The sequence below is a fragment of the Ranitomeya variabilis genome, chromosome 1 (assembly GCF_051348905.1).
Source record: "Ranitomeya variabilis isolate aRanVar5 chromosome 1, aRanVar5.hap1, whole genome shotgun sequence".
Classification (NCBI taxonomy): domain Eukaryota; kingdom Metazoa; phylum Chordata; class Amphibia; order Anura; family Dendrobatidae; genus Ranitomeya; species Ranitomeya variabilis.
In genome coordinates, this window is record NC_135232.1 from 1,029,429,260 (window position 1) to 1,029,916,846 (window position 487,587).

General features: G+C 43.3%; 1 protein-coding gene and 1 long non-coding RNA gene across 2 annotated transcripts; both read right to left on the reverse strand.

Moving 5' to 3' along the window:
* Positions 1 to 181,732: 181,732 nt before the first annotated feature.
* MTNR1A (melatonin receptor 1A) lies at positions 181,733 to 486,193 on the reverse strand. The gene is made up of 2 exons (XM_077279640.1): positions 485,758 to 486,193; positions 181,733 to 186,245 (listed from the first exon to the last, which is right to left on the reverse strand). Exons 1-2 carry the CDS (start codon positions 485,939 to 485,941, stop codon positions 185,377 to 185,379), a joined length of 1,053 nt encoding a protein of 350 aa, XP_077135755.1. The 5' UTR covers positions 485,942 to 486,193; the 3' UTR covers positions 181,733 to 185,376.
* On the reverse strand, positions 278,929 to 281,584 carry LOC143793053 (uncharacterized). Its single transcript, XR_013220036.1, has 3 exons — positions 281,523 to 281,584; positions 280,711 to 280,760; positions 278,929 to 279,030 (listed from the first exon to the last, which is right to left on the reverse strand). It is a non-coding gene; the product is annotated as an uncharacterized LOC143793053 (long non-coding RNA).
* Positions 486,194 to 487,587: the final 1,394 nt, after the last annotated feature.

The following is a 487,587-nucleotide window of genomic DNA, read 5'->3' on the forward strand; positions in this document are numbered from 1 at the left end:
TCAGCCAAGCGGCAACAGGCTGTGCTGAAGCTAATCTGCATAGGTGACAAACCACACAATGCGGAAGAGTTGTGGACAGCGCTGAAAGAGCAGTCAGATGTTTGGATGACACCGCTGAACCTACAGCCAGGCATGGTCGTGTGTGACAATGGCCGTAACTTGGTGGCGGCTCTGAGGCAAGGTGAGCTCACACACGTACCTTGCTTAGCCCATGTGCTTAACCTCGTGGTTCAATGATTTTCTGAAAAGCCACCCACAGCTGCCGGATCTGCTAGTGAAAGTATGCCATCTGTCTGCCCATTTTAGAAAGTCAGCTACAGCTTCAGCCGTCCTTGCTATGCTACAGCAGAAGTTTCAGCTTCCAGGTCACGCACTGTTGTGTGATGTCCCCATGCGCTGGAAATCTACGCTGCATATGTTGGAAAGGATTTGTGAGCAGAAGAGGGCCATTGTTGACTACCAACATCAACAAGGCCGTCGAATTTCAGGTCAGACTCCATACATAAGACCTCAGGAGTGGACATGGATGTCAGACATATGTAACATCCTCCAAAACTTTGAAGACTATACCAAGATGGTGAGCGGCGATAACGCCATAATTATCATCACCATCCCGCTTCTCAGCATTCTGAAAAACTCTCTGCTCACAATCAAAGAGGATGCATTGCAGACGGGGCATGAGTACATGGAGCAAGAAAACATACAGGGGGATTACACTCAGCCCAGCCTCATGTTTTCTCAACATGGATTGGTAGGCAATGAGGAGGAGGAGGAAGAACAGGAGCTAGTTTCATGCGCTAAAGACGGTACTACAAATACATCTGTATTAGCCTCTGTGCAGCGGGGATGGCCTGAGGACAGGGAGGAGGAGGAGGAGGAGGAGGAGGACAGGATGGTCAGTCATCCTGTTGGTGAGGACACAGAAGTCTTGCCTGTTAGTAGTCTGGCACGCATGGCTGACCTTATGTTGCGCTGCATTTCAAGTGACCCTCGGATTATCAAAATTTTGGGTGACACTCATTACTGTTTGGTGACATTTCTAGACCCACGCTACAAGGAGAACTTTCAATCTCTTCTGCCTGAGGCAGAGAGGTGTACAAAAATGTTGCAGTACCACAGGGCCCTTGTAGCGGATTTAGTTAGAAAATTCCCATGTGAGAACTCTGGCAGCAGACGTCAGAGTTTGTTGTACAACCAAGGACTCCAAGCGAGAGAGACAAAAGTACAATCCAGCTCTGGCAGGAGAACAATGGCCAAGTTCTGGGACAGTTTTCTCAGACCCTCCCATCGTGGTGGCACAGAGGCAAGGGGTGATGTCACAAGAAGAGCAATGTTTGGGAAGATGGTGAGGGAGTACCTTGCAGATCATACAAACGTCCTCCATGATTCCTCTGTGCCTTTTAATTATTGGGTATCCAAGCTGGACACGTGGTATGAACTGGCTCTCTATGCCTTGGAGGTCCTGGCCTGCCCTGCTGCTAGTGCTCTGTCAGAGAGGGATTTTAGTGCCTCTGTTGGAATTATAACAGATAAGCACATCCGCCTGTCAACTGAAAATGCTGACAGGCTGACTCTTATCAAAATGAACAAGGCCTTGTTTGGGAAAGACTTCTGTACACCACCAAGTGAAAATAGCGAAACATAACCTCAAATATATTCTCTCTTTTGGGGAGGTGTATTCTCATGCACCTCTTCACAACCACACATGGGTATATGCTTCCAGATTTGGTCTGTTTGTTTTTTATCCTCCTCCTTATCCTCATCCTCCTCATCCAGAACCACTATATCACCAGGGTGAACGTGGTCTGTACGGTGCATTTTGGCCAAGGGTGCTGTGATGGCACTCCTTTATTTTTTTTAAAAAGGACAACACATTGGGGACTTGGGCATGACATTTCTTTGGGCCTACTTCTTAACTCGGTCTCCTGCAATCTGTCCTGTACCTGCCAGTAGATCACCAGGGTGAACGTGCTCTGTACGGTGCATGTTGGCCAAGGGGCTTGTGATGGCACTCTTTTCTTTTTTAAAAAAAGGATTTTACATTGGGGAATTGGGCATGACATTACATTGGGCCAACTTCTTAATTCTGTCTCCTGCAATCTGTCCTGTACCTGCCACTAGATCACCAGGGTGAACGTGGTCTGTACAGTGCATTTTGGCCAAGGCTGCTGTGTTGGCACTCTTTTATTTTTTTAAAAAAAGGACAACACATTGGGGAATTAGGCATGACATTTTTATGGGCCTACTTCTTAACTCGGTCTCCTGCACTCTGTCCTGTACCTGCCACTAGATTATCAGGATGAACGTGGTCAGTACTGTTATAGGCCGTTGAAGTTTGAGCTAGGGGCATGTGATGGCCCTAGTGTATTTTTAAAAAGGTACCCCCATTGGGGAATTGTTTGGCAGATCATGCACTGCATTAAAAGTCTCAGAGACCCACACCACTATATTGACCCTAATTCTTAACTCTGTCTCCTGCAATGTCTCTTCCTTATCACCAACGACATGACCAGGGTGCACGTGCTCAGTACTGTTATAGGCTGGTGATTTTTGGGCATGGGGGCTGTGAAGTCTGTCTCCTGCAATGTGTCCTCTATCTGCCACTAGATGACCTGGGTGTACGTACTTAGTACTGTCATAGGCCGGTGATTTTTGGGCATGCGGGCTGTGAAGTAACTATTTCATTTTGTAAAAACAGGACCCACATTGGGGAATTGGGCATTACATTACATTGGGCCTACTTATTAAGTCTGTCTCCTGCAATGTGTCCTTTAACTGCCACTAGATGACCAGGGTAAGCGTGGTATGTATGTGGCATTTAGGTCTAGAGGGCTGTGATGGCACTATTTTAATCAGTCCAAAAACTACCCCACATTGGGGAATTGGGCATGGCATTCCATTGGGCCTACTTCTTAACTCTGTCTCCTGCAATGTCTCTTGTTTAACTGCCACTAGATCACCAGGGTGAACGTGCTTTGTACTGTTATAGGCCGGTGAAGTATGGTCAAGGGGGGCTGTGATGGCACTAGTCTATTTTTACAAAAGGTACCCCCCATTGCTGAAACCGCATCCTTGTTGGAAAACACTTCAGAATCATAACATTTGTGTACCTTAAAGAGCTTACTTGAAAAGCTCCTTTTTGTGTTGCCTGGTTGTTAACATTGGAAACAATACACTTCATATAAATTTGATAAAGCAATGCTGTTACTTTGCCTCAGTAGTTCATTAAAAATATAGCTTTGTCCATTACATTTGTTTCTCTCCTTGCAAGCCTTAACTTTGTCTGCCTCAAATGTACAAATGGAGAATATACAAATGGCGATTTGTAAGCAAGATTGAAATACTGTATACCGAATGCATTCAGACAATCACATAGCTGCATTTCTTGTAAAACATTTAGAGATGTGACAAACAATGCTCATAGTGACACAATCTTGATAAATATTTGTTTATTCACTTCACAAACAGTTCTCAGCCTCTATATGTTTGCGGTTTGTCATTGTAAAACATTAAGGTTTGCTGAAACTATGCCTGTGGTGGTTTGATCTAAATCCTCGTGGCTTTTATTTTCTAGGGGTTTATGGCCCCTCATCTGATGACTCCATGATATCTCAGTTTCATCCAACCTTGAAAAGTGGCCACTTGAAGGTGTGGGTGAAACTAGAGTTACTACATAGTGTTATTCACTATGTAACACCAGAGAAACATGACTAATGCTACGTTCACATTTGCGTTGTTGGGTGCAGCGTCAGCGACGTGACGCAACCAACAACGCATGTACGCAACGCAGCGTTTTGCGACGTATGCATTGTCATAAGATCTTACAGATCGGGACTTTCAGCGCAGGGCAAATGCTACAAGTAGCGTCCCCTGCGCCCTCTCTTGTGCGTCTATATGACGCATGCATTGTAAAACGCAGTACAACGCATACCAGTTCATGTGCCCCCATGTTAAAGATAGGGGCGCATGACGCATGCGTCGGTATGCGTCGACGACGCTGCGCCCAACAACGCAAATGTGAATGTAGCCTAAGACAGATGCCAAAACTGGGGTACCTGTACATGTACAGTGTGCTGATACCTGCATAACTGGGAATGCCCATGCAGTGTAGGTAATCTCCCAGGGGTTCTCTCTCTTGGTGTAGCTTTTCTGATATTCCAGACGGATGATGTTTAAAAGCCTCTTGGTGATGATCTAACTATACTGTATGTAGTTAATCTTCATATATACGTAATCACTATATTTATTTAATCCTTATATGTACTTATTAACCTGTGAATGTTAACACATACAAAAGTGTACGCACTCACACTATTAAATCATACTATTCTTTTAATTTTGTAGTTTGCAATAAAATTGCCTTGTATTGCAAGTATTTGCCTTTTCTAAAGCCATATCTGAACCTTTGTGTTAAAAACATGTCAAATGAAATTGCAAAATTCTCCTGTAAATAATTGTGCAAAGAGGGAACCATCATACCATTAAAAAATACGAGTGAATTTTTTTTGGGCCCATCCAGTATGTGGGTTCCAAGGCCTGATGGGGTGCATATGACTATGCAGCAGGGCTCGCCTTCCTGACAATGTCTAAAACAAAGGAGTATGAAGCACAAAATGCATATTGTAAAGTGGATTCTCCTGGGCCCATCCAGTATGTGGGTTTCAAGGGCTAATGGGGTGCATATGACTGACTTTGCAGCAGGGCTGGCCTTGCTGCCAATGTGTAAAACAAAGGAGTACAGAGTACAGAATGCATATTGTGAAGTGGATTTTCCTGGGCCCATCCACTATGTGGGTTCAAAGGCTTATTGGGGTACATATTAATTGGTAGCAGGGCAGGCCTTGAATTCAATGCAACACTTTTTCAGGAGTCCCCCCTGGACATCTTATGACAGGGGTTTTGCGGTACGTCGTAATTCTTGGCAGCCCATCCACTCACAGCATAGGCTACAACAGCTTAGGAGACCCATTGTTTAATAATGGCCCTTTAAGAAGATTAATGCTGCACCAGTAAAAATAGACTCTGTGACTTTAAGAGTCCCTCCTTCATAAAAGAAACAAGATGGGTCTGCTTATGTGTCACACACCACATGGTCATCTAGGGTTGTTAAATGTTACAATGAAATTTCCCAGTGAATGCATTTGTAGTGGTTGAAAGCAATGTTAAAGTTGAAAAACGCTTCAAAAAATGCAGCGTATGAGCTAAGCCTAAGTGGGAAAGGAAATTTTCGATCTGGGGTTAAATATTTTGACTTACAGGCAAGTCATTAACCTGCAAAGGATGTACCTTGGCATATTTCCAAGCAAAACCCGTTTTGGTTTCGTTTTCATGTGTCTTTTGTGGCACCGGGAAAAATGGCATGAATCTTGGAAAAAAATGATTAAGGCTGTGAACTAGGAGTCAGGAATGCTTCCAGGGGTGATCCCCATAAGGTCCCTGTGTCATTTGAGCAGTGTTTCCATCATTTTCAGATGTTTTCAGACCTTAAAAGGACCCCGGGGGATCGCGGTAAAAACACTTGGGTCTCCCATAGACTTACATTGGCCTCATTGTTCTTGCCGAGTCCCCGAGTATTCTAATTTGCTCAACCCGAGAAACGAGCACCCAAGCATTTTAGTGCTCACCCATCACTAATTAGGAGTAATAATAAAAATGGCAAACTGTGTGGTGTTTTAATTCATTAAAATACTTTATTCTGACTGTGTCTTCATTTAACATTTTTACAACTATAGGATTAGTAATTGATAGGTGTCTTTTTGACACCTCTCCATTACTAAGCCATGGGGTTGATGTCACCAAGCAATACAAAAGTGACATCAACCCCTCAACTATTACCCCACTTGCCACCACTACAGGGCAAGTGGGATGAGCAAGGCTATGTGCCTTTTCTGTGGCGGCTGAAAGCTGATGTTTTTAGCCAGGGGGGCCAATATCCATGGCCCTTTCCCAGGCTAATAATATCAGCCCACAGCTGTCTGCATAGCCATTGCTGGTTATTAATTATAGGGGACCCCACATCATTTTTTGGGGGGCTCCGCTATGTTAATAGCCAGTAAAGGCTAAGTATACAGCTGTGAGCTGATATTAATAGCCTGGGAAGATTCATGGGTATTATCCCCTTCCCAGGCTATAAACATCTGCCCCCAGTAGCTGGCTTTCCCTCTGCTGGTTAAGAAAATTACACGGGAGCCTACACAATTTTTTAATTCCATTTTTTAAAATTAAACAGATATTGTGTTTCACACAGATTTTGTGTGGGTGTGTCTTTATTTAACTCTTTATGTACCATTTTATTATGTTCATTACTAAACATCGGGCTTGGTTTTAGCTATCTATCTATCTATCTATCTATCTATCTATCTATCTATATATATATATATATATATATATATATACAGTATATATATATATATTTACATTTAATATTCACTTATATTTTTTTTGTGTGTAAACATATGTGAACACCGTATGCAATGACAATATGGTCTTCAAAGGAGTGTGTAAAAGAAGAGGTTGGACAAGGAAATTACATTACAATTTTTTTTAACCCCTTTCTGACATTGGACATACTATCCCGTCGAGGTGGGGTGGGCCCGTATGACCACCGACGGGATAGTACGTCCAGCGCGATCGGCGGCGCTCACGGGCTGACATCCGGAACTATGTGCCAGGAGTGGTCACGGACCGCCCCCGGCACATTAACCCCCAGCACACCGCGATCAAACATGATCGCGGTGTGCCGGCAGTACAGGGAAGCATCGCGCAGGGAGGGGGCTCCCTGCGTGCTTCCCTGAGACCCCCGGAGCAACGCGATATGATTGCGTTGCTGCGAGGGTCTCTTACCTCCTCCTCACTGCAGGTGCCCGGATCCAAGAAGGCCGCATCATCCAGGTCCTGCAGGGAGGGAGGTGGCTTACCAAGTGCCTGCTCAGAGCAAGCACTTGGTAAGCCTGCAGTGCTGTAAGTCATATCGGTGATCTGACAGAGTGCTGTGCAAACTGTCAGATCAGCGATCTGTGATGTCCCCCTCTGGGACAAAGTAAAAAAGTTTAAAAAAAATTCCACATGTGTTAAAAAAAATAATAAAAAAAAATTCCTAAATAAAGAAAAAAAAATATTATTCCCATAAATACATCTCTTTATCTAAATAAAAAAAAACAGTAAAAGTACACATATTTAGTATCGCCGCGTCCGTAACGACCCCACCTATAAAACTATATCACTAGTTAACCCCTTCAGTGAACACCGTAGGAAAAAAAAAAAACGAGGCAAAAAACAACGCTTTATTATCATACCGCCGAACAAAAAGTGGAATAACACACGATCAAAAAGACGAATATAAATAACCATGGTACACCTGAAAACATCATCTTGTCCCGCAAAAAAGGAGCCACCATACAGCATCATCAAAGAAAAAATAAAAAAGTTATAGTCCTCAAAATAAAGCTATGCCAAAATAATTATTTATTCTATAAAATAGTTTTTATCGTATAAAAGAACCAAAGCATAAAAAAATGATATAAATGAGGTATCGCTGTAATCGTACTGACCCGAAGAATAAAACTGCTTTATCAATTTTACCAAACGTGGAACGGTATAAACGCCTCCCCCAAAAGAAATTCATGAATAGCTGTTTTTTTGTCATTCTGCCTCTCAGAAATCGGAATAAAAAGCGATCAAAAACTGTCACGTGTCCGAAAATGTTACCAATAAAAACGTAAACTCGTCCTGCAAAAAACAAGACCTCACATGACTCTGTGGACCAAAATATGGAAAAATTATAGGTCTCAAAATGTGGAGACGCAAAAACTTTTTTGCTATAAAAAGCGTCTTTTAGTGTGTGATGGCTGCCAATCATAAAAATCCGCTATAAAAAATGCTATAAAAGTAAATCAAACCCCCCTTCATCACCCCCTTACTTAGGGAAAAATAGTAAAATTTAAAAAATGTATTTATTTCCTTTTTCCCATTAGGGTTAGGGCTAGTGTTATGGACCTGGTGGTTAGGAGCACCTGGAATGACCTGATGGTTAAACTATCACACAGGACAAGCTCTGGGAAGTGGGAGATCTGCTGACCGCAAGCCCTAATCCTATCACACAACCACTAGAAATAGCCGTGGAGCGTACCTAACTCTGCCTAGACGCCTCTTCACAGCCTAAGAGCTAACTACCCCTAAAGATAGGAAATTAAGCCTACCTTGCCTCAGAGAAATTCCCCAAAGGAAAAGGCAGCCCCCCACAAATATTGACTGTGAGTTAAGATGGAAGTCACAAACACAGGAATGAAACAGATTTCAGCAAAGGAGGCCAGACTTCACTAAACAGACTGAGGATAGAAAAGGTATCTTTGCGGTCAGCACAAAAAACTACAAAAAGCCACGCAGAGTGTGCAAAAAGACCCCTGCACCGACTCACGGTGCGGAGGTGCCACTCTGCATCCCAGAGCTTCCAGCTAGCAAGGCAATATCATGATAGCAAGCTGGACAAGAAAACAAGATCAACAAATTAACTAGCAGGAACTTAGCTTCTGCTGGAGTAGACAGGTCATCAGAAAGATCCAAGAGAGATCTGAACCAGTACTAGGACATTGACAGCTGGCATGAAGTAACGATCTGAGTGGAGTTAAATAGGGCAGCCAGCCTAGGACTAAACGAGGTCAGCTGAGGAAGGAACCTCAGAACCAGCAGCTCCACTCACAGCCACCAGAGGGAGTCCATGGACAGAACTCGCCGAAGTACCATCCACGACCACAGGAGGGAGTCCGAGAACAGAATTCACAACAGTACCCCCCCTTGAGGAGGGGTCACCGAACCCTCACCAGAGCCCCCAGGCCGATCAGGATGAGCCAAATGAAAGGCACGAACTAGATCGGCAGCATGAACATCAGAGGCAACAACTCAGGAATTATCTTCCTGACCATAACCCTTCCACTTGACCAGATACTGAAGTTTCCGTCTCGAAATACGAGAATCTAAAATCTTCTCCACCACATACTCCAACTCCTCCTCAACCAACACCGGGGCAGGAGGGTCAACGGAGGGAACCATAGGCGCCACATATCTCCGCAACAACGACCTATGTAACACATTATGGATGGCAAAAGAAGCTGGAAGGGCCAAACGAAATGACACAGGATTGAGAATTTCAGAAATCTTATAAGGACCAATGAAATGAGGCTTAAACTTAGGAGAAGAAACCTTCATAGGAACATAACGAGACGACAACCAAACCAATTCCCCAACACGAAGTCGGGGACCAACACAGCGACGGCGGTTAGCGAAACGTTGAGCCTTCTCCTGGGACAATGTCAAATTGTCCACTACATGAGTCCAAATTTGCTGCAACCTGTCCACCACAGAATCCACACCAGGACAGTCCAAAGGCTCAACCTGCCCTGAAGAAAAACGAGGATGGAAACCAGAATTACAGAAAAAAGGCGAAACCAAAGTAGCCAAGCTGGCCCGATTATTAAGGGCAAACTCAGCCAAAGGCAAGAAGGACACCCAATCATCCTGATCAGCAGAAACAAAGCATCTCAGATATGTTTCCAAAGTCTGATTGGTTCGTTCGGTTTGGCCATTTGTCTGAGGATGGAAAGCTGAAGAAAAAGACAAATCAATGCCCATCTTAGCACAAAAGGACCGCCAAAACCTTGAAACAAACTGGGAACCTCTGTCCGACACGATGTTCTCCGGAATGCCATGTAAACGAACCACATGCTGGAAAAATAATGGAACCAAATCAGAGGAGGAAGGCAATTTAGGCAAGGGTACCAAATGGACAATCTTAGAGAAGCGATCACAAACCACCCAGATGACCGACATCCTTTGAGAGACAGGGAGATCTGAAATAAAATCCATGGAAATATGCATCCAGGGCCTTTTCGGGACCGGCAAGGGCAAAAGCAACCCACTGGCACGAGAACAGCAGGGCTTAGCCCGAGCACAAGTCCCACAAGCCTGCACAAAAGAACGCACATCCCGTGACAAGGAAGGCCACCAAAAGGATCTAGCCACCAAATCTCTGGTACCAAAGATTCCAGGATGACCAGCCAACACCGAACAATGAACCTCAGAGATAACTCTACTAGTCCATCTATCAGGGACAAACAGTTTCTCCGCTGGACAACGGTCAGGTCTATCAGCCTGAAACTCCTGCAGCACCCGCCTCAAATCAGGGGAGATGGCAGACAAAATTACCCCCTCTTTGAGAATACCAGCCGGCTCAGGAACTCCCGGAGAATCAGGCACAAAACTCCTTGAAAGGGCATCAGCCTTCACATTCTTAGAACCCGGAAGGTACGAAACCACAAAATCGAAACGGGAGAAAAACAGCGACCATCGAGCCTGTCTAGCATTCATCCGCTTGGCAGACTCGAGATAAGTCAGATTCTTGTGATCCGTCAAGACCACCACGCGATGCTTAGCTCCTTCCAGCCAATGTCGCCACTCCTCAAATGCCCACTTCATAGCCAACAACTCTCGATTGCCCACATCATAATTGCGCTCAGCAGGCGAAAACTTTCTAGAAAAGAAAGCACATGGTTTCATCACCGAGCCATCAGAACTTCTTTGAGACAAAACAGCCCCTGCTCCAATCTCAGAAGCATCAACCTCGACCTGAAACGGGAGCGAAACATCTGGCTGACACAACACAGGGGCAGAAGAAAAACGACGCTTCAACTCCTGAAGAGCCTCAACGGCCGCAGAGGACCAATTGACCACATCCGCACCTTTCTTGGTCAAATAAGTCAATGGTTTAACAACACTAGAAAAATTAGCGATGAAGCGACAATAAAAATTAGCAAAGCCCAGGAATTTCTGAAGGCTCTTCACAGAAGTAGGCTGAGTCCAATCATAAATGGCCTGAACTTTAACAGGGTCCATCTCCATAGTAGAAGGGGAAAAAATGAAGCCCAAAAATGAAACCTTCTGAACTCCAAAGAGACACTTAGACCCCTTCACAAACAAGGAATTAGCACGATGGACCTGGAACACCATTCTAACCTGCTTCACATGAGACTCCCAATCATCCGAAAAGACCAAAATATCATCCAAATATACAATCATGAATCTATCCAGGTACTTTCGGAAGATGTCATGCATAAAGGACTGAAACACAGATGGAGCATTAGAAAGCCCGAATGGCATCACCAGGTACTCAAAATGGCCCTCGGGCGTATTAAATGCTGTTTTCCATTCATCGCCCTGTTTAATACGCACAAGATTATACGCCCCTCGAAGATCTATCTTGGTGAACCAACTAGCCCCTTAATCCGAGCAAACAAATCAGACAGTAGCGGCAAAGGGTACTGAAATTTGACCGTGATTTTATTGAGAAGGCGGTAATCTATACAAGGTCTCAGAGAACCATCCTTCTTGGCCACAAAAAAGAACCCTGCTCCCAACGGTGATGACGACGGGCGAATATGCCCTTTCTCCAAGGACTCCTTTATATAACTCCGCATAGCGGCGTGTTCTGGCACAGACAAATTGAACAGTCGGCCCTTAGGAAACTTACTACCAGGAATCAATTATTAGCACAATCGCAATCCCTATGAGGAGGTAGGGCACTGGATTTGGGCTCATCAAATACATCCCGGTAATCCGACAAAAGCTCAGGGACTTCAGAAGGAGTGGAAGACGAAATTGACAACAATGGAACATCACCATGTACCCCTTGACAACCCCAACTGGACACAGACATCGATTTCCAATCCAATACTGGATTATGGACCTGTAGCCATGGCAAACCCCAAACGACCACATCATGCAGATTATGCAACACCAAAAAGCGAATATCCTCCTGATGTGCAGGAGCCATGCACATGGTCAATTGAGTCCAGTACTGAGGCTTATTCTTGGCCAAAGGCGTAGCATCAATTCCTCTCAATGGAATAGGATACTGCAAGGGCTCCAAGAAAAAACCACAGCGCCTGGCAAACTCCAAGTCCATCAAATTCAAGGCAGCGCCTGAATCCACAAATGCCATAACAGAATAGGATGAAAAAGAGCAAATCAGAGTAACGGACAAAAGAAATTTAGGCTGTACCGTACCAATGGTGGCAGACCTAACGAACCGCTTAGTGCGCTTAGGACAATCAGAGATAGCATGAGTGAAGTCACCACAGTAAAAACACAGCCCATTCTGACATCTGTGTTCTTGCCGTTCAGCTCTGGTCAAAGTCCCATCACATTGCATAGGCTCAGGCCTCTGCTCAGAAGATACCGCCAAATGGTGCACAGCTTTGCGCTCACGCAAACGTCGATCGATCTGAATGGCCAAGGACATAGACTCATTTAGACCAGCAGGCGTGGGAAATCCCACCATAACATCCTTAAGGGCTTCAGAAAGACCCTTTCTGAAAATTGCCGCCAGGGCACACTCATTCCACTGAGTAAGCACAAACCACTTTCTAAACTTCTGACAATATACCTCTGCTTCATCATGACCCTGACACAAAGCCAGCAAGATTTTCTCTGCCTGATCCACTGAATTCGGTTCATCATAAAGCAATCCAAGCGCCAGAAAAAACGTATCTACATTACGCAATGCGGGATCTCCTGGCGCAAGGGAAAATGCCCAGTCCTGAGGGTCGCCACGTAGCAAAGAAATAATGATTTTTACTTGCTGAATGGGGTCACCAGAGGAGCGGGGTTTCAAAGCAAGACCAGTCTACAATTATTTTTGAAATTCAGGAACTTAGATCTATCCCCAGAAAACAAATCAGGAATTGGAATTCAAGGCTCTAACATCGGATTCTGAACTACATAATCTTGAATGCTTTGTACCCTTGCAGTGAGTTGATCCATACAAGAGGACAGACCTTGAATGTCCATATCTACACCTGTGTCCTGAACCACCCAGAGATTAAGGAGAAAAGAAAGACAAAACACACTGCAGAGAAAAAACAATGGTCTCAGAACTTCTCTTATCCCTCTATTGAGATGCATTAACACTTTATGGGCCAGCTGTACTGTTACCGACCTGGTGGTTAGGAGCACCCGGAATGACCTGATGGTTAAACTATCACACAGGACATGCTCTGGGAAGTGGGAGATCTGCTGACCGCAAGCCCTAATCCTATCACACAACCACTAGAAATAGCCGTGGAGCGTACCTAACTCTGCCTAGATGCCTCTTCACAGCCTAAGAGCTAACTACCCCTAAAGATAGGAAATTAAGCCTACCTTGCCTCAGAGAAATTCCCCAAAGGAAAAGGCAGCCCCCCACAAATATTGACTGTGAGTTAAGATGGAAGTCACAAACACAGGAATGAAACAGGTTTCAGCAAAGGAGGCCAGACTTCACTAAACAGACTGAGGATAGAAAAGGTATCTTTGCGGTCAGCACAAAAAAACTACAAAAAGCCACGCAGAGTGTGCAAAAAGACCCCCGCACCGACTCACGGTGCGGAGGTGCCACTCTGCATCCCAGAGCTTCCAGCTAGCAAGGCAATATCATGATAGCAAGCTGGACAAGAAAACAAGATCAACAAATTAACTAGCAGGAACTTAGCTTCTGCTGGAGTAGACAGGTCATCAGAAAGATCCAAGAGAGATCTGAACCAGTACTAGGACATTGACAGCTGGTGTGAAGTAACGATCTGAGTGGAGTTAAATAGGGCAGCCAGCCTAGGACTAAACAAGGTCAGCTGAGGAAGGAACCTCAGAACCAGCAGCTCCACTCACAGCCACCAGAGGGAGTCCATGGACAGAACTCGCCGAAGTACCATTCACGACCACAGGAGGGAGTCCGAGAACAGAATTCACAACAGGCTAGGGTTAGGGTTAGGGCTAGGGTTAGGGTTAGGGCTAGGGTTAGGGCTAGGGTTAGGGCTAGAGTTAAGGTTAGGGTTAGAGCTAGGGTTAGGGTTAGGGCTAGGGTTAAGGCTAGGGTTAGGGCTGGATCTAGGGTTGGAGCTAAAGTTAGGGTTAGGGTTGGGGCTAAAGTTAGGGTTAGGGTTTGGATTACATTTACATTTGGGATTAGGGTTGGGATTAGAGTTAGGGGTGTGTCAGGGCTAGGGGTGTGGTTAGGGTTACCATTGGGATTAGAGTTAGGGGTGTGTTTGGATTAGGGTTTCAGTTAGAATTGGGGAGTTTCCACTGTTTAGGCACATCAGGGGCTCTCCAAACGCGACATGGCGTCCAATCTCAATTCCAGCCAATTCTGCATTGAAAAAGTAAAACAGTGCTCCTTCCCTTCCGAGCTTTCCTGTGTGCCAAAACAGGGGTTTACCCCAACATATGGGGCATCAGCATACTCGGGACAAATTGGACAACAACGTTTGGGGTCCAAGTGCTCTTGTTACCCTTGGGAAAATATAAATTTGGGGTGCTAAAAATCATTTTTGTGGGAAAAAAAAGGATTTTTTATTTTCACGGCTCTGCGTTGTAAACTGTAGTGAAACACTTGGGGGTTCAAAGTTCTCACAACACATCTTGATAAGTTCCTTGGGAGGTCTAGTTCCAATATGGGTTCACTTTTGGGGGTTTCTACTGTTTGGGTACATCAGGGGCTCTGCTAATGCAATGTGATGCCTGCAGACCAATCCATCAAAGTCTGCATTCCAAATGGCACTCCTTCCCTTCCGAGCTCTGCCATGCGCCCAAACAGTGATTCCCCCCACATATGGGGTATCAGCATACTCAGGACAAATTGGACAACAACTTTTGGGGTCCAATTTCTCCTCTTACCCTTGGAAAAATACAAAACTGGGGGCTAAAAAATAATTTTTGTGGAAAAACAATTTTTTTTTTATTTTCACGGCTCTGCGTTATAAACTGTAGTGAAACACTTGGGGGTTCAAAGTTCTCACAACACATCTAGATAAGTTCCTTGGGAGGTCTAGTTTCCAATATGGGGTCATTTGTGGGGGGTTTCTACTGTTTGGGTTCTCCTGTTACCCTTGAGAAAATAAAAAATTGGGGGCTAAAAATATAATTTTTGTGAAAAAATATGATTTTTTATTTTTACGGCTCTGCATTATAAACTTCTGTGAAGCACTTGTTGGGTCAAAGTGCTCACCACGCATCTAGATAAGTTCCTTAGGGGGTCTACTTTCCAAAATGGTGTCACTTGTGGGGGGTTTCAATGTTTAGGCACATCAGGGGCTCTCCAAACGCAACATGGCGTCCCATCTCAATTCCAGTCAATTTTGCATTGAAAAGTCAAATGGCACACCGCAGAGCTCGGAAGGGAAGGAGCTCTGCGGTGTGCCCAAACAGTGGTTTACCCCCACATATTGGGTATCAGCGTACTCAGCACAAATTGTACAACAACTTTTGGGGTCCATTTTCTCCTGTTACCCTTGGTAAAAAAAAACAAATTGGAGCTGAAATAAATATTGTGTAAAAAAAATTTAAATGTTAATTTTTTTAAACATTCCAAAAATTCCTGTGAAACACCTGAAGGGTTAATAAATTTCTTCAATGTGGTTTTGAGCACCTTGAGGGGTGCAGTTTTTAGAATGGTGTCACACTTGGGTATTTACTATCATATAGACCCCTCAAAATGACTTCAAATGAGATGTGGTCCCTAAAAAAAAATGGTGTTGTAAAAATGAGAAATTGCTGGTCAACTTTTAACCCTTATAACTCCCTAAAAAAAAAAATTTGGTTCCTAAATTGTGCTGATGTAAAGTAGACATGTGGGAAATGTTACCTATTAAGTATTTTGTGTGACATAGCTCTGTGATTTAAGGGCATAAAAATTCAACTTTGGAAAATTGTGAAATTTTCAAAATTTTCGCCAAATTTCCGTTTTTTTCACAAATAAACGCAAGTTATATCGAAGAAATTTTACAACTGTCATGAAGTACAATATGTCATGAGAAAACATTGTCAGAATCGCCAAGATCTGTTGAAGCGTTCCAGAGTTATAACCTCATAAAGGGACAGTGGTCAGAATTGTAAAAATTGGCGCGGTCATTAACGTGCAAACCACCCTTGGGGGTAAAGGGGTTAAATAATATATTTTTATTTAGCTTACAAAAACGCATACAAATCTGCATGAAAATCCGCATCAAAAACGCATCAAAGCCAAGCGGACTTTCAACTGCGTTTTCAGCCAAGAGAGGAAGAATCAACGCAGAAAATTCCACAGGCAAATCCGCAACGTGTACACATACCCTAAGTAGATAGATCTGCCACACTGTCCACCCTAATTAGCTATAGCCACCACACTGTTAGCTCTCATTAGCTATAACAGTCACACTCTACTTGCTTTAGCTATAACTGCCACACTGTCCATGCTGCTTTGTTATAACCACTACACTATTTGCTTTGATTAGCTACAACAGTCATATTGTCCGCTCACTCTTTAACCAGTCATGTATTGTGCCCTCTCATACGTCCCCCTCATATTGTCCCCTCACACTAAGTTCCCCATATAAAACTTCCATGTATTTTTGGCTCCATTTGAGTATGTTACCACTTCACCATCTTCTATTTCTCTATGCTGCACGAGTGATATTAGCAGCAAGGTCAGTTGACCTTTTCATGCTGCTGCATGTCAAGTTGACCTTGTAAGTGATGGCAGTCAGAGCTCCAATTGAATGCAGCAAGCTGGCATCTGACATGTATTTTGAGCCATCTGTCAGTATATACGTAGCTCAGAGAATGGCCGAATCCCAATCTCATGGGGCAATAAAATGCAGCCTCCTGGAACACATTTCAGACCACCACAGTAAATGGCTGCCCACTCTCCCCAGTCCCACAAGCTCGCTGCCTCGGGGTAATCCTTGACGCTGATCTCTTCAAGCCCTTTCCACTTCCTGCTGACTTCAACTCAAAAATATTTCACTAATCCGTTCATTCCTCAACCAAGAATCATCATCATCTCTCACCTTGACTACTGCAACCTCCTGCTCTGTGGCCTCCCCTCGAACACTCTCGCACCCCTCCAATCTATTCTAAACTCTGCTGCCCAACTAATCCACCTGTCCCCCTGCTATTCCCTGGCCTCTCCCCTCTGTCAATCCCTTCACTGGCTCCCCATTGCCCAGAGACTCCAGTACAAAACCCTAACCGTGACGTACAAAGCCATCCACAACCTGTCTCCTCCATACATCTGTGACCTCGTCTCCCAGTACTTACCTACACGCAACCTCCGATCCTCACAAGATCTCCTTCTCTACTTCCCTCTTATCTCCTCTTCCCACAATCGTATACAAGATTTCTCTCGCGTATCACCCCTACTCGGGAACCCTCTACCACAACACATCAGACTCTCGCCTACCATCGAAATATTCAAAAAGAACCTGAAGACCCACCTCTTCCGACAAGCCTACAACCTGCAGTAACCACCGATCGACCAAACCGCTGCATGACCAGCTCTACCCTCGCCTACTGTATTCTCACCCATCCCTTGTAGATTGTGAGCCTTCGCGGGCAGGGTCCTCTCTCCTCCTGTACCAGTTATGACTTGTATTGTTTAAGATTATTGTACTTGTTTTTATTATGTATACCCCTCCTCACATGTAAAGTGCCATGGAATAAATGGCGCTATAACAATAAATAATAATAATAATAATAATAATAATAATAATAATAATTAGGCATCCCATTGCGCCACCCAGCTGGCTGTATTGTATCAAGCCTGTTCCTCTTCCTTCCCCCCATGGTAAAGTCCATGACAAGGTGAATGTTGCTTACTATAATAATACACATACATGATGATTCTTATACTACTGCCTCCTACTCATCTATAAAAATAATTATTTTTTTTTTCGACAAGATATCTTTGTACAATGCACATAGCTAGAAAGGTCAACAAATCTCTCTCAATTTAAATCAGTCTAACAATACTTGGCAGTGAGCTGTGTTCCAGTTTTAACTATTAAATTACTGAAAAAAGGATCTGGATATTATTTTATATGTAATCAATATAATAATGATGGGAAATATGATTATGATCTGCTTGCTGTTACTGCTGCATGATTGTTGTTGCTCCAATATTCAGTAATAAACAAGATTTTGAAACTTGCAAAACAGAGGTTTCTATGTGATTGTATATGCTGGATGATCAGTTTAATAGCTCCTTCACACACATCAGCATCTTTCATATCATACTGGCATGAGTTTTTGGTGAGGTTTTCTTTTTTGGCACATTTGTATATTTCTGTAGTTCATATCCTACAAAGAAGCCTATGGAAAAGCACTACAACATATGCCATACCAATGGCTTCCTGGCTTTTGAAATAAAAACATTAGAAATCCCAAGCTATGCAGCCTTGGGGCTTGTTCACACGATCCTTTTTTGCCTGTGGATTTTTCAGGTCCTGATTTTGAGAACCCGCAGTGAAAATCCGCGGTGCATTTCCACTGCGGTTTTTGGTCCTGTTTCTACTGCGGATTCCACTGCGGGTTTCCAACTGCACTTTCCTATTGGGGCAGGTGGAAACCCGCAGCGGAATCCGCAGAAAGAATTGACATGGTACTTCTTTTTTTCCGCAGAAAATCAGCGCGGATTTTCTAGCGGAAAAAAGGATCGTCGGCACAGCGGATTTCGTTTTCCATAGGGTAACATTGTACTGTACCCTGCATGGAAAACGTCTGCGGATCCGCAGCTGCAAATCCGCTGCGGATCCGCAGCAAAAACCGCATCGTGTGAACATAGCCTTAAACAGACCACAGATTAACACATAAAAGTAGTGGTTATGACCTAAAAATTGCAATTAGAGATAGTAAAGAAAACAAAATAAAAAATTAACACTATGTGTAAGTACAACCTATGTGAAATCGAAAATGAAACTTTTAATTGGAGAAGAAACCATCCAAGATTCTTTCACAGAGATTATTCACCAGTGTTGTAACTATAGAGGTCACATTTGTGTCAGAGCCTTAAAATTGGGATGTTTAAATGCCCCTGGCACCACATCTCTCCCAAGTTCATCGCTCCAAGCAAACAGCAGTGGAAAAGTGTTGGCAGATATGCAACAGACTTATTTGTGTGCAGGAGGAGTTTACATTTTTCTGACGGTAGATGGCGTTGTTGCTGTTAGATGCTTAGTTGAATGTAATGCATATACTTGTTGTACTTTGGTTTCACTTTCTCTCTGGTAAAAGGTCCTTTAGACTTCCTGTAATGCTGTATTAAGAAGCTGATGTATGTATATTATGTTCTGTGTAGATAAAAGTTGAATTACCACATATAATCTATTCTCACAAGGTTCTCTGGGACCAAACTATGCAACAGGACACGATGACCCTGGAGGTCCATTCCAACTCTAAGATTCTTGGATTCTATGATTACGATTCACTTACTTTCTACAGGGTATAAGTTAATTTTGTTTTTATCTTAGGTTTATTTGTTAAATGGCCACAGTGTGAATGTGCTCTTACACATTGTACATATAAAAACATATGCTTGGGCTAATTTTTTTGTTTTTTTCTGTAGTTCCTTGTACCTTGTACAAACAGGAACATGGCTCCCCCCTTTGAGCTAGGACTTTCATAAAAAAAAGCTTCTTATGGCCTGTAACTGCACAGTGGGGCCCCGATCCTTTCCTGCCCTAATCTACATTAAGGATGGCTAGGTGGGGTTTTATTACTAGAGGATAGAACCATTCCGATTGGGTACAGCTTGTCGCGATAAGATGGCTTTATGCTTTTTTGATTAAAATAGTGTTGACTAAGTTCCCTATGTTATTTACATGTACAAGTACTTACTACAGGGTATATGCTTATTTTGTTCTTAAGGACAATTTTGCCACACTAAATTTGGACATGCAGAACATCAAGATCCGCTGCTGGCAGGTTTTTTTTTTGCAATTTCTGATCATCGACATTCCATATGTGCTCGAATGGAGACAAGGCCAAAGATGCTATAGGTAAGCTGTCTAAGCCACACAGGCTGAAAAAAAGTAACATGAGCACCATGCAGCCCCTATTATTACAATGAGGAACACAGAGAGGTATTTAGTACTGTATGATGACACAAAAGAGGGCACAATTATTGAGGGCCACAAAGAAAGCATTAGAATTTTTTGGTGGGTATGATAGAAAGTGCAATCCCACAGTTGTTTTTTTTTACCATGTTCACTAAATGCTAAAACTAACCTGCCATTATGATTCTGCAGGTCATTACAAGTTCATAGACACCAAACATGTCTAGGTTCTTTTTTATTTAAGTGGTGAAAAAAAATTCCACAGTTTGTTAAAAAAAAAAAAAATTACGCCATTTTCCGATACCTGTAGCGTCTCTACTTTTCGTGATCTCGGGTTGGGTGAGGGCTCATTTTTTGTATGCCGAGCTGACGTTTTTATTGATACCATGTTGCTGCAGATACGACATTTTGATCACCCGTTATTGCATTTTAATGCAATGTTGCGGTGACCAAAGAAACGTAATTTTGGAGATTTTACTTTTTTTCTCGTTACGCCGTTTAACGATTGGGTTAATTTTTTTAATATTTATAGATCGGGCAATTCTGAACACAGCAATACCAAATTTGTATATGTTTGATTTTTTTTATTGTTTTATTTTGAATGGGGAGAAAGGGGGTGATTTGGATTTTATATTTTTTTTATATATAATTTTTTAAACATTTTTTTTACTTTTTACATGCTTCAATAGTCTCCATGGGAGAGTAGAAGCTGCACTTGTCCGATCGGCCTTGCTACATACAGGCGATGATCAGATCGCCTCTGTGTAGCAGAAATGCTTCCTTGCAATGAGTGCCGAACACCGGGCGGCACTCATAGCAATCTGGCTATGACAACCATAGAGGTCTGCTGGAGACCTCTGGTTGTCGTGCCAACCCATCTATGATCAGCGATCACGATGGGCAGGATTTCCAGCGTGCTTGCCAGAAGCGCGAGTTAAATGCCGCTGTCAGAGATTTACATCAGCATTTAACTAGTTAACACTTGTGGGTGGATCACGATTCCACCCATGGCTTTTATGGGCACACGTCTGCTGTATATATCAGCTGACATGTGCCCGCAAAGGTGAGGTCTCAGCACCGGAGTCGGCACCAAACGGGGGTCCAACATCGGCGTACTATTAAGCCCAATGTCGGAAAGGGGTTAAAAGGGGTTTATTACATACAGAGTATTTACAAGTATGGTACATACATAATAGAAGCCTAACTAACAGACGAGGGTACAAAGAAAGGGAAAAGGATTGTAGGAAAGGGTTGTGGAATATGAGTACTACATTTAAGTCATCCACACACTCAAGAATAGCCCTACATTGCTCATCCCTATAGTACCTCAAGTAATAATGCCATTGAATCATATTACAATCTTTAAGTACTCCAGGAACAAATACAATTGCTGCTGATGTTAACTCTCTCCTGGAGATGATGCTCTTAGCTCCAAATTTGATAGAAAAATAAAGGGTCTTTTACAAATGTTGTCACAGAGGTTATTATCTAAGGTTAGATTCCTGTGAATGGAGTCCTTGCACTAAGTAAAGGTACTCATGAAAAGGCCTAAGGCTAGCTGTCGATTCCAAGCATATAGTTGGACTGTCCTCTCAACCACTAAGAATGACATACAATACAACCAATCAACGGATGTGTTTGCAAAACACCATAGAGCTCTTTATATGACTAACAAATGAATCATCACTCTTCATGTCATAAAACCAATTATAGACCATCCTTTGATGTTCCAGTCTCTTTGACAGTTTTTCGAGTTTATCCACAAATCAATAACACTCTTCTATATATTTAAAAAAAATTGTCAGGTTAAGTTATAAAATGAGCTATTTCGTAATTATTTTGATCTTCTGAAATCAAATCTGACACTGAAAAAAATTTATTTGGCTTTGTTTCTATGAAATCAAACAGTTTTCTTTTTACTGCTTCATAATAATTAATGCATAAAAGTTTTAATACTTTGAAACATTTTTATTTTTGCAAATAGAAAGATGCTGAGTATTTTGATATGTCAATTTCATTATATTTATTTAGAGGAAACTTAGCAACCAGTGATGAGCTAACCTGTTCGGTGATACTTGGATATCACTCGAGTATCTAGGTGCTCAGATGTGCTCGGCACTCATCAAGCATTGTGCATGTTTTTTTGGTGCTGGGCAGCCCGCCTATTATAATATTTTGGGTGTCATCAATTGGCTGCAAACCAGACACCTTGCATCACATATATCTATGTGAATGGCGTCCTATGCAAGCCCTATTAGTGTGCATGATTTTTTACTAGGCAGCCACCCCCTCCATGATTTTGGTAGGTTTGTGAGTGGCTGCTTTTATCAGTAGTTCACACCTGTGCTTCCCAGCCTAAATAATGAAGGCCGGCTGCATCCTGTCAGTGCATTTGTCATTTGACTAGTCTTGGTTAGGCGGTTTCCTCAGGGTATGTGGTTTTTTAATCTCTCTCCTTCCTCATGATCAAGGATACCCCACAAGGTGAGATTTTGCACTGTGCCCCAGATCGATGTCGATTGACTGTCATTTTGTATTTCTTCCATTTCCTTACTGTAACACCAACAGTTGTCTCCTTCTCACCCAGTGTCCTATTTATGGCTTTATAGCCCATTTCAGCTTTGTGCGGGTCTATGATCTTGTCCCTGACATCCTTACAAAGCTCTCCGGTCTTGCCCATGTTGTCAAGGTTAGAGTCTGACCAGGGGCGAACACAGACAGTTTGGGGCCCCTGTGCAGGAAATGTGTCTGGTTCTCCCTCCTTTTAAGGCGACAAGGCTACATATATATATATATATATATATATATATATATATATATATATATATATATATATATATATACACTGCTCAAAAAAATAAAGGGAACACTAAAATCCCACATCCTAAATTTCACTGAATAAAATATTCCAATTGTAAATCTTTATTCATTACATAGTGGAATGTGTTGAGAACAATAAAACCTAAAAAGTATCAACGTAAATCACAACTAATAAACCACAGAGGTCTGCAGTTGGAATGATGCTCAAAATCAAAGTGGAAAATGAAGTTACAGGCTGATCCAACTTCAGTGGAAATGCCTCAAGACAAGGAAATGATGCTCAGTAGTGTGTGTGGCCTCCAATGTGCCTGTATGACCTACCTACAATGCCTGGGCATGCTCCTGATGAGGCAGCGGATGGTCTCCTGAGGGATCTCCTCCCAGACCTAGACTAAAGCATCTGTCAACTCCTGGACAGTCTGTGGTGCAACGTGACCTTGGTGGATGGTCTGAGGATCTCATCTCGGTACCTAATGGCAGTCAGTAGTGTTGAGCATTCCGATACCGCAAGTATCGGGTATCGGCCGATACTTGCGGGTATCGGAATTCCGATACCGAGATCCGATACTTTCGTGGTATCGGGAATCGGAAGTTTCCAGTGTATGGTTCCCAGGGTCTGAAGGAGAGGAAACTCTCCTTCAGGCCCTGGGATCCATATAAATGTGTAAAATAAAGAATTAAAATACAAAATATTGATATACTCACCTGTCCGGAGGCCCCTGGACTTTACCGCCGTAACCGGGAGCCTTCTTTGCTTAAAATGCGCGCGTTTAATGGTTTCCGTGACGTCACGGCTTCTGATTGGTCGCGTGCCGCCCATGTGACCGCGACACGACCAATCACAACAAGCCGTGACGTAATTTTCAGGTCCTGATGCCTAATTCTAGGCATTCAGGATTTGAAAATTACGTCACGGCTTGTGATTGGTCGCGTCGCGGTCACATGGGCGGCACGCGACCAATCAGAAGCCGTGACATAATTTTAAAATGCGCGCGTTTACTGCCTCCCGTGACGTCACGGCTTGTGATTGGTCGCGTCGCCCATGTGACCGCGACGTGACCAATCACAAGCCGTGACGTAATTTTCAGGTCCTGATGCCTTATTCTAGGCATACAGGACCTGAAAATTACGTCACGGCTTGTTGTGATTGGTCGCGTCGCGGTCACATGGGCGGCACGTGACCAATCAGAAGCCGTGACGTCACGGAAACCATTAAACGCGCGCATTTTAAGCAAAGAAGGCTCCCGGTTACGGCGGTAAAGTCAAGGCTGCGTCGGAGAGGTGAGTATATCAATATTTTTTATTTTAATTCTTTATTTTACACATTAATATGGTTCCCAGGGCCTGAAGGAGAGTTTCCTCTCCTTCAGACCCTGGGAACCATCAGGGATACCGTCCGATACTTGAGTCCCATTGACTTGTATTGGTATCGGGTATCGGTATCGGATTAGATCCGATACTTTGCCGGTATCGGCCGATACTTTCCGATACCGATACTTTCAAGTATCGGATGGTATCGCTCAACATTAGCAGTCAGGCTACCTCTGGTGAGCACATGGAGGGCTGTGCAGCCCTCCAAAGAAATGCCACCCTACACCATTATTGACCCACTGCCAAATCGGTCATGGTGAAGGATGTTGCAGGCAGCAGATCGCTCACCACAGCGTCTCCAGACTCTGTCATGTCTTTCACATGTGCTCATTGTGAACCTGCTTTCATCTGTGAAGAGCACAGGGCGCCAGTGGCGAATTTGCCAATCCTGGTTTTCTGTGGCAAATGCCAAGCGTCCTGCATGGTGTTGGGCTGTGAGCACAACCCCCATCTGTGAACGTCGGGCTTTCAGACCATCCACATGGCGTCTGTTTCTAGCCATTTGAGCAGACACATGCACATTTGTGGCCTGGAAGTGCAGCTCATCCAGGATGGCACATCAGTGTGAGCTGTGGCAAGAAGGTTTGCTGTGTCTGTCAACGTAGTGTTCAGAGGCTGGAGACACTACCAGGAGACAGACCAGTACACCAGGAGATATGGAGGGGGCCGTGGGAGGGCAGCAACCCAGCAGGAGGACCTCTAGCTCAGCCTTTGTGCAAGGAGGAACAGGAGGAGCACTGCCAGAGCCCTCCAGCAGTGGGCTCAATGTGTCTGAACAAATGGTTAGAAACCGATGCCATGTGGATGGTCTGAGTGCTCGACGTCCACAGATGGGGGTTGTGCTCACAGCCCAACACCATGCAGGACGCTTGGCATTTGCCACAGAACACCAGGATTAGCAAATTCACCACTGGCGCCCTGTGCTCTTCACATATGAAAGCAGGTTCACAATGAGCACATGTGAAAGACGTGACAGAGTTTGGAGATGCCATGGTGAGCGATCTGCTGCCTGTAACATCCTTCACCTTGACCGGTTTGGCAGTTGGTCAGTAATGATATGGGGTGGCATTTCTTTGGAGGGCCGCACAGCCCTCCATGTGCTCGCCAGAGGTAGCCTGACTGCCATTAGGTACTGAGATGAGATCCTCAGACCCATTGTGAGACCATATGCTGGTGAGGTCGGCCCTGGGTTCCTACTATTGCAGGACAATGCCAGACCTCATGTGGCTGGAGTGTGTCAGCAGTTCCTGCAAGATGAAGGCAATGAAGCTATGGACTGGCCCACCCGTTCCCCAGACCTGAATACGATTGAACACATCTGGGACATCATGTCTCACACCATCCTCCAATGTCACATTGCACCACAGACTGTCTAGGAGTTGACGGATGCTTTAGTCCAGGTCTGGGAGGAGACTATCCGCAGCCTCATCAGGAGCATGCCCAGGCTTTGTAGGGAGGTTATACAGGCACGTGGAAGCCGCACACTACTGAGCATCATTTGAATAAAGATTTACAACTGGAATATTTAATTCAGTGATATCTAGGATGTGGGATTTTAATGTTCCCTTTATTTTTTTGAGCAGTGTATATAGCCACACACACATACATATATATATTACATAGTCTCCTTTATTATGTATGTTGCCATCCCTTACATATTAGATTTTATAGAGCCCTGTTTTTTTAGAGCCCTGTTTTTTATTACACACCGTCCTGTCTTGTTAACTGTATAATGCAATGATGGTTGATGGAGCATGGGAAAGCTTCTTTTATAAAGAAGGAGCTGATGAACTAGTAGTCTGTTCACCAGCTCCTTCATCAGTAGTCATTTTATATCTAACAAGAAAGGGGACTATGTATTAAAAGAGGGTGTTGTGAATAGCAAAAATAACAAAATACACTATGTAAGAGACAGCACTGTACATAACAGCAAAGAAAGCTATATAATAAGGGAGGGCATCATATATAACTACTGTAGAGAGGATGTACATAATTAGAGACGGTGTTATACATAACAAAAGAGGCAACTATGTAACTAAGGATGGTGTTATACATAATAAGTGTGTACACTTTATACTAAGGGACTGTGTTAGACATAATAATCGATAATAACATTTTCCACAGCCACCATCAATGCCTTCTCCCCCACCACCACATCATTACCCATTCCACGACCTCCATCATTTCATCCTCCCACCACCCCCATCATTACCCATTCCACCACCTCTATCATTGCCTCCTCTCCACCACCCCATCATTGTCCTTTCTACTGCCAGCATCATTGTCTTCTCACCATCATTACCCATTCCATTACCTCCATCGTTTCCTCCTCCCCCACCAACCCCATTATTGCCCTTTCTACCACCACCATCATTGTCTTTACCCCCACCACCCCCATCATTGCCCATTACACCGCCTCCATCATGTCCTCCTCCCCACCGCCCTCATTATTGCCCTTTCCACCTCCCCATCATTGCTTTCTCCCCAACACCCCTATCATTGCCCTCTCCATCAACCCAATCATGTCCTTCTACCCCATCACTCCCATCATTGCCCTGTCAACCCAATCATTGCCTTCTGCCCCATCACCCTCATCATTGCCCTCTCTGTCAACCCAATCATTGCTTCCGCCCCATCACCATATCATTGCCCTCTCTGTCAAATTAATCATTGCCTTCTGCCCCATAACCCCATTATTGCCCTGTCCATCAACCCAATCATTGCCTTCTGCCCCATCACCCTCATCATTGCCCTCTCCTTCATCTACACACACACAGACACACACAGCACCATTCACCTCTCTGCATACACACACACAGCACCATTCACCTCTCTGTACACACACATACACACACAGCACCATTCACCTCTCCGCACACACACACCTCACCTCTGCGCACGGTATCCTGAAGCCGCACCATCTCTAGCAGCTTCCTGTCTGGCACAGCTGTAGCACTGAATGAAGATGTCATTCAGCCACTGCTGTGTGAGACAGGAAGCGTGGGGAGGAAGCAGGATGGATCCATTCCCAGTAGCTCCATTCCACTGCCATTTTCTCTTGCAGGCAGCAGAGCTGCACAGATTACCAGGACAGGGAAGAGGGAGGCATGCATACAATGACAGGGACAGGGGAGGCATGCAGACAGGGGCAGAGATGGGGAGGCATTTATTCCAGGACAGGGAAGAAGGAGGCATGCATACAATGACAGGGACAGGGGAAGCATGCAGACAGGGGCAGGGACGGGAGGCATTCATACCAGGACAGAGAAGGGGAAAGCATACAGACAGGAACAGGGATGGGGAGGCATTCATACCAGGACAGGGAAGGGGGAGCCATGCATAGCAGGACAGGGATGAGGGGACAATGCATACCTGGCTTATACTCAAGTCAATAAGATTACCCAGATTTCCATGGCAAAAGTACGTGCCTTGGCTTATACTGGGATTGGCTTATACTCGAGTATATACGGTATTTCCCCCACTGTATGTACATTTATGTAATGTTACCCTATGTAGAGCCCTTTTTGCCTCCCTCTCTTATATTTCTGTTCCATTTCTCCTGTTTCCAAGATGGGTGCTATCGTGTCATAAAGAATGCAATAGTAGGTCTACTGTTGTGAATTAGACTTTTTTGGCTCCCTCTAGTGGTTACTAGTGATATGACTCTGGGATTTCCTTCCCTCTGTCTGCACCCAGCTGGGTCGTTACTTCAGGGGTGTTGCTATATAAACCTCCTGGAACCTTAGTCCAGTGCCTGGCATCGGTGTTATCAGACACATTCTGTTTGCTCCTGTTTGCTGGTCCTGGTTCGTGTTTAATTAAGCTAAGTCTTGCTTCTTTGTTTTTTGGGTTATTTGTTTGCTATCATTTTTGTCCAGCTTGTACTAAATGTGATTCCTGACCTTGCTGGAAGCTCTAGGGGGCTGGTGTTTTCCCCCCGGGCCGTTAGACGGTTCGGGGGTTCTTGAATTTCCAGTGTGGATATTTTTTATAGGATTTTTTGCTGACCATATAAGTTATCTTTCTATATTCTGCTATTAGCTAGTGGGCCTCTCTTTGCTAAATTCCTAGCTCATTCTTATGTTTGTCTTTTCCTCTTACCTCACCGTTATTATTTGTGGGGGGCTTCTATCCAACTTTTTGGGGTATTTCCTCTGGAGGCAAGAAAGGTCTTTCTTTTCCCTTCTAGGGGTAGTTAGCTCTCCGGCTGGCGCGAGACGTCTAGGATCAACGTAGGAACGTTCCCCGGCTGCTGGTATTTGTGGTGCTAGGATTAGTTATATGGTCAGCCCAGTTACCACTGCCCTATGAGCTGGTTTTCTGTATTTACTGACTTAGCATTATTCCTGAGACCCTCTGCCATTGGGGTCATAACAGTATGCCAGGCCAATATTGAATGTTTAAAGCATTGCAGAAGTGGGATAATAAGAAAGGAAATTCTGAGGTTTTTTTTTTCCTTCCTTCTCTTCCTCCCCTTTACCTTTGAGTGGCGTGTGCTTGCTGCAGACATGAATGTGCAGACCTTGATTACAAGTGTTGACCAGCTGGCAGCTCGTGTGCAGGGTATACAAGATTTTGTTACCAGTAGTCCTATGTCTGAACCTAAAATACCTATTCCGGAATTGTTTTCTGGAGATCGATTTAGGTTTAGGAGTTTCAAGAATAATTGTAAATTGTTTCTTTCTCTGAGACCCCGTTCATCTGGAAATTCTGCTCAGCAAGTTAAAATTGTTATTTCTTTTTTACGGGGCGACCCTCAGGATTGGGCTTTCTCGCTAGTGCCAGGAGATCCGGCATTGGCGAATATTGATGCATTTTTTCTGGCACTCGGATTGCTTTACGAGGAACCCAATCTTGAAATTCAGGCAGAAAAAGCCTTGCTGGCTATTTCTCAGGGTCAGGATGAAGCTGAAGTGTATTGCCAAAAATTTCGGAAATGGTCCGTGCTTACTCAGTGGAATGAGTGTGCTCTGGCCGCAAATTTCAGAAATGGCCTTTCTGAAGCCATTAAGAATGTGATGGTGGGTTTCCCCATTCCTACAAGTCTGAATGATTCTATGGCGCTTGCTATTCAAATTGACCGGCGTTTGCGGGAGCGCAAAACCGCTAATCCTCTGGTGGTGTTGTCTAAACAAACACCTGATTTAATGCAATGTGATAGAATTCAGACTAGAAATGAACGGAAAAATCATAGACGTCAGAATGGGCTGTGTTTTTACTGTGGTGATTCTACACATGTTATATCAGCATGCTCTAAACGCCTAACAAGGGTTGTTAGTCCTGTCGCCATTGGTAATTTGCAACCTAAATTTATTTTGTCTGTGACTTTAATTTGCTCTTTGTCTTCTTACCCTGTTATGGCGTTTGTGGATTCAGGTGCCGCCCTGAGTCTTATGGATCTGTCATTTGCCAAGCGTTGTGGTTTTGTTCTTGAACCGTTAGTAAATCCTATTCCTCTTAGAGGTATTGATGCTACGCCATTGGTGGAAAATAAACCGCAGTTTTGGATGCAGGTGACCATGTGCATGACTCCTGAACATCGGGAGGTGATTCCTTTTCTTGTTCTGCATAAAATGCATGATTTGGTCGTTTTGGGTCTGCCATGGTTACAGACCCACAATCCAGTCCTGGATTGGAAGGCAATGTCTGTGTCAAGTTGGGGCTGTCAGGGAATTCATGCTGATTCCCCGCCGGTGTCTATTGCTTCCTCTACTCCTTCGGAAGTTCCTGAGTATTTGTCTGATTATCAGGATGTATTCAGTGAGTCCAGATCCAGTGCTCTGCCTCCTCATAGGGACTGTGACTGCGCCATAGATTTGATTCCAGGTAGTAAATTTCCTAAGGGAAAATTATTTAATCTGTCAGTACCTGAGCATGCCGCAATGCATTCATATATCAAGGAGTCTTTGGAGAAGGGGCATATCCGTCCATCCTCTTCCCCTCTTGGTGCGGGATTCTTTTTTGTGGCTAAGAAGGACGGATCTTTGAGACCTTGTATTGACTATCGGCTACTGAATAAAATCACTGTAAAATTTCAGTATCCTTTGCCTCTCTTGTCGGACTTGTTTGCCCGGATTAAGGGTGCCAAGTGGTTCACCAAGATAGATCTTCGTGGTGCATACAACCTTGTGCGCATTAAGCAAGGTGATGAATGGAAGACTGCATTTAATACGCCCGAAGGTCATTTTGAGTACTTGGTGATGCCTTTTGGGCTTTCTAATGCTCCCTCAGTATTTCAGTCCTTTATGCATGATATTTTCCGGAAGTATCTGGATAAATTTATGATTGTTTATCTGGACGATATTCTGGTATTCTCTGAAGATTGGGACTCACATGTGGAGCAGGTCAGGATGGTGTTTCAGGTTTTGCGTGAGAATGCCTTGTTTGTTAAAGGCTCAAAGTGTCTCTTTGGAGTACAGAAAGTTCCCTTTTTGGGGTTTATTTTTTCCCCTTCTGCTGTGGAGATGGACCCAGTCAAGGTCCGAGCTATTCATGAGTGGACTCAACCCACGTCAGTTAAGAGTCTTCAGAAGTTCTTGGGTTTTGCTAACTTCTACCGTCGTTTTATCGCTAATTTTTCTAGCGTTGTTAAACCTTTGACGGATATGACCAAGAAAGGTTCTGATGTTGCTAACTGGGCTCCTGCAGCCGTGGAGGCGTTCCAGGAGTTGAAGCGCCGGTTTACTTCGGCGCCTGTTTTGTGCCAGCCTGATGTCTCACTTCCCTTTCAGGTCGAGGTGGATGCTTCTGAGATTGGGGCAGGGGCCGTTTTGTCACAGAGAGGCCCTGGTTGCTCGGTAATGAGACCATGTGCTTTCTTCTCTAGGAAGTTTTCGCCTGCTGAGCGGAATTATGATGTGGGCAATCGGGAATTACTGGCCATGAAGTGGGCATTTGAGGAGTGGCGTCATTGGCTCGAGGGTGCTAAGCATCGTGTGGTGGTCTTGACTGATCACAAAAATTTGATGTATCTCGAGTCTGCTAAACGCTTGAATCCTAGACAGGCCCGCTGGTCATTGTTTTTCTCCCGTTTTGACTTTGTGGTCTCGTATTTACCAGGTTCAAAGAATGTGAAAGCTGATGCTCTTTCAAGGAGCTTTGTGCCTGACTCTCCTGGAGTCACAGAACCTGTTGGTATTCTTAAAGAAGGAGTTATTTTGTCAGCCATTTCTCCTGATTTGCGACGTGTGTTGCAGAGATTTCAAGCTGGTAGACCTGACTCTTGTCCACCTGACAGACTGTTTGTTCCTGATAAGTGGACCAGCAGAGTCATTTCCGAGGTTCATTCCTCGGTGTTGGCAGGTCATCCAGGAATTTTTGGCACCAGAGATCTGGTGGCTAGGTCCTTTTGGTGGCCTTCCTTGTCACGGGATGTACGGTCATTTGTGCAGTCCTGTGGGACTTGTGCTCGAGCTAAGCCTTGCTGTTCCCGTGCCAGCGGGTTGCTCTTGCCCTTGCCTGTCCCGAAGAGGCCTTGGACACATATTTCCATGGATTTCATTTCTGATCTCCCGGTGTCTCGGGGTATGTCTGTCATCTGGGTGGTATGTGATCGCTTTTCAAAAATGGTCCATTTGGTGCCTTTGCCTAAGCTGCCTTCCTCTTCCGATCTGGTTCCTGTGTTCCTTCAGAATGTGGTTCGTTTACACGGCATTCCTGAGAATATTGTGTCTGACAGAGGATCCCAGTTTGTTTCCAGGTTCTGGCGATCCTTTTGTGCTAGGATGGGCATTGATTTATCGTTCTTGTCTGCCTTTCATCCTCAGACTAATGGACAAACTGAGCGAACTAATCAGACTCTGGAAGCTTACTTGAGGTGTTTTGTTTCGGCAGATCAGGATGATTGGGTGACCTTCTTGCCGTTGGCTGAGTTTGCCCTAAATAATCGGGCTAGTTTCGCTACTTTGGTTTCGCCATTTTTCTGCAACTCTGGTTTCCATCCTCGTTTTTCCTCGGGACATGTGGAGCCTTCTGACTGTCCTGGAGTAGATTCTGTGGTGGAGAGGTTGCAGCAGATCTGGAATCATGTAGTGGACAACTTGAAGTTGTCACAGGAGAAGGCTCAGCGTTTTGCCAACCGCCGCCGCGGTGTGGGTCCCCGACTTCGTGTTGGGGATTTGGTGTGGCTGTCTTCTCGATTTGTTCCTATGAAGGTCTCCTCTCCTAAATTTAAGCCTCGCTTCATCGGTCCTTACAAGATATTGGAAATCCTTAATCCTGTGTCCTTTCGCTTGGATCTTCCGGTTTCGTTTGCCATTCACAACGTGTTCCATAGGTCTTTGTTACGACGCTACGTTGTGCCTATGGTTCCTTCTGCTGAGCCTCCTGCTCCGGTGTTGGTTGAGGGCGAGTTGGAGTACGTGGTGGAGAAGATCTTGGATTCTCGTCTCTCCAGGCGGAGGCTTCAGTATTTGGTCAAGTGGAAGGGTTATGGTCAGGAGGATAATTCCTGGGTGGTTGCCTCTGATGTGCATGCGGCCGATTTGGTTCGTGCCTTTCACGCTGCTCATCCTGATCGCCCTGGTGGTCTTGGTGAGGGTTCGGTGACCCCTCCTTAAGGGGGGGGTACTGTTGTGAATTAGACTTTTTTGGCTCCCTCTAGTGGTTACTAGTGATATGACTCTGGGATTTCCTTCCCTCTGTCTGCACCCAGCTGGGTCGTTACTTCAGGGGTGTTGCTATATAAACCTCCTGGAACCTTAGTCCAGTGCCTGGCATCGGTGTTATCAGACACATTCTGTTTGCTCCTGTTTGCTGGTCCTGGTTCATGTTTAATTAAGCTAAGTCTTGCTTCTTTGTTTTTTGGGTTATTTGTTTGCTATCATTTTTGTCCAGCTTGTACTAAATGTGATTCCTGACCTTGCTGGAAGCTCTAGGGGGCTGGTGTTCTCCCCCCGGGCCGTTAGACGGTTCGGGGGTTCTTGAATTTCCAGTGTGGATATTTTTGATAGGATTTTTTGCTGACCATATAAGTTATCTTTCTATATTCTGCTATTAGCTAGTGGGCCTCTCTTTGCTAAATTCCTAGCTCATTCTTATGTTTGTCTTTTCCTCTTACCTCACCGTTATTATTTGTGGGGGGCTTCTATCCAACTTTTTGGGGTATTTCCTCTGGAGGCAAGAAAGGTCTTTCTTTTCCCTTCTAGGGGTAGTTAGCTCTCCGGCTGGCGCGAGACGTCTAGGATCAACGTAGGAACGTTCCCCGGCTGCTGGTATTTGTGGTGCTAGGATTAGTTATATGGTCAGCCCTGTTACCACTGCCCTATGAGCTGGTTTTCTGTATTTACTGACTTAGCATTATTCCTGAGACCCTCTGCCATTGGGGTCATAACAGTCTACACAACAACTCCCTTGCTTTTTCTATTCCACAACTGAGACAGATAAGGTAATGCTTTGACTTACCACTCAAGATCTATGTGGTACAAATGTCTAATTAGCTCATATTCATAAGGTCTAAAAGGGTTTTAATGCTAGAAAACATTCTGTTTCTTTAGGTTAGATTCTCACACAACATTTTTGAGAACAATACGATTTTTGTCTGTCTTTCTTGCCCTTTACAAAGTTGCATAATTAAATAGGTTGAAAAAAGACCTATGTCCATCAGGTACAACCTTTCTCCACCAATTATACAGTTTTGTCACTAAATCATCTATAACCCACAATGTTATGAGGAAATCATTTAGCCCTCTTTTTATAAAGCTGTGTCTGCCACTGGTACCCCTTGATTGCTCTAACTGTAAAAAACCTTTACTATTTAGTTGCCGGAATCTACTTTCCTCCAGCCATGGTCCTCAGTATGGTCTCTGGAAGGAATAAGTCATGTGCCAGTCATTTGTATTGACCACACATGTATTTAAACATATAAACGAGATCTCGTCTGAGACATCCTTTTTCAAAGCTAAACAAGACCAACTTTTCGAACCACTCATCACGTGAGAATCCTTCCATCTCTTCAATAATCTGCCTGTGAACTAACCCTAACTTCTGACTATTCTTTTTAAAATGTGAAACCCAAAACTGGATCCCATATTCTAGATGTGGCCTTGGAAATGATTTATAGAGGGGAAGCAATATGTTGGGAACACGGGATTTTCACTCTATTTTTATACACCCTAAAATCTTGTTTGCTTTTACAGCTGCTGTCTGACACTGAGTACTGCTGCTCAGCTTACTTGTAATAGAATACCCAAGCCCTTGTAACAGCTTCCTAGCTTTGATCAAAATGTTGTAACCAGGCGTTAACCCCTTTACCCAAGGGTGGTTTGCACGTTAATGACCGGGCCAATTTTTACAATTCTGACCACTGTCCCTTTATGAGGTTATAACTCTGGTACACTTCAACGGATCCTGATGATTCTGACAATGTTTTCTCATGACATATTGTACTTCATGATAGTGTAAAATTTCTTTGATATTACCTGTGTTTATTTGTGAAAAAAATGGATATTTGGCAAAAATGTTGAAAATTTCGCAATTTTCCAACTTTTAATTTTTATGCCCTTAAATCACAGATATGTCACACAAAATACTTAATAAGTAACATTTCCCACATGTCTACTTTATATCAGCACAATTTTGGAACCAATTTTTTTTTTTGTTAGGGAGTTGTAAGGGTTAAAATGTGACCAGCAATTTCTGATTTTTACAACACCAATTTCTTTTTAGGGCCTACATCACATTTGAGGTCACTTTGAGGGGTCTATATGATAGAAAATACCCAAGTGTGACACCATTCTAAAAACTGCACCCCTCAAGGTGCTCAAAACCACATTCAAGAAGATTATTAACCCTTCAGGTGTTTCACAGGAATTTTTGGAATGGTTAAAAAACATGAACATTTAATTTTGTTCACAAAATATTTATTTCAGCTCTAATATGTTTTATTTTACCAAGGGTAACAGGAGAAATTGGACCCCAAAAGTTGTTGTGCAATTTGTCCTGAGAACGCTGATACCCCATATGTGGGGGTAAACCACTGTTTGGGCACACAGCAGAGCTCGGAAGGGAAGGAGCGCCATTTCACTTTTCAATGCAAAATTGACTGGAATTGAGATACGACGCCATGTCGCGTCTGGAGAGCCCCTGATGTGCCTAAACATTGAAACCCCCCCACAAGTGACTCCATTATGGAAAGTAGACCCCCTAAGGAACTTATCTAGATGTGTGGTGAGCACTTTGACCCACCAAGTACTTCACAGAAGTTTATAATGCAGAGCCGTAAAAATAAAAAATCATATTTTTTCACAAAAATGATTTTTTCGCCCCCAATTTTTTATTTTCCCAAGGGTAACAGAAGAAATTGGACCCCAAGTATTTTTGTGCAATTTGTCGTGAGTACGCTGATAACCCATATGTGGGGGTAAACCACTGTTTGGGTGCCTAAACATTGAAACCTCCCACAAGTGACACCATTTTGGAAAGTAAACCCCTTAAGGAACTTATCCAGATGTGTGGTAAGCACTTTGACCCACCAAGTGCTTCAGAGAAGTTTATAACGCAGAGCCGTGAAAATAAATTTTTTTTCTTTTTATTTCCACAAAAATTAATTTTTAGCCTCCAGTTTTGTATTTTCCCAAGGGTGTCAGGAGAAATTGGACCCCAAAGGTTGTTGTCCAATTTGTCCTGAGTATGTTGATACCTCATATGTGGGGGGAAACCACCGTTTGGGTGCATGGCAGAGCTTGGAAGAGAAGGAGCGCCGTTTGGAATGCAGACTTAGATGGATTGGTCTGCAGGCATCACGTTGCATTTGCAGAGCCCCTGACGTACCTAAACAGTAGAAACCTTCACAAGTGACCCCATATTGGAAACTAGACCCCCCAAGGAACTTATCTAGATGTGTTGTGAGAACTTTGAACCCCAAGTGTTTCACTACAGTTAATAACGCCCAGCCATGAAAATAAAAAATCTTTTTTTTCACAAAAATTGGTTTTTAGCCCCCTGCTTTGTATTTCACCAAGGGTAACAGGAGAAATTGGACCCCAAAAGTTGTTGTCCAATTTGTCCTGAGTATGCTGATATCCCATATGTTGGGGTAAACCCCTGTTTGGAGAGCTCGGAAGGGAAGGAGCACTGTTTTACATTTTCGACGCAGAATTGGCGGGAATTGAGATCGGACGCCATGTCGCGTTTGGAGAGCCCCATATGTGCTTAAACAATGGAAACCCCCAATTCTAACTGAAACCCTAACCCAAACACACCCCTAACCCTAATCCCAACGGTAACCCTAACAAAACCCCAAACCTTGACACACCCCTATGTTATGATCTGGTGACCTTGGAGCCGCATGAAACTTTCTCTGGAGTCGGTGGAACCTGTACTGACCGCAAATCCTGAACTAACACCGCAACTAGAAGTAGCCGTGGGGTGTGCCTAACACACCCTAGACACCTCGACACAGCCGGAGAACTAAATACCCCTATAGATGGAAATAGGAATGCTATTTTGCCTCAGAGCAGACCCCCAAAGGATAGGCAGCCCCCCACGAATAATGACTATTAGTAGGAGAAGAATAGACACACGCAGGTAGAAAACAGGATTTAGCAAAAGAGGCCACTCTAGCTAAATAGGAAAGGATAGGACAGATTACTAGGCGGTCAGTATTAAAACCCTTCCAAAAATATCCACAGCAGATAATACAAAAAGTTCCACAATCTAACTAAAGACATGGAATGTATATCGGCCACTCCAGAGAATCCAACAAGACTGAGAAAATACTGACACAATCTAAGCTGGACAAGAAAACACCAAGAAAAGCACTGAGTTGTGAAGCACACAACATGTGTGCCACAGGAAAAAAAAACAGACACTTATCTTTGCTGATTTGGCAGAAAGGCAGGAGGAACCAGGCAGAGATCCTACACCTCCCAACAACAATTGACAACTGGCAAGGACTAATGAATCCTGCACGCCTAAATACCCCAGTCAGAACTGCAATCAGCAGATACACCTGACCAGGACTGCAACTCAGGGGCAACTACATTACCACCTACAACCACCGGAGGGAGCCCAAAAGCAGAAATAAAAACACCCCTAACCCTAATCCCAACCCTATTCCCAACTGTAAATGTAATCCAAACACTAACCCTAACTTTAGCCCTAACCCTAACTGTATCCCTAACCCTAGCCCCAACCCTATCTTTAGCCCCAACCCTAACCCTAACCCTAGCCCTAACCCTAACTCTAATGGGAAAATGGAAATAAATACATTTTTTAAATGTTATTATTTTTCCCTAACTAAGGGGGTGATGAAGGGGGGTTTGATTTACTTTTATAGCAGGTTTTTTAGCAGATTTTTATGATTGGCAGCTGACACACTAAAAGATGCTTTTTTGCAAAAAAAGAATTTTTGCATCTCCACATTTTGAGAGCTATAATTTTTCCATTAAAACAATAACACTGGCGCTCACCCTGAAACTAGCGATCCTCAGCTGCTGGGATCAACCAGGGTAGTACCCCCCTGTATACCAATGTACACCTGTTAAACCAATAGATACCGCGCTTGAGGATGCGAAGAAAGGGAAAACTAGATAGAATACTTGGGGAACAAGTGGTCCAAGGAGACCCCACGTAGATTCCAAGTGACAAGATCCTCCTACAATCAGTAACAAGCGATCAATCTGCCAACAAAACCCTTAAACTAGCCACATAGTATGTATGACTGTAGATTTCACTCAGGTGCCGATCCCCATCAGCTTACCTCTTTATAGATGGATGTAGCTGTATGCTCCTCCTACTAGTGACGTTACCTGCAGTATGGAGCGCTATAGCACTCAAAAAGGGGAGAGGAAACAACCAATGTGTTTCGAAGAGCGGCGCTCTTCTTCTTCAGGATACTGCAGGTGACGTCACTAGTAGGAGGAGCCTATCGGCCATCTTTTTTGTTCCACGCGGTATCCAGGGAACGCTACCGGCTGGAGCTTCCCTGGACTAACACTGCACTCTGCCATCTGACACAGACGGCGCCGCAGCCCCAGGTGCGTACACCGGGCAGGTGAACAGGTATTCAGCACAGACCCACAAACAGCTACATCCATCTATAAAGAGGTAAGCTGATGGGGATCGGCACCTGAGTGAAATCTACAGTCATACATACTATGTGGCTAGTCTAAGGGTTTTGTTGGCAGATTGATCGCTTGTTACTGATTGTAGGAGGATCTTGTCACTTGGAATCTACATGGGGTCTCCTTGGACCACTTGTTCCCCAAGTATTCCGTCTAGTTTTTCCCTTTTTTAGCATCCTCAAGCACGGTATCGGTTATCCTACATGAGATAATTAGGATGTGACAGGTAAATCTGACAGGAGGATGAAATTTAGTACTGATTATTTTACTAAAATTCATGTGGAAATGCAACTGACAGCTGCTAAAATAAGATATCTGTAAAGACTTTATGGGAGAAAAAGTCAATAGAAAAACAAATCTGGGTCTGGTTTTAAAATCTTTACACTATAGTTTTACATGGAAGCCACGTGTAATTTACAATCCTATATACAAATTATACATAAATATTTTAAATTATCTAGTTTATATTCTTAAATGTTAAAAAGCTAAAAATCCTTTCGGGGCACATACCATTCTAATATGTCTAGGAACTATGCATTCTGTTGTATAATTTGCCATCTACTGTTTCTGAATGTGCAATTCCACTATAAGGCCTCATTCAGATGTCCTTGTTGCACGTCCGTTTTCTATGTTTTTTTCATGGATGCAACATGTATCCATTATAATCCATGGTGCTGTTCACATGTCCGTTTTTTTCCAGCAGCATGGATGAAAAGGTCCAATACAGGTTTATAAGTCCATGAAAAGCATGTAAAGCACATGGAAGCATCCACGTGTCATCCATGTGCTGTCCGTCATTAACATTGCAAATTATAGGAGAAGCTTTGTAATTTATTTAGTCCTTTATACATCTGTGAAAACACTTGATGACACACTGATGGTAAAAAACAACACACAGATTACACACTAATGACACACTGATCCAAAACACTGATTACACGATAGCTTTTTTTCACCTACAAATTTGAACACAGACATGAGATCGTGGACTAACACACAATTTTATAATCCTTTTTGTGTTATACTATTTTGTTTCCTTAAACGGGATATGTATGACTTTGTAAAAACAATAAAATGCTTAAACAGTAATAGACAGGTAATTCCTACCTACCTGCCTGTTGTGCCCGGTACCGTTCTTCATCGGCATAGAGCAGATACTGCCGGTGATTCAGCTGCCGCTGCTGACATTACGTTGATAGAGCAGTGGCTTTACTTTTGTCCTGCTCTGTTCACAGAGCAGAACTGTCAATATTCTGATTGATCATTTTAATCCCCGCTGCCTAACTTTGGGAGCCAGCTGTCAATCAGGATGACTTCGACAGTCAAGCCCGGTTGACAGATCATGGCGGAAAAGAAGTCACTGCTCTGTCGATGTGATGTTAGCAGAGGCAGCTGAATCGCTGACAGGAGCGGTCTGTCAACGCTCTGTGCCGGAAAACAGGCAAGTAGGTAGCAACTACTTGCCTGTTAGTGCTTAGACACATTTTTTTTTTTTTAAAGCACCGAATATCTCTTTTAACGTTTCAGTGCAACCAATATTTAGTTCTAGATGTTCTGGTCTCTTAGACTATGTTCACACCTTGAATTTTTGTAGCATTTTTCAGCACCCAAAATCAGCTCTATTTGTGACAAATATGTTACATTCAAAATGACTGTTTATCGGAGGTTTTGGACTTTGTTTTCAATGCGGATTACTTGTCTACAGTACATGTTTAATAAAGTTACTTTTATTCACCAAAAATGCTGCAAAAATGCTTAGTTGCTTTTTTACTTCTTCACATTACTTTCAATATTTGGAAAAAAGCTGCAAAAATGCTGAAAGATTTGACAGATTTAAAAACGCTGCAGTTTTCCAATTCCCTTAGGAAAGAAAACAACAAGCGTGTGCATAAAATTTCTGAAATCTCATGTTTTGCTGATACTGTAAAAAGCAAAACCTAGGATAAAAAAATGACAAATATCTTGCAGTAACTAAACAAATAAATAGTACTAATACATGTTAACATAGGAGACTTAATTGACACTATTTTGATCAATGGAGCCCAAACAATAGCTCAACACTATGTGTCAACAGAACTCAGTTGTTTAATATAATTCCTTTTAATCACAAAAAGCGCTGCAAAAATGCTGCAAAAACATTTAGTTTATTTTTACAGCATTTTTGCACGCTCACATAGTCAACTTGTGTTTACCTTCCCCTCCTGATCTCCAAAGTTTTGCATGATAGAAATGTCTAAAGTCATCACTCTGGGTCCAGATCCTGTATTACTGCTGGGTAGGGTTGAGCGAAACGGGTCGTTCATTTTCAAAAGTCACCGACTTTTGGCAAAGTCGGGTTTCATGAAACCCGATCCGACCCCTGTGCGGGGTCGGCCATGCGGTACGCGACTTTCGCGCCAAAGTCGCATTTCAATGACGCGAAAAGCGCCATTTCTCAGCCAATGAAGGTGAACGCAGAGTGTGGGCAGCGTGATGACATAGATCCTGGTCCCCACCATCTTAGAGAAGGGTATTGCAGTGATTGGCTTGCTTTCTGCAGCGTCACAGGGGCTATAAAGGGGCGTTCCCGCCGACCGCCATCTTACTGCTGCTGATCTGAGTGTAGGGAGAGGTTGCTGCCGCTTCTTCAGAAGCAGGGACAGTGGTAGGCAGGGTACATAAAGCTGCAAACCGCTTGTGCTGTAGCGATTTCCACTGTCCAACACCACCTTTTGTTTGCAGGGACAGTGGAAGCTACATTTTTTTTTCCTCAGCGCTGTCGCTCATTGGGCTGCCCTAGAAGGCTCCCTGACCCTGATAGCTGCGTTGCTGTGCCTGTGTGTGTACGACGCTGTGCAAACCAACTGCTTTTTTCAAAGCACAAATCCTCTTGTTCCTTCCTTTCTGCACAGCTATCTTTTTTGTTTGTCCACACTTTTTATTTAATTTGTGCATCAGTCCACTCCTTATTGCTGCCTGCCATACCTGGCTGAGATTACTGCAGGGAGATAGTAATTGTAGGACAGTCCCTGTTTTTTTTTTTTTTTTGTGGGAGATTAAGATTGGCATTTCTGCTAGAGTGCCATCCCTGTGTGTGCCATCTCTCACTCAGTGGGCCATAGAAAGCCTATTAATTTTTTTGCTTGATTTGGGTTCTAAAATCTACCTGAAAAAAAATCACTACATCAATCAGTGGGAGAAAAATATTGGCCTCAGTCAGGGCTTGTGTGCCACTCCTGACTCCTGTGTGTGCCATCTCTCACTCAGTGGGTCATAGAAAGCCTATTAATTTTTTTGCTTGATTTGGGTTCTAAAATCTACCTGAAAAAAAATCACTACATCAATCAGTGGGAGAAAAATATTGGCCTCAGTCAGGGCTTGTGTGCCACTCCTGACTCCTGTGTGTGCCATCTCTCACTCAGTGGGCCATAGAAAGCCTATTAATTTTTTTGCTTGATTTGGGTTCTAAAATCTACCTGAAAAAAAATCACTACATCAATCAGTGGGAGAAAAATATTGGCCTCAGGGCTTGTGCGCCACTCCTGACTCCTGTGTGTGCCATCTCTCACTCAGTGGGCCATAGAAAGCCTATTTATTTTTTTGCTTGATTTGGGTTCTAAAATCTACCTGAAAAAAAATCACTACATCAATCAGTGGGAGAAAAATATTGGCCTCAGTCAGGGCTTGTGTGCCACTCCTGACTCCTGTGTGTGCCATCTCTCACTCAGTGGGCCATAGAAAGCCTTTTTTATTATTATTTGGTTTCTAAAGTCTCCCTGAAAAACAAAAAAAAAATTCAAACAGTGGGAGATTAATATTGCCCTTTCTGCTTGTGTGCCAGTCTTGACTCCTGGGTGCGCCATCTCTCTCTCTCAAATTGTGGGCCATAGAAAGCCTATTAATTTTTTTGCTTGATTTGGGTTCTAAAATCTACCTGAAAAAAAATCACTACATCAATCAGTGGGAGAAAAATATTGGCCTCAGTCAGGGCTTGTGTGCCACTCCTGACTCCTGTGTGTGCCATCTCTCACTCAGTGGGCCATAGAAAGCCTTTTTTTTTATTATTTGGTTTCTAAATTGTCCCTGAAAAAATCATTTTATCTTTGGTTTCTAAAGTCTCCCTGAGAAAAAAAAAAAAATAGGTGGGAGATTAATATTGACATTTGTGCTTGAGTGACAGTCCTGCGTGTGTGGCATCTCTGTGATTTTGTGCCACAGAAAACAGAGTGTGTAACATTGTGCCTGATTTTCCTTGGGGTCTCACCAACCTGTTAAGGGATATTGAAATCATTCTGAAGTTATAGCTCACTGTGTAAGTTGTTTGACAGCAACAAATAAAGTTACTTTGGTTAAGTTTTTAAAACAATGAGGAAGTCTGGTGCAAGAGGTCGTGGCCGTGGGCGTTCATTGTCAGCTGGTAATGATGGTAGTGGTAGTGGAGCATCAGGTGGTCGTGGGGATAAAAATATTCCACCTAAGTCTGGAGCTGTGGAGCCAGTTTCGTCGTCTGGCTACACAAGGCCTCGAACGCTCTCTTTTCTTGGAGTAGGAAAACCGATTTTAAAGCCGGAGCAGCAACAGCAAGTTTTGGCTTACATTGCAGACTCCGCTTGTAGCTCTTTTGCCTCCTCTTCTGAAACTGGTAAATGTAAAAGCAGCGTGTCGCTTGTGGATGTTCACGGTCAGGGACAAGTCGCTTCCTTGTCCTCTTCAGCAAAAACTACAACAAGAGAGAAGGATGCAGCAGGCAGGCGACACAACGGGTTACTCCATGGAGCTCTTTACACATACCGTCCCTGGCTTAGAAAGTGAAACACTTAACAGGCCATGCCCATTACAAGTAGATTCTGACATGGAGTGCACTGATGCACAGCCACAGCCAGAGTACTATGCTGCTCCTTTGACTCAGACCACAACATTGCCCTCTCAGGGTACTGATCCACAATCAGACCCTGATGAGACTATGTTGCCCCCCCCACGAACGCTATACCACCGACCGACACAGTGACACAGACGAAGTTGCACACGAGCTCGAAGAGGAGGTAATAGATGACCCAGTTGTTGACCCCGATTGGCATCCATTGGGGGAATAGGGTGCAGGCGGCAGTAGTTCAGAAGCGGAGGTGGAGGAGGGGCCGCAGCAGGCATCAACATCGCAACAGGTTCCATCTGCCGGGCCCGTATCTGGCCCAAAACGCGTGTCAAAGCCAAAACCTGTTGGAGGACAGCGTGGCCATCCGATTAAAGCTCAGTCTGCAATCCCTGAAAAGGGATCCGATGCTAGGAAGAGTGCAGTCTGGCATTTTTTTAAACAACATCCAATTGATCAGCGCAAAGTCATCTGTCAAAAATGTTCAACTAGCTTAAGCAGAGGTCAGAATCTGAAAAGTCTCAATACCAGTTGCATGCATAGACACTTAACCACCATGCATTTTCAAGCCTGGACTAACTACCAAATGTCCCTTAAGGTTGTAGCACCCTCGGCCAATGAAGCTAGTCAGCAACGCAACATCCCTTCCGTCACTGTAAGGCCACCATTTTCCGCACCACCGGCAGTATCTGTGCAGGTTTCTTTGCCAGCCAAAAGCAGTCAGGGTCAGGGAATCACCAGTTTTGTAGGAGGAAATATTGCATCTAGGGCACCGGCGGAAACAATACCGTCTCTCAGTCTGCCATGTCCACCGGCACACCCGAAAGTTCCACGATCTCCAGCTCTCCAGTCCAGCTCACACTACATGAGACTCTGGTTAGAAAAAGGAAGTACTTATCCTCGCATCCGCGTACACAGGGTTTTAACGCCCACATAGCTAGACTAATCTTGTTAGAGATGATGCCCTACCGGTTAGTTGAAAGCGAAGCTTTCAAAGCCCTGATGGAGTACGCTGAACCACGATACGAGCTACCCAGTCGACACTTTTTTTCTAGAAAAGCCATCCCAGCCCTGCACCAGCATGTTAAACAGCGCATCATCCATGCACTCAGGCAATCTGTGAGTACAAAGGTGCACCTGACTACAGATGCATGGACCAGTAGGCATGGCCAGGGACGTTATGTGTCCATCACGGCACACTGGGTGAATGTGGTGGATGCAGGGTCCACAGGGGACATCAATTTCGGGACAGTTGTGCCTAGCCCACGGTGTAGGAAACAGTTGGCTGTAGGCGTTCGCACCCCCTCCTCCTCCTCCTCCTCGTCCTCCTGCAGAAGCTACAGCTCTTCCACAGACCGCAGTCGGCTAACCACTCCATCGGCAGATGACACTGTTGCACACCAGTTGTCCCATTATGGGCCAGCTACTGGCAAGCGTCAGCAGGCTGTATTGGCTATGAAGTGTTTGGGCGACAACAGACACACTGCGGAAGTTCTGTCCGAGTTCTTGCAACAAGAAACGCAGTCGTGGCTGGGCACAGTAGATCTTGAGGCAGGCAAGGTAGTGAGTGATAACGGAAGGAATTTCATTGCTGCCATCTTCCTTTCCCAACTGAAACACATTCCTTGCCTGGCTCACACCTTAAACCTGGTGGTGCAGTGCTTATTGAAAACTTATCCGGGGTTCTCCGACCTGCTCCTCAAAGTGCGTGGACTTTGCTCACATATCCGACGTTCGCCTGTACACTCCAGCCGTATGCAGACCTATCAGCGGTCTTTGAACCTTCCCCAGCATCACCTAATCATAGACGTTGCAACAAGGTGGAACTCAACACTGCACATGCTTCAGAGACTGTGCCAACAGAGGCGGGCTGTTATGTTTTTGTGGGAGGATACACATACACGGGCAGGCAGTAGGATGGCAGACATGGAGTTGTCAGGTGTGCAGTGGTCGAAGATACAAGACATGTGTCAAGTCCTTCAGTGTTTTGAGGAATGCACACGGCTGGTTAGTGCAGACAACGCCATAATAAGCATGAGCATCCCCCTAATGTGTCTGCTGATGCAAAGTTTGACGCACATAAAGGATCAGGCGTCTGCACCAGAGGAAGAGGAAAGCCTTGATGACAGTCAGCCATTGTCTGGTCAGGGCAGTGTACAGGACGAGGTAGCGGGCGAAGAGGAGGTGGAGGACGAGGAGGATGATGGGGAGGAGTATATTTTTAATGCGGAAGCTTTCCCGGGGGCACTGGAAATTGGTTGCGTGGCAAGGCCGGGTTCTGGTTTTTTGAGGGACACAAGTGACGTAGATTTGCCTGAAACTGCCCCTCAACCAATCACAACCGGAGATTTGACATCTGGAACTTTGGCCCACATGGCGGATTATGCCTTACGTATCCTAAAAAGGGACACACGCATTACGAAAATGATGAACGATGACGATTACTGGTTGGCCTGCCTCCTTGATCCACGCTATAAAGGCAAATTGCAAAATATTATGCCACATAAGAACTTGGAACTAATATTAGCAACCAAACAATCAACTCTTGTTGACCGTTTGCTTCAGGCATTCCCAGCACACAGCGCACGTGATCGTTCTCACACGAGCTCCAGGGGGCAGCAGACTAGGAGTGTTAGGGGTGCACACATCAGAAGTGGCGTTGGACAGAGGGGTTTTCTGACCAGGTTGTGGAGTGATTTTGCTATGACCGCAGACAGGACAGGTACTGCTGCATCAATTGAAAGTGACAGGAGACAACATTTGTCCAGTATGGTTACTAACTATTTTTCATCCCTTATCGATGTTCTCCCTCAACCGTCATTCCCATTTGATTACTGGGCATCAAAATTAGACACCTGGCCAGAATTGGCAGAATATGCATTGCAGGAGCTTGCTTGCCCGGCAGCAAGTGTCCTATCAGAAAGAGTATTCAGTGCTGCAGGTTCAATATTAACCGAAAAAAGGACTCGTCTGGCTACCCAAAATGTTGATGATCTAACATTCATTTAAATGAACCACAACTGGATTTCGAAATCTTTTGCCCCACCTTGCCCGGCCGACACCTAGCTTTCCTATGAAAAGCTCTTGCCTGTGGACTACTGTGAATTACTTTTCTAATGTCTAATTTGCTGCAGCTGATTGTCCAGCATACGACATGTTTACACCTCCCTAAATGGCCAAACTCCACACACGGGGCCGTGGTATTGCGACTTGGCGCAAGCACCCGTGAGACTGCTGTTTGTCTGAAGAGGTGGGTGTGCTCGCTTTTGGTCGACGGCATTGCTACTGGGTCCCTCATAGTACAATAAAGTGTCTCTGGCGGTGGTGGTGCGCACCCAACGTCAGACACACTGTTGTAACATGAGGGGCCCTGGGCCTGTACCGTCGGCCACAAGAGAGTTCACCCACCCCCAGGTCAAACATTGGTCTACCACTTCCACAGTTATCTCTCACACTTCCACCAATGTTTAGTCTATGCGCTGACATCCTTCCATACCTGCCACTGACAATACCATTGTGTTGACATGTATGATGGTACTTAACATAGTCAGGGGCAGTGTCCTCTATTTACCACAGTAAATACTTTGCGCTAAATTAGTAGGTCTGAAACAACGCAGAGGATCCCACCCCTGAACCTAATGATTGCACCCATTAGTGTTTTTGTCTTGTTTTAATGCGAGACATTCACATTTATTTGTTGTTTTGGACTACTAACTGGCAGACACTCATTACAATCGGCCTCCGTTGACCAGACCACTGCTGCCCATGTACCCCTGGAACCAATTATAAAGTGCCTACAGCCAGCCCATTTTAGTATGTTAGGCCTTCGAAGCCTGTCTGCGGTCCCTCCTTCCACTAGGCTTCACTGACCTGACCACTGCTGCCCGTGTACCCCTGGAACCAATTCTAAAGTGCCTACAGCCAGCCCATTTTAGTATGTTAGGCCTTCGAAGCCTGTCTGCGGTCCCTCCTTCCACTAGGCCTCCACTGACCTGACCACTGCTGCCCGTGTACCCCTGGAACCAATTCTAAAGTGCCTAAAGCCAGCCCATTTTAGTATGTTAGGCCTTCGAAGCCTGTCTGCGGTCCCTCCTTCCACTAGGCCTCCACTGACCTGACCACTGCTGCCCGTGTACCCCTGGAACCAATTCTAAAGTGCCTACAGCCAGCCCATTTTAGTATGTTAGGCCTTTGAAGCCTGTCTGCGGTCCCTCCTTCCACTAGGCCTCCACTGACGTGACCACTGCTGCCCGTGTACCCCTGGAACCAATTCTAAAGTGCCTACAGCCAGCCCATTTTAGTATGTTAGGCCTCCGAAGCCTGTCTGCGGTCCCTCCTTCCACTAGGCTTCACTGACCTGACCACTGCTGCCCGTGTACCCCTGGAACCAATTCTAAAGTGCCTACAGCCAGCCCATTTTAGTATGTTAGGCCTTCGAAGCCTGTCTGCGGTCCCTCCTTCCACTAGGCCTCCACTGACCTGACCACTGCTGCCCGTGTACCCCTGGAACCAATTCTAAAGTGCCTACAGCCAGCCCATTTTAGTATGTTAGGCCTTCGAAGCCTGTCTGCGGTCCCTCCTTCCACTAAGCCTCCACTGACCTGACCACTGCTGCCCGTGTACCCCTGGAACCAATTCTAAAGTGCCTACAGCCAGCCCATTTTAGTATGTTAGGCCTTCGAAGCCTGTCTGCGGTCCCTCCTTCCACTAGGCCTCCACTGACCTGACCACTGCTGCCCGTGTACCCCTGGAACCAATTCTAAAGTGCCTACAGCCAGCCCATTTTAGTATGTTAGGCCTTCGAAGCCTGTCTGCGGTCCCTCCTTCCACTAGGCCTCCACTGACCTGACCACTGCTGCCCGTGTACCCCTGGAACCAATTCTAAAGTGCCTACAGCCAGCCCATTTTAGTATGTTAGGCCTTCGAAGCCTGTCTGCGGTCCCTCCTTCCACTAGGCCTCCACTGACCTGACCACTGCTGCCCGTGTACCCCTGGAACCAATTTTACAGTGCATAGAGCCTATTTTTTTTTTATTTAATATTAATAAAGCCATGATGTACTACGCTGTACCATGCTATGAGCTACCCAGTTGACAATTCTTTTGCGAGAAAAGCCATCCCACCCCTCCACCAGCATGTTAAAGACCGCATTGTCCTTTCATTCTGTCAATCTGTGAGTCCAAAGGTACACCTGACAACAGACACATGGAGCGGTAGGCATGGCCACGGAAGGTTACGTGTCCTTTGTGGCGCAATGGGTTAATGTATTGGATGCATGGTCCACACAGGGGACAGCCTGGTAAGTCTGTCTGCAGTCCCTAATTCAAGTTGTCCTCAAATGAATAAATCTGAGCTTCAACCTTCTGGCTCTCATTAAGTGCTGTGTTTTTAAAAATTGGTGGTTCCGGCCTACTAACGGTGTCTGCCCCTGCCTGGTGTTGTCCTCAAATGAATAAAGCTGAGCTTCTACCTTCTGGCTCTCTTTAAGTGCTGTGTTTTTAAAAATTGGTGGTTCCGGCCTACTAACGGTGTCTGCCCCTGCCTGGTGTTTGTCCTCAACTGAATAAAGCTGAGCTTCTACCTTCTGGCTCTCTTTAAGTGCTGTGTTTTTAAAAATTGGTGGTTCCGGCCTACTAACGGTGTCTGCCCCTGCCTGGTGTTGTCCTCAAATGAATAAAGCTGAGCTTCTACCTTCTGGCTCTCTTTAAGTGCTGTGTTTTTAAAAATTGGTGGTTCCGGCCTACTAACGGTGTCTGCCCCTGCCTGGTGTTGTCCTCGAATGAATAAAGCTGAGCTTCTACCTTCTGGCTCTCTTTAAGTGCTGGGTTTTTAAAAGATTGGTGGTTCCGGCCTACTAACGGTGTCTGCCCCTGCCTGGTGTTGTCCTCAACTGAATACAGCTGTGCTTCAACCTTCTGGCTCTCATTTAGTGCTGTGTTTTTAAAAATTGGTGGTTAGGGCCTACTAACGGTGTCTGCCCCTCCCTGGTGTTGCCCTCAACTGAATACAGCTGAGCTTCTACCTTCTGGCTCTCTTTAAGTGCTGGGTTTTTAAAAGATTGGTGGTTCTGGCCTATTAATGGTGTCTGCCCCTGCCTGGTGTTGTCCTCAACTGAATAAAGCTGAGCTTCTACCTTCTGGCTCTCTTTAAGTGCTGGGTTTTTAAAAGATTGGTGGTTCCGGCCTACTAACGGTGTCTGCCCCTGCCTGGTGTTTGTCCTCAACTGAATAAAGCTGAGCTTCTACCTTCTGGCTCTCTTTAAGTGCTGTGTTTTTAAAAATTGGTGGTTCCGGCCTACTAACGGTGTCTGCCCCTGCCTGGTGTTGTCCTCAAATGAATAAAGCTGAGCTTCTACCTTCTGGCTCTCTTTAAGTGCTGTGTTTTTAAAATTTGGTGGTTCCGGCCTACTAACGGTGTCTGCCCCTGCCTGGTGTTTTCCTCAACTGAATACAGCTGTGCTTCAAACTTCTGGCTCTCATTAAGTGCTGTGTTTTTAAAAATTGGTGGTTAGGGCCTACTAACGGTGTGTGCCCCTCCCTGGTGTTGCCCTCAACTGAATACAGCTGAGCTTCTACCTTCTGGCTTTCGGCCTATAGTATCAGATATTAAACTGCATTTGGCCTACTAGTGTGGTTGGGCTCTTAAAACAGTGTCTGCTGCTCTTGGGTTTGCTACTCCACTGAACAAAGCAGTGCCGCCTGTTTAGTCCTGTTACCAATTTTGAACTGCATTTAGCCTACTTTATTCTTTGGCCCTATATCTGTTTCCTCCTCATCCTGCCCATTGCCCAGCCACTGCTAGATGAGTCTGCTGGTACATTGACCCAGACCACTACATTCCCCTTGCACTCTACACAGCCAGAATCTGACCCTGCTGAAAGTAAGGTTCCCCTTCCCGCATGTTATACCACCTTACACAGGGACAAAGAGGAAGGTGCAGATGAAAGTGCAGGTTCCTTCATCAGGTGGGGGGGCATACTCGTTGGCGACGTCACTGGCACAGGGCCCCTCAGAGTACGCAAAAGTGTCGCTGCTGGTGGGAGGCGCCCCCGCCGTGCAAACACACCGCTGTACTTTGAGGGGCCCTGTGCCAGTGCCAATGCCAACGAGTGGGCCCCCCTGCTTGCTTAGGATCACAGCACTTGCAAACTTGACATACTTACCTCTCACTGCTCCACCGCCGTGACGTAGTCCACGTTTCCTGTGCCCACTAAAACCTTGAACCAGCCCTACCCCCCACAACTTTTGCCAAATGACCCCCAATTTCCAATGCCCAACTATTATTATAAAGTTAATTAAGATTGACAAGCTTCAGAAACAAGAATGGATGTTTTTGGCATTAAAATGGGCACTGTAGGTGTTTTCCTGGCCTCCACTCACTGCCGACTATGCTTCCCCATTGACTTGCATTGGGTTTCGTGTTTCGGTCGATCCCCGACTTTCAGCGATAATCGGCCGACTGCACTCGACTCGACTCTGGACAAAATCGGGTTTCACAAAACCCGACTCGACCTTAAAAAAATGAAAGTCGCTCAACCCTACTGCTGGGTTATTTTAATCTGACTATGGATCTAGTAGGATTGTATTACACATGTTGGTCTTCCTCCTCTACATCTGTCCAATTGGCTTCGGTCTACCTTCTTTATGAGGTATGGAAGTTGCATTATCCACATGAAAGTGCATATTATTGTCATTCTCTTTTATGCATTTAACTGCATTGATATAGGCACTGGTTTGGCAGATTGCCTTCTTTTGAGCAATTACTGTATATAACTTACCTTCCTTTGGTGATTTCCACTAAAGTTGGACTTACACCTTTGTTCTGTCTATGGGAACACTAGAAGAACTGAAATCCAGTGCAGAGGATCATGGAGCTGTAACGGAGGTCTACTATTGAGCATAATGTAATTTATTATTTTACTTCATTTCAAACCCTTGAAAAAATAGAAGAAAAATGAATTTCAACAGTTTTGTGTTTGCCAGAATCCTAAATTTGAGGAAAATTCTTAACTAATTTAACTTTTTGTCAATTGTTTAGCTGATGTGTAATTAGAGCTAATAATACTAAATGGATTCATTATATCTCATATTTTTATACTATGTACAATATTAAATTATTAAAATTATATTAAAAGGAAGAAAGCAAAGGCAATAAAGTAAAAAATAAAGATTATGGGGAATTTGACAAGCCTAAACCAAAGGCAGCATGAATCAGAGCCTGAATTGATGATTGTATCTAGGAATAAGTTTCTCTGAAACACAAAATATAGTTAGCAGAAGAGACTGGAGAGTATTGTCAGGGTAAGATTAGTCCGGTCCTTCCTTTAGCCTTTTTTTACAGTGCCGCTCCAGGGGATTGACAGGTTTCTAGCTACACCTGACCATTTCAGAGAAAAATATACTGTATTTTTCAGATTATAAGAATGTGGAGGAAAATGAGGGGTGCGTCTTATAGTCCAGATGTCCCTAATCTGGCTGTGGTGATGAGGTGGGGGAGTAGCAGCGACGGAGCAGCAGGTAACAGGAGTGGAATGCAGTGAATATTCATTGCTTTAAGTAGCCAGCATACTCTAATGTTGGGCAGCTGCAAAAAGCCGGCTGCTGCGGCTAACTCCTGTGCCCGCTTCTAAAGAGAAATGAATAATCACTCCAGTCCATGCCTATGGGCCTGGAAAAGAGTGAATATTAATTTCTCTTTAATATCGAGCACAGTGTTAGCCGCAGCAGCCGGCTTTTTGCAGCTGCCCAACATTAGAGTATGCTGGCTACTTAAAGCAATGAATATTCACTGCATTCCACTCCCATAGATGTGGAATGCAATGAATATTCCTTCCCTTTAGTAGCGGCACACGTGAAAGCCTGTCAGCTGCAGGAACGGCTGCTGCGACTGACACTTTGCTCTCTAAAGAGCAATAAATACTCACTGCGCTCCACGCACACATTCCCAGCGTGTAGAGCAGTGAGTATTCCAGCAGTTGTTTTTGGCAGCTTGTAAGAAGTGCATGATGTCACTGCCATGAGCTGCTTACAAGCATAAAGCAGCTTCTGGTACCAGAATGTTTTTTTTTTTTCTGCTGTGGGCCATGCATACCAGGATGGGAAAGGCGGCCAATCATACCAGGATAAGGATGGAGCCATGCATACCAGGATAGAGATGGGGACCAATCATGCCAGGATAAGGATGAGGCCATGCATACCAGGATAGGGATTGGGGCCCTGCATACCAGGATAATAAGTATAGAATTGAGCACATTTTTTCTTCAATTTTTTTCCTAATTTCCTCCTCTAAAACCTAGGTGTTTCTTATGGTCCGGTGTGTTACACCCCAGGAATTCGGTTGTTACAATGGTATTGCCTTCCTCACAGGGAGGGTGATGCAATGCCTGGAAGCAAGAAAGTTCCCTTTAACAGGTAACATGTACACACAACACTATTCTGACTCCAGGCCAGAAGGGGGAGCTCTAGACCCAGTTTAAGGGTAGCTTCCTTATATATTCTGGGTGGAGGAGTTAGTGGTCAGTCTGAGTGATGAGTGAGGAGTGGGGAGTCTGTGAGGAAAGCTGGAGCTGAGCAGACGTGTGGCTCTGCAGCTCCTGACCGCCCAGTCTACAGGAGACAGTGAGGGGAGAAGGATCAAAGGAGGAGAGAGAAACTGGAGGGGAGCTGTGAGTGGGCTCCCTCCAGGATCCAGCGCCAGAAACCGGAGGCCAGAATTCTTAGGTTGTGGGGGAACTGGATGCTCCACAGCAGAAACCGGTGGGCAGGAGATTCCAAGTCTCCTGGCCACCATTACACCCGAAGGCACAGCAGCAGATTAGAGCCCAGAGTCACCACGAGAAAGGACACCTGTGAGAAGGCTCGAGTTGCCTGCCATGAGGATAGAGTCCACCTAAGAGGATAGTTTGAGAGAGGACCTTGTATGAAGCCTAAGACAGTATGGGATTTAGAACACAGCGCAGAAAGGAAGGCTTCCAACCCCACCTGGCTAGGGAGATTCTGAATCACTTTCAGACTGCCTGGATTCCAAAGACCACCTGTAACCTGTACCTGAACTGCATCAGTAAAAGGTAAAGAGACTGCAACCTAGTGTCCTCCAATTCTTTCCTGCACTTCACTATCTATCATCCTTTCTAACTACATCGGGAGCCCTGGGGACTAAGCTCTAAGTGTGGAGAGCTGTACCATCTAAGCTGCAATACCATCATCTCCATTGGACCCCTTTAAGCAGCATCAGCCATCCCTGGCTGAGTACCACAGGTGGCGTCACAAACATACTACATTAGACTTTATTTCCATTTTCATTAACCCCCTTTTACTGGACGCCCAGGGCCACGGACAGGGTTACTGCCACCGTGACCACCCCTTTAAGAACAGAACAGGCCCGGTACCGAGTAAAACCCAAGGTCCTAGCGAGCGCTCCAGGTGCTTCTTATAGTCCGAAAAATATGGTACCTGGCAGCAAATGCAGGATCTGATTCATGCTACCCATGACTTTCTAAAGAGGCATTCTTATTTTTCTTTTTACCCTGAATCAATTAATGGTTGCGGTCTTCAAAGATTCCAACCAACTGTGGCAGAAAGGACTTCTGAATGATAAAGCATTACAATAGTAAATTAATTAATTCCCAATCAAATATCACTACTATATGACATACATATATTTATATATGTACATTTATATGGGGAATGTAACTGACCTCTTTATTACTAAAATTGTAGGAAGAAAGTTAATTCTGCATTTTAAGTTGTAATTGGAAAATTGTATCTCATTTTATAATTAGCAAATATATGCTAAACTAGTATAACTTTATTACCATAGCATGTAATTAGAACCACAAACATTCACTGCAATCAATCTGCACTTTCCTAAATAATTTCCTCGCCTATTAGTATTTCGGTCTTATTAAACAAATCACTGTAGTTGAATGTCATAAAGTAGAGCCATTAAAATTAGACTCAGAAAGACTTTGCTGACCTTTTTTACTTAACGTGTGATTACCCTGGTTGGAACTAATAGTATTATAACCTCTTCTAGGAGTGTAATTGTCCAGCACTGAAATCAATACTACCTGCACAAAAGCATTTTTCTGATGGATGGTAATTATCAGCCACAGAATCCTCTCTGTAAATATTGAATACATTTATGTTGGCTTAACAAACTTTCATCCATTGCTTACCTGTGGAATAGTAGTGAAGTTATCAGTCGGTAGGTAATGACGGCACAGCTTTGCTTCTCCATGCCTAATTTGGTATTGCGTAATAGTAAAAAATATTTTTAATTTATCTAAATACAATAGGTCTCCATTTCTTAAGGAAGCAATCCCATCATCATCCTATTTCTACAAAGAGCTTAGAAGGATTCAGCTAGTCAGTTTTTAACCAGGTGATATCATAGACCTAACGGAAAAGAGAAGAATTAGCTGGGTAGAAAGGCAAAATGAGCAATTGTAAGCACACAGTGGTATATAAAATAATGGATGCAATATTTCTTTAATTAACCTTTCACAGGAGGTTAGTGTTTAGTTTTTTACAATTGTTTAACCTTATTCCTGATACAAAGAATTCCATTGATTTGAATGATAGAAAACACTTGCAAATTAGTTAAAACCAAAATACGCTCTTACGCTATGGGCACACAGTATGTTTTTTAGGAGGAATCTGCCTGGAATCCACCTGAAAGTCCACAGCAAATAAATAAATTGAAAATAACAACAAAAAGGTCAAAATGACATTCCTGTGTAGGTGTTCTTTCTATGTTGCTTCTTTTAACCTCTTTAAGGTTTGAAATCCTGTAAAGTTAAAAGAAGCGACATGCTGAAGCCACCTGTTCTTTATACTTCCTAGAATTGATGAAAAGATGCAAGAACCACAGCAATGCCGCCGGCAAAGCTGCTTCTAGAGAACAGCTGCTGCCATTTTCCTAAAGTGGCTTCTCCTGGGACCACATCAGAGACATTAGTCCCAGCCAAGCTTGAAGTGGCTTAAGGAGCGACTGCTCACAGCAGTGTTAAGAATATACGACAAGGAGCAGACAGGTAATTATGAGAAGCGAAGAGGTAAGGTATGTATAAGGATTTTTTTTTCTATTTTTAACATCTGACGTTTATTTTGTTCTGGGCTCTGGAGAAATCCCAGAGCATAATCGGGAACGCTCAATTAACAGAACTATAACAGTATCTAAAGGAAATCTGAGCACTGGCAATTTTAAAGCAGGGGTGCACGTCTCTATGGACTTGATCCAACAGTCAGTCTGATGGAAATCAGTGCCAAGTTTTCTGAAGGTGGACATCCAATATCCCTATTGGGTACCGTGTATAAAAAGGTTGGAAATTTATCAAGAACTAATCTTATGAAAAAGAACAAGCGATTCAAGGGCACTTTTAGAGTCTTTGTTGTCTCCACTTACTCTCACATTAGTTATCAGCTAGGTAACATTATACAGAGGGTGAGCAGGTCATGTGGAGCATTTTTCGCAGTATACCAGCATTTAAGGTGGCTTACTCCCATGGCGATACAAGTGGGGTCCTCATTCCCACATTACTGTTTGCTCTTCCAATGAGCCAGTTTATCTGGGTGACCAAACACATAACATTTAATTTACATATTTACTGCTTTCTTATATTCTTTTGATACTGCACTATATACACTCTGAACATTGCACCTTACTTCTTTACTCCACTTCTTGGCTCCATTGGTTATCATGCTGGTCATATGGGATGTATCACAGTGCCGATTCTTAGCCTAGGAAACAGGTTTAGGTACAATGGCACAATTTTAAATGCTTTTATCTTTCTTGTTTAGGTTTTTGAGTTTGTTACCTCATAAATATTTATATTGTTTTATAATTTAGAAAGTGCAACAATCTTTAGTACATGTCTTTTCTAATTTTTTTTATTGCATTTTTTTTAAATATATTGTGGTTAGCACTCAATTAATACACAGGGGTGCCTGATACATTGCTAATTTTTGGTTTATGTTGTATTCTATAGCAGATTGGTAACCAGTGGAATGACTGGCACAGAATGGGGCCAACAATGTAGTGACTGGGCAGAAATATGAGTTATACATACAGAATATACATACAGAGTTAATGCACAGAACAAGAAGTTCCAGCACGTGGACACTGGCCCTGAACAACACATCAGAAAAGAGGCTGATAACAGCTGAGCAATGGTAGGCAGAAGGGTCCTGGTGACACGAATGAAGAGATCGGCCACGGCTAGTAAACAGCTTGAAAGGTAGCAAGAATTGTCTCATTTAACCCCTTAATGACCAGGGGTATTTCAGTTTTTGAATTTCTGTTTTTTGCTCTGAGCCATAACTTTTTTAACTTTCCATCAATATGGCCATGTGAGGCCTTGATTTTTGAAGGACAAGTTGTACTTTTGAACTCCACCATTAGTTTTAACATATCCTGTACTGGAAATATGGGAAAAATTCAAAAGTGTCGTGAAATTGCAAAAAAGTACAATTCCACAATTGTTATTGTTTTTTTTACCATGTTCACTAAATGCTGAATCTGACCTGCTATTATACTTCACACACACCAAACCAAAAATGTAGAGGTCCTTTTATATTTGAGTAATGAAAAAAAATTCCAAAATTTGTTGAAAAAAATGGCGGCATTTTCCAAGACCTGTAGCGTCTCCATTTTTCATGATCTGTGGCAGGGTGAGGCCTTATTTTTTGCGTGCCGCCCTGATACCATTTTAGTGTAGATATGATCTTTTGATCACCCGTTATTTCATTTTATTGTAATGTTGTGGCTACCAAAAAACATAATTCTGGCGGTTTGAAATTTTTTTTTTGTCACGTCATTAAGTGATCGGGTTAATATAATTTTTATATTGATAGATTGGGTGATTTTGAATGCAGCCATACTAAATATGTGCATATTTGATTTTTTATTATTTTATTTTGAATGGGGCAGATGAGTGGTGATTTGAACTTTTTTTTAATGTTTTAAATATTTTTTAAAACATTATTTTTCCTTTTGAATGCTTCAATAGTCTCCATGGGAAACTAGAAACTGCAGTACTTTGATCGCCTCTGCTACACACAGGCGATGATCAGATCGCCTGTATGTAGCTGAAATGCTCACTTGCTATGAACGCTCATAGCAATCTGGCAATTACAACCATGTAGACCTCAGACTGCAGACCCCAGTTTGTCATGGCGACCCATCGGTGACCCGTGATCATGTGATGGGGTCACCGATGGGCGGGATTAGTGATGCACTTCAGGTAACCATGAGTTAAATGCAGCTGGCAGAGATTGACAGAGGAATTTAACTAGTTAACAGCCACAGATGGATCACGATAACACCCGCGGCTGTTGCAGGCACATGTGAGCTGTATAGAGCAGCTGTCATGTGCCCAGAATAGTACTATTACACCCAATGTCAGAAATTGGTTAGTTCTGTCCATAGCATAGAGCTTTGTATCTATTTTCTACTTATTAATCCAATTCAGACACCAAATCATTGTATTTACCGTTCCGTTTGCTTTCCAATTGCTGCATTTCTGACAATACTGACAGCACATTTCTTTCAAATTTTGAGTGTGAAATGCCACAATGAACTTCTGTAAAAAATATTCTGTACAAACATTCTAAATTTTTCATGCTGACTGTAATGTTTGCCCTTTGATTTCACATCTTTCCAATCTTTGAAACCTGACTGCGAATATTTAAGGTAAAGCCCTCCTATGTCCTCTTTTTGTATGAATGATTGAAATAATGGTATAGCAAAACTTCTCCTTCAAGAAGACACCAAAGCACATGTGCACCAATACCACTTTCTTTGATTAATATGTGTATGAAGCAGTGAAATGTACTGTACATAAGATACATGAAGGTGACATATTGTTTTGGCTTTAGCTCTTATTTTTTATTTGTGCTTTCAATCAAAAACTAAAATGCATCAGAACACAGAAGTCTCAAAGCACTTTTTCACATTTTTTTGTAGATTGCACAAAAATCTCTCTGTGCAATGAGAAGGTCAATATTAGTGTTGAGCATTCCGATACCGCAAGTATCGGGTATCGGCCGATACTTGCGGTATCGGAATTCCGATACCGGGATTCCGATACTTGCTGCGTATCGGATACCGGAATCGGAAGTTCCAAGATTCAAAATGCAGAAATTCAGCCAATGAGAATGATTCCAAGTGTGGGCACATCCTGTTTAGCATGGAGGGCATGAAACTACTGGCAAGGCTGTGATTGGCTGCTGAAATGATGTCATGATGCAGTTTAAAAGTCGCTGGCGCCATTTTGCGATCACTCTGCTGTGAATTCAGTTAGTGACAGGATGCTGTTTGCTGACTGAGGGACAGTTTAGAGATAGCGATTTGCTTCTTTGTGCTTTCCAAAGGCTAATTTAGAAACCGCTGTGTTCACCTACTATTCACCTTGCTTTTGCCTTGTAGCGCTGTTTTCACAGCGATCTGCAAGGTCTGTGTGTGTGTGTGTGTGAGTGCAGCCCACTCTCTAGTCTGAGTGCAGCCACATAGGCCATCCATAGCTGGTTGTATTCAGTTCAGGGAGGGTGGTTCATTGCCTCATACTGTTCTTTTTTTTTTTTTTTTTTTTTTTCAAGTAGTGTAGTCTGCTGCTAATTTATTCAAAAAAATCCTATTAGTGTCTTTCCACCCGTCTCCAGCTAATTTGTGGAAAAACACTACATAGGATAACGTAGAGGAGGGTTTTTGGGCCTTGCAGCGCCGTTTACGGCTGTCTGCACGGTCTCCGTGTGACTGCAGCTCGCCCTGTAGTCTGTGAGCAGCCGTAGCCTGGTTGTCTCCAGCTCAGGGTTGTTCACTGCGTCATACCGCCAAATCAATTTTCATTTTGTTTTAAGTAGTGCAGGCTGCTGCACATTTTTTCAAAAAATTCCTATTAGTGTCTTTCCACCCGTCTCCAGCTAACTTGTGGAAAAACACTATATAGGATAACGTAGAGGAGGGTTTTTGGGCCTTGCAGCGCCGTTTACGTCTGTCTGCACGGTCTCCGTGTGACTGCAGCTCTATCTGTTGTCAGTTCAGCCCCCAAAAAATAAATAAATAATAAAGTTCACCAAACACACCAGTGACACCACTTTACATTTGTGTAGGCCACATTAGCTCATATTAAAGTCTAGTCCACACTTTAGAAAATTAGTGTTTCTTATACCTGTTAGGAGGAGTTGTTCAGGAATAAGCACACAAAGCCGTTAGTACTTTTCTGCTTATCTTTATCAGTCAACCAAGATGAAGAAGTGAGTAAGGCACGTGGGCGTGGGCGCGGAGCAGGGAGGGGACGTGGGGATTCTGTGCCTGCTGCGGGCACCGGTGACTCATCAGCACCCACAATCACCAGGCAACAGTCGTTCATGCGCAGCTTTGTGTCAGAGCGCCGTACACCGCTGCTGCGTGAAGAACAAATTGAAGCCGTTGTCGGATGGATGGCAGCTAATGCATCAACTTCAATTAGTGCCACATCCTCTCAGACACAGAGCACTGGAGAGCAGCCATCTGTCTCTTCACCACCTGCCAAATTGCCCAGGCAGACAGAGAGCCCAGGACAGGAGCCGTCTCTACTTCTGTTCTCTGAATCTCTTGGCTTGGAAACAGGGGGCCAGCCAAGCAGCATTGGAGAAATGGAAGAAGAGGCAGGGTGCAGTGATGCCCAACAGCTTTTTCTCTCTTCCTCTGAAGAGGCGGGTGGGCCAGTGGCTCCGGTCACCACATCGCAGGCCGCATCAGCTGATGATGACACTCAGGTGCCACTTACTGGTGCGTGCTCTGCTGCTGAGACTACCCAGGAGGAGCAGTTGGGGGCAGAGGGTAGTGTAGATGATGAGGTCCTTGACCCATCTTGGCGTGAGGGACAGGAAGGTGGTGGGAGCAGCTCTGAGGAAGAGATTCCCCGTACGGCCCAAAGAGGGAGAGGGAGGGGGAAGACTGCGGATCCTGCAGCCTCCGCTTTGGCACCCGTTAGGAGCATGTCTCTTCCAAAAGCCAAAAAGGGCGCTCCCAAGACTTGCAGTGCCTGGTCCTTTTTTGACACAGTTGCAGATGACATTTGCTATGTCAGATGCAAGGTGTGTCATCAAAAAGTCAAAAGAGGGAAAAATGTCAGCAACCTCAATACCTCCAACATGTGGAAACATGTGCGCAACAGGCACCCGGCGGAGTTAGAAAAACACACTGAAGAGCTAGGCCAACCAACAGCGGCAGCTACCACCTCTTCAGCTCGTGTTGCCTCTTCCTCTAGCTCACACGCAGCTGGTTCGGCTTCCTCCCAGGATCGCCGTGGAAGAACCTCTGGCCCTGTTGTCCAGAGACCCGCTGTAATTCCACCCGCAGCACCACTTTCCCAGTCATCCACACACTCCCAGCCCAGTCTACAGCCATCGGTAGTACAGGCATGGGAGAAAAGGCGGCCTTTCTCGTCAAACCACCCACGAGCACAGGCTCTGACTGCAGGCATTGCCAAACTTCTTTCACTGGAAATGCTGTCATTCAGGCTGGTGGAGACTGACAGCTTCCGTGACTTGATGTCATTGGCAGTCCCACAGTACAATGTGCCCAGCCGCTTTTACTTCAGCAGGCAAGCCGTCCCTGCCCTGCACAAGCATGTGGAGGGACACATAAAACACGCGCTACTGAACGCCGTCAGTAGCAAGGTCCACCTCACCACCGATGCGTGGACCAGTCAACATGGACAGGGGCGATACCTTTCCCTCACTGCCCATTGTCGTTGAGCCGGGTACAGACCGTGCGAGTGGCGCAGGACGTGTCCTGCCCACTCCAAGGATTGCAGGAATCCATTCTGTACGCATTGACTCCTCCTCTTACACCAGTTCCTCAGAATCATCGCTGCAGGAGCCGTCACAGTCCACCTCCACATGGACCCGTGATGAACGTGTACCTGTTACGACCGACATGAGCACAGCCGTGGCCAAACGTCAACAGGCCGTGTTGAAATTAATTTTTTTGGGGAATCGTAGCCACACAGCGCAGGAGCTCTGGAATGCCATCAAGCAGGAGAGCGATGTGTGGTTTGTGCCAGCGAATCTCCAGCCAGGCATGGTAGTGTGTGATAATGGCCGAAATCTGGTGGCAGCTCTGGGCCTCGGCAACCTCACTCACATCCCATGTCTGGCACATGTGCTCAATTTGGTCGTGCAGAGCTTTTTGAGGGACTATCCGGATCTTGATGCACTGCTGCACAAGGTCCGCCTAGAGTGTGCTCACTTGCGGCGTTCCAGCACGGCAAAAGCGCACATTGCGGCTCTGCAGCGCCGACACCGCCTGCCGGAACATCGCATCATATGTGACCTACCTACCAGGTGGAATTCCACGTTACATATGTTGGAGCGGTTGTGTGAGCAGCAGCAAGCTGTAATGGAGTACCAGCTGCTTCAGGCGCAAAGAAGTCGCAGTCAGCGCCGTACAGACTTCACAACCACAGAGTGGGCCACTATGAATGACGTCTGCCAGGTTTTGCGTCCCTTTGATTATTCCACGCGGATGGCGAGTGCAGATGATGCACTAGTCAGCATGACTGTCCCCCTTATCTGCCTGCTTGAAAAATCACTGCAAGCGCTAAGGGATGATGTTGTGGAAGAGGTGGAGGATGAGGATTCACCATTTCCATCATCTTCTGGACAGTCAGCGCCACGTGGTTCCTCACAAACGCGTAGGCAGGGGACAGTTTGTGAGGAGGATGAGGAGGAGTCAATGGAGGAGGAAGACATCCGTCCAGAGGAGGGAGTTACCGAATTGTCCAGTACTCAGTGTGTACACAGCAAGGGTGGGGTGATGACGAGCGGGCAGAGACCACGACTCCAGCAGGGGACAGCGTTTCTTGGGCAGTTGGCAGTCTGCAGCACATGGTGGATTACATGCTGCAGTGCCTGAGAAACGACCGCACAGTCAGAAGAAGCCGTAGGGAGATGAGTGAGAGGTGGAGGTTCAGACATGCACTGCGCATGTCCATGGATCTCAGGCCCCCAGTGGGATTTAATCAGAAGACAGTACGAGGCGGGCTCTCTGCCAGCGCGGCCGCACAGGCGCAGCCAGCCTGACACCAAATGATGTCAGAAGACGGGCAGCGCAAAATGTGTGCATGGCCAAGGGCTAACCTAACAGCGCAGGCTCTGGGACTGATTCAAACAACGCTGAGGAGGCGGCGCACGGCGCCAAGGGGGTAAGAATGACGGCTGTGCTGCGTCACATCACAAAGGAAAGTTCCACCTACCGGACGGTATCACGGTAGGAGGGGACACTTTTTATAAGTGTTAGGTTCAGCATGTGCAAGGACCATAATGAAAAGAGCTAAGTTTACCTTTTCCAGCATTAGTGCTGTACACGATGGCTCTTTCAGCTACAAACGCCTGGGGGGGGGTTAAAGTTTCCCTTTCAACTTGCTCCAGTGCAGGCTTCGGCCTACACTCTGCTCCCTCTCCTCATCCTGCTGACCCTGGGCTCTAACACCGCCAGTTGGGGCCCAGATGTGCTAGCTGCACAGAGCCAAACACCAGCCAATGTTTCAGTGGGGTTCAGCACCGCCAGCTGTTCCCCTGCTGTGCAGCCGGCAACGTGTCCTGCAACAGCCACGCAGGCACAACAGACCCAAAGCTGCCGCCAGTGCAGGCTTCGGCCTACACTCTGCTCCATCTCCTCCTCCTGCTGACCCCGGGCTCTAACACCGCCAGTTGGGGCCCGGTACTGCTAGCTGCACAGAGCCAAACACCAGCCAATGTGTCAGTGGGGTTCAGCACCGCCAGCTGTTCCCCTGCTGTGCAGCCGGCAACGTGTCCTGCAACAGCCACGCAGGCACAACAGACCCAAAGCTGCCGCCAGTGCAGGCTTCGGCCTACACTCTGCTCCATCTCCTCCTCCTGCTGACCCCGGGCTCTAACACCGCCAGTTGGGGCCCGGTACTGCTAGCTGCACAGAGAAAAACACCAGCCAATGTGTCAGTGGGGTTCAGCACCGCCAGCTGTTCCCCTGCTGTGCAGCCGGCATCGTGTCCTGCAAAAGCCACGCAGACACAAGAACTGAAATTGAAGGGAACCTGTCCCCCCTCCCCCAGGCGTTTGTACGTTTTTAAGGCCACCTTGTACAGCGGTAATGCTGCATGTGTGCAAGGTGGCTCATAAACGTATTCTCCTCGCACATGTGGAACTGAAAACACGTCTGAAATGTGTCCTCTGTGTGACCATTTAACCGTCCCGGGGGTGTGACTTTCCTTTGTAATGACACGCTGCAACCCCCTTGGTAGCGCTGCCCGTCTTCTGGCATCATTGTTTGGCTGCCTGCGCCTCTGCGGCTGCCCTGACCCACACAACGCCCCTCGGTGTCTTATTTCTTGGGACTGCGAGGGTGTGATTGATGGGCATGAGCAGTGCATCAGTTCGCATGTCCCTCATCTCCTTCCGCCTTCTTCAGACTGTGCGGCTTCATGGCCGTGGCATGCGATAAGGGATCAGCTGACGCCGCACAGTCTGCAGCGGGTGTAAGGACTCGAGTGCGAGAGGCGAACATATGTGCTGTGCCAGGCCATGAATCCCAGCCCCGCAGTGTTTTAACAATGTTAAGACACCGCGGGGCTGGGATTCATGGTCATCGCGAACCGCAGCGGCCGACATTAAATGAGGTCAGAAGATGGGCAGCGCTAACAGCGCTAGGCCAGGGGATAACACGACAGCGCAGACTCCTGTACAGCAAATAACAACGCTCAGGAGGCTGCACCCAGCACCAAGGTGGGATTCTTGACATCTGTGCTGCGTCTCATTACAAAGGGAATTCGCGCCTCCAACACAGTTTGACTGTATAAAGGGCTAAATGTTATACGTGTTTCATTCAGCGTGTGCAAGGAGCAAAATTAAAAGAGCAACCTTTGACTTGTGCAGCACTACTGCTGCATAAGCTGTGGCTCTTCTACTTTGTAACCCCTGAGGGGGGGTTAAAGGTTACCTTTGAAATTGGTTCAAGTAGGCTTCGGCCTACACTCTGCTCCCCCTGCAGAGCCCGGGCTCCAACACCGCCAGTTGGGGCCCGGTACTGCTAGCTGCACAGAGCCAAACACCAGCCAATGTGTCAGTGGGGTTCAGCACCGCCAGCTGTTCCCCTGCTGTGCAGCCGGCAACGTGTCCTGCAACAGCCACGCAGGCACAACAGACCCAAAGCTGCCGCCAGTGCAGGCTTCGGCCTACACTCTGCTCCATCTCCTCCTCCTGCTGACCCCGGGCTCTAACACCGCCAGTTGGGGCCCGGTACTGCTAGCTGCACAGAGAAAAACACCAGCCAATGTGTCAGTGGGGTTCATCACCGCCAGCTGTTCCCCTGCTGTGCAGCCGGCATCGTGTCCTGCAAAAGCCACGCAGACACAAGAACTGAAATTGAAGGGAACCTGTCCCCCCTCCCCCAGGCGTTTGTATGTTTTTAAGGCCACCTTGTACAGCGGTAATGCTGCATGTGTGCAAGGTGGCTCATAAACGTATTCTCATCGCACATGTGGAACTGAAATCACGTCTGAAATGTGTCCTCTGTGTGACCATTTAACCGTCCCAGGGGTGTGACTTTCCTTTGTAATGACACGCTGCAACCCCCTTGGTAGCGCTGCCCGTCTTCTGGCATCATTGTTTGGCTGCCTGCGCCTCTGCGGCCGCCCTGACCCACACAACGCCCCTCGGTGTCTTATTTCTTGGGACTGCGAGGGTGTGATTGATGGGCATGAGCAGTGCATCAGTTCGCCTGTCCCTCATCTCCTTCCGCCTTCTTCAGACTGTGCGGCTTCATGGCCGTGGCATGCGATAAGGGATCAGCTGACGCCGCACAATCTGCAGCGGGTGTAAGGACCCGAGTGCGAGAGGCGAACATATGTGCTGCGCCAGGCCATGAATCCCAGCCCCGCAGTGTTTTAACAATGTTAAGACACCGCGGGGCTGGGATTCATGGTCATCGCGAACCGCAGCGGCCGACATTAAATGAGGTCAGAAGATGGGCAGCGCTAACAGCGCTAGGCCAGGGGATAACACGACAGCGCAGACTCCTGTACAGCAAATAACAACGCTCAGGAGGCTGCACCCAGCACCAAGGTGGGATTCTTGACATCTGTGCTGCGTCTCATTACAAAGGGAACTCGCGCCTCCAACACAGTTTGACTGTATAAAGGGCTAAATGTTATACGTGTTTCATTCAGCGTGTGCAAGGAGCAAAATTAAAAGAGCAACCTTTGACTTGTGCAGCACTACTGCTGCATAAGCTGTGGCTCTTCTACTTTGTAACCCCTGAGGGGGGTTAAAGGTTACCTTTGAAATTGGTTCAAGTAGGCTTCGGCCTACACTCTGCTCCCCCTGCAGAGCCCGGGCTCCAACACCGCCAGTTGGGGCCCGGTACTGCTAGCTGCACAGAGCCAAACACCAGCCAATGTGTCAGTGGGGTTCAGCACCGCCAGCTGTTCCCCTGCTGTGCAGCCGGCAACGTGTCCTGCAACAGCCACGCAGGCACAACAGACCCAAAGCTGCCGCCAGTGCAGGCTTCGGCCTACACTCTGCTCCATCTCCTCCTCCTGCTGACCCCGGGCTCTAACACCGCCAGTTGGGGCCCGGTACTGCTAGCTGCACAGAGAAAAACACCAGCCAATGTGTCAGTGGGGTTCATCACCGCCAGCTGTTCCCCTGCTGTGCAGCCGGCATCATGTCCTGCAAAAGCCACGCAGACACAAGAACTGAAATTGAAGGGAACCTGTCCCCCCTCCCCCAGGCGTTTGTATGTTTTTAAGGCCACCTTGTACAGCGGTAATGCTGCATGTGTGCAAGGTGGCTCATAAACGTATTCTCATCGCACATGTGGAACTGAAATCACGTCTGAAATGTGTCCTCTGTGTGACCATTTAACCGTCCCAGGGGTGTGACTTTCCTTTGTAATGACACGCTGCAACCCCCTTGGTAGCGCTGCCCGTCTTCTGGCATCATTGTTTGGCTGCCTGCGCCTCTGCGGCCGCCCTGACCCACACAACGCCCCTCGGTGTCTTATTTCTTGGGACTGCGAGGGTGTGATTGATGGGCATGAGCAGTGCATCAGTTCGCCTGTCCCTCATCTCCTTCCGCCTTCTTCAGACTGTGCGGCTTCATGGCCGTGGCATGCGATAAGGGATCAGCTGACGCCGCACAATCTGCAGCGGGTGTAAGGACCCGAGTGCGAGAGGCGAACATATGTGCTGCGCCAGGCCATGAATCCCAGCCCCGCAGTGTTTTAACAATGTTAAGACACCGCGGGGCTGGGATTCATGGTCATCGCGAACCGCAGCGGCCGACATTAAATGAGGTCAGAAGATGGGCAGCGCTAACAGCGCTAGGCCAGGGGATAACACGACAGCGCAGACTCCTGTACAGCAAATAACAACGCTCAGGAGGCTGCACCCAGCACCAAGGTGGGATTCTTGACATCTGTGCTGCGGCTCATTACAAAGGGAACTCGCGCCTCCAACACAGTTTGACTGTATAAAGGGCTAAATGTTATACGTGTTTCATTCAGCGTGTGCAAGGAGCAAAATTAAAAGAGCAACCTTTGACTTGTGCAGCACTACTGCTGCATAAGCTGTGGCTCTTCTACTTTGTAACCCCTGAGGGGGGGTTAAAGGTTACCTTTGAAATTGGTTCAAGTAGGCTTCGGCCTACACTCTGCTCCCCCTGCAGAGCCCGGGCTCCAACACCGCCAGTTGGGGCCCGGTACTGCTAGCTGCACAGAGCCAAACACCAGCCAATGTGTCAGTGGGGTTCAGCACCGCCAGCTGTTCCCCTGCTGTGCAGCCGGCAACGTGTCCTGCAACAGCCACGCAGGCACAACAGACCCAAAGCTGCCGCCAGTGCAGGCTTCGGCCTACACTCTGCTCCATCTCCTCCTCCTGCTGACCCCGGGCTCTAACACCGCCAGTTGGGGCCCGGTACTGCTAGCTGCACAGAGAAAAGCACCAGCCAATGTGTCAGTGGGGTTCATCACCGCCAGCTGTTCCCCTGCTGTGCAGCCGGCATCGTGTCCTGCAAAAGCCACGCAGACACAAGAACTGAAATTGAAGGGAACCTGTCCCCCCTCCCCCAGGCGTTTGTACGTTTTTAAGGCCACCTTGTACAGCGGTAATGCTGCATGTGTGCAAGGTGGCTCATAAACGTATTCTCCTCGCACATGTGGAACTGAAAACACGTCTGAAATGTGTCCTCTGTGTGACCATTTAACCGTCCCGGGGGTGTGACTTTCCTTTGTAATGACACGCTGCAACCCCCTTGGTAGCGCTGCCCGTCTTCTGGCATCATTGTTTGGCTGCCTGCGCCTCTGCGGCCGCCCTGACCCACACAACGCCCCTCGGTGTCTTATTTCTTGGGACTGCGAGGGTGTGATTGATGGGCATGAGCAGTGCATCAGTTCGCCTGTCCCTCATCTCCTTCCGCCTTCTTCAGACTGTGCGGCTTCATGGCCGTGGCATGCGATAAGGGATCAGCTGACGCCGCACAATCTGCAGCGGGTGTAAGGACCCGAGTGCGAGAGGCGAACATATGTGCTGCGCCAGGCCATGAATCCCAGCCCCGCAGTGTTTTAACAATGTTAAGACACCGCGGGGCTGGGATTCATGGTCATCGCGAACCGCAGCGGCCGACATTAAATGAGGTCAGAAGATGGGCAGCGCTAACAGCGCTAGGCCAGGGGATAACACGACAGCGCAGACTCCTGTACAGCAAATAACAACGCTCAGGAGGCTGCACCCAGCACCAAGGTGGGATTCTTGACATCTGTGCTGCGTCTCATTACAAAGGGAACTCATGCCTCCAACACAGTTTGACTGTATAAAGGGCTAAATGTTATACGTGTTTCATTCAGCGTGTGCAAGGAGCAAAATTAAAAGAGCAACCTTTGACTTGTGCAGCACTACTGCTGCATAAGCTGTGGCTCTTCTACTTTGTAACCCCTGAGGGGGGGTTAAAGGTTACCTTTGAAATTGGTTCAAGTAGGCTTCGGCCTACACTCTGCTCCCCCTGCAGAGCCCGGGCTCCAACACCGCCAGTTGGGGCCCGGTACTGCTAGCTGCACAGAGCCAAACACCAGCCAATGTGTCAGTGGGGTTCAGCACCGCCAGCTGTTCCCCTGCTGTGCAGCCGGCAACGTGTCCTGCAACAGCCACGCAGGCACAACAGACCCAAAGCTGCCGCCAGTGCAGGCTTCGGCCTACACTCTGCTCCATCTCCTCCTCCTGCTGACCCCGGGCTCTAACACCGCCAGTTGGGGCCCGGTACTGCTAGCTGCATAGAGAAAAACACCAGCCAATGTGTCAGTGGGGTTCAGCACCGCCAGCTGTTCCCCTGCTGTGCAGCCGGCAACGTGTCCTGCAACAGCCACGCAGGCACAACAGACCCAAAGCTGCCGCCAGTGCAGGCTTCGGCCTACACTCTGCTCCATCTCCTCCTCCTGCTGACCTCGGGCTCTAACACCGCCAGTTGGGGCCCGGTACTGCTAGCTGCACAGAGAAAAACACCAGCCAATGTGTCAGTGGGGTTCAGCACCGCCAGCTGTTCCCCTGCTGTGCAGCCGGCATCGTGTCCTGCAAAAGCCACGCAGACACTTGCTCTTGTACCTTCTGCTCCCCATCCTGGTTCCAGTACCGTCAGCTGGTTCCGGGCAGAGCCTTTGGCTTAGGTGCCTCCCTCTGGGTATCCGAGTTCCACCAACGTCAGGTGGTCCTTGGTAGTGCTTTCAGACACGGGTACCTCCTGCTTAGTAACCGGGTTCCAGTAACGTCAGCTGGTCTTCGGTAGTTCCATTGGCTCTTGGACCTTCGGCTACCCATCCGGTTCCAGCACCGTCAGCTGGTTCTCGGCAGTGTCTTTTGCTCTTGTACCTTCTGCTCCCCATCCTGGTTCCAGTACCGTCAGCTGGTTCCGGGCAGAGCCTTTGGCTTAGGTGCCTCCCTCTGGGTATCCGAGTTCCACCAACGTCAGGTGGTCCTTGGTAGTGCTTTCAGGCACGGGTACCTCCTGCTTAGTAACCGGGTTCCAGTAACGTCAGCTGGTCCTCGGTAGTTCCATTGGCTCTTGGACCTTCGGGTAGCCATCCGAGTTCCAGTTCCATCAGCTGGTTCTCGGCATTTTCTCAGCCTTCTTGTACCTTCTGCTACATTTCCAAGTTCAAGAGACTAAACACGATGACCCGGAAGACCACCCCTAAGATGACGACGACACCAGAGACGACAACCACCATGATGACGACGACCCTGGAGACGATGACCCCGAAGACCACCCCGATGACGACGACCCCGGAGACGACGACCCTGAAGACCACCCTGATGACGACGACCCCGGAGACGACGACCCTGGAGACGACGACGACCTGGAAGACCGAGAAGCAGAAGAACAAGAGGCTGCAGAACAAAGAGCAGAAGAACATTAAGCATAACACTAAATATCAGAGCAAAAAATATTATCTAAATTATAAGCAGAAGAAGACTAAGCAGTGTATGGGGGTGAGTCCGTTCCTCCTCGTGGTGCCCCTGGATAAAGCCTGATGCTGCAGGCCAAACTGAACGCGGACAAATGTAACTCTTTTGTGACAGGCAGAACGGAAGGTGTAATCTTCAAACTTTTATAGATAACAACTACGGGAATGCCTGTCACAAATAAGAATATGATGAAGAAGTAGAATATGATGAAGATAATAGTAAAATAAAAAGAATATGAACAATGTAAGAAAAAAAATAATAGGTAGAAGATGAAGAAGAAGATGAATAAGGTGAAGAAGTTGATGTCAAAGAAGCTGATGATGAGGATAATGAAGAAGAAAGTGTGGGAGAAGTAAAAAAGAAGGTGAAGGGCGTGGAAGTAGTGAAACATCAATATCTGACAAAATAAAAAAAAATTAACATAGTCAAAATCTTTCTACCGCCGAACGTCATAAAAAATAAAAAAAACCTGCTATTCTATTACATTGGGCTAAATCTCTGTGCCTTTAATGTCTCCGCCACGTCCCCCAATACATCCTACATTATTCTTAGTTGTTTTCCTTCATGTAGAATGAACCTACAAGTTTATAAAGGGTTTATTTTAATTCCAATATTTTCGTCCCATTGACTTGCATTGGGATCGGGTATCGGTATCGGATTAGATCCGATATTTTGACGGTATCGGCCGATACTTTCCGATACCGATACTTTCCGATATCGGAAAGTATCGCTCAACACTAGTCAATATATTAATACTGAAGATCAATGCCTAAAACATGTCAATGGGAATGATCCAAGTTAAAATTTAAAGTAAACACATGAGGGGGGGGGTAATTTTTAACCTAGATGAATATATTTTGGGCTAAAAATCATTTTGCAAGACAAGAAAATTTTGGACCTTTTTGCCTTCAAAGCATCTTTGTACATATGTCAATTCTGTCAATAAACTTTTATCTCTTGATTTACATCCAGGTTAAACACTTTGGTTGGATCATAAATCAGTTTGGAAGATTAAGTTGTCACAGGCGCCTAGTAATCGCAAGAGACGTCCAAGATGTCAGTATTTTAATGCTACCAAGGAAATTCGCTTTGGTTAATGTGAATCTTTTTCCCATCTTTAGCTTGGACTGATAGATAAAGGTGCTGTATAGCAAATGCTACAAAAATGAGAATTTGCTGCTTGGAGATTGGTTTTCTGAGATAGGTCATCATGATAAATATGGAAGACAAGCTTAAAAAGGTACTGAAATAGCTCCACTGCCCCCAATACCCCAATAGTGTGATAAAGCATATTTGTTTGGAAGAAGTCCCAAACTTTTTCCAAGTTAGGCTGTAACTTTTTAGAGAACATTTAATTTTCCATTCTAATTTGGCATTAGAAGACGGAATCCTGCATTATTCCTCTGCCTCTGAAGTCTGCAATCAAGTTAGAGGCATTAACCAGATAAAATGCCATCTATGAAAGAGAAGACAGTAAGACAAATACTGGCACAAATACCAAAGATGACAGCTGCATAGCTTTTATATGTAATATTAAACATGAACACGGTAATTAATGGTGACAGGTGCATTTGAGGTACAGAACTAAGCACTTGAGCCTTTTGTGTGATTTTTTTAAATTCTAGAGCAAACTTAGAGAAGCAAGGCAACTTATCATCTAGTGAAAAATCTGTTTCTGTTGTTTGAGTTTTCTGCCACATTATATAATTCTGTATGAATACAAATAATTGATATAATATAAATATCTAAGTATTCTATCAGTATGCCTTTTTTTTTGGAAGTGCATCTGAACAGCAAGGTGGATTGCTGTTGAGGGGAGAAGAGAGAAAAAAAAAAAATCTATAAATCTTCAGCACAGCGAGTGTGAGCGAGCTGAGTGTGACCTGAGCGTAAGTGTGAACGGCGGTAAGTGTGTGACTTGTGATTCAGTGACTTTGGAATCAGGGAGTTTCCAAGGGAGGAATTGCTTCTATTTTTTTTGTTTTTTTTGTTTAATTAATACTTTGTATTTATTTTTAATTAAAGTTTCTGTGTGGTGCAATCCCCATTAGGAAATGTGCTCCACAATTGTTAATGCCATCCAGTGCACATCTTGCCACATGTATGCAGTCCTTGACCAGCCGGTCTCGCTGTGCGAGATGTGAGCACATTGTGCATTTGGAAACCCAGATACTGGATCTAAATGTGCAGCTGGCAACACTGAGATCCATAGACAATATGGAGAGGAGTCTTCTGCTCACAGAGCAGACGCTCAATGGGATAGATGAGGAGGGGGATGGTAGGATGGAGCTGCAGGACAGTGTGGCAGTTAGCTGGGTGACAGATAGAAGGCGGGGTAGAGGGAAGAGTGCCAGGGAGGCTAGTCCTGATCTGGCACACCCCAATAAGTTTGCTAAGTTGGCAGATGAGGGGGGTGCCAGTACAGGGGTAGCACTGCTGCAGCCAGGCATGTCCTCTGAAAGCCGGAGGAGTGACTGCTCCAGTAAGGAGGGAAATAGGAGAGCAGGGCAGGCCAGACAGGTGCTGGTAGTGGGGGACTCAATTATTAGGGGAACAGATAGGGCAATCTGTCACAAAGACAGGGATCGTTGGACGGTGTGCTGCCTACCTGGCGCTCGAGTCCGACACATCGCTGATCGGGTGGATAGATTACTGGGAGGGGCTGGTGAGGACCCAGCGGTCATGGTGCACATTGGCACAAATGACAAAGTTAGAGGTAGGTGGAAGGTCCTTAAAGATGATTTCAGGGAATTAGGCTGCAAGCTGAAAGCAAGGACCTCCAACGTGGTATTTTCCGAAATACTGCCTGTACCACGTGCCACGCCAGAGAGGCAACGGGAGATTAGGGAGGTTAATAAGTGGCTCAAGAATTGGTGTAGGAAGGAGGGGTTTGGGTTCCTGCAGAACTGGGCCGACTTCTCAGTTGGCTACAGGCTCTACGCTAGGGACGGGCTGCACCTCAATGGGGAAGGTGCAGCTGTGCTGGGGGAGAAAATGGTTAGAAGGTTGGAGGAGTGTTTAAACTAGGGATTGGGGGGGAGGGTATTCATTTTATAGGAGGGGAAGATAGTGCAGATAGAGACCTGGGCACAAATAAGGAAGTTGGGGGTGGCGGTGGCATGGGGGGTGGGGTTAGAACAGTTAGTAATTTAAGAAAGAATAGAGGTACAGAGAGTAACATCAAGTGCATGTATACTAATGCCAGAAGCCTCGCCAACAAAATGGATGAATTAGAACTAATGTTGTTGGAGCATAATTATGATATGGTGGGGATATCTGAGACGTGGCTGGATGAGAGCCATGACTGGGCTGTTAACTTGCAGGGCTATAGCCTGTTCAGAAATGACCGTACAGATAAGCGAGGGGGAGGGGTGTGTCTATATGTAAAATCTTCCTTAAAACCCATCCTGCGTGATAATATAGGTGAATTTAATGAAAATGTAGAGTCCCTGTGGGTGGAGATAAGGGGAGGGGGAAAAAATAATAAATTACTGATAGGGGTTTGTTATAAATCTCCAAAAATAATGGAAGCAATGGAGAATATCCTCGTAAAGCAAATAGATGAAGCTGCGACTCAAGGAGAAGCCATTATTATGGGGGACTTCAACTACCCTGAAATAGATTGGGGGACAGAAACCTGCAGTTCCAGCAAAGGTAATCGGTTTTTGACAACTATGAGAGACAATTACCTTTCACAACTGGTTCAGGACCCAACAAGGAGGGGGGCACTGCTAGACCTAATATTAACCAACAGGCCAGGCATATCAAATATAAGGGTTGGGGGTCACTTGGGGAATAGTGATCACAAAATAATAAGTTTTCATGTAACCTTTAATAAGATGGGTAGTAGGGGGGTGACAAGGACACTAAACTTCAGGAGGGCAAATTTCCAACGGATGAGAGAGGATCTTGGTGCAATTAACTGGGACGTTATCCTGAGACACAAAAAATACACAAAGAAAATGGGAGACGTTTATTAGCATCCTGGATAGGACCTGTGCACAGTATATACCGTATGGGAATAAACATACTAGAAATAGGAGGAAACCAATATGGCTAAATAGAGCTGTAAGGGGCACAATAAGGGACAAAAAGAAAGCATTTAGAGAATTAAAGGAAGTAGGTAGTGAGGAGGCATTAAATAAATACAGAAAATTAAATAAATTCTGTAAAAAGCAAATCAAGGCAGCAAAGATTGAGACAGAGAGACTCATTGCCAGAGAGAGTAAAAATAATCCCAAAATATTCTTTAACTATATAAATAGTAAGAAACTAAAAAATGACAGTGTTGGCCCCCTTAAAAATAGTCTGGGTGAAATGGTGGATGAGGATGAGGAAAAAGCCAATATGCTAAATGACTTTTTTTCATCAGTATTTACAAAAGAAAATCCCATGGCAGACAAAATGACTGGTGATAAAAATTCCCCATTAAATGTCACCTGCTTAACCCAGCAGGAAGTACGGCGGCGTCTAAAAATCACTAAAATTGACAAATCTCCGGGCCCGGATGGGATACACCCCCGAGTACTGCAGGAACTAAGTACAGTCATTGATAGACCATTATTTTTAATCTTTAAAGACTCCATAATAACAGGGTCTGTACCACAGGACTGGCGTATAGCAAATGTGGTGCCAATATTCAAAAAAGGGGCAAAAACTGAACTCGGTAATTATAGGCCAGTAAGCTTAACCTCTACTGTGGGTAAAATCCTGGAGGGCATTCTAAGGGATGCTATGCTGGAGTATCTGAAGAGGAATAACCTCATGACCCAGTATCAGCACGGGTTTACTAGGGACCGTTCATGTCAGACTAATTTGATCAGCTTCTATGAAGAGGTAAGTTCCGGTCTGGACCAAGGGAACCCAGTGGACGTAGTGTATATGGACTTTTCCAAAGCTTTTGATACGGTGCCACACAAAAGGTTGTTACATAAAATGAGAATAATGGGGATAGGGGAAAATATGTGTAAGTGGGTTGAGAGCTGGCTCAGGGATAGGAAACAAAGGGTGGTTATTAATGGAGCACACTCAGACTGGGTCGCGGTTAGCAGTGGGGTACCACAGGGGTCAGTATTGGGCCCTCTTCTTTTTAACATATTTATTAATGACCTTGTAGGGGGCATTCAGAGTAGAATTTCAATATTTGCAGATGACACTAAACTCTGCAGGGTAATCAATACAGGGGAGGACAATTTTATATTACAGGATGATTTATGTAAACTAGAAGCTTGGGCTGATAATTGGCAAATGAGCTTTAATGGGGATAAATGTAAGGTCATGCACTTGGGTAGAAGTAATAAGATGTATAACTATGTGCTTAATTCTAAAACTCTGGGCAAAACCGTCAATGAAAAAGACCTGGGTGTATGGGTGGATGACAAACTCATATTCAGTGGCCAGTGTCAGGCAGCTGCTACAAAGGCAAATAAAATAATGGGATGTATTAAAAGAGGCATAGATGCTCAGGAGGAGAACATAATTTTACCTCTATACAAGTCACTAGTTCGACCACACTTAGAATACTGTGCACAGTTCTGGTCTCCGGTGTATAAGAAAGACATAGCTGAACTGGAGCGGGTGCAGAGAAGAGCGACCAAGGTTATTAGAGGACTGGGGGGGTCTGCAATACCAAGATAGGTTATTACACTTGGGGCTATTTAGTTTGGAAAAACGAAGACTAAGGGGTGATCTTATTTTAATGTATAAATATTTGAGGGGACAGTACAAAGACCTTTCTGATGATCTTTTTAATCATAGACATGAGACAGGGACAAGGGGGCATCCTCTACGTTTGGAGGAAAGAAGGTTTAAGCATAATAACAGACGCGGATTCTTTACTGTAAGAGCAGTGAGACTATGGAACTCTCTGCCGTATGATGTTGTAATGAGTGATTCATTAATTAAATTTAAGAGGGGACTGGATGCCTTTCTGGAAAAGTATAATGTTACAGGGTATATACACTAGATTCCTTGATAAGGCGTTGATCCAGGGAACTAGTCTGATTGCCGTATGTGGAGTCGGGAAGGAATTTTTTTTCCCATGGTGGAGTTACTCTTTGCCACATAGGGTTTTTTTTGCCTTCCTCTGGATCAACATGTTAGGGCATGTTAGGTTAGGCTATGGGTTGAACTAGATGGACTTACAGTCTTCCTTCAACCTTAATAACTATGTAACTATGTAACTATGTAACTATGCTAGTGCAATACTTCATACAGTGGTGAGTATGTGCAATATCTCCATTGTGTCTAAAGAGATGGAGGCGTACTGCACATGTCTTCGTCCTATTGAAAACTCCTGGGGCTGTAAGAACAGTTACCTACCAAGTGCAAATAAACTGCCAACAACAGGTCAACTGAATGAAGTAAAAGACTTTGCAAATGACTACAGCAAGGAATTACACAAATTTCCCTACTGATTTAAAAAGTTAATGAACGGCTGTTGAAAATAATGTGGACATGTGTAGAGCAGCAGATCTTATAATATACTAGATGGTGGCCCGATTCTAACGCATCGGGTATTCTAGTATATGTATTTAGTTTTTTTATGAAGTTTTCAGAATAATGCAATTTATACACAGGATTCGGCCGGCCGGGCACGACCAATTAGCGAAGCGTGGTTCAAATTCCACCATGTAAAAACTGGCGAATGAATGGAATGCAGGGGAATGTAGCTACGTAGACTTGCAGTGCTGTGCCCCCTGCTGGCATAACCTCATATGAACTCTAGCGCGGGAAAATATTCTGAAAAATTCCCACGCTAGAGTTCATATGAGGTTATGCCAGCAGGGGGCCGGGCACTGCAAGTCTAGGTAGCTATGTTCCCCTGCATTCCATTCATTCCCCAGTTTTTACAGCTAGGGGCAGCTGCATTAGCAGACTCCTGGTTGTAAAATTATTTAACCCCTTCAGATGGATTTATATCATGGGACATGACTGTACGGCGGACAGGTATGGGATATTGTTGTTTTTTTATTTTAACTTTTTTTTCAGAAGACAAGGGGTCGTCATTTGGATTGAGCGTATAGTAAAGCTATTACAATACCATGTGTATTTATTTCATTAAAATACTTTATTCATAACGTGTGTGCATTTTTTTTAACCCTTTATTAATATTGGATTAATAATGGATAAGTGTCTTATTGACACCTCTCAATTATTAACCAGGCTTAATGTCACCTTACATTAGCAAGGTGTCATTAACCCTTTATTACCCCATACCCCACCGCTACAGGGGAGTGTGAAGAGAGAGGCTAAGTGCCAGAGTAGGCGCATCTTACAGATGCGCCTTTTCTGGGGTGGCTGGAGGCAGATGTTTTTAGCCGGGGGAGCCAATAACCATGGTCCCTCTGTAGGCTATTAATATCTGCCCTCAGTCACTGGCTTCCCCACTCTGGTGGAGAAAATTGAGCAGGAGCCCATGCCATTTTTTTCTGTGAATTGACCATTTATTTTAACACTTAGAGCTCCCAAATTTTGCACACAGACACTTCTAACATTAGTAGTGAGGAATATGTAAAAAAAATAAAGGATATGAAATGGTTTACTGTATGTAAACCATAACTCATATCCTGTCGGGTTTGATAAGGAGATAACAAAAGCCGGCAATTGAATTACCAGCTTTTCTGCTATCTAGCTCTGTATTAAATATATATATATATGTGTGTGTCTCACTGACATTATATATATATATAACCTATAATATGTGTAGACATTTATCTATTCTGTTCTAACCTGTCAGTGTGATATTACTGTACACCGCACTGAATTACCAGCTTTTCTATAGAACACCGGTGCGTATTTCTCGCAAGTCACACGCATGGTCCGTGTGTAATCCGTATTTTTCTCGCCCCATAGACTTTCATTGGTGGATTTTTTGTGCAATACACTGACAAACGCAGCATGCTGCCATTTTCTCAGCCCGTAAAATACAGCAGAGAAATATACGGCAGATAGGAGCTGCCCCATAGAGAAACATTGGTCCATGTGCAATGCTCTTTTTTTGCGCCTCTCATACGTCCGTATTCCTCTCTAGTGTGACCCCGGCCTAAGAGTAGGGGAAGGGGCCATAGGTTTAAAGAACCACTTCGGGGCTGAAAAAAATATGCTGGACTAGAGCTTTAACTTTTCAGATGCCAAGGTCATTAGCATATATGTATACTTGTACATACAGTGTTTTAGGGGTCGAGTTCCCGCCTCGGCACAGGGGGAATCTCAAGCCATCTCCGCTGCGGTCTCCCATTCCTCTCCAGCCACAGTGGAGCCTGCTCAGCAGAGACATCGGTCCCAGTGTCTGACTCAGGCTGATACTGGACGACTGGTTACTACTGTTCTTCCAGGCTCTGCCTTTGTAGCCAGAGCTGATCAGCAGCGAGCAGATCTTTCTGGGACTAAGTCCTGCTTTTCCCATTGGAGGTCGGGGGTCACATGCGCAGGTCCTGAAGCGGTTCCTGTTGGACCACTAGGAAGGTCCTTGAGTGCTAAAACTATAAAAGGTTTGCATGGCCGCACGGCCAAGCGCTAGTATCAAACCTATGTTATGGGCTCAGCGCCAGTGTGGTCATGGTTGTATGTGGTCAGGGTTTGGCTGAAATAAGCCCCTAGAATACCGGCACTTCCGGTGAGGAGTTTTGTGTATATGGATTCAGGGCTGGCATATAGCCATTAGAATTCCAGCTCCACCAGAGAGGAGTTGCTTGTGTGCTATTCTGACTGCATGACCACTGTTGGCTCTATTAGGTAGATGTGATGTCCTGTGAGGTTAACAGGGCACAGCGTTCTCTTTTCTTGTTAATCTGTGAAGTAACAGAGTTCGCTTATACCGCCATATAGTACCGCCTGTTACTAGCAGCAGGTTTCTCTCCTGCACGGTGGACCCAGGGTTGCGAACGCACCTACTGTTATATATATATATATATATATATATATATATATATATATATATTCGGTGCGTTCCACCAACCCTAACACAGTGTGTGCAATTTTGCAGGAAGGAGTTAAAATGGTATTCTCATCTTACATATTTATTATATATTCGCAAGATGATGGGTTTTTTTTTATAGGAGTATAATGGCACCAGAAAAATGCAATTTGACACTGTTTTTCAATAAGTTGCCCACAAAAGGTAATTACTATGTTGTTCTTATTTTATGGATTTTTTACTTGGAATATTTTTCTTACAGACAAAAAAAGGAAGCTGGGAACGTGACGATACTCTGAGCAAGTTATGATTGCCTTGCAGTGTAAAACTGACAGTGAGCCTAAAATGTACACTAGGATTTAGGAGCTCCTGGCTGAGATTGCAGCTAAAGAATTAAACAGCAGGATCTGAGTGATCCTTAATCCTAGATGTTTAGGGAAGGGTGTAACTTTTATTAGAGATCTGGGATCCACAAGTAATGGCGCAGGCACAACTTCTTATGACTGCATCCTAAAAGTATAGAAAGGATAACCTTCGGCACTCAACAAGTCCACAACTTTTTGTTCTCAATGGAAATTGATTTATTGGTAGACAGCCAGCAAAAAATGAAACAGACATCAAAATTCTGATTTTTTGCTGGCTGTCTACCAATAAATCAATTTCCATTGAGAACAAAAAGTTGTGGACTTGTTGAGTGCCGAAGGTTATCCTTTCTATACATTTTGGACTTTTTTTCCTTTGAGCACCACATATTTTTAAGAGTGCACCACTTCTGTCCTGACTATTATGCATCCTAAAAGTACCACAATCCATGGGATTCATATACAGGAGATTTCTAAACAGAATACTATAGGGTAAGAAAAGAGTTAAAGATAACCTGTCCGCTATTTTGACTGTTGATTTTAGCCAATACTTATTATATTCCCCATTATTCAATGATTTTGGATAATATTTTTCTAGAAATGTATGTCATGCTTTCTCTCTGGTGTTCCTCCTAGAAATCTGTAATGGAATTAACTACAAGAACACGTTAGGTCTTTTTTGTCTCATACTTTTCTTGCATGAAAAAATAAAAAATCTTAGCATGTGTCTGATTTTTTTTGTGTGGACAATTGGCCTGCCAAAAAAAGTGAAAACTCACATTCTTTTTAATGAGTCTGTGATCTACCCACCATAGTATTGGATAGAACATGTATCAAAATAACTGTTATGTGAAAGATCCCTTACTGTCAGACGTACATCCTGAACAGGTAACACACCGCTGTCAAATGTTTCCATGCATTTCTAGGGATTCAGCTCACTGTATAAGGGCACAATACAAAACTGTAAGAAAAAATGCTTCTGAATTAGTGATTTAATGAAAATAAAAGTTTTTTTACTTCATTAGATACATTTTTATTATCACAATAATAAAGCAAACAAATACCAAAATAATTAAGGGGTAGTCCAAAGACAAAGTTATTTTGCTCCTAATTCCCTATCTATTTAGTCCCATAATCTAAGCTATTTTCTAATATACTTGCTTTAAAAAAATCCCTTCCATTCCCCATTTGCATGTAATTTGCAGCTGCTGTTCTATTTCATTAGTAATATACATGGACATTGAGAATATTGTTGCCTGAGGTACTAATCACCGGCCACAGGAAGCCACTATTTGTAACATAGTAACATAGTAACATAGTTAGTAAGGCCGAAAAAAGACATTTGTCCATCCAGTTCAGCCTATATTCCTATATTCCATCATAATAAATCCCCAGATCTATATCCTTCTACAGAACCTAATAATTGTATGATACAATATTGTTCTGCTCCAGGAAGACATCCAGGCCTCTCTTGAACCCCTCGACTGAGTTCGCCATCACCACCTCCTCAGGCAAGCAATTCCAGATTCTCACTGCCCTAACAGTAAAGAATCCTCTTCTATGTTGGTGGAAAAACCTTCTCTCCTCCAGACGCAAAGAATGCCCCCTTGTGCCCGTCACCTTCCTTGGTATAAACAGATCCTCAGCGAGATATTTGTATTGTCCCCTTATATACTTATACATGGTTATTAGATCGCCCCTCAGTCGTCTTTTTTCTAGACTAAATAATCCTAATTTCGCTAATCTATCTGGGTATTGTAGTTCTCCCATCCCCTTTATTAACTTTGTTGCCCTCCTTTGTACTCTCTCTAGTTCCATTATATCCTTCCTGAGCACCGGTGCCCAAAACTGGACACAGTACTCCATGTGCGGTCTAACTAGGGATTTGTACAGAGGCAGTATAATGCTCTCATCATGTGTATCCAGACCTCTTTTAATGCACCCCATGATCCTGTTTGCCTTGGCAGCTGCTGCCTGGGGGATTGTGTAGGATTTTATTCAAGAATAATTAAGCGGTTCTGCGAGGAGAAATTGAAACAGCTATTCTGTTCACAGACACTCTTGTTAAGTTAAATGGACTCTGTTCTGCTGGTGGGAGCTGCAATGTGGGCAGAGCCAGATGGAGCCCCTGGCCAGGGGGCAGAGCAAGCAATTATGAGGATTTGCCTGACAGGGAGGGGTTGGTTCAGTGGCCATCTTATGAGAACAAGGTGAGAGCTGGCAGGAGGAGGATGCTTGAAGTCTCAGCCAAGCGCCATCCACGGAGCCGAAATCCCCAGCATCTGACATCCGTGACGCACCCAGAGGGCCCTCCAGCAAGTCAGTTGTTGTACCACGCACCAGTTAGAAATTCGTCATCCCTTGGCCAAATAGCCATTGTCCAGGCGGGCTCATCTCTGCACTGACACAGTGACGAGACACAATTTAGTAAGTCCTGCGCTCAGGATCATTGCGAGTATTAGGCTGCCGTCACACTAGCAGTGTGAACAATTAGAGGAAAAGTATAATAGAAACATATGCACCACTTCTGCATTTATCACCCACTCCTGGTTTTGGCTTACAAATACTGATGTAAAATACTTACCAAATACTGCTAGTGTGACGGCAGCCTTACAGTGGGAGCGTGCACTCAATCATAGTTAGTTTGGCACCAAACTCAGGCAGGCAGATGCTGGCACTTGAATGCATCAGTGCCCATCAGACCCAGCTTGCTGAACTACTAGTAACTTACAAAGACTACAGTATTAAAGAGGAACTACTGACGTATACAAAGGTGTTCCGAGGAGCGGCCCATTGCACTCACATGATCTTAAAAGTGAACATAATGTTGTACAATACAATAACTGGGTTCTACCTAGAGGGTTTGGAGTCATTGTGTTAAGTTTGTAACCTGCTCTTCTGCATCGCCAATAGGCTACCCCTGGCATTCATTTGATTGTTCCAATATTCCAGGTAAATGCTCGGTCCCCACAGTAGGCGGATGCACAACTAGGTAAATTACAGCAACATAGTCAACATTTCCATGCCTAGTGAGTGATGCAGCTCAATGGTCCCTGTCAGTTCTGACCGGGTGTGTGTGAATTAACCTGTTTCATTTTGTTGAGTGGAAGAAGCGTAATCAGTCCGAATTTAACAGTGAAAGTTAATTTGACAAGATTAGTGTTTACTGCTTTCCTTGTCCATAGCTTCGCTGTATCCTGGGGAGCCCACCCCCACAGCTTACACTGGTATACTCAAGCAAAGCATCATCAGAGAAAGGGGCCAAGGCTGTGGTCATTGTCAAAGCCTCTGCCCATACCCTGAAATCAGAGGTGTAGCTAGGTTTTGGTTCAGGGGGGTGAAACTTCTGAGTGGGCCCCTAACCATCAACCTTGATTACAAATATGGTGACGCACCCTAAGGGTATGTTTCCACCTTCAGGATGGCCGGCGGTTTGGACGGAGCGGCAAACTCGCTCCGCCCTAAGCCCCGCCCCCTTCTGTGACGCGATGATGCCGGATGTGTTCATTGCACACATCTGGAATCATCGCACCTCACACATAGGGCCCTGTGATATACCTTGCAGCAGCGCAGCGTCGCCGCAAGGTACACGGACATGCTGCGATCTAAAAAGACGTGCAGCATGTCTGGAATTGCAAGGCCGACGGATGCGTGTTACCTCGCATAGTGGGATTTCATAAAATCCCCTCCACTATGCTGTAACATCTGGACACTGCGTGTTTGATGCTGTGGCTCTGCGCAGCGTCAAACACGCAGCGTTTCCTGGACATGGAAACATACCCTAATAGTGGATGTAGGAGAACCTCAGTAGATGACCGCACTGTTGTTGGAAATAATCTCTATACAAAAACCAACATTGATATTACCGCCATATGGTTAGTGGTAAATACCAGTACTACAGAATATATAAGTGATTACAGCACATGGTGACTTACAGAGGACGTTCTTTTCTGATGTTCACTTTTCACGTCTTTTCCATCTGGCCCAGACAGACATGACAACTTCTGCAGCCAGGACTCAGCTGCAGAGATTGTAACCTAGACCCATTTCATTTCTCATATTCCAGCCATCACCATCTATTGCCAACCTGTACAAACTGTTTATCCTGCTAATACCCCAATGCTGAGCCACTGCTGCCGTATGTGTCTGTATTAATGCACCTACTGTGTGGCTCTGTGTGCCCCCTAAATTCTAAAGCAACCCTCTAGATTATAGTAATGCCGGGTGCAAGTGCCCTAGAAAACAGTGCCCACATTTTGCCCACTAGAAACCTAGAAAATAAGTTCCCCTATAACAGTACGTGCTCACATTACATTTAAAAATGTCCCGAGTCTCCCCTGTACAGTTCCCTTATACACAGTATAATGACCTCTTGCTGTATAGTACCACCCACACAGTATGCTGACCCCTTTGTAGTCACCAAACTTTTTAATGGCTCCAACGCTATGATGGCCCCCTCACTGTAACATTTACACTGTATGATGACCCCTAGATAGCTTCCATATAGTATAATGCATCAGATAGTTCTCAATATAGTATAATGTACTCCCCATAGGCCTCCATATAGTATAATGTACTCCCATTAGGCCTCTACAGTATAATGCATTCCCCATGGGCATACTCTATTTAGTATAACGTACCCTGATAAGCAGACTCTATATAGAATAATGCACCCCCATAGGCAGACTCTATATTGTATAATGCACCCCCTATAGGCAGACTAGGCAGACTCTATATTGTATAAAGCACCCCCCAAAAGGCAGACTCTATATTGTATAATGCACCCCCCATAGGCAGACTCTATATAGTATAATGCAGCCCCCATATGCAGACTCTATATTGTATAATGCACCCCATTAGGTAAACTCTATATAGTATAATTCATTTCCATAGCCAAACTCTATATTGCATAATGCACTCCCCATTGGCAGACTCTATAGTATAATGCACCCCCATAAGAAGACTCTGTACTGTAATGCACCTCCCGACATAGGCAGACTCTATAGTATTATGCAATACCACCACACAAACACACACAGGCAAACTCTATAGTATAATTCACTCCTCCATAGGCAGACTCTATAGTATACAGATATAAAAAAACTGACCGTCACATCCAAACATAAATCAGGTCTGTATATTCACAGACATATTCTCAAAATAATACTACTAAAGCCCTTCTACATAGAAGGCACTGTACCACCAATAAATCAATATCTCACACTCAGGATTACCAAAAATATAATGATCTCCACTATGGCACTTGTATAAAATCAGTATTTTATTGAAATATATCAGATAAAAAAATCTTTAAAATTGATACATTACAAGAAGGGTACAGAATCCAAAAAACAAGGGACTACTGTATACTTCCATAGGATTTTTCAAAAAACCAGGCTGAACAAATGCACATAAATTACCAAATTACCACTTATGAAATGCCCTTATGCATAATAAATATACATATTCTTCCTGCCAAAGTGCATGCATGTTTGCTAAACATAGGTGTCACACTATAGTAATTTGTGGGTAAGTCAACGCTTATCCCCGTAGTAGTCTAGCATATAGCAAACAGTAAACAATGGCATAATTAAGATGGATAGAAAATAACTTGTATACCTTACAATCAGCCACGTGAAAAATTCCTCGGCGTCCCTCTGCCCCGACGCGCGTTTCGCTAATGCTTCTTCGGGAGGCGTGTCAGGGCAGGGGGTTTGCCGGTTTAAATAAGCTGAGCTGTGCTGCTAATTGGACAGAGAAAACTAAAATCAGCTGGGATGTTGTAATGTGACCAGTGTTGTCAGTGCCTGCGCCGGAATAGAAAAAACTCAACGTATCAGTGTACGGAAACAAGAAATGCTTTCCCGGGAGTTCCTACGCTATGCAGCTGTATGGAACTACCGCTATGAGTGAGCTTATCGGGCACACGCAGATACACAGGTACATGTGACCAATGGGGAGTCAGATCGCGGTCACGAGGTCGGAGGCACCAAGTCGTTTGTACGTACAACTCAGAAACCTTGTCCCTCTACAGGCCACTCGCCGATCTCCCCTCAGGTCTGTGATCCATGCATGCGCACTGCTCATAATGTAGAAGGGAGGAAGGGAGAAATCTATATGTGAAAAGATTTTTTTTTTTTTTAAAGTGTGAAAAACTTGCCATGTTGAACTCATAATGGCAATACGTTGTAAAACTTCTCCTAAAACGTAATTAACCTATGAAAGTGTAATAATTACAACTAATAAAAATATCTGTAGTAAATACCTACAGCAATATGTAAAGAATCAAATTAACATGACTATGTGATAGTGATACTAGTGCAATAATATATGGTGATGTGTATTTTATACTAGATAGAGTGACACTATAAAAATAAGTGAAATTACATTTCCCCCTGAAAAAACCAACACGATATATAATATAGTGACATGTATAAAATTAGACATAAAAAATGAAATTGGTATATATCCTATAACCATAATTTCTAAAAAATGACATCCTCAATAAATGACCATATCGGTCCCCTGCTAAAACACAACAATTCATATTCATGAATAATATATAACAAACATGTCCCATAATGGCCCCCCTCCAAAAGGTCCAATGGAGATATTTAGACACTCAAGCGTTATTCTACTCTTAGGTCCCACTGAATGGTGATGGTGTCTTTAGGGTTGTCCTCCCCCAAGATTTATCTCACTCCATTCTTCCTTAGCTGATGATAATTATCTCTGAGTACCCGCTTCAGAAAATGGATCATATACTATACTAAAACACATAAAAAAATAAGTAAGCTTAAGACATTAATGGCCAAACTGAATCAAAATATCAAGAACATTAAGCTAACGTATAAATTTGGGTGAAAGATTGACTTCCTGGACCTATCCATTACAGTATCGCCGGATGGACACTTATCCACAACAGTGTTTCGCAAACCTACAACGACTAACTCGTTGCTACATGCGTCTTCTCTACATCCAAAATCTACCACTAACAGCATACCGATTGGTCAATATCTACATATTAAGAGAATATGCTCTGAGGAGGAACAGTTGGAGGAACAATCAAGGTCTCTAAGGGAAAGATTTCAAGACAGAGGATACAACCGAGTATTAATGTGTTAGGACGGAGCCTCGTATGGTAATGTGTGGGGACGGAGCCTCATGTGGTAATGTGTGGGGACAGAGCCTCGTGTGGTAATGTGTGAGGATGGAGCCTCGTATGGTAATGTGGGGGGATGGAGCCTCGTGTGGTAATGTGTGGGGACGCAGCCTCATGTGGTAATGTGTGAGGACGGAGCCTCGTGTGGTAATGTGATGGGGGCGGGATTATGTGTGGTGATGTGGTGGGGGTCGGGATTATGTGTGGTATGGTGGTGGGGGTGGGATTTTGAGTGGTAATGTGGTGAGGGGTGGGATTATGTGTGGTGATGGGGTGGGAGGGTGGGATTATGTGTGGTGATGGGGTGGGAGGGTGGGATTATGTGTGGTGAAGGGGTGGGGTGGCGGGATTATGTGTTGTGATGTGGTGGGGGGCGGGATTATGTGTGGTGATGTGGTGGGGGGCGGGATTATGTGTGGTGATGTGGTGGGGGCAGGATTATGTGTGGTGATGGGATAGGGGGCGGGATTATGAGTGGTGATGGGTTGGAGGGGCGGGATTATGTGTGGTGATGGGGTGGGGGGCGGGATTATGTGTGGTGATGGGGTGGGATTATGTGTGGTGATGGGGAGGGGGGCGGGATTATGTGTGGTAATGGGTGGGGGTGGGACTATGTGTGGTAATGTGGTGTGGGCGACATTGTGTGTGGTAATGTGGTGGGGGGGCAGGATTATGTGTGGTAATGTGGTGGGGGGCAGGATTGTGTGTGGTAATGTGGTGGGGGGCGGGATTATGTGTGGTGATGTGGTGGGGGGCGGGATTGTGTGTGGTAATGGGATGGGGCGGGATTATGTGTGGTGATGTGGTGGGGGCGGAGCTACTGTGCAGGGGGCGGGATTAGCGAGTAATCACGATGCCTCATATATATAGATTAAATTCAAGGAAGTAGTGTAGCAGAGGTATTACTCATCAAACTCAATTTGACAGGTGGACACGCCCCTATCAAAGTGTATCAAAGTGTGTAACCCCCTCCTCCCCTCCCTGTCAGCCAGCTGTCCTCCCTGTCAGCCAGCTGTCCTCCTTGTCTGGCTGTTTTTGATATAGATTAATATTATTATCACAGTGTTTTAATATTGTTAATACTGTGATTATTATCACAGTAAGTGTTTTTTATATTAGATCTTTCGTTTACTGGTTTGGGATTATTGAGTCTGATACTATATTTGCTAGATTATCCCATCTCGCTGTCTATTCTGAATGAGCCTGTGTACAGGCTGCAGGGCTGCAGTCAGAAAGTGTGTGAGTCTCCTCTATTCCTTAAATAAACACAAAACAGGTGTGTGTCTGCATGACATACATTCAAGCCAGAGTTTCTGAGTTTAACAAGACATAGTATCACTGATTTTACAAGTGTTCAGAAAGTGGTGATAGAATAATTTTCAACACTGTCAGAGTGTGTGTTAAGAGGTGTTTACTAGTGTTGAGCATTCCGATACTGCAAGTATCGGGTATCGGCCGATACTTGCTGTATCGGAATTTCCGATACCGAGATCCGATATTTTTGTGATATCGGGTATCGGGTATCGCAACAACATTAATGTAAAAATGTGTAAAAAAGAGAATTAAAATAAAAAATATCGCTATACTCACCTGTCCGACGCAGCCGGGACCTCAGCGAGGGAACCGGCAGCGTTGTTTGTTTAAATTTCGCGCTTTTACTTGGTTACGTGAAGTCCCGGCTTGTGATTGGTCAGGGCGGCCATGTTGCCGGGACGCGGACCAATCACAGCAAGCCGTGACGAAATTACGTCACGGCTTGCTGTGATTGGTCCGCGTCCCGGCAACATGGCCGCCATTAACCAATCACAAGCCGTGACGTCACGGGAGGCTGGACATGCGCGTATTTTGAAAAGCGCGCGTGTCCAGCCTCCAGTGATGTCCCGGCAACATGGCCGCCATTAACCAATCACAAGCCGGGACGTCACGGGAGGCTGGACATGCGCGTATTTTGAAAAGCGCGCGTGTCCAGCCTCCAGTGACGTCCCGGCAACATGGCCGCCATTAACCAATCACAAGCCGGGACGTCACGGGAGGCTGGACATGCGCGTATTTTGAAAAGCGCGCGTGTCCAGCCTCCCGTGACGTCACGGCTTGTGATTGGTTAATGGCGGCCATGTTGCCGGGACGCGGACCAATCACAGCAAGCCGTGACGTAATTTCGTCACGGCTTGCTGTGATTGGTCCGCGTCCCGGCAACATGGCGCCGTGACCAATCATAAGCCGGGACGTCACTGGAGGCTGGACACGCGCGCTTTTCAAAATACGCGCATGTCCAGCCTCCCGTGACGTCACGGCTTGTGATTGGTTAATGGCGGCCATGTTGCCGGGACTCGGACCAATCACAGCAAGCCGTGACGTAATTTCGTCACGGCTTGCTGTGATTGGTCCGCGTCCCGGCAACATGGCCGCCCTGACCAATCACAAGCCGGGACCTCACGTAACCAAGTAAAAGCGCGAATTTTAAACAAACAACGCTGCCGGTTCCCTCGCTGAGGTCCCGGCTGCGTCGGACAGGTGAGTATAGCGATATTTTTTATTTTAATTCTTTCTTTTACACATTAATATGGTTCCCAGGGCCTGAAGGAGAGTTTCCTCTCCTTCAGACCCTGGGAACCATCAGGAATACCGTCCGATACCTGAGTCCCATTGACTTGTATTGGTATCGGGTATCGGTATCGGATTGGATCCGATACTTTGCCGGTATCGGCCGATACTTTCCGATACCGATACTTTCAAGTATCGGACGGTATCGCTCAACACTAGTGTTTACCAAATATGTGTTCTGACCAGCAGATAATTAATTAAAATCGCATAAAGCGTGTTAAGTAGACATTACACCAAAATCATAGTGAATCAAAATGTATTAAATTGGTTACTGATACGATTCCAGCAAATTGATAATAAATTGTTATCAAAGTGGCAGCAAAGCATATTAAATAGCTATCGCACTGAAATCATAGTGTATCAAAGTGTATTATTACAATTTATTTGACCACCAGATAATTAATTAAAATCGCATAAAGCGTGTTAAGTAGACATTACACCAAAATCATAGTGAATCAAAATGTATTAAATTGGTTACTGATACGATTCCAGCAAATTGATAATAAATTGTTATCAAAGTGGCAGCAAAGCATATTAAATAGCTATCGCACCGAAATCATAGTGTATCAAAGTGTATTATTACAATTTATTTGACCACCAGATAATTAATTAAAATCGCATAAAGCGTGTTAAGTAGACATTACACCAAAATCATAGTGAATCAAAATGTATTAAATTGGTTACTGATACGATTCCAGCAAATTGATAATAAATTGTTATCAAAGTGGCAGCAAAGCATATTAAATAGCTATCGCACCGAAATCATAGTGTATCAAAGTGTATTATTACAACTTATTTGACCACCAGATAATTAATTAAAATCGCATAAAGCGTGTTAAGTAGACATTACACCAAAATCATAGCGAATCAAAATGTATTAAATTGACTACTGATACGCTTCCAACAAATTGATAATAATATCAAAAGTGTACCAATAATATTTATTCTCTTTTATTGACATTTTCATAAACCTATAGTCCCAATAATATTTATTCTCTTTTTATTGACATTTTCATAAACCTATAGACCCAATAATATTTATTTGACCAGCAGGTAATTAATTAAAATCGCATAAAGCGTGTTAAGTAGACACTACACCAAAATCATAGCGAATCAAAATGTATTAAATTGATTACTGATACGCTTCCAACAAATTGATAATAATATCATGGGAGAATGAGGCTGTGTTTCTGTAGTATTATTCTGCAGTGAGCTTGAAGTCTGGTACTATAACTGCTAACAGCTGCCAAGAGTTTCTGTGGTGGTGATTCAAACAACCCACTTGCTAGCAGCTGTTAAAATGTATCAGTACTGGACACTAACTAGATGTCAGGGGTGTGTGTGTTAAGAGTTGTTTACCAAATATGTGAAACTTCTTACAAAATAGAGAACTTTTCAGATAAAAGTAATAACGTTTATACAAACTTCTTACAAAATAAATATCAATGCTGTATCGTACAAAATAAATAGCACGATGATTACACATCATTCCACTTCTTATAATGTGCTAAGGAACCTCTTTTTATTGACATTTCATAAACCTATAGTCCCAATAATGTTTATCTGGCCAGCAGATAATTAATTAAAATCGCATAAAGCGTATTAAATAGATATCACGCCAAAATCATAGTGTATCAAAGTGTATTATTACAACTATTATTACATAGGCCCCTTTATTTATAGTCCCAATAATATTTATTTGACCAGCAGATAATTAATTAAAAGCGCATAAAGTGTGTTAAATAGACATCATACGGATACCGTAGTGAATCAAAATGTATTAGCAGCGCCAGAGCCACGTATATTATTCCATCTTTCTTTAATTCAACATTATTTTATCACATATTAATTTCACAGCTGTCTGTGCCGTCTATTTGCACACAACCATTTGAATCCATGTTTTGCTGACCTTAATCATGTTGTATAACAGATGTGTTTCTCCTGGTTTTTCTAGCGCAGCTCGCTGAGCGTTACCGCTGTACACATTTCTCTTTGCTGCTTCTGAATGTACACTATTCTCGACCATGGACCGTTTTCCTTTTAAAAATAAGAATATTATTGAATATAATGTTTTACATATGTTGCAGTATTTTATTTTCCTGGTGTTACTTTAATAATAATAATAATAATAATAATAATAATCATACACCACAAAATTGTGTCAATATTGGGGCTACTATGAAATTTTCCATAAAAATCTTCTCGGTTATCCCAAGACACGTAAGAAACAAATGCATGACTTTTAGCAGCGCCAGAGCCACGTATATTATTCCATCTTTCTTTAATTCAACATTATTTTATCACATATTAATTTCACAGCTGTCTGTGCTGTCTATTTGCACACAACCATTTGAATCCATGTTTTGCTGGCCTTAATCATGTTGTATAACAGATGTGTTTCTCCTGGTTTTTCTAGCGCAGCTCGCTGAGCGTTACCGCTGTACTCATTTCTCTTTGCTGCTTCTGAATGTACACTATTCTCGACCATGGACCGTTTTCCTTTTAAAAATAAGAATATTATTGAATATAATGTTTTACATATGTTGCAGTATTTTATTTTCCTGGTGTTACTTTAATAATAATAATAATAATAATAATCATACACCGCAAAATTGTGTCAATATTGGGGCTACTATGAAATTTTCCATAAAAATCTTCTCGGCTATCCCAAGACACGTAAGAAACAAATGCATGACTTTTAGCAGCGCCAGAGCCACGTATATTATTCCATCTTTCTTTAATTCAACATTATTTTATCACATATTAATTTCACAGCTGTCTGTGCCGTCTATTTGCACACAACCATTTGAATCCATGTTTTGCTGACCTTAATCATTTTGTATAACAGATGTGTTTCTCCTGGTTTTTCTAGCGCAGCTCGCTGAACTCTCTGCTGCTTCTGAATGTACACTATTCTCACCCACGGACAGTGTATGATGAGTGAATGATGAGTTCAGGAGGCAAAGGCGGAGGAGCAGTGGCCATGAGTGCAGAAGTATTATTTCCATAAAGATATATTGCAAGGTTTCTTATGTATGCACAGTTATTTATTCAAAGTTTATTAAAACATCTGTGATCCCTTAACCAAGAAAAAAAAAATAAAAATCAGGAGAAACACATCTGTTATACAAAATGTTTATGGTCTACAAACACGGATTCAAAATCTATAATGGACAATTCATTTACCCATATTTATATAGAAAGGTACGAATCACAACTGCAGCAGAGACCAGTAATACATGAACAAAAGTAACACCAGGAAAATAAAATACTGCGACATAAGTAAAACATTATATTCAATAATATTCATATTTTAAAGGAGAACTCTCCATGGGTGAGAGTAGTGTACATTCAGAAGCTGCAAAGAGAAGTGAGTAGCGTGGTAATGCTCAGTGAGCTGCGGGTACGCTCACATCTTGTGCCGTACTACCTTATATGTTTTGTTTGCGACAGTTCAGAGAAACCAAAAACCATATCATGTTTGGGGCACTATATTAAAACACTACAAGACCACATGTATTTATGTTACACAGCCTGGTGTAGAGTGGCTAGAAATGTAACAAAGCTTTAAAAGTATACGTAAGTTAGATGTTTTTGAATAAAAATAATTTGTCTTATATTATTCAGTGAAAGGAGGCAAAATTTATGGTATACATAGAACGGCAAAGAACTGAAACAAACTATAACTAAAAGTCAAATTATAAAGAAATTAAGATTTATTATCTGCAAAAAGTGGAGAAACAAACTTTGAATGTTTTGTAATTGTAATATTCAGGAGCCTGCACATTTATGTAACTTGGTGACTCTAAAAACCTATCTTGGGAGCAAAAATAATTGTAATGACTAACAAATTCCAAGGAAAGAAAAAAATAAATAAATAAATAAATAAATAAAAATAACTGAATGTGACAATTGCCGTGTAGTAGAAGCAATAAATATTAGCTGCATGTTATAAAATATGACAAACGCTATTATATTCACTAATCCAGCAAGTTCTAGAACCAAATTTCTACACATGTTGTTTATTGTAGAGATCCATAAACCCACTGCATAAGCCTTTTTCACATTATCATCATGGATAATTTTCATCATTTTTGTTTTATAACTGGAGCGACCAATTCTGTAGCATTATTCTTTCCATAACTATTATGTGGAGACCTTGATAGAACCCCCTTAGACCACATTAAAATCAATGCTGTATGTCCGGATTTGTAAGTAGTTATTTGGTTCTATTTTAAGCTACAGATATTACAATAGTCTGAACAGAGCCTAAGATGTAACTTCATATGAAACTACTGTGATACATTATAAATTACAAAATAGTTTTGAAGCTTTGTGTAGAAATATATCAGGCATAGAATATAAATCTACTAGACACTCTAAAAGAATAGTTAAAAGTAACTATTAATAAAAATAAAATACTGCAACATGTGCAAAACATTATATTCAATAATATTCATATTTTTTAAGGGAAAACTGTCCGTGGGTGAGAATAGTGTACATTCAGAAGCAGCAGAGAGAAATGAGTACAGCGGTAACGTTCAGCGAGCTGCGCTAGAAAAACCAGGAGAAACACATCTGTTATACAAAATGATTAAGGTCAGCAAAACATGGATTCAAATGGTTGTGTGCAAATAGACGGCACAGACAGCTGTGAAATTAATATGTGATAAAATAATGTTGAATTAAAGAAAGATGGAATAATATACGTGGCTCTGGCGCTGCTAAAAGTCATGCATTTGTTTCTTATGTGTCTTGGGATAGCCGAGAAGATTTTTATGGAAAATTTCATAGTAGCCCCAATATTGACACAATTTTGCGGTGTATGATTATTATTATTATTATTATTATTATTAAAGTAACACCAGGAAAATAAAATACTGCAACATATGTAAAACATTATATTCAATAATATTCTTATTTTTAAAAGGAAAACGGTCCATGGTCGAGAATAGTGTACATTCAGAAGCAGCAAAGAGAAATGTGTACAGCGGTAACGCTCAGCGAGCTGCGCTAGAAAAACCAGGAGAAACATATCTGTTATACAACATGATTAAGGTCAGCAAAACATGGATTCAAATGGTTGTGTGCAAATAGACGGCACAGACAGCTGTGAAATTAATATGTGATAAAATAATGTTGAATTAAAGAAAGATGGAATAATATACGTGGCTCTGGCGCTGCTAATACATTTTGATTCACTACGGTATCCGTATGATGTCTATTTAACACACTTTATGCGCTTTTAATTAATTATCTGCTGGTCAAATAAATATTATTGGGACTATAAATAAAGGGGCCTATGTAATAATAGTTGTAATAATACACTTTGATACACTATGATTTTGGCGTGATATCTATTTAATACGCTTTATGCGATTTTAATTAATTATCTGCTGGCCAGATAAACATTATTGGGACTATAGGTTTATGAAATGTCAATAAAAAGAGGTTCCTTAGCACATTATAAGAAGTGTAATGATGTGTAATCATCGTGCTATTTATTTTGTACGATACAGCATTGATATTTATTTTGTAAGAAGTTTGTATAAACGTTATTACTTTTATCTGAAAAGTTCTCTATTTTGTAAGAAGTTTCACATATTTGGTAAACAACTCTTAACACACACACCCCTGACATCTAGTTAGTGTCCAGTACTGATACATTTTAACAGCTGCTAGCAAGTGGGTTGTTTGAATCACCACCACAGAAACTCTTGGCAGCTGTTAGCAGTTATAGTACCAGACTTCAAGCTCACTACAGAATAATACTACAGAAACACAGCCTCATTCTCCCATGATATTATTATCAATTTGTTGGAAGCGTATCAGTAATCAATTTAATACATTTTGATTCGCTATGATTTTGGTGTAGTGTCTACTTAACACGCTTTATGCGATTTTAATTAATTACCTGCTGGTCAAATAAATATTATTGGGTCTATAGGTTTATGAAAATGTCAATAAAAAGAGAATAAATATTATTGGGACTATAGGTTTATGAAAATGTCAATAAAAGAGAATAAATATTATTGGTACACTTTTGATATTATTATCAATTTGTTGGAAGCGTATCAGTAGTCAATTTAATACATTTTGATTCGCTATGATTTTGGTGTAATGTCTACTTAACACGCTTTATGCGATTTTAATTAATTATCTGGTGGTCAAATAAATTGTAATAATACACTTTGATACACTATGATTTCGGTGCGATAGCTATTTAATATGCTTTGCTGCCACTTTGATAACAATTTATTATCAATTTGCTGGAATCGTATCAGTAACCAATTTAATACATTTTGATTCACTATGATTTTGGTGTAATGTCTACTTAACACGCTTTATGCGATTTTAATTAATTATCTGGTGGTCAAATAAATTGTAATAATACACTTTGATACACTATGATTTCGGTGCGATAGCTATTTAATATGCTTTGCTGCCACTTTGATAACAATTTATTATCAATTTGCTGGAATCGTATCAGTAACCAATTTAATACATTTTGATTCACTATGATTTTGGTGTAATGTCTACTTAACACGCTTTATGCGATTTTAATTAATTATCTGGTGGTCAAATAAATTGTAATAATACACTTTGATACACTATGATTTCGGTGCGATAGCTATTTAATATGCTTTGCTGCCACTTTGATAACAATTTATTATCAATTTGCTGGAATCGTATCAGTAACCAATTTAATACATTTTGATTCACCATGATTTTGGTGTAATGTCTACTTAACACGCTTTATGCGATTTTAATTAATTATCTGCTGGTCAGAACACATATTTGGTAAACACCTCTTAACACACACTCTGACAGTGTTGAAAATTATTCTATCACCACTTTCTGAACACTTGTAAAATCAGTGATACTATGTCTTGTTAAACTCAGAAACTCTGGCTTGAATGTATGTCATGCAGACACACACCTGTTTTGTGTTTATTTAAGGAATAGAGGAGACTCACACACTTTCTGACTGCAGCCCTGCAGCCTGTACACAGGCTCATTCAGAATAGACAGCGAGATGGGATAATCTAGCAAATATAGTATCAGACTCAATAATCCCAAACCAGTAAACGAAAGATCTAATATAAAAAACACTTACTGTGATAATAATCACAGTATTAACAATATTAAAACACTGTGATAATAATATTAATCTATATCAAAAACAGCCAGACAAGGAGGACAGCTGGCTGACAGGGAGGACAGCTGGCTGACAGGGAGGGGAGGAGGGGGTTACACACTTTGATACACTTTGATAGGGGCGTGTCCACCTGTCAAATTGAGTTTGATGAGTAATACCTCTGCTACACTACTCAAGGAAAAAGAAAGCGGTCACTGGGGAGCGCTGTGAGGGTCACAGTTAAAATTGAAAGCAAAGGGTCCACCGCAGCTCCAGCCATTAACCTTCTGGGAGGACACAAAATGCAGTAAAGAATAGTAATAATTAGGGTTGAGCGAAACGGGTCGGCCATTTTCAGAAGTCGCCGACTTTTGGCAAAGTCGGGTTTCATGAAACTCGACCCGACCCCTGTGTGGGGTCGGCCATGAGGTCGGCGATCTTCTGAATCTGGGATCGGAATTCCGATACCGAGTTCCGATATGTTTGCGATATCGGGAATCGGTATCGGAATCCATATTTAAGTGTAAAATAAAGAATTAAAATAAAAAATATTGATATACTCACCTGTCCGGCGGCCCCTGCAACTTACCGAGGGAACCGGCGGCCTGCTTTGGTTAAAATCAGCGCGTCCAGGGCCTTCCGTGACGTCATGGCTTTGTGATTGGTCGCGACGGCCCATGTGACAGCCACGCGACCAATCACAAGACGCGGACGTCATTCTCAGGTCCTAAATTCCTAGAATTCTAAATTCTAGGAATTTAGGACCTGAGAATGACGTCCGCGGCTTGTGATTGGTCGCGTGGCGGTCACATGGGCCGTCACGACCAATCACAAAGCCGTGACGTCATCTTAAGGTCCTTTACGCGCTGATTCTTAGGAAGGAAGGCTGCCGGAAAGAAGCAGGGCGCGTCCGAGGGTGAGTATATTCCTATTAGGTATATACTCACCCTCGGCTTCTTTCCGGCAGCCTTCCTTCCTAAGAATCAGCGCGTGAATGGCCTGCGGTGACGTCACGGTTTGTGATTGTTCGTGTGGCAGTCACATGGGCCGTCGCGACCAATCACAAAGCCGTGACGTCATCTTAAGGTCCTTCACGCGCTGATTCTTAGGAAGGAAGGCTGCTGGAAAGAAGCCGAGGGTGAGTATATATCTAATAGGAATATACTCACCCTTGGACGCGCCCTGCTTCTTTCCGGTAGCCTTCCTTCCTAAGAATCAGCGCGTGAAGGACCTTAAGATGATGTCACGGCTTTGTGATTGGTCGCGACGGCCCATGTGACCGCCACGCGACCAATCACAAGCCACGGACGTCATTCTCAGGTCCTAAATTCCTAGAATTTAGAATTCTAGGAATTTAGGACCTGAGAATGACGTCCGCGTCTTGTGATTGGTCGCGTGGCGGTCACATGGGCCGTCGCGACCAATCACAAAGCCGTGACGTCACGGAAGGCCCTGGACGCGCTGATTTTAACCAAAGCAGGCCGCCGGTTCCCTCGGTAAGTTGCAGGGGCCGCCGGACAGGTGAGTATATCAATATTTTTTATTTTAATTCTTTATTTTACACTTAAATATGGATCCCAGAGCCTGAAGGAGAGTTTCCTCTCCTTCAGACCCTGGGAACCATAGTATCCCATTGCAGTGCATTGGGTTTCGTGTTTCGGCCGACCCCGACCCCGACTTTTTTATAGGATCGGCCGATTTCACTCGACCCGACTTTTGAGAAAGTCGGGTTTCGTGAAACCCGACCCGATCCTATAAAAGTTAAGGTCGCTCAACCCTAGTAATAATGGTCCTAGGAGCGCTGGAAATGAGACCAAAACAAGGATTTTAGTGTTGAACCACAAAGCGTTTCAACGGTTAAACCGTCTTCATCAGGTGGAAGTTTATTAATGGAGGGCAGGAGGGGGTATTTAAACAAATAGCAACCAATAAAATTCACAGTCAGCAGGTCACATGATAAGAACAAGTCACATGATAAAATAGTGAGGTCACATGGTAAAAACACAATAGAAACAAAATGATGTATATATAAAAAAGATTAAATAAAGCCCCTAGACCTGATTAAAATATACAACATGATAAAAAGCAGAAATAAGACAACATATAATAAAATGACACTATAAAAACAACTTAAAAACAGAGAAATCACTTGTTAACCCTTTCATTGGTAAGATTTAACCCTTCAGGCACCAGAGTCCCCAACTTAAAAATCCAGAAACTTTCCCTATTAATCAAGCTCCCATACCGATCAGATACATTGTCTGGTATAAAATCTATAATCGTTAGTTTAAGAGATTCTAAATTTTTTTGGTGCTTGGTTAAAAAATGCTTTGATAGGCTATGCAACATAAAACCATTCCTAATATTATGGCGATGCTTGTTCAGTGTTGCGTGCATGGTCTGTATAGTCCGTCCAACGTATTGGAGCCCACATCCGCATTCTATTAGATATAATACGAATGAACATTGACAGTTAACATGGTGGTTGATTCTGTAATTAATATTAGTAGTATTGGATGTGAATTCTTTAACACCATTTCTGATGGAGTTACAACATAGACATTTTGCAGATCTGCAAGCAAAACAGCTGGGATTTTTTGTTAGCTGGGTTGCGGATATGGCACTGGGGCTAATAACTGTATTGCTGGGTGCAACTAGGTTGCGGAGTGTGTGATTCCACCTATAAATTATTCTGGGGTGGGTAGGGATGTGACCTGAGAATATCGGGTCACCTTCCAATATGAACCAATATTTTTTCAAAAGTCTTTGGATAGTAGCATGAGATTGATTAAAAGTTGTAACCAAGCTCCACTTGGCAAGTTCAGAGGTCACGGATTTAGCACCCCTACTAGTTTTACTTTTAATTTTCTGTATACATTCATATTGAGACAATATTCCTGTTTCAGAATGGGCATCTTGAACCAGTTTTTTAGGGTAGCCTTTTTGTAAAAAACGTTGCGCTAAGACTTTGGCCTCTTCAAAAAAATCCTTGTCTCTTGTGCAATTTTTTCTTATGCGCCAATACTGCCCATACGGGATGTTACGGATCCATTTGGGAAGGTGTCTGTTAGGGGTCGAGTTCCCGCCTCTGCACAGGGGGAATTTTGGGCCATCTCCGCTGCAGTCTCTCATTCTTCTCCTGCCGCAGTGGAGCCTGCTCATTGGAGACGTCAGTCCCAGCGTCTCGCTCAGTCTGACTCTGTACAAAGGGTTACTTCTGCTTTTCCAGCTTCTGCCATTGAAGTCAGTGCTGGGCAGCGGCGAGCAGACGCTTCTGGGACTGAGTCCTGCTTTTCTCGTTCTGAGCATGCCCAGAGTAAGATCTCTCAGTGGAATCTGTTACGTGCATGTGCCAGTGTGGTCATTTATGTGTGTTCAGGGACTCGGCTGAAATAAGCCCCTAGAATGCCGGCAACTCCGGCGAGGAGATTGTGTGCATGGATTTAGGGCCCCTGCTGAAATAAGCCCCTAGAATACTGGCTCCTCCGGTGAGGAGATTGTATGTTTGCATGACCACTGACTGCTCTCTGATGGGCAGTTATCCTGTGCTCCTGTGAAGTCTAACAGGGTGCAGAGCTTTCCTTTCTTGGCTACTCTGTGAGGTAACAGAGCTAGTCTATACCGTCAAATAGTGCCACCATTTACTAGCAGCAGGTTCCCCTGCACGGTGGACCCCGGGCTGCAAACGCATCAATAATAATAAACATCTATATTTACTCGGTGCGTTCCGCTGGCCCTAACAGAATACTAGCGCCAGGGTCTGGCTAGTAAATGGCGGACATACAGCAGTCCTTGCGGTATATCCAGCAGCTGGAGGGTAGGTTGGCGGCTCTTGAGAGCACAACCTCAGCTGTGGATGTTACCGCAGTTGCTGTACAGGCTGCTAGCATGGCTGCAGCAACCTTGTCCATTGCCACCCCTATTCCGACATCATCTCGCCTCCCGCTGCCAGAAAAAATTTCTGGAGATAGTAAATCTTGTAGGGGTTTTGTGAGTCAGTGCTCTATATACCTCGAGCTCCTGGCTGCACGTTTCCCACAGAGCGGGCAAAGGTGGGATTTATTGTGTCTCTCTTGTCGGACAGGGCGCTGGAATGGGCTACGCCGCTGTGGGAGCGTGGCGATCATGTGGTGCAGAGTGCTCCGCTGTTCATGAGCACTCTGAAACAAGTCTTTTTAGGACCTCAAGTCACCCATGACACGGCGATCCAACTGCTGGCATTGACTCAGGGTTCGTCCTTGGTCAGCCATTTTGTCGTCCACTTCCGTACCCTAGCATCTGAGCTGGAGTGGTCGGATAAAGCCCTTATCCCCATATTTTGGAGGGGGCTGGCTGACCACGTGAAGGACGCTCTGGCCACTAGGGAGATTCCCGCCACACTGGAGGAGTTAATAGCTGTCTCCAATCGTATTGACCTCCGTTTTAACGAGCGGAGTTTAGAGCGAGCTCAGTGTAGGCAGAGGTTTCGGCTGGCTCCCACCTTCGCCAAACCTCTGGAATCTCCGGTCCTGGTCCCTGAGTCACATGAGGCCACGGAAGTGTCACGAGCGGGATCTAAGTCCCGCACCACTTGTGCACACAAGGTCTGTCATGTTTGCCAGCAGTCAGGACATCTTGCCACCAGATGTTCCCAGCGGTCGAGGAAACGTCAGCGTCTAGTGGTAGTAGGTGGAGGTACACTAGACACGGCGACGTTTGCCTCTAAATTGTCCTTTAAGGGGACAATTACTATAGGCTCATCCACCCACTCAGTGGAGCTCTGCGTGGATTCTGGGGCAGAGGGCAATTTTATGTCTTCTGCCTTTGCCCAACGTCATGCAATACCCCTGGTGATGCTAGCTCAGCCAGTGATGGTACGAGTGGTGAATGGTTCGACACTGCCCTCACAGATAACACACCCGACCATCCCTTTTACTCTGTCCATGTCGCCATCCCATCAGGAGATAATATCTCTGCTCGTCATTCCTGAGGGAATTGATGAGGTCCTGTTGGGGATACCTTGGCTACGGTACCACTCTCCTCATATCGAGTGGTCCTCAGGCAGAATTCTGGGATGGGGTGAATCTTGTGGGGGTAGGTGTCAGAGGGAATGCGTTCAGGTTGCTACTACTGAGGTACCCGCAGATCTATCCTCTCTCCCCAAGCAACATTGGCCCTATGCGGACGTGTTCTCCAAAAAGGCGGCGGAGACCCTTCCGCCCCACCGCCCCTATGACTGTCTTATTGATCTCTTGCCTGGTGCTGAGCCTCTCCGGGGTCGAGTCTATCCGTTATCTCTCCCGGAGATGGAGGCAATGTCTCAGTACATTCAAGAGAATCTGGCAAGAGGGTTCATCAGGAAGTCAGTGTCACCTGCAGGGGCAGGGTTCTTCTTCGTACAGAAGAAGAACAGGGAACTACGTCCATGCATAGATTACAGGGGTCTTAATGCCATCACTGTTAAGAATAAGTATCCTCTGCCCCTGATATCAGAGCTCTTTGCTAGGCTTTGGGGAGCAAGGGTATTCACAAAACTAGATCTGTGGGGTGCTTACAACCTGATTCGCATCCGTGAGGGGGACGAATGGAAGATGGCTTTTAACACCAGGGATGGGCACTATGAATATCTGATGATGTCCTTCGGGCTCTGTAATGCCCCAGCCATTTTCCAAGACTTTGTGAACGACATATTCCGGGATATGCTCTCCACCTCGGTTGTTGTCTATCTGGATGATATTCTCATCTACTCTCCAGATATTGACTCCCACCGGAGAGATGTTGGCAGAGTCTTCGACTGTTGTGGATTCTGTTTGTGGGCTCCCTCTGGTGGTTACTGCTGGTACTGGGTGACTTTGGTGGGTTGCGGCCTTTGGTTTCCACCTGTCCATCAGAGGCTGGGTGTTTCCTATTTTACCTGGCCTTTCTGTCATTCCCTTGCCGGCTATCAATGTATTCAGATGTGCTCTGTTTGGTTCCTGCCTACCTGCTCCCAGATCTTTCAGGATAAGCTAAGTGCTGATTTTCAGTTGTTTGGTTTTTTTGTCCTGCTTGCTTATTATGTCTCTATGCTAGCTGGTAGCTCTAGTGGACTGAGGTTCTCCCCATGTGCCATGAGTTGGCACATGGGTTCTTGTAATCTCAGGATGGTTTTTTGATTAGGGTTTTTTGCTGACCGCTCAGACCCCTTTTGTATCGTTCTGCTTTCTAGTTTACAGCGGGCCTCAATTTGCTGAACCTATATATATCATCTCTATGTGTGTGCCTTCCTCTTATTTCACCGTCAATACATGTGGGGGGCAACTATACCTTTTGGGGTTCATTCCTCTGGAGGCAAGTGAGGTCTTATTTTCTCTGCAGTACTAGTTAGCTCTTAGGCTGGTGCGTGGCGTCTAGAACCAACGTAGGCACGCTCCCTGGCTATCTCTAGTTGCGTTTGTCAGGCGTAGGGCAGCGGTCAGCCCAGGTTCCATCACCCTAGAGCTCGTCCGATATTTTGTATTACTTTGCTTGTCCCTTGCTATCCCTAGCCATTGGGATTCATGACATTCGACCTCTTAAGGGGAAATTCCCTCTATGCAAAGTTGGAGAAGTGTATGTTTGAGCAGGAGTCTTTACCTTTCCTGGGCTATATCATCTCTGCCCAGGGATTGGCTATGGATCCTGCCAAACTACAGGCTGTGATGGACTGGCAAGAACCCCATTCTCTTAAAGCGGTGCAGCGCTTTATGGGGTTCATTAATTACTATCGCCAGTTCATTCCCCACTTCTCCACTTTGGTAGCTCCCTTGGTAGCCCTCACCAAGAAGGGAGCAAATCCCAAATTGTGGTCTGAAGAGGTCTTCAAGGCCTTCTCTTCTACTAAGTCGCATTTTGCTAGCGCTCCCATCCTACATTGCCCCGATGTAGATAAGCCATTTATCATGGAGGTGGATGCCTCATCCGTTGGTGCTGGAGCAGTCCTTTTCCAAAAGGATGCTCAAGGTCGGAAGCATCCTTGCTTCTTCTTCTCCAAGACCTTCACACCAGCAGAGAGGAATTATTCCATCGGGGACAGGGAGTTGCTAGCCATGAAGTTGGCTTTCTCTGAGTGGAGACATCTCTTGGAGGGGGCTCGCTTTCCCTTTCAAGTATTCACAGACCACAAGAATTTGGTTTATTTACAGACCGCCCAGCGGCTAAATTCTTGCCAGACCAGATGGTCCTTGTTCTTCTCTCGGTTTCATTTCACCCTCCATTTTCTTTCTGGGGAGAAGAACATTAGTGCCGACGCTCTCTCTCGCTGCGTAGTATCATATGAGGAGGAGGAAGAGAAGCCTTGGCTTATTGTCCCTTCCAAGAGCCTGAGAACTGTGGCCCCGGTTTCGCTAGAGTCTGTGCCTCCGGGCTAGACTTTTGTACCATCCAATTTGCGTCTGGAGGTTCTCTCTTGGGCTCACTCGTCTAGGGTGGGTGGACATTTCGGGACCAAAAGGACATCTGAATTACTGGCGAGGACATATTGGTGGCCTCATATGGTCCGTGACGTCGCAGATTATGTTCGGGCATGTGTTATGACCCCAATGGCGAGGGTCTCAGAGGTACGTGGAAGTCTGCAGAATACAAAAATCCAGCTCATAGGGCAGTGGTAACTGGGTTGACCATATATCTACTCCTAACGCCAACACTAGAAGTAGCCGGGGATCATTCCTACGTTGATTCTAGATGACACGCTCCAGCCGGAGAATCTAGCTACCCCTAGTAGAGGAAAACAAAAGACCTTTCTTGCCTCCAGAGAAGGGGACCCCAAAGCTGGATAGAAGCCCCCCACAAATAATAACGGTGAGGTAAGAGGAAATGACAAACACAGAAATGAACCAGGTTTAGCACAGAGAGGCCCGCTTACTGATAGCAGAATAAAGAAAGGTAACTTATATGGTCAACAAAAACCCTATCAAAATCCACACTGGAAATTCAAGAACCCCCGAACCGTCTAACGGTCCGGGGGGAGAACACCAGCCCCCTAGAGCTTCCAGCAAAGGTCAGGATATAGATTTGGAACAAGCTGGACAAAAATACAAAACCAAAACAAATAGCAAAAAGCAAAAGGCAGACTTAGCTGATATAACTGGAACCAGGATCAGTAGACAAGAGCACAGCAGACTAGCTCTGATAACTACGTTGCCAGGCATTGAACTGAAGGTCTAGGGAGCTTATATAGCAACACCCCTAACTAACGACCCAGGTGCGGATAAAAGGAATGACAGAAAAACCAGAGTCAAAAAACTAGTAACCACTAGAGGGAGCAAAAAGCAAATTCACAACAGTACCCCCCCCTTAGTGAGGGGTCACCGAACCCTCACCACGACCACCAGGGCGATCAGGATGAGCGGCATGAAAGGCACGAACTAAATCGGCCGCATGAACATCAGAGGCGACCACCCAGGAATTATCCTCCTGACCATAGCCCTTCCACTTGACCAGGTACTGAAGCCTCCGCCTGGAGAGGCGAGAATCCAAGATCTTCTCCACCACGTACTCTGTTGTGAATTTGCTTTTTGCTCCCTCTAGTGGTTACTAGTTTTTTGACTCTGGTTTTTCTGTCTTTCCTTTTATCCGCACCTGGGTCGTTAGTTAGGGGTGTTGCTATATAAGCTCCCTGGACCTTCAGTTCAATGCCTGGCAACGTAGTTATCAGAGCTAGTCTGCTGTGCTCTTGTCTACTGATCCTGGTTCCAGTTATATCAGCTAAGTCTGCCTTTTGCTTTTTGCTATTTGTTTTGGTTTTGTATTTTTGTCCAGCTTGTTCCAAATCTATATCCTGACCTTTGCTGGAAGCTCTAGGGGGCTGGTGTTCTCCCCCCGGACCGTTAGACGGTTCGGGGGTTCTTGAATTTCCAGTGTGGATTTTGATAGGGTTTTTGTTGACCATATAAGTTACCTTTCTTTATTCTGCTATCAGTAAGCGGGCCTCTCTGTGCTAAACCTGGTTCATTTCTGTGTTTGTCATTTCCTCTTACCTCACCGTCATTATTTGTGGGGGGCTTCTATCCAGCTTTGGGGTCCCCTTCTCTGGAGGCAAGAAAGGTCTTTTGTTTTCCTCTACTAGGGGTAGCTAGATTCTCCGGCTGGCGCGTGTCATCTAGAATCAACGTAGGAATGATCCCCGGCTACTTCTAGTGTTGGCGTTAGGAGTAGATATATGGTCAACCCAGTTACCACTGCCCTATGAGCTGGATTTTTGTATTCTGCAGACTTCCACGTTCCTCTGAGACCCTCGCCATTGGGGTCATAACAGTTTGCCAGGCCCGTATTAAAAGTTTAATGCATTGCAGAAGAGGGATTATAAGAAAGAAGATTCTGAGTTTTTTTTTTCTCCTTCCCCTTTACCTCAGAGTGGCTATGCTTGCTGCAGACATGAATGTCCAGACCTTGATTACAAGTGTGGACCAGCTGGCTACTCGTGTGCAGGGCATACAAGACTATGTTATCAGAAATCCTAGGTCAGAACCTAAAATACCGATTCCTGAACTGTTTTCCGGAGACAGGTTTAAGTTTAGGAATTTCGTGAATAATTGTAAATTGTTTTTGTCCCTGAGACCCTGTTCATCAGGAGATTCTGCTCAGCAAGTAAAGATTGTTATTTCGTTCTTACGGGGCGACCCTCAGGATTGGGCTTTTTCGCTGGCGCCAGGAGATCCGGCATTGGCTGATCTTGATGCGTTTTTTCTGGCGCTCGGTTTACTTTATGAGGAACCCAATCTTGAGATTCAGGCAGAAAAGGCCTTGCTGTCTATGTCTCAGGGGCAGGACGAGGCTGAAGTGTATTGCCAAAAATTTCGGAAATGGTCCGTGCTGACACATTGGAACGAGTGTGCACTGGCCGCTAATTTTAGAAATGGCCTTTCTGAAGCCATTAAGAATGTTATGGTGGGTTTTCCCATTCCCACAGGTCTGAATGATACTATGGCACTGGCTATTCAAATTGACCGGCGGTTGCGGGAGCGCAAAACCGCAAATTCCCTCATGGTGTTGTCTGAACAGACACCTGATTTAATGCAATGTGATAGAATCCTGACTAGAAATGAGCGGAAAATTCATAGACGCCGGAATGGCTTGTGCTACTACTGTGGTGATTCTACACATGTTATCTCAGCATGCTCTAAACGTATAGCTAAGGTTGTTAGTCCTGTCACCGTTGGTAATTTGCAACCTAAATTTATTCTGTCTGTAACTTTGATTTGCTCACTGTCATCTTATCCTGTCATGGCGTTTGTAGATTCAGGTGCTGCCCTGAGTCTCATGGATCTCTCATTTGCTAAGCGCTGTGGATTTACTCTTGAACCATTAGAAAATCCTATTCCTCTTAGGGGTATTGATGCTACACCATTGGCAGCAAATAAACCGCAGTATTGGACTCAGGTTACCATGTGCATGACTCCTGAACACCGCGAGGTGATACGTTTCCTGGTTTTACATAAAATGCATGATTTGGTCGTTTTAGGGCTGCCATGGTTACAGACCCATAATCCAGTCCTGGACTGGAAGGCTATGTCAGTCTCAAGTTGGGGCTGTTGTGGTATTCATGAGGATTCCCTGCCTGTGTCTATTGCTTCTTCTACGCCTTCGGAAGTTCCGGAGTATTTGTCTGATTATCAGGATGTCTTCAGTGAGTCTGAGTCCAGTGCACTGCCTCCTCATAGGGACTGTGACTGTGCTATAGATTTGATCCCAGGCAGTAAATTTCCTAAGGGAAGACTGTTTAATCTGTCGGTACCTGAACATACCGCTATGCGTTCATATATCAAGGAGTCTCTGGAAAAAGGACATATTCGTCCGTCTTCTTCCCCTCTTGGTGCGGGATTCTTTTTTGTGGCAAAAAAGGACGGATCTTTGAGACCTTGTATTGATTATCGGCTTTTAAATAAGATCACTGTCAAATTTCAGTATCCTTTACCGCTGTTGTCTGACTTGTTTGCCCGGATTAAGGGTGCCAAGTGGTTCACCAAGATAGACCTTCGTGGTGCGTACAACCTTGTGCGCATTAAGCAAGGTGATGAATGGAAAACCGCATTCAATACGCCCGAAGGTCATTTTGAGTACTTGGTGATGCCTTTTGGGCTCTCCAATGCGCCTTCAGTTTTTCAGTTCTTTATGCATGACATTTTCCGGAAGTATCTGGATAAATTTTTGATTGTTTATCTGGATGATATTTTGGTTTTTTCTGATAATTGGGATTCGCATGTGGAGCAGGTCAGGTTGGTCTTTAAAATTTTGCGTGAAAATTCTTTGTTTGTCAAGGGCTCAAAGTGTCTCTTTGGTGTACAGAAGGTTCCCTTTTTGGGGTTCATTTTTTCCCTTCTGCTGTGGAGATGGACCCAGTCAAGGTCCGAGCTATTCTTGATTGGACTCAGCCCTCGTCAGTTAAGAGTCTTCAGAAGTTCTTGGGCTTCGCTAACTTCTACCGTCGTTTTATCGCTAATTTTTCTAGCATTGTGAAACCTTTGACGGATATGACCAAGAAGGGCTCCGATGTAGCTAACTGGGCTCCTGCTGCCGTGGAGGCTTTCCAGGAGTTGAAACGCCGGTTTACTTCGGCGCCTGTTTTGTGCCAGCCTGACGTCTCACTTCCCTTTCAGGTTGAGGTGGATGCTTCGGAGATTGGGGCAGGGGCCGTTTTGTCGCAGAGAGGCCCTGGTTGCTCTGTTATGAAACCTTGTGCCTTTTTCTCTAGGAAATTTTCGCCTGCCGAGCGAAATTATGATGTGGGCAATCGGGAGTTGTTGGCCATGAAATGGGCATTTGAGGAGTGGCGTCATTGGCTCGAGGGTGCTAAGCATCGTGTGGTGGTCTTGACTGATCACAAAAATCTTATGTATCTCGAGTCTGCTAAACGCCTTAATCCGAGACAGGCCCGCTGGTCATTGTTTTTCTCCCGCTTTGATTTTGTTGTCTCGTATTTACCAGGTTCAAAGAATGTGAAGGCCGATGCTCTTTCTAGGAGCTTTGTGCCTGATGCTCCTGGAGTCGCTGATCCTGTTGGTATTCTTAAAGATGGAGTTATCTTGTCAGCTATTTCTCCGGATCTGCGACGTGTGTTGCAGAGATTTCAGGCTGATAGGCCTGAGTCTTGTCCACCTGACAGACTGTTTGTTCCGGATAAGTGGACCAGCAGAGTCATTTCCGAGGTTCATTCCTCGGTGTTGGCAGGTCACCCGGGAATTTTTGGCACCAGAGATCTGGTGGCCAGGTCCTTTTGGTGGCCTTCCTTGTCAAGAGATGTGCGGTCATTTGTGCAGTCCTGTGGGACTTGTGCTCGAGCTAAGCCTTGCTGTTCTCGTGCCAGCGGTTTGCTCTTGCCCTTGCCTGTCCCGAAGAGACCTTGGACACATATCTCCATGGATTTCATTTCTGATCTTCCGCTATCTCAGGGCATGTCCGTTATCTGGGTGATATGTGATCGCTTCTCCAAGATGGTCCATTTGGTTCCTTTGCCTAAGCTGCCTTCCTCTTCCGATCTGGTTCCTGTGTTTTTCCAGAACGTGGTTCGTTTGCACGGCATCCCTGAGAATATTGTGTCAGACAGAGGATCCCAGTTCGTTTCCAGGTTCTGGCGATCCTTTTGTAGTAGGATGGGCATTGATTTGTCGTTTTCGTCTGCTTTCCATCCTCAGACTAATGGACAGACGGAGCGAACCAATCAGACTTTGGAGGCTTATTTGAGGTGTTTTGTCTCTGCTGATCAGGACGATTGGGTGACATTCTTGCCGTTGGCTGAGTTTGCCCTTAATAATCGGGCTAGTTCCGCCACCTTGGTTTCGCCTTTTTTCTGCAACTCTGGTTTCCATCCTCGCTTTTCTTCGGGTCATGTGGAGCCTTCTGACTGTCCTGGGGTGGATTCTGTGGTGGATAGGTTGCAGCAGATCTGGAATCATGTGGTGGACAACTTGAAGTTGTCACAGGAGAAGGCTCAGCGCTTTGCCAACCGCCGCCGCGGTGTGGGTCCCCGACTACGCGTTGGGGATTTGGTGTGGCTTTCTTCCCGCTTTGTTCCTATGAAGGTCTCCTCTCCCAAATTTAAACCTCGTTTTATTGGGCCTTACAAGATATTGGAAATCCTTAATCCTGTATCTTTTCGTCTGGATCTTCCTGTGTCGTTTGCTATTCACAATGTATTTCATAGGTCCTTGTTGCGGCGGTACATTGTGCCTGTAGTTCCTTCTGCTGAGCCTCCTGCTCCGGTGTTGGTTGAGGGCGAGTTGGAGTACGTGGTGGAGAAGATCTTGGATTCTCGCCTCTCCAGGCGGAGGCTTCAGTACCTGGTCAAGTGGAAGGGCTATGGTCAGGAGGATAATTCCTGGGTGGTCGCCTCTGATGTTCATGCGGCCGATTTAGTTCGTGCCTTTCATGCCGCTCATCCTGATCGCCCTGGTGGTCGTGGTGAGGGTTCGGTGACCCCTCACTAAGGGGGGGGTACTGTTGTGAATTTGCTTTTTGCTCCCTCTAGTGGTTACTAGTTTTTTGACTCTGGTTTTTCTGTCTTTCCTTTTATCCGCACCTGGGTCGTTAGTTAGTGGTGTTGCTATATAAGCTCCCTGGACCTTCAGTTCAATGCCTGGCAACGTAGTTATCAGAGCTAGTCTGCTGTGCTCTTGTCTACTGATCCTGGTTCCAGTTATATCAGCTAAGTCTGCCTTTTGCTTTTTGCTATTTGTTTTGGTTTTGTATTTTTGTCCAGCTTGTTCCAAATCTATATCCTGACCTTTGCTGGAAGCTCTAGGGGGCTGGTGTTCTCCCCCCGGACCGTTAGACGGTTCGGGGGTTCTTGAATTTCCAGTGTGGATTTTGATAGGGTTTTTGTTGACCATATAAGTTACCTTTCTTTATTCTGCTATCAGTAAGCGGGCCTCTCTGTGCTAAACCTGGTTCATTTCTGTGTTTGTCATTTCCTCTTACCTCACCGTCATTATTTGTGGGGGGCTTCTATCCAGCTTTGGGGTCCCCTTCTCTGGAGGCAAGAAAGGTCTTTTGTTTTCCTCTACTAGGGGTAGCTAGATTCTCCGGCTGGCGCGTGTCATCTAGAATCAACGTAGGAATGATCCCCGGCTACTTCTAGTGTTGGCGTTAGGAGTAGATATATGGTCAACCCAGTTACCACTGCCCTATGAGCTGGATTTTTGTATTCTGCAGACTTCCACGTTCCTCTGAGACCCTCGCCATTGGGGTCATAACAGTACTCCAACTCGCCCTCAACCAACACCGGAGCAGGAGGCTCAGCAGAAGGAACTACAGGCACAATGTACCGCCGCAACAAGGACCTATGAAATACATTGTGAATAGCAAACGACACAGGAAGATCCAGACGAAAAGATACAGGATTAAGGATTTCCAATATCTTGTAAGGCCCAATAAAACGAGGTTTAAATTTGGGAGAGGAGACCTTCATAGGAACAAAGCGGGAAGAAAGCCATACCAAATCCCCAACGCGTAGTCGGGGACCCACACCGCGGCGGCGGTTGGCAAAGCGCTGAGCCCTCTCCTGTGACAACTTCAAGTTGTCCACCACATGATTCCAGATCCGCTGCAACCTATCTACCACAGAATCCACCCCAGGACAGTCAGAAGGCTCCACATGACCCGAAGAAAAGCGAGGATGGAAACCAGAGTTGCAGAAAAAAGGCGAAACCAAGGTGGCGGAACTAGCCCGATTATTAAGGGCAAACTCAGCCAACGGCAAGAATGTCACCCAATCGTCCTGATCAGCAGAGACAAAACACCTCAAATAAGCCTCCAAAGTCTGATTGGTTCGCTCCGTCTGTCCATTAGTCTGAGGATGGAAAGCAGACGAAAACGACAAATCAATGCCCATCCTACTACAAAAGGATCGCCAGAACCTAGAAACGAACTGGGATCCTCTGTCTGACACAATATTCTCAGGGATGCCGTGCAAACGAACCACGTTCTGGAAAAACACAGGAACCAGATCGGAAGAGGAAGGCAGCTTAGGCAAAGGAACCAAATGGACCATCTTGGAGAAGCGATCACATATCACCCAGATAACGGACATGCCCTGAGATAGCGGAAGATCAGAAATGAAATCCATGGAGATATGTGTCCAAGGTCTCTTCGGGACAGGCAAGGGCAAGAGCAAACCGCTGGCACGAGAACAGCAAGGCTTAGCTCGAGCACAAGTCCCACAGGACTGCACAAATGACCGCACATCCCTTGACAAGGAAGGCCACCAAAAGGACCTGGCCACCAGATCTCTGGTGCCAAAAATTCCCGGGTGACCTGCCAACACCGAGGAATGAACCTCGGAAATGACTCTGCTGGTCCATTTATCCGGGACAAACAGTCTGTCAGGTGGACAAGACTCAGGCCTATCAGCCTGAAATCTCTGCAACACACGTCGCAGATCCGGAGAAATAGCTGACAAGATAACTCCATCTTTAAGAATACCAACAGGATCAGCGACTCCAGGAGCATCAGGCACAAAGCTCCTAGAAAGAGCATCGGCCTTCACATTCTTTGAACCTGGTAAATACGAGACAACAAAATCAAAGCGGGAGAAAAACAATGACCAGCGGGCCTGTCTCGGATTAAGGCGTTTAGCAGACTCGAGATACATCAGATTTTTGTGATCAGTCAAGACCACCACACGATGCTTAGCACCCTCGAGCCAATGACGCCACTCCTCAAATGCCCATTTCATGGCCAACAACTCCCGATTGCCCACATCATAATTTCGCTCGGCAGGCGAAAACTTCCTGGAGAAAAAGGCACAAGGTTTCATAACAGAGCAACCAGGGCCTCTCTGCGACAAAACGGCCCCTGCTCCAATCTCTGAAGCATCCACCTCAACCTGAAAGGGAAGTGAGACATCGGGCTGGCACAAAACAGGCGCCGAAGTAAACCGGCGCTTCAACTCCTGGAAAGCCTCCACGGCAGCAGGAGCCCAGTTAGCTACATCGGAGCCCTTCTTGGTCATATCCGTCAACGGTTTCACAATGCTAGAAAAATTAGCGATAAAACGACGGTAGAAGTTAGCGAAACCCAAGAACTTCTGAAGACTCTTAACCGACGAGGGCTGAGTCCAATCAAGAATAGCTCGGACCTTGACTGGGTCCATCTCCACAGCAGAAGGGGAAAAAATGAACCCCAAAAAGGGAACCTTCTGTACACCAAAGAGACACTTTGAGCCCTTGACAAACAAAGAATTTTCACGCAAAATTTTAAAGACCAACCTGACCTGCTCCACATGCGAATCCCAATCATCAGAAAAAACCAAAATATCATCCAGATAAACAATCAAAAATTTATCCAGATACTTCCGGAAAATGTCATGCATAAAGGACTGAAAAACTGAAGGCGCATTGGAGAGCCCAAAAGGCATCACCAAGTACTCAAAATGACCTTCGGGCGTATTGAATGCGGTTTTCCATTCATCACCTTGCTTAATGCGCACAAGGTTGTACGCACCACGAAGGTCTATCTTGGTGAACCACTTGGCACCTTTAATCCGGGCAAACAAGTCAGACAACAGCGGTAAAGGATACTGAAATTTGACAGTGATCTTATTTAAAAGCCGATAATCAATACAAGGTCTCAAAGATCCGTCCTTTTTTGCCACAAAAAAGAATCCCGCACCAAGGGGGGAAGAAGACGGATGAATATGTCCTTTCTCCAGAGACTCCCTGATATATGAACGCATAGCGGTATGTTCAGGTACCGACAGATTAAACAGTCTTCCCTTAGGAAACTTACTGCCTGGGATCAAATCTATAGCACAGTCACAGTCCCTATGAGGAGGCAGTGCACTGGACTCAGACTCACTGAAGACATCCTGATAATCAGACAAATACACCGGAACTTCCGAAGGCGTAGAAGAAGCAATAGACACAGGCAGGGAATCCCCATGAATACCACGACAGCCCCAACTTGAGACTGACATAGCCTTCCAGTCCAGGACTGGATTATGGGTCTGTAACCATGGCAGCCCTAAAACAACCAAATCATGCATTTTATGTAAAACCAGGAAACGTATCACCTCGCGGTGTTCAGGAGTCATGCACATGATAACCTGTGTCCAATACTGCGGTTTATTTGCTGCCAATGGCGTAGCATCAATACCCCTAAGAGGAATAGGATTTTCTAATGGTTCAAGAGTAAAACCACAGTGCTTAGCAAATGACAGATCCATAAGACTCAGGGCAGCACCTGAATCTACAAACGCCATGACAGGATTAGACGACAGTGAACAAATCAAAGTTACAGACAGAATAAATTTAGGTTGCAAATTACCAACGGTGACAGGACTAACAACCTTAGCTATACGTTTAGAGCATGCTGAGATAACATGTGTAGAATCACCACAGTAGTAGCACAAGCCATTCCGGCGTCTATGAATTTTCCGCTCATTTCTAGTCAGGATTCTATCACATTGCATTAAATCAGGTGTCTGTTCAGACAACACCATGAGGGAATTTGCGGTTTTTCTATCACATTGCACCGAATTAGGTGTCTGTTCAGACAACACCATGAGGGAATTTGCGGTTTTGCGCTCCCGCAACCGCCGGTCAATTTGAATAGCCAGTGCCATAGTATCATTGAGACCTGTGGGAATGGGAAAACCCACCATAACATTCTTAATGGCTTCAGATAGGCCATTTCTAAAATTAGCGGCCAGTGCACACTCGTTCCAATGTGTCAGCACGGACCATTTCCGAAATTTTTGGCAATACACTTCAGCCTCGTCCTGCCCCTGAGACATAGCCAGCAAGGCCTTTTCTGCCTGAATCTCAAGATTGGGTTCCTCATAAAGTAAACCGAGCGCCAGAAAAAACGCATCAATATCAGCCAATGCCGGATCTCCTGGCGCCAGCGAAAAAGCCCAATCCTGAGGGTCGCCCCGTAAGAACGAAATAACTATTTTTACTTGCTGAGCAGAGTCTCCAGATGAACAGGGTCTCAGGGACAAAAACAATTTACAATTATTCACAAAATTCCTAAACTTAAACCTGTCTCCGGAAAACAGTTCAGGAATCGGTATTTTAGGTTCTGACCTAGGATTTCTGATAACATAGTCTTGTATGCCCTGCACACGAGTAGCCAGCTGGTCCACACTTGTAATCAAGGTCTGGACATTCATGTCTGCAGCAAGCATAGCCACTCTGAGGTAAAGGGGAAGAAGAAAGAAAAAAAAAAAAACTCAGAATCTTCTTTCTTATAATCCCTCTTCTGCAACGCATTAAACATTTAATACTGGCCTGGCAAACTGTTATGACCCCAATGGCGAGGGTCTCAGAGGTACGTGGAAGTCTGCAGAATACAAAAATCCAGCTCATAGGGCAGTGGTAACTGGGTTGACCATATATCTACTCCTAACGCCAACACTAGAAGTAGCCGGGGATCATTCCTACGTTGATTCTAGATGACACGCTCCAGCCGGAGAATCTAGCTACCCCTAGTAGAGGAAAACAAAAGACCTTTCTTGCCTCCAGAGAAGGGGACCCCAAAGCTGGATAGAAGCCCCCCACAAATAATAACGGTGAGGTAAGAGGAAATGACAAACACAGAAATGAACCAGGTTTAGCACAGAGAGGCCCGCTTACTGATAGCAGAATAAAGAAAGGTAACTTATATGGTCAACAAAAACCCTATCAAAATCCACACTGGAAATTCAAGAACCCCCGAACCGTCTAACGGTCCGGGGGGAGAACACCAGCCCCCTAGAGCTTCCAGCAAAGGTCAGGATATAGATTTGGAACAAGCTGGACAAAAATACAAAACCAAAACAAATAGCAAAAAGCAAAAGGCAGACTTAGCTGATATAACTGGAACCAGGATCAGTAGACAAGAGCACAGCAGACTAGCTCTGATAACTACGTTGCCAGGCATTGAACTGAAGGTCTAGGGAGCTTATATAGCAACACCCCTAACTAACGACCCAGGTGCGGATAAAAGGAATGACAGAAAAACCAGAGTCAAAAAACTAGTAACCACTAGAGGGAGCAAAAAGCAAATTCACAACAGGCATGGGTCTCCTGCGCCAAGAACAAGTCTCCTCATCAATGGCCAGCTTGGTTGCTTTATCCTCTGCCGGTGGCAGATAGGCCCTGGGAGATGGTCGGGATGGATTTTGTGGTGGGCTTACCCAAGTCTCATAGCTGCACCATTATTTGGGTGATCACCGACCATTTTTCCAAAGTGGTGCAATTGGTGCCTCTTCCACGGCAACCTTCTGCACGGGCTCTGGCGGCGTTGTTTATCAAAAACACATATTTCATCTACACGGTATGCCAGACAAAATTGTCAGTGACCGGGGTCCCCAGATTGCGTCTCGATTCTGGAGAGAGCTTTGTCGTCTACTCAGCATTGAGTTGAATTTCTCCTCAGCATATCATCCCGAGACGAATGGGTTGGTAGAGAGGGCCAACCAGACCCTGGTTACATATCTGCGACATTTTGTCTCTGCCAGGCAGGATGACTGGGCATCCTTGCTACCGTGGGCGAAGTTTGCGCTTAACAACGCTGTAGCCGACTCCACCGGTCAAACTCCTTTCCTCCTTAATTATGGCCAGCATCCGTGAATTCCTGTGCCTATGCCCATGTCTTCTGCTGACTCCAGGGTGGCAGACTGGGCAGTGGAGGCATGAGACATTTGGGACCGCACTCAGGATGCCATCCGGGCCTCCAAGAAGAGAATGAGGTCCTCTGCCGATGCACATCGGCGCCCTGCTCCGTGTTATGATCTGGTGACCTTGGAGCCGCATGAAACTTTCTCTGGAGTCAGTGGAACCTGTACTGACCGCAAATCCTGAACTAACACCGCAACTAGAAGTAGCCATGGGGTGTGCCTAACATACCCTAGACACCTCGACACAGCCGGAGGACTAAATACCCCTATAGATGGAAATAGGAATGCTAACTTGCCTCAGAGCAGACCCCCCAAAGGATAGGCAGCCCCCCACGAATAATGACTGTGAGTAGGAGAAGAATAGACACACACAGGTAGAAAACAGGATTTAGCAAAAGAGGCCACTCTAGCTAAATAGGAAAGGATAGGACAGATTACTAGGCGGTCAGTATTAAACCCTTCCAAAAATATCCACAGCAGATAATACAAAAAGTTCCACAATCTAACTAAAGACATGGAATGTATATCTGCCACTCCAGAGAATCCAACAAGACTGAGAAAATACTGACACAATCTAAGCTGGACAAGAAAACACAAAGAATAGCACTGAATTGTGAAGCACACAACATGTGTGCCACAGGAAAAAAAAACAGACACTTATCTTTGCTGATTTGGCAGAAAGGCAGGAGGAACAAGGCAGAGGTCCTACACCTCCCAACAACAATTGACAACTGGCAAGGACTAATGAATCCTGCACACCTAAATACCCCAGTCAGAACTGCAATCAGCAGATACACCTGACCAGGACTGCAACTCTGGGGCAACTGCATTACCACCTACAACCACCGGAGGGAGCCCAAAAGCAGAATTCACAACAGCTCCGACCTTTGCTCCTGGCGACTTAGTGTGGCTCTCCGCCCGTAACATCAGGCTGCGTGTTGAGTCCACTAAGTTTGCACCTTGCTACTTGGGTCCCTTCAAGGTCCTCGAACAGGTTAACCCTGTGGTCTACCGTCTGGCCCTTCCTCCACGCCTAGGTATCACCGACACCTTTCATGTGTCCCTCCTTAAGCCCGTATACATGTCCCGGGTTTCTGAGTCATCTGCCGGGACATCGGGTTCGTCTACAGAAGATTACGAGGTGAACGCTATTTTGAGGTGCAAGGTGGTGCGTGGCAAAAAATTTTATTTGGTGGACTGGAAGGGTTATGGTCCTGAGGACAGGTCCTGGGAGCCTGCTGAGCACATTCAGGCTCCGCAGCTCATTGCTGCCTTGGAGCGTGGCGAGGAACAGGGGAGGGCCCTGGGAGGGGGGTAATGTTGGGGGTCGAGTTCCCACCTCTGCACAGGGGGAATTTCAGGCCATCTCTGCTGCGGTCTTCTCCTGCCGCAGTGGAGCCTGCTCAGCGGAGATGTCAGTGCCAGCGTCTCGCTCAGTCTGACTCTGTACAAAGGGTTACTTCTTCTTTTCCAGCTTCTGCCATAGAAGTCAGTACTGGGCAGCGGCGAGCAGACAATTCTGGGACTGAGTCCTGCTTTTCTCGTTCTGAGCATGCCCAGAGTAAGATCTCTCAGTGGAGATCGAGGGTCACATGTTCAGATACTGCAGCTAAATCCATTGGTCCTCCAGGAAGGTCCTGAAGGTGCTCAGGCTCTGTAGCAGCCTCTCATTGGTCCTTCTAGGAAAGTCCATTACTTGCTGCAGCTATTTAAGGCTCTCATGACTGCACAGCCATGCGCTAGTATTGAATCTGTTACGTGCATGTGCCAGTGTGGTCATTTTTGTGTGTTCATGGACTCGGCTGAAATAAGCCCCTAGAATACCGCCTCCTCCGGTGAGGAGATTGTATGTTTGCATGACCACTGACTGCTCTCTGATGGGCAGTTAACCTGTGCTCCTGTGAAGTCTAACAGGGCGCAGAGCTTTCCTTTCTTGGCTACTCTGTGAGGTAACAGAGCTAGTCGATACCGCCAAATAGTGCCACTATTTACTAGCAGCAGGTTCCCCTGCACGGCGGACCCCGGGCTGTGAATGCATCAATAATAATAAACATCTATATTTACTCGGTGCGTTCTGCTAGCCCTAACAGTTTCCACTATTAAAATTCAAGTAACTATTCACATCCACCTTTTAAAGTGTGTAGTGGTGGAGAAACAGCCCTCAGTGTCAACATGTACCATTAGATCTAAAAATTGAATTGAGGAGCGTGAGAAATTAGATGTAAAGGTAAGACCCCAAGAATTAGAGCTGAGACTGTGAACAAATTCAAGGGCTTCCAATTCAGTGCCTGTCCAAATTAAAAAGAGATCATCTATGAAGCGACGATAAAAAACAAGCTTACCAGCAGCCAGACGGGACTGCGCGATGAGGACAGACTCAAAAGCCCCCATAAACAGATTTGCATAACTAGGGGCAAATCTCGTCCCCATCGCGCAGCCCTTTATCTGGCGATAAAAGAAATGCTCAAAAGTAAAAATATTATTATGTAAAACAAATTTAATAGCATCTAATAAAAAAGTTCTTTGCAGTTCAGGCATTTGATCATCCAAAGACAAGAAATGTTCAACCGCCTCTACACCCCGATCATGGGGTATATTGGAGTAGAGGGCTTGAACATCCATTGTTATTAGGACACAATTAGGGACACGGGGGAAAGCCTGGAGAGTATCAATTAGGTCAGATGAATCTTTAAGGTATGACCCAAGACTAATAACATATTTATGCAAAAATAAATCTACGAAGTGAGATAAGTTGCTGGTGATTGAGTTAATACCGGAGATAATGGGGCGACCTGGGGGGTTAGAGGGATTCTTATGTATCTTGGGCAAAAAAGAAAAAAATGGAATTCTGTAATGAGAGATATTAAGAAATCTGAATTCTTTCTTATTAAAAAGACCTAAGGAATAAGCTCCTTTTATAAAATTATTGTACTCAGAAAAAGTTATTGCAGAGATATCTTGGTCCAATCTAACATAGAATTCACAATCATTTAGAATTCTAAAACCCTCCTGAGTATACCAGTTTCTGTTCATGACCACCACTCCCCCCCCCTTTGTCAGCATTCTTGATAATGATATTCACATTTTCCCTTATGGATTTCAAGGCCGCTTTCTCACCTTTATTAAGGTTACCATTTTTCTTTTTAAATAAAGGTAATGACTGAATTTCTTTAAAGATGAACAGCTGGAATGTTTCAATGTGCGATCCCCTGTGATGGAGGGGATAAAAATGGCTTGAGGTGACTTTGGGGTCAACATGTAGAAAAGAGTCAGCCTCATTAGTTATTAAATTAGATTCCGAGTTCATTGGCTTATTCTTACCCGCAATCAAAAGATGTGGATGGAGAAGTGGGTTGGGAGAGTCCACCGTCATGAATAGTAAGCTGTGACAGACCTGGGTAATGGTCTACCTCAGCCAAATTATTATCAGTACAATTCAAGAAGGCCCCATTACTCCCATCCAACAACAGGTTTTTGTCTAATTCAGGGGTCAATTGGATTACTGTGAAATCAGAACATATCGGAGAGTGCTCTTTTCCGCTATGAGCCAGGGAATTGGAAACATTAGAATCATTGCTCTTACTCCTATTATTATCATTGGTACTACCCTTCAAACTGTCTCTATGTTGTTCATAGTATAATTGTCATAGGATTACTAGCATTATAGAAGCCCTGGGAACTTCAAGTAACCCTTCAGCTGCAGCTCAACCCTCCTCCCTCCTGAAACTGGATGAAGCCAATAGGAAGGATTTGATAAAATTATTCTCAGAATATGAGAATCAAAGCAAGACAGAGATCACCCATCACATTGATGTGTTATTCCTGAAGCGTTATATTGCAGAGGGTTTAGTGCCCAAGGGTTTGGTCATTGCTCAGCAATCCTCTTTTTTGAATGACATTGAATCCTTTAGATTATGGGATGCTGTGCGACAAAAATGCTCCCTTGAAATGATGAAATTGCTGTTCATTAAAAGAGTGTCATTAGCAGATTCTGCCCTTTCTGAGCTGGCCACACTGAAACACAAATTGGCTATATATGCTGCTTCTGGTGAATTTGGTAAATTGAACAATAAGCTCTTCTCCAAACTAAATACATTTGAGGAGGATCTTATTAAGAAAAAAGCCACCAAGTTTTTAAGGGACAGAAAAGGCCATTTTTCTAGCACTGAAGTGGTTCCCATGGAAACCAACGTGCCCATTCAATCTTCTGCCACCTCAGGAGCAAATCCCTTGCCTAACTCTAACACACATAATTCCTTATTGAGTTTGAGTAACAAACAACAGAAATTATACTATGAACAACATAGAGACAGTTTGAAGGTTAGTATCAATGATAATAATAGGAGTAAGAGCAATGATACAAATGTTTCCAATTCCCTGGCTCATAGCGGAAAAAAGCACTCTCCGCTATGTTCTGATTTCACAGTAATCCAATTGACCCCTGAATTAGACAAAAACCTGTTGTTGGATGGGAGTAATGGGGCCTTCTTGAATTGTACTGATAATAATTTAGCTGAGGTGGACCATTACCCAGGTCTGTCACAGCTTACTATTCATGACGGTGGACTCTCCCAACCCACTTCTCCATCCACATCTTTTGCTTCCCTCCCTGTTACTCTCAATACTCTCCCCAATCTAACTGTAGTTGACATTATTGAACCAACCTCTCTTGATACACCCCCGACTTCACCAGTAGTCAACACTATTGAGCCAATTAGTCTGCCAATAAATAATTTGGTTGATTCTTCCCTTGTTAGTACCCTTTCAGTTTCTCCTACCTCTAACAAAATTCTGCATAATACTAAAATCACTCATTTTTTTCAGTTGGCACCAGGCAACCAGTCAAAAATAAAAATAAAACGAGAGCACGAGGATGTAGGGGCAAGGGAAAATCCCCAAAAAACCTTCGGGCTCCCCCTAAATCCACTACTGAACTAACAAGCATCTTCAATTTATCAGACTATAGTCTCAATAATGATGAAAGGTCACTGCTTGAACGTGGTCTATCCTTCTGTCCAGACTCGCTCCTTAATGCTTTTAGACTTTATTTGGATTTGAATGATTTTATTAGGAAACTTACGGTACAGAGACACTTCTTGATTGAGGGTAAGAATAAGCCAATTAACTCAGAATCTAATTTAACAACTAATGAGGCTGACTCTTTTCTACATGTTGACCCCAAAGTCACCTCAAGCCATTTTTATCCCCTCCATCACAGGGGATCGCACATTGAAACATTCCAGCTGCTCATCTTTAAAGAAATTCAGTCATTACCTTTATTTAAAAAGAAAAATGGTAACCTTACTAAAGGTGAGAAAGCGGCCGTGAAATCCATAAGGGAAAATGTGAATATCATTATCAAGAATGCTGACAAAGGGGGGGGGAGTGGTGGTCATGAACAGAAACTGGTATACTCAGGAGGGTTTTAGAATTCTAAATGATTGTGAATTCTATGTTAGATTGGACCAAGATATCTCCGCAATAACTTTTTCTGAGTACAATAATTTTATAAAAGGAGCTCATTCCTTAGGTCTTTTTAATAAGAAAGAATTCAGATTTCTTAATATCTCTCATTACAGAATTCCATTTTTTTTTTTTTGCCCAAGATACATAAGAAACCCTCTAACCCCCCAGGTCACCCCATTATCTCCGGTATTACAGCAACTTATCTCACTTCGTAGATTTATTTTTGCATAAATATGTTATAGTCTTGGGTCATACCTTAAAGATTCATCTGACCTAATTGATACTCTCCAGGCTTTCCCCCGTGTCCCTAATTGTGTCCTAATAACAATGGATGTTCAAGCCCTCTACTCCAATATACCCCATGATCAGGGTGTAGAGGCGGTTGAACATTTCTTGTCTTTGGATGATCAAATGCGTGAACTGCAAAGAACTTTTCTATTAGATGCTATTAAATTTGTTTTACATAATAATATTTTTACTTTTGAGCATTTCTTTTATCGCCAGATAAAGGGCTGCGTGATGGGGACGAGATTCGCCCCTAGTTACGCAAATCTGTTTATGGGGGCTTTTGAGTCCGTCCTCATCGCGCAGTCCCATCTGGCTGCTGATAAGCATGTTTTTTATCGTCGCTTCATAGACGATCTCTTTTAAATTTGGACAGGCACTGAATTGGAAGCCCTTGAATTTGTTCACAGTCTCAACTCTAATTCTTGGGGTCTTACCTTTACATCTAATTTCTCACGCTCCTCAATTCAATTTTTAGATCTAATGGTACATGTTGACACTGAGGGCTGTTTCTCCACCACTACACACTTTAAATAGGTGGATGTGAATAGTTACTTGAATTTTAATAGTGGACACCTTCCCAAATGGATCCGTAACATCCCGTATGGGCAGTATTGGTTCATAAGAAAAAATTGCACAAGAGAGAAGGATTTTTTTGAAGAGGCCAAAGTCTTAGAGCAACGTTTTTTTTACAAAACAGCTACCCTAAAAAACTGGTTCAAGACGCCCTTTCTAAAACAGGAATATTGTCCCAATATGAATGTATACAGAAAATTAAAAGTAAAACTAGTAGGGGTGCTAAATCCGTGACCTCTGAACTTGCCAAGTGGAGCTTGGTTACAACTTTTAATCAATCTCATGCTACTATCCAAAGACTTTTGAAAAAATATTGGTTCATATTGGAAGGTGACCCGATATTCTCAGGTCACATCCCTACCCACCCCAGAATAATTTATAGGCGGAATCGCACACTCCGCAACCTAGTTGCACCCATCAATACAGTTATTAGCTCCAGTGCCATATCGGCAACCCAGCTAACAAAAAATCCCAGCTGTTTTGCTTGCAGATCTGCAAAATGTCTATATTGAAACTCCATCAGAAATGGTGTTAAAGAATTCACATCCAATACTACTAATATTAATTACAGAATCAACCACCATGTTAACTGTCAATCTTCTTTTGTAGTATATGTAATAGAATGCGGATGTGGGCTCCAATACGTTGGACGGACTATACAGACCATGCACGCAATACTGAACAAGCATCGCCATAATATTAGGAATGGTTTTATGTTGCATAGCCTATCAAAGCATTTTTTAACCAAGCACCAAAAAAATTTAGAATCTCTTAAACTAACGATTATAGATTTTATACCAGACAATGTATCTGATCGGTATCGGAGCTTGATTAATAGGGAAAGTTTCTGGATTTTTAAGTTGGGGACTCTGGTGCCTGAAGGGTTAAATCTTACCATTGAAAGGGTTAACAAGTGATTTCTCTGTTTTTAAGTCGTTTTTATAGTGTCATTTTATTATATGTTGTCTTATTTCTGCTTTTTATCATGTTTTATGTTTTAATCAGGTCTAGGGGCTTTATTTAATCTTTTTTTATATATACATAATTTTGTTCCTATTGTGTTTTTACCATGTGACCTCACTATGTTATCATGTGACTTCTTCTTATCATGTGACCTGCTGACTGTGAATTTTATTGGTTGCTATTTGTTTAAATACCCCTTCCTGCCCTCAATTAATAAACTTTCACCTGATGAAGATGGTTTATCCGTTGAAACGCGTTGTGGTTCAACACTAAAATCCTTGTTTTGGTCTCATTTCCAGCGCTCCTAGGACCATTATTACTATTCTTTACTGCAAATATGAAGAAAGGCTTTACATTCAAGAATCATGACAATACTAGGACTTTTGATATTAGCACACATTACATGTTCCTCTAAGGGCATAATATACTATGCAGTATGCCCATGCGGTAAAATTTACATAGGCATGACCAGTCGTGAGCTTAAAATCAGGGTACGAGAGCATTGTTTGGACATAGACAAGGCAAAAATAGTAACTGATGATACTACACTTAAAACCCTCCCAAGACATTTCAAGCAATATCATCAGTGCAACTCAAGGCTACTCTCTGTCATGGGTATCGATATTTTAGATATGGGCCTTAGAGGGGGTGACATGGTAAAACGTTGGCTAAGAAGGAGTGCCAATGGATTTATAGATTGGGAACCTTGGTCCCACAGGGCTTGAATGAAAGCTTTGGCTTTGGTGCATTTTTATAAAAGGACCTATAGAGGATAGTAGCTTGGTAGGGGGGTAATTTATTGATTATGTCATATAATTGATTAATACTCTCTTTTTATTTTCTGTGTGTATAAGCTGTTGTTTTTTACGTACTTATTTTTCTATGTGTTTTAGTATAGTATATTATCCATTTTCTGAAGCGGGTACTTGGAGATAATTATCATCAGCTAAGGAAGAATGGAGTGAGATAAATCTTGGGGGAGGACAACCCTAAAGACACCATCACCATTCAGTGGGACCTAAGAGTGGAATAACGCTTGAGTGTCTATATATCTCCATTGGACCTTTTGGAGGGGGGCCATTATGGGACATGTTTGTTATATATTATTCATGAATATGAATTGTTGTATTTTAGCAGGGGACCGATATGGTCATTTATTGAGGATGTCATTTTTTAGAAATTATGGTTATAGGATATATACCAATTTCATTTTTTATGTCTAATTTTATACATGTCACAATATTATATATCGTGTTGGGTTTTTCAGGGGGAAATGTAATTTCACTTATTTTTATAGTGTCACTCTATCTAGTATAAAATACACATCACCATATATTATTGCACTAGTATCACTATCACATAGTCATGTTAATTTGATTCTTTACATATTGCTGTAGGTATTTACTACAGATATTTTTATTAGTTGTAATTATTACACTTTAATAGGTTAATTACGTTTTAGGAGAAGTTTTACAACGTATTGCCATTATTAGTTCAACATGGCAAGTTTTTCACACTTTAAAAAAAAAAAAAATCTTTTCACATATAGATTTCTCCCTTCCTCCCTTTTACATTATGAGCAGTGCGCACGCATGGATCACAGACCTGAGGGGAGATCGGCGAGTGGCCTGTAGAGGGACGAGGTTTCTGAGTCATACGTACGGACGACCTGGTGCCTCCGACCTCGTGACCGCGATCTGACTCCCCATGGTTCACAGGTACCTGTGTATCTGTGCATGCGCCGATAAGCTCACTCATAGCGGTAGTTCCGTACAGCTGCATAGCATAGGAACTCCCGGGAAAGCATTTCCTGTTTCCGTACACTGATACGTTGAATTATTTTCTATTTCAGCGCAGGCGCTGACAACACTGGTCACATTACAACATCCCAGCTGATTTTGTTTTCTCCGTCCAATTAGCAGCACATCTCAACCTAATAATACCGGCAAACCCCCTGCCCTGACACGCCTCCCGAAGAAACATTAGCAAAATGCACATCGCGGCAGAGAGACGCCGAGGAATTTTTCATGTGGCTGATTGTAAGGTATACAAGTTATTTTCTATCCATCTTAAGTATGCCATTGTTTACTGTTTGCTATATGCTAGACTACTACGGGGATAAGCGTTGACTTACCCACAAATTACTATAGTGTGACACCTATGTTTGGCAAACATGCATGCACTTTGGCAGGAAGAATATGTATATTTATTATGCATAAGGGCATTTCATAAGTGGTAATTTATGTGCATTTGTTCAGCCTGGTTTTTTGAAAAATCCTATGGAAGTATAGTCCCTCGTTTTTTGGATTCGTACCCTTCTTGTAATGTATCAATTTTAAAGATTTTGTATCTGATTTATTTCAATAAAATACTGATTTTATACAAGTACCATAGTGGAGATCATTATATTTTTGGTCATCCTGAGTGTGAGATAATAAATCAGGTCTGAAAAGTTGCTTACCTAGAGTCGCCAACTCATATACAATCAAGCAGATAAGGCAGCACTCTGTAGCGCTATAGTATGCAAACATAAAATATGAAAATTAAAGTGCATTACTGCACTAGAAATATGAAAACTTGAGAATGCTTAGCGCATAAATTGGCCTATTCATGTACACCTAGCAGCCACATTAAGGCATTCTCGTTGACAGGACCTAATACCAATCCTCTCTTAGACAGTCTACATCTGTTGTGAATTTGCTTTTTGGCTCCCTCTAGTGGTTACTAGTGATTTGACTCTGGGTATGTCAGTCATCCCTTGTATGCTCACCTGGGCCGTTAGTTCAGTGGTGTTGCTATGTAAGCTCCCTGGACCTTCAGTTCAATGCCTGGCTACGTTGTAATCAGAGCTAATCTGTTGTGCTCTTGTCTACTGATCCTGGTTCCTGCTAGATTAAGCTAAGTCTGCTTTCTTGCTTTTTGCTATTTGTTTTTGTTTGCATTTTTGTCCAGCTTGTACATAATCTGTATCCTAACCTTGCTGGAAGCTCTAGGGAGGCTGGAGTTCTCCCCCCGGGCCGTTAGACGGTTCGGGGGTTCTTGAATTTCCAGTGTGGAATTTTGATAGGGTTTTCGTTGACCATATAAGTTATCTTACTACATTCTGCTATTAGTAAGTGGGCCTCTCTTTGCTAAACCTAGTTCATCTCTGTGTTTGTCATTTCCTCTTACCTCACCGTTATTATTTGTGGGGGGCTTGTATCCAACTTTTGGGGTCTATTATCTGGAGGCAAGAGAGGTCTTTGTTTTCCTCTTCTAGGGGTAGTTAGTCCTCCGGCTGGCGCGAGACATCTAGCGACCAACGTAGGCATGTTCCCCGGCTACTTCTAGTGTTGGCGTTAGGAGTAGATATATGGTCAACCCAGTTACCACTGCCCTATGAGCTGGATTTTTGTACTTCGCAGACTTACTTGTTCCTCTGAGACCCTCGCCATTGGGGTCATAACAGTTTGCCAGGCCAGTATTAAATGTTAAATGCATTGCAGAAGCGGGATTATAAGAAAGAAAATTCTGAGTTTTTTTTTTTTCCTTTTCTCATTTTTTTTTTCTTTTCCCCTTTACCTCTGAGTGGCTTGTGTTTGCTGCAGACATGAATGTCCAGACCTTGATTACAGGTGTGGACCAGCTTACTGCTCGTGTGCAGGGCATACAAGATTATGTTATCAGAAATCCTATGTCAGAACCTAAGATACCGATTCCTGAACTGTTTTCAGGAGACCGATTTAAATTTAGAAATTTCAGGAATAATTGTAAATTGTTTTTGTCCCTGAGACCCTGTTCATCTGGAGACTCCGCTCAGCAAGTGAAAATTGTTATTTCTTTTTTACGGGGCGACCCTCAGGATTGGGCCTTCTCGCTGGCGCCAGGAGATCCGGCATTGGCTGATATTGATGCGTTTTTTCTGGCGCTCGGTTTGCTTTATGAGGAACCCAATCTTGAGATTCAGGCAGAAAAAGCCTTGCTGGCTATGTCTCAGGGCCAAGACGAGGCTGAAGTGTATTGCCAAAAATTTCGGAAATGGTCCGTGCTGACCCAGTGGAACGAGTGTGCATTGGCTGCAAATTTCAGAAATGGCCTTTCTGAAGCCATTAAGAATGTGATGGTGGGTTTTCCCATTCCCACAGGTCTGAATGATTCCATGGCCCTGGCAATTCAAATCGACCGGCGGTTGCGGGAGCGCAAAACCGCAAATTCCCTCATGGTGTTGTCTGAACAGGCACCTGATTTAATGCAATGTGATAGAATCCTGACTAGAAATGAGCGGAAAATTCATAGACGCCAGAATGGCTTGTGTTACTACTGTGGTGATTCTACACATGTTATCTCAGCATGCTCTAAACGTCTTACTAGGGTTGTTAGTCCTGTCGCCATTGGTAATTTGCAACCTAAATTTATTCTATCTGTAACTTGCTCACTGTCATCGTATCCTGTCATGGCGTTTGTAGACTCAGGTGCTGCCCTGAGTCTGATGGATCTGTCATTTGCCAAGCGCTGCGGTTTTGTTCTGGAGCCATTAGAAAATCCTATCCCTCTTAGGGGTATTGATGCTACGCCTTTGGCAAAAAATAAACCGCAGTTTTGGACACAGGTTACCATGTGCATGACTCCCGAACATCGGGAGGTGATACGTTTTCTTGTTCTGCATAAGATGCATGATTTGGTTGTTTTGGGTTTGCCATGGTTACAGACCCATAATCCAGTCTTGGACTGGAAGGCAATGTCGGTGTCAAGTTGGGGCTGCCATGGAATTCATGGAGATTCCTTGCCCTTGTCTATTGCTTCTTCTACGCCTTCGGAAGTTCCGGCGTATTTGTCTGATTATCAGGATGTCTTCAGCGAGTCTAAGTCCAGTGCACTGCCTCCTCATAGGGAATGTGACTGTGCAATAGATTTGATTCCTGGCAGTAAGTTTCCTAAGGGGAGACTGTTTAATTTGTTGGTACCTGAACATACCGCGATGCGTTCATATATCAAGGAGTCTCTTGAGAAGGGGCATATCCGTCCTTCTTCTTCCCCTCTTGGTGCGGGATTCTTTTTTGTGGCCAAAAAGGACGGATCTTTGAGGCCTTGTATTGACTATCGGCTTTTAAACAAGATCACTGTCAAATTTCAGTATCCTTTGCCGCTGTTGTCAGTCTTGTTTGCCCGGATTAAAGGTGCCAAGTGGTTCACCAAGATAGACCTTCGTGGTGCGTACAACCTTGTGCGCATTAAGCAAGGCGATGAATGGAAAACCGCATTCAATACGCCCGAAGGTCATTTTGAGTACTTGGTGATGCCATTTGGGCTCTCTAATGCACCTTCAGTTTTTCAGTCCTTCATGCATGACATTTTCCGGAAGTATCTGGATAAATTTTTGATTGTTTATCTGGATGATATTCTGGTTTTTTCTGATGATTGGGACTCGCATGTGGAGCAGGTCAGGATGGTTTTTAAGATTTTGCGTGAAAATTCTTTGTTTGTTAAAGGCTCAAAGTGTCTCTTTGGTGTACAGAGGGTTCCCTTTTTGGGGTTCATTTTTTCCCCTTCTGCTGTGGAGATGGACCCAGTCAAGGTCCGAGCTATTCATGATTGGACTCAACCCTCGTCAGTTAAGAGTCTTCAGAAGTTCTTGGGTTTTGCTAACTTCTACCGTCGTTTTATCGCAAATTTTTCTAGCGTTGTTAAACCATTGACGGATATGACCAAGAAAGGCTCTGATGTAGCTAACTGGGCTCCTGCTGCCGTGGAGGCTTTCCAGGAGTTGAAACGCCGGTTTACTTCGGCGCCTGTTTTGTGCCAACCTGACACCTCACTTCCCTTTCAGGTGGAGGTGGATGCTTCGGAGATTGGGGCAGGGCCGTTTTGTCGCAGAGAGGCCCTGGTTGCTCTACTATGAGACCTTGTGCCTTTTTCTCCAGGAAGTTTTCGCCGGCAGAGCGAAATTATGATGTGGGCAATCGGGAGTTGTTGGCCATGAAGTGGGCATTTGAGGAGTGGCGTCATTGGCTCGAGGGTGCTAAGCATCGTGTGGTGGTCTTGACTGATCACAAAAATCTGATGTATCTCGAGTCTGCTAAACGCCTGAATCCTAGACAGGCCTGCTGGTCATTGTTTTTCTCCCGTTTTGACTTTGTGGTCTCGTATTTACCAGGTTCTAAGAATGTGAAGGCCGATGCTCTGTCTAGGAGCTTTGTGCCTGATGCTCCTGGAGTCGCTGAACCTGTGGGTATTCTTAAGGAAGGAGTTATCTTGTCAGCTATTTCTCCTGATCTGCGGCGTATGTTGCAGAGATTTCAGGCTGGTAGGCCTGACTCTTGTTTATCTGACAGATTGTTTGTGCCTGCTAAATGGACCAGCAGAGTCATTTCCGAGGTTCATTCCTCAGTGTTGGCAGGGCACCCGGGAATTTTTGGCACCAGAGATCTGGTGGCCAGGTCCTTTTGGTGGCCTTCCTTGTCAAGGTATGTGCGGTCATTTGTGCAGTCCTGTGGAACTTGTGCTCGAGCTAAGCCTTGCTGTTCTCGTGCCAGCGGGTTGCTCTTGCCCTTGCCTGTCCCGAAGAGACCTTGGACACACATCTCTATGGATTTCATTTCTGATCTTCCGGTGTCTCAGGGCATGTCTGTCATCTGGGTGATATGTGATCGTTTCTCCAAGATGGTCCATTTGGTTCCTTTACCTAAGCTGCCCTCCTCTTCTGATCTAATTCCTGTGTTCTTCCAGAACGTGGTTCGTTTGCACGGCATTCCTGAGAATATTGTGTCGGACAGAGGATCCCAGTTTGTTTCCAGGTTCTGGCGATCCTTTTGTGGTAGGATGGGCATTGATTTGTCGTTTTCGTCCGCTTTTCATCCCCAGACTAACGGACAAACGGAGCGAACTAATCAGACTCTGGAGGCTTATTTGAGGTGTTTTGTCTCTTCTGATCAGGATGATTGGGTGACCTTCTTGCCGTTGGCTGAATTTGCCCTTAATAATCGGGCTAGTTCCGCCACCTTGGTTTCACCATTTTTCTGCAACTCTGGTTTCCATCCTCGTTTTTCCTCGGGACATGTGGAGCCTTCTGACTGTCCTGGGGTGGATTCTGTGGTGGATAGGTTGCAGCGGATCTGGAGTCATGTGGTGGACAACTTGAAGTTGTCACAGGAGAAGGCTCAGCGTTTTGCCAACCGCCGCCGCGGTGTGGGTCCCCGACTTCGTGTTGGGGATTTGGTATGGCTGTCTTCTCGATTTGTTCCTATGAAGGTCTCCTCTCCCAAATTTAAGCCTCGCTTCATTGGTCCTTACAAGATATTGGAAATCCTTAATCCTGTATCCTTTCGCCTGGATCTTCCGGTGTCGTTTGCCATTCACAACGTATTTCATAGGTCCTTGTTGCGGCGGTACGTTGTGCCTGTGGTCCCTTCTGCGGAGCCTCCTGCTCCGGTGTTGGTTGAGGGCGAGTTGGAGTACGTGGTGGAGAAGATCTTAGATTCTCGTCTCTCCAGGCGGAGGCTTCAGTACCTGGTCAAGAGGAAGGGCTATGGTCAGGAGGATAATTCCTGGGTGGTCGCCTCTGATGTGCATGCGGCCGATTTGTTTCGTGCCTTTCACGCCGCTCATCCTGATCGCCCTGGTGGTCTTGGTGAGGGTTCGGTGACCCCTCACTAAGGGGGGGGTACTGTTGTGAATTTGCTTTTTGGCTCCCTCTAGTGGTTACTAGTGATTTGATTCTGGGTATGTCAGTCATCCCTTGTATGCTCACCTGGGCCGTTAGTTCAGGGGTGTTGCTATATAAGCTCCCTGGACCTTCAGTTCAATGCCTGGCTACGTTGTAATCAGAGCTAATCTGTTGTGCTCTTGTCTACTGATCCTGGTTCCTGCTAGATTAAGCTAAGTCTGCTTTCTTGCTTTTTGCTATTTGTTTTTGTTTGCATTTTTGTCCAGCTTGTACATAATCTGTATCCTAACCTTGCTGGAAGCTCTAGGGAGGCTGGAGTTCTCCCCCCAGGCCGTTAGACGGTTCGGGGGTTCTTGAATTTCCAGTGTGGAATTTTGATAGGGTTTTCGTTGACCATATAAGTTATCTTACTACATTCTGCTATTAGTAAGTGGGCCTCTCTTTGCTAAACCTAGTTCATCTCTGTGTTTGTCATTTCCTCTTACCTCACCGTTATTATTTGTGGGGGGCTTGTATCCAACTTTTGGGGTCTATTATCTGGAGGCAAGAGAGGTCTTTGTTTTCCTCTTCTAGGGGTAGTTAGTCCTCCAGCTGGCGCGAGACATCTAACGACCAACGTAGGCATGTTCCCCGGCTACTTCTAGTGTTGGCGTTAGGAGTAGATATATGGTCAACCCAGTTACCACTGCCCTATGAGCTGGATTTTTGTACTTCGCAGACTTACTTGTTCCTCTGAGACCCTCGCCATTGGGGTCATAACAACATCTCTCTGGGAACCTAATGTGAATTCTCTCTTGGACTGAAGTCTATATCTCTGTGAGGGGTAGAATCCTGCTTCAATTAAAACACCTAAGGCTAAGGGGCGCAGTGCTCAGTCAGAAGGCTAATACATACAAATATTTAAAAAAATGACTGTCACATCCAAACAGAAATCAGCTCTGAACAGGTGCTTTCCTAGAGTCACTAACTCATATACAATCAAACAGATAAGGCAGCACTCTGTAGTGCTATAGCATGCAAACCTAAAATATGAAAATTGAATTGCATTATTGCACTAAAAATATGAAAAATTGTGAATGCTTAGCGCATAAATTGGCCAATACATTTGCACCTGGCAGCCATGTTAAGGCTATTCATCTAATCAGACAACAGAGCACACACAGGTGAGATGCGCACATCACATAAAAGGGACAGCGCATTGGGGACACCACAGAGTGTGGTCTCTGTTGTGTCCCCAATGTGCTGTCTGTTGTGAATTTGGATTCTGGGCTCCCCCGGTGGCCGCTTGTGGAATTGGACTTGTCATCCTCTTTCCTGTTTCACCTGGTTCCATCAGTAGTGGGTGTCGCTATTTAAGCTCATTTCTCTGGTGGTTTCTTGCCGGTCAACAATGTTATCTGATGCCTCTCAGTGCTTGTTCCTGCTTCTAGACTACTACTAGATAAGTTGGACTTTTGTCCATGTTTTGTTTTGCCTATTTGTTCCAGTTCACAGCTGAAGTTTTGTTACTGTGTCTGGAAAGCTCTCGTTGATCAGGGATTGCTACTCTGGCGTTATGAGTTAATGCCAGAGTTTAAGGTAATCTCTGGATGGTGTTTTGTTAGTGTTTTTCTGCTGACCATGAAAGTATACTATCTGTCTTCTGCTATCTAGTAAGCGGACCTCAAATTTGCTAAGACTATTTTCCTGCTGCGTTTGTTGTTTCATCTGAACTCACCGTCATTATATGTGGGGGGCTACTGTCTTCTTTGGAATATTTCTCTAGAGGTGAGCCAGGTCTTATATTTCCCTCTGCTAGCTATTTAGGTCTTAGGCCAGAGCTGGGCATCTAGCGATAAATAGGAAATGCTACCTGGCTATTTCTAGTTGCGCGGCAGGCTTAGTTCATGGTCAGTATAGTTCCATCTTCCGAGAGCTTGTCCCTCTATAGGCTTGCTATGATCTCTGCCTGCAGAGATCATGACAGTTTGACCGGCCAATAAAGTGTTAAAGACCCAGGTTGAGAAAGGAGAGTTATAAGAAGTCTGCTGGAATTTTTTTTTTTTTTTTTTTTTTTCCTCCAGTCTGCCTTGCTGCAGTCTTTTTTCTCTCTCTCCTCCTAATCTCTGTATGGCTCTGTGTGCACCTGACAATAATGGATCTCCAGAGTGTAACTGCGGGTTTGAATAATCTCATCACGAAAGTACAAAATTTACAAGATTTTGTGGTACATGCTCCGGTATCTGAGCCGAGAATTCCTTTGCCGGAGTTCTTCACAGGGAATAGAGCTAGCTTCCAGAATTTCCGAAATAATTGTAAGCTTTATTTGTCCCTGAAGTCTCGTTCAGCTGGAGACCCTGCTCAGCAGGTTAGGATTGTGATTTCCTTGCTCAGGGGTGACCCTCAAGATTGGGCCTTCTCATTGCCAGCAGGGGATCCTGCGTTACGCGATGTGGATGCGTTTTTTCTGGCCTTGGGCTTGCTTTATGAGGAACCTCATTTGGAACTTCAGGCAGAAAAAACTTTGATGGCACTATCTCAGGGGCAAGACGAAGCTGAAGTTTTCTGCCAAAAATTCCGTAAATGGTCTGTGCTTACTCAGTGGAATGAGTGCGCCTTGGCGGCAACTTTCAGAGAAGGTCTCTCTGATGCCGTTAAGGATGTTATGGTGGGGTTCCCTGTGCCTGCAGGTCTGAATGAGTCCATGACAATGGCTATTCAGATTGATAGGCGTCTGCGGGAGCGCAAACCGGTGCACCATCTGGCGGTGTCTATGGAAAAGACGCCAGAAAGTATACAGTGTGATAGAATTCTGTCCAGGAGCGAGCGACAGAATTTTAGACGGAAGAATGGATTGTGTTTCTATTGTGGGGATTCTACTCATGTTATATCAGCATGCTCTAGGCGTACAAAGAAGCTTGATAAGTCTGTTTCCATTGGCACCATTCAGTCTAAGTTTATTTTGTCTGTAACCCTGATTTGCTCTTTGTCATCCATTGCCACGGACGCCTATGTTGACTCTGGCGCCGCTCTGAGTCTTATGGATTGGTCCTTTGCCAATCGTTGTGGTTTTGATTTAGAGCCTTTGGAGACTCTTATTCCTCTGAAGGGGATTGACTCCACCCCATTGGCTAATAATAAACCACAATACTGGACACAAGTAACCATGCGTATCAATCCGGATCACCAGGAGATTATTCGTTTCCTGGTGCTGTATAATTTACATGACGATTTGGTACTGGGATTGCCATGGTTGCAGTCTCACAACCCAGTCTTGGACTGGAGAGCAATGTCTGTGTTGAGCTGGGGATGTAAGGGTATTCATGGGGACTTACCTTTGGTTTCTATTTCGTCGTCCATTCCCTCTGAAGTCCCTGAGTTCCTCTCTGATTATCAAGATGTCTTTGACGAACCCAAGCTTGGGTCGTTACCTCCGCACCGTGAGTGCGATTGTGCCATAGATTTGATACCGGGTTGTAAATATCCCAAGGGTCGTTTGTTTAATCTGTCTGTGCCGGAACATGCTGCTATGCGGGAATATATAAAGGAGTCTTTGGAAAAGGGACATATTCGTCCATCTTCTTCTCCCTTGGGAGCTGGGTTTTTCTTTGTCTCAAAAAAAGACGGCTCTTTGAGACCATGTATTGATTATCGGCTTCTGAATAAGATCACTGTTAAGTATCAATACCCATTGCCATTGCTTACTGATTTGTTTGCTCGTATAGAGGGTGCTAAGTGGTTCTCTAAAATTGATCTTCGTGGGGCGTATAATTTGGTGCGGATCAGGCAGGGGGATGAGTGGAAGACCGCATTTAATACGCCCGAGGGCCACTTTGAGTATTTGGTCATGCCTTTTGGTCTTTCTAATGCCCCTTCAGTTTTCCAGTCTTTTATGCATGATATTTTCCGCGATTTTCTGGATAAATTTATGATAATATATCTGGATGATATTCTGATTTTTTCTGATGACTGGGACTCTCATGTCCAGCAGGTCAGGAGAGTTTTTCAGGTTCTGCGGTCTAATTCTTTATGTGTGAAGGGGTCTAAGTGCGTTTTTGGGGTCCAGAAAATTTCCTTTTTGGGGTATATTTTTTCTCCCTCTTCCATTGAGATGGATCCCGTCAAGGTGCAAGCTATTTGTGACTGGACTCAGCCCTCCTCTCTTAAGGGTCTTCAGAGATTTTTGGGCTTTGCCAACTTTTACCGCCGATTTATTGCTGGTTTTTCGGATGTCGTTAAACCACAGACTGATTTGACCAGACAAGGCGCTGATGTTGCTAATTGGTCCCCTCATGCTGTAGAGGCCTTTCAGGAGCTTAAGCGCCGTTTTGCCTCTGCCCCTGTGTTGCGTCAGCCTGATGTGAATCTGCCTTTTCAGGTTGAGGTTGACGCTTCGGAGATCGGAGCTGGGGCAGTGTTGTCGCAGAAAGGTTCCGACTGCTCCGTCATTAGGCCTTGTGCCTTCTTTTCTCGCAAATTTTCGCCCGCAGAGCGGAATTATGATGTTGGGAATCGGGAGCTTTTGGCCATGAAGTGGGCGTTTGAGGAGTGGCGCCATTGGCTCGAGGGGGCTAGGCATCAGGTGGTGGTATTGACTGACCACAAAAATTTGATTTATCTTGAGACTGCCAGACGCCTGAATCCTAGACAGGCGCGCTGGTCTTTATTTTTTTCTCGCTTTAATTTTGTGGTGTCATACCTACCGGGTTCTAAGAATGTTAAGGCAGATGCCCTTTCTAGGAGTTTTGACCCGGACTCTCCTGGTAATTCTGAACCCACAGGTATCCTTAGGGAGGGAGTAATTTTGTCGGCCGTTTCTCCTGATCTGCGGCGGTCCTTGCAAGAGTTTCAGGCGGATAGACCGGATCGTTGTCCGCCTGATAGACTGTTTGTTCCGGATGATTGGACCAGCAGAGTCATCTCTGAGGTACATTCTTCTGCATTGGCAGGTCATCCCGGAATTTTTGGTACCAGGGATTTGGTGGCAAGATCCTTCTGGTGGCCTTCCCTGTCACGAGATGTGCGAGTCTTTGTGCAGTCATGTGACGTTTGTGCTCGGGCCAAGTCTTGTAGTTCTCGGGCTAGCGGACTGCTGTTGCCCTTGCCTATTCCTAAGAGGCCTTGGACACACATCTCGATGGATTTTATTTCAGATCTGCCTGTTTCCCAGAAGATGTCTGTTATCTGGGTGGTCTGTGACCGTTTCTCTAAAATGGTCCATTTGGTTCCTCTGCCCAAGTTGCCTTCTTCTTCTGAGTTGGTTCCTCTGTTTTTTCAGAATGTTGTCCGATTGCACGGTATTCCTGAGAATATTGTTTCTGACAGAGGTACCCAATTTGTGTCTAGATTTTGGCGGGCATTCTGTGCTAGGATGGGCATAGATTTGTCTTTTTCATCTGCTTTTCACCCTCAGACTAATGGCCAGACCGAGCGGACTAATCAGACACTGGAGACATATCTGAGGTGTTTTGTCTCTGCTGACCAGGATGATTGGGTTGCTTTTTTGCCATTGGCAGAGTTCGCCCTCAATAATCGGGCCAGCTCTTCCACCTTGGTGTCCCCGTTTTTCTGTAATTCGGGGTTTCACCCTCGATTTTCCTCCGGTCAGGTGGAATCCTCGGATTGTCCTGGAGTGGATGCGGTGGTGGAGAGATTGCATCACATCTGGGGGCAGGTTATGGACAATTTGAAGTTGTCCCAGGAGAAGACTCAGCGTTTTGCCAACCGTCATCGTCGTGTTGGTTCTCGGCTTTGTGTTGGAGATTTGGTGTGGTTGTCTTCTCGTTTTGTCCCTATGAGGGTCTCTTCTCCTAAGTTTAAACCTCGGTTCATCGGCCCTTATAGAATATTGGAGATTCTTAATCCTGTTTCTTTCCGTTTGGACCTCCCTGCGTCCTTTTCCATTCATAACGTTTTTCATCGGTCGTTATTGCGCAGGTATGAGGTACCTGTGGTACCTTCAGTTGAGCCTCCTGCTCCGGTGTTGGTTGAGGGTGAGTTGGAGTACGTTGTGGAGAAAATTTTGGACTCTCGTGTTTCCAGACGGAGACTCCAGTATCTGGTCAACTGGAAGGGTTACGGCCAGGAGGATAATTCTTGGGTCAATGCATCTGATGTTCATGCTTCTGATCTTGTTCGTGCCTTCCATAGGGCTCATCCTGGTCGCCCTGGTGGATCTGGTGAGGGTTCAGTGCCCCCTCCTTGAGGGGGGGGTACTGTTGTGAATTTGGATTCTGGGCTCCCCCGGTGGCCGCTTGTGGAATTGGACTTGTCATCCTCTTTCCTGTTTCACCTGGTTCCATCAGTAGTGGGTGTCGCTATTTAAGCTCATTTCTCTGGTGGTTTCTTGCCGGTCAACAATGTTATCTGATGCCTCTCAGTGCTTGTTCCTGCTTCTAGACTACTACTAGATAAGTTGGACTTTTGTCCATGTTTTGTTTTGCCTATTTGTTCCAGTTCACAGCTGAAGTTTTGTTACTGTGTCTGGAAAGCTCTCGTTGATCAGGGATTGCTACTCTGGCGTTATGAGTTAATGCCAGAGTTTAAGGTAATCTCTGGATGGTGTTTTGTTAGTGTTTTTCTGCTGACCATGAAAGTATACTATCTGTCTTCTGCTATCTAGTAAGCGGACCTCAAATTTGCTAAGACTATTTTCCTGCTGCGTTTGTTGTTTCATCTGAACTCACCGTCATTATATGTGGGGGGCTACTGTCTTCTTTGGAATATTTCTCTAGAGGTGAGCCAGGTCTTATATTTCCCTCTGCTAGCTATTTAGGTCTTAGGCCAGAGCTGGGCATCTAGCGATAAATAGGAAATGCTACCTGGCTATTTCTAGTTGCGCAGCAGGCTTAGTTCATGGTCAGTATAGTTCCATCTTCCGAGAGCTTGTCCCTCTATAGGCTTGCTATGATCTCTGCCTGCAGAGATCATGACAGCTGTCCCTTTTGTGTGATGTGCGTTACTCTCCTGTGTGTGCTCTGTTGCCTGATTAGATCAATGGTAATAAGCTGGGAAGAGAATGGTGCCACTATACCAGGCATAGACCAGTGATGTCACTTGTGGGGGTGGTGCTAATCTCCTGCTCCACGGGGTATAGTGAAACCACTCTGTTCCCTGATTTTAACTAGTCATCTAAGCAGACAAAAGAAAGCACACAAGAGAGACAGCATGATGTGCACATCACACAGAGGAGACAGAGCAAGAAGACAAAACAGACACAAAAGGGGCAGGACTGCCCATGAAACAAGTGTCACTGAGGACGTTTTGTTTCAGGAAGTAGCATAGCTACCCGGGGGGCACTTGCCCTGGGCCCTGCACACCGAGGGGGCCCACCCTGAGCTAGGCTACGCTACTGTACTGTATCGGCGATACAGTTACACTGCGAAAGAGCAAGGAGACGCGATCTCCCTGCTCTTTCACCCTACCGCTATGGAGCCCCTGAGCAGGCAGCGGCACTAGTGCCAGTAGTGGGCCCCCTGCCTGTCATCGCAGGTTCAACTGTATCGGCTGGATGCAGATACAGCTGACCACCTTGATGAGAGAATTAGCATTACGCTCCCTCTCCCATCATCCCCTCTCAGCGTCTGACATGACCGATGCTGACACTGACAGGGGTCACAATGATGTCACTACTCGGCGACCACTGTCCCGAGATGTGCAGGAGCTCAGAGCAGCAGATGAACCAGGAGGAATAGATGTGAGTATATATTTATTGTTCCTATGGGGGCTGTGTTATACTATAGAGTCTGCCTGTGAGGGAGGTACATTATGGAATCTGCCTTCTATAGCGCCTACCTATGGTGGGGCTGTATTATACTATAGGGTATGCCTGTTGGGGGGTGTATTATACTATAGAGTCTGCCTACACGGGGGCTGTATTATACTAAAGAGTCTGCCTATGGGGGGCTGCATTATTCTATAGAGTCTGCCTATGAGGGCTGCATTATACTATATAGAGTCTGCCCATTGGGGGCTGTATTATACTATAGAGTCTGCCCTTGGGGGAGGTGCATTTGTGGTGCCACAAGGTCCTGGTCATCACAGTAGCATTGCTCTCCTCATGGGGAGAGTGATGTTACGCTTGAAGGCAAGAAGGGATAACTGTAACCAGGTACCACAAACATGCAACACATTCACACTCCAGGGCACCAGGGGGAGCTTTTGATCCTATCTGCTAGGTGACTATATATATATATATATATATATATATATATATATATATATATATATATATATATTAGTTTGTAGGAAAAGGGGAGAACAGTTTTTGCAAGGAAAGAGACTGGATCAGTCTGTGACAGAAGAGGGTTTACGGAGCTGTGAGCAAAGCACAGGAGTGGATACCAGGGGGAGAACAGCCCCGAGCAGGCTGCCTCCTTCTGAAGTGTAGAGACCAGTAGCCGGAACACAGAGGATCATAAGGCCCCCCACGACTTACATCATAGACCATCAGGACAGCTGAACTCCATGTTACCTGTCCGCCTTAGTACCTAGGAGGCACGGTGACACCCAAGTTACCAGTCATACGGGTCGTGTCCTATCCTATACTGGGATAGAGAGATAGAACACCTGAGAGGACCTTATGTTAAGCCATAGGCAGTAAGGGACTACAACACCATGGCGCTTGAGGAAGGCTTTGATTTCCACCTGGTTAAGGGGACTCCTAACTTGCCTCCAAGCTGGCCGGACCCTGCCTGCCCTGTGATCTGGTGCTCTGGACTGTGGCTGCTGAAGTCTTCAGTAAATAAGGTAAAGAGACTGCAAACCTGTGTCCTCGTTCTTCACTGCACCTCTCACCATCTTCCATCTATACACAGGGAGCCCTGGGGATATACTTCACCTGTTGGGAGGTATACCATCTAGCTGTCATAACATCACCCCAGAGGACCCCTTAAAGCAGCGTCTGTCCCCACTGACCGAATACCACAGGTGGCATCACAAACATAAACTTTATTCCCTTTAAAGACCTTCCCCTTTTACATGGGCGCCCTGGGCAACGGCCCGGGTCGCCACCGTGAACTTCCCCCTGTGAAACACCGGACCCGGTTCTGAGTACCCCACTGCCCTGGTGGGGCGACCCACATTCTACTGTAGAGTCTGCCTATGGGGGGATTGTAATATACTATAGAGTCTGCCAATGGAGGGGTGAATTATACTATAGAGTTTGCCTGTGTGTGGGGTGGTTATATAATACTATAGAGTCTGCATATGGGGAGTGCATTATACAATATAGAGTCTGGCTATGGAAATGCATTATATGGGGGACACAACAGAGACCGCACTGCCCCTGAAGCAAGTGTCACTGATGACACTGTTTCAGAGGCTGGGCAGAGGCTGTGGCAGTGACTACAGCCTCTGGCTTCTGCTCTAGTGATGATGCCTCGTTTGCATATCCCAGAATGCACTGGGATACACAAACGAATCATCATCACATAGAAAGTAGAGAAAAAAAAATACAATAGCTGTTAGTGTAGTTAGGGAACTGTAGGGAATTTTTAAAGCAAGTATATTAGAAATAAAGCTTAGATTATTAGGTTATAGTATCAAATAGATAAGGAGTTAGGAGCAAAATGACTTTGTCTTCGGACCACACCTTCAAGTATTTTCTGAAGCATGTTCAGAAGTGACAGGTCCTCTTTAGTTGACTTGACTATATGAAATTATTTTTAACTGTTAAATTATTATTTCATTTTCCTGGCGATGAATGAAACACTCAGTGCACTTAATAAGAAAAGAACATCTCCCACTCTTCAAGCCCTAACAATCTAATCAATCTTTTGACTTTCTTTTTAATGATTCTGTCTTTTGACAAGAGATACATTAATGGAGTCTTCCATGCTGTAGCTTTTCCTGCAACTTGCAGAGATTAAAGAAAATGTCCATGGAAGATGAAATCAACAGTGACACTGAGCTATAATCCAAAAGTGGCACAACCTAAGGGCCTGTACGCTTGTCTTGCATTGTAGTCTTTTTATAAGGTCATAGCACAGACTAGATGTTAAACCACTACAGTAGGCTATTGATGAAGAAACTGAATTCTGTGTCTTTTAATTTTTCTGAATCATTGTAAGGGCTGCACTCAAGTGAAAAGTAAAAGTAGGAATATATTAAAGCAAATTCCTTCTACACTCACCGGCCACTTTATTAGGTACACCTGTCCAACTTCTTGTTAACACTTAATTTCTAATCAGCCAATCACATGGCGGCAACTCAGTGCATTTAGGCATGTAGACATGGTCAAGACAATCTTCTGCAGTTCAAACCGAGCATCAGTATGGGGAAGAAAGGTGATTTGAGTGCCTTTGAACGTGGCATGGTTGTTGGTGCCAGAAGGGCTGGTCTGAGTATTTCAGAAACTGCTGATCTACTGGGATTTTCACGCACAACCATCTCTAGGGTTTACAGAGAATGGTCCGAAAAAGAAAAAAAATCCAGTGAGCGGCAGTTCTGTGGGCGGAAATGCCTTGTTGATGCCAGAGGTCAGAGGAGAATGGGCAGACTGGTTCGAGCTGATAGAAAGGCAACAGTGACTCAAATCACCACCCGTTACAACCAAGGTAGGCCTAAGAGCATCTCTGAACGCACAGTGCGTCGAACTTTGAGACAGATGGGCTACAGCAGCAGAAGACCACACCGGGTACCACTCCTTTCAGCTAAGAACAGGAAACTGAGGCTACAATTTGTACAAGCTCATCGAAATTGGACAGTAGAAGATTGGAAAAACGTTGCTTGGTCTGATGAGTCTCGATTTCTGCTGCGACATTCGGATGGTAGGGTCAGAATTTGGCGTAAACAACATGAAAGCATGGATCCATCCTGCCTTGTATGGAGCATCTTTGGGATGTGCAGCCGACAAATCTGCGGCAACTGTGTGATGCCATGTCAATATGGACCAAAATCTCTGAGGAATGCTTCCAGCACCTTGTTGAATCTATGCCACGAAGAATTGAGGCAGTTCTGAAGGCAAAAGGGGGTCCAACCCGTTACTAGCATGGTGTACCTAATAAAGTGGCCGGTGAGTGTATTTTCCTTTTTGGTAAGCAAAACTACATTCACATAAAAATCGTACTTTCTTCCTACAAATTGCTAGCTCTCATGGTCAGGTATGCTGATATTAATTTGGTGGGAGATATAGTCTGTTTTATAAAAAAAAAAAAAAGCAACATGCTTAAAAGGGAATCTTCAGGAGGATTTTAGCAGTGGAACCAGAGTAATAGCTGTATAGGTCTTTACATAACTAAAGGTACCTGTTTGGCAGAAATCCATTCTACCATTACAAGAAAATAGCACGTTAACTCCTCGTCCATATTATCTACCATTAGAATGCAAATTAGTTCAGACCCGTGATTGCAGTAGTAGAGCCTCATCCTTTACAGGGAATCTGTCAGTAGGATCAACCATCCTAAGTTGTCTATATGGGCATGTAGGTGATAGGAAGCAGAATAAAATAATACTCTGGTTGCTAGGGAATCCCCACATCTATATATATAAGAGGCATTGTGATTACTCGCTAATCCCGCCCCTGCACAGTAGCTCCGTACCCCACTACATCACCAAACATAATCCTGCCCCCCACCCCATTACCACACACAATCCCGCCCCCACCACATTACCACACACAATCCGCACCACATCACTACACACAATCCCGCCTCCCTCAAATCCTGCCTGCCACCAAATCACCACACATAATCCCGCCCCTTCAACACATCACCACACATAATCCCGCCCCCCAACACATCACCGCACAATCCTGCCCCCCAACACATCACCACACATGATCCCACCCCCCACTCCATTACCACACATAATCCTGCCCCCCCACCACATCACCACACATAATCCTGCCCCCACCACATTACCACACATAATCCCGCCCCCCCACCACATTACTACAGATAATCCCAATCCCACCCCCCACCACATTACCACACATAATCCCGCCCCCACCACATTACCACAGATAATCCCACCCCCCACCACATTACCACACATTATCCCGCCCCTCACCACATTACCACACATAATCCCGCCCCCCACCACTTTACCACACATAATCCCGCCCCTGCACCACATTACCACACATAATCCTGCCCCCCACCACATCACCACACATAATCCCGCCCACCCACCACATCACCACACATATTCCCGCCCCCCCACCACATCACCACACATAATCCCGTGCCCCCAACACATCACCACACATTATCCCGCCCCCCACAACATCACCACACATAATCCCGCCCCCCACCACATCACCACACATAATCCATGCCCCACACCACATTACCACACATAATCCCGCCCCCCACCACATCTCCACACATAATCCCACCCGCCCACCACATCACCACATATAATCCCGCCTGCCCACCACATCACCACACATATTCCCGCCCCCCCACCACATCACCACACATAATCCCGCGCCCCAACACTTCACCACAGATTATCCTGCCCCCCACCACATCACCACACATATTCCCACCCCCCCACCACATCACCACACATAATCCCTCCCCCCCACCACATTATCACAGATAATCCCGCCCACCACCACATTACCACACATAATCCCGCCCCCCCCCACCACATTACCACACATAATCATTCAGCTGCGGCAAGAAAAACTAAAAAATACTCGGAGGACCCCCGAGCGTGCTCAGGAAATCTCGAGTAATGAGTATACTCACTCATCACTAATATCTACTAAAGAGGTATGTTTATAGTAATTGAAAAAAGACCTATAAAAGACATATCATTGGTTCCATTTATAAAATCCTACTCATGGTTTATTTTAATTACAACTGTTACTTTACTACCAATAACTCTGGACTTCTAGTAAAGAGCAAACATTTATTTCAGTTGAGAAATGCTTCTTCCCATACATACGACTTAGGATTGACCAGTTTTAGCAAGCTTAAAATGAACTTGGGGCACACTAACGAAAACTGTTCTGATAACAAAAGGCTTTCCCTGCATATCATGGAATTGTATACTGTCTACCAGGACAGTGTCCTCTGCTGAGGATTGTTTGTACAATATGGGATAGAAATAATATCATCGACTTTCATAAAAGGCCAGATTGAGGAAAAGTAAAATCCATTGTTCACGTAGGTGAATTTTGGAACTTTTATTCAATTTACTGTAGATGGAGGCATCATCGCAGACGATCACAAGGCTCCAATTCACTATCCAGGAATACACGTCATTTAAATTTGTAGCAGCGACGTGAGTACGGTACATTCTTACAGAAAGTCATGTTAAGTAATAGCCTGAGGCCGGCGTCACACTGGCAAGTTTTACGGACGTAAGAGCGCAGAAAATACGTCCGTAAAACTCGCAAAATAAACGGCACAATTATTCTCAATGGGGCTGCTCCTATCAGCCGTATATTACGGTTCAGTATTATACGGCTTTCTATGGCCGTACAAAATCGCAGAATGCTGCGTTTGTCAGCGTATTGCGCAAAAAAAATCGCCAATGAAAGTCTATGGGGGCGAGAAAAATACGGATTCCACACGGACCAGCAGTGTGACTTGCGAGAAATACGCAGCGGTGTTAGTGACAAGCCGGTAATTCAATTGCCGACTTTTCATTTCTCCTGCCTAAACCCGACATGATATGAGACATGGTTTACATACAGTAAACCATCTCATATCCCCTTTTTTTTTGCATATTCCACACTATTAATGTTAGTAGTGTGTATGTGCAAAATTTCAGCGCTGTAGCTGCTAAAATAAAGGGTTAAATGGCGGAAAAAATTGGCGTGGGCTCCCGCGCAATTTTCTTCGCCAGAGTGGTAAAGCCAGTGACTGACGGCAGATATTAATAGCCTAGAGAGGGTCCATGGTTATTGGCCCCCCTGGCTACAAACATCTGCCCCCAGCCACCCCAGAAAAGGCACATCTGGAAGATGCGCCTATTCTGGCACTTGGCCACTCTCTTCCCATTCCCGTGTAGCGGTGGGATATGGGGTAATGAAGGGTTAATGCCACCTTGCTATTGTAAGGTGACATTAAGCCAGGTTAATAATGGAGAGGCGTCAATTATGACACCTATACATTATTAATCCAATTGTTGGAAAGGGTTAAAAAACACACACACACATGATTTAAAAGTATTTTAATGAAATAAACACAGCGGTTGTTTTAATATTTTATTGCTCTCTCAATCCATTTGCAGACCCTCGCTTGGCAAAACAATAAACCCACAATATACATACCTTCTGCTGACCCGTCACGTCCCACGAGGTAATCCATCTGAAGGGGTTAAAATAATTTACAAGCAGGAGCCCTGCAAATGCAGCTGTGCTCATGCTTGTAATTCCCCGGCGAATGAAGGAAATGTAGGTCATTGACCTACATTTCCTTCAGTCGCGGTGATGCGCCCCTGCTGGATGTTCTCATGAACTGCAGCCTGGGAACTTTTTCTGTTGTGGATTCTGTTTGTGGGCTCCTTCTGGTGGTTACTGCTGGTACTGGGTGACTTTGGTGGGTTGCGGCCTTTGGTTTCCACCTGTCCATCAGTGGCTGGGTGTTTCCTATTTTACCTGGCCTTTCTGTAATTTCCCTTGCCGGCTATCAATGTATTCAGATGTGCTCTGTTTGGTTCCTGCCTACCTGCTCCCAGATCTTTCAGGATAAGCTAAGTGCTGATTTTCAGTTGTTTGGTTTTTTGTCCAGCTTGCTTATTATGTCTCTATGCTAGCTGGTAGCTCTAGTGGACTGAGGTTCTCCCCATGTGCCATGAGTTGGCACATGGGTTCTTGTAATCTCAGGATGGTTTTTTTTTGATTAGGGTTTTTTGCTGACCGCTCAGTCCCCTTTTGTATCGTTCTGCTTTCTAGTTTACAGCGGGCCTCAATTTGCTAAAACTATATATATCATCTCTATGTGTGTGCCTTCCTCTCATTTCACCGTCAATACATGTGGGGGGCAACTATATCTTTTGGGGTTCATTCCGCTGGAGGCAAGTGAGGTCTTTATTTTCTCTGCAGTGCTAGTTAGCTCTTAGGCTGGTGCGTGGCATCTAGAACCAACGTAGGCACGCTCCCTGGCTATCTCTAGTTGCGTTTGTCAGGCGTAGGGCAGCGGTCAGCCCAGGTTCCAACACCCTAGAGCTCGTCCGTAATATATTTGTACTTTGCTTGTCCTGTGCTATCCCTAGCCATTGGGATTCATGACAGTATAGCCGGCCCACAAAGTGTTAATTGTTTGGGCTGAAGCAGGAGAAAGAGAAGTGTTTAAGGGAATTTTTATTTTTTTTTCCCTTCAGAGTTTTGCTGCCTAGCCCTTAATTGCTGTCTAGCTGCTTCTTACCTCCTCTTAACCCTTGAATGGCTCTGATCTTAGCTGTTTAACATGGATGTCCAGAGTTTGGCTTCCAGCCTGAGTAATCTCGCGGCAAAAGTTCAAAACATACAGGATTTTGTTGTTCACACTCCCATGTCTGAACCTAGAATTCCTATTCCAGAGTTCTTTTCTGGAGATAGATCTACCTTCCTGAATTTCAGGAACAATTGTAAATTGTTTCTTTCTTTAAAATCTCGCTCCTTTGGAGACCCTGCTCAACAGGTCAAGATTGTAATATCTTTGCTGCGGGGCGACCCTCAGAATTGGGCATTTGCATTGGCACCAGGGGATCCTGCATTGCTCAGTGTGGATGCGTTTTTTCTGGCATTGGGATTGCTCTATGAGGAACCTAACCTGGAGATTCAGGCTGAAAAGGCTTTATTAGCCCTCTCTCAGGGGCATGATGAAGCGGAGATATATTGTCAGAAGTTTCGGAAATGGTCGGTGCTTACTCAGTGGAATGAGTGCGCCCTGGCTGCAAACTTCAGAAATGGTCTTTCTGAGGCCATTAAGGATATTATGGTGGGGTTCCCTACGCCTACAGGTCTGAATGAGTCTATGGCTATGGCCATTCAGATTGATCGGCGTTTACGGGAGCGCAAACCCATGCACCAGTTGGCGGTGTCTTCTGAACAGGCACCTGAGACTATGCAATGTGATAGAATTCAGTCCAGAAGTGAACGGCAAAATTATAGGCGGAAAAATGGTTTGTGTTTCTATTGTGGTGATTCAGCTCATGTTATATCAGCATGCTCTAAACGCACAAAAAGGGTTGATAAATCTTTTGCCATTGGTACTCTGCAGCCTAAGTTCATTTTGTCTGTGACTCTGATTTTTTCACTGTCTTCCATTTCCGTCGATGCCTATGTGGATTCGGGCGCTGCCCTGAGTCTTATGGATTGGTCATTTGCTAAACGCTGCGGTTTTAGTCTGGAACCTCTGGAAGTTCCTATTCCTCTGAAGGGAATTGACTCTACACCATTGGCTATGAATAAACCGCAGTATTGGACACAAGTGACCATGCGCATGACTCCTGTTCATCAGGAGGTGATTCGCTTCCTTGTACTTTATAATTTACATGATGTACTAGTGCTTGGTCTGCCATGGTTACAAACTCATAATCCTGTCCTGGACTGGAAAACAATGTCTGTGTTAAGCTGGGGATGTCAGGGGGTTCATGATGATGCACCTCCGATTTCAATCGCTTCATCTACTCCTTCTGAGATCCCTGCGTTTTTGTCTGACTATAGGGATGTTTTTGAGGAGCCTAAGCTCAATTCGCTCCCTCCCCATAGAGAGTGTGACTGTGCTATAGAATTGATTCCTGGCAGTAAGTTCCCTAAGGGTCGTTTATTTAATCTGTCACTGCCAGAGCATACTGCTATGCGGAATTATATTAAGGAGTCCTTGGAAAAGGGACATATTCGTCCATCTTCGTCCCCTCTGGGAGCAGGTTTTTTTTTTGTGGCAAAAAAAGATGGTTCCCTGAGGCCTTGTATAGATTATCGCCTTCTGAATAAGATTACAGTCAAGTATCAGTATCCATTGCCATTATTGACTGATTTGTTTGCTCGCATTAAGGGGGCTAGGTGGTTCACTAAGATAGATCTTCGCGGTGCGTATAATCTGGTGCGGATAAAACAGGGTGATGATTGTAAAACCGCATTTAATACGCCTGAGGGCCATTTTGAGTATTTGGTAATGCCTTTTGGACTCTCCAATGCTCCGTCAGTCTTTCAGTCCTTTATGCACAATATTTTCCGTGAATATCTGGATAAGTTTATGATTGTGTATTTGGATGATATTTTGGTGTTTTCTGATGACTGGGAGTCTCATGTTCTACAGGTCAGGAAGGTGTTTCAGGTTCTGCGGGCCAATTCTCTGTTTGTGAAGGGCTCAAAGTGTCTCTTCGGAGTCCAGAAGATTTCTTTTTTGGGGTACATTTTTTCTCCTTCTACTATTGAGATGGATCCCGTCAAGGTTCAGGCGATTTGTGACTGGACACAACCTACATCTGTTAAGAGCCTTCAGAAGTTCTTGGGGTTTGCTAATTTTTATCGTCGGTTCATTGCTAATTTTTCCAGTATTGCTAAACCTTTGACTGATTTGACTAAAAAGGGTGCTGATGTTGCTGATTGGTCTCCTGCGGCCGTGGAGGCCTTTCAGGAACTTAAGCGCCGGTTTTCTTCTGCTCCTGTGTTGTGTCAACCAGATGTTTCACTTCCTTTTCAGGTTGAGGTTGATGCTTCCGAGATTGGAGCGGGGGCGGTTTTGTCACAGAGAAGTTCTAATGGCTCGGTGATGAAGCCATGTGCATTCTTCTCTAGAAAATTCTCGCCCGCCGAGCGCAATTATGATGTGGGTAATCGGGAGCTTTTGGCCATGAAGTGGGCATTTGAGGAGTGGCGTCATTGGCTTGAGGGTGCTAAACATCGTGTGGTGGTCTTGACTGATCACAAGAATCTCATTTACCTTGAGTCTGCCAGGCGTTTGAATCCTAGACAGGCTCGTTGGTCGTTGTTTTTTTCTCGTTTCAATTTCGTGGTTTCATACCTGCCAGGTTCAAAGAATGTGAAGGCAGATGCTCTTTCCAGGAGTTTTGTGCCTGACTCTCCTGGAGACTCTGGGCCTACTGGTATCCTTAGGGATGGGGTAATATTGTCCGCCGTATCCCCAGACTTGCGACGTGCATTGCAGGAGTTTCAGGTGGATAAACCGGATCGTTGTCCACCAGAAAGACTGTTTGTTCCGGATGATTGGACCAGTAGAGTCATCTCCGAGGTCCATTCTTCTGTGTTGGCTGGTCATCCTGGAATATTTGGTACTAGAGACTTGGTGGCCAGGTCTTTTTGGTGGCCTTCCTTGTCTAGGGATGTGCGTACCTTTGTGCAGTCTTGTGAAGTGTGTGCTCGAGCTAAGCCTTGCTGTTCTCGGGCCAGTGGGTTGTTGTTATCCTTGCCCATCCCGAAGAGGCCTTGGACGCACATTTCCATGGATTTTATTTCTGATCTCCCGGTTTCACAGAAAATGTCCGTTATCTGGGTTGTGTGTGACCACTTTTCTAAGATGGTTCATTTGGTGCCCTTGCCTAAGTTGCCTTCCTCCTCTGAGTTGGTCCCTTTATTTTTTCAGAACGTGGTTCGTTTGCATGGGATTCCGGAGAATATCGTTTCTGACAGGGGATCCCAGTTTGTGTCTAGATTTTGGCGGACGTTTTGTGCCAAGATGGGCATTGATTTGTCTTTCTCGTCTGCATTCCATCTTCAGACGAATGGCCAGACGGAGCGAACTAATCAGACCTTGGAAACTTATTTGAGGTGTTTTGTTTCTGCTGATCAAGATGACTGGGTTGCTTTTTTGCCACTGGCCGAATTTGCTCTTAATAATCGGGCTAGTTCGGCCACGTTGGTCTCTCCTTTTTTTTTGTAATTCGGGGTTTCATCCTCGTTTTTCCTCTGGTCAGGTGGAGCCTTCGGATTGTCCTGGAGTGGACGTGGTGGTGGACAGGCTACATCAGATTTGGAATCAGGTGGTGGACAATTTGAAGTTATCTCAGGAGAAGACTCAGCAGTTTGCTAATCGCCATCGCCGCGTGGGTCCCCGACTTCTTGTTGGGGATTTGGTGTGGTTGTCTTCTCGTTTTGTCCCTATGAAGGTCTCTTCTCCTAAGTTCAAGCCTCGGTTCATCGGTCCTTATAGGATCTCGGAGATTCTTAACCCTGTATCTTTTCGTTTGGATCTCCCAGCATCGTTTGCTATTCATAATGTGTTCCATCGGTCGTTGTTGCGGAGGTATGAGGTGCCCGTTGTTCCTTCGGTTGAGCCTCCTGCTCCGGTGCTGGTGGAGGGAGAATTGGAGTATGTTGTTGAGAAGATCTTGGATTCTCGTGTTTCCAGACGCAAACTCCAGTATTTGGTTAAGTGGAAGGATTATGGTCAGGAGGATAATTCCTGGGTGGTCGCCTCCGATGTTCATGCGACTGATTTGGTCCGCGCCTTCCATAGAGCTCACCCTGATCGCCCTGGGGGTTCTCGTGAGGGTTCGGTGACCCCTCCTCAAGGGGGGGGTACTGTTGTGGATTCTGTTTGTGGGCTCCCTCTGGTGGTTACTGCTGGTACTGGGTGACTTTGGTGGGTTGCGGCCTTTGGTTTCCACCTGTCCATCAGTGGCTGGGTGTTTCCTATTTTACCTGGCCTTTCTGTAATTTCCCTTGCCGGCTATCAATGTATTCAGATGTGCTCTGTTTGGTTCCTGCCTACCTGCTCCCAGATCTTTCAGGATAAGCTAAGTGCTGATTTTCAGTTGTTTGGTTTTTTGTCCAGCTTGCTTATTATGTCTCTATGGTAGCTGGTAGCTCTAGTGGACTGAGGTTCTCCCCATGTGCCATGAGTTGGCACATGGGTTCTTGTAATCTCAGGATGGTTTTTTTTTGATTAGGGTTTTTTGCTGACCGCTCAGTCCCCTTTTGTATCGTTCTGCTTTCTAGTTTACAGCGGGCCTCAATTTGCTAAAACTATATATATCATCTCTATGTGTGTGCCTTCCTCTCATTTCACCGTCAATACATGTGGGGGGCAACTATATCTTTTGGGGTTCATTCCGCTGGAGGCAAGTGAGGTCTTTATTTTCTCTGCAGTGCTAGTTAGCTCTTAGGCTGGTGCGTGGCGTCTAGAACCAACGTAGGCACGCTCCCTGGCTATCTCTAGTTGCGTTTGTCAGGCGTAGGGCAGCGGTCAGCCCAGGTTCCATCACCCTAGAGCTCGTCCGTAATATATTTGTACTTTGCTTGTCCTGTGCTATCCCTAGCCATTGGGATTCATGACATTTTTCCCACGCTCCAAGTCATATGAGGACAACCAGCAGGGGGCGCATCACCGCGACTGAAGGAAATGTAATAATAATAATAATAATAATAATTTTATTTATATAGCGCCAACATATTCCGCAGCGCTTTACAACTTATAGAGGGGACTTATACAGACAACAGACATTACAGCATAGCAGAAATCACAGTTCAAAACAGATACCAGGAGGAATGAGGGCCCTGCTCGCAAGCTTACAAACTATGAGGAAAAGGGGAGACACGAGAGGTGGATGGTAACAATTGCTTTAGTTATTTGGACCAGCCATAGTGTAAGGCTCGGGTGTTCATGTAAAGCTGCATGAACCAGTTAACTGCCTAAGTATGTAACAGTACAGACACAGAGGCTATTAACTGCATAAAGTGTATGAGAACATGATGGAGGAACGTGATTATGTTGTTGTTTTTTATTAATAGGCCACACAGGGATAATTAGGTTAATGCGTTGAGGCGGTAGGCCAATCTGAACAAATGAGTTTTTAGTGCACGCTTAAAACTGTGGGGATTGGGGATTAATTGTATTAACCTAGGTAGTGCATTCCAAAGAATCGGCGCCGCACGTGTAAAGTCTTGGAGACGGGAGTGGGAGGTTCTGATTATTGAGGATGCTAACCTGAGGTCATTAGCAGAGCGGAGGGCACGGGTAGGTTGGTAGACTGAGACCAGAGAGGAGATGTAGGGTGGTGCTGAGCCATGGAGTGCTTTGTGGATGAGGGTAGTAGTTTTGTACTGGATTCTGGATTGGATGGGTAGCCAGTGTAATGACTGGCACAAGGTAGAGGCATCGGTGTAACGGTTGGCGAGGAATATGATCCTGGCAGCAGCATTCAGGACAGATTGGAGCGGGGAGAGTCTGGTAAAAGGTAGGCCAATTAGTAGAGAGTTACAATAGTCCAGACGAGAATGAATAAGTGAGACAGTAAGAGTTTTTGCTGAGTCGAAAGTAAGAAAAGGGCGAATTCTGGAAATGTTTTTGAGATGCAGATAAGAAGAGCGAGCCAGTGATCGGATGTGGGGGGTGAATGAAAGCTCGGAATCAAGGATGACTCCAAGGCAGCGGGCATGTTGCTTTGGAGTAATGGTGGAACCGCACACAGAGATGGCAATGTCGGGCAAAGGTAGGTTTGTAGAGGGAGAGAACACGAGGAGTTCAGTTTTTGACAGGTTCAGTTTCAGATAGAGGGAGGACATGATGTTAGAGACAGCGGTAAGACAATCACTGGTGTTTTCTAAAAAGGTCGGCGTGATAACAGGAGAAGAGGTATATAATTGGGTGTCGTCAGCATAGAGATGGTACTGGAAACCAAATCTACTGATTGTTTGTCCAATAGGGGCAGTATACAAAGAGAAGAGGAGGGGGCCTAGGACTGATCCTTGAGGAACCCCAACAGTAAGGGGAAGGTGAGAGGAGGAGGAACCAGCAAAACAAACAGTGAAGGATCGGCCAGAGAGATAGGAGGAGAACCAAGAGAGAACGGTGTCCTTGAGGCCGATGGAGCGGAGCATAGTGAGGAGGAGCTGATGATCCACAGTGTCGAATGCTGCGGAGAGATCCAAGAGAATTAGCATGGAATAGTGACCATTAGATTTAGCTGTTAGTAGGTCATTAGAGACTTTAGTGAGGGCAGTTTCAGTAGAGTGTAAAGAGCGGAAACCAGATTGAAGAGGGTCGAGAAGAGAATTATCTGAGAGATAGCGGGTAAGACGGGAGTGGACCAGGCGTTCCAGGAGTTTAGAGATGAAGGGAAGATTAGAGACAGGTCTATAATTAGCGGCACAATTTTGATCGAGGGAGGGCTTTTTAAGTAGTGGATGTATGATGGCATGCTTAAATGAGGAGGGAAAAATACCGGAAGTGAGGGAAAGGTTGAATATTTTTGTTAGGTGAGAGGTGACAGCCGGGGAAAGGGACTGGAGGAGATGCGACGGAATGGGGTCGCTGGTGCAAGTGGTCGGGCGAGAAGATGCAAGGAGCCTGCTTACTTCTTCTTCTGTAACTGGTTCAAAGTCAGAGAGTGAACTAGATGCAGTGGGGGAGGGAGGACAGTGCTTGGTATGAAGAGATTGGGAAATGATTTCCTGTCGAATGTGGTCAATTTTTTCTTTGAAGTAATTGGCCAGATCGTCAGCGTGGAGATCTGTGGTTGGGGCCTGCTCTCTTGGGTTGAGTAGGGACCGGAAAGTGTCAAAGAGACGTTTAGGGTTATTGGACAGCGAGGTGATGAGGGTGTTGAAATAGGTTTGTTTGGAGAGGTGAAGGGCAGAGTTGTATGTTTTTAACATGAACTTATAATGGATGAAATCTTCGGGCAGATTAGATTTTCTCCACAGACGTTCGGCGCACCTGGAGCACCGCTGCAGGAAACGTGTTTGCAGCGTGTGCCACGGTTGTCGCCGTCTGTGCCGAGTTGTTCTATGTATAGGAGGTGCAGCTTCTTCCAGGGCACTTTGCAGGGTTTCATTGTAATGCTTCAGAGCAGAATCAGGACAAGAGATGGAGGAGATTGGGGCCAATGAAGACTGCAAGTTCTTCATAAGTTTCTGGGTGTTAATGGCCTGTATGTTTCTATAAGTGTGGAAAGTGGGGATGACCTGAGCGGGATGGCAGTTCTTGATAGAGAATGAAAGAAGGTTGTGGTCAGAGAGCGGGAGAGGGGAGTTTGTGAAATCATCCAGTGAGCAAAGCCGGGAGAAGACCAAATCAAGGGAGTTTCCATCATCATGTGTTGGAGAGTTAGTATGCTGCGAGAGGCCGAAAGAGGAGGTTAGAGATAAAAGGTGAGAAGCAGATGGGGAGAGGGGAGAAGCAATTGGGATATTGAAATCACCCATGATGAGGGTGGGGGTGTCATAAGAGAGAAAGTGTGGAAGCCAGGTGGCAAAATGATCCAGGAACTGGTGAGAGGGGCCGGGAGGACGATACACCACCGCCACTCGCATGGAGAAGGGGACGTAGAATCTGACAGCATGGACCTCAAAGGAAGGGAATACAAGTGAGGGTACTTGGGGGATAACTTGGAAGGTACATTTGGGTGAAAGGAGCAGACCAATGCCTCCACCTGCTCTGTTGTCTGATCTTGGGGTATGAGAAAAGTGTAGTCCACCAAATGAGAGAGCAGCAGCAGCGGTGGTGTCTGACTGCTGGATCCAGGTTTCAGTAAGAGCCAGGAGATTAAGAGAGTTAGAAAGGAAGAAGTCATGAATGAAGGAGAGTTTATTACACACAGAGCGAGAATTCCAAAGAGCACAATTGAAAGAGACAGAAGGCATGCATGGAATATTAATAAGGTTAGAGGGGTTTCTGGGTGTAGCAGTTGGGAGGTTTGACTGGCTATAACATGGGGGGCCGGGGTTCGGAGAGATGTCTCCAGCAACTAGGAGAAGGAGGATAGAAAGAGTGAGCAGATGGTTAAGTGATTTGTGAGAGCGTCTCTTGTGTTGGATGGTGGGACTGAATGGATCTGCGGTGTTAAGCAATGTGAACAATGACCTACATTTCCTTCATTCGCCGGGGAATTACAAGCACGAGCACAGCTGCATTTGCAGGGCTCCTGCTTGTAAATTATTTTAACCCCTTCAGATGGATTACCTCGTGGGACGTGTGACAGTTCATCAGAGGGTATGTATATTGTGGGTTTATTGTTTTGCCAAGCGAGGGTCTGCAAATGGATTGAGAGAGCAATAAAATATTAAAACAACCGCTGTGTTTATTTCATTAAAATACTTTTAAATCATGTGTGTGTGTGTTTTTTAACCCTTTCAAACAATTGGATTAATAATGGATAGGTGTCATAATTGATGCCTCTCCATTATTAATCTGGCTTAATGTCACCTTACAATAGCAAGGTGGCATTAACCCTTCATTACCCCATATCCCACCGCTACACGGGAATGGGAAGAGAGTGGCCAAGTGCCAGAATAGGCGCATCTTCCAGATGTGCCTTTTCTGGGGTGGCTGGGGGCAGATGTTTTTAGCCACGGGGGGGCCAATAACCATGGACCCTCTCTAGGCTATTAATATCTGCCGTCAGTCACTGGCTTTACCACTCTGGCGGAGAAAATTGCGCAGGAGCCCACGCCAATTTTTTCCGCCATTTAACCCTGTATTTTAGCAGCTACAGCGCTGAAATTTTGCATACACACACTACTAACATTAGTAGTGTGGAATATGCAAAAAAAATGGGGATATGAGATGGTTTACTGTATGTAAACCATGTCTCATATCCTGTCGGGTTTGGGAAGGAGAAATGAAAAGCCGGCAATTGAATTACGGGCTTTTCACAGATATCGCGCTGTAGTAAATATAAATACAGACTATATATATATATATGTGTCTCAATGACATATATATATATATATATATATATATATATATATATATATCGATGGGAGAAGAAGGAACGCACTCACATGGACGTCCGATGCAGGTAACTTTATTGTAGCGTAAAAGACATCTTCACAACCGGGGCGCTGTACAAGGATATTCATATTCATAGATGCATCTTTTTCACGGAGCTCTGCACCCAGGACCGGATGCTTTGGCGATCAGCACGCAGGTGAGCGGTTCCCACCACGTCTCTCTCCACAGGCTGTTGGTGCGGTCCGATTTTCTTCTTATTTTCTGGATATATATATATATATATATATATATATATACTGTATATATGTTTTCCCGAACATTTGAGCACATAAATCCATTAGATGTCGGTTTTGCAAGCCTGCGAGAAAATATCGCAGTACGGATGCCATACAGATTACATACGGAGGATGCCATGCGCAAAATACGCTGACACACCCTGCCTACGGATCACTATTTTGGGAACATTTCTCCGTATTACGGCCGTAAAATACGGACCGTATTGTCTTACGCCGAGTGTGACGCCGGCCTGACTGTTATGCAGGCCCTTTAACCTGAATGACGCTAACAACATTGTTTTTTTTTTTCTTTCGTGAAATGACTCATAGCTAGTGTTGAGCGATACCGTCCGATACTTGAAAGTATCGGTATCGGAAAGTATCGGCCGATACCGGCAAAGTATCGGATCCAATCCGATACCGATACCCGATACCAATACAAGTCAATGGGACTCAAGTATCGGACGGTATTCCTGATGGTTCCCAGGGTCTGAAGGAGAGGAAACTCTCCTTCAGGCCCTGGGAACCATATTAATGTGTAAAAGAAAGAATTAAAATAAAAAATATTGCTATACTCACCTGTCCGACGCAGCCGGGACCTCAGCGAGGGAACCGGCAGCGTTGTTTGTTTAAAATTCGCGCTTTTACTTGGTTACGTGAGGTCCCGGCTTGTGATTGGTCAGGGCGGCCATGTTGCCGGGACGCGGACCAATCACAGCAAGCCGTGACGAAATTACGTCACGGCTTGCTGTGATTGGTCCGCGTCCCGGCAACATGGCCGCCATTAACCAATCACAAGCCGTGACGTCACGGGAGGCTGGACATGCGCGTATTTTGAAAAGCGCGCGTGTCCAGCCTCCAGTGACGTCCCGGCTTATGATTGGTCACGGCGCCATGTTGCCGGGACGCGGACCAATCACAGCAAGCCGTGACGAAATTACGTCACGGCTTGCTGTGATTGGTCCGCGTCCCGGCAACATGGCCGCCATTAACCAATCACAAGCCGTGACGTCACGGGAGGCTGGACACGCGCGTATTTTAAAAAGCGCGCGTGTCCAGCCTCCAGTGACGTCCCGGCTTGTGATTGGTTAATGGCGGCCATGTTGCCGGGACGTCACTGGAGGCTGGACACGCGCGCTTTTCAAAATACGCGCATGTCCAGCCTCCCGTGACGTCCCGGCTTGTGATTGGTTAATGGCGGCCATGTTGCCGGGACGTCACTGGAGGCTGGACATGCGCGCTTTTCAAAATACGCGCATGTCCAGCCTCCCGTGACGTCCCGGCTTGTGATTGGTTAATGGCAGCCATGTTGCCGGGACGTCACTGGAGGCTGGACACGCGCGCTTTTCAAAATACGCGCATGTCCAGCCTCCCGTGACGTCCCGGCTTGTGATTGGTTAATGGCGGCCATGTTGCCGGGACGTCACTGGAGGCTGGACACGCGCGCTTTTCAAAATACGCGCATGTCCAGCCTCCCGTGACGTCACGGCTTGTGATTGGTTAATGGCGGCCATGTTGCCGGGACGCGGACCAATCACAGCAAGCCGTGACGTAATTTCGTCACGGCTTGCTGTGATTGGTCCGCGTCCCGGCAACATGGCCGCCCTGACCAATCACAAGCCGGGACTTCACGTAACCAAGTAAAAGCGCGAAATTTAAACAAACAACGCTGCCGGTTCCCTCGCTGAGGTCCCGGCTGCGTCGGACAGGTGAGTATAGCGATATTTTTTATTTTAATTCTCTTTTTTACACATTATTACATTAATGTTGTTGCGATACCCGATACCCGATACCACAAAAGTATCGGATCTCGGTATCGGAAATTCCGATACAGCAAGTATCGGCCGATACCCGATACTTGCAGTATCGGAATGCTCAACACTACTCATAGCTTTTTCCTAAATTTTTGATCTCCAACATTTTTTTCTTCTAATCCTTTCATGCCAAAAAGAAGAAATATGAAGCAATGTTACAAAAGACAGTACTTGAATAGTTTATAGATGAATTAAGCTCTCATTTGAAATATTAAAGGCATATTGCTAGTATATGCCATGAATATCTGATTGGTTTTGGGTGTATTGGATGAGTCCTCAGTCAATTCGCTATATCTCTCCTGCTCATGCTAGCTGCAGTCTGCTTTTTTTGGAGGTTATATGAATATAAAGTGATCATGTAGCTGCCACGTGGCAATTCTTCGATATCCACATGACTTTACACTTAATAAACGTACTGTAGGTATCTACATGTGGATGCAATTTAGGTAAAAGTGGTGATCATTTTTATACTGCCTGTTCTGCAGTGCGTCATCACTACATGTCCTTCAGAATGTCTGCCTGTTGAGTCACAAAGGCCAAAAGAAACCTGGCGATGTCAGCTGCTTTCTCCCAATAGCTATTTTAGTAAATGGAAAAAACAACTAAAAGATTCCAGCACTACTTAGCTTATTGGAAACAGTAAGACAAAGGCGTTAGTTAGGCCCTTATGAATAACTACAATAGGACACATTTTTGTAATCTAATGTTAATTTTGTAGTTACATTTTCTGATTAGGCTATGCACAGTGCAGTAATAATATCCAATATCCCCATGATTAGCCAGAATTATTTTTATTTACTTTAGTTGTAGAACTTCCTTGGAAGACATAACAAGATAGAGCTGTATAGGAAAATTGGGTTACCTTGGACAATGCACTCTGCCATGTCAGGAATACTGAAGATCAGTTTTTGAAACGTGAACAGTATTTGTTGAAGGGGTTGGTTAACTGGGACTTAGCTGTCCTGGTTCTAGGGCTGAATTGTTCCTCTTCTCCAACATATTACATTAATTTTCTGCATGTTGGTTTGCCACAAGTCCCTTGATATCATGCCGCCAGGTAAGTTAACCCAGGCTTAGGTGGCAGGACACTGCTTGGCTTTTAAAGTAGTTGGCATTCCTGCTGATAAATGAGTCTCATCCACACTGCTGTATCATGTCTTCAATAATCTGTTGTTCAACTCAGTTGTATCAAGTCCTTAGTATTTGTTGCAATGATTCTTATTTTTGTATGTATATCTTGTAACTACTGTTACTGCTACTTACTACTGTTTAATAGTGTTTTGTTTCTGTCTGCCAGTAAAGCACTGTAAAAATATAATTTCCTGTTTGATATGTGTGTAGCTGAAGCACATTTTTACCTTCACTTTGCAAGCTGACAGACAAGATGCTAAGATTCTTTCTAAGCTATAAAAAATACCAGTTGTAAGCTGTATTATCATTGTTCCTGAATAAATATATTTTCACTGTTGAATGGCTGGACAGTACAGAGAATAATCATCTGCCAGTATATGGGCCAGAAGTCCAGAGGCCCAAAGACAGAGAGAATAACAGTGTACTAAGAATAAGAAACAAAGATGGCCACCAGCAGCAACTCTGTGAAGTTCACATTGCCAAATCTGACTAACCAGAAATATCAATCCTGGAAATTCAAAGTAGAGATGCTGCTGATAAGAGATGTTATGTGAAAACACACAGGAGTCTAGACTTGACTCTCTACCAGAAGACTAGGTAGAGAAGGCTCAAAAAGCTCAAATCACTATCACTATCTCCCTCAGTATAAATGCTGAACAGATTGTGCATGTATGTAAAGGTGAAACTGCAAAAAAAATGTAGGAACAGCTGCAGAAAGTGCATGAAAGGATAAATCTCAGCAATAAGCTCTAGTTAATGAGAACACTATATCACTCTAAGCTAAATAAGGACTAAGATATGCAGGATTACATAAGAAATACTCTAGAAATTGTGGATCGCCTGAAGGGCATTGGAGAACATCTAAAGGATTTCCTTGTTGCTGCACTACTACTATACGTGGTCTACCAGAAAGCTATGACACACTTGTAACTGTACTAGATGCGCACCCAGATAATGAGCTTACATTGGAGTAGGCCAGAGGAAAGCTTGTAGATGAGTATAAGTGAAAGAGAATAATAGTAAGCAGCAGTGCTGTACCCTAAGCAGAATCCGCTTTTAAAACTCAATATCTATCCAAATATAAAAGTAATTTGAAGGAAATACATGAGTGTTTTCTCTGCAAGAAATCAAGGCTAACTGCAGAGTCTGGAAAGCTAGAATGAATCAGCTGTAAAAGACAAATGATCATCAAAGGGTTAATCTTACCATTACTGAAAAATATGACACTTCAATTACTTAAGCTGTGTTTGCTGTTAATGCAAGTACATTAAAGCATGCATGGTGTATAGACTCTAGGGCAACTAGTCACATGACTCATGATAGAAGCTTCTTTTATAACATTAACCAAAGTAAGTCAGAGAAAGTGATTTTGGCTAATGGTCACCATATGAATTCAGTGGGAATAGGAGATTTTTAGATTAATTGTCAAGTCTCCCAACACAAAGCAGAAAAATTCCAGTAAAGAATGTGCTCTATGTCCCTAGTCTTAAAAGCAATCTATCTGTGAAGAAACTCACAAGACAAGGAAATGAAGTTACATTTAAAGAAGACAGCTGTATTATCTCAAAGAAAAGGTCACACTAGCAGAAGGAAAAAAAAATCAAAGATGAGTTGTACCAGCTAAAATGTAAGGAAAGTGTATACAATGCTGTACATGAACAGCACAAGAATTGTTTCCATGTATGGCTCAAGCGTCTTGCTCATAGAGACCCAGAAGCAATAAGAAAGTTGGTTTAAAATCAACTTGCTGATTGTATTACAGTCAATCTCTGTAATCAATGAATTGTACTAGCTATCTTAACGGGAATTTTTTTTCCTAAGAATAGTTCTACAACTACACTATACTCAAACTCCTGGAAAAAAAGGTATACTTTCTCACATTTTTTGATGATTATTTAAAATACACAGCTGTTGTCACGATCCATGTTTGGATCTGTGGCAGATCTGGTTTCCCTATGATTTAAACCTTTTTTCCTTTCTGGTCATTGGGGGTTAATGCAGTTTTCCCCCCCCCCCCCCGGAGGCTGCTGGTGTTATTGCATTGCATTGCTGCTGGGTCAGCTGATGTTTGTGACCACTCCCACCATTCTTTATAAGGTCACCTGGTGCAACAGCTGACTGTTGGTTATACAGTTCCTTTTAGGAGACCAACCTCACAGTAGCAGCTCCCTGGTGTCAGCCTAGTCTGGTGTTTGGAGCTCAGTTGCTGTACTATCTGTGTTTTGGAGTCTGCAGCGGCGTGCACAAGCTAAGTTCTGAGTTTTGTTACTTTGTAGTTTGTGCATTCACCTTTTGGTATCGAGTTCCCCTCACTCTCATATTGTTTATCCCTGTTTATTTGCTTTGTGGTGCTGTTTACACTGTTCACCTCCTGAGGTGGGGGTTGGGGGTTTAGTTCAGGGTTTAACAGGAGACAGGGACAGGTTGGTGACTTGGGCCTCCCTACCTTCAAGGGTACCCCCAAGTTAAGGAAAGACAGGGCTTCCCCTAGCCTGAGGGGCAGTTCAGGGGCCCAGATTCCTCATCTCCTGTTTTCCTATTTCTGCCCCGTGACAGTTGTCTATTTGCTTCACAGAAAAAATGAATTTCCATTTAAACGAAAAATATATCTCGATGAAGTATATCACAATTTTACCAAAAATTATGCATGAAGATAATGGAACTGAATACACAGGTAATGAGACAGATAGTGTTTTAAGAAAAAATGGAATCGTGTTTCAGACCACTGTACCATGCAACCCTGAACAAAATGAGGTAGCAGAAAGAAGGAACCAGACACTTTGTGAAAGTGGAAGAACTATTCTATTTGATGCTGATTTGACAGGAGGGCAAATTTCCAACGGATGAGAGATGATCTTGGTGCAATTAACTGGGACGATATCCTGAGACATAAAAATACACAAAGAAAATGGGAGACGTTTATTAGCATCCTGGATAGGACCTGTGCACAATATATACCGTGTGGGAATAAACATACTAGAAATAGTAGGAAACCAATATGGCTAAATAGAGCTGTAAGGGGCACAATAAGTGACAAAAAGAAAGCATTTAGAGAATTAAAGGAAGTAGGTAGTGATGAGGCATTAAATAAATATAGAAAATTAAATAAATTCTGTAAAAAGCAAAGCAAGGCAGCAAAAATTGAGACAGAGAGACTCATTGCCAGAGAGAGTAAAAATAATCCCAAAATATTCTTTAACTAATTAAGTAGTAAGAAACTAAAAAATGATAGTGTTGGCCCACTTAAAAATAGTCCAGGTGAAATGGTGGATGAGGATGAGGAAAAAGCCAATATGCTAAATGACTTTTTTTTCATCAGTATTTACACAAGAAAATTCCATGGCAGCAATATGATCAGTGATAACAAAAATTCCCCATTAAATGTCACTTGCTTAACCCAGCAGGAAGTACGGCGGCATCTAAAAATCACTAAAATTGACAAATCTCCGAGCACGGATGGGGTACACCAATGAGTACTGCAGGAATTAAGTACAGTCATTGATAGACCATTATTTTTAATCTTTAAAGACTCCATAATAACAGGGTCTGTACCACAGGACTGGCGTATAGTAAATGTGGTGACAATATTCAAAAAAGGGACAAAAACTGAACTCGGAAATTATAGGCCAGTAATCTTAACCTCTACTGTGGGTAAAATCCTGGAGGATATTCTAAGGGATGCTATCCTGGAGTATCTGAAGAGGAATAACCTCATGACCCAATACCAACATGGGTTTACTAGGGACCGTTCCTGTCAGACTAATCTGATCAATTTCTATGAAGAGGTAAGTTCCGGACTGGACCAAGGGAACCCAGTGGACGTAGTGTATATGGACTTTTCAAAAGCTTTTGATACGGTGCCACACAAAAGGTTGATACATAAAATGAGAATAATGGGGATAGGGGAAAATATGTCTAAGTGGGTTAAGAGCTGACTCGGGGATAGGAAACAAAAGGTAGTTATTAATGGAGCACACTCGGACTGGGTCGCGGTTAGCAGTGGGGTACCACAGGGGTCAGTATTGGGCCCTCTTCTTTTTAACATATTTATTAACCCCTTTCTGACATCGGACTTACTATCCCGTCGAGGTGGGGTGGGCCCGTATGACCACCGATGGGATAGTACATCCAGCGCGATCAGCCGCGCTCACGGGGGGAGCGTGGCCGATCGTGGCTGGGTGTCAGCTGATTATCACAGCTGACATCCGGCACTATGTGCCAGGAGCGGTCACGGACCGCCCCCGGCACATTAACCCTGGCAAACTGCGATCAAACATGATCGCAGTGTTCTGGGGGTATAGGGAAGCATCGCGCAGGGAGGGGGCTCACTGCGTGCTTCCCTGAGACCCTCGGAGCAACGCTATGTGATCACGTTGCTCTGAGCGTCTCTTACCTCCTATCCCTGCAGGCCCCGGATCCAAAATGGCCACGGGGCTGCATCCGGGTCCTGCAGGGACTACTTCCGGGTCCAGAGCAGGCGCTGGTAAGCCTGCTGCGCTGTAAGTCAGATCGCTGATCTGACAGAGTGCTGTGCAAACTGTCAGATCAGCGATCTGTGATGTCCCCCCCTGGGACAAAGTAAAGAAGTAAAAAAAAACAATTCCACATGTGTAAAAAAAAATAAAAAATTCCTAAATAAAGAAAAAAAAAATATTCCCATAAATACATTTCTTTATCTAAATAAAAAAAACAATAAAAGTACACATATTTAGTATCGCCGCATCCATAACGACCCAACCTATAAAACTGTCCAACTAGTTAACCCCTTCAGTGAACACCGTAAGAAAAAAAAAATGAGGCAAAAAACAACGCTTTATTATCATACCGCCGAACAAAAAGTGGAATAACACATGATCAAAAAGACGAATTTAAATAACCATGGTACCGCTGAAAACATCATCTTGTCCCACAAAAAAAGAGCTGCCATACATCATCATAAGCAAAAAAATAAAAAAGTTATAGTCCTCAGAATAAAGTGATGCCAAAATAATTATTTTTTCTATAAAATAGTTTTTATCGCATATAAAAGCGCCAAAACATAAAAAAATGATATAAATGAGATATCGCTGTAATCATACTGACCCGAAGAATAAAGCTGATTTATCAATTTTACCAAACGTGGAACGGTATAAACGCCTCCCCCAAAAGAAATTCATGAATAGCTGGTTTTTGGTCATTCTGCCTCACATAAATCGGAATAAAAAGCGATCAAAAACTGTCACATGTCCGAAAATGTTACCAATAAAAACATCAACTCGTCCTGCAAAAAACAAGACCTCACATGACTCTGTGGACCAAAATCTGGAAAAATTATAGGTCTCAAAATGTGGAGACGCAAAAACTTTTTTGCTATAAAAAGCGTCTTTTAGTGTGTGACAGCTGCCAATCATAAAAATCTGCTATAAAAAAATGCTATAAAAGTAAATTAAGCCCCCCTTCATCACCCCCTTAGTTAGGGAAAAATAATAAAATAAAAAAAATGTATTTATTTCCATTTTCCCATTAAGGTTAGGGCTAGGGTTAGGGTTAGGGCTAGGGTTAGGGCTAGGGTTAGGGTTAGGGTTAGGGATAGGGTTAGGGCTAGGGTTAGGGTTAGGGCTAGGGTTAGGGTTGGGGCTAGTTGGGGTCCAATTTATCCTGTTACCCTTGTGAAAATACAAAACTGGGGGCTAAAAAGTCATTTTTGTGAAAAAAAAAATTATTTTCACGGCTCTGCATTATAAACTGTAGTGAAACAATTGGGGGTTCAAAGCTCTCACAACACATCTAGTTCCTTAGGGGGTCTACTTTCCAAAATGGTGTCACTTGTGGGGGGTTTTAATGTTTAGGCACATCAGGGGCTCTCCAAACGCGACATGGTGTCCCATCTCAATTCCAGTCAATTTTGCATTGAAAAGTCAAACGGCGCTCCTTCCCTTCCGAGCTCTGCCATGCGCCCAAACAGTGGTTTACCCCCACATATGGGGTATCAGCGTACTCAGGACAAATTGGACAACAACTTTTGGGGTCCAATTTCTTCTCTTACCCTTGGGAAAATAAAAAATTGGGGGTGAAAAATAATTTTTGTGAAAAAATATGATTTTTTATTTTTACGGCTCTGCATTATAAACTTCTGTGAAGCACTTGGTGGGTCAAAGTTCTCACCACACATCTAGATAAGTTCCTTAGGGGGTCTACTTTCCAAAATTGTGTCACCTGTGGGGGTTTCAATGTTTAGGCACATCAGGGGCTCTCCAAACGCAACATGGCGTCCCATCTCAATTCCAGTCAATTTTGCATTGAAAGGTAAAATGGCGCTCCTTTCCTTCCGAGCTGTGCCATGCGCCCAAACAGTGGTTTACCCCCACATATGAGGTATCAGCGTACTCAGGACAAATTGTGCAACAACTTTTGGGGTCCATTTTCTCCAGTTACCCTTGGTAAAATAAAACAAATTGGAGCTGAAATAAATTTTGTGTGAAAAAAGTTAAATGTTCATTTTTATTTAAACATTCCAAAAATTCCTGTGAAACACCTGAAGGGTTAATAAACTTCTTGAATGTGGTTTTGAGCACCTTGAGGGGTGCAGTTTTTAGAATGGTGTCACACTTGGGTATTTTCTATCATATAGACCCCTTAAAATGACTTCAAATGAGATGTGGTCCCTAAAAAAAAATGTTGTTGTAAAAATGAGAAATTTCTAGTCAATTTTAACCCTTATAACTCCCAAACAAAAAAAAACTTTGGTTCCAAAATTGTGCTGATGTAAAGTAGACATGTGGTAAATGTTACTTATTAAGTAGTTTGCGTGACATATCTCTGTGATTTAAGGGCATAAAAATTGAAAATTGGAAAATTGCAAAATTTTCAAAATTTTCGCCAAATTTCCATTTTTTTCACAAATAAACGCAGGTAATATCAAATAAATTTTACCACTATCATGAAGTACAATATGTCATGAGAACACAATGTCAGAATCACCAGGATCCGTTGAAGCATTCCAGAGTTATATCCTCATAAAGGGACAGTGGTCAGAATTGTAAAAATTTGCCTCTCATTAACGTGCAAACTACCCTTGGGGGTAAAGGGGTTAATGACCTTGTAGGGGGCATACAGAGCAGAATTTCAATATTTGCAGATGACACTAAACTCTGCAGGGTAATCAATACAGAGTAGGACAATTTTATATTACAGGATGATTTATGTAAACTAGAAGCTTGGGCTGATAAATGGCAAATGAGCTTTAATGGGGATAAATGTAAGGTCATGCACTTGGGTAGAAGTAATAAAATGAATAACTATGTGCTTAATTCTAAAACTCTGGGCAAAACCATCAATGAAAAAGACCTGGGTGTATGGGTGGATGACAAACTCACATTTAGTGGCCAGTGTCAGGCAGCTGCTGCAAAAAGGCAAATAAAATAATGGGATGCAAAAAAAGAGGCATAGATGCTCATGAGGAGAACATAATTTTACCTCTATACAAGTCACTAGTTCGACCACACTTAGAATACTGTGTACAGTTCTGGTCTCCGGTGTATAGAAAAGACATAGCTGAACTAGAGGGGGTGCAGAGAAGAGCGACCAAGGTTATTAGAGGACTGGGGGGTCTGCATTCCCAAGATAGATTATTACACTTGGTGTTATTTAGTTTGGAAAAACAAAGGCTAATGGGTGATCTTATTTTAATGTATAAATATATGAGGGGACAGTACAAAGACCTTTCTGATGATCTTTTTAATCATAGACCTGAGACAGGGACAAGGGGGCATCCTCTATGTCTGGAGGAATGAAGGTTTAAGCATAATAACAGATGCAGTTTCTTTACTGTAAGAGCAGTGAGACTATGGAAATCTCTGCCGTACGATGTTGTAATGAGTGATTCATTACTTAAATTTAAGAGAGGACTGGATACCTTTCTTGAAAAGTATAATGTTGCAGGTTATATATACTAGATTCCTTGATACGGTGTTGATCCAGGGAACTAGTCTGATTGCCGTATGTGGAGACGGGAAAGAATTTTCTTCATCAATGTGGAGCTTACTCTTTGCCAAATGTTTTTTTTTGCCTTCCCCTGGATCAACATGTTAGGGCATGTTAGGTTAGGCTATGGTTTGAACTAGATGGACTTAAAGTCTTCCTTCAACCTTAATAACTATGTTACATATTGGGGCGAAGCAATCATGACAGCTTGTTATCTTCAAAATAGACTACCAGGTAAAACTACTGAGAAAACTCAATTTGATCAATGGAACAGCAAGAAGCCTGAACCTAGAAAGCATAAGAATATTTGAAAATAAAGTATTTTTAAATAATCCCAAAGTGAGACTATCCCCAATTGGAAATCTCATTCAAAAGAGGGTATCCTGATGGTAAAAAAACAGAAAGGATAATGGATCCTGCACCCAGAACAAAACAAGGTCACATAAGTAGAGATGTAATGATTGATGAGAACTTTGTGTTAATCAAGTTTCATGACTTTATTTAAGTAGAGATGAGTGAACCTGAACTGGAAGGTACCAAACTCAGAACAAGGACTTTTTACTGTATATTCGGCTTTCTGTTTGGATTCTCCAGTTTAATAAAACTTGTTGAAAGGCTGAATCACAGCCAATGAACAAGCTTTTAGACTTTGGGCACTTCCTGAGCCATCACAGCCATGCCAAGTACACAGTCATGGACAAAAATTTTGAGAATGAGACAAATATTAATTTTTCCAAAGTCTACTGCTTCATTTTTTCTAATGGCAATTTGCATATACTCCTGAATGTCAGAGTGATCAGCTTAACAGCAATTACTGTACTTGCAAAGTCAATATTTGCCCAGAAAATGAACTTTAACCCCCAAAACACATTTCAACATCATTGCAGTCCTGCCTTAAAAGGAGCAGCTAACATCGTTTTAGTGATTGATCCATTAACACAGGTGTGGGTGTTGATGAGGACAGGGCTGGCGATCAATCAGTCATGATTAAGTAAGAATGACATCACTGGACACTTTAAAAGGAGGCTGGTGCTTGGTATCATTGTTTCTCTTCAGTTAACCATGGTTATCTCTAAAGAAACACGTGCAGCCATCATTGCACTGCACAAAAATGGCCTAACAGGGAAGAGTATCGCAGCTACAAAGATTGCACCTCAGTCAACAATCTATCGCATCATCAAGAACTTCAAGGAGAGAGCTTCCATTGTTGTCAAAAAGGCTCCAGGGCGCCCAAGAAAGACCAGCAAGTGCAAGGACCGTATCTTAAAACTGTTTCAGCTGCGGGATCGGACTACCAGCAGTGCCGAGCTTGCTCAGGAATGGCAGCAGGCTGGTGTGAGTGCTTCTGCACGCACTGTGAGGCGGAGACTCTTTGAGCAAGGCCTGGTTTCAAGGAGGGCAGCAAAGAAGCCACTTCTCTCCAGAAAAAACATCAGGGACCCACTGATATTCTGCAAAAGGTACAGGGAGTGGACTGCTGAGGACTGGGGCAAAGTCATTTTCTCTGATGAATCCCCTTTTCGATTGTTTGGGACATCTGGAAAACAGCTTATTCGGAGAAGAAGAGGTGAGCGCTACCACCAGTCTTGTCTCATGCCAACTGTAAAGCATCATGAAACCATTCATGTGTGGGGTTGCTTCTCAGCCAAGGGAATCGGCTCACTCACAGTCTTGCCTAAAAACACAGCCATGAATAAAGAATGGTACCAGAATGTCCTCCAAGAGCAACTTCTCCCAACCGTCCAAGAGCAGTTTGGCGCCCAACAATGCCTTTTCCAGCATGATGGAGCACCTTGCCATAAAGAAAAGGTGATAACTAAATAGCTCATTGAACAAAACATAGACATTTTGGGTCCATGGCCTGGAAACTCCCCAGATCTTAATCCCATTGAGAACTTGTGGTCAATCATCAAGAGACGGGTGGACAAACAAAAACCAACAAATTCTGGCAAAATGCAAGCATTGATTATGCAAGAATGGACTGCTATCAGTCAGGATTTGGTCCAAAAGTTGATTGAGAGCATGCCAGGGAGAATTGCAGAGGTCTTGAAGAAGAAGGGTCAACACTGCAAATATTGACTTGCTGCATTAACTCATTCTAACTGTCAATATAACCTATTGGTACTCATAATATGATTGCAATTTTATTTCTGTATGTGATATAAACATCAGACAAACACTAATAAAAACCAGAGGGCAGCAGATCATGTGAAAATATAATTTTGGTGTCATTCTCAACATTTTTGTCCATGACTGTAGGCATGACTATGATTGGCTAGTGCAGAATGTGACCTGGACTCTATAAAGGCCAGATCATCAGTGTCACCGCGTTATGCTCTCATTGGTGTCGGGAAAGGACACAGTTGGAGTGAAGGACAGATAGTGACTGCGCACTCTGCAAAAAAAATGCTGTGTGTATTCTGCCACCCATATTTGTGGTAGTACAATGCTAATATTGTGCTAAAATGCTGCTGTGTGTATTTTGCACAGCCCTGCCTATTTGAGTACTGTTTTTAAAGCTGGTGTGTGTACTCTGAACCCCCCTGCCTGTAGGAGTACTGTCCTTTAAGCCGCTGTGTCTACTCTGCACCCCCCGCCTGTGGGAGTGTGGGAGTACTGTCATTTAAGCTGCTGTGCATGCTATGCACCCATATCTGTGGGATATTGTCCTTTAACTCCTTCCCGACCTCCGCCGTACTATTACGGCGGAGGTCGGGTCCCCTGCTTTGATGTGGGCTCCGGCGCTGAGCCCACCTCAAAGCTGGGACATATCAGCTGTTTTGAACAGCTGACATGTGCCCGCAAAAGCGGCGGATGAAATGGCGATTCACCCGCCACTATTAACCAGTTAAATGCTGCTGTCAAACGCTGACAGCGGCATTTAACTGGCCGCACGGCCGGAAATGATCGCATCGCCGACCCCGTCACATGATCGGGAGTCGGCGATGCGTCAGGATGGTAACCATAGAGGTCCTTGAGACCTCTATGGTTACTGATGCCGGCCTGCTGTGTGCGCCACCCTGTGGTCGGCACTCATAGCAAGCCTGCAATTCAGCTACATAGCAGCCTAGTCTCAGTGCAGGGTCAGTTTTCCCCCTTCTATCCTAATTCTGTGTTGCAGTTCCGTAACGGTTTGTCCAGCCATACTAAAAAAAAAATTCTCTCCCAGATTCCTTTAATATGTGCAGCGTCTAAGGACTTGCTCAACGCTTGCAAGGGTTAACTTTGGAAGTAGCCAACCTGCAACAGCACGTGAGTAATTACTCTGGAGCACGCCCTGAAGAACCTAAGGTGGAATTACCTGAGATTTTTTCTGGTAAACGGCAGGAATTTTTTACGTTTAAAAATGCATGTTTACTATATTTTCGGCTTAGACCCAGATCCTCAGAGAGTGAATGACAGCGTGTTGGGATTATTATGTCTTTATTGCGAAATGAACCCCATATCTGGGCATTTTCATTACATCTTGATGATCCTTGTTTGACATCAGTAGAAGCATTTTTTTCTGCTATGGGGTTGTCATATGATGATCCTGATCAGGTCACATCAGCTGAGGCAAAGCTCACACGGCTTAAACAGGGTTCTGTTGATGCTGAGAGATATTGCACCCAGTTCAGACGATGGACCACAGAGGTCAGGTGGAATGACCCAGCGCTCAAGAGTCAGTTTTTAGCAGGTTTGAGTGAAAGAGTTTAAGATTTGCTCATTGCATATCCTGCACCTGATACTTTGGAAATGCTATGCAGTTAGCTATCCATGTGCATAGAAGATTGAGAGACAGACAGAATGAAGAGAACGCTCTTATAATGCTGAACCCCATCTCTCAGGATAGCCCCGTCAACAGCGGGGAACTGATGCAACTTGGGGTGATGTCCTCTCGTTCCCAGGAGAGGGAGAAGAGATTTTCTGAAGGGCTATGCTTGTATTGTGGTAAGGCTGACCATTTTATTAAGCTATGTGAGGTTCGCATAAGGAAAAAAAAGGTCAGTAGGAGTAACACTCCAGTTCGTATTGCGTTTTTATGATCCACAGTTTTTTTTTTCTAGTAATACCACATATCATGGTCATTCCATTGATTTTCAGGCAATGGTGGATTGTGGTTCTGCACTTAATTTGATTTATCAACAATTCCTAGACAAATATAAGTTTGATTCTGAACCATTGTCATCTCCTATTCCTGTTGTGGCTGTTGATAACACTCCTCTGGAACATGGGTGTATTTCTCAAAAGGTTACCGGGTTCCCACTTACTGTGAATATGGAACATCAGGAGTGTATAGACTTGTTTGTCCTTGCTAAATTACCTTGCCCATTCGTCCTGTGTTTACCCTGGTTAAAAATGCACAATCCTTTGCTGGACTGGTCGTCTAGTACTATAAGGGTATGTGCACATGATGCAGATTCTGCTGCGGATTTTTCCACAGCGGATTTGGAAAATCCGCAGTGCAAAACCTCTGCGGGTTTCACTGCGGATTTTCCTGCGGCTTCTTCTGCGGATTCCTCTGCGGGTTTTCAACAGCACTTTCCTATTGGTGCTTGTTGAAAACCGCTGCGGAATCCGCAGAAAGAAGTGACATGCTCCTTCTTTTTTTCTGCAGCGAATCCGCGCGGATTTTTCCGCATCGTGGGCACTGCGGTTTTTGTTTTCCATAGGGTAACATTGTACTGTACCCCTCATGGAAAACTGCTGCGGATCCGCAGCGTCAAATCCGCAGCAAAAACCGCATCGTGTGCACGAAGCCTTAGGGTCCTGGGGTTAGGGGTGTTATGGTAATTGTTATAATGTTCACATTGCTGCTGTTGTGAAGATGGAGCTAACTGAAGCCATTCAGGATTTCTGTAGGGTATTTTTGGAGGTTGAGTCGCAAGCTCTATCACCCCATAGAGATTACAACTATGCTATTGAGTTCATCCCATGTGCCACACTTCCTAAGAGTCGTTTATTTAATCTGATGATTCCTGAGAGGGAGGACTTAAAGGAATACATACAGACTAGTTTAGCTGCAGGTCATATAAGACCCTCTAAGTCCCCTGTGGCTGTAGGATTCTTTTTTGTCAAAAAGAAGGATGGGGCGTTAGGCCGTGTCTGGATTTTCGGGAGATTAATAAGATCACTGTGCGCAATCCTCTAAGATTGACCTTCGTGGGGCATATAATTTGCTGCAGGTGAAGGAGGGTGATGAATGGAAGACAGCCTTTAATACCCCAGAAGGTCATTTTGAGTGTTTGGTGATGCATTTTGGCCTTACTAATGCACCTGCTTTTTTTTCAAAATTTCATTAATGACATTCTGAAGTCGTTGATCGGTAGGAGTGTTATTGTTGATGATATTTTGATCTACTCGTCCGATCTGGAGTCGCATTGGCAGAGAGTCCGTGAAGTTCTACAGATTTTGAGAAAAAACTCACTGTTAGGACTGGCGGAACGCACCAAATAATAATAATATGAGGTGCGTTCGCAGTCTGGGGTCCACCGTGCAGAGATGACACCTGCTGCTGAGTAATGGCGGATGGACGCTTGCTCACACATGGCTTAGACCTCACCCAGTGTGAAGAGAAGCAAACTCTGATGTTTCACAGAGTTGCCATAAATATGCTGCGACCTGTTAGCAGTCACAGCGTGCAGCTGAAAGACACTAGTGGGATCCCTATGAATCACCCCCACTAACTGGTGATTGGACCCGCTCTGACCCTCGGTGGCTTTTGAGCCCGCGCCTGAGGATGCCCTTAGTCAGATGCTGGGTCCAAGTGAGAGTTCCCACCCTACACTGACCGGCTGTCAGGAAAGCGCCCTGATTGCGCACCATATAAGCGGGCACGGTGATTAGACGCTGAAATGTGTGTAAAGTGTGCAGGTTGCACTGTTGGGTGCTAGGTAGCTTCCACCATTTGTGAGCAGTCATCAACACATGGAATGGGAATGATTAAGGTGCTTTCATCCATCGACATACATCCATCTACACACACACGTTATCAAGTTTACACCAGCGCATGGCCATGCGGCCATGCAAACCTTTTATAGAGGAAGCTCTCCGGGACCTTCCAAGTGGTCCAATAGGAGCTGCTACAGGACCTGAGCATGTGACCCTCGACCTCCAATGAGAGGTCGTCCTTTGGGTATGCTCAGTAGAGGAAAAGCAGGACATAATCCCAGGAGCATCTGCTCGCTGCTGATCAGTGCTGGTTACAATGGCTGAGCCTGGAAGATCAGCAGTAACCAAGCGCACAGTACCTGCCTGAGCCAGGCGCTGGGACTGACATCTCTGCTGAGCAGGCTCCACTGTGGCTGGAGAAGAATGGGAGACCACAGCGGAGGTGGTTTGAGATTCCCCCTGTGCAGTGGCGGGAACTTGACACCTAATACTCACTCTTTGCTAAATTGGAGAAGTGCAAGTTTGCAGTACCGAAAATTAGTTTTTTGGGGTACCTTGTCTCCAGTGAAGGGTTTGAGATGGACCCGGTGAAGGTTCATGCGGTATTGGAGTGGCCTAGGCCTGAATGTTTGAAGTCGGATCACAGATTTTTAGGGTTTGCTAATTATTACAGAAAATTCATAAAGAATTTTTCTGTGATCGCTAAACCTATAACTGATCTCACCAAGGAGGGTTCTAATACTGTTCAATCGTCCTCTGAGGCTGTTAAGGCTTTTGAGCATCTCAAGGAGAGGTTTAGCTCTGCTCCTGTTTTGATCCAGACAGGTGAGACCAAGACATTTCTGGTAAAGGTTGATGCCTCTTCAGTAGGGGTGGGGGCAGTTCTGTCCCAGGAGGGAGAGGATGGGGTGCATCCCTGTGCTTTCTTTTCTATAAAAATTTCGGAGACTGAGCTCAACTATGATGTTGGGAACAGAGAGTTGCTGGCCATTAAACTCGCGTTTGACCATTGGTGACATTTTTTTGGAGGGGGCTAGACATCCGATACAGATTTTTACTGATCATAAGAATCTGATATATCTGGATGCTGCTAAATGTTTGAATGCCCGTCTGTCATGATCTCTGCAGGCAGAGATCATAGCAAGCCTATAGAGGGACAAGCTCTCGGAAGATGGAACTATACTGACCATGAACTAAGCCTGCCGCGCAACTAGAAATAGCCAGGTAGCATTTCCTATTTATCGCTAGATGCCCAGCTCTGGCCTAAGACCTAAATAGCTAGCAGAGGAAAATATAAGACCTGGCTCACCTCTAGAGAAATATTCCAAAGAAGACAGTAGCCCCCCACATATAATGACGGTGAGTTCAGATGAAACTACAAACGCAGCAGGAAAATAGTCTTAGCAAATTTGAGGTCCGCTTACTAGATAGCAGAAGACAGATAGTATACTTTCATGGTCAGCAGAAAAACACTAACAAAACACCATCCAGAGATTACCTTAAACTCTGGCATTAACTCATAACGCCAGAGTAGCAATCCCTGATCAACGAGAGCTTTACAGACACAGTAACAAAACTTCAGCTGTGAACTGGAACAAATAGGCAAAACAAAACATGGACAAAAGTCCAACTTAACTAGTAGTTGTCTAGAAGCAGGAACAAGCACTGAGAGGCATCAGATAACATTGTTGACCGGCAAGAAACCACCAGAGAAATGAGCTTAAATAGCGACACCCACTACTGATGGAACCAGGTGAAACAGGAAAGAGGATGACAAGTCCAATTCCACAAGCGGCCACCGGGGGAGCCCAGAATCCAAATTCACAACAGTACCCCCCCCTCAAGGAGGGGGCACCGAACCCTCACCAGATCCACCAGGGCGACCAGGATGAGCCCTATGGAAGGCACGAACAAGATCAGAAGCATGAACATCAGATGCATTGACCCAAGAATTATCCTCCTGGCCGTAACCCTTCCAGTTGACCAGATACTGGAGCCTCCGTCTGGAAACACGAGAGTCCAAAATTTTCTCCACAACGTACTCCAACTCACCCTCAACCAACACCGGAGCAGGAGGCTCAACTGAAGGTACAACAGGTACCTCATACCTGCGCAATAACGACCGATGAAAAACGTTATGAATGGAAAAGGACGCAGGGAGGTCCAAGCGGAAAGAAACAGGATTAAGAATCTCCAATATTCTATAAGGGCCGATGAACCGAGGTTTAAACTTAGGAGAAGAGACCCTCATAGGGACAAAACGAGAAGACAACCACACCAAATCTCCAACACAAAGCCGAGAACCAACACGACGATGACGGTTGGCAAAACGCTGAGTCTTCTCCTGGGACAACTTCAAATTGTCCATAACCTGCCCCCAGATGTGATGCAATCTCTCCACCACCGCATCCACTCCAGGACAATCCGAGGATTCCACCTGACCGGAGGAAAATCGAGGGTGAAACCCCGAATTACAGAAAAACGGGGACACCAAGGTGGAAGAACTGGCCCGATTATTGAGGGCGAACTCTGCCAATGGCAAAAAAGCAACCCAATCATCCTGGTCAGCAGAGACAAAACACCTCAGATATGTCTCAAGGGTCTGATTAGTCCGCTCGGTCTGGCCATTAGTCTGAGGGTGAAAAGCAGATGAAAAAGACAAATCTATGCCCATCCTAGCACAGAATGCCCGCCAAAATCTAGACACAAATTGGGTACCTCTGTCAGAAACAATATTCTCAGGAATACCGTGCAATCGGACAACATTCTGAAAAAACAGAGGAACCAACTCAGAAGAAGAAGGCAACTTGGGCAGAGGAACCAAATGGACCATTCTAGAGAAACGGTCACAGACCACCCAGATGACAGACATCTTCTGGGAAACAGGCAGATCCGAAATAAAATCCATCGAGATGTGTGTCCAAGGCCTCCTAGGAACAGGCAAGGGCAACAGCAGTCCGCTAGCCCGAGAACTACAAGACTTGGCCCGAGCACAAACGTCACATGACTGCACAAAGACTCGCACATCTCGTGACAGGGAAGGCCACCAGAAGGATCTTGCCACCAAATCCCTGGTACCAAAAATTCCGGGATGACCTGCCAATGCAGAAGAATGTACCTCAGAGATGACTCTGCTGGTCCAATCATCCGGAACAAACAGTCTATCAGGCGGACAACGATCCGGTCTATCCGCCTGAAACTCTTGCAAGGACCGCCGCAGATCAGGAGAAACGGCCGACAAAATTACTCCCTCCCTAAGGATACCTGTGGGTTCAGAATTACCAGGAGAGTCCGGGTCAAAACTCCTAGAAAGGGCATCTGCCTTAACATTCTTAGAACCCGGTAGGTACGACACCACAAAATTAAAGCGAGAAAAAAATAAAGACCAGCGCGCCTGTCTAGGATTCAGGCGTCTGGCAGTCTCAAGATAAATCAAATTTTTGTGGTCAGTCAATACCACCACCTGATGCCTAGCCCCCTCGAGCCAATGGCGCCACTCCTCAAACGCCCACTTCATGGCCAAAAGCTCCCGATTCCCAACATCATAATTCCGCTCTGCGGGCGAAAATTTGCGAGAAAAGAAGGCACAAGGCCTAATGACGGAGCAGTCGGAACCTTTCTGCGACAACACTGCCCCAGCTCCGATCTCCGAAGCGTCAACCTCAACCTGAAAAGGCAGATTCACATCAGGCTGACGCAACACAGGGGCAGAGGCAAAACGGCGCTTAAGCTCCTGAAAGGCCTCTACAGCATGAGGGGACCAATTAGCAACATCAGCGCCTTGTCTGGTCAAATCAGTCAGTGGTTTAACGACGTCCGAAAAACCAGCAATAAATCGGCGGTAAAAGTTGGCAAAGCCCAAAAATCTCTGAAGACCCTTAAGAGAGGAGGGCTGAGTCCAGTCACAAATAGCTTGCACCTTGACGGGATCCATCTCAATGGAAGAGGGAGAAAAAATATACCCCAAAAAGGAAATTTTCTGGACCCCAAAAACGCACTTAGACCCCTTCACACATAAAGAATTAGACCGCAGAACCTGAAAAACTCTCCTGACCTGCTGGACATGAGAGTCCCAGTCATCAGAAAAAATCAGAATATCATCCAGATATATTATCATAAATTTATCCAGAAAATCGCGGAAAATATCATGCATAAAAGACTGGAAAACTGAAGGGGCATTAGAAAGACCAAAAGGCATGACCAAATACTCAAAGTGGCCCTCGGGCGTATTAAATGCGGTCTTCCACTCATCCCCCTGCCTGATCCGCACCAAATTATACGCCCCACGAAGATCAATTTTAGAGAACCACTTAGCACCCTCTATACGAGCAAACAAATCAGTAAGCAATGGCAATGGGTATTGATACTTAACAGTGATCTTATTCAGAAGCCGATAATCAATACATGGTCTCAAAGAGCCGTCTTTTTTTGAGACAAAGAAAAACCCAGCTCCCAAGGGAGAAGAAGATGGACGAATATGTCCCTTTTCCAAAGACTCCTTTATATATTCCCGCATAGCAGCATGTTCCGGCACAGACAAATTAAACAAACGACCCTTTGGATATTTACAACCCGGTATCAAATCTATGGCACAATCGCACTCACGGTGCGGAGGTAACGACCCAAGCTTGGGTTCGTCAAAGACGTCTTGATAATCAGAGAGGAACTCAGGGACTTCAGAGGGAATGGACGACGAAATAGAAACCAAAGGTACGTCCCCATGAATACCCTTACATCCCCAGCTCAACACAGACATTGCTCTCCAGTCCAAGACTGGGTTGTGAGACTGCAACCATGGCAATCCCAATACCAAATCGTCATGTAAATTATACAGCACCAGGAAACGAATAATCTCCTGGTGATCCGGATTGATACGCATGGTTACTTGTGTCCAGTATTGTGGTTTATTATTAGCCAATGGGGTGGAGTCAATCCCCTTCAGAGGAATAAGAGTCTCCAAAGGCTCTAAATTAAAACCACAACGATTGGCAAAGGACCAATCCATAAGACTCAGAGCGGCGCCAGAGTCAACATAGGCGTCCGTAGCAATGGATGACAAAGAGCAAATCAGAGTTACAGACAAAATAAACTTAGACTGAATGGTGCCAATGGAAACAGACTTATCAAGCTTCTTTGTACGCCTAGAGCATGCTGATATAACATGAGTAGAATCCCCACAATAGAAACACAATCCATTCTTCCGTCTAAAATTCTGTCGCTCGCTCCTGGACAGAATTCTATCACACTGCATACTTTCTGGCGTCTTTTCCATAGACACCGCCAGATGGTGCACCGGTTTGCGCTCCCGCAGACGCCTATCAATCTGAATAGCCATTGTCATGGACTCATTCAGACCTGCAGGCAAAGGGAACCCCACCATAACATCCTTAACGGCATCAGAGAGACCTTCTCTGAAAGTTGCCGCCAAGGCGCACTCATTCCACTGAGTAAGCACAGACCATTTACGGAATCTTTGGCAGAAAACTTCAGCTTCGTCTTGCCCCTGAGATAGTGCCATCAAAGTTTTTTCTGCCTGAAGTTCCAAATGAGGTTCCTCATAAAGCAAGCCCAAGGCCAGAAAAAACGCATCCACATCGCGTAACGCAGGATCCCCTGCTGGCAATGAGAAGGCCCAATCTTGAGGGTCACCCCTGAGCAAGGAAATCACAATCCTAACCTGCAGAGCAGGGTCTCCAGCTGAACGAGACTTCAGAGACAAATAAAGCTTACAATTATTTCGGAAATTCTGGAAGCTAGCTCTATTCCCTGTGAAGAACTCCGGCAAAGGAATTCTCGGCTCAGATACCGGAGCATGTACCACAAAATCTTGTAAATTTTGTACTTTCGTGATGAGATTATTCAAACCCGCAGTTACACTCTGGAGATCCATTAGTGTCAGGTGCACACAGAGCATACAGAGATTAGGAGGAGAGAGAGAAAAAAGACTGCAGCAAGGCAGACTGGAGGAAAAAAAAAAAAAAAAAATACCAGCAGACTTCTTATAACTCTCCTTTCTCAACCTGGGTCTTTAACACTTTACTGGCCGGTCAAACTGTCATGATCTCTGCAGGCAGAGATCATAGCAAGCCTATAGAGGGACAAGCTCTCGGAAGATGGAACTATACTGACCATGAACTAAGCCTGCCGCGCAACTAGAAATAGCCAGGTAGCATTTCCTATTTATCGCTAGATGCCCAGCTCTGGCCTAAGACCTAAATAGCTAGCAGAGGAAAATATAAGACCTGGCTCACCTCTAGAGAAATATTCCAAAGAAGACAGTAGCCCCCCACATATAATGACGGTGAGTTCAGATGAAACTACAAACGCAGCAGGAAAATAGTCTTAGCAAATTTGAGGTCCGCTTACTAGATAGCAGAAGACAGATAGTATACTTTCATGGTCAGCAGAAAAACACTAACAAAACACCATCCAGAGATTACCTTAAACTCTGGCATTAACTCATAACGCCAGAGTAGCAATCCCTGATCAACGAGAGCTTTACAGACACAGTAACAAAACTTCAGCTGTGAACTGGAACAAATAGGCAAAACAAAACATGGACAAAAGTCCAACTTAACTAGTAGTTGTCTAGAAGCAGGAACAAGCACTGAGAGGCATCAGATAACATTGTTGACCGGCAAGAAACCACCAGAGAAATGAGCTTAAATAGCGACACCCACTACTGATGGAACCAGGTGAAACAGGAAAGAGGATGACAAGTCCAATTCCACAAGCGGCCACCGGGGGAGCCCAGAATCCAAATTCACAACACCCGTCAAGCTAGGTGGGCACTGTTTTTTGCCCGGTTTGATTTCTCCGTAACATATATCCCTGGGACAAAGGATGTTAAAGCAGATGCTTTGTCTCATAGTTTCTTTCCAGCAGTTAATACTGAGAAGGAGGAATGTATTTTGGAGAAAGGGGTGGTGGTGGCAGCATTGGGTTCTGAGTTGTAGAGTAGCATCCTAGAGGCCCAGAATGCTGCACCAGCTAACATTCCCTATGGTAAATTATTTGTGCCTAGAGCCTTGCGGAGAGCTTTGTTTGCTGAATGTCATGAGTCTTGGTTGGCGGGTCATCCAGGGATTTCGGAAACTAGAAAGTCGATCGGTTGAAGTTTCTGGGGGCCAGGGTGGCAAAGAGAAATCATCAAGTGGGTGGGTCAGTGTACTGTGTGCATTAGGTCAAAGGCCTCATATGCCCTGGCTGCAGGGTTGCTGTGCCCTTTAGAGGTTCCTAGTTCACCATGGTCACATCTTGCTATGGATTTTATCACCTATCTGCCAGTCTCTGGGGGTTTTTCTGTCATCTGGGTTGTTGTGGACCGGTTTAGTAAGATGTGTCATCTGGTCCCGTTCAATAAATTACCCTGCGCCAAGACTCTAGCTAAGGCATTTGTGAAAGAGATTGTCAGGCTCCATGGGGTTCCCACGGACATTGTTTCCAAAGGAGGACCACAGTTTGTGGCTCGCTTTTGGCATGCTTTTTGTGACAGATTAGAGGTTCATTTGTCATTTTCATCAGGTTCTCATCCGGAGTGCAATGGACAGACCAAAAGGAAGAACCAGGATGTCGAGCAGTTTTTGGGATGTTTTGTAGCAGACAATCAGGAGATGTGGTCGGAATATGTACCACTAGCTGAGTTTGCTCTTAATAATCATACGTCTTCCTCGGCTGGGTGTTCACCTTTTTTTTGCTGTATAGGGAGGCATCCATCTTTCGGTCCATTTTCAAAGATTGGGGCAGCGGTGCCTGAGGAGGAAAGTTTTTCCGGAAATTTGGACAGGGTTTGGACCAATGTACGCCATAATCTGAAGGAGGCAAAAAGGGGGTCAAAGAAATATTTTGACAAGAAAAGAAGGGAGGCATTGTTTGCAGTTGGGGACATGGTCTGGTTGTCCTCTAGGAATCTGCGTTTGAATATCCCTTCTTAAAAGCTGGGGCCTAAGTTTGTAGGACCCTTCAAAGTGGTTCAGGTTGTCAACTCGGCAGCGGTGAGATTAGACATCCCCTCATCCTTTAGAATGAATTCAGTTTTTCATGTATCTTTACTGAACAAAGTTGACACACCAGATAAGGAGGTGATGCCGACTGTTCCCCCAGTTGATGAGGAGGGCGAGTTTGAGATATCACTTTTTTTAGATTCCAGGTGGCACAGAGGAAGGTTGCAGTATCTCGTGTCCTGGAAGGGTTTCGATCAGGAGGATAATTCCTGGGTGAAAGCTGAGGACGTCTTGGCCTCATGGATGATTAAGGCTTTTCACAGGAGATTTCCAAATAAGGCTCGGCCAAGAGGATCTGGAGGATTCTCGTAAAAGGGGAGGTACTGTTAGAATCTGTTTTGTTTTTGACCATCAACCATCTTGTTGTGGTTTTCTGGCTGCTGGTCTTTTTCCCCTGGTGCTGGGTTGCCTTAGGTCAGGTGATTGTATCACCCTTTATTACCCAGCACCTGCCTCCCATTCCTTGCTGGACAACAATGTTAATCCACTAGAGTTCTGGCTAGGTGCTTTGATAGCTTTCTGTGTTTGATATTGTGCAGTTCTGGGATCTCTGGTTCTGCTATCTTTAGTTTTTGTTTTCAGTTGGTTTCTGCAGCCATCTCTGTGTTTTCTATTTGGAGGTGGCCTTTTTTTTTTACCCAGTCCTTAGATCTTTCAGGGACCTCCTTCCCCCTATCTATATGTTTTCACTGAGATTAAGAATGGGTCGCCCACTCCATCATAGGGTATCAGCCTAGTCTCAGTGCAAGGTCAGTTTTCCCCCTTCTATCCTAGTTCTGTGTTGCAGTTCCATAACACCATCTCATACATCCATCTCTACAACAAAGACATGAACATTATTGAGCATGTTTGGGGTAGGATGAAAGAGGAAGCTTGGAAGACAAAACCAAAGAATCTAGATGAACTATGGGAGGCATGTAAGACTGCATTGCAGTTCCTGATGACTTCATTAATAAATTGTATGAATCATTGTTGAACCGTATGGATGCAGTCCTTCAAGCTCATGGAAGTCACACAAAATATTAAATATGACTCTAACACTGGTCAACAGCATTTTTGGTGCCAAAGATATTTCATCGAATTTAGGGTAACTTTGGGGTGCTTATTCAGAATATGTCATCAGTTTTGCCAGATTGGCTCAAGTTTTTGAGATTTTTCGTAAAATGTGTAAAAAAAAGACGTAATTTGCTACACGCGCATTAACTGCACAGAAATAACAGTCATCATGATGATTTTTTTGCTCTCTCCACACCATTGGAACACCAAATTTGAAGCTTTTTCTTTGTCCTTTGCTCCATTTTCGTAATAATTCGATACATGCTTTGCACACTATGTGTGGTCCCCAAGCATAACCCCAAAATAGGCAAAATACACTTTTTTTACGAAGTCTGTTATGTTTCTTCTATGTTTTGGCAGTGTGTAACACAAAACTATATTGAGAACTGCTCAGTTCAAGTACTAATCCAAAGAAATTAATGAGATGATACGTCGCATTTACCAACAAGTGCTATAAATAAGATACCAAAAATCTCAAAAACTTGAGCCAATCTTGCAAAACTGATAGCATATTCAGAATCAGCACCCCAAAAATACCCCAAATTCATTAAAATATTTTGGACACCAGAAAAAAAATTTTTTTTTGTTGACCTGTGTAATAGCACCACAAGTTCATTCACCAATGTTATGCAACATATATTTGTATCTTAAGTTAATTAATTGTTTAATTATCACATTTCGGAGAATTTCAGCTTTCAAAAGAATAATTTATACAATCAATGGATAAATTTAACGTCAGGTTATAAGCTTTTATTTACATAACACGGGTAAGCGACATAACTTCTGTCAGGGAGTGTATATTCTTTTCCCTAAGATAAAAAAAATGTGGTGCAGCATAATAAATAAGTAAACTATTGAGATCATGTAATAAAGAAATGAGACAGGTGTTAGCATGATATAGCATTTTATTGCATAAAAGCATTCTAAAATACATGGCAGCACTAGACTTAATAAAATAGGTGAAAAATAACTTCCCCTCAACTTTTGTCACTTTTTGAAGGCTTGCACATGTGATGTTACAGAGAATGTGAATGTTTCGGTCCACAAAGGCAGGTAATATATTGTACTGTAAGATCCAAACCTGCCAAATTGTTGATTCAAACATCAATATAGAATATAATCTTCTTTAAAATAAGGCAAAAATAACCCAAAACAAAACATCGACAACTCAAACACTGACCAGGATTCTAGATTTTCAAATGCAAAAAAAAGCAAATTCTTAGCACTAATAATAAGGACAAAACATGTTCAGGAAAGACAGAGGACAACCATTCTCCTTGATCGAGGTGATCTTAGTCTATTTACACAATATGTCTGAGTGTTCTAAGTAAATGTAAACAGTTATTATTAATAATATTATTATTAAGATCCTTGGCAATGTATTGGCATGCATTTCAGAATACTTAAAATCTCTAAAAACTGAAAAGTTCACTTGTCCTCAGGCACCTACAGTATATTGAAGATGGTTTTCTCTACAGCACAGCATGGCTGGCCAAATCTTATTCCTGTGTTCAAGTATCTATGTAGAATATGTCCGAGTAGATAAAGTGCAAAGTCTTTAAAGTTTATATAAGCAGTGGTTAGGCCTCTGTGAAAAAATAAATCATATATACAGTCGATATATTTCAGCAATCAGAACAATCAGCGTTGTAGTGTTCAGATATTTCTTTCTTTCCATAAAATATAAGTAATTATTATACACATAAGAAAATAAGATTCGATCTTCCAGTTCTAGATGTCTACTGCGTATCAAGTGCAGAGTAGATAATTATTTAGAATATACTTTGGTTAATGTAAATTTAGTAATAATACTCATGGCTTAGCATAAGACCAGCATTTTGTTCAGTACATTCTACTGGTTTGGTACAGGACAGTTCACACTGATGATATACTGCACACACGCAGATGTAACCCTTGTAGCTCACTCATTGACAATGGTGCTATTGGAGGAATAATCATATCCTGACACTTAGGGTCCATCTGGATCTGTGTCCCTTTTTGTGCATAAATAACTGAATTTATGACTATTTTACAATGTGAAGTTAAATATAATTTTTTTAGCATTTTAATCATACACAGGTACATTTATGACTATAGTGTAGAAATCAAATGTACAAACATCCAATAACGTACCCTGAATCCATTATTGGAGGTATAGTATTGCATTATGACAGTATATGACTTACTGGCTTTTCATGCCAAGTAACATTTCTTAGATTTATGAAATATGCAATAAATGAGAACTCGAATATCCTATGAGCCGGTCTGCCTGACTGTGTGTGTGTGCACATTGTAGATTCAGAGAGGTGGCAACCAAACCACAAGTGAAGACATATGGTAAAAAGGAGTAAAGAAACACAAGTGAAACCTTAGATTCCTTAAAGTACTCCCTTCTACTTTGATGAAAGCTTTACATCCCATTGGCATTCTCTCAAGCAGCTTCATCATGTACCGGTGGTGACCTGGAATGTCCTTCTAACAGTCCGGAAGGAGTTTCCAGAGGTGCTGAGCACTTGGAGGCTGCTTTACCTTAACACTCCCGACCAACTCATCCCAAAATATCTTAATTGGGTTGAAAGCTGAATAATTATGGAGGCCATGCTATCAGGCACAGCGCTCGCTTTCCTTCTTGGGTACAGCTCTTCCACAGTCTGGAGGCGTTTTTCATGTCTTTTTCTTGTTGCAACAAAACTAATAGTCCCATTAGTTCCCACTAATCTGGTTTCACATCTGTTTCTTTACTGCATGTTTCTATGTGCCTTCATTCATGGTTTTGCTGCTTACAGTCTGAATCTACAATGTTCACATCACATTCCAATAATAAAAAGGAAAACCAGTGGATGAACTGGCCTAATCATTATACCAGCACTATATATACAGTATGTATAATGTACATAAATATCAAGTTCAATTTTGAACTAAAGGTCAGTGGAATGAATGCATTGCAATATCGCTGAAAGCATAGAAAATACGAGTACATTGATGGTGTATTTCACAGAATGCTTAAATGACAACTGTACTTTAAACAGACTTTGTATAAATCAATATTATAGACTTGATATAAGAAACTTTGTAGAATATATGTTATAAAAGCAATGTGTCTCTTTCTTTCTCCACTTATAAGACAACTTTTCATCTCACTCCTGCCTCCTGAACTCAAAATTCAATCAATTTTGCTCAATACAAGTGGGGTGTCAGGTTGCACAGCATATTGAGACCTATGGAAAAGAAAGGAGTGAGGAGGAGAGCAGCAGAGTGAGAATCAGTGTGAGAGGCAGAGAAATGGATCATAGATAGTTTATGCCAGTGCTGAATTCACAGCTACAAACCCCAGTACTGCTATATAAATTCCTCCATGTCTCTGCTGCTTTTCTCTGCATAATGCTAAAGGGGAAAAAAAGAGCTGGAATCCCTCTTTCTTTGTGTTTAGGAGACATCCTAGCTGCTAGTCTCCACCCCCTAGCTCAGTGTCAATTGCAAAATAGAAATACAGCATGCACAGGGGAAATCTGGTGGAAAATGCAGGATACAAGTAATACAGTGACCAGAGATAGTCTTCACTCTCATGTACACAGGGACTACAGCTTGTTCTGAAAAGTTACTTTAAAGTATAGATCCCCTTCAAAGATGTTATCCAGGAATTAACAGTTATGTATACTTTCTCTCAAAAGCAGCTCCACCACATCTGTCCAGAAGTGCGGTACTGTAGCTTAGCGTCACTTCACCTTGGCGATCTGTAACACCAGACACAACTCAGGATAGACGTGGAACTGTTTATGGATGAAAGTTGCTTGTTTTCTCCAATAGCATACAGACACTTTAAAGAGAAGCACGATTTTGCAATATAAAAAGTAAAGACAGCGTATGATGTTTTCTTCTTGAGACATATGGGAGACGGTGCACTGGGTCTTCTCCTGCCATGGCCCCTTGTGCTGCCTCTGATGCTTGAATGACAGGTCATTGAAAAATCAGTCTCCCTGCCTTCTGTTTCAAATCTGGTGCTGGTGTCATCATTGCTGTGGGTAGCACATGTGCAGATTGATTTCCCAGCAGTCTACAATAAAATGGCACTATGGGTGGCGCATGAACAGTGATCTCTAAAATGTCATTGAGACAAGATCTCAATCTGCGCCTGTGCCACCAACAGAACCATTTTATTGTAGACCAGCTGGGAACTCAATCTGTGCACTCATGGCGCACTGATGGCGCCACACCAGAGAGAAGTGTCTGAAGAATCAGTGATTTGTCATTCAAAAAGGGGCAGAACGAGGGGATGGGGCAGGTGGAGAAGGTCCCGGGTACAGTCCAGCCCCTGTGCACCTAAATCTCATTAGAAGAAAACTTCAAAAGCTGAAAAAAAAGAACAATAAAGTGGATTTATTCCCCAAAGATATCAAATGAATCTATATAACAGTGCCATTACACCCATGTCTTTATTTTACATTTCAAAATCATGCTGACATTTTCTCTTTAAAAGGAATTTGTGGAGTCCCCATTTAATAATATTAATATATGCACATACAATCCAAGTTTATACCGACTCAACCTTGACTTGATTATTGTTTGTTAACATTGGTGATGGTTTGCTCTTAAACTTCTCTGCTCCATCATTAGAACTATCTTGAAAGAACATCCTTGCAGTACAAATAGAGATGATTATCCTCTTGTATTCCCTCCTGAAGTTTTGGTTCAGAAGGCCATAAATTATGGCATTAAGGCAACTGTTGAAATATGCCATGTAATAACTGCCAACAAACAACCACTCTGGGATTCTAGGTAGAATTGTCTCTGGGTTCATAGCGACAGCCAAACCTATAAAGTTTAATGGGGCCCAGCAGACTGCAAATAAGACAAATACCACAAACATTGTCAAAAAGTTCCTGAAGTCATGAGGTTTCAGTTTGGGCTTGTTGTCTGGTTTCACCCTGCGTCTTACTTGAATAACCAAGATCCATATACGTAAGTAGCAAAAAGTTACAATGGTAATTGGGAGTATAAAATGGAAAAACACCACAGCTATGGTGTACGCTGAACTAACAGACTGTGAGAACGTACAGGAGTAGATCCGGGCATCATATTGTAAAGATCCAACAAATAAATTTGGCACAATGGCAATGAATGTGAGCACCCAAATCAAAACCACATAGAATAATGAATTTTTGTCACTGTACAACTTGTCATATTTGAGGCTATGACAAATGTAGCAATAGCGATTGATTGCGACACCAGCAATGTTGAATATAGATCCTATGACGCTTATTCCCATCAAGAATCCACTAATTTGGCAATGAAGGTATCCAAGGTTCCATCCTTTTCGAAATATTGATGTCACTACCAAGGGATATGGGTAAATGGCCACCACCAAATCTGCCACAGCCAGGCTTACGACAAATATATTTCCTGTAAAAGAAAAATGCATACATTTAGTTCTCAAACTGATTTCAAGTCATGTGTCATTAATACTTTACGTTTCATAATTCTATGTGTATGATGACATCTTTCTCTAATTCTTTTGTACATATTAGAATTATATCCGGAATCTTGAAATCAGAAGAAGTTTCAAATCTACTGAAAGATATATACTTCATTTCTCCCTCAATCAAGAGTTAAACTACAAAATCATATCCAGATTGTATAAAACTCCAGATATTCTTAACAAAATGGATAAATCCTACTCACCTAACTGCTGGAGATGCAATCTGATAGTTGGAACCCCCTCCCATAATTTGTTTAGCTATTCTAAAATCATATCTTTCTGGGAATCTATTCATAAACAAATAGAAAAAGCTTTGAAAATATCATTCTCTCTAACACCCCAATTAATCCTTCTTAACATTCATCCTCAACATCAACATATTAGTACCTTTAGTATAATATCTCATCTCCTTAAGCGGCTAAAAGCCTCATAGCAAGACATTGGGAGGACACTGACCCCCTTCCCTCTCAGAATGGATCAACGAACCTAATAGTATAAATTCATTTGAAAAAATTTGCTTGACTCACTCCAAACAGGACAAGCTCCGTGAAAATTGGCACCAATGGCATGAATATCAAAAAATGATTGTTATAAATCTAGGAATCAAGTAACCAACTATATTTATGCTACACATAACTATATTTGTTATTAGTCTCTCCACCTTAAAGGAGAATATTTGCTAGTTCTCAACAGGACTACCCTCCTATTTCCCCACCACCACCACCCACCACTACCTGTAAAACATTTTTTTAATGAATTAGTCCCCCTTGCAACGTTAATAGTGGACACTCATGTCCCACATCAGTGTCATTCTAGTTACTTCAGCACTGGGCCTCCCAGGATTTGCATGACATTTTTATGCCAAGTGAGCCCTGCAACCAAGCATTGGCCGCTAATGGGCTGCTGTGCTCTCACTTCCTTCTGATGAACCCCAGACAAGTGGAAGAAGCAAGAGTGCCATAATTGCAGCTACTGGTAGGCTAGAGGGCTCCTGTGGTATAACAATGGCACACGAGCCCCAGGAAATCCAGAAATGACATTGTTGGAATGGCGCTGATCAGGTAGGTGAGTATTTGTTATTTTTATTTTACAAGGGGAGCTAATTCACTTTAAAAGAGGTTGACCGGGTAGTTGAAATCTGAAGTGTAAAATCTATCATTTGCTCAGTCGGCTGTCCTATCCTTTCCTACTGCTCATCTACATAAGTTGTTTTGCTGCTGTCTGAAAGCACAGTCCCACCAGGACATTAGTGAAAAGTCAATTCATAGAAACAGAACACTGCATGTATATCGAGGAAACTAAGTCTGAGTAAAAGCGGAATGGGTGGGGGGTTGCAAAGACCAAAGTACAATGAATGCCTGGACAAAAGAAAGTTAGTTTGATTGTGTGTATAAAAGTCACATTTGTAAATGCTTACCCTTGTAAATTTTGCTATTGTCATGGCAAACTGACTGTCTGCTATGATAAGGATCAAGCCATGTGGTGCAGGTAGATGTCGTTGCAATGGAGATCCAAAAAGTGACTCAAACTGATAGTCTGGTTTACACTCAGGTGTCTGACACCCTTACTTATATAAAGTTAGATCAATATTTTACAACGGAAACTTGCCAAGTCACATTCAATTTTCAAAACAAGAATGGATGAAAATCCGTCAAACAAGAATTAAAAGACTAAAGAAATGAGGTATCGCGCTAGAACTACTACAAACAACTTGTGCTACAAGTCGTGTGATGAACCTATTTTACCCACAGTGAATTAGACTGTGAGAATTAGTGACAGGCACATGTGAAAGTGGAAAATGAACATAGGCACTTACTGCGTTATGGAAGATAGTGCCGCTAGTTGTGCCGATCTGCGGATGTTACTACTGAAGGTTTCAGACCACAGGACGACAGAAGTCTTGCTCTTTAGTGTGAAAAGCCCGCAGAGCCAGAAGCACCCCGGCCGGAGGGGCACCCCTGACGAAGAGGGACGCAGTCCCTAGAAACGCGTTGGTTAGTTTTGGCCCCTTTGTAGCTCCGTAGCCTTTGTGACGTCACACGCTGCACAGTTTAGCAGCGTCGGCCTTACTTTCAGCCGCGCATCCAGGATCACCACCGGCCGGGGTGCTTCTGGCTCTGCGGGCTTTTCACACTAAAGAGCAAGACTTCTGTCGTCCTGTGGTCTGAAACCTTCAGTAGTAACATCCGCAGATCGGCACAACTAGCGGCACTATCTTCCATAACGCAGTAAGTGCCTATGTTCATTTTCCACTTTCACATGTGCCTGTCACTAATTCTCACAGTCTAATTCACTGTGGGTAAAATAGGTTCATCACACGACTTGTAGCACAAGTTGTTTGTAGTAGTTCTAGCGCGATACCTCATTTCTTTAGTTTATTTTGGTTCACCTGTGGGTGTGACAGGGGAGGCACGGCACCTGTCTGGTATCAGCAGCTTTTTTCCCCAGTTTGTCACGAGCGCCAGTGTGATAATTCTTTGTTGGTAAGAATTAAAAGACTCTTGTCTGGCAACAAAAAGCATTTACAAGCTGTGATACTTTCAAAAGGAGGTGCTACTAGGTACTAACCATGCAGGATGCCCAAATTTTGCATTGAACCATTTTCCTTTTCAGAATTTTAAAATATAAAAAATGACTATATACAGCTCTTGCAAAAATTAAGAGACCACTGGAAAATGTTCAGTTTGTCTGATTTTTCTCTTTATATGTATATTTTTGAGTAAAATGAAAATTGTTCTTTTATTCTATAAACTACTGACAACACCTCTCTGAATTTCCAAGCAATACATTTTGTATTTTTTTTCTGAAAAGGAGAAATGGTCAAAATTTAAAGAAAAAAACAGTTCTTTCAGACCTCAAATAATGCAAAGAAAACAAGTTTGCAATCATTTAGAAACAACAATACTAATGTTTTGACTCAGGAAGAGTTCAGAAATCAATATTTTGCGGAATAACCATGATTTTTAATCACAGCTTTCATGCGTCTTGGCATGCTTTCCACCAGTCTTTCGCATTGCTTCTGGCGCAAAAATGTAAGCAGTTCTTTGTTTGATGGCTTGTGACTATCCATCAAGTTCTTGATTACATTCCAGAGGATTTCAATGGGGTTCAAGTCAAGAGATTGGGCTGCCCGTGACCTGTTTTCATGTGGTGGTCTTTTAATTTTTGCCATAGCTGTTTAGATATTTGCCTAAAATACCAAGGAAATGTGCCATATTTAACTTTATGCCTTTTAGAGATCATTTATTCTTCAGTTTGCTTAATTGTTCACAATAACAGTAATTTTCACCAGGGGTGCCCAAACTTATAGCTGCCACTCTATATAAATATAATACATTTCTATGAGCTTATTCCTTATCATCACAGACCCACTGCTGATTATAATGTATACAGTTCTGATGGCATCTGCTTGTGACCGTCAGTTCTTGGGAGTTTTCAGGATGTAACTTGGACACAAGCAGGGTGTGATAACACAACTAAATTGCTACTTCCTCATTTTGCACAAAGAAATTAAAACACACAAATGGAGTCTTGATCCACAGTCTATAAAATGGCTGCTGATCAGGAGTAGGCCCTATTACAATGCAATCCCTTCTTCAGGAATTGCATTGTACAGTAGTAAATAGAGCACAGGTTGTGATAGAGATCCTGTAAAAAGGCTCGAGCTACCTGTTGCATGGGTAGTGTCCTACCTAAAGGGGGACAGAGAGATAATGTGAGGACCTTGTGTGAGACCTAAGGCAGCAAGGGACTACAACACCACAGCACTAGAAGGAAGGCTTCCAACCCCACCTGGTTAGAGGGATTCACAATTCGCTTCCAAGCCGGATGGACCACACCAGCATCCATGATCTGGTACCCTGGACTGTGGCTGCCTTGAACCAAGTAAAGAGGTAAAGAGACTGCAACCCTGTGTCCTCCGTTTCTTATTACACCACCTGTTGCCATCTTCATCTATTACACCGGGAGCCCTGGGGACCCAGCTTCACCTGTGGGAAGACATACCATCCCTGCTGTCATAACATCACCCCAGTGGACCCCTTTAAGCAGCATTGGTCACCCGTGACCAAATATCACAGGTGGCGTCACAAACTTTATTATTCAAGTAACCCCTTTAAAGACTGTCCCTTTAACATGGGCACCCAGGACCACGGACTGGGTTGCCACCGCAGTGATACATCCCTTTAAGTACCGGACCCGGTACTGAGTACCCCACGGCCGTGGCCGGCGTTCCATTTTGGCATCACAAACCAGATTTATGGACAACATCACATTTGAGGGGTCTGTGTGATAGAAGATACTCACAAGTGACACCGTTCTTTACATACTGCACCCCTCAAGGTGCTCAAAACCACATTCAAGAAGTTTATTAACCGTTTAGGTGCTTCACGTGAATTTTTTGAAAAAAGATCCAATTTTTATTTTGACAAAGATAACAGGAAAAAATGGACCCAAAAATGTATTGTGCAATTTCTCCTGAGTAGGGTTGAGCGACTTTTATTTTTATAGGATTGGGTCGGGTTTCACGAAACCCGACTTTCTCAAAAGTCGGGTCGAGCGAAATCGGCCGATCCTACAAAAAAGTCGGGATCGGGGTCGGCCGAAACACGAAACCCAATGCAGTGCAATGGGATACTATGGTTCCCAGGGTCTGAAGGAGAGGAAACTCTCCTTCAGGCCCTGGGATCCACATTAATGTGTAAAATAAAGAATTAAAATAAAAAATATTGATATACTCACCCGTCCGGAGGCCCCTGGACATCACCGCTGGTAACCGGCAGCCTTCTTTGCTTAAAATGAGCGCGTTCAGGGCCTTCCATGACGTCACGGCTTCTGATTGGTCGCGTGCCGCTCATGAGACCGCCACGCGACCAATCACAAGCCGTGACGTAATTCTCAGGTCCTAAATTCCTAATTCTAGGAATTTAGGATCTGAGAATTACGTCACGGCTTGTGGTTGGTCGCGTGGCGGTCACATGGGCGGCCGCGACCAATCACAAGCCGTGACGTCATCTAAGGCCCTGAACGCACTCATTCTTAGAAAGGAAGGCTGCCGGAAAGAAGCCGAGGGTGAGTATATTCCTATTAGGTATATACTCACCCTCGGACGCACCCTGCTTCTTTCCGGCAGCCTTCCTTCTTAAGAATGAGCGCGTGAAGAGCCTTAGATGACGTCACGGCTTGTGATTGGTCGCGGCCGCCCATGTGACCGCTCACACGACCAATCACAAGCCGTGACGTAATTCTCAGGTCCTAAATTCCTCATTCTAGGAATTTAGGACCTGAGAATTACGTCACGGCTTGTGATTGGTCGCGTGGCGGTCACATGAGCGGCACGCGACCAATCAGAAGCCGTGATGTCATGGAAGGCCGTAAACGCGCTCATTTTAAGCAAAGAAGGCTGCCGGTTACCAGCGGCGATGTCCAGGGGCCTCTGGAGAGGTGAGTATATCAATATTTTTTATTTTAATTCTTTATTTTACACTTAAATGTGGATTCCGATACCGATTTCCGATATCGCAAACATATCGGAACTCGGTATCGGAATTCCGATACCAGATTCAGAAGATCGCCGACCTCATGGCCAACCCCACAAAGGGGTCGGGTCGGGTTTCATGAAACCCGACTTTGCCAAAAGTCGGTGACTTCTGAAAATGGCTGACCCGTTTCGCTCAACCCTACTCCTGAGCATGCCGATAACCCATATGAGTGAGAAAATCACTGTGTGCATGGCAGAACTTGGATGGGAAGGAGCATCTTTTGATTTTTTGAATGCAAAATTTGCTGGAAAAATTGGCAGATGCCATGTCGCATTTGGAAAGCCCCTGATGTACCTAAACAGTGAAAATCCCCCCCAAAATGACTACATTTTGGAAACTAGACCCCTAGGGGAACTGATCTAGATGTGTGGTGAGCACATTGAACCATCAGGTGCTTCACAGAAGTTTATAACGTTGAGTCGTAAAAAAACAAATGTTCCCCAAAATATGTTTTTAGCATAAAACATTGCATTTTCATAAGGGTAACAGGAGAAATTGTAGGACAAAATTTGTAGTACAATTTCTTCTGAGTACAATGATACCCCATATGAGGGAGAAAACTACTGTTTGGGTGCACGGCATCGCTCAGATGGGAAGGAGGGTTATTTGACTTTTTGAATGCAAAATTTCCTGGAATCATTAGTGGACGTCATAATAACCCATTAGGAGAGCCCCTGATGTACCTAAACAGTGGAACCCCCCCACAAGTGACCCCATTTTGGAAACTAGACTCCTCAAGGAATGTACTTAGATGTGTGGTGAGTAGTGATGAGCGAATATACTCGTTGCTCGTTTTTTCCAGAGCACGCTTGGGTGATCTCCGAGTATTTGTTAGTGCTCGGAGATTTAGTTTTCATCGCCTCAGCTGCATGATTTACGGCTGCTGGACAGCCTGAACACATGTGGGAATTCCCTAACAAACAGGCATTCCTCACATGTATTCAGCCTGTCTAGCAGCCATAAATCATGCAGCTGCAGCAACGAAAACAAATACTTGTAGACCACCCTAGTGTTCTCAGGAAAACCTGAGCATCGAGTATACTCGCTCATCACTAGTGGTAAGCTCCTTGAAACCCCAGGTGCTTCACAGAAGCTTATAACATAGAGCCGTGAAAATAAAAAAAATCACATTTGCCCCATAAAAATGCTGTTTTGGCAACAAATTTTGCATTTTCATAAAGGTAACAGGAGAAACTGCACCATACAGTTTGTTGTGCAATTTCTCCTGAGTACACTGATACCCCATATGTGAGGGAATACTACTTTTGAGGCACAGTGCAAAGCTCAGAACGCAAAGTGCACCAGATTTTACTGTTAGTATAAGTGATTAGGCGACGTTATTCTTTGGGTCAGTGCGATTACAGCGATACCAGAATTATATCGGGTTTTTATGTTTGGCTGCTGTCACACATTAAAAGACGCATTTTATTGCAAAAAATAGTTTTTGCATCACCATATTTTGAGAACTATTATTTTTCCATATTTCGGCCCACAGAGTCATGTGAGGTCTTGTTTTTTGCAGGTTGAGTAGATGTTTATATTGGTACCATTTTTGGGCACATGACATTTTTTCCTCCCATTCTATTCAGAGTTTTGGGAGGCAGAATGAACAAAATCCAGCAATTCAGGATTTTTTTTTCGGGGGGGGGGGGGGTATGCAGTTCCGTGTGTAGTAAAATTGATAAGGCAGTTTTATTCTTAGGGTCAGTAAGATTACAGCGATATCTCATTTATATTTTTTATGTTTTGGCACTTTTCTACTATATAATTGTCTAAGGGTCACTTCCGTCTTTTTGTCTGTCCTTCTGTCTGTCCTTCTGTCTGTCACGGATATTCATTGGTCGCGGCCTCTGTCTGTCATTGAAATCCAAGTCGCTGATTGGTCGTGGCAAAACTGCCATGACCAATCAGCGACGGGCACAGTCCGGCGGCAAATGGCCACCTCTTCCTCCCCGCAGTTAGTGCACGCTCCATAATCCCCTCCAGTCAGCACTCACACAGGGTTAATGGCAGCGGTAGCGGACCGCGTTATACCGTGATGTAACGCACTCTGTTACCGCTGCTATTAACCCTGTGTGACCAACTTTTTACTATTGATGCTGCCTATGCGGCATCAATAGTTGAAAGATCTATTGTTAAAAATAATTTAAAAAATAAAAAATTGTTATATACTCACCGTCCGTCGGCCCCTTGGATGCAGAACCGGCCTCTCCCGTTCCTCGCGACGCTCCAGTGACCGCTCCATGCATTGCGGTCTCGCGAGATGATGACGTAGCGGTCTTGCGAGACCGCTACGTCATCATCTCGCAGGACCGCAATGCACCCTTGGGACCGGAGTGCGCGAGGAGCGTCGGTAACCACTTCACCTGGATCCGGGGCCAACGGAAGGTGAGTATATAACTATTTTTTATTTTAATTCTTTTTTTTAACAGGGATATGATGCCCACATTGCTATATACTGTGTGGGCTGTGCAATATACTACATGGGCTGTGCAATATAATACGTGGGCTGTGCAATATACTATGTGGGCTGTGCAATATAATATGTGGGCTGAGCAATGTACTACGTGGCCTGTGCAATGTACTACATGGGCTGTGCAATATACTACGTGGGCTGTGCAATATACTACGTGGGCTGTGCAATATAATATGTGGGCTGTGCAATATACTACGTGGCCTGTGTTATACACTTCGTGGCCTGTGTTATATACTACATGGCCTGTGTTATACACTACATGGCCTGTGTTATACACTATGTGGGCTGTGTTATACACTACGTGGGCTGTGTTATACACTACGTTGGCTATGTTATATACTGCGTGCGTGGACTGTTATATACTTTGTGAGCTGTGTTATATGCTATGTGGGCTGTTATAAACTACGTGGCTGTGTTATATGCTATGTGGGCTGTTATACACTCCATGGGCTGTGCTATCTACTACGTGGCTGTGCTATATAATCCGTGGGCTGTGCTATATACTACGTGGCAGTGCTATAAACTACGTGGCTGTGCTATATACTATGTGGCTGTGCTATATACTACGTAGCTGTGCAATATATTACGTGGCTGTGCTATTTACTACATGGGCTGTTATATACTACATGGCGGCCGCAAACAATCAGCGACAGGCGCAGTCCGGCTAATTGGTCGCTGCCGGCCGAATCCTGTGTATTCAATGTATTATTCTTCATAAATAAACTACATACAGGTCCTTCTCAAAAAATTAGCATATAGTGTTAAATTTCATTATTTACCATAATGTAATGATTACAATTAAACTTTCATATATTATAGATTCATTATCCACCAACTGAAATTTGTCAGGTCTTTTATTGTTTTAATACTGATGATTTTGGCATACAACTCCTGATAACCCAAAAAACCTAACCAAAAAGAAAGTCAGACCGCACCCAATACCAACTTTGTCTTCATGGACATCAGAGCGCACGTCCACACCAGGGGGTCCTCCTGGTCATAGTCCACAATAAGTATATAAGCAAAGGACAGCGCCACATCCGGGAGTGTCAGGCAATAACACACTTTATTCTGCCTCCTGCGGCAACGTTTCGGTCCGAGGACCTTGACAAAGGTCCTCGGACCGAAACGTTGCCGCAGGAGGCAGAATAAAGTGTGTTATTGCCTGACACTCCCGGATGTGGCGCTGTCCTTTGCTTATAAACCCAAAAAACCTGTCTCAATAAATTAGCATATTTCACCCGTCCAATCAAATAAAAGTGTTTTTTAATAACAAACAAAAAAACCATCAAATAATAATGTTCAGTTATGCACTCAATACTTGGTCGGGAATCCTTTGGCAGAAATGACTGCTTCAATGCGGCGTGGCATGGAGGCAATCAGCCTGTGACACTGCTGAGATGTTATGGAGGCCCAGGATGCTTCAATAGCGGCCTTAAGCTCATCCAGAGTGTTGGGTCTTGCGTCTCTCAACTTTCTCTTCACAATATCCCACAGATTCTCTATGGGGTTCAGGTCAGGAGAGTTGGCAGGCCAATTGAGCACAGTAATACCATGGTCAGTAAACCATTTACCAGTGGTTTTGGCACTGTGAGCAGGTGCCAGGTCGTGCTGGAAAATGAAATCTTCATCTCCATAAAGCATTTCAGCCGATGGAAGCATGAAGTGCTCCAAAATCTCCTGATAGCTAGCTGCATTGACCCTGCCCTTGATGAAACACAGTGGACCAACACCAGCAGCTGACATGGCACCCCACACCATCACTGACTGTGGGTACTTGACACTGGACTTCAGGCATTTTGGCATTTCCTTCTCCCCAGTCTTCCTCCAGACTCTGGCACCTTGATTTCCGAATGACATGCAAAATTTGCTTTCATCATAAAAAAGTACTTGGGACCACTTAGCAACAGTCCAGTGCTGCTTCTCTGTAGCCCAGGTCAGGCGCTTCTGCCACTGTTTATGGTTCAAAAGTGGCTTTACCTGGGGAATGCGGCACCTGTAGCCCATTTCCTGCACACGCCTGTGCACGGTGGCTCTGGATGTTTCCACACCAGACTCAGTCCACTGCTTCCTCAGGGTCCGGTCACCTCTTCTCGTTGTACAGCGTTTTCTGCCACATTGTTTCCTTCCAACAGACTTACCATTGAGGTGCCTTGATACAGCACTCTGGGAACAGCCTATTTGTTGAGAAATTTCTTTCTGGGTCTTACCCTCTTGCTTGAGGGTGTCAATGATGGCCTTCTTGACATCTGTCAGGTCGCTAGTCTTACCCATGATGGGGGTTTTGAGTAATGAACCAGGCAGGGAGTTTTTAAAAGCCTCAGGTATCTTTTGCATGTGTTTAGAGTTAATTAGTTGATTCAGAAGATTAGGGTAATAGGTCGTTTAGAGAACCTTTTCTTGATATGCTAATTTATTGAGACAGGTTTTTTGGGTTATCAGGAGTTGTATGCCAAAATCATCAATATTAAAACAATAAAAGACCTGACCAATTTCAGTTGGTGGATAATGAATCTATAATATATGAAAGTTTAATTGTAATCATTACATTATGGTAAATAATGAAATTTAACACTATATGCTAATTTTTTGAGAAGGACCTGTACATATTCTAGAATACCCGATGCGTTAGAATCGGGCTACCATCTAGTACACAATAAAAACTCTTTTATAGACAAAATAACTATTTTTGCATTGCTTTATTCTGAGAGCTATAACTTTTTTATTTTTTGCTGATGGAGCTGTTTGGTGGCTTGTCTTTTGTGGGACAAGATCACATTTTCAGTGCTACCATATTTATTTGTATTTTTTTATTTATTGCATTTTATTCCACTTTTTGTTTGGCGTAATGATAATACAACATTGTTTTTTGCCATGTTTTTTATTTATTTTTTTATTGTGTTCACTAAAGGAGTTAACTAGTGGGACAGTTTTATAGGTCAGGTCGTTGCAGATGCAGCAATACCAAATGTGTGTACTTTTATTGTTTCGTTTTTTTTTCATTCAAATATTTATGTATAGATACAATATCTTTTTTTTTTACTAATATTATTATTATTATTATTGACCTTTTTTAATATTTTTACAATTATTTAAAAGATATATATATTTTTTTAACTTTTTTACTTAGTCCCACTATGGGACAATCGTTTTCTGCAGGTTGATCACTTCTACAACATGGGGATGCAGCAGAATCCCCATGCTGTATAAACTGTCAGCTCTGCACTGACATAGAAATTTGGTGATCATGCACTGAGCATGAACAGCAAGAGTCCTAGCTCTGGTGACCCGGATGTCTTCATGACGACATCAGGTCACTATGGCAATGCACCATGGCATGCCGCGGGGTCTCCGATCCACAGTCAGAAGGGCTGTCAGCCCTCTGTTTGCTCCTGGAATGCTGTGATCTATTTAAATTGTAGCATTTTGGGGGGACTGCTCCTGGCATTTAGTGCCGGGTGTCAGCTATCAGAATCAGCTGATACTTATCGGCAATCACCCGCAAACCACCCGTATGCACGAGCGATCATGCAGACGTAACAATCTGTCCCTGGTCAGATAGACCCAGGTCACATGGATGGATTATTACTTTTGATGTCAGAAAGGGGTTAAATGAATGTCTTCTGTGAAACATTACAGAATATCACATTAAAACATACCTCAACCCAGAACCGATTAAGGAACAAGGAGTGTATGTATAAAATCAATAAAGTTTATTCACACGAAAAAATTACTACATAAAAGATTATACAAGTATATTGGATGCCTCAAGCCAAAATAGAAGACCAGCACAAACTGACACACAAAAAATCCTATAGTATTCAATAAAGACTAATGTGAGGTAAAAACTGAATGTCCCTTGTTGAGAACACCACACTCTATACACAAGTCTAAATATGATGTGGCGCCCCTAGGGGTATGTGCCACAAAAATAGTTATTGACACCAAATACAAATACTAGAATAGCAAGACTGTACTACCATCTCCGGCCAGAAGGGGGAGCTCCAGAGACTCCCCTTGATCTATTCTGATCTGAGAAAAGGACTGGCAGTTGGGTTGAGGAGCTGAAAGTGAGAGGTCGTATAACTGAACTCCTAACTGCCCTATGACGGATTATAGGCCCATAATACCCATAGTAGGAAAAGAGGAATAGAGAAAAAGGACATTGTGAGAACCGGGTAGCAATAATTTCTACGCAGAATAGGCGCAGAAACGGATACCGGATCCGTAGCTATATTCGTTATATATAATACAGCAACCGGAAAGAAGTGAGGTGATATCAGCTTCACCAGGGTAAGACGCAGCAACAGACACAGAGTTCAGCGGTACTCCCAGAGGGGGTAAGCCGACAAAAAGGACTCGGGTTGTCCATCGAACCAGAGCACAGAAGAGACAGATTAGGTCGGCAGCCAGTTCACATGCAGCAGCAATGCCATACAGAAACTGCGCATAATAAGAGGTGGAAATCCTGACAGGGTCAAAGTAATTCAGAATTCTTATATAGACTCCGGTGACAGTATTGGTTGCAAATCCCTCTTTGTTGAAGTAAACTGGTTAAATGTTTCAGGGCCTCAGTCTTTCATTTGGACAATAGCCGTCGATCCAGGATCGGGGTCATCACAGCTGAGAGGACCTGCTGCTGATCAAGTAAGTGTCTGTTCCTTCATGATATCCCTTACACTGTGCATCGCCTGAGGCCACAGCACCGGGTCAAGCCACTAGTGACATCCCCCTTAAGAGACGGACCTCATTGATCTGGTGCTGGGTACCTCGGTCTCCCGGGCGTCACAACTGGCGTCACGAACAGGATTGGGCCAGCCCGTACACCGGGTATTGTGTGCCATAATTGGAGTCTGAAACTGAGAAAATTTGGATGAAAAATCTTGGAAATTGACTTTGTTAAAGAAAATCCCGTTCCCCATTGAAAACTATTGAAAGTGACTTTTCTCCATTGGTTATAATGTGGTAAAAATGGCCGCCATCCCCTGATGTAATCATCTCATAACCGTTAGGCACAAAACTGTTAATCGAGCTACGTCATTACCCAAGCCCCAGTCTAACTGAAAAACTTCAAAATCCACCATCACAGAGAGTGCGGCAGTTTGAGGCAGCAGGGGGCGTGTCATTGTCATCCTGCTGCACAGAGGAAAGAATCTACATTATCTAGACGGAAGCTGGGACCGGAGGGGTCTGGATTAACTAAGGGGGTACAGTATGTCGCAGCACAGAGAAGCCGCAGCACCCGGCGACGCTAATGCAGCTGAAAGACACAGTGTCGATAGAGAGCCTGGCAGTGTAGCAGTGCAAGGAGTGGCGCCCATCATGCCGGTGTTGATGCCATATAGCCCGGATGGCCCGTGGCTTCCAATGTATGAAGGTGAACCTAATACCCTTGATGGTTTCAGGGAAAAGATGCTGGCTCATTTTGATATGTTCCCCGTGGGTGAAGCTCAGCGTGTTAGTCTCCTGATGATGCAGTTAGGTGGCCATGCTAAGCGAGAAGTCACGGCATGGGCAACTGATCTAAAAGGTACTGTTGAACGCATATTTGCTGGATTAAAAGCTACATTTGAAACCACTGCCAGCAGCAAAGCTAAAGTACGATTCTTTAATTGCAAACAAAAAGCTAATGAGGGCGTGAGAGATTTTGCCTTAAACCTGCAGGAAGCCCTTAAATCACTTACACTGGCTGAACCCATTTTTAACACAGGAGCCGATAAACTGCTAAGAGATCAATTTATTGAGGGACTCTACACCCCTTCTCACCGGGGGCATGTGAGCATGCTTGTTTTTAAGAACCCTGAATTGACATTTGCCCAATTAAAGGAGAGCGCTATACGTCTCCAGCTGGCAGAGGCACCTCGGGATCAGGATCTCACACAACCCATGGCAGACGCACTTCAGCAACGGGGAATGCCAGTGACATCAGCTACGTCCGGTGCCAGTGCTAAGTCCCTGGGGCCCATTACTAATAAGGCTCTTCAGCAAAAGCTTGACTCTATAACTGATGTTGTTGCTTCAATGGCTAAAACCATGCAGGAGATGAGAGAACCCAAGATGGAGTTGGTAAACCGTAGAGAGGATGTTCCATGGATGAAGTCCCGGAGATACCCGACATGGAGAGGACGACCCCGTGACCGCTACCAACAGGATGGACAGCCCATTTGCCGCCATTGCCAGCAGTCAGGACACTTTGCACGGAATTATGATTTAAACGGGAATCCCCTGGGAATGCGGGCCGCTTCGCAGGAATGAATTTTCAAGGCCCAACACCCTGGCACGACAGGTACATCGGAGGACGACCCATCATCCCTATCGTGCTGGACGGAATTCCCCTCAACGCTTTGCTGGATACAGGTTCCCTGATTTCATCTACACCATATATCCTTTATAAGAGGTACTGGGCTGAGGTAGATATTGATAAAGGACCCTCTGATGTTGAACTAGATATATGGGCCAGTAATGGTAAGTTGGTACCAAAACTAGGATTCAGGGAGATGACCGTAAAGATTGGTAAAGCAGAATTGAAGAAACAGGGTATAATTGTCGTTGATGTTGACCGGCAGAACTGTGAACCAACTGTATTGATAGGAATGAATGTGTTAGAGAACTGCTTTTCCGAAGTTATTTCTGTCTCACAGCAAATTGCTGAAACTGCCCGATCCTGCCAGCAGAGAGTTCTCCGGAGGGAAATAAAAGTATTAATGTTAAGGCAACAGGTAGAAGTTGCAGGTGGAGAAATCGGCAGTGTGAGGGTGAGTGATCCAATGTCTATTGTAATCCCACCAAAAACGGAAATGCTGGTATGGTGTAGAGTGGCCATTGGTACTAAAGGACGAGACTATCAAGCCTTAATAGAACCAGCGTACACCGACAGCAGGCCCACTATACTCACAGCACGAGGGGTGGTCGAGGTACACCGGGGACGGGTGCCAGTACGACTTTTGAACTGTGGAGAGGAAGAGGTCACTTTGCCAAGGTACGCTACAGTGGCAAAGTTATATACTGTTGACAACAATGCCATCACAACCGTTGAGCCCTTAGAATCGACATGTCAGGTGGAAAATAACGGCTCAGATGGAGAATCGGAGGATTGGTGCCAACAGCTAGACGTGGGGGTAGATTCAACACCTACCCATCAAAGACAAGGGGTGTATAGATTAGTGACGGAATATGAACAGGTCTTCAGTAAACACCCATTGGACTTCGGACGGATAGAAGGGGTGGAACATACAATCCCCACCGGTGACCATCCCCCGATAAAAGAAAGATATAGACCCATACCGCCCGCTCACTATCAATGTGCGAAGGACATGCTGAGAGAGATGAAACAGGCCGGGGTAATAAGAGATAGTTGTAGCCCTTGGGCGGCCCCTCTGGTGATTGTCAAAAAAAAGGACGGAACCATGAGAATGTGCGTAGACTACCGGCGGATTAATAATATCACCCATAAAGACGCCTATCCCTTGCCTAGGATAGAAGAGTCCTTGACTGCTTTGAAATCTGCTAATTATTTTTCCACCTTAGACTTAACAAGCGGGTATTGGCAAGTCCCTGTGGCTGAGAGAGATAAAGAAAAAACGGCATTCACCACACCAATGGGTCTAAGCGAATTTAATCGCATGCCGTTCGGACTCTGCAACGCATCCGGTACTTTCCAGCGACTGATGGAATGTTGCCTCGGACACAAGAACTTCGAGACCGTCCTCCTGTACCTAGATGATGTGATCGTCTACTCAAAGACTTACGAACAGCACTTAACAGACCTGGCAGAGGTGTACGAATCCTTATCCAAGTATGGTATGAAAATCAAACCATCCAAATGTCACCTTCTCAAGCCAAAGGTACAATACTTAGGGCACATCGTGAGTTCGGAGGGAGTAGCACCGGATCCCGAGAAAATAACTGCCATAAGGGATTGGCCAAGACCTACCAACGCAAAAGAAGTGAGGCAATTCTTGGGATTAGTGGGTTACTATCGTAGATTTATAAAAGGATTTACCAAATTGGCAGCGCCCTTGCAAGATGCTTTGATAGGGCAGATGAAGAAACCTTCAAACCGAAACCCTCCTTTTCAGTGGAACGACAAAAGAGAAGACTCCTTTGAACAACTAAAGAAGGCAGTAACCGGAGAAGAAGTTCTGGTGTACCCGGATTACCATCAACCTTTTATCCTCTACACCGTTGCCAGTAATGTGGGATTGGGAGCAGTGCTGTCACAAAAGCAAGAAGGTCGGGAGAAAGTCATCGCCTTTGCAAATAGAAAACTCCGGCCTACTGAAAGAAATTCAGAAAATTATAGTTCCTTCAAATTGGAGCTACTGGCAGTAGTTTGGGCTGTGACTGAACGTTTCAAACACTATTTGACCGGTGCAGAATTTATTGTCTATACTGACAACAATCCATTGACCCACCTAGACACGGCTAAATTAGGTGCGTTAGAACAGCGATGGATAGCCCGGTTATCTAATTACAACTTCGTGATCAAGTATCGAGCAGGTCGCAAGAATGGAAATGCCGATGCCCTATCCCGGATGCCACACTTGAGAGATGTAGAAGAAGAAACGGGGGAGCTTGAAGAAATTGAACTACCAGCCTTTCATCAACCCAAGGCAAAACATCGTCAGTCAAATACCTATCAGAAACAACAAGAAGTGAATTTTAATCCGTTAGCACACCATAGATGGGCTGATACCCAAGATAGCAATCCGGCTGTGAAACTAGTGAAGGAACTATTGACTGAGCAAAGTGCATATCCCGATGAGGATGCCCCAGAAGAGACGCATCAACTCTGGAAAGAGAGAGGCAAAATGTTCCTGTATCAAGGGAAACTCTGTAGAAGATACACCAATCCGAAAACACATGAATTGGTTTGGCAGATTATCGTGCCTAAACAAGATGTGAAGATGGTCCTCGAGGCTTACCACAATGGTGCTGGTCACTTTGGTTGGAAAAAGCTAGAAGTACTTCTGAGAGAAAGATTTTATTGGGTCGGGATGAGAAAATCAATCGAACAGTGGTGTAGAAACTGTGGCCCGTGCAACCTCAGAAGGAACGATCAAAAGAGCCAAAGAGCACCACTGCAGCCCATAATCACCAAACAACCACTTGAACTGGTAGCCATGGACCACGTGAAGTTGACACCGATCCGGTCCGGTTACGTCTATGCCTTGACCATCGTGGACCATTATTCGCGCTTCTTGGTAGTAGCCAAAGCGTTCCAAACGTACTTTTGTAGACCCCATGGATATCCGGAACAGGTTCTCACTGACCAGGGTACAGCCTTTGAATCAGAGATCTTCAGAGAATTCTGTAATATGTATGGTTGCAAAAAGATCCGGACGACGGCCTATCATCCGCAAACAAACGGCTTATGTGAGAAGATGAACCATATTGTGATAGACCTACTAAAGACTTTACCTGAAACGGAAAGGAATCAATGGCCAGAGAAATTACCTGACTTGGTGGATCTGTATAATCATGTCCCGGTGAGCTCTACCAACTGCAGCCCAGCTTATCTTATGCGTGCAAGACCCGGCCAATTGCCAATCGATCTAGAAATGGGAATTGTGAAACCAGACGCAGAAGTTCAAGACTCCAATTGGGATGTCGTACGGCAAAAGCAGTATCGCCAAGTGCAAGAGAGTGTGGAAAGAAGCCTTCAGCAAACCAGAGAAAGACAAGAGCGAACTTTCAACCAGAATGCTCTAGCAACTCCATTAAGACCGGGTGACCAAGTACTCAAGAGGAATCATCGAACCAATAAACTGGATAATCAATGGGAAGCCGTACCCTACGCAGTTTTACCAACAAGAATGGATAATCCTAAAATGTGTCTCATTAGCAAAAACGGAGGTTTAACATCTGTACTAGTGTCAAGAGACAATCTTAAATTATGTCCGGAAACGTTGAAAGAGCCAGAAGTTGTCCAGCCAGAATCAGAAGTTATTCAACCTATACAGGTTCAACCAGTAAAGGAAAAAGAGGAGGAAATGTATCACACCTGTATAGGAGACTTTCCCAAAACCCTACTAACATACCATGGTGCAGTAGTGGTTCCCATGGTGGCCTTTTATCCAACACCGAATCCAATATTAGAAGTCCCAAGACAGGAAGAGGCTGACCCCGTACTACAAGAGGTTCCAGGTCAGGAAGAACAGATTCCTGATCAGAGTGATCCCATTCACGGTGGACTTGCCAACCCCATAGTGGTGGAATTATCTTTAGCAGAGAGGGCAGATACTATTTCCACAGTAGACAATAGTACACCACATAAAGAGACACCGCTATTACGTAGATCCCAGCGTAGTACCCAGGGTCAATTACCGGCCAGGTATGCGGATTACCAACTATAGGACTATAGTCATTGTTATCGTTCTGTAACGTTTAAGCCCAGTACCTACAGAGACTTACCTGTATGAACTTTTTGCATATTCTTGAACTTTTTATCAGCCCAGGAACACTAAATCAAAGCTCCGGAAAGACTGCTTTGTGAACTTTGCTTCCTAGAACCTTCAAGGATAGAACTGTATTAATGGACTCTATTTGAAGTGACTTTTTACAGAATTCCATTTTTTTTGTTTCTTTGAGTGGTTTTTGTAACTTTTCATTTTTAAGACTCTGTACATATCAATTGTTATTTCAAAATGTTATCATCCCACAGTCCCGGAGTACTGTTCTTGGGATGTGGCGCCCCTAGGGGTATTTGCCACAAAAATAGTTATTGACACCAAATACAAATACTAGAATAGCAAGACTGTACTACCATCTCCGGCCAGAAGGGGGAGCTCCAGAGACTCCCCTTGATCTATTCTGATCTGAGAAAAGGACTGGCAGTTGGGTTGAGGAGCTGAAAGTGAGAGGTCGTATAACTGAACTCCTAACAGCCCTATGACGGATTATAGGCCCATAATACCCATAGTAGGAAAAGAGGAATAGAGAAAAAGGACATTGTGAGAACCGGGTAGCAATAATTTCTACCCAGAATAGGCGCAGAGACGGATACCGGATCCGTAGCTATATTCGTTATATATAATACAGCAACCGGAAAGAAGTGAGGTGATAGCAGCTTCACCAGGGTAAGACGCAGCAACAGACACAGAGTTCAGCGGTACTCCCAGAGGGGGTAAGCCGACAAAAAGGACTCGGGTTGTCCATCGAACCAGAGCACAGAAGAGACAGATTAGGTCAGCAGCCAGTTCACATGCAGCAGCAGGGCCATACAGAAACTGCGCATAATAAGAGGTGGAAATCCTGACAGGGTCAAAGTAATTCAGAATTCTTATACAGACTCCGGTGACAGTATTGGTTGCAAATCCCTCTTTGTTGAAGTAAACTGGTTAAACGTTTCAGGGCCTCAGTCTTTCATTTGGACAATAGCCGTCGATCCAGGATCGGGGTCATCACAGCTGAGAGGACCTGCTGCTGATCAAGTAAGTGTCTGTTCCATCATGATATCCCTTACACTGTGCATCGCCTGAGGCCACAGCACCGGGTCAAGCCACTAGTGACATCCCCCTCAAGAGACGGACCTCTTTGATCTGGTGCTGGGTACTTCGGTGTCCCGGGCGTCACAATAGCATGTGTGCACGTGCCATATATATGGCGTTCTCATCCTATAGTGGTTGTTACTCTAAATTCCCATATGGTTATACACATAGTTCCAGTTTCTACCCGATAAATACATATAGTCACACGAATACCTGGATGGCCTGTCAGCTACCCTGTGTCTCACCCTGACGCGCGTTTCACCTATTCTTCCCCTCTATTTTGGCTTGATGCATCCAATATACTTATATAATTTTTTATGTAGTAATTTTTTTGTGCGAATAAACTTTATTGATTTTATACATACACTTCTTGCTCCTTAATTGGCTCTGGGTTGATGTGACATATACGGAGTGTGACCTATGGGTATTTAGATTGTTTCTTTCAAGGACTAATATGTATATGCAGTAAAACTTACCTGTGTAAAATGACGGCGCCGGACTCTGACTCTTGCTGTATGTAGTGCAGGCAGCATGAATCAGCTGTTAGGTTGCCTTTAAAGTTCATTGTTAAATTTTCATGCCATTTTTAATATAATTACGGGGGTCACACTTGCAAGTGCAATGCAAGAAAACTCACGCAAGTCTCTCGCATCAATACCCGGCACTCGGGACCGGAGCGTGCATAGAAATACATGCAGCTGGATGCTCCGGTCCCAAGTGCCGGGAATTGATGGCTAGAGACTCGAGAGAGTTTCTCGCTTTGCACTCGCAAGTGTGACCCCAGACTAAAAAGAGGAAATGGGGCAAAGACCGTTTTACAAATGTTGCAGCCGCATGTTATTGACCGTAGCTGAAATGTTTGTATAACTGCAATGGTTTTATCTTCTCTGTACTTTACAACCATAACGAGAACATTTAGCTCAACTTGTTGATTCGATAGTCTGCACAATGACCGACGTTCTACAGATCTGGCACGATTATGTAACATGTAATGATTTCCTCAAAAAAGCTAATATTAATAATTGAGCAGATGTATTTTTAGAGCCATCAAATCATGTGTAGACTTTGAGTCTATTTTTGTTTATGTCTCTTGGTAGTTTCTCTTGTCTTGTAAAATATGCAGGATGTTCTTCCCTGATATAATGAATTATGTATCATCACAGACATGACTAACACTAGATACAACTGGAAGGAATGGTCCAGAGGTTGTTGTTTGTTTGTTTTTTTATTTAGTCATTGCAGTTTGCAATATCTTACTTTGTAGCTTTTTTATATGTTTTTCAAAAACTCATTTAAAAGAGATTCCATTATAGAAATACATAGGAACACATTTCAAGCTTTCCTGCAGTAATGTAAAATATAAAAAAAAATGCAAAGCACTTAAAGCTGCTTTGGGGACCACTATGTGCGCTGTAGCAGATTGGTGTTCTGATTTATTTTTATTGTATGGCACTTTACATTGTGTTATATTCATTCTATCATTGCTGGGATAATATTATGGAGCAAACATTCACAGACCAGGGAACTGAAGGATAACCAGCTGTGCATAAACCACAATCATTCCTTTATACCCCAGAACTCCAACGTATGTTCAAGGTTTACTTTCTATAAAACTTTTTAATTAATATCTGTTTTTCCCATAGCCTTCTTTGTCTCATTTTTTTATTCACACTTTCTGTATCTCTATTGATGCCTGTCTAACACTCTTATTATATTTTATCCTTCAAAAACAGATAATGTGATACAATATGTTCCAGTCTGTTTTAAATATTCATTATAGTTACACATCCTATGGTTTTGTGATATTGCTCTTCTATTTTATGCTTATCAATTCCTACTCATGCCAACAATGTCTCATTTAAATGCGATATATCATCATCACAAAATCACCTGTTGCTATAAATGTCATAGAAAAGCTGCAGGTCTCACATTATCAACTGAAAAATGTATCACCACTATTCAACCATAGCAAATGACGAGCATCTAGCCTGTTCACTGATAAAGAGAGGCTGCGACTCTAGTACCATCCATTGGAAGTGCAGGTGGCACTGCAGACCCTGCTCTTTTCCTTTGTAAAGAGGATATTTGCCTATTTAAATTCTCACGACAGTATTGCATGGCCTTTAAGTCTCCCTACACAAACTTTGTACTTTTCAAATGAGAAACCTTACCCTTACACTTCAAATACATGATTAGGGTATAGTTCCATTTCATCGTCTTCCTCTTCATGCACATTGACCTCTGCACTGATCAAAAAGCAAGTCTAGCTTGCTTCTGGTTCATGTGGCTGATATATGATACTAGCTTTTGAACCTGTTCTACGCCTGGGTGGCGAGCATTTATATTGGTATTTGATCTCCATCCTGGTATGTGCTGCTTCCATCCTGCGCATTAATCTTGTCATGTGCTGCTACCATCTTGTGCCCACTTCCTGTCATGTTCAGCCCCCATCCTGCGCCCCCTTCCTGTCATGTGCAGCCCCCACCCTGCACCCTCATCCTGTTTTGTGTGCCTCCATCTTGTCATGTGCTACTCTCCTCCTGTGCCCTCATCCTGTCATGTGCTCCCATCCTGTGCCCAAATCCTGTCATGTGCTCCTATTCTGCACCCCAATCCTGTCATGTGCTGCTCCCATCCTGCGCCCCCATCCTGTCATGTGGTGCTCTTATCCTGCACTCCTATGCTGTCATGTGCTGCTCTAATCCTGCGTCCCCATCCTGTCATGTGGTGCTCTCATCCTTCGTCCCCATCCTGTCTTGCTGCTCCCATCCTGCGCCCCATTTTGTCATGTGCTGCTCCCATCCTGCGCCCCCATTCTGTCATGTGCTGCTCCCATCCTGCGCCCCCATTCTGTCATGTGCTGCTCCCATCCTGCGCCCCCATTCTGTCATGTGCTGCTCCCATTCTGTGCCCTCATTCTGTCATGTGCTGCTCCCATCCTGCATCCCCATCCTGTCATGTGGTGCTCTCATCCTTCATCCCCATCCTGTCTTGCTGCTCCCATCCTGCGCCCCATTCTGTCATGTGCTGCTCCCATCCTGCGCCCCATTCTGTCATGTGCTGCTCCCATCCTGCGCCCCCATTCTGTCATGTGCAGTAAAAAGTTACTGGCTTGCTGTACTGACATATTTTCTTTATATATTCAGTAGAAAGTGGCTGGATTGCTCTGCTGATGTATTTTATATATAGTTTCAGTTTAAAAATGGCACCAGAAAGCACAGACTGCACAAGCGCTGACTCCGGCGCCACAACCCTACTGGGCCACAATCCTCATCCCCGGTTGCCTAAATCTGTGGGGTCCAGACTGCGCAGGCATGTCGCGCTTGTGCAGTCTGTAAAGGCTTCGGACAGAGTGACGCTCCTAGCATTATATTATAGATATTTCTAAACTGCTGTTAACAGCACAGCAGCACCCACAATCATATTGAAATTGGAAGAAATACAGTCAGACAACAAAAAAGCTTTTCGGAAGATCAACTTCATTCTTTGTTGGGGTATGGTAACCCGAGAGCGACTATTCCCTGACAAAGGAAGTTCATGTTCCACATCAAGTAAGACTTTTTAGTCAATCCAGGCCTACGTACCTTCAGTGAATGTCACATGCTAATGCTCAGACTTGATACATGTGAATTAGTGATGAGCGAACTTGCTCGGATAATGTCTTATCTAAGCAAGCTCCAGCAGCATTATTTGAGCATTTGAAGGTGCTCGTATATTATGTTCGAGTCCCTGCAGCTGCATGATTTGCGGCTGTTAGATTGCCTAAACACATATGGAGAATGCCTGTTTGTTAGTGAATCCCCACATGTGTTCAGGCTGTCTAACAGCCGCAAATTATGCAGTCACAGGAACTTGAACATGATATACGAGCACGCTCAGATGCTCTGTTAATACCCAAGCATGATCAGATAAGACATTATCCCAGCACTTTCCCTCATCACTAATGTGAATACCAGGGATGCTACCGGCTAGAGCTCCTTGGTAAGAAGTCTACTCATACCCCTTTTTTCTTTTGACTTTAAGAAGACTACTCATCTGATATCACAATGGGACTTTGACTTATATTTGGATTACGGGATACTTTGAATTATATTTTATTGCGTTCACCTTGAATTGAGCATCTACATTCCCTTTTTCTGCACACAATAGGTATTCGCATCACATGCATTATATGTTTATTACCTATACCCATACAATATAGGGCTCCCATGGATTGTACTGACACTTAGAAGTTCTAGTTTATGTTCTGCTCTTGGTTTACACAGTTTCTTCCGTACTAATCCATTTCGTTCCTTTTGTGTTGCAGCTTACACATACTGAGCGCGGAGGTTTATTGTTTATACACTTATCATAAAAAAATATGTTTAGAGAAAAATAATGAGCTTCAGGGGTTGTTATTACTTAAACATAGAGGGAGGGAATCCTTTTGTGATAAATTTGATGAAGATTTGACAAATTACAATGTCAGCATTATTGCATGCTATTATTGACAAAACATAATTATGAGTCATCTGTTGGGAAATAAGCAAATTTCTAATGACGTAGTAATGAAACATAATTAACACAGTTAAATTACAAGTGCTTCTCACTAAATTAGAATATCATCAAAAAGTTAATTTATTTCAGTTATTCATTACAAAAAGTGAAACTCATATATTATATAGAGTCATTAGAGTTATCTCTTTCATGTGATTATTTCTGTTAATGTTGATGATTATGGCTTACATCCAATGAAAACCCAAAAGTCATTATCTCGGTAAATTAGAATAATTAACAAAAAACACCTGAAAAGGCTTCCTAAGCATTTAAAAAGGTCCCTTAGTCTGTTTCAGTAGCCTCCACAATCATGGGGAAGACGGCTGACTTGACAGATGTCCAAATGACAGTAATTAACACACTCCACAAGAAGGGTAAGCCACAAAAGTTCATTGCTAATCAAGATGGCTGATCACAGAGTGCAGTATCCAAGCACATTAATGGAAAAGTTGAGTGGAAGGAAAAAGTGTGGTAGAAAAAGGTGCACAAGCAACCGGGATAACTGCAGCCTTGAAAGGATTATTATTATTGAAAGAAAATGCCATTCAAAAATTTGGAGGAGATTCAGGAGAAGTAGACTGCTGCTGGAGTCATTGCTTCAAGAGCCACCACACACAGACGTATCCAGGACATGAGCTACAAGTGTCGCATTCCTTGTGTCAAGCCACTCATGACCAACAGACAACGCCTGAAGCATCTTACCTGGGCCAAGGAGAAAAGAACTGGACTATTGGTCAGTAGTGCCAGCTATTGTTTTCAGATGAAAGTAAATTTTGCATTTCATTTGGAAATCAAGGTCCCAGAGTCTGGAGGAAGAGTGGAAAGGCACACAGTCCAAGCTGCTTGAGATGTAGTGTGAAGTTTCCACAATCAGTGATGGTTTGGGGAGCTATGTCAGCTGCTGGTGATTCCCTATAGAGAATCTATGGGGTATTGTCAAGAGGAAGATTAGAGACATCAGACCCAACAATGCAGATGAGCTGAAGGCTGTTATCAAAGCAACCTGGGCTTAAATAACACCTCAGCAGTGCCACAGGTTGATCGCCTCCATGCCACGCCGCATTGATGCAGCAATTGATGCTAAAGGAGCCCTGACCAAGTAATGAGTACATTTACTGAACATACGTTTCAGTAGGCCAACATTTTGGATTTTAAAATAATTTTTCAAGCTGGCGTTATAAAGTATTCTAATTTACTGATATAACGACTTTTGTGTTTTCATTGGCTGTAAGCCGTAATCATCAACATTAACAGAAATAAACTGTTAATTGTATTGTAAACTTATTGTATTATAAACTTATTGTATTGAAGAACTGAAATAAATTAACTTTTTGATGATATTCTAATTTAGTGAGAAGCACTTGTAGTTATTGCCAGTTTTGCTATTTTCATCCAGATTACATCAGGTATTTCTCCAACATGAAGTGTACTCCAACATGATATGGCTGATATATCCCTTTGGCATTAGTGTTGAGCATTCCGATACCGCAAGTATCGGGTATCGGCCGATACTTGCGGGTATCGGAATTCCGATACCGAGATCCGATACTTTTGTGGTATCGGGAATCGGTATCGGGATTAATATCAATGTGTAAAATAAAGAATTAAAATAAAAAATAAGGATATACTCACCTCTCCGACGCAGCCTGGACTTTACCGCCGTAACCGGGAGCCATTGTACCTAAGAATGCGCGCTTGAAGGGCCTTAGATGAGGTCACTGCGCTCTGATTGGTCCGTAGCGGTCGCATTACCGCTACGCGACCAATCACAAAGCAGTGACGTCACATAAGGTCTTTTAAGTGCTTGAAATACCTTAGAAGACGTCACTGCTTTGTGATTGGTCGCGTAGCGGTCACGCGACCGCTACAGACCAATCAGAGCGCAGTGACCTCATCTAAGGCCCTTCAAGCGCGCATTCTTAGGTACAACGGCTCCCGGTTACGGCGGTAAAGTCCAGGCTGCGTCGGAGAGGTGAGCATATCCCTATTTTTTATTTTAATTCTTTCTTTTACACATTGATATGGATCCCAGGGCCTGAAGGAGAGTTTCCTCTCCTTCAGACCCTGGGAACCATACAGGATACCGTCCGATACTTGAGTCCCATTGACTTGTATTGGTATCGGGTATCGGTATCGGATTAGATCCGATACTTTGCCGGTATCGGCCGATACTTTCCGATACCGATACTTTCAAGTATCGGACGGTATCGCTCAACACTATTTGGCATGCAATGTGCTGATATCGAATAGGGACGATTATTGCTGTGCTTTTCTATACAGAGGCATACAGTGAAAATTAAACTGTACCACATGGGTATGCTTTTTCGCAATGGAGGCCTTTTTACACCATATCTCCCTGTAAGACACTGTGGCAGACATTCCAGCCTTCAGTCAGACTGATATGTCTGGAAATACCTCTGATGGAAGGACAAAATAACATGTAAAAGTTTATTCTCTTCAGATTGCTGAATTGTTACAGTGTGCATTGTGCGCACAATCAGGATTCCCCTCTATATCCAGCAGGAGTGGGAGGTCACATGACCGCAAGTATACGCTTTAGGCTGGTTTCACACATCAGTGTGTCCGGTACATGTAGTGACAGTTTTCACATGTACCAGAAACACTGACATACGTAGACTCATTCAAATGAATGGGTCTGTGCACATATCTGTGTTTTCTCACGGACCATGTATCCGAGTGACACACAAGTAGACATGTCTGTTTGTGTGCAGCTGCACGGATCAAATGGAGCTATTCAAGTCAATGGATCTGTGTAAACACATACCGCACATGGATGCCGTTCGTGTGATGCATCAGTATTACACGGACAGCTGCCGGGGAAGAAGTGCTACAGTAAGCGCTGTTCTCCGGCAGCAGGTGCTGAAGCCAGCTCTCATTATTCTCCCCTGCTCTGCCAGTGATTGGCGCGATCAAAGGAGAATGATGAGAGTTATATTAACGTCCGAATGACAGCAGGTGGAGGCTTTTGGGACTGCTACCCCCATCATCTGACACCTGCTGCCCGTAATAACAGTGACAGTAGGTGCAGATGATCGGGGTATTCCACAGCCGCCGGCTGCTATCGTTCCGAAATAAATGAATGAAAAACCCGAAGTAGGTTCCCCACTATTTTATTGAACCAATCAGACAAAATTCACAACTGGGGGCTGCAACCCCCAGCTGTCGGCTTCTGCAAGGTTGGTTATCAAGAATAGAGGGGTTCCCATGCTGTTTTTTAATTATTTAAATAATTTAAAAAATAGATGCACCTTTTCTGGACAGCTGCGCGCTGCTGTTTTTAGGCTGGGGGGCCTATATCAATGGCCCCTTACCAGTCTTAGAATAGAGCCCCCCAGCTATGAGCCTTAGCAAGGCTGGTTGTAAAAAACGGGGGGGATTCAACACCATTTTTTTAAATGATTTATTTAAATAATTTAAAAAAAACAGTGTGGGGACCCCTCTATTCTTGATAACAACCTTTCTGAGGCTGACAGCTGGGGAGTTGGAGCTCTGAGTTTGGTCTGGTTGGTTAAAGAAAATATGAGGGAACCCACATCTGGTTTTTCATTGATTTATTTCCTTAGATCGCAAGCGGCGCATGTGGAATACCCCGATCATCTGCACGTACTGCCACTGTTATTATTAGCGGCATCAGGTGTCGGATGATGGGGGTAAGGGTCCAAAAGCCTCCACCTGCTGTCGTTCGGACTTTAATATATTGCTCATCATTCTCCTCTGCTCATCGGCAGAGCAGGGGAGAATGATGACAGCCGGCTTCAGCACCTGCCATTGAGGAACAGCGCTTACAGTAGCGCTTCTTCCCCAGTAGCTGTCCGTGTGGTACTGATGCGGCACACAGATGGCACACGGTTGCCACATGTGTGCCGCCCATAGTACACACACGGACACATGGGCACGGATATCTCCGGTACCAGTTTTTCCGGTACTGGAGATATCAGGACATGTGAAAGAGGCCTTACTTACATTTAGAGGAGTAGATGAAAAGCTCATTGCCATGAGACTGTAAGTATGTAAACTGCCCACTCGCACTGGAAATGAAGATGAATCATGACAGTACACATCACACAATTTTAAAATTGATCACTTGGTCTTGATACCAGAAAACCCTTTTGAAGGGCAACATGATGTTCAGGGTTTTGCACTATTGTCGCAGTGGGCCTGGGTTCTGTCCAAGAATAACATCCGCATATGTTCGTCCCTTGTGTGCATGGGTTTCCTCTCACAATCCAAGGACATACTGATTACGAATTTAGATTGTGAGCCCCAATAGGGACAGTGATGGAAAAAACTGTGACTTTTTTGTTACAATAATACCTTGCCCAAAAGTCTTTGTTTTGTAGCTACGTTGTGCTAGGCCATAGCATAATGTATGCACGCTCTGTAGCTTCAGAATTCTTATGAGAACCTTTCTGTTGTTTTTATAAATTTAATTTAAGACAATATATCTTACAACTGTACATCATAATTGTACAATAGATATAAATAGACAAAAATGATATAATTGAACAGGGAAAAGGAGAGACAATGACAAAGAATTGATGTTCATGTGGACTACTCGGCTTTTATTCTCTTTTTATGTGATTTTACTGGTATAAAGTTTGTGAACGTAGCAATGTCAAGGTTCAAGAAGCCCTCCTCCCATCAAAAATTGTATCCTCTTAATATATTGCAGTCATCATATTATATAGCACTGTGAGCTTACAATTGCTGATTTTGACTTTCTACCCAACTAATTCATCTGTTTCCATTAGGTCTATCACATTGCATGATTAAAAACTAACTAGCCGAATCATTCTAAGCTCTATGTAGAAATAAGAAGTCCCTTTTCCCTGCATGAGTCATCATTAGAGCTACAATTCTACATCATATAGACGCTGTCGTGTATTAATCAGCAGCAACTGCTATACATTGGTCAGAGTGGAACAGTGCCGATTTGTTTCCCGTTTATATCTGGCCATCGCCGAAGCTGCTAGCTGCTGATTGGTGAGGTTGCTGGGTGTCGGACCCTCAATAATTTGATATATCCTAAGGATAAGTTATCTGTGTTACATGCTTGGATATTAAAGGATTGAATCTACATGCTGCCAAAATCGTGATTCCGGATAGCACAGGACACTTTAGGAGTCTTGTGGGTTCAGTGCCTCAGCTGAGCAGAGCTGTTGTGGCTGCATAAGGGAAACCTTCACAATAGTAGGTAGGTGGATGTCATGTTTTGTCTAATGGTGTAAAAAATATACACTTTTTTAAAAATCTGAAAAATGGCACATCACAGAGAAGCTCTCCTTGTGTTCTCAGCCTAACACCTTTAAAGCATCTTGCTATTTCTCTTGTTTTTTCTACACTTAAAAATATCAGAAACTGTTTTAACTTATCAATGAGTGTATTTTATTAGCAGAACACACAATATCCCTTTAAAGGGAATCTGTCCACATGTTTTGCTATTTGCTGGGAGCTGCATAATGTAGGGACAGAGAACCTGATTCTAGGGATGTGTCACTTTTTAGGCTGTGTGCTGTAGTTTCTGTACAATCAGTATTTTTTCAGCAGGAAATGATCACTTCTGGACTAGGTCTCACGTCAGTAATCTGTATAACCCCACCACCACCACCACCGATTGGCAGCTTGATAATAATGCACAGTGTACATAGGAAGTTGCCAATTAGTCCTTTGTGCAAGGTTAGGCACAGCTTAGCATTATGAGCGAAGCTACATCTACAGCAGAGAAAACAGGGATTCTATCCAAACTACACCAAACAGACCAATAAATGACACATCGCTGGAATCAGACTCTTTGCCCCTACATCATGCTACTCTCAGATTCCAGAGCATAAACTTGCTGACATATTCCATTTAAGAAAAATCACCTTTATGTGCTGCAAAATGTATTTATTATTTAATGTAATTTTTTTTTTATCCATTTATTCATTTGTTTTATTTTCATGTGTACATCAAAAGGATCTTTCAGCAACAATGCATTTTTCTATTACAAAATGCACAAAACTCTTTTCTAATGGATGCCATGGCGTAAAAATGTATCATCAGATAGGAGAAACATCAGAATGTAATATTAAACCTACAGTTCTAGTACACTAACTCTAACTAATTGCATTGACTTAGATAACAGTTTTCATTAGCCTTCATGGTAAGGGGCGAGAATGACAGGCATAACAATATAAATGTTTAAATATGTCTTTATTCATGTGCTGGCAGCATAGTTATGCCTTCTTTGTAGCTCTTGGGAGTAAAATGACCCAGAAAAAGAGAAATCTGTTCTCCATAATGTCTTGAGCAGACAGTTTCATAATGCAGTTTAATTTTTTATCAAATTCAGCTTTGAAAAATACAAAAATACCTCAATGAAATGTTTGCTTAGGATAATAAGAGTCTACTGAAAACTGACCTCTTATTGTCTGCTATGGGTATGTCTCAGTATGGGTAATATCTCTTTCAAGTAAAGTATGATTTGTAGGGCAAATATGAGGTGTTACCTACAATTTCTAACAAACCTTAAAATGCCTTTAAGTCTCCATGCACAGAGCAGAAAAGTGCAGAGAGACTATATGGCTGCAAAGTACACGGCAGCTAATATGCCGTGTTCTACTGCACAGACTGGAAATGAATAAAGAGGCAAATACCTTTATATGTATAACATTTAATTGAACATGCCACATTTTTATTTTGAACCATTAGCTGACCTCTAATATGTCTGTGGCGCCCCTAGTAGTATTTGCCACAAAAATAGTTGTTGACACCAAATACAAATATTAAAATAGCAAGACTGCACTACCATCTCCAACCAGAAGGGGGAGCTCCAGAGACTCCCCTTGATCTATTCTGGTCTGAGAAAAGGACTGGCAGTTGGGCTGAGGAGCTGAAAGTGAGAGGTCGTATAACTGAACTCCTAACAGCCCTATGACGGATTATAGGCCCGTAATACCCATAGTAGGAAAAGAGGAGTAGAGAAAAAGGACATTGTGAGAACCGGGTAGCAATAATCACTACCCATAATAGGCGCAGAGACGGATACCGGATCCGTGGCTATATTCATTATATATAATACAGCAACCGGAAGGACGTGAGGTGATATCAGCTTCACCAGGGTAAGACGCAGCAACAGACACAGAGTTCAGCGGTACTCCCAGAGGGGGTAAGTCGACAAAAAGGACTCGGGTTGTCCGTCGAACCAGAGCACAGAAAAGACAGATTGGGTCGGCAGCCAGTTCACATACAGCAGCAGGGCCATACAGAAACTGCGCATAATAAGAGGTGAAAATCCTGACAGGGTGAAAGTAATTCAGAGTTCTTAAACAGACTCCGGTGACAGTGTTGGTCACAAATCCCTTTTTGTTAAAGTAAACTGGTTAAACGTTTCAGCGCCTCAGTCTTTCATTTGGACAATAGCCATCAATCCAGGATCGGGGTCATCACAGCTGAGAGGACCTGCTGCTGATCAAGTAAGTGTCTGTTCTTTCATGATATCCCTTACACTGTGCATCGCCTGAGGCCACAGCACCGGGTCAAGCCACTAGTGACATCGCCCTCAAGAGATGGACCTCATTGATCTGGTGCTGGGTACCTCGGTCTCCCGGGCGTCACAACTGGCGTCACAAACAGGATTGGGCCAGCCCGTACACCGGGTATTGTGTGCCATAATTGGAGTCTGAAACTGTGAAAATTTGGATGAAAAATCTTGGAAATTGACTTTGTTAAAGAAAATCTCGTTCCCCATTGAAAACTATTGAAAGTGACTTTTCTCCATTGGTTATAATGGGGTAAAAATGGCCGCCATCCCCTGATGTAATCATCTCATGACCGTTAAGCACAAAACTGTTAATCGAGCTACGTCATTACCCAAGCCCCAGTCTAACTGAAAAACTTCAAAATCCACCATCACAGAGCGTGCGGCAGTTAGAGGCAGCAGGGGGCGTGTCATTGTCATCCTGCTGCACAGAGGAATGAATCTACATTATCTAGACGGAAGCTGGGACTGGAGGGGTCTGGATTAACTAAGGGGGTACAGTATGTCGCAGCACGGAGATGCCGCAGCACCCGGCGACGCTAATGCAGCTGAAAGACAGAGTGTCGATAGAGAGCCTGGCAGCGCAGCAGTGCAAGGAGTGGCGCCCATCATGCCGGTGTTGATGCCTTATACCCCGGGTGGCCCGTGGCTTCCAATGTATGAAGGTGAACCTAATACCCTTGACGGTTTCAGGGAAAAGATGCTGGCTCTGTTGTGAATTCTGTTTGTGGGCTCCCCCGGTGGTGTTTTATGGTAGTGCCACTTATTTGCCTTCTTCTATCCTTGATCACCTGTTGACACCCATTAGGGGAGTTTCCTATTTAAGGCTGCTTGGCTGCTGGTCCGATGCCGGCCAACAATGTATCAGTAGCATTCTGTTGCATTCTCCTGCCTCAAGATCCTGTTCAGCTAAGTTGAATTTTGTTTCTAGTTAATGCTATTTTTGTCCAGCTATTTGCAATGTGATTCTCTGTAGCTGGAAGCTCTCGTGGACTGAAATTGTCACTCCAGTGGCATGAGTTGTCACTGGAGTTTTAAAGTAATTTCAGGATGGTGTTTTTGAGTAGTGTTTTGAAGTTGACCGTGAAGTGACTCTTTCCTGTACTTCTGCTATCTAGTAAGCGGACCTCACTGTGCTAAATCTGCTGTTCATCCTACGTATGTCTTTTCCTCTTGACTCACCGTCAATATCTGTGGGGGGCTGCTATCTCCTTTTGGGGTTCATCTCTGGAGGTAAGGCAGGCCTGTATATTCCTCTGATAGGGGTAGTTAGATCTCCGGCTGGCGCGTGGTGTCTAGGGCATCGTAGGAAACACTCCCCGGCTACTTCCAGTGTTGTGTCAGGTTCAGGTCACGGTCACTTTAGTTCCCATCACCCGAGAGCTAGTCCGTTGTTATTTTGATTTCCCTGCCATTGGGAAAATCATAACAGTTTGGCCGGCCCACATGTGTTAAAACTATGCACTAAAGCAGGAAAGGATATGAAAAGGTTTTTTTTTCCTTCTGTGTTTGGAAAGTGCACCTTAGTGCTTATTTGTACTCCTTGCTTAAACTGCAGTCTTCAGCCTTTTTTTTTTTTTCCTCTCCTCTTAATCTCTGAATGGCTTTGGTTACACCTGTTTGAATCATGGATCCACAGAGTTTGGTTGCAGGTCTGAATAAGGCTACGTTCACATTAGCGGCGCCCGCCGCAGCGGCGGGCGCCGCAGCGGCGCCGCATGCATCATGCGCCCCTATATTTAACATGGGGGCGCATGGACATGCGGTGCACTTGCTTTTTGCGCCGCATGCGTCCCTGCGGCGCCCGCGTCGGGTCGCGGAGGACGCAGCAAGTTGCATTTTTGCTGCGTCCAAAATCAATGAAAAAAAGGACGCATGCGGCGCAAAAAGCTGCGTTGTGCATGTGTTCACATTTGCGCTGTGCGTTGCGGCGGCGACGCTGCGGCGCACACCGCAAATGTGAACGTAGCCTAACCTGGCTACAAAGGTCCAGAACTTACAAGATTTTGTTATACGTGCTCCAATGTCTGAACCTAAGATCCCTATGCCTGAATTTTTTACCGGAGACAGATCCCGTTTTTTGAATTTCAGAGAGAATTGTAAATTGTTTTTGTCTCTGAAATCTCACTCTGCTGGTGATCCTGCGCAACAGGTTAAAATTGTTATTTCTCTATTGCGGGGTGACCCACAAAGTTGGGCATTTGCATTGTCGCCAGGGGATCCTGCGTTATTAAATGTAGATGCGTTTTTTCTGGCTTTGGGGTTGCTTTATGAAGAACCTAATTTAGAGATTTTGGCTGAGAAAGCCTTGATAGCTCTTTCCCAAGGGCAAGATGAAGCTGAGATATACTGCCAAAAATTTCGTAAATGGTCGGTGCTTACTAAATGGAATGAGTGCGCTCTAGCAGCTAATTTCAGAGAAGGTCTCTCTGATGCCGTGAAGGATGTCATGGTGGGGTTCCCTGTGCCTACAGGTCTGAATGATGCCATGAAATTGGCTATCCAGATTGATCGGCGTTTACGGGAGCGCAAATCTGTGCACCATATGGCGGTATCTTCTGAGCAAAAATCTGTGCACCATATGGCGGTATCTTTTGAGCAAAAACCTGTGCACCATATGGCGGTATCTTCTGAGCAAAAACCTGTGCATCATTTGGCGGTGACCTCTGAAAAGGCACCAGAGCATATGCAATGCGATAGTGTATTGTCTAGAGGCGAACGACAGAATTACAGGCGCAAAAATGGGTTGTGCTTCTATTGTGGAGATCCAGCTCATGTTATATCAGCATGCTCTAAACGCATAAAGAAGGTTGATAAAAAGGTTGATAAATCTTTTTCTATGGGTACCTTGCAGTCTAAATTTCTTTTGTCCGTGACATTGATTTGTACTTTATCATCTGTTACTGTGGATGCTTATGTGGATTCTGGCGCCGCTCTGAGTCTCATGGATTGGTCCTTTGCCAAGCGTTGTGGGTTTGATTTAGAGCCTCTGGAGGTTTCTATTCCCTTAAAGGGTATTGATTCTACACCTTTGGCTAGCAATAAACCACAATATTGGACACAAGTGACTATGCATCTTTCCCCAGACCATCAGGAGATTATTCATTTCCTTGTGTTATATAATCTACATGACGTATTAGTACTTGGATTACCATGGTTACAAATTCATAATCCAGTCTTGGACTGGACATCAATGTCTGTGCTGAGCTGGGGATGTCGGGGGATTCATGGGGATGCACCTTTGGTTCCCATTTCTTCATCTACTCCCTCTGAGATCCCAGCATTTCTGTCAGATTTTTATGATGTCTTTCAGGAGCCTAAAACTGATTCTCTCCCCCCTCACAGAGAGTGTGACTGCGCTATTGAGTTGATTCCCGGTAGTAAATTTCCTAAGGGTCGCTTGTTTAATTTGTCTGTACCTGAACATACTGCTATGCGGGAGTATATCAGAGAATCTTTGGAAAAGGGTCATATTCGCCCTTCTTTGTCTCCACTGGGGGCAGGGTTTTTCTTTGTGGGTAAAAAGGATGGTTCATTGAGACCTTGTATCGACTATCGACTTCTGAATAAGATTACAGTTAAATACCAGTACCCGTTACCTTTACTGACTGATCTTTTTGCTCGCATAAAGGGGGCGAAGTGGTTCACTAAGATCGATCTACGTGGTGCGTATAATTTGGTGCGGATTAAGCAGGGGGATGAGTGGAAGACCGCATTTAATACGCCTGAAGGCCATTTTGAGTATTTGGTAATGCCTTTCGGTCTCGCGAATGCCCCTTCCGTTTTTCAGTCCTTTATGCACGATATTTTCCGTGAATATCTGGATAAATTTATGATTGTGTATTTGGATGATATTTTGATTTTTTCGGAGGACTGGGAATCTCATGTTCAACAGGTCAGGAGAGTTTTTCAGGTTTTACGAGCTAATTCTCTATTTGTGAAGGGCTCAAAGTGTATTTTTGGGGTTCAGAGAATTTCCTTTTTGGGATATATTTTTTCCCCTTCATCTATGGAGATGGACCCTGTTAAGGTTCAGGCTATTTGTGATTGGATACAACCTACTTCTCTAAAGAGTCTTCAGAAATTCTTGGGATTTGCTAATTTCTATCGCCGATTCATAGCGGGTTTTTCTGCCATTGCTAAACCTTTGACTGATTTGACCAAGAAGGGTGCTGATGTTGCTAATTGGTCCTCTGCGGCTGTGGAGGCCTTTCGGGAGCTTAAGCGCCGCTTTTCTTCTGCTCCTGTGTTGCGCCAGCCTGATGTTTCGCTCCCGTTCCAGGTTGAAGTAGATGCTTCCGAGATCGGAGCAGGTGCAGTTTTGTCGCAGAAAGGTCCTGACTGCTCAGTGATGAGACCATGTGCGTTTTTCTCTCGAAAGTTTTCGCCCGCTGAGCGAAATTATGATGTTGGAAATCGGGAGCTCTTGGCCATGAAGTGGGCATTTGAGGAGTGGCGTCATTGGCTTGAGGGTGCTAGACACCAGGTGGTGGTCTTGACTGACCACAAAAATCTAATTTATCTTGAGTCAGCCAGGCGTCTGAATCCTAGACAGGCGCGCTGGTCGTTGTTTTTCTCTCGATTTAACTTTGTGGTTTCATATCTGCCTGGGTCTAAGAATGTGAGGGCGGATGCCCTCTCTAGGAGTTTTGAGCCTGACTCGCCTGGTGATTCCGAACCTACTGGCATCCTGAAGGATGGGGTGATATTGTCAGCTGTCTCCCCAGACCTGCGGCGCTCTTTGCAGGAGTTTCAGGTGGATAGGCCTGATCGCTGTCTGCCTGGTAGACTGTTTGTCCCTGATGACTGGACATCAGTAGAGTTATTTCGGAGGTTCACTCTTCCACGTTGGCAAGTCATCCTGGAATTTTTGGCACCAGGGATCTGGTGTCTAGGTCCTTCTGGTGGCCTTCCTTGTCTCGAGATGTACGTATTTTTGTGCAGTCTTGTGATGTTTGTGCTCGGGCTAAGCCCTGCTGTTCCAGGGCCAGCGGGTTGTTGTTGCCCTTGCCTATTCCTAAGAGGCCTTGGACGCACATCTCTATGGACTTTATTTCTGACCTTCCTGTTTCTCGTAGGATGTCCGTCATCTGGGTGGTGTGTGACCGTTTTTCCAAGATGGTTCACTTGGTACCTTTGCCCAAATTGCCCTCCTCCTCTGAGCTGGTCCCTCTATTTTTTCAGAATGTTGTGCGTTTGCATGGTATTCCTGAGAATATAGTGTCTGACAGGGGTACTCAGTTTGTGTCTAGATTTTGGCGGGCGTTCTGTGCCAGGATGGGCATCGACTTGTCTTTTTCGTCTGCATTCCATCCTCAGACTAATGGCCAGACTGAGCGTACTAATCAGACCTTGGAGACTTACTTGAGGTGTTTTGTGTCCGCTGATCAGGACGATTGGCTTGATTTTTTGCCATTGGCAGAGTTTGCCCTTAACAATCGGGCCAGTTCTGCCACTTTGGTTTCTCCATTTTTTTGTAATTCAGGGTTTCACCCTCGCTTTTCGTCCAGTCAATTGGAGTCTTCGGATTGTCCTGGAGTAGATGCTGTGGTTGATAGAATGCATCAGATTTGGGGACAGGTTGTGGACAATCTGAAGTTGTCCCAGGAGAAGACTCAACAGTTCACTAATCGTCATCGGCGTGTCGGTCCTCGTCTTTGTGTTGGGGACCTGGTTTGGTTGTCTTCTCGATTTGTTCCTATGAAGGTCTCGTCTCCTAAGTTTAAGCCTCGGTTTATCGGCCCTTATAGGATTCTGGAGGTTCTCAATCCTGTGTCCTTTCGTTTGGACCTCCCAGCATCTTTTACTATTCATAATGTTTTTCATCGGTCATTGTTGCGGAGGTATGAGGTGCCGGTTGTTCCGTCTGCTGATCCTCCTGCTCCTGTGCTGGTTGAGGGTGAGTTGGAGTATGTGGTGGAAAAGATCTTGGACTCCCGTGTTTCCAGACGGAAACTTCAGTATCTGGTTAAGTGGAAAGGCTATGGTCAGGAGGATAATTCTTGGGTGACAGCATCTGATGTTCATGCTCCTGATTTGCTTTGTGCATTTCATAGTGCTCATCCAGATCGCCCTGGTGGTTCTGGTGAGGGTTCGGTGCCCCCTCCTTAAGGGGGGGGTACTGTTGTGAATTCTGTTTGTGGGCTCCCCCGGTGGTGTTTTATGGTAGTGCCACTTATTTGCCTTCTTCTATCCTTGATCACCTGTTGACACCCATTAGGGGAGTTTCCTATTTAAGGCTGCTTGGCTGCTGGTCCGATGCCGGCCAACAATGTATCAGTAGCATTCTGTTGCATTCTCCTGCCTCAAGATCCTGTTCAGCTAAGTTGAATTTTGTTTCTAGTTAATGCTATTTTTGTCCAGCTATTTGCAATGTGATTCTCTGTAGCTGGAAGCTCTCGTGGACTGAAATTGCCACTCCAGTGGCATGAGTTGTCACTGGAGTTTTAAAGTAATTTCAGGATGGTGTTTTTGAGTAGTGTTTTGAAGTTGACCGTGAAGTGACTCTTTCCTGTACTTCTGCTATCTAGTAAGCGGACCTCACTGTGCTAAATCTGCTGTTCATCCTACGTATGTCTTTTCCTCTTGACTCACCGTCAATATCTGTGGGGGGCTGCTATCTCCTTTTGGGGTTCATCTCTGGAGGTAAGGCAGGCCTGTATATTCCTCTGATAGGGGTAGTTAGATCTCCGGCTGGCGCGTGGTGTCTAGGGCATCGTAGGAAACACTCCCTGGCTACTTCCAGTGTTGTGTCAGGTTCAGGTCACGGTCACTTTAGTTCCCCTCACCCGAGAGCTAGTCCGTTGTTATTTTGATTTCCCTGCCATTGGGAAAATCATAACATGGCTCATTTTGATATGTTCCCCGTGGGTGAAGCTCAGCGTGTTAGTCTCCTGATGATGCAGTTAAGTGGCCATGCTAAGCGAGAAGTCACGGCATGGGCAACTGATCTAAAAGGTACTGTTGAACGCATATTTGCTGGATTAAAAGCTACATTTGAAACCACTACCAGCAGCAAAGTTAAAGTACGATTCTTTAATTGCAAACAAAAAGCTAATGAGGGCGTGAGAGATTTTTCCTTAAACCTGCAGGAAGCCCTTAAATCACTTATACTGGCTGAACCCATTTTTAACACAGGAGCCGATAAATTGCTAAGAGATCAATTTATTGAGGGACTCTACACCCCTTCTCACCGGGGGCATGTGAGCATGCTTGTTTTTAAGAACCCTGAATTGACATTTGCCCAATTAAAGGAGAGCGCTTTACGTCTCCAGCTGGCAGAGGCACCTCGGGATCAGGATCTCACACAACACATGGCAGATGCACTTCAGCAACGGGGAATGCCAGTGACATCAGCTACGTCCGGTGCCAGTGCTAAGTCCCCGGGGCCCATTACTAATGAGGCTCTTCAGCAAAAGCTTGACTCTTTAACTGATGTTGTTGCTTCAATGGCTAAAACCATGCAGGAGATGAGAGAACCCAAGATGGAGTTGGCAAACCGTAGAGAGGATGTTCCATGGATGAGGTCTCGGAGATACCCGACATGGAGAGGATGACCCCGTGACCGCTACCAACCGGATGGACAGCCCATTTGCCGCCATTGCCAGCAGCCAGGCCACTTTGCACGAAATTGTGATTTAAACGGGAATCCCCTGGGAATGCGGGCCGCTTCGCAGGAATGAATTTTCAAGGCCCAACACCCTGGCACGACAGGTACATCGGAGGAAGACCCATCATCCCTATCGTACCGGATGGAATTCCCCTCAACGCCTTGCTGGATACAGGTTCCCAGATTTCATCTATACCATATATCCTTTATAAGAGGTACTGGGCTGAGGTAGATATTGACAAAGGACCCTCTGATGTTGAACTAGATATATGGGCCCGTAATGGTAAGTTGGTACCAAAACTAGGATTCAGGGAGATGACCATAAAGATTGGTAAAGCAGAATTGAAGAAACAGGGTATAATTGTCGTTGATGTTGACCAACAGAACTGTGAACCAACTGTATTGATAGGAATGAATGTGTTAGAGAACTGCTTTTCCGAAGTTATTTCTGTCTTACAACAAATTGCTGAAACTGCCCGATCCTGCCAGCAGAGAGTTCTCCGGAGGGAAATAAAAGTATTAATGTTAAGGCAACAGATAGAAGTTGCAGGTGGAGAAATCGGCAGTGTGAGGGTGAGTGATCCAACGTCTATTGTAATCCCACCAAAAACAGAAATGCTGGTATGGTGTAGAGCGGCCATTGGTACTAAAGGACGAGACTATCAAGCCTTAATAGAACCAGCGTACACCGACAGCAGGCCCACTATACTCACGGCACGAGGGGTGGTCAAGGTACACCGGGGACGGGTGCCGGTACGACTTTTGAACTGTGGAGAGGAAGAGGTCACTTTGCCAAGGTACGCTACAGTGGCAAAGTTATATACTGCTGACAACAATGCCATCACAACCGTTGAGCCCTTAGAATTGACCTGTCAGGTGGAAAATAACGGCTCAGATGGAGAATCGGAGGATTGGTGCCAACAGCTAGACGTGGGTGTAGATTCAACACCTACCCATCAAAGACAAGGGGTGTATAGATTAGTGACGGAATATGAACAGGTCTTCAGTAAACACCCATTAGACTTTGGACGGATAGAAGGGGTGGAACATACAATCCCCACCGGTGACCATCCCCCCGATAAAAGAAAGATATAGACCCATACCGCCCGCTCACTATCAATGCGCGAAGGACATGCTGAGAGAGATGAAACAGGCCGGGGTAATAAGAGATAGTTGTAGCCCTTGGGCGGCCCCTCTGGTGATTGTCAAAAAAAAGGACAGAACCATGAGAATGTGCGTAGACTACCGGCGGATTAATAACATCACCCATAAAGACGCCTATCTCTTGCCTAGGATAGAAGAGTCCTTGACTAGGGTTGAGCGACTTTTATTTTTATAGGATCGGGTCGGGTTTCACGAAATCGGCCGATCCTATAAAAAAGTCGGGGTCGGGGTCGGCCGAAACGCGAAACCCAATGCAGTGCAATGGGATACTTTGGTTCCCAGGGTCTGAAGGAGAGGAAACTCTCCTGCAGGCCCTGGGATCCATATTTAAGTGTAAAATAAAGAATTAAAATAAAAAATATTGATATACTCACCCTCTGACGAGCCCTGGTAGTAATCGGCATTTTCCGTTCCTAAGAATGAGCGCGTTCAGGGCCTTAGATGACGTCACGGCTTTGTGATTGGTCGCGGCGGCCCACGTGACCGCTCAGCGACCAATCACAAGCCGTGACGTAATTCTCTCAGGTCCTAAATTCCTCATTCTAGGAATTTAGGCCATGAGAATTACGTCACGGCTTGTGATTGGTCGCTGAGCGGTCACGTGGGCCGCCGCGACCAATCACAAAGCAGTGACGTCATATAAGGCCCTGAACACGCTCATTCTTAAGAAGGAAGGCTGCCGGAAAGAAGCAGGGCACGTACGAGGGTGAGTATATACCTAATAGGAATATACTCACCCTCGGCTTCTTTCCGGCAGCCTTTCTTCTTAAGAATGAGCGCGTTCAGGGCCTTAGATGATGTCACGGCTTTGTGATTGGTCGCGGCGGCCCACGTGACCGCTCAGTGACCAATCACAAGCCGTGACGTAATTCTCATGGCCTAAATTCCTAGAATGAGGAATTTAGGACCTGAGAGAATTACGTCACGGCTTGTGATTGGTCGCTGAGCGGTCACGTGGGCCGCCGCGACCAATCACAAAGCCGTGATGGCTTCTAAGGCCCTGAACGCTCTCATTCTTAGGAACGGAAGATGCCGATTACTACCAGGGCTCGTCGGAGAGGTGAGTATATCAATATTTTTTATTTTAATTCTTTATTTTACACTTAAATGTGGATTCCGATACCGAGTTCCGATATCGCAAACATATCGGAACTCGGTATCGGAATTCCGATACCAGATTCAGAAGATCGCCGACCTCATGGCCGACCCCACACATGGGTCGGGTCGGGTTTCATGAAACCCGACTTTGCCAAAAGTCGGCGACTTCTGAAAATGGTCGACCCGTTTCGCTCAACCCTATCCTTGACTGCTTTGAAATCTGCTAATTATTTTTCCACCTTAGACTTAACAAGCGGGTATTGGCAAGTCCCTGTGGCTGAGAGAGATAAAGAAAAAACGGCATTCACCACACCAATGGGTCTAAGCGAATTTAATCGCATGCCGTTCGGACTCTGCAACGCATCCGGTACTTTCCAGCGACTGATGGAATGTTGCCTCGGACACAAGAACTTCGAGACCGTCCTCCTGTACCTAGATGATGTGATCGTCTACTCAAAGACTTACGAACAGCACTTAACAGACCTGGCAGAGGCGTTCGAAGCCTTATCCAAGTATGGCATGAAAATCAAACCATCCAAATGTCACCTTCTCAAGCCAAAGGTACAATACTTAGGGAACATCGTGAGTTCGGAGGGAGTAGCACCGGATCCCGAGAAAATAACTGCCATAAGGGATTGGCCAAGACCTACCAACGTAAAAGAAGTGAGGCAATTCTTGGGATTAGTGGGTTACTATCGTAGATTTATAAAAGGATTTACCAAATTGGCAGTGCCCTTGCAAGATACTTTGATAGGGCAGATGAAGAAACCTTCAAACCGAAACCCTCCTTTTCAGTGGAACGACGAAAGAGAAGACTCCTTTGAACAACTAAAGAAGGCACTAACCGGAGAAGAAGTTCTGGCGTACCCGGATTACCATCAACCTTTCATCCTCTACACTGATGCCAGTAATGTGGGATTGGGAGCGGTGCTGTCACAAAAGCAAGAAGGTCGGGAGAAAGTCAACGCCTTTGCAAGTAGAAAACTCCGGCCTACTGAAAGAAATTCTGAAAATTATAGCTCCTTCAAATTGGAGCTACTGGCAGTAGTTTGGGCTGTGACTGAACGTTTCAAACACTATTTGACCGGTGCAGAATTTATTGTCTATACTGACAACAATCCATTGACCCACCTAGACACGGCTAAATTAGGTGCGTTAGAACAGCAATGGATAGCCCGGTTATCTAATTACAACTTCGTGATCAAGTATCGAGCAGGTCGCAAAAATGGAAATGCCGATGCCCTATCCCGGATGCCACACTTGAGAGATGTAGAAGAAGAAACGGGGGAGCTTGAAGAAATTGAACTACCAGCCTTTCATCAGCCCAAGGTAAAACATCGTCAGTCAAATACCTATCAGAAACAACAAGAAGTGAATATTAATCCGTTAGCACACAATAGATGGGCTGACACCCAAGATAGCAATCCAGCTGTGAAGCTAGTGAAGGAACTATTGACTGAGCAAAGTGCATATCCCGATGAGCATGCCCCAGAAGAGATGCATCAACTCTGGAAAGAGAGAGGCAAAATGTTCCTGTATCAAGGGAAACTCTGTAGAAGATACACCAATCCGAAAACACATGAATTGGTTTGGCAGATTATCGTGCCTAAACAAGATGTGAGGATGGTCCTCGAGGCTTACCACAATGGTGCTGGTCACTTTGGTTGGAAAAAGCTAGAAGTACTTCTGAGAGAAAGATTTTATTAGGTCGGGATGAGAAAATCAATCGAACAGTGGTGTAGAAACTGTGGCCCGTGCAACCTCAGAAGGAACGATCAAAAGAGCCAAAGAGCACCACTGCAGCCCATAATCACCAAACAACCACTTGAACTGGTAGCCATGGACCACGTGAAGTTGACACCGAGCCGGTCTGGTTACGTCTATGCCTTGACCATCGTGGATCATTATTCACGCTTCTTGGTAGTAGTACCTCTAAAAGATCTGACTGCAAAAACAGCGGCCAAAGCGTTCCAAACGTACTTTTGTAGACTCCATGGATATCCGGAACAGGTTCTCACTGACCAGGGTACAGCCTTTGAATCAGAGATCTTCAGAGAATTCTGTAATATGTATGGTTGCAAAAAGATCCGGACGACGGCCTATCATCCGCAAACAAACGGCTTATGTGAGAAGATGAACCATATTGTGATAGACCTACTAAAGACTTTACCTGAAACGGAAAGGAATCAATGGCCAGAGAAATTGCCTGACTTGGTGGATCTGTATAATCATGTCCCGGTGAGCTCTACCAACTGCACCCCAGCTTATCTTATGCGTGCAAGACCCGGCCAATTGCCAATCGATCTAGAAATGGGAATTCTGAAACCAGACGCAGAAGTTCAAGACTCCAATTGGGATGTCGTATGGCAAAAGCAGTATCGCCAAGTACAAGAGAGTGTGGAAAGAAGCCTCCAGCAAACCAGAGAAAGACAAGAGCGAACTTTCAACCAGAATGCTCTAGCAACTCCATTAAGACCGGGTGACCAAGTACTCAAGAGGAATCGTCGAACCAATAAACTGGATAATCAGTGGGAAGCCGTACCCTACACAGTTTTACCAACAAGAATGGATAATCCTAAAATGTGTCTCATTAGCAAAAATGGAGGTTTAACATCTGTACTAGTGTCAAGAGACAATCTTAAATTATGTCCGGAAACATTGAAAGAGCCAGAAGTTGTCCAGCCAGAATCAGAAGTTATTCAACCCATACAGGTTCAACCAGTAAAGGAAAAAGAGGAGGAAATGTATCACACCTGTATAGGAGACTTTCCCAAAACCCTACTAACATACCATGGTGCAGTAGTGGTTCCCATGGTGGCCTTTTATCCAACACCGAACCCAATATTAGAAGTCCCAAGACAGGAAGAGGCTGACCATGTACTACAAGAGGTTCCAGGTCAGGAAGAACAGATTCCTGATCAGAGTGATCCCATTCACGGTGGACTTGCCAACCCCATAGTGGTGGAATTATCTTTAGCAGAGAGGGCAGATACTATATCCGCAGTAGACAGTAGTACACCACATAAAGAGACACCGCTATTACGTAGATCCCAGTGTAGTACCCAGGGTCAATTACCGGCCAGGTATGCGGATTACCAACTATAAGACTATAGTCATTGTTATCGTTCTGTAACGTTTAAGCCCAGTACCTACAGAGACTTACCTGTATGAACTTCTTGCATATTCTTGAACTTTTTATCAGCCCCAAAACACTAAATCAAAGCTCCGGAAAGACTGCTTTGTGAACTTTGCTTCCTAGTACCTTCAAAGATAGAACTGTATTAATGGACGCTATTTGAAGTGACTTTTTACAGAATTCCATTTTTTTTTTGTTTCTTTGAGTGGTTTTTGTAACTTTTCATTTTTAAGACTCTGTACATATCAATTGTTATTTCAAAATGTTATCGTCCCACAGTCCCGGAGTACTGTTCTTAATTAAGGGGGAATGTGGTGCCCCTAGGGGTATTTGCCACAAAAATAGTTGTTGACACCATATACAAATATTAAAATAGCAAGACTGCACTACCTGTTATGACCCCAATGGCGAGGGTCTCAGAGGAACGTGGAAGTCTGCAGAATACAAAAATCCAGCTCATAGGGCAGTGGTAACTGGGTTGACCATATATCTACTCCTAACGCCAACACTAGAAGTAGCCGGGGATCATTCCTACGTTGATTCTAGATGACACGCGCCAGCCGGAGAATCTAGCTACCCCTAGTAGAGGAAAACAAAGACCTTTCTTGCCTCCAGAGAAGGGGACCCCAAAGCTGGATAGAAGCCCCCCACAAATAATGACGGTGAGGTAAGAGGAAATGACAAACACAGAAATGAACCAGGTTTAGCACAGAGAGGCCCGCTTACTGATAGCAGAATAAAGAAAGGTAACTTATATGGTCAACAAAAACCCTATCAAAATCCACACTGGAAATTCAAGAACCCCCGAACCGTCTAACGGTCCGGGGGGAGAACACCAGCCCCCCTAGAGCTTCCAGCAAAGGTCAGGATATAGATTAGGAACAAGCTGGACAAAAATACAAAACCAAAACAAATAGCAAAAAGCAAAAGGCAGACTTAGCTGATATAACTGGAACCAGGATCAGTAGACAAGAGCACAGCAGACTAGCTCTGATAACTACGTTGCCAGGCATTGAACTGAAGGTCCAGGGAGCTTATATAGCAACACCCCTAACTAACGACCCAGGTGCGGATAAAAGGAATGACAGAAAAACCAGAGTCAAAAAACTAGTAACCACTAGAGGGAGCAAAAAGCAAATTCACAACAGTACCCCCCCCTTAGTGAGGGGTCACCGAACCCTCACCACGACCACCAGGGCGATCAGGATGAGCGGCATGAAAGGCACGAACTAAATCGGCCGCATGAACATCAGAGGCGACCACCCAGGAATTATCCTCCTGACCATAGCCCTTCCACTTGACCAGGTACTGAAGCCTCCGCCTGGAGAGGCGAGAATCCAAGATCTTCTCCACCACGTACTCCAACTCGCCCTCAACCAACACCGGAGCAGGAGGCTCAGCAGAAGGAACTACAGGCACAATGTACCGCCGCAACAAGGACCTATGAAATACATTGTGAATAGCAAACGACACAGGAAGATCCAGACGAAAAGATACAGGATTAAGGATTTCCAATATCTTGTAAGGCCCAATAAAACGAGGTTTAAATTTGGGAGAGGAGACCTTCATAGGAACAAAGCGGGAAGAAAGCCATACCAAATCCCCAACGCGTAGTCGGGGACCCACACCGCGACGGCGGTTGGCAAAGCGCTGAGCCTTCTCCTGTGACAACTTCAAGTTGTCCACCACATGATTCCAGATCTGCTGCAACCTATCCACCACAGAATCCACCCCAGGACAGTCAGAAGGCTCCACATGACCCGAAGAAAAGCGAGGATGGAAACCAGAGTTGCAGAAAAAAGGCGAAACCAAGGTGGCGGAACTAGCCCGATTATTAAGGGCAAACTCAGCCAATGGCAAGAATGTCACCCAATCGTCCTGATCAGCAGAGACAAAACACCTCAAATAAGCCTCCAAAGTCTGATTGGTTCGCTCCGTCTGTCCATTAGTCTGAGGATGGAAAGCAGACGAAAACGACAAATCAATGCCCATCCTACTACAAAAGGATCGCCAGAACCTGGAAACGAACTGGGATTCTCTGTCTGACACAATATTCTCAGGGATGCCGTGCAAACGAACCACGTTCTGGAAAAACACAGGAACCAGATCGGAAGAGGAAGGCAGCTTAGGCAAAGGAACCAAATGGACCATCTTGGAGAAGCGATCACATATCACCCAGATAACGGACATGCCCTGAGATAGCGGAAGATCAGAAATGAAATCCATGGAGATATGTGTCCAAGGTCTCTTCGGGACAGGCAAGGGCAAGAGCAAACCGCTGGCACGAGAACAGCAAGGCTTAGCTCGAGCACAAGTCCCACAGGACTGCACAAATGACCGCACATCCCTTGACAAGGAAGGCCACCAAAAGGACCTGGCCACCAGATCTCTGGTGCCAAAAATTCCCGGGTGACCTGCCAACACCGAGGAATGAACCTCGGAAATGACTCTGCTGGTCCACTTATCCGGGACAAACAGTCTGTCTGGTGGACAAGACTCAGGCCTATCAGCCTGAAATCTCTGCAACACACGTCGCAGATCCGGAGAAATAGCTGACAAGATAACTCCATCTTTAAGAATACCAACAGGATCAGTGACTCCAGGAGCATCAGGCACAAAGCTCCTGGAAAGAGCATCGGCCTTCACATTCTTTGAACCTGGTAAATACGAGACAACAAAATCAAAGCGGGAGAAAAACAATGACCAGCGGGCCTGTCTCGGATTAAGGCGTTTAGCAGACTCGAGATACATCAGATTTTTGTGATCAGTCAAGACCACCACACGATGCTTAGCACCCTCGAGCCAATGACGCCACTCCTCAAATGCCCATTTCATGGCCAACAACTCCCGATTGCCCACATCATAATTTCGCTCGGCAGGCGAAAACTTCCTAGAGAAAAAGGCACAAGGTTTCATAACAGAGCAACCAGGGCCTCTCTGCGACAAAACGGCCCCTGCCCCAATCTCCGAAGCATCCACCTCAACCTGAAAGGGAAGTGAGACGTCAGGCTGGCACAAAACAGGCGCCGAAGTAAACCGGCGTTTCAACTCCTGGAAAGCCTCCACGGCAGCAGGAGCCCAGTTAGCTACATCGGAGCCCTTCTTGGTCATATCCGTCAAAGGTTTCACAATGCTAGAAAAATTAGCGATAAAACGACGGTAGAAGTTAGCGAAGCCCAAGAACTTCTGAAGACTCTTAACTGACGAGGGCTGAGTCCACTCAAGAATAGCTCGGACCTTGACTGGGTCCATCTCCACAGCAGAAGGGGAAAAAATGAACCCCAAAAAGGGAACCTTCTGTACACCAAAGAGACACTTTGAGCCCTTGACAAACAAAGAATTTTCACGCAAAATTTTAAAGACCAACCTGACCTGCTCCACATGCGAATCCCAATTATCAGAAAAAACCAAAATATCATCCAGATAAACAATCAAAAATTTATCCAGATACTTCCGGAAAATGTCATGCATAAAGGACTGAAAAACTGAAGGCGCATTGGAGAGCCCAAAAGGCATCACTAAGTACTCAAAATGACCTTCGGGCGTATTGAATGCGGTTTTCCATTCATCACCTTGCTTAATGCGCACAAGGTTGTACGCACCACGAAGGTCTATCTTGGTGAACCACTTGGCACCCTTAATCCGGGCAAACAAGTCAGACAACAGCGGCAAAGGATACTGAAATTTGACAGTGATCTTATTCAAAAGCCGATAATCAATACAAGGTCTCAAAGATCCGTCCTTTTTTGCCACAAAAAAGAATCCCGCACCAAGAGGGGAAGAAGACGGACGAATATGTCCCTTCTCCAGAGACTCCTTGATATATGAACGCATAGCGGTATGTTCAGGTACCGACAGATTAAACAGTCTTCCCTTAGGAAACTTACTGCCCGGGATCAAATCTATAGCACAGTCACAGTCCCTATGAGGAGGCAGTGCACTGGACTCAGACTCACTGAAGACATCCTGATAATCAGACAAATACTCCGGAACTTCCGAAGGCGTAGAAGAAGCAATAGACACAGGCAGGGAATCCCCATGAATACCACGACAGCCCCAACTTGAGACTGACATAGCCTTCCAGTCCAGGACTGGATTATGGGTCTGTAACCATGGCAGCCCTAAAACAACCAAATCATGCATTTTATGTAAAACCAGGAAACGTATCACCTCGCGGTGTTCAGGAGTCATGCACATGGTAACCTGTGTCCAATACTGCGGTTTATTTGCTGCCAATGGTGTAGCATCAATACCCCTAAGAGGAATAGGATTTTCTAATGGTTCAAGAGTAAAACCACAGCGCTTAGCAAATGAGAGATCCATGAGACTCAGGGCAGCACCTGAATCTACAAACGCCATGACAGGATAAGATGACAGTGAGCAAATCAAAGTTACAGACAGAATAAATTTAGGTTGCAAATTACCAACGGTGACAGGACTAACAACCTTAGCTATACGTTTAGAGCATGCTGAGATAACATGTGTAGAATCACCACAGTAGTAGCACAAGCCATTCTGGCGTCTATGAATTTTCCGCTCATTTCTAGTCAGGATTCTATCACATTGCATTAAATCAGGTGTCTGTTCAGACAACACCATGAGGGAATTTGCGGTTTTTCTATCACATTGCACCGAATTAGGTGTCTGTTCAGACAACACCATGAGGGAATTTGCGGTTTTGCGCTCCCGCAACCGCCGGTCAATTTGAATAGCCAGTGCCATAGTATCATTCAGACCTGTGGGAATGGGAAAACCCACCATAACATTCTTAATGGCTTCAGAAAGGCCATTTCTAAAATTAGCGGCCAGTGCACACTCGTTCCAATGTGTCAGCACGGACCATTTCCGAAATTTTTGGCAATACACTTCAGCCTCGTCCTGCCCCTGAGACATAGCCAGCAAGGCCTTTTCTGCCTGAATCTCAAGATTGGGTTCCTCATAAAGTAAACCGAGCGCCAGAAAAAAAAACGCATCAAGATCAGCCAATGCCGGATCTCCTGGCGCCAGCGAAAAAGCCCAATCCTGAGGGTCGCCCCGTAAGAACGAAATAACAATTTTTACTTGCTGAGCAGAATCTCCAGATGAACAGGGTCTCAGGGACAAAAACAATTTACAATTATTCACGAAATTCCTAAACTTAAACCTGTCTCCGGAAAACAGTTCAGGAATCGGTATTTTAGGTTCTGACCTAGGATTTCTGATAACATAGTCTTGTATGCCCTGCACACGAGTAGCCAGCTGGTCCACACTTGTAATCAAGGTCTGGACATTCATGTCTGCAGCAAGCATAGCCACTCTGAGGTAAAGGGGAAGAAGGAAAAAAAAAAAAAAAAAAACTCAGAATCTTCTTTCTTATAATCCCTCTTCTGCAATGCATTAAACATTTAATACTGGCCTGGCAAACTGTTATGACCCCAATGGCGAGGGTCTCAGAGGAACGTGGAAGTCTGCAGAATACAAAAATCCAGCTCATAGGGCAGTGGTAACTGGGTTGACCATATATCTACTCCTAACGCCAACACTAGAAGTAGCCGGGGATCATTCCTACGTTGATTCTAGATGACACGCGCCAGCCGGAGAATCTAGCTACCCCTAGTAGAGGAAAACAAAGACCTTTCTTGCCTCCAGAGAAGGGGACCCCAAAGCTGGATAGAAGCCCCCCACAAATAATGACGGTGAGGTAAGAGGAAATGACAAACACAGAAATGAACCAGGTTTAGCACAGAGAGGCCCGCTTACTGATAGCAGAATAAAGAAAGGTAACTTATATGGTCAACAAAAACCCTATCAAAATCCACACTGGAAATTCAAGAACCCCCGAACCGTCTAACGGTCCGGGGGGAGAACACCAGCCCCCCTAGAGCTTCCAGCAAAGGTCAGGATATAGATTAGGAACAAGCTGGACAAAAATACAAAACCAAAACAAATAGCAAAAAGCAAAAGGCAGACTTAGCTGATATAACTGGAACCAGGATCAGTAGACAAGAGCACAGCAGACTAGCTCTGATAACTACGTTGCCAGGCATTGAACTGAAGGTCCAGGGAGCTTATATAGCAACACCCCTAACTAACGACCCAGGTGCGGATAAAAGGAATGACAGAAAAACCAGAGTCAAAAAACTAGTAACCACTAGAGGGAGCAAAAAGCAAATTCACAACAACTACCATCTCCGACCAGAAGGGGGAGCTCCAGAGACTCCCCTTGATCTATTCTGGTCTGAGAAAAGGACTGGCAGTTGGGCTGAGGAGCTGAAAGTGAGAGGTCGTATAACTGAACTCCTAACAGCCCTATGACGGATTATAGGCCCATAATACCCATAGTAGGAAAAGAGGAGTAGAGAAAAAGGACATTGTGAGAACCGGGTAGCAATAATCACTACCCATAATAGGCACAGAGACGGATACCGGATCCGTGGCTATATTCATTATATATAATACAGCAACCGGAAGGACGTGAGGTGATATCAGCTTCACCAGGGTAAGACGCAGCAACAGACACAGAGTTCAGCGGTACTCCCAGAGGGGGTAAGCTGACAAAAAGGACTCGGGTTGTCCGTCGAACCAGAGCATAGAAGAGACAGATTGGGTCGGCAGCCAGTTCACAAACAGCAGCAGGGCCATACAGAAACTGCGCATAATAAGAGGTGGAAATCCTGACAGGGTGAAAGTAATTCAGAGTTCTTATACAGACTCCGGTGACAGTGTTGGTCACAAATCCCTTTTTGTTAAAGTAAACTGGTTAAACGTTTCAGCGCCTCAGTCTTTCATTTGGACAATAGCCATCAATCCAGGATCGGGGTCATCACAGCTGAGAGGACCTGCTGCTGATCAAGTAAGTGTCTGTTCTTTCATGATATCCCTTACACTGTGCATCGCCTGAGGCCACAGCACCTGGTCAAGCCACTAGTGACATTCCCCTCAAGAGACGGACCTCATTGATCTGGTGCTGGGTACCTCGGTCTCCCGGGCTTCACATGTCTCTCACATGTCCGTTCTGTATCCCAAAATCAATAGTTTTAGCATTCTCTAAAACATCTTTTTAGGAATGGCATTCAACCTAATTCTTTTTGACTTCCCCCCTTTTATATGAGTTCTTAAAATCTAATCACTTATCATTTGTGCACTCATATACGCTTCATATATGAGCTTATATAGAATTTAATATCTACTTTTACTAAATTTTTAATGGTAGAGGGTGTATTATGAATGTTTTTAGTTATTAAGGTTCTATTTTCTGTATGTCAAAGTGAAAAAAAAAATGTTCCAAAACTCCTGGCAGTGAAAGGTTAAAAAAAATTGAGGCAAAACATAAAATTGCAGTTGGCAAAATGCAGTGTTTTAGCCTTTGTGTTTGATGTAATACAATTTCACACATGCCTAGACTCTTCAGTTTTCAGCACAGGGAATTTATTGTTGTTGTTTGAGAAGTCTTGCTTTGCACGATCACAGGAAGAAAAAGAAACTCAAAATATTGGAGGAGTAAATTCTAAAAGAATGATTTAATATGAAGACTATACATTAATGATAGCATTAATCTGACAAGTCTGGTTGTCCTAGGTCAGATTTGGAGAACTTTATGTTTTTGTGAGATGGATGCAGGATGGATTAGCACTAGTGATGAGCGAGTGTGCTCGTTACTTGAGTTTTCCTAGCATGCTCGGGTGTTCTCCGAGTATTTTGGGCAAGCTCGTAGATTATGTTTGAGTACAACCAGCTGCATGATTTGTGGGGAATCCCTAAAAAAACAGGCAATCTCTGCATGTGTTCAGGTTGTCTAGCAGCCGCAAATCATGCAGATGCGGGGACTCAAACATAATCTACGAGCACGCCCAAAGTACTCGGAGAACACCCAAGCATGCTCAGAAAACTTGGGTAACGAGCCGACTGGCTCATCACTAATCAGCACTCTTACTGCACCTTTTACTAATCATGGCGTAGCCATGTAAAAATGGCATAGAAGAGAAAACCGAAGAAGGAAAAGACTATTAATTCCTTCTCAAGAGTGTTGGATTTATTTAGATCCGGCATAGAAAGAACAGATATAGTCTGATGTTTGGACCTTCATAGGGTTTTTTTCTAGGGTATCCCTTGGAGGGAGATTTGTTGTGGACTGGTCAGAAGCAACCACGATCTATAACCTATGACAAGAAACTGTCTTCCACAACCTCACCTTTGTACAGGGATTTAGCTGTTGCTCGACCAATTTTAAGCCACCTACAAAGCTATTTCAGTTTCAGTTAACCCCTTCATGACCCAGCCTATTTTGGCCTTAATGACCTTGCCGTTTTTTGCAATTCTGACCAGTGTCCCTTTATGAGGTAATAACTCAGGAACGCTTCAACGGATCCTAGCGATTCTGAGATTGTTTTTTCGTGACATATTGGGCTTCATGTTAGTGGTAAATTTAGGTCGATAATTTTTGAGTTTATTTGTGAAAAAAACGGAAATGTGGCAAAAAATTTGAAAATTTCGCAATTTTCACATTTTGAATTTTTATTCTGTTAAACCAGAGAGTTATGTGACACAAAATAGTTAATAAATAACGTTTCCCACATGTCTACTTTACATCAGCACAATTTTGGAAACAATTTTTTTTTTTGCTAGGAAGTTATAAGGGTTAAAATTTGACCAGTGATTTCTCATTTTTACAACAAAATTTACAAAACCATTTTTTTTAGGGACCACCTCACATTTGAAGTCATTTTGAGGGTTCTATATGGCTGAAAATACCCAAAAGTGACACCATTCTAAAAACTGCACCCCTCAAGGTGCTCAAAACCACATTCAAGAAGTTTATTAACCCTTCAGGTGTTTCACAGCAGCAGAAGCAACATGGAAGTAAAAAATGAACATTTAACTTTTTAGTCACAAAAATGATCTTTTAGCAACAATTTTTTTATTTTCCCAAGGGTAAAAGGAGAAACTGGACCAGGGACGTTGTTGTCCAATTTGTCCTGAGTACGCTGATACCTCATATGTGGGAGTAAACCACTGTTTGGGCGCACGGCAGGGCTCGGAAGGGAAGGAGCGCCATTTGACTTTTTTAATGAAAAATTGGCTCCAATCTTTAGCGGACACCATGTCGCGTTTGGAGAGCCCCCGTGTGCCTAAACATTGGAGCTCCCCCACAAGTGACCACATTTTGGAAACTAGACCCCCCAAGGAACTTATCTAGAAGCATAGTGAGCACTTTAAACCCCCAGGTGCTTCACAAATTGATCCGTAAAAATGAAAAAGTACTTTTTTTTCACAAAAAAATTATTTTAGCCTCAATTTTTTCATTTTCACATGGGCAACAGGATAAAATGGATCCTAAATTTTGTTGGGCAATTTCTCCTGAGTACACCAATACCTCACATGTGGGGGTAAACTACTGTTTGGGCACATGGTAAGGCTCGGAAGGGAAGGAGCGCCATTTGACTTTTTGAATGGAAAATTATCTCCATCGTTAGCGGACACCATGTCGCGTTTGGAAAGCTCCTGTGTGCCTAAACATTGGAGCTCCTCCACAAGTGACCCCATTTTGGAAACTAGACCCCCCAAGGAACTCATCCAGAGGCATAGTGAGCACTTTAAACCCCCAGGTGCTTCACAAATTGATCCGCAAAAATGAAAAAGTACTTTTTTTTCACACAAAATTTCTTTTAGCCTCAATTCTTTCATTTTCACATGGGCAACAGGATAAAATGGATCCTAAAATTTGTTGGGCAATTTCTCCTGAGTATGCCGATACCTCATATGTGGGGGTAAACCACTGTTTGGGTGCACGGCAAGGCTCGGAAGGGGAGGCGTGCCATTTGACTTTTTGAATGGAAAATTAGCTCCAATCGTTAGCGGACACCATGTCGCGTTTGGAGAGCCCCTGTGTGCCTAAACATTGGAGCTCCCCTACAAGTGACCCCATTTTGGAAACTAGACCCCCCAAGAAACTTATCTAGATGCATAGTGAGCACTTATAACCCCCAGGTGCTTCGCAGAAGTTTATAACGCAGAGCCGTGAAAATAAAAAAATAATTTTTCTTTCCTCAAAAATGATTTTTAGCCCAGAATTTTTTATTTTCCCAAGGGTAATAGGAGAAATTGGACCCCAAATGTTTTTGTCCAGTTTGTTCTGAGTACGATGATACCCCATATGTGGGGGTAAACCACTGTTTGGGCGCACGGCAGGGCTCGGAAGGGAAGGCACGCCATTTGGCTTTTTGAATGGAAAATTAGCTCCAATCATTAGCGGACACCATGTCGCGTTTGGAGAGCCCCTGTGTGCCTAAACATTGGAGCTCCCGCACAAGTGACCCCATTTTGGAAACTAGACCTCCCAAGGAACTAATCTAGATGTGTGGTGAGCACTTTGAACCCCCAAGTGCTTCACAGAAGTTTATAACGCAGAGCCATGAAAATAAAAAATAATTTTTCTTTTCTCAAAAATGATTTTTAGCCCACAATTTTTTATTTTCCCAAGGGTAACAGGAGAAATTGGACCCCAAAAGTTGTTGTCCAGTTTCTCCTGAGTACGCTGATACCCCACATGTGGGGGTAAACCACTGTTTTGGCACACGTCGGGGTTCGGAAGGGAAGTAGTGACGTTTTGAAATGCAGACTTTGATGGAATGCTCTGCGGGCGTCAGGTTGCGTTTGCAGAGCCCCTGATATGCCTAAACAGTAGAAACCCCCCACAAGTGACCCCATTTTGGAAACTAGACCCCCCAAGGAACTTATCTAGATGTGTGGTGAGCACGTTCAACCCCCAAGTGCTTCACAGAAGTTTACAACGCAGAGCCGTGAAAATAAAAAATCATTTTTCGTTCCTCAAAAAAGATGTTTTAGCAAGCAATTTTTTATTTTCACAAGGGTAACAGGAGAATTTGGACCCCAATATTTGTTGCCCAGTTTGTTGTGAGTACGCTGATACCCCATATGTGGGGGTAAACCACTGTTTTGGCACACGTCGGGGTTCGGAAGGGAAGTAGTGACGTTTTGAAATGCAGACTTTGATGGAATGCTCTGCGGGCGTCAGGTTGCGTTTGCAGAGCCCCTGATATGCCTAAACAGTAGAAACCCCCCACAAGTGACCCCATTTTGGAAACTAGACCCCCCAAGGAACTTATCTAGATGTGTGGTGAGCACGTTCAACCCCCAAGTGCTTCACAGAAGTTTACAACGCAGAGCCGTGAAAATAAAAAATCATTTTTCGTTCCTCAAAAAAGATGTTTTAGCAAGCAATTTTTTATTTTCACAAGGGTAACAGGAGAATTTGGACCCCAATATTTGTTGCCCAGTTTGTTGTGAGTACGCTGATACCCCATATGTGGGGGTAAACCACTGTTTTGGCACACGTCGGGGTTCGGAAGGGAAGTAGTGACGTTTTGAAATGCAGACTTTGATGGAATGCTCTGCGGGCGTCAGGTTGCGTTTGCAGAGCCCCTGATATGCCTAAACAGTAGAAACCCCCCACAAGTGACCCCATTTTGGAAACTAGACCCCCAAGGGAACTTATCTAGATGTGTGGTGAGCACGTTCAACCCCCAAGTGCTTCACAGAAGTTTACAACGCAGAGCCGTGAAAATAAAAAATCATTTTTCTTTCCTCAAAAAAGATGTTTTAGCAAGCAATTTTTTATTTTCACAAGGGTAACAGGAGAATTTGGACCCCAATATTTGTTGCCCAGTTTGTTGTGAGTACGCTGATACCCCATATGTGGGGGTAAACCACTGTTTGGGCACACGTCAGGGCTCGGAAGGGAAGTAGTGACATTTGAAATGCAGACTTTGATGGAATGGTCTGCGGGCGTCACATTGCATTTGCAGAGCCCCTGATGTACCTAAACAGTAGAAACACCCCACAAGTGACCCCATTTTGGAAACTAGACCCCCGAAGGAACTTATCTAGATGTGTGGTGAGCACTTTCAACCCCCAAGTGCTTCACAGAAGTTTATAACGCAGAGCCGTGAAAATAAAAAATAATTGTTCTTTCCTCAAAAATTATGTTTTAGCAAGTAATTTTTTATTTTTGCAAGGGTAACAGGAGAAATTAGACCCCAGCAGTTGTTGCCCAGTTTGTCCTGAGTACGCTGGTACCCCAAATGTGGGGGTAAACCACTGTTTGGGCGCACGTCGGGGCTTGGAAGGGCGGGAGCACCATTTGACTTTTTGAACGCAAGATTGGCTGGAATCAATGGTGGCGCCATGTTGCGTTTGGAGACCCCTGATGTGCCTAAACAGTGGAAACCCCTCAATTCTAACTTCAACACTAACCCCAACACACCCCTAATCCTAATCCCAACTGTAGCCATAACCCTAATCACAACCTTAACCCCAACACACCCCTAACCACAACCCTAACCGCAACACACCCGTAACCCTAATTCCAACCCTAATCCTAACCCTAATCCCAACCGTAACCCTAATCCCAACCCTAACCACAACTGTAACCCCAACACACCCCTAACCCTATCCGTAACCCTAACCACAAGCCTAATCTTAACCCTATTTCAAACCCTAGCCCTAATTCCAACCCTAACTCTAATTCCAACCCTAACCCTAAGGCTATGTGCCCACGTTGCGGATTCGTGTGAGATTTTTCCTCATGATTTTTGAAAAATCTGCAGGTAAAAGGCACTGCGTTTTACCTGCGGATTTACAGCAGATTTCCAGTGTTTTTTTGTGCAGATTTCACCTGCGGATTCCTATTGAGGAACAGGTGTAAAACGCTGCGGAATCCGCACAAAGAATTGACATGCTGCGGAAAATACAACGCAGCGTTTCTGCACGGAATTTTCCGCACCATGGGCACAGCGGATTTGGTTTTCCTTAGGTGTACATGGTACTGTAAACCTGATGGAAAACTGCTTCGAATTCGCAGCGGCCAATCCGCTGCGGATCCGCGGCCAATCCGCTGCCAATCCGCTGCGGATCCGCGGCCAATCCGCTGCGGATCCGCTGCGGATCCGCGGCCGATCCGCTGCGTATCCGCTGCGGATCCGCTGCCAATCCGCTGCAGATCCGCTGCCAATCCGCTGCGGATCCGCTGCCGATCCGCTGCGGATCCGCTGTCGATCCGCTGTGGATCCGCTGCGGATCCGCTGCCGATCCGCGGCCGATCCGCGGCCGATCCGCGGCGGATCCACGGCCGATCCGCTGCGGATCCGCGGCCGATCCGCTCTGTGTGCACATGCCATAACCCTACCCCTAACCCTAACCCTACCCGTAACCCTAACCCTACCCCTAACCCTACCCCTAGTTCTAACCCTAGTTCTAACCCTAACCCTAGTGGAAAAAGAAAAAAAAATATTTTCTTTATTTTATTATTGTCCCTACCTATGGGGGTGATAAAGGGGGGGGTTTATTTATTATTTTTTTATTTTGATCGCTGTGATAGAACCTACCACAGCGATCAAAATGTACCTCTAATGAATCTGCCGGCCGGCGGGCGCACTAAGCATGCGCCCGCCATTTTGGAAGATGGCGGCGCCCATGATGGAGGCGGACGGGGACCGGGAGCCTCGGTAAGTATAAGGGGGGGGAGATCGGGGCACGGGGGGGGGCGTCGGAGCACGGGGGGGTGACATAGGAGCAGGGGGGGAGCGGGCAGGAGGACGGGGGAGCGGACAGCAGGACGGGGGAGCCGGCAGGCAGACGGAGGGGACCGGACCCTATAACGGAGCACTGGGGGGGCGATCGGTGGGGTGGGGGGGGGTCACATTAGTGTTTCCAGCCATGGCCGATGATATTGCAGCATCGGCCATGGCTGGATTGTAATATTTCACCAGTTTTTTAGGTGAAATATTACAAATCGCTCTGATTGGCAGTTTCACTTTCAACAGCCAATCAGAGCGATCGTAGCCACGGGGGGGTGAAGCCACCCCCCCTGGGCTGAAGTACCACTCCCCCTCTCCCTGCAGATCGGGTAAAATAGGAGTTAACCCCTTCACCCGATCTGCAGGGACGCGATCATTCCATGACGCCACATAGGCGTCATGGGTCGGATTGGCACGGGTTTTCATGACGCCTATGTGGCGTCATGGGTCGGGAAGGGGTTAACGACTATTTCAACCTGCATATGGAAACGATGATTATTATCAGCTGTGTGGTGTAATTGGTTATTTATACAGGTTACTTTTATCCTACAAAATCCCTGAATTTTTGCAAGTTTATCTAGAAGAATTGATGCTGTATTGAAGGCAAGGGGTGGTCTCACTAAATATTGATTTGATTTCAATTCCTCTTTTGTTCATTTACTTTGCAGTCTGTTAATTGATAAAAGTAAATTATTAACACTTGTATTTTTCAAAGCATTCTTACTTTGCAGCATATTTGAACATACAGAGCAAAGATATAGATCAAATGTAATTAAGGCACTAATTACACAAGTTGCCATATGCATAAATTAAGCACTTATCATAGTAGAAATATTTATCATAAATTTGGAAAAGTGACATGTGCAAAAAATTATGCACTGCTATGAACACTAATGTTTAAATAATGGAAACATATCACACAAGTCTATTAGCACCTATTGAATAAATAACAACACTAAGAATATAATAGTATTTAACATCCCATTATTATTAAATGGAAAGACAAAATGCTGGTAATTAATACAAGTACATGATAGTCTAATTCCACCAATTAATTGGTCACCAGAAAATCTCTGGCTGTCATTGCATCCAAGAAAAGAACAGGCATCAACGCTGAAGAAAATAGATCTCCGTTCCAGCTACCATTGCTTCATTCTAGCCTCCGGTCTTTGTCTGGAAACCCCATGGGAAATTATATATTGTTTATTGCTATGAAGAGGAATTGTCACTCCAGTCCTACTTTTTGGATTAGGGTGTGGAGTAGTGTTGAGCGATACCGTCCGATACTTGAAAGTATCGGTATCGGAAAGTATCGGCCGATACCGGCAAAGTATCGGATCTAATGCGATACCGATACCCGATACCAATACAAGTCAATGGGACTCATGTATCGGACGGTATTCCTGATGGTTCCCAGGGTCTGAAGGAGAGGAAACTCTCCTTCAGGCCCTGGGAACCATATTAATGTGTAAAATAAAGAATTAAAATAAAAAATATTGCTATGCTCACCTCTCCGACGCAGCCTGGACCTCCGCGAGGGAACCGGCAGCGTTGTTTGCTTAAAATTCGCGCGTTTACTTCCTTACTTGAAGTCCCGGCTTGTGATTGGTCGCGTCGCCCATGTGACCGCGACGCGACCAATCACAGCAAGCCATGACGTAATTTTAGGTCCTTCGGGATTTTAAAATTACGTTCTGGCTTGTGATTGGTCGCGTCGCGGCCACATGGGCGACGCGACCAATCACAAGCCGTGACGTCACAGGAGGCTGGACACGCGCGCATTTTAAAATGCGCGCTTGTCCGTCCTCCCGTGACGTCACGGCTTGTGATTGGTCGCATCGCGTCGCGACCAATCACAAGCCAGAACGTAATTTTAAAATCCTGAAGGACCTAAAATTACGTCACGGCTTGCTGTGATTGGTCGCGTCGCGGCCACATGGGCGACGCGACCAATCACAAGCCGGGACGTCACGGGAGGCAGGACAAGCGCGCATTTTAAAATGCGCGCGTGTCCAGCCTCCCATGACGTCACGGCTTGTGATTGGTCGCGTCGCCCATGTGACCGCGACGCGACCAGTCACAAGCCAGAACGTAATTTTAAAATCCTGAAGGACCTAAAATTACGTCACGGCTTGCTGTGATTGGTCGCGTCGCGGCCACATGGGCGGCACGTGACCAATCACAAGCCGGGACTTCAAGTAAGGAAGTAAACGCGCAAATTTTAAGCAAACAACGCTGCCGGTTCCCTCGCGGAGGTCCAGGCTGCGTCGGAGAGGTGAGTATAGCAATATTTTTTATTTTAATTCTTAATTTTACACATTAATGTTGTTTCGATACCGATACCCGATACCACAAAAGTATCGGATCTCGGTATCGGAATTCCGATACCCGCAAGTATCGGCCGATACCCGATACTTGCGGTATCGGAATGCTCAACACTAGTGTGGAGTGACATAATGTGCATTAGCCTTACCCACAAGTCTTCATATCAGATAAACCAATCGACTCAGCATTACATTGATTTAGTAATTGAACTTTGGTCATTCCTTTAAAGCTTTTCAGGAGCCATTTTTCAAGTACTCCAGGCCAAATGTTACTGTCGGTGCAGCCCAAACTTGCTACCATGACCTGCAGCATCTCTGGGCTTGTCTGTCATCGAGCAGATCTATGATGTCATTGGTAAGCAAAGAGAGATGCCAGCAGTGGATCTTGATGATTTTCTCAAGCGCACAGAGCACAGTGGAGCATTTCTCAGGCAACAATCAATAACCTCAATAATACCAGCCAAGGCGTGTAAATATGAGTATCTCTGTATTCATACTCGATACTAAATAAATCAAGATGTTTTGAAAATTGTATACAGTGGGGGAAATAAGTATTTGATCCCTTGCTGATTTTGTAAGCTTGCCCACTGACAAAGACGTGAGCAGTTTATAATTTTAAGGGTAGGTTAATTTAAACATTGAGAGATAGAATACCAAAACTAAAATCCCGAAAATCACATTGTATAAATTATATAAATTTATTTGCATTTTGCAGTGAGAAATACATTTTTGATCCCCTACCAACCATTAAGAGTTCTGGCTCCTACAGACCAGTTAGACGCTCCTAATCATCTCGTTACCTTCACTAAAGACAGCTGTCTTCAGGGCCGGACTGGGACTAAAATTCAGCCCTGGCATTTGAAGTTACACAGGCCCACTTGTCACATGGTGACTGTATAATATCTTTGTACACTTGTAGGCAGGGCCGGTTTTAGGCAAAGTGGGGCCCTAGGCAAAGTTTAAAATGGGTCCCCAAATGCTAACATATTGCACATCACACAGAAGCCTTTCTGTTGTATTTACGTGCGCTGAGTTCAGGCCGCTAAACGAGTTTGATCGACAATACTGAAGTTGTTCAACGCTTGTTTCCTGGCCTCTTTCCACCAGCTGAGGAATAATGATGAGACAGAACGATCACTAATAGATCACTAACAGATCACCATACAGTATCATGTTTTCAGCAGAACATCTACAGTTTACACTGGCAATGTGCTGCTGACAACAAGGCTTTTTGTTCCAGCAAAAACAATCCGAATATGCAGCATTTTACTTGTTTAGTAAAATACACCCCATAGTCCTCCATATATTATAATGTGCTCCATAGTCCTCCATATAGTATAATACACTCCCTATAGTCCTCCATATATTAAAATACACTGCTCAGTCCTCCACATAGTATAATACACTCCTCATAGTCCTCCATATAGCATAATACAATCCTCATAGTCCTCCATATAGCATAATACAATCCTCATAGTGCTCCATATAGTATAATGCACCGCCACAGTCATCCATGTAGTACAATTCACTTGCCATAGTATAATGCACCCCATAGTTCCTCATATAGTATAACGTATTCCCCATAGTCCTCGATACAGTATAATGCAGCCCACATATAGTATAATGCAGCCACCCCAGAGTATAATGCAGCCACCCCAGAGTATAATGCAGCCACCCCAGAGTATAATGCAGCCACCCCACAGAGTATAATGCAGCCACCCCACAGAGTATAATGCAGCCACCCCAGAGTATGTAACCCCCATAGAATATAATACAGCCCACCTCCCCATAATATATAATGTAGCCCCCCATAGAATATAATGCAGCCCCCCATAGTATATAACGCAGCCTCCCCCATAGAATATAATATACCCCCACAATAGTATATAACACAGCCACATAGTACATAACATGGCCTCCCCCATAGAATATAATATACTCCCCATAGTATATAGCAAAGCCTGCATATTATATAGCACAAACCGCATAGTATACAGCACAGCCTGCATACTATAGCACAGCTCGCGTAGTAGATAACACAGCCCACACAGCAGTATTCAGCACAGACCACACAGTAGTATACAGCACAGACCACACAGTAGTATACAGCACAGCCCACGTAGAAGTATACAGCACAGTCCACACAGCAGTATACAGCACAGCCCACAGAGTAATATATACAGCACAGCCCACAAAGTAATATATACAGCACAGCCCACAAAGTAATATATACAGCACAGCCCACAGAGAACTATATACAGCACAGCCCACAGAGAACTATATACAGCACAGCCCACAGAGAACTATATAAAGCACAGCCCAGAGTACTATATACAGCACAGCCCAGAGTACTATATACAGCACAGCCCAGAATACTATATAAAGCACAGCCCAGAGAGTACTATATACAGCACAGCCCAGAGAGTACTATATACAGCACAGCCCAGAGAGTACTATATACAGCACAGCCCAGAGAGTACTATATACAGCACAGCCCACAGAGTACTATACACAGCACAGCCCAGAGTACTATATACAGCACAGCCCACAGAGTACTATATACAGCACAGCCCACAGAGTACTATATACAGCACAGCCCACAGAGTACTATACACAGCACAGCCCACAGAGTACTATATACAGCACAGCCCACAGAGTACTATATACAGCACAGCCCACAGAGTACTATATACAGCACAGCCCACAGAGTACTATATACAGCACAGCCCACAGAGAACTATATACAGCACACAGTAGTATACAGCACAGAGCACAGCCCACAGAGAACTATATACAGCCCACAGTAGTATACAGCACAGAGCACAGCCCACAGAGAACTATATACAGCCCACAGTAGTATACAGCACAGAGCACAGCCCACAGAGAACTATATACAGCACAGAGCACAGCCCACAGAGAACTATATACAGCCCACAGTAGCATACAGCACAGAGCACAGCCCACAGATAACTATATACAGCCCACAGTAGTATACAGCACAGAGCACAGCCCACAGAGTACTATATACAGCCCACAGTAGTATACAGCACAGAGCACAGCCCACAGAGAACTATATACAGCCCACAGCAGTATACAGCACAGAGCACAGCCCACAGAGAACTATATACAGCCCACATCTCTTCTCTTCCTCCCCTCCCCTCCTCCGAGAATGGCCCCACAGTCCAGAAAAAAAAAAAAACTCTCCTCACCTCTCCTCGTGCCCAGCGTTGCTTCCTGGTTCCTGCTCCTGTCTCAGCAGCTGCAGTCTGCCCGGGACACAGCAGGTGCGCGATGATATGACATCATCGCGCACCCGCAGTGTCAGAGGCAGAGCGGGGAATGATGGGAGAGGAGCGTCTGTAGACGCTCTCTCCTCCATCATTGCATTCAACTGTACCGGCGTCTATACGCCGGTATAGTTGAATGCGACGGCGGGGGCGGCGGATTGAGCGGCCCACCACTGGCACCGGCCCTTCTGGCATTTGCCAGAAGTGCCCTATGGCCAGTCCGGCCCTGGCTGTCTTACATAGTCACCTTTATAAAAGACTCCTGTCCACAGACTCAATATTTTATACATTGGTTTTGAGCAACTTGATGTAGGGGATACAACTATGTGGGTTACATTCTATCCAAGATTAACTGATGATGATATCCATTCACATCTGAGTGTAATGTCCCATTTGTGATCATTTAAGAAGATCCGGTGAATGTAATGCCTTTCTGGACATTTTATTGATTCACCCATTTTCTGCCTATTAAATACACTATAAGCTATTTTTTTTGGCATTTTTTCTTGGTTGACTGAAAAACGCCCTATATAAATTACACTTGCAGATTCCGCGCAGAGAATGGTATTAAAGTGTCTCATTTGTTGTTTCAGATAGGATTGCATGTAAATATACTGCATTATTCAACTCATGAAGCAATAAAAATAAAAGCACAAATAAATATACTGCTAAGCTCTGCTGTGTCGTCATGATTTTTTTATCAATCCTTTCAGGGAAAATTATTTCTATTTGCTTGAAGAATGATTCAAAGTACAATACATTTCTTAAATAAAAGTAGGTCATGTAAGTAGTGCTCACAATTGAATGCCCAGACTCCCAACAGTACACAATAGATACAAGTGTTTTGTACTGTAATTCTCAGTGAATAACCCACTCATTAACATGACTTTCTTTTTTCCAACAATTTGTTTGAAAGAAAAAGTCCCACCAGCATACATAAGACAACGAAACAGAATACCACCTACAATACAATGAAGATATACATAATTCATTACCTTTATTTTAGAGGTATAGTAACATTATAACATTTAGCAAAAGGTATTGCTTCCATCCCTGAAATTGAATTTATAAAGATATATAAAAAGTTTATTTTAAAAATGAGCAAATCATTTGTGAATCTAATTCATGTCCTGGCTAATTCAATCAATTTGCAATTAGATTCACAGAAATCTAAAAAATACACTTTGCAGAAGACTGCATGAGCTCCACAAGGCTGACATGACGTCAGGCACGGCCACATTGACTTTACCATACTTGCAGCTATCACATCACATGGAGCATCCAATCAGGAGGGACTATCAGAGCCTGTGTAAAAGCAAAAGCAGAGAATGCAGCAGCCTTTTCAGAGTGATTTAGAATATAGAGAAGACCTTGGAAATTACAGCTAAGCAATAGAAATAGGGAGCCCTAAAACATTGGACAAATATTCCAGAAAATATCCACTGTGACACTGGAGAGATGAGCATAGCTGACTGCAAATAATACAGAGTAATAGTAACATTCAATTGATAGGGGAAGTGTAAAAGGTGCTCGGAGCAGCAGTACCACACTCAGTGTGATTGATCAGTGATGTGGTGTAGCTGGTATTTATCCTGCGGTATTTGATTATTTACAGGAAAAAATATCTGAAATTATTCTCAGTCAGAAAACTGTGATTGCTTTACACAAGCGACATTTCTGAGTTATTGAATTCCTTGTGCCATCATTTTTTTGGACAGGGAAATTAATTGTTTCAAAATATAACAGAAAATTCCTCAAAATCTAGATATTTACTGTAACTGTCCGCCTCACAAAGCGTGCTTGTGGCAAATATAAACAGTATATAAAAATATATAAAGAAAAACCTTTTTGTTTCTCCAGAGATCAGTCCAATGGTAGAGTAAAATGTGCCTTTTATTTATCCATTAAAAGTTCCAGATTTCTTCAATAACAGTATTGCATATATTTAATCCCTTATGGATTGTCTATAAGGGATTGAATGTATGCAATACTGTTATTGAAGAAGTCTGGAACTTTCTAATGGATAAATAAAAGGTATATTTTACTCTACCACTGGACGGATCTCTGGAGAAACAAAAAGTTTTTCTTTACATGTGTGGATTTGTCCCAATCCGTTTTCCGTGCAAACTGTAACCACAGGTTGGATGTATTACTGTTTTTTCAAAGCGGTGAGCTGGCTTTGCCAAAAACTCTTTTTTATATATAAAAAAACATATATAGGGACTCAGTCATGCAGCATGGGCACTGTAAGGCACCAGGCCGTCTGCCCTGCTGTTGCAGTGCTGATGTGGTGGTGGTTGGGGTGTGGTTCCGCTCCTTTGGAGCAATACAGCGCCGGCAGCTTCGTCCTGTAGTGAGCGATCACATGGTACCGCTCATTACAATAATGAATATGGACCCCACTCCCATAGGGGTGGAGCCGCATATTCATTACTGTAATGAGCGGTACCATGTGACCACTCACTACAGGAAGAAGCTGCCGGCGCCGGGGAACAGACATGCAGCAACGGCGCCAGGAGCAGGTGAGTATAACGCAGTGAGCAATATTCACCTGGTCCCCGTTCCACCGTCGACGCCGCTGTGTCTTCCTGTCCTCTGCAGTGACGCTCAGGTCAGAGGGCACGATGAAGCGATTAGTACGCGCCGCCCTCTGCCTGAACGTCGGTGCAGAGGACGGGAAGACACAGCAGCGGTTGGTGGTGGAACACGAAGCAGGTGAATATAGCAAGTGCCGGGGGCCTGAGAGGTGAGTATGTAATTTTTTTATTTTTTTAATCGCAGCAACAGCATATGGGGCAAATATCTGTATGGAGCATCTTATGGGGCCATGTGCAGCGTTATATGGGGCAAATATCTGTATGGAGTATTTTATGGGGCCATGTGCAGCATTATATGGGGCAAATATCGGTATGGGGCCATGTGCAGCATTATATGGGGCAATTATCTGTATGGAGCATCTTATGGGGCCATGTGCAGCATTATACGGAGCAAATATCTATGGAGCATCTTATGGGACTATGTGTAGCATTATATGGAACAAATATCTGTATGGGGCCATGTGCAGCATTATATGGGGCAATTATCTGTATGGAGCATCTTATGGGGCCATGTGCAGCATTATATGGGGCAAATATCTGTATGGAGCATCTTATGGGGCCATGTGCAGCATTATATGGGGCAATTATCTGTATGGAGCATCTTATGGGGCCATGTGCAGCATTATATGCGGCTATTATCTGTATGGAGCATCTTGTGGGACTATGTGCAGCATTATATGGGGCAATTATCTGTATGGAGCATCTTATGGGGCCACGTGCAGCATTATATGGGGCAAATATCTGTATGGAGCATCTTATGGGGCCATTTGCAGCATTATATGGGGCAAATATCGCTATGGAGCATCTTATGGGGCCATAATCCACATTTGTGGAGGATTATACAGGGCAAATGTGTCTATGGAGCATCTTATGGAGTCATAATCAGCATTTGTGCAGCATTGTATGGGGCAAATGTCTGTATGGATATACTCAAGTCATTAAGTTTTCCCGTTTTTTTGTGGCAAAATTAGGGGGGTCGGCTTATACTCAGGTCGGCTTATACTCAAGTATATACGGTACTTGTCAGGGTGCAGACTCGCTCCATACAAATATTTGGAGCGGGCCGCAGCCACTGGACGGGCTCTGGCAGGGAGTATGTATATTGTGTACATACCCTTCGGTCCCGCTTCAGGAACCAGCGAATGACTGCACTGCACTGCACAGTGCGCATGCTGGTGGGATTCATATGTCTACAGTCACACAGAGTGACTGTGGACTTATTGATTTGGTCCCAAAAACCCCTTTAATTAGGATTTCTTTCTCTTAAGTAATTTTAGTTCTTTAAAAAATATACAGTAAAAAAAGTAACTACAATGAATGCGATAGTTTAAAAGACAAAACCCCCATGGCATGCTATGAATATTTAAGCCACTACAAGAGCCAGCCGGTCTGGCAATAGTACTGCCAATCACATGTCACAATTGGCATACTTTGCCACCGAGATTCATATAAGTGAGGAAGAAATAGTCCCATCGACCACATCATTTGGGGACTAAGGACGATATTTTACAACAGCAACTTCTTCATGTTAATTTACTAGATAAAATTAACAGGCAACCTTTGTACTTGGATGACACGGAACTGGAACAGTTGGAGGACATGTATTAAATGCCTAGCTGTGTTGATGGCACTGTCAGCCATGGTGTTAAAGGCACTGGCAGAGGCAATTGAACTGGTAGTGGCACTTCGAATCAGACCAAATCTGGAGGTGGGAATCAGGAATAAGTACAAAGAACTCAGGATATTTCCCATACTAATGTAACTGTCTAAGATAATGATGATGATGATTGCCAGGTAGACAAAATCTGTATACCAGATCAGGATGCCAAGGAGACTATGTCATCAGAGGAAAATGGTGTTGGCAGTGGCGATAGAGAGAAAATCTGTTGTCTGTTCAAAAGGTCTTCTTGGGGTAGATCTGCTTCTCCTATGGTCACCTCAAAAGCAGGTGATACCACAAAGTGCTGTTGTAGAGAAGAATTAAGAGTGTCAGAAAACTCAAGTTATAGTCATAATGGTAGCAAGTCCTACTTCTGGGCATATTAGGTGAGGGATTTCTTTTTCATGTGTAAACCAAAAAAATCTTACAGTCTGAAGGCTCTACATAAGAAAAATAAGCTGTGAACTACAAAGTACATCTAAAACAGCACATAAAGTGACATTACCTGTTAATTTGGGAAAAGAAAGTAAAGTGGACCAACAACATGAGCAAGGCTCAAGCTGTCGTCCTATCCTTTTCCTCTAGCTATTCTTTCTGGTATCCAGGTACAATCCTCAAGTGGTGACTAGTCACCGTCATGATCATCACCCACAAGTACTGCTTGTCGTTCTCTGACTACTGCTCTTTTTTTATGTCAGCGCTAGATATCCATGCTGGTTATATGTCAAGGGAACAAGCATTCACTCTCACTTTTATATCAACTCATCTACCATCTTGTGAAGTTGTTGGTTATCCAGTAGGAGCTGTACCACTTTGTGAACTCCACTATCTTATAAAAATTGATGGCTTGCAACCAGTCCCACTGGAATATACCCAGCGGTCATTTTTTTTTTTTTTGGAAAGTGGTGCCCGCACAGTATTATGAAGCTGAAGACAAAAGTGGTCCACTCTCTTGACTTGGAATTGAACTTGAAACTGCATCATAGACAGATGGAGCGGCAACTATGGACATGGTGATAGTATATGACTTTCATAGTTCACCGTGTAAATGTTTTTAGTGGCAGTGATGCACCACTACAACTAGGACAGATGGTGAATCCTCTATGGTTCAGTCTGGTTCCACCTTCAGGCGGCAGCTACCCAACTCCTCTTATACCTCTTATGCATCTTCTTCAATGTACACGACCCAATCTCCAACTGCAACAGGAACCAGCTTTGCCTCCATGCCTTGATCTCTGTCTTTTCATTTAGTCTTGTGATGTACAACACTGCAAAACAGCTTTATAGCTTGTGAGGCTAGTTGACAAAAGCCAAACAGTGGGTTAGTTTCTCATTTGTATAAATCAACAAAGCACTGGATGGCTGCCTGTCAACTTGAAACTGGGCATTGTTGTAAGCAACAATGCCCGGACCATTCTGCCACCTTACATTTTAGAAAAGTAAATTATGATTTTTGCATAGATGGTGTCCTGAATATAATGGTGCAAAATCTATTAATAAAATATACCCATTTGAAGAAAGTGATGGCTATGGCCAGGAAAGTGTCTGCTCATTTCAACTGTTCTTATGCAGCAAGGCATGTCTTCAAGACTTTGCAAAAACAGAATGGTATGCCTAAGCACCGCATGATTTGCAAAGCTACAACACAATGGAATCAAAAGCTGTATATGTTGAAGTGGCTGTATAAGCAGTGTACAACACTGATGTGTTATATCATGCAGCAGGCAAACTGAAGTTGGCTTGCTTTGACATCCACCATTAGCAGCTGATCAGTGACATGTGTCTACTGAATCCCTTCAAAAAAGGTATTAAATTTGTCAGAGGGGCAGCTATTGCATCACTAATGTCGTCCTGCTCATATTTTTATTGGAAAACAAACAAGAAAGAAGAAAAACAACTTACACATGATCATCACTGTTCTGAAGCTATTTAGGACCCCCAAGGTTAATGTTACATGCAGCATGATATGAAGAAGCAGAAGTAGGAGGAGGAGGAGCAAAAAAATGTAGATGGGGATATTAAGTTATCTCGGGCCCAGGCAAGAAAAGGGCTAAAAGTTTGTGTGAAACTGAATATGATGACAAGGATGCTGAGCATGATGACCAACTGTTGCAGTGGTGCGTGACAGTGAATCAGCAGTGCCCTCAGTTATGCAGGCAAGCAGGTTAAGCTGTATGCTCAATTGCTTGCAAGATGTAAAAACAAAATGTGGGAATTTATTCCAACTACTGTAAGGTAGTTAAAATTTGTGCATTACCATTATAAGCTGTGTTCTCTGCTCAGCAAAGTTTTCATTGAGCAGATGCCTGCCAACCGCATGTGTGACTAGGAGAGCCCTCTCTGTTTCCCACAGAGTTAATGCTCTCCCATCTGTGCCAGTGTTAGGACAACAATAAGTAGCCTATACAGCAACAGTGATTACAGTATCTATGACTTAATTGACCAGATATTTTGCCACTGTGTTAACCTGAAATATATCAACAGAGATGAATTACCTGAAAAGACAGATTCAAATTGACTTGTACTATGCCTTTCTCTGACAGATACTTTTATCCCCAAACCCATGGATTTACATGTCAGCAGATTGAATCTCCCTGACTGCACATTGTGCTCTTCACTGATCTTCTGCTGCCAGTGTTGATGCACCCCTGTCCAGTCAATTATCTCCTGCTATCATTTTATATCTTTATTGTGCAACTGATACCTGGGCTTTCAGTGGTGGGTTTTCACAGCCAAACATCTCCTTGCCTATTCCATAATATTCTATACTATGCCACTGCTGTTCTTTCTACTACCAATATATAGCTGCCCCCATCCTTCATGGCTATCCATTGGATTACGGTAAATAGCTAGCTGTTACTAGGGATTTCAGTGCTATCCCTACAAAGCCTAATATATTTGTATCCTATGTTGGCTGCTGCTAAACAAATCAAATATGTTCTATAGCCAAACTGTATTGATCCTCAGAAAGTTATCCTCTATAAGGGAAAATGAACCTAAAACTGCTCACAAAAAGACATCGTTTTTGGATGAATTGTTATATAGTGAATAGTTTTTCACTTTCAAAAAACTGATACCGCTCTAAAAAAATGGTTATTTTTTAAAGGATTTTAAAAAGCTAGAGTTTCTTAATTTAACAAACAACAAACCTATTGCTACTCCCCAAACATGAATAACTATTGAACCATTGCACACCAAAGAAATATGGTTTCCTTTGTGTACACTGCCTGTGTATAAACATTGACATAGCAGTTTTCTGTTCCATAAAAACGGCTAATATTTTAACTTTATTTTTAACGTTTTAAAAAGCATAAACAGTCTGCCAGTGCATTGTGTTATTAAGCAGGCTGTTGGTTACCATCTGTTTGCCCACAGCATATATGTTGAGGTCACTTGGACATCACTAAGGATATGTTTGCATTAATGAGCTTGAAAGGCATTCAATGCAGTCGTAGGAGACCTAAAAGTGTTACACACATGCTTTAAGGGCAATTGGAAGCTTTGCAGTATTGCGATTCATGGCAAATCAATTTGATGAAGCCTTCAAATTTATATTTTCGAAAGAGTCACCCATGTCTAGTGTATATATTTTTTTATATAGAGAACATATATAAATAAGCTGAAAAGATGTGGATACTAGTAAAAATGCTACACTTAGTCTAGTCATAAACTTTATATACAGTTGTGGCCAAAAGTATTGACACCCCTGCAATTCTGTCAGATAATACTCAGTTTCTTCCTGAAAATGATTGCAATCACAAATTCTTTGGTATTATTATCTTCATTTAATTTGTCTTAAATGAAAAAACACAAAAGAGAATGAAGCAAAAAGCAAAACATTGATCATTTCACACAAAACTCCAAAAATGGGCCAGACAAAAGTATTGGCACCCTCAGCCTAATACTTGGTTGCACATCCTTTAGCCAAAATAACTGCGACCAACCACGTCCGGTAACCATCAATGAGTTTCTTACAATGCTCTGCTGGAATTTTAGACCATTCTTCTTTGGCAAACTGCTCCAGGTCCCTGATATTTGAAGGGTGCCTTCTCCAAACTGCCTTTTTTTGGGGATGCCTTTACCCAAAAAGCTCTACTTTTGTCTCATCTGACCAGAGAACATTCTTCCAAAATGTTTTAGGTTTTTTCAGGTAAGTTTTGGCAAACTCCAGCCTGGCTTTTTTATGTCTCGGGGTAAGAAGTGGGGTCTTCCTGGTTCTCCTACCGTACAGTCCCTTTTCATTCAGACGCCGACGGATAGTAAGGGTTGACACTGTTGTACCCTCGGACTGCAGGGCAGCTTAAACTTGTTTGGATGTTAGTCGAGGTTCTTTATCCAACATCCGCACAATTTTGCGTTGAAATCTCTTGTCAATTTTTCTTTTCTGTCCACATCTAGGGAGGTTAGCCACAGTGCCATGGGCACTGTGTATGATTTAGTAATTGTGCTGTTAATTACACAAATTAGAGAAGCATCACATGATTTTTCGAACAGTGCCAATACCTTTGTCCACCCCCTTTTTATGTTTGGTGTGGAATTATATCCAATTTGGCTTTAGGACAATTCTTTTTGTGTTTTTTCATTTAAGACAAATTAAATGAAGATAATAATAACAAACAATTTGTGTTTGCAAACATTTTCAGGAAGAAACTGAGTATTATCTGACAGAATTGCAGGGGTGTCAATACTTTTGGCCACAACTGTAGATTGTGCTTGTTAGGACAGCAGCTGTTAATTACAACCCCATCAAACACATGCACGCTCTTTTCTATTGAATAAGTATATGTTCTAAATAGGTAGAGGAAAGTTGTGTGATACCTTTAGTGACAGCCTATGTTACATGAGAATTAAAAGATTGGGAATGTTTAAATTCATAAGTCTAATTCTTGGTTCCCAGAACATCGACCATTCAGTGGAAAATACAGACCATGCCATGACCACTAGATCAGGGATCAATAACCTATGACTCACCAGCTGTAGTGAAACTTACAAGTAATAATATGACAATCGTCTGGAGTACAAAAGGTTGCTGCTCCCTGCCTCAGATGGTTGACCAGTCCTTCTGAAATAATCAGGTGTAGCCAATAATGATTTAATATGCATGTTTCCATTAATAAAATTCTGCCATTTTTTGAACAGCAGCTTGATTTAAAAAAAAAAATGCTATGTAATTTTCTCTTTTGATTGTAAGTATTTCATATTTTCTTTCTTTTTCACATAAAATATATGTTAAAATGATGGAATAAATGCATTGAAAATACTCATCCTTAACTGTCTTGCTCTGTCTGTAAGCAGAGACACAACTAGATTGAGTACAGATGATGTAGTCAATCCGATATCCTTCTAGGTCAGGAACCAAATACTCTTCTACCACAAACAGTAAGGAGACACGAGTGCTTGGCATGTTAACGGCGAATGACATTTGGTAAAGTCTTGTTACTCCTCTGAAGAATTAAAGTATGATGCTTTGACAAATATTGTGCCACAACAATCAATGTGAATTTTCAGAATTGTTGCTAATGAATAAGTATTGAACTGTTTCTAGAAAAACTTTCATACCCCCTAAATTACCTCTAACCTCATAAACTTTTTGAATTAACACAAATTGTTATGAGATATAATGGCTTTTTTGATTTACATGTATTCACTGTTTCAGACCTGTCAGCATTTGTCAAAATTCCTTTATGAACAAAGATAAGCAGAGTAGGTTGACATACTTTTTCTCAACAAAAAACTATAGCATAGGATTTCTGCTGCAACTTTGCTGTGGCCATACTTTGGGTATGTATCAGAAAATGACTGGCTTCACTGGCATTAAAGGAAGTTAATTATTGCATTTCTAAAAATTATTCTTAACGAATTTGGTTAGTACACCATTACAAAATCATAAAGACAGTAGAACAATAGTATATTAAAAAAGTATAGATACAAACATCAAAACCAAAGTCCAAATGACAAAACATGGCTTCAATCCAAATTAGTATTGAGGTCGAAGATACACTTTAATTATTTGTAATGCAGGATTAAAAAATGGTCTTTCACACATAGAAGAGGCGTCACACACTCATATACAACAGATACTTACAATATGTAAATGTGTCTCACTACACACTTACACAGAAGAAAATATATAAGAAAATACGTACTCAAGTAATCCTCTCCTGCTGGGATGGTGTCACACCAAAGTGCTTTTCGGCAATAGCATTCATCCAGGAGAGATGTCATTGCAGCAGGAAACAAGGTTTATGTCTACCGTGCCCAATCACATTGTGTCTCCACTGTTATAACAGAGAATAAACTCTAGAATCAGTGCATGTACGGCATCCATGATCACCAACATGCCCCAATGTACCTTGTCTAAGCTGTTCATGCACTTGATGTTAATGCATTCAGCCCCCTCATACAACTGGATTTATTTTCATACATATCCCTTTTCCTAAGATGTTCATACACTCAGATTTGATTCAATCACTCTGTGTGTTTATATATTTTTACGTTATTGATTGATTCAGCCTCATTTATATTCTTACACACATTTGACTTTCAGCATTGTCTCACACCTCTAATAAGGGCATCATGACTTTGTTTTGTTCTTATAGCTTCAACTATATTTTTTTATATATTTTGTGTTTATATAATACAATATACTTTGTTATGATCATCAGTTAGTTCATAATTACAACTATAAATACTTCTGTGGTCCTGTTCTTCTACCTTTCACTCACCTCTGGTTTTTCATTATTTAAGCTGTTACCAGTGTGCAGGTGTAAGGAGGTGGCCGGAACCCTCATTTGCCTCCCCTCTCTCTTTTACCTTGTATGGTACATGGGTGGTTTGCCTGTAATGTTTTATGTCATCGGTCTATATTGAATTCATGTGCTATGTGCTACATTAACATGTTCTCCTAATGTGTAACCTGTGTTGCATATTCCTTCTGTTGTATTGTTATGATAGGGATCGAAAGAATTAATAAAAGGGGATGGTCTAGCCAGTGTGAAAGGAGCAGGAAGTTCCTGCTTGTGAGCAGAGCCCGGGCAGGATTGACCGCGGCAGGACGTGTGTCCCCATCTGGGACAGAAAGGACCCTGGCTGGGGAATAAGGGCTACTGCAGACTTCTGCTATGGTCAGCCAGGCAAAGTAGACAGACCTTGGGACTGTAGGTCCCTTTTCCGAAGGACTGTGTGGCCCTCCAGTTTGAAGGTGAGACATTGATGCTGACTGGCCTAAAGCAGATACAAGGACAGGAAACCCTATTTCATGTACAGTAAAGTGTTCCCTGTTGGATCAGAGCTGTGCCTGATGTGTTTTGTTCCTGGACCTTCACCCTCAGTGGCTGCAGTGAGTGTGGAAAGAAGATAACTGACTGTGTTGTAAGACTGGGACTGCACCTGTCTTTTTCATGTGCAAGCGGCCGGTGTGCTCACTGACTGTGATCTAATGGACTCGGCTATGACTACCACCCCTGCCACCTTGTTATATTAGCACAATCCTTGGTTGCCTGTGCCCACCCAAGATCTGTGTCTTTTGTGGTAGCTAGTGTCAGATCATGGGATCAGAAGTGCAGTCACATGCTCAAGGCATCATGTGCTGTATGACGTAGAGATGGGGTGGGGGTTGGTGATCGTGGAAACTGTGCATGTGCTACTTCTAAGGTATGGCTCTCACTATTCTCTATTGAGATAGCGGAGATGCAATCTGACTGGATATTATGGAGTATAACACTTTGTTTTTGCTGGGGTGGCAGCACCCCCAGATGAAGACTTTTGCCCGAGTGCACGTTGGGGCCGACACCATCCCTGCACCACAGGATAATATAGGTAATATAGGATAATATAGGTACCATATGTATTTGACCATGTATTTTTATGTGATTAGGCTGTGATACAAATGTCCGTATTCTACTTATGTGCTAGATTATGGAGTGTACCAGCCATTCAATGTGACTGTACTTGAAGGGCTGTTTTACTTAATATTTCCATTTACCTTTATTTATTTATTATGTAGTATTTATAGTACTTGCAAGTTTTAATTTTAATAACTATTTCAAAGCTACATGCTCTGAAAATTCTGTATATTATTTGTCCTCTCCTGCTGTGTATGGCCCCTTTTTAATTCGGTATTTTTCTGTAAAATAAAGTGTACATCTTGAATTTTGAGTTTATTCTGTTTTTTCCCATCTTATGTGAGTTAGAATTTTTTTTTTGAGATTTTTTATTTAAATAAGTGACATTCCACTTATTTCAGCTACATATCATTTTTCTGTTGTGCATCTAGAAATCTGCACAGCAACTTTTACAATGCTCAAATTCCATTCATATACGTAGGATTTTAATGTTTCATACATTTAGTTATGGATTCTGCAAAAAAAGTAAGGCAAACATCTGATAGCGAATCATTCCCACTGTTACAGTGGAACACAACCTGTTTTGTTTCATATATGGTATAAGGCTCGCAAGGGGCTTGTTGCAACCCCAAACACCCGTGAGATGGGTTCTTCTGGCTGTGTGTGATGTTAGTCCCTTCAGATGTTTCCCAATCAAGCCGCATACTTTCAGACACACAGGAACCCCCCTCGGATATCTATAGCAAAGGAACGATTCATTTCATTTTATAAAAATAAGTTGAGCTTCACTGTTAGATAAAAGTGTGATGTAACAAATACTGCAGGTAGCAGGTTCAAAGCTTGGTTTTCACATTTTTTTCACAGTTTTTTGTTTTACACAGAGGCTCAAACAAATTGGTTTCATGTGGTGTAACATCACTTGTTAGCAACTACATTTCAGCAATACTGCATACCTGATATGAATACCCAATTCTTTCTATCTGTCCTGCTCATAGCCCACTTCAGTATGGTAACTGTGCTCCAGCCTGGAAAAACCTGTATTTTTTCTCTGAGACTGAAAGGTCTGGCCTACATGTTGCTTTTTAATTTTTCGGGCCCCACTTGTGCTGTTTCTGGGTTGCCCATAACTCACAGCTATACCCTATTTGTCTCCTTGCTGTGCCCACTGCAGTTTAGCTCTCCTTCCTTATCTAGTCCACTTCTCAGGATCCAGGATGTTATGGCTGTATTAAGATCCTAGCTGCCACTTTATCCAGTAAAGCTGCAGAGCTTGCAACCTCAGAAAATGTATTTCTTGCACTAATATCTAGTATGTGGCCTATAAGTTACTTCTTTAATCCAGCTTCACATGTGCTGTCTCAAGGTTACCCATGACCTGCAACTATACATCCTTTGCCTCTTGGCCATGACCACAATCCACTTCCGTACGGTACCTGTGCCCCGCTCTGGAATGTCTAGTATTTCTTCACGAAGATTGAAAGGTCTGGCCTACATGTTACATCTTCATCCCCACTTCACCTTTTGGCTCCTGGCTATACCCACTGCAGTTGAGCATTCCGTTATTGTTTGTTCAACTTATCAAGCCCTGTTAAGACCAAGACTGCCACTTTATCCAGTACAGCTACAGAGCTTGCTGCCTCTGAAAATCTGTTCCATGCACTCATAATGTGTGGCCTAGTCTATTACATTATCTGTGACTGTTTCACTCTCTTCACTTCACTACCAACTCACTCTATCTGTAACCATGACGTAAGTCTCTTTTTACTCCTAAACGCTCTTTCTATCTGCAGGACTGGCTAACAGTTTCTTGCATCTAGACTGCTACTTTCCCAACACAAGTGCACATAGATGCATTAATCACACATTAATCAATTGCATCAAACATAAACATATGGAACATCCAGCAGTATAACACATATAAGCTGGCTTAAATCTGCAGTTTAACCCCTTCACCACCTTGGATTTTTCCGATTTTGAGCCATAACTTTTTCTTTGTCAATATTGCCGTGTGAGGGCTTGTTTTCTGCGGGACGAGTTTTAATTTTGAACACCTTTGGTTTTACCATATAGTGCACTGGAAAATGGAAAAAAACAAAAGAAAGTATGCTGAAATTGCAAAAAAAGTGCAATTACACAATAGTTTTTTTCTATTACCATGTTCACTAAATTCTAAAACTGATTTACCATTATAATTCTCCAGGGCATTATGAGTTCGTAGATACCAAACATCTAGAGGATCTTCTTTATTTGAGTGGCAAAAAAATTATTATTATTTTTTTTATATCGCACCATTAATTCCATGGTGCTGTACATGAGAAATGGGTTAAGTACAGAGTTTTAAATATCGTTTACAGTAAACAAATTTACAATGACAGACTGGTACAGAGGGGAGAGGACCCTGTCCTTGCGGACTTACATTCTATGGGATAATGGGGAAGAGACAGAAGGTCGGGGGTGCGGCAACTCTGGTGGTGGTGAGGTGGCAGCTCTGGTGGTGGTGAGGTGGCAGCTCGAGTTGTGGTGAGGCAGCAGCTCGGGTGGTGATGGGGCGGCAGCTCGTGTGGTGGTGAGGCGGTAGCTCATGTGGTGGTGAGGTGGCAGCTCGGGTGGTGGTGAGGAACCAGAAAGGTTATTGCAGGCTGTAGGCATTCCTGAAGAGATGGGTTTTCAGGTTCCATCTGAAGGATCCGAAGGAGGTGGATAATCGGACGTGTTGAGGCGTGGAATTCCAGAGGATGGGGGATATTTGGGAGAAATCTTGGAGGCGGTTGTGTGAGGAACAAATAAGTTTGGAGGAGAGTAGAAGGTCTTGGGAGGATCAGAGATTACATGAGGGAAATTATTGAGAGATTAGTTCAGAGATATAGGGAGGGGACAGGTTGTGGATGGCTTTGTAGATCAGTGTTAGTAGTTTGAACTGGATTCGTTGGGGAATTGGGAGCCAGTGGAGGAATTTGCAGAAGGGAGAAGCAAGGGAGTAGTGAGGAGAGAGGTGGATTAGCCGGGCAGCAGAGTTGAGGACAGACTGGAGCGGTGCAAGAGAGTTTCAAAGTTTGTTTAAAAAAAAAATGGTGCCATTTTCTGAGACCTGTAGCGTCTCTAGTTTTCATGATTCGGGACTGAGTGAGGGCTTATTTTTTGTGTGCCGAGCTGATGTTTTTATTGATACAATTTTGCAGTAGATAAAATGTTTTGATCGCACAGCATTGCATTTTAATGCATTGTTGCTGAAACCTAAAAAACATAATTCTTGGGGTTTGGATTTTTTTTCTTGTTACGCCTTTTACCGATCAGATTTATTTATAATTATTTTTATATTTTGATAGATCGGGCAATTCTGAATGCAGTAAATATGCATACCAAATATGTCTACTTTTTAATTGTTTTTGAATGGGGCAAAAGGGGGTGATTTTAATTTTTTTTAAAACTTTTTTTTAACTTTTTACTGACTTTAATAGTCTCCGTGGGAGACAAGAAGCTGCGATTGTCTGATTGCCTGTGCTACATATAGCAGGACTTCAGTGGTCATGTGACACAAGCACCGATGGGTGGAGCTAATGACGCACTTTCGGCACAATCATGTTTACTGACGGTGTCAGAGTTTGACAGTGACATTTAACATGTTAACATCGGTGGATCACGATTCAACCTGTGGCTGTTAGGGGCACATGATAAAATTAGCTGACATATCCTGGAAAAGTTACTGGCTCATTGCCGGAGCCCACATCAAACAGGGAGAGGCAACCAATGATGTACCTATACATCATAAGTCATAAAGGGGTTAAAGTAATATAATTCCCAAAGAAATTAATAGAGTGGCAGTGTGAATTCAGAACTGTCCCTTCATGCTGATTGTCCTCACAACAGTAAATAGGTGGAACTGGGCGCTAGACCTCACCAATTTAGAAGTGGCGTTCTAAGAAACCAGCTTACGCTAATCTAAAATGTATTAGCTATCCAGTTGATGGATAATAACTATTATACTCTTTTCACAATGTGTTTTCTGTGTTTGTTTGTCATGTGTTAAAAACAACTCTAGGTCTCTATTCACCAAACAAATGCCAATTTGGCCTCTGTTAAGCATTCTTCATAGGTAGTGTTGAGCATTCCGATACTGCAAATATCCAGTATTGGCTGATATTCGCTGTATCGGAATTCCGATACCGAGTTCCGATATTTTTGTGATATCGGAAATCGGAATCGGAAGTTCCTATAAGTTCCCAGGCGTGTGCGGTGCATATGGTTCCCAGGGTCTGGAGGAGAGGAGACTCTCCTTCAGGCCCTGGGATCCATATTCATGTAAAAAATAAAGAATAAAAATAAAAAATATGGGTATACTCACCCCTCCGACGGACCCTGGACCTCAGCGGTGCAACCGGCAGCCTCCGTTCCTAAGAATGCAGTGAGTGTAGGACCTGCGATGACGTTGCGGTCTTGTGATTGGTCGCGTGACCGCTCATGTGACTGCGACATCATCGAAGGTCCTTCACTCACTGCTTTCTTAGGAACGGATGCAGATGCTTGCACCGGTGAGAGCCAGGGGCCGTCGGAGGGGTGAGTATATCCATATTTTTTATTTTTATTCTTTATTTTTTACATGAATATGGATCCCAGGGCCTGAAGGAGAGTTTCCTCTCCTTCAGACCCTGGGAACCATCCAGGATAGCTTCTGATATTTGTGTCCCATTGACTTGTATTGGTATCGGGTATCGGTATCGGCGATATCCGATATTTTTTGGATATCGGCCGATTCAATCCGATACCGATACTTTTGAATATCAGAAGGTATCGCTCAACACTATTCATAGGGGATTAGGTAGTCAGTAAAAAAAAAACACTGTTCTATAGGTGATGGATGCTACTGGATGGCATCCTTTCCAGTCTTCCTTTAAATATGTATATTTAGAAGCCAATATAAGGACAAAATATAGTGTGAAAAACATATTCCTATTATATTTTTATATTCAAACAGCAAGCTGGGAAGACAAAATCTGCTCTTCTTCGTTGTGTCTCCAATGTCCTAGATATTTTCCCTTTTGTTCGCTCTCATTGTTATTTACTGTTTTCGAGTAATCTTAATACATATTGAGTTTGAACACTGCACCATTCCTTCTGAATATGCCCTTCAATAAATCTAAACCAAAGATTCCTTCCTCCTGGCTCAGCATGCAATTCCAGAAATACCTTGCAATTGTATTCTTATTCTGCTTCACTACCTAGTTCACACAACAGGCAAAAATATCTTGTAATTTCAGATATCTAGTAAAACCAATATTTGAGATAAACACAAATTATTAGTTTTTTTTATTATTATTTCAGTTGTTCTCTTAGCATCCTGCAAACCATACTTCAGCCTTACATCATATCAAGAAATACAAAAAAATGTTTCTGGTTGAAATATATTCTTTCAGCTAGAAGGCAAATCCTAGAAGAGCAGTCATCATTTTACAGATCTGTGCTTTATCAGTCTATGCACCTTCCACAGTCGCTGCTCTGTATGAAATATGATAAAGAACAATCCTTTAAGGTAGCCTTGGGGGAGATTAATACCTGTACTATAATGCAACTGAGCCATGACATATACCGACTGATAGATAAAAATGTTTTTTTGTCATTCATCTTATCTTTTTATGCTCATACAGTGCGACTATTTTCATGCCTTGACTGTATATGGTTATCTAATCTTTTGCAAACTATTATTGGGCAGAAGATTGGCATTCTTTACTTATATAGTAATAATAATAATAACAATAGCACATATATTTTAGAATGGATAAATAACAATATGAATATTAAAATATTCAATTTTATAAATTTATATTTATTATATAAAGGATCATATTTTATATTATTGTTTATTGATTTTATTTTTGTTTTGGTGCATTGTTATTGTGGTAAAGTGTTATTTTTATATATACTGTTTTCAACATTATTGTTTTCCATTCCTCGCACTTTTTACTCATGTTACTCTAGTTTTGCAGATGTCTTGCATTGTAGCTAGAAATGTTTGAGGACATTTAGAAATGGAAGAGGACTAGAACTCTAGTGCCACCTATTGGAAGTAGCAATCCTAACAGTCAATGTCGACCCTTTAACGAGCCTTGTCACATGACTTAGGCGATTTGCATATTTCCCAGAGGAGCATTTAAGTCTCCTCACCTCGACATGCTTACCATGTCACTCTCCGCAAGGAGAAACGATACTTCTTGGATCCAGGACATTTAGAAGAAATTTCAGCCCACAAGGTTTCCACATGGAACTTTTAGTTGATCTTATGAAGTTAATTTTAGTTTTTTAGCGCTCAGTACAGATTTGGCAATCACGCCAGCCTACAAATCAAAGACAGTAATCTAGCCATCTATTATTTCACCAGGTAGTCCTTAGCTAAGAATACATATGGTACTTTGTTGTCTTGCTCGACAGCGAAAATCAAATACTGACTTCCGAGAATGTCATGATGCTGTAAAGTAGTAACCTTGGGCTAACCTTTCTGGTTCATTATTCTTAGCAGTCTGTGTAAATCTCCCACCTTTCTAGTACCAACGCAGCCCCAAACCATGACATTTCTCAGTCATGCTTGACAGAAGCATTACGCACGCCTCTACGATCCTTTATTTTGCCCTGTACTTCACATATGTTTTATTCTTTACCTTAGACTTATCTATTCATTGCATAAATCATGCATCTAAGAATTATCTAGTCATTACACTTATATTTCCATTCATTTACAAAATCTGTCTTTTTGCTCTTGTTTGCATATTACAATTTTCAAATTTGTCTTCAGAACATTTTATGGTCATAATAAGTGAGCTATATTTGATGGCACATACACAGTTCAAAATTATTCAACCCCTAATTGAAAATTAAGTTTATCTACAAACATTCTGCTGTTGGCAATAAAATAATGAAACAACAACAATTTAAATAGCTCAACATCACTAATATATTGAGTGGACTCTCCCAAATCGAAGAAAATGCACCAAAGTCTCAGAAATACACAACTCCTTCATGACAAGCACCTTTATTGCAGTAGAAAGTTTGTAAATTTTATAAATATAAAACAAAGTGATTATATGCAAATCAAATGCATATCAAATGTTTAGAAATTCAAAGATTGCAGTGATTATGTACAATATTTAACTCTCTTTGTGCGAAACGCCTAAAATGACCATAGATGTTTTACACATTGCAGAACATTGCCTCAGCCAGAGAAGGGTAACATGACCTCCAACACAGGGCTTTACCATAATGCCTTGTTGGTATAACATCCCAAAACCAAACAGAACGGACTATCATATCCTGTATAAAAGCAGAAGCAGGGAATGCAAGAGCCATTCTGTGATGAATCTGGGAAGTAAGAGGAAGTCAAAGACCACAACTTAGCCATAAAGATAGTGAAAGAAAGTCATAAAACAATGAAGAAACTTTACAAATAGTGTGTGAATGCAGTTGTGGATAATATTACTGTGTTAAACAGGATCTCGATTACCATTGGTTGATATTTGCTTATCCATAGCCATATATCTTGAAGTCATTTTGACATTACAAAGGCTGTGTTTTTCTTAAAGACCATGAAAGAGGTTAAATGCAATACAATCCTACTAGACTTCAGAGTGTTATACATGTCTTTTCAGGGCATTTAGTAGCTTTTAAGTACTTTCAATTAGCCAAAGTTGTGAATCAAGTTTCCTGACAAAATTCAACTAAGCTGGCAAATTCCAATTTCAAAAGATTTGCTCAATGCTAAAATGTAACTAATAAACGTATATGCAATAAGTGTTGAATAATTTTGTTTTCAACTTTATTTCAAATGTGTTATTGAGGAGAATGTGGACTATCATTCCTTACAACCCCTATGGAAGATACAGAAAGATAGAAGTATTTCTGTAACTTGTCAGTAATTTATAAACTAACAGTTGGAATAGGAATCAGGTAATATCCAGACATTGACAGAATGAAATAGACATCTGGGAAACCACTGGAAAGTAATTTTAAAGAAAATTTGTAATCAGATAATTTATTTTTTGCTAATTTTTATATTAAACATATTTTTAAGATTTTGGGGAGTAATTTTCATTAACTTAGCATTTAAAAATTGACATATTCAAAACATATTCTGTTTTTACTCTGGATATTGAGCCTAAAAAAAGACTGATATTACATATTCTATAGAGAACACTTGTTAGTGTTTATTTCTTTCTCATCACAGGCTGGATTGTGATGCACCATTCACAATAATATTGGTCAATTAATCAGATTGTGACTCTCACTATATATGGCCCATGTATACAAATATAAAAGACTGACCAACACTGCCAAACAGAAAAACAGGAATCAACAGGTACAAGCTAAGAGAGCCGCCTCCATGTGTAACTAACAAATTAAAGCAGCACTCTGTAGTGCTATAGTATGCAAATATGGAATATAGGAAAAAGGAATTGCACTGGTGCTCTAGAATAATTGTGCCAAATAGCCATCGACAAGACGACCTTCTTTACTGAGAACCTAACATAATACCTCCCCTGGGCTGAAAGCCTACAAATATATGGGTAGGTAGGATCGAGCTTTAATTAAAACCTCAGCCCAGGAGAGGTATCATATTAAGTTAGGTTCCCAAAAAGGAAAGTCACCTTATCAATGGATATTAGGCACACATGAACTGGCCAATTTATGCGCTAAGTTCTTCATTTTAACTTTTTTAGCTTGCACCTGTTCATACCTGGTTTTCAGTGACGTATAGAAAGGCTTTCTGACTGAGCACTCCACCCATCATCCTATGGCGGTTTTAATCACAGATTGATCTTACCTAACCATTTAATTATAGGTTATCTACCCAGGAGAGGTATCATATTAGGTTAGGTTCCCAGAAAAGAATGTTGCCTTGTTGATCTCTGTTGGGCACACATGAATTGGCCAACTTATGTGCTAAGTATCTTCATTTTAAAAAAATTTTTATAGTAGCAATGCAATTCCAATTTCATATATTCCATGTTTGCATATTATGGCGTTACAGAGTGCAGATTTAATTTGTTAGTCAATGTATGGCCCATGTGGCTTCTGCAAAGCTTTCCGATGGGCACAAGTATTTTGACTGGACTGGTGAAATCACATCAACAGGTCCAGTCAGTCACTGAGCTCATGATTGATGGCATGTACAGCTAAACTGAGTGCATGAGCAGTGAGCTCAATGAGTGGTGAGTGACGTGCTGTTAACATAACATTGCCACTGCAGCCAAAACAACAGGACCTGAGGAGGCCCAGAGCTACAGTTAGGTTAAAGCAAGCTAAAATATAGAATGCGTAGCAATATTTGGATTTAATTAAAAAAATAATTTATTTGACGAATTCCATTTTAATAGCCCATACTTAAGTACTAAAAGCAAACATCAAATAACGTGACTTTCTAAACTACAAAAAAGTGCCCACATTACTACAGTATCCTATATGGAGAAATGCTAAGTGCGATTTCCTAATTTAATAACTGGGATGTCTTCTCAGATGAGGTATCACTTTAAGTTTATCTCAGTTCACTTCTTATTTAGGTCAAAATTTTATTAGATTTCCCAAAACAATTTGCTTGATGAAATGTCCAATTCTGTATGCCACTATGTCCATGCTAAATGATTACATAGAATAAAAATATCTTCCAAAGACATTTTGCTGAAAATGGAAAAAGCTGTTAAGCTTAGAAATGCTGGCAACACATAAGTTTTATCTGCATGGAAAAGCAATTTAACCTATCTTGACATACACACATTTTATTTCTATGTCTGAGTATACAAATAGAAAGAAATACATAAATTGGATTACACAATTGATCAGAATGCAAAGCTGATCACATTATGCATGGACTTCTGAATCTCAGCATTCTTAGAAAATGAACGAAAGTAAGTTCTGATATTATACCCTCTGTATCCAAGCATTCAGAGGAAATTAAAAACTTCATAATGCTCTTAATCATGTGCAGTACTTTGTGAAACCTTTCCCTCAATGCTCAATTGGTTGTGCAGATGTCTCATTCTTACCAATTCAGTAAGGCTAGGGTCACACGAGTGTATATTCTCACATCTGAGAAAATCGTATCAATTATGCAAATCACACTCTGATCAGAGTTTGTTCAGAATGTCATCATGGAGTGATCCAATTCTCTCGGATGCGGAGAAGATGGGAAAAAAATGTCTCCATTCTGCCAGTCTGTGAAAATGTCATCCAAGTGTTGTCTGCTGTTTTCCACAGACTCATTGACTTGCATGGTCAAGTGTGTTCTGAATGTTAGATAAAAATCAGGCATGCAGTGATTCTTTCCTACACTGTAAAAGAACGCAAATTAAGATGGGCAAATTTATTTGAGTGTAATTAAATTCTACTTGATTTTTAAAAAAAATTCAGGTGCGTTTGATCATCCTGAATTTAGCAAAATACTCATCTCAATGCTCATCTCTTTGACAGCTTCGCTGGTCATTGCCAAAGGTCCAGTTCCCTGTGCATGAAGCACAGTAAATTTCTGGCCTGGCAATCAATCTCAGCTTCTGGATGCAAGCAGACCTGTGAGTTCACTCTGCAAGATCCAGTGCTTATTCATGACCAGAGGCCTTGGCCTAGAGTGAACACTAGGCCAGAGATGTGATATAACAGATGTGGAGGACTGGACAGCCAGCAGGGATTAGTTGGAGTGACAAGAGTGGTGAGCAGTGAGGTGAGTATGGGTATTTATTTTTACATCTTACATTGGTTATGCTCTGGGGTTTGGACTGGAAAGACCCCAAAGCATAATAGTCCTGGTAACATACACATGAAGAGCCAAATTCAAAGTCATATCCGTTTATCTCTAGAAGCAAATTTAGGGAAAGATACAGCAATTGAAATTATACAGCTCAAGATGGCTTGATGGTGTAGCACTTATAATGCTGCTGCACTACATTAACTCTTTAATGCTCCATGATGCACTGTTACATTATGGAGTACATCAGAGTCATATATTGTTGGCATCTGCCTTTAACAGCAGCGATCTGTGCTATCAGATCTACTAATCGGTTTCTCTCTTACCAAACTCTCCCCTCTCCAATATGTCTTGAATGTTGCAGCCAGGATCATATTCCTCACCAATCGTTATTCCGATGCCTCTACCTTGTGCCAGTCATTGCACTGGTTACCCATCCATTCCAGAGCTCAATATAAACTTATCACTCTCACCTTCAAAGCACTCCATGGTTCAGCACCATCCTCCCTTGTCTCAGCCCACAACCCTACCCACACCATCCGTTCTGCTAATGACCTAAGCTTAACATCCTCAATAATAAGGACCTCCCACTCCCGTCTCCAAGACTTCTCGTGTGCTGTGCCAATTTTTTGGAATGCACTACCCAGGATATTTTGATTAATCCCCAATACCCACAGTTTTAAGTGTGCCCTAAAAAGACATTTCTTCAGACTGGCCTATCGCCTCAACACATTTACTTAACTATCCCTGTGTGGCCCATTCAAAATTTTCTTCATAACCAGGTTCCTCATATCACGTTCTCACAAGCATTATTCATTTAATAGCCCTTTCTGTCTGTACTTTTTGCAAATTCTGGCTGGTAACCACTTCATGCAGCATTACACGAACATCCGATTTATTACACTATGGCTGGTCAGAACAATGAAAGCAATTGTTACCATCAACCTTACGTGTCTCCCCTATTTCCTCATAGATTATAAGCTTTGCAAGCAGGGCCCTCATTCCTCTTGGTATCTATTGTTTATGTGATTATTGTTATTCTGTAATATCTTTTATTGTCTGTACAAGTTCCCTCTAAAATGTAAAGTGCTGCGGAATATGTTGGCGTCATAGAAATTAAAATTATTATTATTATTATATCAGTAATTGCTGCTGTTAATCTCTTAAATGCCTCTGTCAATTAGTGACAATAGCATTTGAGAATTACTATGTAGGCCAAGAATTTCTCTAGGTGCTCATTGGCCCCCCCTTGATGCGATTGCAGAAAGCAATGAGTTTCTAAGACATTAGGGGGCTTTCTGAAGACCCCTGTGCTTGAAATGCAGCGTCCCCTGTGGCTGGGCATTATGGTAAACACTAAGCTTTACTATTTACAGCTATACAAGAGTATTGCTGCAAAAAGTGCAAGCAATCAAATGATCGCAGGTTCAAGTTCCCTATGATAGCTGAAAAAATGTGAGAAGTAAAATAAATGGTTTTTAAAATATCACAAGAATAAAAAAAAATACAAATTTGAATCACCATGTTTTTCCCCAGTTAGTAATATAAAAATGTAAAAAATAAAAAAAAACATATTTGTAGTAGCAACATACATAGAAATAAGTCTAATATATTAAAAGGTAAAATTGTTTCATCTATATGGCAAATGTCATAAAGAATGGCATCAATATATACAAAAAAATTGATTCTGCATCCAGAGCTTATTTTTAATAAAAGGGGGCATTAAATTAAACTGCCCGCACATGACATGACTTTGTCAGAGCTGACTAGGACTATCATGAAAATGCCAAAAGTCGCATCATTTTTACACAACTTTTAAAAATGTTTTACACCAGTTGTTTATACATAAACACTTTGATCATTTTGCTGTATTGGACCCTTTATCTGTATGCTATTATCTAGTATGATAACTTAATGTTTGTGGGCCCCAATAAAAATCACCTAAAAGGCCCATCAACCATCAGCTTTTTTTATCATTGGTCTTCTCCAGTGGTGCTAAGTTACTTCTACTGTCCTCTTTGGCTTTAGTCCTGATGCGACTGCAAACTCTGCAAGCACTATACTACGCCCCATCGTTGTCTAAATATTGGACAAATCAAAGAAATAAATTTACCTTAAAGATTTTATTAGCTTGACTTGTATGCAGTATAAAACAAGTTGTGCAATTCAGCTATGCTTCAAATACCCTGAATGATTTAAACACGGGCAGACCCGTGAACTTGACTTTAGCACTAAGTTACAGATATAGGGGTGTTGAAGACCGGACCACTGGACTGACAGATAAAAGTTTCTGCTATGTCTAATAAATGACAGGTTTTTTTCAAGCACAGGATTTCTTTGTCCATAAAACTATTAACCAGGTCTATGGTCTTGTGGTATCTAAGATGCATAGTTTCTGTTGGATTAGGCTACATTCCCACAATCAGGAAGTAGCAGATGTAGAGGATTATTGCTGTGTCCAAAACTTTGAGTTCTGTTGAACTCATGAAAATCTGAATGTGTTCACTGAACCGTGCAGATGCACCGCATGTCAGTTTCCTCGGGTGATCCTCAGAATTATCCCGAGGAATAGGGCGAGCTAAGGTGGCCCCTAGTGGTAGGGACAGGGAAGGAGCCCCAGGTCCAGGGTCACCAGACAGCTGAGTCATAACAGATGACCTTTTATGATCAAGAAAAATGGAGGCCAAGGAGCGGCCGCTATTTTGCAGAATCCATGTGGAAGCAAATAACAAAAGATTAGCATTTTGGCGAATGCTAATTTTTGTAAAATAACAATAGAATTCAATTCCACTCTCACTATTTATACATACCGTACATAACAAAACATGTGTGCTCCATTACAGCAACTGTATTTTTTAGACAAAAACCTCATCTTAAAGTATGTATTGTCTCCAAAAGTTAGTGATTTTACATAAATGCAGTAGCCACTATAGTCCTCACTCTACTTATTGATTAGATTCATGTCTAATGCTGCACTCACACAGAGCTGTTATGCTGCGACTTTTAACTCCAGTAGTCGTGTTCTGCTGTAGTTTTTTTTTACTATTTCCCTGCACAATAACTTAATTTTATAGGGAAACAACTTTTCTACTTGCAGAACCCCATGGCTGATCTAAATAGCCTCACGGCTTTTTATGTGACACATCTATTTCCTTGTAAGTTCAATTTAATGTGCATAAATACTGAGAAAAATCTACAGCAGCACAAGACTGTTGTGTTTAAAATCTGCAGCAGGACTTTTGCATCTGAACCCTGTCATGTAGAGGTAATTTACTTATAGTGGCTTGTGGAAGTATTCACCTGCTTTGGTATTTTTCGTGTTTTGCTACCTCACAACATAGAATTTCACTGTTTTTCTTTTTTATGGATTGAGTACGTTCATATAATGAACATGGCTACAACTATGAACATTTGTTTTGTTTTTATTATGAAGCAAGCAATAAATAGGACAAAATTACTGAAAACTTCAGTGAGCATAACTATTCACACCCCTAAAATTAGTTCTTTGTAGAGCCTCCTTTTGTGACAATTACAGCTGCAAGTTGCTTTGAATAAGTCTCTATCAGCTTTCCACATCTTGCCACTGGGATTTTTGCCCATTCCTCAAGTCAAAACTGCTCTGGCTCCTTCAAGTCAGATGGTTTCCTCTGGTTAACAGCAATCTTCAAATCTGACCACAGATTCTCAATTAGATTACGGTCTGGGCTGTGACTAAGCCACTCCAAAGCATTTACACATTTCCTCTTAAACCACATGAGTGTTGCTTTAGCAGTATCCTTTGGGTCATTCTCTTGTTGAAAGGTGAAAAGCCGTCCCAGTCTCAAATCACTGACAGACTGAAAAAGATTTTACTCAAGAATATACCTGTATTTTGCACCATTCATCTTTCCCTCAACTCAGACTCTTTTTTCCTGACCTTGCTTTCGAAAAATACCCCCATAGCATGATGCTGCCACCACCATGTTTCACTATGGGGATGGTGATCTTGGGCCGATTAGCTCTGTTGGTTTCGCACCAGACATAGCATTTACCTTAGTGGCCAAAAAGTTCAATTTTGGTCTCATCTGACCACTGCATCTTCCTCCATACACTTGGGGAGACTCCCACATCTTTTGTCATACTCAAAATGAGCCTTACAATTTTTGTGTGTAAGTAAAGACTTTTCTCTGCCCACTTTTCCATAAAGGCCACTTCTATGGAGTGTACAGCTTACTGTGGTCATATGGACAGATACTCAAGTCTCTGTTTCCAAACTCTGTAGCTCATTCATGGTTATCTTTAGTCTCTCTGCTGCCTCTTGGATTAATGCCCTTATTGTAAGGGTTGAGAGTTTTCATGGATGACCCTCTCTTGGCAGATTTGTTTTAGTACCATGTTCTTTCCATTTGATGATAATGGATTTGATATTTGGATATTTTTTTTATAACCCAACCCTGACTTGTATTTCACAACAACTTTGTCCCTGACTTGTTTGGAGATCTCCTTGGTCTTTATGGTGTTGTTTGGTTAGCGGTGCCTCTTGGTAAATGTTGTTGCAGCCTCTATTGCCTATTGCCAGAAAAGGGGGGTATATACTGACAGACCATGTGACACTTAGATTGCACACAGGTGGGCTTCCTTTGATTAAGTATGTGACTTATGATAATTGTACCAGGAATTTTTAGGGGCTTTGTCACAAAAGTAGTGAATACATATTGCTAGCGTTGGCAGATTGCACTAAATGACAATAAGTAATAAAGTGCAATCGCAACCTGGGGTCCAGCATGCAGAGATGGCAAACTACTGCTAGTGAGCAATGACAGAACAGACAGCGAGCAATAGCTTGGACACACTGTGTTAATGCCACACAGTGTGAATGGAAAAGTTGGCACCAAACTCCGTTACTCCACATAGAGGTACTGAATGAATGTATACTGAGTGCTGAGTGGACTTAGACTCCAGAGTTTCAGGTCAATGCTGCCTATCGCTGGTTACTATAGACTTGACTGGAGAGCCAGCAGTAACCAAACGAACACTACAAGCCTGAGCAAGAAGCTGGGACCCATGTCTATGCTCAGCAGCAGCAGCAGCCGAACCGGAACGGGAGACCGCAGAGGCGCATAAGACTTGGGATCTATCCTGTGCATAGGGAGAATCCCAATGCCTAACACATATGCACTTGTTAATTTTTAGTTATTTGATCCCATAAATGTAATTTATGCCTATACTTAAGCTATTTAGTGCTGATGCATCACACACAAATCAGATTACAAAAATCTTTAAACACAGGTTGTAATGCAACAAAATAGGTAAAAAGCCAAGGGAGTGAATACTTTTACAAGCCACTGTGAGTTAAAACATACAGCACTTGTAAATGAGCGGTCCCTTAGCTTGTACTGCTCTTCATTTTATATAGTTACATGTTTGTTCCTTCTTGATATTTCTTCCCTTTTAGAGTAATGCATGTTATAGCTCAGATTCATTACTAGTTCTTGTTTGAGTGAAGTTTTTCTCTGAATTCTTTATGCTTATATGTTAGATTATCCTCAAACAATGAGGTCTCCTGCAGCCTTTATCGGAAATGTAATAACAATATTTGATGACCATGTCTTCCAATCTGAGAATAAAGCAGCTGCATTTCTAGGCTTCCTGTCAATAACTAGCAGGTGTTATTTATCAAAATGTACCAAAAACATGGCAATATCTACCCCAGTGTTTATGTACTGTGCGCCTGGGTGACACCTGCCATATCTCGGCACCACCGCTAAGTCTAGGAAACAATTATATACTAGAAGGCCGATCCTGTGTATATTTCACTGTGACTACGGGGAATGGAGAAAATAAATCTGGCACCATAACCAGCTTCACCATTGTGATATTAATGTGGATTTGGGCAAACATGAAGGAAAAATGTAGATCTTGACAAGTTTTCATATTTGCTAAGTATCTAAGGAATCATTTTATTAGTGAAATGCATTCAGTTACTAACAATGCATTTGCCTGGTGAAGTCAGTAGCCTTTGGGTATTAACAATCTATTCATACCGAATTTCATCAGTAAAATGTGTGAATTATCTTGCAAGGTGTTGTCTTTCTCCTCGGTGCTTAGTGGGACATGATGGTCACTTTGTATGCAGCTATAAATATGTGAAATAGGACAAGATGAGAAATGCTAATATTTTGGAACAGAAAAATACACAGTATGCTCTAATAAAAATATAGATTTTTTTTAACAAAATGGAACTTACTAAAAAAGATTTGCAGGATCTTGGCTCAAAGACCATGTTAGCAGTTCATGACCACCAGACGAGAGCTCAGCAAACCTTCTTCTACCTGCTGGCCTCATTGGCAGTTTTTCTGATTAGCAGGCCCAGCCTGATGTCATAGCTGTGTTGCACGCAGGATATTACGCTACAAATCAGAAGAATCACCGAGATTGCCAACATGTAAGAGGAGGATCACAATGCTCTGCTTAAAGGGAACCTGTCACCAGTTTTGGAGGATAAGAGATATGGCCATCACCTTTCAGGGCTGATATATAGCATTCTATAATGCAGCAAAGTACTGCAGTGCGTAGCTTCCAGGAAAGGTCAAAGAGCCCTGGCACATGCGCACTGCAGTACTTTGCTCTGTCCTCAACATTGCAGAGAACTATGCCTGCGCAAGGAGCACTGTGTTGAGGAGACTGAGTGGATGACAAAGGGATGTGTCATCCACAGGAAGCAAGCAGAATGACGGGAATCATAAGAAAATGGAAGGTGGTGGACCAAGACCAATGACGCCCATCGGACTGGACCGCCCTGAAGGTGAGTATAATAAAAGTTATTTTTCTTCTCTTACAGGTCAAGTTGGTTGGGGGCAGATAAACATAATTATAAAATGCTGTGTATAAGCCCTGAAAGGTGGTGGCCGTATCTCTTATCGGCCAAACCTGGTGACTAGTGTTGAGCGATACCTTCCGATACTTGAAAGTATCGGTATCGGATAGTATCGGCCGATACCCGAAAAATATCGGATATCGCCGATACCGATACCCGATACCAATACAAGTCAATGGGACACAAGTATCGGAAGCTATCCTGGATGGTTCCCAGGGTCTGAAGGAGAGGAAACTCTCCATCAGGCCCTGGGATCCATATTCATGTAATAAATAAAGAATTAAAATAAAAAATATGGATATACTCACTCCTCATTGAGGAGTTTAGGACCTGCGATGACGTTGCGGCTTGTGATTGGTCGCGTGAGCGGTCACATGAGCGGCACGCGACCAATCACAAGCCGCGACGTCATCGAGGGTCCTAAACTCCTCATTCTTTGGAACGGAGGCTGCCGGTTACAATCGGTAAGGTCCAGGGGCCGCCGGACGGGTGAGTATATCCATATTTTTTATTTTAATTCTTTATTTTTTACATGAATATGGATCCCAGGGCCTGAAGGAGAGTCTCCTCTCCTCCAGACCCTGGGAACCATACACTGGGAACTTCCGATTCCGATTTCCAATACCACAAAAATATCGGAACTCGGTATCGGAATTCCGATACCGCAAGTATCGGCCGATACCCGATACTTGCGGTATCGGAATGCTCAACACTACTGGTGACAGGTTCCCTTTATGCAATCACAGACTATAGACCTGGCAGCAGAACTAGAGTCTTGCAAATCTTTTTGTTGAAGTCTAACTGCAGGTAATTTTATATTACTTTTGAAAGGTTTGATAAATGAGGAATAAAGTCTGCACTGAAAATACCAAAATTAGTGCTAAAATATACAATTCTTATCTTACATATATTAATTGAAGTTAGGGCCTGTAAACTTACCCTATAATATAGTAATATTTTTATTTTTGTAATGCATGGTCATGAACAATCTAAAGGTAAAAAGAAAAAAAGGAGTTAAACAGTTTTAGTTCATCAAAAAGTTAAAGTTCTACGTTGGATGGACGTTTGTTTTTCATGTTGCATTAGAAACTTAGTAGTGAAAGAAAATAAGGGTTGACCACCATCTTAAAAATAAACATAAATCTCCCAGACTGCTGTAAAATTATAAAATCAGTAACTCTCAATTTGCCATTCCTAATAGTAACATAATCCCAAGGGTCTGTATGGTTGGGGCATATTATACCCAGTTAAGCCCAGTTATCTGAGTGATCATTCGTAACAAATATATATATAAATATATATATATATATTTATATATATTTAAATAACTATATTACGTTTATACATTTTTCTTTAGATGCACATGTAAGTCACAAGTTCACAACCACAATATGTGAGATCGGCATTTTCTAGCTAAACATATCCCCCATATGTAAGCATTATTTGCTGCTTACTCAATGCTTCTAAAAGAGAATCTGGGACAATACATTTTGATGCTCAGTCACTTTTAACATTTTAAAAGTTGCAGTAACAAATGACAAGTGGAAAATACAAAAATGACAATGAACCGTATACATTGCAAAAGTATCATATTAGAATTGGGATACTAAAATGTAATGGGGAGATATATAAAAACTGGTCAAAAATTGCATTTAATTAATTGCCCATAGGAACCAAATAAACTTCATATTTTTTTAAATAAATGAAAGCTGCAATTTAATTGGAGCACTACTTCTAAATATTACATCTACCTTTTTTCCTCTTTTACTTTGTGATGACCTTGTGGAGGTTCTATATAGTGTTTTAAGAAGCTTTATAAATTGAATAAAAAAAATTAAGAAAACGCTTATTTTATACTCAACTAGACCATTTTATATAAAAATAATCAGTCATTTTATCCTGACGGCAGCACTGTTATTTCCCCCTCACTGCATTTATGTAACCTTAGAGATCCCTGTGATTTTGCAGTATTCTATAAAGAAAATCCTGGCAAATCTAACATTCTGTGTTATGCCTAATTAAGAGCCTAGGAGGGTAATGCATTAAGCAAGAATTTTCTTTGAGGCCCTCCTCAAGCCCCCCACTAGGCAAACAACTGTGTACAGCTCTTGCCTGGAGAGTTTCTTTAATTTTGCTGTCACTTTCAGAAAGCTTGTACTATATATTGAGATTGATGTTGAAGTACAGGAAAATCATAGGATCTTTTTTATTTTAACAAGAAAATTATATTTGGAATGCATGACATTCTGAATATGCTCATTAAAGGCATGTTCAAGGGTTAAGTGTTGCTATAAGCACAGTCAGCGACTGCGGTCAGGGTATACCAATATGTGCCAGACAGCAGACGACGCTCTGTACATTTTGCTGCCACCGGACAGTGCTAGATCTGAAAATCTCCAAGGCAAATCAATTTTGAAATGCTGGATTAATTTTTCTGATGTGGTTCATAATGTGACAGTGCGTGGAAGTTAAAGCTTAGAGCAAATCTGTACCAGTTTTCAATTTGTGCAGAATGACATCATTTTCTGCTTTTTTATTGGAAATATGATACAGTGGTATTTGAAATGTTGTAGTGTATGCAGTAAAGAGTTTAGCAGGATGGCGGTGTAAGAGGATTTCATTCATCATGCGTAGTATTTGGCTAACATAAGGGTTTTTTTCTTGTTTTGTTGTTTATTTTTGCTTACCATCAAGTAAAATATAAGAACATTCTTATCTATTAACATCAAAATATGTATATGTTATTTTAGGAGAAATATTTGAAAAATATGTCTGATTTTACAAACCCACGGCTGCTTTCTTTTCCTACCGACACTATTATTATTAGGCTTTGTCTAAAGGTACCGTCACATTAAGCGACGCTGCAGCGATAGCGACAGCGATGTTGATCGCTGCAGCGTCGCTGTTTGGTCGCTGGAGAGCTGTCACACAGACCGCTCTCCAGCGACCAACGATGCCGAGGTCCTCGGGTAACCAGGGTAAGCATCGGGTTGCTAAGCGCAGGGCCGCGCTTAGTAACCCGATGTTTACCCTGGTTACCAGCGTAAAAGTTAAAAAAACAAACAGTACATGCTCACCTGCGCGTCCCCCAGCCTCTGCTTCCTGACACTGACTGAGCTCCGGCCCTAACAGCACAGCGGTGACGTCACCGCTGTGCTTTCACTTTCAGTTTAGGGCCGGCGCTCAGTCAGTGTCAGGAAGCAGAAGCTGGGGGACGCGCTGGTGAGTATGTGCTGTTTGTTTTTTTAACTTTTACGCTGGTAACCAGGGTAAACATCGGGTTACTAAGCGCGGCCCTGCGCTTAGTAACCCGATGTTTACCCTGGTTACCAGTGTAAAATATCGCTGGTATCCTTGCTTTTGCTGTCAAACACGGCGATACACGGCGACCTAGCGACCAAATAAAGTGCAGACCTTCTAGCAGCGACCAGCAATTTCACAGCGGGATCCAGATCGCTGCTGCGTGTCAAATACAGCGATATCGCTATCCAGGTCGCTGCAACGTCACGGATCGCTGGCGATATCGCCTAGTGTGACGGTACCTTAATATTGGAGCTTAAAGTGGTTGCCCACTACTTGGACAACATCTTCTTTTATGTCCAAGTCCCATGATTAAGATAAAAAAGTTTTTCCTTATCTATAAGGCTGCCTAGTAGTATTTGGTCAGTATTTTACATCAGTATTTGTAAGCCAAAACCAGGAGTGGAACAATTAGACAATTAGAGGAAAAGTATAATAGAAACATGTCACCACTTCTGCATTTATCACCCACTCCTGGTTTTGGCTGACAAATACTGATGTAAAATACTGACCAAATACTGCTAGTGTGACGGCAGCCTAACAGAATTTTATGTCACATGATCGGTGTTGCCAATTAGTGACTGGCTGCAGTGTTTTTTTACGGCATACCAAACACCTAGTGTCCGTACACCGACCCAAAACGGATTTCTCCCTTAAGTCTGTGTCACTCTTCAGGTTCAGTAGCCCAAATATCCGGTGTTTCCCATCCTGTCTTCTGTGTGCTCTGAAGGGCGGTAAGCTCGTTACTGCTGGTAAAAGTGCTGTTTTTCCCATGCTGTCATACAGATGACAGCGTGTGAGCCAGCAGCTGTGACCGGCAGTAAAAAGGTTACTGCCAGTCACAGGCATCAGCTGATGAGAGTACTAATCTCCTCGTTATACGCCTGGTGTCGCAGATGGCAGTGAGAGAAGAGGCACGATGATTAGAGTATTCATCAGTGGGTGCCTGTGCAATAAATAAATACAATTAAAATATGGCTTGGGACTAGTGTTGAGCATTCCGATACCGCAAGTATCGGGTATCGGCCGATATTTGCTGTATCGGAATTCCGATACCGAGATCCGATACTTTTGTGGTATCGGGTATCGGTATCGAAACAACATTAATGTGTAAAAGAAAGAATTAAAATAAAAAATATTGCTATACTCACCTCTCCGACGCAGCCTGGACCTCACCGAGGGAACCGGCAGCGTTGTTTGCTTAAAATGCGCGCTTTTCCTTCCTTCCGTGACGTCACGGCTTCTGATTGGTCGCGTGCCGCCCATGTGGCCACGACGCGACCAATCACAGCAAGCCGTGACGTAATTTTCAGGTCCTTCTAGGCATTCAGTATTTTAAAATTACGTTCCGGCTTTGTGATTGGTCGCGTCGCGGTCACATGGGCGACGCGACCAATCACAAGCCGTGACGTCACGGGAGGCAGGAGATGCGCGCATTTTAAAATGCGCGCGTGTCCAGCCTCCCGTGACGTCACGGCTTGTGATTGGTCGCGTCGCCCATGTGACCGCGACGCGACCAATCACAAGCCAGAACGTAATTTTAAAATCCTGAAGGACCTGAAATTACGTCACGGCTTGCTGTGATTGGTTGCGTCGCGGCCACATGGGCGACGCGACCAATCACAAGCCGTGACGTCACGGGAGGCTGGACACGCGCGCATTTTAAAATGCGCGCGTCTCCTGCCTCCCGTGACGTCACGGCTTGTGATTGGTCGCGTCGCCCATGTGACCGCGACGCGACCAATCACAAAGCCGGAACGTAATTTTAAAATACTGAATGCCTAGAAGGACCTGAAAATTACGTCACGGCTTGCTGTGATTGGTCGCGTCGCGGCCACATGGGCGGCACGCGACCAATCAGAAGCCGTGACATCACGGAAGCAAGGAAAAGCGCGCATTTTAAGCAAACAACGCTGCCGGTTCCCTCGGTGAGGTGAGTATAGCAATATTTTTTATTTTAATTCTTTATTTTACACATTAATATGGTTCCCAGGGCCTGAAGGAGAGTTTCCTCTCCTTCAGACCCTGGGAACCATCAGGGATACCGTCCGATACTTGAGTCCCATTGACTTGTATTGGTATCGGGTATCGGTATCGGATTAGATCCGATACTTTGCCGGTATCGGCCGATACTTTCCGATACCGATACTTTCAAGTATCGGACGGTATCGCTCAACACTACTTGGGACCCCTCTATTTTTGCTAACCAAAGCAGATAAAGCTCACAGCTGTAAGTGGCAGCCCCAGGTGTCAGCTTTATATTAGTTGGTTATCAAAAAGAGAGGGATCCCACACTGTTTTTTTTTAATTATTTAAATAAATAATTTTCAAAAATGGTGTGCGCCCCCCCCCCCCACCAGCCAAGGTAAAGGAGACAGCTGGGGGCTGGTATTCTCAGACTGGGAAGGAACTATCTATATTGGTCCTCCCCAGTCTAAAAATAGCAGCTCTCAGCCTCCGAGAAAAGGCAAATCTATTCTGGCACTTTGCCCGGCTCTTCCCACTTGTCCTCATCTCTAGTAATGAGCATCAGCCGTTTAGCAACTGCTAAATGGCTGTGATGGCCACTTGGTTAACAAAGGTGCGGAGGGCACCACTGAATATAACAGTATTGGGGCTCACCATGGACAGAAAAAACAGCAGATAATGACCAAGGAGAAGAGATCATGTCCATACAAATGGGAGCACCGCAAACCAAAATCAAAAGGATTAATGTACACAATAAACGCTTTTATTAATAAATAGCACAGCAAAACACACAGAATCCAAGTTTAAAAACATTTAAAAGTGCAATATGCAACAACAACCTGCACATTGGTCATCTCCTAGTATAGGGAAAGATGACAAACCACATCCCTACCCTCTCCCACTGAATAAGTTAGAGTGCAATAACTGGACTATTATGGACAAAACATGCTGTAATTAGAAAATGCAGGAGTGTAAATAATAAACCTGTAGCTCTGGACCCATAACTGTGGAAATATACAAATATATATATATATATATATATATATATATATATATATATATATATATACACCCAGTATGCACATACACAGGGCCCTATCTGTATCACAGTATCACCTGGCCTGCTAAATGACGCCGCAAAAAGGTTACCAAAGGGTGAGCAAAAAATGCAAGATGAAAAAAGTGCAAGATGAAAAAAGTATACATACACCCTATGGATCCAATACTGAGCCTGGCAAATGCAATGCATGCAAGAGCAGATGGAAACAACCCAGCAATGAGAGAGGGGGAAAGGGATGTGGGGTGCGAACCCACGCGTATCGCCGCAGCTGTGGCGGCTTCCTCAGGGAAAAATAGCGTCAATGGCCACTTGGCACAGCAATATCATGGTACTCACTTGGAAAAGCAGCGCCAATACTGCCAGAAGAGTGACACTGGAGAAAGTGAGTACCTATTGTTTTTATTTTATATAGGGCACTGGATTGATTAAGCATTGATTGTTCATTAGTGTATATCCCCATTAATGCTACAGAATTTTCTGAGGATGGTAGCTGCCTTAAAATCCTTTTTCAAGCTTGACATCACCTTGCTTTTAGAGATGAGCAAATATTTCAATGTTCGGTTCGGATTACAATTGCTGTATTTGCAATATTCTCCAATTTATTTGTGAAATATTTGCTGAACAAAGCCGAATGCCATTCAACTACATGGGAGGCAAAAACGAAAGCATGGACAACACCTTATAATGGCCCCAAATGCTGCAAAAGCACATCAAATGAGTGACAGACACCAGGAAAGTGGCCTCAATTCACCCACAGTACAAATTGTAGCATGACACTGCAGCAATCAGCCAGGCATGAGGTATCAGGGTCTGGGACAGCATTTACAGATGTCAATTGAATGTCACAGTAAGACGAGGTGGGTGAGGGATCAGTGTAGGCCTCTTTTGCTGGGAGCCCTGATACCACATGAAAATTCATCTACCTGTTTTCATGCTGAGCCACAATCAGGTGGCACAAATATCTGTTTCATAGACTACCACAATATTTTTTCACTAGCTAAATGTGAAACAGCCTGCTGTATCCCACTTTGTCATTTAGTTCTGTGGTGATATGATACTGTCTGCAGACCTAACGCACATTGGTATTGTGATTCATTTCTAAATTTTTAGATTTTTTTTAGATGGTTTTATAACATAGATCTAACATAGAGAGTGGCAATCCAGCAGTCAGCAGTATTCCTAATCATAACTATATGGGGATCATGCTGCAGCAAGAAGGCACTCATATGTCAGGCTCTACCATGAGGTCCAAGCCCATGCTGTGTTGGTGGCTGGGTAACAATGATGCTTGTTTCCTTCGTCCCCTCCCGCCAACCTTGAACAACAGAGAGAGGAGGATTATCCTTTTCATCTTACAGTTGCTCACCCATCACCTCTTTCTCCTCTATTAGTTCTGCGGAGCTTGCACCTTTGATAACAGTTTGCCTGTTATCACCAGCCCCCCTTGAATGCAGTAATCCACCTTCCCTTGGCACCCACCTGTGTGACGACAGTCTGGAACTCAGAGACCACTCCCACAGTCACCAGAGTCATCCAGTGCACAGTCAGCGAGATGTAACGCCCTTGACCATGCTTACTCGTCCAAGTGTCTGTGGTGAAATGCACACTGGCAGACATAGATTTAGTCAAGGAATGGGTGATGTTGTCTTCGCCTTGCTGGTGTAGCACCGCTTTCTTAGAAAAGTAATGGCTATTGGGCACATGGTACTGGGGGACTGCGACGGCCATTAGCTTTCAGAAACCTTCTGTATCTACGAGGTGGAAAAGCAGAATTTCCGCAGCCAACAGATAGGAGATGGTGGAGTTCAACCTCTTATCTTTGTCATGCATAGGAGGAAACAATCTTTTATGTGACCACAACTGTGGGACCATGGGCTAGCTGCAGTGCTGAGAGAGTGCAGAGTATGATGAACCGGACAAACTGCTGGACTGTGAGAGAGGTGCAGGCAGATATTTTACGGTGGATTGAAAAAGTTGTGGTGTTCTTGTTCCCTGAAATTTGTCAAAAATGGCAGGCATGTCCTCTTCCATTACAACTGACGGTGAGCTCTCATTCAGCATGACTGAGAGGGTAAAGAAACTGAGGTTCTGCGGTCGAAGACTTGCGTCTCAATAGTTGGCAAGGTAACAGAGGAGGAGGAAAAAGCAGAAGATGCAATTGATGGCGAAGCTGATGGTTGTTGAGGTCAGCTGGTCTGCATTTTTGAGTGGTGGGATTCCCACAGTTTCCCAATGGATGTTGATTGCACATGTGAAGATTCATACATGTAGTAGTCAAATTATAGCACTTTTTACCTCGATTCAGTTTTTTGCAAAATTGACAGATTAAGTGTGTTGACTAATCCTTTGCAGTGTCAAAAAAGTCCATGCTAGGCAACCCTTGCCAAACCTACGAGCTGCAGACCCATGGATGCTGTTGGTCGCTGCCTCAGTTGTGACTGAGGATGCAATGCTAGTCGTAGCTGCATCACTACATGTCTGCAACGTATGGAGCAACGTAACCTCCTCGGATGACCTACTCAGCTGTGTGCCTCCATATTCATGCCAACTGGGACCTAACACCTCCTCCTCATCATCCTCTGTGTTATCACATTCCTCACACTTGGAGTCGCCCTCCTCCTCTTTCTGCCCTTCAGTTATGTTCCTGAAGTCATTTTGTGTCTGACACCCCGTACCCAGTGACTGAATTTCCTGGGCTCATCTTTTAAAGATGGAGTCTGGTGTATATGCTGAGCCCTTACTATGCTGTGCTCAGCCTGTTATGCGGAGCTACCCCCACCTGGCCCAGGTCCAGTGCAGCGGTTCTTGCACCGTCATGCTTGAGTTCCTTCCTAGGTCTGATGCCCAGAGCCTGACGGCCATAGCTAGGAACCTGATGACCACCGCTACCTGATCCTGTGCCATCTGAGTCTCAGCCGATGACCTGGGCTGCCTCGCCAGTGTCCCAGATGTCTATCCGGTATTCCTGATGTCCTGATGTCCTTCCTGTGTCTGATGTCCTGATGCCCTGGGCTGCCACGCCAGTCCACATGAGCCTCAGATATCTAAGTCTCATCAGCATCACCTCCTCCAGGGGTTAACATCTGATGATGAAGGTTAGGATGCTGTTCGGACCTTATTTCATCCTGCCCTGGATTGAAGCTAAAATAATTTTGTGCATTGATGCAGATTTCCTCTTCTTGACTCTGTGAAGCTTTTGAGTACACTTCTGATAGCCATAGCATAGAATGTGTGAACAGCTCTTCAGACGCACCCATCTGTGGTTCTGTACAATTAGTTGTATGGTTGGAGAGTTGGGATGCAGAGGGAAGCAAATGAAATTCGGGTGCCACCTCTGTGGACTGTACTGGGTGTGATATTGAAGTGGAGAAAGAGAAGAAGAGGCCATTTGAAGCTGCACTTACTATCCACTCAAGCACATGCTCTTTCTGGGCCTCATCAACAAGGTGTACCGCTGTGCGTCTGCCAAAGAAAGGTAGTGGAGTAGCCCATCCAGTAACAGAAGTTGTCAGATGTCTTTGCATAGGACGTGACGTTGTTGGTTCACTAGTGCTTTCACTAACCTTACCAGCTACTCCACATACACCTTGGACACCAAGCCTAATTCCGAAGCTTTTTCCCAGACATGTTGCTCAGATAGTGTGGTAGGAGCATAGTATTAGCATAAAAAAATTTAAATCCTGCAATAACTCTGCAAACAGATAAAATTCCAGAGGCAGTAAATTCCAAGGTGAAATATGCCATGCTGTATCGCGTTAGTCACAGATGAAATAATTGTTTGAGTGTGGATGAAGCCTGTATGACAAAGAAGGTATGCTACAAAAAATTTGAAAGTCAGATGTCCCCTACTGTATGACGATAGGAACTCAAGAATTTTTCTGTGGCTTCTGGATCAGGCCTCTGTAAACACAGTAGATGCTACAAACTATTTTAAAGTTAGATCCCCTACTCTATGACATTAGGAGCAGAATAATTTTTTGTGGCCTCTGGATCAGGCCTCTATAACACACTAGATGCTACAAACTATTTTAATGTCACGCCCCCTACTGTATGAAGTTTAGCAACAGAACATTTTTTTTGGTTATGTACATGACATCTGCAGGCAGCTTAATTTCAACCCAACAAAATGTCAAAGTGTGATATGGTGGGCTGTCTAACTTTTTGCAACCGAAACATTATAATTTTTTTAATGTGCATTAGGTCTGCAGACAGTATCATATCATCACAGCACTAAATGACAAGGTGGGATACAGCAGGCTGTTTCACATTTAGTTAGTGAAAAAATATTATTTAGAATGCTATACTCATGCATAGAGCACAATAGAAGCAATGCTCAACACACTTGCATGACATGTGCTGTACTGGCTGTGGACCTCAATAACGGCTAAAAATAAAATGTTGGCAGGTAAATTTAACAGCCACACTGGACACTAGCTAGCTGCTGACAGTGCCAGTGTTGGGAGCCAGCTCTCCGCGCTGTTACAGTCTCAAAATGGCGCTAAAATAAGCTGTCCACTATTTAGATGGAGAGGGACATGTGATTTCAGCAGCCAATGACACAAGCCGTGGTGTCAGGACTTTGTGGATGTTTCCTGCACTCTGATTGGCTAGCCACAATGTGCACACAAAGTTAGGGGGAAAAAAGTTTTCAAGAACGCCGTGCCTCTGAGCTCTGCAAACCCCCTCCCCTCATCAAACACATGCGAAGTGCTCATGATACACCACCATTATTGTTGCAAAAGTGCTGAAAATACACATTTTACCGAATGTTACCGATTTTATAAAATTTTGCTTGTGTTTCCGATCACAAATCAGAATGTGCCATATTTGTGCCGAATTTATGTTTAGCGATCGTTTTCCAAACAAATTCGCTCTTCACTACCTGCTTCCTCCTTGAAATGTACCTTTCGCTGTTGTGCTGTGCTGCAAGGTGTATACTGTATGTTTCCTTTGCATACTGGGGAAGCATACCTTGCTGCACTGCACATAGGAATTCCACTGCTGTGATCACCTCAAAACCGTGAGAGATTTTCAATATATTTATGACCAGACATAGAGAATTTCTTACACAACTTAAGAGCAGATTCTGCAAACAAAAAACTGATACAGTTTTGAGAATAGTACATGTGAAATGGGTTTTCAAATCTCAATTCATACGAATAAAATTGTGCAAACGTCAGGGCTTGCTGCAGAATTTTTAATAGTACACGAAAGATTTTCCCAATGGTTTCAACATCCGCAAAGGTGCAATCCCTCTCTAACATTGTGTGAAATCCCAAAATAGAAAGTTGGATAAAGTGCTGCTTACAATAAAATATATGTTCAGTATAAACATACGGTGATTTGTGTGAACATGTGCATCTAACTGTTTCTTACATTCTTGTCCAATAGTTCACTGCAGGAGTGAGGAACATTAGGCACTAACACAAGTTCTGTTAACAGTAGATGTAGAGCCTGAAGCCAAAAATCTGTCCCATCTCCCTGGTCACAATAGTGGAGAAGCGTACATATTTGCAGATTATTCTGGATAATCATGCCTGCTTGACATAAAGGAAATAATATGTGGCAGCCTGGATCCAAGAGTGTAGAATTAATGCTTATGTACTTCCAGTAGGGTACGTTTTAATGATATCTTCATAGGAAGCCAATAGGATTAAGCAGCGATTCAGGCTTATTCTAAGCTGTTGCCAATGTTCAGATACGGCACTGAAGACTTAATCAATCATGATTACAACATCTTTGTAAGGGAAGTTACAGACAAATACTCTATTGAATTTCTATGTTGTTACATTGGATAAAACCATTACTACATATAATCAATGCACAGTACAATGCTTTTTAACTGCAAAAATGTATCTAAATCACTCATTTCAGATTACAGACAGAGAAAGCTGTTTCTGGTAATGGTCCACTTACACAAGCCTACTGGCGGTACTAAATGACCACTGAACAGATACTTGTTTGATGATAGGCAGTTAATATCCTGTTAACCTCTTAATGCCATACGATGGATGGATGGATGGATTCATCATTGAGCATGTTGGGGACTTTTGAAAGGGCTCAGAAGAGTCTGCACCACTCTGGTTGGATTAAAGGTAATATATATAGCTGGCATCTGTCTCAGCATAATTGATGATCATTATTGTTGTTAACCTCTTCATCAATTAACAGCTCCATTTAAGAGCCATGATCCAGACTACACATTAGTTCGGGCAACAATCGCTTTCCCTATGATATGATTGCAAGGAACCGATGGATGAGTTTCTGTGACAGCAGGAGACCACACTCGTGCCTGTCATGTGGTCACTTCTATGGCATTATAAAATACAGTAATGTTTCCTATATACAGCAATACCATGGTATTGCTGTATTTAGCACAATTGATTTGCTGATCATAAGTTCAAGTCCCTAAAGGGAACTAGTAAAGTAATAAGCGAATAAAAAAAGTTTTGAAAATGTAAAAAATAGATAAAAATGATATAATTCAAATCCAATTTCCTTTCCTAATTAACAATAAAGAAATGTTAAAAAATGAAAACTATATACATATTTGGTATCAATGCATCCAGAAAGTCCAATTTATCAAACTTTAAAATTAAATAATCTGATCTGTAAAAACTGTAAAGAAAAAAACAATCCAAATGCTAAAATTGTGGGTTTTTGATATCCGCAACTCCTCGAAAAAATGCATTAAGGAGCAATCAAAGCATTTGTAACTAATCCAAAATAGTGCAAATAAAAACATCAGGTCACAACGCAAAATATAATCCCTCACAAACCTCCATTTACTGAAAAAGAAAAATGTAGGTTTTGGAAAATGCGATTGAAACTATTTTTTTTTTTACAAATATTCTGAATATTTTGTTACCACTTTAAAAAAAATATGGAAGTTTGGTATCATTGCAATTATACTGACCAGGATAATCATATTCCCAGGCCATTTTTAGTGCACAATAAACTACAAATAAACAAAGACCAAAAAGCAATTGCTTGAATTGCGTTTTATTTAATTTCACTTCACTTGGTATTTTTTTCCCATTTTCCAGTAAACTGTATAATAAAATGGTCATTTAAAAGTACAACTAGTCCCACAAAAGAAACAAGCTCTTAAACAGCTTTGTCAGCAGGAAAAAAAGTTAAGGCTCTTGGACAAAAGAGAGGGAAAATGAAAGTGTTCCATCCTTAACCCCTTCCCGACCCATGACGCCACGTAGGCGTCATGAAAACCCGTGCCAATCCAACCCATGACGCCCATGTGGCGTCATGGAATGATCGCGTCGCTGCAGAGCGGGTGAAAGGGTTAACTCCGATTTCACCCGATCTGCAGGGAGAGGGGGAGTGGTACTTCAGCCCAGGGGGGGTGGCTTCACCCCCCCGTGGCTACGATCGCTCTGATTGGCTGTTGAAAGTGAAACTTCCAATCAGAGCGATTTGTAATATTTCACCTAAAAAACTGGTGAAATATTACAATCCAGCCATGGCCGATGCTGCAATATCATCGGCCATGGCTGGAAATACTGAAGTGACCCCCCCCCCCCACCGATCGCCCCCCCAAGCCACCGATCTGTCCCGTAGTCCCCTCCATCCTGTGCTCCGCTCCCGCGTCCTCCTGTCCGCTCCCCCCGTGCTCCTATGTCACCCCCCGTGCTCCGACGCCCCCCCGTGCCCCGATCTCCCCCCCTTATACTTACCGAGGCTCCCGGTGCCCGTCCGCCTCCTCCATGGGCGCCGCCATCTTCCAAAATGGCGGGCGCATGCTCAGTGCGCCCGCCGAATCTGCCGGCCGGCAGATTCATTACAAAGTACATTTTGATCGCTGTGGTAGGTTCTATCACAGCGATCAAAATAAAAAAAATAATAAATAAACCCCCCCCTTTATCACCCCCATAGGTAGGGACAATAATAAAATAAAGAAAATATTTTTTTTTTCTTTTTCCACTAGGGTTAGGGTTAGAACTAGGGTTAGAACTAGGGGTAGGGTTAGGGTTAGGGGTAGGGTTAGGGTTACGGGTAGGGTTAGGGTTAGGGGTAGGGTTAGGGTTATGGCATGTGCACTCAGAGCGGATTGGCCGCGGATCCGCAGCGGATTGGCCGCTGCGAATTCGTAGCAGTTTTCCATCAGGTTTACAGTACCATGTACACCTATGGAAAACCAAATCCGCTGTGCCCATGGTGCGGAAAATTCCGTGCAGAAACGCTGCGTTGTATTTTCCGCAGCATGTCAATTCTTTGTGCGGATTCCACAGCGTTTTACACCTGTTCCGCAATAGGATTCCGCAGGTGAAATCCGCACAAAAAAACACTGAAAATCTGCTGTAAATCCGCAGGTAAAACGCAGTGCCTTTTACCTGCAGATTTTTCAAAAATCGTGCGGAAAAATCTCACACGAATCCGCAACGTGGGCACATAGCCTTAGGGTTAGGGTTGGAATTAGAGTTAGGGTTGGAATTAGGGCTAGGGTTGGAAATAGGGTTAAGATTAGGCTTGTGGTTAGGGTTATGGATAGGGTTAGGGGTGCGTTGGGGTTACAGTTGTGGTTAGGGTTGGGATTAGGGTTAGGGTTGGGATTAGGGTTGGAATTAGGGTTACGGGTGTGTTGCGGTTAGGGTTGTGGTTAGGGGTGTGTTGGGGTTAGGGTTGTGATTAGGGTTATGGCTACAGTTGGGATTAGGATTAGGGGTGTGTTGGGGTTAGTGTTGAAGTTAGAATTGAGGGGTTTCCACTGTTTAGGCACATCAGGGGTCTCCAAACGCAACATGGCGCCACCATTGATTCCAGCCAATCTTGCGTTCAAAAAGTCAAATGGTGCTCCCTCCCTTCCAAGCCCCGACGTGCGCCCAAACAGTGGTTTACCCCCACATTTGGGGTACCAGCGTACTCAGGACAAACTGGGCAACAACTGTTGGGGTCCAATTTCTCCTGTTACCCTTGCAAAAATAAAAAATTACTTGCTAAAACATAATTTTTGAGGAAAGAACAATTATTTTTTATTTTCACGGCTCTGCGTTATAAACTTCTGTGAAGCACTTGGGGGTTGAAAGTGCTCACCACACATCTAGATAAGTTCCTTGGGGGTCTAGTTTCCAAAATGGGGTCACTTGTGGGGTGTTTCTACTGTTTAGGCACATCAGGGGCTCTGCAAATGCAACGTGATGCCCGCAGACCATTCCATCAAAGTCTGCATTTCAAATGTCACTACTTCCCTTCCGAGCCCTGACGTGTGCCCAAACAGTGGTTTACCCCCACATATGGGGTACCAGCACACTCACAACAAACTGGGCAACAAATATTGGGGCCTAATTTCTCCTGTTACCCTTGTGAAAATAAAAAATTGCTTGCTAAAACATCTTTTTTGAGGAAAGAAAAATGATTTTTTTATTTTTACGGCTCTGCGTTGTTCTGTGAAGCACTTGGGGGTTGAACGTGCTCATCACACATCTAGATAAGTTCCTTGGGGGGTCTAGTTTCCAAAATGGGGTCACTTGTGGGGTGTTTCTACTGTTTAGGCACATCAGGGGCTTTGCAAATGCAATGTGACGCCCGCAGACCATTCCATCAAAGTCTGCATTTCAAATGTCACTACTTCCCTTCCGAGCCCTGACTTGTGCCCAAACAGTGGTTTACCCCCACATATGGGGTATCAGCGTACTCACAACAAACTGGGCAACAAATATTGGGGCCCAATTTCTCCTGTTACCCTTGTGAAAATAAAAAATTGCTTGCTAAAACATCTTTTTTGAGGAAAGAAAAATGATTTTTTATTTTCACGGCTCTGCGTTGTAAACTTCTGTGAAGCACTTGGGGGTTGAACGTGCTCATCACACATCTAGATAAGTTCCTTGGGGGGTCTAGTTTCCAAAATGGGGTCACTTGTGGGGTGTTTCTACTGTTTAGGCACATCAGGGGCTCTGCAAATGCAATGTGACGCCCGCAGACCATTCCATCAAAGTCTGCATTTCAAATGTCACTACTTCCCTTCCGAGCCCTGACGTGTGCCCAAACAGTGGTTTACCCCCACATATGGGGTATCAGCGTACTCACAACAAACTGGGCAACAAATATTGGGGCCCAATTTCTCCTGTTACCCTTGTGAAAATAAAAAATTGCTTGCTAAAACATCTTTTTTGAGGAAAGAAAAATGATTTTTTATTTTCACGGCTCTGCGTTGTAAACTTCTGTGAAGCACTTGGGGGTTGAACGTGCTCATCACACATCTAGATAAGTTCCTTGGGGGGTCTAGTTTCCAAAATGGGGTCACTTGTGGGGTGTTTCTACTGTTTAGGCACATCAGGGGCTCTGCAAATGCAATGTGACGCCCGCAGACCATTCCATCAAAGTCTGCATTTCAAATGTCACTACTTCCCTTCCGAGCCCTGACGTGTGCCCAAACAGTGGTTTACCCCCACATATGGGGTATCAGCGTACTCACAACAAACTGGGCAACAAATATTGGGGCCCAATTTCTCCTGTTACCCTTGTGAAAATAAAAAATTGCTTGCTAAAACATCTTTTTTGAGGAAAGAAAAATGATTTTTTATTTTCACGGCTCTGCGTTGTAAACTTCTGTGAAGCACTTTGGGGTTGAACGTGCTCATCACACATCTAGATAAGTTCCTTGGGGGGTCTAGTTTCCAAAATGGGGTCACTTGTGGGGGGTTTCTACTGTTTAGGCATATCAGGGGCTCTGCAAACGTAACATGATGCCCGCAGACCATTCCATCAAAGTCTGCATTCCAAAACGTCACTACTTCCCTTCCGAGCCCCGGCATGTGCCCAAACAGTGGTTTACCCCCATATATGGGGTATCAGCGTACTCAGGAGAAAATGGACAACAACTTTTAGGTCCAATTTCTCCTGTTCCTCTTGCAAAAATAAAAAATTCTGGGCTAAAAAATATTTTTGAGGAAATGAAACACATTTATTATTTTCACGGCTCTGCGTTATAAACTTCTGTGAAGCACTTGGGGGTTCAAAGTGCTCACCAAACATCTAGATAAGTTCCCTTGGGGGTCTAGTTTCCAAAATGGAGTCACTTGTGGGGAGTTCCTACTGTTTAGGCACATCAGGGGCTCTGCAAAAGCAACCTGACGCCCGCAGAGCATTCCATCAAAGTCTGCATTTCAAAACGTCACTACTTCCCTTCCGAACCCCGACGTGTGCCAAAACAGTGGTTTACCCCCACATATGGGGTATCAGCGTACTCAGGAGAAACTGGACAACAACTTTTGGGGTCCAATTTCTCCTGTTACCCTTGGGAAAATAAAAAATTGTGGGCTAAAAAATCATTTTTGAGAAAAGAAAAATTATTTTTTATTTTCATGGCTCTGCGTTATAAACTTCTGTGAAGCACCTGGGGGTTCAAAGTGCTCACCACACATCTAGATTAGTTCCTTGGGAGGTCTAGTTTCCAAAATGGGGTCACTTGTGCAGGAGCTCCAATGTTTAGGCACACAGGGGCTCTCCAAACGCGACATGGTGTCCGCTAATGATTGGAGCTAATTTTCCATTCAAAAAGTCAAATGGCACGCCTCCCCTTCCGAGCCTTGCCGTGCACCCAAACAGTGGTTTACCCCCACATATGAGGTATCGGCGTACTCAGGAGAAATTGCCCAACAAATTTTAGCATCCATTTTATCCTGTTGCCCATGTGAAAATGAAAGAATTGAGGCTAAAAGAAATTTTGTGTGAAAAAAAAGTACTTTTTCATTTTTGCGGATCAATTTGTGAAGCACCTGGGGGTTTAAAGTGCTCACTATGCCTCTAGATAAGTTGCTTGGGGGGTCTAGTTTCCAAAATGGGGTCACTTGTGGAGGAACTCCAATGTTTAGGCACACAGGGGCATTCCAAACGCGACATGGTGTCCGCTAACGATGGAGATAATTTTTCATTCAAAAAGTCAAATGGCGCTCCTTCCCTTCCGAGCCTTACCATGTGCCCAAACAGTGGTTTATTATTATTATTATTATTATTATTTATTGTTATAGCGCCATTTATTCCATGGCGCTTTACAAGTGAGGAGGGGTATACATAATAAAAACAAGTACAATAATCTTGAACAATACAAGTCATAACTGGTACAGGAGGAGTGAGGACCCTGCCCGCGAGGGCTCACAATCTACAAGGGATGGGTGAGAATACAGTAGGTGAGGATAGAGCTGATCGTGCAGCGGTTGGTTGATCGGTGGTTACCCCCACATGTGAGGTATCGGTGTACTCAGGAGAAATTGCCCAACAAATTTTAGGATCCATTTTATCCTGTTGCCCATGTGAAAATGAAAAAATTGAGGCTAAAATAATTTTTTTCCAAAATGGGGTCACTTGTGGGGGAGCTCCAATGTTTAGGCACACGGGGGCTCTCCAAACGCGACATGGTGTCCGCTAAAGATTGGAGCCAATTTTTCATTGAAAAAGTCAAATGGCGCTCCTTCCCTTCCGAGCCCTGCCGTGTGCCCAAACAGTGGTTTACCCCCACATATGAGGTATCAGCGTACTCAGGACAAATTGGACAACAACGTCCGTTGTCAAGTTTCTCCTTTTACCCTTGGGAAAATAAAAAAAATTGTTGCTAAAAGATCATTGTTGTGACTAAAAAGTTAAATGTTCATTTTTTACTTCCATGTTGCTTCTGCTGCTGTGAAACACCTGAAGGGTTAATAAACTTCTTGAATATGGTTTTGAGCACCTTGAGGGGTGCAGTTTTTAGAATGGTGTCACTTTTGGGTATTTTCAGCCATATAGAACCCTCAAAATGACTTCAAATGTGAGGTGGTCCTTAAAAAAAATGGTTTTGTAAATTTTGTTGTAAAAATGAGAAATCACTGGTCAAATTTTAACCCTTATAACTTCCTAGCAAAAAAAAAATTTGTTTCCAAAATTGTGCTGATGTAAAGTAGACATGTGGGAAACGTTATTTATTAACTATCTTTTGTCACATAACTCTCTGGTTTAACAGAATAAAAATTCAAAATGTGAAAATTGCGAAATTTTCAAAATTTTCGCCAAATTTCCGTTTTTTTCACAAATAAACTCAGAAATTATCGACCTAAATTTACCACTAACATGAAGCCCAATATGTCACGAAAAAAACAATCTCAGAATCGCTAGGATCCGTTGAAGCGTTCCTGAGTTATTACCTCATAAAAGGACACTGGTCAGAATTGCAAAAAACGGCAAGGTCATTAAGGCCAAAATAGGCTGGGTCATGAAGGGGTTAAAGGATTAAAGCTACATTTGCACTGCACAGTTATCATGAAATGAGCATATCTAGAAACACTTGTTTCATGATAATCATTCAGTGTAAACAGGATGCCAAGCACTGGATAAAATACCAAAATGCAAGTTTGTCAGGTGAAAAGATCACAAAACAGGACATGCACTGCTGTAAGGGGGTGGCAATTGGAAGATGCACTCAATAAACTTCGCACAGCACCTGCAAGTAACTGGACTGGACAGGCAGGAACTATAGGATGCAGAGTGCGTTTCCTGGAGGGAGGAATTTGGAAGGATGCTGAGTAAGGTGACAACTTTACCGCAGTTGCTAAGCATAAAAGGCTGGGACTGTGACGCACAAGTCAGTTTGCCCCAGTATGTGAAAGGAAGAGCATATGGGGAAAACAGAATGGTCTCTTGGCTGACATTGTACTAGACTTACCTGAGAGTGGTCTGAACCTGAGGAGCTCTCGTATACTTAGGTCAAGCATCAAAGACCGACTAATTGCCAGACAGAGAGAAATACCTGTCACCCCTAAAAGAAGACTCCAAGGGAAGTGTAGACATATGGTACAGGATGTGGGCTGGGGCCATACTTCAAGGAATAAAGATAGCCAGTGCAAGGAGCACACTGTGTACCAAGTGACTCAGATAGATAGGATTTGCGGCTTAGTGTGGTCTTTTCTTTCTTCCCCTAGTAAAGTGTAAGTACTTATAATCAGCAGGGTCCACTCTCTATCTAGACAGTAAAGTGTAAGCTCTTATGGCCAACTGGTTTCTGTCTCTCTCCTCTCATCAATGACGCAATTACACACTTTCCAGCACTGAGAATCCTGTAAATGTATTTGCAGTCAATAAAATGTGGTGGAAAATTTGGCAAATTTGAATTTCAAAAATCTGCTCATCTCTAATCAATATAATTACAATCTCTTGCCCTACATAATCATTGCCAGAATATTAAAGTAATTAAAAAGTACAATTCACTGTCCCAATGAACAATAAGCATAGCTAAGTATCCTTAGTCCCATAGCCCATCCAAACAGCCATAGAAGAAAAAAAATTGTCTGCAGTAACCACAAGAGAGAGTGCACTGCCTACACAAAGGAGATTTGCATGTACTACTTGAGGTCTGAAAGATCTTCACTATTTCCAGACTTTGCTGCAGGAACACAGTAGTTATTAACAACTCTCCTACAGCATCTGGGATGCTTCCAGAGAAGGGAAAGACTATCCATATTTATGGAACAGTCAAACAATCTTTTGTGCCCTACGAAACTTCCTCAGTATTGCTAATTCTGAAGGTCTTGATACCCCAGCATCTCAAGAAGACAAAAACTAAGAGTAGAAAAATATAGCAAATGGGCTTAAAGGATGGAGCCTCCGAAAACTGTGAATGGCTAAGGAAGAAAATTTCCCAGGCTGGAAAGTTGCCAGTATCCCGAGAAACAATTGTTCAGTATAAACAATGTAAGCATGAATAGGTAACCACTGTAAGTAACTGGATATCTCATTCCTCCACTAGACTGTTATTTCCACATCAGCGTATAAGGCAGTTTTCCAACAAGTGGAGTTGAGAAATATATACAAATAATCCCCAAATGTTCACAAAAGAAAAAGAATTCACAAGGAGGGCAATTTAATGAAAGATAGAAACGCAAATGCATGTTTGGGCTTCACAGAGAAAAAGCAATATGATTTTTGGGAATTAGAAATATAATAAAAATTTATTTCTACAGAGAAATATAGTTGAATACCATTTTAACCATATATTTGAATAGTTGTGCTTGCATTTTGTTTTGAGTTTATTTACAGAACATGATCACTGGTTGCAGATAGTGTGTAATATATTGTTTAATAACATATTAAGGAGTAATTTCCATTAAAACAGTCTTACAATTACAAGAGGCAACCATAGTGGTGATGTGGAACTCAGGGAATATTACTTTGGCACCCAAGATAGATGGCAAGCATTATTTACTGAAAGATTAAGCCAATTAGAATTGACATTTCACTTTGTCACCTATTTTACTATTTATTTTTATACTCATTTATATATTTCCACAGCGCCATTATCATCACTTTCCCCGATGGGGCTCACAATCTAAATTACCTATCAGTATGGAATGTGGGAGGACACCAGAGAGAACACAGGGTGAACATACAAACTACTTGCAGATGTTGTCCTTGGTGGGATTTGAACCTAGGACCCAAGTAATGCTGCAAGGCTGCAGTACTAACCACTGAGCCACCGGTGCCGCCCATGTTACTATGTGTTTTTTCATATTACTGAAGTGTATTGCTGATCTAGTAACCTTACTATACAGTGCAGTACTACATATTCCATACTGTTCTCTACAATCTCATTCTGACATTTATATGCAAATATTTTTTAACCTGCATAATAATAATAATCTTTATATAGCGCTAACATATTCCACAGCGCACACATTATCATCGCTGTCCCTGTTGGGGCTCACAATCTAAATTCCCTATCAGTATGTCTTTGGAATGTGGGAGGAAACCGGAGTACCCGGAGGAAACCCATGAAAACACAGGGAGAACAAACAAACTCCTTGCAGATGTTGTCCTTGGTGGGGTTTGAACCCAGGACTCCAGCGCTGCAAGGCTGCTGTGCTAACCACTGCGCCACCGTGCTGCCCATATAATTCTCTTTAATCCTAGATATTGTGGGTTGACATTTTTGGAACTTCGGACACAAGTATTTGATTTCTTTCTATGGTGTCCTGGTATAAAGAAACATTGTGCTTTAACGAACCCTTGCGCTTTGTATATTTGTATAAAATTTAACAGGTGATTATTTCCTAGGCTGCATAAAGCCATGTACACACACAGTTTTTTGAGGTTTTGAAAAACAACACATTTTTAGTTGAAACCACTTCAAAAATTCTCGTTTTTTGGGGAAGTTTTTGGAGGGTTATTTTTTTTGCTTTCAGGAGCAGTCTTGTTTTTTATAGTCTTTTTTGCAGACTTTTGATTAATATGTCTAATTTGGATTGTATTCCATCAGCAGCCTCTTCAGAAAAGTGACATGCACTTTCTTCACCATGTGTTTTTCGAAACCTGAAGTTTAGCAAAATGATCAAAAGACTGAACAAGTAAACAACAAAGAGATTTTACAATAGAAGTAAATATGAAGTCTTTAAAAAAAATTAAGTCTTTTAAGCTTTTTTTCAGCCATTTTTTTTGCAGCAAAAAAGCTCCAAAAAGCTCTGTAAAACACTTTCTAAGCTTAGAGAGAGCTAGAATTGATTCATAAGTGTCTGGACTCTAAGTGAAACAGCAAGTTAAATTTTGAAGACTCAAAGCTGAATGAAATCCATGTCACAGAAACAGGATAAGCTCAAAAATTCTTCAATTATGGGACCAAGCCACCTGAATTGATAACCATCTGTCAGACATGTTTTGCACAGAAACACTATTTTCATATGGGAGTTCAGGTCATCATTGCTCATAGCAGTCACATTTGCCAAATTAGGTATCTCTCTTTTTAGGACTCATTTTAGGCTGCTTTGCTTGTCAAATTTTGACAAATGAAAGAGACCTACCAGATGGCAATCTTACATTAGAACTTCAGGCATTTAAAAGCCCCAGCCTGGCGCCATATTTTATAATGGGCTGCTTCTGTATCCCCTATGAATTGTCTCTTTGCAGTTTCAAATTACACTAATCCTATTGGCATTCAGTAATCTTTGTTAGATTTCCCAATATCAATTTAAAATTACTGTTTTACATATTTCAAAAAAGAAACATGTCTGTCACTAGCAAATGTAAGTGGGTATGAATGGTTATGAGAGTCTCTTTCATGTTCAAGGCACATCAAGGATTTATAACATTCCAGAGAAATATTTATCATAAAGTTTATTTTCTTATTACTGAAACACTGCATAGACAATATCACGGCAATCGAAGCATAGAAACATGGCAATAACAACATTAGAAAGTTTGAGTAATGCGTCCTTGAAAAAAGTTTAAATCCTTGACATATTGGATTAATAGACTTTCTTTTAAATAGATGATAAAGATGATCAAAGACATTCAGAGCAATTTTGCTTCTTAGTCTCTCGTTTAAAACAATGGGTAAATCCTACAGGAAACCTATGGGAAATATAAAAATATCAATAACCCATTGAAATGCAAGAAGAGCCAAGATCTGAAAATCACTTGTGTTTGAGTCAACTGTGGCTTTGTGATTTTCATCAGCTCAATAAAATACAAACACATGGATTTAAAGCCATGCTTTCAATGCTTTTCACTTCCCAAACAATAGTTTTAGATAAAGCATGGTGATTTGGTAGCTAAGAAATATTATATTGTGTATTTTACCACCAAATGGAATTTTCTCAGTAGATGGACACCTTATAAACAGTATCTCATTACATAAGAAGATCCAAATATGACCTTGTAAAAATCACCTGTCACATCACTTCGTCTAGAGTTTTATACTGACGGTGGAAATTGCATCAGCACAAGAACTGTGTCAGGAGCTTCATTAAATAAGTTTGCATGTACAATGCCAAATGGTAGTGGTGAAATCAAGCCAATTTTGTCCTCTGGAGCAGTAAACATGATTTCACTTGGATGATTAATCACATTTTACTGCTTGTTTGGTGGACAAATCTGGTTTTGAAGTATTGCTGCATAACAAGATGTACCTACTGTAACATTTGGTGAAGAAGGCATAGTGGTATGGAGTTTGGGTTGTACACCCCATTTTCATAAAGACATGGTATGATCAATTTGGCTTTGAGAATGGTAAAGTAAGGGGTAAATTTTTGTAGGCCTACAAAATCTCATTTGATGTGGTAGATTTTATGAAAACTGTTCAGAACAATGAAACTTTTGAGGTGTGTGACTAACCTGAGGGGACACTAGGAATGTATTTTACAGATACGTATTCAGGTATTTGCATTCATGTAAAAAACACATAAATTTATCTGCAGAACGCCTACATTCATGAAAAGTGTTAACAAACGATCACTCCAGAACTTTTTGGACACAGATGGAAATATAAAATCTATGCAGTTCTTACTTTAACAATCGACTGCATTCTAGAAACTTCTATGTTGGAGTTGCACCTGCTCAAACGGATTTTGGAGGCACTGCTGAGATTCACAGAATGTCTTTGAAACCAGAAGAAAGAATGTGGTAAGAGAAGGAGAAACACAAAAAGGTGACAAATAAGCCATTGACTTACAAGTGCTGTCTCTTATCTATGAAAACTTTTCCAAGCCAATCTTGAAAGGTTTGTATAGGCATTATGGCAATTTTCCATTTTTGAGCCTTTTGTTTTTGCTTTCCTTCTTAAAATAGCCATAACCTTTCTACATTTCCATTGACATATAGTATGAGAGCTTGAATTTTTGTGGGACGAGTGAGACTTTGAAAGTACAGCAAGTAAACGGCAAGTGTACTTCTAAGAATTACAAAATGTAAGAAAAATGCAATTCCTCAATTGTTTTTTGGGTTTCATTTTATGAGATAAAAATGATTTAGTGATATGATTGTTGAGATCAGTGCAGAAAGATTTTCATCCTTTGGTTGATGGATCAGTGTGAAATGCTTATTGGTTTGTGTGGCGAGCTGATGCTCAAAAGTAGTGTGTTAATTGGATAATATGGTGATGTTTTCTGTGAATTAATTGAAAAGAAGTGTTGGGATTTTTTTATGCTGTTGCAAATACGATTGGTGACATTATTGGATGTGTATTTACATAGTTTTGGTCTATAGTGCTACTATGTAGTCCACATGAACTCATTAGCATGAATTGTTTCAAAATTGTCTATGCTTGTATTACTAAGTGTTGATGTCGATGTTAAATGTCAACACATGTTTGTGTTTTTCAGAGTAAAGTAGCTGTTTACCAGTGATATTCGATCGCATTTGATATGTAAAGGGAACAGTTACTCAGACTAAGGAGGGTGGTGACACACATAGAGGGAGGTATATATTACACAAAGACAGCCCTTTATGTTTTTTTAGCACAGTTAACCATGTTACCCTCATGAAGAGAAGAAGAAAAAACTGAACTGGAACTGAGATCTCATCTCCTGAGATCTTGGTGTTGAGATCTCTATCTGCTCATGTGCTGCCCCCAGCAGTTGTTTTCTCGGAGTCCACTGAATAGTAAACCATGTAAGTGTGGGAGCTCTGTGCTTTCAGAAAATGTCGACAGAGCCCCCGCACCACCGAGCACCAGCAGCAGCGCACATCCGAACACCCCCTCATCCCAGCCTGCGGTCTGCAGCAACGCTCCACTCTTGCCTCCTCCAGCAGCGACCCTGGGACCCTGCTTCACGGCAGCCACCTCCCCAGGTAAGCAATAAGATGCATGGATTATAAGCACCACCATTTTATAAAAAAAAAAGTTTTTTTTTTCCTATTTTTCTTATCAAATTTGAGGTGAGTCTTATAATCCGATGAGTTTTATAATCCGTCTGTTTAGTGTAACTTGCTACTTATTGTTTCCTTGCTTGACATGTAAGTGTGACTTTTAATATACATTTAATTAAAATTAAAATGTTAAAGCTAGCAACTATGCCTTATTTTTCCTAGGATTGATTATCTGGGGATTGTGTATAAATCTGACATTTTGGTGGCTAATCACTACCATACAGTGGACAGATTGTGTTAATAATCTGGTGTCTGTACGAGTTGGGGCTGGGACTAAAAAATAATTATACTCTGCAGCTGTGTCTGTACGATTTGTGGCCATGCCTAAAAAAAAAGTGATACTCCAACACTGTGTCTGTATGATTTGTGGAAAAGCCTAAAGAAATAATTATACTCTACCAATGTGTCTGTACGATTTGTGGCCGTGACTAAAAAAAATTACTCTGCTGCTGTGTCTGTACGAGTTGCGGACGTGCCTAAATCCATAATTATACTCTTCCTCTGTGGCTTTGCCTAAAAAAAATGTATACTCTACTGCTATGTCTGTATGATTTGTATCTGTGAATAAAAAAATAACTGCCTTTAACCCCTTATCGACCGCCGATATGCATTTTAACGGCGGTAGTTAAGGGTGCTTAAACCACAGCGCCGTTAATTTACAGCGCTGTGGAAAAAGTGTATAGCACCCCCCAGAGTTGGATTTTCTCCGGGGTCTTGGGCTGCCGGGGGTAGCTGAGACCCCAGAGAACATGATTTACTGACTCCGGTTTTGCTTTCACCGATATTAACCGTTTACCGGCGACCGCAAAAAAAGTCAGATGTGCCATTTAATTTCTCTCTCCTCTAACCACAAACCTAACCCTAATCCAAACACACCCATAACCCTAATCCCAAACCTAACCCTAATCCCAAACCTAACCCTAACCCTAATCCCATCCCTAACCATAACCCTAATCCTGTTGTGAAATTGGATTTTGGGCTCCCCCGGTGGCCACTGGTGGAATTGAACTTGTGTGCATCATCCCCTCTGTTCACCTGTTCCCATCAGGATGTGGGAGTCGCTATTTAACCTTGCTCCTCTGTCACTTCCATGCCGGTCAACATTGTAATCAGAAGCCTTTCTGTGCATGTTCCTGCTACCAGACAACTTCCAGCTAAGTCGGACTTTTGTCCTTGTTTGTTTTTTGCATTTTGTTCCAGTTCACAGCTGCAGTTTCGTTTCTGTGTCTGGAAAGCTCTTGTGATCTGAAATTGCCACTCTGATGTTATGAGTTAATACTAGAGTCTTAAAGTAATTTCAGGATGGTGTATTGATAGGGTTTTCAGCTGACCATGAAAGTACCCTTTCTGTCTTCCTGCTATCTAGTAAGCGGACCTCGATTTTGCTAAACCTATTTTCATACTACGTTTGTCATTTTCATCTTAAATCACCGCCAATATATGTGGGGGCCTCTGTCTGCCTTTCGGGGAAATTTCTCTAGAGGTGAGCCAGGACTATATTTTCCTCTGCCAGGATTAGTTAGTCCTCCGGCCGGCGCTGGGCGTCTAGGGATAAAACGCAGGCTACGCTACCCGGCTACTGTTAGTTGTGCGGCAGGTTTAGTTCATGGTCAGTTTAAGTTTCCATCCTTCCAAGAGCTAGTTCCTATGTATGCTGGGCTATGTTCTCTTGCCATTGAGAACCATAACAGTTTGACCGGCCAACAAAGGGTTAAATTAATTGGCAGAGAAAGGAGAGAAAAAAGAAGTCTGCTGAAAAAATTTTTATTTTTTTTTTTTCCTTCAGTTCTGAGTGTGCTTTCAATTGAATCACTTGCAAGTCTGCCTATATTGCAGCCTTCCTCTCTCTCTCTCCTTCTAATCCTGGAATGGCTCTGTGTTCACCTGTTTAAAATGGATATTCAGAGTTTAGCTGCAGGTTTGAATAATCTCACCACGAAAGTTCAAAATTTACAAGATTTTGTTGTTCATGTTCCTATATCTGAACCTAGAATTCCTTTGCCTGAATTTTTCTCGGGGAATAGATCTTGCTTTCAAAATTTCAAAAATAATTGCAAGTTGTTTTTGTCCCTGAAATCTCGCTCTGCTGGAGATCCTGCTCAGCAGGTCAGGATTGTGATTTCCTTGCTCCGGGGCGACCCTCAAGATTGGGCTTTTGCATTGGCTCCAGGGGATCCTGCGTTGCTCAATGTGGATGCGTTTTTTCTGGCCTTGGGGTTGCTTTATGAGGAACCTCATTTAGAGCTTCAGGCGGAAAAATCCTTGATGTCCCTATCTCAGGGGCAAGATGAAGTTGAAATATACTGCCAAAAATTCCGTAAATGGTCTGTGCTTACTCAGTGGAATGAGTGCGCCCTGGCGGCGAATTTCAGAGAGGGTCTCTCTGATGCCGTTAAGGATGTTATGGTGGGGTTCCCTGTGCCTGCGGGTCTGAATGAGTCCATGACAATGGCTATCCAGATCGATAGACGTCTGCGGGAGCGCAAACCTGTGCACCATTTGGCGGTGTCTACTGAGAAGACGCCAGAGAATATGCAATGTGATAGAATTCTGTCCAGAAGCGAATGGCAGAATTTTAGACGAAAAAATGGGTTGTGCTTTTATTGTGGTGATTCAACTCATGTTATATCAGCATGCTCTAAGCGTACTAAGAAGCTTGATAAGTCAGTTTCAATTGGCACTTTTCAGTCTAAGTTTATTCTATCTGTGACCCTGATTTGTTCTTTATCATCTATTACCGCGGATGCCTATGTCGACTCTGGCGCCGCTTTGAGTCTTATGGATTGGTCCTTTGCCAAACGCTGTGGGTATGATTTAGAGCCTCTTGAAACTCCTATACCTCTGAAGGGGATTGACTCCACCCCATTGGCTAGTAATAAACCACAATACTGGACACAAGTAACTATGCGAATTAATCCGGATCATCAGGAGATTATTCGCTTTCTTGTGCTGTATAATCTACATGATGTGTTGGTGCTTGGATTGCCATGGCTGCAATCTCATAACCCAGTCCTCGACTGGAACGCTATGTCTGTGTTAAGCTGGGGATGTAAGGGGATGCATGGGGACGTACCTTTGGTTTCCATTTCGTCATCTATTCCCTCTGAGATTCCTGAATTCTTGTCTGACTATCGTGACGTTTTTGAAGAACCTAAGCTTGGTTCATTACCTCCGCACCGGGAGTGCGATTGTGCCATAGATTTGATTCCGGGTAGTAAATACCCTAAGGGTCGTTTATTTAATCTGTCTGTGCCTGAACATGCTGCTATGCGAGAATATATAAAGGAGTCCTTGGAAAAGGGACATATTCGTCCTTCGTCATCTCCCTTAGGAGCCGGTTTTTTCTTTGTGTCTAAGAAAGATGGCTCTTTGAGGCCGTGTATTGATTATCGGCTTTTGAATAAAATCACGGTTAAATATCAATATCCGTTGCCACTGCTGACTGATTTGTTTGCTCGCATAAAGGGGGCCAAGTGGTTCTCTAAGATAGATCTCCGTGGGGCGTATAATTTGGTGCGAATTAAGCAGGGGGATGAGTGGAAAACCGCATTTAATACGCCCGAGGGCCACTTTGAGTATTTGGTGATGCCTTTTGGCCTTTCAAATGCCCCTTCAGTCTTTCAGTCCTTTATGCATGACATTTTCCGTGATTATTTGGATAAATTTATGATCGTGTATCTGGATGATATTCTGATTTTTTCGGATGACTGGGACTCTCATGTCCAGCAGGTCAGGAGGGTTTTTCAGGTTTTGCGGTCTAATTCCTTGTGTGTGAAGGGTTCTAAGTGCGTTTTTGGGGTTCAAAAGATTTCCTTCTTGGGATACATTTTTTCTCCCTCTTCCCTCGAGATGGATCCTGTCAAGGTTCGGGCTATTTGTGATTGGACGCAACCCTCTTCTCTTAAGAGTCTTCAGAAATTTTTGGGCTTTGCTAACTTTTATCGTCGATTTATTGCTGGTTTTTCTGATGTTGTTAAACCATTGACTGATTTGACTAAGAAGGGTGCTGATGTTGCTGATTGGTCCCCTGCTGCTGTGGAGGCCTTTCGGGAGCTTAAGCGCCGCTTTTCTTCCGCCCCTGTGTTGCGTCAGCCTGATGTTGCTCTTCCTTTTCAGGTTGAGGTCGACGCTTCTGAAATCGGAGCTGGGGCGGTTTTGTCGCAAAGAAGTTCCGACTGCTCCGTGATGAAACCTTGTGCTTTTTTTTCTCGTAAATTTTCGCCCGCCGAGCGGAATTATGATATTGGGAATCGAGAGCTTTTGGCCATGAAGTGGGCTTTTGAGGAGTGGCGTCATTGGCTTGAGGGGGCTAGACATCAGGTGGTGGTATTGACCGACCACAAAAATTTAATTTATCTTGAGTCCGCCAGACGCCTGAATCCTAGACAGGCGCGCTGGTCGTTGTTTTTCTCTCGGTTTAATTTTGTGGTGTCATACCTACCGGGTTCTAAGAATGTTAAGGCGGATGCCCTTTCTAGGAGTTTTGAGCCTGACTCCCCTGGTAATTCTGAACCTACAGGTATCCTTAAGGATGGAGTGATATTGTCTGCCGTTTCTCCAGACCTGCGGCGGGCCTTGCAGGATTTTCAGGCGGATAGACCTGATCGTTGCCCACCTGGTAGACTGTTTGTTCCTGATGATTGGACCAGTAAAGTCATTTCTGAGGTTCATTCTTCTGCGTTGGCAGGTCATCCTGGAATCTTTGGTACCAGGGATTTGGTGGCAAGGTCCTTCTGGTGGCCTTCCCTGTCACGAGATGTACGAGGCTTTGTGCAGTCTTGTGACGTTTGTGCTCGGGCCAAGCCTTGTTGTTCTCGGGCTAGTGGATTGTTGTTGCCCTTGCCTATCCCGAAGAGGCCTTGGACGCACATCTCGATGGATTTTATTTCGGATCTTCCTGTTTCTCAGAAGATGTCTGTTATCTGGGTGGTGTGTGACCGTTTCTCTAAGATGGTCCATTTGGTTCCCCTGCCTAAGTTGCCTTCTTCTTCCGAGTTGGTTCCTCTGTTTTTTCAAAATGTGGTTCGTTTGCATGGTATTCCGGAGAATATCGTTTCTGACAGAGGAACCCAATTCGTGTCTAGATTTTGGCGGGCATTCTGTGCTAGGATGGGCATAGATTTGTCTTTCTCGTCTGCTTTCCATCCTCAGACTAATGGCCAGACCGAGCGGACGAATCAGACTTTGGAGACATATTTGAGGTGTTTTGTGTCTGCAGATCAGGATGATTGGGTTGCTTTTTTGCCTTTAGCGGAGTTTGCCCTCAATAATCGGGCCAGCTCTGCCACCTTGGTGTCTCCTTTTTTCTGTAATTCGGGGTTTCATCCTCGATTTTCCTCCGGTCAGGTGGAATCTTCGGATTGTCCTGGAGTGGATGCTGTGGTGGAGAGATTGCATCAGATTTGGGGGCAGGTGGTGGACAATTTGAAGTTGTCCCAGGAGAAGACTCAGCTTTTTGCCAACCGCCGGCGTCGGGTTGGTCCTCGGCTTTGTGTCGGGGACTTGGTGTGGTTGTCTTCTCGTTTTGTCCCTATGAGGGTTTCTTCTCCTAAGTTTAAGCCTCGGTTCATCGGCCCGTACAAGATATTGGAGATTCTTAACCCTGTGTCCTTCCGTTTGGACCTCCCTGCATCTTTTTCTATTCATAATGTTTTTCATCGGTCATTGTTGCGCAGGTATGAGGTACCGGTTGAGCCTTCCGTTGAGCCTCCTGCTCCGGTGTTGGTTGAGGGCGAGTTGGAGTACGTTGTGGAAAAAATCTTGGACTCCCGTGTTTCCAGACGGAAACTCCAGTATCTGGTCAAATGGAAGGGATACGGTCAGGAGGATAATTCTTGGGTGACTGCCTCTGATGTTCATGCCTCCGATCTGGTCCGTGCCTTTCATAGGGCTCATCCTGATCGCCCTGGTGGTTCTGGTGAGGGTTCGGTGCCCCCTCCTTGAGGGGGGGGTACTGTTGTGAAATTGGATTTTGGGCTCCCCCGGTGGCCACTGGTGGAATTGAACTTGTGTGCATCATCCCCTCTGTTCACCTGTTCCCATCAGGATGTGGGAGTCGCTATTTAACCTTGCTCCTCTGTCACTTCCATGCCGGTCAACATTGTAATCAGAAGCCTTTCTGTGCATGTTCCTGCTACCAGACAACTTCCAGCTAAGTCGGACTTTTGTCCTTGTTTGTTTTTTGCATTTTGTTCCAGTTCACAGCTGCAGTTTCGTTTCTGTGTCTGGAAAGCTCTTGTGATCTGAAATTGCCACTCTGATGTTATGAGTTAATACTAGAGTCTTAAAGTAATTTCAGGATGGTGTATTGATAGGGTTTTCAGCTGACCATGAAAGTACCCTTTCTGTCTTCCTGCTATCTAGTAAGCGGACCTCGATTTTGCTAAACCTATTTTCATACTACGTTTGTCATTTTCATCTTAAATCACCGCCAATATATGTGGGGGCCTCTGTCTGCCTTTCGGGGAAATTTCTCTAGAGGTGAGCCAGGACTATATTTTCCTCTGCCAGGATTAGTTAGTCCTCCGGCCGGCGCTGGGCGTCTAGGGATAAAACGCAGGCTACGCTACCCGGCTACTGTTAGTTGTGCGGCAGGTTTAGTTCATGGTCAGTTTAAGTTTCCATCCTTCCAAGAGCTAGTTCCTATGTATGCTGGGCTATGTTCTCTTGCCATTGAGAACCATAACATAATCCCATCCCTAACCATAACCTTAATCCCAAACCTAACCCTAAACCTAAGGCTTCTTTTACACTTACTGGGTTTTTTGCGTCCCGTTATTGCAGGCCTTTTTTGTGGGCTGTATCGCCGCAACTTTCACCATCTGCAGCAATACCGGACCGCAAAAAAAGGTGGTCCGCAAAACCGGAAGTCACGGTGCACTGCAAAAACAACCTTCCGTTGTTTTTGTGGCCCCATTGAATTACAATTGTGGCCGTGTCCGTAAGCCGTGAAAATATCGAACAGGCTCAATATTTTTTCACAGCCGTAAATATGGCCCTCACGGCCATATGGCATATGGCGCTCTGTGGAATGATTGTGGCCCGTTTTTATGGCTCCATAGAAATCTATTGGGACCACAAAAACGGGACGCAAAACCACGGTACACAAGCATAATAGAAATCCTGCCTCCTGCTAATCCTTCTAATGAGAAATGTAGCCAAATCAGATCTCATACTTTGCACTGATGAGAGGCAATACCCCGAAACACCGTGTCTGCAAATAGAGATTCTGATTATGCTTTTGTCCTAATTCACATTTCAAGGCTCGTTAAAGTGTAAATGGCGACTTGTATTATTGCTGCATCCAACAGGTGGCGCTATAGAGCTTAAAAAGTTTTCCTCTCTGAATAATGTGTAATTTGCATATTAAATTTTCCAGATGAGCATTGTGCGGTGAATAAGCCTCCTTACCTTGGCATGCCAGAGTCGGTATGTCACTCTCCACAAGGAGAAATGTTACTCTTTAGTCCTCAGTCCTGAGCCTCTCACCTAACCAAAATAGTTCTCATACTTTGCACTGATGAGGGGCAATACCCTGAAACACCAGGCCTACAAATTAAGATTCTGATTTGGCTTTGTCCTAAGTCACAATTCAAAGCTCGGTAAACGGTCATTAGTGAATTGTCGGATTGCTGCATCCAACAGGAGGTGCTATAGGGTTCAAGTACTCTTCTCTGAAGAGGCAAGTTGCATATAACTCTTCATAGAGGAGCACTGCATGGTGAATCAACCTCCTTACCTTGGCATGCCAAAGCCGGTATGTCTCTCTGCACACGGATAAATATTACCCCATATAAACTCTTTAAATTCTCATGAAAGCTTTTCCACAAGAGTTGAAAGCTATTATAGCAAAGTTCATATATATATGTGATGTACATAAAATGTTTTTTAAAAGAATAAGCCTATGCAAAAATATTTGCAAAGTAAAGGGTCTAATTGACATATCCAGCGTGTGAAAGAAAGAAGGAAATAAAATATCTAATATCCCATAAATACATTTCTCCTAAATCATTTATTCAATATTAAACCCCTCTTTAGTTTATTGACTGTCACTGTGCATCAATCAGCTGCTTCAGCCTGCCTGCTTTGAATACATAGGCACCCATACAAATTAGATAGCTGTTGGCTGAATGAACATTCAGCCGACAGCTATCCTTCCTGACTTCCTCATACACCTACCATTCTCGTGTTTTCCGTGAGAAGCTGCCATACTCCTCTGCCAGTGGATTGTCTCCTAGAAAACAAATGAATCAGGTGTTGAAATTCAATGAGCTGCATCCTTCTCACCCCGCACATCATCTGTCAGGGAAAAGGCTGAGAGCAATTGTCTAAGATCATTGTCATCAATTTAATATCAGTGAAGATAAGAACTCTGGGTTCCCACAATTTAAAAGTATGAAGAGGCAATGGTGTTCAGTGATGGCAAATGCCAAATAACTTGTAGAATCCTGCATGACACTTGGAGGCAAATGCCTGAAATGCAAAATAAACAGATTTCATACTACATGCAGGGATAAATCTACAACCCTTACAGCAAAACTGTCAGATTAAACCTGTAGAGAAAAATAATATACTTGTACATCAGCGCTGAGGTCACAAAGTGTGGCAGGAGTTCTAGAGCTGAGCTCCCTCCCCACTTAATGTATGCCAGCTGTCTTACATAGGCAGCATCTCTTTCTAACAGCTGAGCTCCAATTGCTGCCGTTAAAAATTTTGATACCGCTGTCAATATAAATAGGGCAACACAATCACCTGGCATCATTTGGTTATCATGGCAGCTGCGGGCCTGTTAAAGGTTATGTTGATATGGTGGTGGCAAGTGGTAATTGTTGCTGTCTGAGACATCATAAGCAGCAAAATGGATGAGGTGATCATGGTGCCACCACTGTTTTTTAGACTTTTAACTCCAGTTGGTTGGTCACTAGTGACTGACCAATCAGACTTAAAACTGTTGTAAATTAGTGATCTCAGCTCTGCATGCCGTATCGCACTTAGAGTTGACATGCAGAGAGGTTGTATAGCTCCTCTGTATGTACTTGAGAAATATTTGGTGGCAAGTGGATGCAATCCTCAGGAATCCTCCTCCATCAAGAGCGTCCGATAATTCTGATATTTTTATCTTTTATTCCTTTGCTTTGCTGGGCTGTTTGTTGTCTGCTCTATGTGACTCATGTGTAATCACGACAGCAGCCCAAGTGCCCAATCCATATTCCATTTTTTAGTACCTACTAGCTTTATAGCTAAGGCATTAGGGAAGCGGACGTTGCAGTGTTAGTGATGTTCTTTTTTTTTTCTAATTAATTTTACATTTTTCATTTAATTTTTTTCCCTTCAAATTTATTCATCTAAGTGTTTCTTCAAAATGTTTCTTTTCTACTTTTTTCCCCACATTCCTTCTTTTTCTAGAACATTATTGCATTATTTAGTAAATTTTATAATAAATAATATCTTTATACACGCTTCACACAATACAAATATAAATACATCACTCACACACCATATGTATTTCGTAGAATACAATAAAAATGGCTCAATTGTCACAAATATGCTTTTCAGTGGAGAAGGCATAAGCTTTCCTTGCCTCCAACTTTGATTAAGGCAATGAGGAAGATGACAAATTCCTTTTTTTTCTTCCTTCTCCTCAACCTCATCAAGTGGAGAAGGACCATCAGCAAGGTGCCTTACGACTGAGGCAAACCCTGCTGCAATTTATCACATATGCACACCTCACTCAAAAAATTATTAGCCTCTTATTACTGATTTTATTGGCAGCTCAGAAATTCAATTTGACAATGCAGGCCTCTCTGAAATTGACTTTTTCAAAGGCGGCTTCACTTGGTACATTATAAATTTTATGGTGGGCCAGACAAATTTATATAACCACCAATTTTTTAAATCCAAAATCCCATGTCATCATTTTCCTGATGGACCCCTGTAAATGCAGCAGAAATTATATATTTTAGAGTGTTGTGCTGTAAAATGCTTTTGTGTTGTTTTGATGTGCAGGCAAGAAGTAATTACCAACGACTTAGACCTATGTCACACTTGCGTGTGCAATGCGGTAAACTCGCCCAAGTCTCTCGCATTAATACCCGGCACTGCCTCCGGCACTCAGGACCGGAGTGTGCGGCTGCATGTATTTCAATGTAGCTGAACGTTCCGATTCGAACCGCTGGCGGCAATGCCATGTATTGATTCGAGAGACTCGCACGAGTTTTTCGCATTGCACACGCAAGTGTGACACCAGCCTTAAAGTTTGGCAGCGAGGAAGGTGAGGGTCCCAGTACTGATGAAACTAAGGTATTGTACCAGGGCAATATTTCCCCAATGAGGCTCCTCAAACTGCTTGGAAGGAATGAACACAAAAAAGGTGCAGAGTATGATAAAAAATAAGAATATGAGCAGACAAGTTACCATTGTGATACCTGCCCAGGGAAACCCAGTCTTTTCATTAAAAGCTTCTTCAAAGCGAATCCATGAATTATTAAAATTTACTTTTACTCTGTTAGCACAACACCTTTTTATAGCCTGCTGCACTCCCCATAACTTACACATGCTACCACATTATTTATTAATACACCAATAAAACCACAAATATTATTATTATTATTATTATTATTATTATTATTATTATTATTATTATTATTATTATGCCTCTAGATTAATTCCTCGATGGGTATAGATAATAAAATGGATTTACTTTTTGGGAGGTTTTTACTATACTTTTCTCTGATAGTGTGACATAGCACCTCTATAAAATTCCAACAAAATCTACATTCCAAAATGGTGTTTTTCTCCTTTCTGAGTTTTTCAGTGTCTGCAAAAACTAGTTTCCAACCATATGTTTGTGCAGCGCCCCAGAGTCCTGGTCGTTGCAGTAATGTCGCTCTGCCACCAAGGGGAGTGATGTTACCTCTGATTGCACTAAAGGAGTTCACCTGACCAGGTATCACACACACACTATACTTCACACTCCGGCCACCAGGGGGAGTGGTTCTATCTAGTAGGCCACTCCTCACGCTCTGGTAAAACTGGGGGTTGGACAGGAAGTTAGACAGAAAGCAGCCCGGGAGAGTTCGGGAGAGGACCTGTCAGGGGTGGGATCCTGACAGCGGCCTAGCGAAAAGGACAGAACGTTACGGAGCCGTGCTTGAGTGATATAGCGGCAGGCTTCTTAGAAAGGACACAAAGTGAGGTTTATTGTGGAGAAGTGAGAAGCAAGATCACAGTACAAAGGAGAATAGAACCAGTAGGAGTCATGCCTTAAGATCGTGGCAACATCCTACTGAGGCGCATAGCCGGTGGCCGGGGCACCAAGGAAGTAACAGACTCTACGCATTACTTCGAACTACGGCAGGACAGTTAACTTCAGGTTGGTTGTCTCACCCTTTTACACCTAACGAAGACAACGGAGGCAATTGTGGGAGAGGGGCGTCTCTAGGGTCCCAGAATAACTCCAGGCCTTCCCGTCATACGGGTGTGTCCTAGCCATATCATCTGGGGGACGGAGAGAGAAAGAACATCAGACACAAACACAACAGTTGTGAGGACTATCCCGTGGTGCTCAGCAGGGAAGTACTACAACACACAGGCGCTAGAAGGTAGGCACTGATCTCCACCTGCAAAGGGAACTCTGGATGTGCCTTCGGACTGGCCGGTCTCAGCCAGCCCTGTTAGCAGTGCTCTGGGTTGCAGATCCTGAAGCCTTCAGTAAAGAGGTAAAGAGACTGCAACCCCGTGTCCTCGTTATTCATCGCACCTCGCACCACACACCACCATCACACCTTTCATTGGATGCCCCTTAGCAGGGTCACGGACCGGGTCTAGCCACCATGACAACCCCAGGACTGAGACTGAAAGGCCCGGTATCGAGTACCCCGCGGCCCTGCATCTGGTGGCGCTCCATTTGCACAGCAAATTGTGGGGTACACTTTGTCCTATAACTCTTGTGAAAATGAAAAATTGGGGACTAAAGCAACATTATTGTGTACATTTTTCATTTTCATGTTCTAATATTTTAAAAATCTGTGAAGCCTCAGTTATTTTAATATGCTCTCCACACCCCTAGAAAATTACTTTCATGATGTAGTTTCGAATATGGGGTCACCTGTGGGGGTTTATGCTGTTTTTGCATGTCAGAAGCTCTTCACACCTCACATGGCATCCAGCCACAATTGCGCTCCTAAATTAAAATAGGTCTCCTTCACTTCCAAGCCCTGTTGTGTGCTCAAATAATAGTTTCTGACCACATATGGAGTATAATCGTACTCATGAGAAATTGCACAAAAATGGTTTGGTCCATTTTCTTATAAAACCCTTGTGAAAATAAAAAAGTGGGACTAAAGCAACATTTTTGGTGAAAAAAATGCAATTTTTCATTTTCGCATCTCATTTTTCATATTGTGTAGGTTCAATATGCTCATCATATTCCTAAATTAAATACCTGAGGGGTGTAGATTTCAAAATAGGGTCACTTGTAGGGGGTTTTCTGCTTTTTTTTGGCATACTGGGGCTCTTCAAAGGCAACATGGCATCGGCAATCTATTCCATGCAAAATTTCACTCCAAAATTCAAATTCCTTCCCACCTAAAGGCCGGCGTCACACTAGCGAGTTTTACGGACGTAAGAGCGCAGAAACTACGTCCGTAAAACTCGCATAACATACGGCACAATTATTCTCAATGGGGCTGCTCCTATCAGCCGTATATTACGGATCCGTATTATACGGCTTTCTACGGCCGTACAAAATCGCAGCATGCTGCGTTTGTCAGCGTATTGCGCAAAAAAATCGCCAATGAAAGTCTATGGGGGCGAGAAAAATACGGATTCCACACTGACCAGCAGTGTGACTTGCGAGAAATACGCAGCGGTGTTAGTGAAAAGTCGGTAATTCAATTGCCGGCTTTTCATTTCTCCTGCACAAACCCGACAGGATATGAGACATGGTTTACATACAGTAAACCATCTCATATCCCCTTTTTTTTTGCATATTCCACACTACTAATGTTAGTAGTGTGTATGTGCAAAATTTCAGCGCTGTAGCTGCTAAAATAAAGGGTTAAATGGCGGAAAAAATTGGCGTGGGCTCCCGCGCAATTTTCTCCGCCAGAATGGTAAAGCCAGTGACTGACGGCAGATATTAATAGCCAGGAGAGGGTCCATGGTTATTGGCCCCCCCGTGGCTAAAAACATCTGCCCCCAGCCACCCCAGAAAAGGCACATCTGGAAGATGCGCCTATTCTGGCACTTGGCCACTCTCTTCCCACTCCCTGTAGCGGTGGGATATGGGGTAATGAAGGGTTAATGCCACCTTGCTATTGTAAGGTGACATTAAGCCAGATTAATAATGGAGAGGCGTCAATTATGACACATATCCATTATTAATCCAATTGTTTGAAAGGGTTAAAAAACACACACACACATGATTTAAAAGTATTTTAATGAAATAAACACAGTGGTTATTTTAATAATTTATTGCTCTCTCAATCCATTTGCAGGCCCTCGCTTGGCAAAATAATAAACGCACAAGATACATACCCTCAGCTGAACCGTCACGTCCCACGAGCTAATCCATCTGAAGGGGTTAAAATAATTTTCAAGCAGGAGCCCTGCTAATGCAGCTGTGTGCTCGTGCTTGTAATTCCCCGGTGAATGAAGGAAATGTAGGTCATTGACCTACATTTCCTTCAGTCGCGGTGATGCGCCCCCTGGTGGATGTCCTCATATGACCTGGAGCGTGGGAAAAAGTTCCCAGGCTGCAGTTCATGAGAACATCCAGCAGGGGCGCATCACCGCGACTCAATGTAAGTACAGATCACTCTGCTTTCCTTTCAGCACCCGGGGATTACAGGCACGAGCGAGTGGTTTATCGCAGCTCGTGCCTGTAATATTAGTTAACCCCTTCAGATGGATTACCTCGTTGGACGTGATAGGACATCAGAAGGTATGTATCTTGTGACACAGACAATTATACATTTCTCAAAAAATATTTTTTTTATAAAAAATTTTTCAAAATTTTTTTTTTCATAAAACTTACAGTTAAATAGAGATTCTTAGCGCATAAATTGGCCAATTCATGTGCGCCCATCAACCACGGCAAGGTGATCTCCCCCTGATGGGTCCTGCTCTACCGTACATGCCACTCTTGGGCCACCAGCCTACAACTCTGGACAAAACATGTCACTTTGGGCTAAGCCTACAATTTATGGGCAGGTAGAGTTGATTACCACCACCTGCAAGGTCAATGGGAGGAGTGCAAGATAAGTCTGTGGATGCTGCCACATCCATACAAATAGAGGAAAAAAAAAACAAATCAGCACTCCCAATGTGAACACGTGCAAGCTGCAAACTGCAACACATAGATAAAAAAATCACAGCAGCACATGCACATGAATCGGCCATGTGAAAACACAGACAAATATACATTTCTCAAAAATATTTTTTCATAAAAATGTTTTCAAAAATTTTTTTTTCATAAAACTTACAGTTAAATAGAGATTCTTAGCGCATAAATTGGCCAATTCATGTGTGCCCATCAACCACGGCAAGGTGATCTCCCCCTGATGGGTCCTACTCTACCGTACATGCCACTCTTGGGCCACCAGCCTACAACTCTGGACAAAACATGTCACTTTGGGCTTAGCCTACAATTTATGGGCAGGTAGAGTTGATTACCGCCACCTGCAAGGTCAATGGGAGGAGCGCAAGATAAGTCTGTGGATGCTGCCACATCCATACAAATAGAGGAAAAAAAAACAAATCAGCACTCCCTATGTGAACACGTGCAAGCTGCAAACTGCAACACATAGATAAAAAAATCACAGCAGCACATGTACATGAATCGGCCATGTGAAAACACAGACAAATATACATTTCTCAAAAATATTTTTTCATAAATATTTTTTTTAAAAACATTGTAGGCTTAGCCCAAAGTGACATGTTTTGTCCAGAGTTGTAGGCTGGTGGCCCAAGAGTGGCATGTACGGTAGAGTAGGACCCATCAGGGGGAGATCACCTTGCCATGGTTGATGGGCACACATGAATTGGCCAATTTATGTGCTAAGAATCTCTATTTAACTGTAAGTTTTATGAAAAAAAAATTTTTGAAAAAATGTCGCTCACTGTATTTTTTTTCTTTTTCGGACCATTCTCTGTAAACCCTAGAGATGGTTGTGTGTGAAAATCCCAGTAGATCAGCAGTTTCTGAAATACTCAGACCAGCCCTTCTGGCACCAACAACCATGCCACGTTCAAAGGCACTCAAATCACCTTTCTTCCCCATACTGATGCTCGGTTTGAACTGCAGGAGATTGTCTTGACCATGTCTACATGCCTAAATGCACTGAGTTGCCGCCATGTGATTGGCTGATTAGAAATTAAGTGTTAACAAGAAGTTGGACAGGTGTACCTAATAAAGTGGCCAGTGAGTGTATATATATATATATATATATATATATATATATATATACTGTATGTATATATATATATATATATATATATATATATATATATATATATATCTTTAGCTTTGTCACCATAAAAAGAGGGGGGCCCAGACACATTTTTTGCACAGGGGCCCCAAGTTGTCAATGTCTGCCCCTGCTACCAGTAATATCAGTGTAGAAAGTATGTGTTCCTATTTTGACTATGTAAACAGGTGGGGCAAATGACAATTGAACAGATAAATGTCTGTTATGATCCTGGTGGTAGGATCTCAAACTGACCTGACACATATACCCTGAATATATAGGACAAGTTCTGGGGATGTGGAAGCTATACTGACCGCAATCCTGATCCTATCCAAACACACTAAAGGCAGCTGTGGAACGTTACCTGAAAACCTAGACGTCTCGTCACAGCCAGAGAAACTGACTACCCCTAGAGAGAAAGCAAAGACCTCACTTGCCTCAGAGAAATATCCCCAAAGTTTTAGACAGCCCCCCACAAATAATAACGGTGAGTTTAAGGGGAAAACACAAACGTAGAGATGAAACAGGTTTAGCAAATGAGGCCCGCTAATACTAGATAGGCAGATAAAGATAGGTGTCTGTGCGGGCAGTACAAAAACTATTAAAAGTAAACCACGCAGAGAATACAAGAACCCCCACACCGACTCACGATGTGAGGGGCGCACTCTGCACCCCAGAACTAACCAGCAAGCAAAGAATCACATAAAAGCAAGCTGGGCTGAACTCATAATATAATGAGAAACGTTTACAAGGAAATAATGAGAAACTGAACAAGCAAACTTAGCTTCTCATAGCAGGAGACTGGTCACAAGGAATATTCAGGAGAGCACAGGATCAGGACTGAATACACCGACAGCAGGCGACCAGTAAAGGTCCAGGTGAGTTAAATAGGCCCTGCCTAGCAGGAGATGAAACAGCTGAGCCCAGCCATATCGCTAAAGGCCACCAGAGGGAGCCCAAGAACAAACTCACACAGTACCACTCATGACCACAGGAGGGAGCCCGAGAACGGAATTCACAACAAATGTCCCAATCTACTGTAATTGTTTATTTACAAATTTTGAGTTTAAGCACATAAATTCCCCCTGACCAAAAAGGACCATGTAAAAACTAATAGCAGGAGTGTGGAATAACATGAAAAATACTGAGACAGACCACAACATAATTATGAGGTGCTCATTGCCAAAATGGAATGTTGAAATATGCAGGAAGAAGGTGATACATTTTTGTCAAAAAATGCTTAACCCTAAATAAAGAGGTTCCTACGTAGGTACATGCACAAAAAGTTATTTCCTGCAACAGCCAGCAGTATTTTTGTGGAGCTTATTATTGTCAGATTCGACCAGTAACACAAATGAAAAATCTTAACATTTTATTGCTGTTTTGTAAATTATATATTATTTTTTAAGTTTTATTTTTTTTTAGTTATTATTTATTTATTTAAATACTGACAATTTCCCTTGTCAAGCCAAATGAAATGCAATTTAAGGATACCAAAATTGCTAAGTTGCAAAGTTGCTACATATAGGTTCACAACCGAAAATGAAAATGTAAAAACAGCAGACAATATGGTCATAGGGTGTACGGTTTGTAAAGTATACAATTAAAATAGGTAGTAAAATGATAGGAGAAAACTGTCATGGGGTTACCGCGACAGTGTGGAGCCAGAAGACCGCAGCGTCTGATTGCTCCTATTCTGGCGCTGAGATAAAGCACTTCTCCTTCATTTTAAATGTGTTTTTTTCTTCTGAAAGAACAGGGGTTAATTGGCCATGTTGGAAATCCCTGTGTTCACAGCTGAGCTCAGTTAGTCACTCCTTTCCCCTTTATAATCTGGGCTCTGTTACTAATCCTTGTCAGGGCAATGGAGGGAGAGGAGTTCATATGAGAAGAAGAGTTGGAGGAGTTATCAGTGACTGTTGTTTGGCTCGTATGTTTGGTGATTCCCTATCCTTCTCTAGTTTGGTTTATTCCCCTACCTCCATGTCCCAGTGCATTCTTCTGTTATATGTGAGTGAATATTTTGTATGCCTGGAGTTTTCTGTTAATCCCTTTGTCGGGTTGGTGTACTACGGTGCACAGTAGCGCCTCTCTTCCCTGGGTGGGGGAAGAGAACAGACAGAGGGCTATCTAAGGAGATAAGACAAGGCGGAGGCCCTGGCATCTTCGCCATCTGAAGTATCCCAGGGAGCAGGGCGGGCTAGGACGCCCCCTAGTGTTAGAGACAGAGGTGTCATGACAAAAACATGTGAAAAAATGTGAAAAAAACGGTCACATGCCTTTGCAAAATGGAAGAGACCAGAAAATTTATCAAGAATCACGTCCCAAAAGCAAGCACCTGCTATTGGCCACTGTAACCTGCTGTTGTGAATACAAGTCTAATATTAAACTATTAAAGCAATGAAGCATTCTAAAAGAAATAATTTTAAAAATTCACACAATTTGGCAAGAAAACAGTTTTATTTAACCCCTTCACCCCCAGAGCTTTTTTCGTTTTTGTTTTTCGCTCCACTCCTTCCCAGAGCCATAACTTTTTATTTTTCCATCAATATGGCCATGTGAGGGCTTATTTGTTGCAAAATGAGATGTACTTTTGAACGATATCATTGGTTTTACCATGCCATGTAACAGAAAATGGGAAAAAAATTCCAAGTGCGATGAAATTGCAAAAAAAGTGCAATCTCACACTTGTTTTTTGTTTGGCTTTTTTGCTAGGTTCACCACATGCTAAAACTAACCTGCCAGTATGATTCTCCAGGTCATTTTGAGTTCATAGACACCAAACATGTCTAGGTTCTCTTTTATCTAAGTGGTAAAAAAAAATTCCAAAGTTTGGTAAAAAAAAAAAAAATGCCCCATATTCCGATACCCGTAGCGTCTCAATTTTTCGTGATCTGGGGACGGGTGAGGGCTTATTTTTTGCGTGCCGAGCTGGCATTTTTAATGATACCATTTTGGTACAGATACGTTCTTTTGATCACCCGTTATTGCATTTTAATGCAATGTTGCGGCGACCAAAAAAACGTAATTTGGGGGTTTTGATTTTTTTTCTCGCTACGCCATTTAGCGATCAGGTGAATCCTTTGTTTTTATTGCTAGATCTGGCGATTCTGAACACGGCAATACCAAATATGTGTAGGTTTGATTTTTTTTATTGTTTTATTTTGAAGGGGGTGATTTGAACTTTTATATATTATTTATTTTTTTATATTTTTAAACACTTTTTTTTTTATTTTGGCATGCTTCAATAGCCTCCATAGGAGGCTAGAAGCATGCACTACACGATCAACTCTGCTACATAAAGGTGAAGCACAGATCACCTCTATGTAGCAGAAATGCAGGGTTGCTTTGAACGCTGACCACATGGTGGTGCTCAAAGCAATCGGCCATCAACCACCATAGAGGTCTCAAGGAGACCTCTGGTTGTTATGGCAATGCACTGATGACCCCCGATCAGGTGACGGGGGTCAGCGGTGCGAGAACTTTCGGCCACACGGCCGGGAGCGCTAGTTAAATGCCGCTTTCAGCGTTTGACAGCGGCATTTAACTAGTTAATGGGCACGGGCGGATCGCGATTCCACTCGCGCTCATTGCGCGCACATGTCAGCTGTACAAAACAGCTGACATGTCGCGGCTTTGAGGTGGGCTCACCGCCAGAACCCACCTCAAAGCGGGGGTTCTGCCAGCTGACATACTATTCCGTCAGCTGGCAGAAAGGGGTTAAGTTTGAAGATTATTGATATTGCATGAAAAAATTTTTTTTGCATGTCTTAAAATTCAGGAATCACGCTTTCAGTGGCATACAAGCTTTGCATTTAGAAATTGGTTTTAGTTGCAAAATTTGCACCTAGGAGTTTAATACTGCCGTTCGTCCCTTGCGCTGTGGGAGAAATGCAGCTAATAAAGAGCTGTTATTGCAGTATATAACAGATTAATTTTGAACCAAACACTGAGTGATGATGACTACACAGCTACAGTTTCCCATAAATCACTTAAATCTTTGGACTAGTATTCATAGACTGAGACTATCACTCCAATTTTAATAATACATTGGCACTGAGGTAATATATCACAATTATATTAAGCCTATTTTAGTGGTACAGGGCATTTTTTATTTTTTATGTACATCTTTATTTTTTTTAACAATCCTTGCAAATCATCAAATCACACAGTGCTTGAAATCACACGGAACCTCAAATTCCAGGAAATAACAATCCTCCACGGATTGATTCACTCATCTCTAAATATGAGTTCTGCTTGTAGTGAAATAATGGGTGACTAGAAGCTGCCATAACCCGATCAGCTCTGCTACATACTGACGATTATCAGATTGCCTGTATGTAGCAGAATTGCTCACTTGCTATGAGAGCTGGGTGGCGCTCATAGCAATCCGGCAGTGACAACCATAGAGGTCTGCTGGAGAGCTCTGGTTGTCATGCCAACCCGTCGGTGACCCGCGGTCACATGACAGGGACATTGATGGGCGGGATTTCAGGTGCACTGGCAGGAAGCACATGTTAAATGCCGCTGTCAGAGCTTGACAGTCGCTTTTAACTAGTTAACACCTGCAGGTGGATCGCGATTCCACTCGAGGCTGTTAGAGGCACATGTCAGCTGTGAAAAGATTTGGGCTCAGCGTCGGAGCCCGCATCAATGAGAGGGAGTCCAACATTGGCATACTATTATGCCAGATGTCAGAAAGGGGTTAATGAAAGCTTAACTGAGCAAACACAGTCTCGTCCTATCCAAAGACCGACTCCATCTGGTACTGGATAGCTACTCTACTCCCTTTCATTGACAGCTGCACAGATTCTGGCAAGCGTGCCGGAAATCCCTCCCATCGGTGACCCTATCACGTGATCGTGGGTCAACTACGGGTTGGCATGACAACCAGAGGTCTCCAGCAGACCTCTATGGTTGTAACTGCCAGATCGCTATGAGCGCCATTGTATTTTAAGAAATTATCTGGTGAAAACAAATTGGCACTTACTGTATCTACAGAATAGGTGATACCTTGTTGATTGTGGTTGTCTGACCACTCAGACACACACAGATCAGAACAGAGAATTTTTGTCCTCTTTAGAATGGAGCTAGAGCTGCAGTGTGTAAACTGAACTGCTGCTCCATTCATTCCCTATGTGTCTGTTAAGCACTGTATAAGGAAGTGGAGGTGCTGCCCACACCCCCCAAAAGATACAATATTGGTACTGTATATAAAGCATTCCAAGCTTTAAACATGATTTTTGTCTGTTCAGTAATTTGCATGCACTTATTTGGATATAGAGTTAATAGTTGGGTCTAGCCCAGAATGGGGGGCTACATAAGGATATAGGAGACGGCTTCCTGGTAGTGACTCATATTGTACATAGCATTAAGCAGTGAAAGACCTATGGTCTACTTATTTGCAGACCTACATACTAAAGAGTGTTGTGTGCGAAGAGGGAGGACATCAGATAATACGTCCTAAGGTTCAAAGAAATGTGCAGAAACATTTGACGGATTGGAACCCAAGCCAGGGAGGCCATCTAAATGGTATGAAACTGTGCCCAGGGGATTGAAAGCAGAGGGAAATGTATCAGAAGAAACAATTGTCTTCAATTACAGGAAGCTATGGTCACCAAATTGGGACACAAATTCTTCTACAAAGAGCAGATGACTTTCAAGATACAATTGAGGAGTCATACCGACTTACCATGAGCAGTGGGGTCCTCATTATTCAAGTGGGAACAAAGAGTAGCTGTGATGAGGTGTAGCATTACACTTCAATCCATGGGACCCTCACAGGCGCATGTGGAGCTTCCTAGAAGAGTTTGCTGGACTGTTGTGCAATGAAGGATTGTGTAATACAAGACAAGAGAAGTGTCTTTTAAATGTAAGCGCCAATGCTTGCTTAATGCAAGTGAAACTTTCTTGAAGCATTGTACCTATTATCTGATGTACATACTGTAGCTCCTAATAAATTACTGTTCAGTAAAAAGAGGTTTATGTTTGGATTCTGGCCTTCCTCAGTCAACTCTATAACATCTGGTTCTGGCCTGCCAAGTAAAACAGCAGCATGTGGTCTACAAAAACATATTGCCCAGGTAACAAGAGCACCCTAGCTAAGACCCCCATTTTCATGTAGTATGGTGGGAGTGGAAGACGACTACCTCACCCATGGCTCTTACCCTGTACCACATCAACTTTTTTCCGGTAGCCCCATAGCGGATGAATCGAGTAGCAATCGGGCACCATAACTACTGCTCCATTTTGTAACAGGGATAAAAGTGCCCCATTAGGCATATTCTGTCTATAGGTGTGGGACTCAGTGGTTGGACCATCACCCATCATTAAGTTATCTCCTGTCCTGTTGATCACCTCTTTTATGCCAGATGCTGAAACAGATAAGTGTTTCCCTCCTCCAATAAACAGCAATGATTATACCAGCACTCATGCATGGTCAATTCACCTCATTAAATTATTTCTGTGCTATGGGACTCCCCCATTATGCCAAAATATTGAGGTCCAAACAGATGGCCATACAGTGCATATTTTCTACTACAGCTACCAGACATTGTGAAATGGTTAAGGGCCACATAGAAGGGTACTGCAGGTCACATGTGGTCCTCAGGCCACAAGTTGTGATCACCTGCTTTAAAGGGAAACTGACAGTTTCTCCAGGCCCCATTTGTTTATTGCTATCTTTATACAATTTTTGCACATTTCGCATGTTCCGGATATAAAACACAGCCAGTCACGATTCTTGCAGAATCCGTAACGGCTGGCTGAGTCCTGCATCACCAATGCTTCCCTAGGCATGTACAATGTGCCAATCCAACCAGAGAGCACATACCCTTCTTACTGTGCATTGCCAATGATGCAGAAGTTTGCAAAGACCGGAAGGTGACGCCACTATTGCAAATCACATCAATGAAGCACACATTGGTGTGACAACATGATTAGTAGGATGACTAGTGTGGGGAAAACAACTAAATACCCACTAATTAGCATATTGCTATTTCAGTTCAAAACATTTTTTTGGCATATGCAGTAATTAATAAGAGAATAAATATGACTTGATATTAAGGGTGTAAGAAAGCAAAAAATACATGCTGGTAGTTTGGGAATTTGTTATATTCCCTTTAATGGTTTTTATTCTTTTTTGTGATCTAAAGTAGAAGATTTTCGAATCTGCTTCATTTTTTCAGCCTGATATGTGATCACTTTTATCTGGCAAAAACCTTGGTCAAATGGCTTTACTGTGCACAGGTTAATCCAAACCCAAGTGCACTTTATCGATGTAAGCAGATGTATAACAAAATTTCTTTCTGACAGATTATCTAGAAACTCTGGCCATGTTCATAGAATACGCACAGATTGCTTCACAGCGCCAGATGCTTCTCCTATTGTTACATTTTGTACAGACCTGAGGTACACTGCCATCACCCTGAATTATTCTACCGAGCATAAAGCAGAACTAAAGTATGAAACTCAAGCCAGGAGAAAATTACATTTTATGTCTTAAGCATTAAATAATTCTCTTGCTGCATTTTATTTTCCTTGACATTTGATCATAGAAGGCATTCATTCATAAATTGGCATCCAGATAAAATGAAGTACACTGTAGGCCCTCCAGCAGAGAAGCAATTAAATATCCTACATAGATGAAGATAGCAGATGATGACAGAAAATATATATTTATTTCTCTCATTACGTAGCGCTAGACTAGAGATTTTTTTTTTCCTCTGGCTCAGAAGGAAATTGTTCTAATCCCATCAGATTTAACAGCCGATGGTGGTGCTTAATCCATTTGCAGCAGGAAATAGCATGAGATAATGCTTGAGCAACTTGAGTTTTTAGTATTACTAAAATAAATCTGATTCGAGAGACGATGCTAAATCTGTTGAGTCAGAAATAGAAACAATCTAAGTTTAACATCAACATCATTAGCAAATACGGTACATTTAGCACTTATATAAAGTGAGGTTATATCTCAGGGTCACTATGAATTCTATTAAGAAATTGTCTAAAAACATTATTGGTGTTATTATTATTATTATTACTAGCAATATTATTCTTAAAAGGGGGTTTCCATCTTAGACATCCACGCCATAGCCTTAGGATACTCCATGAATGTCTAAGAGATGGGATCCATCTTTGGAACCAGCACTTACCTGGAGAAAAGAGACTTGGGAGACTTGGCAGTGGACATGTGTTGTGGTAGAGATATCCACTTCTATGGTAGTTCCAAAATTGCAACAGAAGGTTTATTGTCAGATTAAAAGGGAATTGGTGGTTTATTTAAATGGAGGCATGTAATACGAAGCTATTAACTATATAAGCACTGGCACTTTACATAATTTATGGCTATCCAACTGTCTTCCCACCCACTATAGACTTTTTTTGGTGGACAGTATGTTCTTTATACCTGTGTCCAACCATTTTCTATTTCGGCATTGTGTATTTTCACATTTATGCCTAGTCTGTTTTGGACATACTTCAATAAACTTTTTTACATTTTATTGTGGACAATATTGCTCATGTTTTTTTGTGGATGAAGTACCCATAGCAGTAAATTTGAATGTACAACTAGGGGTTCTCAGGGGTGGGATCCAGATCTATCAGACATTTATGATGTAATCTGTTTATTTGACGCAAATGGCCAAGATGGAAATATCCCTTCTACGCCATATTACTAAGTCAAATGCTCTGGAGAATAGCTAGCATATTTATTGGGCAATATAATATAGTCTTGTTATAATTATTATATTGACTTGTTACAAGAGCAGTAATGTGGAGAGGAATATCAGATTCCACTCTTTTGCTGTATGAATCGTTAGCATCATTAGCACAATGCTGCCACCATTCAATCAGCACAACATAAAAAACAGACAGCAAATTACTGTGAGAGCACTGTAGCATCACTGAGTATATTGTCCTAAGACAAAAGTTTTGAGACTGAAAAAATGTTGGTTTTCATAAAGTTTACTGCGCTTCAGTTTTTAAAGTAGGAATTTGCATTAACTCTAGATGGTTATGAAGAATGATCAGTTGAATTGCAAACAATTACAAAGTCATTCCTTACCATGAAAATGAATGTAATCATAAAATAAACATTTCCAGTTAATTTTAGCCATCACAAAAAAATGACCTGCTTTCATCATTTCAGTGATGTTCTCGTTAGCTCAGAAGAAAGGGATAATGAGGACAAAGCAGCTGAGATCACTCCGTCATGCTGATTGAATTATAAGAGCAGACTGGCTGCTTTAAAAGAGGTCTACTGCTTGAAATCAATGTCTTGTTCTGTTAACAATTGTTGCCTCCAAGTAAATGCATGCAGTCATTATTACTTTGCATCAGATGGGATTTATAGGCAAAGATAAAGATTGCCCGTAATTCAACTATTTATCAGATCTTTAAGAACTTCAACGAGAGAGGTTCAGCTGTAAATAAGGCTTCAAATGCCCAAGAAAGTCTCCTATTGGTAATCCAGTTAGTGGATCAGTTCAACACCAGTGCACAGTTTGCTCATGAATGGCAGTCGGCAGGTGTCAGTGTCTACAAGCACAGTGAGGCAAAAACTTTTGGAGACTGGGCTAATGTCTAGAAGGCCAGCAAAGAAGCCATTTATCTCCAAGATGAAGCGCCCTTTAGACTGCTTGTGACATCTGGAAGAATGATTTTCTGGAGAAGAAATGTGATTGTTACCTGTGGCATTCCTACAAAGCATCCTGAGACCACTCATGTGTGAGGTTGATTTTCATTCAAGGCATTGGGCCCACATACAATTTTGCCTCCCATGAATAAAGAATTGCATGTAAATAAAGAAGACCGAGCACTAAAATGCTTGGATGCTCGTTACTCGAACTGAGCAATTTCTAATGCTTGAATGCTTGTTTCAAGTAACAAGCATAAAGGGAGCCAATGGGAAATCCAAGAACAATAGTGTTAGGCGGTGTGCACACGTCAGGATTTCTTGTAGAAATTTCCTGAACAAAACCGGACATTTTCTGCAAGAAATCCGCATGCGGATTTTTCGCGTTTTTTTTCGCGTTTTTTCCCCTTTTTATTTGCGGATTTTTCCGGAGGTTCTGGGATGCAATAATATAGTGGGAAATCCGCAGAGAAAAACGCAACATATGCACAAAAATTGCGGAATGCATTCTAAATGATGGGATGCATATGTATGCATATTTTAAGCGTTTTTATAGCAAAAAAACGAGAAAAAAACACGAAAAATGCGCAATAAATCCTGACGTGTGCACATAGCCTTACACTTTTACTCCACTTTAAGGACTGAGAAAAAAACATTAAAAATCGACAAGAAAAAAACATGAAAAAAATATATTAAGAAACATTCTTTCCTGTATAATGACTTTTATATAAGGCAAAATTTAAAAAGGATTTTTTAAAAATAATAATTTAAGTAAACCAAAATGTAATTTTTTTTGCAAAAAATTGGAAATTTCAGTGTAATTTATGAAAGAAGAACTGCCAAAAATGTGATGCACCTTGTATTAGATATAAAAGAGGGCCTCATTCACATTCTGTTCAAATTGTCATATAGTGGTGATAGGGCTAGCGGAACGCCGGAAAGCACCGAGTATAGATAGGAAGCTACAAGGTGCGTTTGCAGCCTGGGGTCCATCGTGCGAAAAACCTCTGAGCTCACATGTGGGTTAAGCTTCACCCCATGTGAACTGCAAGCGATCTCTGTTGACTCACAGAGTCACGCTGCACGCAAAACTATTACCCTAAGGCCGGGATCACACACAGTGAGACATGGCCGAGTCTCGCAGGTTAAAACCAAGCTCTGGCACTGGCACTCCAGAGCAGAGTGTGTGGCCGCACAGCAATACATGGAGCCGCACGCTCCGCTCCGGAGTGCCAGTGCCAGAGCTTGGCTTTAACCTGCGAGACTCGGCCATATCTCGCTGTAGTGTGACTCCGGCTGAACTAAGGGTTGTGCTTGCTCTGGAACTCTTCTACGCTAACCGCACACATGAAGGAACCAGATGCTAAGCCAAGGCTAATTGCCCCCACTGACGCTAGCTGCATGCCTGAGTGTTCAGTCCCAAAGCTACAGCCTCACACCACATATGTATAGAGTGGTATAGAATCCACTGGCATAAGCCAAACACATTTGATACTAGCGCATGGCCTTGTGGCCATGCAAACTTTTCATAGTTGCAGCCCTACAGGACCTTCCTGGTGGACCAATAGGAGCTGAAACAGGGCCTGAGCTTGTGATCCCTGACCTTCAACAATGAGAGGTCCTCCCGTGGGCATGCTCAGTGCGTGAAAAGCAGGACTTAGTCCCCGAAAAGCCTGCTCACTGCTGACCAGTGCTGGCTACAAGGGCAGAGCCTGGAAAGGCAACAGTAACCATTCGCACAGTATCAGGCTGACCCAAACGCTGGGACCGATGTCTACGCTGAACAGGTTCCACTGCGGCTGGAGAATGGGAGACTGCAGCAGTTATGGTTTGAGATTCCCCCTGTGCAGCGGCGGGAACTCGACACCTAACATTACCCCCCCTCCTCCTTGAGCCTCGCTATGCTTAAAGGCTGCAATGAGCAGCGGAGCCCGAATGTGCTCCACTGGTTCCCAGATTTTGTGCTCTGGGCCATGACCATTCCAGTCCACCAGATAGTACTTCTTGCCACGTACCACCTTGCACCCCAAGATAGAGTTCACCTCGTACTCATCCGTGGATGAACCTGATGTCCCGGTAGATGACTCAGAAAAGCGGGATATATAGACGGGCTTTAAGAGGGAAACATGAAAGGTGTCGGTGATACCAAGGCGCCGAGGAATAGCCAAACGGTAGAACAGTGGGTTAACCTGTTCCAGAACCTTGAAAGGACCAATGTAGCGAGGCGCAAACTTAGTGGACTCAACTAGCAGCCTGATGTTATGGGCAGAAAGCTACACTAAGATGCCAGGAGCGAAGGTCGGAGTGGGGCGCCAGTGTGCATTGGCAGAAACCCTCATTCTCTCCTTGGAGGCCCGAATGGCATCCTGTGTGCGGTTCCAAATGCCACATGCCTACACTGCCCAGTCTGCCACCCTGGAATCAGTGGAAGACATGGGCACTGAAACACGCGGATGCTGGCCATAGTTAAGGAGAAATGGAGTCTGCCCAGTGGAGTAGGCTACGGCATTGTTCAAAGCCAATTCCGCCCAAGGTAGCAAAGATGCCCAGTCATCCTGCCTAGCAGAGACAAAATGTCGCAGGTATGTGACCAGAGTCTGGTTGGCCCTCTCTACCAACCCATTCATCTCGGGATGGTATGCAGAAGAGAGATTCAGCTCAATGCTGAGTAAATGACAGAGCTCACTCCAAAACCGAGACGCGAACTGGGGACCCCGGTCACTGACAATTTTGTCAGGCATGCCACGTAGATGGAAAATATGTTTAATGAACAACACCACCAAGGCCCGTGTAGAAGGTAACCGTGGAAGCAGCACCAAGTGCACCATTTTAGAAAAATGAACGGTGACTACCCAGATAACAGTGCAGCTACGAGACTTAGGTAAGCCCACCATGAAGTCCATCCTGACCATCTCCCAGGGCCTGTCTGCCACCGTCAGGGGGTAAAGTAACCCAGCAGGCCATTGCCGAGGAGACCGATTCTTGGTGCAGGAGACACACACCCGAATATAATCCCCGATGTCATGTGCCATATGTGGCCACCAGTATGTCCTCGCCAGAAGCTCAAATGTCCTCTTGGTCCCAAAATGTCCACCCACCCTGGACGAATGAGCCCAAGAGAGAACCTCCGGTCGCAAATTTGATGGTACAAAAGTCTTGCTCGGGGGCACAGACTCTAGCGAAACCAGAGCCACGGTTCTCAGGCTTTCAGAAGGGACAATAAGCCGAGGTTCCTCCTGCTCTGATGATGATGACACTACTGAGTGGGAGAGAACATCGGCATGAATGGGTGAAATGGAACCGAGAGAAGAACAGTGTAATGGCCTTCCATTCCCCACCTGCCTGTTACATCAACTCACTCACCCAGTGCCATGCTATGAGATCTGTCTGCTGCCGGCTCCATGCCATGTGCTTCATGGCCGCTTGCTCCGTGTACACTTCCTGGCTGTGTGCATAGGGGGGCGGCGCCAGCCACTCCGGATTCTTATTGAGACTGTGTGCACCTCCCTAAGGTGTCCCTGGCCAATGGCCTAGAGGCCTCTGATACTTAAGGCATCCTCACCCATTGGAGGATGCCTGAGCAAACTATTTCCCTCAGTTAGCACTTGCTACTGAGCTGCCAGGTCGTGTCTGTTTCCTGTCTCAGAGGGCTGCAATTAGCAGGCCTTCATCTTTGTTCCGTTTGTGTATCCGTGTCCGTTCCTGTCTGTACTCTGGTCTATGTCCGTTCCTGTTCCTTCTTTGTCATTTCCCACTCTGCTGTGTGTACCTCCGCCTTATCTTTCTGCTCTGCTTGCCACTATCAGTGGCTCTGCATCTCTCTGCTCTGTTCGCCACTACCCATGGTTCTGCACTACTCTGCTCAGTTCCGCCACAACCTGTGGTTCTGTGCCTTTCAGCTTTCCTCGCCACAACCTGTGGTTCTGCACTCTTTGGCTCTTGGCGTTACCTCCTGCGGTTCTGGCTCTTGGCTCCGCCTCCAGCGTCTCCGCTCTTGGCTCCGCCTCCAGCGCCTCCGCTTTTGGCTCCGCCCCCTGCAGCTCCGTTCTTGGCTCTGCCTTCTCCTTCTCTGCTCTTAGCTCTGCCTTCTCCTTCTCTACTCTTAGCTCCACCTCCTGCTCTTACTCCGCCTCCTATGATTCTGCTTTGCATCCACTCTTGCTCAACCTTTATTCAGCAACTTGCCGTACGGGTCTCTACCTGTTTCTTTATATTCACCAGTCTGAACAGGTTCTTACCTGTTTCCATACATCCGCCTGTATACCAGTTCCTACCAGAGTATCAGCCCTGTCTGCCAGTGCCAGCCGTGCCCGCCTGTCTGCCTGAGTGCCAGCCGCGCCCGTCTGCCTGCCTGTATCTCCGTCAAGCCAGTCTGCCCATCAGGGCCTTTGCCATACCCATCCATCAGCCAGTGTCACAGCCGTGCCTGCCTGCCTGTGTCTTGTCCCCGGTGGGATCAGCATCCACAGTCCGACTCCACCCTGGAGTGGTACCTGGTAGCTTCCTATTGCACAAGTCTGACCTCACCATCTGAGGCTCCAGCGAACACCTAGGAAGCTACTTAGTTACGCCCCCTCCAGGGAAGTTTGGTCTGTAGTCCAGAGGGGCCACACCCCCAGGCGTCCACGCCAACCAGTCTCGGCGCGAGCATTACAGATTGCTCAGGCCATGGTCCCCGCTGAGTCCCATGAGCCACTGCTCTTCGAGCAAAATGAACTCTCTTCTAGCCAGTATTGGCCCCCGGAAGGTTTTTATGCTCAGTTGAAAGATCTGCCTACACCTACTCCAGGTGATCAACTCATAGTCTCAGATGAGTTGTATAATTATCTTTCCAATAAAGAAAAACTCCTTTCGCCAAGATACTATGGGGATCCAGAGGAGTGCATGGAGTTCCTGGTGCGTAGTTTGACGTACATGGAATCGAATGCTTCTGAATTTCCCTCTGATTGGTCCAAGGTAGGATTGATATTGACCCACCTAGCAGGAGATACATTGAATTGGATGAACCCTCTTTGGGAAGCAAGGGATCCTATCCTCTCAAACCTTGAGGCCTTTCTGGTAGCCTTCATTAAAGCCTTCAAAGTGCCTAAGCCAGCTCCTCCTGCAAAGTCTTCCCTCACCAGATCCCAGAGGCGGTCTAGACGAGCGAATCCCCCAAAGAAACCGCCATGTCTGACAAAGTCCATCCAAAACCCGCCTGTTCCTCTACCTGTCCCAGCAGCTACCCAAGCGAAACCCCAGAAGGCTGATCTCTCTAGTGGCCAAAGCGTCCTTCACATGGTCAGCCAGCCCCCTCCAAAATACCGGGATGAGGACTTTATCCGGCCACTGCAGCTTAGATGCTAAAGTCCGAAAGTGGACGGCAAAATGGCTGACCATGGACAAACCCTGAGTCAATGCCAGCAGTTGGAGCACCGTATCATGGGTGATTTGAGGTCCTAAAAAGACCTGTTTCAGAGTGCTCAAAAACCGAGGAGCACTCTGCACTACATGATCGTCGTGCTCCCACAGCGGCGTAGCCCACTCCAACACCCTGTCCGACAGAACAGAAATAATGAATCCCACCTTCGCCCGCTCTGTGGGAAAACGTGCAGCCAAGAGCTCGAGGTGTATACCGCACTGGCTCACGAAACCTCTACATGATTTACTGTCACCAGAGTATTTCTCTGGTAGCGGGAGGTGGGATAAGGTCAGAACAGGGGTGGCAGTGGCTAAAGTTGCTGCAGCCATGCTAGCAGCCTGAACAGCTATTGCGGTAACATCCACAGCTGAGGTTGCATGCTCGAGAGCTGACAACCTGCCATCCAGCTACTGGATGTACCCCTGCAATCACTATTTGTCCTTCATTACTTAGCTAGACCCTGGCGCTAGTATACTGTTAGGGCTAGCGGAATACACCGAGTATAGATAGGTAGCTACAAGGTGCGTTCGCAGCCCGGGGTCCACTGTGCAGAGATATCTGCTGCAAAGTAACGGCGGATAACCTCTGAGCTCACACGTGGGTTAAGCTTCACCCTGTGTGAACTGGAAGCAATCTCTGTTGACTCACAGAGTCGCGCTGTACACAAAATTACTACCCTAATTAAGGGTTGTGCTTGCTCTGGAACTCTTCTGTGCTAACCGCACACATGAAGGAACCAGATGCTAAGCCAAGGCTAATTGTCCCACTGATGGTAGCTGCCTGCCTGAGTGTACAGTCCCAAAGCTACAGCCTCACACCATATATGTATAGAGTGGTATAGTATCCACTGGCATAAGCCAAACACATTTGATACTAGCGCATGGCCGTGCGGCCATGCAAACCTTTTATGGTTGCAGCTCTACAGGACCTTCCTGGTGGACCAATAGGAGCTGAAACAGGGCCTGAGCGTATGACCCCCGACCTCCAATGAGAGGTCCTCCCATGGGCATGCTCAGTGCGTGAAAAGCAGGACTTAGTCCCCAAAAAGCCTGCTTGCCGCTGACCAGTGCTGGCTACAAGGGCAGAGCCTGGAAATGCAACAGTAACCGTTCGCACAGTATCAGGCTGAGCCAAACGCTGAGATCGACATCTCAGCTGAGCAGGTTCCACTGTGGCTGGAGGAGAATGGGAGACCGCAGCAGACATGGTTCAAGATTCCCCCTGTGCAGCGGTGGGAACTCCACACCTAACATAGTGGTACTCATAGACTCATAAAGGCTATGCACTAAGTGCAAAGCCTTCCAAAAATTACAAGCAGGGTCATCCATGCAACCTTCAAGGCAACTGTTGTACTGCATTCAAATATTGTGAGCAAAGTATAGTTGTGATAACTCCTACACTCCTAAAAGTTTGGCAGAGTGCAAAGCCTGCCAACAATTAGAAGCAGAGTCATCCATAAAACCTTTAAGGCACCAATTGTAGTATCTCATTCAAATATTATGAGCAAAGTATAGTTGGAGTACTCCCATGCTCCTTAAATTATTCAGAATAAAAAGCCTTCCAAAAATTGCAAGCAGAGTTATCTAAACACCATTGAAGGCCACAACTGGACTTTTCATTATAATATTAAGAAAGTGTACATACAGTACGGAAAAAATATATATTTAGTCAGCCACCAATTGTGCAAGTTCTTTCACTTAATAAGATGAAAGAAGCCTGTAATTGACATCACAGGTACACCACAATTATGATATACTTAAAAGCAAATTGATATTTATCGTGATTGGGTAAACTAAGGTCCTTGCTTATTCAAGACCACAACTCTGAGAGTCAAAATGAGAAAACAAATCCAGAAAATCACCTTGTCTGATTTGGCATGATTTATTTTGCAAAATATGGTGGAAAATAAGTATTTGGTCACCTAAAAACATGAAAGATTTCTGGTTCTCACAGACCTGTAACTTCTTCTTTAAGATGTTCCTGTACCCTCCACTCATTACCTGTAGTAATGGCACCTGCTTGAACTTGTTATCAGTATAAAAGACACCTGTTCAATAGTGTTGAGCGATACCGTCCGATACTTGAAAGTATCGGTATCGGAAAGTATCGGCCGATACCGGCAAAGTATCGGATCTGATCCGATACCGATACCCGATACTAATACAAGTCAATGGGACTCAAGTATCGGAAGGTATCCCTGATGGTTCCCAGGGTCTGAAGGAGAGGAAACTCTCCTTCAGGCCCTGGGATCCATATTAATGTGTAAAATAAAGAATTAAAATAAAAAATATTGATATACTCACCTCTCCGGAGGCCCCTGGACATCACCGCTGGTAACCGGCAGCCTTCTTTGCTTAAAATGAGCGCGTTCAGCACCTTCCATGACGTCACGGTTTCTGATTGGTCGCGTGCCGCTCATGTGACCGCCACGCGACCAATCACAAGCCGTGACGTCATCCCTCAGGTCCTAAATTCCTAGAAGGGAATTTAGGACCTGAGGGATGACGTCGCGGCTTGTGATTGGTCGCGTGGCGGTCACATGAGCGGTGTTGTGAACTGTGTTTCTGGGCTCCCTCTGGTGGTCACTAATGGTATTGTATGAGTCATGTCTTTGTGCTGCCTGGGCTTCAGCTGTTTCATTAAGCTGTGGGTTTTCCCTATTTAGTCCTCCTTAGGACTCAGTCTCTTGCCTGGTATCGATGTATTCAGTCCTATTTGGTCTCCTCCTGATTCCTTGCCATCTGCCTCATGCAAGAAAAGCTAAGTCCAGTTTGCATACTTTGGATCATTTGCATTATCAGTGTTTTTTGTTCAGCTTGCTCAAAATGTGATTTTCTAGCTCGCTGGAAGCTCTAGGGTGCTGATATTCTTCCCCCACACCGTCAGTCGGTGCGGGGGTTCTTGAATACTCAGCGTGGATGTTTTTGCAGGGTTTTCTGCTGACCGCATAGTTCACTTTCTATTTTCTGCCTATCTAGTTTAGTGGGCCTCACTTTGCTAAATCTAGTTCATCTCTACGTTTGTGTTTTCCTCTTGATTCACCGTTATTATTTGTTGGGGGCTTTCTATATCTTTGGGGTTAATTTCTCTGGAGGCAAGTGAGGTCTTATTTTCCCTCTAGGGGTAGTCAGTTCTCCGGCTGGCTCGAGACGTCTAGAATCAACGTAGGCAAGTTCACCGGCTACTTCTAGTTGTGTGTTAGGATCAGTTATGCGGTTAGCCTAGTTTCCACCTCCCTAGAGCAGTTCTATGTTATTGCGGACTTAGTCTGAATACCAGAGATTCTCTACCACTAGAATCATAACAGTATACCAGGCCCAAAAAGAAAATGTTTAAAGCATCGCAGAAGCGGGATTAAAAAGAAGTTCTGAGGTTTTTTGTTTTTTTTTGTTGCAGTCTGTCTAGCTTCTTTCTTCCCCTTATACTCTGAGTGGTTTTGAGCTCTGCTGCAGACATGGATTTTCAGACTCTGACTTCTAGTGTGGATCAGCTTGCTGCAAGGGTGCAAAGTATTCAGGATTTTGTCACTCATAGTCCTATGTCTGAACCAAAAATACCTATCCCTGAGCTGTTTTTTGGAGATAGATCTAAGTTCCTGAATTTTAGGAATAATTGTAAATTGTTTCTGTCTCTGAGACCTCGTTCCTCTGGGGATTCCAATCAGCAAGTTAAAATTGTTATCTCCTTCTTGCGTGGCGACCCTCAAGACTGGGCTTTCCCTCTGGCGCCAGGAGATCCTGCATTGGTGAATGTTGATGCGTTTTTTCTGGCGCTTGGTTTGCTTTATGAGGAGCCTAATCTTGAAAATCAGGCTGAAAAGGCCTTGGTAGCTATCTCTCAAGGTCAGGATGAAGCTGAGGTATATTGTCAAAAAATTCGGAAATGGTCCGTGCTTACTCAATGGAATGAGTGTGCCCTGGCCGCAAATTTCAGAAATGGTCTTTCTGAAGCCATTAAGAATGTGATGGTGGGGTTTCCTATCCCTACAAGTCTGAATGATTCAATGGCTCTGGCTATTCAAATTGATCGGCGTTTGCGGGAGCGCAAATCTGCTAATCCTTTGGCGGTGCTGTCTGAACGGACACCTGGCCCTATGCAATGTGACAGAATTCTGACCAGAGCCGAACGGCAAAATCATAGATGTCAAAATGGGTTGTGTTTTTACTGTGGTGATTCAACGCATGTTATCTCAGCATGCTCTAAGCGCTTAAAAAGAGTTGTTAATCCTGTCGCCATTAGTACTTTACAGCCTAAATTTATTTTGTCTGTGACCTTAATTTGTTCATTGTCTTCTTACTCAGTCATGGCTTTTGTGGATTCTGGTGCTGCTCTGAGTCTGATGGATTTGTCGTTTGCCAGGCGCTGTGGTTTTGTCCTGGAGCCGTTGGAATTTCCTATTCCTCTTAGAGGAATTGATGCTACGCCATTGGCGGAGAATAAACCTCAGTATTGGACGCAAGTGACCATGTGCATGACTCCTGTACATCAGGAGGTGATTCGCTTCCTTGTTCTGCATGATTTGCATGATGTGGTCGTTTTGGGTCTGCCATGGCTACAGATCCATAATCCAGTTTTGGATTGGAAAGCTATGACTGTGTCAAGTTGGGGTTGTTGGGGGATTCATGGTGATACTCCGTTGGTGTCTATTGCTTCTTCCACTCCTTCTGAGACCCCTGAGTTTTTGTCAGATTACCAGGATGTATTTAGTGAGCCCAGGTCCAGTGCCCTTCCTCCTCATAGGGACTGTGATTGTGCTATAAATTTGATTCCTGGTAGTAAATTTCCTAAGGGTCGACTCTTTAATTTGTCTGTACCAGAGCATGCCGCGATGCGGAGTTATATAAAGGAGTCTTTGGAGAAGGGACATATTCGTCCATCCTCTTCTCTTGGTGCAGGATTCTTTTTTTGTGGCCAAAAAGGACGGGTCTTTGAGACCTTGTATAGATTATCGTCTTCTGAATAAGATCACGGTCAAGTTTCAGTATCCTTTGCCATTGTTGTCTGATTTGTTTGCTCGGATTAAGGGTGCCAGTTGGTTCACCAAGATAGATCTTCGTGGTGCGTATAACCTTGTGCGCATTAAGCAGGGAGATGAATGGAAAACAGCATTTAATACGCCTGAGGGTCATTTTGAGTACTTGGTGATGCCGTTTGGACTCTCTAATGCCCCTTCTGTGTTTCAGTCCTTCATGCATGACATCTTCCGGAAATATCTGGATAAATTTATGATTGTTTATCTGGATGATATTTTGGTTTTTTCTGATGATTGGGGGTCCCATGTGAATCAGGTCAGGATGGTGTTTCAGGTCCTGCGTGATAATGCTTTGTTTGTGAAGGGCTCAAAATGTCTCTTTGGAGTACAGAAGGTGTCTTTTTTGGGTTTTATTTTTTCCCCTTCTACTGTGGAGATGGACCCAGTCAAGGTCCGTGCCATTCATGACTGGACTCAGCCCACGTCTGTTAAGAGCCTTCAGAAGTTCTTGGGCTTTGCTAACTTTTACCGTCGTTTTATCGCTAATTTTTCTAGCGTAGTTAAACCTTTGACGGATATGACCAAGAAAGGTTCTGATGTTGCTAATTGGTCTCCTGTGGCCGTGGAGGCCTTTCGGGAGCTGAAGCACCGGTTTACTTCAGCACCAGTCTTGTGCCAGCCGGATGTCTCTCTTCCCTTCCAGATTGAAGTTGATGCTTCTGAGATTGGTGCGGGGGCCGTTTTGTCGCAGAGAAGCTCTGATTGCTCTGTGATGAGGACATGCGCTTTCTTTTCCAGAAAATATTTGCCTGCTGAGCGGAACTATGATGTTGGGAATCGGGAGTTGTTGGCTATGAAGTGGGCATTTGAGGAGTGGCGTCATTGGCTCGAGGGAGCTAAGCATCGTGTGGTGGTATTGACTGATCATAAAAATCTGATTTATCTCGAGTCTGCCAAGCGTCTGAATCCTAGACAGGCTCGTTGGTCATTGTTATTCTCCCATTTTGACTTTGTGGTCTCATACCTGCCTGGTTCGAAGAACGTGAAGGCTGATGCGCTTTCTAGGAGTTTTGTGCCTGACTCTCCGGGAGTCTCGGAACCGGCTGGTATTCTCAGAGAGGGAGTGATTTTGTCTGCCATCTCCCCAGATTTGCGACGAGTGCTGCAGAAATTTCAGGCTGATAGACCTGATCGTTGACCACCAGGGAGACTGTTTGTCCCTGATAGATGGACCAGCAGAGTTATTTCCGAGATTCATTCTTCGGTGTTGGCGGGGCATCCTGGGATTTTTGGTACCAGAGATTGGGTGGCTAGGTCCTTTTGGTGGCCTTCCTTGTCGCGGGATGTGCGTTCCTTTGTGTAGTCCTGTGGGATTTGTGCTCGGGCTAAGCCTTGCTGTTCTCATGCCAGCGGGTTGCTTTTGCCCTTGCCTATCCCGAAAAGGCCTTGGATGCACATTTCCATGGATTTAATTTCGGATTTCCCAGTATCTCAGAAGATGTCTGTCATCTGGGTGGTGTGTGATCGTTTTTCTAAAATGGTCCATTTGGTGCCCTTACCTTAGTTGCCTTCCTCCTCCGATTTGGTTCCTTTGTTCTTTCAGAATGTGGTTCGTTTGCACAGCATCCCTGAGAATATTGTGTCTGACAGAGGGTCCCAGTTTGTGTTCAGATTCTGGCGATCCTTTTTGTGCTAAGATGGGTATTGACTTGTCGTTCTCATCGGCTTTTCATCCTCAAACTAATGGCCAAACCGAGCGAACTAATCAGACGTTGGAAGCTTATTTAAGATGTTTTGTTTCTGCTGATCAGGATGATTGGGTGACCTTTTTGCCACCGGCCGAGTTTGCCCTTAATAATAGGGCTACTTCTGCCACTTTGGTTTCGCCCTTTTTCTGCAATCTTGGTTTTCATCCTCGTTTTTCCTCGGGTCAGGTTGAACCATCTGATTGTCCTGGGGTTGATTCTGTGGTGGATAGGTTGCAGCGGATTTGGAACCATGTGGTGGACAATTTGAAATTGTCACAGGAGAAGGCTCAGCGTTTTGCCAACCGTCGCCGCGGTGTGGGTCCCCGACTTCGTGTTGGGGATTTGGTTTGGTTGTCTTCTCGGCATGTTCCTTTGAAGGTCTCCTCTCCTAAGTTCAAGCCTCGCTTTATCGGTCCTTATAAGATTTTGGAAATCCTTAACCCGGTGTCTTTTCGTTTGGACCTTCCAGCGTCATTTGCTATTCATAATGTATTCCATAGGTCCTTGTTGCGGCGGTACGTGGTGCCTGTGGTCCCTGCTGTTGAGCCTCCTGCTCCGGTTTTGGTTGAGGGCGAGTTGGAGTACGTAGTGGAGAAGATCTTGGATTCTCGTATCTCTAGACGCAGACTTCAATATTTGGTTAAATGGAAGGGTTATGGTCAGGAGGATAATTCCTGGGTTGTCGCCTCTGATGTTCATGCGGCTGATTTGGTTCATGCCTTTCACGCTGCTCATCCTGATCGTCCTGGGGGTCTTGGTGAGGGTTCGGTGACCCCTCCTCAAGGGGGGGGTACTGTTGTGAACTGTGTTTCTGGGCTCCCTCTGGTGGTCACTAATGGTATTGTATGAGTCATGTCTTTTTGCTGCCTGGGCTTCAGCTGTTTCATTAAGCTGTGGGTTTTCCCTATTTAGTCCTCCTTAGGACTCAGTCTCTTGCCTGGTATCGATGTATTCAGTCCTATTTGGTCTCCTCCTGATTCCTTGCCATCTGCCTCATGCAAGAAAAGCTAAGTCCAGTTTGCATACTTTGGATCATTTGCATTATCAGTGTTTTTTGTTCAGCTTGCTCAAAATGTGATTTTCTAGCTCACTGGAAGCTCTAGGGTGCTGATATTCTCCCCCCACACCATCAGTTGGTGCGGTGGTTCTTGAATACTCAGCATGGATGTTTTTGCAGGGTTTTCTGCTGACCGCATAGTTCACTTTCTATTTTCTGCCTATCTAGTTTAGTGGGCCTCACTTTGCTAAATCTAGTTCATCTCTACATTTGTGTTTTCCTCTTGCCTCACCGTTATTATTTGTTGGGGGCTTTCTATATCTTTGGGGTTAATTTCTCTGGAGGCAAGTGAGGTCTTATTTTCCCTCTAGGGGTAGTCAGTTCTCCGGCTGGCTCAAGACGTCTAGAATCAATGCAGGCACGTTCACCGGCTACTTCTAGTTGTGTGTTAGGATCAGTTATGCGGTTAGCCTAGTTTCCACCTCCCTAGAGCAGTTCTATGTTATTGCGGACTTAGTCTGAATACCAGAGATTCTCTACCACTAGAATCATAACAGAGCGGCACGCGACCAATCAGAAGCCGTGACGTCATGGAAGGTGCTGAACGCGCTCATTTTAAGCAAAGAAGGCTGCCGGTTACCAGCGGTGATGTCCAGGGGCCTCCGGAGAGGTGAGTATATCAATATTTTTTATTTTAATTCTTTATTTTACACATTAATATGGATCCCAGGGCCTGAAGGAGAGTTTCCTCTCCTTCAGACCCTGGGAACCATACACTGGGAACTTCCGATTCCAATTCCCGATACCACAAAAGTATCGGATCTCGGTATCGGAATTCCAATACAGCAAATATCGGCCGATACCCGATACTTGCGGTATCAGAATGCTCAACACTACTGTTCACAATCTCAAACAGTCACTCTCCAAACTTCACTATGGTGAAGCCCAAGGAGCTGTCGAAGGACACCAGAAACAAAATGATGCACTGCACCAGGCTGGGAAGAGTGCATCTGCAATAGGCAAGCAGCTTGGCGTAATGAAATCAACTGTGGGAGCAATAATAAGAAAATAGAAGACATACAAGATCACTGATAATCTCCCTCAATCTGGGGCTCCACACAAGTGGAGCGCCCCCAGATGCATGGCCGCGGGGTACTCGGTACCGGGCCTCTCTGTCTCAGTTCTGGGGTTGTCACAGTGGCTAGACCCGGTCCGTGACCCTGCTAAGGGGTGTCCAATGAAAGGTGTAGGTGATGGTGCGTGGTGCAGTTCGCGGTGAATAACGAGGACACAGGGTTGCAGTCTCTTTACCTCTTTACTGAAGGCTTCAAGATCCTCAATCCGGAGTACGGTTAACAGGGCTGTCCGAGACCGGCCGGTCCGATGGCACCTCCAGAGTTCCCTTTGCAGGTGGAAATCTGTGCCTTCCTTCTAGCGCCTGTGTGTGGTAGTACTTCCCTGCTGAGCACCACGGGATAGTCCTCACAACTGTTGTGTCTGTTTCTGATGTTCTTTCCCACAACCTATGTCTGTTCTGATGTTCTCCGTCCCCCAGATGATATGGCTAGGACGCACCCGTATGATGGGTAGGCCTGGAGTTCTTCCGGGACCCTAATGACGCCCCTCTCCCACAGTTGCCCCCTATGTCTGCTTAGGTGATTTAGGTGAGACAGCCAACCTATAGTTAACTGTCCTGCCGTTGGTTTGAAGTAATGCTTGGAGCCCAATACTTCCTCGGCTTTCCGTCCACCGGCTACGTGCCTCAGTAGGATGTTGCCTCGATCTTACAGCACGACTCCTACTGGTGTTATCTCATTTTTGCTATGATCTCGTTTCTCACTCTTCACAATAAACCCCGCTTCTTGTCCTTTCTTGAGATACCGCCGCGATGTAGTGCAGGCGCGGTTCCTTAACGTTCTCTCTTGTTCGCTAGGCCTCTGTCTGGATCCCACCCCTGACAGGGACCCCCCTGAATCTTCCCCTGCAACACCCTCTGCCACAGGATGTTGCCTGGTTCCAACCCAGTCAGCTTCTGTCTAACTTTCTATCCAACCCCCAGTTTTACCAGATTGTGAGGAGTGGCCTAATACATAGTGCCCTTTGCTCCCCCTGGAGGCCAGACTATGAAGTGTATTGGTGTCTGTGACACCTGGTCAGGTGAACTCCTTAAGTGCCATCAGACGTACCATCACTCCCCTTAGTGGCGGAGCATCAGTACTGCAATGACCAGGACTCTGGGGCACTGCACAAGATCTCACCCTGTGGGGTCAAAATGATCACAGGAACGGTGAGCAAAAATCCCAGAACCACATGGCAGGACCTAAAGAATGACCTGCATAGAGCTTGGACCACTAGAACAAAGGCAACCATCAGTAACACACTATGCCGCCAGGGACTCAAATCCTGCAGTGCCAGATGTGTCCCTCTGCTTAAGCCAGTACATGTCCGGGCCCATCTGAAGATTGCTAGAGAGCATTTGGATTATCCAGAAGAGTATTGGGAGAATGTCATATGGTCTGATGAAACCAAAGTAGAGCTGTTTGGTAGAAGCAAAACTTGTCGTGTTTAGAGGAGACAGAATACTGAGTTGCATCCAAAGAGCACCATACCTACTGTGAAGCATGGGGGTGGCAACATCGTGCTTTGGGGCTGTTTCTCTGCAAAGGGACCAGGACGACTGATCCATGTTCATGAAAGAATGAATGAGGCCATGTATCATGAAATTTTGAGTGCAAACCTCCTTCCATCAGCAAGGGCATTGAAGATGAAATGTGGATGAGTCTTTCAGCATCATAATGATCCCAAGCACACTGCCAGAGCAACAAAAGAGTGGCTTCGTAAGAAGCATATGGAGGTCCTGGAGTGGCTTAGCCAGTCTCCAGATCTCAACCCCATAGAAAACCTTTGGAGGGAGTTGAAAGTCCATGTTGCCAAGCAACAGGCCCAAAACATGACTGCTCTAGAAGAGACCTGCATGGAAGAATGGGCCAACATACCACCAACAGTGTGTGCCAACCTTGTGAAAACTTGCAGAAAATGTTTGACCTCGGTCATTGCCAACAAAGGATATATAACAAAATGACCAAATACTTATTTTCCACTATAATTTGCAAAATAAATCTTGCCAAATCAGATAAGGTGATTTTCTGGATATGTTTTCTCACTTTGACTCTCATAGTTGTGGTCTACCTATGATGTAAATTACAGGCATCTCTCATCTTTTTAAGTGGGAGAACTTGCACAATTGGATGCTGACTAAATACTTGTTTCCTCACTGTATGTAGCATGCCAATTTGGGTTTTTATTTCAAACTAACAAAATTTCACACAAGGTATGTTCTGCAGTATAATAGTAAATTTTTGACCAAAAATATTTTGTGAGCTGTACCAGGCCAAGTATTTTTTAAAACTGTTAAGTAGCTATAGCAAAAAGGGGATTTTTTAGAAAAACTTATAAAATATACCTGTTTATTTTTTACAAGGTAAAATGAAACATATACACACAATGTATACATCTGATCCCAAATTAAGGTCATGTAGCTAAGTAGGATCCCTTCAAGCCTGAAAGGGAGAAGAATAATTAAACTCACTATAGGCAGCAATTATAGGCACAAAGAAATCAGTAGGCTAATAGAAAATACACCATAATGTAGCTATCAATAACCATAGTGGTCACAGATAACAACAGAGGGGCTTTTCACTATTGCACAATTAGTTATCAAAAAAGTGTAAAGAGTGCAGGTAGGCCCATGTGTTTAATTATAAACAGACAAAAATGTGGTAAAGAGATACAATCATGATCAGGGTGGATAACTGTGTCCAATTAGTTAATGAGAAATAAACGGAACTCTCTCACCCATAATTCAGTTGATGTCCAACTCCAGAAAAAAAAAAAATATTCCAGCCCATCAGGACATAGAGACCAGTGTCTGCCTCCTGTATCCATCCATTCTTAAGGGCCACAAGGGGTATAAAACTGAGCATGCTCGCTCATCCCTACATGTAAACATCCTCCAAGAGCAACTTCTCATAACGATCCTGAAGTTTGGTGATGATAATGCTTTTCCCAGCATGATGCAGCACCATGTCAGAAACCAAAAATAATAACTAAGTGGATCAGTGAAGAAAACATTAAAATTTTGGGTTGAAGGCCAGGATATTCAACAGAACTCAATTTCTGTGGTCAATAATCAAAAGTCAGTAGCCAAACAAAGACACAAAAATTGTGATAAACTCAAAGAACTGATGAGGACAAGAATGGGTAGATATCAGTTATGATATGGTCAAAAAGCTGATATCCAGCGTGCCAGGGCAAATTGTAGGCTTTTTGAAAAGAAACAAGCTGCAGACTGAAAACCCAAAATGTTCAGAAATGTTTTAATTTTTAAGGTAACTTGCTGCTGAGGATCATAGTGTAGTGGGACACCATGTTAAATTTTCCTATTGTTCTTTTAAACTTCCTTCACTGTTCTCAAGTGTAATCTTCCTCTAGTAAAAGAAAAACAAGACAGATTATAGGAAATGGGGTCAGGTCTTTATTAGTGATGGGTGAGCACTAAAATGCTCGAGTGCTTGTTGATCGGGTCGAGCAAATTGGAATGCTCGGGTGCTAGACCCGAGCAATGAGCCCAATGTAAGTCTATGAAAATCAAGCATTTTCCAGGGGGCGCCCCGGCGGTCTCCAGAGGGAATAGAAATTGCGGAAATCGATGGGAACAGTGCTCAAATGACATGGGAACAGCATGTGGAAGACCCTTGGAGTCTTACACCACTTTTACAGACTCACAACAAAACATAAAAAAACGAAACCAAAATGGATTTTCCTGGGAAATATATTAAGGAACATCCTTTCCAGGGTAATGACTTGCATATAAGGCAAAATAAATAATCAAAAACAGAAATGCTCCTCCACACCTTGGGCTTTGCTAAAATGTAGCATTTTTGAACTTTAGCATTGCTTTCCACCAAGACAAATGCATTCACTGGGAAATGTCATTTTAACATTTTACAACCTTAGCTGGCCATGTGGTGTGTGACACATCATCAGACACATCCTGTTTCATTTATGAAGGAGGGACTCTGAAAGTCACAAAGCCTATTTTTATAGGGCCATCAGGCGGCCTTTACTATTCTTAAAGGGCCAGCAGTTGGCCCTCACTATTCTTAGAGAGCCATCAGCAGGCTATGCTTTGTTGTTCGAATTATTAAACAGTGGGTCTCCTATACTGTTATTGCATATGCAGTGAGTGGCAGGGCTGCCCAAAATTTGGACGCACCCCAATACCCCTTACAAGAGACATACAGGAAGGCATCCTGAAAACAATGTTCCCATTATTAGGAAGTGGTTCTCCCATACTGTTTGACTATGCAGTGAATGCAAGGGCTGCCAAAAATTTGGACCTACTCCAATGCCCCTTGGAAGAGACGTAGAGGTTAGAAGGCCTCCTGAAAACAATGTCCCCATTATTAGGAAGTGGGTCTCCCATAGTGTTTTCCTATGCAGTAAATGCAAGGGCTGCCAAAAATTTGGAGGCACTCCAATGCCCCTTTAAAGAGATGTAGAGGGGAGCCTCATGAAAAATGTTCCCATTATTAGGAAGTGGGTCTCCCATAGTGTTTGCCTACGCATTGAATGCAAGGGCTGCAAAAATTTGGAGGCACGCCAATTCCCCTTGGAAGGGCCTCATAAAAAATGTTCCCATTAGAAAGGAGTGGGTCTCCTATACTTGTAATGCCCATGCACTAATTGTATGGCTGACAAACATTAACCCTTGGGGGTATACATGAACACACTGAATAATAAATATTTTTACAGGCATCATAAACACCCTTTAAAAAAAGATGTAGGTGTTGCATCACAGACCAAGGCTAACCTGGTGATATGGTGGTGGAGGATGAGGATGAGGAGAAGGAGGATGACAACAGCAAGTAGCCAAAATCAGGAAGCGGTATACCAATGTGTGTGTGAAGAGATGCATGGGAATAGACCTTCCAAAAAAAGACACTGGATTTGAGTTTATGTTACGCTGCTATCATTCGGTGATGTTGAGAAGTCTGGCCCAATCCAGCCCTTGTTCTCCTGCCTCTGCTGGATTGGAGTTGTGTCACTCTCGCTTGTACTCCTTGGTTGTCCAACAAACTGTGACCTCTGCCGCCAGTGTTTTTAGATGGGAATTTATTTAATAGTTCTGCAACAAGGGCCTTCTGCTACTGCCCCATTTTAGTAGGCCTGTCTGCCTCGGGAATAAGAGATAGAAAGTTCTCCTTGTAGCATGGGTCTAGAAGTGTCACCAACCAGTAATGACTGTCACCCAAAATTTTGAGAACGCGATGGTCACGGGAAAGGCAGCATAGACAGACAAGACTTCCGTGTCCTCACCAAGAGGATGACTTACCATGCTCTTCTCCTCCTCCTCCCTGTCCTTGGGCCATCCACGCTGAACAAACGGTATGACAGTTTTGCAGGTAGAACCGTCCATAGTGCACAAAACTAGCTCATGTTCTTCCTCCTCCTCTTCCTCATTGTCACCCAGTCCATGTTGGGATGAGATGAGGCTGGTCTGTGTGTAATCACCCTGTATGGTTTCTTGCTCCATCTCGTTGTGCCCACCTGCAATTCATGTTCTTTAATTGTGAGCAGAGAGCATTTCAGAACACAGAGAAGTGGGATAGTAACACTAATTATGGCATGATCGCCGCTCACCATCTTGGTGGAGTCCTCAAATTTTGGAGGATGTTACTCATGTCTGACATCCATGTCCACTGCTGAGGTCTTATGTGTGGAGTCTGACCTGAAATTCGACGGCCTTGTAGATGTTAGTAGTCAACAACGGCCCTTTTCTGCTCACAAATCCTTTCCAACATATGCAGCGTAGAGTTCCAACGCATCGGGACATCACACACCAATCAGTGAGCCGGAAGCTTCAAACGCTGCTAAAGCACGGCAAGGGCAGCGGAAGCTATATCTGACTTTCTAAAATTGGCACTCAGGTGGCGTACTTTGACAAGCTCATCTGGCTGCTCTGGGTAGGTTTAGAGAAACTGCTGAACCACATGGTTAAGCACATGGGCCAGGCATGATACATGTATGAGCTTGCCTCACCTCCCAGCTGCCACCAGGTTCTGGCCATTGTCACACATGACCATGCCTGGCTATAGGGCCAGCGGTGTCAGCCACAGATTTGCCTGCTCTTTCATAGCTCACAAAAAACAAAAAGACAGCGCCACAATGGATGGTGAAAAAATAGGAGCTTACATTTATTCTGCCTCCTGTAGCGACATTTCGGTCAACAGACCTTTATCAAGCACTTGATAAAGGTCTGTTGACCAAAACATCGCTACAGGAGGCAGAATAAATTTAAGCTCCTATTTTTTCACCATCCATTGTGGCGCTGTCTTTTTGTTTTTTTGTGGTCTTCATACTGTCCGGAATGGGCTCCCTGGTTTTGGACGTGTGCCCTTGTATCCGCTGAGACCTACAATCTATATATAAAAGGTGCGGTTTTGACTTTCTTTTGTTTTGCTCTTGTGCGGTTTGTCACCTAAGCATATTAACTTCGGCACAGCCTGTTGCCGCTTGGCTGAGGCAGTGCTTCAGTGCTTCCAGCTTTTGACTGGTATGGTTATTTTGGAAATGGATGCTGAGGAGGAGGAGAAGGATGAGGTGCAGGAGCTGTAGACTGTGGGGGCAACCATTATTGACCTAGGGCCCGCAATCCTTGGCGTCGGGAGGACGTGTTCCATTCAAAAGTCTGATTGGGTCCCAGCTTCCACTAGGCTAATCTAGTGTGCTGTCAGCGATATGAACTGTCCCTGCTCACAGCACTTGCCCACCTGTCCGTGGTTAGATGGGCTTTCTCAGTAACTGCATTGTTGAGGGTCTGGCTAATGTTGTGAAACATGTGCTTGTATAATGTGGGGACGAGGGAGAAATAGTAGCGGCTGGGGACCAAATACCGAGAGATGGCCACCACCATCAGGTTGTGGAAAGCTTCCATTTCTACGAGCCTAAAAGGCAACATTTCGATTGCAAGTGAAATGTGGGAATTTAGTAGTGTGGCCTGTGGGGCATTGGCTTTGTATTTGCACTTGAGTTCCAAGGACTGCGGTATGGACAACTGAATACTGCACTGGAACAAGGACATGGACGTGCATGTTGATGGTGCTAGTTGAGTGTTTGTAATGACAGGTGAATGGCAGGAGGCATCTTTGCATGCACCATGGACAGGGGATTGGCTTGCACACGCAACAGCAGAAAAAGCAGTGGTGTCACCCACAGACACTGTTCCTGGACCCTGGGGTTAGGCCCACAAAGTCGGGTGCTTTGCTGCCATGTGCCTGATCATGCTGGTGGTGGTCAGGCTGGTAGTTTTGCTACTCCTGCTGATGCTGGCCTGGCCGTTGGTGCAAATGGCCTTTTTAGGGTTATCAGCAGAGTCTTTAAAAAACAACCAGACTCAGCAAGGCCTAACAGTTGTACTGGCAACTTCCGTTGTGTTGGTGTTACAGGGAATGGTTGCTCGCCTTCTGTCTGCGGCCACCACATTGCTTCTTCCTGCCTGTCAGAGTGCTACGCCTCCCTTCCCCTGTGTGCTGCTGTCCTCACTCTGCATGTCCTCCTGCCAGGTTGGGTCAGTTACTATATCATCCACCACCTTGTCTTCCACTTCCGCACCCATGGCCTCGACCTTGGTCTCTGCATGCACCATCACCATCATGTCCCTTGCCACATGCCTTGCCCATTTTAAATGGAGGACAATATTTTCCACATTCACTACAAATGGCTGAATTTGGAGTGACCTTATATGCGATCCATGTGACAGACAAACCATAGAATTAAATACCTGGCCTGTAGTTTATTACTTTTAACAGCAAACTGGTGTCAATAACTTTGATAACAAGAATAAAAAACGTATATACACTGGCGCTTATTCACCTGGAAGGATGAGGTAGGAAGCCATGGAAGCTGCAGGTGGTTAAAACAGGTTCTGTGCAAAACTCTGTTAAAAATTAAACTAGTTGATTAATAATACTATTAACCACCGCGCTAAACCGAAACTGGAATATCAATGTACTTACTTTTGATATGGCTATTACTATGTTGTCTGGGGTCCCTTGTGAGTGAAGGGTTACACCTGGTTACAGTGGTTTGCTGAAAGGTAAAGTGTACAGCAGAGTGATATATTATTTGATTTGGACCGTACAAATGAATTTATCAAAAGTGTTGGTTACATACACTTACTCTTTTTATGAGGCTGTATAGGTTGCACCTGTGGTGTTTCAATGTGGGGTTAATAGTTTCTCTTTTCATAGTGTAGTGAACCGATACTGGAAGGCAAAGTGTGTAAAACCTCGGTATATTGTTTATATTGTACACACAAAGTATCAAGGGTATTAGCTGGGTGCACTTACTCCTTATACAGTGGGGCAAAAAAGTATTTAGTCAGTCAGCAATAGTGCAAGTTCCACCACTTAAAAAGATGAGAGGCGTCTGTAATTTACATCATAGGTAGACCTCAACTATGGGAGACAAACTGAGAAAAAAAAATCCAGAAAATCACATTGTCTGTTTTTTTTATCATTTTATTTGCATATTATGGTGGAAAATAAGTATTTGGTCAGAAACAAAATTTCATCTCAATACTTTGTAATATATCCTTTGTTGACAATGACAGAGGTCAAACGTCTTCTGTAAGTCTTCACAAGGTTGCCACACACTGTTGTTGGTATGTTGGCCCATTCCTCCATGCAGATCTCCTCTAGAGCAGTGATGTTTTTGGCTTTTCGCTTGGCAACACGGACTTTCAACTCCCTCCAAAGGTTTTCTATAGGGTTGAGATCTGGAGACTGGCTAGGCCACTCCAGGACCTTGAAATGCTTCTTACGAAGCCACTCCTTCGTTGCCCTGGCGGTGTGCTTTGGATCATTGTCATGTTGAAAGACACAGCCACGTTTCATCTTCAATGCCCTTGCTGATGGAAGGAGGTTTGCACTCAAAATCTCACGATACATGGCCCCATTCATTCTTTCATGTACCCGGATCAGTCGTCCTGGCCCCTTTGCAGAGAAACAGCCCCAAAGCATGATGTTTCCACCACCATGCTTTACAGTAGGTGTGGTGTTTGATGGATGCAACTCAGTATTCTTTTTCCTCCAAACACGACAAGTTGTGTTTCTACCAAACAGTTGCAGTTTGGTTTCATCAGACCATAGGACATTCTCCCAAAACTCCTCTGGATCATCCAAATGCTCTCTAGCAAACTTCAGACGGGCCCAGACATGTACTGGCTTAAGCAGTGGGACACGTCTGGCACTGCAGGATCTGAGTCCATGATGGCGTAGTGTGTTACTTATGGTAGGCCTTGTTACATTGGTCCCAGCTCTCTGCAGTTCATTCACTAGGTCCCCCCGCGTGGTTCTGGGATTTTTGCTCACCGTTCTTGTGATCATTCTGACCCCACGGGGTGGGATTTTGCGTGGAGCCCCAGATGGAGGGAGATTATCAGTGGTCTTGTATGTCTTCCATTTTCTAATTATTGCTCCCACTGTTGATTTCTTCACTCCGAGCTGGTTGGCTATTGCAGATTCAGTCTTCCCAGCCTGGTGCAGGGCTACAATTTTGTTTCTGGTGTCCTTTGACAGCTCTTTGGTCTTCACCATAGTGGAGTTTGGAGTCAGACTGTTTGAGGGTGTGCACAGGTGTCTTTTTATACTGATAACAAGTTTAAACAGGTGCCATTACTACAGGTAATGAGTGGAGGAAAGAGGAGACTCTTAAAGAAGAAGTTACAGGTCTGTGAGAGCCAGAAATCTTGATTGTTTGTTTCTGACCAAATACTTATTTTCCACCATAATATGCAAATAAAATGATAAAAAAACAGACAATGTGATTTTCTGGATTTTTTTTTCTCAGTTTGTCTCCCATAGTTGAGGTCTACCTATGATGTAAATTACAGACGCCTCTCATCTTTTTAAGTGGTGGAACTTGCACTATTGCTGACTGACTAAATACTTTTTTGCCCCACTGTATAAAGTTGTACAGTTTACACTTGGGATGTTCTTATGTGAGGTTTTGGTATTTGTCTTTCCACGGTGTGCTAAACTGATGCTGGTGAGTAAACAAAGTAGAGAATGAAGTGATTTGCAAGCAATACACTAGAATATTAGGAAGTTACTGGCCACAATGATTGCAGTGGTATTAATAGGAATTAGTTGGCACTCACCACATGTTTGCTTATGAAGGTACCCGTGGTGAGGTAGGCAAGGTAGTCCACTGGATACAGTGCCGATAAAGTAACCCGCTGAGCTGGGCGGGTTAGAGTCCGGTGTGCTTGCCAGAGGCCGCGGTTCCTGGACGAGAACGTACCGGCGAGTGGTGAGGAGGTACCAGCGCCTCGCGTGCCCCGGCCGGAAGCAACGCTGAGGACGAGGTGCCGAGATGGGGCAGAGCTAGTGTGACGTCACAGAAAGCAGGGACGGGTGCGCGAGAGAGACAAGCTGCCAACTAGTTTCGAGAGGTAACTCCCCTCTTCGTCAGGGCTATGTCTCTGCCTGTGGATACCCAATTTCATTCCGATTATAAATGTTTTAAAAAAATTATTCATAAACACTGGCCCATTTTAAAAGGGGACAAGTGTATTGGGGATTTGTTACCCCCATATCCCAAGTTTGTCTACACAAAAGCATAGAACTTGGGTCTCCTGCTCGCGCCAACTACCAAACCAGTGATTCCCAATAATAACAAAAAACAAACATATCTAACTAACACTAGGGTTGAGCGACTTTTATTTTTATAGGATCGGGTCGGGTTTCACGAAACCCGACTTTCTCAAAAGTCGGGTCGAGTGAAATCGGCCGATCCTATAAAAAAGTCGGGGTCGGGGTCGGCCGAAACGCGAAACCCAATGCAGTGCAATGGGATACTATGGTTCCCAGGGTCTGAAGGAGAGGAAACTCTCCTTCAGGCCCTGGGATCCATATTTAAGTGTAAAATAAAGAATTAAAATAAAAAATATTGATATACTCACCCTCTGACGCGCCCTGGTAGTAACCGGCATCTTCCGGTCCTAAGAATGGCGCTTGAAAGACCTTTCGAATGCTTCACGGCTTGTGATTGGTCGCGGCGGCCCACGTGACCGCTGAGCGACCAATCACAACAAGCCGTGACGTAATTCTCAGGTCCTAAACTCCTCATTCTAGGAATTTAGGCCATGAGAATTACGTCACAGCTTGTGATTGGTCGCTGAGCGGTCACGTGGGCCACCGCGACCAATCACAAAGCCGTGACGTCATCTAAGGCCCTTCACGTGCTAATTCTTAAGAAGGAAGGCTGCCGGAAAGAAGCCGAGGGTGAGTATATTCCTATTAGGTATATACTCACCCTCATACGTGCCCTGCTTCTTTCCGGCAGCCTTCCTTCTTAAGAATTAGCGCGTGAAGGGCCTTAGATGACGTCACGGCTTTGTGATTGGTTGCGGCGGCCCACGTGACCGCTCAGCGACCAATCACAAGCCGTGACGTAATTCTCATGGCCTAAATTCCTAGAATGAGGAATTTAGGACCTGAGAATTACGTCACGGCTTGTTGTGATTGGTCGCTCAGCGGTCACGTGGGCCGCCGCAACCAATCACAAGCCGTGAAGCATTCGAAAGGTCTTTCAAGCGCCATTCTTAGGACCGGAAGATGCCGGTTACTACCAGGGCGCGTCAGAGAGGTGAGTATATCAATATTTTTTATTTTAATTCTTTATTTTACACTTAAATGTGGATTCCGATACCGAGTTCCGATATCGCAAACATATCGGAACTCGGTATCGGAATTCCGATACCAGATTCAGAAGATCGCCGACCTCATGGCCGACCCCACACAGGGGTCGGGTCGGGTTTCATGAAACCCGACTTTGCCAAAAGTCGGCGACTTCTGAAAATGGTCGACCCGTTTCGCTCAACCCTAACTAACACCAAAGTACAACCATCAGGCTTCACTCCTTGCTGAAAATCCTCAAGCTGCATACGAGTTTCAGCGAAAAAGGAGATCCGTACAAGCTTTAATATACAGTATTGGGTCCTCTTCTTTTTAACATATTTATTAATGACCTTGTAGGGGGCATACAGAGCAGAATTTCAATATTTGCAGATGACACTAAACTCTGCAGGGTAATCAATACAGAGGAGGACAATTTTATATACAGGATGATTTATGTAAACTAGAAGCTTGGCTGATAAATGGCAAATGAGCTTTAATGTGGATAAATGTAAGGTCATGCACTTGGGTAGAAGTAATAAGATGTATAACTATGTGCTTAATTGTAAAACACTGTGCAAAACCGTCAATGAAAAAGACCTGGGTGTATGGTTGGATGACAAACTCACATTTAGTGGCCAGTGTCAGGCAGCTGCTACAAAGGCAAATGAAATAATGGTAATGGGATGCATTAAAAGAGGCATAGATGCTCAAGAGGAGAACATAATTTTACCTCTATACAAGTCACTAGTTCGACCACACTTAGAATACTGTGTAAAGTTCTGGTCTCCGGTGTATAAGAAAGACATAGCTGAGCTAGAGCGGGTGCAGAGAAGAGCGACCAAGGTTATTAGAGGACTGGGGGGTCTGCAATACCAAGATAGGTTATTACACTTGGGGCTATTTAGTTTGGAAAAACGAAGGGTAAGGGGTGATCTTATTTTAATGTATAAATATATGAGGGGACAGTACAAAGACCTTTCTGATGATCTTTTTAATCATAGACCTGAGACAGGGACAAGGTGGCATCCTCTACGTCTGAAGGAAAGAAGGTTTAAGCATAATAACAGATGCAGATTCTTTACTGTAAGAGCAGTGAGACTATGGAACTCTCTGCTGTATGATGTTGTAATGAGTGATTCATTATTTAAATTTAAGAGGGGACTGGATGCCTTTCTTGAAAAGTATAATGTTACAGGGTATATACACTAGATTCCTTGATAGGGCGTTGATCCAGGGAATTAGTCTGATTGCTGTATGTGGAGTCGGGAAGGAATTTTTTTCCCCAATGTGGAGCTTACTCTTTGCCACATGGTTTTTTTTGCCTTCCTCTGGATCAACGTGTTAGGGCATGTTAGGTTAGGCTGTGGGTTGAACTAGATGGACTTAAAGACTTCCTTCAACCTTAATAACTATGTTACTATGTTACTTAAAGACAGTTACTGGACCTATTAGGTTGGTGTACCAAAAGCTTTTTTACTTGTTATGTGGTTGAGCACAACAAGCACAAGTCTATATTATTGTACAGATTTTTTATGAAATGACTGAAATGCTTTAATTACGTAACTAGAGCAAGATGATGTGTACAAAATGCACCAGCCAACATAATCTAGCACAATATGAGCCAAAAAATACAAAAATAAATATGATACCATTATTATGTGTGACAATCAGCATAAAACATTTAAAAACAATTAAAAAACAGCAACATGTGACATAAGACCATGTGTCTCAACCTTATAACACATGATATAAATAAAACTTTCTCCCATAGTACAAAAATTGAAGGGTCCACACAAATCATTAGACAACTTACAAATACCTCTTTCATATTTTCTATAATATTGCTATGGAACTTTATTTCTTTATAAATGTGCACTTATGCTCTATCCCCTCATACATGAAACTCTTTGCTGTCTTTTATCACTATTATAGGGCCACTACCTGTGGATGCTCTAACTTATCACAATAGGAGACGTACAAAGGTGGTTGTGTTTGTGTATTGATATATTTCTTTTCCCTAATGAGGAAAACGGGCATCAGAATTTACCAGTCTGTTGATGGGGGCAGATGAATGATGCTGTGTACCAAAAATGTAAGCATTATAGACCTATCAATTATATACAGAAAGCAAACAAAATCACTTGTATTTTTTAAGCACAATAACAAATATGAGCATAGGGAATGCTGAAACATTTACTGTATCTATTTTAAAGCTTCAAATCAGAACAGTATGCAGTTCATTTTAAAAAGATTAATTGTCACTAGTGTGATTTACTAATAAAATCTTTGTTAATTTTTCAGCTCGTTAATGCAGGGTTCTACTCAGTTGATGACTGCTATCTGTATATCTGTATATATTTTGACTATCTGCATGTGTACTCAAGTAAGAAAAGGCTGTCAATCATTGTGATGGATGTAATCAATTGAGAATGCCCACTAGACTCCAAAGCTCCAAAATTACCTAATATTTATCAAGAACGAAAAGTTATAATGTATCTGTGAAGACATAGCATTTATTCTTAATTATGCCAGACATATTATTCAGCAGGTCAAGAGACATAAGCTATTGTTCATATGAGCCTGAATGTTGACTCTTATTGTAGGTTGAAATGCTGTTTGTGTATTTGTTGAATGGTTGCTGACTACCTATTGTATCAGTCCTTGAAGCTTTTTGTTCTGCTCTCCTTGAGGGACAAAGGTGCAGGTAAATTGAACAATCAACATTTATTAATTTGGTGAACACCTGCTGACTATTGTATCAATATGTTATCTGTGACTTTCTTAAAACATTTTCAGCTTTAAAAAATAGAAAAAGAAAGGTCAAGAAAGTGAAGTTGATATTCATGTAAATGAGGATCTGGTTTCTTTTCAAACTATCCACATGTTATATACAAGCTTATTGTGGCATGCAATACAAATTTATCCTAATAGCAAAGCGTTGAATAATCCAAGAGATCACAAAAGACCCCATATTGTGTTTGGAGAGCCCCTGATGTGCCTAAACACTGGAAACTCCCCTCAAATGACACCATTTTGGAAACTAGATCCCTCAGGGTACTTATATAGATGTGTATTGAGCACCTTGAACCCTCAGGTGCTTTACAGAAGTTTAAAACGTTGAGCCATGAAAATAAAAAAATCACCCCAAACAGAAGAAATTCCACCATACAATTTGTTGTGCAATTTCTCCTGAGTATGCCTTTACTCAATATGAGTAGGAAAACTAATGTGTCTGCACATGGCAGGGATTGGAAGGGAAGGAGCTCCATTTGACTTTTTGAATGAAAAATTTGCTGGAATAATTAGTAGACATCATGTTGTGTACCTAAACAGTAGAAACCCTCAAGTGACAACAATTTGGAAATTATACCCCTCAGACAACTTATTTAGATGTGTGGGGAGCATCTTGAATCGCCTTAAATCTCTCAGCCATACAGTTTTACGTGTTCTGTGGTACATTTCTTTGATATCTAACACTCAAAAAAAGTTAAAAAATTAGCTGGATTACATTTCTCACTCATACACTATTCCTTGCTCTGGGGTAAATTTCCTATGATCTATAAAACTAAAAAGAAAAAAAAAATGTTGCAGGCTTAAATTTCCCAGCCATACAGTATTACGTGGTCTGGGATACATCTCTGTGATATACAGTATTGACCAAAAGTTTGGACACACCTTCTTAGGCAAAGATTTTTCTGTATTTTCATGACTATGAAAATTGTACATTCACACTGAAGGCATCAAAACTATGAATTAATACATGTGAAATTATATACTTAACAAAAAAGTGTGAAACACCTGAAATTATGTTTTATATTCTAGGTTCTTCAAAGTAGCCACCTTTTGCTTTGATGACTGCTTTGAACACTCTTGGCATTCTCTTGATGAGCTTCAAGAGGTAGTCACCGGGAATGGTTTTCACTTCACAGGTGTGCCCTGTCAGGTTTAAAAAGTGGGATTTCTTGCCTTATAAATGGGGTTGGGACCATCAGTTGTGTTGTGCAGAAGTCTGGTGGATACACAGCTGATAGTCCTACTGAATAGACTGTTAGAATTTGTATTATGGCAAGAAAAAAGCAGCTAAGTAAAGAAAAACGAGTGGCCATCATTACTTTAAGAAAAGAAATGTCAGTCATTCAGAAAAATTGGGCAAACTTTGAAAGTGTCCCCAAGTGCAGTGGCAAAAACCATCAAGCGCTACAAAGAAACTGGCTCACATGAGGACCGCCCCTGGAAAGGAAGACCAAGAGTCACCTCTGCTTCTGAGGATAAGTTTATCTGAGTCACCAGCCTCAGAAATCGCAGGTTAACAGCAGCTCAGATTAGAGACCAGGTCAATTCCACACAGTGTTCTAGCAGCAGACACATCTCTACAACAACTGTTAGGCCGGGATCACACACAGCGAGATACGGCTGAGTCTCACAGGTTAAAACCAAGCTCTGGCACCGGCACTCCAGATTGGAGCGTGTGGCTGCATAGCAATACATGGAGCCGCACGCTCCGCTCAGGAGTGCCGGTGCCAGAGCTTGTTTTTAACCTGCGAGACTCGGCCGTATCTCGCTGTAGTGTGACTCTGGCCTTAAGAGGAGACTTTGTGCAGCAGGCCTTCATGGTAAAATAGCTGCTAGGAAACCACTGCTAAGGAAAGGCAACAAGCAGAAGAGACTTGTTTGGGCTAAAGAACAGAAGGAATGGACATTAGACCAGTGGAAATCTGTGCTTTGGTCTGATGAGTCCAAATTTGAGATCTTTGGTTCCAACCACCGTGTCTTTGTGCGATGCAGAAAAGGTGAACGGATGGACTCTACATGCCTGGTTCCCACTGTGAAGCATGGAGGAGGTGTGATGGTGTGGGGGTGATTTGCTGGTGACACTGTTGGGGATTTATTCAAAATTGAAGGCATACTGAACCAGCATGGCTACCACAGCATCTTGCAGTGGCATGCTATTCCATCCAGTTTGCGTTTAGTTGGACCATCATTTATTTTTCAACAGGACAATGAATCAAAACACACCTCCAGGCTGTGTAAGGGCTATATGACCAAGAAGGAGAGTGATGGGGTGCTACGCCAAATGACCTGGCCTCCAAAGTCACCAGACCTGAACCCAATCGAGATGGTTTGGAGTGAGCTGGACCACAGAGTGAAGGCAAAAGGGCCAACAAGTGCTAAGCATCTCTGGGAACTTCTTCAAGATTGCTGGAAGACTAGTGTTGAGCATTCTGATACTGCAATGTTGTGAATTCCGTTCTTGAACTCCCTCCTGTGGTCATGAATGATACTTCGGCGAGTTCTGTCTGTGGACTCCCTCTGGTGGCTGTGAGTGGAGCTGCTGGTTCTGAGGTCGCTTCCTGTTGTGAAATTGGATTCTGGGCTCCCCCGGTGGCCACTGGTGGAATTGAACTTGTGTGCATCATCCTCTCTGTTCACCTGTTCCCATCAGGATGTGGGAGTCTCTATATAACCTTGCTCCTCTGTCAGTTTCATGCCGGTCAACAATGTAATCAGAAGCCTTTCTTTGCATGTTCCTGCTACTAGACAACTCCCAGCTAAGTTGGACTTTCGTCCTTGTTTGTTTTTGCATTTTGTTCCAGTTCACAGCTGCTGTTTCGTTACTGTGTCTGGAAAGCTCTTGTGATCTGAAATTGCCACTCTGGTGTTATGAGTTAATACTAGAGTCTTAAAGTAATTTCTGGATGGTGTTTTGATAGGGTTTTCAGCTGACCATGAAAGTGCCCTTTCTGTCTTCCTGCTATCTAGTAAGCGGACCTCGATTTTGCTAAACCTATTTTCATACTACGTTTGTCATTTCATCTAAAATCACCGCCAATATATGTGGGGGCCTCTGTCTGCCTTTTGGGGAAATTTCTCTAGAGGTGAGCCAGGACTGTATTTTCCTCTGCTAGGATTAGTTAGTCCTCCGGCTGGCGCTGGGCGTCTAGGGATAAAACGTAGGCACGCTACCCGGCCACTGTTAATTGTGCGGCAGGTTTAGTTCATGGTCAGTTTAGATTCCATCTTCCAAGAGCTAGTTCTTATATATGCTGGGCTATGTTCTCTCGCCATTGAGAATCATGACAGTTTGACCGGCCAAAAAGGGTTAAATTATTGGCTGAGAAAGGAGAGAAAAAAGAAGTCTGCTGAAAATTTTTATTTTTTTTCTCTAGTTCTGAGTGTGCTCATAATTGAATCACTTGCTAGTCTGCCTATACTGCAGCCTTCCTCTCTTTCTCTCCTTCTAATCCTTGAATGGCTCTGTGTTCACCTGTTTGAAATGGATCTTCAGAGTGTAGCTACAGGTTTGAATAATCTCGCCACGAAGGTACAAAATTTTCAAGATTTTGTTGTTCATGCACCTATGTCTGAACCTAGAATTCCTTTGCCTGAATTTTTTTCAGGGAATAGATCTTGCTTTCAAAATTTTAAAAATAATTGCAAATTGTTTTTGTCCCTGAAGTCTCGCTCTGCCGGAGATCCTGCACAGCAGGTCAGGATTGTAATTTCCTTGCTCCGGGGCGACCCTCAAGATTGGGCTTTTGCATTGACACCAGGGGATCCTGCGTTGCTCAATGTGGATGCGTTTTTTCTGGCCTTGGGGTTGCTTTATGAGGAACCTCATTTAGAGCTTCAGGCGGAAAAAGCTTTGATGTCCCTATCTCAGGGGCAAGATGAAGCTGAAATATACTGCCAAAAATTCCGTAAATGGTCTGTGCTTACTCAGTGGAATGAGTGCGCCCTGGCGGCGATTTTCAGAGAAGGTCTCTCTGATGCCATTAAGGATGTTATGGTGGGGTTCCCTGTGCCTGCGGGTCTGAATGAGTCCATGACAATGGCTATTCAGATCGATAGGCGTCTGCAGGAGCGCAAACCTGTGCACCATTTGGCGGTGTCTACTGAGAAGACGCCAGAAAATATGCAATGTGATAGAATTCTGTCCAGAAGCGAGCGGCAGAATTTTAGACGAAAAAATGGGTTGTGCTTCTATTGTGGTGATTCAACTCATGTTATATCAGCATGCTCTAAGCGTACTAAGAAGCTTGACAAGTCTGTTTCAATTAGCACTTTACAGTCTAAGTTTATTCTATCTGTGACCCTGATTTGTTCTTTATCATCTATTACCGCGGACGCCTATGTCGACTCTGGCGCCGCTTTGAGTCTTATGGATTGGTCCTTTGCCAAACGCTGTGGGTATGATTTGGAGCCTTTGGAAGCTCCTATACCTCTGAAGGGGATTGACTCCACCCCATTGGCTAGTAATAAACCACAATACTGGACACAAGTAACTATGCGTATTAATCCGGATCACCAGGAGATTATTCGCTTTCTGGTGCTGTATAATCTACATGATGTTTTGGTGCTAGGATTGCCATGGCTGCAATCTCATAACCCAGTCCTCGACTGGAAAGCTATGTCTGTGTTAAGCTGGGGATGTAAAGGGACTCATGGGGACGTACCTTTGGTTTCCATTTCATCATCTATTCCCTCTGAGATTCCTGAATTCTTGTCTGACTATCGTGACGTTTTTGAAGAACCCAAGCTTGGTTCACTACCTCCGCACCGGGAGTGCGATTGTGCCATAGATTTGATCCCGGGTAGTAAATACCCTAAGGGTCGTTTATTTAATCTGTCTGTGCCTGAACACGCTGCTATGCGAGAATATATAAAGGAGTCCTTGGAAAAGGGACATATTCGTCCTTCGTCATCTCCCTTAGGAGCCGGTTTTTTCTTTGTGTCTAAGAAAGATGGCTCTTTGAGGCCGTGTATTGATTATCGGCTTTTGAATAAAATCACGGTTAAATATCAATATCCGTTACCACTGCTGACTGATTTGTTTGCTCGTATAAAGGGGGCCAAGTGGTTCTCTAAGATTGATCTCCGTGGGGCGTATAATTTGGTGCGAATCAAGCAGGGGGATGAGTGGAAAACCGCATTTAATACGCCCGAGGGCCACTTTGAGTATTTGGTGATGCCTTTTGGTCTTTCAAATGCCCCTTCAGTCTTCCAGTCCTTTATGCATGACATTTTCCGCGATTATTTGGATAAATTTATGATTGTGTATCTGGATGATATTCTGATTTTTTCGGATGACTGGGACTCTCATGTCCAGCATGTCAGGAGGGTTTTTCAGGTTTTGCGGTCTAATTCCTTGTGTGTGAAGGGTTCTAAGTGCGTTTTTGGGGTTCAAAAGATTTCCTTCTTGGGATACATTTTTTCCCCCTCTTCCATCGAGATGGATCCTGTCAAGGTTCAGGCTATTTGTGATTGGACGCAACCCTCTTCTCTTAAGAGTCTTCAGAAATTTTTGGGCTTTGCTAACTTTTATCGTCGATTTATTGCTGGTTTTTCTGATGTTGTTAAACCATTGAGTGATTTGACTAAGAAGGGTGCTGATGTTGCTGATTGGTCCCCTGATGCTGTGGAGGCCTTTCGGGAGCTTAAGCGCCGCTTTTCTTCCGCCCCTGTGTTGCGTCAGCCTGATGTTGCTCTTCCTTTTCAGGTTGAGGTCGACGCTTCTGAAATCGGAGCTGGGGCGGTGTTGTCGCAGAGAAGTTCCGACTGCCCCGTGATGAGACCTTGTGCTTTTTTTTCCCGTAAATTTTCACCCGCCGAGCGGAATTATGATATTGGGAATCGGGAGCTTTTGGCCATGAAGTGGGCTTTTGAGGAGTGGCGTCACTGGCTTGAGGGGGCCAGACATCAGGTGGTGGTATTGACTGACCACAAAAATTTAATTTACCTTGAGTCTGCCAGGCGCCTGAATCCTAGACAGGCGCGCTGGTCGTTGTTTTTCTCTCGGTTTAATTTTGTGGTGTCATACCTACCGGGTTCTAAGAATGTTAAGGCGGATGCCCTTTCTAGGAGTTTTGAGCCTGACTCCCCTGGTAATTCTGAGCCCACAGGTATCCTTAAGGATGGAGTGATATTGTCTGCCGTTTCTCCAGACCTGCGGCGGGCCTTGCAGGAGTTTCAGGCGGATAGACCGGATCGTTGCCCACCTGGTAGACTGTTTGTTCCTGATGATTGGACCAGTAGAGTCATCTCTGAGGTTCATTCTTCTGCGTTGGCAGGTCATCCTGGAATCTTTGGTACCAGGGATTTGGTGGCAAGGTCCTTCTGGTGGCCTTCCCTGTCACGAGATGTGCGAGGCTTTGTGCAGTCTTGTGACGTTTGTGCTCGGGCCAAGCCTTGTTGTTCTCGGGCTAGTGGATTGTTGTTGCCCTTGCCTATTCCGAAGAGGCCTTGGACGCACATCTCGATGGATTTTATTTCGGATCTGCCTGTTTCTCAGAAGATGTCTGTCATCTGGGTGGTGTGTGACCGTTTCTCTAAGATGGTCCATTTGGTTCCCTTGCCTAAGTTGCCTTCTTCTTCCGAGTTGGTTCCTCTGTTTTTTCAAAATGTTGTTCGTTTGCATGGTATTCCGGAGAATATCGTTTCTGACAGAGGGACCCAATTCGTGTCTAGATTTTGGCGGGCATTCTGTGCTAGGATGGGCATAGATTTGTCTTTTTCGTCTGCTTTCCATCCTCAGACTAATGGCCAGACCGAGCGGACTAATCAGACCTTGGAGACATATTTGAGGTGTTTTGTGTCTGCGGATCAGGATGATTGGGTTGCTTTTTTGCCATTGGCGGAGTTCGCCCTCAATAATCGGGCCAGCTCTGCCACCTTGGTGTCCCCGTTCTTCTGTAATTCGGGGTTTCATCCTCGATTTTCCTCCGGTCAGGTGGAATCTTCGGATTGTCCTGGAGTGGATGCTGTGGTGGAGAGGTTGCATCAGATTTGGGGGCAGGTAGTGGACAATTTGAAGTTGTCCCAGGAGAAGACTCAGCTTTTTGCCAACCGCCGTCGTCGTGTTGGTCCTCGGCTTTGTGTTGGGGACTTGGTGTGGTTGTCTTCTCGTTTTGTCCCTATGAGGGTTTCTTCTCCTAAGTTTAAGCCTCGGTTCATCGGCCCGTACAAGATATTGGAGATTCTTAACCCTGTGTCCTTCCGTTTGGACCTCCCTGCATCTTTTTCTATTCATAATGTTTTTCATCGGTCATTATTGCGCAGGTATGAGGTACCGGTTGTGCCTTCCGTTGAGCCTCCTGCTCCGGTGTTGGTTGAGGGTGAGTTGGAGTACGTTGTGGAAAAGATCTTAGACTCCCGTGTTTCCAGACGGAAACTCCAGTATCTGGTCAAATGGAAGGGATACGGTCAGGAGGATAATTCTTGGGTGACTGCCTCTGATGTTCATGCCTCCGATCTTGTCCGTGCCTTTCATAGGGCTCATCCTGATCGCCCTGGTGGTTCTGGTGAGGGTTCGGTGCCCCCTCCTTGAGGGGGGGGTACTGTTGTGAAATTGGATTCTGGGCTCCCCCGGTGGCCACTGGTGGAATTGAACTTGTGTGCATCATCCTCTCTGTTCACCTGTTCCCATCAGGATGTGGGAGTCTCTATATAACCTTGCTCCTCTGTCAGTTTCATGCCGGTCAACAATGTAATCAGAAGCCTTTCTTTGCATGTTCCTGCTACTAGACAACTCCCAGCTAAGTTGGACTTTCGTCCTTGTTTGTTTTTGCATTTTGTTCCAGTTCACAGCTGCTGTTTCGTTACTGTGTCTGGAAAGCTCTTGTGATCTGAAATTGCCACTCTGGTGTTATGAGTTAATACTAGAGTCTTAAAGTAATTTCTGGATGGTGTTTTGATAGGGTTTTCAGCTGACCATGAAAGTGCCCTTTCTGTCTTCCTGCTATCTAGTAAGCGGACCTCGATTTTGCTAAACCTATTTTCATACTACGTTTGTCATTTCATCTAAAATCACCGCCAATATATGTGGGGGCCTCTGTCTGCCTTTTGGGGAAATTTCTCTAGAGGTGAGCCAGGACTGTATTTTCCTCTGCTAGGATTAGTTAGTCCTCCGGCTGGCGCTGGGCGTCTAGGGATAAAACGTAGGCACGCTACCCGGCCACTGTTAATTGTGCGGCAGGTTTAGTTCATGGTCAGTTTAGATTCCATCTTCCAAGAGCTAGTTCTTATATATGCTGGGCTATGTTCTCTCGCCATTGAGAATCATGACAGCTTCCTCAGCTGCCCTCGTTTGCGGCTAGGCTGGCTTCTCTATTTAACTCCACTCAGATCGTTACTCCATGCCAGCTGTCAATGTGTTAGCACTGGTTCAGATCTCTCTCTGATCTTTCTGATGACCTGTCTACTCCAGCAGAAGCTAAGTCCCTGCTAGTTCATTTGTTGTTCATTTTGCACTGAATATATTTCTTAGTACTTGCTAAGTTCTTGTCCAGCTTGCTAACATGATATTGCCTTGCTAGCTGGAAGCTCTGGGTTGCAGAGTGGCACCTCCGCACCGTGAGTCGGTGCGGGGGTCTTTTTGCACACTCTGCTTGGCTTTTTGTAGTTTTTTGTGCTGACTGCATAGATCCCTTTCCTATCCTCAGTCTATCTAGTAAGTCTGGCCTCCTTTGCTGAAACCTGTTTCATCCCTGTGTTTGTGACTTTCCTCTTAACTCACAGTTAATATATGTGGGGGGCTGCCTTTACCTTTGGGGAATTTTCTCTGAGGCAAGGTAAGGCTTATTTTCCTATCTTTAGGGGTAGTTAGCTCTTAGGCTGTGAAGAGGCGTCTAGGGAGAGTTAGGTACGCTCCACAGCTATTTCTAGTGTGTGTGTTATAGGATTAGGATTTGCGGTCAGCAGAGTTCCCACTTCCCAGAGCTCGTCCTGTCTTTTGTTTAACCATCAGGTCATTCCAGGTGCACCTAACCACCAGGTCCATAACACCGCAAGTATCGGGTATCGGCCAATATTTGCTGTATCGGAATTCCGATACCGAGTTCCGATATTTTTGTGATATCGGAAATCGGAATCGGAAGTTCCCAGTGTATGGTTCCCAGGGTCTGGAGGAGAGGAGACTCTCCTTCAGGCCCTGGGATCCATATTCATGTAAAAAATAAAGAATAAAAATAAAAAATATGGATATACTCACCCCTCCGGCGGACCCTGGACCTTAGCGGTGTAACCGGGAGCCTCCGTTCCTAAGAATGCAATGAGTGTAGGACCTGCGATGATGTCGCGGCTTGTGATTGGTCGCGTGAGCGGTCACGCGACCAATCACAAGCCGCGACGTCATCGAAGGTCCTTCACTCTGCATTCTTAGGAACGGAGGCTGCCGGTTACATCGCTAAGGTCCAGGGTCCGCCGGAGGGGTGAGTATATCCATATTTTTTTATTTTTATTCTTTATTTTTTACATGAATATGGATCCCAGGGCCTGAAGGAGAGTTTCCTCTCCTTAAGACCCTGGGAACCATCCAGGATACCTTCCGATATTTGTGTCCCATTGACTTGTATTGGTATCGGGTATCGGTATCGGCGAGATCCGATATTTTGCCGGTATCGGCCGATCCAATCCGATACCGATACTTTCGAATATCGGAAGGTATCGCTCAACACTATGGAAGACCATTTCCGGTGACTACCTCTTGAAGCTCATCAAGAGAATACCAAGAGTGTGCAAAGCAGTCATCAAAACAAAAGGTGGCTACTTTGAAGAACCTAGAATATAAGACATATTTTCAGTTGTTTCACACTATTTTGTTAAGTATATAATTCCACATGTGTTAATTCATAGTTTTGATGCCTTCAGTGTGAATGTACAATTGTCATAGTCATTAAAATACAGAAAAATCTTTAAATGAGAAGGTGTGCTCAAACTTTTGGTCTGTACTGTATAAGACTCAAAAAAAGCATTTTAAAATTTTGCTGTATTAAATTTCTCACCTATACAGTATGACATGTTTTATAGTACATTTCTGTTTCATATAACACTGAAGTGTTGAAACATTTTTCTGGATTGAATTTGATTGTCAATCAAAAAATGAAAGCATTGGCTGTATGGAGCTTGGCACATATGGCCAACTTTATGTATGCTGCCTTTCCTGTGACCCTTGTGTTACATTTATCTTGGCCAAAAAACAGTACTGGTTTCTTGCCCTGCTAGACCCATGCTAAAAGGAGAACTTTGCATCTCTTCTTCCTAAGGTGGAGAGATCTAAAATAGAGCTATGCCAGAAGGCCATTGTGAAAACATGCTGAAAAAATTCCCATCAGATACTGCTAGCCGCAGGTACAGCCAAGGAGGAGAGGCCAGGGAATCAGAAAGCAGATGGTGGTATGTAAAACTTACAAAAAGTATTGCAAAATATTTCTGAATTAGAGTACTCATTCATAGATTATTATGTGCTTTCTGTCACATTTTGGTGGTATATAACAGTGCAAAAAAAGCTTTAAATATTTGTCTTGGTTACATTTCTTACCCATAACCTGTTCTGTGGTCAAGGTTACACTTCTTGGATACATAACACTCCCAAAAAGTGTTAAGAAAAGTAGCTGGGTTACAGTTCTCACCAAAACACTATTCTGTGTTCTGGGTACAATTTTTATGATATATAACGCTCAAAAAAAGCATTACAATTGTTCGCTGTTAAATTTCTCACCCATACACTATTCTGTCTTCTGGGATACATTTTGTTGTTATATAACACTCAAAATACTTTGTCACAAATTTATCGGTATTAAATTGCCCATCCGTACAGTATTCCTGGGTACATTAAGTTGATATATAACCCTCAAAAAACTCGCCCAAAATTTTTTCATTACTATGTTGCTCATCCATAGAGTATTCTATGGTCTGGAGTACATTTTCTTGGTATAGAATCCTCAAAAAACTTGTATTATGTTGCTCACCATAGACTTTTACATGTTCTTAGGAAGATTTTGGTCATATATAAGCCTCAAAAAACTTGATAAAAAATTGATTGGTATGACATATTGCTCATCCATAGACTTTTACATATTCTTGGGTAGATTTCATTGCTATATAAGCCTCCAAACACTTGTTACAAAATTTATTGATATAATATATTGCTCATGCAAAGGCTTTTACATAATACTGGGCAGTCTCAAAAAACTTGTTCAAATTTTCATTGGTATTATATTGCTCACCCATAGACCATTCCGTGGTCTGAAGTACAGCTCATTGGTGTATAACCCTCAAAAAACATGTTCAACATTTTTTTTGTATTACCCCCCTTAGTGACCAATAGTGATGAGCGAATATACTCGTTACTCGAGATTTCCCGAGCACGCTCGGGTGTCCTCCGAGTATTTTTTAGTGCTCGGAGATTTAGTTTTCAGCGCCTCAGCTGAATGATTTACAGCTATTAGCCAGCATAAGTACATGTGGGGGTTGCCTGGTTGCTAGGGAATCCCCACATGTAATCAAGCAGGCTAGTAGCTGTAAATCATCCAGCAGCGAAGAAAATTAAATCTCCGAGCACTAAAAAATACTCGGACAGCCGAGCGTGCTCGGGAAATCTTGAGTAACGAGTATATTTGCTCATCACTAGTGACCAACAAAACATCTTTTTACTGATCTGCGATATAACAGACTAGAATCCCCCGACGGGTGACAATCCTGTAGATGTCAGCTGTAAGCTGTACACTATAGCTCACAACTTACTGCATCAGCCATGATCAATGTTGGCAGAGACTATGGCCTTTTAACCCCTTAAATGTTGCTGTCAATAATTACTACGGCATCTAGATGGTTAACAGAGTGTGGGGTTCCCTCTTTAACACCTTTCCAACATCGAACATAATAGTACGCCAATGTCCTTTTGATCTAGTCTCCAGTGGTGAGCACACATTTCCCAGCATATCAGCTGTTTTAAACAGTTGACATGTGCCTGGAATCATGATCCACCCGTTAAATGCCGCTGTCAAATGCTGACAGCGGTATGTAACATGCTCTTCCTGCAATCATGCCGGAAATCCGCCCATTGATGACCCCGTCACGTGATCGCGGGTCACAATGGGTTGGCATGACAACCAAAGGTCTCATGGTAGTCAGCACTCATAGCAAGTGAGGTATTCTGCTACATACAGGCGATTTGATCATCGCCTGTATGTAGCAGAGCCGATCGGGTTATGGCAGCTTCTAGTCTCCCATGGAGGCTATTGAAGCATGCAGAAGTGAAAAAAAAGTTTTAAAAAATATAAAAAAAATTAAAAAAATATAAAACTTCAAATCACTCCCCTTTCACCTCATTCAAAATAAAATAATTAAAAAAATCAACCAAAAAAATCAACCATACACATATTTAGCATTGCTGCATTCAGAATCGCCCAATCTATCAATATAAAATTAGGATCTAATTAACCTAATTGCTAAACAGCGTAGCAAGAAAAAAGTTAAACGCCAGAACTACGTTTTTTGGTCGCCGCGTCATTGCATTAAAATGCAATAACAGACGATTAAAAGTACTGACATTGGCAGCCTTTTGCTTCAGACATGTATGCAATTATCTGTGCATACATTATTTGCATCATAGAAACAAAGTTGGAAGCCTATTAAAAACATCAATGTGTATTGCCAGACGGGAAATAATAAGAACATCACTTTTCATGTTCAAGAAGGACTAAGAAAATAATGTTTTATTGAGTATGTTTTAATACCGACAGCTTTACATACATTTGAATCAGCATGATCTATTTCTAAATTCACTTAAATGCTTTAATGTCTTAGTCATCTGAAGTATGATCAGGAAGGTTTCATACACAGAAATGGAAAGCGCTGTAGCTCACGGTCTACACTGTTCTGTAAAAGATATTTGAAAATGAATATACTATACAAGTATGCAACAATAGGGAATCAATTCCATGTATCTTTTGAACTAACACTGAATAAAGGTACTTTTTAAAATAAGATTTAGTGATATCAGCATAAATACAGTGCATTTATATACAAACAGGTAAGCCTAATATACCAGTATTAAGAAGACATAATGCGGTATGCTATAGGCGAGCGAGGGGTCTTAGCTTAGTGTGGAATGGGGGTGATCACTGATGTAATTTATAACTAGGGTCAAACATAAAATGCAAGTGTAATCCAGTGCAGGAAGAAAACAGGACAGAGAAAGCTTACTCTAGAGTGTCAGGGAAATAAGGATAAGCCTCCCCTATAAACCACTAGAGAAGCTGATATTCATTTGCCCCTTTCACTCCTTGGGATGCCAATGGAGGTCAGTGCACAACAGCAATGACAAGTGTTCCATTTAAATGGTGTGGTCAGAGATTGACAGTGACATTTAAATGGTTAACTGCAGCAACTAGAGCCAAGCACAGGTAGCTGCTGTTAGACATTTATGCCCGCTATGTAATAAGGCTGGCATCTACAGTTTGTAGTTGAAGCTCAGCTCATACAGTAAGCCTTCTCCTCACATGAGCCCTCTGTGCTTACTTACAAATACATTATTTGCATTAACGTGTTAACATCCTATTTACTACTCTAGACCACATGACATATTGATAGTAATTTCTACGAAACCTTAGATCACTAGACTTCTATTGTTCACCACTTAATTTATTGGCATATATTTTTCATAGTCATTGCATGGTGGTATTATCTGCTCAACATTGGGAACCCTCCAATATGCTAGTACCCCATTTTTAGGTCATTATAATTTATTGGTGTAAAATCACTTATATAATATATATATATATAATCACTTACATATTGAAATCAAATAATGAACCAGAGGCTAGGTAGAGTGTGTGTGTCAGTATTCCGGAGATCCTGGGTTGACCATCTGTCCCCTGCATGTCAAAAGCTAGAGGTTGTCTTGTCAGCCTAACCTATATTTGGATATCTAACGTTACTTCTAGCCGGTAAACAAGTATGAATAGGAATCTATAACATGAGGTAATGCATAGAGTCATAAGGAATATTCTGGAATCTACTTTTATGGTATAGACAATGAACATGGAACTGGGTTACCTTATGTGGATATTTTGTAGGAGGAAATAGTAACCCATGAAAGTCTATGGGACGGATTTGTATATAAACCGTCTCTTCTCAGCATGGGGCAGTTCTCATACCTTGAGGCTCTCTACATGGACGAACACATCATGCCACAAGACCATATGTAAGATCTCTGCTTGCTTTCATTTTCTTTTTAACCTAATACTTAAGATTTGTGTGCAATGAACTTATAATTTACTTTTTCTTCATTTTTGTAATCATTTTTTTGAATGGACATTAAAATGAGCTCTGTTTTATCCACACAAATCTATTTTTGTTTTTCTTCACAATCCTCACTGAGATAACTTTTCTAACATTTTGGCGAGCCTTAGCCATATCTGATTTTTGTCTTTTCTGTGAGGAATTTCAGCCTTTTCAGGGGGGAGGTTGCTAAAACACCTGTTTGAGTTGTTAAAGGCGCAGAAATTCCACTATATCGTGTTACAAAAGTCAGACGGAACCTACACACAGAAGTGAGGATACGTGCTGCAAGTCTCATCTGCACAGAGCTCTGAAGGATCCATAAAGACACAAGAGGATCTTCCTCCATTTGACGATTGGATCATTCCAGGAGGAAAAGAAATTACATAGGTAAGAGAAATGGAGTTTATCCATGAATAAGAAAAGTAATATGCAGTTTCAGTTTGTTCATAGCCATACAAATGCACAATTATGGTCTAGTTTGTATAGTCAATGTGAAGCAGAGAATCTTAAAATTGATAAGAGGTTTTTTTCTGTAAAAAAGTTACAAAGGAAGCTTCAGAATGTAATGCACATGGTCTGAGTGTACAATAATTTAGTTTTTGATAAAACTGAAACTCAGACACAAATATGTACTATCACACAAGACATTGATCATACTGACATACAAGGTGAAACACAAGAAGCTGACGGGGATTACTTTGACTGTCCAAATTGTTTGATATTGTCTGAACATATTGAACAATTGGAAGATCAAATTGATACCAGAACAGAATTATTGTCCAAATTGAGACAAGATATTAAAAAAGCTTCTGTTGTTACACGATCAAAAGACCAAGAAGACAATGCTGCTTCTGCATCATTTATACCTGACACACAAGAATTAGATGAATCAGTAGATTTACATGCAGAAGAATTACAAAGGAAAAAATTCCATGACAGAGCTGCACGCATTAATCTAAAAATACATGATCAGTTAATGAAAATTGCAAAAGACATTCCAAAATTCAATGACAAGATGGATGCCTTTTACAATGCAGACATTTTTGAATCGAACACAGACAAATACAATCTTAATGATGAACAGAAGAACAAGATTTTCAAAGTATGGTTACCCTCACATATGGGAAGAAGGTTACAGGCCACACCCAGATTAAATGAGAACCATGAATTAACACATAGTACAAGAGAGGACAGACTTAGGCAATTAAATTCTTACATCACAGGAGAATCTTCTCCGAATGCTGAAATTCTGGAACAATTAAAAACTAACATTAATGAGGATCCATTTGCATTTTTGGTAAAATTTGAGCAGGCCTATAGAATGGTGATGGAAATTGGGCCTAATCAGGAACCAACATCCATGATCAGATTTTTTGTAAAAAAGTTCAAATATTTGGATCCTGCCTCAGAGCAAATGGCTAGTACTCAGCCATCTTTGCAAGAAGCAACAGTTTTTATCGACAGAGTAAGGAGATCCATGAAGCAAAATCAAGTCAAGGCTAAAATAGCAGTAATTCATGAAAAGGAGGATAGAGCTGAAATTTAGACCCACAGTAACATTCAAGAGCAGAGATTACGTGGATCAAAGAGGTAAAAATACTACACAAAGAAACAATATCCATTGTTATTTCTGTGGTATACCTGGACACTTAAAGTGGCAATGCAGAAAATTCTTGAGAGCAGAAGCAGAGACAGGTACACAAGGGACAGGTAATCTTGGAAGGGAAAACGGTCTCATGCCAAAATCATCCACCAAACCTTCTGCACCTCCATTACAGTCTAATGCCCCCACTCACACTGACAACAGACAAACGCAGTCTCTATATGCACCATTAATCAGACAGATCAGAGAGATGACAGTTAAGGAGACTGAGTCCAGAAATAGAATGCCGAGTGCTCTTAAAAAGGATACTGGACTTCTTCCATCCCCTTCATCTTTCTGACAATCACAGACAATTCCAACACCTCATCCACTGGAATTTGTGACTCGAGTTACATTAGATGAATGTGGAAGACCATTTGTCAAGGTAAATCTAGCAGGACAGGATGTTGTATTTCTCATTGACACAGGAGCTCAGTTAAGCGTCACAAATCTTGATCTAAAGCTACAACCAGATTCACCAGTTTGTATAATTGTTGGTTTTAGTGGAAAAGGTGGAACTAGAGCAACCTTAGTTACTGATGTGATATTGGAAATACCTAGTTCTTTCAAAACAGGAATTGACATTTGGTATTGTCGTGACTCTGAAAATATACTTGGCACAGATTTTATGCAGAAATTTGGATGGGTTGTTGATCTAGAAAATCAAGTGATCTGGAAGGATTCCAATGGTTGTAAACCTGTAGTCATTGATCCTAGTGATTATAGCCATGTTGGAAGTATTTGCTTAAATGATGTTGTGTCAACAGATCATCTGTGGCCTGAAACTGGTGGTGATGAAGTATTGACAGAAATTGTACAGCTTTTTCCTTCTCTTTGGGCTCAGTTCAGGAATGAAGTAGGGACCATGAAAGATGTTATTGTAAATGTCGAGGGGCGTGACCCTCCTCCCCAGCATCAGTATAAATTGCCTCCAGAATCAATTGAGTCCATGTCAAAGATCATACAGGAATTGTTAAAACAAGGTGTCATCAGAAAGGCTAATTCTGTAAGTAACAATCCTTTGTGGTGTGTTTTGAAGTCTGATGGTTCTTATCGGATGATATTGGATCTGCGGATGTTTAATAAACATACTCCCAATGTAGCACCCATTGTTGCAGATACTCATGACATGATGGCAAGGCTGAATGCAAAGGCAAAATACTTTTCTGTACTAGACATCAGTAATGGTTTTTTTAGTATACCTCTTGAAAAGAGTTGTCAGTACAAGTTTGCTTTTACTTTCTTGGATGAACAATACCTTTTCTGCAGGTTACCTCAGGGAGCTCATTTGTCACCGAGCATCTTTCATCAGGCATTGGCAAAGGTATTATCTAAATTTTCAAGGCCTGATTGTATTCTGCAGTACGTGGATGATATTTTATTGTCTACAGAGGATAAAGAGTCACATGTTTCACTTCTGAAAGAGTTGTTTGAGCTGCTGCATGATGCAGGGTTGAAATTGAACACTAAGAAGGTCAAATTGATGCAGACTGAGGTCAGATTCTTAGGGGTATTGTTGAGTCCAGGAAAAAGGCAACCACTGCAGGAACGGATCGATGCAATTGCTTCTTTGCCAGTTCCAACATCACACAAGGCAGTACGACATTTCTTGGGTCTTATAAATTTTTCAAGGGAGTTCATTGAGAATTTTGCAGACAAGGCCCGGCCTTTGTATGATCTTTTAAAAAATCAAAACAGTGAGTACTTTGGTCCTTGGGGTGATGAACAACAAACCTCATTTGAACAATTGAAAATGAATTTACAAACTGCACCTGCTTTGTCCACAGTAGATCCTACGGCTCCATTTGCTTTGCAAGTGCCCACATCAGAGACTTCTGTGTCTGCTGTGTTGTTGCAGTTGCAAGGAGAAGAGTGGAGAATTTTGGGCTATTTTTCTAAGCTTCTCTCACCTGTTGAAAGAGGGTTTGAGACATGTGCAAGACACCTGGTAGGTGTGTACTTTGCAGTCAAAGCAACTGAACATATTGTTGGGTTCAACAAAATCATTTTGCAAACTCCTCATTCTACACTAAAACTTCTCTTTGAGAATAATATCCCAGGTGTGTCACATCAGAGATTTGCTCATTGGTTATTGTCATTGTCTCCCAAACAAATTGAGGTAGATTACAAAGCCAAATATGTTCTTCCTCAGTTGATGCAATATGAAGGACAAACTCATGATTGTTTGCAGTCTTTTCAGGATCCATGTCCATCGCTTTTCAGACGGAAGGCAGAGGCAACAGATGAACCAATTTTTGTTGATGGTTCCAGATTTTATGCAGATGGACACTACTATGCAGGATATTCCATTTTTTATCCCAAAAGAGAACAGGTAGTAAAACACAAATTACCGAGTCATTTTTCAGCTCAAAGGGCAGAACTAGAAGCAGTAAAAATGGTACTACAGCTGAACGAAGCTGATGATCAGTGTCCCATTGTAATCTACAGTGATAGCTCCTATGTTGTGAGATCCCTGACAGATTATTTGCCAGTTTGGGAAAAGAGAGGCTATGTAGATTCTTCAAATAAGACTCTTGTACATAGTGACACACTGAAAACAATTTTCAAAATAGCATCAAAAAACCCTAATGGTTTTGCTATTGTCAAAGTACCTGCCCATAAAAAAAACTGATGATGAGTTATCTGTAGGAAATTCTATTGCAGATAGGTTAGCCAAAGAGGCAGCCCTGACAGGAGAAGAAGTGTTTCAACCAGAGACTATTGAGCTTTTAGCAGTTCAAAGAACAGACACGCATATCCCTTCTTTTGCGGAAGAACAGGAGAAAGACAAATCTCTTGTTGCTTCCCGGGTTGATCCAAAACCTCCCTTTGTTTGTGAAAACGGGGTTTTGTGTCATGACTTAAACGGGGAATTGTGTCCTGTTGTACCAAAACATCTACAGGCTGAGTTCACGAAATATAATCATGAAAGTTTGGGTCATTTGGGCCAACAGAAATTGTTAGACATTCTCAGAGAGAAATTTTACTGGGAAAAGATGGAAGAGACAGTACAAAGTATTGTCCAATCATGTCTCATTTGTGCCCAAATTAATCCAAGACCAAAAGGACAGAAACCGCCACTACTCCGAACCGCACCTGCAGATGGTCCATGGTCTACACTACAAATCGACTACATTGGTCCGTTACCATCAGGTAAAAATGGTCTCAGGTATGCATTGGTTGTGGTAGATGTTTTTTCTAAATGGGTTGAAATTTTACCTGTCAGAAAAGATGATGCTTTGTCTACAGCTAGAGCATTGGTTAATCATGTCTTTTGTACTTGGGGGATCCCAAGAATGATCTCCTCTGATAGAGGAAGTCACTTTACAGGAAAAATCATGCAAGCCGTTTGTACTATTCTAGGGGTACAACAACAGTTCCATGTACCTTACCATCCACAGTCTGCTGGTATTGTGTGGTATTGTGGAAAGGATGAATAGGACAATAAAATCCAGAATTGCCAAGATGCTATTGGACAAAGGCAATACTTGGGTTGATGCCGTACCTTTTGTATTGTTGAGTGTGAGAGGAACAACTTCTTCCACAACTCAGTTCACTCCTTTTGAACTAATGACAGGAAGAAAAATGCCATTGATTTTTCCACATGAACCATTTTTGTCCACACCTCAAAAAGATGCTGTTGCAAGGACCAAATGGTTGCAATTGTTGCAGGAAAATTTGAAAACAATTCTTCCACATGCTGCATCAAGAATGCAGAGAATGGAGCCACCATATGAGTCCAAATTCAAAAAAGGGGCTCAGGTGATGATCAAAACTTTCAGGAAGAATGGACCTTGGGAAAGTAACTGGGAAGGTCCCTTTGATATCATTGAAACCATGGGACAAGTTATGATTCTTGTGCAACGAGCATCAAACGTGGTTAAAAATACCCGAAGACAACAAAGAGTGTGGGTACATGTTGATCAATGCAAATTGTATATTGCAAAATAATGATACTGCATTTCTTTTAGGAAGAAATGGATTCCAATAAGAGCTGGAATACGAAACACCATGACCTTGATGGAAGGGATTCAACACCAATCCTTCGGAAGAAGACGACAGTTCCCAGGAAAAGCTACTATCTGATGGGAATCGCATTTCTGCTGCTATGTACTATTTCAACTATGATCTACGCAGAAGACATCATACATCGTGAAACAGACACTAGTGAAGTGAATGAACCTTTCAAAAGAACTTTACATTCGAGGAAACCAAGAGGATCAAGTCTACAAAACCTTAAAGATGAAGATATACCGGACAATTCAGTAGATATTACTGGAAACATTTGCATGGGTTATGGGGTGAAATGCTGTATTGAGCTACACTTCATACACGACACTAACATAACATTACATGCTACTACAGGACCTAAGGCTGGGTTTATACAGTTACAAGGAGATTATGTACACAATAATAAGACAGGTACATGGGAATCCTACAGATGTGTTATACTGGAATATAGAGATAAGAGGTGAAGAGAAAGCAGTGTGGTCAGGAGATATTACAAATGATATGATCACAAAAGGAAAAGTTGGAACATCCAAAACAGATATTTGGTTGAGAACACAACTTTTTGGGAAAACTTTAGATCCTTCATTACTTTCTATAACAGAAGGAGATGAAGATTGGGTAAAAACATGGAACTTCCAGATAACTAGAGAACCAGTACAAGTACAGGTATCTGTAATTTTTACAGTAACTAATACTATAGTTCCAGAAGTAAGGGTTACCCCACAAGCAGTACATAGCCAAGAAAATATGTCTCCTTTGTTATTAAAATGCAACACAAGGTTAGAGTTACCTTCGGAATCTCTGTTAACCTGGACCAAAGAGAGATTATTTTTGGGAAGTTTTTCAAATGGTCCAACAAATGTTATACACAGAGGTCAATCCGGAAATGTGAGATGGTTGAATAAGAATTTTATTTTTTCTGTAGATAATCCATCTCCTAAGGATTCTGGACTTTACCAATGTTGCATTTTAACGAAAAATAATTATAAACAATGCAAAAATGTAAATGTAAATATATGGTCAGCAGTAGATAATGTTTGTACACAGACAAGATTTCTACCATCTACTCCTTTCCAAATTAACAAATTCCAATCTAAACCTATATTACGAGATGGAGTGTTTATGACTATGATATGGACTTTTAACATGTCTAATTGGAAAATTTCTTCTAGATATCCCCAGTGTCAATCACATCTCATTAATATGGAAATGGGAATAGAACAATGGTTTGGGAAAAGAACTCCAACACAAGTTAGAAGTAAGAGGGGAGTGTTGGAAGGTATTCTGGGGGGATTAGGTACAGTAGGAAGTCTAATTAACACTATGGACATACATACACTTAAATCAGATTTGGAAAATATTGGGTATATCGGAGGTAAAGGAGTAAAAATTCAGAAAAGTTTGAATCAAGTTCTTGAGAAAATGGTTTTGACTACTGCTACTGTATTGGGGTCTTCTGTCTCACATCTACAAGATGCTACTTTAGCATTAATAGAAAGTGAACAGGAATCTCAAGTGGCCAAAACATGTCTAGAAATTCAGATTGAATATTCCACCATTCTGAAAATGATTGCACAAGCCTTACAAAGTGGAATTACTCCTTTAGGACTAATGAGAAATTTGCCTACAGAATATAGTTTTGCATTAAATCATACAGATTTGTGGGTAAATAAGTGGTTAGGATGTGACCAGGATATTTGTGTAGGAACATCACTGATTCCAGTGTCGGGAAGAGAAGAAACCCTAGTTCCTATAACTGTTCTGGGAATTCCTGTTAGTCACACACAATTGCTATATTATCAATTACAGTACACAGATTTTGCATTTGACGGAACAAACACTGAACAATTGGACATTTCTTCATGTTTAAATTTTGTTTCTAAGGTAATGTGTTTACCTGGACAGGATAAAGTCATTTATCATTCATGTTTCAATAATCATACCTCATGTCATGCCAGAGTTGAGAATGTACACACGATCCATGACTTGGTGACACCAGGGCCGGCCTTTGCCCTGTGCGACCTGTGCGGCCGCACAGGGCGCCAAGCAGTGGCGTAGGAAGGGGGGCGCAATGCGGGGGGCGGCACAATGCGGGGGGCGGGTCGCCGGCGGCGCAGAATTTACCTGTTCGCATGTCGGCTTCAGAAAAATGGCCGCCGCGATCTCCATCTGCGCATGCACGGCATCCCGCGGCCATTTTCCTGAAGCCCCAGGCAGCAGAGCACTCCACCTGCGCACGCGCGGCCTCAGGAAGATGGCCGCCCCCACCGATAACCAGACAGAGCAGGATCGTGGTCAGGTAAGCAGAACTTGTTTTGTTTTGTTTTTTATTGAGAGCGGCGATCGGGGGGGGGGGGCCCAGGGCAGAAAGCTGGACACAGGGGGGCAGAAAGCTGGACACTGGGGGGCAGAAAGCTGGACACTGGGGGGCAGAAAGCTGGACACGGGGGGGCAGAAAGCTGGACACTGGGGGGGGCAGAAAGCTGGACACAGGGGGGCAGAAAGGACATTGGGGCAGAACGCTGCACACGAGGGCAGAACGCTGGACACGGGGGGCAGAACGCTGGACACTGGGGCAGAACGCTGGACACGGGGGCAGAACGCTGGACACTGGGGCAGAACGCTGGACACTGGGGCAGAACGCTGGACACTGGGGCAGAACGCTGGACACTGATGCAGAACGCTGGACACTGGGGCAGAACGCTGGACACGGGGGCAGAACGCTGGACACGGGGGCAGAACGCTGGACACTGGGGCAGAACGCTGGATACTGGGGCAGAACGCTGGACACTGGGGCAGAACGCTGGACACGGGGGCAGAACGCTGGACACGGGGGCAGAACGCTGGACACTGGGGCAGAAAGCTGGACACTGGGGCAGAAAGCTGGACACTGGGGCAGAAAGCTGGACACAGGGGGCAGAAAGCTGGACACAGGGGCAGAATGCTGGACACTGGTGCAGAATGCTGGACACTGGTGCAGAATGCTGGACACTGGTGCAGAATGCTGGACACGGGCAGAATGCTTGACACAGGGGCAGAATGGAGACACGGGGCAGGATGACAGACATGGCGTCATGACAGGAGACACTGGAGGCAGGATTGGAGACAGATGGGGCAGGATGGATACGATGGAGACAGATGGGGCAGGATGGGAAGATCATATGGGGCAGGATAGATACTCATTAGGGCAGGATGGGAGAATATATGGCTGACGCCAGGAATGAGACACACGGGGGCCAGGATGGCGAATATTATTACCATAGGGGCTAATTAAGGGATATTATTACTGCAGTGATGTATTTATTTTATTTTTTGAGTATACTGTTTTAAATGGAGGGGCGGTCCTATTACTGTGTAGAGTGACACTATGTCGCCTTCTTCATGTGGTGTAATGTAGAAGTTGGGAAAATTAAGTAATGTGTTCTGCAAGTGGAACTCGAGATAACTGTGTTATTTCCTGCAGAGACGAGTCCTGGCTGGATGAAGTGATGGCGGTCTGTGCGGGATGAAAGATGAAGGACTTCACCTAGAGATGTCACTGGTGAGTCAGTGTGTTACCTATACACTGACACTATACACTGTATACTATATACTGAGGTCCTGTGTATGTCACCGGTGATCACTGTATTACCTATACACAGACGCTGCATACTAAGTACAGATCTCCTGTGTATAATGGCACTTATGGTGATAGTATTGTGGTTTTTTTTATTATTGATCAGTATTGTAGTATTCAGTCACTATGTGGTGGTAATATGTGGTCTGGTCATGATGTTGTGGTATTCGTTCCTTGTATTTGATATTATTCGATCACTGTGGTGGTAATATGTCATCTGGTCATGGTGTGGCGGTGTTTGGCCTTGCAGGCCGCCGCTCTGCACTCTGATTGGCTGTCAGCCCATATGGCTTTGGACCAAGCGTCATTTTTTCCTTTTGGTCCGCTTTAAAGCACTTTATAATTCCCGTTATTGCAATATTAGTGTTTCTTCAAGTGTTTTGCAGGGAAACACAAGTTTTCTAAGTAAACGTGTTGTTGTGAATATTAAAGAGTTATTGTTTTCTTTCAAAGTTTGGAGGGGGGGGGGGCGCCGTCCTGCAGTCTCGCACAGGGCGCCTTTTGGGCTAAGTCCGGCCCTGGGTGACACCAGTAAGCGCTAATAAGATTTGTTTCCAAGTTATGTCAGAGAAAGAAGTTGTTTCTGCATACTTTTCATCTTGTGTACATGCTGAAAATCTGACAATAGGTTTATATTGTATCGAGGGAAATGTGAAAACTCTCTCAAAGAAGGAAGGAAGTATTAATATTGCGTTAATAGGTTCAAGAAACCTAAAAATCTTTCCAATACAGTTCAATTTGTCCCAAATAAATAATTTTCCTTGGAATATGTGGACAAATGAGATAAAGAAAGACAAGGGTTTGTTAAATTTGTTAACAAAACAATTAAAAGAAGCTGAAATTGTATTCAGACATGAGCAAGGTAATTTAAATGATATTGAACATGAATGGATGAGTATGTCAGGCTCATCTTGGTGGAAAAATTTAGGAAAATCAGTAACTAGTTGGTCACAGTCTTCAACGAAAATGGCAGTAGGAAATGTATTATCTAATCCGATTGTTATTATATTTATTATAGTTTTGCTGTGTATAATATATCAAATAGTTATTATGTGTAAAATTAAGAACATTTATAAAAATATAAAGACAGAAATGAAAAAGGAAGACGACATTTTGAGAGAAATGCTGAAAAGGAAAATATAATTCTCTAATCTAATTTTAGTTTTCAAAACTCAGGTGACATTCAAGACAGATGTTAATACAAGGTTTTCGGAATAAAGAATGAATGTGATACGAATGGTGAGAGAAAGATTTTAGGGTTAATTATGATATTCTCAAATCATAATCAGGGGGGAATGTAAAATCACTTCTAATATATAATTGCCTAGAATACTACTTCCTGCAATTTGTGCCAACTTCCGTGGCTTTGTCCGGAGCTAATGTCCGGAGATAATGTCCGGAGCTAATGTCCGGAGCTAATGTCCGGAGCTAATGTCCGGAGATAAGTGACGTCACCAGTGTCCTACACCCAGGCAGAGCACAGGGGCCCCAGGCAGCATATGGGGCCCCAGGCAGAGCACAGTGGCCCCAGGCAGAGCACAGGGGCCCCAGGCAGCATATGGGGCCCCAGGCAGAGCACAGGGGCCCCAGGCAGAGCACAAGGGCCCCAGGCAGCCTATGGGGCCCCAGGCAGAGCACAGGAGCCCCAGGCAGAGCACAAGGGCCCCAGGCAGCATATGGGGCCCCAAGCAGAGCACAGAGGCCCCAGGCAGCATATGGGGCCCCAGGCAGAGCACATTGGCCCCAGGCAGAGCACAGGGGCCCCAAGCAGAACATGGGGCCCCAGGCAGAGCACAGGGGCCCCAGGCAGAGCACAGGGGCCCCAGGCAGCATATGGGGCCCCAGGCAGAGCACAGGGGCCCCAGGCAGCATATGGGGCCCCAGGCAGAGCACAGGGGCCCCAGGCAGCATATGGGGCCCCAGGCAGAGCACAGTGGCTTCAGGCAGAGCACACACCAAATCGGAGGCCGAGGGGCCCCGCCAACCAAATCGGAGGCCGAGGGGCCCCGCCAACCAAATCGGAGGCCGAGGAGCCCCGCCCACCAAATCGAAGGCCGAGCGGCCCCGCCCACCAAAGCGGAGGCCGAGGGGCCCGGCCCCGCCCACCAAAGCGGAGGCTGAGGGGCCCCGACCACCACATCGGAGGCCGAGGGTCCCCGCCCACCAAATCGGAGGCCGAGGGTCCCCGCCCACCAAATCGGAGGCCGAGGGGCCCCGCCTACCAAATCGGAGGCCGGGGGTCCCCGCCCTCCAAATCGGAGGCCGAGGGGCCCCGCCCACCACATCGGAGGCCGAGGGGCCCCACCCACCAAATCGGAGGCCGAGGGTCCCCGCCCACCAAATCGGAGGCCGAGGGTCCCCGCCCACCAAATCGGAGGCCGAGGGTCCACACCATCCAAATCGGAGGCCGAGGGTCCCCGCCCACCAAATCGGAGGCCGATGGACCCCACCCACCAAAGCGGAGGCCGAGGGTCCCCGCCCACCAAATCGGAGGCCGAGGGTCCCCGCCCACCAAATCGGAGGCCGAGGGTCCACACCATCCAAATCGGAGGCCGAGGGGCCCCGCCCACCAAATCGGAGGCCGACGGACCCCACCCACCAAAGCGGAGGCCGAGGGTCCCCGCCCACCAAATCGGAGGCCGAGGGTCCCCGCCCACCAAATCGGAGGCCGAGGGGCCCCATTAACCAAATCGGAGGCCGAGGGGCTTCGCCAACCAAATCGGAGGCCGAGGAGCCCCGCCCACCAAATCGAAGGCCAAGCGGCCCCGCCCACCAAAGCGGAGGCCGAGGGGCCCCGCCCACCAAATCGGAGGCCGAGGAGCCCCGCCCACCAAATCGAAGGCCGAGCGGCCCCGCCCACCAAAGCGGAGGCCGAGGGGCCCCGCCCACCACATCGGAGGCCGAGGGACCCCGCCCACCAAATCGGAGGCCGACGGTCCCCGCCCACCAAATCGGAGGCCGAGGGTCCCCGCCCACCAAATCAGAGGCCGAGGGTCCCCGCCCACCAAATCGGAGGCCGAGGGTCCCCGCCCACCAAATCGGAGGCTGAGGGTCCCCGCCCACCAAATCGGAGGCCGAGGGTCCCCGCCCACCAAATCGGAGGCCGAGAGTCCCCGCCCACCAAATCGGAGGATAAGGGGCTCCGCCAACCAAATCGGAGGCCGAGGGGCCCCGCCAACCAAATCGGAGGCCGAGGAGCCCCGCCCAACAAATCGAAGGCCGAGCGTCCCCGCCCACCAAAGCGGAGGCCAAGGGGCCCGGCCCCGCCCACCAAAGCGGAGGCCGAGGGACCCCGACCACCACATCGGAGGCCGAGGGGCCCCGCCCACCAAATCGGAGGCCGAGGGGCCCCGCCCACCAAATCAGAGGCCGAGGGTCCCTGCCCACCAAATCGGAGGCCGAGGGTCCCCGCCCACCAAATCGGAGGCCGAGGGTCCCTGCCCACCAAATCGGAGGCCGAGGGTCCCCGCCCACCAAATCGGAGGCCGGGGGTCCCCGCCCACCAAATCGGAGGCCGAGGGGCCCCGCCCACCACATCGGAGGCCAATGGGCCCCTCCCACCAAATCGGAGGCCGAGGGTCCCTGCCCACCAAATCGGAGGCCGAGGGTCCCCGCCCACCAAATCAGAGGCCGAGGGTCCCCGCCCACCAAATCGGAGGCCGAGGGTCCACACCAACCAAATCGGAGGCCGAGGGGCCCCGCCCACCAAATCGAAGGCCAAGGGGCCCCGCCCACCAAAGCGGAGGCCGAGGGTCCCCGCACACCAAATCGGAGGCAGAGGGACCCCGCCCACCAAATCGGAGGCCGAGGGGCCCCTCCCACCAAAGCGGAGGCCGAGGGTCCCCGACCACCAAATCAGAGGCCGAGGGTCCCTGCCCACCAAATCAGAGGCTGAGGGTCCCCGCCCACCAAATCGGAGGCCGAGGGTCCCTGCCCACCAAATCGGAGGCAGAGTCCCCGCCCACCAAATCGGAGGCCGAGGGGCCCCGCCAACCAAATCAGAGGCCGAGGGGCCCCGCCCACCAAATCAGAGGCCGAGGGGCCCCGCCCACCAAATCGGAGGCCGAGGGTCCACACCATCCAAATCGGAGGCCGAGGGGCCCCGCCCACCAAATCGGAGGCCGACGGGCCCCACCCACCAAAGCGGAGGCCGAGGGTCCCCGCCCACCAAATCGGAGGCCGAGGGTCCCCGCCCACCAAATCGGAGGCCGAGGGTCCCCGCCCACCAAATTGGAGGCCGAGGGGCCCCACCAACCAAATCGGAGGCCGAGGGGCTTCGCCAACCAAATCGGAGGCCGAGGGGCCCCACCAACCAAATCGGAGGCCGAGGGGCCCCGCCCACCAAATCGGAGGCCGAGGGTCCCTGCCCACCAAATCGGAGGCCGAGGGGCCCCGCCAACCAAATCGGAGGCCGAGGGGCCCCGCCCACCAAATCGGAGGCCGAGGGGCCCCGCCCACCAAATTGGAGGCCGAGGGTCCCCGCCCACCAAATCGGAGGATAAGGGGCCCCGCCTACCAAATCGGAGGCCGAGGGGCCCCACCAACCAAATCGGAGGCCGAGGAGCCCCGCCCACCAAATCAAAGGCCAAGTGGCCCCGCCCACCAAAGCGGAGGCAGAGGGACCCCGCCCACCAAATCGGAGGCCGTGGGGCCCCGCCAACCAAATCGGAGGCCGAGGGTCCCCGCCCACCAAATTATTCTTACATTTGAATAAATAAAGTATATATGGATTCTAGACTCCCGATTCTTTAGAATCGGGCTGCCATCTAGTATATAATATATATATATATAATCACTTACATATTGAAATCAAATAATGAACCAGAGGCTAGGTAGAGTGTGTGTGTCAGTATTCCGGAGATCCTGGGTTGACCATCTGTCCCCTGCATGTCAAAAGCTAGAGGTTGTCTTGTCAGCTTAACCTATATTTGGATATCTAACGTTACTTCTAGCCGGTAAACAAGTATGAATAGGAATCTATAACATGAGGTAATGCATAGAGTCATAAGGAATATTCTGGAATCTACTTTTATGGTATAGACAATGAACATGGAACTGGGTTACCTTATGTGGATATTTTGTAGGAGGAAATAGTAACCCATGAAAGTCTATGGGACGGATTTGTATATAAACCGTCTCTTCTCAGCATGGGGCAGTTCTCATACCTTGAGGCTCTCTACATGGACGAACACATCATGCCACAAGACCATATGTAAGATCTCTGCTTGCTTTCATTTTCTTTTTAACCTAATACTTAAGATTTGTGTGCAATGAACTTAGAATTTACTTTTTCTTCATTTTTGTAATCATTTTTTTGAATGGACATTAAAATGAGCTCTGTTTTATCCACACAAATCTATTTTTGTTTTTCTTCACAATCCTCACTGAGATAACTTTTCTAACAATTGGATTAATCCAGGCCTGTACAATGCACACACCATAGAATTTCTTGTGGCAGAATTCTTGCAATAGATGCTGGTTCCCTTCTTTCTGTATTCAATTGTATTTTATATTTCACACACAAATACATATGAACACATGAGCACCAAAGCTGGGGCAGAGAAGCACTCTCAAGTTCCCTGCCACGATCTTCAGCAGCATGATGAGGTTATCGCATGGCTGACCTCATCACGAGGACAATAAAGCAGAGATGATGGGTATTGGTAAGAACACTATAGGGGAGAAGACTGAACTATTGTGCCCTGCTTCTGGATTCTGTGTTCTGTGGTCGGCATCTTTTTCCGCTGAGCCACAACCAATAAACCTTTTCTTTGGATGTTTTAGATCTGTTACCTTTGTTTCTGTAGGTTTTGGGTAAAATGTGTTTTTCCTTTACTCTGTCTATCCTATCACCTGTACCTTCCCCCACTGGTAATTCCTGCTTGTGATAGACTTTGCTGGATTCATTTACTGTGCTGTAGTTTGTGCTGGTTGCAGCTGTTTAGTTTGTGATTCCATTTCTCCTTAGGGAACTGCTACTCAAGCAATTTCAGGAGCTGCTAAGTACATTCAGGATAAGGCCCCATCTAGTGGGGGCCCCATTGCATTTCCTTAGGGTGCCATCCTCCTTGGTCAGGCAAGGACAGTCCAGGTTCAGAGAAGGACTTTTCCTAGTCTGCACAGGAACCTGTCAGGTTTAGGAATTTGTCTACCTGGCTTGCAAATTACCCTTATGAATGTGCTTTTGCAGTGAAAACATATTGTGTAATATTGTAGATGGGAGGAGGAGTGGTGTTACTGTGAAGGGCACATTATGGGACAGTTGAGAGAAAATTATGAGGAGAGCAGTATAAAGAGAGAACAGCATGTGAGTCCAGTATGGAGAGGGGCAGTTTAGGGGGAGGGACAGAAGGGTGAGAGGCAGCTTGCGAATGGACATTATGGAGAGGGGCAGCATAGGGGGCATTATGAAGAGGGAGAAGCATGGGGAGACATGATGGAGAGAAGCAACACGTGGGTGACAAAGTGGAGAGGGCTTCTGTGTAGGTGGACATTATGGAGAAGGCAATGTAAGAGGACAATATGGAGAAGGGCAGTGTGAGGCGGCATTATGGAGATGGACAGCATGGGAATATTATGAAGAAGGGAACCTTGGGTGACCTGATGGAGTGTTGGGAACTGTATAAAGAAGTGTTGGGGACAGTACGGTAAGTTTGGTGCTTTGGAGGGATAGCATGGGGGAAGCAGCATGGGGGACATTATAAAAAGTTGGAAGTGTGAGGAGACAGTGGAGTGGAGCATCATGGGGAATAAGTAGCAGCATGGGGACACTGAAGATGAGGACAAAATAAAGTAGTACAGTACAGTTCATAAGAATGGACATTGTGGCAGTTAAACTTCATAAGGGAGGATAATGTGGGGTTATACTTCATAAGGGAGGACAGTGTTGTACAGTAGTTATAATGTATAGAAGAGGACAATGTGGTGGTTATAACTTGCAAGGGGGTGACAGTTTGTTAGTAATGTGTCGTAAATGAGAACTTGTTGGAGTCACTTTTTTTGCAGGAAACAGTGAGGGGAAATTATTTATTCAGGAGAACAGCATGTGAAATATTTTTTATTCATGGCACATTGTAATGCTTTTATATTTATGGGCACGGGATGTGTCGGGATGTGCTGCAGAAGAAGAAAGAAGATGAAAACTTGCAGAGATGACCTGTGGGTGTGAGCTCTCCTCATTAGTGATGCGTGAGTGTACTCGTTGCTCGGGTTTTCCCGAGCATGCTCGGGTGGTCTCCGAGTATTTGCAACTGCAGTTTTCCTCGCTGCAGCTGAATGATTTACAGCTACTAGCCAGGCTGAGTACATGTTGGGGTTGCCTGGTTGCTAGGGAATCACCACATGTAATCAAGCTGGCTAGTAGCTGTAAATCATTCAGCTGCCGTGATGAAAACTAAATCTCCGAGCATAAATACTCAGATGTCACCCGAGCAACGAGTACACTCGCTCATCACTACTCCTCATGCCATCTGTACTAAATGCAGACAAGGATGAGAACAACTTCAATCAGAGAATATTTCATCGCTAAGGTACCCTGATGTAAATATTTATTTGTGATACTGACTGCATCATTAGTGCTGTAGTTCCTGCATGGTTAACAGTCTGATGATGGCTGGCAACAAGTACCAGCCTTTCCTTACCATTGTTAATGGTACACTGGAAGTTTCGGATTCTGGCTACACAAGTGTATATCAGGTGATCTGACAATATAATTTATCACTGTACTTTGCTTGGTGCTGCATTCATGTACTGACATTGTTTCTGGTGCTGACGGTGGTTCCTGTGCTTAACTCATGTAATGATGGTGCTTCTGGTGCTTGTTTATGCATTGGCAGTGGATCTGGTGCTGGATTCATGCATTGATCTTGGTTCTAGTGCAAATTATTTGTACAGATGGTGTTTCTGTTGCTCGGTTCATGTACTGACTGTGATTACTGTGCTGAATTCATGTACTAATGGTGGTTTTGGTGTTAGACTCATGTACTGATGGTGGCTCTGGTGCGGCTCAGACCTCTAAATTATAAAGGTTTGCAATAATTTAGTGGTCTGGTCAAAGGTCTGCATTCATTTTGGGGGCTGGTTTTGAGCATAAAATTTTGAAGAAGTCTTGTCTAGGGTCTGAACTCATAAATGAGCCTGGTCTGTGACTTATTTATATTCATTGTGGATGGCTGCAGAAACTCTGCAATAGCAAGGATAACAGGCATCTTTACTTAGATATTTTTATTGTAATACTCCACTTTTATTAGTTTTGGAAATGTTTGCAAATGTTTAACGTGGGATACATGGAGAATTTTTGTACAAATACAGTACGTAGAATTGCATACAATCTTGTGGAATTCAGTCTGCACTCAATCAAGTAGTGTTGCAAAAATCTTTATAAAGCCTTAGGGTACCGTCACACAGTGGCATTTTTATCGCTACGACGGCACGATTCGTGACGTTCTAGCGATATCGTTACTATCTCGCAGTGTCTGACACGCTACTGCGATCAGGCACCCAGCTGAGAATCGTACGTCGGAGCACATCGTTTGAAACTTTCTTTTGTCGCTGGATCTCCCGCTGTCATCGCTGGATCGTTGTGTGTGACAGCGATCCAGCGATGCGTTCGCTGGTAACCAGGGTAAACATCGGGTTACTAAGCGCAGGGCCGCGCTTAGTAACCCGATGTTTACCGTGGTTACCAGCGTAAAAGTAAAAAAAAAAAAGTAAAAAAAAAAAAAAACGTACATACTCACCATCTGATGTCCTTCAGGTCCCTTGCCGTCTGCTTCCCGCTCTGACTGAGTGCCGCCGTAAAGTGAAAGCAGATCACAGCGGCGACGTCACTGCTGTGATCTGCTCTCACTTTCCAGCCGGCAGACAGTCAGAGCGGAAAGCAGACGGCAAGGGACCTGAAGGACATCAGATGGTGAGTATGTACGGTTTGTTTGTTTTTTACTTTTACGCTGGTAACCACGGTAAACATCGGGTTACTAAGCGCGGCCCTGCGCTTAGTAACCCGATGTTTACCCTGGTTACCAGCGAACCTCGGCATCGTTGGTCGCTGGAGAGCGGTCTGTGTGACAGCTCCCCAGCGACCACACAACGACTTACCAACGATCACGGCCAGGTCGTATCGCTGGTCGTGATCGTTGGTAAGTCGTTATGTGAGACGGTACCCTTAGATTAATGGACGACTGATTAATAAAAGTTCCCTTATCTAAGGACATGTCACTGTATAAACTGAGAGTTACGGTGATCACTGAATAGTGTAGGCAAATAGGGCTCGATTCATCAAGATGTTTATAACCAGAATTCTGGGATTAAACACATTCAAATGTCACAAATTTTTTCTTAACAAAAAAGACACAGGATGTATTCATTATAACCCCTTTTGAACTCTTTAATGCCAACACAGTCTTTGCAATATCCAAGTTACCTTCACCTATCTGGCTAGGAGAAAATAGATGGTAACCAACAGTCTACTTAGCAACACACTGCAGTACCAGACATTCTAGGCTATTTATATTGTAATAATGGTCCAAAATGTTTCTCTTTTTGAGGGACAATGCTTGCTGATGTTTATACATAGGTGGTGCAAATGGAAGAAGCGTGGCTTTTTCAAACAAGTGGTACACAAAAAATTCCTGTTTGGGGATTTCTAAAATAGCAAGCAGTGAGTGAGTGAGTTGTGACAATAGCCAGCAGTATTGTTGTTAAATTGGACTAGTAAAGCAATTTAGCAAAAATGTAATCTTTGTAGCTTTGTTTTTTTGCATACATTTTTGTTTATATTCTCCCTACCTTAGCAAAAACTTCTTATACCTAAAAAAATATGTTGCTGTATAGCTACATAATTATTGTGTCGGGTTTGATTGCTAACCAGAGATAGTAAATATGTTATGCAAAATAATAATAATTTTGATATAAATATAGCATAAGCAATAATAGTTATATATATATATATATATATATATATATATATATATATATATATATATACAGTACAGACCAAAAGTTTGGACACACCTTCTCATTTAAAGATTTTTCTGTATTTTCATGACTATGAAAATTGTACATTCACACTGAAGGCATCAAAACTATGAGTTAACACATGTGGAATTATATACTTAACAAAAAAGTGTGAAACAACTCAAAATATGTCTTACATTCTAGGTTCTTCAAAGTAGCCACCTTTTGCTTTGATGACTGCTTTCCACACTCTTGGCATTCTCTTGATGAGCTTCAAGAGGTAGTCACCGGGAATGGTTTTCACTTCACAGGTGTGCCCTGTCAGGTTTAATAAGTGGGATTTCTTGCCTTATAAATGGGGTTGGGACCACCAATTGTGTTGTGCAGAAGTCTAGTGGATACACAGCTGATAGTCCTACTGAATAGCCTGTTAAAATTTGTATTATTGCAAGAAAAAAACAGCTAAGTAAAGAAAAATGAGTGGCCATCATTACTTTAAGAAATGAAGGTCAGTCAGTCCAAAAAATTGGGAAAACTTTGAAAGTGTGCCCAAGTACAGTTGCTAAAACCATCAAGCGCTACAAAGAAACTGGCTCACATGAGGACCTCCCCAAGAAAGGAAGACCAAGAATCACCTCTGCTTCTGAGGATAAGTTTATCTGAGTCACTAGCCTAAGAAATCGAAGGTTAACAGCAGCTCAGATTAGAGACCAGGTCAGTGCCACACAGAGTTCTAGCAGCAGACACATCTCTACAACAACTGTTAAGAGGAGACTTTGTGCAGCAGGCCTTCATGGTAAAATAGCTGCTAGGAAACCACTGCTAAGGACAGGCAACAAGCAGAAGAGACTTGTTTGGGCTAAAGAACACAAGAAATGGACATTAGACCAGTGGAAATCTGTGCTTTGGTCTGATGAGTCCAAATTTGAGATCTTTGGTTCCAACCACCGTGTCTTTGTGCAACGCAGAAAAGGTGAACGGATGAACTCTACATGCCTGGTTCCCACCGTGAAGCATGGAGGAGGAGGTGTGATGGTGTGGGGGTGCTTTGCTGGTGACACTGTTGGGGATTTATTCAAAATTGAAGGCATACTGACCCAGCATGACTACCACAGCATCTTGCAGCGGCATGCTATTCTATCCGGTTTGCTTTTAGTTGGACCATCATTTATTTTTCAACAGGACAATGACCCCAAACACACCTCCAGGCTGTGTAAGGGCTATTTGACCAAGAAGGAGAGTGATGGTGTGCTACGCCAGATGACCTGGCCTCCACAGTCACAAGACCTGAACCCAATCAAGATGGTTTGGGGTGAGCTGGAACGCAAAGTGAAGGCAAAAGGGCCAACAAGTGCTAAGCATCTCTGGGAACTCCTTCAAGATTGTTGGAAGACCATTTCTTCAGAAGCAGAGGTGACTCTTGGTCTTCCTTTCCTGGTGCGGTCCTCATGTGAGCCAGTTTCTTTGTAGCGCTTGATGGTTTTTGCCAGTGCACTTGGGGACACTTTCAAAGTTTTCCCAATTTTTCGGACAAACTGACATTTCTTTTCTTAAAGTAATCATGGCCACTCGTTTTTCTTTACTTAGCTGCTTTTTTCTTGCCATAATACAAATTCTAACAGTCTATTCAGTAGGACTATCAGCTGTGTATCCACCAGACTTCTGCACAACACAACTGATGGTCCCAACCCCATTTATAAGGCAAGAAATCCCACTTATTAAACCTGACAGGACACACCTGTGAAGTGAAAACAATTCCCGGTGACTACCTCTTGAAGCTCATCAAGAGAATGCCAAGAGTGTGCAAGAAAAATATTTAGAATTGAGAGTCCTCAGTGGTTGATACCTTTTAATGGCTAACTGGAAAGATGGTAACAAATTGCAAGCTTTCGAGACTACACAGGTCTCTTCATCAAGAGTGTGCAAAGGTGGCTACTTTGAAGAACCTAGAATATAAGACATGTTTTCAGTTGTTTCACAATTGTTTGTTAAGTATATAATTCCACATGTGTTAATTCATAGTTTTGATGCCTTCATTGTGAATTTACAATTTTCATAGTCATGAAAATACAGAAAAATCTTTTAATGAGAAGTTGTGTCCAAACTTTTGGTCTGTACTGTATATATAGTACTTAAAAAAATATTCAGTCCCCATAAACTTTTCCAAAGTTTTTCACTTTTGAAAATCAGAAAAAACTTGCGGAATATTTTAATTATTTGAATAGAAGAGAAGGCAGAAGAGTAATATAACAAGGAGTGTCTGGAAGCAACAGTGAAGCAGAGGTCCCTTGCAAGTTCAGAGCTGCATGTGAACAATACAGCTCAGCACTTGGTCAAGATTAATTTTTTTCTCATGCAGAGAAAAACAGGCAGATGCTTATTCTTCATAAAAAAGAAGGTATAGCATCTGATTGGCTCCAAATTGATTCTGCAGCAGGACAATGACCCCGGACACACAGCCAATTTCATTAAGAACTTTATTTAGCATAAAGAAGAACAAAAAGCCCTGGAAGTGATGATATGATCCTCACAGAGCCCTGATCTAAACAACAACATTGAGTCTTTCTGAAACTACATGAAGAGTTAAAAAATTTTGGCATGCCTACATTTACAGAAGATAAGTGATTACTTTTTCAAGATGTTTGCAACAATCTTACTGCTAATTTCTTTAAAAAAAATGCAAGATTAATTAGAAGAGTTGATGCTTTAATTTTATTTTAAAGTCAAATAAGTCACACCAAACATTGGTAGCTACCAGTGATGAGCGAGTATACTCACTCAATGAGTATACTCGTTCACCACTAGTAGCTACAGTAAAAAATAGTTATCTAAAATATAACTATTAAGAAAAAGCCATCTAAAAAGCCTCCTGGCTAAATACAAAACACATACATATACCAAATAATTTATAGCTTAGCATAAAATGCTAATATAGCCCTCAGAAGAATATTACGTGTAAAAATGCAAACAAAGCAAAACGGGTCTTGGGGATGTCAATAAATGATACTGTAGCATTTTTTCAGGGAGGGCACATTAATCAAACAGTCACACATTAACCTATTTCAAAAATCTGTAGGCCACAAATATTAATTTTGTCTTCCTAGGTTCATCAGGGGAGTCTAGTTATAGCACAAAGACAGTCCAAAAGGGACTGGACAGATATAGCACCACTCCTGTATTTACCAGTATGGTACATTAACTCATACAAAACTACTTCCCCAAGTATGGATTTACCATGAACAACACTTTTGAGTGCCGTGTGATGATACTTCCGGCTGCGCTGTATAGTAGAAGGCATACACTTCATCTTAAAGACATGCATGCGTCATTTCAATTCCAGACGTCATAATGAGTGGTACACAAAGTGTTATGTCGCCGTACATGGAGAACATAAGAGGTGTAACCAAATGACATGCACATGTGTGTTAGACTTTCTTATTTTTGATGGCAAGTACTACACCAGCTCAGGGACACTGCTATGAGCAGCCCTCGTGTCCCATTTTTTGCCAATTGTACCCATTGAGAATGTTGAAAAGGAAGTGCTGTGGTCTCATTTATAGACGACATCTTCATCATTTGTAAGGGAGACTCCTGCAGTTTTGCTTTGTTTGTTGCAGATTAGAACAAACATAATAATAGGTCTTCTTTTCACTTTTGCTACCCATGAGTGTGAATGACCCTCCTGGCCCAAAAAAACTTCGGGGATTGGGGAGACTTACAACTTAGAATTATAGGAAATCCACATCTTCAAATTCACTTTTAATATGGGAACATAGTGACCCTCTCTCAATAAAATGGGCATCCCTAAAAGCCAATATTTGAGGATATGAAGGAATTGCTCTGATAATGCTAGCTTAAAAAACAGGCGGTTAAACTAAAGACATGCTTCTTGGAAAGAGGATATCCTGATGAAATTCTAAAAAGGGCTTTCTGTGAAACATCAAACAATGAGAAATGACAATTACTTGTCCCTGTCCCCCAGGAGACAAATGATGGTAGATTCCAGTATGTCACCACCTTTGATAACTGAGCTACTGAGGTATGGTCAATCTTTCAAAAACAATGGTTAATTTTAAAAATTTAACTGCTGCATTAGAGGGGTCATTTATAAAGTGACAAGGAAAGTGACACGTAAAAGGGTAACAATTAGTGTTGAGCATTCCGATACCGCAAGTATCGGGTATCGGCCGATATTTGCTGTATCGGAATTCCGATACCGAGATCCGATACTTTTGTGGTATCGGGAATCGGTATCGGGATCGATATTAATGTGTAAAATAAAGAATAAAAATAAAAAATATTGATATACTCACCCTCTGATGCGCCCTGGTTGTAACCGCCAGCCTCCGTTCATAAGAATGAGCGCTTGAAACTCCTTAGATGACGTCGCAGCCTGTGATTGGTCGCGTTGCGGTCACGTGACCGCTCCGCGACCAATCACAGGCCGCGACGTCATCTAAGGACTTTCAAGCGCTCATTCTTATGAACGGAGGCTGGCGGTTACAACCAGGGCGCGTCAGAGGGTGAGTATATCAATATTTTTTATTTTTATTCTTTATTTTACACATTAATATGGATCCCAGGGCCTGAAGGGGAGTTTCCTCTCCTTCAGACCCTGGGAACCATCAGGATACCTTCCGATACTTGGTGTCCCATTGACTTGTATTGGTATCGGGTATCGGTATCGGCGATATCCGATACTTTTCGGGTATCGGCCGATACTATCCGATACCGATACTTTCAAGTATCAGACGGTATCGCTCAACACTAGTAACAATGTTTTGAACTTTTGACTTTGAGGCTCCATATCTCACCATCCACTACTACAACCCCTGGCAAAAATTATGTAATCACCGGCCTTGGAAGATGTTCATACAGAAGAGGCAATTTGCACATTCAGTTGTTTAATTTTGTAGAAAGAAAGCAGATCACAGATATGGCACAAAACTCAAGGGATTTCAAATGGCAAGTTTCTGGCTTTAAGAAACACTAAATTAAATCAAGAACAAAAAATGTGGTAGTCAGTAATGGTTACTTTTTTATCCAAACATAGGGGAAAAATTATGGACTCACTCAATTCTGAGGAAAAAATTATGGAATCATGAAAAACACAAAAAAAACCCACTCCAACACATCACTAGTATTTTGTTGCACCACCTCTGGCTTTTATAACAGCTTGCAGTCTCTGAGGCATGTAAATTTTCATTCCCAAAACTAACACCTGTATCAAATTAGATCTGCTCGTTAGTCTGCATCTAAAAAGGAGTGATCACACCTTGGAGAGCTGTTGCACCAAGTGGACTGACATGAATCATGGCTCCAACACGAGATATGTCAATTTAAACAAAGGAGATTATCAAACTCTTAAAAGAGTGTAAATCATCACGCAATGTTGCAAAAGATATCGGTTGTTCAGTCAGCTGTCTAAAATCTGGACCAAATACAAACAACATGGGAAGGTTGTTAAAGGCAAACATACTGGCAGATCAAGGAAGACATCAAAGCGTCAAGATCGGAAACTTAAAGCAATATGTCTCCAAAACAGGAAATGCACAACAAAACAAATGAGGAACAAATGGGTGGAAACTGGAGTCAACTTCTGTGACTGTACTGTAAGAAACCGCCTAAAGGAAATGGGATTTACATACAGAAAAGCTAAACAAAAGCCATCATTAACACCTAAACAGAAAAAAACAAGGTTACAGTGGGCTAAGGAAAAGCAATTGTGGACTGTGGATGACTGGATGAAAGTCATATTCAGTGATGAATCGCGAATCTGCATTGGGCAAGGTGATGATGCTGGAACTTTTGTTTGGTGCTGTTCCAATGAGATTTATAAAGATAACTGCCTGAAGAGAACATGCAAATTTCCACAGTCATTGATGATATGGGGCTGCATGTCAGGTAAAGGCACTGGGGAGATGACTGTCATTACATCTAATATATGAAGCTGAGTGTGTGTGTTTGTCCAGGATTGGCATCTGCAACGTCGCAGCTACAGCCACAAAATGTTGCACAGTCACACGTCTGGACCCCGAGAGCATCATAGGCTATGTTGTGAGGTGAAATTTTAACCCCACGCTTTACAATTTACAAAACAGTTTTGCCCCTATCTACATAATGGGGAAAAAGTGAAAGGAAAAGTGTAGGAGGCAAATTGACAGCTTCCAGATGTGAAAAAGGGGGAATTAAAGAATGGAAGCCTTCCCCTTGCAAAATACAAGGGGGGTCTCATAAGAACACAGACCCCTTTGGATTAATATAAAAATATTTATGCTATATGGATTCATGATGTTAAAAGTTTTTTTCTGAAGGGGTTCATTTAGTTCCTGAGTAAGCTGTGCTGGGCACGAGCAGGTTCAAACCGGTTTTTTGTCAGGTGGCTTGACACCTTTTTTCTTTGTTTCTGATTGGCAGACAAAAAATGCGGGAAAAAATTTGTTTATAAATAGCAGCTGTTTCTAATGGTCAGAGTCATTCCTGTCAGGAAGAAAGAAGATCCCGCCCTCCCTCCCTGTTTATTTTGTGTTGTGTCGTTTCATTTGTGGGAAAATCGCCTGGTTTTCCGGGTGGATTGGATGTCTTGTCATATTTCAATTCAGTTGATGGTTTTAATTATTTATTATTATATGAATGATTAATTTATTAAATTTAACCCAAAATAAAATGCCACGGCCATTATTATTATTATTTATTGTTATAGCGCCATTTATTCCATGGCGCTTTACATGTGAGGAGGGGTATACATAATAAAAACAAGTACAATAATCTTGAACAATACAAGTCATAACTGGTACAGGAGGAGAGAGGACCCTGCCCGCAAAGGCTCACAATCTACAAGGGATGGGTGAGGATACAGTAGGCGAGGATAGAGCTGGTCATGCAGTGGTTTGGTTGATATATTGGTCGGCCATTATATTCTATAACTAAGTTGTGTGTTTATTTTATTTAAGTGAGTCTTGTGTTATCATGAGAGCGATGGCGCCAAAGAGTATATACCATACAGTTGCTAAGGTGGGGCCCTGACATGGGATACTCACCACACACGGGGATATGAACACACACACAAAATGCGCCACACACTACCACGTGCTTGAACACATATACCACCATCAGCACACATTTCACCACACATACACCAACCTCGCCACATAAAAGTCAAAACACCAAAGTCACCGCTCAAAACTTGCCGTGCGCAAAATTCGCCACATGCAAAACTCACCACATGCAAAACTAGGCTCACGCAAAACTAGCCACACGTGCAAAACTCACCTCATGGAAAACTCGCCACACGCAAAACTTGCACACACAGAAAAATTGCCACATGCACAAAAGTTGCAACACATGTAAAAGTTGCCTCACACAAAACTTGCACATACTCAAAACACACCACACAAAACTCGCCACGCGCAAAACTCACCATGCGCAAAACTTGCTGCACACAACTTGCTACACTAACCTGTCACATGCAACTCGACACACAAAAAGTTGCTACACGTATGTCGCCACACAAAACTCATCTCACAAAAGTCGCTACATGCATGTCGCCACACGCAACTCAACACACACAACTTGACACATGAAACTTGCCCTAAAACACACACAAGTCTGGTATAATCCTTCAAAAGTAAAAATCTGATTAATAAGCAGACAAACTACAAGAGCAACAAATGTACCATATAGGAAATATGGCAGCTGTCAGTCACATGACCTGTCTATTATGTGTATGTGTGAGCTAATATATACTGCAATGGAGGAGGGCTTCCTGTTGGCTGGGGATTTATCAGGCTGCCAATTTAGCTTACAAATACTGAGGTAAAAATACTGACCAAATAACGTGTGAACGGGATCTAATACAGGAGGAGATGACATACAGGTACATACTATATACAGGGGAGATGACACACAGATATATACTATATACAGAAGGAGATGACTTACAGGTATATACTATATACAGGAGGAGATGACATACAGGTATATACTATATATAGGAGATGACATATAGGTATATACTATATACAGGAGATGACACACGTATATACTATATACAGAAGGAGATGGCATATAGGTATATACTATATAAAAGAGGAGATAACACATAGGTATATAGAGGAGGAGATGACATACAGCAGGTATATACTATATACAGGGGAGATGACATATAGGTATATACTATATACAGGAAATGACATACAGGTATATACTATATATAGGAGGAGATGACATACAGGTATATACTATATACAGAAGAGATGACATACAGGTATATACTATATACAGGAGATGACACATAGGTATATACAATATACAGGAGGAGATGACATACAGCAGGTATATACTATTTACAGGGGAGATGACATACAGGTATATACTATATACAGGGGAGATGACATACAGGTATATACTATATACAGGAGATGACATACAGGTGTATACTATATATAAGGGAGATGACAAACATATATATACTGAGGGAAAAATTAGAGGTGTGAGGTGAAAATGAAAAGGTGTGAGTGCAAAATGAGAGGAGTGAGGGAAAATAGTGGAGTGATCGGAAAATGACAGAGGTGTGGTCGAAATGACAAGTGTTAGGGGGGAATGAGAGGAGTGAGGGGGAAAATAAGAGGAGTGACGGGGAAAATGAGAGGTGTGAGGGAGAAAATGAGAGATGTGAGGGGGAAAATGAAGGATGTGAGGGGGAAAATAAGAGGCATGATGGGAAAATAAGAGAAGTGAGGTGCTATAACTAACCACAGATATTTACTATGCCCAGGCAACGCTGGGCTCTTCAGCTAGTCTTCAATAAATGCACAAGTTTATGTTGATATTTTGGACACTTTTCTTATCCCATCAATTGAAAGGATGTTTGGGGATGATGAAATCATTTTTCAAGATGATAATGCATCCTGCCATAGAGTAAAAACTGTGAAAACATTCCTCGAAAAAAGACACATAAGGTCAATGTCATGGCCTGCAAATAGTCTAGATCTCAATGCAATTGAAAATTTTTGTTGGAAGTTGAAGAAAATAGTCCATGACAAGGCTCCAACCTGCAAAGCTGATCTGGCAACAGCAATCAGAGAACGTTGGAGCCAGATTGATGAAGAGTACTGTTTGACTCTCATTAAGTCCATGCCTCAGAGTCTGCAAGCTGTTATAAAAGCCAGAGGTGGTGCAACAAAATACTAGTGATGTGTTGGAGTGTTTTTTTTGTTTGTTTGTTTTTCATGATTCCATAATTTTTTCCTCAGAATTGAGTGATTCCATAATTTTCCCCTATGCTTGGATAAAAAAATTACATTACTGACTACCACATTTTTTGTTCTTGATTTCTTTTAGTGTTTCTTAAAGCCAGAAAGTTGCCATTTGAAATGACTTTAGTTTTGTGCCATGTCTGTGATCTCCTTTTTTTGTACAAAATTAAACTGAATGAACATCCTCCAAGGCCGGTGATTCCATAATTTTTTCCAGGGGTTGTACTTAAAAATTGAGACTACCATCACTTTATAGACAATGTGGCTATCTCATACATAAAATTGACTTGTAGCTCTTTAGTATATAATTAGTTATGCAGATTCTTGTCATCTCACTGCATTGTTACTGTTTTGCTCCTGAAAATAGAAAATCTTTTTCTTCCTGTATGCTGTAAAAACAATCTGTTCTCACATACCCTAATAGCTCAGTGTGTTATTAGGTTGATTCCCAAGCTAAAAATCTCTGGTTCAAAACGAGGAGCAGCCATTAAGTAGATTTACCAATAAAAGAGAAACAGAATCATCCAGCTCATCGAAAGAGGTGTCTCAGCCAAAAATATTGCCAAACTGCATCATATGAGTGCCATGATAGTTAAAAGAATATGAAATGAAGTCAGTCCATCCATTCAAAAGCCAAGACGTGGACGTCCAGGCAAAATATCGGAGTAAAAAAATTGGCTCATCCCAAGGCCTATCAGTTCTAGTGCGACAAACAGGGCAGTGGAGGTGGCTCACATGCTTCATAACAGTGAGATCACACATGCAAGCACCATGCGATGCACGTTACACAAGTTTGGTAAAGTGGTTCAAAAAAAGATGACGAAGCCTTGACTTCAATATCATTATAAGAAGCGTTAGGCCCTGATAGGTGCAAATGAATTTGGAAGGAACAAAGGAAAAAGGGGCTAATGGATCGAGAAATTGAATGAACTGTTAGGCTATGTACGCATGTTGTTTTTTTAAAGTGTTTTTTTATGCATGCAAAACCTGCTCTCTTGGCAATAAGAAAGTTGCTTCAAAAAATCAAGTTTTGCTTATTTTTTGTTGTGTTTTTTGCTGCAATTTTGGTACTTTTTTCCTGAGTTTTTGTCATAGTACAGTTGTTTATCTTGCATGCTGATAAAGTTTAGTGAATAAAAAAAAATCTGATTCCACTTCATCAGGTTTTGGGACTTAAAACGTAGCAAAAAATGATAACTGCTTTTTTCAGCATTTTTTCAGCGCTTTTTGTGCTGGGTGAAAAATACTGAAAGAAGTGACATGCTGCATTTTGCAAAAACCAATGTACAAAATACTGAGAACAAAAAAAAGCAAGTTGATTTCTGAAATCTCATAGACTTTGCTGGTACTGTAAAACACAGCTGACAATGTGAAAAAAAAAAGCATTGAAAAAACGCAGAAAAAATGCAACTTGTGAACATGGCCTTAAGTTCGGTGGAGAAAGCCTGATGATATGGGGTTGTTTCACAGTCAAAGGCTGTGGATACTTGACCAGGACAGATGTTGGTCTCAATGCTGAGCTAGATGTGAGTATCCTACAAGATGAGTTACTTTTTGCACTCGACTACTGTGAGTGTGAAAAGGATGACATAGTGTTCCAGCACAATGACCCAAACATTGAACACTTGTGGGTATAGTTGAAGAAAAAACTATATACATACCCAAATGAGTTGATCAGTATGCACCAACTTTGAGAACGTGTAGCAGAGGTCTGGGGTCAGATTATAGTTGAGACAAATGTTTGAATCTGAAGGAGAGCATGCCCAGAAGGATTCAGGCAGTGCTGAAAACCAAAGGTGGATTTACAAAATACTAAGAAAATGCTAAACAATAAAATTAAGATTTTTAGCATCAAAACAGTAACAATGTAGTGACATGACAAGAATCTGCATAACTAATTATATGCTAACTAATTGCAAGTCAAATTTATGTATGAGATAGACAAGATGATTGTCTGTAAAATGATGGCAGTCACATGTTTGCAGCATTAGTGGATGGTGAGATATATCATTCTAACACCTTATTAGGCAATCCACATATATAGTGAGGGAAATAAGTATTTGATTCCTTGCTGATTTTGTAAGTTTGCCCACTGACAAAGACATGAACAGTCTGAAATTTTAAGGGTAGGTTAATTTTAACATTGAGAGATAGAATATCAAAAAATAAAATCCAGAAAATCACATTGTATAAATTATATACATGTATTTGCATTTTGCAGTGAGAAATAAGTATATGATCCCTCTGGCAAGCTAGACTTCATACTTGGTGGAAAAACCCTTGTTGGCAAGCACAACAGTCAGACGTTCTTGTAGTTCATGATAAGGTTTGTGCACATGTCAGGAGGAATTTTGGTCCACTCCTCTTTGCAGATCATCTCTAAATCATGAAGATTTTGAGGCTGTCGCTTGGCAACTTGGAGCTTCAACTCCCTCTATATGTTTTCTATGGGATTATGGTCTGAAGACTGGCTGTGGTGATTTGATTAAGTTTTGGAAGCTTTTGTATAAAACCCTCATATTTAGTCTTTATGCTGGTGCCCTGCCACCATCGCTTCACCCTCTTGATCTGCTTTAATTCCTAGTAATGTATATGGACAAGCAAGAGGAGCTGTACTGAGAATTCCGCTATTGATGCAAGTGGGGGTGGGGAGGTTCTGTCTAACATGCCCCTGCATGTCACTTGGCGACACATCATATTCTTCAAGTACGAACACAAAAGACTATATGTGCTGCCCACTCCGTCGTCAGTGCGGGAAATGACGCATATGCAGGGGCTGACTGGCCCAGGTGGCAAAGAGGCAAATGCCCCCCGGGCCGCTCCCCCAGCTGCTGTTCAGGGCCGGCTGCCTGGTGGTGGCTACAGCCACACAGCAAATTGTGCGCAGCCATGTCTGCTGTACTGTGACGCGGCCGGCAGCAGACACAGCTGCATCACAGTCAGCGCACACATCTGCGCTGGGGCCAGGAGCTATGCTTGGCTGTCACCTTGACGGCTGCGCAGCTACTGCTCCCTTCATGTTCTCTATACTTCCAGGTTAGGTGTTGGGCATGCGCGATGGCATCCTCATGCACACGCCGACATGACCCGGATGCTAGAAGCAGAGAGGCACTGCAGGGGAGCGACTGGTGAGGTAAGTATGAAGAACTTTTTTGCTTTCTTTATAAAATAAATGTAATGGTGGGTAACTGCAAGTGATGAAGTGGGAGGTGTAAGGAGACTGCACATGATGGAATTTGGGGGTTAAAGGAGACTGCACATGATGGAGTGAGGGGGTAAGTGGGGCTGCACATGATGAAGGTTGAGTGGGGCTGTACATGATGGAGTGGGGCTGCACATGATAGTTTAGTGGATAAAGGAGACTGCACATGATGAAGTGGGGAGAGTGGGGCTGTATGATGGAATGGGGCTGCACATGATGATGTGGGGGTAAGGGGGATTGTGCATGATGAAGGGGGAGTGGGGCTGCACATGAAGTGGGGGTAAGGGGGAATGCACATGATGAAGTGGGGGGGTAAGGGGGACTGCACATGATGAAGTGGGGGTTAAAGGGGACTGCACATGATGAAGTGGGGGGTAAGGTGATCTGCACATGAAGTGGGGGGTAATGGGGACTGCACATGATAAAGTGGAGTGTAAGATGGACTGCACATGAAGTGGGGGGTAAGGGTGACTGCACATGATGAAGTGGGGGTAAGGGGACTGCACATGATGAAGTGGGAGAACAGGACTGCAGGACTGCAATGATGAAGTGTGTCTGATGTGGGACTGCTCATGATGAAATGGAAGGGGGATAGGGGGCTGCAAATGATGAAGGGGCACTGCAGATGAAGTGAGGGGGTGATAGGGGACTGCAATTAATGAAGTAAGGGGACTTCAAATTAAAGTGGGGGGACTGCAAAATGATAAACTCAGTGTGAGGGACAGGGGACAGCAATTTAATTGAAGGTGGGGGTGGGGAGAGCAAATGATCAATTGAAGAGGGGGTGGGGAGAGCAAATGATGATCTAGGGGAAGAACAAATAATGAATTTTAAGGGTGGGGGAGTAAATGATGTATTGAATGTGGGGTAGAGCAGTTGATAATGAATAGAGGGTGAGAGAGAAAGACATGACAATGAATCGGGGCGGGAGGGGCATGTAACTATAATGAATCGGGGTTAGGGTTAGAGTGGTAGGTACATAGTGGGGGGCGTTGAGGATGAAGTGACTGGTAATGAATTGGGGGAAAGAGTACAGGTGCTAATTAATTTATATATTAAATGGGGAAAGTGGCTATTTATAGTTAGTGGGTGCACAGTGGTGGATTATAATTTATATTTGCAATGGTCGGTTAATAATAATAATTATAATAATTTTATTTCTATAGTGCCAACACTTTACATTTTAGAGGGGACTTGTACAGACAATGGACATTGATCATAACAATAAACACATCAACAGATCAACAGATACCAAAAGGAATGAGGGCCCTGCTCGCAAGTTTACAATCTATGAGGTTGCATAATAACCAATTATATATTGTTTGTGGGTGCACCTCTGTATTCAGATTTCTAGTGTACACCATGTTCCAAATTATTATGCAAATTGGATTTAAGTGTCATAAAGATTTAATTGTTTTGTTTTTCAAATAAACTCGTGGATGGTATTGTGTCTCAGGGCTCAATGGATCACTAAAATCAATCTTAAACACACGTGATCATTAGTTTTCCAGGTGATTCTAATTAAAGGAAAACTACTTAAAAATGATGTTCCACATTATTAAGCAGACCACAGGTTTCAAGCAATATGGGAAATAAAAAGGATCTCTCTGCTGCCGAAAAGCATCAAATAGTGCAATGCCTTGGTCAAGGTAAGAAAACATTAGATATTTCATGAAAACTTAAGAGTGATCATCATACTGTGAAGAGATTTGTGACTGAAACAGAGCACAGACAGAGTTCATGCAGATAAAGGCATAATGAGGAAGGTTTCTGCCAGACAAATTCATTGGATAAAGAGAGCAGCTGCCAAAATATCATTACAAAGCAGCAAACAGTTATTTGAAGCTGCTGGTGCATCTGGAGTCCCTTGAAACTCAAGGTGTAGGATCCTTCAAAGGCTTGCTGTGGTGCATGAACCTACTATTCGGCCACCCCTAAACAGTGTTCACAAGCAGAAACGGTTGCAGTGGGCCCAGACACACATGAAGACTGATTTCCAAACAGTCTTGTTTACTGATGAGTGTCGAGCAACCGTGGGTGGTCGAGATGGATGGAGTAGTGGATGGTTGGTGGATGGCCACCTTGTCCCAACAAGGCTGCAACGTCAGCAAGGAGATGGAGGAGTCATGTTTTGGGCCGGAATCATGGGGAAATAGCTTGTAGGGCCCTTTAAGGTTCCTGAAGGTGTGAAAATGACCTCGGCAAAGTATATAGAGTTTCTGACTGACAACTTTTTTCCATGGTATAAAAATCAGAATTGTGCCTTCAGGAGCAAAATCATCTTCATGCATGTCAATGCACCATCTAATGCTGCAAAGAATATCTCTGAGTCATTGGCTGCTATGGGCATAAAAGGAGATAAACTCATGGTATTGCCACCATCTTCCCCTGACCTCAACCCTATACAGAACCTTTGGAGTATCATCAAGCAAAAGATCTATGAGGGTGGGAGGCAGTTCACATCAAAACAGCAGCCCTGGGAGGCTATTCTGACTTCATGCAAAGAAATACAAGCAGAAACTCTCCAAATACTCACAAGTTCAATGGAGGCGAGATTTGTGTAGGTGATATCAAAGAAGGCTCCTATGGTAACATGTGACTTGGCCTGTTAGGATGTTCTGGGGTTAAATAGCTTTTTTTTGTTTAGTGAATGTGACCTCCTAATGCTGCAAATTCCACAAATGAGCATTTTCAGTTCTTTAAAACAGATGAAATGTTTAGAAATTCTACTGTGCCTAATAATTTGGAACAGTGCATTTTGAGTTTTTATTCATTTTGGAGATTATACTGTTATCATTGGGAGGTTTCTTCAATAAAATTCAATGTATAATCTAACGGGTGATGACTTTTATTAGACGGACTGTCATTTGCACCGACCATTTAGGAAAATCTGAGAAAAATATAATTTGCATAATAATTTGGAACATGGTGTAGAAGAAAGGGAAAAAGTGGGGAATGTGGTCTGGAGGCCGTGCTCTAGGTAACTGTGTTATTTTATGCAGAGACGAGTCCTGGCTGGAAGAAGTGATGGCAGTCTGTGCTGGATGAAAATGAAAAGCAAAGATGAAGGACTTCAGCTAGAGACGTCACTAGTGAGTCAGTGTATTACCTGTACACTCACACTATACACTTTATACTATATACAAAGCTCCCGTGTATAATGTCACTGGCAGTCGTGATCACTGTATTACCTGTACACTGACACCTTATACAGATCTCCTGTGTATAATGTCACCAGTGATCGCTGTAGTATCTTTACGCTGACCGTAAATACAGAGTTCCTGTATACAATGGCACTTAGTATTGTGCTTTTTTAAAATTAATGATCAGTATTGAAGTACACAAGTAGTTAAAGGTGTACACTCCCAGACAGAAGTAATGTCACTTATCCATGTTATGTAAATAAAAGCTTATAACCTGATGTTAAATTCATCCATTGGTTGTATAAATTATTCTTTTGAAAACTGAAACCTTCCAAAATGTGGTTTAGGTTAAGAAAATAAATTGACATCAATGCAGAAATATTGATCAGTTAATGGACACAGAATGGTCAGATTTTAGCAAGACAAAAGTTTTGTCGCCTGGTCATATAATGCACCCAATCCTAGTTTACATCCTCACCTGTGCTCAGTAAATAATCGGTTATTTAGTGTGTGTGTATAAAAAGAAACCCAGCACCCCAGACCTTCACTTGAACTGCAACTTAAGCTCTGACAACATGCCAAAAATCCACCCTGTGACCAAAGCCTGAATTATTAAGAGGCTGAAGACCAGATCCACTGCAGAAGTGGCGGGCACCTTTAATGTGTCTCAGCGTCAAGTACAAAGAATTGAAAAAAAGATTTGAAGAGACTGGAGATGTGTTTGACTAGCCCTGGTCCGGCAGACCCCGCAAGACAACTGCTCAGGAGGAATGTTTGTTGGTTAGAAAATCCAAAGCAAGCCCCTCTTCCACAGCAGCAGAGCTCCAACAGGTCTGGTCACCTCAAGTCCCTGTGTCAACTAGAACAGTTTGTAGGATTCTGTCTCGAAATGGCCTCCATGGTCGAATCAGTGCCCAGAAGCCAGCACTAAACAAAAGGCAAATAAAAAACCGTGTGGCATCTGCAAATTCCCACAGCCTGCTAAATAGATGGACACTGGAAAAGTGGCAGAAGGTGGATTTCTCTTCAGTAGAATTACACCACAGCTGCCACAAACACTGCAGGAGACCTACTGGAGCCCGTATGGATCCAAAATACACCCAGAAGACAGTTAAATTTGGTGGTGGAAAGATCATGGTCTGGGGTTACATTCAGTATGGGGGTGTGCGAACATTTGGAAGGTGGAAGGCAATATCAATAGCCTAAAATATCAAGAAGTATTAGCTACCTCTTATATTCCAAATCATAAAAGGGGTCAAATTCTGCAGCAGGATGGTGCTCCATCTCATACATCCATCTCTACAACAAAGTTCCTCCAGGCAAAAAAGATCAAGGTGCTCAAGGACTGGCCAGCCCAGTCACCAGACATGAACATCATTGAGCATGTTTGGGGTAGGATGAAAGAGGAAGCTTGGAAGACAAAACCAAAGAATCTAGAGGAGCACCACAACTTCATTCACCAATGTTATGCAACATATATTTGTATTTTAAGTTAATTATTTGTCTGTGGGCAACAAAAATTTTGTCTTGCCAAAATCTGACCATTCTGTGTCCATTAACTGATCAATATTTCTGCTTTAATAACAATTTATTTTGTTAACCTAAACCACATTTTGGAGGGTTTCAGCTTTCAAAAGAATAACTTATACAACCAATGGATGAATTTAACGTCAGGTTATAAGCTTTTATTTACATAACATGAATAAGCGACATAACTTGTGTCAGGGAGTGTATGGTTGGTCTTTGTATAGAGTGTAGTTTCATGTAGAGGTAATGGTGATATTATAATATTATGTATTCTCTGTGTAGTGGTGATAGTACTAGGCACTGTGTAGCTGTATTGTTGTGTGTATGTTTGTAAGTAAGCTCCATTATGGCACCATATCTAAGCAGTAAGCTTGGTGTTATGCTGTAAGAATCAGGCTGCACTCAGATGTCATCTGAGTGCAGTCCTATTGTGAGTGTGACGATTCAAAGAGGGAAAACGGAAAGTGGACCCTCTAGACCGCGACGACGAACCCCTGACGGATGAGCTGACCAGATAGAACCGCCCCCTATACAGGGAGAGTTAGGGGCAGGCCCATGAGGGACTATCGCCACAGAAGCTGGAAGACCAGGATGGGAGAAGACCAAGAAGAGGCGGAGATAGTAGGACCACAGGATAGGTGAGTACTGCAGAGACACAAGACTGGTGGGTAAACTGCAGCAGTGCAGGGACTGGCGGAGGAACTGAGGAAACGCAGAGGCTAGCAGGATACAGGAAAGACAGGATAATCCCAAAGTCAGAGGCAAAACGAACTTCACAGAGACTAAGAGCGGCCAGGAACACCTGAAGGAACAAATGATAACCAGGCACAGAGGGGCAGCAGGAAGCAGTTTAAATACCTAAAGGCAGGGTAGCACTTCCGGGTAACAGACCTCCAGAACCATAGAGAGGACAATAAGGAGGACCGACTTCCGGGTACTAGTCCTCCAGGACCATAGAGGAGACGAAGAGGAGCGCCGACAGAAGATCAGAAGTGCACACGCGCAGCACTGAACCTGGTATGCGCGTGCACGGGAAGCAGAGGCCGGGAGCGAGCGAGGAGGCGGCAGCAGCGGTATGATACTTGGTTCTGGTACTCTATCAATGTAGTAATCTAGATTATGGTACTGTATGTATGTCGTAATCTCAGTTCTGCTCCAGTTACTATGTAGCAGACTTGGTTCCATGTAGTAGACGTATTAAACTCGGTTCTGCTCCCTTATCTCTGTAGTAAGCTCGGTTCTGCTCCCATATCTCTGCAGTAAGCTCGGTTCTACTCCCATATTTCTGAAGTAAGCTCGGTTCTGCTCCCTTATCTCTCTAGTAAGCTCGGTTCTGCTCCCTTATCTCGTAGTATGCTAGGTTCTGCTCCCATATCTCTGTAGTAAGTTTGGTTCTGCTCCCATATCTCTGTAGTAAGCTTGATTCTGTTCCCATATCTCTGCAGTAAGCTCGGTTCTGCTCCCATTTCTCTGCACTAAGCTCGGTTCTGCTCCCATATCTCTGTAGTAAGCTTGGTTCTGCTCCCATATCTTTGCAGTAAGCTCGGTTCTGCTCCCATATCTCTGTAGTAAGCTCGGTTCTGTTCCCCTATCTCTGTAGTAAGCTTGGTTCTGCTCCCTTATCTCTGTAGTAAGCTCGTTTCTGCTGCCATATCTCTGTAGTTAGCCCCGTTCTGCTCCCATATCTCTGCAGTAAGCTCAGTTCTGCTCCCATATCCTTGCAGTAAGCTCGGTTCTGCTCCCATATCTCTGTAGTAAGCTCAGTTCTGCTCCCATATCTTTGCAGTAAGCTCGGTTCGGCTCCCATATCTCTGAATCTAGTAAGTTCGGTTCTGCTCCCATATCTCTATAGTAAGCTCTGTTCTGCTCCCATATCTCTGTAGTAAGCTCTGTTCTGCTCACATACCTCTGTAGTAAGCTCCGTTCTGTTCCCATATCTCTGGAGTAAGCTCGATTCTGCTCCCATATCTATGCAGCAAGCTCCGTTCAGCTCCCATGTCTGTGTACCAGCCTGTTTTTAAAGCCTGTTATCTCTGCTACTTTAATGCAGTGGCCAGATATAAGCAGGGAAAAGGAGGGCCACCGCAACTCGAGGGCCACTGCCTTGTGATTGCCCCCCAGGCTGAAAATTGCCAGCCAGCCCCTGCGCATATGTGTCATTAGGATAAAGTGGATGCGTTCCACCATACCACCATTTGCATCACCTCCATATTTAAGGAAGTTGTTTTGTATGAGTAAAGGTACCTTCACACGAAGCGACGCTGCAGCGATAGCGACAACGATGTCGATCGCTGCAGCGTCGCTGTTTGGTCGCTGGAGAGCTGTCACACAGACCGCTCTCCAGCGATCAACTATGCCGAGGTCCCCTGGTAACCAGGGTAAACATCGGGTAACTAAGCGCAGGGCCGCGCTTAGTAACCCGATGTTTACCCTGGTTACCAGCGTAAAATCTAAAAAAAACAAACAGCACATACTTACATTCACGTCCCCCTGCGTCCACTTCCTGACTGACTGAGCGCCGTACAGTGAGAGCAGAGCGGTGACGTCACCGCTGTGCTGCTTTCACTTTCACTTTGCGGCGCTGAGTCAGAGGAGGAAGCAGACTGCAGGGGACGCAATGTGAGTATGTGCTGTTTGTTTTTTTTACATTTTACGCTAGTAACCAGGGTAAACATCGGGTAACTAAGCGCGGCCCTGCGCTTAGTAACCCGATGTTTACCCTGGTTACCAGTGTAAAATATCGCTGGTATCGTTGCTTTTGCTTTCAAACACAACGATACACAGCGATCGGACGACCAAATAAAGTTCTGGACTTTATTCAGCGACCAGCGACATCACAGCAGGATCCTGATCGCTGCTGCGTGTCAAACGAAACGATATCGCTAGCGAGGACGCTGCAACGTCACGGATTGCTAGCGATATCGTTATAATGTCGTTTCGTGTGAAGGTACCTTAAATATAGCATGTATTGTTAGTGCTTGTGCCACTAACAAGACTCCCCTGGTTAATCTATGAAGAGGAAATGTGTTGGGAGTATACAGATGGGAATATTTGCGGCCTATAGATCCCTGAACTGGGGTGATGTTTGTCTGTTTTATTAATGTGCCTCCTCAAACCCCCCCAAAAACTACAAGATCATTTATGGGCATCCCCAGGACCCTCATGGTCTCTTACTATGGGAGAAGTTGCTCCATTTTTAACATTGAATTTTGCTGTATTTACACATTATTGGTATGTTTTTTTGCACCTAATAGTCTTCTATGGGCTATGGTATCATTTTATGCCAAGCTACAAATTATTCATTACATGCTTTTTAGATTGATTTTGAATATAAGTTATATTTTAGATGTCTACTTTTTGCTATAGCTACCGAAATTTATTTGCAGACAAAATTCCCCTAATTCTTTGGTTTATTTTGTTGCTACAGAGATCACACCCAAAACTGATTTGGTTTAGATTTCTCTTTTGTTCATTTGCTTTGCATTGTGTTAATATAAAAAGAAATTATTAAATCTTCTGTTTTTTAAGGCATTCTTCCTTTGCAGCATTTTATCGACACCCGCCTGAAACGTTTGCTCGGTACTGCCTATATTGAAAACTTCCTTAACCATTGGAGAATGATTTTTTTTCTAGAATAATTTTCCATTTTTTAATGTTTAGGTAAGACATTGAAGGCAATTGTGATAAAAATCATGTAGTATCAACGATTTGTGCTTTCATTTTGATTTTAATGTTTCCTATTTTTATACACTTCTTCAAGCAGATCTCACAATGGTATTACCAAAATACAAACATTGAATTTTACTCCAAGTATTATCAGTTGGCTTCATTTTTTTCATGTCTTTTCTTCTTTACAAACAAGTTTCTGCAGCAAATATCACAAAACAGCAGGAGGGCCACATTAAAAAGTTAAATGAGTGAATAAGATTTTTTCATTTTTGTAAAAGCTAATAGATTGACATAGGAAAAACGTTTTATGTCGGGCTTGAGGATTATATTAATTATACAGTTTTGATACTCACATTCTATGTTTTGTTACATAAAACCTCACTATTGCTCTATTTTGATACTTTCCTCTTCCCGTAGGGCAAATCTAAAGAAAATGTTTGAGCATCGGTATGGTACTAAGAAAAATGTTTCTTAACTTGCTGTTTCTTTCGTAGCCATACATAAAAGATTATTGGAAAAATCAGCTTGAATGTTCTCAATATCCAAAGACAAAATGCAATGAATGAAAACAGAGTAGATATTTAAGAAAGGTGGTAGGGGATCTCTGTACTGCCAACTAAGCAACTGGCTGCTATAATCAATAGAGACAAAGCCACGCTGTGTTGGCACAGCATTCTCGGAACATTCTCCATATACAGCGACATCATTAAAAAAAACAGCACTGTTACGGTATGTCTTATACCGATATAATAAAAAAAATATTCTCTCATTACTTATATTATGGTTATATTTAACATTTTTTTACTTAAAGGGGACCTTTCTCCTTCCAAAACTAAAGTAATTTATTTTTCTTTGGCAACTTCTGAATTACTGTTTTATGGACTATAAATATGGTTCTCATTATGGCTTACACATGTCTTGCCACATTTCTGAATGGAGTTTATACACTGTAGAAGGAATTTATCAAGAAAGGAATTTAAGTCGGTTTTGGTGGAGGTGGCATTGCCAAAATCTCGAATGATGTTTGAGAAATGTTGCCCATTGTTAAACATAAAATCTCAGCCTAGAATTGACTTTTACTGGACGTCTACTTTTTTGCAGTTTTTTTTTTTTCATTTTGTCCTTAATCTATCTACATAGTAAACCACATAATTTTTTTAAACTTGAGAGCAAAAGAAAATTGGAAAAGAGTTGCATTTATTTTGAAAAGCAACATGCAACAGTATTTGCAATTTTTATGCTAGAAAAATTGCTAAAAAAACCCTTGATAAATTACTTCCAACCAATGGCTGTTCATAGGCTGAGTCATACGTCCTTCTGTCCAGTAATAGCTGGATTCGGTAGTACCAATATTGATCTGAAAGTTAAAAAGTTTGTTTTTAGTTCCTCTTTTTCTGCTTGTGCTATCTCACACACCAAGTCTTGTAGGAGGCAAATTTAGCTTGAGTTTATGACTTAATGAAACAACTTAAGAGTAAGAGAAGACATCCATCATTGGAGAAGACATCTGATTGGCTAAAAGCAGAAAATACAGCCCCTTTATCCCACCACAGAGAGCTTGCCCACTGTGCAAACACAGAGAGATTGAACATTTAACTTTTTAATGGAACCTATTGGGGTCCTCAAGCTCCACTAACTGACCACTAGCTTACGTTAGAATATTATTCCTGCAACCCAATAAAGTCTGATAGCCCCAAAAAATAGTTGGTATTATTACTAAAAGCAAGTTTTAATGCTGAACTCAGCATTTGCAGAAAGCCCTGACTAGTCCAGGCGGGTACCTCTTCACCCAAAGCAGTCTGACATTAAATGCTGTAATCACAACATATCCTCCTCACTGGCCGCATCCTCACTTCTGCGCTGGAAATAACACCCGTGTGTGGAACATTTCTTCTTACTGGAAAGTACAAACTGATTCATTTTGCATGCACAGAAAGGATGTTGCGCACAGTTATTTTTATACAAAGTAAACCATTAAAAGTTGATATTTCCAATAATAGTAATGTCTCTAGAGTTTGTGGAACTTGAGGGATCTGACAAGTTCCATTTAAAGGGAATCTGTCATGTGAAAAAATTGCTATTAAACAAGAGCTATGGGGTTAATCAGCAGGTTAATAGCATTTTGAACCAGCTCGAAGCTGGCATTTAAACCACCGCTGCCGGGAGGAAATGAACTTTATGGCCTCTGGCTGCATTTGGGTTTTAGTCATGGGGTGGTGCCTTCACGTGTTCTGTTTATGGAGGGCAGCTCTGTAACCTCCCTCACGGCACTGACTGACAGCCAAATCTAATGCTGTCAGTCAGTGCCAGAGCAGGTTCCAGCAGCCACTCACTATACACAGAGCTGTGATTGAACGTGCAATCACCACCCTGTGACTAAAACCCAACCACTGCCGGGAGGAATAAAGTTAACTTCCTCCTGGCAGCGGGGGTCTAACTGCCGGCACCATGAAGGTTCGGAATGCTACTCACATGCATATTAACCCCATATCAGCAGGTTCATAGCCTTTTTTCACATTACACGTTCTCTTTAAAATTTATAGTAATATATTTCAGTGTATATCCCATGATAGAGCTAAATAACATAACTCGTTCTAAAATATATGGATCTAATGTAATATCCATTTCTACTAAAAATAATGTAACCAGATATTTGAAATGTTCGAATAAGAAATTAATTTTGTTGCATCATGAAATGTTTAGGACTGTGTAAATAAAATATATTTTATGTTATCATATACCACAGCACTTTAGAGACATCATCATCATCACTGTCCCCATTGGGGCTCACAGTGTAAATTCCCTATCAGTATGTCGCTGTAGATGCAGGATTCCTCTCAGAATCAGACAATGCCGAGACCTTCTGATCTCTGAAAATAATACTATAGTCATTTTTTTAGATTTTATAATCCCAAAAGCTGCCAGAGAGTTTCAAATTGATATATTCTGTAGTTTGTGCTAAAAATCATTTGATGCTTCCAAGAGCTGTAAAAATTTGACGTTTCTCCAACCTTCAGCTAAGTGGTGCCAAAGGAAGTTTAAATCAAGATCTTTTCCTAAATCGTCTTTTTAAGAAAATCATGGAGCATTTGCAAGACATGAATTAACAAGCGATGGGTTGTAGAGGGAGCATTTATTTCCCAGAAAGCTAATGAAATCTGACAGGTTGAATGGTGCAAAGATAATGGGCTGAGCTGACCAATGACTGTAAAGCAGAAACTGATTAATGTTAAGGCGCTGAAATCCTTAAATATATATCCATGGGAGCAATATGTTCACATTGTCAATTGTGGAGATGTCAAAAGATCTGTAATAACATGGGAAGGAATCCAAGATATTTGCTTCCAACTTGGTTAAAAAACTATAAAGTTTACACTCACAGCATTTTTTTGCTCCAATTAACTTGCCCCCATCATAGTTATTTTATTTTTATAAAAGTAAGCTTGTCACTGCTGCCAGTAATAGTACTTTTAATTTACATACATAGGCAGAAATAAAGTGTAATAAAGATTAATGACGTAGAAACAAAAAAAGGCAAATAATATTTTGAAAAAATAAAAATTAAAGAACGGTAAAAAAAAACAACAACCATAATTGATATCCTAATTTTCATAACAATCACTTATAAATAAGTGTATTATGTAAATTATGGTGAACGGTGAGTTAAGTAAAAAAAAATATGGAAATGCACTTTTCATGCATTTTGCCACCTGTAAGGGATCATGCAACACCTTTTTTTAAAACTACCCAGGAATTCCCTATGCTGCTCATCTCTTCAGCTCGTCTTATTCAGCTTTTCTTTCTGTACACAGAGAACATGATGTGAGCTTTCATCTTCAAATAGGAAGAGATAGAAATAATTTTTGAAAATTGGGAAATTGACACCCTTTAGGCTGTACGAGGAGAAACATTTCAGATGCCACTTCCAGAACCTCATTTGTTAAAGTGGTTTTCCACTACACCCATAGGCGGATTATAATGAGGGCAATCTGAGCTACCGCACAAGGCCTGTGGCTCCAGGAGGGCCCATGGCCATTTTGCCCCATTACTATGTTTTGAGCCCTGCTTCGGTGGGGGAAGAGAGTCAAATGCCCCTTAGGCCAGTGTCTCAGAAGTTGTTTTTAGACTGCTGTCTGTCTGATGTTTTAGATGCCAAATGTCCACACTGCACACTGTGTGGGCACATCTGCAGATCTCACCTCATCAGCAAGCCAGGCATCATCCTCTGACTGGCAGGTGAGGAGCTGGTGAGCAGTCAGGAGAAGTTCAGCACAGGCCGGGGTAAGGCAGGAAGTCTGTGATGTTCCCACCATGAGGAGGTGACCGGAAGGTGCACTGCACTTTCTGTAATAGATCACTCTGCTTGTAATGACTCTATATAATCATATGTATGATTGTGGTCAAAAAGTTTAATTTTTGTCTCATCACTCCAAATTACCTTGTTCCAGAAGTTTTGAGGCTTGTCTCTGAGCTTGAGAAAGGCTTATTGTGAGACAAAACGTTGCCACGCCATGTTGGTTTGAAATAACTCCACCCACTATTTGGGAAATTTGGGAGTGCTGCCTTCCTTTTTGCATAATATATATATATATATACAGCTCTGGCAAAAATTAAGAGACCACTGCAAAATTTTCAGTTTGTCTGATTTTTCTCTTTATAGGTATATTTTTGAGTAAAATGCAAATTGTTCTTTTTTTCTATAAACTACTGACAACATGTCTCCGAAGTTTCAAGCAATAACTTTTGTATTTATTTTCTGAAAATGAGAAATGGACAAAATAACAAAAGAATTGCTTCCAGACCTCAAATAATGCAAAAAACAACTTCATAATCATTTAGAAACAACAATACTAATGTTTTAACTCAGGAAGAGTTCAGAAATCAATATTTTGTTGAATAACTATGATTTTTAATCACAGCTTTCATGCTTCTTGGCATGCTTTCCACCAGTCTTTCACACTTCTTTTGGGTGACCTTATGCCACTCCTGGCACAAAAATGTAAGCAGTTCTTCTTTGTTTGATGGCTTGTGATGATCCATCTTCCTCTTGATTACATTCCAGAGGTTTTCAATGGGGTTCAGGTCTGGAGATTGGGCTGGCCATGACAGGGATTTGGTGTGGTGGTCCTTCATTCATACCTTGACTGACCTAGCTGTGAGGCATGGCGCATTGTTCTGCTAGAAAAAACGGTCCTCAGTGTTGGGGAACATTGCAGCCTGAGCAGAAGGAATCAATTGTTTTTCCAGGATAACCTTGTATGTGGCTTGATTCATACATCCTTCTCAAAGATTAACCTGTCCAATTCCAGCCTTGCTGAAGCTTCCCCAGATCATCCACCAAATTTCACAGTGGATGAAAGACACTGTGGCTTGTTTGCCTCTCCAGGTCTCATCTAACCATTAGACAACCAGGTGTTGAATCATCATCGAATAAAATTATGTCATCCCGGTCAGTGAAGAGTCATTTTCGCTCTCTGCCGGTCTGTAGCTTTACTGTCCCCAATGTCTGCTGCTTTACTTTGTTGTAATGGACTTCCATCTTAGAAATTTTAAGGATGGAGGGCGGCAACATGACGCTCACTGTTTCCCTCTGCTAGTAAAGCCAGAATTGAGCCCTTCTTTTCCTCACTCAAGACTTTTCTTTTCATCTCCTTTGGCATGGTTAAAAGTTATTTTTCCATTCCTATTACTTTTGGGATATTACTAGCACTTGTTTTGTCATCCAGCTTGTCCTATTGCAAGAGAACTGTGAACACCACAGCAGTGTTTTTTTACACTTTCCTTCATTAAATAAGTTTGGTTCAGGTGATCACCTAATCAGAAGCACATTAAGCAGAATGAGGTGTCCTCTGGTTGGAATTCAACTGACTGTGGCATGTAGAGAAGCTGATTTTTATAAAACTGTGCAGTGGTCTCTTAATTTTTGCCAGAGCTGTAGAGAGAGAGAATAGTCTGCGTCCATAGAAACGTGACTATGAGGTATATGGATGTATTGTAGTTTTAATTGCACTGTCACTTGTGGCCATTTATGTTCTGAATGGTTATTCTTTGTTTGACAAGGACATTCTATATGTTTCTTCTTAGACTTTGTGTGAAGTTTTTTTTCTGGTCAGAATATTGATGATATATATGCACAGACACATAATCCTCAGCCCACTAGTATCTATATTTTATATATTTATATATGTTCATTAGATATTATCTGAGCAAATATTGAGGATGCTTGGTCAGTTAGAGTAGTGGTAGGGCTACATAGGGGCATTCACCGGGAGCAGGGGCGCCATACTATTTCAACTTAGGATGCCAACCTCTGCTGTCAGGAAGGGAATTGTAAAGGGCAAAACTAGTCACTATCTCTCCTAATTTCTGCTGTTTTTTAAAATCACTGTTTTTCTGTGCAAATATGTGTGCATTTATGTCTTTATTTATTGAGTTTTTAAACTAACTAAATAGAGAATTCTTAAGGGTTTTTTGTTATGGCATACATATATAGTGGTCCCATAGGTTGATTGAGTTGGTTGTTGATAAAGATGCCTATGCGGGGGCTCATATTGTATGTAGGAGGCTCATACTATATATAGGGGATGTCAGCATACTTAATTCTGCTTAATATTAAGTCATACAATTAATTTAATAATTAATAATTAATATGTTAGTATTAATATTGAGCAGAATTACTCCAGAACGGTCACAATCTCTCATGTGGCCCCTTAGGATAATAAATCTCCCACCCCTGCTCTATTTTGTATAGCGCTATGTTATGTATAGTGCTGTACATAAGGGAAAAAATTGCTATACTATGCGCACTGTTGTCTGTCATTTTCCATCTACAGATGTACACAAGAGCACCTGTATGCTATTCACATGACCAAAGGGGGTCATGTGACATGTCACGTGATACATCGGGTACCTGGGGGTTCAACACCTTCTAAACTGCCCAGGGCTTTGGCTACTCTTAATCTGCCCCTGACTACACCAATATTGATTACTGATCCTATGTATAAGTCATCAATATCAGATTAGTGGGGACCATCACTCAGCACCCAACACCAATCAACTAGCAGCAATAGTTAGATTTGCACGAATTGAAGGAGTGGAATACCCCCAGTCACAGTTGTCACACTGTTTAGTGGTCCCTCTCGCATGCTGCTGATCAGATCCATTCATTTGAATCTTCAGTATCTGAGAGTGGGAAAACAATTGTGTAATGAAGCAGTGGTCCTCTACGGCATCACGTTGTTCACATATAGATATGTTGTTAGTAGTGATGAGCGAATATGCTCGTTACTCGAGATTTCTCGAGCATGCTCGGGGGTCCTCCGAGTATTTTTTAGTACTCAGAGATTTAGTTTTTCTTGCCGCGGCTGAATGATTTACATCTGTTAGCCAGCATAAGTACATGTGGGGGTTGCCTGGTTGGTAGGGAATCCCCACATGTACTTATGCTGGCTAACAGATGTAAATCATTCAGCTGTGGCAAGAAAGACTAAATCTCCGAGCACTAAAAAATACTTGGAGGACTCCCAAGCGTGCTCGAGAAATCTGGAGTAACGAGTATATTTGCTCATCACTATTGCCTACCTAAGTATACTTTCCTGTATTGCCATCCTGATTGGTAATCTAGATTAAGATTTTCAACCTCCCATACACGTTGTAGACACAACTAAATTTTCTTCCCTCTAATGACTCTTTATTAATGGTACTATAATCCAATAACCAGATTTAAACTGTTCTTTTCAGTATACACCTACAAAAGTATAAACCCCACTCTACATGTATAGGAGTATGCATATGACATTTCACACGTATACACAGAAAAGTGGATAAATGTCTGATCAGTGGTGTCCAACTAGGACGCTCAATTAGCCACAAAAAATAGCGTTCTGCATCCCTTGTGTGAACTGAGCATCAGATCACATGTAAGACCACCACTCCATTTGCTATCAGAGAGGTGGTCACACGTGCGCTATCTATCCGACTAACAGAGTGACTAGTGCTATTGTCACAAATGTACAATATCACTCCATTCTTGTGTAACTTTTGAATCCCTGTTCATGGGGTTAGTTAATTTCTCAAAATTCAGCCCACCACAAGACATTTATTTATCAGATATCCTCATCACAGCTTCTATGATGCCTATATGTCCTGACAAGACATATGTCAGGGAGTTGTCTTCATGAGACAAGCCTTTTAGAGACATATTTTCATAAATCTATCTAAACTCTGATTTTCTCCCTCTGATAATTCTGTCTAGATTCTCTATGAGGGACAGTACAGTTCCAAGCAGTTATTTAATTCTTTCTTACTAATGCTCAGCTAAAATGACCTTCAACTCCTGCTAAAGTTACAATGGCTAAAATTTTAGGATATCCCACATGAGTGTTCAGTCACACAGCCAATGAATTTCCTACAACTGTTCTCTGGGATTGAACTAATACCAATATATTAAAGAAACACTCCAATCAAAGTTTTTATCTTCTTAATATATTGCAATCATCATATTATACAGCACTGAGTACTTACAATTGCCCATTTTGCCTTTCTACCCAGCTAATTCTTCTCTTTTCTCTACTCTGTGTAAAAACAGGAAGTATCTTGTCCCTGTAGAAATCATTCCCAGCTTCAACTCCTGACAAACCTGCTCTGTCCCTCTCCCCGCCTTTGACTTTTGCAGTGACTCATGACTCATACAGGCAAATTGACCTCCTGTTTCTACATAGAGCTTAGAAAGATTCAGCTAGCCAGTTTTTAATCACATGATGTCATAGACCTAATGGAAAACCGAAGAGATAATTGGGTAGAAAAGCAAAATGAGCAATTTTAAGAACACAGGGTCATATAATATGGTGATTGCAACATATTGAGATGAAAAATAAATTGATGGGGGGGCTTTTTTAAGGAACTCTTTTATATGTTATCCTCAAAATGTTTGAATCCTGTAAATTAACTTTGTATTTTTCCAATACCTAATGCATTATTTTTCTTATGTGACATACATCATAAAACAGAGAAGAAGCATCTGCACTGATTTTTCTGTATATTGTACCTAAAGCTGAATATTGATCAGGAAAATGAGCAAGAAGGCATTTACAATTTGAACCTGCAATGTACAGTATTTGTGTAACATGAGTTTATTTAAAAAAAAATTACAAAACTTTTCTACACGTAATGTATATGTAGTATGGGGGTTCTATATAATAAATTGGTCTTTTGAAAATATCAGTAAAGAATTTTAAAATGTATCCAGAATAAACAGTTCTGTGCTGAAAATAAACTACTGAAAAGTTATGTGGGCCAGTTGGTTTGTTTTTGAAATCAGCATTTCTTGTTTGCTTACTATGTGCTGGTATAGAAGTAGCTGCAGGCAACACTGTCTGGTAAGTCCATGTGGTGTCACAAATTAATCACACAGTTATTTAATGCCAGTTTAGATGCAGCATTTTTTACACCTGAACAATTATGAAAAAAGGTGTTGAGGAGCTCATACACACAGCCATATGATGCTGCGCAGATGCCGAGTGCTGTTTATGTAATATGACATTTATGGGTAATTGTAATGTATTTCTGCATGCCAGTAATTTCATAGCATCATAGCAGATAGGTTTTTCTGATGCATTCGGATTTTAAAATTAAAAATTGTGGCATGTTCCATCTGATGACAAATTATAGAGAAATTGTCCAATGGCCCAATAAATAGTATTTTGGATTCCAGGACTAGTAGAAACGCAGGAGAGTGCAAAACGATCGTCGGCCCGCACATGTGCTCATTCCCTCACTGCAGCCAGTTTCAAACATGTTTTTCTGAATAAAGACATTGGTTTTACAGAAATCATGTGTGCCACTATTTATATAAATACATGTTTGCATCTTATTTTGGGAGCACCCTGTACCTGCAGGCTTGATTGTTCAGTCCAAGGTTTGGTTTAAAGCAAATCTGTCAGCTGTTTTGTCCGCTATAAGATGTGGCCACTGCCTTTCAGGACTTATCGATAGCATTCTATAATGCTGTAGATAAGCCCCTGGTCCGACCTGAAAGATAAAAAAATAAGTTATATTACTCACCCAGGGGGCCGGTCCGGTCCGATGGGTGTCACAGGTCCAGATCCGGCGCCTCCCATCTTCTTGCAATGGCGCCCTCCTGCTTCTTCATCGCTCCCTGGCATTGCGCTCTGGCGCAGGCATACTTATCTGTCCTGTTGAGGGCAGAGCAAAGTATTGCAGTGCGCAGGCGCTGGGCCTCTCTGACCTTTCCTGGCACCTGTGCACTGCAGTACTTTCCTCTGCCCTCAACAGAGCAGCTAAGTACGTCTGTGCAGGAGCACGATGCTGGGGAGCCATGAAGCAAGCAGGAGGGCGGCATTGCAAGAAGATGGGAGGCCCCAGACCCGGACCTGCGACACCCACTGGACCAGACCACACCGGACCGCCCCCAGGGTGAGTATAATAAAACTTATTATTCTTCACTTGCAGGTCGGATTGGGGGCTTATCTACAGCATTATAGAATGCTGTAGATAAGCCCTGAAAGGCGTTGGCCGCATCTTATTGCGGCCAAAACATGTGGCAGGTTCACTTTAAGGACAAGCTGTAGTTGTTCAATAATAAGATTAATCATCCAAAATGCAAATTGCCTAATAACTGAGCACACAGTGACAATGTCGGACTCCTCATCTGTTTGTCTGTTCACTTTATCATAAATTTCTAGGTTTAACCTTTTACGTTTTTATTTTCATCTACATATTTCTATTGCAATCTGATGTGATTTATATATTTATCGTTTTTCAATATATTTTACTTTAGATAATGCTAAAATGTTCTAATTATTGGTGTTCCAGTGTTAATGTACATAAAGGATAAGGTAGCATTGGTATTGATGAATATATGACGAGAGACAAAAATGATGTAAGAAGGTGATCCCAATAGTGCTATATTACAAACTTCTAGTAAAACTAATATTAACCATACTCTCATTGCAGGACCAGACAAAGGCTCCAATTTCCTGACAGTAGATGGCTCCATTTTCCTTATTTAAAGGGAACCTGTCACCACGTTTTTGGAAGATGGGATAAAAATAGCGTTAAATAGGGGCAGAGGTGGGCGTTACATTAGTGTGTGTGTTATGCGTTTATTACCCACCTAAGTTGCCGAAATAACTTTGCAAAGTCTCCGTTTTCGCCTGTCAATCAGGCTGGTCAGGTCGCATGGGCGTTGTCTTCCCCCAGATTTGGCGTAGTTTTCCGTTGGTGGCGTAGTGGTGTGCGCATGCCCAAAGTCCGGAATCCTCTTCCAGGGGATTTAAAATAGCGCGGTGTTCGTTATTGCATTGGTGATCGGTGGGCGCGGCCATCTTCCTTTGGCCGCGCGTGCGCAGAAGCGGCGCTCTGCTGGCCGCGGCTTCAGGAAAATGGCCGCCGCGATATCCATCTGCGCACGCGCGGCATCCCGCGGCCATTTTCCTGAAGCCGCGGCCAGCAGAGCGCCGCTTCTGCGCACGCGCGGCCAAAGGAAGATGGCCGCGCCCACCGATCACCAATGCAATAACGAACACCGCGCTATTTTAAATCCCCTGGAAGAGGATTCCGGACTTTGGGCATGCGCACACCACTACGCCACCAACGGAAAACTACGCCAAATCTGGGTGAAGACACCACGCCCATGTGACCTGACCAGCCTGATTGACAGGCGAAAACGGAGACTTTGCAAGGTTATTTCGGCAACTTAGGTGGGTAATAAACGCATAACAAACACACTAATGTAATGCCCACCTCTGCCCCTATTTAACGCTATTTTTATCCCATCTTCCAAAAACGTGGTGACAGGTTCCCTTTAATTCTATTCATGAGGAAGCATGTTACAACCTATAGAGCAATTATGGCAATTTCAATTAGGGCTCCTGTTTAATAATTGAGAGAATTCTGCACATCTGTAGAATAAATCTAGGAGTGAAACATAACTCTACTGTTCCAGGTGCAAATATTAGTATATGACTTTTTCCTTAATGGAGTCACAAATCACATTTATTTTTCTATGTGATGTAGACACAACCAGGTTCTGTACTTCCTTTTATAACAATAGGAGTTGTAGGAGACTTCAGTAGGCTGTTACCAGATAACCCCTCGAAAGACTTGAATCATCCTATAATTATCAATGAATCTACAATGAATAATTAACAAATAAACAGACTAATGGTTTCACATTTACGGTTGTGTCCGCAGCGTTTGTACTGCATATATCCGCATGCGTTGTGTATTCCTATATTTAACATTAGGGACGCATGTGTTTTTCTTTGTTCGCGTTTTGCCGCGTTTGACGACGCATGCATCGTCTCGTCGTTTGCGGCTTGGCGCGGAAATGCAACATGTAGTAATTTTTAGAGGCGTCAATTTGCCACCTGGTAATGCATGCAGTCGATTGCGCAAGGATTGCGACAAAAAAACGCATTGCTGTCTATATGAACGCATGCGTTTACAAGCACATGCGTTTGGTTGCGTTCGTGAACGCATGCGTTTCAATTGAGAAAGACATGTCTAGACACTGATAAGCCACCTCCCACCATCAAGGTGATAAAGGGAGGGTGTGGACAGTTGCAGGTCACTTCTCAGCAGACAGCCAAGCAGAGCAGACAGACCCCAGCACCTTGGAACAAACAAGCCTCTGAACAATGTGAGTATATCCTAGCCAATGCCTTTATTTTCTATTTTCTTTCTCTACATGTCCTAATTTCTGCCATTTCTTTCTTTCTACATGCATCAGAATGTCTTCTTCTGATGATGAGGAGTTTCGTCCAGGACAGTCGGAAGTGGAGCATGTCAGTGAGGTGAGTACTTGCCTCGTCAGATTGGTAAGTATTCACTGTCACATCTACACATGTGACAATTTGAATTTTCTTTTTTTTAGAGCTCTTCTTCTACTGCGGCAGAGACAGGGCAGGAGCAGCGGAGTCAAGGTCCGGTGGAAAGACGGCAGCGGGTACGTATACAAGGCTGACTGTTATCTTGAATCCTCCTTTTTTTCGTATTTCTTAACTTTTTTCTTCTGGAATCCTTTGGTATGTTGACTTTCCTATTCATGCCATTTCTCAGCATCTTTTTTCTTTCTTTTCCTTATGTTAATTGAGCAAACTTTAATGACTTTATTTAAGTTTTAGGTTTCACAACGGGAGGATGATCTAATCAAGAATGACCTCCTCATCTCCCTGGTCCAGGAGCCAGTCCCGTTGTGGGACACCCAGGATCCACTGCACTCAAACGTCACGATCCGGCGCTTATGGAATGAGGTGGCCCAAGCGATGTGGGATGGCTGGGACAATGTCCCGAATCGGGTCCGAAGTGCATTTGGTAAGTATTGCAATGCAGTGTGAAGCAGCAGAGACCTTGGGCATGCTCACACAACTGTGTGTGATGAAAGAAACTCAGAGGAGTTTCTGTCATCACACACAGTTGTGTGAGCACGGCCAAAAGTCCTTTTTCTGACTTTTTTTTTTTTTTAACAGTGGCCAAAGTGAAAACACGTTGGCGTTCGATGAAGGACCACTTCAACAAGGACCTGCGTCAAGAGAGCCGTGTTCCCAGTGGTTCAGGAGCAAAGATCAGACGATATAAATACCATCGAGTTCTGGCATTTTTAAGACCGGTCCTTGCCCAGAGAACGTAAGTATTTATCACGTGCTTTAGGTTGTATTGTATTGCCATAATCTGTATTTTTATATTCCACAGGATTTTGCATCTGGTAAATTTTTGATATTCATTTTCTTTTTCCTTTTTTCACAGCACATACAGCACTACTGTTGGCCCAGGTTCTGGAGCGGTCCTTCATCCGACAGCCACGGACCCGTCCCAGCCATCCAGCAGCGCAGCAGCAAGTGGGCCTTCCACACTAACTGGAGACCAGGGAGCTGGTCCATCAGGTCTTCCCCTTTCGCAGTCCTCTTTCACTGCTCCTTTTTTTTGGGCTCCTCCAGGCAGCAGCAGAGGGCTTCGGACAGGTCACTCATGCCTGAGTTTTTGCACTTGAGCTCAGTTTTACACGAAGCTATCAAGGCTTTGGGTGACCGAATGGATGTTTCACATAGCCTCTTCAATGCACGTATCTAGGAGGTCAACAAAAGCCTTGATCAAGTGAAAGCCGACCTCCAGAGGCCAGCACATCATTTTTTTTAACCAAATTGAGCAGGGCATGTCGGAACACCTTACTCCTGATCTCCATCTGAGTGTCATGCAGGCCTGCAATGCTGCTTACGTGCAGGCTATGCAGCAGAGTCGGTATTTCCAGCAGACAGTGGCGGCATATCCACCTGTGCCTTCACTGTCACGATTGACCTCAATGCTGACCTCTGCTGCATCCCACTGCACGGCCATCTCAATTCCTTCCACAGCCGGACACCACTACAGCACCACCACCATGCTGAGTACAGTTGGACATCCCACTGCCACCACCATGACATCCGCTGCTCCTGTATGGACCTCCTCCACTGACACCACGATGCAGCAGGACCCTGGCATGGCCTTCCGTACCGCCACCACCACAATGCAGCAGGACCCTGGCATGGCCTCCCATACCGCCACCACCATGATGCAGCAGGACCCTGGCATGGCCTTCCATACTGCCACCACCACGATGCAGCAGGACCCTGGCATGGCCTTCCACTCTACAAGCACTATGGACTCTGGCATGGCTGCACGCTCTACGAGCACTATGGACTCTGGCATGGCTGCGTGCTCTACGAGCACTATGGACTCTGGCATGGCTGCTTGATCTATGAGCACTATGGACTCTGACACAGTGCAGCCGGACCCTGACAGGTCACCCACCACCAAGCCATGCCATATGAGCCCACCAAGACCTCCCACAACCAGGCGAACAAAAAAAACACACAAAAAAACCCAGAGGACTTTTAGCATTCCTCCCCCTTCACCTCCCAATGTGTCTGTAATGTCAGGTTTGTCTCACCCTTCCAGTGTGTCTCAAGCCTCTCATGTGTCAAGCCCCATCCCCGAACTTCCAGACCCTTCTAGTTTCATTGCCCCTTCTCCTGCCACCTCTGCGTCATCCACGGTTAGCCAGGCCTCAGTGCTTCACACCCCTCGTTTACATCACTCTACCCCAAGCTGGCGCAGTAAATAAATTTTTTGGTTGTTAAAAAATTAAAAAAAATTGATTTACCACAATTATGTTTGGTTTATTGTGTCTTCCGCCGCCGGCAACACACACCGTGCGTCAGCTAAGAAACTTCGCCACACACTTACTTTTTGGGCCACATCATATCTCCAGTAGTTATAAAAAAAAAAGACTGCAGCTTTGTGTGTCTTTAGTATACAGATATGAGGTGGGCCAAAAAATATTACATGTATCTCCATAATATCTTTTTGTCTGTGACTAGTGTGGCAGTCTGAAGAGAAAATGGTGGAAATACAGTGCAGACCTCTACTGAACAGGTCAGGTGTCAAAAAACTCATTAGTAGTGTTGAACATTCCAATACCGCAAGTATCGGGTATCGGCCGATACTTGCGGTATCGGAATTCCGATACCGAGTTCCGATACTTTTGTGATATCGGAAATCGGAATCGGAAGTGTGCGGTGCGTATGGTTCCCAGGGTCTGGAGGAGAGGAGACTCTCCTTCAGGCCCTGGGATCCATATTCATGTATAAAATAAATAATAAAAATAAAAAATATTGATATACTCACCCGTCTGGCGGCCCCTGCTCTTAGTGGTGCCTCCGTTCCTAAGAATGCAGGGGTGAAAGACCTTCGATGACGTTGCGGCTTGTGATTGGTCACGTGAGCGGTCACATGAGCGCTCACGCGACCAATCACAAGCCGTGACGTCATCGAAGGTCCTTCAGGCGCTCATTCTTAGGAACGGAGGCTGCCGGTTACAGCGGTTACTACCAGGGCGCGTCAGAGGGTGAGTATATCCCTATTTTTCATTTTTATTCTTTATTTTACACATGAAGAGTTTTCTCTCCTTCAGACCCTGGGAACCATCCAGGATACCTTCCGACACTTGTGTCCCATTGACTTGTATTGGTATCGGGTATCGGTATCGGCAATATCCGATATTTTTTGGATATCGGCCGATACTATCCGATACCGATACTTTCAAGTATTGGAAGGTATCGCTCAACACTATTCATTAGTTATAACACCTGACCTGGTGAGTAGAGAACTGCCTTGTATAACCACCATTTTCTCTTCTTTATACATAATCTATTACACACAAATTGAGGGGACAATGGTGGTCACACACTGCATATCTATGCTCACCTGCACAGGTGTCAGAAATAGTGAATTCATGAGGCTGTTATATGTGCATCATGAATTCATTATTTCTAACACCTGACTTGATGAGTATAGATAGTGTGACAGTCATTGTCTCTTCAGTCTGTGTCCAATGGATACAGCAGAACAGAATCAGGACGCAATGACGTCAACAAGCTTACCAATAAAGCAACATGGCTGCCATAACACTAGCAGTATGTGGCCAGTGTTTTATATCAGTATTTGTAAGCCAAAACAAGGAGTGGAACAATTAGAGGTAAATTATGATATTAACATAATAACTAGCACCTCTGCCTTTATCACCCACTCCTGGTTTTGGATTACAAAAACTGATATTAAATACAGACCAAATACTGCTAGTTTTAGGACAGCCTTGGTTTGTAGAGGAAAAAGATAGGAGACACAGTCAACACAACCAAAACTAAAGTTTATTAATGAGAAATATTATTTTCATATCAGAAAATTACTGGTACAGATCTAATTACAAGAGGACATTTACACAACATTGTCCTGCCATGACACACGTCCAATATCTGAATAAAAAAAGGCAGCAAATTGGTCCCGCATGTGACCAACTGCTGCAGTTGACCGCAGCGGGCGATGCTGGAAATCGGGCAGTGGGTGTGCAACTGGTTCATCCAGTTCAATGTTGGGTTGCTCCTTAGCCATTATATAATTATGCAGAACCACACAGGCTTTTACCACCTCATCAACTGTTTCCACTTTTAGATTTATTATGGCTGATGCAAGAATGCGCCATTTAGCGACCAGAATGCCCAAGGTACACTCTACTGTTCTTCGGGCCCTGGTCAGTCTGTAGTTAAAGATCCTTCTAGTGTGGTTCAAATCCCAACTAAAATAAGGCTTCAGTAGGTTTTCACACGTCTGAAAGGCCTCATCCCCAACCATAACAAATGGCATCGGTGGACCTTGAGTGTTGGGGAGAGGTTGTGGAGGGGGAAAATTGAAATTTTTGCCATACACACGGCAGCAAATATCCGAGTTCTTGAAAGTCTGGGAATCGTTGCCACGGCCAAAAGCTCCAATGTCCATGGCGATGAAGCGACAGTCCGCATCAGCTATTGCCATGAGCACAAAAGAAAAATATTTTTTATAGTTGAAATACTCCGATCATGTTCTGGCAGGTTTGATAATGCGGATGTGCCTTCCATCCACCGCTCCTAAACAGTTGGGGAAATCACAAACACTCCAGAATTTTTCGGCAATTTCAAGCCACATGTCGACGGTGGGTAGGGGTATAAACTCATCCCGGAGTACATTCCACAAAGCCCAACAGGTGTCCGCAACTATTCCGGACAGGGTGGATATTCCAAGCCGGTATTGGAGGGATGATAAACTCTCTCCGGTTGCCAGAAATCTGTAAAACAAACCCAAGAAACATTACAATCTGTTCTACTTATGGTGTGGTTACGCTAAAGAAAGGAAAATACCCAAAAAATACATGTCAGAAAACAAAAAATTTGGACTGTCATTGGTTTAGATTTGGAATGTACCTTAATGTAACCAGCAGACGTTCCCCCGGTGGAATCGCTCTACGGAGCTGGGTGTCCTGTCGCCGTGTGGCTCCTTGGACACGACCAAGCAAATCCCGGAATGAGTCTTGCGACATCCTTGTGTATTCCTGGAATTTCTCCGGGTTGGCATTAAGCTCGGCATACAGCATGTGATAGGCTCCACGGCTCTCACGTAGTTCGATAATGGGGTGTCTCCAAAAACACCTACGTTGTCTCCTCCATCTTTCGCGATTTCTGTCTTGCTCCCAAGCAAAAGCACAGGCAAGAAACAGCTTGATGCTTAAATCCAGGTTGAAATAAAAGCTCTCCATGCGAAGATCCATCATGACACAGGATACAGGAGCAAAATCTGAAGATTCCAGCTGTTCAGGGGTCTATATATAGAGATTCCATAATACACGCCCTCTGTAGTCCCATTGGCGGTGTCTGGTTATCTTGATTTTTCTCTTGTGAAATTTCTCATCATGCGCACCAAAAACACAAATGCAGGAAAAACCGCATATAAACACGTACAAACGCGGCGTTTTTTTAACCGCATGCGATACCGCATGCGTCTAAAAAATGCCACGTTTGTACGCATTTATATGCGTTTTTTCCACCACTTGCGGATGCATTTTAAACGCTGCGGATTTAAACGCTAATGTGAAACTAGCCTAATTCAAAACGGTTGCCTTTTAGATTGTTGGATAATACTGCATATTCAGGAATGCTGGCTTCTTCTAAGCGCAAGATGTGTAAGGGTATGTGTCCACATTCAGGTTTGCTTCAGGCTTTGGTCAGGATTTTATGCAGGTAAAATCCTGACCAAAAATGCACCTGAGGTCACTGGCAGGTCACTTGCGGTGTTCCTGCATGTTTTGCTCATTGTAGCAACATGCTGCGTTCTGAAAAAACGCAACGCATGTGCGTTTTTGCGGGAAAAACGCATGCGTTTTTTAATGCACAGTGGAGACGGGATTTCATTAAATCCCCTCCACTATGCTGTAACATCTGGACGCTGCGTTTTTGACGCTGCGGCTCAGCGCTGCGGCAAAAACGTAGCGTTTCCTGAACGTGGACACATACCCTAAGACTAACGTCCGGCACAGTTATGACACGTTGAAAATAGTTCATTCAAATAAGATGCCAAATTGTAACATGGAAATTACTAAAAATTGTACAATTCCCCAGACTAGAATTTCACAAGCTTATTTAAAGTGTGATTTTTTAAGATGTTTCAACTGGTGTGAATAAATAATTTACAGCACATTAACTGTAGCTTGGGTTATTCTAAATCGGCTCATTGAAAGCTATTTCCATTCAACCGTAGCAGCTGAAATAAGGTCACAGCTTTCATCACTGAAAATTGTGCACACTACAAAAATTGGGACATCACTGATGTCGCCATGTAACATGTAGTGACATGAGTGATAAGTGGCCCCCAGTTGTATTAATGTACATGACATATACATTTATAGATCTGAGAACCCTATTAATCCCCTTAAAAAAAAAGGCACAGCTTTTATCATACTTACCTATGAGTGACCAGTGGTAATCTGGTCCTATGGACATGACTGGTCCTGATCCGGCGCCTCCCCTCTTCTTGCTTTGTGTGGCTGAGGCAGTCTATGTCATGATTGGCTGCAGGACTCTCAAAATGGTATCACAGCTGCAGCCAAACTGTGGAGATGGGGAAGTAGCAAAGACATGATGCTCTACCTAAGAAGGGTAAGTGAAGCACAGATTGTTTTTCATTAAACCTCATTAAATCTGTGGGCAGAAGATTGATAGAAGAGTAAATTCTCTTTAACTTGCGAGCCAAAAAATTGAGTCATATTCTTTGATATCTCTAAGCAGTTGAAAGAGAACTGTGTTTGTTATAGTTGTGGGTATTAATAGGGCTTCCACGGACAAGATTAGTACTAGCCACTCTGGACTGACACAGGGACTCATGCGCTGAATCTACAGAGTATCCAGTGACTATTCAGAAAGCCGCATCAATACCAACAAGTCAGAAACAGGAAACAGGAAAAGAATCATCAGACAGAAAAAATAGTCTAAGCACAAGCTAAAATCATAAACAGGGATCAGTAAATGGGCAGAACAGGGGCTGATAGACTGAAGTGAACCAGGGCATAGCTGTCACCTCCCAGTTTACATAGGATGTGGTGCTGTCTCACTGGCCACAGCAGGAAGATGATTACTCATGTTGTACAGCACACGCCCATACTGTCAGAACTACACATCTCCTCCAACACAAAGCACCTCTCACAGAATTAATACACCAGTGTCTGGTAACAGAACCAGACATTGCAAGACCAAGTCCAGTTGGAGACTAAACACTGTTTTTGTTTTGCTTTTCTTATATTTTCTCTTTCCACAATTTTTGTGAACTGTGTGTCCTGCTAGTTATACCCAGCGGTCTCTTGGTACTTGCAGTCACATGGCAATTAGACCCTAGCTTTGTTCATACAATATGTCCTGCTCCTAAGATTATCCAGCTTTGTCACTGTGATCCATTTTGTTCCTAACCTTGAGCTAGCGTAGTTTAGAAGGGCAGTTCCAAATCTTTTAGAAAATTGAACCTACCTCTGCTTGCCTTGGACTGTCTGTTCATGTGTCCAACATATTACTGTGGCCATTCACCTCCAATTTGCATGATTCGTGCTAAAAATGGTTTAGGCTAAATAAAGCCACTTTATTAAAGCCAAGTTTCTTAACTAATTCCTCCAACGTATTTAATCTTAAGTGATTCCTACGTGATTCTTGCAGCTCATCGCAAGATGAAAACATACTACATCATGTATAATGCATTTAAATAATTCATTCAGTGTTGGGATTTTTTTAAGAGACCAAAGAACGTGTTTTAAAAATATTAAGCTCAACAGCAAAAACTCTACAGAAAGTTTTCATTAATAGACAGAATACATTGAAGCTCCTAGATCCAAATTTCAAAACTGGAGACCCCACCTACCATCTACCATTTTTAATACTAGTGTCTGATTATGTGGCAGAGTCTTCTTCGGGAACTTCTGCATTCCCAATAGCTACGCCCCTGATGTAGTATACAGAGCTATAGGTTAACTCAAAAAACCCAAACCCAAGAGCAGTTCTGAGGTCTAAGTAGCAGCTCCAACTATAGAAGGACTCTGTTTCTCCTATTTTTTTGGAATGGAGAACCTTTCAGTTATGAGTTATGTATTCACTGGCTCAGCATAATTTTACTGTACTATTTTGTTTTCGTTACAGAGCAATAACAGAAAAAGATTTCAAATAGAAGGAATGCTATTTTAATTAGACAGAAAATCATTAACACATAAGTATGACTAAGAGTGACAGAAGCGGGCATGCCGATCTTATGCCATTTACCATCACACCTACACAGTGAAAGAAAAAGTGAATTTAATAAAGTATGAGCGCATCTATAGGAACAGTATTCAAGAAATGCGAGGATCCACTTGACATGCTAGTGGTGTTTTATTCCATAGTGTTTTTCTCTTTTTCTTGTACTCAAAAGAAAGAAAACATTTGTTGAAGTGAGATTGAAAAGAATAGTTTTATTTTGCTACACATTTCCAAGGACATATACGTTACAAGCTGTATCTGGAAAGAAGAGGAGTCCCAGGCAGCAAAATCTGAAAGTTGAAGAATGTCACAGCCATCTAATGCACATTATTCTTATCTTCAAATGCCTTTGGTTAGTATCACGCATTGCTAATTATTTAATAAAATCTGCATGATGTACAAGCTAAAGCACAGTTTCTATATACTGATAAGCTGAAATAATCTATTTCCTTTTCAAGTTAAAATATCTTGTCTTAAATGGCTAGATAGCACATCTACCAGAGTATTTTTCCAAGGTTTGCTTAACTGAAGCCACTTATTAAAGAATATTTCTTAAGTACTATGAGCACATTTGACACCATTGCTTCCTAATAATAGTAATGGAGCTGGTTTAGACCTAAACGACCAAACCCCATTTTTTAAATCTGATGGGTCACTTTATGTAGTAATAACTCCTGAAAGCTTCAACATATCCCAGTGATTCTGAGACTGTTTTTCCTGACACATTGGACTTTATGTTAGCAGTAAATTTAGGTCCATATATTTTGTGCTTATTTTATGAAAATGTTGAAAAATCTGAAATGTTCAAGCTCTAAATCCTAAACCGGTCACAACACAAATTTTAAAAACACCATTCTCACATGTCTACTAAATGTCAGCATCATTTTTATATGCCATTTGAATTTGTTAGGATGTTAAGACCCAGAAATGATGCCTTTTTAAAAGCTGCACTCCTCAAATTATTCTACATTGCGATCAGGAAATGTGTTAACTCTTCAGGTGCTACTTAGGAATTAAGCCAAAGTGGAATGAAAATGACAGTTTTTTTTTTCATTAAAATATTGAATTAGCCACAAAGGGGTAATAAAATAGACCTGAAAATTTGGTACACAATTTCTCTTGAATGCAGTAATACCCCAAATGTGGTAGACATCAAACATTTGGACAGATAACAGGGATTGGAAAACAATAAACGCTATTTAATTTTTGAAGTGGAAATTTGAATGCCATGTTGTATTTGCAGAGCCCCCTCAAAGTACCCCATTTGGGAAACTAAAACCAATAGAATTTTATAACACTTGGCCATGGAAATATTTTAACACAGAAATGTTATTGAGTACATGAATGATGTTAATTTTTTATTAGACAAATATATTACATTAGTATGCATCTAAAGCAAATTTCACCAGTTTTGTACAGCTATAATTTGGATTTCATGTGTATGTGGGGAATGAAAATATGTTCATTTTCAGCTATGTATATGACTGGGGAAGAATGAAGATCACAACATATTCAAGAAACAAACAATTAAAGTTTATTTCTGTCAAGCTGCTGCAGTGCAGTGTAACGCAACCTCCACTAGAGGGAACTTGAGAGGGAAGTGAGACTGCGTACACAGGGAACTCCACAGAGCAGCCACACAGGCGCCACCAAGTGGCGAGAGTGGTGAAACAAGCCAAGTCAGAAACCGTTCAGATGCAAAGTACAAAAAGGAGTAAGAAGTATACGTTGTCAGGAGCAAGCCAGGGGGTTCAGCAATGGTCGAAAGCGGATAAGGCAAAGACAGAAAGCAGAAACAAGTCCGAATACAGGCCAAGGCAGAAACCAGATAATATAATCGAGGTACAGAGAAAACACTGGGAAAAGGGCAGACAGAGGAAGAGAACAGACACGGGGAAAGTCAGGGATCACAGTAGGACAAATCAAAGGTTACCAGAGTCAGATTCACACGCCGAAGGCAGAACTATAGCTGACACTGCCAGCAAGATTCATAGGAGCTAAATAGGAAACCTGAACCCAGAATGAGGCAGAGCAAAGTTAACCCTTGACATGATCTGCCCAGAAAAAGGCAAGGCAGGAATAAACCCTGGGACGGATCATGACAATTTCCCCAAAAATGTAAAAATCTGTACACAATTTTATAGATAAAAAAATTATAAAATATTAAAAATACCACAATGATGTTTTAGAAGAAAAATGTTTCTGTTACGTTTCTAAGAGAGGGGCGCCCTAGAGTGGACCGTCTGGGTCGCGGTACCGAACCTCCCCTGGGTGAGCTAACCTAGTGGAACCGATCCTTATATAGGGACCATCAGGGGCAAGCCCAGGAAACTCAAATACCACGACAGCTGGTGCCGAGAGGGCGGCTCAAAGGGGCAGGCAAGGAAGGACCAGGGAAGCAATAGGAAAAATGGAAACAAGGACAAAGGACGTGAGAGAGTCAGGGGTCCAGAGTAATGAGGAAAGGATACTAAGATTAGAGGGAGAGGCTGGACGGACGACGCAGGAACCAGGAACAACCAGAGGAGAAAGGCAGCAGAAGACACTAGGGAGAAAACAAAGGTAAAGCAGTGTAAGACTAACACAGGACTAAAGCACAGCATGACACGAGAAAGACCTGAGTGTCAATGAAAAACTAACACCATAATCATGCACCTCCTAAAAGAGGAGGTTGCCTAATATACCCAACGCCACCCAGCTATTGGCTGAGTGGTGTTACCACGTCAGGAGGTGCCAGCTGTATGAATTGTTGGTGTTAGGTGTCGAGTTCCCACTGCTGCACAGGGGGAACCTCAAACCATGTCCTCTGTGGTCTCCCATTCTTCCCCAGCGGCAGTGGAGTCTGCTCAGCCGAAATGTCGGTCCCAGCATCTAGCTCAAGCTGATACTGTGCATCTGGTTACAGCTGCCGCTCCAGGTTCAGCCTTTTTAACCAGCATTGATCAGCAGCGAGCATATGTTCCAGGGACTAAGTCCTGCTTTTCATCTACTGCGCATGCCCGTGGGACGACCTCTCATTGGAGGTCAGAGATCACATGCTCAGCTCTTGTAGCGGCTCCGATTGGACCTCTAGGAAGGTCCCGGAAGGCTGCATCTACAAAAGGCTGTATGCCGGATCATAAGCATCATAAAAAAGGAGGAACGGCGTAAATACATATGGAAAATAGACAGAATACAATTCGTATGTACTGAGACAATTGCCCGGTCATAAACATCATAAAAGAAAAAAAAAGGCCGAGGAGATAAACGGCACACACATGTGTGCCGTTTGTCTCCTCAGACTTTTTTTTTTTTTTATGATGTTTATGACCGGGCCGTTCCTCCTTTTTTATGATGCTTATGATCCGGCATACACTGGGTATACATGTGGTTCCTTTTATACCATAGGAACCTATGGGCACATTGGTATGATTACCATTTTTGCGTGTGCTCCGCTTCTATCATTATCTCTAATGAAATACCTCATGGATTTTCTCCACCTTATAAAATGACATTGTTTTGTCTTATGTTTTATTTATATATTATGTTATTATGTAAACTTGTTCATTATGTTTGCGCTGTTTCTTTATGCACTATATATATATAACTCGGCATCTATTCGGCGTATGCGCAGTTTGTTTCCCGTGTGTTGCCGCTTTGTGTGTGCACTAGCACTATGACAACGGCGTACACTTCCGGTCCCAGCCACTTCCGGTATATTCCATGCGGTGATTCTCACTGGCGAGTGATACCAGGACTGCACATCGGTTTGTACTTAATTCATCAACATGACTTGTATATAACCTCAGACAGGACGTACGACCTCACTTCCCCTGATGAAGCTGTGCCTACAGCGATACGCGTGGGGCTCTTACCTCACCCCTTGGCATGTCTCCTATCTTCTCTAAGCATCTCTACCCATGGTATATGATTCCTTAGCACCACTGCTTTGCCTTTGGCAATTTTCTTTAGAAATTCCTTTCCCATGCTTTGCTTTGAGCTTGTGAATCTATTGTGTTTTTTACCTTGCAGCATATTCCACAGATTACTGTGGGCAGGCTCGGTTCTCGCTTGGTTGGGACTTTGGGCGTATAGCCCAAGTCAATATCATGAGAGAACTATTGGTACCATTATTGTTGGGGTATTGAGCATGCTAAGATAATACTGCAGTTTACTATATCTATTATATGGGGTTATATCAACATATACATATGACTACAGGTTAATGTGTGTTATTATTTTGGTTCTTTTCTTATATTTGTAATAGTAAGCCTGTATATCATTCTGTTATTGGGGTTATTGTAACTATGGATAGGAGACACTGTATATTGGTACATTATTGTTATTTGATCAAGCACTTTATATGTTAATTATGCTGTTCCATATACACTATATATAGGGGTGATGGTCATTTGGTCCTGTATTCAGGCCTTGTTTTAAGTGGTTTTATTATGTGTTTGTCTTTTTTGAGGTGCAATTAAAGTTTGATATATTTTTTGTAAATTCTATGGGTGTGCATACCATTATTGGTCCAGTCTTTTCTCTCTTGTGGTTCTATTATTCATTACAGACCAGGTTTTTGCACCCTGTTTTCATGACCTATACAATCCAGCACAATGGCACAAGATACAGCACCAAATTAGCAGCGACATCAGTGCGGCGCTGTGCGCAACTAGTGCGCTTTCCAGGCCTTAGGGTGGTTAGTGGCGTCTGCCAGAGTGGCGCTGTATGCACTTTGTGTGGTAAATCTTTATATTTAGGTTCTCCCTGGTACCGCAGTCGCGGTGCCGAGCACTAGTGGTCTAGAGGGACTCTGACCTCGTGTCCTTGGGGAAGAGTCCTGTGACCTAATACTAGTGTTCATGCTGCGGTACTGTGGCCCTGTGACGCAACAGCGTTCACCGCCTTTCATACCAGGGAAAGCTAACCCATGTGTGTTCACATTATACCGCTATATACTGTCTGCCATTACCGAGCAGCAGGTGCCACCTCTGCACGGTGCACCTTATATCTTTGTTATTATTATTTGGTGCATTATTTCTTATTATTATTTGGTGCATTCCGCCAGCCCTAACAGATGGAACAGAGCGCGTCCTAAGACCGCTAGAGGGCATACGCAAAGACCGAGATCCAGGAGCTGACGGTTGAATAGGAAGCGCCCAAGGGACGTGGCGAGCAAGCCGGAACGCCAAAGCAGAACGAGAGGTGTCGGACCGGGGAACCGCAGAAGACATGACAGCAGCACGACGGGATGCCGGAGCAGGTAAGGCAGAGATGCCAGGCCGGGGAGCAGCAGAGGTCATAACAGTTTCAGGTTAATTTTTAAGCAACCTTCTTATTCATGTGTTACCTGTAAAACTATTTAGGCAGTCCTGCAGCCTGACAAACTGATGACTTACAGTATAAATGTGGGACATATGTTACAAAGGATGTCTAGGCTGGACTTGTACTCTATACCATCTTTAGAATGGGTTGAGGTTGATTTTGGTGTTGAGTATACTGTTTCATATTAAATAAAAAATATCTAAAAATATCTAGCGAGTTATAGATGTTAAAATGATTACTCTTTTCAGCCTAACAGTCTTTCAATGCAATTTGGCCAATCTTTTAGAAATTAACCCCCAAACGACATATGACTTCCAGGGTACATCATATGCCATCTCCTGCATATGGAGCCCACATCATTGCTGGTGTTCATGATTTTTGCAATATTATAGTATTGCAGTGTATACCAGTACTAAGGTATAGCTATGTATGGCAGAAGCAATCAGATGATCGCAGGTTCAAGTCCCCTAAGAGGACTAACAAATACAAGGGAAAAAAAAGGAAAACAAAAAGTTATTATTTAATATGAAAAAAATAACTATAAAAGTTTAAATCGCTGTCTTTTTCCCCCATTAAAAATTAAGATCTAAAAAAGTTTTAAAAAATACATATATTTGACATAGCTGCATTTGTAAAAATCTGCTGTATCAAAATCTAAAATAAATTCATCCAGTTGGTAAACAACTTAACGGGAAAAAAAGAATCAAAGCTCCAGAATTATCATTTTCCTGCCACCGCAACAACACAAAAAAATGTTATACCATTTGATCAAAACATTTTATCTACCCCAAAATGATATCAATAAAAATATCGGCTCTTCACACAGCTCCATATGCTGAAAATTTAAAATGTCAAGGCTCTTGGAAAATATATATATTTTCGTAACCCGATAGATTACTTTTTGCAAACAATTCTAATTACAATACTGTGCATTTTTCATATCTTATTTTGAAATTTTGAAATAAACTTGTAAAAGTTTATTTATTTGAGTTCCTCCATATGATTTGCACAAGGGCCTAAAAGGCCCGGGTTATGTAAAAGTGTATATTTCAGATGTCACGCATTCTAGGGAAAAAATAGAATAAAATAAAAACTGTAAAGAAATATAAAAACAATTGTGGAATTGAACTTTTTGCTGTTTTGCCACAGTTGGATTTTTTTTCCTGCTTTCCAGTACATCACATGATAAAATGGATGGTACCATTCAAAAGTACAACTTGTCCCACAAAAAACAAGCCCTCACACGGCTATATCAATGGAGAAAAATAGAATTATTGCTCTTGGAATAAGGTGAGGAAAAAACGAAAGGACAAAATAAAAAAATAAAAAATTGCCTGGTCCTTAAAGTGTTAAATGAGGACAAAATTGTCTAATCCAAGAAACCACACTACTCCTCATAATTCCATTATTGTAGTAAAAAAATGCCTTCATCCATATTTTATTACTTAGCAATTGTAATGCCTTCAACTAAAACTTGTCTTAAATTGAATCAAACTGTTGAGTTATTCCAACCTGATAGCTATAAGACATGAGATGACATGATGTAAGGATATGAGATATGCAAAAGAAATATTGCTTATTTTTCCCTTGACAAAATACATGGGCCAAAGATTAACAAACAATCACTTCTAAAAAATATAACTAGTGGCAAGTGAATAACAAGTACATAATGAGCTGCAGGAATACATGAGAATGATTCATTTGGCATTTAAAATGGATTTGTATGTTTCATCGCTCTAACATTTCAAGCACAGTAACTATGCTTTGTCAAGGTTTTACGTTTCAGAAAACTCTAGATTGCCATTACTAACATGGCTAGCAATAAAATATAACTATGTAAAAGTTAAAATAAAGTACAAAAATAAACACTATATAAAAAACTTTGTTCTTACCTCTCAATAAGGGTGGTCTTTTTTTTTTTTGTCCTTTCTCATTTTTGGGTCCTCTACCAGAGGCCTGAGAGTTGAGGGTTCTACGCAGGATCTTAGTTGTTCCCAGCATTGTGCTTTTCTGGACAGAGAGTTCAGATGTTGTTCCTGGGATCTCTTGTAGCCATTTTCCCAACTTAGGGGTCACTGCTCCAAGTGCTCCTATCAGCACTGGAACAACTGTTGCCTTCACCTTCCACATCTTCTCCAGTTCTCCTTTGAGGCACTGGTATTTCTCCAGCTTCTCATATTCCTTCTTTCTGATGTTTCTGTCACTTGCCACTGCCACATCTATTATCATTCCTGTCTTCTGATCCTTGTCTGCAATCACAATGTCTGGTTGGTTATCCAACACCTGCTTATCCGTCTGGATCTTGAAGTCTTAAAGGATTTTAGCCCTTTCATTTGCCATAACTTTTTCTGAGGTCTCCCACCTGAACTTAGGAGGACTGGGCCCATATGCTGTTCATATGTTCCTGCATAAAATTCCTGCTATTTGGTTGTGGCATTCTGTATACGCTGTTCCTGCTTGCATTTTGCATACTGTCACTAAGTGTTGGACTGTTTCTGAGGTTTCTTTGCATAGTCTGCACCTTGAGTCTTGTCTTGTGTGGTAGATTCCTGCTTCCATGGATCTGGTACTTAGTGCTTGCTCTTGTGCCGCTATGATTAGTGCCTCTGTGCTGTTTCAGAGTCCAGCTTTCTCCAGCCATTGGTAGGATTTCTCCATGTCAGCCACCTCTATTATCTGTTGATGGTATGTCCCATACAGCGGCTTGTCTTGCCATGGCGCTTCATGCTCCTGTTCTTCCTTCTAGATCTGTTGTTGTTGCTGTCTTAGGCCTTCTCTAAGCATCTCATCTTTTGCTGCCATTTTTCTGATGTATTCCTGGATACTCCTTGTTTCATCTGTGATGGTGGCTTGGGTGCTTATCAAGCCTTGTCCACCCTCCTATCTGTTGGTATACAATCTTTGGATGTTAGACTTAGGGTGAAGACCTCCATGCAAAGTGAGGAGCTTTTGTGCCTTCACATCTGCAGCTTCCATCTCTTCTTTTGGCCAGCACACTATGCCAGCAGGGTATATGATAACTGGCAGGGCATATGTATTGATGGCGTGGATTTTATTCTTCCCATTGAGCTGTCTCTTCAGGACTTGTCTTACCCTTTGATGGTATTTGGATGTTGCTGCTTTCCTTGCCTTCTCATCATGGTTACCGTATCCCTGTGGGATGCCAAGGTACTTGTAGCATGTCTGTACATCTGCTATGTGCCCTGCTGGTAATTCCACTCCATCAGTCTTGACTACCTTACCTATCTTTATTACAAATCAGCTGCACTTCTCCAGACCGAAGCACATCCCGATGTCTTCACTGTTGATCCTTCTCAGGTAGATCAGTAAATTGATGTCTCGTTCATTTTTTGCATAGAGCTTGATTTCATCCATGTAGAGGAGGTGTCTGAGAGTGCTTCAACTCTTGAACTTGTATCCATAGCCAGACTCTGTAATTATCTGACTGAGGGAGTTTAAAGGGAACCTGTCAGCAGATTTTGCCGCTATAAAATACAGCCACTGCTTTTCAGGGCTTATCTACAGCATTCTATAATGCTGTAGATAAGCCCCCAGTCTGACCTCCAAGGGAAGAAAAATAAGTTATATTATACTCATCCGGGAGGGCGGTCCTGTGCAGTCCGGTCCGATGTGTGTCGCAGGTCTGGGTCCGGCGCCTCCCATCTTCTTGTGACACCGCCCTTCTGCTTCTTCATCGCTCCCTAGCACTGGTGCTCCTGCGCAGGCGTACTTCTCTGCCTTGTTGAGGGCAGAGCAAAGTACTGCATTGCGTTGGGCCTCTCTGACCTTTCCCAGTGACTGCGCACTACAGCACTTTACTTTGCCTTCAACAGGACAGAGAAGTATGCCTGCACAGGAGCGCCAGTGCTGAGGAGCGATGAGGAAGCAAAAGGGAGGGGTCACAAGAAGATGGGAGGTGCCAGACCCAGACCGCGACTGCCATCGGACCGCCCCCCCCGGGTGAGTATAATAAAACGTATTTTTCTTCACTTGCAGGTCAGAATGCTGTAGTTAAGCCTTGAAAGGCAGTGGCCTCATCTTATAGTGACAAAATCTGCTGACAGGTTCCTTTTAAGCCTATGCAGAACAGCAATGGGGACAGTACATCATCTTGGTATATGCCGCATTTTATGGTCACTTGTGCTAGTTGTCTTGAGTTGACTTCCAATTTTATATATATCTGGGTCAACCTCGTTGAGATGCTGCAGCAGTTGGATTTTGTAAGGGTACCATTTGTGAGAAGCTAATATTCACCGAAGGGAATTTCAACTGATGCCAGATCGGTACGCTGAATTTGCAGAATGGACAAAAAAAAAAATTGGAACAGGACCCTCAGTTTACACAGAACATTATGATCAATGATGAGGCAAACTTTTTTGGATGGGCCATTTATATGGTACACCTAAATCAAATGGGAATGGTGACAGTTGTCTTGCCTAGGGTGTCTTGCATTGAAATCTGCTGCATTGACCTGGGTACTGTGTTCACCAGAAATCAACACAATTTCTATCTGCTCCCCATGTGTTAACCTCTGCAACATGTCAATGGCTGTAAGCAAAGAGAAACTAGTAAATAATTCATGAAAGAATAAAGGTACTTTAAAACAAAGCATACCATTGTTTTTCTTGTGAAATTCTCAATAAATTTGGCGTGTCACATGACCCTCTTCCCATTGTAAAAAATAAAGTTGGATCCAAAATGGCCAACTTCAAAATGGCCGCCATGGTCACCACCCATCTTGAAAAGTTTTCCCCCTCCCATACACTAATGTTCCACAAATAGGAAGTTGATATCACCAACCATTCCCATTTTGTTTAGGTGTAACCAAATACAAGGCCCACCATATACAGTGTATATATATATATATATATATATATATATATATATATATATATATATATATATATATACACACACAAATAATACATATATGAATTAATAAATAAAGAGGTAGATAGAATTATATGAGCTTAGGCAATACTATATTAGCTAAAACCAGACTGACATATGTAACAAATATTGTAGCAATATATCGGAGAGATTTCTGCCGCAGTTGCTGAAGCATTTGGCTCGCAGAGCATTGCTTGGATACAATTTTATACACTTCTGTTAAAAGCAGGAATAACCAGGAAGCACAATAGTTATACTGTAAGAAAAATTCTAGAACTTTGAATTTAGATAAAACCAGAAAAAAAAACCATTAAACCCCCTTAATGACCTATGACGTGTATATCCATATATGTATATATTTGCCCTCTGCAAAATAATTCAATTACAGAAAATATATGTATTTCAGTTCAGAATCGCCCAATCTATCAAGAAATAAAAACAATTAATCCGATCGGCGTAACGAGAAAAAAATGAAAAAGCCAGAATTACATTTTGGGTCGCTGCAGAATTGTTATAAAATTCAATAACGAGTGATCAAACCATCGTATTTATCCCAAAATGGTATCAATAAAAATCTCAGCTAGCTCACAAAATAATACCCTCACCCAGCTTTTTTTCACCACTTAAATAAAAAAAACTATATATCTTTGGTATGTATGAACTAGTAATGACCTAGAGAATCATAGTGGCAGGTCAGTTTTAGCATTTAGTGAACACTGTAAAACAAAAAAAACAATTGTGAAATTGCTCTCTTTTTGCAATTTTGCCACACTGAATATTTGTCCTATTTTCCAATACACTACATGATAAAATTAATGGTGTCGTTCAATTTTAAAACTCATCCCACAAAAAGAAGCCCTCACATGGACATATTGACAAAAAAACAAATAAGTTATAGCTCTGGAAAGAAGGGGACCAAAAAACGGAAGTGCAAAAACAGAAATACCCCTGGTTGTTAAGGGGGTTAAGGGTTTTCCTATATTGATTGTGTTTAGAAAATATGAAATCAAATAATTTTCTTATACTGTCTATATACTTTCTTATTAGAGTGAAGTTTACACCGTTCCATAGATACAGCTCATGGATTAGTCCTGTGCATTGCATCTATGGGCTCACTGAGTAGGACTTATCATGGTGTCACACTAGGCTACATGCTAGTGCCATCAACCTGCAAATACCTGGCCAGCACTGACAAATGTTCTTCATAAAGATATGCGGGTTGAAACATTGGATGTTGTCTGTTCCTTATCCTTGTTCCACATATCCATCATGTTCAGTTATCTTATGAAAGTATTAGAGAAGACTGATTTTGTAATGTTCCACCCATAAATACTTCACGTTTTGTCTTCTGCATAGAAAATAGAGCTCAAGAATATCAATCTAATAATCATACATTTCAAAGCAGATTTTTTACAAAAGTTGTAGACATTCTTAGATTTTTTGTTTGTTTGTTTCAATACCTGTGAGTATGCAAATACTGTACTATGTGGTCCAGATACAATGGAAATAGAAATTCTGGCATCTATTCTATCAGGCAATCACATGATTTCCTAAATCCAGCTGCCACTTAGTATTGAAATGCCAAAATAAGCAGTTCCTTAGAAGAGGATGTGATTTCTCCTTTCAAGCATTTCAATAAAGGAACTGCTTTCCGGGACAGCAATAAAAATCCCTTTGAGATTTAAATTTTAAATTGTCCTATACAAATTAACTTACAAGTCAATTCATTGTAAAATTAAGAAATACATTCATGGAGCCATAAGAATATCATTTAAATAAACCATTCATTATTTTGCTAAAACATAAGAATTATTAAATCAGTACAGTAAATAAAAGGTCAATATAAGTCAGATCGCTTGTTAACTGGAGCAGAGACATGCAAAATATGGATTGATCTTTATTTTTCGTCTTAAAGAGGATCTGTCACCAGGTGAGAAGTGGTCCCTCAGTTTTCCTCTGAATACTTTTTTTTCTTAAATCCCCAAGTGCTCGTTGCTCACAGGATAACAATAATAATAGTTTTATTTCTATAGCATCGACATATTCCACAGCACTGGAGCAAGCCACAGAATGGAAATTTCAATTTTAGGTAGGATGAAGGAAACAGAATAAGTTCAGTTTTTTAAATATACAATTTTAGATACAGGACATGATGTAAGAGACAGTGGAGAGAAAATAACTGATTTGGCAGTAATGTAGGTGTAATGTCAGGAGAAGTGTAAAAGTAGGCGTCATCAGCATAAACATGATACCGAAAAACAAATCTGCTGGTGTTTTGTCCAAAAGGGATGATGTATAGAGAAAAGGGAAAGGGACCTAGGACTGAGCTGAGGAACCTCAACAGTAAGGGGATGGGGAGCCAGCAAGAGATACACTGAAGAAGCAGTCAGAAAGGTAGCAGGAGAACCAAGAGAAAGGAGGATAGACAGTGAAAAAAGCTGCATAAAGATCAAGGAGTATCAGCAAGGAGTAGTGGCCATTAGATCTCGCTATTAGTAGATCGTTAGAGACTTTAGTATGGGCAGTTTATGCAGAGTGTAAAGACCAGAAACCAGATTGTAAAGGGTCAAGAAGGATGTTATCTGGATGATAGAAGATTAGTTAGGAGTAGACAAAGCTTTCCATGAGTTTAGAGATGAAGGTAAGACAAGAGACAGGTATATAGTTACCATAATATTGCGAATGAAAGATGATTTTTTTAGTGATGGGTTATGACTGCATGATTAAAGGTGAAGCGAAAGATGCCAGACATTCGAGTGAGGTTAGTTATTTTAGTTATGTGAGTAGTAACAGCAGACTAGAGATGTGAGAAATTAGTGTCAGAGGCAGGTAGTTGGGCAAGAAGAACTGAGGAGCCTGGTAATTTCTTCTCCTATGACCACCTCAAAGATGGGAAAGTGATCTTGGTGAAGTGAGGGAGGAAAGAGGATCCATGATATTAGGATATTGGGAAAGAATTTTGTGTCAGATTTTGTCAGATTTTTCTTTAAAATAATTGGACAAATTAAAAGAGAAGAAAAAACAGAGCCTAACAAACCAAACTTATCTCTTACCTACAACAAAGTTGTCAAATCTGATGGTCCTGAAAAACTCCAGTTGGAGATCTCTTCTTTAAACCCTCAAGCAAAAAAAGTTGCTGACAAAGGCTTAAGAAAGGATTCACATCCAAAATTTTCACTTGAAAACCCCACAGTCGAGGAAATAGATCTCTCAATTTGATCTGAAAGAAAAAAACCAGGTGATTGGGGACATAAATATTCCTCCTCTTGGGAAGTCTCTGATGACGAAGATGACTCCTCCCCAAATTTAAGCCCGGTTAAAAATCGTATCGAAAGAGACTCCGTTCTCCCCACTATCACAGATAGAACCAACACTATAGCCCCCATAGAGGACTTTCCCTTGCCTGGCAAAAACAACGCAGAGGCCTACATGATGGACCTTGCTTGCAAGATAAATGAAAATATGAAGTTAGGCTTCGAGAAACAAGCTGATCTCTTTCAGTCCACCTTCGACCTCTTTAACAAAAACTAACAAATCGTGAAAAAAGAATTGTTGCAGTCGAGGAAAAAAATGAAACATTTTCTAAGGAAAAAATAGATATAAACCTAGAAATCCTCCTCAAACTAGTGGACCCAGAGGACCGCAGTTGCAGAAACAACTTAAAGATTCACAGAATTTCAGAGATTACCCCTATCAATCACTCTGACTATGTTAAAACTCTTTTGAAGAAGTTTATCTCATCGCTTTCTAAGTCTGAATTGATCATAGATAGAATTCATCGCTTGCCCCGCCCAGCAAATATTCCAACTGATACCCTGAGAGATACCATACTTCGCATTCATTTCTTTAACACTAAAGAGAAAATTCAAAACTACATTAAAGATAAAGCCTTTCCTGAAAATCATACAGTCACCTAAAAGTCTTTGCAGACCTATCTAAAGCCATAATAGAAGCCAGAAGGTCATTCAGCGTAACCACAACTTCCCTCAGGAACATGGGAATTCCCTACAGATGGGGTTGCATCTTTCTACTGGTATCTTTCAGAGGAAAAAACATTCCTCTCTACTCACCTGAAGAGGGGTTCAATTTTATCTCCTCCTTAAAAGACACTTCATATACGAAGGCTAACCCTCCTCCCAAAGACAAACGATGAAATGGGCTCCTCTAAAATTTCTATGGTTTTAACTGTCTGTGCTGATTTATATTTAGTTCCTTGGTCATAGCCATTGACTTTCCTGTACCCCATTCACATATATTTCATGTTAGCATTGTTATATAACTCGCTAATATATCGTATTGTACAAGTTATGATTACTAGCATTGTCTCATTTTCTTCAATACAGTTTTCTGTACTTCTACCCCTCATACATGAGGAGGCTACCTCACCAGTTCTTCACACAGACTTTTTCCCCAAAGAAGAAGTAGAATCCTCTAGTTGTATAGGATTCCTTCTGGAGGACTCCAGTTTGTTTATTGTACTATGGTATGTTATATTACTCAATCACATCTTCTGGCCTAGAGGGACCTGGCCTCCATGGAAGGGATGTCTATCAAACAAGTCTCCTCTTTCTTAAAGATCAATATGAGATAGATATTCGATAAATATAAGATCTTCTTCCCACAACCACATCCAAGACTTCTCCCGTGCTTCCCCCATACTCTGGAACTCTCTACCCTAACACATCAGAACATCAGACACTCGCCCATCACGGAAAACTTTAAAAAGAACCTGAAGACTCACCTCTTCTAACAAGTCTACAGCGGGCAGTGATCCTCAACCTACTGAACCGCCGCAAACCAGCTCTACCCTCTCCTGGTGTATCTTCACCCATCCCCTGTAGACTGTGAGCCCTCGCGGTCAGGGTCCTCTCCTTCTGTACCTGTTAGTGCATTGTTATTGCTCATGTTTATTGTATTTGTCTATATTTGCCCACTTTTCACATGTAAAGCTCCAAGGAATAAATGGCGCTATAACAAATGTATAATAATTATTATTATAGAGTTCTCCTCAATTTGTTTCTCTCCCTCTTCTATGCTATCCCTTCCCTACCCTCCTTAATGTTTAATAATGTCTGTTTAATTGTTAAAAATGTTAATAAAAATTATTGGAAAATAAATAATTGGACAAATTGTCAGCACTGGGGTTGGTGATAGAGACCTGCATTTTGGGACTAAAGGATGGAGGTAAAAGTGTCACAGAGTTATTTTGGATGGTTGGATAATTGGCATGACTCGGGCTTCAGGACTTAGTTTGGTGACTTTTTGCTGTGTGGTCTGTTTCTTTCTCTGTTGAGCCATAGCTTGATTCGACTCCAAATGCTGGTTGTTCTGTTTTCTTTCTTTCCTTCTTTCTTTTTTTTCATTTCCTTCACTTCAGATGTTTTTTTATTTTCTCTTTTGGTTCTTTCCTATCACATTTTGGGATGGGCTTTATATAATCACTAGGGATAAGCGAGCACTAAAATGCATGCTTGTTTTGACTAACGAGAATAATGGGAGTCAATGGGAAAGCCAAGCTTTTTGGGGGCAGTCCCTACAAACAGTTCTGAGGGGCAGTGAAAATGTTCTAATGGAAAGGAGAAGTGCTGAATCACTGACTTCCAGTTTGCTGTTGAGGACAATGGTGTCATACTTTTACTCCACTTTAAGAGCTGATAAGTAGTGTTGAGCATTCCAATACCGCAAGTATCGGGTATCAGCCGATACTTGCGGGTATCGGAATTCCGATACCGAGATCCGATACTTTTGTGGTATCGGGTATCGGTATCGAAACAACATTAATGTGTAAAAGAAAGAATTAAAATAAAAAATATTGCTATACTCACCTCTCCGACGCAGCCTGGACCTTAATGAGGGAACCGGCAGCGTTCTTTGCTTAAAATGCGCGCGTTTACTGCCTCCCGTGATGTCACGGCTTGTGATTGGTCGCATGCCGCCCATGTGGCCGCGACGCGACCAATCACAGCAAGCCGTGACGTAATTTTCAGGTCCTGAATGCCTAATTCTAGGCATTCAGGATTTGAAAATTACGTTACAGCTTGTGATTGGTTGCGTGCCGCCCATGTGACCGCGACGCAACCAATCACAGCAAGCCGTGACGTAATTTTCAGGTCCTGAATGCCTAATTCTAGGCATTCAGGATTTGAAAATTACGTTACAGCTTGTGATTGGTTGCGTGCCGCCTATGTGACCGCGACGCGACCAATCACAGCAAGCCGTGACGTAATTTTCAGGTCCTGAATGCAGAATTAGGCATTCAGGACCTGAAATTACATCACGGCTTGCTGTGATTGGTCGCGTCGCGGTCACATGGACGGCACGCAAACAATCACAAGCCGTGACGTAATTTTAAAATGCGCGCGTTTCCTGCCTCCCGTGACGTCACGGCTTGTGATTGGTCGCGTCGCCCATGTGACCGCGACGCGACCAATCACAAGCCGTAACGTAATTTTCAAATCCTGAATGCCTAGAATTAGGCATTCAGGACCTGAAAATTACGTCACGGCTTGCTGTGATTGGTCGCGTCGCGGCCACATGGGCGGCACGCGACCAATCACAAGCCGTGACATCACGGAAGGCAGTAAACGTGCGCATTTTAAGCAAAGAACGCTGCCGGTTCCCTCGGTAAGGTCCAGTGTTATGATCCTTAGTGGCTGAGGATCACAAATTACTCCAGCTAAGTAACAAACATAGGACAAGCTCTAGGGAGGTGGCAAACTGGACTGACCGCAAATCTGAACCTATCCAAACACACTAGAAGTAGCCGGTGAACGTGCCTAAAAATCCTAGACGTCTCAAGCCAGCCTGAGGAACTAACTAATCCTAGAGAGAAAGACCTCTCTTGCCTCCAGAGAAATAATCCCCAAAGATATAGAAGCCCCCAACAAATAATAACGGTGAGGTAAGAGGAAGGCACATACACAGGGGTGAAAGCAGATTAAGCAAATGAGGCCCACTAATACTAGATAGCAGAAAATAGAAAAGGGAATCTATGCGGTCAGTAAAAAACCCTTACAAAATATCCACTCTGAGATTTCAAGAACCCCCGCACTAACTAACGGTGTGGGGGGAGAAACTCAGTCCCCTAGAGCAACCAGCAAGTGAGGAAATCACATTTTAGCAAACTGGACAAGAAACATGATGAATGCTGATAATCAAAAAATGAACAAACAAAAACTTAGCTTGTCTTGGAGAGACTGGGAGCAAGGTAGTCACAAGGAATCTGAAGAGCACTGAATACATTGATAGCAGGCAAGGAACTGAGTATCCAGGTGAGCTAAATAGGAAACCAACCAAGGATAACGAACCAGCTGATGCAGCCACCTGCAGAAAGACAACACTACACAGTACCGCTTGTGACCACTAGAGGGAGCCCAAAAATAGAGTTCACAACAGTACCCCCCCCTTGAGGAGGGGTCACCGAACCCTCATCAAGACCCCCAGGGCGATCAGGATGAGCCGCGTGGAAGGCACAAACCAAATCGGCCGCATGAACATCAGAGGCGACAACCCAGGAATTATCCTCCTGACCATAGCTCTTCCACTTAACCAAATACTGAAGCCTCCGTCTAGAGATACGAGAATCCAAAATCGTCTCCACCACGTACTCCAATTCACCCTCGACCAGCACCGGAGCAGGAGGCTCAACAGAAGGAACCACAGGTACCACATACCTCCGCAACAAAGACCTATGGAACACATTATGAATGGCAAACGATGCTGGGAGATCCAAACGAAAAGACACCGGGTTAAGGATTTCCAAGATCTTATAAGGACCAATGAAGCGAGGCTTGAATTTAGGAGAGGAGACCTTCATAGGAACATACCGAGAAGACAGCCACACCAAATCCCCAACACGAAGTCGGGGACCCACACCGCGGCGGCGGTTGGCAAAGCGCTGAGCCTTCTCCTGTGACAACCTCAAATTGTCCACCACATGGTTCCAAATCTGCTGCAACCTATCCACCACAGAATCCACCCCAGGACAGTCAGAAAGCTCAACCTGACCCGAGGAAAAACGAGGATGGAAACCAGAATTGCAGAAAAAAGGCGAAACCAAAGTAGCAGAACTAGCCCGATTATTAAGGGCAAACTCGGCCAATGGCAAAAAAGTCACCCAATCATCCTGATCAGCAGAAACAAAACATCTCAAATAAGTTTCCAACGTCTGATTAGTTCGCTCGGTTTGGACATTAGTCTGAGGATGGAAGGCCGACGAAAAACACAAATCAATGCCCATCTTAGCACAAAAAGTCCGCCAAAACCTGGACACAAACTGGGATCCTCTATCAGACACAATATTTTCAGGAATGCCGTGCAAGCGAACCACATTCTGAAAAAATAGAGGAACCAAATCGGAGGAGGAAGGCAACTTAGGCAAGGGCACCAAATGGACCATCTTAGAAAAACGATCACACACCACCCAGATGACAGACATTTTCTGAGATACTGGAAGATCCGAAATAAAATCCATGGAAATGTGCATCCAAGGCCTTTTCGGGACAGGCAAAGGCAAAAGCAAACCGCTGGCACGAGAACAGCAAGGCTTAGCCCGAGCACAAATCCCACAAGACTGCACAAAGGAACGCACATCCCATGACAAGGAAGGCCACCAGAAGGACCTAGCCACCAAATCTCTGGTACCAAAAATCCCAGGATGACCCGCCAACACCGAAGAATGAACCTCGGAAATAACTCTGCTGGTCCATTTATCCGGGACAAACAGTCTCTCTGGTGGACAACGGTCAGGTCTATCCGCCTGAAATTTCTGCAGCACTCGTCGCAAATCTGGAGAAATGGCAGCAAAATCACTCCCTCTCTGAGAATACTAGCCGGCTCAGAAACTCCCGGAGAGTCAGGCACAAAACTCCTAGAAAGTGCATCAGCTTTCACGTTCTTTGAACCAGGCAGGTATGAGACCACGAAGTTGAAACGGGAGAAAAACAACGACCAACGAGCCTGTCTAGGATTCAGGCGCTTGGCAGATTCGAGGTAAATCAGATTTTTGTGATCAGTCAAGACCACCACACGATGTTTAGCTCCTTCGAGCCAATGTCGCCACTCCTCAAATGCCCACTTCATAGCCAACAACTCCCGATTACCAACATCATAATTCCGCTCGGCAGGCGAAAATTTTCTTGAAAAGAAAGCACATGGCTTCATCACAGAGCCATCAGAGCTTCTCTGCAACAAAACAGCCCCTGCTCCAATCTCAGAAGCATCAACCTCGACCTGGAAGGGGAGAGAGACATCTGGCTGACATAAGACTGGGGCTGAAGAAAACCGGTGCTTCAGCTCCCGAAAGGCCTCCACGGCCGCAGGAGACCAATTAGTCACATCAGAACCCTTCTTGGTCAAATCCGTCAAAGGTTTAACCACGCTAGAAAAATTAGCGATGAAACGATGGTAAAAATTAGCAAAACCCAAGAACTTCTGAAGACTCTTAACAGACGTGGGCTGAGTCCAGTCATGAATAGCCTGGACCTTGACTGGGTCCATCTCCACAGTAGAAGGAGAAAAAATAAAACCCAAAAAGGAGACCTTCTGTACTCCGAAGAGGCATTTTGAGCCCTTCACAAATAAAGCATTAGGACGCAGGACCTGAAACACCATCCTGACCTGCTTCACATGGGACTCCCAATCATCAGAAAAGACCAAAATGTCATCCAGATAAACAATCATAAATTTATCCAGATATTCTCGGAAGATGTCATGCATGAAGGACTGAAACACAGAAGGAGCATTAGAGAGTCCAAAAGGCATCACCAAGTACTCAAAATGGCCTTCGGGCGTACTAAATGCTGTTTTCCATTCATCTCCCTGCTTAATGCGCACAAGGTTATACGCACCACGGAGATCTATCTTGGTGAACCAACTGGCACCCTTAATCCGAGCAAACAAATCAGACAATAGTGGCAAAGGATACTGAAATTTGACTGTGATTTTATTCAGAAGACGATAATCTATACAAGGTCTCAAAGAACCGTCCTTCTTGGCCACAAAAAAGAATCCTGCACCAAGACGGGAAGAGGATGGGCGAATATGTCCCTTCTCGAAAGACTCCTTTATATAACTCCGCATCGCGGCATGCTCTGGTATAGACAAATTAAAAAGTCGTCCCTTAGGGAATTTACTACCAGGAATTAAATTTATAGCACAGTCACAATCCCTATGAGGGGGCAGGGCACTGGACCTGGGCTCATCAAATACATCCTGGTAGTCAAACAAAAACTCAGGGACCTCAGAAGGAGTGAAAGACGCAATAGACACCAACGGAGTATCGCCATGAATTCCCTGACAACCCCAACTTGACACAGGCATAGCTTTCCAATCTAAAACTGGATTATGAGCCTGCAGCCATGGCAGACCCAAAACGACAACATCATGCAAATTATGCAGAACAAGAAAGCGAATCACCTCCTGATGTACGGGAGTCATGCACATGGTCATTTGCGTCCAATACTGAGGCTTATTCTCAGCCAATGGCGTAGCATCAATTCCCCTCAGAGGAATAGGAAATTCCAAAGGCTCCAGGACAAAACCACAGCGCCTGGCAAACGACAAATCCATCAGATTCAGGGCAGCACCCGAATCCACAAAAGCCATAACCGAGTAGGACGACAAAGAACAAATCAAAGTAACAGACAAAATAAATTTAGGCTGTATAGTACCAATGGTGACAGGTTTAGCGATTTTTTTTTAAGTGTTTAGAGCATGCTGAGATAACATGAGTAGAATCACCACAGTAAAAGCACAACCCATTTTGACGTCTATGACTTTGTCGCTCAATTCTGGTCAGAGTTCGGTCACATTGCATAGACTCAGGTTTCTGTTCAGAAAATACCGCCAAAGGATGAGCAGATTTTCGCTCCCGCAAACGCCGATCAACCTGAATGGCTAAAGCCATAGAATCACTCAGACTTGTAGGGGTGGGAAACCCCACCATAACATTCTTAACGGCCTCAGAAAGACCTTCTCTGAAATTTGCAGCCAGGGCACACTCATTCCATTGAGTAAGCACCGACCATTTCCGAAATTTTTGACAATACACCTCTGCTTCATCCTGACCTTGAGAGATAGCCAGCAAAGCTTTTTCTGCCTGATTCTCAAGATTAGGCTCCTCATAAAGCAGTCCAAGAGCCAGAAAAAATGCATCTACATTAAGCAATGCAGGATCTCCTGGCGCCAGAGAGAAAGCCCAATCCTGAGGGTCGCCACGCAACAAGGAGATAACAATCTTAACTTGCTGAGCGGAATCACCAGAGGAATGAGGTCTCAGAGACAGAAACAACTTACAATTATTCTCAAAATTTAGAAACCTAGATCTATCTCCAGAAAACATCTCAGGAATGGGTATCTTTGGTTCTGACATAGGGCTATGAATAACAAAATCCTGAATACTTTGCACCCGTGCAGTAAGATGATCCACACTAGAAGTCAGAGTCTGAACATTCATGTCTGCAGCTGAGCTCAAAACCACCCAGAGTTCAAAAGGGATGAAAGAAGCTAAACAGACTGCAGCAAAGGAAAAGCGGGAGGAAAAAAAAAAAATGTACTCAGGTCTTCTTCTAATCCCACTTTGGCGATGCATTAAACACTTTTTGGCCTGCTATACTGTTATGATCCTTAGTGGCTGAGGATCACAAATTACTCCAGCTAAGTAACAAACATAGGACAAGCTCTAGGGAGGTGGCAAACTGGACTGACAGCAAATCTGAACCTATCCAAACACACTAGAAGTAGCCGGTGAACGTGCCTAAAAATCCTAGACGTCTCAAGCCAGCCTGAGGAACTAACTACCCCTAGACAGAAAGAAAGACCTCTCTTGCCTCCAGAGAAATAATCCCCAAAGATATAGAAGCCCCCAACAAATAATAGCGGTGAGGTAAGAGGAAGGCACATACACAGGGGTGAAAGCAGATTAAGCAAATGAGGCCCACTAATACTAGATAGCAGAAAATAGAAAAGGGAATCTATGCGGTCAGTAAAAAACCCTTACAAAATATCCACTCTGAGATTTCAAGAACCCCCGCACTAACTAACGGTGTGGGGGGAGAAACTCAGTCCCCTAGAGCAACCAGCAAGCGAGGAAATCACATTTTAGCAAACTGGACAAGAAACATGATGAATGCTGATAATCAAAAAATGAACAAACAAAAACTTAGCTTGTCTTGGAGAGACTGGGAGCAAGGTAGTCACAAGGAATCTGAAGAGCACTGAATACATTGATAGCAGGCAAGGAACTGAGTATCCAGGTGAGCTAAATAGGAAACCAACCAAGGATAACGAACCAGCTGATGCAGCCACCTGCAGAAAGACAACACTACACAGTACCGCTTGTGACCACTAGAGGGAGCCCAAAAATAGAGTTCACAACAGTCCAGGCTGCGTCGGAGAGGTGAGTATAGCAATATTTTTTATTTTAATTCTTTATTTTACATATTAATATGGATCCCAGGGCCTGAAGGAGAGTTTCCTCTCCTTCAGATCCTGGGAACCATCAGGGATACCGTCCGATACTTGAGTCCCATTGACTTGTATTGGTATCGGGTATCGGTATCGGATTAGATCCGATACTTTGCCGGTATCGGCTGATACTTTCCGATACCGATACTTTCAAGTATCGGACGGTATCGCTCAACACTACTGATAAGAAAACATTCCAAACTGAAGAAAAATGTAATTTTACAGGAATAAAATGTTAATTAACATTTTTTCCTGTATAATGACTTGTACATAAGGCAACATTTTTAAAGGATTTTAAAACAAGAGTTGTAAGTAAACCAAGACTGATTTTTTATTTACTAAAAAATAGGAAATTTCAGTTGAATTTATAAAGCAAGAACTGTCAAAATTAAGGGACTCAGATACACTCTGTATTTGACATAAAGGAGGGCCTCGTACACATTATGTTCAAATTGTCATGTATTGGTAGTCCTAGACTGATAAAGCCTATGCAATTTTGAGGGTTACATACCATGGAACTGTACACCAGACTACTGAAAAGTCTATGGATGATCAATATACAGTACTACTGATAAGGATATGTGCACACGTTGAGTAAAATTTCTGCATCTTTTGCCAGAAAAAAATGCATGTTTTTGGTGCATTCTTGCTGTCTTTTTGCCTGCGCTTTTGATTGACTAGAGTGAAGTCAATAGTGAAAAATACAGAGCAAAAGCTCAGATAATTGACATACTGAAGATTATTTTTTGCACCAAATCTGCAAGTCAAAAAACTCAATGTGTGGATGATTCATCAGGTTTCTCATTTACTTTGCTGACAATAGGTTTTGTTTCAGGTTTTGTAACAAATCCACACAGAAAAATATACAACAAAAACACACCAAATCAGCAATGTGTGCACACAGCCTAAATTTTTGAAGCATCTTTGAGGCTTTTATGACAGTGAAATGGACTCCAGACCACGGAATAGTCTAAGGGTGAGCGATACACTACCGATAAATTTTGAACCAGCTTTTTGAGGCTTTTATAGCAACGAAATGTACCCAAGGAGATGTAATTCCCTATGAGTGAGAAACTTAATACTGATACATTTTGAACAAGTTTTTTGAGGGATATATACCAATGAAATGAATCCTGACAACGGAATAGTCTATGGGTGAGGAATATACCATATCTTGCGGTTTATAAGATGCACCAGATTATAAGAGGCACCCCAAATTTTGAGGAGCAAAATAGGAAAACTTTTTTTTTATAAAATGGTGGTTCTTCTTATAATCCATGCACCTTATTGGTGCAGCAGTGAAGTGGGGTCCCAGGGCCGCTGCTGGCAGAGGCAGGAGTGGGGCGATGCTGCGGATCCCAGAGTGGGAGAAAGGGGTGTTCGGATGTGTTGCTGGAGGAGGCAAGAGTGGTGCGTTGCAGCAGGCTGCAAGCTGGGATGAAGGGGTGCTTGGAGGTGCGACACTGCAGGTATTTGGTGGTGCAGGGGCTCTGATGACATTTTGTGAAAGCCCGGTGCCCCCGTACTTCCATGGTTTACTTTTCAGTGGACTCCAGGAAAATGGCTGCTGAGGGCGGCGCATGCGCAGATGGAGATCTTGGTGCTGAGATCTCATCTCCAGAGATCTTTCCCTGGGACCCTGCTCCACTGCGGCTGGTAAGGTATATTCAAATTATAAGAAGCACCCCCATTTTTCCAAAAAAATTTTGGGGAAAAACTGCATCTTCGAAAAATACGGTAATACTGATATATAAGGCTAAAAAAACTTGATAAAAATTTAGCAATGAAATGTACCAAGAAGATGTAATACCTTATGGGTGAGCAATAAGATACCAATACATTTTGGACAGGTTGTTTTAGGGCTATATAGTATACACCAACAAAATGTAATCCACACCATGGAATACCCTATGGGTGAGCAATATAATAACAATAAAATTTTGAAAATGTTTTTGGAGGGTTCTATACCAACAAAATGTACCCAAGAACACGTAATACAGTAGGGCTGAGAAATGTAACCCAGCTAAATTGATAAAACATTGTATCCCAGAAAACAGAATAGTGTAATGGTAAGAAATGTGAAGAAACAAGCACAATTTTCAAACACTTTACTGTTACATACCACAAAAATGTGACATAAAGCATGTAATACTGTATGGATTAGTAATCTAATCCTTAACTATTTTACATACCACCATAAAGCAACAATATTCGTGTTAAACTGACTGGATGAGTGAATCCATAACAACATTTTGAACAAAAATATTGTGACAGTGTAGTTGATGTATTTATACATTCATAAAGACAGGCAGAAAATATGATTAGGGTCATCCATAGACCCCTGAAAGGCAACAACTGGCGGGCCTCATTAAAATATTTAACATTACAAACACTGTGCTGCTGTCATCTAGTGGTGTGGAAAAGTGTGGGCTAATTCAGGCTTTGTTCATTTTTATGAAAGTGAGCCTGTCTGCATTTTCTGTTGACAGGCGAAAGCGCCTCTGTTATGGCCCCCCTGGTGGCACTAAAAACCAGCTGAGACAAGACGCCAGTGGCATGGCAACAAAACACCTCCAAGGCAGAGAGGACAGCACATGCCAGGTGTCCAGCTTTAAGACCCAATAGTTGAAAGTCGCAGCAGAATTAGGGCGTATGCTGGTTTGGACTGCCAGGTATTGCTTGACCATCTTTAAAAACTTTTCCCTCCTTGTCAAAAATATCCAGTCAACAGGCCCTGGGCGCTGGTCTAGTGTCATGAAATTGTCCCATGCCTTTGACAGTTTACAACTGCTTCTGATGTGTGTTTCCTTCGCATGTCTGCATTGGTTGGGTAAGGAAACTTGTCTCCTGCTGTTAGTGTTGTCTGATGGGAATTTTTTTTCTAAACGTTTTATGCAATGGCCGTCTGGTACAAGATTATTTTAGAAGACCTCTCCACCTCAGGAAGAAGAGATGCAAAGTTCTCTTTGTAGCGTAGCAGGGTAAACAACCAGTATTCTTTTTCCCTCAATGAATGTAATGTAAGGGTCATGTGATAGACAGTGGTACATTAAGTTGGCCATATGTGCCAAGCTCCATATTGCCAACATTTCCATATCTCCACCATAATGAAAACTCTTCATCTCCTCCTCCCTCTCTTCCTCCTCCTCCCTCTCTTCCTCCTCATTCCCATCCTCAGCGCATCCTCGTAGGAAAGATGGGATGAAGGTTGTGTGGCTACTAGCCACTGTTACACTAGCCACCAGCTCCTGTTTCTCCTCTTCTTCCTCCTCAGTGTAGACTTTCTCATTGTTACCCAATCTGCGTGGATGAGATGAGGCTGAGCTGGCTACAATCTCTCTGTGTTATGTCTTTCTCCATCCTCACTTGGTCTGCATGCAGAGCTTCATGTTTAATTGTGAGCAGCCACTGTAAGTTGGTACAGAAGCAGGATAATTGCCCTGACTATGGGCTCATCGCCGCTCATCATAGTTGTGGAGTCATCAAAGTCTTGGAGAGCCAAAGAAATGTCAGACATCCATGCCCACTCTTCAGTTATATTCAGAGTCTGACCAGAATACTGATGGGTGTGTTGGAGCTGGAACTCAAACACTGGCCTCTTCTGCTCACAAGCCTTGCCAACATAGGCAGTGTGGAGTTCCAGCACATGGTGACATCACGCATCACTCAGTTAGCTGTCACTTGCATGCACTGCTGCAGCACTGCCACAGAGGCGGCAGCTGTAACCGACTTGCAAAAATGGGTGCTGATGTGGCGTACCTTGAACAGAAGCTCTAGCAAATCTGGGTATTTTTTCAGAAATCGCTGAACTACCAAGTTGAGCACATGGGCCAAGCATAATACATGTGTGAGCTTGCCAAGATTCGCAGCCAACTTCAGGTTTAGCCTATGATCACACACAACCATGCCTGGTTGGAGGTTCAGCAGCAAAACCACAGATCTGTCTGGTCTGTTATTCCTTTAAGTAACTCTGTCGAGGTGTGCAGTTTGTCTCCTAGACAAATCAGCGTCAGCAGAGCTTATTTCTGCTTCACTGTGGCAGTGCTGCAGAGCTTCCAGCTTCCGGCTGATATGGACGTGATCTGATATACCACATCGAAGATGGATGATGCAGAATAGCAGGAGGGGGTGCAGGAACTGCAGTAGGAGGTGAAGAAAACAATAATAGAAGTAGGGCCAGCAATTCTCTGAAATTGGGAGCACATGTGTTGTACCAGGGTTTGATTCTACAATGTTCACCAAGTGTAGTGTCCCTGGCCACAAGCGCTTGTCCACGTGTCTGAGAAATGGAACCTACAAAATCTTTAAAAGCTTTTGTTCACTTTTAGAGATCACAAAAATATTCATAAAGTAACACTGTATATCTGAGAAATGGAGGACTACAAAATTTTAAAAAGCTTTTTTCCCGTTTTACCAATCACATCCCCTATGCTTATTGGCTGCAAAACAGGTGCAAAGGATGCAGGGCGGGGATTTGAGATTTAATTCGGACACCGCCCATTATTCTCTGAGTAACGAGCACATTTGATCATCATGAAACTTGAGTGATAACCAAGTATCACCGAGCACATTCGCTCATCCCTATTTGTTTCTCAATGGATTGGTACAGATTATCGATGACATTACAGGTGAAAATAGTTTTAAAATTATACAATGGGTATGATTTTTTGAGATGACAAAAATTTACTTTTAACAGGGTTGTGTAGATTATTTATATCAACTGTACTTTGTGCTTTAATTGCTCTCCATTTTACAATCTTGGGCTAAAACACCGAGCTAACTTTTATGGTCTTTACCAAAGGGGAGTGTCTCATAGCATGTGGGTGTGTCTTTTGGCTGCTCCGCATTAGTACCATCTGAGCTATGCCCCCTTGTAAAGACCATACAAATCACCACTAAATAAAAAGATCAGTATCTCTGAAATAAAAGATTAAAAAGAACCAAAATAACAGAGGAGCAGAAAGAATAAAAAATAGGCCAAAAAAAATCACTTTTGACCTTGTGACAGGTCCTCTTTAAGACCATATTAAAACATTTATGTAGAGACACAGATAACAACAGCGTGATTCATCTGTACAAAACCGCTGTATAACTGCAGCATGTCAAGGTATATGAATCATGAACATATCTGAAAAGCACAGGGGAAACATGTGAGATTTAGTACAGTCGTGATATTATTAAATGGAAGGGTCAATGGCTGCTCTGGAGCAACCCAGTGAAAGGGTCAAGTACAGTCCTGAGGCTGAAGTGTAAATATCAGATGGCAAAGTGCATTATCTGACTTTGAATAACATACACAATGAATTTGGGAATATCGTGAGTTTTCTAGATAAGAAATAATTCATAAAATGATGTCTCACTAGTTTTAAATATCCATAAATGTATTGGAAAAGGTAGTTGGCATGCCTAAATGGGTTGGCTGCTTATTCTTTACTTTAACAAATGTGTTTGGAACATAATTTTGTGCCACATACTAATTTTTAAACATTACAGTCTCTCCTCCCAGACTTCATAGTGCAGCCTTCATTATAGACTGCCCCGCTGTCATGGTTCCTTGGTAGTTCTAAAGATGGCTACCATGAACAGTTTTGGTGGTAGCTACACCATTTTCCAGATCCCATGGGTTGTCCTGGTTTTCAGCCTTAAGGTCCTCCACATGGAGCTGGACTTATACATAGACCCCTAATCTGGGGTCACGCAGTCAGCTGCTGTTCAGTAGGGCAAGCTGGAAAGAAGAATAGTCAGGTAACTGGGTCAAAACGAGGAGGTACGAGTGTGGAAGAAATGGTGAGGCAGGAGAAATGTCTGTATACAAGCGAAAGTCAAAACCAGAAATATCCAGTAAGACAGGATCTGATACACACAACACCAGAGCTAGTTAGGTTATAACTGTCATTGGGAACTGGTGCTTAGGGGTTTAAATAGTGAGCAGCCCCACCCTGGACAGACAGCAGGAACAAACACAAACCACCAAGGATTTAACCCCAAAGCTCCTGGACTGGCCAAAGCCACAAGTCCCAGAAGCAAAACAGCTACTGAATAGTCATCCTGCATCAGTCGATGATCAAAGCAGGAATAGAGTGGACAGGCACCGGTAAGGATGTCATAGCAGCTCTCTACCTGGCTGCTGATAGAGCATATGACCAAACCCGTTTATCAGCCTCACCCAACATGTTTAAACATAAAATAGAGAAGACCTATATTTTTTTTAAATCAGTTGATGGTATAATTCTTTATGTATCAGCTCAAAATTACAGTGGGGTGTATGTCACCATGCGCCAATGTAGATCCCTAGTTTAATCTTTAGTCTTTTACATGTACAGTATGTAATCCAACCTTAATGCAATTCCAGATGACGTGGGTTAAGGCAGGTTTGACAATTAGTGTTGAGCGATACCGTCCGATACTTGAAAGTATCGGTATCGGAAAGTATCGGCCGATACCGGCAAAGTATCGGATCCAATCCGATACCGATACCCGATACCAATACAAGTCAATGGGACTCAAGTATCGGACGGTATTCCTGATGGTTCCTAGGGTCTGAAGGAGAGGAAACTCTCCTTCAGGCCCTGGGAACCATATTAATGTGTAAAAGAAAGAATTAAAATAAAAAATATTGCTATACTCACCTCTCCGAGGGAACCGGCAGCGTTGTTTGCTTAAAATTCGCGCTTTTCTTTCCTTACGTAAAGTCCCGGCTTTGTGATTGGTTGCGTCGCAGTCACATGGGCGACGCAACCAATCACAGCAAGCCGTGACGTAATTTCAGGCCCTTAAGGATTTTAAAATTACGTCCCGGCTTTGTGATTGGTTGCGTCGCAGTCACATGGGCAACGCAACCAATCACAAGCCGTGACGTCACGGGAGGCTGGACACGCGCGCATTTTAAAATGGTTGCGTCGCCCATGTGACTGTGACGCAACCAATCACAAAGCCGGGACGTAATTTTAAAATCCTTAAGGGCCTGAAATTACGTCACGGCTTGCTGTGATTGGTTGCGTCGCCCATGTGACTGCGACGCAACCAATCACAAAGCCGGTACGTAATTTTAAAATCCTTAAGGACCTGAAATTACGTCACGGCTTGCTGTGATTGGTTGCGTCGCCCATGTGACTGCGACGCAACCAATCACAAAGCCGGGACTTCACGTAAGGAAAGAAAAGCGCGAATTTTAAACAAAGAACGCTGCCGTTTCCCTCGGTAAGGTGCAGGCTGCGTCGGAGAGGTGAGTATAGCAATATTTTTTATTTTAATTCTCTCTTTTACACATTTTTACATTAATGTTGTTTCGATACCGATACCCGATACCACAAAAGTATCGGATCTCGGTATCGGAATTCCGATACCCGCAAGTATCGGCCGATACCCGATACTTGCGGTATCGGAATGCTCAACACTATTGACAATAGTCCTCGGAACTGGATATTCCTTTTCCAACTTAAATTCTGCACTTTCCCTTCAATTACATGATCTTGGTTTCTATAGCACCTTGTTTTGGACAAAGCTCACTTAAACAATGGACCTCCGATGATAAATATTGGCCAACTACTATATTATGTCATTAAGAATCAGGAACCTTTTTCATAACATCTGGTGCTGCTGACATGTAGATTATTGTATTATTACTATGTCAGAAGATGAAACAGGACAGAATTCTTCCACATAACCCATAGCGCCGTCTTCATCAGGAATTTCTTCATTGGATCCAAAAAAATAGAAAACTGCGTTTTTCGATAATTTAACTTTTTATCATTTGTGTAAATTTCAGAATTCTAATATGAACACCTCAACAACATGGATTCTGAATGAGAGTAACAAAACTAAGGTCCTGCACAACTTCCCTCAGCTTCAAAATTAAAAAAAGATCCAAGACACTTTATTTTTTTTAACTAGAGAATGCACAGTTTAGAAGATAGCTTGGTGATATTCAATCCTAGCACCATGTTCTGCAAAGGAACAGTGCTCAACAGTGAGCCACCCTATTACCTTACCGTGTGCATTTCACCATCTGTCCACATGGAGGCAGATTGTATAGATGTATACATATAGCATGACACCTTAGGAGATCATAAAAATGGCAGCTTTTATTATATGGAGATATGATAAACAAACGCAGATCTCTTGGCATGCAAAACAATGATGATATACAGTATATACACATACATACATACACATATGCATCGCAAGCTCTGCTGTTACAGCTGGTATGTGACTATATATAAAAAGATATCAAAGCGCATTATTACACCTCATAGTATATCCACAATTTATCATCTTAAAAGTAAAAAACATCAACATTTTCTATTGATTTCACCATGTTCAAAGATATCCATTTGTCCGTATTACACAGAACCTTTTAACATTGGGAGGCCTGGATGAGCAGAATGATAAGAATGAATAATTGAAATATCATTATATGGATTTAAAAGCAGAAATGTCAAAGCAGGAAATAACTTTGGACATAGGAAATAACAGGGCTTAAGAATTTGCGGGTGAGGATTATAAAGAGAAGATAAAATCTCTAGCATTTGGTTTGGATTTTGTGCTACGAAAGAGGAAATGTCAAATTACTTCAGTTTCACATGAACTGCCCTAATATAAAAATGGCAACAGGGACTGACAAGACAATACACAAATGATGTGGTTACATACACATAGTGTAATCCTGTATTAAAGTGATGAACTATCCAATACCATTATATCTGTAAAATAAAACTAAAAATAATAATTTGGAAATATACCTTGGAGCCATCTTGATTCAATGCACTATAGAACTGGGCTGCTAGTGCTATCTAGTTTGCCAAAGGCTGTGAATGAAATATATATTCTCTAGGTATACAGAGTTCAGGCTCTGCATTGTGGACTGCAAAATAACTGAAACCAGATGTCTCGTAGCATGGATCCTATTGGCACTCGATGAACCACCAATGGGTCAGTAGGGTTACACTGGTTTATGTTGCTTTCCTATGAAGAATAGTGCAGCTTGTAGTCAAACCAAGTGAGATCTGTGACAGAGCCTCCAACGCATTTGTGAGCAAACACTAAACTTCATGGAGCCTGATCATAGGCATGGAATCCCTGCAAAATTCTGTATTGTCATGAGGTGTCTCCATTCATGGTTCATAAAGGTAACATCATATAGTAGCCATACTTTTAAAAAGAAACTCTACATAATATGCCATATAGGATGTCATAATTGGAGGTATATGGCAATACATTAGGGTCCCATAGACTTCTTGGGGTGACATATTAAAGCTCCACACAATTGAGATGCTAGAATCTCACTAAGGTTCTGCATTGTTTGGCATTTCTTTCTTTTTGCATCTTTAATGTAAGCGGGTGGTGCTGTTATGGACAGTAAGGAACACGCTGTCACTTTAAGAGACTGCACCCCCTTGTCTGGTGTGATGGAATGTTCTGCTTCTCCCCTGTAATAGACTGTGAATGAGCTGGACTGTGCAGAGGGTGGGGGTGGAGCCTGAACAGCCTATGTGAGGAGCTGAAGCTGCTGCAGAGAGAACTTTGTGCTGTTTTCTGCAAGAGAGGACCCACAGCCTGTAAGAGTCGACTTGTGAGATTTGACAGACTTTTCCGGGTGCAGCGAGGGTGGCTGTCCTGTATTAGTTTGAGAAGCCACGAAGAAAGGGATTTACAGTTTCCAGGAGCACCTCCAGGACCCAGAAGCAAGGAGAAGACCACGTTTCACGGAGCTGGCAGAAAGCCATGCGCACCACCGTACTGAACTGTTGGGGGCCTCCCGGGACTGAATCTGAGTCCCCAACATCACCGTGAGTTTGTTCCTGTTTTGTGCACATGTCAGGACCTAGTGTAGGCTTCAATAGACCCAGAACACGGCAGCCGTATGGCCTGCTTTGTAAAGGCCAGGGAGGTTATACGTAGAGTAGCATCATTATTTGTTTATTGTTTGCATTTACTTGTGTGACGTATGTTGATTCTGTAACAGTTGGAGCACCGTGCTATTTTACGGACTCTTGTAAATTATGTTTTTCCATTGCATACCCCTGTTTGCATCTTCCTCATCCACTTCATTCCTTGCCTTCCAATAAATCTACCCTTTGTTGTTTGCACCTCATCTTGTGTATGGTAGTCTTCCTGCACCGTGGTGGTCCCCCGGCCATTGCTTCATTACTTCAACCTTATAAGTCATAATTGAATAGAAACCATTGGGATTAATGACATACAGCTCTGGCAAAAATTAAGAGTCCACTGCAAAATGTTCAGTTTGTCTGATTTTTGTCTTTATAGGTTTACTTTTGAGTAAAATGTAAATTGTTCTTTTAGTCTATAAACTACTGACAACATGTCTCCGAATTTCCAAGCAATACATTTTTTACTTTTTTCTGACAAAGAAAAATGGTCAAAATAAAAACAAACCAGTGCTTTCCGACCTTAAATAATGCAAAGAAAAGAAGTTCATAATCATTTAGAAACAACAATACTAATGTTTTAACTGAGAAATAGTTCAGAAATCAATATTTAGTGGAATAACCATGATATTTAATCACAGCTTTCATGCGTCTTGGTATGCTTTCCACCAGTCTTTCACACTGCTTCTGGCGCAAAAATGTAAGCAGTTCTTTTTTGATGGCTTGTGACTATCCATCATCCTCTTGATTATATTCCAGAGGTTTTCAATGGGGTTCAGGTCTGGAGATTGGGCTGCCCATGACAGGGTTTTGATGTGGTGGTCTCTTAATTTTTGCCAGAGTTGTATATGGACACTTCCAGATTGATAGATTTTAGTAATGTCACCACTACTGGTATTGGGCTTCTATTAACAGTATTGTTATTTGGTCACCTCGTTAGTGCCTAGATAAATGTATGGTAATTAGAGCGGTCCTTTCTCTGTCACTCTACAGGTGGTCCCTTTGAAAAGAAATAAGGCATGTGGTAAATGCTATTGACGAAAGCTTGATCTCCACAGACATTGACTTACTCTCTACTTTAAAGTGCTGCCATTCTCCTACCTTTTATATGTAAAACCACCAATTATTCCATTTTCATAAAAAGAAGACAGGAAATATTCTAATAGATGGTCCAAGAGCACCAATAATTGTTACTGTAATTAAAAAGATTTTATCCATAATGACATGTTTCTGTGTCCATGGAGTGTTCTCATGCATTGCTGTCATGTTTTAACTCAGTTATACGCATGAAAGTGTTGGCAATGTTTTATGTCCTTGTGCTGTAATGTTGGCAAAAAAGAAACTATAAAAAGAAACAATTTAATAGTCAATGAAATATGTTAAGTTAATTTTTCGTTGTTAACTGCTTGAGGTAGCATAGAGATTGGTAGTTTGGCCATTACCATCCTGTAGGCAAGTTCCAAATGGTCTTATCCAATATGCAAGCCTCCTTTCCAACCTTACCACTCCTGGTAAAAAGCTTTTAAGATGAAAGTTCTGATCAGGGAAAACATATCACTGAGGTTTTCCCAATGTATCATACCCTGGGCACATAGCAAAGTAGGGTAGCATAAGAGACCTTGTAGATTAAATTTTAAAGAAGTCTCAGAAAAAAGCTTTTAAAAAAAGTTGAAACTGTGCTTATAATTTTATTGTAGTTTTAGGAGATACTTTTACACATCTGAAAAATTATTAAGAATAGCAGGAATATTTAGGTGTTATACTACAAAATAATGATGAACAATGACTAATATTCAGTTTTTAATTTTATTAAACTTTTTGATTATTTTAATGTAGGGTCTCTCACACATCTTCATATGCTTTCTTCCTTGAATTGAGCAGTCTGGATTTAACATGGGCTTGCTATGCAATCTTTGAATAACCTGGATAGATGACATATACAGGACTCAACAGGTGCCACTCTGGATCTTCCACAAAATCCCAGTAGGATAAATGTAGCGCACAAGTAGTGGAGATGTTTGAAATTTACAGAGAGCTCTGCTGTGATGGATGGATGCTAACCCTCTAGGTTAATTCCAATAAAATAAGTGCAAAATGTAAAGAAAGTCAAAGTGAAGGAGCATAAGATATTCCTGCCTAGCGGCACAGCTCAGGTGGACTCTACAAATTAAGATATGTCTGTAAGTAGACGCAAATGTCATTCTCCACCCAGGGACGCATGACCTTGCCACAGATGACATTAGCAAGTGGAAAAGTATAAAGAATGACTCAGAGTTCTTAAGCAACTAATTCCAGGACCGAGGCCATTATAAAGATAAAATGAGACTTTTATGTAATACTGAGCAAGCGGTATGATTGGGAACGATGGTGGTTGTATGCTGTGACGTTTGAGCTGAAGGCCATTCCTGGAGTAAGATAGCAGAAATCTTTGTCATTGCTCAGTGCTATGATTTTTACTTTGTCCAGATCCTGCATAAATACTTTCTATAGGGCTTTGTTACTACTGGTACCCAAGACATATAGTGATAACACATACTGAATAAGTATATGCACCTGCAATCTGCTTAACCCGAAAATAAACCTAAATTATTAAGACAGTTGGAAAAGCCAACAATTTAACCTTGAGGATGCAGGAATTTCTTTTCATTATACATTAATGTGTTCTGACTGCCATATCGTTATTTTTATCTTTATAATCTTTAACTCTTTCACATCTTGGACACATTTTTTATTACTAGAAAGTAAAGTACGGTAATTATTAATTACAGTCTTCTTTTTAGCTATAAACAGGTGAGAATATTTAATCAGAAACAAGAAAGGTTTTAACTTCTATAATACTGAACCTGCAGATCACTGAACAGCGATGCGTTTGTATTTACCTCCTTTTTTATATAGTTTTGTTCTAAAATGTGATCAAAGAGTGAAAAAGAGAAGTCATCCATATGTGACCAAGAGATAATTAGTTTATGACATGGTTTGGAAATTGCAGATGAGTTCAAGCTGATGTTTTCTGGTTGGGAGTTAGGGTACCGTCACACAGTCACACTTTGATCGCTACGACGGTACGATTCGTGACGTTCCAGCGATATCCATGCGATATCGCTGTGTCTGACACGCAGCAGCGATCAGGGATCCTGCTGAGAATCGTACGTCGTAGCAGATCGTATGGAACTTTCTTTCGTCGCTGGATCTCCCGCTGACATCGCTGGATCGTTGTGTGTGACAGCGATCCAGCGATGTGTTCGCTTGTAACCAGGGTAAACATCGGGTAACTAAGCGCAGGGCCGCGCTTAGAAACCCGATGTTTACCGTGGTTACCAGCGTAAACGTAAAAAAACCAAACAGTACATACTCACATTCCGGTGTCTGTCCTCCGGCGTCTCAGCTTCTCTGCAGTGTGAGCGCCGGCCAGCCAGAAAGCGAGCACAGCGGTGACGTCTGACGTCACCGCTGTGCTTTCCGGCTATGGTGCTTACACAGTGCAGAGAAGCTGAGACGCCGGAGGACAGACACCGGAATGTGAGTATGTACTGTTTGTTTTTTTTACGTTTACGCTGGTAACCAGGGTAAACATCGGGTTACTAAGCGCGGCCCTGCGCTTAGTTACCCGATGTTTACCCTGGTTACCCGGGGACTTCGGCATCGCTCCAGCGCCGTGATTGCACCGTGTGACCGCAGTCTACGACGCTGGAGCGATAATCATACGATCGCTGCGACGTCACGGATCGTGCCGTCGTAGCGATCAAAATGGTACTGTGTGACGGTACCCTAACTTTGTGTGACCATAAACCTTCAGTTCTATAAGTTCACTTTGGATAATCAATACAAGCTATTCATATAGAACCTTTATCATCCTGAATTTTGTTCCCTTTCATCTTAATTCCTAAATGGTTTCTGTTGTTTGAATAAACTTGCTATGATAGTGTAGAAAATCACTCAGGAAAATTGGTAACACACTAAAAACTGCAACTGATCCTGCTGGTTCCCGAATAGACTAGGGATCCTGACCCCGCAGCTCCCAGATGGTTGCTGTGTGAGCTGATATAGCCCTAACCACAGACTAGGTAATGGTAACTTGGACCTATGGTGCCTGAAAGGTCGTCAAGTGCCTCAAGTTTCTCCTAAAGAACCAAAGGGCAGAGCACAGTGCAAACTACCCACAGAAGGGAAAGTGTGCTGAAATAAAAATAGATCACGGAGTAAGGATTAAATACATACTGTTAGAGAATATGCCGCCTACTTCCTAAAAAGAAAGAGAAGATCAGTGCAAGGTAAAGAACTTAAACCACAGAGAGATAAACCTAAATACCATAGGTATTCCTATGCGGCCGCACGCTCCGATCTGAGTGTTGGGTATTAACATGCGAGACTCATCAGAGTTTCTCGCAAGTGAGTATGAGCCCTAAAGAGGAACCACAGACATAAAAAAGTGGACGGAAAACTACTAAAGCATGAAAATCAAGACATGGACTAATATGTTCAACAATAACAATTTTAGCTAGCTGGGTGTGGTGAAGGAAACAAGACCTTGGATTTATTCTGAAAAAGGGTGAATGGCAGGTACGCTTCTGTGGTCATGGGTTAAATCATAGAATCCCATCAATAAGTTGCCAGAAAGTAACTACCAAACTACATATACTTAACCCCTAATTCCCAACACTGGATATTAACACTGTTATTAAATCAATATATATAGTTCATGGAGAATTTGCAATGACGCATGATGGGGACACCTGATCTTCACAACAACCTCGGTGCAGGAAAAAGGGATTAAAAAAGCACATGATGATTTTAATTATATTCAGACAGACAGAAGGAAGATCAAAAAGAAGAAACAGAATATGTCAAATCTGAGAGTTCAAAGGATTTCAAGAAAATATTATCTGAAATAATCTACTCTGAGTTCATACACATTTAATTGTTAGGATTCACATATTCTTGTGGAACAATAGCTTGCAATTAAACTTTAGTCCTCAGGCATCACTTTCACAGATTGATATCTCTTAATCATTTTTTTCATAATTCAATAATACAAGTGAAGATTTGTAATATATCTTAAGAAAAAATCCTACATCTACGCTTTTCCCATATTTATTTCCTTCCCCCAAGTTTATGAAATGAAAATTAGAGCTGGATTCACAGATACATGGCAAATCACTGCTGTATAATGTCTACCATATTGGGTGCTGCTAAAGTGAGACAGAAGCAGAGAGATTCAGATATGATGATGCTGCTTTTAGGGAGCTTATAACACAAATCAGAGGTAGATTCACAGATACACTGCTCAATACTGCTGTATAATGTCTACCATATCGGGTGGTGGTGTTAGGCTGCCGTCACATTAGCAGTATTTGGTCAGTATTTTACATCAGTATTTGTAAGCCAAAACCAGGCGTGGGTGATAAATGCAGAAGTGGTGACATGTTTCTATTATACTTTTCCTGTAATTGTTCCACTCCTGGTTTTGGCTTACAAATACTGATGTAAAATACTGACCAAATACTGCTAGTGTTACGGTAACCTTAGAGTGAGACAAAGGCAAAGAGACAAAGATAATGTGCTGCTGCTTCCAGGGAGTTTACAATGTAAATTAGAGCTGGATTCACAGATACACGGCTAAAAACTGCTGTATAATGTCTACCATACTGGGTGCTGCTAAAGTGATACAGAAACAGAGAGACAGATATGATGCTGATGCTTTTAGGGAGCTTATAACACAAATCAAAGCTGGATTCACAGATACATTGCTAAATACTGTTGTATAACATCTGACATGGTGCTGCTTCTGAGGCTGTGCTACAGAGAGATAGGAGAGGAGGATCTTTTCTTTTCTCTGTGTGCTGTGTATGGGAGAGATCATGGCAACCAGGTTATAATCACTCTACAGTTGAGCTCATGGAAAACTGATATCAAGATATTAAATGTTTAGACAGGAAAACTGATGAAAATGTACAATACACACTATGCAATGAACTGAAGTACTCTTATTACTCATATGCCTGTGCAGCGCCCCAGAGTCCTGGTCGTTGCAGTACTGATGCTCCGCCGCTAAGGGGAGTGATGGTACGTCTGATGGCACTGAAGGAGTTCACCTGACCAGGTATCACAGACACCAATACACTTCATAGTCTGGCCTCCAGGGGGAGCTAAGGGTTCTATGTATTAGGCCACTCCTCACAATCTGGTAAAACTGGGGGTTAGATAGAAAGTTAGAGAGAAGCTGACTGGGTTGGAACCAGGCAACATCCTGTGGCAGAGGGTGTAGCAGGGGAAGATTCAGGGGGGTCCCTGTCAGGGGTGGGATCCTGACAGAGGCCTAGCGAACAGGAAAGAACGTTAAGGAACCGCGCCTGCACTACATCGCGGCGGTATCTCAAGAAAGGACAAGAAGCGAGGTTTATTGTGGAGAGTGAGAAACGAGATCCAAGCAAAAAAAGGAGATAACACCAGTAGGAGTCGTGCTGTAAGATCGAGGCAACATCCTACTGAGGCGCGTAGCCGGTGGCCGGAACGCCGAGGAAGTATTGGGCTCCAAGCATTACTTCAAACAGCGGCAGGACAGTCAGCTATAGGCGGGCTGTCTCACCTAAATCACCTAAGCAGACATAGGGGGCAACTGTGGGAGAGGGGCATCACTAGGGTCCCGGAAGAACTCCAGGCCTACCCGTCATACGGGTGCATCCTAGCCATATCATCTGGGGGACGGAAAAGAACATCAGAACAGATAGAAGTTGTGGGAAGTAACATCAGAAACAGACAACAGTTGTGAGGACTATCCCGTGGTGCCCAGCAGGGAAGTACTACAACACACAGGCGCTAGAAGGAAGGCACAGATTTCCACCTGGAACGGGAACTCTGGAGGTGCCATCGGACCGGCCGGTCTCAGACAGCCCTGTTAGCAGTACTCTGGATTGAGGATCTTGAAGTCTTCAGTAAAGAGGTAAAGAGACTGCAACCCTGTGTCCTCGTTATTCATCGCAACCTGCACCTCGCACCACCACCTACACCTTTCATTGGACGCCCCTTAGCAGGGTCACGGACCGGGTCTAGCCACCGTGACAACCCCAGACTTGAGACAGAGAAGCCCGGTACCGAGTACCCCGCGGCCCTGCGTTGGGGGCGCTCCACCTGCATATTAAAACTTATCCTGAAGCCACCTGAAAAATAGCCATTCTTTTTGTTTGTACTATTTTTAATAACTTCTATTTCATACAATTGCTGCAAAATTGAGTTATTCTATTATGTGTTTGTCTCTAAAGCAGAATAAATAAGTTGCTAAAGCAACAGAAAATTATTAATATTATTCTTATTTTCTAACCTGCACTTAAGAAGAAAGTAGTTACAAAATCGTTGGTAACCATGAAAACAAATATGTGCCTACTAGGAGTTATATAATGTAACATAGTTCTTGGTGGAGAGCATCTTAAACAGAGGAGTTGGCTTGTTTCTCTGTAATAATAGGAATAATCCAAGCTTAAAAAATAATTAAAAAAAAAATATTGCATTTTATAGTTGACCAGTTGGAACTCTTATGTTATTCAGATTCACCCTATTCTGCTCTATTAGGGTCGATTCACATATTGCATTTTTTTGCTCAAGAATTTCATCTCAGAATCCACCCAGGAATTTTCCACCAAAGTACAGAACAAAACTGCAATCTCACTACTTTAAAAAAATTGCCGCAGATTACAGGTGTGCAAAAAAATTCAAAGGCTATGGACACATTGACTTTTTTTTTTACTTAAATGTTTGCGTTTTTTTAACTACAAATAATTTCTGACATTGGTTTTTATTACTAATGTTGCAACATTTGACTTTTACAGGCTCTTTATGTCTCGTTTCACATTGATGGCTGCTGAATGAGTTAATCAAGAATTTTTCAGCTCATTCTGAGGTCAATTTCATATGTCCATTATTTAGGGTCCGTGCCCAAATCTCAATATCTGGTTTGATTGGCACATCTCCTGACCTGAACTAAAGTTGAGCATAACTTAAAGGTAATCTGTCACCAGATTTTTGCCACTTAATCTAAGGGCGGTATAATGTAGAAAAAGAGAGACTGATTCCAGCGATGTGTCATTTACTGGGCTGCTTGCTGTAGTTTTGAAAAAAATCACAGGTTTCATCATATTCAGAAAAATTCCCACGCTAGAGTTCATATGCGTTTATGCCACCAGGGGGCGCATCACCGCAAGTCTACAAAGCTACGTTCTCCTGCATTCCATTCATTCCCCAGTTTTTACAGCCAGGGGCAGCTGCATTAGCAGGCTCCTGGTTGTAAAATTATTTAACCCCTTCAGATGGATTTACATTGAGGGACATGACTGTACGGCGGACAGGTATGGGATATTGTTGATTTTTTATTTTTCCTTTTTTTCAGACGACAAGAGTCATCAGTTGGATTGAGAGTACAATAAAGATGTTAAAACCCTATGTGTATTTATTTCATTTAAATATATTATTCATAATGTGTGTGGGTTTTTTTAACCCTTTATTACTATTGGATTAATAATGGATAGGTGTCTTACTGACATCTCTCCATTATTAACCAGGCTTAATGTCACCTTACATTAGCAAGGTGACATTAACCCATTATTACCCATAACCCACCGCTACTCGGGAGTGGGATGAGAGTGGCTAAGTGCCAGAATAGGCGCATCTTACTTTTCTGGGGTGGCTGGGGGCAGATGTTTTTAGCCAGGGGGGCCAATAACTATGGTCCCTCTCTAAGCTATTAATATCTGCCCTCAGTCACTGGCTTTCCCACTCTGGAGGAGAAAATTGTGCGGGAGCAAACGCCAGTTTTTTCCATGATTAAACCCTTTATTTTAACACCTAGAGCTCATAAATTTTGCTCACAGACACTTCTAACATTAGTAGTGAGGAAGATGAAAAAATAAGGGATATGAAATGGTTTACTGTATGTAAACCATGTCTCATATCCTGTCGGATTTGATAAGGAGATATCAAACTGAATTACCGGCTTTTCTGCTATCTAGCTCTGTATTATATATATATATATATATATATATATATATATATATATATATATATATATATATATACACAGTACAGACCAAAAGTCTGTGCACACCTTCTCATTTAAAGTAATGATGGCCACTCGTTTTCTTTACTTAGAATTTGTTTTATGTCAAGAAAAAAGCAGCTAACAGTCTATTCAGTAGGACTATCAGCCCCATTTATAAGGCAAGAAATCCCACTTATTAAACCTGACAGGGCACACCTGTGAAGTGAAAATCATTCCTGGTGACTACCTCTTGAAGCTCATCAAGAGAACGCCAAGAGTGTGCAAAGCAGTCATCAAAGTAAAAGGTGGCTACTTTGGAGAATCTACAATATAAGACATAATTTCAGTTGTTTCACACTTTTTTGTTAAGTATATAACTCCACATGTGTTAATTCATAGTTTTGATGCCTTCAGTGTGAATGTACAATTTTCATAGTCATGAAAATACAGAAAAATCTTTAAATGAGAAGGTGTGTCCAAACGTTTGGTCTGTACTGTATATATATATATATATATACACTCACTGGCCACTTTATTAGGTACACCTGTCCAACTTCTTGTTAACACTTAATTTCTAATCAGCCAATCACATGGTGGCAACTCAGTGCATTTAGGCATGTAGACATGGTCAAGACAATCTCCTGCAGTTCAAACCGAGCATCAGTATGGGGAAGAAAGGTGATTTGAGTGCCTTTGAACGTGGCATGGTTGTTGGTGCCAGAAGGGCTGGTCTGAGTATTTCAGAAACTGCTGATCTACTGGGATTTTCACGCACAACCATCTCTAGGGTTTACAGAGAATGGTCCGAAAAAGAAAAAAAATCCAGTGAGCGGCAGTTCTGTGGGCGGAAATGCCTTGTTGATGCCAGAGGTCAGAGGAGAATGGGCAGACTGGTTCGAGCTGATAGAAAGGCAACAGTGACTCAAATCGCCACCCGTTACAACCAAGGTAGGCCTAAGAGCATCTCTGAACGCACAGTGCGTCGAACTTTGAGGCAGATGGGCTACAGCAGCAGAAGACCACACCGGGTACCACTCCTTTCAGCTAAGAACAGGAAACTGAGGCTACAATTTGTACAAGCTCATCGAAATTGGACAGTAGAAGATTGGAAGAACGTTGCTTGGTCTGATGAGTCTCGATTTCTGCTGCGACATTCGGATGGTAGGGTCAGAATTTGGCGTAAACAACATGAAAGCATGGATCCATCCTGCCTTGTATGGAGCATCTTTGGGATGTGCAGCCGACAAATCTGCGGCAACTGTGTGATGCCATCATGTCAATATGGACCAAAATCTCTGAGGAATGCTTCCAGCACCTTGTTGAATCTATGCCACGAAGAATTGAGGCAGTTCTGAAGGCAAAAGGGGGTCCAACCCGTTACTAGCATGGTGTACCTAATAAAGTGGCCGGTGAGTGTATATATATATATATATATATATATATATATATATATATATATATATATATATAGACTGTATATATGTTTTCAAGAATATTTGAGCCCATGGATCCATTCTATGTCCATTTTGCAAGCCGTCGCCGTACGGATGCCATACGGAGGTTTTACATGCGCAAAATACGCAGCCACACCTTGCCGACGGATGACATACGGATCACTGTTCAAGGAACATTTCTGCATATTTGGTCTGTAAAAAACGGCCTCATATGGATTATTTTTGTGCGCACTGACCACAACACCATATCGATGATTATTGTGTGCACTTACCAGAACACTATTATATCGATTATTATTGTGTGCCCTTACCAGGACACCATTATATCGATTATTATTGCTCGCACTTCCCAGGACACCATTATATAGGTTATTTTTGTGCGCACCGACCACAACACCATATTGATTATTATTGTGCGCACTCACTAGAACACCATTATATGGATTATTATTGTGCACGCTTACCAGGACACCATTATATGGATTATTATTGTTCGCACTCACCAGGACATCATTATATCGATTATTGTTCGCACTCCCCAGGACACCATTATATCGATTATTATTGCTCGCACTCACCAGGACATCATTATATGGATTATTATTGTTCGCACTCACCAGGACATCATTATATCGATTATTATTGTTCGCACTCACCAGGACATCATTATATCGATTATTATTGTTCGCACTCACCAGGACATCATTATATCGATTATTATTGTTCGCACTCACCAGGACACCATTATATCGATTATTATTATGCGTGCTTACCAGGACACCATTATATCGATTATTATTATGCGCGCTTACCAGGACACCATTATATTGATTATTATTGTTCGCACTCACCAGGACATCATTATATCGATTATTATTGCGCAAACTCACCAGGACACCATTATATTGATTATTATTGTGCGCACTCACCAGGGCACCATTATATCGATTATTATTGCGCGCACTCACCAGGACACCATTATATCGATTATTATTGCGCGCACTCACCAGGACACCATTATATCGATTATTATTGTGCGCACTGACCAGGACACCAGTATATCGATTATTATTGTAGTGCTCACCAGGACACCATTATATGGATTTCATTAAATTAGTGATGAAATATTGGCAAACTACTGTACATGTAGACAAAACACTTGTGAGACAAAGAATAGTATACATGTCTCAGTATGAAGGTGTCGGTAGAGGTGTAGACTCCTGGCAGAGCGCTAGACTGTCATACACCAAGTATTGTAACATTCTCCATTGGGTCTATTAGTGTTCTAGTCTAGCAGAGGTGTGCACAGAAAATATATCAATGTGGATGCCTTGTAAGTCAGGAAGCAAACTTGATTCAATGGTGATTTCACAAACAACAACTTGGATTGCTTCACCATTTTTCCCTGTATAGTGATGACCCGGCCACTGGCTGTGAATGAACCTGCATAGTGTCGTGCTGCAGCTCAGCCATTGGCTAGGACGTCCATTGTGCAGTGAAAGTTTTGGAAGAATCACAGCATTTTTCATCATTCTTTAGTCTAAGGACTGGTGAATCTTAGGAATAGGTCAACACCTTGTAAAATGTGAATCACTTTTAATTCAACAGTTTCGTTACGATGCACCCCCTGTACCAGATGTCCTGCTGTATTTCCTCTTATGACATAAATCACTTTTTTTTCTCCTTACTGAGATACTGTAGCATGAATTGTCCTCTTGTATAAAGTTTTCTATTCTGTCATTTTATAGCTACCTCTGAATTTCTGAAGGTGACAACCGCTAATAGCAGTCATTAAGGTTTTTCAGCCATTTTTCAAAAGTGACTGAATTCGTAAAATTATGAATTACCTTGGTGAATTACAGGCGCCCAGACTCTTCTACTGGATCTTAAGTTACTGTATTTTGAGAAATTTTAAGTTCTGGTTTGCAAATTGTCTCTTCAGAGAGGAAGAGGCTAGAACTCTAGTGCCACTTATAGGAAGCAGCAATCCTAACAGTCAATGTCGACCGTTTAATCCCTTTCTGACATCGGGCGTAAAGTACGCCGGTGTCGGACATCCTCCCTTTGATGCGGGCTCCGGCGGTGAACCCAAAAAATTTACCTGATTGCTAAACGGCGTAACAAGAAAAAAGTCAACACACCAGAATTAAGTTTTTTTGGTCACATTGAACTAAAATGCAATAACGGGCGATCAAAAGATCGTATCTGCATCAAAATAGTATCTTTAAAAACATCAGTTTGGCATGCAAAAACTAAGCCTTCACCCAACCCGAGATCACAAAAAATGGAGACGCTACGGGTATCAGAAAAAGGTGCAATTTTAAGTTTTTTTTACAAACTTAGGAATTTTTTTTCACCACTTAGATAAAAAAGAGCCTAAACATGTTTCATGTCTATGAACTCACAATGACCTGGAGAAACATAATGGCAGGTCAGTTTTAGCATTTAGTGAAGCTAGCAAAAAAGCAAAACAAAAAACAATTGTGGAATTGCACTTTTTTTTGCAATTTCACCGCACTTGGAATTTTTTCATTGTTTTCCACAATATGGTAAATTCAATGGTGTCGTTCAAAAGTGCAACTTGTCCTGTAAAAAACAAGCCCTCACAAGGCCATTTTGACCAAAAAATAAAAAAGTTATGGCTCTGGGAAGGAGAGCAAAAAACAAAAATGAAAATACCGGGGGTTAAGGGGTTAATGAGTCTTGTCACATGACTTAGGATAAAATCTAAGTCCTGGTGTTAAATTCATAATTAAAGAAGCACTCCTACCATCAAAGTTTTTATTATCTTAATATATTGCAGTCATCATATTATACAGCACTATGTACTTACAACTGATCATTTTGCCTTTCTACCCAGCTAATTCTTCTCTTTTCTATGACATCACATGATTAAAAACTCACTGGGTAAATTTTTCTACTCCCTATGTAGAAAACAGGAAGTTTATTTTTCCTGCATGAATCATCACTGCAAAAGTCCCTGGCAGTGAGAGAAGCGGAGCAGCTGGGAGAGGAGCAGAGCACCTGGGAGGGGAGCGGAGCAGCTGAGAGAGGAGAGGAGTGGAGCAGCTGGAAGAGGAGTAGAGCAGCTGGGAGAGGAAGAGAGCAGCTGGGAGGGGAGTAGAGAAGCTGGGAGAGGAGTGGAGCAGCTGGGAGAGGAGTGGAGCAGCTGGGAGGGGAGTAGAGAAGCTGGGAGGGGAGCAGAGAAGCTGGCAGGGGAGCGGAGCAGCTGGGAGGGGAGCAGAGCAGCTAGGAGAGGAGTGGAACAGCTGAGAGGGGAACAGAGCATCTTGGAGAGGAGTGGAGCAGCTGGGAGGGGAGTGGGGCAGCTGGGAGAGGAGTGGAGCAGCTGGGAGAGGAGGAGCAGTTGGGAGGGGAGCAGAGCAGCTGGGAGGGGAGCGGAGCAGTTGGGAGGGGAGCAGAGCAGTTGGGAGGGGAGCAGAGCAGCTGGGAGAGGAGTGGAGCATCTGGGAGAGGAGTGGAGCAGCTTGGAGGGGAGCGGAGCAGCTGGGAGAGGAGTGGAGCAGCTGGGAGGGGAGCAGAGCAGCTGGGAGGGGAGTGGAGCAGCTGGGAGGGGAATGGAGCAGCTGGGAGAGGAGTGGAGCAGCTGGGAGGGGAGCAGAGCAGCTGGGAGCAGAGTGGAGCAGCTGGGAGAGGAGTGGAGCAGCTGGGAGAGGAGTGGAGCAGTTGGGAGAGGAGTGTAGCAGCTGGGAGAGGAGTGTAGCAGCTGGGAGAGGAGTGGAGCAGGTGGGAGAGGAACGGAGCAGCTGAGTCAGGAGTTGAAGAGAAGAATAAATCATGCAGGTAAAATACATTTCCTGTTTCTATATAGAGCTAGTCTGTTTTTAATCATGTGATGTCATAGATCTAATGGAAAAGAGAAGAATTAGACGGGCAAATATGCAAAATGAGCAATTGTAAGTACACAGTGCTGTATAATATCATGGCTGCAATATATTAAGAGGGTAAAAACTTTGAAGGAAGTGCTTCTAGGAAATTCAAGATAAATGCAGCAAATTTCAGAGGTCATCTTAGTACAGTAACTCTCCTACAGAAAAGACCGGTGTGAGTGCAGACCGTCTCACTCACCACCAGCTTTCCTACTCGGCACAGTTTCTGTTCTGTGTAATGAAATCCCTCAGTGAGAAGCTACTCTACTTTTAAGCTTCATTGAGCTGATTTTTCAGTGAGTGCGGAGATTGTGAACAGTCACAGACTACAATATCCAGCATCAGGGCGACCGAGCTGGAGAGAGAATATGCAGGAAGAAATTTTTCTCTACCAAAACACACAAAATAAGTTTGTTATATATAAATACACTATTATTTTATGGAAAAATATATATATGGTAATACATAGATATTTTAGATGAAACTCGCCAAAAACTTGGGTCTTGCTTTTGTGACTTAAATTCTTTCATTGGGGAACAACTATGCGACCACGGACCACCTTAAAAGGCGCCTTTAAATAACTTAAGATTTCCATATCTTGATGAAGCCTACGTCAACTTTCTTAATATGCCATAATAGAGCATATGGACAACGGTAATATAATGCATACGAGTCCCTATTTAATGAAAGCAAAGTATCACAGGATATTTATTAACCTGCAGTTTGAGGTAATGAAGTATGCTGGTACCTGTAGTTCAACAACTGAACCGAACCTATTTGTGGAGGAAGTAACTAAGACTTATGATCTTTACATATCAATTTCCCTTGAAGCTTCGGTGATCGCTGGTTGTGTGTTACTCAATAAATCCCTCTGAACTATGAAGGATTTCCGTGATCTAAGAGGCAGCGTCACACTTGTCACTCGGCCGCTGGTAAATTGAATACGAGAGACACAAATTTACATTTAATTTGATCTGAAACGTTCATTTTGCCGTCTGTCAACAATGTCCATCTAGGAGCTCTGATGTAATCAGGAATACTCAGCGGTGGCAGGTTACAACGTTTAAGGGCAGAAAATGGAATGTGCTGAAGCAGCAGTAATAAAGTGCATGTTCTTCATGGACCCATGGCTGACAGACTAATGGGAGTGATGGCAGCCAGTAACCTTTGAGAAATGACAGCGTTCTCTCCCTTTCTCTATCTCGGTACACTGAAAGGAGGGAAATTATAGCCTTCAATGTCTGTGGAGACAACATATTCCTATGGAATCCCAGGCTCGTTCTCCATGCTCCCAAGTGTAATGAAGCCATCTGTCAAGTCATTCTGCACTATTATCAGATGAATGATAATAGCTGGATTACAAATATGTCACCAGGACAAACAGTTCATGGAGATCTTATCTACTGCCAAGTTACAGATCACAGGCTGTCCCCAGCTTTCCAACATTCCTGAATGGCAATATATGCAGTGATTTCCCCTGACCTTATGGTAGCTGCTGTTCACATCTCAGGGCAGGTTGGGTGACATCAGTAAAAGTTGTGATGGAGATCACATTGGATGATACAAATTTCCTCTGGTGATCTCTAGGGTCATTACAGGACATAATTAAGTTTACTAAACCCTTCTCAATGCCTAAAAGTTTCTCAGTGAGGAGAGGGTTAACGGTCTGGGTAATCTGGCTCCTTGGTGTCCTGAGGAAACCATTAATACATCCAGAGTTATGCAATGCTCCTTACTAAGCAACTGCATCATAAGACACATTTCTTCAGATAAATTAGAAAAATTCTTGGAATATCATAAAACAACATTCTGACACTCAGTCCACCGTCAGATTATGTACTATTATTTATTGTAGATGTTTGATCTATTATATAATACTTTATTATTGGAGTAAGACAATCATAACATGCCAATATATATATAGTGGTACACTAAATGTAAAACAGCACATACATACACACTCAATAATGTAAAGCAGCATAAATATACTTAAAGTTCGCATGTCTGATATATACAGTTTGTGTATATATATATATATATATATATATTATATATACTCACATATATACACACACTATCATGTAATACATATGCACGCACAATCATGTAATATAAGACTGCACGACCGATATACATAAGTATATGGGTGTCTGATAATATATACAGTACATGTATATCTATTATATAGATATACTGTGTATATATATATATATATATATATATATATATATATATATATATATATATATATATATATATATATATAACCTGGAGGAAGACACATGTGGTGTCGAAACATGTCATCCGTAAGGGATTGAATGCATGCAATATTGTAACTGAAGAAATCTGAAACTTTTTAATGGATAAATAAAAGTTATATTTTACTCTACCATTGGATTGATCACTGGAGAAACAAAAAGGTTTTTTCTTTATATATATATATATATATATATATATATATATATATATATATATATAATATGAGGAAGCAGCACACATTCCTTTCGTGGAAGAAAAGCCTTGAAGAAGGCTCACACATAGAGCCGTTACATCGCACAAATGGGCTATTAAAACAGTTTTTTTGCACTAAAGGAATGGTGTGCTGCTTCCTCATTTTTCTATTATAAGGACTGGTATGTACCTATGAAGCTTTGGACCCAGTTGGAGATTTTGCTGTATTTTTCTTTTTTCGTATATATGTATATATATATATATATATATATATATATACACACACACAATTATGTAATATATGCCCATTTAAGTGATTTGATATATGCATATACAATATATATACACAAACACATAATTATATACATATGTGTCACTTATATGGACATATTGTACTTGGTTGTGAGCATATATAACACTTCTAATTATGTAAAGCAGTCTAAAATAAACTTTGAGTTTGGCTTTCTGCTACATACATATATATATACACACACGCCCATGTGATATACTCCCTGAGCTTGTCTGCCTTCCTGTCCTATCAGCCACCACTTATGTCTTCATTATTGCCTTTGACAGAAGATGAAGGGAGGGCAGGTCAGTGGTCAGGTTGATAACTTTTGTTGCTGGCTGGTAGCCTCTACATTCCAGAGTGACAGAGGCCCATCAGCATCTTATCTGCTACTTAGCCTTCATTTCACTGACAACCTACACAAGTGCTGAGATAACCAAGAAGCCATCAGAGAACTCTAGAGAGCTGTCTACAGGTAATTCGAGAGCAGCTCAGCCAGGAGGGTCGCAGCCAGAAGGGTCGCAGCCAGCAGGGTCGCAGCCAGGAGGGTCGCAGCCAGGAGGGTCGCAGCCAGGAGGGTCGCAGCCAGGAGGGTCGCAGCCAGCAGGGTCGCAGCCAGGAGGGTCGCAGCCAGGAGGGTCGCAGCCAGCAGGGTCGCAGCCAGGAGGGTCGCAGCCAGGAGGGTCGCAGCCAGGAGGGTCGCAGCCAGCAGGGTCGCAGCCAGGAGGGTCGCAGCCAGCAGGGTCGCAGCCAGGAGGGTCGCAGCCAGGAGGGTCGCAGCCAGCAGGGTCGCAGCCAGGAGGGTCACAGCCAGGAGGGTCGCAGGCAGGAGGGTCGCAGCCAGGAGGGTCGCAGCCAGGAGGGTCGCAGCCAGGAGGGTCGCAGCCAGCAGGGTCGCAGCCAGGAGGGTCACAGCCAGCAGGGTCGCAGCCAGGAGGGTCGCAGCCAGGAGGGTCGCAGCCAGGAGGGTCGCAGCCAGGAGGGTCGCAGCCAGCAGGGTCGCAGCCAGCAGGGTCGCAGCCAGGAGGGTCGCAGCCAGGAGGGTCGCAGCCAGGAGGGTCACAGCCAGGATTTCAGCTAAATTCTGCCAAGTATTAGTTGGAGAACTACTGTGCAGTGAGGGAAAGTGAGAGCCTGACCTATAGAATAGGGGTCTATGAATGAGTAAGTTTCCGCCATAGAAGGTCAGCACCTACCTGCATTTCTCAGCTTTCTGTTCCTGAGCACCGATAAGATGACCAGGAGGTTCCCCAAAATATCAATTACGATGGTGAAGATGAGTATGGCAGCCAGAGCTGTGGCCACCCAGGGAGGACGATCCAACACCAGCTCCTTGGGAATTTGCAATGAACCGTTCAGTGCACTTACATTTAATAGCATTTTCCTCGTCTTTCCTTCCTTTATTCAGGTTTGGGCTGAACGTGTCAAGCAGACAGTTTGATGAGTGATGGTCAGAGGGCTCTAGCTCATCTCATGGCTCCAGTCTCCTCATGCCCAGTGTATGGGGAAAGCTCTCACGCCAGGCTGGTACAGAAGTCATCCTTATCTCGGCTGCCAAGTTTGGAGTTTGCATGTGCATGTGTCAGGGACGATACTTTTATAGCATCCTCTGTCCTCTCCTCTGCTGCTCAATCAGCGGCAGGCGACACCTAGTGTTCTGCCAGATCAGCGCATCCCAGGCCATGGTGGAGGAGCGTGAGCGACACCTTGTGGTGGAACAGAGAACTGCGCGCTGCTTCATGTCACGCTGCCTCTTCATTGAAGAAACTCAATACTGTACTCGTGTGCTGCCAGAAATACTCTCGTCCACTTTGCTTTTTACATTCAACAAACTAGAAAAAATGGATTTAAAACAATATTTGCAGCAAAGCCCTGCTTGAAACAGCTTAATCAATTAAGTAATCATTAAATGAATAAAAATGTATTTATAATAAATGATTAAAATTAGAAAACTGCAGGAATAATAGAAAGTGTTTAACCATTAATATTAGAAATTAATATGTTCTTTTTCAGGCCATAGGGGTTGCTGGGATGCTGGTGCATCTCCGCCATAACTGAATAGGACAGTTTAGGCCTCATTCACACGTCCATATAAAGCACATCAGTTAAAAACCCGCTACGGGGTCTTCAGTGACATCAGCGTATCCGTTTTTACCATCAGTGTGTCATCTGTGTTTTTCCAGTATGGATGAAGAACCAAATGAATGGCAAAGCTTCTCCTTTACTTTGTAATGATAAACCCTTTACCCCTAAAGGTGGTTTCCATGTTAATGACCGGGCCAATATTTACAATTCTGACCACTGTCTTTTTATCTACTATATAATTGTCTAAGGGTCACTTCCATCTTTCTGTCTGTCCTTCTGTCTGTCTGTGTGTCACAGAAATCCTAAGTTGCTGATTGATCATAGCTGTTTTGCCGTGACCAATCAGCGACGGGCACAGTCCGGCAGCAAAATGGCCTCTCCTTACTCCCCGCAGTCAGTGCCCGCTCCATACTCCCCTCCAGTCAGCGCTCACACAGGGTTAATGGCAGCGTTAGCGGACCACGTTATGCCGCGGTGTAACGCACTCCGTTAATGCTGCTATTAACCCTGTGTGTCCAACTTTTTACTATTGATGCTGCCTATGCAGCATCAATAGTAAAAAGATCTAATGTTAAAAATAATAAAAAATAAATAAATAAAAAATCGTTATATACTCACCTTCCGTCGGCCCCTCGGATCCAGAACAGGCCTTTCCCGCTCCTCGCGACGCTCCAGTGACCGCTCCATGCATTGCGATCTCGCAAGATGATGACGTAGCGGTCTCGCGATACCGCTACATCATCATCTCGCGAGACCGCAATGCACTCTTGGGACCGGAGCGCACAAGGAGCGTCGGTAACCGCTTCGCCTGGATCCGGGGCCAACGGAAGGTGAGTATATAGCTAAAGACGCTTTTCATTGCAAAAAATAGTTTTTGAATCACCACATTTTGAGAGCTATAATTTTTCCATATTTCGGCCCACAGAGTCATGTAAGGTCTT

Excerpts from the sequence above, each read along its gene's own strand:
- MTNR1A (XM_077279640.1), bottom strand. The coding sequence starts at position 485,941 with ATGCTATTAAATGTAAGTGCACTGAACGGTTCATTGCAAATTCCCAAG. Across the intron at positions 186,246-485,757 it reads CAGAAAGCTGAGAAATGCAG|GAAATATATTTGTCGTAAGC; the intron begins GTAGGTGCTGAC and ends TTTCTTTTACAG.